This window comes from Eleutherodactylus coqui, chromosome 1 (genome assembly GCF_035609145.1).
Source record: "Eleutherodactylus coqui strain aEleCoq1 chromosome 1, aEleCoq1.hap1, whole genome shotgun sequence".
In the NCBI taxonomy this organism is placed as follows: domain Eukaryota; kingdom Metazoa; phylum Chordata; class Amphibia; order Anura; family Eleutherodactylidae; genus Eleutherodactylus; species Eleutherodactylus coqui.
The window spans coordinates 291,853,439-292,430,154 of NC_089837.1; the positions used below are offsets into that span (position 1 = coordinate 291,853,439).

General features: G+C 43.3%; 1 protein-coding gene across 2 annotated transcripts; it reads left to right on the plus strand.

Moving 5' to 3' along the window:
• Positions 1-93,266: 93,266 nt before the first annotated feature.
• DLGAP3 (DLG associated protein 3) lies at positions 93,267-471,941 on the plus strand. Of its 2 annotated transcripts, XM_066573296.1 has the most exons (14): positions 93,267-93,369; positions 218,136-218,220; positions 294,025-295,077; positions 343,461-343,666; positions 345,209-345,272; positions 359,688-359,858; positions 391,662-391,685; positions 420,463-420,481; positions 421,615-421,952; positions 426,762-426,847; positions 454,593-455,020; positions 470,016-470,107; positions 470,294-470,437; positions 471,723-471,941. In XM_066573296.1, exons 3-14 carry the CDS (start codon positions 294,082-294,084, stop codon positions 471,939-471,941), a joined length of 2,787 nt encoding a protein of 928 aa, XP_066429393.1. In that variant the 5' UTR covers positions 93,267-93,369; positions 218,136-218,220; positions 294,025-294,081. The 2 variants fall into 2 exon arrangements, with proteins under 2 accessions (XP_066429393.1, XP_066429385.1); XM_066573288.1 differs by lacking the exons at positions 391,662-391,685; positions 420,463-420,481; positions 421,615-421,952; ... (3 more) ...; positions 470,294-470,437; positions 471,723-471,941 and adding exons at positions 357,589-357,693; positions 399,636-400,799 and having other exon boundaries at positions 345,161-345,272; positions 359,688-359,922.
• Positions 471,942-576,716: the final 104,775 nt, after the last annotated feature.

Consider the following 576,716-nt stretch of genomic DNA (forward strand, 5'->3'; position numbering starts at 1 on the left):
TTCAGTGGGTGAGGAGGACGATGACGATGAGACACAGTTGTCTTGCAGTCAGGTAGTAGTGAGGGCAGTAAGTCCGAGGGAGGAGCGCACAGAGGATTCGGAGGAAGAGCAGCAGGACGATGAGGTGACTGACCCCACCTGGTTTGCAACGCCTACTCAGGACAGGTCTTCAGAGGGGGAGGCAAGGGCAGCAGCAGGGCAGGTTGCAAGAAGCAGTGCGGTGGCCAGGGGTAGAGGCAGGGCCAGACCGAATAATCCACCAACTGTTTCCCAAAGCGCCCCCTCGCGCCATGCCACCCTGCAGAGGCCAAGGTGCTCTAAGGTCTGGCAGTTTTTCACAGAGACGCCTGACGACCGACGAACAGTGGTGTGCAACCTTTGTCGCGCCAAGATCAGCCGGGGAGCCACCACCAACAGCCTCACCACCACCAGCATGCGCAGACATATGATGGCCAAGCACCCCACAAGGTGGGACGAAGGCCGTTCACCGCCTCCGGTTTGCACCGCTGCCTCTCCCCCTGTGCCCCAACCTGCCACTGAGATACAACCCCCCTCTCAGGACACAGGCACTACCGTCTCCTGGCCTGCACCCACACCCTCACCTCCGCTGTCCTCGGCCCCATCCACCAATGTCTGTCAGCGCACCGTCCAGCCGTCGCTAGCGCAACTGTTGGAGCGCAAGTGCAAGTACGCCGCCACGCACCCGCACGCTCAAGCGTTAACCGTCCACATAGCCAAATTTATCAGCCTTGAGATGCTGCCGTATAGGGTTGTGGAAACGGAGTCCTTCAAAAGTATGATGGAGGCGGCCGCCCCGCGCTACTCAGTTCCCAGTCGCCACTACTTTTCCCGATGTGCCGTCCCAGCCCTGCACGACCACGTCTCCCGCAACATTGTACGCGCTCTCACCAACGCGGTTACTGCCAAGGTCCACTTAACAACGGACACGTGGACAAGCACAGGCGGGCAGGGCCACTACATCTCCCTGACGGCACATTGGGTGAATTTAGTGGAGGCTGGGACAGAGTCAGAGCCTGGGACCGCTCACGTCCTACCCACCCCCAGAATTGCGGGCCCCAGCTCGGTGGTGGTATCTGCGGCGGTGTATGCTTCCTTCACTAAAGCACCCTCCTCCTCCTCCGCAACCTCTGTCTTGCAATCAAGATGTGTCAGCAGCAGCAGCATGTCGCCAGCAGTCGGTGTCTCGCGGCGTGGCAGCACAGTGGTGGGCAAGCGTCAGCAGGCCGTGCTGAAACTACTCAGCTTAGGAGATAAGAGGCACACGGCCCACGAACTGCTGCAGGGTCTGACAGAGCAGACCGACCGCTGGCTTGCGCCGCTGAGCCTCCAACCGGCCGTAACCTGGTGGCGGCTCTGCAGCTCGGCAGCCTCACGCACGTGCCATGCCTGGCCCACGTCTTTAATTTGGTGGTTCAGCGCTTTCTGAAAAGCTACCCACGCTTGTCAGACCTGCTCGTAAAGGTGCGCCGGCTCTGCGCACATTTTCGCAAGTCCCACACGGACGCTGCCACCCTGCGCACCCTGCAACATCGCTTTAATCTGCCAGTGCACCGACTGCTGTGCGACGTGCCCACACGGTGGAACTCTACGCTCCACATGTTGGCCAGGCTCTATGAGCAGCGTAGAGCTATAGTGGAATACCAACTCCAACATGGGCGGCGCAGTGGGAGTCAGCCTCCTCAATTCTTTTCAGAAGAGTGGGCCTGGTTGGCAGACATCTGCCAGGTCCTTGGAAACTTTGAGCAGTCTACCCAGGTGGTGAGCGGCGATGCTGCAATCATTAGCGTCACCATTCCTCTGCTATGCATCTTGAGAAGTTCCCTGCAAAGCATAAAGGCAGATGCTTTGCGCTCGGAAACGGAGGCGGGGGAAGACAGTATGTCGCTGGATAGTCAGAGCACCCTCCTGTCTATATCTCAGCGCGGAGGAGGAGGAGCATGAGGAGGATGAGGAGGAGGGGGAAGAGACAGCTTGGCCCACTGCTGACGGTACCCATGCTGCTTGCCTGTCATCCTTTCAGCGTGTATGGCCTGAGGAGGAGGAGGAGGAGGAGGAGGAGGATCCTGAAAGTGATCTTCCTAGTGAAGACAGCCATGTGTTGCGTACAGGTACCCTGGCACACATGGCTGACTTCATGTTAGGATGCCTTTCTCGTGACCCTCGCGTTACACGCATTCTGGCCACTACGGATTACTGGGTGTACACACTGCTCGACCCACGCTATAAGGAGAACCTTCCCACTCTCATTCCCGAAGAGGAAAGGGGTTCGAGAGTGTTGCTATACCACAGGACCCTTGCGGACAAGCTGATGGTAAAATTCCCATCCGACAGCGCTAGTGGCAGAAGGCGCAGTTCCGAGGGCCAGGTAGCAGGGGAGGTGCGGAGATCGAGCAGCATGTACAGCACAGGCAGTGCAACAGTCTTTAAGGGCCTGGACAGCTTTATGGCTCCCCAGCAAGACTGTGTCACCGCTCCCCAGTCAAGGCTGAGTCGGCGGGAGCACTGTAAAAGGATGGTGAGGGAGTACGTAGCCGATCGCACGACCGTCCTCCGTGACGCCTCTGCCACCTACAACTACTGGGTGTCGAAGCTGGACACGTGGCCTGAACTCGCACTGTATGCCCTGGAGGTGCTTGCTTGTCCTGCAGCTAGCGTCTTGTCGGAGAGGGTGTTTAGTGCGGCTGGGGGAATCATCACAGATAAGCGTACCCGCCTGTCAACCGACAGTGCCGACAGGCTAACACTCATCAAGATGAACAAAGCCTGGATTTCCCCAGACTTCTCTTCTCCACCAGCGGACAGCAGCGATACCTAAGCAATACGTAGGCTGCACCCGCGGATGGAAGCATCGTTCTCTCTCACCATCCAAAACGGGGACATTTCTGCTTCATCAATCTGTGTATAATATTCCTCCTGCTCCTCCTCCTGAAACCTCACGTAATCACGCTGAACGGGCAATTTTTCTTAGGGCCACAAGGCTCACTCATATAATTTTTCTAAAAATTTTTTATACGTTTCAATGCTCTTAAAAGCATTGGAACTTTAACTTGAACCAATTTTTTGTTAAACTGGGCTGCCTCCAGGCCTAGTTACCACTTAAGCCACATTAACCAAAGCGATTAATGGGTTTCACCTGCCATCTTGGTTGGGCATGGCCAATTTTTACTGAGGTACATTAGTACTGTTGGTACACCAATTTTTTTGGGCACTCACCTACAGTGTAATCATAGCAATTTCTATGTTCTTCGCCTGCACTCATGGTACAGAAAGGTGTGTGGGGTTGGCCTACACTTTAGCTACATAAATGTAACTTGGGCCTTGTCTATACTGCAGCTACTGAAATGGAACGAAGACTGCGCTCCCACTATACTGCTGCTTCGGAATTGTTACTGGGGCCTGTCTTGAGTGCTACTATTACTGAAATGGAACTAATACTGTGCTCCCCCTATAATGCTGCTAGTGATATGTTAGTGGGGCCTGTCCTAATGCTACGGCTGAAATGTTACTAATTATGGGCTCTGCCTATACTGCTGCTAATGGTATGTCTCTGGGGTGTGGAAACAGAGGCTTCCCAAAGACATGATTGCGGCGAGGCCATTTCCCACCAACGCTGTTACTGTTAAGGTGCATATAACCACGGACACGTGGAGAGGACACGTAGTGCCTCAAAAACATCCCCCGCCACGGCCCACTTAATCCTGGCCACATTCCGAAAACCAACAAACTAAAACCGCGCTACTAGGTCCGCAGTCACCACCACATTACCACCAACGCGGTTACTGTTAAGGTGCATATAACCACGGACACGTGGAGAGGACACGTAGTGCCTCAAAAACATCCCCCGCCACGGCCCACTTAATCCTGGCCACATTCCGAAAACCAACAAAATAAAACCGCGCTACTAGGTCCGCAGTCATCACCACATTACCACCAACGCAGTTACTGTTAAGGTACATATTACCTGTCTGACTGGGGCATGCAGTGTGGGCCGAAGCCCACCTGCATTAAGCACGACATTACTACCTCAGCTGTGTTGGGCAATGCAATGGGATATTTTTATGTACCGCCGGTGGGTTCCAGGGAGCCACCTATGCTGTAGGTGCACACGGAGTTTAACCTACATGTGTCCACTTGTAAAGAACCCCAGTCTGACTGGGGCATGCAGTGTGGGCCGAAGCCCACCTGCATTAAGCACGACATTACTACCTCAGCTGTGTTGGGCAATGCAATGGGATATTTTTATGTACCGCCGGTGGCTTCCTGGCACCCACCCATGCTGTGGTTCCACAGGGACTTCACAATAGGGAGTTGTACCTGCCTGTGTCTATGAATTAAAAAGCCCGGTCTGACTGGGGCATGCAGACACCTTGACAGAATGAATAGTGTGTGGCACATAGGTTCCCCATTGCTATGCCCACGTGTGCAGCTCCTGATGGCGGTGGCACAGGATTATATTTCTCATTGCTTCTGTACAGCATTGTGGGCTATCGCCCCACCCCTTTTAAAGAGGGTCGCTGCCTAGCCGTGCCAACCCTCTGCAGTGTGTGCCTGCAGTTCCTCCTCATGGCAGACGCACTTATAAATAGACATGAGGGTGGTGTGGCATGAGGGCAGCTGAAGGCTGCGCAGGGACAGTTTGGTGTGCGCTGTGGACACTGCGTCGTGCAGGGGGGAGGGGGGTTGGGCAGCATGTAACCCAGGAGAAGTGTCAGTGGAGTGTCATGCAGGCAGTGATAGTGCTTTGTTGTAGGTAGTGTGGTGCTTAGCTACGGTATGCCATGCTAATGAGGGCTTTTCAGAAGTAAAAATTGTTGGGAGGGGGGGGCCCACTCTTGCCGCTATTGTGGCTTAATAGTGGGACCTGTGAACTTGAGATGCAGCCCAACATGTAGCCCCTCGCCTGCCCTATCCGTTTCTGTGTCGTTCCCATCACTTTCTTGAATTGCCCAGATTTTCACACATGGAAACCTTAGCGAGCATCGGCGAAATACAAAAATGCTCGGGTCGCCAATTGACTTCAATGGGGTTCGTTATTCGAAACGAACCCTCGAGCATCGCGAAAATTTCGTCCCGAGTAACGAGCACCCGAGCATTTTGGTGCTCGCTCATCTCTAATGTTGGAATGTCGTTTTTTTTCATTTTACCCCACTTAGAATTTTTTAAAGGTTTCTCAATACATTATATGGTACCATTGAAAACTAAAAAGCACCATGGAAAAAAAAGGGGCTGCGTCATTAAGGGGTTAAAGGTATACAGAATACTTGCATAATTACAATTTAAAATAATATAATTTTTTATCTGTATTTCCGTTATACATATAGTATGTGATCTAAATATCTTTATAACGTTTTTCACGCATTCAAACATTATGTTATGTTGCTATTTGCTACAATTCAGGTACAATTACCCGTATTTAGTTTTATGGACCTTAAAAGAAACTCAGACAAAAAAAAAACAAAACTGTAAAAACAACTATAAAAACAACTTGGCATTTTTGAATCAGTTGAAATACTAGTTGCATCCTCATCTCATATATTTCAACTATGCATCCCAAGTTCCTAAATATTTCTTTCGTGTATTAATACGTATGGCTAACCATTTTTCAAATATGCAGTGCTCGGCTAATCTGTTTTGGAACTCTTCTATTGCCGGGGTGGAGGGCATTTTCCAATGTCTGGCTATGACTGTTTTTGCCATCGTTAAAGAATGACCTATCAAATATCTATAAGGTGTCGGGCACTGAGGTCTGCCAATAGCATAGCTAGTTTGGGTTCTTTTGGAATGTGTATTCACAATATCTGTGTAAGAAAATCATATATTTTATTCCAGAACTCTTTTATCTTTGGGCAAGACCAAAATATATACAATAGAGATCCCTTCTGGTAGCATTCTCTCCAGCATATACCGTCTCCCTTTCTCATTATGTTTACGATCAGTTGGGGGGAATAATACCATCTCATTTGTAATTTTAATTGTGGTTTCAGAATGGCCATGCCTCGATTAGATTTCACCACTAAATAAAACGATTTTTCCCAAGACTCTATAGGAATCTCTTCCCCTAGTTCTCTTTCCCAATTCAATATATGATTTTTTTTTTGTCAGAATTTGATTTCCTGTCAATATGTCATAGAGATTTTTGGTATCTGATTTTTTCAACACTAGTACTGAAATGAGTTTGTTAATAATTTTTGTAGGCAGGCTTACAGTGTAGATAGGGATTTTTTTTAAAAAGGCCCTAATCCTGAGATAATTACATTTTACGCTCTGAAAAACATTAAAATTATCTTGTAACATATCAAAAGAAAGCACTTCTTCAGTGAATATGAGGTCATCCACTAAGGTCAGACCCCTCTACCTCCATTTTGTTATCTCTAGGTCTGGAATCAGGAAGCATACAGTCTGAATTGGCAATTAGGGTTTCTGCAGAGCATCACTGGATGTCATTTTTCATGTAAGGTCCTTCCACATCTCAATTGAGACTAGTATGGATGGAAACAAGTCTTGGGTTTAGCATTTCCAATTGAGAATTTCCCAACATTGTCAATACAGACATTTGCATATAATAATGCTTCACAAGAGCCTCCTCTCAGAGAATTCCTCCCTATTCCCGCCCACCCTGGACTGATTCCTTTGTGTATCCAAATTCTTGATTGGTTAAGTATATTTACTTTAAAATATGCCTCTATATTAGGAATATCTGCTCCCCCAAGCTTGCAATGCATAGCTAGAATTGATAAGGTTAGATGAGACTTCTTTCCTCCCCAAATAAAACTAGACATCTGTTTTGGAGTTTTGCTACTGTGTATTTGGAAGTTGGTATTGGCAGAACTCTGAAAACATATAATACTTTAGGCAGGATTTTCATTTTATATAACATAATTCTGCCGAACCATGATAGATTCAATTTAGATAGATGATCTAAAACCTTCTGGACAGAGCTTAATAACATTGGGTAATTTTCTTTTTCTAGTTCCTTGATTGTGGACATCAGGGTTACGCCTAAGTATGGGAGGCCGTTATCTTGCCACCTAAAGGGAAACTCCACTTGAATTGCAGATTTCAGACTTTTAGATATATTTATACCCAGAATTTGTGTCTTATCTACATTAAGCTTATACAGTGAGACATTGCTATATTGCACAAGTACCTGTTGGGCCGGTCTTAAGGATTACAAAGGACATGACAATGTCATGATTATGTCTTCAGCAAATAAACCGCTTTTGTGTTGCCTTAAATTTAAGGGGATCCCACCTATATCTAGCATAGTTCAAATTATTTCTGCCTGTGGTTCTACAATGCGGACAAATAATAGCTGGGAAAGTGGACACCCCTGCCTTGTTCCATTGGTTATAGCTAAGGGGTCAGATAGAGTGCCATCTATTAGCACCTTTGCTGTAGGAGATGAATACAGGGCCCAGATGGCACAAATCACCCCCCTCCAAATCCAAATTTCTTCAGGGTTTCAAAAGCATACCCCCAGTGGACCCTGTCAAAAGCTTTTTTCAGCATCCAGGGCTAACATACTTGTTGGTCTCTTTGAGGCTTTAACTGAGTGAAGGAGGTTCAAAATTCATCTCATGCTATCCAAGGCCTGCTTGCCCTTCACAAAACCTATTTAGTCCGAATGGACTATATCAGGAAGGATTTTCAGCAGTCTGCCCACCAGTGTTTTCGCATACATTTTTACATCAGTGTTAAGCAATAAAATCGGTCTGAAATTAGTAGAGACATTAGGTTCTTTACCAGGTTTGGGCAGAACTACTATTGTGGCCTGAAGCATTTTCACAGGGAAACTGCCATTCTGCATTGCTGTATTGAAGGTATTGGTCATGTAAGTGGAAAGTGGTAAAAGGAATGATTTATAATATTCAGCAGAGAACCCATCCGGGCCTGGTTCCTTATGGTTTTTTAAAGAAGATACAGTTTCTGTTACTTCGGAGACAGTCATTTGTTGGTCAAGCAGGTCAGCCTGTAGGTTTGATATGGTCAGGAGGTTTGCTTTTTGTAAAAATTCCGCTGTAGTGGCACTGTTTGGTTATGTAGTTTGGGCATCATCTTTTAAATTATATAAACTACTGTGTTAGCTTATACTTTTTATCTGTAGTTTCACACATATGGAATGCTAGTTCTTACTGTTTTCCTTTTAACTAATTTGACCATCAATCTGGATGGTTTATTTAAAGAAGAGTATATATTTGCTCGTTGGGAATTTATTTCCCTATCAAAATCCACCATTAAAAGCTTACGTAGTTCCAGTCTTGTTTCTCAGTTTTTCATTCATTTCTGTAGAGAGAGATTGCTGCAATTTATTCTCGAAGAATTGGATTTAAAAGATAAGGTCCTCTGCTTTTTTTTTAATGTGATTAGCTCTCAGCTTTATAAGGACTCTACTCATATAATCCTTATGTGCATTACGCAGGGTGAGTTAGTCTATATCTGGTGTGTTGTTTAACTTGAAATACTCTTCTAATGCTAATTGTATTTCCCTTTTATATGTTAGTAGGCTCATCAGGTAAGTATTGTTTCTCCATGTTCTATTTGTTTTTCAGTTGCCTTCAAAAGACAAGGTTGTTACACCCAGGGCATGGTCCGACCATGTGGAGGTCCGGGAAGTGACTTTAGGCTGGGTTCACACAGGGCGGATTTGCCGCGGAAATTCCGTCCGGAATTTCACCAAGGCAAATCCGCCTGCGGCCGCTAATCCCATGGTTGGCCAGCCATGTGGATGAGATTTCTCAGAAGCCGGCGTTGCGGGGGGAATTTGCCGGCCGCAGCATTTTCCTTTTTTTTTTATTCTTCCACTGTGGCCACGCTCTCCTCTATGGGAGCGCCGGGTGCAGCAGAAGAAAGAGCAGCCGGGCTGCTTCAAAGCCCGCGGCTAAGTGACGTGGGTTTTGAAGCAGCGCTTCTCCCAGTGGAAATCTTGCGTTTTTTCACTGTGGCCAAAACACGAGATTTCCGCGGGGTGAGAACCGAGCCTTAGGCCGCCTGCAGACGGGGATTTCCTGCAGAATTTCCGCCTGTGGAAGCTGCCATAGGATTGCGTTAGCAAACGCAAACCTATGCAGCCGGCCGCGGTTTGTTAGTGCGAAATCTCGCGCAGCAAACAAACCGCAGCATGTACTATTTCTGTGCAGGGCTCGCAGAGCTCCGCACAGAAACGTCACTCACCGGCCGCCGACCCCGCTCTGCGCATGCGCTGGCTGCCCGGCAGCCGGCACATGAAAGAGCCGGAGCTGCGGGGCGTGGATGAGTACGCGCTGCTCTCTGCAGGCGCTCGGGTCGGGTCCCGCAGCGAGAATTCTCGCAGCCGGATCCGACCCGGCCGTCTGCAGTCGGCCTTAATGTTCTGGCTGATCAGTTTGGATTGCTTCAATGGCAAGTAAAAATAATCTGGAACACACACATTTGATTTGGTGCTAATAGATCTTTTTTCTATACACTCTAAGAAGTTGCCTGTTCTAGAACATCTATTGAAAGCAAGCCTAGGCGAAGCTCTATTTGCTACACACATCAGCAGTAGCTGCACAAATCTCTCTGGTTGATACAATGTATCATAGATTCCAGACTGTTTACATCACATAGCGTTGCTTACGGCTTAAACACATGGGTATGTTTTTGTCACGTTTTGCAGCCATGAAAATCATGTCCGCAAAACTGTCAGAAACAAAACAATTTCAATTGTTTAATTTTCACTATTGTGATTCTCTGGCGTTAATACTATGAGCGAGAAAAAATAGGGCAGGGCCTATCTTCCTCCTACTCACACACAATAGAGCGAAGTTTGAGCAGTAAAAAATAAATAATTTTACCTGGTTCATGCGCTAGTATGCTCCGTAGCTGCAAGCGTATTAGCGAATGGGCTGGTTTGTTTAAGCCCGTAAACTGAATATAATTGCATTTACTTCTCTTGATTTCCTGCCTCTGAATGTAAACTAGAATGTTCTCATTGACTAAGCACTTCAGAATGTTGAGGAACTGAAGCATAAATTAGATTAGTAGGGTATAGAATTGTAAATAGTGATAACACAAAAATGAGAAATCTTTGATCCAGCACTTAGTAGGTCATATAATCCAGGCTTTATTATGAACATATAGAGTCCAGCATTAAATCCAAGTTGCGTGAAACACAAAATCTTATGTGTTTTAGACACATACTGTGTTTTTAGGCATAGTATGTGTGTATTGGGCATGCACCTAGTAGTTAAATCTAAAATCCACAGCTTGGAAAAGTAGCAGTTTTATATGTCACAATAGAGTTTAAAATCCACATATCAAAGGTACTTTAGCAACTTAAAAACAATCATATATTCATCATGTGACATAATTATAGTTGTGCAGTCTTATCAATTCAAGGAACTGTAACATGCAAACATTACATATAGCTGTAGGATTAAATGTTAATACCACATATTATGTTGGGAACAAAAATGTTGCTGTCAGTTGTCTTTTTCTTCACTTTACAATGGCCTTTTCCCTTATAATATTTATAACTCAAAATCCCTGCACCTTCTCAGAAAGTCAACGATTTTGAGGCATGAAAGACACTGAAGCTTTCTCCTGAGAGATCATATTACACAGAAATGCAGAGAGAATGTGTCAGGAGGGATGGGGGTTCCAATGCACATAGGTTGCCTACTGAACTGATCATCTTCTAGTAAGTACTGTATAAGCCTGTCTCACAGGTATAGCACAAAAAACATCTATATGGGGGGGAAAAAAAAACACTAGTGAACCAGCCTTCCTCTGACAGCCTATTACTAAGAACTCATTGATATCATATTAAAATATAAGTAGGACTAGAGATATGTTAAAAACTGACTTACAACTTATATATTCACAATGCTATTGTTACGGCACTCTGCCCCCCGAGCGCCAGGTGGGGTGCCCTGAACTTCCTGCACCCCACTGTCCCTGCCTACTTGCCTCGGCCCTGGCTAACCCCAGGCGGACAACTGGGCGGCGGTCCCTGCTCTGGCTAGGGACCTGGCGACTACCTAGATGGGACTTAACTAATGGGGGACAGAGTGCCGACAGAAGAGGCAGGTGGAACAGACCAACAGAACTTACAAGGCAGAGTAAGGCATGAGATGGAGCTCACAGGCAAACTGGAAGGACACTGACTAGCAACTAGAGCAGACTGAGACAGACCTGACTAGAGGCTAACAGAACCAATAACTGGCAGTGAGCTCAGGTCACTGCCAGCCTTTTAACTTAAAGCCTCCGCCCAGGGGCGGAGAGTGGGAGGAGCCGACTCTCCCACTGTTGCATATGGAAGGTGGAGGAGAGCGAGCGGCACCCTACGGGCGGACACGCCCACGCCGCTGCACGCTGGCTGCTCCACGCCGCCGGGAGAGCCCCGACAGCAGAGCTCCGGGACGCCGAAGCCGACATCGGAGCGGCGCGCGCCGGCCGCGGGACCCAGCGCCGCCCTGCATGGTAACAGCTATTTAAAAGTGGAAGGAGGTGCTAAATAACACACCACTAGAAATATAGAATTACGCATAGCAGCATATAGGCAGCTAATCTCCAATTTTCCCTGTGACAAGGCACACTGACTAAAACAAAATGGGTTCAAACCCCCACATGTCTCACTTCCTAGCAGCATTATCTGGGTAATGGGACAACATCATGTGTGATGGCTTGTGCCTGGACATGCTCCCGCTACTTATAGATTTTGTCCACATCATCAAAGTACTGCTGGTGCTAGAGATATGTTTCCTCACTGCTCACCCTAGAAAGCAGTGCTCGTATGCAGATGGCATCATCATTCTGGGACTCATAATATTACTGATCACATAATTGGTCCACTAGATGATATCATCATTTTGCGAAATGTTGAATGTCAGCTGATGGACCCAATCATATGATTCTTCTGTTTTATCTTGGCTGCTTATAAAAAAAGGAGACCCCATATCATTTTTCCAATTATTTACATTATTAAAACAATATAAGTATTTCAGTTTGTTTTTCTTTTTAGATAAATCAAACTGTTTACTTATTTTTGTAAAAAGACACATACTAAATCAAGTATGAAGTCCCAGCCCCCTCTGGAATCCACTGCCTGTTGTTAGACATTCAACTTCTCTATATATAGATCTTAACATATAGATCTCTATTTTATGCTTTATAAATATGCTGTGAGCAAGCAAACACACAAGATCTAGTAAAGCAGCTAATAATCATTAGACCAATAAGAATTATTCTGCTTTGCATACAGAAAACTGGAGACACATATAATGGCAACAGCATAAAAATAATTGCACATACCACTAACATCAGGAGAGTCACAGATTGTGTACACACTGACTGCAGATCTGAAAGCATGCAGAACAGAGTCAATACAGGGAGAGACGGTAAGGATAGCCCTTCCCTCAATCTAAAAGCCATCCAAATGTCCCAGTTACTAGTGAAGCTAAATGTCTAACAGGTAGTGGATTGCAGATGTGCTACACTTCAGCCTGAAGTTACAGTGGTAAAACAAAAAAAGTTTAATGAAAATAAGATTGATGAGACACACGGGCTATTAGCTGAGCATAATTATCTTAAAATTTTTAGATTTTTTTTGTGAATAAAAAATAATAAAAAAAATAACCTAGGATCCTCTTCTTTTTCATAATCAGCTAAGGTAAAACCTGACAGCCGAGGAGCTGGTATTATCAGGATGGAAAGGTCCATGGATATTCGACCCTTTCCACCTAAAATATAACATTCTGTGACCACTTCAGGAACAGACCATAATATTAGACGGTTTGCTTCTGACAGTACCCTGCTCTTACCCGTTAAGTATGAGGGGAATAGTGTGTGTCAGTTTTGCGGGTGACAAAAAGTATTGCTGGTTGACTCAAGCTACAGTGGTAGTAATGGAGAGGTGTCTTTATAATATTTATGATATTATAATACTTTCAGTACTAGCACTATAATACAAAGCTGTAAAAAAAATGAATTAATCAATCAATCAATAAATAAATACCTGTAGCGCCAGGCTACCTTCTAGGCACAACTTGGCATACTTTGCTGCTCATTTTTAGGATCCTTCAACAAGATCTTCTTTTCTTTTATTTGCTGGCTGAACTGGGTCCTAGACGTATCTAGTCTCTGAGCCTTCCTTTCAGCAACAAGACTATTAGATTCCCAGTATTTCATCTTCATGCTTAACTTCTTGGCAAACCTATGAAACACAGCCTTTTCTACTGACACCACTATCAGGGTGCGTGTCAAGGCTAGCGCTTTGGACTCCTTCCTATGAGTCCTTACTCAGCACTCTCACATTCAGTCACTGTAATCCCCTATTCACACGTCTTCTGTTTTTTCTCCAGTTTGGATGCAATCTGACTTTGGTGAATAAGCGCCACAGTAATATCTTCTATTTCCTGCTGCAGACTTGTTTTAAACTTCTCTAACTTATCATATTCAGTTGCTTTTTGTCATACCATCGATTTGTAGTTTCTAATTCTCTTTGAAATTCCCTTTCTGCTCTTCCACAGAATCCAAGGATGGAGTATTCTTCTCCATTTTTTTCCATATTTGACACCTGAGCCAGAAATGTTGAGATCTGCTTTAACAGGTTTCTCTCTGTTTCGGCGTTTGCTCTAACTGCCTGAGGATGACATTTCTGTCATCTTCCATTCTCTTCAGGTGTGCACTAAGATCAAGCCTCTGGGTATATCTCTTCTCACACCAGTTTTTGAGACTCTTCAATCTGAGCTTCCATTTTCACCTGTATTTAGAGTCAGACTTGTCTTACAATAGGACCTTCACCTCCTGTGTTATCCCAGTGCACTCACTTTCCAAAGCTTGCATGGCCTCTCAAGGTTTCTTTCAACCGTTTCAGTTTACTCTAGCAGTTCTGTCAGTTCCTCCATAACTTGAGCATGTTTCTGTTTAAGTTCCTGGACTTGAGCTTCATATACTTTAGCTTCATCCAAGCTCATCTGTAGCTGGGTCACCACTTGCTCAAGAAGAGCTTCCTGGGCTTGCTTGAAGTCCAGAATATCCTATAATACCTTTGTTTGCTTCTCCAGGCTGCAAGCAGATTTTTCCGTCTCCTGGATTTCTTTTAGTTCACTTATCTAAGACTCTAAATCACCATTTTCCTTTGCTAACTGCATTTTCAACTCTGCAATTTGATTATGCAAATCTGAAGAATCTCCTTCTAAAGGTCCATTTACATTGGATGAATGTTGGGATAACGATGCCTGATACTCATCTCTGTGTTTATTTGCTCCCATGCTGCTGCACAGGAGAAAATATCACTGGCTCATTCAGCAGGTAGACCGATGTAGCTGGAGGAGATTTCACTCCTCGCTCTTCCCTGCTCCTCTCCATTCACTGTACACAGCGGTCATTCAGACAAGGTTGAGTACACACAGGGACAAGTGTCAGACATTGTGTAATGGGCCCTAACTTGCAAGGTGTCATCTCTAAAGGTCCGTTTACACAGGATGAATGTCAGGCAAATGATGCCCGACACTTGTCCCTGTGTTTCCTCGCTCCCATACTCCTGCACAGGAGCTAGCAGAGCTGGCTAGCTCATGGAGCAGCCAGCAGGGGGGCGGGCAGTGCAAGAGATTTCTCTACCCTCGCTCCCCCTCCATTGAGATAACACAGCGGCCGATCGCTGCTGAACGGCCGCTGTTTAAACTGCACGATGAGCTTCATCGCTCATCTTTTATGCAGCATAAAAGATCAGCAATGAAGCTCATTGCTCATCGTTTAGTTTAAACAGCGAACGGCTGCTGGGTTATCTCAATGGAGGGGGAGGGCAAGCGAGGGGAGAGAAATCTCCTGCACTGCCCCATTCCCCTGCTGGCCACTCCGTGAACCAGCCAGCTCTACTAGCTCCTGTGCAGGAGCACGGGAGCGAGGAAGCACAGGGACCAGTGTTGGGCATCGTTTGCCCGACATTCATCCCGTGTAAAAGGACCTTAACTCTTGGGCTCTCATTTGCATTTTCCTAAAGTCCTATTTAAACTGTGCAGATTGTGCTTTCAGCAACAACCTGTGTTCAGTTTCAGCTTTAGCTAATCTTCTGAGGCGTTCATTCTCCTTTAAAACAATCACACTTTCTGTTTTCAACTGAACGGCTTCTTTGAGAGTATCCTCTCTTTTCCTCTGGAGTCTCCCTGTTTCCTTTTCTATCAGTAACCCTTGCCACACAGGAGCATCCATGACAGCACACACCATGACAAGTTTCTCCTGAACTCTGAGCAACTGTTCACTTTCTTTTTCATTTTGGACCTCAGGGTCTGCACTGACTACATCTTCTATATTACAAGCAGTCTTCTTACTCTGTCTTTTGTACTTTTACTATCTGTAGTCTCAGCATACATTTGGTTGATACTAGCAACTACTTCAGTTTCACAGGAAACTATACGGGCAACACCTCAATCTAATTTACCTGCAGTCTTAGGCCTCATGTCCACGGGGAAAATCAGATCCGCTGCGGATATGTGACGCAGATCTCCGCAGCGGATGCAGTGCGGATGAGCTTAAATTCCTTTTTTTTTTCATGCGGGAGATCAATTGAGCTAAGAGCTCTATAAGCTCCTGCACGCGTGATCCGCATTTAAATGGAGCATGTCGCGTTTCTTTTTCACGTGCATCAAATTTTTAAATCACTTATTTATCTACCCGCGGGTGGTCAATGCATTCCAATGGGAAATTTTAGGTGCAAATTTTATTTTCCCCGTGGACATGAGGCTTTAGCGCTGAGCCAATCAGGAGGCAGGTCTGACTCACACCCCCTTCACACCCACTGCAGGCCGGCTGCGCGGAACTCCGGCTGCCGGGAGCAGGTGAGTATGTATATATTTTTTATTTTAACACTTTTCTGGATGAATTGCAGGGAAGGGCTTATATATTTAAGCCCTTCCCGACAATTCATCCCACACTCGCCCGCAGCGCATTGCTTTCAATGGAGGCGGCTTAATTGCCGGCTCCATTGAATGCAATGCGCTGGACAGCTCCAGCCCGTTTCTAATGAAACGCGGCTAGGAGCAGATTTTTGGGCGATTTTCGGGCACCGGTCACGCGATTTGCGGATGCGCATCCGTCATGCGATCCGCAAATCGCACGAAAAAACGTCCGTCTGACTAAGGCCTAAGCCTTTCCCTTATTCCTACTCTCTACCCATGGAGGCACATTTGAGCTAACTCCCACATGGGCGGTGGATAAACTCCCTGTAACAGCCAGTTTAGACTCTGCATTCACTTGTGTAGATTGTGGCAAATTTTCACAAACTCTAGACACTTCATAGACAGAACAAAACGTTTCATAACTCTTCTTACATGAGGCTTCTCAGATTAGATGTTAATACACAGTGTGCAGCCTTCACTGCACTATGGTCCAAGGAAAACATGTCATGCAAGATTTTCATTAATTTTTGTCAGTCACTTTCCAGACACATCTTTTCTAGACACCAGTGCACACTGTGCAGTTTTCACTATGCCATCCTGTAAGGAAAAGATATGATTCAACATTCCAATTATACTTTGGTCAGTACACTTTCCAGGCACGTCTCTCCTAGATGTCAATGCATCACACCAACCTGCAAAACATTTTAAATATTACATTTATCAGTCTCTATAAGTCTTTACTGCACCCTTTCAGGAGTCCCTGGAATGATTTTCCCATTCCTCGGACATAACCTGCAGCACTGCAGCTTCTCTGGATAAACTGACGAATTCCTTTGAGCAAAGTTCACTTTCTTAATTTACTTCATCCATACTCTAGTGGGGTTTGACTGGCCACTTTGCCTCTGGACATCCATCCATACAGTAGTCCATTTGTAAACAACCCCAGCCTGGCTCCATACTTGTGACACCAATCTGAACAAGAGTCCACTGACTTGTTTGCCAGCCGTTCTCGACTGCACAACCTTCGTTGTCTATGGTAACTGCATTTTTTGGCATCCTGGCCCTTTAAATCTCTACACAGTGCTCACAGCAGACACATCCAGTCGCCGTCTACATTCAGCCACACTGACACTTTACTGCAACATGAGTGTAATTTTCTGTTAATGTCTCCTCCACTAATTGTGGCGGGAAATTTGGGGGTTACTCACTCACTGGGAACACCATCTTCTCCATCTAAGATGGTTGGCATCACTCTCATAGAGACTGAGGAGACTGTCTTCATTTCACACATGGAAAAGGATTACAGAGCATCAGCATACTGGATAGACATTGGCATACAGTACGAATTCAGGGTTCACAACCCACAGGGTCCGCATCACTCTACCCAGCAAGGACGTCTAGGGCACGTCAACCGCTGTCAGACTCAAGACAGGCCAAGTCTGGTCCGCAACAGTCCTCAGGCTCTCAATTCCGGCCGGTGCCTCTACAGCTTCTCTTTCTGTATTTTAGCAGGGAACTGAATGTGTCTGGTGGTTTTAGTGCCTCCAGACACACTCGTACGGCTGTCCCTGCTGATTAGCACACCTTCCAGTACACAGAAGCTTGATTTACAGCACCCTGCAGATAATTTGGTGCAGCACCTTGCAAGATTACCCATTTTGATGAATTGGAGCATGATTGTATGTTTTTGCGCACAAAAAGTATAGTAAACCATGCAGAAGCGTGTGCATATACGCAATGCCCATTACAAGGTGCAAATGTGCATGTAAATGTGCTTATGCCTGTGTGACACCAATCTTAGCGACGAAGCATGTTTGCATCTTAATGACCAACTAATTGTTCAGTTTTTTCATAGTCACATTCCTTTTTAATTTTTCAGTTGACATAACCATATGAGGGCTTCTTTTTTGCGGGACAAGTTGCATTTTTAATGGCATAATTTTTTGGTACATACAATATATTGTATATTGGGATTTCATTTTTGCTGTGATCAGCATAAAAAATAAATAATATGATAAAAATATTTTCTGGGTTATTACAATTCCGCCAATACCAAGTTTATATAGTATTCTGTTTTGCTAGTTTTGTTGAAAAAAACACTATATATATTTTTTTTTAAGATTTGCCTTTGTGTTGCCGTATTACAGAAGCCATACCATTTGTATTTGGGGGCTTGTTTTTTGCAGTACGAACTCTACTCTTCAGGTATCCAATTTTTGGGAACGTATAACGTTTTGATTCCTTTTTACTCCATTGCTTTCTAGAGGCAAGATCAACAAGATCTGTAATTCTGGAATGTTTTTTTATTTTTAATGATGTTCACCAAGCAGTGTAAATGATATGCTAAATTATTTCTGCAGGTCAGTATGATTACGTCAATAGTAAATTTATTTAGGTTTTTTGCAGCTTTTTTTTACACTTTTTAAAAGAATATATAATTTTTTTAGCGCTGCACTCAAACAACCGTAACATTTAACTTTTTTTGTTAACAGTGTTGTGTATGTGTTGTTTTTTTTTTGCGTGTTGAATTGTACTTTTTAATGGGATCATTTGTTAATTCATATCACGTTTTTATCGCTTTCTATTCCATTTTTTAAAAGACAAATTTAGCTATTTTTACCACTTTTTTGGGATTTTTTTCGTGTGGCATGCACCATGCAGGTTAAATAATGTACTCTTTTTTTCTCTGGGTTATTATGAATGCAGTGATACAAGATTTGTGATTTTTTTTTTGCACAGTAAAGGGGGAAAGGTGGGGTTTTGATGTTTTTATTTGTTCAGACTTTTTAAAGTTTCATTTTTGTTATTCAATGGGTGAATATATGTTCCCTATGCCAGGCTACTGATGCAGAGCCACAAAAAGGCAATTACATCAGAATAAAAAAAGACTCCCCAACATCATTCCTCTTTGATCATTTACACAAAAAAAAATCCCATGCTGATCCAATGCAGCCCACTGAATCGAACGTAGTTAAAGAAGGAAGCTCACTACAGTATAGATTTAAATTGATCACCTTGTCTCAGTGCCCTGCAAAGTCTATATAGAATATTTTTTTATAGGAAGCCAAATAATGTATCTGTATCCTGTGCTGCGGGAATCTAGCGCTGTAGCCTTGCTGTTTGTTTTGGAAGATGATGTCTCAGAAAGTTGCCTGACCACTATAGCCAATCAGAGGCTCAGGATGTGAGCGCGGATGTCATGAGAAGGGGCAATGATGCTGCAGCCTCTCATTGGCTAAAGGTGAGGTGACTTTTTGTGACATCATGTTTCACAACAAACACTTGGAGTACGGCAGAGCTACGGCACTGGATTCCTGCAGCAGAGGAGGGGTAACATAGTATGTTAGGCTGAATGAAGATAATGTCCATCTAGTTCAGCCTATTTCAACCCCCTAGTTGATCCAGAGGAAGGCAAAAAACCCCAAGAGCAGAAGCCAATTAGCCCATTCGGTGGAAAAATACCTTCCCGACTCCATAATGGCAGGCAGAATGATCCCTGGATCAACCTTTGATAGTTTCTAACTGACTGTAAGACCCGAAACTACATACCCGCTGGGCACCTAATGTCTATATCCTGTAATATCCTTGTGCTCGAGAAAGATGTCTAGTGCCCTCCTAAACTCCTCAATGGATTTTGCCATCACCATGTCCTCAGGCAGAGAGTTCCACAGTCTCACTGCTCTAACAGTAAAGAACACCCTTCTGTGTTGGTGATGAAACCTGCTTTCTTCTAAACGAAGCAGATGCCCTCATTGTTGTCGCAGTGCTGGGTATAAACAGATCATGAGAGAGATCCTTGTATTGTCCCGTTATGTATTTATACATAGTTATTTGATCATCCCTTAGCCATCTTTTTTCGAGGGTAAATAATCCTAATTTTTATAGCCTCTCTGGGTATTCTAGTCCTCTGATTTCATTTATTTATTTAGTTGCCCTTCTTTGAATCCCCCAAGTACTGCAACATCCTTCCTTAGCATCGGTAACCAGAGCTGTACACAGTATTCCATGTGGGGCCTGACAAGTGCCTTATATAGTGGGAGGATAATGTTATCATCCCTTGCCCCTATACCTCTTTTAATGCACCCCAAGACTTGATTAGCTTTTGCAGCAGCTGACTAGCATTGGTTGCTCCAGTTAAATCTACAATCCACTATTACTCCCAGGTCTTTTTCCATATCCCTTTTCTCTAGCAGTACCCCATTTAGTGTATATTGGTGACATCCGTTTCTCCTGTCCATGTGCATAACCTTACATTTATCAATCTTGAACTTCATTTGCCATTGTTCTTCCCAAGCCCCCAGTTTATCTAGGTCCTTTTGTAGCTGCACATTGTCCTCCATTGTATTAATTGTCTTATATAATTTTGTATCATCTGCAAATATTGATATTTTACTGTGCAGTCCATCTATCAGGTCATTGATAAATATATTGAACAGAATTGGGCCTAGTACTGAACCCTGTGGTACTCCACTAGCCACGGTGGCCCAATCAGATTACAAACCATTTATTACCACCCTTTGCTTCCTTTCTCTGAGCCAGTTCTTTACCCAGATACACATGTTTTTGCCCAGTCCAAGCTGTCTCATTTTATATATCAACTTATTATGCAGCACGGTGTCAAATGCTTTAGAGAAATCCAGATATAAGAGATCAATAGACCAGGTCTAGCCTAGAGCTTACTTATATCATAGAAGCTGATCAGATTGTTCTGACCTGATCGACCCCTCATGAACCCATGCTGGTGAAGAGTTATTCCATCGTTCTCCTTGAGGTATTCTAGGATGACATCTCTCTGAAACCCCTCGAATATTTTTCAAATTATTGAAGTGAGACTTACCGGCCTGTAGTTACCAGGCTCTCTTTTTGACCCCTTTTTGTAAATTGGAACCACGTTGGCAATGCGCCAAACCAATGGTACAACCCCCCTCTTGATAGTGTCCATAAATATAAGAAATAGTAGTCTAGCTATCACATCACTTTGTTTCCTTAGAACCCTTGGGTGTATTCCACCTGGACCTGGTGATTTATCGATTTTAATGCTCTTTACTGACTCAGCACTTCCTCCTGTGTTAGGTATGCAATATGATTTTAACGCTTCTTCGCTGCCTTCTTATTTCAGTAGTTTAAACGATTTATTTTTTCAGTTATTGCCTCCCTTACAGTCTTGTTGAGCCACATTGGTTTTCTTCTACTTGTAGTTCTTTTATTTTTAAAGAGTATGAACTGATCACATGAGGTAATTAGGATGTTTTTAAACTTTTCCCATTTGTCGTCTGTACTGTTATTTTTGAGGATGTTGGCCCATTTAATGTTACCAATAGTAGATGCAGCTATCTGCCCTCCTTAGTCAGTAAGTATATGGCCATGTTCTGTGATTGTTTTTATGTTGTTATATTTCCCCTTCTGTGACGTACTTATTTTTGAGAATGTTGTCCCATTTAATGTTACCGATAGTAGTTCTGAGCTGATCAATTTTTGCTTTACTAAAGTTTGTTTTTTGTCACTACCTGATAAGGTTTCTTGTTAAATGACAGCTGAAAATTAATTATACTGTGGTCACTATTTCCCAAGTGCCCCTCAACCTGCACCCCCATTATTCGGTCCGGTTTCTTAGTTAGTACTAAGTCCAGAGTGGCTTTCCTTCTAGTTGGCTCCTGCACAAATTGGGTATGGTAATTATCTTCAATTGTTCTCAAGAACTTATGACCCTTGTGAGATTTACAGCTTTTGTTTTCCCATGTTACATGCGGATAATTAAAGTCCCCCATAATAATTACTTCCTTGCGCTTTGACAGCTCTTCTATCTGCCTTAATAATAAGATTTCAGTTTCTTCTGTTGCTTTTGGTGGCCTATAGAAAACCCCTATCAGGATTTTGTTATTTTTTTCCCCTATATTTCTACCCACAGAGATTCTACGTGTTTCTCTCCTGTGCCTATATCCTCCCGTAGCCTTGGCATTAAGTAGGATTTAACGTACAGACACACCCCTCCCCCTTTCTGTTCACCAAGGTCTCTTCTGAACAGATTGTAACCTTGTAAATTCACTCCCCAATTGCACTTATCATCAAGCCATGTTTCCGTTATTCCAACTATATGGTAGTTTTTATCAGTCATTCTCACTTCAAGCTTGCCCACTTTACCGATCAGACTTCTTGCATTCGTGGTCATACAATTTATATGGTTGTTGTTGTTCTTTAAATTAATTTTGCTACTAATGGTACTATTGGCTGTTCTGTCAGTTTTAACTGTACTAACCCCACCCCCTGCTCGACCCTCATGCCCATTACTTGGACCCAGGTCGCTATCAATACTGTCTACCCCCCTGTTTCTCTTTTTTCCCTATCCCCCAGTCCCTAGTTTAAACATTCCTCCAGCCTTCTAGCCATCTTCTCCCCCAGCACAGCTGCACCCCCCCATTGAGATGTAGCCCATCCCTACGGTAGAGCCTGTAGCCGATAGCAAAGTCAGCCCACGTCTCCAGGAATGTGAACCCCTCCTTCTTACACCAACTCCAGAGCCACTTGTTTACCTCCCTGAGATCCTGCTGTCTTTCTAGTGTGGCTTTAGGTGCAGGTAGTATTTCCAAGAAAACTACCCTGGAGGTCCTCGCCCTAAGCTTGAATCCTAGGTCCCAGAAATCATTTTTGAGGGCCCTCCATTGACCTCTAATTTGCTCATCGGCGCCAATGGGCACCATGAATGCTGGATCCTCACCAGCCCCTCCCAGTAATCTGTCAATCCAATCTGCAATGTATCAAACTTGAGTGCCTGGAAGACAACACATCGTTCGACGATCCCGGTCTTTATGGCAGATTGCCCTATCTGCCCTCCTTATAATTGAGTCCCCCACCACTAGGACCTCTCTAGCCTGCCCTGCGCTCCCCGTCCCCTTTTCACTGGAGCAGTCATCTCCCTGGCGTTCAGAGGGCATGTTGTGCTGCAGCAGTGCTGGCATCCCCCTCATCTGCCAGCTTTGCAAACTTATTGGTTTCTGCCAGTTCAGGACTAGCCTCCCTGATTCTCTTTCCTCTACCCCTCCTTCTATCTGTCACCCAGCTGGCTGCCTGCTTCCCCTGCTCTTCTGTACTACTTTTGTTAACCCAGTAGTCTTATGTGTGGGGATGGTGAGATGTTTCTGCTGTATGATGTGCATAGAATTGATAGTAACGTTCCCCAGATGAAGTCAGGGTGTGAACAGGTTACTACAGTGAGTTCAGCCAACGCCCATGAGAGATTTAGCACAGACCTGTCTCTAGTGGTGAAGAGGAAAAGGAAGACTGCTTAAAAAAAAACCAAAGTGCAGTCAGTGCAGACACTGAGGTCTGAAGTGAGACAGACAGAGGATGCTTGCTTAGAGTTCAGGAAGAACTTGTACAGATGCAAGCTTATGCAAATTTTCTTAAGGAAGCCTGTCAAGCAGCGAATAAGAAATATGTACAGCAAGAGAAAGAAAGGGCTAACTTGTGTCTGCTTGGGGAAGAGGCCAAGAGGCAAAAGCTACTGATAGAGCCGCAGACAGGGATACTCCACAGAGAAAAAGACAATCCTCTCAAAGAAACTGTTCATGTGAAGGCAGAAAGTGCAGCTGTCTTAAAGGATAATGAGCGCCTTAGGAGATTAGCTAAAGAGGAAGCAGGTTGTTGTGGAAGGCTAAATCTGCACAGTGTGAAAAAGACTGTAAGAAACTGCGGATAAGAGCTCGAGAGTTAGAGATGACGTGTTGCAAGTTAGAAAGAGGTTCTACAGATGCACATAATCAAACTACAGGTTTGCATAATGAAATTGCAGAGTTGAAAATGCAGCTAGCAAAGAAAACTTGGTGAATGGGAGTTGCAGATAACTGAGCTCAGGGAAAGCCTGATCATGGAGAAATCTGCTTGCAGTCAGGCAGAGAAGCAAGCAGAGCACTTGAAAGATGTACTGGGTTACAAGGAAAACCAAGACGCCCTGCATGAGAAGCTGGTGTGCCAGCTACAGATGAACTTAGATGAGGAAACTAAACTATGGGAAAACTGTCCAAATGGTTGGAGCAAGCTGAAAAGGAGAAAGAAACTTTGGAAAAGACCAAGGAAAGTGAGTGTATTGAGCTGACCCAGAAAAGTGTCTGAATGTTAGAGAAATAATTACTGAAAGTGACAGAGTTCAGGCAGAGCTGTCTGAGAAGGTGAATAGACTGCAGGTGGAGCTGGAAGCTCAGATTGAAGAGTCTCAGAGGCTGGTGCAAAAAGAGATGCAGCAGAGGCTTGGCCTTAATGCACACCTGAAGAGAATGGAAGGTGAGAGAGATGTGTTCCTCAAACAGTTAGAGAAAGATGCAGAAACTAAATGAAGCCTGTTAGAACAGGTTTTAACACTTCAGGCACATGTGTCAGATATAGAAAAAACAAATGAATGAGAACCCTGCAGCTGATTTTTCCTCATACTGATGTCTATGATGAATTAGAGAAGATTAAAATGAGTCTTCAGCAGGAAGTGGAAGATATTAGTGTGGAGCTTAGTTACCAATGTCAGATGGTGTCCAACTGGGAGAAAAACTAAAAGATGTGTGAACGGTGGCTTACTGAGGGGAAAACAATTTCTGCTAAAGATGCAAAAGAACAGTTTAACAAGCAGGTGTGCACTGAAATACAAGATTGAATTAGCACCAAGACGGATGCTGAAAAGAGAACTCTGGTACGAGAAAAGCTCAAAAGTGTGTTCCAACAACCAGTAGAAGGAATGGAGACCCTGTTGGAGAATATTAGGAAAGAGACTGTAGTACTAACCATGACAGAACCCTGGAAGTGGTGTCAGAGGAAAAGGCTGTGGTTCAAAAGTCCACTAAGAAGTTAAGCACCAAGGTGAGACTCTGGGAATTAAATAGAAATAAGACACAAGCAGTGAGGTATGCCAAATAATGCGAAGGTGACCTGGTCACTAAAGGTGAAGAGTTTGTAAAAGCTGGGAAAGTCTTGAGGGAAGAAATCAATTCTGAAGTACACGAGACCGAAGAAGAGGCAGCAGATGAAGCTGCTGAAGCAGAGATTGCAACAGAAGCCTCAGAAGTTACAGTTGAAGAAAGTCCTGTAAAAGAAGTTGCAGAGGTGATCGCTGTGAAAGGGCCAGTTAATGAACAGACTGAAGAAAATGGAGTTGAGAACACGCAGAAAAGTGAAAAGGTTCTTAATGTAACAGAACATGAAGAAAGTAGCATTGTTAGCCCCACACAGAGAGATCCCCGAGCCTGGAGTTTTGACCCCGGAGGGGCCAAAAGCTGTGGTGCGGCCTACGGTCTTCATTAGGGTTGGGGGATATGTGGGAGGGCAGTACACAGGATGGCCTGCAGAGGGCTACAGACAGGCATTCTGGTACTGCAGAAAGGGTTAACAGTTGTTGGTGTGGCAGAAGTTGAAGTTGAAAAAGTGTCATTTTCGGCAACACTCTGGAGGCAGTACCAGCGCAGCAGAGCTTAAGTACTGCAAGCTTGAGGTCTTGCGCGGACCAATTTGGGAACCATTACGCATCTGATGGAGGAGGATGCCCTCCAGACGCCACAGGCAGGGCAGTGACGGTGGGGTTCTGAACCTTTATTTATGGACTTTTGTGTGATATGCTGTGTATGCTGTCTACGTTATAGGGCAATACTCTATTGGATATATATCTACATCCACTATCTGCCACCAAGAAAATAAGGTGTATCAATTAAATATCATTAACCCACTTATCCCTAATTTTATATTCCAATTTGTCATCGATATTATAAATGGATTACACAAATATAGCAATCCCACTATAAACAGGGGATTTACATTAAACACACAAATCATATCACATTTGTGAATGCAAAATTTGTCTTTATTAAATCCATCACATACAATAAATGTCAATTGACTTAGAAATTCGATCTCACTTAGAGTAAGCGAGCATATGGGAGCCCAGCAGAGGAGGCACTTCTGGATTACAGGAACATCCCGAACCTAAAACACAACATCAAAAGACGCTGAGCAGCAAAGACATCAGGTGGACATAAAGGAAACTGAACGGAGTCCGCGAATGCATGCTCCATTATTTGAGCGATGACATACAAGGAGAGGATGTGGACTTACAGAGTGGATGGCACATGGATCCGGGACCCCCATTGGACCGATTTGATTGATATCCATGTATTAAAAAATGCTTTCATCTAGCAATTATATACTATACCTGTGTGAATAATTTATGAGGGGGTGGTAACTAAAAGGGATTGGTGTGAGGTTATGTGTTGTCTACGATTTAATAATGTCATTGTGCTTTGTTGTCTGAGTTTGATAAAGACCCTGTGTGGTTGAAACTTTATATATGGAGGAATAAAACATTTGGATTTTATAACAACCTACTTATGCTGCCACAAATACTTTCTTCTGTGGACTTTACTAGGATTCAGGGTTCAGATTCCTTTGTGGCTCTGCATATATTGTACCTCACCCAGGAGGGTTACTGCTGTGTGCTGCTGGTAAGCATATTCTTTATCCAAATAAATGTTGGCAGGCACCAGAAATTCCTGTTTCTGGAGCCTGTTTGCATGCGTGAGATATGCCATTTCCCGGATGGAGAGGCAAACCACAGGCCAGAAATCCCCTTGACATAATATATATATTTAAATATGATGCTGGAAAGCGGACCCCCCTGGCCACCAGGGAAGAACAAGGATGAAACTCGCATAACTTGGGTATTAATGGCACAACAAAGCCATTTGGAAGCCGGTCTGCTGATGCAGCTCCAAACGAAAGGTTTGCTTTGCATTTCTCAAAGATTTACAACATCGGCACGTGGAACGTCCGTGGCATGAACACGGGTAAATTGGAAATCCTAAAAAATAAAATGGAATGGCTCAACATCGACCTATTGGATACACTGTTTTCTACTCTAGCAATGATGCCATCAGACACAATATAGTGGCATTCATCGCAAACAAGGCAGTCGCCAATGATGTCCATAATTTTGATGCCATAAACGATAGGATCATATTCATATGCATTAATGCGTATCTTTGCTCTATAACAATTCTGAAAATTTATGCTCCCACAACCAATGCAGCAGAAGAGAACATTGAAAAATTCTTTGCTGATCTCCAGCAAGCAATCAATCAGACCCCTGCCAAGGATATCACTTTTATAACAGGGGATTTCAATGCAAAAATCGGCTCTGGAGAAGACCTACCAGTAATTGGCAAATTCGGATTAGGTGAGCAATATTGCACGGAAAACTGCTTATTGATTATGAACACATGGTTTGAGCAGCTAAAATGCTGTTTGTACACATGGATGGCCCCAAATGGCGTGCACTTGACTACTTCCTATGTCAACTGCATTGGAAAAGCTCAATTTTGGCTGTGAGAACACTTCATCAGATCATCAGATACTAGTTGCAAAAATCAGCAACATCTAAAGGTCACCAAAAATACGCTGTTTCAATGTAGACAACATCCCTTCACAATACGCAGTCGAAGTGAATAACAGATTTGAAGCACTCAGCACCATCAGAAAAGACCCTAAGGAATTATGGGAAGAAATCAAATCCATCACGCGGAATACAGCTGAGCAACTCATTCTTTTCAAAAAATCTACAAAACGACCGCAATGGCCATCAATTTAATCCATTAGAATTGCCAACAAGCGCTGAGCAGCTAAAGCAGTGGGCACCATTGTTGAATACAGAAAGCTAAATGCAGAATTTCAAAGAAAAGTCAGATGAGACAAGGAGCGCTACTGGAATGACCAATGCCCAAAACTGGAAGAAACAAACCAGCAACACCACAACTGAGCTCTCTTTACCCATGTGAAGAAGATCCAGACACTGTTCGCACCACGAAAGGCAACAATCATCAAAGACTGGGGTGGTGAATTATTACTAGAAGAAGATCAAATCAAGCATAGGTAAAGAGAATATACAGCAGAGCTGTATGTAGGCAATAAGACAGACCAACCCGTTGGATCATGTACATCAAGTAGAACAAGAACCAGGCATTCTGGAGGAAGAAGTCAGGTGTTGATCGCATACCAGCCGAACTGCTCAAAACAGTGTCAGTCAAGATCCTAACCGACCTATGTCAAAAGATCTGGAGCTCCAAATTGTGGCCTAAAGATTGAACAAAATCTGTCTTCACCACACTTCCAAAAAAAGGTGATGTTCAAGAATGTTCCAATTACCGCACCATCATCCTCATACCTCATGCAAGCAAAATTCTTTAAAGATCATACAAAAACACATTGTGACAATTGTTGAACAGGAACTGCCAAATGTTCAAGCTAGCTTTCTGCTAAGGTCATGGCACCAGAGATCAAATCGCGACCCTGCCCTGGATCATGGAGTAGACCAGGGAGTATCAAAAGGACGTGTACATGTGCTTCATCGACTACAGCAAAGCATTTGATTGTGTTGAACATGACAAGCTTTGGAAGTGTCTGAAGCAAATAGGTGTCCCAGAACATGATGAACAGCTTATAAGGTTGCTTTACAACAACCAAGAAGCAACAGTCAGGACAGCTTATGGAAACATGGATTAGTTTGGAATCGGGAAAGGCGTACGGCAAGGCTGCATTCTATCACCAGTCCTTTTCAATCTGTATGCAGGAACGATCATGTGGTGATGCAATTTGGACGAATTAGAAATCAGAGTCAAAATTGGTGGCAGAAATATCAAGAACCTTCAATATGCAGATGCCACCACCCTGCATGCAGAAAGTGAACGGGACGCCCAAATACCTTATCCAACGAGTGCAAAAGGAAGGCGAATGCTTGGGACTGTTCCTCTACAGCAAAAAAACAAAACGACAATGGTACAGTAAACATAAACGCTAACAATGATGAAGTCGAATCGGCCCAAGATTTCATCTTCCTTGGATCCAAAATCAATTGCAATGGGCAATGTGGACCCAAGATCAATAGACAGATTACACTTGGTAGGAATGCAATGCAAGGAAAAGATCTGGAAAAGCAAGGATATTAGCATTGCAACAAAAAACAGACTAGTCAATGAAATTGTCTTTATCATAATGATGTATGGTCTTATATATATATATATATATATATATGTATATATATATATATATGTATATATATATATATATATATATATATATATATATATATATGTGTGTGTGTGTCAGGGCTTGGTCCTTGGCCCCCTTCTTTTCTCTATCTACACAGCCCCTATTGGACAAACCATCAGGAGTTTTGGCCTCCAACACCACCTGTATGCTGACGACACCCAGCTATACACCTCTGCCCATGACATCTCTGCACCTTTCCTCCAAAACATCACCGACTGTCTGTCTGCTGTCTCTAACACTATGTCCTCACTCTACCTAAAACTAAACCTCTCTAAAACTGAATTACTGGTATTTCCACCCTCCACTAACCGACCTCATCCTGACATCTCCATCTCGGTGTGTGGCGCCACCATAACTCCTAGACAACACGCCCGCTACCTTGGGGTCATATTTGACTCTGATCTCTCTTTTACCCCCTACATCCAATCTCTGGCCCGAACATGTCAACTGCACCTCAAGAACATCGCAAGAATCCACTCTTTTCTCACTGTGGACACGTTAAAAACGCTTACTGTCGCCCTCATCTACTCCCAGCTCGATTATTGCAACTCGTTGCTGATCGGCCTCCCCTGCACCAGACTCTACCCTTTCCAATCCATCCTGAATGCGGCAGCCAGGCTCATCTTCCTGTCCAGACGCTACTCGGACGCCTCTGCCCTGTGCCAGTCACTGCACTGGCTGCCCGTTAAATACAGAATTCAATTTAAACTCGCTACCTTCATCCACAAAGCCCTCCATAGCACAGCACTCCCCTATATTGCCTCCCTCATCTCAATCCATCACCCAGCCCGGGCTCTCCGCTCTGCAAATGAAACCAGACCGAGTGCCCCTTTAATTCGAACTTCTCATTCCCGCCTCCAAGACTTCTCCAGAGCAGCACCGGTCCTCTGGTATGCTCTACCAAAGGCTACCCTGGCAATTCAGGACTCGCAGAACTTCAGGCGTGCTCTAAAAACGCACCTCTTCAGGGAGGCATACCGCATTCCCTAAACAAACCCCTCTGTACTCCCCCTGATAACATGCTCTCTGCCCTAGTGACTGCAATCCCTGCTAGCCATCATAAACCGCTCCTGCAGTCACACCGTTTCTGCCATCACACGGCTAAATGTCTGACCGTTGTCTATGTGTATAACATCGCTCACTCTTCCACTTCGCCATACCGTGCACATCTCCAGCCCCTTTACCTTCTGTATCACCCCATTACTTGTAGTATGTAAGCTCGTTGGAGCAGGACCCGCACCCCTATTGTATCAATCAACTGATTACTATGTAACCGTGGTTCTGTAATTTTTGTATTTTGTCTTTCTGTATTCCCCCCTGTCTATGTAAACGCTGCGGAATATGTTGGCGCTATACAAATAGATTTTATTGTATATATATATATATATATATATATATATATACACACACACTATGCAGTATATTTGTGTGTATAAGACTGCATTATCTTTTTAGACCTTTTCAGTATCTATGGATAACACATTCTTCAAAATTGTGTATTAATAATTAATATAATACTCTATTATCCATTTACCTCTACATTTTCTGTTCAGAGCATTATGCCTGCTATCATGATTAATTTTACTTTTTCTTTTCGTACTTTGCCTCTTTTTTAGCTAAACAATGCTTGCCTGTAAAATAGGATGCAACAAATAGTTTTACGTGAAAAGTAAAGATAGCATCCTACTTTGATCTGAGCTCTATCCTTTTCTTCCTTCTGGTTTCTTATTAACCACCACAGAGACACTCCCTCCTTGCCCCTGGCTTGTCTTTTGAAAATAATTCAGCAGCTCCAAGACAGGCGGGGTGAGTGCAAGGAAGTGAGGCTAGTGCTCCTCTATTGGCTGGCATTGTGCAGAAGGCGCTGTTCAGCTCAGTGGTGCTGAAAGACATCTGGATAAGGAAGGCAAGGAAGATTCTGATAAAGTGAAGATAGTACAAATAGGTTTACAAAAAATTAAAGCAGATCTCTTTGCCTGATATGGAATATTTTTTGTGTAGCTGATTCCTAAGCAATGGCATAGTTCTATTCTGAATGTGCAGGTGACAAGAGTGCAATGATTTAGCAATCTAATTCACACTGAGCATACTGCCGGCAGTGATTATTCATATGTAACAAGTACACTTCTAGTTAATAAAACCAGGAACTCTCCTAGATATTTTTTTTAACTGTGCAGTTGTAGGGGGAGCAGAGAAGGGACTGACTGGGAGACTTCATCACCCTGACAGACTTCCTCCTTAAGCAGATTATTGCGGAAACAGACATATCATGCATTATGTTCTCGGATTAAACTCCTCTTGAACCTAAAAAATAATAGCACAAATACATAATAATAATAATCTTTATTTGTATAGCGCCAACTTATTCCATAGCGCTTTCAGGCATGGGATAAATGAAAACAATACAAATGGAGTGGGGGTGGTACAGGAGGTACAGGGGGGAGGAGCAAGGCATGGGGAACACAGGGATAGGGGATTTCATGTGGAAATCAGTTATTAGAAGGCAAACGGAGTGGGGCGGTAAGGAGGTGCAGGGTAGAGGTCTATGCGATAGAAAGGGTGGAAGGTGTGGGGAGCCATAGGGAGGGGCAAGGGGACTAGGTCAGGGGATTTGGTATGCTTCCCTGAAGAGGTGCGTTTTTAAGGCACGTCTGAAATTTCATGCATCGGGAATTGTCCGGATGCCTTGTCGTAGAGCGTTCCAGAGGATGGATGTTGCTTTGGTGAAGTCCTCAGCGGACAGACAGTGGAAATACCTGTATATTTTAGTAGATTGTACAGTCTTATTTGTTACAGGTTTTCTGTAAGAAATGTTTACCTTGAATATATATTATTGCGCATACTGAATTGCAATACAGCCTTATACATTCTTTGTCCCCCCAAAAATCAAGCATCTAGGAGTTGTTGTTTTGCTGCAAAACTCGGCATGCAGTTACATTACCGGTAGGTAAACAAATGATTAGAGTTGTGGTATAATTAGATGGATGGTCTTGTCACCTGAGATATAAAAAACCTCTCAGAGGCTACTTGTGTGCAGTAACCTCTTTTTTTCTGCTTGTGTAGAACTTGTTGACCACTAGACGCCTCTATGATGCAATCAAAGAGATTTTGCCCAGTTGCCAAAGTTTGAGAGAGGCCGCATTATTGGATTACTTGAAGCAGGACGGTTGTATCGAAGAATTACCGGCCACTATGGCTGTTCTGATCAAACTGTTAGGAAATATTTCCAACAGTGGATGTGTGAGGGCATGAACACAAGGCAACCAGGCTTACTAGAGAGGATCGCCTGATTGTCTGATAAGCATGAGCATCTCCAACTGTTTCATTGTCCGCCATCCAGACAGGTGGCACCATCGTTACAAGCCTTTGTGTCTGTCAGAACCATTTCCAGGCACTTGACTGAAGGACATTTGGTCTTGTGGCGCCCATTACATATACTGCCATTGACACCCATCATCATCTCCATTTGAAGTGCTGTTGTGAACTATGAAAATGGACTCCTACGAAGTAAAAGTGTGTTGGCTTCAGAGATGAATCAAGGTTTAATTTGGGCACTGGCTACAGTTGTGTTCGTGCGCAGAGATCCTGGGGGAAGTAAATCAATTCTGCCTTTTCTTTGGAGAAGCACACTACCACCACTACTGGTGTAATGGTCTGTGGGTCCATTACGTATGACAGGTAGCCACCCCTAGTAGTGGTACGAGGGACAGGACAGTTCAGCAATTTGTTCTGGACATCCTGCAGCCACATGTGTTCCTCTCATGGTGGCTTCCAAGAGGTATTTTCCATCAAGACAATGCTCAGCTGCACACATAAGGGTGTCATAGGAATGTCTCCACAACATTGTCACACTTCTATGGCTGTCCAGTCACCAGATTTATCACCAATAGAACATGTATGGGAACATCTGGGATGCCAACTTTAACAGCCTTCAAGTTTACATGATCTACAGGATCAGTTACAGCAAATGTGGAGTGATATGCTCTAGGATACCATACAGAACCTGTATGTTTCCATGCCTGCCCGTATCACATCTTGTATCCAAGCTAGAGGCTGCTCAACAGGGTACTAGAGGCTCCCTTCAAGTGTTCAGCTTTCTACAATAAATGATCCTTTTGCTCTGATATTGTAATCACTTACTTATGTCAATGTTACAATGACACATAGAAAGTTTCATTCCCTTCCTACAATTTCTTCTCTGGGATGGATTTTCTTTGCCAAGTGTATATTGTCCCTTATAAACAATACCTGTAAAGGAGAATACCTCCATAAATACCAACATTTTTTTGTTCAAAAAGCCATCCCTGCTCTGCACCACCATGAGAGTGAGAACATGTCCCTGGCATTGCAGAGCACTGTCAGTGGCAGGGTTCACCCGACCATGAGCACGTGGTCAAACAAGCATAGCCAGGGGTGTTACATATCTTTAACAGCACAATGGGTCAACATTCTGCAAGTGGTTCATGAAGCTGAACATGGTGGTCTGTGTTTCATGGTACCCATGAGACTTGTGGGACATTCATCCATGTCTGTCCCCTCCTCAGTGTGCTTGCACTTTAGGCGTTCACACCAGCCAACTCTCGTCTGGTGAAGATGCAGAGACAGGTCGGGCTATTACTCAGCCACATCAACTGTGGCGTGAATACATAGTGAAATTCCACGTTGCAGAGGCTAAGTCAGTATCAGAGAGAGATCGCGAAGTAACAGATAGTGTATGCCGTTAGAGGGCTCTGTATGAAGGTTGGCCATTTGACGTCTGTGGAGTGGCTGCAGATCAATGATATTGGTGCTGTTTTAGCCTGCTTTAAGGAAGCAACCAAAATGGTCAGTCATGATGGTTCACAGATCAGTATGACCATCCCTATGGTCTTCCTGCTTGAACAGACACTTTAGGCCCTCAGGAACAATGAAATGTTGTCAAAGGAGGAGGAAGAGATACCAACCTCCCAACTGTCTGTCCATTCCGACATTACTCAACACCACAGGAAGGATGGCTTTGGGCAAGAAAGGTGGTGTCTTCTCCACCCATGGGAGAAGTATAGAAAAAGAAGAGCAGGAAGAGAAGGGTGATAATATAGAATAATTCACCTGACTTGTGCACTGTATGGCAGATTCTACTGATTAATTGGCACGCTGGCAATTATTAATCACATTTGACTGAATATAGGTTTAAATAAAACAAATACACTGTGCTTTCAAGGTGCTGTTGCTGTTGGTGGCGGTGGTGATGCTGTTTATGCTGCTGTCCTTCTCTTGCTTCCTCCATGTTTCCTTTTCCTACTTGCCCTGAAATTAAAAATATGTCAATATGGAAATACAGATCTCGAGCTGTTATGTTTCCATGATAAAAACACTCTGTCCTCACAGTGCTGTTGCTGGTGGTGCTGCTACTGCTCACCTTCTCCTGCTTCCACCATGTTTCCTTCCTTCTTATTCCCCCAAAACAAAAACTTTCTAAAGCACAAGAAACAGCTGTAGTTCTACAGCTTTTCCTTGCATAAGGCCCATGCATGGGTATTCTCTTCACCTGGTAGAATTTGTCCTTTGCAAAATTTATGACCTTATTTTTTTTAAAAAGCAGCATATGTGGATCTTGTTTTGTTTTCTTTGACACCCCTGTACAGAGTTACCCAGATTTGTGCCTGTATTCCCATGTAATTTGGGAGGAGCTTCTGGAAGGCAAATTAGTGAACTTGATTTTTATTCATTGACATTAGTGGGAGCCTGAATCCGCCCTCCTGATTCACAATGATTTTGGTAAAATCCTCCCGATTCCACTCATCATTAGTTGCCATCATTCTGGATTTGGCCCAGAAGCTGATATCCAACATACAAGGGTGAATTTCAGAGGTCTTGAAAAATAAGGGTCAACATTGTAAACATTGAGTATTTGCCTAAACTTGATGTATTTGTCAATAAAGGTTTAAAAACGTATGAAATTGTTATGATTGAACTTTAGTATAACATAGAAACATCTGACTAAAAGATCTTAAAAAAAACTGGAGCAGCAGACAAAACTAAAATTTGTTCAAGTCTCAAAACTTTTGGCCACAACTGTAAATCTGAACTCATTTTCAGGAGTCTACTGTTTATTGATGACTCATCCTGTTTTCCCCTACATGAGTATTGTTCTTCAGAGGGAAGCATCTACTGGTGTGCAGTTTACATTTCCTTGGCAGCATGTCAAAGAGCTACTGAGCAAGTTGAAAACCCTACCATGTCACGGATGTTCAGGAATTGCAGCTGCCTAATATAGTAAAGCATGTGGCATATGGGGAGTGATTCCAGAAAAATTTAGGTCAACATCAGGAACTGTTGGACATCACATGGTTTATAGATGAAGCATGGTTTCAACTGTATGGCTATATGAATAGCTAAAACACACATATTTGAGCCACAGCTAACCTGCATGAAATCCACGAAAAACCACTGCAAATCTTAAAAGTTGGTGTGTGGTTGTGCACCTCCGCATCATCAGCCCTATCTTCAATGACATCATCAACACCGAACATAAATCTGCATGTATTCAAGAAGCAGCTGGATGATGGATGATGAAGAGCTACAGAATAGTTACTTCCAGCAAGACCAAGAGCATTGTCACATGTCGAATTAGAGCATAACGGAAATTTGTTTTTTCTCTGCAGACAGAATCATCTCTAAAAGTCTATAGTCACCATGATCACTGTACCTTATACTGACAGACTTTTTCCTGGGGGCACTTAAATGGTAAAGTGTTTGCCAATAAACCCCGCACCATTGGTGGACTGAAGAATAACATTAGATGTTGCACGGCATGTTGCAGTGCACTTTAGACAACATGAAGCTCAGGATTCAAAAGTGCTTGGAAGTCATCAGTGGACACTTTCAACATGTTCTGTAATGACTCTAAATTCACCAAGAACCACGGTAGGTGTCAACATTTACTCTTGTGAGATATCATTGTCCTGAACACCAGTATTGTGCAATTACACAAGTGAAACACCCTGTATAAGCAGAGCATTAAGGATTTGGATACAACATGGTCTCCATGTTTATGGAGTAACCCTTTTCTATGGGCATATATTTTCTTTTTATTTTTTCAGTAAGGATCTCCTTGTATACTTATAATATTCTGTTTGTTCTTCTGTATTTCTATCCCTTTTCACCAAATGTCTGGTCTATCATTCCCAGTTTAGGGAACGCCTTTTTGTCTTATTACTTTGCTCTAGTTCTCATAAAAAGCCCCATTGTGTCACATTGTATCAGAGTAATGTACAGATACTGCTAATATGTGACACTGCAGTGTTTCCTCAAAGGAGATCTTTAGTCTTTGATGTTTGTTTTTATAAGAGCTGGAATCCTGATAAATCAATGTAACCCTAGTGGAGTGCAGAGATTTCTATTTCCTTTTTGCAATAGCCACAAATGTATCCAGCTATCTGTTTCAGTCTGAAATATATTTAGCACAGGAAATGTGTAGATTTTCCATACATGTATGTTATATAGTTTAATATGTTTACATAAGACAAAGGAATATAATTACTCTATAATTTTTGCAAATTGATAACCAAGGTAATGTTACCCTATTCAGTACTTTAGCAACAATTAGACTTGTGGCTGAATAGTTACAAGAATTAGCCGTCATGTGGATTCACAATAGAAACATTTTGCGTTGATTCTGTGCATTGTGCTTTTTAAAAACAGCATGCTACTGTAGCAGTGGCTTGTAATAGTTATACTCTAAATATGTGTTCTATTAGTATTCTATACACTATCTGCATAGTTCAGCAAATCTCTTTGGTGTTTCTGTAGAGCAGCACAGAAGTCAGTATCAGGTAGAACTTTTTTATTACATGGATTGTGAGCACAGTGTACCATCAGTCATTTTGTCTTATAGATCTGTGCATTGTCAGGACTCACCTACTTGATTTTAATGTGAAGGGTCTATTTAATTGCTGCTGTGAGACAGTCTACTTCTTTTCTTCAGTATATGCATGCTTCAGTCCTCAATTGCTGTTCATGCATACATTGCTCAAGGAATTAATTTATTATAACGTATCTCTTGGCTTTATCTTCATTACATTCTGAATCCTGTAGACCAGATAATCTCACTGAATTGTGAATATGTATAAAAATTCTGGAGTTATATAAAGAGACCTTATTTTTCAGTTCATTGTTTGTTCAAATCATGGATTCTGTATGATTGGCGATCTGATCATAATTATATCTCCGCCAGTAATATGTAATACTAATTCACTTATTGAATACTGTATGCTGTCAGGTCATCCAAGCTGCTTAAATAAATCTGTCATCACAGAAGACTTATTGCAATGCATTACATATTATTCTCAGTTAATAGTATGTGTCAGTAATAAGAAATACAGCACTTCCTCACTTTACAATCATTTCACTTTAAATAGTTCTTTCTCGTCTCTGTAAAATAAGGCTCTACTTACTGAACAATTTTTGACTCTTGCACTTATTAAGCAGAATGCATTTAACTGGAACAGACAGCCATTGGTGTGCTAGACATTCTCCTGTGTGGTGGACCAGCGGCTTGGCATAAAGGAACCTGAACACAGTTGAACAGAAGGAACAGCCAGGGGCATTTTGCATAGTCTACAGTGAATCATTTATACTGTAAAACATATTTTGCTATCTGCCTTCTTTTAAGTGCTGTATAGAGCAGAAAATAAGTGCCTGTTAACAGTCTATAGGAAAGCTGGGGTCTCATGTGGAAGACCATGTGCAATTTGGACTAGTAATACAATAAGCAATATAGAACTCTTTTGTGAGCACTGACCTGTTTCATATTTGATGCCAGAACTCAACCGATAGCCCCACCAAGTGTACAGTCTGAAATATAGCCACTGATGAATATTGCTTTGATTTGCTTTATCTATGTATATTTAATATGGAAATATGGCCATACATAAGAATTTATCATGTTAACACAATAGTCAGGGTATGTTTGATATTTTAAAGGGGTTCTGTCATTAAAAAAACATTCTATACTTACCTATTCCTCCCCCATCAGTCTACTTACCAGATCTTCACCTCTCCTGTCTTCTCCTGTCTCCTGCTGTGCTGGGGGGGGGGGGGGTCACTTGGCGGATTCTTCTCCTTCCTGTGAGTTACGTACATTGCCATCAGTCTTCTTCTTGCCAGCCAATGTACAGTTTACAGGCCAGCAGGGGGAGGGCCGATCTACTTCAGAGATCGTTCATGCGAGCTGTCTCTAAAATAGATTAGCATTCCTTCCTCCCCAGTGAACTACGTGACCTTCACTGAACGGCCTGAAAAAAAGAATGTCAGGAATGCAACTTTCAGAACAAGCCAGCTGACATGCAGTGAGGTGACCCCGGGGACACTGCAGAAGCTCAGCCAGGAGAAGATGTGGTAAGGAGACTGACAGGGGAGAAATAGATGAGTATAGAATTTTTTTCTTTTTAATGACAAAACCCCTTTAAATACAGAAATGTGTATGAGGCCTACATTTTTACTGCATGGGGTATCATTTTTTCATGTGCATGGTGTGTCAGACAATGTAGTAATGTGTTATTTATTTGTGCTATTTTTCTTCTTTTCAGTTAAGAGGAGCAACAATGTACTCTGGATATGGCTGTGGCTAGAGCTGCACAGAAAATATAAATATTAAGCCCTTTTCTAGTTTTGTTTGATCCTTACACTAGATCGAGATATTGGTGGCGTAGAAGAAAAAAGGAAGGAAGTGGAGCTACTTCGAAGAAGATCCAGTGAGGAGATTGGAGGAGTAATTGTTCTAATAGATAGTTTCTTATTTCTGTATGTGGTGAAGCGGAATAGGCGCAATAAGTAGCAGGTGCTGCCAAACCAGCAGCTGTGCAACCTAGATAGGTTGGGCAATGAGATAATGGCTAGAGAAGAAAAAGACACTGATCGAGTGCCACAGCCTCTTTTAGAAAATTGTGCACATGCTTGGATATTTAGGAGAAAGTATTGTTATTTTTGAGCAATCCTGCGTCTTCCACCAGCTACAGGGACCCTGCATCAAGATTTATTTTACTTCTGAGGCATTGTGCATGGTGTATATATACACATGAGTATACATGTTCAATTAGATTGTTATGGGTTTCAAGAATGCTGAAAAGTGTGTCCTTTCAACATCTACCGCACATCTAGGCAGTTTTTCATTACCTAGGGATGACATAGGGATTAATTTTCGGAAGTATGCAACAGTTGCATGCCTAATGCAAAGTTAAACAAAGTGAAGTACTTTGAACACCAGGAACAACAAGGAGACAGCAATACTGAATACCCAGTGATCATCTTAATATTAATTTTATACTATATATATTTTTCGAATATTGTGTCAGAAAATAGAGCGTACGTTATGAAAGGGCAAGACTAATTTTTACTCTTCAGATGCTGTTTGGTATCCAGACTGATGTCCATGCATATCCATTTGACCTGTTACATCCGAATACAAATATAAAAACTGTAAAGGCAAAACAAAAGTGACTAGTACAGTATATATATTGGCAGTGGAACCACTGTAGTGACCCTTTTGAGCCACTAGAGGGGCATAGTTCAGCAAAATGGTCAATAGAAAAGGAGTGTTTTCTATTGTGAAGTTGGTTTATTTTGCATCACTTCAAAACACCTGTTAAAAATAAGTGAGAGTCCCTTAGTTGTGGCTCTGTCACAGGTAACTGTCTGATCTGGATGTCAGGGTTGCCATATACAGACTATGGTTAGAAAAACATTCAGAAAATGCATCCACTAATAATAATAATAATAGTCTTTATTTGTATAGTCTAAACTTATTCCGCAGTGCTTTTAGAACACAGGGGAGCACAGACGGTACAACAGTAACAGATAGTAATCAAATTAATAGGAAACAACAGTTGCATACAATATAGTGTTCATGTTTGTGGGGAACAATAGAAATGGGAGGGCATGTATCAATAAACTTAGATGCAACAAGGAAGGGTATAGGTAAAGGAGGTATACATGGTAGGAAAAGTGGAGAGTGTGGGGTACCGTAGGTAGACAATAGTCCAGGCATGTGGTGGGAGGGGCAAGAGGGCATTTTCTAAGGGGTGAGGGGACTTGGTAAGCTTCTTTGAAGAGGTGAGTTTTTAAGGCACGTCTGAAGTTCTATGCCTTGGAAATTGTTAGGATATTTTGGGGTAGTGTGTTCTAGAGGACAGATGCAGCTCTGGAGAGCTCCTGGAGACAGGTTTGAGAGGTTTGTATTATGGGGCGTTTAGTCTTAGTGGAACGAAGCGCATGGGCAGGGTGATGTATGGACAGGAGGGAAGCAATTTACTGTGGCACAGTGCCATGGAGTCCTTTGTGGGTGAGGATTAGGAGTTTGAATTGAGTTCTGTGGTGGTTGGGCAGCCAGTGCAGTGATTGGCACAATGTAGTGTCGGGCTGCTGTATCCATGTTTCAGTGAGGGCTAGGAGGTTGAGGCATTAGGTTGTGAAGAGGTCATGGATAGTTGGTAATTTGTTACACGCAGACTGGGAATTCCAGAGCACATTGAAAGGAGGCAGGGGAAGGTGGCAGTGTCAGGGGGATGGAGGGATTTTAGGAAGGTCAATAATGCATGTGAACTGTGCATGGGCGAGGAGAGGAGAGAGGGACTGATATGGATGGAGTAAATTGAAGGTGGGCGTATGAAGAACGCGTTGAGGCTTATGATGAGGATGCTGATAGAGGCTGTGGTAGGAAAAATGCTGCTGATATGTACGATATTGGGGCCCCTTAGTGTAGACTACCTGTCTCCTGACCCATTGAGCTGCCATTACTAACTGTGAAGCTTGCTCAAGTGAGCAGTGGGACTGGTAGGGCAGGGTGCATGTGGGGCGGGCTGTTGCGGGTGATGAAGTGTAAGTGAGGGAAGTGAGAAGTGGTTGGTGCAAAAAATGGAGAAAAAGCAAAAACCAGGAGCACAAACAGTGGAGTGAAGATGCAGTCATTGCAGGTGATGGCGTGTTTGCAGTGGAAAGGAAGCAGTCTTTGTGGAGTAGTTAGGCGTTAGTGATGAGTGATGGATGGAAACAGTCATTTTGGATGATGAGGCGTATGGAATGGAATGAAGTAGGGAGGCAGTCTTTGGCAGTTTATACTGCGGTATCCATCCTCGATAGATAGGGGACTGGGAGGTCAGCAGTGCCAGAGTCTCCGCTTTCCTTCTCCTTGTGGTTGGGCAGGCCCTTGTGGCATAGCGGTGAGTCTGTAAATGTTTGCAGGGCTTTGTCCGGGTAGTATCACGTCAGGACCGGGTTGTGTGGTGATCGGGTCAGTCACGGTGGGCAACAGGTCGAGTCTACTGAGCCATGGCCGGGCAGGAGTAACTCAAGCCAGGGTAGGGTAGGCTGTGTTAGGACTCTGAACAGAGCTGTGGGTGCTGGCTGGGCCAGGTAATGGAAGTAAACCTCAGCCGACTGATGGCGGGCATGGGGGTGTTCACGCTCGGTGTCTGGGGGCGGAGGCTGAGGGTCTGTCTACCTCTTTGGTGTCCAGTCAATGTGGCTCTGAAGGAGTTGGAGAGCTGATGGATCCCACTTGTTGTCCTTTTCCACTGATGTCTTCTGTGGTTGTAGGTTTGATGCAGCACTGGGTGGGCCCAAAAATTGAGCCCACGGTTTCTGGGGCTTCCCCAGAACTTGTTAGGACTCAAGATCTGGCAGGAGTCCTGGCGAGCAGTGGAACTGGCAGAGCACTGATCTAATTATCGGAGGGGTATTGAAAGTGGGCCAAGTAGCGCAGTGTGAGTGAGCAACTCAGCTGCGGCACAGAGATCAAGGCTGGGAATCCGGAGGCTTCAATGGGCCTCAGCAGGCAACAGGACACCACTCCAATCTGGAGCAGGGGCACAGCAGAGCTGGATGGTTAGGCGAGGGCAAGAGCTGGTCCGCACGTGGCGTGAGATCCAGGCGGCAGGGAATCTGGAGGCTTTAGAGGCCCTCAGTAGTCCTCAGGTCACAGCTCCACTCTGGAGCGGGAGCGAGAATGTCACCCAGCCGAAGCAGAGCAGCTGAGCAGGAGGCAGCCAGGCAGGAGTGGGTGCTGACCAATGCTTGGTCTAAGCGCGGTGGAAGGTCCATGCGGTCAGGAGACTGAAGCCTTCCATGGACCTGAGTAGGCCTGAGATGGCCATTCCACTCCAGAGTGGAAATATAGCAAAACCTCTGATAGGATATCCTGGAAAATAGACAGCCTGGGTATCCAATAGCAATAGCTGTAGGAGTAACAAACCTGCAGGCAAGACACAGAGATAAAAATAAATAGCACCTTTGCAGAGCAGCATCCTAGACACTAGTGCAGGCAGAATAAAAGCTAAGTACCCATACAAAATAATGCTCAAAAATAATCTAATCACCTGGGCTCAGTGCCACACAGAACTTCAAATCAGATGCTGCAGCATCCTAACGGTCTCCCATTCCCAGTCTGGACAGAGAGACAGGCTATGCAGGAAAGTCTAGGAGGCTGTATGTTACTGACCGTCTTACAAAATAGGGAGATACACTCTATGCTTGTATATGATCTATAGATTGTGACGTTTTGGGTGCTTACTGTTGAGAGGTATTAGGCCAGCTTCTCAGACGCACGCATCATCCTGCTTTCTTTATAACATGAACTGCTGCACACTTCTCTCCAGCATGTGAAGGGTTATCTTCTCCAGTGATCCCAGCTCACCTGTAAGGCATGGGCAATTACGTCCCTATTTAGCTGAGCTGGAAATCCTCCCTCATCGCCTCAGTATTGGTGTGTGTTTGTCTCAGACACCCAGCATAGGTCCTTTCTCCCACTACTTTGTCTGCACTTAAGACCATTTACATAACGAGTGTCGGGCAAACGATGCACATGACCAGCAGGGAGGGGGGGCAGCTGGAGGAGAATTCTCTCCCCACTCTCACCGGGATCCGACCCGGCCATCTGCAGGCGGCCTTACAATCAGACCTTTGATGGTCACCATAACCCTGATGTGGCCCTAGGTGAAAATGAGTTTGACACCCCTGCCCTAGACGAATACGTAAGGTTGTCTAGTTTTCAAAATGGGGTCATTTGCTGGGGTTTTCTCTTGTTTTAGCCGTGCAGTGCCTCTACAAGTTTGCAATGGGGCCTGAAGGATTCACCAACAAAATTTGTGTTCTGAACACTCCCGGGTGCTCCTTGTATTTTGGGCCCTGCCATGTGTCCCCACATTGGATTACGGGCACAATGAGCATATTTCTGAGCAATGGAGAAACAGGGTTATCAATTTTGTGGTGTATCTCTCAGTTTTCATGTGCTCTGCACAAAAAAACTGTTTTCCAAAGGACACATTTGTGAAAAAAAATGAAAGTTTAATATTTTGCACATACTTTGCATTAATTCTTGCAAAAAATGTAGAATAAAAATACCAACAACATTCCTCAATGAATACATTCATGGGTCTATTTTTCAAAATGGGGTCAAATTCTAGGTTGACACCTATGAGACTCTGCAAACTTGGGTTGGTGTATAAAAAGAAAATGTATTTCAAAATTTTAATAATTACTGTTAGATTTGTAAGTCTCCTAAATTCGGCAAAAATCCCAAAAAATTAGAAATATGTTTCCAAAATAAAGTAAACAGTTGAAAATATATATTTAATTTTAAAAATTGTACAGTATACATATACTGAAAATAGGAAAACACGCCAAATTTTTAAACTTTTTCGCAAATTTGGTACTTTCAATAAAAATATACAAATTGTATCAATCTACTTTTACCACCTAAAGGAAGTACAATATGTGTCGAAAAAACAATGTCAGAATTACTTGGATATGCAAAACCCGTAAAGAGTTATTCTTTGTTAAAGTAACAAGTGCTAGATTTCCAAAATTTGGCTTGGTTCTTAAGGTACAAATGGGTTTGGTCCTTAAGGGGTTGTTATAGTACTGCATTCAAAACACTCTGTGACAACTAGTGTGACGTGTAACAAATGTATTAAAAGGCGCAAGCTTCTTAACCTTTTACTATCCTATGTCTTCTGGTATTTGCCATTTTAAAAATTGTATTCCAATCCATTTCTTTCCTTTTCTCTAAATGTTTCATTACACAATGAAATGTACAACTTTTCTTATCCTGTTTGTTCCTTATATTGAAATTCTTTTTAACCTTTAAAAAAAAAAAAAAAAAAAAGCTATATATACTTTCTGCTGCACCAATTATAAACAGGAAATTCTGATTGTAGTATGGGAGACTACAATGTCACATATAGCCATATAGCTCATAACCAAACCATGCATATCAATTTTTGTCATTTTCTGCAATATATACATTCATGACTCATCCATTTGTGGACCACAAGAGTAACTTGCTGGGGATAAATATCCTTCTGTGAGCAGCATTGGGAACACTACTAATCTGCATACCGTGTTCTAATAGACATTCTATCAAGCCAGGCCTCATGCTACTCCTCTCTTTATTATCTAAGAGAAGATACAAATATGAATCAACCGTAATTAAAAGAAATTTCAAATTTTTCCAGAACATTAATCTCCCATGCCTGTCATCCCACCAACTTGCCTGTCTTTCTACACCACTTTCTAGGTGGGAAATTCTAGAGGTAATCAAAACGTTAAAACCTTTCAAATTCACGGGCCCAGATGGCTGTTCTAATGGTTATTATAAAAACCCCATCTCTGGTGACGGGGTTTGATGAGGCAATGGATAAGGGTGTCTTTCCCTCTGAAATGTTAGAGTCCCTCATTGTCACTTTACCCAAACCAGGCCAAAGTAATTACTTCCCCAGCCAATTTTTGTCCTATCTCCCTATTGAATACTGATGTAAACATTTATGGTACGATCCTCAACATCATATAAGAAACTAAGATAACTATAGAATGTACTTGCTACCCTATTGACCTTTACCTCATAGAATGCAGACCTAGTAAACTGTTACATGTTTGGATTGTTGTACCCACTGTTATATTGTTATATGGACTTCTGCACTTTCAAGCAATTCTATATCCCCCTGCGTGGGGCCTCTGCGGCAGATTAGTGCCAAACTTTTCTTTGTGTTATAATCCAATAAATACCTTTGAAACATAAGATCCTCAGCATCTGACTCCTTTCTAGTCTTATAACGTAAGTTGCTGCTGATCAAGTAGGTTTTGTCCCACAGAGACAGGCTCTCAATGGAACCTGACGGTTCCTGAATCTCATTAAGACTGCTGAAATTCCTTATTCCTAGCCCTAGATGCAGAAAAAGGCATTTGATCGGATTCATTGAGGATATTTAGAGGCTGCTTTAGGCAATTTGGTATCTCTTGTCCCATTAAATCTGCGATATTGTTGTTATATTCAGCACCATCTACATAGGTTTTTTGATCTGGGTGCATTTCCCCCTTATTTACAATTTCTAACGGTATTCGACAGGGCTACCCTTTCTCCTCCCTTATTTTTGCCCTTCTTATAGTACCTGTGGCGGAACAGATTGGAACTAATAATAACACCAAAGTAATTAAATTAGGACACCAGAAACACAAAATAGGACTATATGCAGATTACGTCATCTTAGTTTTAAGGGATCCTATCTCCTCTTTAAAACATCTGTAATTTCTGATCTTGGAAAAATGTCACACTATAGGGTAAACAATAAAAAAAAAATCACAATTGCTGGGTGTTGGATTGATGATAAAATTAGGCAACATATAATTAATTCCTTCTTATATGTATGGAATGACCTTTCCATACCTTATCTAGGTATTTATTAAACAAACCCCAGCTCCTATACATTCAGCAAAATGTAATAGCCCATATTTAACAACAATCCACAACTCGTAACTTCCATAAACGCTTTATTTCCTGGGTGGGAAAGATAGCAGCGGTTAAAATAATGGTTTTGCCATCATCAGCATCTCTCATCAGCAACTCTGATTCCAATCTCGATCCTTCCTTTAAAGGGGTTGTCCCGCGCCGAAACGGGTTGTTTTTTTTGCATAGGCCCCCCTCTCTGCAACTTCTTCCTTCTTTTCCTCCAAGATGGCCGCCGGGATCTTCACCCACGATGTACCGCGGATCTTCTCCCATGGTGCACCGTGGGCTCTGTGCGGTCCATTGCCGATTCCAGCCTCCTGATTGGCTGGAATCGGCACACGTGATAGGGCGGAGCTACGCGATGACGCATAGAAGGGGGTGGAGCCAGAACACCGCTTGTGCCCGGACCGACCAGAAGGGAGAAGACCCTTGTGCACAAGCGCGTCTAATCGGGCGATTAGACGCTGAAATTAGACGGCACCATGGAGACGGGGACGCCAGCGCAGGGAAGGTGAGTATATAACTTCTGTATGGCACATATTTCATGCACGATGTATATTACAAAGTGCATGTATATGGCCATACAGAAGTGTTTAACTTAACTTGTCATCGCGGGACAACCCCTTTAAGTTTTTATCTTCCACCCTTACAGACTTTGAATTTGGAGGTTGGGAATCTCTGCGCATAAGGAAAATCGGCGATTTCAATTAAAAATTAATCCATATTAGATTTTCCCACACTTTGTAGGTCATTTCCAATACCTAGTAGTATGCTTATTGCCTTTCTAAGATTGCAACACACTTTTCCATCCCTACATATTCATAAGCTTGCTTTCCCCAAATCTGCTCTTTTTTACTTCACATTCCCGGGCATCCAAAGGCACCTTTCTCTTTTCTGACAATTTTTCCCCCCTAGTTTCTTTAAGCAAATCTCTTCATATGCAACTATGGGAACAACATTTTAAACATCAATTCCAACTGAATGAATATAGGATGGCTCTTGGAATAAAAAAGATTCACATGGAATCAGGCATCAGGAGTCCTCATAAAGAATATTTATGTGCTGGTATCTAACTCCTGCTAGACTTGGCAAAATGAACAATTCTATGCACCTTCTTTGAACACCTTATTAATTCCATTAATCTTACATATCATTTGGAGGAACTATATTCTTATAGATACAATACTAAAACCTCCTCATTTTCTTCCGGAGCACCTTGAATAGAATATTTGGCTAAAACCCCACTATAGTGTAGAGACTACCTACATTGTTCTTTTTTCAGAGATGCGTTGCTTGTGCTGAACCAGTATTCCATGGGAGACAATATGGTGTGTTTTGAGCTGTCCAACCCTTGCTTCTTTCGGTTTCCTTTTCCTTTCTATGGTACTCAGTGATGGTGGACACTTTACTCCTACTCCTATTATTTTTAATTTTAACTTTTTATCTTTTTGTGCACTCATGCAATTATTTTAAATGTACACACTCTGTTATACCCATCGTTCCCATATTGTGATATGTCTATTGAGTCTTTGTTTTAGACCAGGCTGTTACCTCTCACGTTTGTTATGTTAATTATTTCCTAAGAATTTCAATAAAGGAATAATTTTAAAAAACTATATAAATTTGGTATTATTCTAATCATATTGACCTGCAGAATAAAGTTATTTTTATGTTCAAAAAGATTTTATTGAACTTTCGTGTACAGAATACAGTTCGACTTGAGAACAAGATATTAAATAAAAATGTGACTGTTTGTAAATACAGAGAGAATCTGCATACATAATTGACATCACTAGATTGGTGTCTTCTTCTGTCCATTCTATGTATTTATCTATAGAACAAAATAAACCTTTCAATAGTCTTCTGTATTTTGTCTGGTGACTTCTCGTCTAGCAGGTCCTGTCCTCTGGCCCTATGGACCCCCTGAGAGAGCTCACCGAGTTCCACCCCCTCCCCTCTTGTCCCATTTAGTCCAAAATTATATGAAATTATATACATTTTCTAAAGTGGAAAGCCAAAGAAAATGAGAGAGAGAAGGAAATTTGTGGGATTAGTAGAGAAATTTAGGGAGGGGGTGATTCCCTGAGACCATTGATCAATATTGTTCATGAAATTTCATTAGGTTCTGTAACCAATCGTCTGCAATCTCTTATGTCAGAATAAAGTTATTTTTTATATATTATTTATTATATCTATAATATTTTGTTATTTATTAGAGATTAGCGAACCTACTCGTTTCGAGTAATTACTTGATCGAGCACCGCGATTTTCGAGTACTTCCGTACTCGGGTGAAAAGATTCGGGGGGCGCCGGGGGGTGCCGGGGGGCGGGGGAGGCGTGGCGGAGCAGGGGGTAGCAGCGGGGAACAGGGGGGAGCTCTCTCTCTCCCTCTCCCCCCCACTCCCCGCTGCAACCCGCCACTCACCCACGGCGCCCCCCGAATCTTTTCGCCCGAGTACGGAAGTACTCGAAAATTGCAACGCTCGGGCGGAAAAGGGGCGTGGCCGAGTAGGTTCGCTCATCTCTATTATTTATTATATATTATTTCCATTGTATGTTGTAAGCCGTACAAACGTATTCCAAAATAATCCCTAAAAAAATGATTAAAAATTAATACGAGGTATATGATATGCTGCAGAATAGAAGGTTTCATCTATGTCCAAAATAAATACACAGTCCAGCACTTTTTGGCAAAACAATATGATTCCTTTATTCAATGTTCTGTGAAACATTCCAACAAGCATGGATAGTGGCAAGTGGATAAAGCAGTGCTGGCTAACGTGTTTCTGACAGTAATGTCCTTACTCATAGCCTCATATTTTGTATGCAATCAGGGGGAAATAATGTCATCTAATTGGACACACACCCTGCAGTTGTGTGTTTTTGTATATATTAAATCCATTGAACATATAGCAAATATACAAAACATAAATTCAGACATGAAATAAGATTAAAGAAAAGGAAAATTTATGACTAATAATATAAATTTGTCTGATAGTTTAAAACTTGCAGGGAAAAGGTTTCTAAGCATAAATTCCAGTGTATCTCTAAATTCAAAACCAATCATGCCCAATCCCCTCCTTTTACGGTGTAGTTAGCAATGAAACATCAAGCATCAAAAGGAACCAGCAGTATTTTCTAAGGTTCTTTTAAGCTTGTATGGAGGTGTCACATAGTACACTCCAAAGTCCATAAAAGTACCTGCAACATTGTATACGCCGAAACGCGTTGCATGTACTTTTATGGACTTTGGAGTGTACTATGTGACACCTCCATACAAGATTAAAAGAACCTTAGAAAATACTGCTGGTTCCTTTTGATCTTTAATCTTTCATTGCCTCTACGCATAGAACAAAAGTGATACATTGGATGAATATGAAGCTGAGGGATTGGCCAAGATACAGTATATACAACCTCTATTTCAAAAAAGTTAGGATGCTATGTAAAATGTAAAGGAAAAATAACTCAATTATTTGGAAATCTCATATAACCATATTTTATTCACAATAGAACATAGAACACATATCAGAAGTTGAAAGTGAGACATTTTTCCATTTCATAAAAAAAAAAAATTAACTCATTTAGAAAATGATGTCAACAACACCTCTCAAAAATGTTGCGAGAGTGTTAACAAGAGGCTGGAAAAGTACGTAATATGAAACAAAAGCAGCTGGAGGGTCAATTTTCTACTAAGTCACATGACTGTGTATAAAAAGAGCAGAGTGTCTCTGAGTCAAAGATGGTCAGAGATTCACCAATCTGTGAAAAACTGTCTAATTATGGAACAATCTTAAAAAAAATGTTCCTCAACATAAAAGTGCCTTCTGATATGTGTTCTATATTTTATTGTAAATAAAATATGGTTATATGAGATTTCCAAATAATTGCATGCTTTTTCTCTTTACATTTATTTACATTTTACACAGCGTCCCAACTTTTTGGGAAGTGGGGTTGTATATTAACCTGTACTGTAAAATAAAGTTAATACTAGAGATGAGTGAGTATACTCACTAAAGGCAATTGCTCGAGCAAGCATTGCCTTTAGCGAGTACCTGCCCGCTCGAGACTGAAGGTTCGGGTGCCGGCGGCGGGCAGGGAGCTGCGGGGGAGAGTGGAGCCGAACGGAGGGGAGATCTCTCCCTCCCTCTCCCCCCCCCCCCGCTCCCTCCTGCTGACAGCCGCTACTCACCGCTCCCCCGCGCCGGCACCCGATACTTTCATCTCGAGCGGGCAGGTACTCGATAAAGGCAATGCTCGCTCGAGCAATTGCCTTTACCGAGTATACTCGCTCATCTCTAGTTAATACATTATTTTCACTGTACGGAGAAAGATGTACAAATATATTCAAAAATACAATAGCAAACATTTTTTTCTATTTGACTCCAAAATAATTATATTTATGCTATACAAAATGCAGTATATATAGAAGAATGTTTCATATTGAACATTGAAGGGAAGGTGTCCAGGTCCTTATTGCATACCTCAGCTTTCTGTTGAATTTTCAGAATAAACTGTGTACCCTATATGAGGAGTAGCCTGGCTATGTCTGGCTATTATCTGACTTATGTACAGAATTTTTCAGCAGTTTTCCCTCTGCAGGCTCTATCTATAAGTCTCACTTTTTCCTGAGCTAGTGGATGTAGGCTACCTATTATGCCTGCTTTCCATTGCACATACAGAGAAGATGAGATCGTGCTTCCCTAACTCTATCCCTCATTTTCAGAGAAGCACCAGGACAGAAGACATTCTAGAGAAGTATTGAGCATTGTAGATGTGAATCCAGTAGCTGTGAGACAGTAAAACACTATTCTCTGTAGCAACATGTATGTTGCTTCTCCTTCAAGCAGCTCCTCCTGCCTCTTCCCCGTAGACTTCTATGAGCAGCATGTAATCTGTCAGTGAACCACTAGCCTGTCTTGTCTACTAAGACAGATTTTAATAGTATCTTAATAGATTTTTCAGAGTGACTGAGCAGTTTAGAAGGAAAAGGGGGGAGGAGTGAAAGAACCTAATAGGTGGAGAAAAAAGCATTTTTTTCTGATGATATTCAGTTTCTTATATTTGCATGCATTATGATTTATGCATAGTTTGTTGAAAGCCGAGTGGAGACCATTTAAAGGGGTTGTGTGTTCTATTTAGGCCCTTTTTCCACGAGCATTAAACGCACGCCGTATTACCCACGCAAAAAAATCACGGCTAATAAAACCAATGAATTCCCAAGAAAACGTTCAGACGGGAAAATTTTAAGTGCGTAAAAAAAAAGAAAAATTGCACGGAAAATATTAAGACATGCGTGACTGGAATCCTGCACCTGAAATTCCCAGCTGCGTAAACAGATAGGGCCTGACCCATCTTTAGTGTACAATGCGCAGGAGTTTCAGTAGAATCCTATGGGAGCTGGATAACATGCACCATGCAGCTCTTGATCATGTGAATGGGCAATTTTACCGCTAACCAAGCTCGGGACTTAATAGCTGGAAATCGCCTGTTCACGCTATTTTTCCACACAGCTGTGATTTTTGTGCACGGGTAACTGCGGCGTTTGTTTCACTCTCGTGTGAATGAGTCCTTAAGAACAAGTGAGCATTATAAGTAATCTACAAATTACACTTCATTTTCACTGCAGATTATAACCCCTGTTGTACCCCACGCTCATGTAACCCAAGGACTGTGGTGTTCAATAGTTGTAACAAGACATCCCATCTGCCAATCATGTGATCTTCTTCCCATCCCTTAAGGCCCCTTTAGACACAACGATTTTCGCTCAAAAATCGCTCAAAGCCATCTTTTGAGTGATAATCGTTGTGTCCAACTGTGCTGACATCATGCAGTTTTCGTTAAGCCGTGGCTGATCGCTGATCTTTCAGCATGCTAAAAGTTATCAGGAATTCACAGCGGGATACAGCTGATACTATTGTTTCAGCTGTATCCCGCTCCCTGATGACAGGCTGGGTATGAAGAATAGAGCGGTCCAGCTGTGTTCTCCATACCCGGCACGAAGCGCTCAGCTGTATAACAGCCGGGTGCTGCGAGCAGGGAACAGCTAGATGCAGAAGACAAGCGGGGACACCCGGCTTGTCTTCTGCATCAACCGCTCAGAGTGCAAGGTGATTGCTCAACGTTTCAGCGATCACCTTGCGCTTAAAAAGAACACAGCGATTATCGTTCAATAATCGCTTAAGAGATTGTTTGAGTGATAATTGTTGTGTCGAAACCAGCCTTTAGATGGAACATTTTAAAATATATATATATATATATTCTTCATTAAAACAACAATGATGGAGCATTTATTCATAGAACTCTGCATTGTGCCACTCCTATCTTAGGCCAAATACACACGAGCGTATTTCCACTGCGGAATCCGGAGCGGGCTTCCGCAGCAAATACTGCCCACTAACATGCTGTTGAAAATCGCTTTTTCCTGTCCATGAGTAGAAATCAATTGCAAATTTCTGCTCACGGAGGGAAAATCGCAGCATGTTTTATTTCAGTGCAGATTCTGCATGTGTAGCTTTCATTGAAGTCAATGGAAGCCGTCTGTTCCGCGGGCCTTCTGCAATCATCATTGCTGAAAGGTTGCCGAACCCGCATCATCACTTAGCGATGGTGCGGCACAATCTGTACTGTTCATGCGCGCCGGCAGGCACATCCACAATATAGATTATGAAGAATCCGGATAGGTATGCAGGGGTCATTGGCCAGGCACAGGGTCGGATTCCGCTGCGGGATCCTGCATTCGGAATCTGACCTGGCCGTGTGCATTCAGCCTTATTCCTCACAGAAATGTATAAATAGACAACTGGGTGTTACCAGTTGACGATGTACACACTCTGACACTGTTCAATTAGTGCTGAGTCAAACTGTGTAGGGAAAGACTCTTTTTACAATGACTCATTCTCAATTTATATATACATTACCAAGAGGAATTAAAAAAACTGTGCATTGGACAGAGTACAGAGATCTAAGAAAAGATGCTTTAGATTTTTTTTTTTCATAAGAAATACAAGCCCTTTTTAAGGCACCTGAGTTATATTAACTGTAGTCATTAATTCAAAATCTACACGCAAGAAGACATTTCAGGAGAGTTTTTCCGATTTTAATGTGACTGTTAGGGCTTATTTAGACGACCGTATATCGACTTGGTTTTCACGCCGAGCCGATATACGGTGTCCTTGTCTGCAGGAGGGAGGGGGGATGGAAGAGCCAGAAGCAGAAACTGAGCTACCGCCCCTTTCCCGCCCCTCGCCACTATTTGCAATGGGAGGGGCGGGACGGGAGCTGAGCTAAGTGCTGGTACTTAGCTCTGCCCCCGTCTCGCCCCCTCCTATTGCAAATAGTGGCAAGGGGCGGAGAGGGGGCGGGAGCTCAGTTCCTGCTCCTGGTTCTTCTCCCCCCCCCCTGCAGACAAGGACACCGTATATCGGCTCGGCGTGAAAACCGAGCCGATATACGGTCGTCTAAATAAGCCCTTAGGGGGTTAAACTTCTGGAGACCCTATTAAATTATACACAAAAGTTTACTTTTATTAGTCATCAGGATTCCAGAAAGTCACAAGTGATGACATTTTTAATTATTTCACTTGACGTTTGAAAAGATCACTTCAAAAGTAGATAAATAAGTAGGTATGTTATGCAACTCATCAAATTCGTTAATGTTTATTAAACTAAATGCTACTGAAATGTGAGTTGATATACATTCATTGCAGCTACTATGCCGTTTCAGAGCAGTAACCTTGATCACTGATGCTAAAAAGGTCAGTACACTAGAAAATATAATGAAAGAGATATAATTGCTATTGTACTGCTGGTTCTGAAATTAGCATAATTACATACACTTTCACAATAAATGTCATCAATTTTCATATTTAACTATGCCACATATTTTTAGATGCACATGTGAACAACAGATTTATGAAATTGTGATTTAAAACTGAGTTTTTAATTATTCAAATCTGCACTCACTTATTTGCTTATCAAACATATTTTAGGAAGTAAAGGAAATTAGGCAAAGGGTAGTTGAAGGGGTGTGTGACAGATGTTGAAGGCCTGACAGTGGCTGCTTTCTTCTCCATGTAGTCAATTACTATTAATTATACTGATTGCTTGGAGGCCAAGAGCATCCTGAGGACTAAGATTACTCACCCGCCTCCTTCATTCCAGCCAGTTTAAATTCCCAGTGGAAAGTTATTCACAAACATTCTTCCCATCATCCTCTTTGCATGAGTGTGTAGTGTACTGATTACTGCATGGAAGGGAGCTAAGTACAGTGGATATCTAAAAAGTAGTCATGTTTCTCGCTGCTGTAATGAAAAAATGTATCTGGTACATTTATTGACCGAATACAACCATATGCATTAGAGAAATCATATATAAATAATTTGTAAACAGTTTTCTTAACGCGGCACATACATTCTCTTGTCCATATAATGCAGGAAAAATGTGCACGAAATCTGCAGCAGAATTAACGTGTCGCCAAGTTTAAATCCACAACATGTCAATTTAAGCTGCGTATTCTCAGTGCAGATTCCACCTCATCAAATGAGGGAGTGAAAGCCGCTTCAAAATTTGCACCAGCTTGTGCGGATTTGGTGCAGATCTTTTGCTGCAGAAAATGCACAGCATTTTCGCTTTAAGTTGGTGTACCTTTATTGAGATGATGCCTTTAATTCCTAATCAGAAAAATGATGTTTGAAAGCTCTTGGAAAACAAAGTCCCTTCATCAGGCTGATTAACAAATGAAGAACTGCGAGAAATGCATGTTTAAATGATGTTGTACATGGCATGGGGGTGGAACATCATTAAGATACATCAAAGGAATAGAACTCCGGTATATAAATATGATATATATATATATATATATATATATATATATATATATATACATCAGTCAGCTCTGCTGCTCTGTGGGAGAGAAAGGAAAGGAATTATAGTGGCTCTCTGTAACCCTGTACCGTCCCATATGCTGTCACATAAAGTCCCTGGATGAGTTTAAAATATATTTTTCCTCCTCTAAAACCTAGGTGCATCTTATAAAGCAAAAAATATATATAATGTAGAAGTGTGATACACAGATAAAGCCTGCAGGGGGCTTAAGAACAGGCATGTGGACGTGCTAATCAGTAGGGAAAGCTGTATTGGACTGTCTGGAGGAGTTAAAACCCCCAGAAATATTGAGTTTGGTGGCTGAAAACCAGAGCTAGGGTCTGTGAGAGAGCAGCCGGGAAGAGGCTGAAAGCCTGAGGTCTGTGGCAGACTAGGCTGTGGTGTTGGATACGGGCAGGAAAAATGGCGCACAACCCAGCGGTGATGTCATGAGCATCCAAAAGTCGGTGAATATTGGTTGTCCACTGATGCAAGAGATGTTGCAGTAAAGAGTCAGTGTGGCTGAAGATAAAATTTACAAGAAGTGAAATGTGTGTGTTGCTGCAGACTGCAGAAATTTAAAGGGCCAGCTGATTAAAATAAAAAGGCTGTGAGGGGGTGTGGTTTAGGCATGTAGCCATGAGTAAGCTCTACTAAGGAGCTTCTTACCTGGACAGCGCTGCCTTCCAGCTTAAGTTCACTAGAATCAAAAGAAGCCAACTACATCACTAAAGCAATGGGGAAAAGAACAGCACGCAGGGGAACACACTCCGTTACGTTGGAGAACAGAATTTCCAAGTTCCCTGATTCACCATATTCCAGCTCAGCATAGGACATGGTGAAAGCCCAGAGACCTCTCTCCACGAGAACGAACATCACAAGAGAGCAATGTATCTCAAAGAGATACACTGCTACACTCCCCAGCGTCTGCTCTCTTAGACCTAGAGATAGAGAAAGAAGTTCAGGGCCTTATGCTGCAGCAACACTCACCAAGAATCAAGATGAGTGGCCTGGGAACAGGCAGGGTAAGGAGCAAGATGGTGACAACACACTACTCCTCCGGTCTAACGGCCAACACCCAAGGCTCTGAACTCACCCCTCCCTGTACAGCAAGAGTGCAGCTACAGACATCAGGACCCCCTCAAGCACGGAGTTGCAGTCCGGGAAGAATGGCAGTTAACCACCGCATGTCGCACAGCTTGCCCGTGCAGGGACTTGGGGATTGCGCGTGGAAGCACAAGTGTTTGCACTGCGCCCACTGGAGAATTGCTTTGTTTGGAAGGGAGGCATGGTCCCCAGCGATGCTACAGTTAATCGCTCACCCAAAGTATCAGTTTAGGAGTGAAGATCATCAAAAGTAGCATGGAATCGCTGCGCCATCCGTCGCAGATTCGATCGCCACCCGGAAGTGCACGGAAGAGCACGAAATGACACCGATGAAGCAATCAGCAGCTGCCCTCTCATATAGCTGAGGAGAAAAAAGGTGGAAGAAAAAAAAGGTCATAAGGGAGGGGGGTCAGCACCTTTCTCCCAGAGAACTGGAGAGGAGAGCAATAGCAGTGCACTTCCCACAGTTACCAGTGACCCATGGGGAGAAGACACAGAGCAAAGATATGCTCAGTCTAATTTTTCATACGATCCCCCACAGTGTGACACCAGCCACCCGGATACACAGTCATATAAAGAAGTGCAATGACATGGGCAGAGAGAGGACAGAATCTTCCCCCACCCAGCAGAGTAATCATCCTATCCCAACCCACTGAGTTTGGTGGGCAAGCGCAATGCTTGTCCTCAGACTATGGGTTGACTTGTATTATAACACCCCTGCATCACTCAGGTCTATGGAGAACAGGAAACAAGTCATGTACTGAACAGGCGCTTCCATCTGGACTCTTCAACTCTCCCATGCATCCCAATTTTGTGGACCCTCTGACATATACAGACCCCCTGGATCGATGTCAGATTCATCAAGCATTTGGCCGCTTATGCACGGGTTATCCACTCAAAAAGATCTGGAGACTCTGATCCAGCGAGCTGAATCCAAGCAAATTAGTGAGCCTCAAATACACTTTTGCAAACATAGTTGACAAATTCTAATCCCTTGATGGCCCTAGACAACATTCTGGCTCATCTAGAGGAGTTCTTGGTCGGAGAAGATTTAAATCTAGCATTAGACCCACTCTCAGTTGTCTCAATAGGTACCTCACACATTGTTTACTCTTATCTCCTTTTAGTTAAACACCTACTCCATTCATATCAATTAATGCACGTACGGCGTGCAGCCCATGCATGGGAGAGACTATACATACTATTCCTCTGTTCATGATGATTATTTAAGAATTGACTACTTTTTCATTAGACATGCAGACCTCCCTAATAGCTGCTCTTCCCTGATTGATCCCTTTATTTATATATATGGACCATGCGAGGTCACATACCTCACTGGCTTCCGCTAGGACTCTAATAAGACCTTGGCAAGGCACCTGAATGAGTCACTACTGGACGATAGCATTGAAGTGAATCTATAAGTTCAGATTTAATCCACTACTTTGAAGAAAACCCACTGGGAGATACCTACCCTCTTATTTTATGGGCAGCAAACAAGCGTGTCGTCTGGGGGTTGTTTGTGAGGCATGGAACTCAGCATAAAAAAAAAAGATCTCGTGAATTGTCAGCCCTCATAGCAGAAATTAAAAAACCTAGACAAAACACATAAACGATCACATAAAATACCAGGGCGGTTCTTCGAATCCATATCCTCAGATCTACTAAAATTCATCTGGGCCGGGAAACTGGCACGCTTGGCGCAATCCATTATGCAACTTTCAAGGGAGGGGTGGGTCTACCGGACATATAAATATACTATCAAGCCTCTATATTACAAAGAGTTGTAGATTAGTGCAGACAAAAGACCCTGAAGCAATGGGTATCAATTGACCCCACCCTTGCCTCTATCCCCTTACATTTACTCCCATGGGCATCTAACCCGATCCATCCCTCATTATGAACACACCCAACAATAGGCCCCATGCTCTACCTATGGAAAAAATTGTTTTCCAAGAAGGTGTTATCGCTCACTCCATCATCTGCCTACCTGATAATAGAGAATCCGCAATTCCCAGCTGGCCTATCTTAGGGGGCTTTCCAAACCTAGCTTTACGCTGGCAAGTGTTGAGCAATGCATTTTTTATCCAGAGATGGGTAGATGTCTAGAGCCGAATTACTGGAGAGCATGGAGCCGGTCCTCTCAGGCTTTTAGAGAACCATACAGACAGCACACTTTCTGAGCTCACTTCCACTGGTGGGAGGTTTCTGTAGACCTCTCACAGAGTTCGAGAAGATTTGCTTGGACCAGGGGGCCTGTAGAACAATCAGTATCACTTATATATTCTCTACTGATCTCACAATCACAAGATTACAAACCTCCTTTCTTGATAAAATGGGAGCAAGAGTTGGCTTGTTCTTTCACACCGGCCTAGGTGGGTAGGATATTGGAGTTCACACAAAGCCTCAACAGCGAGCAGATATCAAGAGGCATACTACTCTCAAGATGGTATATGGTAGCTTACAAACTAAACAAAATCTACCCTTCGTCGTCTCTGCAGTGTTAGTGCTGTGAGGTAAATGTAGGAACACTATTGCACATCTTTTGGGATTGCCCATGCAATTATTAGAGATCTGTTAACTCTACCATAGTGGAGTTCCTACACTTAGACATTCCAGAGTCCCTGTCCCTATATCTACTCCACCTCTCCAACCTTCCCTTACACACGCATCGCAGATCCTTACTCAGACATCTCATTAACGCAGCTGGTGCATGTATCCCGGCATTTTAAAATCCTCATCCCCCCCCTCCCCTTCCCTGGTCCAATTGATTCAATGGGTGGAGGAAATTTAGGGGATGGAGGAACTTACAGCCTCCCTTCAGGATAGACAAGACTCGTGGCACCAGATGTGGACACCCTGGGTCTGCTTTCAGGGCACTTTGGATTGTAGCTCAGTGCTGGGGACCAATAAAGTTCTTGAGAAAAGAGTGGGAATAGAAACCCGGAGGCAAGGAATCTGGGAGAGGTTAGCGGTCTCTCCTTTTTATGAAGTGGCTGTCTGATCCCCTCCCCCCTTCCCTCTTTCTCACTCTCTCTACCTCTCCCTTGATCTTCTTTTCTTTCTCTCCTCCTCTTTTCCCCATCTGCTTCTCCAAACACAGGCCCACTGGGTCTGTTTCTTGTTGTTTTATTCACACACATTTACTGCTCACAAAGTTGTAATGTACTTATCAATGGTTATGTAGACATTTTTTGCTTTGCTGTTAAATTATTTGCATACTAGCTCGCTACAGGATTATATGAAGAAGGCTGGCAATATTGGCTGAAGACTATCGACATAAAGACGGTGACCTCACAACAGGCCATTTCACACTGTTTGTTTAGGCCAAACTTGTCAGGAAATGCAACCAAATATGTCTTACATCATTCCCCGATGAGGGTTCACTTGCATTATACATTTTAAAAAGTTTAAATAAAGAATTAAGAAAAAAAAAAAAGATTGTGAGACTTTTTTGATGCTGGGGGAGTGAGCTATGGAGGAGCTCCTCAGGCAGATGGTGCAGATGAATGCTCAAATGAAAGAGCATAATAAGAAAACTCAGGTACAGTTGGAAGCCAACCCAGTGGCTTTGAGGGCACAGCAGAAGGTGTCCCCGTCAAAGGACTGTGATGCTGTTTCTTTGGAGGACAATTAGAACAGAGTGCTGTTGCCAGTGGGCTACAACGGACTGTCATGCTGACTGATGTTGATGGCAGGTGGCTGTCGCCAGCAAGCAGAAAGACTGTTGCTGGAAGTGTAAAGGTGCAAATCAATGTTCACCTGAGTGGATTGCAGCTGGAGTATCGCTGTCTACAGGTATGAACTGTGTCCAAAGGCTATAAAAGCTGCAGTTCTGCATGTCAAGTCCAAGGAATAGGGGCATCATTCCAGGGACTTGAGAAAGAATGCAGTATGGACTTAAAAAGACTGAGAAATGTCTGGTGCAATGTTTATGGTGGAAATGACACAGAAACAGAAGGTGATAATATCAATGCAAGGGCATGTGTTGTGCATAATACGTTTGATTTTCAGAATGGTGGAGTGAAATCTGCACAATATGCATTATCGTTTAATGAAAACATGTCTGAAGAGTGTTTTGATAAAAGTAGGCTGCAGGACATTTTTTTCTAACAGTACTGACACGATAAGGTGTATGAAATGTCTAGGGTTTTAAATCTGCAATATTCTGCACAGGTTAATGCAGTGAATGCAGATTGTGAACAGGCAGTTACAGAAAGCTCAGCCACAGCCCAGGTGGGAATCAGCTTAACTTGTCGTAGAATGTAGAAATAATGAAAAGACTGCATATTGTACTAAGAGTGAAGGTAAACTAAAGGGAGGAATTGCCAGTGTAGTTTCCTGTGAAGCTAAGGTAGTTACTGGTAACAACCAAATGTCTGCAGGGAATACAGCCAATAATAAAAGTCTACTAGCAGAAGAAGAAACAGGAAGTATCCTAAGTGAAGTTGTATGGTTGAAGACAGATGTCATATTAATGGAGAATAAGCACCACAGGAGATTATCTAAAGCTGATCACAGGTTGTTATTGGAAGAGCAAACCACTCAGTGCATGACTTGGAAGAATTGAGAAAAAGAAATGTGAGAGATATACTTCAAAGACGCACAAAAAGATGCATGATCTCAGATTGCAAATGAGAGTCCAGGGGTTAGAGGTGACCCAATTGAAGAAAACCTCAAGGAGAAAGCTAAAGTGCATGAAACCCAAAACCTGGAGCTTAGACAGAAACATACTTAATTTATGGAAGTACTGTCCAAACACCTAGAGCAAACCAAACAGGCTCTGGAAAGTGAGTGTAATGAGTTGACCAATGAGGTAAAGGTACTTGTGCTAGACAAAAGTGACTCTGAACACAAGAGAAAAAGGTTAGAGGCTCAACTTCAAGAGCTACAAGTTAAAATGACTGAAGGCAACAGAGTACAGGCATAGCTGTCTGAGACGATGAACAGACTGCAGGATGAATTGGAAGCTCAGATTCAAGATTCTCAGAAATTGTTTAAAGAAAATATTAGTCAGAAGCTTCACCTTAGTACCAGGCTGAAAAAAATAGAAGATGAAAGGAATGTATTCCGTGAGCAACTAAAGGAAAATGGAGAAACTAAGAAAATCTTACCAAAGCAGATTTCAACACTTCAGGCTCATGTGTTAGATACGAAAAATAAAATGGAAGAGAATACTGTGTGCTTGGACTCTGTTGAAGAGCAGAAGAGAAAAATTCAAAGAGACTTAGAAGCTAAATATCATTGTAGTGACCTCAAGTGTGGCACTACAGTAAAAAAAAGTACTAAACTGCAAGAGCAACTGTCCTAACTATAGCTCCATTAGCAGAGGGTAGTGATGCTGGATATCGTTTAACAAGAAGATGGAGTCAGGATAGGAAACTAAATAGTTAATTTTGGTTGGTCATCTCACTGTAAAGCAATTGCTGAAAGACCTGTGAGAAACTATGAACCTACCAAATAGTACCTGCGAGGACCTTACGTTGTCATAGATCACATGACCTAGCAGAAGAAATAGGCTCCCTGATTGGTCAAGGGGCAGAGCTAACCACTGCCAAGCCAAAATAAGATCCCTGAGTAGACTAAACTGAGGAGGAGGAAGTCCTGCTTCTCTCATCAGTGGCATTGTTGAAAAGTGTTGAGAGGTGGGGAACAAAGGGGCCAGCATGGAGAGAGAGACAGTGTGGCAGAAGTAGGAGGGAGAATGCCAGCAGCCAGGTGAAGCCATCCTATTGGTTTCTCCCCTGCCCTATAACTGGAAAAGTTTCCTTCTAACCTGTGTGCAGCTAATCAATCACCCATGACACTGAGAGAAGCCTGGGTTTGTCATCAAGACCTGAATTTCAAGCCATGCTTCCCCAAACAGATAACCCAGTCACAGCATCATAGGGTGCAAAGATTACAGAATCTCCAAAGGATCCCAAGGTATGAGTACTGGAGAATCTTAGCTAGTGTTTCAGATTGGCAAAAATGGTTAATCAGGATGATAGTGGTTTTTGTTTTCAGTCTCAGTCTCTCTCTATAGCTTCCCCATATCTCAGGAACTTCCTGCTAAGGGCTTGTTTATTCATATATCTAGGTGTAAATTGTGTTTATGCAAATTCTACTGTCTAAAATGTTTGAAGACTGCCACATTCAATAGTAAATGGTGTGCCTGCAGTTTACTCAAATATGAGTGTTAGTCTTATTTCTGTACCGAGACCGGCAGATATGTCCGACGCGTTTCGTCACATAACAGCGACTTTTTCAAGTGACACTTGAAAAAGTCGCTGTTATGCGACGAAACGCGTCGGACATATCTTCAATAAAAGTAACTGTATGTTTTGATATTCAAAGAGCCTTTTCATTGATGTAGCTGTCAAGGCTCTTTTTCCTTTTTTTGGAGCGCTGGATCTTTTTTGTTTTTTCCTATATTCATTTATATTCAGTCGCATCCCCACCCAGGGATGTGACAGATCCCTGCCGGCTCTTTTTTGCATCGCTTCCTTATTTCTGGACTGGAGAGAGGAGATTGCATTATATATACAACGCCTACCAGGACGCGGAGGTGTTAGGTGGGGGGCTCTCCATTGAAGTCCATCCACCTACACCGGGTAAGTCCCATCCTTTATTTATTGTACCACAATTACACTGCAGTGGGTGGAGCGCCGCCTCTCATCAGTTTCTTCAGCACAGAGAATGCAGGCCTCTTCCTGCTTGTCGCATGTTGCATCAGCAGTATGAAAAAAAAGCAGCTTCTTACAACAAACTAGAAAAGACTAAAATTGGCCTTTATCAGAAATTAGAAGATATTAGTGTGGATCTTGATCTCCAATGTCAGATTGTGTCCAATTTGGAGAAGAAATAGAAGACGTTTGAGTTGCTTGGTGAGAAGACAAATCTCAGAAATGAACCTAAAACTTAATATTTATTATAACTGATTAAAATTAGAGATGAGCGAACGTACTCGGATAAGCACTACTTGTCCAAGTAATGTGCTTTATCCGAGTACCTCTCTGCTCGTCCTGAAAGATTCGGGACGCGCTGCGGAGCGGGGAGCTGCAGGGGAGTGCGGGGAGGAACGGAGGGGAGATTTTTCTCTCCTTCTCTCCCGCCCGCTCTCCCCTGCTCCTCACTGCGACTCACCTGTCAGCAGCGGAGCGCCTCGAATCTTTCAGGACCAGCGGAGAGATACTCGGATAAAGCACATTACTCGGACGAGTAGTGCTTATCCGAGTACGTTCGCTCATCTCTAATTAAAATCAAGCACAACATTTTTTTTAATAATAATTCCTCAAGGTGAAGGACCAGACAGAAAAAAAGGGGGCATAAATCCTATCAAGGCCAACAATTGTCACAAATGGCCATACAAACCCTACATTTGAAAGGCTTATGTTTATGCAGCACTTATGGCTGACAACTCATTTAATACAACAGTGCCTGATATATACACCAATGTATATGTTATCCCACAGATATCACACTCTTCATGCGATAAACAAAGGCCACAGATCAGTAGTCAAAAAAAGGCAACCCTCTCACTGAGATGTGGGATTTGGTTTAAAATTCATTGGCCACTTGGTCCAATTCTTTGGGTTAGGGTCTAGGTCAAAAGGCTTTTATTTGTACTCCTTCTCCAATACCAACATCCTTCTACTCCAAACTAAATTCTGCCTGGTGAGGAGAAAACCATTTCTGCTAAAGAGGCCAATCAATGTGACCGTACTGAAGCAGAGGGTTGTGAAAAAGAAACCAAAGCGCTCTCCTTAGCACTCAGCCTGAAAGAAGTGCTTGAAATGAAGGCTGAAGTTGAATGACTTAATAAGCAGTTGCACATTGAAATGCAGTACATGGTTAGCACCAAGAAGAATGCTGAATAGTGAACTCTGGTATGACAAAAGTCCAAAAGTGTGTTCTAATAGCTAGTAAAATAAATGAAGACCATGTTGGAGGATCTTAAAAAGGTGTTATAAGCAACAAAGTTTGCCAGATTATGCTTAGAAGGTAGCCTGGAAGCTACATGTAAACAATAGAGATGAGCGAGCACACTCGTCCGAGCTTGATGCTCATTCAAGTATTAGGGTACTTGAGATGCTTGTTACTCGAGTCGAACACGACGCGGTACTCGAGTCAATTGCATTTCCTTCCCTGCATGTTTAGCGCCATTTTCTAGCCAATATACATGTGGGGAAGGCATTACCACTTCCTGCTGTGACTTGCCAGCCCTCTCCCCTCCCACAGTAGTGAGTGGCTGGGCCGATCAGGTGACCGCCGAGTACTTAAAGTGGTCCCGCCCGCGGCTCGCCTCAGACGCATGCTGGCAGAGGTTAAGGATAGTGCTGCTGCTGATGTAGGGACAGTGTTAGAGTAGGATCCTGTCGTCAAGAACCCCAACGGTCGTTCTTAGGGCTACTCTTCATAGTGTGCATTACTGTTGTGGCTGGCTGAAAGCAGTAGTGCACCAATTGTTTTCTTTAAGCAGCTCGGGCTGTGCATTTCAACTATAGCGCTCTCAGTCAGAAGTGCATAACGCAGAGTTTAGGGACAGAGCTGCTATACAGTCCTGATCCTCCATACAAGAACCCCAACGGTCCTTCTTAGGGCTACATCTGACCATGTGCTTTACAGTTGTGGCTGGCTGGGAGCAGTAGTGCATCGATTTTTGTATTACGCATCTAGGCCTGTTCCCAGCCTTTCAACAATAGCGTTCTCAGTCTGCAGTGCCATACAACCAGCTCTCACCGTGAAACTACACTCTAACATTTCCTAGCCTACTGCAAACTACTTCAGTTATACCGTTCTGTGTATGCAGTGCATTAGACAGAGGCCTCACCGCTAAACAGTACTGTAATATTTCCTGGGCCACTGCAAAGTATTTCAGCTCTGCCACTATGCAGAGCGTCTTACAATACCCTTTCCTTGGTGGGGTTGAGATAGCCGCAGTTACCAGCACTATCCACTGGCTTTAGAGTCTTCTCCCATTCCATACAGCCTCTCTTATCTACAAGTCTCTACAAGCGGTAAATTACCCCTAGGTATCAGCGCAAGACAGCGGGTTAATTTTTTCAAGTCACAGCATAGAGCCTCCGCTATCTACAAGACTCTGTGTGCAGTGAATTAAGCCACAGTTGTCAGTGCTGTACAGTGGGTTAATTTATTTGGGCCCTGCTCTATTCTTAATCCGCCATGATGAGGAGTAGGGGTAAGGGTCGAGGATGCGGAGGCTGGTGTCCAAGTGAGGGTGTGGGAACAGGCCGAGTTCCTGGGCGTGGTTAATCACAGCCGGCTGCTGCGGGATTAGGAGAGGGGCAAGTTTCTGGGCTCCCCAGCTTCATATCACAATTTACGGGTCCACGTGGTAGACCCTTATTACAAACAGCAGTGCGAGCAGGTCCTTTCGTGGATGGCAGAAAACATCTCCAGTAATGTATCGACCACCCAGTCTTCTACGCAGTCCACTACTCCAAGCCTAGGGACTGCAACTCTAAATCCTCTGGCTGCTCCTCCTTCCTCCCTCCATGAAAATGACATATTCTGAGCAGGCAGACACCCAGGAACTGTTCTTGGGCCCCTGCCATGAGTGGGAAAAAAGGGTTCCTCTCTCACCTGAGGAGTTTGTCATGACCGATGCCCAACCATTGGAAAATTCCCGGAGTCCGGGTGATGAGGCTGGGGACTTCCGGCAACTGTCTCAAGAGCTTTTTGTGGATGAGGATGATGAGACACAGTTGTCTGTCAGTGAGGTAGTAGTAAGGGCAGTATGTCTGAGGGAGGAGTGCACAGAGGATTCGGAGGAAAAGCAGCTGGACAATGAGGTGACTGACCCCACCTGGTTTGCTAAGCCTACTGAGGACAGGGCTTCAGAGGGGGAGGCAAATGCAGCAGCAGGACAGGTTGGAAGAGGCAGTGGAGTGGCCAGGGGTAGAGGCAAGGCTAGAGCGAAGAATCCCCCAACTGTTTCGTAAAGCACTCTCTCCCGGCAAGCTTCCGTGCAGAGGGCTAGGTGTTCAAAGGTGTGGATGTTTTTTAGTGAGAGCGCAGACAACCGACGAACAGTGGTGTGCAACCTGTGTCGCACCAAGATCAGCCAGGGAGCCACCACTACCAGCCTCACCACCCCCAGCATGCGCAGGCATATGATGGCCAAGCACCCCACAAGTTGGGACGAAGATCATTCACAGCCTCCGGGTCACACCACTGCCTCTTCCCCTGTGCCCCAACCTGTCACACAGATCCAATCCCCCTCCCAGGACACAGGCACGAGCGCCTCCCGGCCTGCACCCACACCCTCACCTCCACCGTCCTCCACTCCATCCAGCAATGTCTCTCAGCGCAGCATACAGCTGTTGCTAACACAAGCGTTGGAGCAAAAGCGCAAATATGCCACCACCCACCCGCATGCACAAGCTTGAAACATGCACATTGCCAAATTAGTCAGCCTGGAGATGCTGCCGCAGAGGCTTGAGGAAACGGAGGCTTTCAAAAACATGATGGCGGCGGTGGTCCCACGCTACTTGGTCCCCAGTCGCCACTATTTTTCCCAGTGTGCCGTCCCAGCCCTACACCAGCATGTTTCCTGCAACATAAATCGTGCCCTCACCAACGCGGTTACTGGGAAGGTCCACTTAACCACGGACACGTGGACAAGTACTGGCGGGCAGGGCCTCTATATCTCCCTGACGGCACATTGGGTGAACTTGGTGGAGGCTGGGACCGAGTCAGAGCCTGGGACCGCTCACATCCTACCCACACCCAGAATAGCGGATACTACCTCGGTGCTGGTATCTGCACCATTTTATGCCACCTCCTCCAAACCCTCCCCCTCCTCCTCTTCTGCCACCTCTACCTCTCAATTAAAAAGTGTGAGCACGTCGCCAGCAGTCGGTAGCGTGCAATGCGGCAGCATGGCGGTGGGCAAGCGTTAGGAAGCCGTGCTGAAACTAATCAGCTTAGGTGACAAGAGGTACATGGCCCCCGAGCTGTTGCAGGGTCTGACAAAGCAGACCAACCTCTGGCTTTCGCCGCTGAGCCTCCAACCGGGCATGGTCGTGTGTGACAACGGCCGTAACCTGGTGGCAGCTCTGCAGCTCGGCAGCCTCACACACGTGACATGCCTGGCCAATGTCTTCAATCTGGTGGTTCAGCGGTATTTGAAAAACTACCCCCACTTATCTGACCTGCTTGGCAAGGTGAGCCGCGTCTGCGCACATTTCCGCAAGTCCACCAGGGACGCTGCCACCCTGAGGACCCTGCAACATTGGTTTCAACTGCCAGAACACCGACTGCTGTGCGACGTGCCCACATGCTGGAATTCTCCCCTCACATGTTGGCCAGGCTGTACGAGCAGCGTAGAGCAATAGTGGAATACCAGCTGCGACATGGGTGGCGGAGTGGTAGTCAGCCTCCGCAATTCTTTACTGAGGAGTGGGCATGGATGGCTGATATCTGCCAGGTCCTCGGAAACTTTGAGGAGTCTACCCAGATGGTGAGCAGCGATGCGGCAATCATTAGCGTTACCATCCCGCTGCTTTGCTTGCTGAGCAGTTCGCTGCTAAGCATAAAGGCCGACACTTTGCGGTTGGAACAGGAGATGGGGGATGACAGTATGTCGCTTGATAGCCAGACCACCCTCATGTCTATATCTCAGCGCGTTTTAGAGGAGGAGGAGGAGGGGGAAGGGGTGGGGGAGAAGGAGAAGGGGGAAGAGACAGCTAGCCACACTGCAGAGGGTACCCATGCTGCTTGCCTCTCATCTGTTCAGCGTGTATGGGCTTAAGAGGAGGAGGAGGATCTGGAAAGTTATCCTCCTAGTGAGGACAGCGATGTGTTATGTACTGGGACCCTGGCACACATGGCTGACTTCACGGATTAGTGGGTGTACACCCTTCTCGACCCACGGTATAAGGAGAACCTTTCCACTCTCATTCCCGAAGAGGAAAGGGGTACAAGAGTGATGCAATACCACAGGGCCCTGGTGGAAAAAGTGATGCTAAAGTTCCCATCTGACAGCACAAGTGGCAGAAGATGCAGTTCAGAGGACCAAGAGGACCAAGTAGCGAAGATCAGGCAGCATGTCCAGCGCAGGAAGGGGAACACTCTCCAAGGCCTTTGCCAGCTTTATGGCTCCCCAGCAAGACTGTCACCACTCCCCAGTCAAGGCTGAGTTGGAGGGAGCACTGTAAAAAGATGGTGAGGGAGTACGTAGCCGATCATACCATCGTCCTCCGTGATGCCTCTGCTCCATACAACTATTGGGTATCAAAGCAGGACACGTGGCACGAACTTGCGCTGTACGCCCTGGAGGTGCTGGCCTGCCCTGCCGCTAGCATCTTGTCAGAGAGGGTGTTTAGTGCAGCTGGGGGAATCATCACGGATAAGCGTACCTGCCTGTCAACTACCAGTGCTTACATGCTTACACTCATAAAGATGAACAAAGGCTGGATTTCCCCAGACTTCTCTTCTCCACCGGCGGAAAGAAGCGGAACCTAATGATTCTTTTCGCTGCAACAGGAGAAAAATGCATCCTCTATCACCACAAAAAAAGGGGGAATTAGCTTTGTCAATCATTCTCGGATATTATTACTCCTCCTCCTAAAACAGCATGTCATCACGCTGAACTGCCAATTTTTCTGCGGCCCAAAAGCCTCTGTTTAAAAGTTTTTTACAATTTTTCAAAGTTTCAGAAGTATTGTATTGATACTTTAACAGTCAGAAACCATTTTTTTTCACAGGGCGGCCTCCAGGCTCTGTTACAAATTAAGCAACAGCGAGCTGTATCTTTAAAAAAATGTTTATGGGTTTTCCACTGCCCTCGCGGTTGAGCAATTTTTCAGGGGTGCACTTGTTTTCTGGCCCTCGCCTATACTGTTATCTAACTAATTTTTCCGGCCTTCGCCTACACTCTTGGTAACCAAATTTTTTCAGGTGTTCGCCTATACTCTTGGTACACCAATGTTTCAGGGGTTCGCCTACACTCTTGCTACAGAAATGTTACAGGGGGCTGCCTATGCAGTTTCTACTGAATGGTTTGAGGGGTTCGCCTATACTTTTGCTACAGAAATGTTACTGGCGTCCGCCTATACTCTTGCTACAGAAATGTTACTGGGGTCTCCCTATACTTTTGCTACAGAAGTGTTACTGGGGTCCGCCTCTACTCTTGCTATAGAAATGTTACTGGCGTCCGCCTATACTTTTGCTACGGAAATGTTACAGGGGTCTGTCTATACTCTTGCTACAGAAATGTTACTGGGGTCCACCTATACTCTTGCTACAGATGTGTTACTGGGGTCTGCCTATACCTTTTCTACTGAATTGTTTGAGGGGTTCGCCTATACTCTTGCTACGGAAATGTTACTGGGGTACGCCTATACTTTTGCTATAGAAATGTTACTGGGGTCCGCCTATACTCTTGCTATAGAAATGTTACTGGGGTACGCCTATACTCTTGCTACAGAAATGTTACTGGGGTCCACCTATACTCTTGCTACTGAAATGTTACAGGGGTCTGCCTATACTTTTGCTACAGAAATGTTACTGGCGTCCGCCTATACTCTTGCTACAGAAATGTTACTGGGGTCTCCCTATACTTTTGCTACAGAAATGTCACTGGGGTCCGCCTCTACTCTTGCTATAGAAAGGTTACTGGGGTCCGCCTATACTTTTGCTACGGAAATGTTACAGGGGTCTGTCTATACTTTTGCTACAGAAATGTTACTGGGGTCCACCTATACTCTTGCTACAGATGTGTTACTGGGGTCTGCCTATACTTTTGCTACAGAAATGTTACTGGGGTCCACCTATACTCCTGCTACAGATGTGTTACTGGGGTCTGCCTATACCTTTTCTACTGAATTGTTTGAGGGGTTCGCCTATACTCTTGCTACGGAAATGTTACAGGGGTTCGCCTATACTTTTGCTATAGAAATGTTACTGGGGTCCGCCTATACTCTCGCTATAGAAATGTTCCTGGGGTACGCCTATACTCTTGCTACAGAAATGTTACTGGGGTACGCCTATGCAGTTTCTACTGAATGGTTTGAGGGGTTCACCTATACTTTTGCTACAGAAATGTTACTGGGGTCCGCCTATACTTTTGCTACAGAAATGTTACTGGGGTCCGCCTATACCCTTGCTATAGAAATGCTACTGGGGTCCGCCTATACTCTTGCTACAGAAATGTTCCAGGGGTCTGCCTATACTCTTGCTACAGAAATGTTACTGGGGTCCGCTTATACTCTTGCTACAGAAATGCTACTGGGATCCGCCTATGCAGTTTCTGCTGAATGGTTTGAGGGGTTCGCTTATACTTTTGCTACCTAAATGTTACTGGGGTCCGCCTATACTCTTGCTACAGAAATGTTATTGGGCTCCGCATATGCAGTTTCTACTGAATGGTTTAAGGGGTTCGCCTATACTCTTGCTACAGAAATGTTACTGGGGTCCGCCTATACTCTTGCTATAGAAATGTTACTAGGGTTCGCCTATACTCTTGCTACAGAAATGTTACTGGGGTCTGCCTATGCTGTGGGTGCACAAAGACTTCCCATTGCGGTGTTTTACCTAACTGGCACAAATACACTGACTGACTTGGGCAGAAATGTGGGCCAAGGCCGAGGTCCTTGGCGGGGTGAAACTCTGCCATGTTTGGGCACTCTGATTTCTTCCTGTGTAATACCATCTTTGTGAACCCACAGAATAGGCGAGCCCAAGGAACTCAAAGACTTACCATTGCAATGTTGAGCTATCTGACACCTACACAGAATGAAGTGTGTGGGGACCCATGGATTTCCCATAGCTATTTAACTCACAGCACCTTGGGTCACACAAGGTGGAGGCTGGGACCGAGCCTGACCCAGGGCCCGCTCACGTACTTCCCACACAGAGTATTGCGGGTCCTACCTCGGTCATGGTTTCTCTGCCTTATTATGCCACCTCCTCCTGCTTGGGGTCTGGGGATCAGCGCTGGGAAACATGTATTTTCTCTCGTGTTACCACAGTTATCTGAGACAGTGGTTTGGGCCAAACAAAAGGAGAGTTACTGCATTAATGAGATGTTCACAGCTGCACTAGCATCTGAGTCCACTTTATGCCCACGATTAATGAGGGTGTGAGCCAAGGCCGAGGTCCTTGACAGGGTGAAACTGCCATGTTTGGGCGCTCTGATTTCTTTATGTGTAATACTTTCCTTGGGTTCCAGGGGCTCGCCTATGCTGTGGGTGCACAAAGACTTCCCATTGCGTTGTTTTACCTGTCTGGCACAAATACACTGATTGACTAGGGTAGAAATGTGGGCCGAGGTCCTTGGCGGGGTGAAACTCTGCCATGTTTGGGCTCTCTGATTTCCTCATGTGTAATACTATGTTTGAGTTCTTTGGGCTTGCCTATGCTGTGGGTGCACACAGACTTCCCATTGCAGTGTTTTACCTGTCTGGCACAAATACACTGACTGACTAGGGTAGAAATGTGGGCTGAGGTCCTTGGCAGGGTGAAACTCTGCCATGTTTGGGCACTATGATTTCTTCCTGTGTAATACCATCTTTGTGCACCAACAGCATAGGCGAGCCCAAGGAACTCATAGACTTCCCATTGTGGTCTTGAGCTATCTGATACCTACACAGAATGAATTGTGTGGGGACACATGGATTTCCCATTGCTATGTAACTCACGGCACCTTGGGTCACACAAGGTGGAGGCTGGGACTGAGCCTGACCCTGGGCCCGCTCACATGCTTCCCACACAGAGTATTGCTGCATTGTGGAGATGTGTAGAAGTGCTGGTACCTGAGTCCCCTTTATGCCCACGTTTGCGGCACCTGACAATTTTGTGACGGAGGTGGCACGGGATTGGAATGATGATCGTATGTCAATTTGTCATCAATTCTCAACAGCATTATGCGCTATCACCCACAATTTCAAAGAGGGTCGCTGCCTGGCCCTGTCAACCCTCTGCAGTGTGTGCCTCCGGTTCATCCTCATCCAGTATGAACTTATAAATAGACATGAGGGTGGTGTGGCTATGAAGCGAGCGTGTGGCATGAGGGCAGCTAAACGCTGTGCGGGAAACTTTTGTGTGCGCTGTGGACGCAGGGTCGTGTGTGTGTGTGTGTGGGGGGGGGGGGGGGGGGGTTGGACTGCAATGCCATCATGTAACCTAGGAGAAGAGGCAGCGGTGTAACCCGCAGGCAGTGATTGTCCTTGGCTAAGATGTGCCAGCATGTGTGCCTTGCTAATGAGGGTTTGTCCCAAGTAAATTGTTAGGGGGGTGACCGCCAGGCTCTTGCCCCCATTTTGGCTTAATTGTGGGACCTGGGAGCCTCAGATGCAGCCATGCATGTTGCCCCTGCCCTTCCCTATCCGTTTCTGTGGTGTTTCCATGACTTTCTGATGTTTTCTGGTGTTTCACAAGTCATCACCTATGCAGAGCATCGCTCCCATACAAAAATGCTCGAGTCCCCCATTGACTTCAATGGGGTTCGTTACTCGAAACGAGCTCTCGAGCATTACGTAAAGTTCAACTCGAGCAATGAGCACCTGAGCATTTTGGTGCTCGCTCATCTCTAGTAAACAGTTTATGAAAACTAAAGTCTTGAAGGAAGAAATCACCTCCGTAAACAATGGTAGAGAAGAAGATATTCCAAAACTGCATGAGGCACAGGAGCAGCTGCAGAGTTGCTAAAAAGAGATGGTTGACACTGAAAAACCTGCTGACATGTCAGCGGATTTACAAGTTAAAGAAAAGGGATCCATTAAGGTACAGGCTGAAGAAAGCGTGCCAAAATTAAATGAGGTCAAGTCAACAGAAGATGTTCCTGTCTGAATTAAAGAAATCGTGCAAATGAATGAATGTGTCTTTGTGTTAGATGTCACACAGACTGAAAGAGGTGCACATGCTGCTACTGAAATGTGGACTGAACAAATAGCTCCCGCAGTGGTTGAACAGAGGGGTGATGTACAATCTGAAGTCTCCATTGGGGAACCTGAAAAAGTTACGATTGCAACTGAGAGGCAAGTTTATGAAAAAGCCAGTGCTGTGATAAGTGAGGAATATACTGAAGTTCCTACTGGTAATGATGTACACCTGGAAAACCCATGGGCATGGAGTTTTGACCCTGAAGGGTCAAGCCATGTGATTGGGCCTATGGCCTTTTTCAGAGGGGAAGATATGTTAAAGTGTGATACACAGAGATAGCCTGCAGGGGTCTTGAGAACAGGCACGTGGTGGTGCTAATGACCAGGGACAGCTGTATGGGAGTGTGTGGAGGAGTTAAAACCATAGCTGCTGCTGGAGCTACTCCCTGGGAGAGAAGCTGGGAGGAGATTGAAACCCTGAAGCCTGTGGCAGACCAGGCTGTGGTACTGCCCAACGAGTCTGACAGGGAAGGCCGCCCCTAGACTGACACCTGGTTGGTACGCTGATGGACTGTGCTGTGACATGCAGTGGTACTAGGCTGTAAGCCATGTACCGGGGTGGGCTCCCCAGGATATAGTGAAGTCTTGAACAAAAGAAGCGACTCCAACTCATTTGTAGAAAGGAGATTTTACTTAGTTTAGTGAAACCCTTTACCAAAGAGAACTCCCCCCAGATTACATACACTCAGCTGGGCAGCCAAGACCCTTATGCCATGCAGCGTGTTGCTTTATAATGTCTGCTTTCAATATACTCCAAGCTTTTGCCTATCAGCGGGCTGTCTCTAAGCAGCCGCTATTACCTTCTATTACCCTAGAAATAGGAACATTTAGTGAGGATGCTAGGGAAGCACCAGCGGCACAACACAGGGGCTTACAATCTTACCAACATACCCCTATCCTCCCCAACCACAGTACCACCAAACAGATATCACAGTATATAGCTCACAAGCCAAGCAAATGTAAAGTTATATAACTGTTAGACCTTTGTAGAAAGCTTTCTCTCACTCTGGGAATTATAGCTCCATAGAGTTCTCTGTGTTTGAGGGTTATTAAACAGACAGATCAGTCACCAGTAGTGTGGCCTGTGACAAACAGTATGCCTAACTAAACTAACTAACTACAGGCTTTGTTATCAGTCTCGAACAGTTTGGCGTCAAACATACAATGAAGTGCGTGCACTGTTACCCCAGAGGCCGTAGTTCTCTGGCTGACCAGGGTCTGTTGGGTACCTCTATACTTTGTCTGGAATGGCAGGAATAGGAGTTCATCCGAGAACCATGTGAACTCACTGACGCTGCAACTTCTGAACCCAGTCCTTAAAGCAATCTTTTCCGTTAAGATGGGGGTCTGACAAACTCTGGAACAGTCTCTAATTCAGCTCCCCTTCACTGTAACTCTGGTCCTTTAGGGGTCCTTTTCCACATGGATCACATTGACTCACTCTCTCCAGCCCTCCAAAGCACACTTCACAAGATGGCTGACAGACACACACTTCTCTCTTTTCTTCTGAGCTCTATCCTGTCTGGGCAGTGATGATGCACTTCCTCTCCCCTGTTGCATTTCAGGCCACAGTGACCTCTTGTGGTCAAACAACAAAATGTCAGTTATAACAGTATAAACTTACTTACAGAAACAGGTACATTCATAGCAGGAGGGTTGTTTAACTATTAGAGATGAGCGAACGTACTCGGTAAGGGCGATTTCGCAATCGAGCACCGCGATTTTTGAGTACTTCACTACTCGGGTGAAAAGTACTCGGGTGCGCTGCGGGTGAGCGGGGGGTTGCAGTGGGGAGTGTGGGGGGGGGGGGGAGAGGGAGAGAGAGAGGGCTCCCCCCTGTTCCCCACTGCTACCCCCCACTCCCCGCTGCAACCCCCCGCCCCACAGCGCACCCGAGTACTTTTCACACGCAACCCCCGCCCCACAGCGCACCCGAGTACTTTTCACCCGAGTAGTGAAGTACTCGAAAATCGCGGTGCTCGATTGCGAAATCGCCCTTACCGAGTACGTTTGCTCATCTGTATTAACTATGTCACAAGGCCACTGTGTTAGTTAGTAGAGCATTCTATGTCAGTTAGTAGCCAGACAGCTAGGCTTTTGTTGTTATTTCATGCATGTGTGCACTGTGACTAAAAACAACAGTGTGAAGCTTGTTAACTTTTGTTATTTATCATTGCTGCCATAATAAATAGACTTCCTAAATTTACTACCTACTTTGGTCTGGACATGGGTCATTGAAGTGCGCCCACCCACCTAGGTGAAGGAAAAGTGGCAATCTTGCGAGGTGACTAATCCTCTAGTTGTAAATAAAATATAGAGAGTTATAAGATTAGATGATGATTTAAAAAGTTATGGCAAAGGTGTGCATTTATCTCAGGTTTTAATTTCTTAACCTGCCTGTTGAAGGGACACTTGACAATACAAAAGTCTCTTTTCTCATATGGCTCTGAACTCATTGTTTTCTTCTGGATATCTGGACAGGAAAGTGCCTTGGACCTTGGTATAGCATCCACCTGGCTTGGACACCTCACAACTGCACCCTTGTAGCCTCTCAACTGATGATGCCTCATGGTGGCCTCCATTGTATAGTCAGCTCAGAAAGATCATTAACATTATATATAAAGCAATCAACTTCCACATGGAGGAATTTCATTTACACCTAACCCCAGTTAGCTTTATTCCTTACAGACTTCACATAATACAGTGAATATACAAAGCAAAAGCCTGTTCGTCTGGCCTCTAGCTAAACATATATTTCCTTACCTACCAGCTTCTGGACCTTCTGCTGATCACCTCAAAACATATCAGGACTCATAGTGGCTCCCACAGGTCAGGCTGAGAACATTCTGGGACAAACACAGAAGACTTTTATTGAGATCCCCCAGCTGGCTCTAAATGAACCTCATTCAAGAGCTTAGACACAGAGAAATACTTTTGTGGACTTTTTCTTCACAGTTGGCTTCCTAGTGGAACAAATACACAACTACAGTGGCTACTCTGCCACTGCATATACAGAGATTTAAGCCTGTGAGAGCTTTTTCACAGGGTGAAACTCAAGCTGCAGATCACAGCAAAAATAGGAGTGCCCTTTTGAGGGCATGGCTTAAGGTGTAGCTAATCTACAGGGCATGGCTAACCTATAGCAGCTGAGTGAATGAAAGAGAAAGAATGTAGAAGATTGAGCGAGAAATGCAAAAGAAAGAGTGAGAATGAGAGAAAGTGAAAGACGGTATTGTGGTCAATTTTTGTGTTGTATAGTCAAGTTGCAATAGTGTTTTGGTGTACCAAAGCAATATTGAAAATGCTTAATGTGAAATAAAAGGTTTTACAATGTAATAATAGGTCAAACTTGGTATATAACACCCAGTATGACCTAAATAATGGTAAGGATATGCTTTTAAGGGGATTAGGCAAGAGACCTAGGTCGCTCTTATCCCTGTCAGTAGAGACATTCTTCTGGTAGTGACGTGATAATTTTAAGAGGAGGCTCTACCCCCAGATCACATCACTGCAGCATCATCTGGGGTAGAGACTCTCTTAAAGCCTCTATGAGGTTACAAAAAAATGGCACCTGTCTCCAGCGCTACATAATGCTACTAAACATGGAGCTTTGCACCTCTTCTCCTTCCCTCCTCAGTGGCTTTGGCTCTGGCTGGCAGAGGGGAGATTCAGCACAGTGTGACAGTCAGGGATCAAACCTGTGACCTCCTGTACTCCAGACAAAAGCTTTTCATGTTGAGCTATCCAGCTCTCGGGCTAAGCTTTCTTGCTGAATCCTTGTTTCTGGTTCCTTTCTCCTGATCTAGTATCTGCCTCTCTGTCCTGGTCCCGCCCTGCGGCTAATTAGGACTCCCTATAAAGCCTGACCCTTCCACCCCCTCCTTGTGCGTTATTCTGCCCCAGAGCATTGATCAGCTCCACTTCTGCCTGCTCCTCTGCTATTGTGACAAGGACTCCTGATAGCAGCTTCTGGCTTTCCATCTGACTAAGTTACTAACCTCATCCCTCTGTACTGCAAACTGAGACCACCCGTTGCTGACTCCTCCCTGATTACTCTCCAGACCTGCAGCTTCTACACCTGAGGCTCCAGCCTAGTGCTGGAATCGCTACAAAATAATCACGCAAAAATGGGGTCCGTAGTGACCACCCTGAGGAAACAAGTGACAGAGCTCCAAGAATTCTGTGCCTCCTACCAGGAGAAGTTTTCTGGATAGGGAACTGTGTCAATGATCCACCAACTGACATGCAGACAAGATATAAGACGTTTGGAGGCCGCACCTGTCGGGAAGGGAAGCAGGCATATGATACAGACAAGGACTACAGGTGTTCAAACCATCTTTGGGAAGCAGAGAGACACAACAGACCTCCATGCAAACACAGCTTTGAGTGGGAACAAAACAGATACATCCAAACAGTACAAAGACCAGCCTCAACTACTGAGAGATGCTGGTTTTTATGTGCTGTAGACTAAAGGGGATTGGCTGTTGGAGAATACCACACCCAGCCAGCTCAATTAACCTAAACCTGTGAGGGTGTCCTGCTAGGAACCTTAGTACTACAGATCCCAGCAGCATACCCTAACAGATAGAAGGACTGCACAGTAAAATATCAATATTTGCAGATGATGCAAAATTATACAAAATATTTACTACAACGGAGGACAATGTACGGCTGCAAAAGGACCTAGATAAACTGGGGGCTTGGGTAGAAAAATGGAAAATGAAGTTCAATATTGATAAATGTTAGGGTATGCACATGGGCAGGTGAAACTGATGTCACCAATACACACCAAATGCGGTACTGCTAGGGAAAAGTGATATGGAAAAAGACCTGGAGGTACTAGTGGACTGTAGATTTACCTGGAGCAATCAATGCCAATCAGCTATTGCAAAAGCAAATAAAGTCTTGGGGTGCATTAAAAGAGGTATAGGGGCGAGGGATGAGAACATTATTCTTCTATTATATTGGGCACTTGTCATGCCGCACATGGAATACTGTGTACAGTTCTGGACACCAATGCTCAGGAAAGATGTTGCAGTGCTTGACGGTATTTAAAGAAGGGCAACTAAATTGATAAACGGAATGGGAGGACTGGAATATCCAGAGAGGCTATCAAAATTGGGATTATTTACCCTGGTAAAAAGATGGTTAAGGGTCGATCACATAACTATGTATAAATACATTAGGGGACAATACAGGGATCTCTTCCATGATCTGTTTATACCCAGGACTGTGATGGCAACAAAAGGGAATCCTCTATGTCTACAAGAAAGCAGATTTCATTACCAACACAGAAAGGGGGTTCTTTACTGTTAGAGCAGTGAGACTGTGGAACTCTCTGCCTGAGGACGAGGTGATGGCAAAATCTATAGAAAAGATCTTCTATTCCATTTGGGTGTATCTATAAGCTTTCGGAACCAGAGTTAAAAACCTTTGGGAATATTTGGATGAAAAACTAAAGAAGTGCTTCATCCAGTCCTCTTCCTACCCAGTGGGAGCACGCATATTCCTCAATGAAAAGAAAGATTCTTCTCTTCGATCGTGCATTGATTACTGGCAACCAAACAAGATGACCCTTAGGAATCGCTATCTTCTCCTGTTAATCCCAGAACTGCCGGAGAGGCTTCAGGCAGCCAAAGTCTTCACTAAACTGGAACTCAGAGGAGCATAAAAACTGGTATGGCTCTGCCCTGGAGATAAATGGAAAATGGCTTTCAGAACAAGATATGAACACTTTGAATCTCTAGTTATGCCATTCAGTCTTTGCAATGCTCCCACCATCTTCCAGCACTTTATCAATGACGTTGTTAGGCGGGTACAGAGAAAAGACTGTGAGTCCCTAAAAACCACCCACCCCTCTGACTCTACCTACTTGCCTCGCCCTGGCTAAACCCAGGGGGACAACTGGGCAGCGGTCCCTATACTGTCTAGGGATAACCTGATACTATAGGGGAAAAAGGAGCACAAAAAACTGAGCAAGATACTACCACAGAGAAACACAAAAGGCTCAATCAAACTACAACAAGGGAAACACGGGTTAAAGCACAAGGACTAAGAGGACCAGAGAGACCTAGTTAACCTCACTAGATACAAACAAACACTGGCAATAAAACTTGCCAGCTGCAGCCTCTTATCCCTAGCAAAGGGGCAGAGCCAATGACATGCTGGTGGGTGCAGGAAGAAGACCCACCTAGTCACAACAGAAAAGGCTCCCAGAGCCGTGTGGCCGCCCTAAGGGAACCGGCGCCAGACCCGGAAGGAAGGATGCTGTGCCTGGACCCCCTCAGCTGGACTGGCGTGCTGCCAAGACCCGACCACGCTGCTGGTAAGTTTTCTCCTAACAGACCTATTTTGAGACCTGTTGGACCAATTCATTGTGGCATATCTCAACCACATCTTCTTTGATAACTTGAAGGAACATCACAGGCATATTTGAGTGGTCTTGGACCAACTTCAAAAGAATAATCTCTACATTAAACTAGAAAAGTGTGAGTTTGAACAGATCCAAATGCAATTTCTGGGATACATTACCTCCCCAGATGTCCTAAGTATGGGCCCCAGCAAGATTAAAGCCATCCTAGACTAGCCCATTCCAAGAAATGTGAAGGAAGTACAGTGCCCGATCGGCTTCACGAACTTCTACAGAAGATTTATTAACGACTTTCCAAAGATCATCTCTGTCATCACTTCCCTCATGAAGAAAGCACACCAGTTTTTCTGGTCCCTGGAGATACAAATTGGAGAAACTAAAGACTATTTACTTCAGCACCAGTTCTGATCCAGCCAAGACCAGAATTGTATTTTGTTGTTGACGTGGATGCCCCCGACTCTGCAGTGGGAGCTATCCTGTCACAACGAGTCGGAGATAAGATGCAACTACATCCTTGTGCATTTCTGTCCTACACCTTACCACCCTCGGAGAAAAACTATGATGTTGGGAACAAGAAACTTCGGCCATCAAGGTGGCTTTCACCAAATGGAGGCACCTCTTAGAGGGAGCCCGTCATCCAGTAATGGTTCTTACTGACCACAAGAATTTAGAATTTCTCTGTACTGCCAAGAGGTTTCCTGAGAGACAAGCACGATGGGCCCTGTTCTTCTCCAGGTTTAATCTCATTGTGTCCTATCTCCCTGGTTTCCGAAATGGCAAGGCAGATGCATTGTCCAAGATGTTTTCCGAGCCTAAAGAGAGGTCAAATACAGACTACACAATTCTGTCTCCAAAAAGATTTTTGGACATCGTGCACTCTGAAGACCTTCTAACAAAGCTTAAGGGAAGATACAAAAAAGACTCGTTCTTGAGTCATCCTTCTAAGGATGTGAAGTTTTTTTTTTTACAGATGGGCTTTGGAGGCGAGAACACCAACTATATGTTTCCAAGGCTGGTCAACTCGAAGTCGTTAAACTAGTCCACAATTCCAAGCTCGCTGGTCACCTTGGGGTCATAAAGACTTTGGAACTCCTGCTTCATTCCTTCTGGTGGCTTGACTGTAGGTGGGATGTGAAGAAGTATGTCACCTCTTGCAAAGTATGTGCTCAGAATAAGACAGCACGAACTCACACTCTGGGTTTGCTACAGCCCCTTCCAGTCCCGTCCAGGCCGTGGGAATCTATATCTATGGACTTTATAGTGGATCTGCCCCTCTTGAAAGGGATAACTACCGTCCTCGTGGTCATGGACTGACTTATGAAGATGGCTCACTTCATCCCCATAGAAAAGACTGTGGTCTCTGACAAAGAGGTTAAGATTACCTCAAAGTTCTGGAAGCATTTCTGCATGGCCGTGGAGACTACTGTGAATCTCTCCTCTGCCTTTCATCCACAACCTAAAGACCCAATTAAGAGAAAAAATCTGACTCCGGTGGATTATTTATAGACAGTGGAGTCTACCAAACACAGTTCTACTGCCCAGACTCCTTTCTATGATAAGTACGATATGCATCTGGGCTTTAATCCTGGTCTCCCTATCAATACACCTGTGCTGACTGTGACCCACAGACTGAAAATGTAGGCTAGAATACAGAAAGCATTAAAGGAAGCCCAAGATGCTTACAAAGAGGCGGTGGACAAACAAACCGCCAAGCTGCCTTTATCTTCCAGGTGGGAGAAAAGGTATGGTTGTCAACCAAGAACCTAAAGGTCCATGTACCCTCTCCCAAGCTTGGGGAAAGATTTATTGAACCCACTAGATGGCTTTTCGTTTAAAGTTCCTGGACAGCCTGATTTTCCCCTTGTCTTCCATGAGTCCTTGCTGAAAGCATTCAAGAACATGTTTGCTGAAAGAAATCCGCCACCTAACACCACATAACAAGGATTTTGTCCAACCAGACACACCCATCTATAGACAGAATTGTTTAGATGCTTTTCTAGCAGCTCTTGGAAGGTACTGATACATATAAATGCCAGAACTCCTGCCCAAAGTTTAAAACTGATAGTGGGAGACAATCCATCCTAAGGCAACTGTCAGCTGCCAAAACCAGCTGCAAAAATCTCCGGGGCAGGTGAGGCTTTCTTGCCTTCATAAATGATACCTATATTTTATATAACAGAGGGAAACTATTTACAATATTCAAAATTAAAAATTACAGGCTATTTTAAAGTTTCCCAAGTTCTTCCCAAGAGGCTCGGGGATACTTATTGTAATGAAAAATTTGCATATCCTCCACATTTTGTAGTCTCGTTCTCAGGATAGTCCCATGAAAATTACAGGCATGGTGAGCAAAGCTAGAAAAACAGCTTGTTGACTTCTATGGGAAAATGTTGTAGGCATGGCATATGACATGCAGAGTTCACTATGAGAGGGGAACCTACTGTATGTCCAACACCAACTGAGAATGGTGTGATGTTGTGTTGTCTGCCTTAAGTGTTATAGTAGATATTCTATCAATGAATGTAATCCAGCCTCTGATGAAAATGAGATGACAGCTGACCTTGCCCCTAGTGTGCAAAGCACAAGCTAAAAAGTGATCTCTACAGAGCAGGAAGGCTCAGTGGCCAATGTGAAAACTGCAATTTTTAGGATTTATGTTCATTTATATAAATAAAAAGTATGGTTCCTTTTTTTATGGTGTAGAACCCTACTGTTAACTGTCAGAAAAATTATGCAAGTAGATAAACATACAGAATGCCTGGGGTTGCTATTGGTTTAAGTCATTGTATTACTGAACTGTAGGAGGGACAGATGTAACAATAGTTTTATTCTCCCTCCCATTGTTAAGATGAAAAATAGGATTTCTAGTAGATTATAAACCAGTGTAATGCATTACCTTGCTCAGAAATGTGGTTCCATGTCCATTCTCTCATTTAAATGTATTTTCTTCTCACAATATCTTCTTTTTCCCATTTCTCTTTCTCCTTTTAAAGATTCTTCCTGTCCCCTAGTAACAGTGACTCTTCCTTGGCAACTGAGATCCTCCACGTAACACCTCCCTACAAACCAAACAGGCAGAAAATAGCTTCAATTTATGACGTAAGGAGCTACTGTGCTGTTTGTATAATGTTTCTAGTCTGGGTTAACCCTTCTTTAATGAAAGACTTGCATTACTGTACAGTGACTAACAACAACATCATTTGTAGAAGCAGTAAGTGAACAGGGAGTTATCCTTCAGTCTCGGAATAAATGTTTGTCAAACCTACATCAGGGACATGTTGCTAAAGATGACACCCAACGGCATTATCAGAACTGTGCTTCAAACCATCAGATGCATGATCACTGAATGTCTTAGTCAATGACCCTGACCTTGGGGATAGATAATTAGAATCTCAACAGAGCGGTAAAAAATTAGCTACAACGAGTTACGTGGGTTGGCCAAATAAAACATCTAAAAATCTTTTGTGTATTAGACTATCTCAAAGCTATAATGTGTAGAAAAACAAAAGATCAGGGCACTGACCCTTGTGTTCTGTAGCTACTTTTGACTTTTGAGAATGTTTCAAGTAAGTCCTAACTTTCAAACATAATTGGGTAAATGTATGAACTAACATTCTGGCATACAGAATCACAAATTTTAGCAATTTGTTTGCAGGATTGGGTAAAAAAGGGGCGTGGTCATCCACCAGATTTGCTATAATTTACACTAGAAATTGGTATAAATTACCGCTGAAACATACACCAATGTTCAGCTAGTTGTATCAATCTTGCACATCGGAAAAATTGAGCAATCTAAGTGACTTAAAAAATTGCAGGATTATCGATGGCAACCTTGTGGAGTGACCAAGGAAAAACAACCAGCGAATGGGGAGCCTCTGGACATAGAAAAGTTATTATAAAAAAGGGGCAGAAGAAGGTCTTGAATTATTCTGAAGAACAGGCAGTTCACAGTCAGGCAAATTGCAGTTGAATAAAATGCAGTCGCATCAGCTAACCTGTTTGAACACACAATTCATTGTTCCTTAGCACCAATGGGCTATAATGGTAGATAACCAGTTCGAGTTGCGTTACTAGGAAAAAGAAAAAAAACAGAAAAGCAAGGCTTCAATAGGCAAAAGAACACAGAAATTGGATCACTAATTGCCTGGTCAAATGAATCCATATTTCTGTAGCACTGCTGAAGGAGGGGTAAGAATTTGGCTTAAACACCAGTCGATGAACCCTTCCGGTCAGCTGTTTAAAAAATCTGAGTATCTCCATCTAATTTCTGGCAACTACAAGAAACTGTCCTGTCCACATGGCTCAATATTCCTGCAGAATGATTTCAACACTTAGTGAAATCTATGCCTCAATAAATTGTTGTAGTTCTGAGAGAACAAACTACAGGGACTACTACTATACATTCACATCATCCTGCAGCTCTGCGACTTGAGGTACCCCCAACATACGTCCAAAAACCTGTCACTTACATTACAGTACTGAACATACTGGGGATGTGTAAGTGAGGTGGGTCCTCAGGAGAAGGCCCGACATTTGCACACGGCTAGTGACTTAAAAGCAGGCGTGCCAATTAAAATACTCGAGCTCGAGCCGACACCGAAGGATACACATCCATCCACCAGTTGCAGGCAAGTTATTGGACAACATTTGTGTTACTTTAGAACTGTGTGTGGGCAACAACCATTGCTGGGTTGAAACATTCGATGTTCTACGTGTTCTACAACTGAACTGTGTTGTTGATCTTTCTGATTTCTAAAAGTTTGCTACCATAGCCCACTCACGTTAGACACATTCTTAGAGTCAGTTAGGTTGCTTAATGCTTCTGAATAACCGCATATTGCTTATCTATTAACCCCTTGAGTGGCGGGTTTCCTACCACCCTGTCGTGCCCACCAGGGCAGGTTTTTTAAAATGGTCTAATCATTGAATTTCAACTAATTTTGCAGTTGCGTCTCAAGAGCCATAACTTTTTCATTTTTCCATTGACATGGCCATATAAGGGCTTGTTTTTTGCGGGACAAGTTGTGATTTTTTTAAACGGGGGAGGAAAAAAAGAAATGGGGAAAAAAGAAAAAAAGGGGCCATGTCATTAAGGGGTTAAATAATGTATTAACTTCCTTCTCTGGGTCATTACGACGCATGGATACCGCATGTGTGATTGTATTTTTGATTTTTTACAAAGTAAAGGGAGACAAGTGTTTTTATTATATTTTTTTTTATAATTTTTTAACTTTTTTTTTTTTTTTTTTAATTTTAATTTTTTGTCCCTTTAGGGGACTTCCACAGGGACCCATCAGGACCCCCTGATCACATTCCGGGGGTCCGATGGTGACAGCCCTTTACATGCTGCAGTGACAGCCCTTTACATGCTGCAGTCACATAGACTGCAGCATGTAAAGGGTTAACACAGCAGAGATCGGAGGTTTTCTCTGATCTCTGCTGTAAGAGCTGGTGCCTGCTTGTCCTCTGACAGCTAAGCACCAAGCTCTCCCTGCCACAGAGACCATCGGCTTGCTTCTGACAAGCGGATGGTCTCTATGGCAACCTGTAAACAAACCAGGAGATTGCCGGCATGTCGGCAATATCTTCTGCTGGTTTTTCAAAGCCCTTGCACTGCTCTGTGTGGGTCTGTGCAGGCAGAGCACACTGTCACAGCTTGTGGCATTGTGCTCTGCAGCTCCCATAGTGATACATAGCCCGGAAATCTTCCGGGCTATGTCACTATGAGCAGTGGAGCTCGACCCGGAAAATTTCCGGGCGTGCCACTCAAGGGGTTAAAAGAAGCTTCTATTGCCAAATTTTACAGGTTTTCCATTTAAACATACTATTGATGATCTATCATCAGGAAAGGTCATCAATAGTCGATCAGCCCAGGTCGGCCGCTCAGCTATGTGGGTGCAAGCTCTCAGCGCCGCAATATCAGAGGTCAAAGCAGAAGCCTCTGTATCGACCTCCCATGTAGTGGCCGGCGCTGGCAACTGCAGGCACGGCTCTCATTGAAATCAATGAGAGCTGTGCCTGCAGTTACAAGCACTGGCCACTACATTGGAGGTTGGCATGGAGACGTCAGCTCCAAATGCACAGAGGTCAGAGCAGAAGCCCCCGTGCGGACCTCCCACTACATGGGAGGTTGGCACAGAGGCTTCTGCTCTGATCTATGTTATTGTGGCACTGATATAGTGGCCTGGTACAATGGGGCACATCCATAACTGTATGCATGCATTTGTCTATGTGATGTCAGTGTCTTCTGTGTTGCATGAATGATGTGCATTGCATAGTTGCAGCACTAAAAGGGTTAACTGTCTGGTATGTGAGCAGACTGTCTGGAAAATGTATCCGTTTGTTTGTCACGTGACCTTGTAATATAATATATGAATGCAACGTGTGTGCAAGAGGGGAGTCCAGAAAGAGTTCTGTTCTGGAGAGCGCAAGATGACCACACAGGCACCTTCAGCCTGTGTGGCCCAGAATGGAAGAAGCCTACAGCCTTCCCTGGGCCTACTGTACCTAGGAGATATAAAAAAGGACTTCTTCCGTACTAAAAGTGAGAGAATGAGGAACCGCCATGCAGCGCACCCTTGTTTATCAAATGTGAGTGCTGACCGGCAGAGTGTTGGAGAGAAGGCAGTGTGTTGTCGAGATCAGAACCTATAGATAATAGACTGTGGTTTCTCCTGGTCACCCATGAGTCCTCCCTGTGACACCACTTTAACATGTTTGCACTTTTTTCCTGCTGGCGTGTATTCTGAAGTTGTAATCAAGTTACTTCAAGTAAAGCGACCAGTTGTCTGTCCGTTTCTGAAGGCTGAGTCTTAAAAGAATCCTCTGTGTGTGTGGATTTACTGCGACAACTAGGAATTCCCCCACGGAGACCACGTGAGGGTGAGTTTATTCCGCCATCTAGGAATTCCCCTGCCTAGAAGAAACGGTGGCGACTAAGGTAATCCATTAATGGGTTTCCTATTTATTAACCTGCCCTCGGCCCTTGGACATGTCACCGGTTACCCTACGGGTGGGAGACGGTGGAGCCACCGTGACAAGGCCGCAAACTCTACTTTGCTGTCCCCTAGGCCGTATCCCGCTCCTCAGACGCTGCACTGACAGCTTGCAGCCGGACAGCTGATCGGTTGGGGTCCCGAGTGGCAGCCCCCCGCTGATCAACTATTGATGACCCATCCTGATGATAGGTCATTAATAGTATTTTTCACTGGAAAACCCCTTTAATATCTAAGTTTATTAAAATTTAAAAAATATAGATTTTTGTAAACCTGGTGTCCACATTGTATCCTTATTCCTTTGCCGCCTGCCCCTGCCGCAGCCGCAGAGGCTCACACCACTGAGAAATCTCCTGCTGGAGCTGCTTCTGTGGCTACAACTCTGACAAGTAGATTAGCAATGAAGACCGTGCTGTGCTGCCTGCTGTGGAGACAGTAGTTGCTGAGGAGGTTTCAGGATGCCAGGTTTCCTAAGGCTCCGGTAGAAGAAGCAAAGCATCCCCACAGTCACAATTAGCGAGAATGGGGTGCGCCCATTACCAGCCATTATGATTGTGCTGCTAATGGCAAATAAGGTACTTCTGTTGCAGTACAGGGACAGTAGTTTATAGGTGCAGTACAGAGACTAGATTTCTATGATATATTCTATAGATGTCACATATGCCTACCACAACTGGTTGTCTACTATACAAAATGTAAATTCGGTCTATATACAGAGGGATCCTGGCCTAGGGTCAATATATGGTCTGGTATGTGTTAAATAGACTGGTTTGGGATCTATATCTAAATTCAAGGAGTGTGGTGTGTAGTCTTTATTCATTTTGAGGTGTGCTTATATGTACTGCTAATGATTTACATGGCAGGTTGGGGACATTTCCTATAAAAATAGGCAAAACATAAAAATGTACTTTTCTTACCGTATTTGGAATCTTCCTGAAGTCCCTTCTCAAAAGTTTGCAAGTGTGCTCATAGCCATTGCCTGCAGCTAGTAAAAAATACACATCAGTGGACGGGGGCTGGCTGGCAAATTTTTGCCTATAGGGCAAGCACACAGCACTGGCCCAAGAGTCAAGGCTCATCCTAAAGATGGAAACACATGGTGCAGATGGTCGCACAAAGCCAAACTACGTCCACCACTAAGGGCAGCATAAATTATTGCCAATATTGTACAGTCAGTAGCCGCTGTTTGTGGGCACAATTTAGCAGTGAACAGCCAGCACACCATGTGTTTGTACGCTTAGCCTATGTATCTTTTTAACATAAATATGCACCAGAACTAGTTGTTAGCACTGCTGCCCTTCAGTGCTGGGGTTCTTGGTTCAAATCCCATCAAAAATAATATCTGCATGAACTTTGTAAAAACGCCATCCAGATATTGTTCTTGGTCAGATTTGAAGCTAAAACTCCAGCAGTGCAAAGCAGCAGCACTAACGACTAAGTCACCACACTCATATGCTCTGCTGCAGTGGGGGCGAACATCAGCAAGAATAAAGACAAATAAAACAGAAAAATGCCATCCAGATGTTGCCCTTGGCCAGATTTGAATTTATAACTACAGCATCGCAAAGCAGCAGCACTAACAGCTGAGCTATCACACTTCTTTCTTCTCGCTTCTCCAGAGAAGGAGAAGATGGTGAAGAACAAAAATAATAAACACAGGGAACATACAAACTCCATGAATATGTTATCGATAATCAGCTATGAACCTAGAACCCCAATGCCACAAGACAACAGTGCTAGTCACTAAGCCACCAAGCTCCTTCCTTCTTCTGCCTCCACAGGAGGAGAATGGGGGGAGAAAAGGGGCATAAGATCTTATTTTCCTTCATCACCACCTTCCTTTCTCTTCTTCATTCTAGTTCTCGGCCTTATCCTTTTTCTTATCCTTCACTTTCTTGTTCTTCTCCCTCTCCTCAGAAAGAAAAAAGAGGAAGAAGGACAAGAATGATAAACACGCATGGTGGTTCAGTCATTAACACTGTTGCATTGCAGTGCTGGGGCTACAGGTTCAGATTTGTCCAAGGACAACATCTAAATGTGGTTTTTATGCTTATTCTTGCTTTTGTTCCTCTCCTCCCCTGGATGACTATTGTGGCTCAGTTGTTAGCAGTGCTGGAGTTGTATGTTCAGATCCGATCAAGGACAAAATCTGGATGGAGTTTTTCGAATTCCATGCAGATGTTATTCTAAATGGGATCTAAACCTAGGATCCCAGCGGAGTGCCATTTACCCTAAACTTAAAACAGTCACCAATGTGATTAAAGGGCTGTTTAGATTAGGATTTTCATATACATTTAATGTATATGTTAAATGTACCTGAAAAAACATTTACAAACATGTCATTTTAAGCATACCTGTGTGTTTTTCTAAAATGTATATGTAAATCGATGGACATAGATTTGCATCCTTTTTTACATTAAAAAGGTATACGTTTTTCACTTTAAACTTAATAAAGTTTTGTAGTTGAACAACTTTTTAAATTTACCTTAAAGGCATTTGATAAAAACGTATATGTTAAATGGATGGAAACTTATGGTCATATGTTTCCATACGTTTTCCATTGACTGTAATGTTAAAAAAAAGTATATGTTTCCATACAGTTTTGTTGTGGTAAGCTATACTTTTCTATCTGACATAAAAAACATACACAAATGTAAGGTAGGCCAAACATAATCAGAAGTATGCACTTTTGAGCCATGTTTCACCAATGATAGTTGATAGGTACATTTTGGGCAAGGTCCAACACGTTTCTAACATTAGAAAACCCTGTGTTATATTAATTTTTGCCCCAAAAGAGGCACAGGGTCTTATTTTCAGGGGATGTCTAATACTTACCTAGCAGGCATGGTCTGGGTCCCTCCCGCTGGTATACATTCTTCCATAGCTCCACTGGGCTTCCTGCTCTCCTCGGCTGCCAGCAGAACATTACTTCCTGGTTGTGGCATTAATAAATCCTGCCTCCAGGAAGGGATGGCTCTGATTGGTCAGTGAGCGCTGCTCTCAGCCAATCAATGCAGTGTTCGCTGAACCAATGGGATTGCTATAATTGGCAGACCGTCGGGAGGGACTCGGACCGTGCCTGCTAGGTAATGTATTTCTTTTCTTCTATGTAGTCTGACTAGGGCTTATTTTGGGGGATAAGGCTTACATTTCATGCCTTCCCCAAAATAGCCAAAAATTGGGGTAGGTCTTATTTTGGGGGAAACATGGTATGTAATATACATATTAACTCACGTTTAATTTTTAAAACATTGCTAATAAAATCATCATGACCGGTCATGTTATGTGTTTTTGTAGAATAATTCCAAGGAATCCACAATGCGCTTTCCCAACCCAAATGAATAATAGCTGGAGTGTGTGTAGGTGGCAGGGGAATTGGATTGGAAAGGGTTAAGACTCCTGTATTTTAATGCTTTTTTTTTTACTGTATATACTCGAGTATAAGCCTAGTTTTTCAGGACATTTTTTTGTGCTGAAAAAGCCCCCCTTGGCTTCTACTTGAGTCAGGGAAGGCTTTAAAAAAAAAAACCTCCATACTCACCTCCCAGCCGGTGTCTGTGTCTCCAGCGGCGGTGCGGAAGGCTGCTTGAATTCTCTCCGCTGTTATCCCTGGCCATCCTCTTTGCTCGGCTCTGTCATCCCCCGCCATCAGCACTGTGTAAGTAAGAGCTGTGATTGGATCGAGCGTCAGCCAATCACAGACGGTGCGCGATCATTCACAGCCAATCAAGCTGCATTAGAATTCTCCCTGCTCGGCTGGCGCTCAATCCAATCACAGCGCTTACTTACACAGCACTGACAGAGCCAAGCAGAGAGGACGGTGGGGGATGATAGCAGGGAGAATTCAGCTTGTTGCACAGACACAGACGCTGGCTGGGAGGGGAGTAGGGAGGGTTTTTTTAAATCTAGTATATACTCGAGTCTAGCTCGGCTTATACTCGAGTCAATAAGTTTTCCCAGTTTTTTGTGGTAAAACCTATTGTCTCGGCTTATACTCGGGTCGGCTAATACTCGAGTATATACGGTAGACTGTATATATGGCGAAATCTCAATGTGAACTGATATTTAAGGTCAATACCAATCCCCTTAGCGGTTCTGCATTATATTTGTGAGCAGGACTGATGCAGTTAATAGTATATGAAGAATTTTCCATCATACCTACCTCTATAGATGGTTATTATTACATCAAGAAAATACAAACAAATGCTATTTCATCTAGTTGCTAATATTAGTTGTGTAGGATACTACAGTTTGCAGATCCAGATGGCACTGGCGTCCTGTCCAGCTTTTGTGATCTCTCTTTGGAGTTTGAGAAGTAAAAATTTACCATGGGAGTGTCAGGTATGGATTATCTGCACCCGACAATGAGTTGCTGCAAAGGAAAAAACAGAAAGAGCTTCCCATTGAGCAGTATGTAGTGGCCACAGACACATAGTGAAGGATTGAGACTTGGAGTAATCTTGCTCACCTACCTCCCTATTTTGGTTGTGTGCTGGACACCTCAACCGCTCGTTAGCAGCTCAGCTTGTTTGTGGCGATAACGATGGAACTGTATGGGGAACAATCGATTCTTTATGCAACAGACGATCGCACATGTGATTATTCGTTTCCATGCAGTATAAATCGGGCTGTGTGAAGGTTAGTTAAACTAGCAGAGTTCTTGTTGATCTGCCTTCATCAAACAGGCCAGGTCAGATCACAAATTCTTAATTCTAAAGACAAACTTTAGAATTGCTTCATCAGAAGAAACCTTTTCAGTTAATTCTACCTTTATAAAAAGTACTGCCATTGCAGTAGTCAAGAAATTACTGTATCTGACAGATACTGAGATGACATCTTCACTGCTCAGTATTTGTATACATCGTCCTCCATGCTGTTCTTATATCTTTGTGTGTTCTACAAAGAGTTAGAAAAGAAGAAATCCTGCTTCCTCTATGTGGAGTGTATAAAAGACACCATAACAGCAGGCTCTTCGCACCAGCTCAGAGAGAACTGAGAATTAGTGATACAGTCTGCAGAGGGGAAAATGATGATAAATGCAGGATGAAGGTGATATAATGATCATGTGTAATGTTATATCTTATGTACACACATGGCAGCTTATTCTGAAAATTCATCTAAAAGTGCAGGTACGCGTTAACTCTTTGTTTACTTAAGTGATTTATTGTGACTATCAATAACAACCTTCCTTTGCTTGTTTTCTTTTCTCACAGACTCCCACACATACATATCTACACACAGTATAGCCCAGAGGTTCACACATGCGTCGGAAGCTGCAAAATATGAATCTGAAAAAGTGGTGGTTCATGTAACTTTTGCTTCATGTGACTTCACACAATTTAAAGATTTAATGCTTTTTGCTAGAATTTTGTAAAAGTGAATATGTCTCTCTTTACATTTGTTTTGCACATCTTCCTGGGTTCTTCCTATTTTTGGGCCCTAGACAGTTGCCTATTGGGCCTAAAGATTAATATGGCCCTGCACCCAGGCTTCCTCATTCTTTTTCAATTTTATCTTTGCTAGTTCAGAGCACTGTCACCCTTCTGTCATCTACAGCGCAGCACTTGTCTTATCCATATACACGGTTTCCCATCAGCCAGCTATTAGAGCTTATACTCAGCCTTTCCATTCCTGTTCATCACATCCATGGCATCTACCCACCCCCCGTGATTATTATATTTGCCTACCTGTCATTCACACAGCTCTCTGTCATCCGTCCTTTCTTAACCACGCTGTCCCAGTCACAGACTTTCTATTGTTAATTTACGTAGCCTTCTGCCACCCAGCTTTCCCGAGGTCAGTACCCAGCTGTTTTTAACCCTACCCTGACAATTATTTACCCAGACTCATGCTACCCAGCATTCGTGAGGTCAGTAGCCAGCTCTTATTAGCCCTGTGCTGTTTTCTGTCCTTTACACAGCCTCCTATCACTCGGCTTTCCCGAGGTCAGTACCCAACTTTTATTAACTCCCCCCTCCCAATTATAACCTTGGCTGCTCCTTCCATTACTATTATACGAGCCCTGAGCACTGCTTTCTTTCTGTCATATACACATCCCCCTGCCACCCACCTTTTCCGTGGTTTCTACCTAACTTTTCTTAACCCCATAGACCCCTTTGACTTTAATCGTTTCCGCCCGCTTACCCTTTAGCTGCCTGGCTTTTGGACAGAAGAAAAAGCCCTGCATGCAACGCTTTTTCTTCTGGTATTGTCAGTCTCATCTGTGACGGAACCTCTGTCCGGAGATTGCAACGCAAATGTTAAGACGGCCATAGTCATGCTGGGGATTTTCAAATCTGCAGTATGCTCTATTTGTTGCATAAATGCCGCAGATTTTCATTGTGGAATTCATTCATTGCAGAGTGAATTTTGCAGTGAAAATCTGCACCAAAATCTATGTGCGGATTTTGCTTGCAGAATTCACTCATTGCATTAGGATATGATCACGCATTGAATGCGGATTTTGATGTGGATTTACCGCAGATTTCATACATAATGCAGTGATTCAATTTTGCGATGAAAATTCCCCCAGTATTACTGCAGCAAATAGAAATCCACAGCATGACTATCTTCCGCTGCAGATTTTTTCTGCTGTGAATGGATGGGGTTTTGTTACATTGTATTGTACATTGCTGCAGAATTACGGCTCGTATTCCGTAGCAATTCGGCTGTGTGTGAACTCACCCTAAAGTTGGTTCTTCTCTCCAGCAATCAACAAGCAGGTCAGCCTCACTGTTTACTTGGTCTCCAAGACAACCGACCCCTCTACTTGACACATTTGGGCATATTCACAGTTGCAGTAAGTATTACTACACATCCCTGATCTCTTATATTGTACACTGGGCATTGTAATGCATATACTCATTTCCAATGATTTTTTGCCCATCGTCTGCAGTCCTGCCCATTCTGTGCTTCATAACGTTTGGTCTTGCTGGATGTCTCCCCCAGCCTGAGGAAGGAGCTCTCTGTATTGGCAGCAATGAGGCTGCAGTCTTTACTACTTGCGCCTGCTGTCAGCAGCAGATAAGGGCAGGCCAGTGCTGCATCTCTGTGTGCCCACCTCCTGCCTGGGCTGGGGATGGCAGTAACAGGTGCCCGTGTGAGCTGCACGCAGGGCTGAGATGCTCTCCTCCAGCTGTTCTGCTCCCATTGCCTGATCCACCTTCCTTTGTTTCTCTCCTGCCTGGCTTGACTAGGAGCCCAGCTATCCTGCACTGCAGCACAAACCCAGGTCTCCTCCCCTTTCTGTCCCCCCACCCCCCAGTACCTTGCAGCCCCCCTCCACGACCACCCAGGGGAAGAGACGCTCTGCCCAACTTTCTGCCAGTGCCAACCCCACGGGGTTCTCCCTGGGAAGAAAAGAAGAAATAAAAATACCTTGCTGCTGTCTGCCACGGAGAAGATGCTCCTCATCCCGGAACGGCAGGAGCTGCCTATGTGAGGAGGTGAGTCCGGGCATGGGGGGCCCTAGGTACCCCCGAATGGCACAAGAGGCTACATTTCATCTTGTCAGTGGACGTGAGGTTCATGCCCGCTATGTAAGCTGGTGATTCGCGTCTGTTTCATCCTGCACGGCAGCTTAATTGTTAATAGTATATTTATGCAGAGAGAGGAATGAACGGTGAATCTATGGTGTCGCGTACAGTATCATAGGGAGTGGAACCTTCCTGCTGCAGGGAGAGGACCCATGAAGAACAGTGGCATGCCCAGGGTGCCCTCCTGGCAAAGCTGGTGGCTCTGGTCATGCTAGGGCTACAGACTTCTCCATGCCACTTGTCACATTCCATGGGGACACCTGGGAGATGGCTCACGATATAGTTAGGAAATATGTAACATTTATACAGAATTGAATATTGTCATGTAAAAACAGAATCTAGTTCTGGGGAGTGCTGGATATACAACCTCTATATGTACAAATCTATCTATCTATCTATCTATCTATCTATCTATCTATCTATCTATCTATCTATCTATCTATCTATCTATCTATCTGATCATTATATTTCATATAGACACTCTGTTACCTAAAGCTTGCAGTCTATTTGTACAGTAAGAAAAAAAATGGCCCTTCCAAAGCTGCAGGGCTTCCGTACAGCTTCGGTATCCAGGGTGGTCTGGTGGTCTATAGGACACCTGCACTGATAGGGTGGAAATATATTGCAGGCTGACTTATACCGCAGTGATGACCAAGTTCTCCCTATATGATTGTGTTTCTAGTGGTTGATGTAGACAGCAATTATTGGAACTGATTTACACAAACATGTTGGAAGCCAAGTAAAAGTGTTAAAATTGGCAATATGAAATACTGGTATTTTTAACAATGGCATGGCAAAATGGTGCCAATCATCCTCATGTAAATGTAATTGAATGTCTCACAGCACAGTAACTGGATTTCTGTCATCTCAGCACTAAGCAAGCTTATGCTTCTGTCCCATGCCTTGCCTTGTTCTAGACATGTCTTTACCTTAGTGCTGCAAATGCCAGCTTCTACCCTATAGCGCCGCAGTCCTGACTCTTCTTGTGCTGCATGGGTTACAAAGTAGCTTGGCTAGAAAGTCATTTGAGGTGACAGCAGCTCTGTGAAAGCTCCGGGAGGTGGTATGGCAAAGTTTCCCCAGCTTAGTCACTGATTTGTTTTGTGAGACAGTGGAGGGGGAACACGACTGCCTCGAGTCACCTGCATGCCTCACTGACTGGTGTCTTTATCGGTGACAATTGTTGTAGATGGATACAGAGGACAGAAAACATACACATTTTACCAGCTGTCTGTTGGCTCTGTCTGATGTGTAAAATGACACTTTGGGTGATCCTTGCAACGTTTCAGCCATGGTCTCTTGGCAGCACCAGTAGTGTATGAAGCAGCCTCTACAATCTATGTCTGCATGCAAATTTCAATGGATTTGTTGCAAGTGTATATACAGTATGATGCTTTTTCTTGTACCACCATTATCATATCAGACTCCTCATATTCTTAGCTCCCGAAGATGGATGTGAGTTGCATTTTAGGACCATGTTACTGCAGCAGTATTAATCTGGGTGTCATCCTTTATTTCATACTAGCAGTAAAATGTTTGCGAAGGGGGCAGATGAAGAACCACTGTATATGAGGTGACAGATGTTGCACAGCTGTTGTATCCCTCAGTGCATACATGAGTGAAAGCTATGTCTTCACTTCTAGAACTTGGCTTGTTAAAAATACCCCCAAATGCCACACAGAGTGACTAGGATTCCATTCATTGACTTTCAATGGGTTTTCCTGGCTCTTTCTATTGATGACCTATCCTCATGATGACGTTGATAGCAGGCAAGCAAACAGCTGATCGGACGAAGTCCCAAGAGGCAGACCCTAGCCAATCAACTATTGATGATCTATCCTGAGGGTAGGTCATCAACAGATATAGCCAGGAAAACCACTTTAAGGGTACAGCATATTCACACGTTTATGCTGTTGAAAATCAGTTTCTGTACAATCATCTCAGCTGGGTTGTTTTGATGGCAAGTAAATGGATTTGTACAACCTCATTCTGGTGATTGGGACAGTTGCAGACGTTTCTATAATAAATCTGTGAATATACCCTAACACAGAACAACCTTCAGAGGTGTTAGACATTACAGGGAAATCATTCCAAAGGATTTCTTGAATGTGATGTTAAACCTTCAGTACTGCAAAGGGGTTCTACTCTTCAGTACTTATTCAGAAACCAGTATATAGGAAGGAGGGGTATATTCTGCTCTTGTGGTTTTTATGCATGGAGATATTTGCATAAATGTTGTTGAGTGTGATTTAACTGTATTTAATCTTATTTGATTGTACTAAGAATGACTTTGTATTATACAATGCTGCAGAGTAAGATTGTGCTAGAGACTCTCAGAAGACTTAAATTGTAGCTCCGCCTGCTTTAACAGTACAAAGTTATAGGCATTTGCTGCAGCAATCCTAATGGCTATTGTAGAGATGGCAAGTTTTAAAGAAGAGTTCTAGAGTAGGGCTTCTCAAACATTTTCTTCTCAGGTATCACTAGCTAATCCATGGTGATGCTAGGGCATCACCAGTGAACAAATACTACCATGCAGTGCTCGTATTACCCACAGCAGTGCCAACCGAATACCTTTATGCAGTTCACCTAAGGCCCCCTTGCAGCCACCTCAGCAGCACCTAACAAATACTAAGCACTAAGCACTTCCCTAGAAGTGCTAATAAATACCACTGTGCAGCACCACTGGCTGCAGTATGGTTCCCCTTCTTAAGCCTCCCTCACTGACAGTAGCCTTATTCTCCCATTACACTGCTTCCCCATCGGCGGCAGCATTGTCGCCCATCTCACCATCGCCTTAACTGGCAGTAGCATTCTTCCCCAAACCACCACTGCCAAAACACTATTTACATTTTCTCAGATAGTAAGAAGCATAGGTGATGGTGGAGGTGGGAGGGCGAGTGTAGGCAGACCTCTCTAGGTTCTTCTCTTCTATCCTTTGTAGACTTCCGCTGAACTACTCTTTGGGTGCAAGACCTGTGTACTTCTGGGCATCATACTTTGCAGGCGATGGAGTGTGCAGAACTAATGTCAGATGGACGACTGTTCAGAGTGCAGCAACATAAGAGCTTCACTGGGGGATATATATACATAAAGGGGGATATATATACATAAAGGGTTTAACACCAGTTTCTGGCGTTAAAAATGTTGCAAAATTTCGCACAAGGTTTGCTCGCGTTAAAATTTTATACCTTTTTGTCCTTCACACAACTTTCCCAAAAAGGGGTGGGTTGGAAGGAGTTGGTGTGGGTACCCTTGGATCAACACATTTATGTCTAATTCCAGAAACTGGTGGAAATCATGCCAGATTGGATCTAGCGTTCATTTCTGTGTAGACAAATGGAGGATACGAGATATGAAGCGGTGTGTGTCCCTTCATATATTAGGCACATTGTGTGCCAGTGGAAATAATATAAAAGGGGTTTTCTAGGCAGCGCTCACTGCAGGCTGGGGTTTCATTGAAATCAATGGAAGCTGCGCCTGCAATTAGAAGTGCCGTCCACTACACATAGGTCGGAGTAGCGGATTAACAGCAGGAAAACCCCTATAGGACAGGTTTTTACAATGCCGGTTATAATCAGTTAATGCCGTTGTTTTAGGCACAGCTGGTTACACAGCTTAGCTGTTGCATCAGACATGTTTACACTCTCTCAATGTGAGGGTGTGTACACTATATGTAGAAGGCAGACTTAGGGTAGGTTCACACCTGTGTTGGAGATTCCGCTTTCTTGCACTGTTCAGACAGAACTGAACAGCACTGGACAGACCCCACTGACTATAAAGGGGTCTGTTCGCTTTCCGCCCAGCTGTCCGGCTTTTGAGCAGAAGAAACAGCGCTCTAGATGTGAAACTGGCGTTAAACCATAAAAATTTCTGTAGTCACTTTAACACTTTACTAGTCACTAAAGGAATCTCTATGTTATAGGAGAGATATTCTGGCACATGGCAAATTTAAGGGGCCAGGATGCCTTTCTTGAGCGATACAATTTTACATGTTATAAGCACTAATTGCTTCAGAATGGTTGTTGATTAAAGAATTATTCCGAATGCCAGATTGGAGTCAGGAAGGAATTTTTCACCTTAAATGGGGAAAATTGTCTTCTACCTCATTGTTTGTTTGTTTTTTTGCCTTCTTCTGGATCAACATTGGGGTTAATAGGTTGAACTGGAAGGACATATGTCTTTTTTTCGGCAATACATACTATTTTACTAAGTCCTCTGATTTCTCTTCAGGTCTTCTTTCATTGAGTCCCAGTAAGACCTGAAGTGCGCCATGTTGCAGACAGGCTTCTACTTCACAACTGTCCAAACCTCCTTCACAGAGTGGCTTCTTTGTGCTTACAGTTAGGTCTGAAGCAGACTCTAACCACCATGGCAACTAGACTCTCTCAGCTCCTTGGACCCATTTTAACATTCCATCACTCATCGCTCTGTCTCATCAAGTTCATTGCTGCTCGCTGTTAGGGCCTACACTGTGTGACTGCCCCCCTGGACAACTTAAACTACAATGAATCATAAAGATTGCAACTGCAAATAAGAGAGATGGAAAAATACCTCTCCAATGCCACCTATTGGATGGCAGAATTCCTTCAAATCAATGTCCGACCTCTTATACAGGTCTTTGAACAATGATTGGAAATTGAAAATGAAGCCAGAAACCATACACAGACAACTGTTTGGGGGTTTTGCCCTTCATCAGTGTGCAGTAGGTTTCTGGCTTGCCTAGTGAGAGGCCTGTAATTTGGGTCAGGAGGGGTAACATCACTTATCAAGGAGACCACCTAAAGATTGTAAGAAATACATGTCTAAAGGTCAGATACTGATATCATCCCTTTACCAGCATTTACTGTGAGCTGTAAAATGATGATAATTGCAGTCATAATAGCAGGCTCAAGTACCACCAGCTTAAAAAAAATCATGGATGCATCCATTTTTTTCATAGACACTGGAAAAAAGGCCCTATTTTTATGGACTGTCCAGGAATTTCTGGACGGTTGGCAACTCTGCTGCTTCCTTGGATTTCTGCTACTACACCAGGCTGCACTTGCTTTGGCCTCACCACCACTCTTAAGCGTTTTAGACCTATCTTGGACAAGAATAGGACATGCAATGTGCACTGTCTGGGCAGATCGGACAGCACACATACTGCTGTCTGTGTGGTATCTTTGCACTCGCTCATCTGAATACAGTGTTACACTGAGATCTCTCTCACTCTCCACCCTGCTCCCCTCAGTTCCCCCCCCCCCCCCCGAATCTTTAGGGACGAGCCAGTAGTTACTTGAAAAAGGCGATGCTATCTCGAGTAATTCGCCTTAACGAGTATGCTCGCTCATCTCCACAATTTATCTGACAAGGTCCCTCCAAAATACCAGACATCTGGTACAATATATTAGAATTGTTTTCTTCACTATAACAAATGCAAAACAAAAAAAGTGCCTCAAAACTGAACTACAACTAGTGGTACATTTAGTTTTTGGATGGCACAATGCCAGAATAATTTAACAGACCAGCTTGAGACATATAGTAATCATATGGGAAAGAAACATAGACAGAAAATACAGCCATGTGAATGCACCAATAAACTCCCAAACAGTTTACAATCCGGTAAACAATAAAATACAAAAAGAGCAAAGAAAGACTAAAGAAAAGTTTTATTATTCTTGATTCCAAAAAAGACAAAAAGTAAATGTTAACACATGTTTATAATTTCTCAGAGCACTGAGCACACTCACAGTATTCTCCTATAGAAATCAATGAATACGTTTCTGCCTAAAGTTTGTTATGCCCAGTTGCTGGTAATTTCTGACCATCTTGTTCACAGCAACTCAGGTAAAATGGCAGCTCCCATACTAATGTAAAGAAAAAAAGAAAAAAAAAGGCAAATAGAAAATAAATTTTGAAAATATGTTTTAGTGTATAGATATAAATTAGTAAAAGTAAATAAAAATAGATGATAAAGAAACAGTTGTCAATAAGGGGAAGAAAGCTACACAGTCACCATTGATAGGGCATGCAACTACCACATCATAGGAAAAGTTAGGTGTAATTCCACACTCGGACGAGGTAAAGTTGCTTGAAATTTTCAGTGTGACTTCAACACACCAATCCACACTGCACCAAAATAGAGTACAATACATGTATATATAGTTTTAAAAAAACAAAAAAGATCACTGTTGTGAAAGCTTAAAGTCTAAAACCCACACATGACAACTGTTGGCTCCTGAAATGACCGACAGATGTCCCAGCGATGATCGATCTTGTTTTTTTTACGCAGAGGGATCATCACTCAGTAAATGGAGGAGTGAATCGGAAATTGTTCTGGCACACATGCCTCCATTAACAGTAAACAGACAGTCGTTCATAGATGATCAACTGCCTGTTTAAACTGAACAATGCAGCGGCAGACCAACGATGATTTTATGGTCTGCATGAAAGATCCAATCAGCGATTTATCACGGATCAGTCTTTCACTACATGCATTTACACAGTAAAAATTATTGTGCAATTTGCACAATAATCATCCCATGTAAAGGCCTTAAAGGAGAAAGCAACACAATAATAATCCTAAATAATGGTAGAGCCAATCCTCTCACCATCTTATGTGGGAGCTTAGATATAAACATATACTGAGGAGCAAGGAATCCTAGAATGGTAGGGACCTCCAGGGTCATCGGGTCCAACCCCCTGCTCAGTGCAGGATTCACTAAATCATCCCAGACAGATATTTGTTCGGCCTTTGTTTGAACACTTCCATTGAAGGAAAACTCACCACCTCATGTGGTAACCTGTTCCACTCATTGATCACCCTCACTGTCAGAAAGTTTTTTCTAATATCTAATTTGTGTCTCCTCCCTTACAGCTTCATCCCATTGCTTCTAGTCTTTCCTTGTGCAAATGTGAATAGGGCTGATCCCTCTGCACTGTGACAGCCCTTCAAATATTTGTAGACAGCTATTAAGTCTCATCTCCTCTTTTTTTGAGGATAGGGACAACATTTGCCCTTTTCCAATCTTCTCAGACTTCTCCTGTTCTCCAGGAATTTTTAAAGATTATGGCAAGTGGTTCAGCAATTACCTCCGCTGTTTCCTTTAGGATGTAATCAATCTCGACCTTGAGACTTCAATTCATTTAGGTGAGCTAAGTGTTGCTTCACCATCTCTCGGCTTATAGATAGCCTGCATTCTTTTATTCCCCCAATAGCACAGGGAAGATCAGTTGATGTTAAATTTACTTTCTGAGAGAAAACGGATACAAAATAGGAATTTAAAAGTTTGGCCTTTTCAACATCATTCTTAATCAATTCCCTATTTTCATCTTGTAATCCTCCACTAGCATCTTTGACTTTTCGTTTGTTTTTGACATACCCCCCAAATCCTTTTTTATTGCTTTTGGCCTCTGCAAGCATCAATTCATTATCAGGTCTAGCTTTTCTGACACTTGCCCTACGGTTTCTGCAGACTGCATTATATTCTTCTTTAGATATTCCTCCTCTTTCCATTTGATAAACATATTTTTCTTTGTTTTTAACATGTGTGCAAGTTCTCTATTCATCCATCCTGGTTTCTTTAAATGCTTCCCATTCCTCCTTCTTTTAACGATTGTGCTTTGAGAATCTCATTTCACAATATTTCCCAACCTTCTTGGACATTTCTGTCCTTAAGAACATCCAGCCATTGGATTCTTCCTACCCTCTTTCTGAGTTCATTAAAATCTGCCTTTCTGAAATCCAACCTTGAGGTCTGAGTTCTCTCAGGCCTTCCTCTCCTTTTTATCCAAAATTCAAGGATAGCATTGTCACTGTCTCCTAAGGTCCCAGCCACCATTACTTCCTCAACCATTTCCTCCCTGTTGGTAAGAATTAGGTCCAAGATAGCAGATCTCCTTGTTTTCTCTTCTACCTTTTGGAAGATAAAGTTGTCAGCAAGAGCGGTTAATAATTTGTTGGATCCATTACTTTTATCTGAGAGAAATTCCCAACAAATCTCTGGATAGTTAAATCTCCCATAATCACTATGTCATGCTTTTTTGAGAGCTTGGCCATCTTATGTGGAAAGAGTTCATCAATATCTTCTGCTTGCCCAGGTGGCCTATAGTAAATGCCTACAATAGTTTCTTTTCTGTTGTTCTCTTATTGTTCTCTTACCCAAACAGCTTCTACCGAACTACCATGCTCTGAAGCTTGAATCTCTGGAGATGAATGTTTTCCTAACATAATATCCAAAAGGAGTATGGAATGGGTACAGGACATTTGCTTCTGAAGGCAGGTGGCTGTGTAAAGAGGTTGTCCAGTGGCTTAAATTATTTTTGCAATGTGGGGGAATGCTGTCAAATAAAACATGAGACTATACTCAAATGTGATTGGACAGAAAGATAAGCCTGGCTCAGGATAAAATTAGAGAGGGGAGAGCTTTGTGACTGAAAGACCAATCAGTAATGAGTTTCAGTAACCAAGGCAAGTTAAAATTAGGGCAACAATTAGGCTGGGTTCACACAGGGTGGAATTGCTGCGGAATATCTACGAGGACCCTCCGCATGAAAATTCTGCTGCTTTTACAGTAGCAGCAAAGTGGATAAGATTTTGAATATCTTGTCCACATGCTGTGGCAATAACCCGCAAAAAACCATTGTGGAAACTTCCTTGCAGTGCGGAATTCAAATCCACGACATGTCAATTGTATAGCCGTTTCTGCCACGGAACTCACCTCCTCTCGATCAGTTGTAAATTCCGCACAGGAATTCGCGATCAAACTTGCTTCAAAATGGTACGGGTTTGGATGCAGGCATTCTGCGGCTGATCTGCAGCTGCCCTGTGTGAACCCATGTACCTGCGTACCTGTCTGTGTCTTGAAGTTTTGTACTGTAGATGTGTGCGGAAGTGCTGGCCAGCACGTTGGTACTGAAATTCAAACCTGCTAATAGATTGTCCAACAGGATCTGGGTAAAAAAAGAAAATAAAGTGTCTAGAATACATAGTAAAAGTCTTATAGGTAGGGATTTGACTCTGGAGACCTTTCAGTATCCCTCCTAGACTTTGATAAGACTGGCTGCCTTTAAGTCTGCTATAAAGGATTACTACCTCAGCCTGAGCAGGCCCAAGAAACTCTGAGTCCAGGGTCTTTGCTAGGCTTATGGAAAGGAGGACAGGTGGGGCATTGTCTACACTCAAGGGGCTCTCTTCTGGTGCGTTGTCCATTCGGATCAACAGCAGTAGATGCATGGTCACCGAAAGCTAGGAAGCGAACTCCCGGTTACAAGCTCTGCTATGCCCTTGGCTGTTTCTCATCAACAGAGGACCTGTAGTCTATCTCGCTGTAGAAATGGAACCTTAATTTGTAATAACAGCAAAGGATTCATTCTCCCAGAGCCTGGAGAGGACCTTCCTGCTCTCCACACTTGCGGTCAGCTCTCCTTTTCCATATTGAGGGCTGCAATCTACATACAAGAAGTGTAGCTTTTTTTCTACCTCGTTCACTTCCTGGGAGACTCGGCACTTCGCTCACATGGCGGGTACTGCCTTATATATCATAGTTGCCTAGCAACATCCTAATCATGTGACCAGTTCCTCCTCCTCATATAGGACCAGTGGGTACACTGCCTAAACATTGACAACAATGTGAAAGTTAAAAACAAGAAACAGCAACAAGTCATCCCTTACAGCTAGGAGAACAACCCGTTACCTCTTTTTGTATATTCATTTTTGATCATGGGGCTTGTTAACAATACTTTAAAACATGAAAGTGTTCCACATCCTCTGAAGTGATTTGCAGGACCTTTCTACTGAACAGACAAAGAGTCATTCAGGTCTATCTCTTTACAGCGGTTACAAGTGAAAGGTGAACAAAGAACCCAATATGAAGTACAGACAGACTTTTAACTTGGGGACTGAGATATTAACCCCATGAGAACTAATAAAGCAGTTTCTTTTACAGTAGGAAAGTCAGGGGTTATTCCACGTACAGCACAACCCATAGTAGCCAATGACGGTGTTTACATGGGCAATTTTATGCACAGACGGATGGTCGTTTTCACGGACGAGAATAGGATATGCAATGCTCCGTGAACATTGGAGAGCACGAGCGGTGTGCTCTTCAATGGCTTTTGTGTACAATTTTACAAGTGCAACACGCCAAGGATGTGTAAATAATCCATCCCTCAAGCCACGAGAAGTTTTCTCATATTAACTAGTTTACGAGAGAAAAACCGCACCAGGAGGATTCAGAAGCTCAGTCGACTTATTTTCCTTGGCAGCTGGTACACTTTATCTTTCTGCTTATTTTCATAAATGAGACCCAATGATATTTTATAGGACTTGGCAAATAATTGGAATCAGCTAGCGTCTCCTAAAATGCCTATTTTTTGTGTGCTTAATTCTTTCTCCGATCACTGCTTTTCTGACTCTTTAAACTGAGACGCTGACTTTATAAATTCTAATTTTGTAATTTTCAGTGCATTGCAGTTCTTAATCCCTGGCATTGCCCTGACAATCTCCATGCTGACTGTGGTTTAAATAATTCACATGAGTGTTCTTAATTAAAAGCTAGTACTGCATGAGGAAATTCAGGGAAAAATTCTACAATTGGGTTCAGAATGATGATATCGCTGCTTCCAGTTCTACAAATGAATGGAAAAAAGGAGCCATCTGATGTTCTCTCACCTGTCAGCAAAAGGTCCGAATTGACAAAAAAGATCATAGTTTTAATGAATGTTTAAAAAATTATCCTCTCGGAAATAATAATACAGTGACTTCCCATCTTTCAAAACTCATCAGGGGAATTTTTATGCCAGCTTTTAGGCATGTTTTTTTTCTCTTCACCAGTTTTAAATGTTGCATTGATATGAATGGGACAACCATGTAATACGCAGAACGACTGCTATCGATAATATGGCGCTCAGCAGTATGAGCATAATCATGCTCAGAAGTGATTATTGAAGAGGCTGCAGGGCTCGCAGGAGCGTTGTGGCCTCTTCAATCAGGAGACCAACAGGGGTCCCGAGCGTCAGACCCCCACGATCATATATTAATGACCTCTCCTGATTTAAAACATTGGATAACTCTGTTAATATCTGTTTTTTTGGGTGCAAATCAATAATAAATCTGTCCAAATGGATTTGCCTAAAAAAAGGCAGAACTGACAACAGAATCCTGGCACAACATCATTGTTACTATATATATATATATTATATATATATAAATATATATGTATATATATATATATATATATATATATATATATATATATTTTTTTTTTTTTTTAATATGCCGTGGTATGAGTTGTAGTTATGTATGCGTTCCACTCCATCACTTAGAGCAATCCCCTGTTCTGTCATTTTTTTTTCAAATTCTTCTGGGCTCTAACTTTAATAAAAGAGAAATTGCCTTTTACGTTAATTACACACTGACAGCCAAGGGAGTACTGAGACAGAGGCAGAGCTCTTAAAAGAGCCGATAAAAACCTTTATATTTCATCAACATTTTAAAATGTACCTTCATCCAAGACGAACATCTTACTAAAGTTGTAACTTTTGTACTGCTGTTTTTTTGTTATTTAAGACTGTTACCATTGTCTGCCTTATTAGCTCATAGGGTTACTTATTCTGTCACATGGCCAGAGGGACCCTTCCTTATTTTACTGTACTGTGAAAATGTACCTCCTTGTCTAGAAGGAAAAGAGAAGTAACCAGTTAGTGCTTCACTTATGTTGCTTTAACATAAATGTATTTATTTATGTTGCTTTCATAGTATCAACATATTTCACAGATGTACGGAGATCATCATCACACACATCAATCCCTGTCCCCAATAGGGCACACAATTAAATGTGCCTATCTCACACGAACTAAGGAAAACATCATAGGGAGGAAAGCTATACAGACATAAGAACATACAAACTCCCTGCAGATATTGACCGTGGCTGGATTTAAACACTAACCACCTAGCCACCATGAAAATTGAATATTTCTGGCAACTGTTGTTTGAATCTCTGGAAATCTGCTTTAAATATTCATCCTTAGGGCGTAGTCACACGGGAACCGCTGTGCCTGTGTGACTGAGCCCTTACTGCAGGAAGAAGATGGCTGTACTTCAGCACGGACGACTCCCCGCAGCGCTGAAGAAAGAACACGTCTGGCAATAAAGCTGGTCACATGTTCTTTCTCCCGGCGCTGCAGGGAGACGTCCGTCTTGAAGTACGACCGTCTTCTTCCTGCAGTAACACGGGCGCCGATCCGCCCGTGTGACTAAGCCCTGCAATGCCATTTGTGTTTAATATAAATTGGTTAGTCGACCACACAATTCTCTCTACCACAGATGCCGAGAAGCAACGAAAACCTAATCAACAAAGGACCATATTGACCTCTATTGGACTAATGGAAAATTATTCTCTCATCCTAGGGTTAGGGTTTCATTTTCAAGGATTCAGATGGAACCCCAGGACAGAACTACTGGGCGTAGAGGTTTAAGCGGTCTTAATAGAGCCTATCTACTAAGCTCCTAAGTTCCTACTAGTGGAAGCTGCAGGTAGCCAGAATTTTATCTTTTAAAAACTTTTAACATGTCATAGTGACTTCTCAGAGGTTTTGGTCAGTGGGGATCTGAGTGCTTTGACCCAAACTGATCACTTCAACTCTCAAATTCGACTTCAAAACTCTATGTTATTGAAGAATTTGGGAGTACAAGTTTATAACTATCTTTGAAACTTACAACACAGGCCTAAATCCCTTAAGAGGGTTCATGCGTGACTGGCAATTATGAAAAATCAATAGCACAGATACCACGCTGGCCTAGTTACCCCCTAACACCAATTTAGGGACCATACAATTTTCAAATCCCTTATAAGTGGACTAATTAAGTATTTACTCCTTTACTATCCTGTTCTGGTATTGTTTTTAAGTGCAAATTAATCACAGCATGTTTGTGCCTTTTTATTTGTATATGTGTATATATATATATATATATATATATATATATATATATATGCCTCTTCAGATCTATTCAATTTAAGCCTGTGGAAGAACCCTGAGTGGCTTTGAAAGCTCGCTATAACATCATGTTTTTTTGTTAGCCATTAAAAGGTATCAAATCTACAAGATTACTTGGTTTATCTTGCTGAGAACAATCGTGTTTGCTCTACTGGCTAACACAGTACCAAACTTTTTTCTCTTTACTTATGGAGGATACCAGAATATAGTGTACACGGATAGCACTGAAACATCTTCTGAGGATATTGGCATAACTGGACAGCGACATTTTCTTTTTATCTAAATGCAAGAAGGAGCATTTAATTCCCAAAGGACTTTGCCTAAGAAATCCCATTCTGCATACCTGTAATAGCCTTTATCACAGCGTCTATGCTACAGGACTTCTGAGAGACTGCTGAATCACCTTATCCATGTCTTCTACAGCACCAAGAAAAAGGCCCTTATGGAGATACAAACTTTAAGGAATACACTTACAGAGGACTTGAGACTGAAATGCAATGCTATTGTACAATTCTACGGTTGTGTCTAATAAAGAACAAGGAAAAGAAACTCCTAAGACTTTGATTCAAGGCAGGCCTGTTCCCAAACACTGATCAGGAACACTCTGAGTCTGGAAGGATAGGACAGAACCACCAAAAGGACTCAGACAAAGGTAAAATCAGCTGTGTCATCAATCTGTCATCTCCCAACCCCACTAATGTGGAGCCCAGTGTCCTCTCCAGGGGACTTACATTTTGTGGCCACCATGGGTGTTGATTCCTTATATTCCAACATCCCACATGAAGGAACACCTGAGGCCAATGGGGTCACCTCTGAATCGGTGCTACAACTCACAAGATTCATCTTCACACACAATTATTTCTGCTTTGGCAAAGACATATTCCTGCAACTCACCGGAACCACAATGGGCAGTAAAATTGCACCGCAATATGCCAACCTTTTCATGGCAAAACTTTAGAGTGACTTTCTGGCCTCCTGTCTAGCAAACCACTGGCCTACTTCTGCTACATTGATGACATCATAATCATCTGGACCCACACCAAACAAGAATTAATAAAATGCCATGAGAGATTCAATGCATTTCATTTCACCATAAACCTGATATTTAACTTTTTGTACACCAACATAAAAATTTGAAACAACGCATTACAGAAATCCCTGTACAGAAATCCTATTGATTGGCTCATATACCTCAGATGGGACAGTTTTCATCCCAAATACATCAAAAAGTCCATCGTCTATAGCCAGGCCATCAGATACAACTGGATTTGCTGTAACCCAGTAGTCAGAGATGAATATTTACAGCATCTGAAAAGGACATTTTTAAATCAGGGCTAGCATCTCACCTCACTGACCACGGACAGGATACAAATCCCCAACACACAGCGGGGCTATAAGATCCCGGGGACATTCACATGTTCCACGTCCAATGTTGTGTACCTGATCCTGTGCAGTAAATGTCCTATTGGTGCCCTTTATGTTGGAGAAACAGGACAAAAACTAAAAACCAGGATGAAATCTTATCACCACACAATTAAAAAGACAGAATGAGCATTTTTCTAGTCACAGATACAACATAGAACATACGAAGGTGACTATGTTAAAAAACAACTTCAAATCTCTATGCCTTAGAAGAATTTGGGAGTTCAAGTTTATAATCATCTTTGACACTTTCAACACAGGCCTAAATTCCTCAAGAGGGTTCATGTGTGATTGTCGACTATGAGAAATCTATACCACAGATAAGTCACAAGCCCAGTGACACCCTAACACCAATTTAGGGACCAGAAAACTTTCACATCCCTTATCAGTTGATTAATTAAGTATTTACTCCGCTACTCATCCTGTTCTGGTATTGTTTTTAAGTGCAAATTAATCACACCCTGTCTGTGCCTTTTTATATGTATGTGTGTGTATATATCCCTCTTCGGATGTATTCTATTTAAGCCTGAGGAAGAACCCTGAGAAGAAGGTTGGAAAGCTTGCTATAACATCATGTATTTTTGTTAGCCATTAAAGGGTATCATATCTACAAGATTACTTGGTTTATTTTGCTGAGAATAATCACATTTTACACTGATCACTGAAACAAAGGGCAGAAGTCCTAATCTGAACGCTATGCCCAATGCTCTTTTTGAACCTTCTAGGAGTGGTTGATTGGGTAAAAAAAATGTTCTTCTGACCCTCATTATTGTTGGTTGTCTTAGCATCTGGATCACCACTGATCAATGTGGCATATTAAACATTTTGGAAAGTTTTAATTGCACATCAACTCCAGGTCTATATCAGGGATTTGAAGCTTTCTGTCAGAAATACTGAGGTACAACCTGATTAAAAAAAAAAAAAAAACAGCAACTTTAAGTATTGTAGTGGAATTTGAAGATGAGTGCTGTGTTTTTTTTTCTGCTGTGCTCTTTATATGTCACAGAATTATGCAAACAGTGTTTGTCCGTGAAAAAAACGGCAAGGTCTTTTCTGAAACGTGTTGGCATGGCAATGCTGTTGGTTTATCTAGGGTAAGAGGTCCATAGAGTACTAAGCTTAGAGACAACCATGAATTATATTAAGACACGGTCTTTGAGGGATGGCCCATATTAAAGAAAATTTGTTTGCATTATCAAAAAAATTAAATATCGTGTGCATGTTGGCTATTCTAATGTATTGCAAGGAAGAGGCTAATGGCCCTTTTACACTGAATGATTCCTACGATCAGTGAGAATCTGAATGATAATCATTCAGAATGAATACCTGCACGATCTTCAAGACGATCTACAATTCATTTTTTCTTTGGATCGTGCAGGCATAAAAATCAAACAACCATTAATCTGTGTAAACTGGTCGTCGTTCATCTGTGAACAACGTCCTGTTTACAGCGGGCAGCAGAACGATCTCTGGCCTCCATTTACTGCGTGATGATCGCTGCTCTGTAAAAACTCAGGAACGATTCATCGGAATGGCTGTCCAGTGCTTCTCTGTCCAACAGTCGTCCTACACAAAAGGGGCCTCAGGCTTAGTTTTAGGCTACAGTCATACAGCGCAGTTCGTTTGCAATTAAAAAAAACACCAAAAAGTGCATTGGTCAAACCATGTGTGTTTTTACTATGTATGTAGTAAAATGTGGCAAAAAACGCACTCAGTTTTGCAAATGCCCTTTTTGGTGCAATTTTTATTGCAGCCGAACTGCCCCGTGTGAATGGAGCCTAAAGAGGTGAGAACGTTTTCTTAATTTTTTTTTTCTCTGGATTTTATGGCCTCTTTTGCTATGTTAACATGCTGATAAAAGCAGTGAAATCCTTTTGTCCCATATCAGGCCTCTGGTGTGCACTTTTAATTAACAGTGATGAGCTAACATAGGTATTACGCTAGTCAATTACAACTAACGAGTTTATCATTAAAGACACTTTTATGAATCCCATTAGAGTATAGAAGCATGCATACCTGCATAATACTCTAAATAACCTTTATTACCGTTCATTCGATGGCATGATATAAAACACCTCATTTATTACATAGGGCTGAGCTTACCTGAGTTTGTATTCATGCTGTATACTATATGCTACTTCACTTACATAATATTGTCAGTAGATATGAAGCACGCTTGTTGAGTTTGTCAAATAGGTTTTGCACCTAGGGATAATATAGTTTAAGCTCCTTTTACACTGTCAGATGATATTGATCAACGCTTGTTCACTATTTGTCATTGGCAGATGATCTGCTGTACATTGTTCATCCCCATAGTGCTATCGTTGGTCACCTGGTCATCTCTCCGTTAACACACGGAAACGCGCAGCCAACCAATGGGCATTCCTATGCATGCATAAACAAGCCGATCTGCTAATGAAGAAGCATTTGCTAATTCCTCAGCTGATCATTGGCTCATTTATATGACCTGAAGATTGGGCAAATGAACATTCGGTCGAACATTTGTGCCCTCTTACCAGGTTGTACAAAAGGTCCTTTAATTTCCAAAGAGCAACTATCCTTGATATTGTGATGCGCACCAAATTTTTACTAGGCATCACACTCCTCTAGTAAATCATCTCAACAAGACTTTAACACATCCTTCGAACAGCAGAGAAAGAACATATGTTTTCATTTACTGATGGACAGTGAATGAAATTTATGGCTTGTTTAATGAGCCATTGGCTTGGATCCATACGGAAGCAGACAGAAAAGAAAATTGTGCCTTGTTCCATTGGATGCCACGAGCATTGCTTCTATAGGAGAATACCTCCATAATATTGTGCAGAATGGAGGCACCATACAGAGGCGCCATATGGCTCCACATGGAGTGAGTGCCTAGAGCCCCATATTATGGAACTGCATGTGCCATGCACATGAAGCCTTAGACGAGGTTATGCACTCAGTATAACCCCATTTGATATAAAGCAAGAAAAAAAGAACACTTCTACATACACATAATGAGCAGATCCTTTCAAAAACACACAAGGAATTTTCACTAACACTATGCGTGTGATAGTGATCAACCATTCACCAAGTCTGCATACCTTATTCTTAATCGCAGTCCACCTGCTACGCTATATTCCTCTCATGCTTTCTATTTTTTGTTTGTATCTCATATTGCTTTTTGGGCATATGGCCTTCAAAAAGGCAGGGTCCCTTCTTCAGGACTCCAATCTATCAGAGAGCTGCTTCAATGGACAATTTCTGCCCTGACGGACTAGACCATAAAATGTATTAGATTGATGCCCATTCATTTGTCATCTAAAAAGAAGGTTGTACTTGACAGACTGCGCTGTATGTTGCTTGACCAAGGCTCCGACTAAAGGCCCATTTACACCAGCCAATGATCGCTAAAAATCTCTAATCGGCGATTGTTTTAGCGATAATCGGTGCATCTAAATGTGCGCCTATCATGCGCTTTTCAGGCACTGCTAGCTGATCGATAAATTTAGTCTAACCTAAAAATCGTCCTTCACTCTTATCAGCAGTTCTCAACGGGGATTGCATTGTTTCCCGTGGAGAACAAAGGATCTGAGCGCAGATAAGCACCCTCTGGCTATTAACTGCATTCAGAGAAGGCTTCATTTGCACACTTAATTACTCTGAAGTATCTAAGTAGCTACTTAATAGTTTATGCAAAATGATTCCTCAAAGCTGTCACTTAAACTGTCCTTTGAGCGATCTTTGAGCAATCATCAGCTGGTGTAAATGGGCCTTCAGTGATAGTCTTGCTATGTAATGTGTCATTATTGGCTAATTATATGCAAATAAGGGAGATGGAACAATACCTCTGCAGCACCACCTATTGGAAGGCAGCATTGCTGCAAGTCAATGTTAGACTCTTTATACAAGCCTTGTAACAATGACTGAGAATTGAAAGCCAAGCCAGAATCCATATTGGCTAATAAATATGTCTTCATTTTACTGAAATTCGTTCTGTGCTTAGATTATTGCTATGAAGCAGTGGAACCTCTCTGTGGGCTTCTTGGCATCCCTGAAAATGTGATTATCGGGATGAGAACACAGTATATTGCTGTTGCTTTACATGTTAATCATGAACATATAACTTCATAAAATCACTGATAGTCTGGATTACAGTGTCAAATCTAGTTTTACTGACTGAGGCAATGGCCTCTATTTTATTGTTGTTGCTCACTTTTCTTTATAAAGACTTATATGCATTTTGATCTATATAATAGTATCTTTGCTTTTTATTCTTCCCTAATTATATAACCGTGTTAAAATCTTTCAGGCTGTCATCAGATCTTAGTGACACACGGCTGCTCAGATTATGAAACCCGCTGGGAAAGAAATGATTGCAATAAGGCTCCCACAGTGTGGAGAAGCAATCAAATATTCAAATGGGATAAGTTTTATTTAAACTAATAGTTTAGGCAATATTAACTTAGTCCCACTATAAAAATGTACCAAGTTTTCTGCTAATGTTTACTGCCAGTCTGTGGAATGAGAATAATCCAGTTTAGATTATATTGGTCAATTTATGTTGCCTACATGTGTAAAACTTGGATCTAAGGCGGTTTTATTTTTAAATAAATAATTCCTGGGGCATAAAAAGTAAAATAACCTTTAAGCTAGCACTGTGGAGCAATTGTGTGTAAAGGCCAAAATATACATGAAAAACCACATTTACAATGAGTCAAGTTTGGGTTTTGTCTAGGAAATTCATTTAGTTATGTGCTTATAATGGTTGTCATAAATTCTTAATAAATGGATGGGGTTCTCGATTGGAGAGCAGCTATATAAGGTGTCTTTCACCTTGGGGGACCCAGTGAGTCTGTGGAACTCTCTGCCTGAGGACGTGGTGATGGCAAAATCCATAGAGGAGTTTAAGAGGGGACTAGATGTCTTTATAGAATGAAAGGCTATTACAGGATATAGATTTTAGGTGACCAGAGGGATGTTGATCTGGGTATACAGACAGGTAGGAACTACTAGAGGTTGATTCAGGTAATAATCTGACTGCCATTAGGGAGTCGGGAAGGAATTTTCCCCCCAATAGGGCTAATTGGCTTCTGCCTTTTGTTTTTTTTTGCCTTCCTCTGGATCAACAAGGAGGTTAAATAGGCTGCACTAGATGGATACTGTCTTCATCCAGCCTTACATACTATGTTACTATAGAACATATACATACGGTACAAACTGGCTATTGATTTTAGGCTTTATTCATATCTGTGTCGGAGGTTCCTTTCAGAGCCACTTGCTCACATCTTGCATGAAATACTGGCCGATAAAGTTGTGCATGCCAGACTTTTTCGTCTGAACACATGCAAGTACCGAACGGACCCCATTATAGTCAATGGGCTCCATTCAGCACAGTTTGGGTCCGTTATGAGAAGCGTCCCTTCATCCAGCGGATTCCATTTTCCTTCTTCCATATCGGAACAGGAAAACAGAATCCCTAATGCAAATGTGAATTTAGCCTTAATCAGAAAATTGAAATACTATATTTCTGCCGTCGGAATTTAACCACTTGCTGTTGGATTTGCTCACAGATTACTATTGATTGTTGGACAACCAGTTAGCGTGATATCAAATGATCATCTGATAAACCCTTCTAGCAAAACAGGTTTTTGAAAGGTGTATACGTACTGTGACCATGTTACAAGGTTACTACCGAGTACAGGAGGCCTAATATTAACTTCAGCTTGATGAGTGATAAACTTATGGCCCTTTTACATGGAATGATTATTGTTCAGAATCATTCCGATTCCCGCTCACCCGCAGAAATCTGAACTATAATCATCCTGTGTAAACACATGCAGCGACTGAACGAGAATTGTCATTCAGTGTAAGGAGCAGTAGTTCACTTTTGAGCGACTATCTACTTATAGTAAATAGAGATGGGTGCGGGGAGAACGCTTCCCGTTCCGCTCCTTCTCCATTCTGGCAGAGCTGTGAGTGATTCCAACATTTCTCACTCCTGTGTAAAGGTCCATTTACACGTAACGATTGTCGCTCAAAATGTGCTCAAACTAATGGACGCGTGCGATATTCGTTACAACTAAGCGCGAGCTGTTGTGCATCATGATACTCTTGGAGTTACATTGGATGTTTTTAACTATACTAAGCTTGGCATGAGATATGTAACAGTTTTCTTTAGGCCGCCTGCACACGGGCGGAAATCCCGCGGCGGATTTCTCGCTGGATTTCTGCTGCTCAAAGCCTGCATAGGAGTGCATTACAATACGCACTCCTATGCAGACGGCCGCGGTTTGGCCGCGCGAAATCTCTTGCGGCAAACAAACCGCGGCATGTCCTATTTTTGTGCGGGGCTCGCAGATACGTCACTCACCCGGCAAATGAAAGAGCCGGGCCTGCCGGGCGCGGGTGAGTACGCTCTCGTCTCTGCAGGCGCTCGGGTCGGGTCCCGCGGCGAGAATTCTCGCCGCCGGATCCGACCCGCTCGTCTGCAGGCGGCCTTAGTTGGGAAGGGTACAGTTTCTCCTTGGGGAGAGTACTTAGAAGGTGAACGACGATACTTATAAGGCCATTTATGCTCTTCTGGGAAATATGCAAATGGGAAGATCGAACAATACCTCTACAGTGCCACCTACTAAAAGGCTGATTAGCTGTTCCCCAGGTCACTGTTACCAGCCATGCATGAATGGAAGGCAAATAGCTCCATGCATTGTGCAGTGGCTCAATAAGGTATTGCAGGCATAGCTCCCATTCACACCCATGAGAGCTGTATCTGCAATACCACACCAAGCCACTATACAGTCTATGGAGCTATCTGCTTCCTGCTCTGTACATGGTGACAGTGACCCAGCAAACAGCTGATCAATCGGGGTCCTGGGTGGCGGACGGCAGGCCTATCAGCTATTAATAACCTAACCTGTGAATAGGTCATCAATTTTTTAGAGATGGAAAACCCCTTTAAAAAGTATGTGTCTTTTGGTTTTATATATATATATATATATATATATATATATATCTTAATTTGCTTTTTCTTGCCGGGTATTGTAACAAATTACTGTGTCAAACTGTCAAAGTGGTTTGGAATTTTTATGACTCATATAACATTATTGTAAGGGTTGAATATTATGTTTCTGTACATAGCGCCCAATGACGCTGAGTTCACAGTGTCGTTTATTTCGGTGGATCCTGCTTAGCAAAAACGGAAGTGAAACTAATTCAAATGCTTTTTTTTTTTTTTTCAGTCTCCCATTGACTACATTGTAAAATAAGGGATCAGTTGTTCCTTTTTTAATTGGAAACAAAACGGAAGCAGTCTGCATTCTTGTTCCAGTATGAAAAACAGAATGGGGAGGGGAAAATTGAGAAACAAATTGAAACTGAAGGTTTTCAGATTCAATGCATTTCTATTGGACGGATAAATGAAATGTTTTTTTCAGTTTGCTGCAACAGCTGGATGGAAGCAAAACACTAGTGTGAAATGACCCTAACTCACCAGCGTGCTTCATTCATATTTGTATTCTAAAACCCAAATTGTACTGCAAGAGAAACATTGGCTGTTGTTTTACACTCCTGCACCACAACCTTTAATAATATAAAGTCTTTCTGCCATCCACAGTTGGATGGAATAGCTCCAACCCTGCAGGGCTTCTCCCATGGCAATGACAGTCATACAATGGAACTTAAAGGTTTGCGGCTATCATTCCAACTGCACAGGACTCCGTCAGGTCTTCTAGCATTAAGGTCATATTTCTTTTAGCTCAGTTCAGACATATCTAATAGGTATCATTAAAGAGAAGCTGTCATTTCATCTTCTGTAATAAAAGTAATGGGTTTAACTTTATTTTTTTCATTTCATAAATGGCTCTGTAGGGGGTATTAGAACCCCACAATCTTTCCTGTTGCCAATGCAAATGATACACTTGACTTGTCAGGTGCAGCTGTTTACCTAATCACCTGACAAATAATCAACGCTTCTTATCATATTATTAAGGTTCACATCACGTTTGACTGGTATAGATGGCGTATCCATAAAAAAACAACATATATATTGAACATATTTAACATACAAGATAAGTATAGGATTTAACATGTTTCGTAATACATTCAGGGCAGTGTCTACAAACATGTGATGCCTTTCAAGCAAGTATATGGTATATGCTTAGCAACAGGGCACAATGCAGCAGATGTTATTTATATTGATGTAATTTAGAAAGAGAATCTATTAAATACGCTTTCTTAAAGGGGTGTGCCTGGTGACTTATGGTGGCCCTTGATACAGTTAAAATCCGACATACCCAATCCTTTGTTCTCAAGAAAGATAAGCTGGTGCATAGCAGCAGCTTAAGGTAGCCATACCCTTGGCAGCTATTCTCCCCAGCTCTTCCTTACACATGCATGCTCAACTTGCCAAATATGCATGTGTTCTAAATGGGGACAGGGGAATAGGATGTTGCCAGATTCCTCTGGTGGTGGCTTAACTGCAATCAGAACCAAGGGTTGAGCATGCTGAAATGCAGCACACCTAATCCTCCTTTTCCCTTATACCTGCCATTGGGGGAGATTTGGGATAACGCTATTCTGATGCAGACCCGACATGAAATGCCAGATGCAAAAAGTCATGCATGCAGAACTTTTTTACCCAGTAAAAATGCAGGAACTGAACAGACCCCATTATAGTTAATGAAGTTCGTTCGTCACAGTTTGGTTCTGTTATGAGATACATATGTTCATCCAGGGGATTCTGTTTTCCTGCTTCCATAAGGGAGCAGGGAAACAAAATCTCTAGCGCAGATATGAATGTAGACTTGGATAGTTGCCTAGTTCAGCTGAAATCAACAGGTTTAGAAATTATTCATCTAATGTATATGGCCAACTTTACGCTCTTTTAAGGGAATCTGTTAGAACATACTGTCCATACTGCAGGCATCATGGTATAGAGCAAGAGGAGCTGAGCAGATTGATATATAGTTTTATGTGGAAAGATTCAGTATAACTAGCGTTTATATCTCTTACTCATTCTGAGCTGAACAGTCCAATAGGTGGAGCTATCAGTTATTGACAGCTGCCCCTGTATGTACAGTCATGCACAGCATTCTATCACTGATAGGACCGCCCATTGGACTGTTCAGCTCAGAATGCGCAGAGATATAAATTAATAAAATACTAATTCTAAATCTTTCCCCATAAAACTATATATCAATCTGCTCAGCTCCTCCTCTTCTATAACATCATGCCTGCAGTATGGACAACATGCTGGAGCTGTTAGGTTCCTTTTAACATATATGTGGGCCACATAGCAATCTCTGGAAATATTTCAGATTGTATAACTCTTTTGGCATATAAATGGATTAGTTAGATGTACTGAATAGCCCGAATAACAGAAGGAACAGAGCCTTGCTGTACTGCACATGACTCTTCCCTAACTGGAAATACTGCAGTCTTTCTTTGCATTGACAATAGGAAAGATTTTCAAGGCTTCGGTTTCTCATAGAGCAGAGTTATGCAATTTGACAGGTCGCCTTTTGTCTTGTTATCTTGAGAGTTGATCGGGATTCAGAAATGCAAAAACAAAAGCAATGTGAATTTTTGGAGCAGCCTTGTTTGACTATGAGGTTGGCCATGAGTCAAAAATATCTCAGTCTGCTTAGGTAAATTTAAAGCGCATTCCCATCAAAAAAATGTATTCAAACTCATGCAAAATTTAGAATCTCTACACTTTGTGATAGTGATGGCGGTGGGACACAAGGTCAGGTTGGACATGCTTTTCTTTTTCGGGCCTACCTTTGAATATTTAAGAATTACATACAACAAAACACTAGTAGAACAAGAAAGTTGCATGTTAAACACATTAACATTTTCCATTACTTAGGGCGCCCACCCACTGGCGATTTTTTTTCCTTTGCATTTTGCGTTTTTTCTCAAGAGCAATTAGTATTGAATGTGCTCCTGTCCACTGGCGTTTTTTTTTTCGGTCCGTTGCAATTTTTAACATAGGAACTGTCAGTTGCATATGTATCCTTATTTTTCTCTTAATGCACCCATGAATGTCAATGGAAATTAACGGAAAAGGCGCGAAAAAGCCACGAAAATGCCGCGAAAAACGCGCCAAAACCGCGGGGAAAACGCTGCGTTTTTCACGCACGATAATCGCAAACGCCAGTGGGTGGGCGCCCTTAGTCATATATTTTCCCACAAAGACTTGCATGAAGGATATGGTTTCACACACAGTATGGAACATGTATATATGACACTATTAAATTACATCAAGAGGCATGTAATTATGCCACTACTGAGAAACAAAGTAAAATTTTTATTCAAAATAGGAAATTCTTAATCCTTTATTAAGAAAAGGAAAATATCTAAGAAGGTTCAGACACACATGTGCAGATGAGTTTTACATGAGCCGAGGGTCATAAAGTTTTCATTTAAAAAGTTAGAGATCCAACTAGAAGGATTCTTGTTTGTTGAATGTTGGATTTCTTGATCAAATATAGAGAATATACGGCTGTCATGGAACAGACCTCATCTGGAATACTGTGTCTAGTTCTGGGTATCCTGATTTAAAAAAGACATAGACAAACTGGAGCAAGTTCAGAGGAGTTACCAGGATGCAAATCATGTCCTATGAGGAAGGGTTAGAGGATCTGGGAATGTTTAGCTTGCAAAAAAGAAGGCTGAGAGGAGACTTAATAGCTATCTACAAATATCTGAAGGGCTATCACAGTGCAGAGGGATCAGCCCTATTCTCATTTGCACAAGGAATGACTAGAAGCAATGGGATGAAACTGAAAGGGAGGACACACAAATTAGATATTAGAAAAAACTTTCTGACTGCGAGGGTGATCAATGAGTGGAACAGGTTACCACGGGAGGTGGTGAGTTCTCCTTCAATGGAAGTCTTCAAACAAAGGCTGGACAAATATCTGTCTGGGATGATTTAGTGAATCCTGCACTGAGCAGTTGGTTGGACCCAATGACCCTGGAGGTCCCTTCAAACTCTACCATTCTATATATTAAATTTCGTCATACACAGCTACAAAGAAACAATAAAATGAATACTTTCTGCATGATATCTAGTCAATATACATATTATTGCATCAGAAAGACTAAATCCTGGCTCATGTTGTAATTTGCACAGTGAGTTAGAGGTATGAAGTAAATATGTAACACTGGATTTACATGTGTGGTAATACAATATATTTCATAATTGTTTCTCAATAAGAGGCTTTTTTTTGGCACCCTGGGAAATTGGTTAGGGATTCCCAGCAATAGCAAGAATGTCTATTTAGGAGAAGGTATGCAGTAGTTGTAAAGTGATTCTAAGAAAAGAAAAAACATATTTTCAGAGGTTTCCATAAGGTTTTAAGGTTACAAATTAGATAATTAGTATACTGTATATACCACAGCAATGAAGCCTGTGCTATGTGGTGACATTTGGACATGCTCGAGTCTTAGTAAAATTGTGGGACCACTACAACCAAGAACTAAAAGTTCACCAATTGTAAACAAAGTCTTTTGCAATCTTTTGACCATTGCAGCCGTATTCCACATGATTTCCTAATAGAAAGCACTGTGGCTGCGTTGCACTCTCCGTAATCATGCACTTTTATGGCAGGTTGTAAGCAGAAACCTAAGACAACAGATCTTGCGTGGGGTTCGAGAGAAGTGGACAGAATTCTGCCCTTTAAGGAACATTTCACACGGGACAGAACTATGCCGTAGGGCGCAGCCAAATCCGAAGCTGCGGAATTGCACACCGAAATCCACAGGTCTAACTGCAAATTTTTAAGTGGGATTGCAGGCAGGTTTTAAACCATTTTCAATTCCGCATCAAAATCTGCAGGTAGCTTGCAGATTTTGATACAGACTTTACGTTGGCTTGTAGTGCATCTCGTGGTTTATTTGTCCTGTGTGAAAGGTCCCTTATGCTGGGTTTACGCTGGACGAATGTCGGGCAAACGATTCCTGACACTCGTCCCAACACATGCTAGCTCCCATGCACCTGCACGGGAGCTAGTATCACTGTCTCACAGCGGGGAGGCAGCAGGAGATTTCTCTCCTCGCGCTCCCCCGCTCCTCTATATTCACATAACACAGTGGGCGTTCAGTACTGAACTGTTTACACTGAACGAGGAGTGATCAGCTGATCGTCCATCATTTAAGCAGCATTAGTTCAGTACTAAATGGCTGCTGTGTTATGTCAATAGAGAGGGGCGGGGGAGTGAGAGAAAACTCCTGCTTCCGCCCCGCCGTCCTGCTGGCCGCTCTGTGAGCGAGCTAGCACCAGTAGCTCCCGTGCAGGAGCACGAGAGCGCAGACACACAGGGAGGAGTGGCGGGCATTGTTTGCCCAACATTCGTCCCCTATAAACCCAGCATTTCATGGAAGAGAAATCAAAGTGTACTTTTTTCTTAGTATCAAATCACAATGTAGATAACGTGTTTCCAGATAAACTTGCTGCAACACAATGAGAACTTGATAAGTTATCTATTATCTTGAAACTAAGTTATTTAATGTAACTCTTTTACCTCTACCAAAAGAGTGTTTATTTTATATTAACTACTTTAAAGGGGTTTTCTCGCGGCAGCAAGTGGGGTTATATACTTCTGTATGGCCATATTAATGCACTTTGTAATATACATCGTGCATTAAATATGAGTCATACAGAAGTTATTCACTTACCTGCTCCGTTGCTAGCGTCCCCGTTGACATGGATCCGTCTAATTCTGATGTCTTCTTGCTTTTTTAGACGCGCTTGCGCTGTGCGGTCTTCTTCCTGGTGAATGGGGCCGCTCGTGCCAGAGAGCTGGTCCTCGTAGCTCCGCCCCGTCACGTGTGCCGATTCCAGCCAATCAGGAGGCTGGAATCGGCAATGGACCACACAGAGCCCACGGTGCACCATGGGAGAAGACCTGCGGTGCATCGTGGGTGAAGATCCCGGCGGCCATCTTGGTGAAGGAAGAAGAAGGAAGAAGGAAGACGTCGCAGAGCGGGGATTCGGGTAAGTAATAAATTTTTTTTTTTTTTTAACAGCTGTGGCAAGGGAATTCTTCAGCCTTGCGGGGAGTCCCCTTGCCACTGAACACTGTGACAGTGCTTTCACAGTGTTCAGTGGCAAGTGGACTCCCCGCAGTGATAAAGAAATCCTCTGCTACAGCTGTCACAGTTGTGGCAGGGAACTCTTTACTCCCTACGGGGGAATATTTACACAGCAGTGTTTTTATTAACACAAACCATGGCTGATTTTCAGAGAAGGGCTTATATTTCAAGCCCTTCCCTGAAAGTCACTGCGGGGTTGGCGGTATCCTATTGCCGTCAACGCAGCTGCCGGCAGCAGCCATGACCCCATTGAAAGTGATGTTGCACAGACCTGCATTCCCGCGTGTTTGTGCATGTATATGGATATCCAGGGCCTTTTTTATTGATGGGTCATTTAACGGTGAGAAGTACCTCCAGATATTACAGGATACCATATTCCCATCTATGCTCAATGAGAACAATAAGTTCCCATGTTACTTTTAACAGGATGGAATGGCTCTGCAGTTTGCTGTATGCAGATGGCTGGATGGCCACTGGATTGGGCATAGAGGTCCGGTAGAATAGCCACCAAGGTCGCCGGACTTAACGCTTTTGGACTTTTATCTTTAGGGCCATTTAAAATCTTTTATACATTAAGAAAAAATACTTAATATGGTTCACCTGAAATGGTGAATCCCACAATGCTAGGAAGTACTTCAATGTGTTCACGAAGACTGTATTAACTATGTGCAACTGGCAAAATCGTGGGCACATCAAACACGTCATGTAAAGCCCTCATTTAACTCCTAAACAAGTAAAGGTAGGTCAAAACTGACATTCCCCGTGTTTTTCTGAGTAAATTCTAGCCAAGAATGATATATCACATGAGAGCCTTCCCTTTTGAAAAACGAAGGCTGAATTCAAATGGCTCCCGGAAAAATGTCTTCTACATGAAAAAATGCAGCTTCCCTTCCAATTAATACTTGCACACATTGGAAATCAATTTTTTCATTGTTACTAATTAAACAGGTGCATTCAGACTTTTGCCTCACCCTGTAAAATCAAAAATTGTCCAGCATTCTGATATATTATGGGGGAAAATAATTTAACAGTTTACACCAGTTTTCTGGCATTAAAAAATACTTGCCAAAGAATTTGTGACTTTTTGCCTTTTTTTCATCAAATGTCTTGAAACTTTTTATAGCTACAGGGTCCATACTAGCAATTTCCTAAAGGGTTTTCTATTACATCAATTTTTAGTGTTCATTGAACATAACACTAATACTAATTACAAATCTGGTCCCAGAGATGAGATTTTAGATGCAGCTTGCATTTTTGTAAACTCACTCACTTGTATAGGTGGCTACATAAAGCTGACTATAGTTTTACAGCCTGACCTGGATGGACATTGTCCTCATTCAGCCTCACATACTATGTTACTATGTATATGTATGAGAAATGCACACAGGCAGCCTGACAAATTCCTATTCTATAGCAATATCAAACTGTGCAAAGTATATATATCACTTGCTATTGAGTAGAGATGAGCAAACGTACTCGTTTAGGGCGATTTCGCAATCGAGCATCACTTTTTTCGAGTAACTGACTACTCGGGCGAAAAGATTCGGGGGACGCCGGGGGTGAGCGGGGGGTTGCAGAGGGGAGTGGGGGGGGGGGGGGAGGGGGAGCTCCCCCTGTTCCCCACTGCTCCACCACGCCGCCCCCGAATCTTTTCGCCCGAGTAGTCAGTTACTCGAAAAAAAAGATGCTCGATTGCGAAATCGCCCTAAACGAGTACGTTCGCTCATCTCTATTACTGAGATATGGGCACTTTTTATTAGTCTTGTCACCTGATAGAATGGAATAAAACTGTTTATCCTCAGTGATATTATCTTTGGAAATAATTCTAATCGTGATAGCATATAGTCTAATTAGCATGGATTTATGCATCAATGCAGAAAGGGCATTGACAGCAGTACTCGTGATTTGATGCTTTCTAAAGATGAATTTCATTTTTCTCCATTTAGTCATCTTCATGCCTTTGTGTTTTTAATTATTTGTCTTTTTATTGTTTTTCACCGTTTGATCTTGATTTAGTTGTCGTTAATGATATTCATCCTTTCTTTTGTGTATTTTTATTGTCTTTTGGGTCAATTTAGTTCATTTTGTTAATGTACTTTTGTAAATTGCATATTATGTAAATTATATAGTTTAAAACGTAAAAATGTTTCCTTACCTAAGTACTGACATATCATGATCAGCACTCCAAGCCCTAATCATTGCTCACCTTGACCATTGTAACCCAATACTACTTCATTTCTACTAATTCTTTTATTCAAAATGGCTCTGCTACAGGCAATGGTGAGCAGTGCTGTCTAATGGGTACTGTACATCTGCCTATTCATGCAAAGGTTTAAGCTGGTAGACCTTTGAATGGTAGAGTTGTGGCAGCTACCTTTCTGTACTCTACTAGTAGAGTGGCTCGAAAGAGCAAAGGCAAATGACATTCATTCTGTGTCAACACAGAATGACACTAGATATTTTTTTTCAGCTCACCTAAAAAATAATCCCCTATTCCACTTCTGCATTTACTGCATTTATTTGGTCTCACAAATGATCTTGTATCGCTTTAAAAAAGCTTATGCTATCTAAGAACAGGGGCGTGTTAAACTTCCCGGATATACCCGCATACAATGTAGCTGGCCTTGTGCAGTACTCGTTGGATACAGAAGTCTGGCCATTTTTCTAATTATGAACTGGAAAGGGATTTGCTCCATCCATGGAGGCTAAATGCCCTCTTACACATGGGTTTCTCTGACCTCCCACCAGGGGCTAAATACTTAACTATGATAATAGATACTATTGCCGCTTGGAAAATAGTTTGTAAAGCCTATAGGTTACCATTTAAATTGTCAAAGCATATGGACTTATGGAGACATCCAGATTTTAAGGAGAGACAGGTGAAGAAAATGTTTGAATTATGGCATAGCAAAGGCATTATGACGGTTCAACATCTACTTCACCATAAGGAACTTAGATACAGAACATTTAAGGAGCTGCGAGATATATACAACTTACCCGAGGCACACTTTCAATGTCTCTTGAATGTCCTTCTCAGGGGTACGAGACATGAAGGATACCTGTGATTGTATATTGTATATCTAATATATATCAAATATCATGTACTACACTGTATGATACCATTTTGTTTTAATATTTAAAAAAATATTTAAAAAAAGAGTTTTTATAAAAAAAATAAAATAGTTGCTAGTTGAGCAAACATTGCCTGGTGTAAAGTTTTTTACATCTGTTCGTATATGAAAGACATACGAACACATTTGCCTGGAAGTCCTTCCCTCTCTTCTCGAAATGGAACCGCTACTGAGCAAAGTTTGTTTTGTGTAAAAGCACATAAACAGTCGTTCGAACGCTAAAAGCTCATTTTAGTGATTATTCCAAATGACTACTTGGACTATAGTTGTCCAGTGTAAAGGTACCCTTACTGTGGTTGTAAACAACCGAAACGTAGCGTACCTCTGATAATAACTGATACAGGCAAAATATCCTCAAGGAAACGTCATGCGCTGGTAAAAACCTGTGCGAAGTTCTACGGAGCCATACAGGACCACTTTTTTCTTTGAGTGCTGTATGTAAAAAGCTAGTAATCCAAAGAAGCAATGCTTGTAGGTGAAAGAAGTGTTGCATGTATGAAATCTAATGAGATGTGATAGTTTTTGGGTTCAAACTGAAAAACTTATATAAACTTAGAGCCATATGGAGATGTAGTATGGGCTTGGAACCTTCCATGAGTGCTAAATTAGAGCCCTGTTTAACTTGGAGGTTGTACAAAGATGTAGTATAGCCATATACATGAAGCCCAAGGTATAATTTGAAGCATTCAATATATTTGCTTAACAAGAGTTACCGGTATTGGCCCACGTTTATCCAAAGGTGCATGGTATTAGCTGATTGCCAGTTGCAGATAATTTTTTGACCAATGTTGCGACAAATTAATGACTGCATGTGCCCAGTTAGATAAATCTGTCACAGCTGGCTAAAATTAAGGTACTTTTTTTAAACTCCAGAATCTGTTTGTAGAGTAGTAGAGTAGATAGTAGAGTAGAGATGAACTTTTTTTCAATTGCACAATGAAAAAAAACTGACACTCAATAACGGTTGCTGGATATTTACGGTTGCTGGATATTTTTTCACTATGCTTACATAAGGGTTGGGATGCTATCTGAGCACCACCAACGTAGTGCCATCTTTTCATTTATTTGTCTCATTTGCAACTTTCTTTTCAGAAATGTGTCTAAGTCCCGGCCAAGCAGTAGGCCATACCTACTTGTCACTTCAGTTACACACACTGATGCACATGGTGCAAATAATGCTACATTCTGGCACATTTGGTTAATAGGTACAGTATGTCCCACAGCAGATAAAACACTACTTTGGAGTGAAATCCTCCAAAAAAGGAGCAAATAAATAAATGTAAGCCATTGTATCTAGCTGAGTGACCAGTAACATTTTAAAAATACCTCATATGTAATCACCATCTGTGTTCATTTCCAGATAATTGATTCAAAGGACGTGGAAAGTATATTCCTGCAATTTTCTGTCAAGCTTTAATCTACTTTTACAAAAATGAGTGATTCACTTAATGTGCTAACAACATGAGTGCAATCTCTATGTGGAGTAATGACTGCAGTCCACAGGGTGAGTGCTGCAAAGTTCTAAGTTATAAAATAGAATGTATGCATGACAATATAGTTATACCTAAAACCAAGAGAATTTTTTAACAAGTTGCAAGAACAAGACAATGCTTGGGCTTATATTGACTTGTGAGTTTGAAGGATGTGTTTCCAACCCCACAAGTACCATAAGCTCATCTATTGGATACTAGGTAGTGCTAAGTGCTCCAGCTTATCGTGTTCAGTGGTATAATGTCCCAGTTCTTGGTACCTAGTGATGTAGAGCTCTTGTTCCTGGTGACAAGTAGGTTAGGGCGTCCCTATATCTGGTGTAACTATTAACAGAGCATTTATGAGAATAGGTGCACAGATAATAACAGATCATAACAGCAGTTTCCTTCTCTGCTAATACTTGTCTCAATCAGACCATCACATGCCTTAACTTAGAGAAGAGTCCAGCAGCACAACCACTTTTCCACATCAAGTGAGCTCAAGAGGTTACAAGGATTCCGACTCCAAGGGACCCACCAGTAATCCAAAGTAGAAAGGTAGTACAAGCAGCACTCAGGGAACTTCAAGTAGATGAAATCACATTATATGATGTGTCTTTATTGGATCCACAAACACGCAACATTTCAACCTATTTGAGGTCTTTATCAGGCTTGATAAAGACCTCAAATAGGTTGAAATGTTGCGTATTTGTGGACCCAATATAGACACATCATATGATGTGATTTCATTTACTTGAAATTCCCTGAGTGCTGCTTGTACTAGCCCATCACATGCTGATGATATGAAGAGCTATCTGTAACCATCTAATAGCATTGCCTTTCATTTTGCTAAGATGAAACAACTGTCACATGATACCTGCTTCTTCATTAATATCTTGTTAGCGCTCTTGCTAGTCACATTAGCAGGACCTCATCTGTCCCTTGTTCTGGTTCTATTCCATTTGCTTTGTTTCCTGTAGTATTGCAACTATCAAGAATTATCTGTGTTGCGATCTTTATCCTTCTTAGCTAATAGTATAGTGTTTGATCTGATTGCTTGATTTGTCTGTTAGGCTGTTGTCTCCCCGCTCTTTCCGCACCTTTTTGAGAGTCTGCACATTTTGAGTGTCCTACATGTGCAATGCTGCATGAGGTCCTAGGGACTCATTGTGGAGTGAAGCATTTAAAAGAGACAAGCTCAGTCTAAATTTTTCAACAGTAAGTAAAAGCTTGTCAGTCCATGTCTGGGTGCATGCTGTGCTTATTAAATTCATATACACTGAAATGCCAAATGTCATGGGATAGCAGTATGTAAATTGAATGTGAAGTAGTGTTTGCTCAGGTGACAATTTGGGTATGCCTATACATGCATAAGTTGCGAGGTGTTATATTGTGAGTGAGGTTGAAAACTGGTCAGCATGCTCATGGCAAGGCGACGTAAATCATCAGAGTTCAAGCGAGGCATGATAGTGGCTGTCAAACGGATGGGACGTTCCATCTCTAAAGTTGTGTGGGTATTTAACATTCCTGAATCTGCAGTGTCATATGTGTACCAGGGATACATCAAGGAAGGCATTGCTACCAACGGGTGCTTCATGATCACGACCATCTGCTTCTAGTTAGAATTGTCAGTGGGCACAGACAAACAATACCAGCACAAATGCCATCCACATACAACACAGGAGGCCCCACATGTATATCCTGCAGGCCAGTACCGTGTTCTCCAGCTTTCATGGGATATGGGAGCAGAAGACCCACCAGAGTGTATCTGTTAACACCACAACACTGGACACATCTGGGCTTATGAGGTTGCTAACTGGATCTTAGCGGACTGGCAACGTGTAGTGTGGTCTGATAAGTCACAATACCGATTGTTACAGGCTGATTGTAAGGGGTTGTTTATGGTGCAGACCCCATGAAGCAATGGACCTCAGTTGACAACAAGTCACTGTGCAGGCTGGTGGTGATTCCATACTGATGTAGGATCCACTGGTCTTTCTAAACACATCATTAATCAGTGTCCATTACATTTAATTGATGGGTGACCATATGCAGTATGTCATGGACTTCATGTCTCCCCACAATGATAGGATATTCCCAAATTGTTCATAATTAGTTCAAAGAACATTCTAGAGAGTTCCTATGAATGATGTGGCCTGAGCTCAATTGAACATTTATGGGATTTGGTGAAGAGGTCCATTTACATCTGAGATCCTGCACCTACAAACACCACAAAGCTGTGCGTGGCTATTCAGATGGCATTGCTCAACATGTTTCCAGACATCTTCCATATACTTGTGGAATCTATGCCACATCGAGTAGCTACACTTCACCAGGCTAGAGGGGTTTTTATATGATATTAGTTACTGTCCCATGACTTTTGGCATGTCAGTGTATGACTGTAATTTCATAAGGAGCAACTCAGAAAGAAGGTACATGGATTTTATACTAAAATAACTATATAGGGCTGCAAGGCAAGTAATGTAAACAACCAATATGATTTACCTGTCTTCTTTAACTTACTATCTACAGTACTTAACTAGGGGTACAACAGATTACATTCTGGCTAATAACCGAATACACCCCAACCCTTCTTTAACAAATCATCCAAGTGCAACCTGACCTCATTATACTCACCTCTCTATCAACAATAATTAATAACCTCAACACACTGAGTGACATTGGAATTGTTGCCACAGCAGCCTCCTTTTTATTGAAGGATTGCATTTTAATTGAAATACATACAAATATACTGATATTGTCATATAATTATAATATTATCGGCTGAACACCAGGGAGGTCAGAGAGGGCACCCATTTCAGAACCGTAATAATAGAGGATGCTTCAGCCACACCGTGCTGACTTGAGGGTGACAAATATGAGCTTTCCCTAAGTAAACACCAACTCTCTATTAATATCCATAAGTAATGCAGAGGAGTACCATATCTGCAATAGCTCCTTCCACCAAAATGCACCTCCTCAAGTGTCTTGAAAGACCTTCTGGATGCTGGCTGTCGTGACAAGAATAGAAAATTCAAAGAACACTCTCCAATAAACAGAAGTTGCAACTACGAGCAGGTGGGCTGGTCACTGGTTTAGTGGGAGTGTGGCGATCTACCATCCAATGAGGACAAGGTGAACTCCAGCTCTCCATGTTTTCAGCTCTCTCCACATACTCATTATTATTCCATTATCTACCTAAACAAGAATAGGGCTTAACTTTTTGCTTAAACCTCTCAAGTTGGGCCTGTGCTATGCTACAGCCTGTTCCAGGTCCTCACTTTTCCTCATGGCATCTTTTAGTACAGATGGCTGCTGTGAATATTAAAATGTCAGTTATGCAAGGTACATTATCATGGAGTGAACTCTTCATTCATCCCCTTAAGGATGGGGCCTAGAAGGACGTGACTATTTTGAGGGATTTTCATCTCCACTTTTAAAAAGCCATAACCTTTATGTTTTTCTGTTGGCATGGCCATATGAGGGCTTGTTCATTATGTTGTCAGCTGTAGTTTTTAATTGGTACCATTTTGGAGTATATAGAATGTATTGTATAACTTTGACTTAGTTTATAAAGGGGGCAGGGAGAAAAACATTAATTCTACTATTATTATTTTTTTAACTGTGGTATTAGTATGCACTATAAATGACATCACTTTTTTTCTGTGGGTTGATAAAATTACCACTATACCAAAATGATATATTTTTTAAGTTTTTCCATTTTTTTTTTTACAATAAAACACAATTTTTGAATATATTAGCATCACTGCATTCAAAGACCCATAACTGTTTTATGTTTACATGGACGGTCGCGTGTAAGGGTTTGTTTTTGGTGTGTTACACTGTGGTTTTCATTGGCACCATTTTGAGGTTGATCTGACTTTGCAGATAATTCTTTATTGTGTTTTTCGGAAGACTTGTAGGAGACTTGAATCTGCAATCTTATGATCACTCAGATAATATGCTGCCGTACATTTGTATTGCAGTGTATTATTTCTATTCAAATGTGATTGTTCACAGCAAGAGAAACCACGTAATCTTGTAGATATGATACTTTTTAATCGCTAACAAAAATACACAATGTTATATCAAGCTTGCGAACCTCTCGGGTTCTTCTTCAGGCTAAAATGGAATAGATCCGAAAAGGCATGAATATTTATACACACTTATGACACACATACTTATGACAAGGCACAGACATGGATGTGATTGGATTGCACTTAAAAGGAATACTGCAACAGACATAAACATTTTTAACTAGGCACTGATAAGGGAGTGAAAGTTTTATGGTCCCTGAATTATTGTTGGGGGGGTCGTCAGGCCAGTAATGCTGCAACAGGTACACAAACATTTTTAACTAGACGCTGATAAGGGAGTGAAAGTTTATGGTCCCTGAATTACTGTTGGAGGGGGTTCACCAGGTCAGCAGTCTTATCTGTGTATTAGATGTCTTATACCTGCCGTTAACCCTTAAAACCTCAGCAATAATTCAATCCTCTATTGAATGTGTCAAAAGTTGTTATAAATTTATATTCCCAAATTCTTCTATGGCTTTGTGACTTTAAACCACCCTTCAATATCAAAACTCTCATATCTCCTATGTCATGTCCATGATTAGAAAAGGTAATTCTGTCTTCCTCTGTTTAATTGTATGCCAGTAAGATCTCATCCTCGCCTTTTTAGTTTTTGTCCTGTTTCTCCAACATAAAGGCCCCCAACAGGACATTTACTACACAAGATCAAGTACATAACATCAGATGTGGTACATGTGAATGTCCCCGGGATCTTAAAGTCCTGCTGTGTGTTGGGGATTTGCATCCTGCCCGCGGTCCGTACATGTGAACAGGTCTTGCAGCTCCTTACATTACAGGGATAAGTTCCTTTTTGTGTGTCAGAGGGCAACACACTCCTGTTTATAAAGTTCCTGAAATTTGGAGGTTGCCTGTAACACAGAAGCGGAGGGTACGGGAATATGGTTTTCAGACAGTCAACCTTGTGTAGGGTATGGTGGAGTTTCTTTGTGGTTTTCCTTAGTACCTCTAGTTGTGAATTGTAGGCCACTACTAGAGGCACATGATTGTTTCTTCCCTTCTCCTTGTATTGGAGTACTGGATTCCTGGGTATCCTGGTGATTTGGTCATCAATTGAGGTGGCATGTTTATGTCTGTTGAAGTATTCCTTTTAAGTGCAAACCAATGACATCCATATCTGTGCCTTGTCATAAGTATGTATGTCATAAGTGTGTATAAATATTCATGCCTCTTCGGATCTATTCCATTTTGGCCTGATGAAGAACCCAAGGGATTTGCAAGCTCGCTATAACATCATGTATTTTTGTTAGCCAATAAAAGGTAGCATGTCTACAAGATTACTTGGTTTCTCTTGCTGGGAACAATAACATTTGACTCTACTGGTTAACACAGTACAAAACCTTTGTTTTCATTATTTCTATTCATTTACACTGAAAGCCATTATACACCCGCATTTACATGGGCAAGCGAGATATTGGTTTGAAGATTTTTCCATGAGTGCAACGGATTGCTGTATATGATAGTTTCACTCATGAGAAATTGCATGTTGCTCCAGCACTTTTAATGGGAAAATTTACGGTACGTGAGTTCTACTTTTGCCTCCCATACGCAATAATGGGCGATATCACCCAAAAATAGGACATGCTGCAGTTTTTCTGTCATAGGCCCATTGCAACTAAATATAGGCTCATGGACATACATTCATAAATAAATTACACAGAATACTCCAAATTTAGTGCAGAAAAGGTAATTTTTTTCCAAAGGCTTTTACAACATCTCAACTTTTGGAAAACCCAAAAACTGTACATAAAATTATTGTGTGGAGGCTTAACGAATTACAAATCCAAAAATCTAGATGTAGAGTGTAGACTGTCGGGTCTATGCTCAAACTTCTCAGAAGGATGTTGGGAACGAGGAACACTGGCATGTGGCGATGAGAATGGTTACTGTTGTGAAGCAGCATACGGTGCTTCAGAGGTATGGCTTGCATATTGCTGCATCTGTTGCCCTCTATGCTGTAATTCCCATAATTTGGCCTTTCCTGGGAATAAAGGGGAGGACAATCTTGATAGCCAGTGTTTTATCTTTTGCACATGTGTAACAAAGTTTATTTGGTATGGACTAGGATGTAATGGATTGGCTGGAGCAGTAGTAGGGATAACCAAGTAGCCTGGTAGTACAGCAGGCAATGTGCTGCGTGATGTGTGAGACACTGCGCATTACAGGACCCCCTCTTGTGCGAGACTTGCACGAAAATGGAACCTACAACGATTTTTCAAACTAAGATCATTGGTCTTGATGAAAAATCTCTCATGTGAATGAACACCATTCAAATTAATGGGTTCATTTTTGTGCGAGTTCTGTCCATGCCAGAACAGAACTCATGTGAGTTTAAAGGCCGTGTGAAAGTGGACTTTAAAGTGTAGGTGTAAGGAGTAAGGACTCATTTAAAAATGAAGGCCCTTTATGGCCAAATATACAATTTGCTGTAGTGTTTTTGCCTTCAAAACAATTTCTTTTTTTTTTTGCAAACCATGATACCATGACTAAAAACTGCAATCACTGTTTTTATTTTTGGATTTCCCCACTATGTTGCATCATTTAAATGAATGGGGAAAAAACTCCTCCTGAGAAGCCTTAGAGCTAAAATATTGCCACGTGTATCTGTCCTATACAACAAATTCTGCTACATTCTGCAGTGTGCCCCTTAAATTCTTCTATTTTGAATTTCAGTGAAGCAAAACGATGAACTATGTATTTTCTTTTCTTTTGGCATAAGAATAGAATATTTTTAATCCCTTGAAGCGTCATTATTTTCTTTGTGTTACTGATAGCTGACTATTGTCCAACAGTGCAGCAACCTGCATCCTCAACCAGCAGCTGAGTCATCTGCGGAGATCGATCTTGGAAATATTCATGAAAAATAGCTTCTTGTGGAACATGTTGTGTCTTCGCTGCTGAGATCAAGTTTACCATGAAGCCCTTGCCTTATACTATGCAACACATCTTTTACAGATTGCATTATTTTATGTAACATGTTCATTTAATTTGATATATTTTAAGTTTTAAAGGCCATTTAGACGCAACAATTATCACTCAAAATTCGCTCAAAAGCCATCTTTTGAGCGATAATCGCTGTGTCTAAACGTGCCCATCGTGCACTTTCGTGCACTAGTCGTTCATCGCTGACTTCAAGCCAGCCTGAAAGCCGTCGTTCCTGCTTATCAGGACCGCACACTGAGTTCTCCGTGGGTAGCGCTGATAGCATTCTTTCCCGCACGAGAACAAAGGTACTGAATGCAGATAACAGACCTCCAGCTGTTATCTGCATTTAGTGAAAAGCTTAATTTGCACGCTAATAAGCTACTAAGTAGCTGAGTATCCACTTAGTAGTTTATGCAAAATGATCGCTCAATGCAGTCACTCACACTGTCGTTGTTGTTATTTTTGAGCAATCATCTTTGTGTCTAAATGGGCCATTAATTGCTTTCTTTTGCATTTGTTAACTGTGCTATACATGTATTGTGTGCAGAGGAGGAAGGGTGCTAAAGAAGATGGTACAGTACTTATTATTTTCTGTGTTAAGAACCTATGGTAGCATCCTGGAAAAATATTTTTTGAGGTAATGGCCCTGGCATGTTCATTTTACTTTTTATGAAAAATTGGACAGAGCTTTACTTAAATAGCATATTATAGCTGTATAGCATTTACAAGATATCCCTTAACTAGGTTTTCACCTCCCTACCTGTAATTTTTGTACTGTCTGTAAAAGGTGCACGCCGCATTAACAGGTTTTTATTTTTTTTTTACTCAGAGTATTCAAACTCTGCACTATAGCGTGCGAGTTTGAATAAAATAGCGGGAAGATAGGTTCTGCACTTAGTATCAACTATATGCGAAAAACATAGGGCAAGTCCTATCTTTTCTCGCCTGTACTATTAGGCCTTAGTCAGACGGGCGTTTTTTCGTGCGATTTGCGCATGCGTCCGGCGATTTTATAAAACCATTGCTTTGCAATGGTATCGGACACATGAGCGCTTTTTATGCGCTCGTCCGATAAACTATAGAACAGAAATCGCGGATCGCACCTATCTGCGATCTGCGATTCCTGTTCTCTTCTCTATATGCGCTCAATGGGGCCGGCGGCAGCAGCGCCGTCCCCATTGAAAACATATAGAAGACAAATCATTCTTCTCTGCCACAGCTGTAACAGCTGTGGCAGAGAAGAACGATGTTTGCCCATTGAATTCAATGGAACCGGCAATACAGCTGACTCCATTGAAAGCAATGGGCTGCCGGCGTGCGCGGAATGAATTGTCGGGAAGGGTGTCTGACTCACACCCCCTTCACACCCACTGCAGGCCGGCCGCGCGGAACTCCGGCTGCCGGGAGCAGGTGAGTATATATATATTTTTTATTTTAACACTTTTCTGGATGAATTGCAGGGAAGGGCTTATATATTTAAGCCCTTCCCGACAATTCATCCCACACTCGCCTGCAGCGCATTGCTTTCAATGGAGCGGGCTGTATTGCCGGCTCCATTGAATGCAATGCGCTGGACAGCTCCGGCCCGTTTCTAATGAAACGCGGCTAGGAGCAGATTTTCGGGCGATTTTCGGGCACCGGTCACGCGATTTGCGGATGCGCATCCGTCATGCGATCCGCAAATCGCGCGAAAAAACGCCCGTCTGACTAAGGCCTCAATGAGCAAGAATACCGCTAATGAAAATGAAACCATTAATAATAATAGTTTTGTTATGTTTTGTTATGCAGCCATGATTATCATGGCTGCATAACGGGGCTAAATCACGCCCATCTGAAGAAGCCCTTAGGGCTCAGTCAAATGGGCGTTTTGATGCACAAATTTTTGTACGCATAACTTATGCGTTCAAAAATTTGCGTGACCAAACCGGGCGTCATGGCAGAAAAACTGCTGCTAGCAGCGTTTATCCACCCGAAAAGAGCGCTGCTCGCTATCTCCTGCTGCGGCTGTGACAGCTGTAGCAGGGGATTCCCTGGATGCGAAACCCCTGGATGCTGTCACATCCAGGGGTTTCACCTGTGGTCGATGGGGCCGGTGGCAGCTGCGGCAGCCCCACTGACATACAGAGAACATCGTGATCCTCTGCTACAGTTGTGACAGTTGTGGCAGAGGATTTCTTCATCTCCGCGGAGAGTCCCATTGTCTCTGGACACTGTGACAGCATTGTTCTGCCATTGAATTCAATTGAGCCGACACTACAGCCGACTCCATTAAAAGCAATGGGCTGCCGGCAAGCGCTGTAGTGATTTTCAGGGAAGGGCTTAAAATATAAGCCCTTCCCTGAAAATTAATCCAAATATGTGTAAAAAATATAAAAAAAATGTGCAGAGGAGGAAGGATGCTAGAGAACATGGTACAGTACTTATTATTTTCTGTGTTAAGAACCTATGGTAGCATCCTGGAAGCTGCAGAGAGGTGAGTATACTTTTTTTTTATTTCCCTGATTTAGATATTGTCATGTTTTAAACAAAACGTACATAAATTGTGTCTGACAGTTTTATGGGGGGCTCTGTGGCTGAAACTGTTATTGAGGGTCAATGACTGGTCCCATTAGAAGAAATTTTGGCTGGCACTGTAATGGTTGCCTTGTTATAGCACACTGTGTTGGAATGTTATAGGGGTTCTAGGACTCTGTTATCTCTGGATGGATCTGTGGCTGGCATTATTACAGCGGCATTGAGATTGTGACTCTTGAGCTAGCAGAGTTTATGGAGGCCTTTGAAAGTAACGTAGTATGTAAGGCCAAAAAAAGATATATGTCCTTCTAGTTCAGCCTATTATTTCAGCACTATTGATCCAGGGGAAGGCAAAAAAACCCAATGAGGTAGAAGCCAACTTTCCCCATTTAAAGGGAAAAAAAATCCTTCCTGACTCCTATCTGGCAATTGGAATAATCCCCGGATCACCAACCCTTCTGAAGTGAATAATGATTATAACATGTAATATTATATCACTGAAGAAAGGCATCCAGGCCCCTCTTCAACTCTTTCATTGAATTTGCCATCACCACGTCCTCAGGCAGAAAGCTTCATAGTCTCACTGCTCTTACAATAAACCCCCTTCTGTGCTGGTGTAGAAACCTTCTTTCCTCTAGATGTAGAGGATACCCGATACTTACAGTCCTGGGTATAAATAGATGATGGGAGAGATCTCTGTTTTGTACCCTGATATATTTTTGTATGTAGGTATCAGGTCACACCTCAGTTGTCTATTTTCTAAAATGTGTAATCCTAATTTTGATAACCTCTGTGGGTATTGTAGTTTGCCCATTCCATTTACCTACCCTTTTATAGAACAATCATGGAAAAATAAAGATTATTTTTTTATGAGATCCTTTTATGCTGCCACTTCCTTCATCATTTCTGGACCAGTGTCCATGTCAGTGTTTTGTCAGCTGCACACAAGTGGGTCAGATTCCGGATGTTTTTCCCTAGCGTGGAATCCGAGATTTTTTTGCAATGTCGATTGCGGAAGGGCCGTGGATCGGATAGCGTCCATTGACTTTATTGACTTCAATGGAAGCCGTCCATGTGCTCAAAAATCAAGCATGGTGCAATTTTTCCTCTGAGAGCGGAAAATCGTAATTTTAGTGCCATGGGCTGCAGCACCTCATCAACAAAACATTGTGACCTCAGTGTGCCCATAATTCGTATTAGAGGTGATCAGCTGTTCATGCTTAGTGCATCCCAAACCATGACTACACATAGAAACATAGAATGGTAGAATTAGAAGGGACCTCCAAGGTCATCCCAGACAAATATCTGTCCAGCCTATGTTTGATGGCTTCCATTGAAGAAGAACTCACTACCTCCCATGGCAACCCATTTCACTCATTGATCATCCTCACCTAATTTGTATCTCCTCCCTTTCAGTTCATCTCATTGCTTCTGGTTTTTCCTTGTACAAATGAGAATAGAGCTGTGACAGATCTGCACTGTGACAGATATTTGTAGACAGCTATTAAGTCGCCTCTCAGCCTTCTTCTTTGCAAGCTAAACATTTCCACATCTATTAACCGTTCCTCATAAGACATGGTTTGCAGATGGCTTACCATCTTTGTAGCAGGTCTCTGAATTTGCTCTAGTTTGTCAATGTCTTTTTTAAATTGGGGTGCCCAGAACTGGGCACAGTATTCCTGTGGGGTCTGACTAAGGAAGAGTAGAGGGGTATAATTACCTCACGTGATCTAGACTCTATGCTTCTCTTAATACATCCCAGGATTGAGTTTGCCTTTTTGCTGCTGCATCACACTGTTGACTCATGTTCAGTCTGTGATCTACTAGCTGTGGAATTTGGAGCAGCTATGGCAGGACACTAGATGTGTCAATCTATGTGGTGTGATGTTTGTCCCACTGCTCCAGTCCCATTATCCCATTTTTTGTTGTAATGACCACTGTCTCCAAATTTGACCCATGGTTGTGACATTCCATTATGTTTCTGCAGCGATACAATGCAAAGATCAACCGGCTGTATGTAGCCTTATGATGGAACCTTTAGTGAACTCTTCTGTTTGATGAAATGGCAAGTGACAACATCTTAGAGCGATCTTCAGTCCTTAATCTTTATGCAGACGTAAACAACAACGACACAAAACAGTTTCTGTTGGCATGACAACATCTCCAAAGTTAGCTTCATTAACTGTTTTTCAGCAGTGAATAACATGCATCATGACTAATTGTGGGAGCCCCACTCACCCTTCCCACTACGTCCCACCCTTTTAAGAAAAGTGGCAAAGGTGGAAGAAAAAAGAAAATAGTAGCACATTTTTGGAGAATTATGGCCTGTGGCTGTTGACTGCCATATTTCTATCGTATTTAGCGTGGTAAATTCCCATTATACGCCTGCCAATTATAACCTTTATCTCCAGTGGCAATACACATTATAATTTTTTTTACATATAAAGTCAATCTGTAGCAATGTCTATGGTATGCTGTGTTATGTTTGTAGCAGATTTCAGACGTGTTGCGCAGATCTGTCTGGTAGTAGTGGGGACTACAGCTAACACAGTGAGAACCTTAATGTATGTATGATTTAGTAACAAACTAGTTGTAGTGCATGTCTGTTGCTGAAATACTTTAGTTCGTACTCTAAGCTTCATGGACCATGGTTGTATGAGGGTGCATTCACACGGTCTAGCGTGATATTGGTCTGAGAATCTCTTGTAAAATTGCACCCTCCCATACACTTGCATAGGAAAGCAGGCGCATAGGAAAAGAGTCAGGTTTTCGTCTGGTGCGCAGATTTTGAGGCAGGTACCCCAGGAACCAGGAAGATGGTGAATATGAAAAATACCTCACCCAACTCCCTGTCACCTGCCTGATAGCACCATAAGTTCGTTTATGGTGTTTTAAGCGAGTAAAAGATTCCCTATAAGCCAGAATTTCAGGTTTGACTTCAAATAAATAGTTTAGGCTAACCCATATTTACAACTGTTAACATGCAGTGCATCTTTATTGTATAGATGCATTTTAGAATTATGAAACTTATTACTTTATACTTATATAAAGTATAGTGATATTTAGTTTTGATATGAATAAATACAGAAAAATGGCTCTTACAATGTATCAAAGGTAAGTCTTGGTCATCATGCTGCTCATGGATTATGTCTTTTACTTAGCCATGTTGTCTAAGTGTGAAAGTAGCTTTCTTACAGTTAGAACTCATTACCAGAAAGAAGAAAGCTCAGGCATTGAGATGGGATAAAATATTGATTGAGAAAGGGCCGCAGGTTCCTGCCGTGCTTTTAATAATTCAACAAGACTATAAAAATAAAACTGAACTATTTCTGATTCTCTTCCCCCATTTTCTTGCATTTTTCGGACGACAGTGAAGGAACCAGCTGGGTTTGTGGTAATTAAACGGATATTGGCAGGCAGCGTCCCATGATTCACTGTCCTTCTTTTTGTGGCTGTCATTAACTGCTTTCCTGCCAGGGATTTCTTTCATGATCTATGGATTTTAGTTGTACTGTAGAATGGCAGTAGTGCAAAAGTGAAGCCCTAAAATGAATTGTGAAGCAATTTAGCCTATGAGGAAATGTGACGGTTCTCAGGGTTTGGACAGCAAGTCCATAAATGTTCTAAATAAATTAGGGATGTGAATTATTTTACAAGGGTTTAAGCTGCAGGAAAATATAATGCAATGTTATTACAAAACTTACAGGCTTGCTACATATGCCTTTTTGGAAAAAGGCAATAAAAGCACTTTTATTAATGGTAACATTAATTGGTGCTTACTATGGAAAACGAGATTTGTATCTTTTATAGCTTGTATCCAAAACCAAATAAAATTCACTACCTCCTACTTGTTCTTTTAGAACATTGCAATTCTTAATCTTAGTATGGCATTTATTTATGGCATGAGTATCCATCATAGTATGGCACATGACTATGTCATCTGGGCTCTTAGGCAATACCAGTCATGGGCAACCATCATAATTATAATACATTTAGGTTAAGAAGTTATGTTTGAGCTGCATTTATCTGTTTTTGTTCTGTGTTTGGTTTCCTTTTTGCTGTTTGCATATCTTGCACTTGAAATGGGTATGGGTCATGAGCATAGTACATTCATTGTCAAAAAAAGTCCCTTCCCTTGAAGGAGTTGTCTGAATCGAACAAAATTTTCTATATGTGATTGTAACATTCATATAAGTAAGTTATAGAGGATAATTCACTGTGGAAAACTGAACATTGAAGGGAGGCTCTAGTACCCTGTTGTACCGCCTCTGGCTTGGATACAAGATATCAGTTTAATAGGGAGCGCCCCAAGGAATGGTGGAAAGTAGAATTGCTCACGGGAGAAGTAAAGGTTCCAATAAATGGACTCACCCAGAGTCACCCTTGGTGTAGGGTGCTCTGGTATGTTCAAAATCCCGGTGTGCAGATGAGAATTTTTTTGAAAAGGGCTCATTGGAGAGCCAAAACGAGTCACATTACTTTTCTGAATAAAGCACCTGCACCTGGATCTTATGGTGTTATTTATAACTTTATCTCTACCTAACCCAGCGCGGATATTATTAAAGCTCTACTGGATTAGGGGTGCACTCATCTACGTGTTTTCTGTGTACTACCAGGAGGGTATTTTTTAGGCTCCCACCTATTTTTACCCTTGGATATAAGATGTGATACAGGCGGGCATGAAGGCTCTAGTACCCTAATGTACCTTCTCTAGCTTGGATACAAGATGTGATACATGCGGGCATGGAGACTCTAGTACCCTGTTGTACCGCTTCTAGCTTGGATGCAAGATGTGATACAGATGGCCTGAAGGCTCTAGTACCCTGTTTACCGCCTCTAGCGTGGATACGAGATGTGATATGAGCAGGCATGGAGGCTGTAGTACCCTGTTGGGCTGCCTCTAGCTTGGATAGAAGATGTGATATGGGCTTGAAGGCATACAAGTTCTGTATGGTATCCTGCGGTATATTGGGCCACAACTGAGCCTCTAGGTCGTGCAAACATGTAGGCTGTCAAAGTTGGCATCCCAGATGGGTTCCATGCATGTCCTATTGGCAGTAAGTCTGGCGACCGGGCAGGCCATGGAAGTGTAGCAATGTTGTGGAGGCATATGTATAACACCATTGCTGTGTAGAGCCAAGTATTATTCTGCTTGAAAATTCCTCTTGGAAGCCCTGCCATGAGAGTAACACATGTGGCTGCAGGATGCCCTGAACATATCGCTGAGCTGTCATTGTCCCTCGTACCACTACTAGGGGTGAGTGAATGTTGTATGGAATAGTCCCACAGCCCATCACACTAGCAGTGGGGACAGTGTACTGCTCCACAGCAAAGGCAGGATTAAGATGCTTACTCCGAGGTCTCCAGACATAATCATGGCTATTGTCAGTGCCCAAACTAAACCTGGATTCGCCTCTGAAGACAACTCGGTTCCACTCCGTAACAGTCTAGTTTCATCATTAATGATACCACTGCCAATGGATGCAATAGTGAGTGGGTGTCAAAGATGGTACGTGTAAAGGGCACTGTGAGACCAAATGTCCTTCAGCCAAGTGCCTGGAAATGGTTCTGACAGACATAGGGGTCTGTAAAGAGATGCCACCTGTCTCTGGATGGAGGACAACAAAACAGTTGGTACTGCTTGTGCTTGTAGGACAATCAGATGATCCTCTCTACTGGTGGTTAGTCAAAAGCGTCCTGAGCCCAGGTTGCCTTCTGTGCATGCCCTCACACATCCAATGGTCCCAACACTCCCTAACAATCTGATCAGAACTGCCCAGGTGGCAGACAATTTGTCAATATGACCATCCAGCTTCTCTCATTCCAATAATGTGCCCCCTCTCAAATTCTGTTAACGGGGCAAAATCTCTTCAATTGCATTGTAGAGGCTTCTAGTGATCAACAAGCACTATACAAGAAGAAAAAGAGGTCCACTACACACGAGCAGCCTCTGAGAGCCTTTTTATAAGCCAAGGGTGGAACCACTTTTAGGGCCTCAGGTTGCAAGATCGTTCATCTAATCACACCACAACTCCAATCATTTGCATATCTGCCTGAGATGTAACAGTATGCCAGGTTTTGCACCACAATGACAACTGCTTCTAGGTGCTTGATTTTTTTTTTATAATGAGTCTATGTTCTGATGACTTTATGTGGAACACAGTGACTTTATGTGTGGCTGTTAACATCAAGAGCTTTAAAATATGATATTGGCAGATTTGCTAAATCTCGTAAAAGTAAATGACAGAGAAAACAATAGGATTATTGCCCACAGCAATGATAATTCCGTTTACAGATCCTAAGCTGCATTGAAAACTGAAGACTTATTGGATGCAATAAGTCAGAAGACCTGCAGGAGTATATTTTTAAAAGTATGCCAAGTAAAAAAGTTGAAAATTTATATTTGTATATATGGTATAAATGTGTGAAAATCAGCGACTTTTACCTGTACTCACAAATTTACAGAAGTGGTAAAGAAGGGGCTGTGGCTTAGCAGGGTGGGAAGTGGCTTCCCAAGGCCCATCACATTTACTATAAATTATGTTAGAGATTGGTGTAAGTTACAGTTACAGTTACAGCTTAAATATATTGTGAAACAGGCACATTGCCACTCAACTGTTTGCTGATGGATGGGATGCAATGTCTCGGCTATGATCCACTGTGATGTTGCTAGAAGAGAAGATCGCATCGAATTTCACCATTTGGCTCCACTCTTGCTCATATCTGCAGAATACATAAATGGAAAAAATGTTATATAAGTATAGGTCATTTAACTGAGAACTGTTACATTCGTGTGGGCAAGTGAGCACTGGGCCCACACGAATGTGACCTAGAAGGATAGGGAACACCAGATAAACTACCACAGATTAGTACCTCTCCCTATCTTCTACTAGGGTTAGTGACACAGACCTACTTGAGCGGGGACATCGCTTCAATAAAGGACGGCCCAGCGGTCTTCGGATCTGGGCCCTAGCTGTTCCTAGGAACCCACGCACCCTAGATAGGACACATACACCTGCCACCACTAACAGAGACAACTGGACAGGATAAGGAGATGCACAGAGCCATATTCACACCATACAACAGCCAATACGCAAACACTAGTAGCAGATATTAAAGCTATTAATTCCAGGTATTAGTTGACATTTTGATCAAAATATGGAAGCTAGCAGGCCATGTGACAGCTCCCGGCAATACCGCTAGTCCCTACACTAACCAGGAGTCCAGCAACATAACCAAATAAACACAAAACACAAACCTTTCTTGCAGTAACCAAACACAGAACCTGCTCACAACACACACAGAGAGAGAATGAGAACAGAGAAGGCTGACCACACTCGCACCTGGGAAGACAGCGCTTATTTGTACTGACCTAGAGTGATTGGTTGACTGGAGACACACACATGCCCAGCCAGCACAATCCCCCACACCTGACCAGGAGAACTCCAGACCACCTGTAGAACTACAGGTTTCAGGAGACAGATGTGACACTACCCTCCCTTTAAAAAAGGGGCCTCTGGACCCATAAGGTATTAAAAAAATGTATGCAACTCCTCCAAACCACGCACATGTACAGGATTTATCTAAAAAGGCCCTGACACCAAGGTAAAGTGGTAAATAGGAAGGAGTCACAAATTGTGCATCTCAAACTAGAACCTCTGTGTCTTACACAACCCGCCTCAGTCACAGAAGTCTGCAAAAAGAGCGCCCAGCCCAGGGGGAAAAAGATGGCAACCACTCCTACTGACACAACATCCCATAGGACCTATCCATACGGGCCTAGTATAGGAAAGTAAATAGGAAATGATTTACAGACCAGTTTGTCGATGTCTTTGTTAAATTGGGGTGCCCAGAACCGGACACAGTATTCCAGATGAGGTCTGACTAAGTAAGAGTAGAAAGGGATAATTACCTCACGTGATCTAGACTCTTTGTTTTCCATCCCATAATTGTGTTTGGTTTTTTTGGCTGCTGCATTACACTGTTGACTCATGTTCAGTCTGTGATCTATTAGTATATTCAAGTCTTTTTCACATGTGCTGCTGCTTAGCTCAATTGCTCCCATTCTGTATGAGCGTTTTTGATTTTTTTTGCCTAGATCTGAACTTTGCATTTCTCCTTGTTAAATACCATTCTGTTAGCTGACGCCCACTGTTCAAGTTTGTCTAGATCTTTGTAAATCCTCTCTTTCTCTTCTCTAGTGTTAGCCATCCCTCCTAGCTTTGTGTTGTCGACAAACTTGATCAGTTTGCCCTATTTCCCTTTTCCAGATCATCATTTATAAAAATGTTGAACAACACTGGGCCCATGACAGAGCCTTGTGGTACCCCACTTTTTTGGGCACTGCTATGTGCAAATTTGTGCAATTTTGGTGCATCTTTCCAATTTGCAGAGTAAATTAAAGGCTGTCGAGTTCTAAAAAAAATTGTCTCACTACCCTCCAATATTCATAAATAAGGGCCAGGGTGTTTTGCTACCTTTATAGTAAGGAAGACTTTAGTTGTTATTGCAAAAGGTGTAAGAGTAATAGCATGAGAACAGCTGTACTTGAAACAATAAAGACAGAGACTTCTGGATTTTGGTATGGAATTTGCAGCAGCAGATTAAGGTGCGGAATGCAGAATAGTTCTGCCTGTGTGAAAAAGGCCCTAAGCAGACTTCATTGGAAACAAGTTATTATTTACACAATTATTTTGGTGGTCAACTAGTAGCTATCACAAGATATAAAATAGCTGGCTCCTTGTAGCAATGAAACTAATCTGTTTCTTAGCTGTAAAGTCTGTACTGGCTCTGTTCTTGGCTTCCCACCGTGATCTCAGTGTGTTCCTGGGATTACAGCGGAAGCAAGCATGGTTTACACATGTGATGCGTGTCAACGCTGATCTGTGTTCCCCCGCATCCCCCAGAACCAAGAACCAGCAGCGCAGCTCAGGCCCACGTCCTTACTCACCATTAATTGTTGTCAGTTTCCCGGGAAACCACTCGTTATGGAAAGACCCGGCTCTCTTCTCTGCTTTGTTTTCTGGAAGACAGATTTGATATGTGTCTGAGATATTTAGTATAGAAAACTTTATCACATGTTAGGATGTCAGCTATATATTAAGATGAATACTTTTGCTTAGCTTTTAGTAATTTTGGCTATGCTCAAGTGACTGAGTAGCTGACCTTAAAGTATTTCAGCTGCAGACAGTAAGCTGATTTTCATATTGAACATTGCCGGTTGGCATGAGGGTGACCTCATGAATAAAGATCAGCAGTGGGTGGAAGAATATAATTCTGAATTGTAATTCCTGTCTATGCTCATTTGATGTTCAAAACAACTCATTAGCTTATCTGAAAAAATATCACCTTTTTAGTTTAAAAATAGAAGCTATAAATATATGTATGATGTCAGCAAATTGTGGTATTCCAAGCCCTGTAATAGCCCTAACCTATAGCAAGTAGTTCTCAGTAGTGCATCATAAAAGCATTTTCAGCTTGTTGCAACTATCTTCTGCACAATCAATAGATTGTAAAGCTCTCCTATCAATTACAATATACTATAGATACACCACAAGGTTAGTTTTGTGCAATTGCCATTGCATTGGGTATTTTATGACTGCATTTTCTTGTATCTTTCACTTGTGGTTATGCTTTTGAAAGACCATTTGCACCCTCAAAATGTTGCATTGCTGCAAGCAACATAATGTTTATTTGAAAGAAAACATTATACTTAGCATAATCCAGAGTCCCAGAGGTTGGAGATTCAAAAGCCTTTAATGTAATAAAGTGAATGGATGATATAGTAGTTTTCAGACTTGTCAACGAGATATTTAAAGGGAATGATATGGTAATGATATTTATCACCAGGTTCATGCTGCCCAAGCCACGGACATCATGAATCTGGCCCAAATATGCTCATTGCCCCTGTGTATATTTTATTCTGAAACATTTTGGTGTTTCAAAATGAACAAACTTTGAACTTTGACTTGGAGCTGAGCTCCAAGTCAGGGTGCATTCACACGAGCGTGTGCGTGTGCCGTACGTAGAATCCACCCTCATGGATACGAGCCATGAAGCCCTTGTGCAAAGTGACAACTCTTTCTCTCTATACACAAAAGGGAAGAGAACTGTCAATCTGCATGCTGTGGGAGGGGAGAAGGCTGCACGGCCCTCCACCATGACTTGGAGCGTAGGTCCAAATCAAACTTCTGTCAAAACTAGTGACAGAATCCCTTTAAAGGTAACATTCCCAATGAAATTGAAAATTACAATTAACTCAACTGACATTCATCTATATTTACCAGTCATAGTGAACATATAATAGGATGAGTTTCCATTTATATATCATAGTACCAACTGCTGCTCTTGTATAATAGTACCAGCTGTAATGCATAAAAAATTGTATCAGTCATACTTTATATATAACAAATATATAAATAAGTCTGATTTCAAAATGCTCTGTCCTTCATTCTTCTGAGAAATTCTTCTCTTCAGTGAAATGCATGGCCATTAGTAGAGTGCATTTATAGTGCCCACATACTGCCACATAGCAAATATGTTAGTAATGTTAGTAACACCAACGCATAACACAACTAAAGAGCTTATTGCCTACCAGCTAACATTCTCACATAAAAGTATCTCTGCCTATGTAATGCCCGCTAGGCTGTCATCACTTGCTATGGCTGGCATTATACTAGGTTGATGGGATTTTCCAATTAAACTTAACATTGTGTGTTCCAATCTCTCATAATTTTTGTCATGGATTCCACATGGAAAAGTTGAGGATTAGCCCCCTGGATTAAAACGGGATTAACCATCATGTGGATCAATCCATGGTGCCCTTTGGCACATTTGTGGCAGAAATCCAATATTTTTGTCGTGGATTACTATTAAAAAAACACCATCACATATGGCAGAAATTCTGCATCAAAAACCACGTCAAAATCTGTACCAATAGTGCAAACTTTTACTCAGAATCAGCTGCGGTTCCGTTAAATTGATATGCTGCAGACTTACAATCCGTACCACAGATCGATTTATGCTACTAATTTTTTCTTATAGTGTATGGATACCTTGAAATCATATCCACAAGGCCTGCACTGTAAAATGCTGTAGACTGTCTGCAGCCAATTCCGCTGTGGACAATCTGCAGTATTTGTACAACGCATGAACATACCCGTAGGAACGATTATCGTTCAAAAAATACTGGATGGTTTGAATTTGAACGTCAATCGTTCAGAGTAAATGCAGCCAACAATTGAACGATGAACAGTAATTTGTTTGCATATTGTTTATTACATGCAAGAATGAAAATCATAGTCATCTTTTTCGCTAAGCGTTCGGTTTAAATAGCAATTGTTCAGTCTTCTCATTTATTGGTGCGGTGAATCTGAATGACTGAACGATTTTCCAACCGAACGACGTAACGATCTTTCTGCCCGTATAAACAGGCTGCAAGAGCGAACAATAGATCGCTCATTGTAAAAGCACTGCAAAGCTTCCCTTATCATAGTCTCCGCTGAGGAGGAGCTACAGTTGTATCTAGTCTAGACCATCTTCTGTGAGTCACAGACTGGACTCCACAGTAAGGCCTCATGTCCACGGGAGCCCACAGCGGAATCCGGGCCTGCCTTTGGCCAAGGACCGTGCGTACCTGTTCGGGTGATAGATGGCCACTATAACTCCTTAGCTTTATCTTCCACAGCAGGAGCAACGGATCTGTAACAGCGGTGCTCATGTACAGTGGGAGGTAGGGAGCAAGCTGATTGGTGGAGCCAGGGAGCATCAGCAGTTCCCGCACTCACGACCAATCAGTGGTAAGTACAGGTGGCAGTGCAGAGGAGAGAGTGAACTGCTCTCGTCCTCTGCTATGGAGCAGACCCAGCCAAACGTGCAAATGCTTAGACGTTCCGGCTAGCTTGAATTTCGGCAAGTTCACTTTATAACATGCACTGACTTTCCCCCACCCCCCACTTTATGGTGAAAAAAAATGTGTCCTATAGAGCGAAAAATACGGTACAAGTAAATTGACTTGTGTAATATTTTCTGTAGTGCTTCTTTAAAACTCTCCTTTCACTTTCATGACTTTTGATACATGGGACAGAATTGAATTCCATTTTTAGCATTCTGTTCATTTGTGTCATTTTCCATTCACACAATGTGCCCACTGCGGATAGTGATGAGAGTTAAGGCAGTTATGAAGTAATGCCTTCACAGTCTCCCTGTCCACCAAGTCCCTTAGCAATATTACAGAAAATAGAGCACTAGAAAAAAATCAAAAAAAGAATGAAAATATCTTCTCCTAACCAGTCAGAATAGAGGAAGCATTTGTGTTTCTGGGTAAAAAGGAACAAAAGAAAGCACAATGCAGTGTGTTCAGTGTGGGTGTGAAAATACTCAAATTCTCTTCTCTTCTTGTGTCTCCAGAATGATAGAATAACGCAATCATGTGGCTAGATGAGCTGCAGCAGCACTGACTCCCAAAATGAGTTCTTGCCATTCCTTCCCGGTATTCCTCTCGTCATACGTCTCTCCTGGCATTTGTTTGTTTCCACATTCAGACATCACTTCATTTATATACAGCTTGGTGTTCCCAAATTAGCTTCATTCACTGAGGCAGTCTGGCTGCTTCTAGCTCCGCTGACACATCCCCCTCCCCGCTCATTTTCATTTTTTTCTGTTATTTTTTGGCCTGTGTGAATAAATCTGGGGAAAAAAAGAGATTAAATTCATTAGGGAGAGTTTTTAAAATTAGAAATGGTCCTTATATGAATTGTCTGTGTTCCCATTGGGCAGTGGTTAACCCACTTGATAGTAAGAAGGTCAGATAAACAACTAAATATGTTGGGAGTGGGTAATTTGGATGACATATGCTATTTTCTCTAGAAGTGATTGGCTTCAATAACAAGCAATGCTCGCCGAAACATATCATAAACTCACCGCTGTTCTGCATCCCATTGTGCATCTCGGATTTGTCAGTGCTCAGATACTAAATTACAAGGAGATGCTTTAACCTTCTAAGTATTGCTGCCAATCTTCACATCTTTAACATTGCTGTTTGCAGTGACACTTGATCTGGCTTGTACTCTGCTAAGCCGTGGCTAGGTTTTGTGAAACCTAGAACAGTCATCTATGATGATTTTACCCGGCTTCATCATGCGTTTTGAAGAAGCAATTACTTCTCCTTGCCCCTTCTTCCTGATCCTTGTAACCCTGCTTATGTTTCATTCTATCTCAATTTTCTTTCTTTTTGTTCCCTTGAGCAGATACCACCTTGCCATTTCATTTTTAGATCATGCTATCTTCCATTCTCAGCTTCCTTTATCACATATTCATTTCATTTTGGTGTCTCCCTTTAATTTGGCCATTGCTGCCCCACATTCGTTTTCACATCTGTTTTTTAGACCTTGTGATTGTGCTTTCCCGCGTACATCTTAAGCTCTCTGTTTAAACCATTTTGCTGATGCTCCTTTGCTCCTGTACAACCTTTATACCTCCCTGATTTCCCCTCTTCCATCTCCGCATCTTCTCCCATCGCTGCCTTGTTCTATCTGTATCCTAGCAACATATCTGCACATCTGCAGCAGTAGAGGGATTCCGATACCTGCCGCCCCCCTTCATACTTTCGGATGATCATTGTTTGGTGTTTCTTAAGCCTCTTTACAGATGGGTGCTAAGCTACCTGGGCTAAGCTTATTTAACCCATTCAGTTGTGAGAAGACACACCTTTGAGCACAGTAATACACTTAATTGATAAAAGTATGCTTTTATGTTTAGTACAAACCAGTTTTTTGGTCAGGAAATGTAAGTAATAATTTGGTTCTGTTCTCATCCGTACAATGATTTAGTCCTCGGCTCTTCTAACTCTGTGAGATGGTAATTATACATGCAGTGTCTTCTACGTATCCATCAAACGTTACATTTAGAGAGGAGTTGTTACCATTTTATACTAAAGTGTTCTCTGGTTATGGCTGCCTGGACCTGGCATAGCCTGCTATGGGAAATCGATTTTTTTCCTGCCCACGAGTGGAAATCAACTGCGATTTTCCATTTGCGGGAGAAAAATTGCAGCATGTTCTATTCCTAGGCAGATCTACGCAAACTTCTTCTATTGAAGTTAATGGAAGCTATCTGACCCGCTGCCCTTCCGCAATCATTACTGCAGAAAGATTGTGGGACCCTAGCAACGGCACGACATTATCTGTACTATGCATGTGCGCTGACACACCGGCTGGCACATCCGCAATACAGATAAGAAGACTGCGGACAGGCACACGGGTCACCGACCGGGCACAGGGTTGGATTTCACTGTTGGATCTCACATGTGGAATCCGACCCGTCCGTGTGCAGGCGGCCTTAATGAGTCCCCTCTAGTACATGCCTGTACATCAAAACAACTAGCAGTCTTTGGCTTTTTTCAGACGTCGTTTTTTTGTGCCTTTTTTGATGCTTGAATAATACGCCATGTACTTCATGCTTATTTTACAAGAGCTTTGTGGGTGGCATTTTTAATACACTCATACATTTTTTCAGGCTTTTTGTATATAGAGAAGTCTACTGGAGAATGCATCAAAAAGCAACAACTGTAGGGCATGCTACATCTGAAAAAAACCTCTTAGACCCAAAAAGTGCAACGCAAGTGAGGAAATCAATGTGTCATGCCTATTATTCCCTGTATGCCAGCTTTCTGAAGAATAAAAGTAGCAATTTTTGGCACAAGCACCAAAATTGAGACACTTTTGGGTATCCATGTTGAATCCCAACTCATTTTCAAAAAGTGACCAGTGCCTAGGTTAGTCGGTATGGCACGGCCTCTTATATGTAGTATAATGTACACCGAAAACTGATGTGCATCATAATAGAAATCTACTCTGGTTCATAGCTGGTGTAGCTTTGGGTGCTGCCAGATGAGGCGAATCTATTAAGACTCATAGACGAGTGTGCAGTTTATTGATACCAGTGAATGAAATGCTGGTATAAGTATATATGCTTCAATGATGGTAGTACATTCATATTTCCTGTGGACCTGTAGCCAACACCTATCTGGCTGTGGCATTTTTTGCTGTATATAACAAGGGTAAAAACTAGAGATGAGCGAGCACCAAAATGCTCGGGTGCTCGTTACTCGGGACGAAATTATCGCGATGCTCGCGGGTTCGTTTCGAATAACGAACCCCATTGAAGTCAATGGGCGACCCGAGCATTTTTGTATTTCGCCGATGCTCGCTAAGGTTTTCCTGTGTGAAAATCTGGGCAATTCAAGAAAGTGATGGGAACGACACAGCAACGGATAGGGCAAGCGAGGGGCAACATGTTGGGCTGCATCTCAAGTTCCCAGGTCCCACTATTAAGCCACAATAGCGGCAAGAGTGGGCCCCCCCCTCCCAACAATTTTTACTTCTGAAAAGCCCTCATTAGCAATGCATACCTTAGCTAAGCACCACACTACCTCCAACAAAGCACAATCACTGCCTGCATGACACTCTGCTGCCACTTCTCCTGGGTTACATGCTGCCCAACCCCCCCCGCACGACCCAGTGTCCACAGCGCACACCAAACTGTCCCTTCCCAGCCTTCAGCTGCACTCATGCCACGCCACCCTCATGTCTATTTATAAGTGCGTCTGCCATGAGGAGGAACCGCAGGCACACACTGCAGAGGGTTGGCACGGCTAGGCAGCGACCCTCTTTAAAAGGGGCGGGGCGATAGCCCACAATGCTGTACAGAATCAATGAGAAATATAATCCTGTGCCACCGCCATCAGGAGCTGCACACGTGGGCATAGCAATGGGGAACCTATGTGCCACACACTATTCATTCTGTCAAGGTGTCTGCATGACCAGTCAGACCGCGGTTTTTAATTCATAGACACAGGCAGGTACAACTCCCTATTGTGAAGTCCCTGTGGACCGACAGCATGGGTGGCTCCCTGGAACCCACCGGCGGTACATAAAAATATCCCATTGCATTGCCCAACACAGCTGAGGTAGTAATGTCGTGCTTAATGCAGGTGGGCTTCGGCCCACACTGCATGCCCCAGTCAGACTGGGGTTCTTTAGAAGTGGAAACAGATGCATTTATAATTCCCTGTGGACCCACAGCATGGGTGGCTCCCTGGAACCCACCGGTGGTACATAAAAATATCCCATTGCATTGCCCAACACAGCTGAGGTAGTAATGTCGTGCTTAATGCAGGTGGGCTTCGGCCCACACTGCATGCCCCAGTCAGACTGGGGTTCTTTAGAAGTGGAAACAGATGCATTTATAATTCCCTGTGGACCCACAGCATGGGTGGCTCCCTGGAACCCACCGGCGGTACATAAAAATATCCCATTGCATTGCCCAACACAGCTGAGGTAGTAATGTCGTGCTTAATGCAGGTGGGCTTCGGCCCACACTGCATGCCCCAGTCAGACTGGGGTTCTTTAGAAGTGGAAACAGATGCATTTATAATTCCCTGTGGACCCACAGCATGGGTGGCTCCCTGGAACCCACCGGCGGTACATAAAAATATCCCATTGCATTGCCCAACACAGCTGAGGTAGTAATGTCGTGCTTAATACAGGTGGGCTTCGGCCCACACTGCATGCCCCAGTCAGACTGGTAATATGTACCTTAACAGTAACCTTGTTGGTGGTAATGTGGTGGTGACTGCGGACCTGGTAGCGCGGTTTAATGTAGTTGGTTCTCGGAATGTGGCCAGGATTAAGTGGGCCGTGGCGGGGGGATAGTGGTGGTGCTCTCTTGTTGTGTCGTTAAAGGTGAAATTCTTGGACTGCCACCAGACGGACCAATGCAAAGGTATTTGCCAAGAATGTTTTCATTGTTGGAGGAGGAGGGGGATGTTTTGGAGGCACTATGTGTCCTCTACACGTGTCCGTTGTTATATGCACCTTAACAGTAACAGCGTTGGTGGGAAATGGCCTCGCCGCCATCATGTCTTTGTGAAGCCTCTGTTTCCACACCCCAGTGACATACCATTAGCAGCGGTATAGGCAGAGCCCAGAATTATTAACATTTCAGCGGTAGCATTAGGGACAGGCCCCACTAACATATCACTAGCAGCAGTATAGGGGGAGCGCAGTCTTAGTTCCATTTCAGTAATAGTAGCACTCAAGACAGGCCCCAGTAACATTCCCATTGCAGCAGTTTAGGGAGATAACAGTCTCTTTCACATTTCAGTAGCTGCAGTATAGACAAGGCCCCAGTTACATTTATGTAGCTAAAGTGTAGGCCAACCCCACACACCTTTCTGTACCATGAGTGCAGGCGAAGAACATAGAAATTACTATGTACCTCAGAAAAAATTGGCCATGCCCAACCAAGATGGCAGGTGAAACCCATTAATCGCTTTGGTTAATGTGGCTTAAGTGGTAACTAGGCCTGGAGGCAGCCCAGTTTAACGAAAAATTGGTTCAAGTTAAAGTTTCAACGCTTTTAAGAGCATTGAAAAGTATAAAAATTGTTTAGAAAAATTATATGAGTGAGCCTTGTGGCCCTAAGAAAAATTGCCCGTTCGGCGTGATTACGTGAGGTTTCAGGAGGAGGAGCAGGAGGAGGAGGAGGAATATTATACACAGATTGATGAAGCAGAAATGTCCCCGTTTTGGATGGTGAGAGAGAACGATGCTTCCATCCGCGGGTGCAGCCTACGTATTGCTTAGGTATCGCTGCTGTCCGCTGGTGGAGAAGAGAAGTCTGGGGAAATCCAGGCTTTGTTCATCTTGATGAGTGTAAGCCTGTCGGCACTGTCGGTTGACAGGCGGGTACGCTTATCTGTGATGATTCCCCCAGCCGCACTAAACACCCTCTCTGACAGGACGCTAGCCGCAGGACAAGCAAGCACCTCCAGGGCATACAGCGCGAGTTCAGGCCACGTGTCCAGCTTTGACACCCAGTAGTTGTAGGTGGCAGAGGCGTCAGGGAGGACGGTCGTGCGATCGGCTACGTACTCCCTCACCATCCTTTTACAGTGCTCCCGCCGACTCAGCCTTGACTGGGGAGCGGTGACACAGTCTTGCTGGGGTGCCATAAAGCTGTCCAGGGCCTTAAAGACTGTTGTACTGCCTGTGCTGTACATGCTGCTCGATCTCCGCACCTCCCCTGCTACCTGGCCCTCGGAACTGCGCCTTCTGCCACTAGCGCTGTCGGATGGGAATTTTACCATCAGCTTGTCCGCCAGGGTCCTGTAGTATAGCAACACTCTCGAACCCCTTTCCTCTTCGGGAATGAGAGTGGAAAGGTTCTCCTTATACCGTGGGTCGAGCAGTGTGTACACCCAGTAATCCATAGTGGCCAGAATGCGTGCAACGCGAGGGTCACGAGAAAGGCATCCTAACATGAAGTCAGCCATGTGTGCCAGGGTACCTGTACGCAACACATGGCTGTCTTCACTAGGAAGATCACTTTCAGGATCCTCCTCCTCCTCCTCCTCCTCAGGCCATACACGCTGAAAGGATGACAGGCAAGCAGCATGGGTACCGTCAGCAGGGGGCCAAGCTGTCTCTTCCCCCTCCTCCTCATCCTCCTCATGCTCCTCCTCCTCCTCCTGAACGCGCTGAGATATAGACAGGAGGGTGCTCTGACTATCCAGCGACATACTGTCTTCCCCCGGCTCTGTTTCCGAGCGCAAAGCGTCTGCCTTTATGCTTTGCAGGGAACTTCTCAAGATGCATAGCAGAGGAATGGTGACGCTAATGATTGCAGCATCGCCGCTCACCACCTGGGTAGACTGCTCAAAGTTTCGAAGGACCTGGCAGATGTCTGCCAACCAGGCCCACTCTTCTGAAAATAATTGAGGAGGCTGACTCCCACTGCGCCGCCCATGTTGGAGTTGGTATTCCACTATAGCTCTACGCTGCTCATAGAGCCTGGCCAACATGTGGAGCGTAGAGTTCCACCGTGTGGGCACGTCGCACAGCAGTCGGTGCACTGGCAGAGTAAACCGATGTTGCAGGGTCCGCAGGGTGGCAGCGTCCGTGTGGGACTTGCGGAAATGTGCGCAGAGCCGGCGCACCTTTACGAGCAGGTCTGACAAGCGTGGGTAGCTTTTCAGAAAGCGCTGAACCACCAACTTAAAGACGTGGGCCAGGCATGGCACGTGCGTGAGGCTGCCGAGCTGCAGAGCCGCCACCAGGTTACGGCCGTTGTCACACACGACCATGCCCGGTTGGAGGCTCAGCGGCGCAAGCCAGCGGTCGGTCTGCTCTGTCAGACCCTGCAGCAGTTCGTGGGCCGTGTGCCTCTTATCTCCTAAGCTGAGTAGTTTCAGCACGGCCTGCTGACGCTTGCCCACCGCTGTGCTGCCAAGCCGCGCGACACCGACTGCTGGCGACGCGCTGCTGCTGACACATCTTGATTGCGAGACAGAGGTTGCGTTGGAGGAGGAGGAGGAGGAGGAGGGTGCTTTAGTGGAGGAAGCATACACCGCCGCAGATACCACCACCGAGCTGGGGCCCGCAATTCTGGGGGTGGGTAGGACGTGAGCGGTCCCAGGCTCTGACTCTGTCCCAGCCTCCACTAAATTCACCCAATGTGCCGTCAGGGAGATGTAGTGGCCCTGCCCGCCTGTGCTTGTCCACGTGTCCGTTGTTAAGTGGACCTTGGCAGTAACCGCGTTGGTGAGGGCGCGTACAATGTTGCGGGAGACGTGGTCATGCAGGGCTGGGACGGCACATCGGGAAAAGTAGTGGCGACTGGGAACTGAGTAGCGCGGGGCCGCCGCCGCCATCATACTTTTGAAGGACTCCGTTTCCACAACCCTATACTATAGCAAAGCTGTGGCAGCATATAATGATGCAAAAAAAAGGCTTCTTGATTAAAGGAGCATATTTTATTGTTTCACAGTTTTAAAAGAGACGACGTTTCGACCTACAAACAAGGTCTTTTTCCGAAACGTCGCCTCTTTTAAAACTGTGAAACAATAAAATATGCTCCTTTAATCAAGAAGCCTTTTTTTTGCATCATTATATGCTGCCACAGCTTTGCTATAGTATTGGGATCGTGAAAGGGGCTTAGGTCCATAGCCCCGTTGCTGGCTTTGCATGAACATTTTTTTGCTACAGAGAAGGAAACTTTTTTTGAATTTTTCTCTGTCCCTTCCTCCCCCCCCCCCCCCCAAGTTTTCTTTTCTGGCGGGGTCGAGTGAGTGCCGTGGTTCTTTTTTCCACAACCCTATATGGCAGCATCTCAAGGCTGATAAATTTGGCTATGTGGACGGTTAACGCTTGAGCGTGCGGGTGCGTGGCGGCGTACTTGCGCTTGCGCTCAAACACTTGCGCTAGCGACGGCTGGACGGTGCGGTGCGAGACATTGCTGGATTGGGCCGAGGACAGCGGAGGTGAGGGTGTGGGTGCAGGCCAGGAGACGGTAGTGCCTGTGTCCTCAGAGGGGGGTTGGATCTCAGTGGCAGGTTGGGGCACAGGGGGAGTGGCAGCGGTGCAAACCGGAGGCGGTGAACGGCCTTCGTCCCACCTTGTGGGGTGCTTGGCCATCATATGTCTGCGCATGCTGGTGGTGGTGAGGCTGTTGGTGGTGGCTCCCCGGCTGATCTTGGCGCGACAAAGGTTGCACAACACTGTTCGTCGGTCGTCAGGCGTCTCTGTGAAAAACTGCCAGACCTTAGAGCACCTCGGCCTCTGCAGGGTGGCATGGCGCGAGGGTGCGCTTTGGGAAACAGTTGGTGGATTATTCGGTCTGGCCCTGCCTCTACCCCTGGCCACCGCACTGCCTCTTGCAACCTGCCCTGCTGCTGCCCTTGCCTCCCCCTCTGAAGACCTGTCCTGAGTAGGCGTTGCAAACCAGGTGGGGTCAGTCACCTCATCGTCCTGCTGCTCTTCCTCCGAATCCTCTGTGCGCTCCTCCCTCGGACTTACTGCCCTTACTACTACCTCACCGATAGACAACTGTGTCTCATCGTCATCGTCCTCCTCACCCACTGAAAGGTCTTGAGACAGTTGCCGGAAGTCCCCAGCCTCATCCCCCGGACCCCGGGAACTTTCCAATGGTTGGGCATCAGTGACGATAAACTCCTCTGGTGGGAGAGGAACCACTGCTGCCCCATCTGAGCAGGGGCCCGAGAACAGTTCCTGGGAGTCTTCCCGCTCCTCAGCATGTGTCATTGTAGTGGAGTGAGGAGGCTGGGAGGAAGGAGGAGCAGCAGACAGAGGATTCGGATTTGCAGCAGTGGACAGCGCAGAACTGTGGGTGGACGATAGGTTGCTCGAAGCACTTTCTGCCATCCACGACAGGACCTGCTCACACTGCTCATTTTCTAATAAAGGTCTCCCGCGTGGACCCATTAATTGTGCGATGAATGTGGGGACGCCAGAAACGTGCCTCTCTCGTAATCGCGCAGCAGTCGGCTGCGATACACCTGGATCAGGAGTTCGGCCTGTGCCCACACCCTCACTTGGCCCTCCGCATCCTCGGCCGCGTCCACGTCCTCTAGGCCTACCCCTACCCCTCAGCATGCTGTATTACCAGTGATTTGATTTCCCAGGCAGGAAATAAATTGGCGCAAGCCTGCTGTTAAACGTAGCTGGCTGCGTATGATTTCTTTACGTTCTCCACCCACCACACACGTACCCAGAACACTGAGGACTGTCAGAGGCAGGCCAAATAGAATGTTTTCCCTTTTTTTTAAAGGAAAGGCCCACTGCGTATATTCAATCAATAATAAATATGTCTTCTGGCCCTGCAAATGTGTCACAGAACTGCAGGGTTGCAGAGTTATTAACTACAGCAGAGCAGTGATTTCCCAGGCAGGAAATAAATTGGCGCAAGCCTGCTGTTAAACGTAGCTGGCTGCGTATGATTTCTTTACGTTCTCCACCCACCACACACGTACCCAGAATGCTGAGGACTGTCAGAGGCAGGCCAAATAGAATGTTTCCCTTTTTTTTAAAAGAAAAGGCCCACTGACTATATTCAATCAATAATATATGTCTTCTGGCCCTGCCTACACAATTCTGTCCCTGTAGTATTACTTCAGGGCGCAATGCTCTGCACAGCCGATTTTGAAAAAAAAAAAAATGCAACACTGCTAACAGCAGCCTGCACAGTACTGCACACGGTTAAATGTGGCCCTAAGAAGGACCGTTGGGGTTCTTGAAGCCTACACTCACTCCTAACACTCTCCCTGCCTAACCACCACTTCTGTCCCTGTAGTATTACTGCAGGGCGCAATGCTCCGCACAGCCGATTTTGAAGAAAAAAAAAGGGCAACACTGCTAACAGCAGCCTCCACACTACTGCACACGGATAGATGTGGCCCTAAGAAGGACCGTTGGGGTTCTTGAAGCCTACACTCACTCCTAACACTCTCCCTACAGCAGCTCCAACACAACAGCACTTTCCCTCAGCTAACTCACAAGGCATCTGAGGCGAGCCGCGGGAGGGGCCGACTTTTATACTCGGGTGACATCTGATCTCCCCAGCCACTCACAGCAGGGGGGTGGTATAGGGCTTGAACGTCACAGGGGGAAGTTGTAATGCCTTCCCTGTCTTTCAATTGGCCAGAAAAGCGCGCTAACGTCTCAGAGATGAAAGTGAAAGTAACCCGAACACCGCGTGGTGCTCGTTAAGAGTAACGAGCATCCCGAACACCCTAATATTCGCCTGAGCATCAAGCTCGGACGAGTACGTTCGCTCATCTCTAGTAAAAACTCTTCAAAAAAAGCTACATTTTGACACATCATGCTGTGTGAAATCACTCCTAAGCCTATAACCATAATTTCAGTCCGTGTGCTGTTCGAATCTACAACTGCCTAGACTCTGACAGCACAAGGACCGACAATAGTCAATGTGCCAATTCACACATCAGTTTTTTTTCACACACAGGGATCTTGTGAAACAAAAAAACATCACAGCAGAAGTGTTCTAAAATATGAATAGGAACTGCACTGACAATTACATAGGCAGAAAAAATATGTAGGCTTTCACCTGTACCTTAGAAAGTAATGGCATTTCTACATAGTTGAATATCCCAACTAGTTAACAACAAAGCCCCTTGATTTCATATACGCTGTTGCAGCATATCTACCCCTTTACAGCAAATAACCAGTACATACACTATGTTGACAAAAGTATTGAGCCCCCACCAATACTGTGCTGTCAGACAAAGGGGGTATTCAAATCGGTGTGTGAACATTAGGTATAAAGCAGAGGATCACCAGGCATATCCCAGCACAGAAACCATCAGGATGCTTTAAGGTATAGAGTTGACAGACTTCCAACAAGGTATGTTGGTGGGATGTCACCTCAGCAATAAAACAGTAGGGGACACCGCAGCCCTTTTAGAACTTCCAGAGTTCACTGTTGGCCATTTTATTCGGAAATGGAAACCATCTGGTGTACAATGGAGCGATATTTGGGGAAATCTTGTAAACTGACAGTGCATGGACAATGAAGCCTCGTACGAGCTGTAGAGGAATTATGTACATTGTCTGCTGAAACAATCTGTAGGTCTCACAGGCTATTGGATCATCCATTAACGCCAGAACTATCTGTATGGAACTGTATGCGAAGGTTTACCATAGACGATTGGTTGCACAAAAGCGCAATATCACAACTGCCTAGACAGAGAATGGACAGAGGAGCTTGTGATGGTGCCTGGAGCGTCGTTTTGGACCATGAGTGAGTGAAAGCAAATTTTATGGATAGCTGGCTCACAATCCACCATCTTCCGATTAGATGGCCGTACTTGGGTGTGGCGGTTGCCTGGAGAGCGGTTTCTACATGACTGCATCATCCCTACAGTGAAGTTTGGAGAAGGATCCGTTATATTGTGGGGTGTTTCTGCTGGGAAGGACTAAGTCCATTAGTTATACTGACGTCCACTGTCAATATCAGTGCGTACAGAGATATTCTGTAAAATGTGGCATTACCTACCCTGTGGCAAAACTCTGGTACAGCTCCATGTCTCCACCAACATGACCGAGCACCATGTCATACAGCATGCAGTGCTAAGGAGCAGAATGTCTGCACACTTCACTGGCCATCCCAAAGTCCAGATCTCAATCCCATCAAGCATCTCTGGGACAAACTAGAATGCCGTATCCATGTAGGACCAACACGCCTATCATCCCCCACATAACAATATCAAGCTCTCTTCAAGGAATGGAAGCAAATCCCTCCACACGTCTATCAGAATTTAGTAGAAAGCAGCCTAGGAGGTTACTGCAGTCATTGAGGCCCAACACCGTATTAAAAAATGTGAATAAAATCTAATTTTATCACCTTCATGTGTGTCACAATACTTTTGTCAACATAGTGCAGTTTTGTAGCACATTAACCCCTTTAGGCTCCCTGTCCACGGGCGTTGCGGTATCCCACTGCCCAGGAGCAGGAGCCGGCACACGGTTCTCTGCAGGTCAGCCTATCTGACAGATAGGCTGACCACGGAGAATCGGGGCAATTTGCAGCATGCTGCGAATTGCCGGCCGCGAGCGGAGAATTCACGGTCGTGGACATTATTCTACAGTAACTTTGCAGCACATTTTCCTCTGATATTTCAAAGCACACTAATCCTTTACTTTCCCATCATTGCAACCCATTATCCCTAGATCTCTTCCTTTTCTTGCACCACAATATTTCTCAGGCTTTGCTTCATACTAGTGTTTCAGTCACACAAGCGGCGCGTATTTCCACGTGGAAAAACGTACGCACTGCGTGCAGATGAAAAGCCGCATAACCAGGTCCATTGCCACCCATATGTTCCCTCTTTGGCAGGCGCAGATTTTCGTCCGCACCTGTGGTGCGACTTTTTTTCTGTGTGGAAGTACGCGTGGATCGCCATGCGTGTGACCGAGCCCTTATGGCGCTAGTTTTTCCTTTTCTTGCACCAAAATGTGTCCTAATACATTTTCAGCACATGGTCACCCCTAGTTTTTCATCCTATGAGTTTCTTTTGTTTTACTTTTTCCATTCCCCTTATTTCACAGCGCTATTCGTTTAAACCAGTCTAGGACCCATTACAGTAAGCAAGCATATTGTTCAGAGAACAGCAAGTGCCTCATTAGTATTGTAGTACCTATACCCCCTGGAAATAGTCAGCTTGCCAATAAATCTAAGTGAATCTTATCTACTTTGATTCATTGTTAGTCTGATTGCTCACCATTGGATACAGATTACCAATGTATTAGATTGAATCAGCATCAATTTAATTGGCAGTGAGATATTGGCAGTGTCTCAATGGCTCCATAATATTGTATCCACAACTGCACTTTATTTTAGTAAGGATGCAGAACAATAGGGAGTTAGAGCTTGCACACCCAGAACACCAGGCAAGAGCGTATGTTGTGCAGTACTAGTACTGCAGGCTAGCAACAGTGCTACAGAATACTGAACGCTAACAAAAATCCATCGGGGATCATTTGCTAAGTTCACTGTATACATGAGCTCAGGGTGTCAGAGTTTCCTCATATAATTCAAATCTACTAAAGGGGTAGTCCAAAAATATAATAAATGAAAGTACCTGCAGGAAATGCCTTAAAATAACAAACCCGCCATTACTCACCTGTAAAATCCAGTGTAGGACCAGCACTAAGAGCTCACTCACACAGGTTTATTCACTTTCAGTCTGTGAAATACGCAGCCCTTTCATGGTCCGAATCTCTGCATATTCCCTACTTATTGTATTTTTTTGGCATTCGTATTAATTGCGTTTTTAACGCGCACAAGCAGGACCTGTTGATTTTATGTGTCATACATATTCACTGAGTATTTATGCAACCTCGTTGCCTTAAATGGACAATTTAGGTCTATGATACAGACCAAAATAGGATATGCGTCAATGAGTTGTCCGAATTACGCATGGAATAATGGAGCTGAAATTATACCTGTCCAAACAAGGCCTAATGCTTCAGTAGTTCCTGCTAATCTACATTTACTGGTTCTGCGGTGTTGACATCATGTACATCCACGTGACTACTGCAGCCAGTCATATGTAGGTATGGCATGTCATTGCAACAGAAAAGTAAACAATGGACCACTGTGGTATTGGTACTGGTGTCACGGTTGATTTAACAGCTTAGAAATAATGGCTGATTTGTGAGTTTATAAAATTTCTTGTAAATACTTTCCTTTTTTATATTCTCGAACAATGCCTTTAATTCATGCATGGAACACACTTGCTTCAAATTGGGGCATTTCATCACCAAGTAGTATGTGCTCTTTAGGATTGCAGATTTGTATAAATAATTTTCTGCATGTGATCATTAAAAGAGGTAATAAAAAATCCCTGCACTGGAGTTATTCAATTACATCAGCATTTCTCTGTGCTCTGTGCTTGATGTATAGTGTTAATTTCACTAAACTCTACCCTGGAGAAGTTGGTTTTATGAGATGGACTGGGGCAACTGCTATGGATTCCATGCCCAGCTCGGAAAGCTCTCTGCTCTGTAATCCCAGAATCAGCAGAACATGTTATTTTATGTGATATTTTATGAAGAGTTGTGCGCTAATATTTATAAGCTTTAATTATTAACTACTGTTGAAAGGACACTTGTCTATCAAGGAAATAGTTCTAAGGCTTATTGGGTGTTTCAGTAGTACTCAAACTTCTGCTGTATTTTCCCACAGCACACACATTCTCCAATCACTGGAATCCATTGGGAAAAGAATGGCAGCAAAAAAAGCACAATCTCATGCAACATGATTTGATCTCATAGGGGTTTGGCCATCATAGTAAGTGATGGAAAATGTCTAGAAGTAAGGATCTCCAGTGTACAGTGGTTCCTTAACAGATTTTCAGTGCATAGCTATGCCCCCATCCATCCATTATGCAGTGAACGTCACAGCCTCTCTCACTTGAATGGACCAATGATATATCCCGACACATTGGTTGAACAGGCAAAAAGTTGACAGAACCTCAGTTTCTTTATTCTCAGAATAAGGTGTAGTCCCAGAGGTCAGACCCCACCAATCATATTGTTGAGGCAAATCCTAGCAATGTGCTATGAGATAACAAGATGTAAATACCTCTTTAACCCCTTGGTAATCAGCCTATTTTGTGCCTTATGGACGAAGCGATTTTCAGAGTTGCATTTCAAAAGCCATAAATTGTTGACATAGCTGTATGAGGGCTTTTTTTTAGACGATTTGTACATTTTAATGGCACCGCTCTGGTGTACATACAATGTATTGCATAACGTTTATTACAATGGTTTTTTGGAAGGGGGTGTACAGTGGCAATTATTTTTGGGTTTTGTTTTTAAAGCATTCACCATTCGGAAAAGAGAGACTGAAAAGAAGATTAGAGAAAAATACCAGAAATACTGAGTTTAAATAGAAAATTGAAGGCAGAGAAAGACCACCTGGTCCATCTAGTCTGTCTTTATACTATTTCCTTTTTTATTTCTTTCCTAGCATAGATAAATACTTATCTTAGACATGCTTGAATTCATTTATTGTTTATTCTCCGACCACATTTACTAGTAAAATAATAATTTCTTCAGGTTTTTCCACCAACTAATCTCAGATTGTGTCCCCTTGTTCTAGTGTTTAGCTTTCTAATAAAAACACTCCTTCCTGAACCTTATTTATACCTTTAACATATTTCAATGCTTCGATTATGCGCCCCTTCTTCCTTCTTTCAGACGCACTATACAATTTAAGTTATTTAAGTCCTGATAAGTTTTGTTCTTGAGACCTTCCACCATTTTTGTATCCCAACTTTGGACTATTTTATCTATGTATTTTTGTAGCTAAGGTATTCCAGATGTGGTCTCCCTAGAACTCTATGCAGCAGAATCACAATCTCCCTGTTTCTTCTGGTTATACCTCTAGATATGCAGCTGAGCATCCTACTTGCTTTTTTTCTTGCTGTCTAACTACACTGTGGGCTCATTTTAAGGTGGCCAGAAAGCGGGACACCTAAATCTCCATGTTCAAAACACCAGATGCACATAGCTTTCTCTATAACTAAATGCAAATAGCTTACTCTATAACCAGCAACACATTGCAGAAGCTAGAAATATATAAAGAGATGCTAGCCAATGAGGAACTCCTCTCCAAGGGAAACTGATCTGCAACAGTTTGGTCAGCTGACACAGTCTAACGCCAAGTAGGGTTTCTGCCAAACCACCATGCCAATAATAAAATCCAAACCTTATATAGCCTCATCAACAATCACAGACATAGTGTAAAGCAATGAAGGATATAATCTACTTCTGGTGGATCATAGCTAGAAAAGGCTCCTCCCATAGCAAAATTCTGAATGATTATGAACATATAAAACCTATACAACATTTCAGGAATCGACTCACTTTCCTGTCAGGTTGCACTTAAAAAATAGAAAAACTAGGCCACTAGAGATGAGCGAATGTACTCGTCCGAGCTTGATACTCGTTCGAGTATTAGCGTGTTCGAGATGCTCGTTACTCGTGACGAGTACCACGCGATGTTCGAGTTACTTTCACTTTCATCTCTGAGACGTTAGCGCGCTTTTCTGGCCAATAGAAAGACAGGGAAGGCATTACAACTTCCCCCTGCGACGTTCAAGCCCTATACCACCCCCCTGCAGTGAGTGGCTGGCGAGATCAGGTGTCGCCCGAGTATATAAATCGGCCCCTCCCTCGGCTCGCCACAGATGCATTCTGACAGAGATCAGGGACAGTGCTGCTGGTGCCGGAGCTGCTATAGGGAGAGCGTTAGGAGTATTTTAGGCTTCAAGAACCCCAATGGTCCTTCTTAGGGCCACATCTAACCGTGTGCAGTACTGTGGAGGCTGCTTTTTGCAGTGTTGCACTTTTTTTTTTGTATATCGGCCGTGCAGAGCATTGCACCCTGCAGTAATTATACATAGTCCAGGGCCAGTAGGGGTGGTGAGGCAGGGACAGAAGACATATTTATTGAATATAGGCAGTGGACCTTTCCAAAAACATTTGGGAAAAAAAATCTATTTGGGCTGCCTGTGATTGTCCTCAGTTTACTGGGTCTGTGCTGGGGGTAGTTGTCCTCCTAATTCATACGCAGCCAGCTAAGTGTTACAGCAGGCTTGCGCAAAATTATTTCCTGGCTCTGTGTTGGCTGTTACATCACCGCTGTATTCCAGTCCACAGTGCAACAGTCTGCAGTTATTTTACATACTCCAGGGCGAGTAGTGGTGAGGCAGGGACAGAAGACATATATTTATTGAATACAGGCAGTGGGCCTTTCCAAAAACATTTGGGAAAAAAAATCTATTTGGGCTGCCTGTGACTGTCCTCAGTGTACTGGGTCTGTGCTGGGGGTAGTTGTCCTCCTAATTCATACGCAGCCAGCTAAGTGTTACAGCAGGCTTGCGCAAAATTATTTCCTGGCTCTGTGTTGGCTGTTACATCACCGCTGTATTCCAGTCCACAGTGCAACAGTCTGCAGTTATTTTACATACTCCAGGGCCAGTAGTGGTGAGGCAGGGACAGAAGACATATTTATTGAATATAGGCAGTGGGCCTTTCCAAAAACATTTGGGAAAAAAAATCTATTTGGGCTGCCTGTGACTGTCCTCAGTGTACTGGGTCTGTGCTGGGGGTAGTTGTCCTCCTAATTCATACGCAGCCAGCTAAGTGTTACAGCAGGCTTGCGCAAAATTATTTCCTGGCTCTGCTGTGCGTTCCGTAAGCGAAGTCAGCTCCAACCACAGGCCAATAAGCGGCACATTTAATTACAGCGTTCTGTTTCTGCACTACTGGTAATACACCATGCTGAGGGGTAGGGGTAGGCCTAGAGGACGTGGACGCGGGCGAGGACGCGGAGGCCCAAGTCAGGGTGTGGGCACAGGCCGAGCTCCTGATCCAGGTGTATCGCAGCCAACTGCTGTGGGATTAGGAGAGAGGCGCGTTTCTGGCGTCCCCACATTCATCTCACAATTAATGGGTCCACGCGGTAGACCTTTATTAGAAAATGAGCAGTGTGAGCAGGTCCTGTCGTGGATGGCAGAAAGTGCATCCAGCAATCTATCAACCACCCAGAGTTCTACGCCGTCCACTGCTGCAACTCTGAATCCTCTGGCTGCTGCTCCTCCTTCCTCCCAGCCTCCTCACTCCATTACAATGACACATTCTGAGGAGCAGGCAGACTCCCAGGAACTGTTCCCGGGCCCCTGCCCAGAATGGGCAGCAAGGGTTCCGAATCGTCTCCCACTGGAGGAGTTTGTCGTGACCGATGCCCAACCTTTTGAAAGTTCCCGAGGTCCGGGGGATGAGGCTGGGGACTTCCGGCAACTGTCTCAAGACCTTTCAGTGGGTGAGGAGGATGATGACGATGAGACACAGTTGTCTATCAGTAAGGTAGTAGTAAGGGCAGTAAGTCCGAGGGAGGAGCACACAGAGGATTCGGAGGAGAGCAGCAGGACGATGAGGTGACTGACCCCACCTGGTTTGCTACGCCTACTGAGGACAGGTCTTCAGAGGGGGAGGCAAGGGCAGCAGCAGGGCAGGTTGCAAGAGGCAGTGCGGTGTCCAGGGGTAGAGGCAGGGCCAGACCGAATAATCCACCAACTGTTTCCCAAAGCGCCCCCTCGCGCCATGCCACCCTGCAGAGGCCGAGGTGCTCAAAGGTCTGGCAGTTTTTCACTGAGAGTGCGGACGACCGACGAACAGTGCTGTGCAACCTGTGTCGCGCCAAGATCAGCCGGGGAGCCACCACCACCAGCCTCACCACCTCCAGCATGCGCAGACATATGATGGCCAAGCACCCCACAAGGTGGGACGAAGGCCGTTCACCGCCTCCGGTTTGCACCGCTGCCTCTCCCCCTGTGCCCCAACCTGCCACTGAGACCCAACCCCCCTCTCAGGGCACAGGCACTACCGTCTCCTGGCCTGCACCCACACCCTCACCTCCGCTGTCCTCGGCCCCATCCACCAATGTCTGTCAGCGCACCGTCCAGCCATTGCTAGCGCAAGTGTTGGAGCGCAAGCGCAAGTACGCCGCCACGCACCCGCATGCTCAAGCGTTAAACGTGCACATAGCCAAATTTATCAGCCTGGAGATGCTGCCGTATAGGGTTGTGGAAACGGAGGCTTTCAAAAGTATGATGGCGGCGGCGGCCCGGCGCTACTCAGTTCCCAGTCGCCACTATTTTTCCCGATGTGCCGTCCCAGCCCTGCACGACCACGTCTCCCGCAACATTGTACGCGCCCTCACCAACGCGGTTACTGCCAAGGTCCACTTAACAACGGACACGTGGACAAGCACAGGCGGGCAGGGCCACTATATCTCCCTGACGGCACATTGGGTGAATTTAGTGGAGGCTGGGACAGAGTCAGAGCCTGGGACCGCTCACGTCCTACCCACCCCCAGAATTGCGGGCCCCAGCTCGGTGGTGGTATCTGCGGCGGTGTATGCTTCCTCCACTAAACCACCCTCCTCCTCCTCCTCCTACGCAATCTCTGTCTCGCAATCAAGATGTGTCAGCAGCAGCAGCACGTCGCCAGCAGTCGGTGTCGCGCGGCGTGGCAGCACAGCGGTGGGCAAGCGTCAGCAGGCCGTGCTGAAACTACTCAGCTTAGGAGAGAAGAGGCACACGGCCCACGAACTGCTGCAGGGTCTGACAGAGCAGACCGACCGCTGGCTTGCGCTGCTGAGCCTCCAACCGGGCATGGTCGTGTGTGACAACGGTCGTAACCTGGTGGCGGCTCTGCAGCTCGGCGGCCTCACGCACGTGCCATGCCTAGCCCACGTCTTTAATTTGGTGATTCAGCGCTTTCTGAAAAGCTACCCACGCTTGTCAGACCTGCTCGGAAAGGTGCGCCGGCTCTGCGCACATTTCCGCAAGTCCCACACGGACGCTGCCACCCTCCGCACCCTGCAACATCGGTTTCATCTGCCAGTGCACCGACTGCTGTGCGACGTGCCCACATGGTGGAACTCTACGCTCCACATGTTGGCCAGGCTCTATGAGCAGCGTAGAGCTATAGTGGAATACCAACTCCAACATGGGCGGCGCAGTGGGAGTCAGCCTCCTCAATTCTTTACAGAAGAGTGGGCCTGGTTGGCAGACATCTGCCAGGTCCTTGGAAACTTTGAGGAGTCTACCCAGATGGTGAGCGGCGATGCTGCAATCATTAGCGTCACCATTCCTCTGCTATGCATCTTGAGAAGTTCCCTGCAAAGCATAAAGGCAGACGCTTTGCGCTCGGAAACAGAGGCGGGGGAAGACAGTATGTCGCTGGATAGTCAGAGCACCCTCCTGTCTATATCTCAGCGCGTTGAGGAGGAGGAGGAGCATGAGGAGGATGAGGAGGAGGGGGAAGAGACAGCTTGGCCCACTGCTGAGGGTACCCATGCTGCTTGCCTGTCATCCTTTCAGCGTGTATGGCCTGAGGAGGAGGAGGAGGAGGATCCTGAAAGTGATCTTCCTAGTGAGGGCAGCCATGTGTTGCGTACAGGTACCCTGGCACACATGGCTGACTTCATGTTAGGACGCCTTTCTCGTGACCCTCGCGTTACACGCATTCTGGCCACTATGGATTACTGGGTGTACACACTGCTCGACCCACGGTATAAGGAGAACCTTTCCACTCTCATACCCGAAGAGGAAAGGGGTTCGAGAGTGATGCTATACCACAGGACCCTGGCGGACAAACTGATGGTAAAATTCCCATCCGACAGTGCTAGTGGCCGAAGGCGCAGTTCCGAGGGCCAGGTAGCAGGGTAGGCGCAGAGATCAGGCAGCATGTACAGCACAGGCAGGGGAACACTCTCTAAGGCCTTTGACAGCTTTCTGGCTCCCCAGCAAGACTGTGTCACCGCTCCCCAGTCAAGGCTGAGTCGGCGGGAGCACTGTAAAAGGATGGTGAGGGAGTACGTAGCCGATCGCACGACCGTCCTCCGTGACACCTCTGCCCCCTACAACTACTGGGTGTCGAAGCTGGACACGTGGCCTGAACTCACGCTGTATGCCCTGGAGGTGCTTGCTTGTCCTGCGGCTAGCGTCCTGTCAGAGAGGGTGTTTAGTGCGGCTGGGGGAATCATCACAGATAAGCGTACCCGCCTGTCAACCGACAGTGCCGACAGGCTTACACTCATCAAGATGAACAAAGCCTGGATTTCCCCAGACTTCTCTTCTCCACCAGCGGTCAGCAGCGATACCTAAACAATACGTAGGCTGCACCTGCGGATGGAAGCATTGTTCTCTATCACCATCAAAAACGTGGACCTTTTAGCTTCATCAATCTGTGCATAATATTCATCCTCCTCCTCCTGCTCCTCCTCCTGAAACCTGACGTAATCACGCCGAACGGGCAATTTTTCTTAGGGCCACAAGGCTCACTCATATAATTTTTGTAAACAATTTTTATACGTTTCAATGCTCATTAAAGCTTTGAAACTTTCACTTGAACCAATTTTTATTTTAACTGGGCTGCCTCCAGGCCTAGTTACAAATTAAGCCACATTAACCAAAGCGATTAATGGGTTTCACCTGCCCTCTTGGTTGGGCATGGGCAATTTTTCTGAGGTACATTAGTACTGTTGGTACACCAATTTTTTGGGGCCCTCGCCTACAGTGTAATCCAATTAATTTTTAGCCCACCTGCATTACAGCTGATGTTACATCAGCTGTGCTGGGCACTGCAATGGGATATATTTATGTACCACCTGTGGGTTCCAGGGAGCCACCCATGCTGTCGGTCCACACGGAGTTGTAACTGCATGTGTCCACTTCTAAAGAACCCCAGTCTGACTGGGGCATGCAGTGTGGGCCGAATCCCACCTGCATTAAACATGACATTACCTCAGCTGTGATGGGCACTGCAATGGGATATATTTATGTACAGCGGGTGGGTTCCAGGGAGCCACCCATGCTGTGGGTGCACACGGAATTCCCATTGCGGAGTTGGGGATTCCCAGTTGTACATGCCTGTGACTATTTATAAAAAACCGCGGTCTGACTGGGGCATGCAGACACCTTGACAGAATGAATAGTGTGTGGCACATAGGTTCCCCAGTGCTATGCCCACGTGGCAGCTCCTGATGGCGGTGGCACAGGATTATATTTCTCATTGCTTCTGTACAGCATTGTGGGCTATCGCCCCGCCCCTTTTAAAGAGGGTCGCTGCCTAGCCGTGCCAACCCTCTGCAGTGTGTGCCTGGGGTTCCTCCTCATGGCAGACGAACTTATAAATAGACATGAGGGTGGTGTGGCATAAGGGCAGCTGAAGGCTGCGCAGGGACACTTTGGTGTGCGCTGTGGACACTGCGTCGTGTGTGGGGGGGGGGGGGTTGGGCAGCATGTAACCCAGGAGAAGTGGCAGTGGAGTGTCATGCAGGCAGTGATTGTGCTTTGTTGGAGGTAGTGTGGTGCTTAGCTAAGGTATGCATTGCTAATGAGGGCTTTTCAGAAGTAAAAGTTGTTGGGGGGGGGGGGGCCCACTCTTGCCGCTATTGTGGCTTAATAGTGGGACCTGGGGACTTGAGATGCAGCCCAACATGTAGCTCCTCGCCTGCCCTATCCGTTGCTGTGTCGTTCCCATCACTTTCTTGAATTGCCCAGATTTTCACAAATGGAAACCTTAGCGAGCATCGGCGATATACAAAAATGCTCGAGTTGCCCATTGACTTCAATGGGGTTCGTTACTCGAAACGAACCCTCAAGCATCGCGATAATTTCGTCCCGAGTAACGAGCACCCGAGCATTTTGGTGCTCGCTCATCTCTATAGGCCACTAATTACAATTAGTGATCTCTCTGTTAACATTACCAAGGGTTCCAACTATGCAGATTTTCTGATCCATGGACTTCTTTTGAAGTGAATATGCGTCTCTTGTTTCATTCCATAAGAGGAGGACATCATTGATGTACCTGGTCCAGAATGGAATTGGTGTGAACCATAGTTTTTTTTCTGTAATTACAACCCTGTCCTCTCACCAACCTGAGAGAAAATTGGTATATGAAGGGACAGAAGGGTGTTCCATCACCATGCCCGTGAAGTGGTGAAAAACTAGGCTGTTAAGTGTGCCCTAACCCTTATGAGCTTAGTAGTAGTGTTTCAAACAACTAAGTACTGATATGTTATTCTAGACTCCTAAATTGTAATGCATACTGTATACAAAAGAAAACACACCATACCTGTAGCGCCCGCTACCTCGTGCGGTAAAGGCTATTTTCTGGAATAAACACATGAGGACTGTTCACACCATAGAACCCAGAACAAAACTACCAATCAACTGATGTAAAACCTCATTTATCAAGGCCTGAATTATCTCAGGTGCATTTGTCAGACCAAAAGGCATAACCAAACTCTCAAAATAACCCTCCAGGGTTCAAAGCTATCTTCTATTCATCCTCCGTCTTGACCTGAATAAGATTATTTGCATCCTGCAAATCTAATTTACTGAGCCTGGCCACCCTTACATGACTAAACAAATCAGAGATGAGTGTCAACGGGTATATGTCCCGCTTAATAATTTAATGTAACTCTCTGAAATCCCAACAGGGTCACAACCCTCCACCCTTCTTGACAAAGAAAAAAACTGCGGCCAACGGGGAGTGTGAAGAACAAATATGCCCCTTTTTCAGACTGTCTTAGATATATTCTTTAAGGGACTGTCTTTCAGGAACTGTTATATTATACATCTGGCTTTTGGGAAACTTACATCCTGGGATGAGTTCAATAGAACAATTCCCCGCCCTATGAGGGGGTAATCTGTCTGCTCCCTCCTCAGAAAAGATGTCCGCAAACTCCTGGATGAAGTCAGGTAATTCAACTACCTAGACAGTAGACGCATTTACGGGCATACAGTCTTGGCAGCATGAGAGATTCCATTTAACAATGTCCCCCTTAACAAAATCAATCACTTGGTTATGCGTCCGCAACCAGGGCAAGCCCAATGCTACTTGTGCTGGGAGGAAGTACATGACATACAAGACTATTGTCTCGGTATGGAATACACCAATTTTAGGGTGTACATCTGAGACAATATATTCCAAAACCTCCTGCGACAAAGGAGTAGCATCAGTGGCACCTGAATTGGGTGTCCCATTGCTCTTACCTCTAAACGCATGTGTTGAATTGCATCGCAACGGATCAAATTAATACTAGCCCAACAATCCAAAATGGCTGTAACATGAAATTTGCCATTCACAGAAAGGATCTCTGCGGGAAGATCCAGCGAGGATAATGCAACCCAGACAATCTGTGGGCACATAGGAATCTTCCTTCCAACCTCTAGGCTTCCTAATTTTCCAACCAGAAACTGCAACATGGACAATTTTGGACGACGTGTCCCGGACGACTGCACCAGAAGCAACGTCCACTGAACCAGGTCCTGCTACATTCCCGGATACCGACCCCAGCCGCATGGGCTCAGCAGCATCCGCCAATTTTCTGAAGCACTCAGGTGTTTGATCACCATGTCACTCTCTCACCTGCCTTCCAATGCGAATGACCAATGACATGGCGTCATCCAAATTGCAAAGCACCAGATGTGAAATCATCAGGTCTTTTATTCTACGCGCAACAGAAAAATCCAGCAGCACTCAGATCAAAAATAGTAACCCAATAGGGTCGGAGACAAACAAATGCAGAGCCACCCTTGGAGTTAATGATGAACCAAATACTCCAATCTAGATGTTCAAGCAATAAAGTATAAGGTGGCAACATATAAATGGTGAGAGATATCACTTCATATTAAAAAAAGACTTTATTGTTCCACAAACATGACAACCAGGCAACGTTTCAACCATAAAAGGTCTTTATCAAGCTGGCATCTGACATGAGAATGGTCAGGTCTTTTATTCTATCACAAATGAAAATACTGTTACTGAAAATACCACTATACAAAGACCAATTTTACATTCATACAGTGACTATATGGTGGTAGATTCCAGTTCCACACAGACACTCTGCAGACCATATAATAAATTTTAGTACCATTCTATTCAGTAGTGTCCTCTCTGACTGTAGTTTTTCACTTTCACTTTTCTTCTCCGTCCAGTCCAGACCACATGACAACTTCTCCTGGCCACAACTTGTCTCGGCGGAATTTGATTTACATACATCTCTGGATCATCACTTTTCTAGTAACTACTTTTTTTCCACACCTGTACACAATCTCCCCATCCACAGGGTCCCAGATACTATTTAGGTCCATACAGTAAGTGCTGCTTCTAGTGTCTACCATACAGTAAAAGACCCCCTTCCTCAGTGATAATGTTCCCTGTTATACCCCATTAATAATAATATCACCTTTTCTGCCCGATTAGTAATAATGTTCCATTTTCTAACCCTATTACTAATAATGCTGCCTATTATGCCTCCATCTCTAATGCTACCCCCTTTCTGACTCCTTTAGTAATAATGCAGTTAGACTACAGTCTAACATCAGAGAAGCCACAAAAGTATATATAGATTAGCTGTATATTCAAATACCAATGCAGACAAATTTAACATGACCTTTAACATGTTATGATAGCTTTCTGTGCCACAGTTTATTTGCCCTTTCAATTGCTTTACAATGGGTTTTGTTTTGTATCGATCAGATAACATCAGTTTTTTAAATGGATTAAGATAATTTATCACAGAAAGTTATATTAGTTATAAAGTTATAAAAAATTTTGCTACATTGGTATAAAGTACACTGAAGAATCATGAGGTTGGGATGTGATCTGTATTATCCCAATGTGTTTCTGCCACAGATATTTCTTGTATGTGAGCCAAGTAATTCCCTAAAGCCTCATTATTAGAGCCTGGAATATAACTGCACCAATATATCAGGGCAACATGATGCTCCTTGCAAAGCCTGATTACAGGCATTGATACCGTTACAATAAATCTAATGTAATACATAGGGACTACATTATGCATAGATTTTAGATAGAAAACTACAACTCCTATAATTTCACAATAAATTAATGCTGTGAATATGGATGTGACCAGTAAGTATTACAATCAGCTCCTAAAGGGACAGTAATAATAATCATAAATGTCACCCAATAAATTATCGCACAAAATTGATAAGACACTGGGTGGAGAATAAACAGACCAATATGATTAACAACGTCCAAAACAGTATATTATGTACATCTAATAAAGCAGGTGAAAATTAATTGCTCATTTATGCCATGCACTTGATGATGCTTAGCTGAAATATACAACAACTCTACTTCTGGAGCGTCAATGTACCCTAATTACTAACTCTTATTTGGGGATGTGCAGTTTCCAAAGCAAAATTGTTTAAAACTTGGCATTACCCCAGTGGACTAAGTTGACGAGTCTAGCAATGGAGTATTTTCATACCTCAAAATGTCACCTACCTGATACTGAATCCTTTTCCTGAATTCCTGTAAAGCTTTAGCAACATACTTCTTACGACAATTACAGGAAACTTTATAGATAATGCCTCTTGATTTGCAGTTAATAAAATAGTGTATTACCAATGTATTACACCCATCAAATTTTCTGTCCAACCAGATTCCCTGTCGTCACTTTGGGGTAAAATAGCTTTGCATAAGGCAATCCCCAATACTCTATCCCTCCCAGAAAGTAATAGCAAGAATGGTAGGTATAATGTATGTTTTGATTGGACTGTAAGGCATGTTTATATGCAGCTTCAACTCTTTTCTTTGGATAGCTCCATTTCCTGGATCTATTCTGCATGTCTTGTGCTTAAATTTCAAAATCCTCCCATGGAGGAGCAGTTTTTTCTCAAGTGGAGGATTTGGTCCTTGGGTATGCCTGTTCTAAGAGATCTAGGATGCCAACTTTCCCATCTCAATAGGTTGCACATTGAGGTTGGTTTTCTGACTATGGTTGTTTCAACAAGACCATCCATAGTTTTAGAAATATTTATATCAAGGAAATTCATTGTTATTGAGATTGGCAAGAAACTCAAAAAAGGCTTCTCTCGTTCCATTTAATAACAAGAAGACATCACTGAGGTACCTGGTCCAGAATTCAATTGATGTGGGAGTCATACGTTTTCAGTAATTACAGCCCTTTCCTCTAACAACTTAGAAACAAATTGGTATATGAGGGGGCAGAAGGATGCCCCCATCACTGTGCATCTGAGCTGCTGGAAGATTCTTCCATAAAAGAGTAGAATGTCAAAATGAAGTCCATCAGTTGTAACGCAAAATCATTATGTTGTTTCAAATAGCAACCTTGTATATGAAGGAATGATCACATTGCTTTTAAACTGCATTCATGTGGAATGGATGATTACTTATAGGGTGATTATTTGGACCCCGAAGGCAGGAGTTTTGGCCATATATTTTTATGCCAACAGTGGCCTATTATCAGGGCACCATATATGCAGGGGATGCCATACACTTCACTGTATTCCTGTGTATTGACATCCCTACTTTACATCTATGCTAGTAGAAATTATATCTAATGTCTTTCAAAAATGCCACAAATATCTGTGGCACAAACCTGCTGGGATGCCATGGATCACGTCCCAATGAGGTGTGTTTCTTGAATATTTATATTTGAATATTCAGCTGCTAATCTAGATAGTCTTTTATAACTTCTCTGATATTGAACTGTAGGGCTTTATAGGGTGATATAGGATTAGTTATGGGATCACCCTTTTCAGAGTGAGTGCTCCACTATCAGGGTGAGTTGAGATTTTCAGCAGAGAGAGTTTTAGATCCTACTTGTGCCATGTCTCCTGTAGCTATACACTTGGATCTATGATGCATGATTGAAGAAAGTTGCTGAGCTGAGCACTTCCCATTAGTGACCCCGACAAATTATTCTACCTAGGTAAGTTACCAGTTGTTATTACAGTATGTCACTGACTGCAAACGGTTGTGTGACCCTACAAGAAATTTTATTGTTTTTTGTTTGCTGGTCCTAAGTGTAAGTTACATGGTTATCTGGTTAATTGACAACTTTTTAACATTTTGTATTAACAAAACTTATATATTAATTGACCTGGAGTCCTGAAATTGCTTTGGTATTATTGGCTCCAATATTCTTAAACCTCTATGCTACAGTGGATATAAAAAGTATACACACGCCCCAGTTAAAATGCAAAGATGAATCATTTCAGATTTATTTCCACCTTCAATGTAACCCGTTATCTGTATAATTCGACTTAAAGGGGTTGTCCCGCGAAACAAAGTTGGGGTATACACTTCTGTATGGCCATATTAATGCACTTTGTAATGTACATTGTGCATTAATTATGAGCCATACAGAAGTTATTCACTTACCTGCTCCGTTGCTGGCGTCCTCGTCTCCATGGTGCCGTCTAATTTTCAGTGTCTAATCGCCCGATTAGACGCGCTTGCGCAGTCCGGTCTTCTCCCTTCTGAATGGGGCCGCTCGTGCCAGAGAGCTGCTCCTCGTAGCTCCGCCCCGTCACGTGTGCCGATTCCAGCCAATCAGGAGGCTGGAATCGGCAATGGACCGCACAGAAGACCTGCGGTCCACTGAGGGTGAAGATCCCGGCGGCCATCTTCGCAAGGTAAGTAAGAAGTCACCGGAGTGCGGGGATTCGGGTAAGTACTATCCGTTTTTTTTTTTAAACCCCTGCATCGGGTTTGTCTCGTGCCGAATGGGGGGGCTATTGAAAAAAAAAAAAACCCGTTTCGGCGCGGGACAACCCCTTTAAAAACAAACTGAAATCATTTAGGATAGAAAAAAACAAAAGCTAAATTAATGTGGTTGCATAAATATGCACACCTTAAAACCCAATACTTTGTTGATGTACTCTTTGACTTTATGACAGCATTGATTCTTTTTGTCTCATCAGCATGGCACATCTTGGCTTGGCCACTATTCCTTGCAAAAGCACTCCAAATCTATCAAATTGCAATTGCATCTTGGGTGTAGCGCCCTCTTCAGGTCAGCCCACAGATTTTCAATGGGATTCAGGTCTGGGCTCTGGCTAAGCCATTTAAAAGCATTGATCTTCTTCTGGCGAAGTCATTCTGAATTGTTGATTTGGAGGTATTCTTTAGGTCATTGTTGTGCTAAAATGTAAAATTCCTATTTATCTTCAGCTTTTTAGCGGAGGCCTGAAGGTTTTGTGCCAAAATGGACTGATATTTGGAACTGTTCAGAATTCCCTCCACCTCGACTACAGTACCAGTTCCAGGAGAAGAAAAACAGATCCAAAGCATAATGCTGCCTCCACCATACTTCACTGTTGGTACGGTGTTCTTTTGGTGGTGTGCAGTGTTGCCTTGGTGCCAAACATACCTTTTGGAATTATGGCCAAAACGTTCAACCTTGGTCTTATCAGACCATAATACGTTCTCCCTCATACTTTGAGCAGACTTTATATAGTTTTTAACAAAGCATAGCCGGCCTTGAATGTTCTTCTTTGTTAGAAAAGGCTTCCATATTGCCACCATACTTCACATAGTATGCGTAAAGCTTTGGAAATGTTTTGGCCCCTTCTCCTGACTGATACCTTCGAACAATCAGATCCTTTTGATGTGCTGTAAGCTCTTAACTGCTCTTACTGAAAAATGCAACTAAGAAAATGCCAGAAAAATCCTTCTAGAAGAGGTGAACTTTATATGGACGAAATAAGAATCACTGTAAATAATGGCAGCAGAGTACTGGCTACTATGAGTTTAAATGTGATTGGCTAATTCTGAACACAACCACATCCCCAAATATAAGAGGGTGTTCACACTTATGCAACCACATTATTTTAGTTTTATTTTAATTTTTCCACCTTAAATGATTTCAGTTTATTTTTTAATGAAATTGTATAGATAATTGGGTCACATTGCAGGTGAAATGAATCATCTTTGGCTGATTCTTTAACATGACAAAAACACAACATTTTAACAGGCGTGTGTAGACTTTTTATATCCACTGTATGAGATTAGCACATATTAATAATACTACGTGTTCTGCCAGTATTAATGCCCTCCCCTAATAATAATGCTCCTGTATGACACCGTGGGTAATAATTTCCCTTATGCTGCCATCAGTAATAATGGCCCTTTTCTTTCCCCCACACTGTAATAATGTTTCTTTTTCTCCTTATTATGCCCCCATGAGTAATAAGAAAAATAAAAATTGATCATATACTCTTATCTTTTGCATTCCCCGCTGCTCTGCATTAGGTCTTTTTTACTATCTAGTGCTGCTTTCATATGTCATCTAGCATGTGATCACACTAGCCAGAAGTGAAGAAAGACCAGAGTGGGGCATCGGGGGAGCAAAAGAGATGAGTATTTGGTCACCTTTCATTGTATACCCTTCCAGCACTTAGTAACCTCATTCTCAGGAGGACCTGTGCCCCCCGAGACATGGGCTTCATCGCAGCCACTACGGCTTCTATGGTAGTAGTTATGCCCCTATACTAGTGCAGTTTAAATAAAGACCTTTGACAATGTGACAATTGTACCCAAAATAGAGAGATCCACTGCCACCAAAGAAACACCTAACAAGAAGCTTACATTTTTATCAAAGGTATACCTCTGCATGTCTGAACTGTTGGAGGAAAGGCTGTTCCCACTGCAGTAGCTATACTGTATAGTATAGTCTGGCACCATCCTGTGAGTGCATCCAGATACCAGGGTTGAGTCTGTCGATGCAACATTCTGGTGCTATGTCAAAGGAAACCCTCGGGGGTATGAAGGCAAGGGTCCTCTGTTGTGTGCAGAAGACTTGCCAACTATTCTGGGATCCCTTCTTTTTTTCCAGGAGCATCCCAGCTGTTTTGGAAGAGTTGGCAAGTACGCTTTACATCTACGTATTCCTCTGTATATGTATGCATTTCTGGTATATAATTATGTATTTGATGGCTAGGATACTCTCTGTATTTACAAAGAAGTTCACGAAAAGCAGATAGGGTTAATTGTAGCTTTTTACTTGAGTTAGTGAAGAAGTATTAGCAAAAGAAAAAGCTGACAAGGCAGAACCCTTGTCCCCCTCCCCGGCATCTGTCCAGCAGTACTAACACTTCTTTAGTTTGCAGCAGAGAAATTCAGATTAAAGGATTAGTGGTCATATTTTTATGCTTAATGGATCTCACATTCTTTTATGGCTCGGTATTTCACACTAGTAAATGTGTTTTGAGCAGCAAGATTCTCATCCTAAATCTGTTGTCATTTCGAGTTTCCACCATTCGCAGCTTCACTGTAGCCACTCACATCGTAAAGAATTAGAATTAGAACTGAAGGTCCAATTATAGATGACATGGAGCAAAACTGACACTGCTTAATTTTGTATTCCTTGTTAATAGTGGGCTACCTATTGCTTATTGAAGGTCAGAGATCTTCCTGATCAATGAATTCTAGTTTGTCAACTGTTTGCAATTAAATTGTTTGCCATCACCATATATTTTCTTGACTTAGCATGATTTATCTGGCTGACTAAAGGGATATTGATTCTTCATTTTGTGCAACAATGGGCTTGAAAAATGTTTTATAAAGCAATGTTGTCCCTAATATACTCAACTATAATACTCTATTTCTTTAGTACAGATTGGCTTTTCTCTGCTTCCCCATATAATAATATAACTTATCTGCCTGTTACCACCATTAGGGGAACAATCTATAGTATACAATTTATGGCTCTAATTGACCTGACTTGGTGTCTCATATAAATTTCCCCCAATGACTGCATTAGGCAGCTAATATTTGTACAAGTACATGTTGGGGGTGGTGGAGCAGAAGATGATCTGTACTAAATTAAAACAATGGAGCATCATAGCCTAAGGGCTGATGCACATGACTGTATTACAGCTCCATACAAGCTCTGAGCTTTGTCAGCTGTAATACAATGCCCAGAGAAAGTGTGAGGCCTACAGATATAGCCAAGTTTAATGTGAATGTGATAACTTTCTGCGATTGTGCCATTGAAAAAAACTATTTTATCTCAGCACAAAACATTGTAAAGCTATTGAAAGGGCAAATAAAACCGTGGCACAGAAATTTATCTTAACTTGTTAAGAAGTAAGTTAAATTTGGCTGCATCTGTAACCACAACGTTTCATATTCTACTGTGGCATATAATGTATTTTTTCTGCTAATTTCCATATGAATCATTATAGTAATATTTGAAATAGGAAGCACCTTACAGTGGTGTACGGAGTGTCTATGGGAATTACTATACAGCCTCCTGCACATGACTGTCCTTTCTTTTAACCTCTTAGCTACCAGATGTGAGCAGTTAGGTACCTGATCACTTTATGGCATTAGAGTCTCCCAGATCTATTGCAACAATATTGTTTTTCATAAACATAATCTGCTTTTTTCTTAATTAGAGGACCACTCCAGTGAAACCCTTTTTCCCATACCTGCCCATGTCACACTCTGGAGGTCTCCTGTAGATCAACCAAAACTGAAAAAAAAATAGGATGAAACACACTCTATATAACTCTCTAGCATCACCCGACAGACTCCTCCTGGTTTGATAAAGGGCTTTATAACTTTTTTTTAGTCTTGGTTGATGCTGGAGGTGCGACGGTGCAACCTTAGGATTATGCACCATGTGGATAACTACTGAGGTAGTGCTGACAATCTGTGCTTTAAGTAGTCTCCTCTGTGTGTTCCCGTCACTTACATAAAGTGCAGCCCCCTGTCTGAAGCTTGTTAGGCACCATCTTGAGGTTGAGATTTTTTTACGTTTAGTTTCACATCTAGCCCATTATGCATCAGCACAGCATTAGCTAATGTTATACCATTCTGCCTGCTGAACGGACAGTTTAATTATCATTACCTTGTATATTCACCTAAATAAGCTACAGAGTATAAGTATACAGCCAGAAGGAAGAGCTATGATCTCCTCTATTATAACTGAGTGACAGGAGCTGTATGATCATCATTAGTAACTGTGATAAGAGAGTCTGTATCTCCCTGCAGGCAATTTTAGTGGTAAATCCATGTAATAGCATCACACAACCTGAGAATCTGATCAGAAAATGAATAATTAACTCCCAAGTAGATCTGAGCTGGTGAAAATGGGATCACATGACAATTTGAGGAAAAAGAGGCCTGGAGTTTCAGACTAGAAGGAATAATTAACCAAGCTAACACTAGTCTGCTTATATATACTAGGGAGATAGGTACATCATTAATTAATTAAAAAAAAATCTCTGAAGTAGCCCTTTAAAATTTAATTCTGACATGGACATCACAGATGTCTAGACCTATTGGAAGAGTATGTGAAAAACTGGCAGTGTAAGGATAAAATAGGCTTTGCAATACTGATATGGTTTCTACTGTTGTTAAGACAAGACAGATTCTGGCATAAAAACAATTGAAGAGGGGCCAAGTTTATTAAAAGGCCTGGCGTACTTTACTGCAATGAAATATGGACTTAGACTAGCATATGAAGCATCAGCCTCAAATTGCCACCTCAATTTCAGACTACTTAATTGGTACAATGTAATAACTAGCAAATCACTTTATTTTTTCCTAAAATGAAAAAAAAAGGTTTGGTTCCATGTTAGCCAGTGGAGCAAAATGTGATTGTTTCCAGCAAGAGAATACACATAATCTTATAGATAGGATACCTTTTAATGGCTAACAAAAATACATGATGTTAATGCAAACTTCCAAACCAACGCAGGGTTCTTCTTCAGGCTTAAATGAAATAGATCCGAAGAGGCATGCATATTTATACACACATACTTATGACAAGGCAGAGACATGGATGTGAAAAATTTGCACTTAAAAGAATACTATAATAGAAACAAAAACATTTTTAATTAGTCACTGATAAGGGAGTGAAGGTTTTATAGTCCCTGAATTAGTGTTAGGGGTCACCAGGCCTGTGTGTTATCTGTGCTATAGATTTCTCCCACTCAGCCATAAATCTTCGTGAAGAATGTAACTCTCTATTAAAAGTATCAAAATTTGTGATAAATGTATATTCCAAAATTCTTCTATGGCTTTGTGACTTGAAACCACCCTTTAGTATCATAAATTTCATATCTTCTATGTCATGTCCATGACTAAAAAAGTTCTCGGCCACAGATAATTCTGTCTTTCCCTGTTTAATCTTCTTGTGATGCGATCTCATCCACGCTTTAAGTTTTTGGCCTGTTTCTCCAACATAAAGGGCGTCCACAGGACATTTACTGCACAGGATCAGGTACACAACATCAGACGTGGAACATGTGAATGTCACCAGGATCTTATAGTCCTGTTGTGTGTTGTGGATTTGTATCCTGTCCATTATCAGTACCTTTAAGCAGGTCTTGCAGCTCCTTACATTACAAGAATAAGTTCCCTTTTGTGTGTCAAAGAGCAAAGCACTCCTGACTATAAAGTTCCTCAAATTTGGTTGTTGCCTGTAACACAGAAGTAGAGGGTCCAGGAATACGATTTTCAGACGATCATTCTTGTGTAGGGTATGATGGAGTTTCTTTGCAATTTTCCTCAGTACTTCTAGCTGCGAATTGTAGGTCATAACTAGAGGTACATGATTGTTTCCTTCCTTCTCTGTGTATCAGAGTAGTTGATTTCTGGGTATTCTGGTGGCTCTGGTGATTAGGTCATCAATTCAGGTGGATGGTAGCCCTGACTTTAAAATGTCCTTTAACCCTTTCCAATCCATTTATTTTTTTCTCACCCATTCTCCCCAGCTCCAAATAAGTTGGAGCTGGGGAAAATGGGTGAGAAAAAATAAATTTTCCCTGCACCCTCCTGAACTGACAGAGTTCAGAGGGTGCAGGTGCTCACTGCACTGTGGGGGGGGGGGGGACTTCCTTACCTGTCAGGCGTCTTTCGCATTCTCCTTCTGCCTCCCGGCTCGGCAATCATGTGACCGCTGGGGTCAGGTGGCACCGGCGGTCACATGATCGCCGGGCTGGGAGACAGAAGGAGAACGCGCAAGACGCCGGTCAGGTAAGCAGGTCCCACAGTGCAGGCTCCCAGCTCGGCGTTCATGTGACCGCCGGGGGTCAGGTAACACCGGCGGTCACATGATCGCCGGCCGGCCGGAATCTCTATGCATTACATAGCGCTAATTGAGCGCTATGTAATGTGTAAAGGAGAAGGCAGAAAGGGTTAAAAACCCTTCCTGCCTTCTCCTAGGGGGTCCTCGATGGGGACCAGTGCACAAGTGTATCTGCACCCGATGTGTCTGCCGATCGGGTGCAGATGCACTCCTGCACTGCAGTGTCGGGCCTGCCCCGACATTGGAGCTGTGGAGGAAAATTATGATGTCGGGGCAGGCCCGACATTGGACTGGAAAGGGTTAAGATGGTATAGATGTTTATCTTTGTCTGTTGGTTGGAGCAGATCCAGTTGTATCTGATGGCCTGGCTGTAAATGACCGACTTTTGGATGTATTTTGGGGTTGAAGCTGTCCCATCTGAGGTATGTGGGTCAATCAATCGGTTTCTGGTATAGGGATGTCTGTATTGAGTTGTTTGAAATTTTTATAGTGGTGTCCAAAACATTGATTTTGGTATACGAGTAGCTTAATGTCAGGTTTATGGTGGGGTGGAATGCACCAAATCTCTCATAGAATTTTATTAGTTCTTGTTCGGTGTTGGTCCAGATGATTATGATGTCATTAATGTAGCGGAAGTAGGCCAGTGGTTTGCTGGAGAAGGTCAGAAAGTCACTCTCCAGTTTTGCCATGAAAAGGTTGGCATATTACGGTGCCATTTTACTGGCCATGGCAGTTCTGATAAGTTGCAGGAATATCTCTTTGTGAAAGGAGAAATAATTGTGTGTGAGGATGAATCTTGTGAGTTGTAACACGGATTCAGAGGCAACTCCATTGGCCTTAAGGTATGCCTGGCAGGTGGGCAGTCCATCTTTATGTGGGATATTGAAGTATAAGGATTCCACATCCATGGTGGCTAGGATGGTGTCAATGGGGAGGGGATCTATGGTTGATAGTTTGTTCAGTAGGTCCATGGTGTCATGCAAGTAGCTGGTTGTGTTTCTCACCAGTGGTTTGAGGACACTTTCTACCCATTCTGAGAGTACATCAGTGAGGGTTCCTACACCTGAGATAATTGACCTCCCTGGGTTGCCAGCTTTGTGTAGCTTTGGAAGCATGTAGAAAGTTTCAACCTCAGGGTATCAAGTCCAAAGGTCTTGTAGAGCTCCCAGATAGGCTTCTGATGACTCTTCTCAATTTACTCTCATATTTTTAAGTCAGGCCTTGATCCATTCTGGTGTAGTAACTGGTGTCCATCAGCTGTCTGTCTGCTTCTTTTGTGTAGTCTGATGTGTTCATGAGGACTATAGCGCCACCCTTATCTGCAGGCTTAATGGTGATCTCCTACTCTCAAGTGCATAGATGGTTCTTTTCCCCTTCATATTGATATTAACGCTTTGCAATCCAATTTTGGATTTAGTGTTTCCGGGGGATGGGGGGGGGGGGGGCTTTCTTTTTCTGCCATTTTACAATGGTGCCATCTCTTGGCTAGAGCCAGTACTACAGTATGTGACATGCCGGAGAGGCCCCCGACAACAGAGCGGCCAGTAATATATAGTAAGAATACCCTGCCAGACTTCCAACATCGGAGCTGTACAGGCTTCAATTAGAATGTTGGAAGACATCGGACAGTGGATTGAAAAGGGTTAAATGTTTCCCTTTCTTGCTTGTCCAGTATAGTAGATTGTACCACATGCCTAAAGGAGTCTATATATTTGTTCAAAGTGGTGTTGCGGCCAGGAGGAGGTGTCCAATCAGACTTCTTCTTGACCCCAAGTTTCCTCCTGCATTTTTTCCTAAATGACACATTAGTGCTGAAAAATCACTCTAAAGTGCTGGCCACTAGTGGACTCCCTTCCCATTTGCTTCCTACAGCCTGTTGTCATGAAAATGTAATCTCTAGTAACAGAGAGACAAATATGGATTACTTGATGACAGGAAGTGGAGGTGGGTGTTATCTCATGTTGCTCATATGCGATGGGGTAAGAGGAGCGAGAAAGGGGCAGAGAGGCTCAAACACAAATGAGCTGCAGCAGCTAACTGGTAAGTGATTTACAGCTTGTGGAATCACATCTTCACAGCTCTGTCTAACATGCTATTTAGCTGTACAGTATGAGCTACACAGATTTAAGAGCAGTGCATATGCAATGCATAGAAGACATTATAGAGTCTAGTCTCCACCCAGCAGCTCAGAGAAACCTGAGAATCAGGTATACAGTCTGCAGAGGAAAAAAATGGTGAAAAACGCAGGATGCAAGTTATATAAGGGCCAGATGTAGTGTTATGTGCACACATGGAAGCTAATTCTGAAAAGTTATATGAAAGTGCAGATGTGGTTTAATAAATCTCACTGAGAAACAGCAACAAGCCCCACCAGAAAACACTATCAGAGAATTCTTCTCCCAACTAAGCCTACCCCACCTGTCGGAATCCAGCTTGGCTGATCTAAATGCCTTAATAACTGACGAGGACACAGAATGGGCGATTAAACGGCTGAAGCGAGGAAAAACCCCAGGGCCGGATGAATTCACGTCCCTATACTATAAAAAATTTACCCCCCTGCTGAAACCCCATTTAACAGCATTATTCAACCACATCCTTAGAAAAGGCCACATCCACGCAGACTTTCTACAAGCCCTAATCACAACCATCCCAAAACCAGGAAAGGATCACACCATCCCCGCGAATTATAGGCCCATCTCACTCCTCAATATAGACTTAAAACTTTTCACCTCCAACATAGCGAGCAGGGTAAACAGACTTCTTCCCTCATTAATCCACAGGGATCAGGTGGGCTTCATCCCGGGAAGACAGGCCCCCGATAATGTAAGGAAAATCCTCAATCTTATCCACAACGCAAATTACGCCAAAACCCCTATGTCGGTAATAGCACTAGACATAGAGAAAGCCTTCGACTCCCTGTCATGGTCCTACCTTCAATCAGTCCTCAATAAAATGGGATTTACGGGCCCATTCTTAAAAATCATATCAGCACTCTATTCTAAACCCACTGCCTACCTCAAAATCCCGTCAACCCAGCCCACCCCAATACAAATCCTGAGAGGCACCCAACAAGGATGCCCTCTCTCACCTACATTATTTGCGCTAGCAATGGAACCATTAGCAGTCGCTATACGAGAGAACCCGAACATCACAGGACTACAAGTAGACACCACTAACAACAAGCTGAGTCTATTTGCCGACGACCTCCTACTAACAATTACCAACCCACTAATATCCCTCCCCAACCTGCTAAAGCTACTCAAAAAATTTAGCCATATCTCCGGACTCAAAATCAATCAGACAAAATCGGAAATTCTCCACTGCAACACCCCCATCAATACACAAAAACTAATAGAAACCAACTTCCAATTTAAAACGCAACGCCACTATCTCCCATATCTGGGGATAAAACTCACTAATACACTAAACTCCCTATACAAGCACAACTATGACCCACTATTTCGCCAATTAGAACTTGACCTGGGGAGATGGGATTCCCCTTATCTCTCATGGATCGGCCGTATACACAGCATTAAAATGACCCTATTACCCAAATTACTCTACCTATTCAGGACCCTCCCCATCCCAGTCCCGACCTTAATCCTTAACGCGTTCCAAAAAAAAATATCCACCTTCATATGGGCAAAGAAACGCCCCAGAATTTCGAAACCTATAATGTGTCTACACAAAAAATACGGAGGCCTGTCGGTACCCTGCATCCTTAAATACTATAAAGCCACCCGTTTAGCACAGATTCCACCTATATATGCAGGACGCCAGGCCCCACTGTGGACCACCATAGAGGAATCACAATTCTCCCCGCACACATGGCCAGTACTGCTCTGGACTAAGACCCCTCTCCCGCCAGGCTTTAGAACACATGCCCCGTTCACTTTTTTCTCCATCTTGCTATGGAGACAAACCAGATTCAAACTGAACCCCTAAAATATCCCATCTCCACTTACCCCACTACTGCTCAACCCGGAATTTTCGCCGGGTTTGGAAGTATCGCAATTCACATGGTGGAAAACAAAAAACCTAACATCCCTGTATGATTTTCTCATACACGATAAACTGACCTCAATACACACCTTTACCAGCCAACATAGGCCACCACCACAGGAATGGTGGAGGAAGCTACAAATATTCCACTTTTGGGCCTCCATACTACCTCCCTCAACCAAAACCAAAATGTCCCCGATGGAAGCCATATGCAAATTCCGCCCTACACACCCAGGGACTCTCCCGCAGTTCTATAATATGCTTAACAAGACTCTACAAGACTCCAAACACCCCTTCATGATACAATGGGAATCAGACTTAAAAGCGTCTTTAACACTAGAGTGATGGCATCACTGCTGCAAAAATATAAGCAAAAACAGCTGGCAAGTAGCCTTGACAGAAACATCAATTAGGGGTCCTGCATAGGACATATTTGGTCCCAGAGAGATTAAATGCAATCTATCCAGAAACACCAAATACTTGCTTCCGGGGATGCAACGAAGGGGGTTCTCAACTCCACACTTGGTGGACATGTCCGGTGGCGCAGACCTACTGGAAAAGGGTCTCCCACCTTATAGCTACAGTAACTGGGACAACTCTCAGACACAACCCCTTCGTGCTACTCCTGAGAGACAAACCCAAGGGAATGTGCAACGCTCCCTTTAAACTACTGCAACACATCACGATGTCAGCCCGAATATTGATTGCTCAACAGTGGCGTAAACCAACGCACCCATATGAACCTCTAGTAGCGCGCATCAATAAAACCATGATAAATGAAAAACTCATAGCCATACGACAAGACACTGTCCCGCTTTTTGAAAGGGTATGGAACCCCTGGATATCCCACACTAATGCACCGAACTTAAATTATATTATGAGACTATAGGCAGAATCCCCCGCAATAACATGCAAAAAAAAAAAAGGATAATAATAAAGCAACCACTAAAACAACCCTACATTCACATGCACATTAAAGAGAAGGAGAGTGAGATATGGTCCCCCCACACGGGTGAGAAATAAAATGAGATGCTGACAAACCGAAATTTACTTATGGAGAATGTACCCTGTCCATTGTTAATGTTCTTGATATTTTTACCCCTTTATTTCCTTCCTCTCCACTTTACCCCCCCCCCCTTCCCCCATGTCTCCCAAGTGGCACCCAGCCCACTATAACAACCTCCCTCTTCCCTCCTCCTATACCCCATCTCCCATTCTACTAAGACTAACAAATTAGTTTAATTCTAACGATACTCTGTTCTACAATATTGAATGTCGCCCCCTGCGCGGGGTCTGTGAGGCAGAGTGTTGCCAACCCTAAATTCAATTTCAATAAAACTCTTTGAAACATAATAAATCTCACTGAGTGCAGTTGCTGCTTTTGCTTTGCTAGAACAGTCCCTTACAAACACTATATGAAATACTGTTATCAAATATAAGTGATATTGTAACTGAAAGATTACATCTAAAATTGAAAGCCTGTTTCTCACTAGATTATCTGCTAGGCTTCACAGTAAAACATTATAGGAATTAAAATTCTGTCCATGCACCATTACCTTAAAGCTAATGTACACCTTTCATCAGCATGTCATTTATAAGTCCAATATTAGTGCTGCTCATTTTGATAACATATTCCGTGTTTCCCTGAAAATAAGACACTGTCTTATATTAATTTTTGCCTCAGAAGAGGCACAGTTTTTTATTTTTGGGGGGTGTCTAATAATACTCACCTACTGTCGGCATTCTGGTCTTCGTGCTGGTCTCCCTGGAAGTGGGGCTTGAATACCCCACCTTCAGGCAGATAATGCTCTGATTGGTTAATCGAGTGCCGCGTGGGCCAAGGAGAGCTGGTGCTCGATTAACCAATCACAGCCATTCAATGACATCATTATTGTGTAAATCATCAGGATTTAAAGGGTAAATAGTGCCGATCAGCCGCGCGGCTGATTACAGTTATTGCCCACGGGTAAGGGTAAGTGTGTTTTGTTTGTACAGAAAATTATAAAATTCTGGCTGCCTGCTGCTCCCACTAGAGGGAGGTTAGGAGCTTCTTGAATATTGTTATATTATTGATTCACGATATAAGCAATATACATTAAGGTCTTGTTTATACAATGTTCTAACTTTCAGATCCAAGTTGGATTTTCCTGATGTAGATCTGACATTTTAATCCCCGCCCGAAATGACCAGTTGAGCCATCGAGTTTTGTTGCAGATTCCCATGCAGTTCTGCACATGAATGTAGCCTTAGTCAATAGGGAAAATCTGCATGCGGCCAGATAAAGCAGTTTCTCTATCCAGAATTGAGATGACCATTTTTTTTTACCGGAACATGGTCTTTACAGTTTGCGTGTGGCAAAATCCATGCCGGTTAACGAGGTGGACTTCTATTGCATTTAATAGAATGCTAAAGTGGCACAGATCTTGTCATATATTTGAGCACAGCATCTGCTACAGAATCCGCAGTGAAATTATGCTGTGTGAACGGAACCTAAAATCCTTTGATCTCTCCACTGGTAGCTGCAGGAAGCCCAAGTTCTATCATTTAAGTCAATGCTGGGAATTAGAAGAGATGTATCAGAAAAAGGATCATTGATCCCTGAACTCAGTAACTATTGTAACAAAATCACATTATTTTAAGATTTTTATTGTTAAACGTATAATGTAAGAACTAACAATAGGTAATTTTGCAAGACAGATTTTCTTTTTAGCAAGGTGAAACAAGTTCCCATGAATTGGAATAGATCGCTTTAGCAAGGTACACATGATATTAGTTAATAATACTCTTGTATCATTAACATTTAACGCTACACATTTAAATATTGGGAGAATCCTCCTGGCATCACTGATTCTTTAAAACACACAGGATTCACTAGGTGTACATGTACCAGTAAACCTAATTAGAAAGCTAACACAAAATATGTCTAAGGCAGACAATGGATTTACTGTTTGAAGCACTTATCTTACACCACCCATAACTTTTCAGAACATATGCAGTCAGGGTATTGCAGGTTATAGAGAAAATCCTTATTTGATTTGGATTTTTAGCTCTTTAGCTTTTGGAACTAAGAACAACTGAGCTTGCATTGTGACTGATACCATGTACCTGCATCCTCATTTGTATTCTGAGAGTACACCAGGCTTCAGGCACCTGCCAAGACTTCAGCTTTCATAGCTAAGACCTCTCATCTTAGTTCAGAACACAAGCACATAGCCTCAGGGCACACGATAAAGCAGAGAACATCATCATTAACCCTTTATCACAAAACAACGGATGTCCACCATACTTACTTTTTACAAATTGTTAATCATGTTTACACATGAATTCCCAATTTGAGTGAGTGTGATTTGTGTAAGCTTCTTTACCAGGTATGAGTTATGACTAGTGCTTCATTACATGTAGTAGTGTTGAATAAAAGAATATTTAGCATACAGGGGATGCTGAATAATTTATTTTGCTTTTCTGCATCGTATGTACTGTAACAACACCAATGGGGAATTTGTTATAAGCAAATCTGTTACATTTTCAAAAACACTACTAACCACCAGAATCTTCTTCAAAAGCGTATATGCAGCAGTTCGACAACTTTTAAATGTCTGCAAATTCTCTTTCTTGTATATATAGCTCATTTCAAAATATCTGGCCACTATAGAACCTTATAAATGTTCTAAATAGTTATTCTAATTTTTTAAGATATATCTATATATATAAAAGCGAAAGTCTTCACTCAATGACTCACTGACTGACTCACTGACTGACTCGCCACTAATTCTCTCTTGAAATTTGGCATGACCATTCTTTAGGTCCTAAATAGGAAAAGTAAAAGGGGCAAAACCTTATTGTTCAAATCTAAGTGTGTAAATCCGCGAAAAAATGCGATACATGAAATAGTTCTTTTTTCAGAAACTATAAAGCCTGTTTCTTGCACACACTACCTTCAGGTCATGGAGGCATACTAAGCAGGCCTATTTGAGAATTTTATTGTCCAACCACAATAATTCACAATCAAAATGCGAATCTTGGAAATTTGATATGTAAATAGAGAAAGTAAAGGGGTCGCAACTTAATTATCTACCTCACCTCTATGTGTATGTACTGTGGAGAATCTACCTCACCTATAGGGCAAAAACACATGAACGTATGCTCAACTATGCTCGCCCCTACAGAGCATGGTTGCGCATGAACCAGGGCTTTTTTCTTGTCTTATCGGGCCATCCAACCTCTGCGCCATAGTGTAGCCGGGTATGTCAGCTAGTATACATATATATCTTAAATGATATATATTTATATATGCAGAGTTATTCAAAAAGAAGGAGCAGATTTGGGGATTTAATTACAAACAAACCATAAAAGACAATTAATTACATAATCCGCACATCACTAAAAAAGAGGAAGGTACATACCAGTAAGTTCCACAGTTGTTTACAGTTTATAGACCAACGGCGGCACCACGGGGGAAATCATTTTGTGTGCTGGAGTTTGCTAAGTATAAATCCATTGTTGAAGTAAAACATGAATTCGTGGATTCAAAAAAAACAACCACCTCGTCACAGGCAAATTTATGAGTGGCACAGAAAATTTGTTGAACATGAGTGTACATGCGAGCAGAAAAGCACTGCTTTACCGACATATGTCTCATGAAAATGTGGGCTGTACTTGAGACACACCCAGCACTGCAGTGTGGAAGAAAATAGAACTTACTGGTATGACATGAAAAACTTTGAACCTTCCCCTTTTTAGTGATGCGTGGATTGTGTACCCGTCTTTTGTAGTGTGTAAATAAATTCACAAATCTGGTGTGTATGTATATATATATATATATATATATTTATTTATTTATATCTATATATATATACACACACATATACACATGTGTATATCTGTAGCTTATCCACCCCCTTCTGGCGTCAAATGACCTTGGGACAAGTGAAATGCATCTGCTACCACTACATTTCTTTTGTTTCTACATATAAGTTCTTTAAATCAGCTGTAGTTTTCCCATCATTTCTAGTTGTGAGGATCTGGTGTCTGCTCTCATGAGATCTGGGTTATGTCCACTTAACTCTTGACATAGTAGAGTTCTGTGTCCCTGCTGAACTAGAGTGCGAGAGGGGAGGACTGGCACAAATGGTTCTATTTCTTCTTCACACAGCTGTTTCGTGACAGATAACTGTACACTTCCCAATCCGTCTATACTTGAAGCTACCTTGTGGAAGTAAGTCTCTATTGACTGTGTCATGGAGAGTGTGATATGAACGGGAGTAAAAAATGTAATTATTGTTTGAAGGACAAGGTCCCTTGTGGATCTTACTTCAACATTAAATGTGTTTAGTATTTGCAACATATTTTGAAACATGAAGAAATAAGACACATTATATAATCAGGATATAGTAATTTAGATACCTTTTATTAGGTTGGTTTACACAAAATACTGGTAACATATACCGTGAACAGCTAGACAATCTTTACAAATCCACCCCTAGAACACAAACTTTTTTCCCACCATTTTGTACTTCAGTGGTGGAATCCCCTCACTCATCTATCTTAAAAGGCTACTGTAGCGAAAACACTTTTTTTCCATCCCTGCCCGCTCGCCTGATTGCCTGTCACACTTTGGAGGTCTCCTCTGTGTATTGTAAGCACTTCCATGCAAAGCAGCCCCATCTGACCCTTTTCAGGCACAATCTTGATGGTGAGATTTTTGCTTTTACATCTATCTATCTAGCTATAGGCTGTATCATTTCTGCCTGCTGGGGGGAAGGGGGTGGCAGTTTAGTTTCTTGCTATATGTACCTAAATAGGCTACAGACCATAAGTCAGGAGAATTGGTTGTGATCTCCTCTATTAGAACTGTTATTGGATCTGTTTTCTATTATAACTCTATTATAACCCTCAGTAACTATGATAAGAGTGTATATGTCCTCCTCTTGTCAGTTTCTGTGGTAAGGTTCATGTAACAGCATAACACAGACTGAAAAATTGACTTTTTTCAGAAAGCATGATCCCAAGTAAATCTGTGCTAGTCAGAATTAAGGTCACATGAACATCTGAGGAAGAATGAGGCCAGCAGTTTAAGATAGAAAGGAACAACTAACCAAGGTAGATTTTCCTCCAGCATGCAAAAGCAACATATTCTAAGTCTCATATCTTCCATCCAACTTGGTAGTTACATATTTCAGGCCTCTGATCTTGAGTCACTGAGTCCTGGCAGTCTTTTCTTCCAGCCCAACTACATCCCATATGAACTTCTCACTCTTCCAGCTGCCCAATGAACAAATGTTTGGCCAATCACATAGACATTTCTTAATTCTGCAAAAAAAGACAAAACCGTTAGTAATCATGTTAAAATTTCTGTGACATTCATTCTGTAAGTCCTAAATTTCCATCTTTTTAAGCCCATAATGTATCTTTAATCCTTCCCTTATGTTGCTGCTTCCAACACTGCCTTGATGCTAAAGTAGTATAATATTATCCATTTCCCAGTAACACCAATTCTCACTACGACATGTTCACTCACACCACTTCAATATTTCACTGATAGTAACATAGTATGCTTGGCTGAAAAAAAGACAAAATCCATCCAGTTCAGTCTGTTTCCAGCTATCCTGTTGATCAAGAGGAAGGCAAAAAGAAATTACAATGAGACACAGTATTCCATGTGAGGCCTGAGAAGTTCCTTATATAGTGGAAGAATAATGTTCTTGCCTCTTGCCCTTATGCCTCTTTTAATGCACCCCAAGACTTTATTTGCTTTTGCAGCAGCAGACTAGCTTTGATTGCTCCAGTTAAGTCTAAAGTCAACTGGTACCCCCAGGTCTTTTTCCATATCACTTTTTCCTAGCAGTAACCCATTTAGTGCATATTGGTGACATCCGATTCTCCTGCCCATGTGCATAACCTTACATTTATCAATATTGAACTTCATTTGCAATTTTTTTACCCAAGCCCCCAGTTTATCTATGTCCATTTGCAGCCTTACGTTGTCCTCCATTGTATTCATTATCTTGTATAGTTTCATATCGTCTGCAAATATTAATATTTCACTATGCAGTCCTTCTATCAGGTCATTGTTAAATATATTGAACAGAAGGGGGCCTAGTACTGGACCCTGTGGCACCCACTAGCAACGGCGGCCCAATCAGAGTACAAACCATTTATTATCTCCCTCTGCTTTCTATCTCTGAGCCAGTTCTTTACGCAGATACACACATTTTTGCCCAGTCGGAGCTGTCTCAGTTTATATATCAACTTATTATGTGGCACGGTGTCAAATGCTTTAAAGAAACCCAGATATACAAGATCAATAGACTCTCCCATGTCCAGCCTAGAACTTACTTCATTGTAGAAGCTGATCAAATTGGTCTGACATGATTGACTTCTGAACCCATGCTAATGAGGAGTTATAGCATTGTTTTTCTTGAGAAATTCTAGGATGGTGTCTCTCAGAAACCCTTCGAATATTTTTCCAATTATTGAAGTGAGACTTACCGGCCTGTAGTTACCAGGCTCTCTTCTTGACCCCTTTTGGTATATTGGAATCACATTGGCAATACGCTAATCCAGTGGTGCAACCCTGGTCTCAATTGAGTCACTAAATATAAGAAATAGTGCCCTGTCTATCATGTACCTTAGTTCCCTTAGAACTCTCAGGTGTATTCCATCTGGGCCCAGCGATTTGTCGATTTTAATCGTTTTTTAGCTGGCTTGGCACTTCGTCCTGCGTTAGGCAGGTGATATTTAGTGGGGGGTTCATTTTATCCCCTTGCATCTCGTGTGACATTTCTTTTTTTCTCGTGAATATCCTTGAGAAAAAACTATTTAATTGATTCACTTTCCCTCCATCACCTTCTATGGTTTCTCCTGAATTATTTGTTAAAGGGCCAGTGCTTTCAGCGCAGATCCTTTTATAGTTTATATAATTGAAAAATAGTTTAGGGTTATTTTTGTTCTTTTTGGCAATCAGTCTCTCTGCCTCCTTCTTTGTAGTTTTTTATGTTTTTCTTATATGTTTTGTTTTTTCCCCTGCAAGTTTTTAGCTCTTCTTCACCGCCTTCTTGTTTTAGTAATTTAAACACTTACTTTTTTCACTTATTGCCCCCCTTACAGTCTTGTTGAGCCATATTGGTGATACCAAAACAATGCATTCCCATTGCTATTTACTCCCATCCACTGCCGTTGTTACTGGACATAACTCCTTATTTTCCTTTCTCAGCACAACTCAAGAACCATTTTCCCCTTGGTCAGCCTTTGACCTTGTTATAAAACATCACACATTCTCAGCTGAGCATCTCCAATTTTACAACTGCATTCCAATTCCTCTCTACTATTTGCCAATCCTAGCTCACTTATCCTAAATGCCTTAACTATGGCCAGTGTTAATGTGGTCCTAAACAGCTGAGGTTCACTTTCATCCTTGCGCACATCACTCAACACCCTGGCCAGCTTCTGCACACATTATGGATCAATTGCCTCTCTTCTATATTTACTTCTCCCTTGCATCCGAGTTCAACCATTCAGTACTTATCTGACGATCAACTCACTTGTGAGGTCCTTCTGGTTTGAGTGGTTCCAGCACACTTAGTGTGCAGATACAACTGTAACTTTAATTAACCCCTTAGTAACCAAGCCTGTTTGCGCCAAATTTTGGAAATCTGACATGTGTCACTTAACATAGAATACCTCTGCAAAGGCTTTGCATATCCAAGTGATTCTGACATTTTTTTGCCACATATTGTACTTCATTTAGGTGCTAAAAATAGACTGATAGAATTTGTGTATACTTATTAAAAGTGCCAAAATTGGGAACATTCTGAAAAAATTATCATATTTTCACATTCCAACCGCAATATCTCAAATATATGCAAACATACTGTACAAATTTCTGATAAGATATATATTTCCTTCTGCTTACTTTATTCTGGACGCACATTTAAAAAGCTTTAATTTTTTTTAACCATTCAGGAGACGTACAAATTTAACATTAATTATTAACATTTTGAGGAACACTTTGTTTTCCTACACCAAGCCAAGATTGCAAAGGCTCATAGGTGTCAGAGTGATAGACACCCCCACAAATAACCCCATTTTAAAAAATATACCCCTCAATGTATTCACTGAGGGGTGTCATTAGAATTTTGACCCCACGTTTTTTTTCAGCATTTAATGCAATTAAGAGGAGAAAAAATACAATTTCATATTTTTGCAAATATGTTATTTTAAAGACAGTTTTTTTCTATAGTGCACATGAAAATGAGTATTTTCACCCCAAAATGGATACCCCTGTTTATCCTGTGTTTAGAGCCATAACCATTGTGGCCCTAATCTTATGTCCATATGCATAACGGGGCCCAAAATGAAAGAAGCAGCTGTTGGCTTTCAGAACTGAAATTTTGCCCACTTGTGCCCTTGAGCGGCCAAAATGAAAACTAGACCTGTTAACAAATTAATCTACTTAATATTTTGACCCCACAGATTTTGAATGAATCTAAGCAAAGCAAAAGGAAAAAATTACGATTTTCATTTTTTTGGCAGTCATTTTAAAAACTGTTTATTTTATTGAGCACACATACGAATGAAGACTTGCAACCCAAAATGGAACCCTCTGTTTCTCCCCCTCTGTTCAGAAATATACCCATTGTAGCCCCAATCTACTTACAGGACATATGGTTAGGCCTGTAATAGAGGGAACGCCCATTGGATTTCAGGGCACAGCTGAATAAATTCCAACCCCCATTGCTCCCTTGTGCAGAGAAAAAATTGACTTCCTAAAAATAATCTTTCCCCCCTTTTTGGCGTTTCCTAAATCTTAGATAAAAGTAATAATGTAAACTGTGTCGTATGTCTGAAAACGGGTAATTACGGAGGCCCGGTTGGGATTGGCACACGTGTCAATAAAATCGGGTATCCCTCCTCCTCCTCCCATCCTTTTTTGGGGGGTATTTCTTGACCTCAGCAACAGGGATGGGGTGTAAAAAGTGGCGTTCCATGAGTCTCCGTAAGCTTGCTGAGGTGCGGTGGTCTCACACAGAAGGCGCTCAACAAGCTGCTCCTGGAACTGCGGGAAGGAGAGCATTCCCAGGGCTTCTTTAAATTACGCATTACAGGTAGCGGGCTCAATAATGCTGGGCTCACACGGCCGTATGTGGAATCTGCTTGTGGAGGCCCACAGCAGATCCCAGCTGTGGGCCTTGCCTCGGCCCTGCGTATGGCCGCATAATGTACTGCACATAACTGTGTGCTCATACAGGTGGTCATGTGCAGTACACCTTTTTTAATTTATATTTTCTGCGCCATCGCTTAGCGATGACACGGGTACCCGCAGCCCGTACACAATGTAGTTGTATGTAGCATATGAGCTGTGGGTATATCCATCACTACAGAGCCCAATGGACTCAATGTTGCGGATATTCGTAGTAAAATAGAACCTGCTGCATCCTGTTTTCTGCAAGTAGATTACATAATTCCGACCTGCTAATATGAGGGGAATTGTGTAATCCAATGCATTTGATTGATCTGCATATTACCTGGATCAAATACATGCGAAATACCTTTTTATGACGTGACCAGGGACCAATGAACGAGGCCACCGGTCACTGCCCTAGACAGTTTTCTACCTTTAGTAGCTGGGAGCAAGGAGATTTTAAATTTGCCGCGCCCTCCTTAGCTCCTGCGCATGTGTCCAGCGTTTTGCCAGCGGGCGCATGCACAAAATCCGGGGAAGGTCCATGGAGGAGGATCGCGTCGGGGTTCAAATGTGGGGCCATCCTCTCACCGATTGCATTGGAGAAGAGAGATTAAACTTCAACTTTTTAAAACTTTTACGTGATCGCCATTATCGATTGTATAACGGCGAGCACATGAGCGGGGACCTCTCACTGTAGCCCTCGATCACTGCTCCAGGCTCTCGGCTACCTTAAGTAGCCAAGAGCAAGGAGATTTTAAATTTCCCTGGCCCCTTCAGCTTCTGCACCTGCGTCCGCCATCTTGCCGACAGACACATGCGCCAAAACTCGGTAAAGGTCTACAGATAAATATTCAGTCGGCTGAGATCGCCAAAGGCTTTAGGTAAGTCATTTCATCTTCCCTCAAGGAACGAATCCATGATGGGAGGTGAAACTTTAACTTTTTGTTACTTTTACATGATCGCTGTTATCCATTGGATAACGTCGATTACGTGACCAGGTACCACATATCGTGGCCCCCTGAGAAATCTCGAGGCTCTCGGCTATGATTGGTCGCCAGGAGCAAGGAGATTTTAAATTACCCCGACAATCCGTGGCTTTTGCGCATGCGTCCGACATTTTGGCAATGTGCATAGAAGTCGGGGTAAGGTCCGAGAATAAATCCGGGGGCTTTAGGTATGGCATTTCATCTCCCCTTATAGATATGATCCATGAGGGGAGATGAAACAAACTTTTTTTTCTTCTCTTTTTACACTTTTTTTTACTTTACATGATTACCGTTATCCATTGGATAATGGCGATCATATGACCGGTATTCTTATACAGCAGTTCACAGTGACAACTACTTCCTCTCTGCTACTGATACTAGCTGGGAGCAGGGAGTTTTTAAGTTTCCTAGGCCTACCGTCCTTCTGGGCGTGCGCATGATGTATGATGTCTGGTGCACATGCGCAGACACCAGCATCAGGTCCTGGGGAACCAGAACGCCACAGGACATCATGGAGGATCGGGGTGAGTACTCTCAGCTCTCCTCATGGATCCGATTTGTGAGGGGAGCTAAAACTTTAACTTTTATTTAACTTTTTTTTTTACTTTGCACAATGTTGCTATTATCACTGATAATAGCGATCTCGTGCCTACGGACTGCAAACTACAGCCCCCTGGGGTCTTTTATTTGCTCTATGCTGCCTTTGGTAGCAGAGAGCAGAGAAATTTCAAGTTTCTCGTGTCTCCCCCTGCTACTGTGCTTGTGCCCGCCATCTTGGCTGCCGCTTGCAGGTTCAGCGCAGGGAGAACAAATCCGGGAAAGGCAGAAGGCAGTGGGGGACTGTGGCAGGATCCAGGAAGCCGTTTCAGCCCCCCCAAAGCAATCTGATTACTGAGGGGAGCTAAAACGGTCACCCTTTGTGCGCCACCATTTACTTTCATTCGGTCGCCGATATTCTTGACCGAATGACTGGGGACTGTAATCCACAGCCCTCAGTGTGTGCTCCAGACTACCACCTACCTCTGGTAGGTGAGAGCCTGCAACTGTGACAACCCCCCGGGCCTGTGGTCTTATTCCACAGGGAGGATGTTTTTTAATGGCCCTGTGGAATAAAGCCCAGCTCAGGAGGCCATCAAAAGGTCACTAAGTGGTTATAATGGGGCTATCCAACTTTTCTGTTTTTCTTCAATTGGATCAAAACTGTATTTTAGCATCATGTTTATTGCTAAACATGTCACTTGAGCTTCTAATGTCTATGATACATCACTGATGACATCCAGTGTTGGAGCCTCCTAGTGGCTTCAGTGGTCACATGTATAAACAACTACATGACCATTGTATCGAAAGTAAGCAGAAGACCCAAGGAACGGAGCACTAGTGGGGGAGCAGCACACCAACTGCCACCATTTTTAAACCAAAAAGCCCCTTTAAGGCATGTTAAAAACAAAACAGTGCAAGCCAGACAGAGTTTACATGTTTCAAAGCCACATGTTTCCTATGATCTGCACCTAGATTGTGTCCAGCTGGTTGTGTTCTTCTTCCCTGCACTGTCTACATTACAGCAGAATCTTGCTAAACTTCACATTAGTGAGCTCAACTATTTTCTTTTCTCCATTATGCATTGGATGTCTTCCTGGAATTTCAGCTTTGAGAAGGAGGACACCAGTAGTAGTATCTTTACCTTAGAGGTACCTCGCCTCCTCATTTTACCCAACATTCTCCATGGAGCCAATGAGTTCTAGATCAGTTGATTTAAACAGGGATATCTGCTAGAAAGCGTGAGGACACTCATCACTTATTTCACACACTGTTGGCTGCAACCTGTAAAATGTGCCCCACTTACCCCTGGGCAACGCATCAGCAATTAAATTGTTAATTTCAGGAACAAACCGCCTTAAAAGTAATATTCTAAAGGCATGCACTTAGTATCAGCAGTAGCTACAACTTGCTGGAAAGACTATTAACAACACTAACCACACTCATGTAGTAAACCATGATATATGGCCGGCTTGTGCGAACTGCTAGCTAACAGCATTGTGTTTTACATAGGATGTTTTAAGTGAAATGCTTTAAACCATTTAAAATTGATCTCAGTTGGTTACATTATAGCTGTAGCAAAATAGAATAAAATCTGAGATGCACATTAAAATACATGGCTATGAAGCTGTGATTTGCTGTCATAGTGACACATTAATGTAAATGGCAGAAGCTCTCTTCTTGTCAAACAGAAGTACTTTGGCTCTGCAGATGCTACCAGATTTGTAGAACAGCAAGATGAAGGACTAAAGTACTTGTTTTTTCTGTGATGCAACATTTTTCTTATGCACATACATTTTCATTTCCATCAGATATGCTACTACTTTATGTTTTACTCTGGCATCATGGAGCAGTCTGCTGTCTCAAAAAGTTAGCATTATTTGCATGGTTGTTAGCACCACCCTTCCTCAAAGAGAATACATGAAGTCTCATTGCAACCCTCATTCTCCTGCTATTACAGGCAAAAAAATCAACCGCACTTGTGACAAATATTTGGAATGAATAATTCAGATTTTATTTCTTTATCCATATGTGATTCATTCCACATATGAAAGACTGATATTCAAAGCCTAATTGAGGTTAGTAAATAAAGGTAACAGCCACAGTATTGACACGGGAACATTGCAGTCCATTTGACCTTTATTAACTAGAAAGGTTGATGTGGACTGAGCAAAAACATTGTCTGCTAATAGTCTTCAGCCTTATCCTGTTGTTCTCTGGGATCTGAAAAAAATAGTCAATGGAAGATATTTGAAGTGATAAAGGTTTTCATCTGAAAGACAAACACTGACTCTAAAGGCATCACGCATGTGGTTGCTTTCTAAGGGTGGATTAACAAAAGCGTGTTTATGTGCGTGCATACACACGCACAAAAACATGCGTCTATTACAACCACTGAATTCCCTATGGTGTGTTCACATGTCCGTGTTTTACAGGCGTGTGCCTGTAAAGATAGTACATGCATGCACCATAGGTCCTGCACACATTGCCTTCAATGGAGCCGCGGCTGCTGCCGGTGGCTCCATTGAAGCCAATGGTCTGCCTGCACCCCTGAAGTGATTTTTAGGGAAGAGCTTTGAATATAAGCTCTATCCTGAAAATCATACCTTTTAGTGTAAAAAAATAAATAAAATAAAATATATATACTTACCTGTCCATCGCTGCCGTATCCCCTGTGGGGATAAAGAACACATCTGCCACATGCCGCGGGAAACAAAGAATTTCCCTACCGAAGCTGTCACAGATGACAGCTCCAGTAGAGGATCCAGCTGCCGGCACCCCTAATTGTTTTTCAGGTTAGCGCTTTAAATATAAACCCTTCCCTGAAAAACAATCCAAACTGGTGTAAAAAATGGAAAAAAAATCATACTCACCTTTCTTTAGCTGCCAGGGCTCAGCCGTCGCCTGTCTCCACTGTCCCCAGCTCTGCACTGAAGTTCTTTCAGCGGGTGTGGAATTAAAATCCCCGCCTGCTGAAAGAGCTGGTTCTGATTAGCTGAGGCGCTCAGCCAATCACAGGCAGCTCGCGCTTGTCATTCATTGAATGACCAAGAGCTGCCTGTGATTGGCTGAGCACCTCAGCTAATCAGGAATAGCTCTTTCAGCAGATGGGGATTTTATAGGCATAGTAAAACTATCCTATGATAAATGGCGCGCGTGCGAGCGTCGTCGACAGTTACTCCCCCCCACGTAGATCGTTTGATTTCCATCACTGCCACTAATTCTCTCACTTTGCGATGTCGTAGAAACATGAAATTTGGCAAGAGCATTGATTATGTCATAAATAGGAAAAGTTAATAGGTCCCAACTTGATTATTCAATTCTAAGCGCAAAAGAATTAGCGTCCAAATTTTACATACGGAATCCAATTTTCTCACTTCCCAATGTCATAGAAACTTGAAATTTGGCACGACCATTGATTATGTTATAAATAGGAAAAGATCAAGGGTCCCAACTTGATTATTCAATTCTAAGCGCCAAAGAATTAGCGTCCACATTTTACGTACGGAATCTAATTCTCTCACTTCCCAATGTCATAGAAACTTGAAATTTTGCACGAGCCATGATTATGTCATAAATAGGAAAAGGTAATGAGTCCCAACCCGATTATTGAATTCTAAGCGCCAAAGAATTAGCATCCAAATTTTACGTACGGAATCTAATTTTCTCGCTTCCCAATGTCATAGAAACTTGAAATTTGGCACGAGCATTGATTATGTCATAAATAGGAAAAGTTAATGGGTCCCAGCTCGATTATTCAATCCTAAGCGCCAAAGAATTAGCGTCCAAATTTTACGTATGGAATCTAATTCTCTCACTTCCTGATGTCATCTATATATATAAAAATGAATGTATGTATGTCTGTCTGTCCTTTATGCATTATTACACTAGATATATAAAAACGAATGTATGTATGTATGTCTGTCTTCGCAGCAATGCGCGACGGGTAAGCTAGTTCATTATATTTTTAAAATAACACTAATAAATCTGCTTACTAATATAAGGTTTACCTTGAGGTAATCTTGAATACAAGGTGTATCCAAATCAATGTCACAGATAATGTGGTAGACAGGACCCATAAATGCTTTTAATCCAGTGTTCTCTGAAGCTGACTATATACTTACTTCGTAGACAGGTTCTCTCAGTTCACCTAAATGGAGAGAGAGGCGTAAGCTGCTGCCAGATAGCTCTGGCAGCAGCTTATTTCCCTGACAACAATAGGATCGGGCATGCTGAACTCCAACAGCTTGATCCTTATTTCCAGTGATATCTGCCCTCAGAGGAAGTAGACAGATTAGATGATTGTCTGGTCCTGGTGAAATAAGCAGGTTCAACCAATGTTTGTTTGATGTATATGGTTAACTTAACTCTAGGCTATAAGCTTTATAAATGCTAACTCTTTGTGATGGATTTATTTCATCACTCTTAGCTGGCAGCAAAAGAGTTATCAATTTCTGAATTGTCTTCAAACCGGTGTATTATTCAAAACAAGGCACAGTAAATCCCTCGGGCTCCTCATTAGGGGGTCTCTGAATCTGCTAGGACTGCTGTTCTCCAGCCATGCAGGCACAGAATAACTTTGATACAAGCTTCATTACCACTTAGAGTATGGTATAGCTAGACAGTGGGATAATTGGTCCCTAGGGAGATGGAAGGATAAGGTCACAGGGGCTCCTTAATTTGCTAAAACAAAAAAGTCACATAAACACAAACCCATCTGGCTGTAATTCTTTAAAGGATAGGAGCGAAAAGTTGCTTCTGTGGTGACAGAGCTAAAATCTAAATAGTAGTTAAATAGTAAGTAAACATACAGTGTATTTCAATATTCATGCAGACCTCTCTAAACCAAAAATCTCTAAAAGACAAACTACTACCTAGGCCAGATTTTTTGTGAATTTACTGTATATAAATCCTCATATGCTTGTAGGGTAAGCTGTCCGCAGGCAGTTTCCTCTACACACTGACACATGTGACCTCAGGCTCATTACTGACCAGTATTTGTAACTGGTCTAAGCCCTCCTGCACAGGTTACAAACTTCACCCTATAGACATATTCCTGCATAGTCAAACCCTTAAGATTTATTTGCATCTAATTAAAATGTAGTAAAAAAATATTGCACCTAAAAGAGGAAAATTCATCATTTACCTCCATACTCTGAAGAGAAAATATTCAAATACTTTCCGTCATATCCTCTATGGAATCCATCCGTACCCGCAGCCAGTGAGCCCTATTTACCTGTTTTTCCCGGCAGCGGCGTCCACAGGGATCCCTCCACTTCCGGTTACGCTGTACTGCTCATGTTTCTCACGGCTCGCTGTCGCACATGCGTACTACATGTTGTTTTTTTTATCTCCAGCTTTCCCGCAGGATCCTTGGCACGTCCGCAGTGCTAGCTGCGTGTGTGCTGCGGAACAGACGGCATCCATTGACGTCAATGGAAGCCTTCCCTGCGGCATCCACAGAAAAATGAGGCATGTATGTAAGATACAGTTGTAGTCAACATTATTGGCCCCCTTGATTGGTGCAATAAAAGCCAATATCTTCAGGAATAACTCCATATGTACAGACTTTGTAACATAAGAATACTTTAATAGCATGTCCAAATACAGTAAACAAAAAGCTTAGCCACAACTTACATGCTGTCATTTCTAGAGCGAAATAAAGAATAAACATAGTACAACGTAGTACATGACTTATGCAGGATTAAGGGCATCCTCCCTAATACTTGGTTGCACAACAGTGACAGCCTCCAAGTGTTTTCTTGCCACCAGCTGTGAGCTTCTTGCTCCTGTCTGCTGATAGTTTCTTCCACTGCAATTCTCTCCAGGTCTTAAATATTTTCAGAGTTCCTTTTCCCAGTAACAGATTTCAGCTTCCAAAGACTTTCAATTGGACTCATTACTGACCAGTCTAAAACTGTCCATTTTCACCAATGTTGTGTACATTTGGATTTGTGCTTTGGGTCATTATCCTGCTGTAGGACCCATTTTATTCTGACGCTTGGGAACACATTTTACTCTGAAATGCTCTGATAATTCTCTGATTGTATTATTCCTCTAACACATTCCAGGCCTCCAGTACCACAATATTATGGATTCTCCAACATGTTTCACTGTAGGTAGGGTGCACTTTTCTTCATAGGCTTCATTCTGTTGTCTATAAACATAGCTTGGTATACATTTGGAAGGAGCCCTAGTTTGGTTTCATCTTTGGATGTTGTATGTGGTTTCTTTGCCACATTTTGAACCAACTTTCTTATGGTACTCTCATCAATTTACCTCTTTCCACCTCATCTTGGACGGTTCTTGACTGTTCCACAAGTACCAGACTTCTTGATAACATTTCAAACCGTTGAAGCCGAGATGCCAAAGTCTTTGCAAATAGTTTTGTACACTTTAGTCTGCTTGTGCTTGGTGATAACAACATTTATGGTCTGGTCTGCTCAGACATCCCTTTCTTGTTTTTACCATTGTGAACAAGGAGCAGGGAATAAAACTAGACTTTTTAATAATCAAGCCAGTATTCCTGAGCTAATTAAAGTCATGTAAGCACTGCAAAATGGTGGCCAGGTATGTGCCCGACAGCCATCCCACCAACTATCGCTCCTGTGCTTTCACACAAGAGCAATAGTCATTCAAAGAATGGAGGTGGTGTGGTCCGGAGATGTCTTCTGGCCACCCGCCTCCATTTACTACAATAGATAGTCTTACATAGATAAACAACTGTCTGATAATTGCTTGTTTTTTTAGGTGAGGCGAAATCAAGCAACTCCGACAAGTGAACGATTTCTCTCCCTGTTGGTGTCTATGTTTACACGGGATGAGTGTCACCCAAATTCGCTGTTTCCAGCAATTATTTGGGCGATAATTGCCCTCTGTAAAGGTTCCTTGAGTCTTGTATAGACTTAGGGCTCCGTCAGACGGGCGTTTTTTCGCGCGATTTGCGCATGCGCATGCGTCCGGCGATTTTATAAAACCATTGCTTTGCAATGGTATCGGACACATGAGCGCTTTTTATGCGCTCGTCCGATAAATTATAGAACAGAAATCGCAGATCGCACCTATCTGCGATTCCTGTTCTCTTCTCTATATGCGCTCAATGGGGCCGGCGGCAGCAGCGCCGACCCCATTGAGAACATATAGTAGACAAATCATTCTCCTCTGCCACAGCTGTAACAGCTGTGGCAGAGAAGAATGATGTTTGCCCATTGAATTCAAAAAAGCAATGGGCTGCCGGCGAGCGCGGGATGAATTTTCGGGAAGGGCTTAAATATATAAGCCCTTCCCTGAAATTCATCCAGAAATGTGTAAAAACAAAAAAAAATATATACTCACCTTGTCCCGGCAGACGGAGTTCAGCCGCGGCCGGCGGCAGTTCTCCTGAATTGCTCAGAGTAGTATTCAGCAGCCGGGGATTTAAAATCCCCCCCTGCTGAATGAGCTGCCTCTGATTGGTCACAGCCTGACCAATCAGAGGGAGCTCTCATTCACACCCATTCATGAATTCATGAATGGGTGTGAGTGAGAGCTGCCTCTGATTGGTCAGGCTGTGACCAATCAGAGGCAGTTCATTCTCTGAGCAGTTCAGGAGAACTGCCGCCAGCCGCGGCTGAACTCCGTCTGCCGGGACCAGGTGAGTATATATATTTTTTTACTTTTTACACATTTCTGGATGCATTTCCGGGAAGGGCTTATATATTTAAGCCCCTCCCGAAAATTCATCCCGCGATCGCCCGCAGCGCATTGCTTTCAATGGAGCCGGCTGTATTGCTGGCTCCATTGAATTCAATGCGCTGGACAGCTCCGGCCTGTTTGTATTGAAACGCGGCTAGGAGCAGTTTTTTCGGGCGATTTTTCGGCCTCGGTCATGCGATTTGCGGATGTGCATCCGTCATGCGATCCGCAAATCGCGGGAAAAAACGCCTGTGTGACTAAGGCCTAACTGTATACTAGAAAATAGAATTCATGAAGATTAATACAGTGTCACGTGCCACAAGTAATTGAAAAGAACCCATATATTAGACTGTATTTATGCAGTCATTAAACTTGTGTGCGTTCTGTCCTGTCCAACATGGTATGGACAATTAACTCATTCGGTTGAATGGGTTCATTTATAAAATCAAGTTTTCACATGGTCCAAGATTGAAAATTCACTGCATGCCCCGTTGTCTTGCGAGTGATACATGACAATAGGATATGAAATATGCGGTGTGACACAGCTCACATAGTACACAGAGTGTCCGTGTGTTGTGCAGAGTAGTTGCGCCTGAGAATTTGCAATGGGAAGGGATGGGGCGGAGCTAAGTTCTGGAAATTAGCTCCGCCCCTGTCCTGCCCCCTCCCATTGCAAATAGTGGCGAGGGGAGGAGAGGGGGCAGGAGCTCAGTGCACTAATCCCGACTCTTCCAGTCTCCTCCCCCTGCAGAGGGGGACACCATATATCGGACGGGCGTGAAAACCGGCCGATATATGGTCGTCTGAAGCCACCCTCAGGGTTTAAACAGATGGGCGTAATTTTGTCCTGTTATGCAGCCGTGAAAATCAAGGCCAAGGGCTATTATACAGATCATGAAACTCAAAAGTCACTTCTAATGTTCTTTATAATTAATAGCAGGAGGGACATAATTTAATATGATGCACAACTCAGCTGCTGCAGGACCTCTTTTCAGGGAGCTTTCTGTCTATGATTAACTGATATAAAACTCTTCTCTTAATGAACGTCTGTCAGCACATTTTACCCCCTAAGATAACTGAGAAATAGTGGGTCTAGCCATGTGCGTTCTTTTCACTACGACTAGCCCTGGGTTTCCTTCACTAAAGTCTTCCCAACTCCTTCCTTTGTCTGTTGATTGATTGCATGGTGCATAATGCTGGAGCCTTAATCAACAGGTGAGGGAAAGGACTCGGGAGGCTGTAGTTAAGAAAATCCTCAAATATAGCAAAAAGTGCATGCCACAGTATCACCTCTAAAGGTGTACTTGCATCTGTATGGCTTTCTTGCAGTATTGAATAGCATGGCATACTTGCATGTTTGAGCCAAAGCCAGAATTTCAAAAAATTATATTTTTCAGTCAAACTGTATAATGAACTGCTAAATTGCAAATGTCAAAGAGATTACCTTACCTTGCGTCATTCCAAACATACAGATTTATGCGTTTGTTTAGGAACAGATTTTTTATACTTTGAAACATACAGATAAAGGCTTTTAAGAAATGAAAATCAAAATGTACTTTCAGATGCTATTTTGCCTAAAAATTAAATGTAATGCTGCTGGTTCCCATATGCTGCTTTACTCTGTAGGTACTCACACTGTAAATAGTGATATTTTATCAACATCTATTTGTCCCTGTAGACCAGCAGGTATATATATCCATACCCCAACAGTGTCTGCTGTAATTACACCTCTCAAAAACACTGGCTTGCTAGTTATCCTGCAGATGGAGTGCACAGATTATAATGTCAGCTCCATGAGAGCTCTGTATCTTGTGCAAGGACATACTATCTGTAATCTTGTCTCAGTTTTACCCTGCAAACTGACATAGCACAGTAAGTTACAAAGTCGGAAAACCTAAAGTTGTCAGTTTATAAAGTTTGGAAAATAACTCTAATAACAAATATGTATCAGCATTCCTGCCAGGCAATGCATCGGAACACTTTTTGGGATGGGAGGCAAAGGAAGACACGTGGGGGCACCAGGAACTGAACTGCTCTCTGTTCCCGTCATTCCAAGAATTAAGGAATAGATTCAATGAGTGTGGCCGCTCTTGGTTGTATTTTTTACCAATTAGGCTCCTTTTTCACCACTCAAGGAAATGGAAATCTCTTTAGGCAGTGCTCACTCCCTTTGAGCATATACAGTATCCCTGGTTTACGGTATCTTGATCAGAGAGAGCTATACCACAGAACCTAGCTTTAAGTGGGCCTGGGAACAGGAACTGTGAGTTACTATACTGCAGAAGGTCTGACAAAAGGTGTTCTTCTTTACTCATTATTATCTATTGCCTGTGCCGCCCAGGAAAATACTATAAGATCATGACGAGATGGTACAGATACCCAGTCCACCTTCATGCCGTGTTCCTGGAGGTCACCAAGATGTGTTGGCACTTTGGAACCAATAAGGGTACCATGGTACTTGTGTGGTGAAGCTATAGCCTGCCGAGTTCCTTTTGGGAAAAGGTAATCTATACATATGAAAGAGTTAGGGCTCATTCACACAGGCATGGAATTCATGCAGCTGTTAGCTGCACAAATAAATCGCAACTCTAGCTACAGAAAAATCTTCTGAACAGATGACTTTTCGGCACTGAAGTCCCGAGCTTCAGATGTGATCTTTCCATGCCCAGTGGGAGGGACTGAAAATATTTACTGCTGGAGAAAGAGATGAAGAGGGTCCCCAGGGGTTTCCCCTCATTTCCCCGGGGTTTCCATTCATTGCCGGGGAATCCCTTCATCTCAGGGCAGATGGAGGGATTCAACTGCAAGGGAGATAAAGGGATTCCCCAGCAGCATGGATGGAAGAGTTCCTCTGCAGGGGAGATAAAGGGATTCCCCTGCAATGGGGGAATCCCTCCATCTTTACTGCAGGGGAACCCATCCATCCGCACTGCTGAGGAATCCCCTCATCTCCCTTTGCCGTCCGGCTTGCATAGTCTCCAATAGGAGTCTATGGAGGCTTGTGCACTTTGCGCACCAAAGATAGGTCGGGACCTATATTTTCGTTGCTGAATTTCAGTTGCTAATGTCCTATCTTTTTAGGTGCGACTTTTTTATGCGCAGAACACTCGGAACAATGAGAAATTTCTATCAGTGAGGCAGTTGTAGTTGGAGGGCACTTTGGAGTTTCAAAACATTCTGATGTAGAGGCCTCTGGGCTGGCTACTGGTGGTGCTTCAGGACCCGGCCGGGTAATGAGGAGCCAGATAAATACTACCATTCTCACTACAATTACTATGATTCTAAGGCGCAAAATTCCCCTTCACCTACTTTCCATTTGTCTACCACCTCCCCCTTTTATCATTATTATTATTATTTGGGTGGCTTTCCCACCCTCCCCTTACTCCCTCTCTTGTCTTTTTAATTGTTTATAATTATCATTTTCTACATATAAGGACCACTGGGACAGTTTCTCAAAGGATCATTTTATGCTAAAACAGGTATACTGCAATATTTCCCGTGTTAACAGCTTTTTACAGTTCCCAGCATTGGTGACCTAGAGCACAACCTAATAATTTAAATAAGTCGGGAACAATAGAGTCAAATGTATACTTAGGTTTATTACTTGTTAGAAATCTTATATTTCTGAGTTAGGCCGCCTGCAGACGGGTGGAAATTCCGCTCCTGGAAGCTGCCATAGGATTGCATTAACAAACGCAATCCAATGCAGACGGCCGCTATTTGGCCGCGCGAAATCTCGCGTGGCAAACAAATCGCGGCATGCTGTATTTCTGTGCGGGGCTCACTGCTCTCTGCAGTTGCTCTGGTCGGGTCCCGCTGCGAGAATTCTCGCAGCCGGATCCGACCCGGCTGTCTGCAGGTGGCTTACATACATATTATCAGGTCCTGCGTGACCTTTGATGCACATTTTGTACTGTATTTTTGCAAAAACTTAATTTACTAAAAACAGATTAAGCATAGCAAATATGTATGTAAATGTTTTCGTTCTCTGGATGGCTATTTATGCACAGTGTATTTTATGGGGAGACTCATCAGGCTCCTCTGCCCATGCGCTACTCCCAAACTGACTTGCAGATCATCATCCACATCAATCAAAGGCAGGGGGGGCAATACAGCCGGCTCCATTGAAAGCAATGGGCTGCCGGCAAGTGCTGTATTATTTTCGGGGAAGGGCTTCAAATATAAGACCTTCCCTGAAAACCATCCAAAAAAGTGTAAAAAATAAAAAAATATATATACTCACCTTTTTGCAGATGCCGGAGATCAGCCGCGTCCAGCCGGCTCTTCTCCTGAACTGCTTTCTGTAGTATTCAGCAGGTGGGGATTTAAAATCCTCGCCTTCTGAATGGGCTGCCTCTGATTGGTCACAGCCCTCAGCCAATCAGAGGCAGCTCTCACTCACCCATTTATAAATTTATGAATGGGTAAGTGAGTGCTGCCTCTGATTGGCTGAGCACTGTGATCAATCAGAGGTAGCTCTCAGCTGTCATTCAATAGCTGAGAATTATCATGTCACTTCTTGATACAGAAATTTGCAGAAATGCAAATTTTCCTCGTTGGAATTCAGCATGCAGATTTTGCGCATTGACAGGGCTAACGCCGCGCACAGATCTAAGCCACAATCTGTGGCAGAAGGCTACTAATTTTAATGCAGTGAATTCCGCTGTCTGAACATACCCTAATAGCTTGCTGTAGTGTGTCTCAACAGAACTTCTAAACACCCGAAAACATAAATATGTGAATATACCTATTGCGGAAAAAAAAAAAAATCACGCACCTAGAAGGAGTTGTCGTTTTGCTACAGAACTCAGCATGTAGTTACATCTCAGTCAGGTATGCAACTGAGTTGTGGTGTGATTAGATGAACAGTCTTGTCACCTGCGGCCCTAAAAGTGGCTCCACCGTCGACCTGTAAAAAAGCTATCAGAGACTACTTGTGTGTAGTGGACCTCTTTTTTCACTTATGTAGAGATTGTTGACCATAAGACCCTTATATGATGCGATGAAAGAGATTTTACCCAGTTAACAGAGTTTGAGAGGGGGCGCATTATTGGAATGCGAGATGTTGGATGGTCGTATCGACGAATTGCCCGCCACCTGAGCCATTCTGACTAGACTGTTAGGAGGTTTTGGGACCGGTGGATGAGGGCACGCACAGAAGGTGACAGGGCTCAGGATGCCCTCAGTAGACTAACAGTAAAGAGGATCATCTGATTGCCTGACAAGCATAAGCAGCTCCAACAGTTTTTTTTGTCCAACAACCAGAGACAGGTGGCTCTATCATTACAGGTCCCTGTGTCTCTTGGAACCATGTCCAGGCGCTTAGCTGAAGGACATTTGGTCTCACATCTGCCATTATGTGTACCGCTTTGACACCCACCCACAATCGCCTGCTATGGAGTGGAACTGGATTGTCTTTAGCGACGAATCCAGTTTTAGTTTTGGCACTGACGAAGGCTGTGTTTGTGCCTGGACAGCTAGCGGTGAGCACCTCAATCTTGTCTTTGCTGTGGAGCAGCACACAGCCCCCTTCGCTCGTGTGATAGTCTGGGGAACCATCACATAGAACAGTCGGTCAACGCTAGTATTGGTATGAGGAACAATGACAGCTTAGTGATTTGTCCAGGGCATCCTGCACCCACATATGTTCCTCTCATGGCGGCTGGCAAGAGGCATTTTCCAGCAGGATAATTTTCGGCTGCAGAGAACAAGGGTATCACAGGAATATCTCCACATCATTGTGGCTCAGTTACAGCAAATGTGGACCAAAACACCACAGGATATCATACAGAACCTGTATGCCTCCATGCCCGCCTGTATCACATCTTCATCCAAGCTAGAGGCAGTCCAGCAGGATACTAGAGCTTCCATGCCCTCCTTTATCACATCTTGTATCCAAGCTATAGCTGGCCTAACAGGGTACTAGAGCCTCAATGCAGGACAGAATAGACCACACAATGGACCACAAGCCGTGGTATATTCTGCCCCACAAAGCGCAGGCTACCTGAGTATTTTGATGCAGAATGGAAGACGGCTTAAAACCTGTCTGCAATTCCGCATCAAAACCTGCATTTAGACCTGCGGTTTTGGTGTGGAATTCCACAGTGCATCCTGTGTCCTAATTCCATCCTGGGTAAAAGGGCCCTTGGCTATCTCATGTAGCAGAACTTTAGCCTCACTTGTTTCTTTTTTGCTACATCCTTTCATTACTGCCTCCTTTTTACACTTTCCCTTCCCATTTGCCTTCTCTAGTTCTGCTCTTGGAAAAATCGCTCTTAAGCTCAAAGCCTTCTGATATGGAGCTATGCTGCTTTGTTGTTTCCACACATAATTCATCAGAAGAGATTCTGCAAGCCCGAGGAGCTACAAATACCCCAACATCACAGGCTCAGGACAGAAGGCATGAAACAAACATATAGCAATTATCTCCCCAAGAATATTAATAAGATGGATCATTATAGAAAAGCTTGTCAATTCTATATATGTTCTCCTGCAGCTGAAATAATTGCTTGTTTTAACTCTTTGCTGAGTATACATGTTAAAGTTGCATTGAATTAAGAAAATTAATAGCATAGACATTGGCCATTCTTTGTTATTCTCTTTAATGGACTACAACTAAACATTTTCGGTAGTAACTCCAGTCTACCATTTCATATTCATTCATACTAACATAATGATTCTTAGTATGGAGATGTGCCCTTAAATTCAAATTTCTATTAGTTCTTGACAGTTAATTCATACTTCTTAAACCATGATACATTCTCATACATTTTGTTACCATAAATGGTTAAAACAGCTTCATAGGCACATTTATGTGCTGACACATCAAATTTGTCATCCACAATTAGTAGCTAATTCTTTCACATTCCATGAACGTTTTTTTGTTCCATACTTGATTATCTTTGCTATATCAATAGCTACCTGAGCTTATTGCATTGTGAATTGTTTCGCATTAAAGACATGGTGGTTGGATTGGATCCGACTATGGTCTTCTCCAATCGTGATATTTACCCTGAGAACATTGCGTCTCAGGGAGGAGACACTCCTCTGGCTGAATGTTAATAGGCTCATACGAGCATTTCATTAACTAGCAGTACTGCATTGCAGGATTTCACTAGATACAGTCCAGCTTTCTACAGCCACAGCTGGCAGAGGGTTGAGATTGTGCTTATCAGGATAGGTTCAGAGGTGCAGGGTTTCCATCTACTGCAGAAAAGGCACAGACATCCTTATCTAAAATTGTAAATCATCAGAACAGATACAAAAAGTGCTCCTTTTCAGTCTGCTGTCAGAAGGTCTCCATACTGTCTGTTATGAAGAATAAGCCATATCACGACTGCTGTACAAAGTACCCTGATTCTCTATGACACTAGCCTGTGCAAGCATTAATGTAAAGCATACACTACCATTCAAAAGTTTTAGAACACCTCCATTTTTCTGACATTAAGGCCGGGCTCAGACTAGCGGATTTGAATTGCCAATTCCATGAACGGCATCCACAGTATAACGCAGGCATTGAAAGGCATGTGTTTTCGATTTTTTTCTTCACACTCGCGGATATGAATTGCGTTTTCCGCAAGCGTAACAAAAATCGCAGTATTCTCTATTTTAACACGGATTCTGCAAACACGGCCTCCATTGATGTCAGCACAAGCATCATCATTAAGCAACTGCATGGGAAATACAAACAAGAAAAAAAAACCTGTACTACGCACGACCGCAATATAGGTTAGTGCAGTTCGCAAGGTCACCGGCCAGGCTCGCAGCTGGAATCTGCTGCAGGCCTCCCACAAGCGAAATCGGACCCGCTCATGTGAGCCCAGTCTAACACAGGCTGCCTGTCCACGGGTGTAGTGATATATTCCGCAGCAGATCTCCACCATGGAAGCCATCGCCGAGGAGCAGGAGCCAGCTGACGGTTCTCCGCACTGAGTCTATCTGACAGATAGGCTCACAGCAGAGAATTGCGGCAAATTGCAGCATGCCGTGATTTGAATTCCGTGAGCGGAGAATCGCTATGATTTTCCACTTGTGCACGCCGCAGCTGCGTTTTCCATAGCAACTCCATGGAAAGCTTTAGACAGCGTGATTCGCCAGCGATTTATCGCCAGCGGATTCATGCCCGTGGACATGCAGCCTTCAAATCCAGCAAATAACGTGAAATGGTTCAAAGGTTTAAAAGTAAGTTAAACACATCTAAATATTATGAAATTTTAACCTGATAAGCAACCATTGTCTGAATTTATGATTTTAACCAAAGGTCTTTGTAAAGGAACACATGCTTTGCAACACTGAAAGCAAATTATGGTTTAAAATTGGCTGCAAACTATTCCTACAAGTTTCACAACTATTGTCAATTACTTTCAAACCTTCTGATTCTATATTACCAGTGTGGAACAGACTGTATTATAAGAATCTCTAGGGCAGGATTTGGGCCGTTTTGCTCTTCAGGACAGAGCACATTGCCATAATAAAGGCAAGAAAACGGCACTTAACGAAAGAAGACAGACAGATAATTATAACTCTTAGAAGTGTTGGTCAGTCGTACAGAAATTGACAAGAAAGCCAAGGTGACAGTTAGTACAATTTCCTATACTATTAAAAGGCATTTAGAAACTTGAGGAAACTCTCTATCAGAACCACTTAACAATACAAGAAGAAACGGGTAGGCTTCAAAGAATGGTCCTGCATAGTGTCTAGACTTAACTGGACAGAAGGGTGAAAGCAAAGCAACCTACAAGTGCAGCACATTTGTGGGAACTTCTGCAACAATGCTGGGGAGACATTTCTGAGCAATAGCTGAATGTAAATGTAGAAAGAATGCCTTGATTGTGTAAAGCTGAGAGGTGACTACTTAGGCCTCATGTCTATGGGCATGCACGGTTTCGCAGTGCATAATCCCGAAGCGGATTCCAGATGTGCCCGCAGCCATAAGGCCAAAAATGACATTTAACTCACCTGTCCAGAAGCAGTGCAGGTCTCCTCCTTTGCGCCTGGATCTGTTTTCTGCACGGCGGAGGCGCTCGGGACGCTTGTGGCGTGCCGCACGCATGCGCCGTATCTTCTTTTTTTTTTAACTCTTGCTTTCCCGTGGATTCGTGGCACAGCCACAGTGTCATCTGCGGCTGTGTTGTGGATTGGACGGCTTCCATTGGCTTCAACGAAAGCCATGGAAGCTGTCCATGCAGGAGAAACGCAGAAAATGGAGCATGCTGTGGGTGTTTTCGCATTCCTGCGATCCACACACCAGGGAAAAATGACATCCACAGGTATTTGATTACCTGTGGTTTTCCAATGATTCCCTATTGGCGCAGATGGCACAGGCGGGAAACCCACGCAGATTTTTTAAATCCATTTTCTCCGTGGACATGAGGCCTTAGAAGAGTCACAAATCTAGTTTAAATTGATGAAACAGTTAATGCATTATTTTTATTCATCTCAACTTGTTTATTTGTTCTAGGCCTTCATTTCAAAGTACATTTGAGACATTAAACTGTAGATATCAATAAAAACTGGAAAAATTGAGGTGTTCCAAAACGTTTGACTGGTAGTGTACTCTGAGGTTATGGGCTCACGAGCGTATTTTCTCTACTACACATGCAATGCACGGCTGCATGACACGCGGTGAATGGAATCAATGAAAGTAAATGGACTTTCATTGATCCATTTACATGAGTATGTAGACACTGCGTGCAGATACGCACGAGAAATGGATTGCAGCATGCTCTATTTCTCTGCGCACCACGCAGCATGAACCATGTACACTTGTATAGGCAGCATATGCAATGCTGTTCATATGCAATACATCTACAGTATGAAACAGAATGGGGAATTTAAAAGAAAAAAGACAGAGTCACTGCGCATGACCGTGTGCATGAGATATGCATTCATGCGCAGTACACTCACTGCCCATACACGGTCTCTAACCACAGCGTTTTACCCATATGCCCATGGACATGAGCCCTATGTTCACACGGCGTATTTGACAGGGTTGAAAAAATCTGCTTCAAATCCACATAAATAAACCATATAAACACTTTGGGCGCGTTTTTTGCATTTGATGCGTAATTCGAAGTCACATTGATTTCTATGGCAAAAACAATGCAGAAAATGAAATGTTTTAAATACTGTGGCAACCTGGGGTTACTCACTTTCTTGGATTGTCACCTTCTCCATTCAGGATGGTTGGCACCACATGCATAAAGGCTCAGGAGACCTTGATTACTTGAAATTATGGCACCTGCCAGCTTTCATTTCATTTACAGCAAACACATACAGCGATTGCAGGGTTCACAACCCACAGGATCCCCGTCACTATCCCCCACCCAGTGTGTCTAGAGGGCGTTCTCCTCTGTCAGACCTTGTGACGGGCCAAGACAGGTCCACACCAGACCTCAGGCTCCTTGTTCCTGATGACTGCTGCTACAGCCTCTCATTCTGGCTTTCAGCGAACTTCCCCAGCTCTCAGCTAGGGACTGACATTGTCTGGAGACTTTTGCTCCTACAGGCACTCCCGCACAGCTGTCCTTGTTGATTAGCACACCTTCACTACATACAAGGTCTGTTTACAGACCCCTGGAGGCCATACTGTGTACCACCTTCTTAGAATACACTTTGGGAAAAATGTGTTGTCAAGACGGGGACATGTTTTCCCATAACAAATCAATGGGACACATATTGTAAGCGTATCTTGGCGCTTAATATGCACCAAAATACGTGCCAAAGTACTCTGTTTGAACATACTTTAATTGCACACCATTAGGACACTTTGGAATATGTCATCCTTCTGGCAAGTTGATTGCATTGAACTTTGACTACTATCTAAAACCACAGCTTTTACACTAGTCTAATTTACACTTTCCAATTGGAAAAACAAGACCATGTTTGAGGGTCATTTTTCCTAGGAGATGAGCTCATCCCTTCTCCCTTATTAGAAGTAGGGCTCTTTTCACACTGCATGTCGCTGTTAGTAACTGGATTGACAGGGGTGGAAACTATGTGAAATGAAGACGGGAAATTAGGATGGAGCCTGCTCTGGATTGAACAGCAGAGTGACAAGTGTATCTGTAATATGAGATCAGATAATGTTTTTGACTAATAGTTATCCAATGCCTGTAGACAGCTTACAGTACTGGATGACAATATGAAGAGCGTGTTTGCATGTAGCATTTTAAGTTTGTTTGCTTTGCATTTAAAGAGACTCTGTCACCATGTTTTTGCAGCCCTCATTGACAGTGCTGTGTAGATCTGTTCAGTAGTTTTGGAGGACCTTGTATTATATTAGTAGCAGCTAGACACAGAACTAGTCCTGCATCTTCATGATTTGCAAGCTAGTCACACCCACCCCACCATCCAGCCAATAATTGGCAGCTCTTTAGGTATGCTCAGGCAGACATCAGTCAATCATTGGCTGGAGAGTAGGGTGGGTGTAGCTAGCCTACAGCTCATGAATATCCAGGACTACTTTAAAGGGGTTTTCCAGGGAGAATACTATTAATGACCTATCTTCAGGATAAGTTCTCAATAGTTGATCGGCTGGGGTCAACACATCCCGATCAATCAGCTGAGCAGGCGCATGCTGTTAGCGCTGCAAATACATAGAGGTTGGAGCGGAAACAGTGGAAGCCTCTGTGCCAACCTCTGTGTAGTTGCCGGCGCTTGGAACTGCAGGCACAGCTCTCATTGAAATCAAAGCAAGCCATGCCTGCAGTTACAAACACGGCCACTACACAGAGGTCGGCGTGGAGACTTTCGCTGCTTCTGCTCTTACCTCTGTGTGATTGGGACACTGACAGCATGCGCCCGTTTAGCTGATCGGTCGGGGTTTCGAGTGATGGACCTCAGCCGAACAACTGTTGATGACCTATTAAACGATAAGGATGTCTGATGACTCCCTGGAAAACCCTTTTAAGTAGTCCTTTATGCATATGCTGCCACTGATAAAATGCAAGTTTCTCCAAAACTACTGCACAGATCCACACAGCAAACATATCACTATAATCCGTATGACTGGCACTACCTGTGCTGTCCTCAGAGAGGGTGCAAAAAGTGGTGACAGTCTCTTTAAGGATGCTAGGAAAGAAACTGTATTGGGGAAGGCTTTTTCACAACCAGAGCAAGTTGCTGTTCTGTATCTTCTTTCATTCTCGATGACAGACAGAGGAGACCTGTCAAATTGTTCTCATTAGTTGATGTAATTAGGTATGTTAAAAATGGCTGTCCTCGAGTGCATTCAGTGTTTCCATGGTGACAGTGTAATAGTTCTCTCTGGCCTTGGCATTGTTTCGTAAACTCTGTTAGAAAAATATATCTTTCTTCACAGAAACACATGAACGGGTCTTTCATCCTTCAGGAGCGGCGTTTATGATACTTTTGGTAATTCTCTTCTTTGTGGTAGTATTGATGATTTAATAGCTGTTGGTATTATGTTCTTGAATGCACTGGAAAGTGATAAATTAAGTAAACTCTTAGCTTGGAGGCATTACACGTATTAAAAACTAATGCAAGCCATTCTTATTCATGCAAGCACCTCAAACTGATAGTAATCAATAGTAGAATACAGCACTGCAATGCAGATATACCCCTCTCCTGCCAGCATGCTGTCGCCTGAGCCCCAACATAAATCATCTGCAGCTTCGCTGAGCATTACAGGTGACTGTGTGTGATACTTCCTTACAGAATGTATAGACCTGCTAGAATAAATCGATTCTCTACATACATTATTTGACTTATGAGCATTTCAAGTACTGCAATAATTATCTCATCTTCTTCTGTCGTTGTATGGTTACTGCATTGCCCTTCCCCCATCTGTTCTATTCTCTTCCCTGCCTGATGGCTTTCTGCATCTGTATATTCACTAAGCCATCCTCTCCTCTTATTCACCTCCCTTTTCTTTCTCTTCCCTCTAGCTCATGACAGGGGATCCCGTGAGTTGTGTGACTGGAGCTTCACGGACCATGAAGTCAGCGGGATGTTAGAGTCAGTCTCAGAGCGGTAAGAAAAGCTGAGCTCATTTCACCCTCTGGCTCTTTTTCATTTCCCAGTATAAAAAAAAACAGATTCCAAAGTCATATGGAGAAAAAACGTAAAAGCTAGATATCTCCAACTAGTGCCCAGCTATTTGTCTGCATGCGGGTCTCAATATGTAAGACCGTATGCATTAAAATTCATTTACTCTTGCGTTGTATTGTTTTGCAAGTTTTCTGCAATGCAAATTGATTTGCACAAATGCTCCAAATTAGGATTTCGTGTAGTTGGTGACTTTTTTTTGGTCTGTAGAAGCTGATGGCATTCAGAAACAGAATACGTATATATATATATATATATATATATATATATATATATATATATATAAAATAGGTGTTTTAACCCTTTCCCATCCACTGTCTGACGTCTAAAGACATACTGATTGAAGGCTGTACAGCTCTGATGTCGGAAGACGTCCAGCAGGGTATTCTTACTGTAGATTACTGGCCGTTCTGTTGTCGGGGGTCTCTCCAGCATGTCCCATACCGCAGTACTGGCTCTAGCCAGCAGATGGCGCCATTATATAATGGCAGAAAGAGAAAGCCCCCTAGGAAACCCTGAATCCAAAATTGGATTGCAAAAGGTTAACACATTGGTCAGTGCAATGCAAAGATTCTATGACTACCCCCAGCTTTAGGCTGAATGCACACGGGCATATTTGCATTGCAGAATCCGGAGTGGGGGTCCACCTCCGGATTCCTCAGCAAATACTGCTTATAAACATGCTATTGGAAATCACTTTTCCCTGTCTTCGAGCAGAAAAAGTGAATTGTGGAAGGAAAATCACAGCTTTTTCTATTTTAGCGTGGATTCCACACAGACGGCTTCCACTGAAGTCAATGGAATCATCATTGCAGAAAGGTCGTGGAATCCACGTCATCGCCTAGTGATGGTGCAGCACAATCTATACTGCGCATGTGCGCCAGACAGCACATCCGTATTACAGATTATGAAGATATGGACGGCGTTTGGACGGAGGAAAACGTGCTGCATGACAGATATGCGCGGTCACCGGCCGGGCACAGGGTCGTTTTCTGCTGCAGGATCTCGCATGCAGAATCCGACCCAGCTGTGTGCATTCGACCTTAGAGAGAAAAACAACCAATACCACAGCAAAATTAGTCCCTTATGTCTATGTTCAAAAGGTGACTTATACGCAGTGAAATCTCCACTGCGCAATTTCTGCACGGCAGTTTGTAAACCGTCCTGAATTCTGTAAAATATAAAGTTGCTGCCAATTTCGTGGCAGTTTTCTTGGCCTATAGTTCTTTTTTTCGGAGCGGATTTTAGTTTGTTTCCTTTACTCAACTGCATCATTGGACCAATGAGAATTTACTTGTGGACCCACGCTAAAACCTTTGTGGAAACACTTGGGGATTTGGATTTTATATTATCTCTATGTTAAATTATGCTGCATAAACGTGTAGAAAATGGCACTTATACGCTACTTTTATACATCATTAAAATTGAGGTCTGTGAACTCAATTGTCGCCGGATATTTTTCACTCCGTGTAGATGAAAAATCACTTTTATTTATTTAGATTTCAAAATGCTGTGGATTCAATGCCAGAAATTCTGCAGTGGACATTCCGCAGTGTATCTGCCGTGTGTGAACATAGTCTATGGGTGCATGCAGCAAACTAATAAAATAGTACTTTGTCTTTTAGCACCAATGCTTCCTTAGGCCTTAGTCAGACGGGCGTTTTTTCGCGCGATTTGCGGATCGCATGACGGATGCGCATCCGCAAATCGCGTGACTGGTGCCCGAAAATTGCCCGAAAATCTGCTCCTAGCCGCGTTTCATTAGAAACAGGCCGGAGCTGTCCAGCGCATTGCATTCAATGGAGCGGCAATACAGCCCGCTCCATTGAAAGCAATGCGCTGCGGACGAGTGTGGGATGAATTGTCGGGAAGGGCTTAAATATATAAGCCCTTCCCTGCAATTCATCCAGAAAAGTGTTAAAATAAAAAATATATACATACTCACCTGCTCCCGGCAGCCGGAGTTCCGTGCGGCCGTACTGCAGTGGGTGTGAAGGGGGTGTGAGTCAGACCTGCCCCCTGATTGTCTCAGCGCTGAGTCAATCAGGGAACAGGTCTGACTCACACCCCATTCACACCCACTGCAGTACGTCCGCACGGAACTCCGGCTGCCGGGAGCAGGTGAGTATGTATATATTTTTTATTTTAACACTTTTCTGGATGAATTGCAGGGAAGGGCTTATATATTTAAGCCCTTCCCGACAATTCATCCCACACTCGCCCGCAGCGCATTGCTTTCAATGGAGGCGGCTGTATTGCCGGTTCTATTGAATTCAATGGGCAAACATCGTTCTTCTCTACCACAGCTGTTACAGCTGTGGCAGAGAAGAATGATTTGTCTTCTATATGTTCTCAATGGGGTCGGCGCTGCTGCCGTCGGCCCCATTGAGCGCATATAGAGAAGAGAACAGGAATCGCAGATGGCAGATAGGTGCGATCTGCGATTTCTGTTCTATAATTTATCGGACGAGCGCATAAAAAGCGCTCATGTGTCCGATACCATTGCAAAGCAATGGTTTTATAAAATCGCCGGACGCATGCGCATGCGCAAATCGCGGCAAAAAACGCCCGTCTGACTAAGCCCTTAGGCCTCGGTCACACGGACGTTTTTAGGTCTGATTTGCAGACGCGCTTGCGATCTGCAGATTTATAGACCCAATGCAAAGCAATGGGATCGGTCACATGTCCGTTTTTGATGCGGATGTGCCGATAATTTTCGGACACACCGATTCGTAGAACACATGTTACTGCGTTCTGCGCAAATCGGTGCTTGTATATGCGCTCAATGGGGCCGGCGGCAACAGCGCCGACCCCATTGAGAACATATACTAAGATTGTTCTCCTCTGCCACAACTGTGGCAGAGAAGAACAATGTTCTCCTATTGAAGTCAATGGAGCCGGCAATACAGCCGGCTCCATTAAAAGTAATGGGCTGCCGGCAAGCGCTTGATAAATTTTCGAGGAAGGGCTTAAAATATAAGCCCTTCTCTGAAAACCATCCTGAAAATGTGTAAAAATAAAAGTATACTCACCTTTTTCCTGCAGCCGGAGTTCAGCCACGTCCGGCCGGCAGTTTTTCTGAACTGCTCTCTGTAGTATTCAGCAGGCAGGGATTTAAAATCCCCGCCTGCTGAATGGGCTGCCTCTGATTGGTCACAGCCCTCACCAATCAGAGGCAGCTCTCACTCACCCATTCATGAATTCATGAATGGGTGAGTGAGTGCTGCCTCTGACTGGCTGAGCGCAGGGACCAATCAGAGGCAGCTCTCAGCTGTCATTCAATAGCTGAGAGCTGCCTCTGATTGGTCCTTGCACTCAGCCAATCAGAGGCAGCCCTCATGAATGGGTGAGTGAGAGCTGCCTCTGATTGGTGAGGGCTGTGACCAATCAGAGGCAGCCCATTCAGCAGGCGGGGATTTTACCCATTGTAGTTGCACTCCTGCACAGATTCCCTTCACCAAAGTGCTTGACATAGATCCACCATGACACCAAAGTGCTTGACACAGATCCCCCCAACACTAGAGTGCTTGACACAGATCCTCCCGACACTAGAGTGATTGACAAAGAACCTCTCACACTTGAGTGCTTGACACAGATCCCCTTGACACCAGAATGATTGACACAGATCTTCCTGACACCACAGTGATTGATATAGTTCCCCCCGACACTAAAGTGCTTGGCACAGATCCCCCAACACTAAAGTGCTTGACACAGATCCCCCAACACAAGAGTGAGTGACAGAGATTCCCCCAACACTAGAGTGCTTGACACAGATCCCCCCAACACTAGAGTGCTTGACACAGATCCCTCCAACACTAGAGTGCGTGACATAGAGCCTCCCAACACTAGAGTGCTTGACACAGATTCCCCCAACACTAGAGTGAATGACAGAGATTCCCCCAACACTAGAGTGCGTGACACAGATCCTCCCAACAGTAGAGTTATTGACATAGATCCCCCTAACACTAGAGTACTTGACACAGATCCCCTTCACGCCAGAATGATTACACAGATCTACCTGACACCACAGTCATTGACATAGATCCCCCAACACTAAAGTGCTTGGCACAGATGCCCCCAACACTAGAGTGATTGACAGAGATCCCCCCCCACACTAGAGTGCTTGACACAGATCCCCTGACACTAGAGTGCTTGACACAGATCCCCCCAACACTAGAGTGCTTGACACAGATCCCCCCGACATTAGAGTGCTTGACACAGATCCCCCGGACATTAGAGTGATTGACAAAGATCCTCCCGACACTAGTTATTGACAAAGATCCCCCCCGACACTAGAGTGCTTGACACAGATCCCCTTGACGCCAGAATGATTGACACAGATCCCCCCGACACTAGAGTGCTTGACACAGATCCCCATGACACTAGAGTGCTTGATACAGATCCCCCCGACACTAGAGTGCTTGACACAGATTCCCTTGACGCCAAAATGATTCACGCAGATCCCCCCAACACTAGAGTGCTTGACAGAGATCCCCTTGACGCCAGAATGATTGACACAGATCCCCCTGACACTAAAGTGCTTGACACAGATCCCATTGACGCCAGAATGATTGACACAGATCCTCCTGACACCACAGTGATTGACATAGATCCCCCCGACACTAAAGTGCTTGGCACAGATCCCCCCAACACTAGAGTGCTTGACACAGATCCCCCCAACACTAGAGTGAATGACAGAGATTCCCCCAACACTAGAGTGCTTGACACAGATACCCTTGACACCAGAATGATTGACAGATCCCCCTGACATTACAGTGATTGACATAGATCCCCCCAACACTAAAGTGATTGACACAGATCCCCTCAACACTAGAGTGCTTGACAGAGATCCCCCAACACTAGAGTGCTTGACACAGATCCCCCAACACTAAAGTGATTGATACAGATCCCCCTTCACCTGAGGGATAACAAAACAGTGGGAAAGCCTAGAGGGGTTAATAGTGTGCGGGATGCCCAGAAACTGAAATATTTGCACTACAGGGTGTCTCAGTTCCCACACTGTTTACCTTATGAAACAAGTAGCCTTGAGGTATTTACATGAATAAGTATGCCACTATGAATATGAGATATAATTTAAATGCAACAAAGGAAGCAAAAAGAGTTTTTGGCTACTTGTTATGTTTCTCATCAGAGAAGAGGAAATTTTAAACCACAGTTTGGTGCAAGCTAGTCCAAAGGGATCTCCCTTAATCCTTAACCTCTGCAAGTATCTACCGTATGCACCTTAAATGGTCCAATTTTTTAAGTAGCGTTTTCCAAAATAGTCGCCATTTGGTGGCAGTTACACTGAGGCTAGCTGAAGTATACACAGCAAGGAAGCCATCACCAGAGGAAGTAACCAGGATACAATAAAGCAGAAGTTAAGACAAGGACTTGGTCAGAGCCAGCAATAGAACCTCTGACACCAAGCAAGAAATCCAAGAAATAAGAGGGGCACAGAACTCAGAAACAGGTTTAAGGCTGAGGACTATATACAACACAAGGATGTACCTTAATTTGGGCAAAGGATGTCTCACTTTACATAGGTCACCAAGGTACCTTGTCAAGGCAACCAGATGTGCCTGGCAGCTCTAGTCAAGAAAGCCATGGCAGTCAATGGGGATCCGCCACAAGAACAAGTAATACTACATACCATCTGTGACCTGTGATACTGTGACAATTTTAGAAGTGCCCTAGGACTTTTTATTCAGTTTTACGATGTTTTTTGTGCACCTTTATCTACACATTCCTAGATAAATTGCATTCAGATGATGCAAAGAAATCACATTTAAAGTAATTACTTGTGCTTGATTAACATTCCCAGGAGAATGTTTAGAATCAATTTGGGGGAACATCAGGAGCAACGGCGGAAAATATTATTTACTGGAAGACTAGTAAATTCCTTGAACAAATTTCCAGCAAACCTGGTAGGAAAATCAAAAATAAATGCATTCAAGCTTGCCTGGGATGAGCATACATCTGTCCTAAGGGCTTAAATGGATGGGTGTGTTTATGTCCCGTTAGACGGCCATGAGAATCATAACAGTACGATACAAAACAATTGATTTCAATAGTTTTGTTTCCACAAGTGGGATTTTTGTGTGTTACTACTAAGATCGGACTTGCCCTATACTCACAGATTTTTTTTTAATAGCGCAGAATTTGGAAAGTTGAAAATATATATATTTTTACCTTGTTCAGGTGCAACTAGGCTCCACAGTGATGAGCCCTAAGTGTGAAATAAAAAGGAAATACTAAAAGGGCAGATTAGATGGACCACATAATTCTTTTCTGCCATCAATTTTCTGTTTCTATGTTTGTTTTGCGTGTTTAATTGTAATAAACTCTTCTGCCTGGCATGAGGGTAAAGATGCCTGCATCTAGTCTCATAGGACTGGATAGAACTTGATAGATGAAAGCACAAATTCATGGAAGCTTTCCTTGGTTTGGCAATATTTGCTAACTTCTGAACTGAGAATAGTAAGATAAGTACTGAAAAGCAAGCCAAATTCAGTAAACATAATGAAAATATACAAAATCACGAGGTGGAAATATATATTTGGTGCTCAGCCAAGGAGCTGCAGTAGTGCCGTATGTAACAGAAGGGAGGAATAGCAAGTTAGATTTCAGCCAGGAGCAAAATAACATGGGACACAGAAAGAAATTAGCTTTCAAAGAGGCTCTGTGACCATGTTTTTTCAGCTCTCATTGACAGCACCATAAAGTAGTGCCTATCACACCGATTACAGTGATATGTCTGCTGTATGTATCTGTGCTGTAGTTTTGGAGAAGCTTGCTTTTAATTAGTAGCAGCCAGACCCAGAACTAGTCATGCATATTCATGAGCTTCATCCTAGCCACACCCACTCAACCCAGCCAATGATTGGAATCCACACTGAAATAGAAAATGCTGCTCATTCACTATGCACAGTAATAGGCAGACAGCAGTCAACCAATAACTGGAGGGTGGGATAGGAGAAGCTAGCCTGCAGCTCATAAATATTCAGGACTACATTAAGTAGTCCTCTATGCATGCGCTCCCACTGATAAAAGGCAAGTTTCTCCCAAACTACTGCACAGATCCACATAGACGCATCACTGTAATCACTGTGCTCATCACTAACTTGTGCTGTCCTCAGAAGGGTGTAAAAAGATGGTGACAGACACTTTACATGACTGGAGAGGGAAGGAAAATAAAAATAAGCCATAGGATGATCCCTGAGATAAAACTCCCATCTTGGCTTCTCGGAAGGATTATCTCAATTGATGTGTACACTTACAACTCCTTCATACGGGCATAAGTGCAATTGCACATGCCTTAGCACAACTTTTTTGTGCTATGAACGTTGCTTTTCTGCGCACTTAACGTCAAATTTTACCGAATCTGTTTGTTTTTCCAGTGAAATTCTGCAGTGTTTTACGCTACTCCTTGCCTATTGCACGCACATTTAAACGCCTCTATTGACTTCTATGGGGACCTTTGATGCGCAAATACACAGAAAGATAGAGCATATTGTATCCGCCCGTGTGAATTAACCATTGAAATCAACGAATTCTATTCACTGCGTATTGCGAGAACAAATACACACGCAAATATGTCCTCTGTGAGGGAAAACATCGCTCATGTGTATGATTCAATTCAAAACAATGGAGTTCATATTCGCATGAGATTTGTGCATCTCGCAATGCACACAACTCACACAAGATTCACGCTCGTATGAATGTAGACTTAGGGGAAGATTTATCAAAGCTACTGCACATGGATTTTTTCCTAAAATGCAATTTTTTTATTGTCTAGTTGCTATGCACCACATTTTTGAACCTTGTGCGCCTATTTCTTAATCTGTATGCCAGGTCAGGCCATTTTCATTTTAGTCTAAATTTGTGGGCAGGGTGTAGTTGGTGCAGTGGTTTAGCCCTGATTTATAAGTTACAACTTTTTTTTAAAAGTGTCACAAAAAGTCGCACAACTACTAAGTGCAACATTTTGAACGATTAGACAAATTTTAAGTATAGCTGAAAAATCGCAAGAAATAATTGCAACAAAACTACACATATGATAAATCTCCCCCTAATGGCCACTTTAGGATGACTACCCACTACAGTTCTTTTTCACTGCGAAATTCGCAGCGTTTTTTTTTCCAGGTGTCTATGGGACTTGTTAATGTTAAAATCGCATTGCGCAAAATTGCGATTTCGCGGCGAATTGCAATTTTGCCGCAATGTGTTTTTAACATTAGAAAGTCCCATAGACACCTGGAAAACAAATTCGCAAACGCTAGTGGGTAGTCACCCTTAGGCCTTAGTCACACAGGCGCATTGGCACCCGTACACCGGCGCCGATGCGCCCGTGTGACTGACACCAGCAGACGGACGTACCTGGAGACGGCCGTCTCTCTGCAGCGCCGGAGGAAAGAACATGTGACTGGCTTCATTGCCGGTCATGTGTTCTTTCCTCCGCCGCTGCAGAGAGACGGCCGTCTTTAGGTACGTCCGTCTCCTTCCTGCAGTCACACGGGCGCATCGGTGTACGGGTGCCGATGCGCCCGTGTGACTGAGGCCTCATGCTTCTTCAAATTTTCAGAGTTGTCAACAGATATTGAATTACAGATAATAGTGCTACTAAAAAGGAGTGAGAAGCTGAAACAGACCCACCATTAGCACAATGCACAAACAATAACATGCAGGGTGTCAGTTACATAAATGGCCAATTTATTATCTAGTAACACATTGGACCTCTTCAGGGTGTTGGAATCATTCTGCAGGAATATTGGTCCATGTAGAGAGAATAGCTTGTTGCAGTTGCTGCAAATATGATGAAGGTACTGACATGTTCTAGCAAGCTGACTTGAAGGATTTATCCAATAATACTGCTTGGGTCAAATTCTGACCCTTCTATCAGCACCGTAGACTACAAATCTGGATTCTTCTTTTCAGGCAGTTTTTTTTCTTCTGTTCAGTGACCTAATTTTTGCATTCTTTTGCCCACTGGTATCTTGTTCCTTTTAAACAGCAGTGGCATTCGAACCATCTGTGCTAAGGAACGAGTTTTGCATTCCAACATATTAGTTGGGGCACTAACAGTGTACAGTGACTGCACACTGCCTGTTCATTAGAACAAATCTTGACATCCTTCTCACGCCGGCCGATATACAGTCGTGTAAATAAGCCCTAAGTCCGTTTTCACATGGCCCAAAAATCATGCTAGATTTGTGCATTGTGAGACCCACAAATCACGCACGAATATGAACTCCATTCGTTTGAATGGGGTCAAACACATGAGTGATTTTTTTCCCGCCTCGCAGTACAGGAAGAATTGTAGCATGTCCTGTCTTTGGGTGTTCTCTCAGAACACCTCGCATCGCCCATTGTTTTCAATGGGGCAGCACAGCAGCATATGGCGTGCGAGGTTCACGCGAGTGAGATGCAAGGTTTCCGCATTTAAAAACTGCATCGGAGGATCGCTACTTCCCTGGAGTGATGCAAGGTGATTTTAACACAAAACAAAAACTTTACTCATTAAAGGTATGGCCAGAACCTCCCCTGTCTGGTCAGCAGCTCATTGTACACTACACTACAATATGTGCCATAATATGTATGTATATGTGTATTTAATATGTAGTTTATTATGTATACTGTAGATTTCCTATGCTGCACTGCCATCTGGTGGCCAAACTGTACTGTAGTATATGCAATAGGACCTTTCGGTCGCATGGCCTTCTGTGAAGGTCCTTAAGCTCAGAGCTGAGTAATGATATTGGTGCAGAGGACAGTGTTGTGACATCTGGTGGCATAGCACCACCCAAACCGAATGAGGAAGAGGAAATGTGTATACATAGTCTAGTTGGTGCACAGGTCAATCGCCCACCCTCTTGCTGGTGGTGTGTAGAATGGAGAGAGTCTGCTGTAGACTGGAGCATGAATACTTGTTGCCCGTGAGTTTTTCTTTTATTTGAAGTTTGACTCGGAGCTGAGCTCATAGTCATAGGGGTGGGCAGCATGGCCTCTCCACGCCCACTGCATAAAGAATGACTTTTTTTCCCACTTATGATTAGGGAGAGATCTGTTGCTCTGCATGAAGCCAGTGCGGCCCTCCTCTGTGACTCGGAGTTAAACCTCAGAGTATACTTATTCTGAAGCACCACCCATGGGACAATGAGTATACCTGTCTTAGGTTTGGACAGCATAAACTTAATGACAGAATTCCTTTTAAGAAAGTGACTTAAAACCATAGATTAGACACAGTAATTTCTCTAAATAAGCCTGTTTTATTATATACCCTACGATGCAGTGTTTTTTGTACTAATCACTTGAAGGCTTCTTTTACACAAGCATTTTATTGCGGCTAGTGTGCCACAATAAAACGCCAGCCGAAAATTACGACCATCTTAAATTATAATGCATGCGTTCAGAGGGGCGATTTTCTGGCACGTAAAAATCTTTTGCAGGAATACATAGCTGGTTCCCATAGAGTCCTATGGGAGCCTGTGAGAGCTGTCAAAAAAGGAGAGGGGTAGGGAGGTGGGAGGGAGTTAAGCAGCCGGTTGCATTGCTAAAGTCCCTCTCCTTCTCCTTGCCAGCAGCTCCCAAAGGCTGGAGAGAGAGGGGAGGGAAATTAGCATGGCAAGTGCTGCTAAAGTCCCTCCCCCTCCCTTTGCCGCCAGCTCCCATTGGCTTCTGTGGGAGCGTCTATTGCTGCAATCAGCCGGCAAAGGGAGGGGGAGAGACCTTGGCAGTGCTAAAGTCTCTCCCCCTGGCTGACGGAATTCCAGCTTGCGGTGTCTACATGCTGCAGTCCAGCTGTCTGAATGGGCATAGCTTTCTCTTGTTCATGCGATTTTTGGCTGCCCACATCGCCCATGTGAAAAAGCCTGAAGTCTGCTTAAAGATATCTAAGCCAATTAATAAACTATGATTTTTTTTTTTAATACTTAAATGCTATATACATAAAGCAGGAATACCAATCACATAAAACTAGAACACGATGAGAAAAGGTTTGTGGATTACACTGAACTGTAGATAAATATCTGTCATTGATTAAAGTAACAAAGTCTAAGTAAGTAATTAACAAATTGACTAGCTGCTGATCATTAAACGTATTACAGTTGGGAGCCATACAGCCTGTGAGAATGACTCCACGTTCTTGTTATATAATGTGTCAGTCAGAGATCCGGTAATGTGGGTTTCACTGAACAATAGGACACAGCTGGAGTACTGAGCAGAAGAAATTAATGCACTGCTAACAGGTTGGTAATATAGATGGTCTTGTATACCCTTTATTACTCCGTTAATAATGTTTGAGAAAAACAAATTTGAAATGTAAATGCTTCTATTTAATATACGCAGGTGGAATATGTTATATTGTTCACTGATTTGTTTGTAAGAAGCTTGAGTGTTTATATTTCTGTAGGAACAGATTTTTTTTTTTAATGAACAATTCCAAGATAATTATTAATTAAAAGACCATCAAAAGCTTAGACCTGTATTCCATGGCTTTCCTTCCTAACTAGCTGGTATTTTTTACATGAATGGCATTTTTGCCATTGAAACCAATGTTACGCTTTGGAAGCATGCCCTGAAAGCCACGGTGGAAAAATCCTCTATGTGATTAGTGTTTTGAAAATGACATTCAAATGTATTATACTATAATTTGTTGTGGGATTTCTGAACGTGGCCTCCTAAGAGTCCACCAGTAAATGGCAATAAAATATTCATCATATGGCCACTTTTAGACAAGTGTATTTCAAATCCATATGTCATTTGTGTTTTATGGACCTTTATACAAAGCTAGTGAAAATCTATAGTGCTAATGATATGTGTGTGTTAGGACTGGTAGGGGCAGATGGACAGGGATCCCCTACGCCAGCCCTCTCCCGTATCCCTACCTACTTGCCGCCCTGGGCTAGGCCCCAGGGTGACAACTGGGTGGCGGTCCCTGCACTGCACCCCACAGGAGGAGGGACAGGGATACAGGCAGGTGAGCACCGCGTAGCTGACTGAAAGCAAACAAGGAGGCAAACTAGAGAGTAGTCGTGAACAAACCGGGTCAAACCAAAAGACACGTGCGGAGTACAGGAGGGCAAAACAAAAGCAGAGTCAAATACAAGGCCGAAGTCAAAACACATATAAGTCAGGTCAGTAGATGCAGGTGTAGGCAGATAGATCAAACCAAACACTGGCAACCAGTGTCTGCGCCAGCCAGGTCTATATACAGAACTCCCCGCCCAGAGGGGCGGGGCGAAGTCACATGACGACTGGAGGGGATCATAAAGCCGCCTCCAGACGGTGGCGCGCACCAGCCCAAGTGGCGCGCGGCCGACCAGCGAACAGGCGAGCGGGATATGCCGCTAGCCGCCGAGATCAACCACCAGAGTGGGGGAACTGCTAGATTGGGCCCCCGCAGCACCCAGGCGAGCACCCCGCACCAACCGGACCCTCGCACCCCCAGTGTTAACCCCATATCTAACAGTGTTTTTTTTTTTCATGGCTGTGATGAAAATGCACAACATTTGCTACTTTTGTGTGTTTTTTTAATGAAAAAAATATGCCCTTTATAGTCTGGAAAAAGTGACTAAAACACAGATGTATCCGTATTTTATCTGTATTGACATCCATATGTGTATTCATTAGTATGATTTCTATTGGCCAAAAGCTTGAAATGTTTTTTCCCAGTAGAAATTAAAAACAATGAACAAAGATTGCATAAACAATTAAATCGTGTATTTTTTGAACAGTCCGCAATATGTTGGGGGTATATTTTTAAGGTCAGTTCGGAGTTTAGTGTAGTGGTAGTCAAAAAGAAGATTGTGATCTATAGTTAGACATTAGAATACGGTCCAAGAGATCTGTGCCAAAAATGGCCACCCTGTTGGTTTGGCTTTCAACATGTCTTTCACCAGTTGCAAAAAGAAATAAACTCATTGAGGTCCTAATCAGAGCTTCCTGAGAGGCTGGCATGGAGAAGACTCAAATCTAGGAACTCCTAGTTCCAGGCAGTAGCTCCTCTCACTGTCCTCATGCTAGTCAGCTTCCTTGCAGAATCTGTTGGCCTAGTTCCTTGGAATTATTTGTCTTGTTTGCCTAATTTACCCCACCTCTAACTTCCTACAAAACTTTGGTCCTAGGACTTCCTCCTTGCCAGATTATTTGTAATTCCTGCCTGTAATCTAGCTTGTTGCTACTTTTGCCACTATACACTACAATCTGCTTGGTGCATATACAGTATTTTTAATCAAATGTAGTAACCCTTTAAATACCCTTAAATAAGGATTGGCTTAGTGGGGGGGATTAATCAGAGGCAGCTCTCAGCTGTCATTCAATAGCTGACAGCTGCCTCTGATTGGTCCCTGTACTCAGCCAGTCAGAGGCAGCACTCACTCACCCATTCATGAATTCATGAATGGGTGAGTGAGAGCTGCCTCTGATTGGTGAGAGCTGTGACCAATCAGAGGCAGCCCATCCAGCAGGCAGGGGTTTTAAATCCCCGCCTGCTAAATACTACACAGAGCAGTTCAGGAGAACTGCCGGCTGGATGCGGCTGAACTCCGTCTGCAGGGAAAAGGTGAGTATATATATACTTTTTTTTTTACCCATTTTAGCAGGATTTTCAGGGAAGGGCTTATATTTTTAAGCCCTTCCCAAAAATTCATCTCTTGAATTCAATGGGTGAACATCGTTCTTCTCTGGCACAGCTGTTGCAGCTGTGGCAGAGGAGAACGATGTTTATAGTATATGTTCTCAATGGGGTCGGCGCTGCTGCCGCCGACCCCGTTGAGCGCATATATAGAACACATTCTGCAATTCGTCGTGTCCTATAATTTATCGCATATCCACATAAAAAGCGGACATGTGACCGATCCCATTGCGAAGCATTGGGTCTATATATGCGCAGATCGCATTGTGCAAATCACGCGAAAAAACACCCGTCTGACTGAGGCCTTAAGGTGACTACCCACTATAGTTTTTTTCACTGTGAAATTCGCAGCGTTTTTTTTCTGCAGGAGTCTTTGGATCTTGTAATGTTAAAATCGCGATTTCGCGGTAAATTCCGATTTTGCGCGATCACGATTTTAACATTACAAGTCCCGTAGACTACTGCAGAAAAAAAAAACGCTGCAAATTTCGCAGTGAAAAAAAACTGTAGTGGGTAGTTACCCTCAAATATATTAGTCAAACCATCAGTATACTGGTGCAAAATGTACAAAAATTATTAAGAGGCACGTTGCACCAGAAAGTTGCTTATTTTATTTTTATGTATAAATTCTTTATTTATAAATTTTAAGGTGGGTACAGAAAGAAAAAAGAGAAATCTGCTTATCTGGATTGAAACCCGGAAAGCATGTGGGGAAGAAAAACGCGAAACAGTTTCTCTGCGAACATACACAGCATTATTAGAATAACAAATTAAGCATTGATAAAGGCGCTTTAGGCACAGAAACGCGTTCTATGTTAGACATTGGCAAAATGATTGCCGTTTACTTTTGCTGTGTTGCTGTTTTTAACCCCTATTTGTGGGGATATTAAATATTGAAGATATCAAAAACTTTTTTGAGCGCAAGAGAGTTTTTTTTATTTTTATGGTTCATTTAACCTTTTCCAATCCAATTTGGGTTTCAGGGTTTCCTAAAAAGCTTTCTGTTTTTGCTGTTATACAATGGTGCCATCTGCTGGCTAAAGCCAGTATGTTTGTGCCAGGGAGGCTCCGACAGCGGAGTGGTTGGCAATAGACAGTAAGAATACCCTGTTGGACGTCTTCTGACATTGGAGCTGTCAAGCTTCAATCAGAATGTAGAAAGATGTCAGACAGTGGATTAGAAAGGGTTAACTTGTTATTGGGAAATCCCTGGGAGATGCCCTATAGCCCCGACCCCTTTCTCTGCACTATGGGGATATCCTTCTGGGATTTCCAGAGCAGGGAGAGAAGAAGCTGGGCTATGGGGGATTTAGGCCTCATTCACACAAATTAAAATCAACATTGGAAAAACCCAATGCAGATTCATCTGATAAACCACAGCAGAAATCAGAAGCAAAGTCTCTTATTTCTGAAGCAGATTTTAACTTAAATCTGCCTTGAATTCACATGTAAATTTCCCAAAGAGGATTCTGGAGCAAAAATTGACCTGTGAGTTGTATTTTTATGTACTGTGAATTTCCAAAAATTTGGTTGATTTCAATAGCAAGATTGTGACATGGATTTTGAGATAGGAGCCACATTAGAATCTGTGTGGAAAATACTCCATGTTAAGGGCTCAGTTAGATGAGCAAATTTTTCACACATGTATAGGCATGAAAAAAAAAAACAAACACATCGCATGTTGAAAGAATTGCGTGAGCGTGTGCATTTGCACTCACATGTTCTATCCTTTGTAGGTGCAAATTTTAAGCGCTTTTAAAAAAATGCACACATGACTGCTTTCATTGGAAAGCATTGGTTCTAATAGAACTGTTTTTAAAACGCACCTATACATGCGTGAAAAAAACGCTCGTCCGACTGAGCCCTAATGGGGCCTTAGAGTGGTTTCACACACATGTTTTTGGAGGCAGTTTTTCATGCAGTTTTTGTGCTGCAGCCAAAAGTGCATTTAAAGAATGCTGGAAATCTAAATAAAGGACATCTTCCTAGGCCTCATTCAGACGAGCGTGGTTTAGACGCTGCTACAACAACGTGTAAACTGCGCTGCTGACATGCAGGAATTCTGCAGTGAACGAGCTGCTTTGTGCTCCGTGGAGCAACCTGTTTACATGTCCATAGGACATGTGGTCAGCACCATGGACAGCATCGCAGCACAGAGCTGACAGGCGAGTCAGCACTCGCTGTCCTATCTTTTTTTACCACTCGCTGCTGTAGGCCTCGGTCAGACGAGTGTAAACCACACCCGTCTGAACGAGACCTTATTGTTGGATCTACTTCTGGCTTTGGCTAAAAAAAAAAATGGCATAAATGCCACAAAAACCTGTGTGTAAAACCAGTGAATAATGGTAATTTCATTCAGGCAAACTTGCAAACACAAACTGGGGAGCTCTGTTCAAACATGTCTGCAGTTGACCTACAAATCTGTAATTGAACAGATTACCAACTAATTATCACATTGTTGCCAAGCAAACTCAGTTTTTGCTTGTAGAAGAGCATGACCTTCTTAATGCAAAAACACTACAGAAAGCTAACCAAAGCCTTATGTTAAACATATTTTCAAAAGACGACCATTACCCTTGTCAAAAGACTGCTACTTTTAACAAATCAGTAGAAAACAGACACATCATTCTTCTAACTGTTTGACACCAGAGCAGGCAGCAATGGGCTTGGGATTTCAAGTAGTCTGTTAAAAAATATTTTTCAAGGTTTGGATATAAAATTAATCAATGCAATCCTCGCTGTAGTGCTTGACAAGGATTGCCATTACTCACATCAATCTTTACTGCCAATGGGGTTCAGAACTTTAGCCATACAGACAAGAGCTACTTTTATAGGAAACAAATTAGAATATTTATATGTTTTTGGAGTGATGAAGAAAACACACCGAAACAAACCCCATGCAGATGTGATCGTTGGTTGAATTAAAGCCTAGGATCGCAATGATAAAAAACAGCAATGCTAACCACTGATTATAATAATAATATTTATTTGTATAGTGCTAACTTATTCCGCAGCGCTTTGATGCATGGGGGAGCTCAATCAGGGCAGGGTGATACAGGAGATGTGGTGCAGGGAGTGTACAGAAGGGCATCATTTGAGGGTGGGGACTAAATTAGGAGAGTTGATATGCTTCTTTGAAGAGGTGGGTCTTTAGGGCATGTCTAACATTCTGTGCATCAAGAATTGTCTGGGGGTGGAGCATTCCAGAAGGGCGGTGCTGGTCTGGTGAAGTCCTGGAGGCGAGCATGTGAGCTCCGTATTAGGGGGACATCTAGTCTGACTGTATTGACGGAGCGAAGTGCACGGGATGGGTGGTGTATGGACAGGAGGGAGGGGATGTACGGTGGTGCAGCACCATGGAGAGCTGTGTGAGTGAGGGTGATGAGTTTAAATTGAGTTCTGCAATACATGGGCAGCTAGTGCAGTGACTGACATAGTGCAGAGGCGTCTGAGAAGCAGCTGGATAGGAAGGTGAGTCTAGCTGCCGCATTTAGTATGGATTGGAGAGGGCAGAGTCTGCTCCAGGAAGGCAAATTAGCAGAGAGTTGCAGTAGTCAAGTCTGGAATGGATGAGGGCAACAACAAGAGTCTTTAGCGTGTCCATGATCAGGAATGGACAGATTTTTGCAATGATCCTGAGGTGGACATGGGAGGTGAGGGAGAGGTCTGAGTCCAATGTGACCCCTAGGTAGCGGGCGTGCTCTCTGGGGTTTATGGTAGTGCCAGCTACTGATATGGTGATATTAGGGGAAGGTCGGCTGGTAGAGGGTGGAAAAACAAAGGGGTCATTTTTTGATAGGTTAAGTTTGAGAAAAGGGAAGGACATGGTGTTAGAGACAGCAGACAGACAATCAGATGTTTTGGAGGAAAGGTGCAGAGATGTCATGGGAGGAGGTGTATAGCTGGGTGTCGTCAGCATAGAGGTGATGTTGGAGGACTAAATCTGTGAATGGTTAGCCGGATTGGGGCTGTATAGATAGAGAAGAGAAGGTGGCCAAGAGCTGAAAGAGTGGTTATAGAGATCGGAGGTGAACCAGGAGAGAGCAGTGTCCTTTAGGCCGATAGAGCGGAGCATAGCAAGGAGGAAGTTATGGTCGACAGTATCAAAGACTTCAGACAGGTCAAAAAAGATTAGCAGGGAGTAGTCGCCCCTCGACTTGGTTGTTATCAGGTTGTTAGACACTTTTGTCGGTTTCGGTTGAGTGGTGGGGCGTAAACCAGACTGGAGGGTGTAGAGGAGAGAAGTGTCAGAGAGAAAGTGAGTACGGCGGGAATAGACCAGGCGTTCAAGTAGTTTGGAGATGAAGGGGAGGTTAGAGATAGATCAGTAGTTGGCAGCATCAGTCGGGTCAAGGGTCGGTTTCTTGGCAGAGCGAAGTGCGTGGGATGGGTGACTAGATGTCCCCCTTATACGAACCTCACATGCTCGCCTCCAGGACTTCACCAGAGCAGCACTGACCCTATGGAACGCTATGCCGTAGAACATCCGGATTATCCCTGATGCATGGAACTTCAGACTGTCCTAAAAACTCACCTCTTCAAAGAAGCATACCAACTCCCTTGACTTTAGTCCTCCACTCTCAAACTACGGCCATCATGTACACTCCCTGCCCCCATACCCCCACCCCATCCTGATTGAGCCACCCATGTATCAAATGCACTGCGGAATAAGTTGGTGCTATACAAATAAATATTATATTTTTATATGATGGAATGTTTGAAAGAGGAGGGGAAAATACCAGAGGACAGTAAGAGGTTTAAGATGGTGGCGAGGTGCATGATGCACATCTGGAACACCGCCAGATTGTGCGCGTTTGGGGCATGAGCCAGGGTTGTCATGGTCTGCAGTTTACGGCTCTGGTCACGAGGGGTGCCGCTTCATCCAGGGTGCATCTGAGGGTGGTGGAGTAATGTTCAGCAGCTAGGTTGAGGGATGAGAAGACAGAGATGGGGGACAGGGAGGACTGTATGGTCTTGGCGAACTGTTTGATGTGGACAGTCTGGAGGTTCCTGGAGGTGCGATAGATTGTGGGGTCTGGGGAGATGTTATGGTGCCTAATGGAGAGTGAGAGGAGATTGTGGTCAGAAAGTTGGAGGGGGGAGTTAGTAAAGTGGGAGGCAGAGCAGAGGCGGAGGAAGATTAGGTCGACAATGTTTCCGTCTCTGTGAGTGAGGGAGTCTGAGAGTTGTGATAGGCTAAGGGAGAAGATGAGTGTTAAAAGCTGGGAGGCAGGTGGGGTCGTTAGTAGGGATGTTGAAGTCACCGAGGATGAGGGTTGGGAGTTCACAGGACAGGAAATGGGGGAGCAAGGCAGTGAAATGATCCAGGAACACGCAGGTGGAGCATGGGGGACGATAGATAACACGTAGAGGGAGTGGACGGAAGAGTCCCAGGGTAAGTACGGTGAAAAATGAGAAGGGGAGGGAGGGAGCCGGGGGAATAACCTGGAAGGTGCAGTGTGGCGAGAGGAGAACGCCTACTCCTCAGCTGTGCTTGTTGTTCAATCTGGGGCTGTGGGAGAACTGCAGGCCATCATAGGACAATGCAGTGAGGCAGGAAGAATCGGACTGCTGAATCCAGGTTTCGGTGAGGGCGAGTATATTTATGCGCTTGGTGGTGAAGAGGTTATGGATGGTTGGGAGTTTGTTGCACACAGATTGGGAAGTTCCAGAGGGCACATTTGAAGGGGACAGTGAGGGTGCGTGTCGGCTAGAGGTCAGGCTTTGGGGGTGTGTGGATTTAGTTTGGGTTAGGGTGTTGGCTGGGAGCAGTACAGGGTGGGCTATGGTTAGTGAAGATGTCCCCTGCAGCTAAAAGTAACAGGGTGGTGAGGCAGTGGCGGAATGAAGTAGTCTATGAAGGTTGGATGGTGAGGCAGGCTCTTACCCTGGCATCCGGCTTCCATAGATGTTCATCATGGTGGAGTTCATGGTGAGGCTGCCGTGCGTTCAAGGACTGGCAGACCGGCAGAGCTGGTGTTGTTTCTTCTTCTGGTGTTCAGATAGACCCTTACGGTGAGCAGGTGAAGGTTGAGGTGACTGCAGGGCTTAGGCTGGTTGGATGGGTCTCTGAGCTGGTGTGCAGAAATCAGCGTATGTGTCTAAGCAATAAATGTGGGCTATATTTCTCCTGCTTTGTATAACTACATAACACACTTGATTTAGGTCACACTTCATGCTGGTCAGAACTTACGTGACAGAGAAGGTAATCACCTTGTTCTACTACTTGAATAATCAGTGATATTTTTACAATGTTACATTTTTATAAAATATAGTTTTTCCTAGTTACCATATCATTCATCATTATACAACCAAAGCTTGTCATCCAGCGGCATGTGTTAACTGGTGAAACTCCACAATTACAGAATGCCTAGGTAACATAAAATGGGTTTTCCAAAAGTAAAATAAAAATGCTATAGGTAGGGAATGAACTTAAAAAAAATAAGCCATACTCACCCATTAAATAAACCCTCCAACACAGCAACCTTCAAGCCCTTCATTGTTTATGTGATTGCTGCAGCCAATCACTGGCTTCAGCTTTCAGGTGATTATCTAGCCTGACAATGTACACCACTGTCTGCATTAATTATATCTGCCTCTAAAATGTCATCAGTTTATTAGAATTTTGCAGCTGTCTTACTCTTTGGGTAGAACGTAAACCAGTTCTTCATTTGTCTCCAAAATCTCTTAATATCCCAGAGTCTGCATCTGCATTGGTTGCATTTCCATCTGCAACCTTCAATAAGGTTGGTCAGCTTATTTTAAACTTCCCTTTAGTTTCTGAAGACTAGAAGAAGACAGGTAATTATTAGGAAATTATAGTACCAGTATTTCTGGTGGTGCAATGTTCCACACAGCTCTGTTACATGCACGTCACACACACAGCTCTGCTATGTTGCTCTCTCATATGAGCTGCACATGATTTACGAACTTCAGCAGTTCGCTGAGGAGACAAGTTCGCTCGCAGCCTTCGCATATGCGCTGCACATCGTTTACGAACTTCAGCAGCTCGCTGAGGAGACATGTTGGCTGTTTGTTTTTGCATATAAGCTGCATGTGATTTACGAACTTCTGCAGCTCGCTGACGAGACATGTTCACTAGTATCTTTCGCATATCTGCTGCACAAGATTTACAAACTTCAGCTGTTGGCTGAGGTGAAATGGTGGCTTGTTGCTGTATTATGTAATCTGTATTAGCTTCACGACAGCATTGAACCCTCTGTGGTGACATGTTTGCATGACAGCAACGGTTTGTTTCAAAACTGGACAACGGTTCACAATTAGATAAAGGCTAGACTGGTGTTGGCAGCATTAGCACTTGAAATGACATTATATGATGTTCAGGAGATGTGAAGATAGTGGTGAAGAACTATGCTTCAATGTTGTTGGTCAATATGCACTGCCACCTATGTATGTGTACATTTGTGAGGTGTCATTTTTTTGGAGTCTCCACACAGGTGCAAACTGACAGACTGTAGTCTGCCCATAAGTCCTCATTCAGTGCAGAAGAAGGATAAAGGATATGTGATGACATCACTGTCATGTGATCAGGGGGCAGAGCTAAGAGCCGGTAACTGAAATCACAGGTGCTGTCAGGTTCTGCATGTAACTCACACGTCACACACACATACAAATTGACGGATAATTGGTCGTTAGTAGTTTGATAATAAAGGCTCACATTTAGTCAAGAGCCAGTGCGCAAATGTACCAAGGCTGTAATATTTTTTAACAATATACACAGCCAGTCAAAGGTTTTAGAACACCTGAATTTTTCCAGTCATTTTTTAACATTAACACAGTTAAAGTCCAGTAAATAACATGAAATGCTTAATAGGTTAAAAAGGAAGTAAAAAACATAATATTATGAAATTTTAACCTGAAACACAAGAATAGTCTGAATTTATGAATTAAACCAAAGGGCTTTTTCAGAGAAGACATTAAAAGCAGCTGCTCTACAGCACAGAAAGCAAATTATGGTTTGAAATTGGATGTAAACTATTCCCACAGTTGTGTTTTAACTTTTGTAGATTACTTTCAAACCCCCTGATTCTATGTAACCAGTGTTTGAACTGACTGAATTACAACACCCTCAAGTGCAGGATTTGGACAGTTTTACTTCAGGACAGAGCACATTGCTATCATAATGGAAAGAAAAGCCAATTGCCGAAAGAAGACAGACAATTAAAACCCTTAGAAGTGTATGACTGGCCTACAGGGAAATTGCTAAGAAAGTCAAGGTGGCAGTCAGTACAGTTTCCTATCCCATCAAAAAGCACTTGGAAACTAGAGGAAGCTCTGGCGGGAAGAGGTCTGGCAGACCAAAGGCCATTACAAAATCAGATGATAAGTTTTTGAGAGTCAACAATTTACGTGATTGGGGCAACACAGCACAAAATCTTCAAGCCCAACTTAATGTAGCAAGTTTAAATTTCAGCTGTGAAGAGTAGACCTCTATCTGCAGGTTTGAAAGTTGGTAGAATATCAGTAAGAAAGCCACTGATAAGATTGCAAAATAAGAAAAAAGACTTCTCTGAACCAATTGGCACCTTCCGTCGACTACAGAAGACTGAAAGAAAGTCTTATGGACTGATAAATTAAAATTTGATTTCTTTGTTACATTACGCAAAGAAGGTGTGCCACCAACTGTCAAATGTGGAGGAAGAAACGTTATGGCGTGGAGCTATTTTGCTGAATCCAGAGTTGGCATCTAACACAGAGTAACTAGCACACTGGACAAATAGAGCTGCCACAGCAGTATTTTGATGTGCTACGCAATTCCCTCTGGTGTGTGCCTAGTTGGTCAGGGGTTCATATTACAGCAAGACAACGATTCAAAACATAGTTCTAGGTTATATATCAATATGGAAGAGCAGCAGCTGAGGTATTAGGTTCAATCCATACTCACACAAGGATCATCAAATCAAGTCCTTTATTCTGAGCATAGGCTCCACTGCACAGCAACGTTTCAACCGTAAGCACGGTCTTTGTCAAGGATATGGTTACAAATGTTGCTGTGCAGTGGAGCCTATGCTCAGAATAAAGGACTTGATTTGATGATCCTTGTGTGAGTGTGGATTGAACCTAGTACCTCAGCTGCTGCTCTTCAATCTTGGTATATGGACTGTTGATTTTTGGATCCCTCTGTCCAGATCCCTGCAAGAAGATAAGAGAAAGCTGGTAGGCTTCAAATAATGTAATGGCCTACATAGTCTCCAGACTTAAATTCACTTGAGCTTCTTTGGGATGAACTAGACAGAAGAGAAAAAGCAAAGCAACCTACAGAAGGGCAGCACATTTGTGGGAACTTCTGCAACAATGTTGGGAAGAAATTTTTGAACAATATCTGAATGCTGTTGTAGAAAGAATGCCTCAGTTGTGTAAAGCGGTTATGTCAGCTAGAGGTGGCTATTTTCAAGAGTCACAAATCTAGTTTAAATTGGTGAAACAAAGTAAATGTACTTTTAAATGAAAGCCTAGAACAAAAAAGCAAGATGAGTAAAAATAATGCATTTTAAACATTAAACTGTGTAAAGATCAACTAAAACTGGAAAAATGGAGGTCTTCTAAAACTTGTCGGGTAGTTTATATCCATGGATCATTTTCTTGATATGCCACAACCATTTCAGAATACAAGGCTAACTTCTATCTACAACAAAGCAAGAAAGCCAGCTCCTTAAAAACACCTTTTATTCCAAACAATCTATAAAATTACAAATGATGGGTAGCGTGTAACACCATTTCTACGCTCAGATGTGTTTTGAAAGACACTTTATTGATCACAGTGAACAATCTCACATGGTACTCCCCCTTAAAATCAATGCCGGACCAATCATTATACATTTGCATCATATGCGCAGTTTTCCACAAGCTTGATTTATTTATTTTTTTTCTTTAATAAACATACAGGAAATTATTTCTTAGATTTAAACCCACTGGTAAGCAAATACCCAATTTTAAAATCCAGAATGCATCTGTGCTGAGGACAAATTTTCTCCAATCCCTCCCCTTAAGGGCTCCCACACATGTTTTTTTTAACGCAAATGTCAATGGGACTTTCTAATGTTAAAAACGCATCGCACAAAAATCACAAAGCACAAACTTGCAATGGGTTTTTAACATTAGAAAGTCCCATTGACATTCGCGTCAAAAAAACGCAAGTGTGTGGGAGCCCTAAAGGTCTTTTTTTTTTACTGCTTCAATTCCGCAGAATCAGAAAGACTCCAAAGAGCCTGCATGATGTTTCAAAAAATGTCTTGCAGTTCCTGAGGCATTTTTGTTCCTTTTCTCAGTCATTAACATGCTCTATGATACGTGCTTTTAACTTGCGAATAGTGCAGCTTGTGTATATTTTATTACAATTAGTGCAAAATGTGTAATAAACCAGTAACCCAGACAAAGTAGCTCATACTGACATAACAGTATGCTGGTCTGTTTGAAATATAGGAGAAAAAAAGACATCATCAGAAAATGACAGATTTGAAAAAAAAAGACAGTGTTAGGCCGCCTGCAAACGCAATCCTAGGCAGACAGCTGCGGTTTGCACGGCAAACAAACCGCAGCATGCGAGCCCCGCACAGAAACGTCACTCACTGGCTGCCGGCTCCGGTCTGCGCATGCGCCGGCTGCCCGGCAGCCGGCACATGAAAGATCCGGCGCTGCGGGGCGCGGGTGAGTACGCTCTGCTCTCTGCAGGCGCTCAGGTCGGGTCCCATGGCGAGAATTCTCGCTGCCGTATCCGACCCGGCCGTCTGCAGGTGGCCTTACAGGATTTTTGTTTAACTGGGAAAACAAATTAGCTGTAAAACTCTGCCACCAAAACGCGTAAACTACAAACGTATAGAATACAAGTGTGTTTATTTATATATTATGGGAACCGGACATAATCAAACGTTTAGCAACAGCAAGCACGGTTGAGTTCCAATAAAGATTGGAACCACCTCTTTCATTAGAGTTCTAGGCATACTCCCTTTGCTTAGAACAAAGGAATTGTTTTGCTCCCTTCTGTCAGTGAAAGTTTTGCCAAGCTAGATCATTTACATCTGCAGCACACAGAGGTAGAGAACGTATTCTATTCACTGCCAGGAAGGAACATATGGAGGCCTTTGTAATACAGAGGTTTATCTCTCGATGAGCCACCCAGAACTGTCATAACATTATTCTGAAACTCCCAAATATGCTGCTCTTTGATCTTAACAGATTGCTGATAACTACAGTGCAAAAAATTCCAAAAACATCATCAATATCTCCCTAAAACTAGATCCATACATGGTATATAGGTCAGGTTATTGTAGCTATTTTTCAGGGCTTTGTTTGGTCAGATGTTTGCTGTTGGTCAACAGGAAAAATTAATATCTATACACATTGAGGCAGATATATTAATACTATCTAATAGACAATGTTAACTTAGACTAGACAGTCTTAAAGGAGATGTCCCGCGCCGAAACGGGTTTTTTTTTTTTTAAACCCCCCCCCCGTTCGGCGCGAGACAACCCCGATGCAGGGGTTAAAAAAACCACCCGCACAGCGCTTACCTGAATCCCGGCGCTCCGGTGACTTCTCTACTCACCGCTGAAGATGGCCTCTTCCTCCGTGGACCGCAGCTCTTCTGTGCGGTCCACTGCCGATTCCAGCCTCCTGATTGGCTGGAATCGGCACGTGACGGGGCGGAGCTACACGGAGCTACACGGAGCCCCATAGAGAACAGCAGAAGACCCGGACTGCGCAAGCGCGGCTAATTTGGCCATCGGAGGCCAAAAATTAGTCGGCACCATGGAGACCAGGACGCTAGCAACGGAGCAGGTAAGTAAAAAACTTTTTATAACTTCTGTATGGCTCATAATTAATGCACAATGTATATTACAAAGTGCATTATTATGGCCATACAGAAGTGTATAACCCCACTTGCTGCCTCGGGACATCTCCTTTAAAATGCACCAGGTTTCTCACAGTGACTGCTGTGAATGCTGGTTGATAATACAGTGTGTCTATAGAGTGTTGAGTCTAAGATTATTAGAGCCTTGTGTAGCTCACGACTTGAGGGTTTGCGAGTACAAACCCCGCATGGTTCAGGTAGCTTGGTGGGGGGGTAATAAATACATCTCTTGAAAGCACTGTGGAATACGTTGGCGCTATACAAATAACAAGAATTATTTTTTATTTACCTGCTATAAGTTAGCTTAGCTTTAGGCTGGTTCCGGATCTAATATTTTGATGCATTTTTGGTGCACTAGGTTGCATTGAGGCTCACTTTCCTGCAAAGTTACCGCTCCTTCCCCCAAAGTCATACCTTTTTTTTCAGACATGGCGAAAAAAGTATCTTAAGGGTTCGACATCTGCCCTTCAGATTCAAGGGGTGAAATTTTTTGCGGATCATCACTAACATCTGCCACAAAATTTACAGCAAATGTGTTACATGATGAGAATTTGCTGTAACAGTGTCTAAAACACTCCAGAAATGTGATGCAAAGTTTTCAGGCAGAATGTGTGATAGAGAACTGTAACATTTTCAATAGTATAGCTGCCCCATTTTATTTTGGTTTGTGCTCTTTTTTGATATTTTCTATCCCATTGGTGTTTTTTATTTCAATGATTTTAGTTTATAGCATAGTATTCTCAAGAGTGGGTATATGCATGACCTCCCCATACCAATTTCACAAAAAAATGAAACTGAGTCTGTGACTTACCTGGTGTTTGGTGTAGGTTTCATAGTGTTTATTGGTAAAATTTTTTAAATGTCCAAAAAATCATACGTAAAAGGGAGTTGTTACTTCATAATAACTCACTGTAAGGGTCATGCTCAACTTGCCAATGTACATGAATTGCAATTACTCATACCAATCCCTGTTTATAGTGCAGGTGAAAATAAAATCTTTGTACTTTATCTTAAACATATATTATAGAGCCGATTTTATAGAATGCATGTCAATACCTTCTTATAGTATTACAATTGGGTGTAAAGGAAGAGGAAAGACCTTATGAATTTTGGGCAATGCGTGGACTATGGAGCAGACTGAAGAGCCTACCAATAAATAATCATATAGTTTTTGGTTAATTACCCCCAAGGACAAACCTTCCTGTACCAATTTAGATGAAACAGTTTTAAATGTTTGTGTTGGATCAATATGAAGAGAGCGGTAAGTGGAAGTGTCAGATGGCAATAAAAGTACTTCACATTCATATAAAGCTTTGTCAAATATCGCAATAGAGCCGCCCTTATCTGCAGGGCAAACTATAACAAAAGGACTGGGAACTATATGTTCTACGGCTTCTCTTTGGCTCAGTGATATATTATCTACTGTCTTCTTACATCTGCAATATAAGTTAGTAAGTTCTTTTACTACTTGAATTTGAAAAGAGTTTATAACTGAAATTCCTCTTTGGAGAGGATAGAAATCCAGATTGGATATTTTGATTTATTAATGGTTGTATAAAACTCATCTACAGGAGATATGGGCTCATCTTGTAAGTTGATGAGAGCTAGAGTAGTTTATTGTTCATAAAACATTATTTCCAAAGGAATAGCTTGTTGTCCAATGCTATTAAAAATGTCAATTTATATTCCAGATGTAAGAAAATATGGTCTTCTTACTATTTTCAGATCACCCTAGATGTTTCCTCTCTTTATACAGTTATTCTACACAATGGAGCCAGTAATGCCCTCAGACATCATCTGGATGCCTATAGTATGGGAGATGATTAGAGATGAGCGAGCATACTCGTCTGAGCTTGATGCTCGTTCGAGTATTAGGGTGCTCGAGATGCTCGTTACATGAATTCATGAATGGGTGTGAGTGAGACCTGCCTCTGATTGGCTCAGCGCTGAGCCAATCAGGGGCAGGTCTGACTCACACCCCCTTCACACCCACTGCAGGCCGGCCGCGCTGAACTCCGTCTGCCGGGACAAGGTGAGTATATATATTTTTTTTATTTTTACGCATTTCTGGATGAATTGCAGGGAAGGGCTTATATATTTAAGCCCTTCCCGACAATTCATCCCGCGATCACCGGCAGCCCATTGCTTTCAATGGAGCCGGCTGTATTGCCGGCTTCATTAAATTCAGTGGGCTAACATCGCTCTTCTCTGCCACAGCTGTTACAGCTGTGCAGAGGAGAATGATCTTTATGCTGACAGTGCGGGGGGGGGGGGATTCTCACTCTTGCCACTATTGTGGCTTAATAGTGGGACCTGGGAACTTGAGATGCAGCCCAACATGTAGCCCCTCGCCTGCCCTATCCATTTCTGTGTCGTTCCCATCACTTTCTTGAATTTCCCAGGTTTTCACAAATGAAAACCTTAGCGAGCATCGGCGATATGCAAAAATGCTCGAGTCGCCCATTGACTTCAATGGGGTTCGTTACTTGAAACGAACTCTCGAGCATCACTGAAAGTTCGACTTGAGTAACGAGCACCCGAGCATTTTGGTGCTCGCTCATCTCTAGAGATGATCTTTCTTTCTCAAAATTTTATTGTGCTTTTCAAAAAAAAGTCTTCTTCAGGTTTGTGGTTGACAAATGGTCTGATCATTCTCCCCGTCCCTCACTAATCTCTGTAGTCTCTATGGCAGGAGTCTTGTCTATATGCCTCCCATTGCCCGTTTCTGCAAAAGATCCCTTGGTATGCTGATATCTAGACGGCCTCCTCTTTATTTTGCAGGATTCCCCCAGTTTGGTTTCTGATTGTTTCCTATCTTGATAATAGTTTTGGTCTCTTTTACTTTTCTGCAACATTCTGTCTCTCTTTTCTTGATGTCATCCTTATTGGAGACCCTTTATCAAAGAAAATTAATACTAAATTGTATAGGACACTCTCTGCTGGCAACTCCTTACTACATGCACACAGTTGCCACCCCCTCATGAGGCTAAAAATCTCCTAGTCGGAGTTTATTAGAGCCAAAAGGGCCTTTTCATTGGAAAAAGACTATAATCAAGAGTGTTGTGTTATTAGTGATAGGTTGCGCCATTGTGGTTACCGCAAAAATATAGCAGCATCAAAACCACATAATACAAGAAAACGGGTAGAATAGGTAACATGGTTACGTTTATTACAGCAAACCAAAACATTTTCTCCTTCTACAATGTCCTAGACTTTTTATATTGATTCATGTATAAATTACTGCGTTCATGTATTTTGCTGCATTTTGAACCACAGTAATGAAACACATTAAGGCCGCCTGCAGACGAGCGGGTCGGATCCGGCAGCGAGAAATCTCGCCGCGCGATCCGACCCCAGAGCCTGCAGGGACGAGCGCGTACTCACCCGCGCCTGGCGGCCCCGGCTCTTTGATGTGCCGGCTGCCGCGCAGCCGGCGCATGCGCAGACCGGAGCCGGCGGCCAGGTGAGTGCGTGCCCCGCAGAAAATTAGAACATGCCGCGGTTTGTTTGCTGCGCGAGATTTCGCGCGGCCAAACCGCGGCCGTCTGCATAGGAGTGCGTATTGTAATGCACTCCTATGCAGACTTTCAGCGGCGGAAATCCCGCGGGAAATCCCGCGGCGGGATTTCCGCTCGTCTGCAGGCGGCCTTAAAAAACTGTATGCAGTATTCAAAAAGTTTTTAAGAAACTGCATACACTATTAAAAACCACATGTAGATTAAAACAATAAATGCATTTAAAAAAACAAAACAAAACACATAAGGTTTATGAAAACCGCATGTAGGTTTTCAATGCATTATTTTAATTGTGCGTAAAGTGTGAATATACAGGAAATATCCAGGTTATATCAGCATGGTCCCTATATACTGGATGTATACCTTATACCAGCTGTTTATATATAATTATATACAGAAAATACCCAGGTTATACCAGCATGGTCTATATCACTATATACAGGAAGATGTATAACTTATACTAGCTGTGCATATATAATTATATACAAAAGATAAGTGAGCCCACTTTCAAATTTGCGCTGGAACCTGAGTTCGGAAGTTCTGTCGAAGATCTAGCACAAAATATTGTATGCATTGCTTTTCTGTCAGATAAAATGGCAGACAGCTGAGCGGAAACTGAATGTTATTATAGTTGAGGGGATCTGTTCAACACCGTTCAGTTCCATCATAAGGAGGATCCGTTCAACCAGGGGATTCCCCTTTCCTGCTCCCTGAACAGAGCAGGAAAACAGAACCCCTCCATAAATGTGAAAGCAGCCTTACACCAAGCCTTCTCCATATTACTATATACAAGAGATGCATAACTTATACCAGCTGTACATATATAATTATATACTGCAGATATCCACGTTACATCAGCATGCTCCATAGCACTATATCAGTACATTTATAGAGTGATATAGCGCATGCTGGTATAATCTGGGTATCTCCTGTATATTATTATATATATATATATACATATATATATATATATATATATATATATATATACAGCTGGTATAAGTTACACAGTTTAATTTATACCAGCTATACATATATAATTATACACATAATACATATATAATTGTATAGAGAACATGCCTAGGATACACCAGCTTGCTCCCCTCCTCCCCAACCAGTCACCGGTCCAATGCAATCACAACTGCAGTCTCAGTGGTAGATGTATGCATCAGTATATGGTGGGGGACCCATGGGGCCATGTCACAATTGTGACCCCTAGCAGTACGCCAGTGCTGTTCACACATATGAGCATTTTTATCTTTCTATGGATATATTCTAATAAAGATTCATTTTTAAATAAGAAATTTTCCACAATACATATTGGTATGCTTTGCTTCCCGCCTACTAGGATTGAAGAAAAAACATGAGTGGTCAAGCAATTAAACAATAGAGATGAGCGAACGTACTCGTCCGAGCTTGATACACGTTCGAGTATTAGCGTGTTCGAGATGCTCGTTACTAGAGGCGAGCACCACGTGATGTTCGAGTTACTTTCACTTTCATCTCTGAGACGTTAGCGTGCTTTTCTGGCCAATAGAAAGACAGGGAAGGCATTACAACTTCCCCCTGCGACGTTCAAGCCCTATACCACCCCCCTGCAGTGAGTGGCTGTCGAGATCAGGTGTCACCCAAGTATATAAATCGGCCCCTCCCGCGGCTCGCCACAGATGCATTCTGACAGAGATCAGGGAAAGTGCTGCTGATGCCGGAGCTGCTATAGGGAGAGTGTTAGGATTGATTTTAGGCTTCAAGAACCCCAACGGTCCTTCTTAGGGCCACATCTGACCGTGTGCAGTACTGTTGAGGCTGCTTTTTGCAGTGTTGCACTTTTTTTTTTTTTTGTATATCGGCCGTGCAGAGCATTGCATCCAGAGCATTGCGTCCTGCAGTAATTTTACATAGTCCAGGGCCAGTAGTGGTGGTGAGGCAGGGACAGTGAAAGACATATATAGTCTATATAGGCAGTGGGCTTTTCCAAAAAAATTTGGGAAAAAAAATCTATTTGGGCTGCCTGTGACCGTCCTGATTGTACTGCGTCTCTGCTGGGAGTAGTTGTCCTAATTCATACGCAGCCAGCTAAGTGTTACAGCAGGCTTGAGCAAAATTCTTTCCTGGCTCTGCGTTGCCTCTTACATCACCGCTGTCATCCTGTCCAGAGTGAAACAGTCTGCAGTAATTTTACATAGTCCAGGGCCAGTAGTGGTGGTGAGGCAGGGACAGTGAAAGACATATACAGTCTATATAGGCAGTGGGCTTTTCCAAAAAAATCTGGGAAAAAAAATCTATTTGGGCTGCCTGTGACCGTCCTGACTGTACTGTGTCTTTGCTGGGGGTAGTTGTCCTAATTCATACGCAGCCAGCTAAGTGTTACAGCAGGCTTGCGCAAAATTCTTTCCTGGCTCTGCGTTGCCTCTTACATCACTGCTGTCATCCTGTCCAGAGTGAAACAGTCTGCAGTAATTTTACATAGTCCAGGGCCAGCAGTGGTGGTGAGGCAGGGACAGTGAAAGACATATACAGTCTATATAGGCAGTGGGCTTTTCCAAAAAAATCTGGGAAAAAAAATCTATTTGGGCTGCCTGTGACCGTCCTGACTGTACTGCGTCTTTGCTGGGGGTAGTTGTCCTAATTCATACGCAGCCAGCTAAGTGTTACAGCAGGCTTGCGCAAAATTCTTTCCTGCCTCTGCTGTGCGTTCCGTAAGCGAAGTCAGCCTCCAACCACAGGCCAATAAGCGGCACATTTAATTACAGCGTTCTGTTTCTGCACTACTGGTAATACAGCATGCTGAGGGGTAGGGGTAGGACTAGAGGACGTGGATGCGGGCGGGGGCGCGGAGGCCCAAGTCAGGGTGTGGGCACAGGCCGAGCTCCTGATCCAGGTGTATCGCAGCCGACTGCTGCGGGATTAGGAGAGAGGCACGTTTCTGGCGTCCCCACATTCATCTGACAATTAATGGATCCACGCGGTAGACCTTTATTAGAAAATGAGCAGTGTGAGCAGGTCCTGTCGTGGATGGCAGAAAGTGCATCCAGCAATCTATCGACCACCCAGAGTTCTGCGCCGTCCACTGCTGCAACTCTGAATCCTCTGGCTGCTGCTCCTCCTTCCTCCCAGCCTCCTCACTCCATTACAATGACACATTCTGAGGAGCAGGCAGACTCCCAGGAACTGTTCTCGGGCCCCTGCCCAGAATGGGCAGCAATGGTTCTGAATCCTCTCCCACTGGAGGAGTTTGTCGTGACCGATGCCCAACCTTTGGAATGTTCCCGGGGGATGAGGCTGGGGACTTCTGGCAACTGTCTCAAGAGCTTTCAGTGGGTGAGGAGGACAATGACGATGAGACACAGTTTTCTATCACTCAGGTAGTAGTAACTGGAGTAAGTCCGAGGGAGGAGCACACAGAGGATTCGGAGGAAGAGCAGCTGGACGATGAGGTGACTGACCCCACCTGGTTTGCTACGCCTACTGAGGACAGGTCTTCAGAGGGGGAGGCAAGTGCAGCAGCAGGGCAGGTTGGAAGAGGCAGTGCGGTGGCCAGGGGTAGAGGCAGGGCCAGACCAAATAATCCACCAACTGTTTCCCAAAGCGCCCCCTCGCGCAATGCCACCCTGCAGAGGCCGAGGTGCTCAAAGGTCTGGCAGTTTTTCACTGAGAGTGCAGACGACCGACGAACAGTGGTGTGCAACCTTTGTCGCGCCAAGATCAGCCGGGGAGCCACCACCACCAGCCTCACCACCACCAGCATGCGCAGACATATGATGGCCAAGCACCCCACAAGGTGGGACGAAGGCCGTTCACCGCCTCCGGTTTGCACTGCTGCCTCTCCCCCTGTGCCCCAACCTGCCACTGAGATCAAACCCCCCTCTCAGGACACAGGCACTACCGTCTCCTGGCCTGCACCCACACCCTCACCTCCGCTGTCCTCGGCCCCATCCACCAATGTCTCTCAGCGCACCGTCCAGCCGTCGCTAGTGCAAGTGTTGGAGCGCAAGCGCAAGTACGCCGCCACGCACCCGCACGCTCAAGCGTTAAACGTGCACATAGCCAAATTTATCAACCTGGAGATGCTGCCGTATAGGGTTATGGAAACGGAGGCTTTCAAAAGTAAGATGGCGGCGGCGGCGGCCCCGCGCTACTCAGTTCCCAGTCGCCACTACTTTTCCCGATGTGCCGTCCCAGCCCTGCACGACCACGTCTCTCGCAACATTGTACGCGCCCTCACCAACGCGGTTACTGCCAAGGTCCACTTAACAACGGACACGTGGACAAGCACAGGCGGGCAGGGCCACTATATCTCCCTGACGGCACATTGGGTGAATTTAGTGGAGGCTGGGACAGAGTCAGAGCCTGGGACCGCTCACGTCCTACCCACCCCCAGAATTGCGGGCCCCAGCTCGGTGGTGGTATCTGCGGCGGTGTATGCTTCCTCCATTAAACCACCCTCCTCCTCCTCCTCCTACGCAACCTCTGTCTCGCAATCAAGATGTGTCAGCAGCAGCACGTCGCCAGCAGTCAGTGTCGCGCGGCACGGCAGCACAGCGGTGGGCAAGCGTCAGCAGGCCGTGCTGAAACTACTCAGCTTAGGAGAGAAGAGGCACACGGCCCACGAACTGCTGCAGGGTCTGACAGAGCAGACCGACCGCTGGCTTGCGCCGCTGAGCCTCCAACCGGGCATGGTCGTGTGTGACAATGGCCGTAACCTGGTGGCGGCTCTGCAGCTCGGCAGCCTCACGCATGTGCCATGCCTGGCCCATGTCTTTAATTTGGTGGTTCAGCGCTTTCTGAAAAGCTACCCACGCTTGTCAGACCTGCTCGGAAAGGTGCGCCGGCTCTGCGCACATTTCCGCAAGTCCAACACGGACGCTGCCACCCTGCGCACCCTGCAACATCGGTTTCATCTGCCAGTGCACCGACTGCTGTGCGACGTGCCCACACGGTGGAACTCTACGCTCCACATGTTGGCCAGGCTCTATGAGCAGCGTAGAGCTATAGTGGAATACCAACTCCAACATGGGCGGTGCAGTGGGAGTCAGCCTCCTCAATTCTTTACAGAAGAGTGGGCCTGGTTGGCAGACATCTGCCAGGTCCTTGGAAAATTTGAGGAGTCTACCCAGATGGTGAGCGGCGATGCTGCAATCATTAGCGTCACCATTCCTCTGCTATGCCTCTTGAGAAGTTCCCTGCAAAGCATAAAGGCAGACGCTTTGCGCTCGGAAACAGAGGCGGGGGAAGACAGTATGTCGCTGGATAGTCAGAGCACCTTCCTGTCTATATCTCAGCGCGTTGAGGAGGAGGAGGAGGAGCATGAGGAGGATGAGAAGGAGGGGGAAGAGACAGCTTGGCCCACTGCTTATGGTACCCATGCTGCTTGCCTGTCATCCTTTCAGCATGTATGGCCTGAGGAGGAGGAGGAGGAGGATCCTGAAAGTGATCTTCCTAGTGAGGACAGCCATGTGTTGCGTACAGGTACCCTGGCACACATGGCTGACTTCATGTTAGGATGCCTTTCTCGTGACCCTCGCGTTACACACATTCTGGCCACTACGGATTACTAGGTGTACACACTGCTCGACCCACGGTATAAGGAGAACCTTTCCACTCTCATACCCGAAGAGGAAAGGGGTTCGAGAGTGATGCTATACCACAGGACCCTGGCGGACAAGCTGATGGTAAAATTCCCATCCGACAGCGCTAGTGGCAGAAGGCGCAGTTCCGAGGGCCAGGTAGCAGGGGAGGTGCGGAGATCAGGCAGCATGTGCAGCACAGGCAGGGGAACACTCTCTAAGGCCTTTGACAGCTTTCTGGCTCCCCAGCAAGACTGTGTCACTGCTCCCCAGTCAAGGCTGAGTCGGCGGGAGCACTGTAAAAGGATGGTGAGGGAGTACGTAGCCGATCGCACGACCGTCCTCCGTGACGACTCTGCCCCCTACAACTACTGGGTGTCGAAGCTGGACACGTGGCCTGAACTTGCGCTGTATGCCCTGGAGGTGCTTGCTTGTCCTGCGGCTAGCGTCTTGTCAGAGAGGGTGTTTAGTGCGGCTGGGGGAATCATCACAGATAAGCGTACCCGCCTGACAGTGCCGACAGGCTTACACTCATCAAGATGAACAAAGCCTGGATTTCCCCAGACTTCTCTTCTCCACCAGCGGACAGCAGCGATACCTAAACAATACGTAGGCTGCACCCGCGGATGGAAGCATTGTTCTCTATCACCATCAAAAACGTGGACCTTTTAGCTTCATCAATCTGTGTATGATATTCATCCTCCTCCTCCTGCTCCTCCTCCTGAAACCTGACGTAATCACGCCGAACGGGCAATTTTTCTTAGGCCCACAAGGCTCAGTCATATAATTTTTGTAAACGATTTTTATACGTTTCAATGCTCATTAAAGCGTTGAAACTTGCACCTGAACCAATTTTTATTTTAACTGGGCTGCCTCCAGGCCTAGTTACAAATTAAGCCACATTAACCAAAGCGATTAATAGGTTTCACCTGCCCTCTTGGTTGGGCATGGGCAATTTTTCTGAGGTACATTAGTACTGTTGGTACACCAATTTTTTGGGGCCCTCGCCTACAGTGTAATCCAATTAATTTTTTGCCCACCTGCATTAAAGCTGATGTTACATCAGCTGTGCTGGGCACTGCAATGGGATATATTTATGTACCGCCGGTGGCTTCCTGGCACCCACCCATGCTGTCGGTCCACACGGAGTTGTAACTGCATGTGTCCACTTCTAAAGAACCCCAGTCTGACTGGGGCATGCAGTGTGGGCCGAAGCCAACCTGCATTAAACATGACATTACCTCAGCTGTGCTGGGCACTGCAATGGGATATATTTATGTACCGTCGGTGGGTTCCAGGGAGCCACCCATGCTGTCGGTCCACACGGAGTTGTAACTGCATGTGTCCACTTCTAAAGAACCCCAGTCTGACTGGGGCATGCAGTGTGGGCCGAAGCCCACCTGCATTAAACATGACATTACCTCAGCTGTGATGGGCAATGCAATGGGATATATTTTTGTACTACCGGTGGGTTCCAGGGAGCCACCCATGCTGTTAGTCCACACGGAGTTGTAACTGCATGTGTCCACTTTTAAAGAACCCCAGTCTGACTGGGGCATGCAGTGTGGGCCGAAGCCCACCTGCATTAAACATGACATTACCTCAGCTGTGCTGGGCAATGCAATGGGATTTATTTATGTACCGCCTGTGGCTTCCTGGGACCCTCCCATGCTGTCAGACCACACGGACTTCACAATAGGGAGTTGTACCTGCCTGTGTCTACTTATAAAGAACCCCAGTCTGACTGGGGCATGCAGTGTGGGCTGAAGCCCACCTGCATTAAACATGACATTACCTCAGCTGTGCTGGGCAATGCAATGGGATTTATTTATGTACTGCTGGTGGCTTCCTGGGACCCTCCCATGCTGTCGGTCCACACGGACTTCACAATAGGGAGTTGCACCTGCCTGTGTCTACTTATAAAGAACCCCAGTCTGACTGGGGCATGCAGTGTGGGCCGAAGCCCACCTGCATTTAATCTGACGTTAGCTCTGCTGTCCAGGGCACTGCAATGGGATACATTTATGTACAGCCGGTGGGTTCCAGGGAGCCACCCATGCTGTCGGTCCGCACGGAGTTGTAACTGCATGTGTCCACTTCTAAAGAACCCCAGTCTGACTGGGGCATGCAGTGTGGGCCGAAGCCCACCTGCATTAAACATGACATTACCTCAGCTGTGATGGGCAATGCAATGGGATATATTTATGTATCGCCGGTGGCTTCCTGGCACCCACCCATGCTGTTGGTCCACAGGGACTTTACAATAGGGAGTTGTACCTGCCTGTGTCTATGAATTAAAAACCCCGGTCAGGTTGGGGCATGCAGTGTGGGCCGAAGCCCACCTGCATTTAATCTGACGTTAGCTCCGCTGTCCAGCGCACTGCAATGGGATACATTTATGTACAGCCGGTGGGTTCCAGGGAGCCACCCACGCTGTGGGTGCACACGGAATTCCCATTGCGGAGTTGTATCTGCCTGTGACTATTTATAAAAAAACGCGGTCTGACTGGGGCATGCAGACACCTTGACAGAATGAATAGTGTGTGGCACATAGGTTCACCATTGCTATGCCCACGTGTGCAGCTCCTGATGGCGGTGGCACAGGATTATATTTCTCATTGCTTCTGTACAGCATTGTGGGCTATCGCCCCGCCCCTTTTAAAGAGGGTCGCTGCCTAGCCGTGCCAACCCTCTGCAGTGTGTGCCTGCGGTTCCTCCTCATGGCAGACGCACTTATAAATAGACATGAGGGTGGTGTGGCATGAGGGCAGCTGAAGGCTGCACAGGGACACTTTGGTGTGCGCTGTGGACACTGGGTCGTGGGGGGGGGGGGTTGGGCAGCATGTAACCCAGGAGAAGTGGCAGCGGAGTGTCGTGCAGGCAGTGATTGTGCTTTGTTGGAGGTAGTGTGGTGCTTAGCTAAGGTATGCATTGCTAATGAGGGCTTTTCAGAAGTAAAAATTGTTGGGAGGGGGGGCCCACTCTTGCTGCTATTGTGGCTTAATAGTGGGACCTGGGAACTTGAGATGCAGCCCAACATGTAGCCCCTCGCCTGCCCTATCCGTTGCTTTGTCGTTCCCATCACTTTCTTGAATTGCCCAGATTTTCAAAAATGGAAACCTTAGCGAGCATCGGCGATATACAAAAATGCTCGGGTCGCCCATTGACTTCAATGGGGTTCGTTACTCGAAACGAACCCTCGAGCATCGCGAAAATTTCGTCCCGATTAACGAGCACCCGAGCATTTTGGTGCTCGCTCATCTCTATTAAAGAATGAAGTAATTATTCAAGTAGCTGATAGACATACAAATCTCCCTTGAGACAGAAACCACTCATGTATGCAGTAATAGAATTTAAATAGGGTGGAAAAAAATTGTGCCGCCTCTGATTCAAGGAAAGGAAATTTACAGGTAACAATTTGATATTTCCTTATCATTTCTGGGCTTCCACTTTGACCTCTGTGTTATTGCAGTGCTATTAGCATGCTCCCGCATAGCTGATTGGTCATGGTCCTGAGCTGCGGACCTCAGCCGATAAAATATTGATGACCTATCCTGATGATAGTTCATCAATAGTATTTCAGTGGAAAATCCCTTTAAGAGTATTGAGTTTGAGACCCTTAGAAAACCCATCCTGAAAGAACTAAAGAATTGATGAAGCTGTAAGTGAGGGAACTGAATTTTAAAGACACTTCAGAGTGAAAAATGTCCAAGTTCTGCCATAGGTTGGAGGCCTTCTGGCTGAAAGCAGAGTCTCGATGACCTTTTCAAAGAGACCGCAGTTGCCAAATAGTGACCTCTTAGCCTCTAAGCCATAGGCTGCAGGATCTCCAGCTTCAGATAGAAAAACTTGTTCTGGTAGAAAAGGTCCCACTGGATCAGCAGTTTACAAAATTCTCCCTTGGACAGGCCCATCAGGAGAGATAACCAAGCCTTTCTGAGACAAAGGGGAATTGAGTTAGCTTCGACCTGTTCTTGACAAATCCTCCTCAGGAAAAGAGGAACTAGAGGAAAAGCATAGATCAATTCTATCAATTCTACCCAGACTGCAAGACCGGGATGGAATGTTGAATAATCTAGACAATTCAGAGATGTGAATCTGAGGGTCTCCTTGATGCTTCTGATGGCCAGGATGTCTATAGAAGGATTTCCCATTGGAAGTGATGCAGTGATAGATCTCCTGATTTAGGCACCATTCTCTGGGAGAGTTTTTGTGGCTCAACCAATCTGCATGCTGATTTAAGATGCCTTTGATATGGACTGCAGAGAGCTGAGACATATTCTTCTCAGCCCATAGCATTATGCTCCTGCATTCCTTTATAAGGAGGGGACTCTTGGTACCCCTTGTTTGTTTAGGTAGAAGACTTTTAATGAGTTGTCAGATTGAATGAGGACTCTATCTTTTTATGAGGCACTAGAAATGCCGTAGGGCTAGTTTTACTGGCCTGAGCTCCTTTAGTTTCAAAATGTCTGTATTCTGAGAATAAAACCAGGTCTGTTGTGTGGAATGTTGACCAAGATAAGCTCCCCAACCCAGATGCGTCTGTTATTAGAAGAATCTGATTTTGAGGATGCATGGACCTGTCTAAGGTGCGTATGACCTTCTTGAGCCACCATCTCAAATCCTATCTTGACTGCAGCAGAATCTTCATTTGCCTGTCGAGAGATAGGTGATGTTTGTCCTACTAGTTGGGGATGTGGGACTGAAGGGTTCTGAAGTGATTTCAGGCCTGTATGGAAGATGTTAGTCGACTTAGCACCCTCATGGCTGTCCTTATCGTTACTTCCTGATGCTGTAAAAGAAAGGTGATCTTGCATCTTATATTGAAAATTCTCTGATGAGAGATGGCAATGGAAAAGGTTCTCATGTCCACTAAGAATCCCAAATAGATTAATCTTGGTGTTGAAATGAGTTGAGATTACTCTCTGCTTATGATGAATCCACATTGTTCTAGGAACTCGGGTGTGGTTGTCAGAGGATCTCAGAGGATACTGGCAAGAGGGCTCTCAGTAACCAGTTGTCCAGATATTGGTCAAAAAAGATGCCTTGCATTCTGAGTGCTGTCCCCAGGACTATGATGATTTTGGTAAAAACTCATGTTGCATTTGAAATCCCAAACCTCAAGCACCTGAACTGAAGGTGAACTATGTCTGTTGTCCTTCTCACAGCTTTCCTCAGAAACCTACTGTATGCAAACTGAATAGGTACATGGAGGAAGTCTTTTTTAGATTGATTAAAGCCAAGAAAACATCTTGATACAGGAAACTGATCACTAGCTTTATATAGTCTATTTTGAACATCTTCCTCATTACATATTTGTTCAGGTAGGTGAGTTCTATGATTAGTCTCCATTGATTGTTGGGTTTAATAATAAAGATAGAATAGACTCCTAAACCTCTAAGCTTTTATGGAACCTGCTGCAGAGCTCCTTTATTCATCTAGAAGCTGAAAGATTACTGGATTCCATGGGGGTGGGGGCATTTAGGAGGAATCTTTCTGGAGGAGCTAAATAACCACTGCAAATGGAGAAAAGAACCTAGGACTCCAATATAGCTCTTTCCTAGATGTCTCAGAACTTTGAAATTCTCACACCCACAATAGTGGGCCTTTGCCTGGTATCATTGGGGGTTCTTGGTTTAGTTAAAGGGGTTGTCCCGCGCCGAAACGGTTTTTTTTTTTTTTTCAACCCCCCCCCCGGTCGGCGCGAGACAACCCCGATGCAGGGAGGTAAAGAAAGCTTACCGGAGCGCTTACCTTAATCCCCGCGCTCCGGTGACTTCAATACTTACCGCTGAAGATGGCCGCCGGGATCCTCTGTCTCCGTGGACCGCAGCTCTTCTGTGCGGTCCATTGCCGATTCCAGCCTCCTGATTGGCTGGAATCGGCACGTGACGGGGCGGAGCTACACGGAGCCTGCATTCTGCACGAGCGGCTCCATAGAAGACAGGAGAAGACCCGGACTGCGCAAGCGCGGCTAATTTGGCCATCGGAGGGCGAAAATTAGTCGGCACCATGGAGACGAGGACGCCAGCAACGGAGCAGGTAAGTATAAAACTTTTTATAACTTCTGTATGGCTCATAATTAATGCACAATGTATATTACAAAGTGCATTAATATGGCCATACAGAAGTGTATAGACCCACTTGCTGCCGCGGGACAACCCCTTTAATATTACTCTTCTTTTTATAACCACTCTTTCTGTTACCTTGCATAGTGTGTAATCTACATTGTCTGTTAGATGATCTATAGTTTTGATTTGTTTTCCAGGAAAAAAATACACCCTTGTTTTCAGCCAAAGACTCTAGAATAGATTGATAATTTAGCAACCCTTAAATTGACCTTTGGTGGCTCCTGCCATTCTTGTCGAGTGCTGGTATCTAACAGATATGATTTAATCTAGTAGGTAGGTATACTTTTTCTCAGGCTTATTCCAATCTGTCCAAAATTATCCAGAATAGTGTGGTCTGGGAGTACTCAGGGTTTATTTGCTGGAAAATAATAATCTTTCCTTTTAAATCTGGACTCTCTGAGTTTATCTGCTTCCACGGTGTTTCTGGCTAGTTTTATGAAAGAGCAAGTCTTCTCTTTATGAAAGAAATAGCAATCATCATCTGAACTATCTGTCTCGAGTTCACCTTCTGAGTGCTGTTTGCGTGGACCTGGCGATTCTTCAGAGAAGGATAACAACATTGTTCTATAAGATTCCTGAGATGATTTTTCTTACGAAAGAGTAGCTTTCTGAAAAGCCTGTGCTAACTGAATCTTAAACCCAGAAAAAACTCCTTAGCCTCAGAGTTAACTGAAGACTTCTCATGCCCGGGCCAATTTCTGGATGGACTAGTTATCATCGCTGCTCAATAAATTGAGCAGCGGCTTCCAATGCTGATACCAGGGAAACAACGGGGAAGGCAAGTATAAAACTTACATTCCCAAACTCCACGAATGACCTACTTTCAGCCAAAAGCTTAGCTTATTGGGCTAAAAATATGTGACAGATTCCCTTTAACATATCAGTTAAATTCTTTACACACTGTAGTAAAGTGGATGTGGAATTTTGCTTCCCTCAGAGTTCTTTTTGTTTGCCACCTCGCCACCCCCAGGTACTGATATGTGAATGCTACAACCAGGGAAATTACCTTTATTCAATGCAAAAAGACATACACAAAGCATACAGTTTTAGTTTAACTGGAATTTCACATGCCAGTCTAAAACCACAATATATATTGAGAGACGTACATCTTTTAAAAAATTTGGTGCATCTTTGGCTGTCTGTGCACCAGAAATTGAACTTTGCCATATAATTTAGTCCAGTTTCTGGAATAATTATAATAAGTGTGTCAGCCCATGGAATATCCCACTGCTATTCAAAAGTGGCAAAAGAAGGATAAAATGACACAAATTATCATACAAATATGACTTGCACCATAGGTTGGGACATTTTACGTCCGAAAACTGGCATAAAACCTTTAACACATACCCCCCCCCCCCCCCCCATAATGCAAAAAGCTCAGTCATATGGTTCATATGGTGGTTTCACACACAGTCAACTGATCTCCAGTTAGTACATTAACCCTTTCCAATCCACTGTCTGACGTCTAAAGACATTATGATTTAAGGCTGTACAGCTCTGATGTTGAAAGATGTCCGTCAGGGTTCTCTTACTGTATATTGCCAGCCTATCTGCTGTCAGAGCCTATCTAATGTGTCCCCTCATGCAGTACTGGTTTTAGCCAGCATATAGTGCTGTTGTATAACAGGAGAAAAAGAGTAAGCCCCCTAAGAAAACCAGGATATAAATTGAATTAGAAAGGGTTAAGGGCTCAGTCTGGTGAGTGGTTTTTTTTTGCCACATATATGCGCAAAAAACATTCGATCCACGCATGTTAAAAATGCACGTGACTGAAGCTCCATACCATTTGCTTTAAATGGGGCGGGCTCTACTGCAGCTGGCCCCATTGGAAACAATATGGCGAAGGCAGCCCTGCAGTGATTTTTGAGGAAGGGCTTAAAATATAAGCCCTTCCCTGAAAATCATCTCTAGGTGCTGTAAAAAGTAAAATTAAAATATATACATCACCTCTCGGCTGCTGTCGGGCTCTGCACGTCTTCTCGGTGAATCCCCGTCACTGTCGTGAAGCTTTCTCCTGCTGGGGATTTTAAAATCCCCTCCTCCTGAAAGAGCTGGGTCTGATTGACTGAGCGCTCAGCCAATCCAAGGCAGCGCTCAGCCATTCATTGAATGACAGCTGAGCACTGCCTGTGATTGGTCACAGTGCTCAGCTAATCACAAGCAGTGCTCAGCAATTCATTGAATTCAGGGAATGGCTGAGCGCTGCCTCTGTCATGCAGACAATTAGAGGCAGCGCTTTCTGGAGGCGGGGATTTTTCAATCCCTGGCCACCAGAAAACAGATGAAGACTGCCGGGGACGGGGAGAAGAGCTGCACAGCGCTTCTAGGTGAGTTCACTTTTTTTTTTTTTTACTACAGCTAGGGATGATTTTCAGGTAAGGGCTTATATTTAAAGCCCTTCCCCAAAGATCATTGCGGGGTTGCCTGCATCCCATTGCTGTTAATGGGGCCGGCGGCAGCAGCACTGGCCCCATTGAAAGCAATGGGAGAATATTGCATTTCTTTGCCATAGCTGTGTTCTCTGTATGATTTCAATGGGGCCAGCAACAGCCTCACTAGCCCTTTTGAAAGCATACAGAGAACACAGCTATGGTAAGAAATGCAATATTCTCCCATACAGGGATTTCACATTCAAGGCATCCCCAGCTGCAGCAGTCACAGCTACAGCAGGGGTTAGCTATCGGCTCCCATTGCTTTCAATGGGGCGGCAGTAACGCCGACCCCATTGAAAGCAATGGAATGGCATCACGGTCACAGCTGTGGCAGGGGATTCTTTCGTCCCCTCGGGGAGTCCTATCATCACTGATCACTGTCCCCGCTGGGAATTTTTACATGCAGCACGGACCTTCCCAGCGCATGGATATGCAGGTGCAAGTATTTTGCACCTATAAAAGGTGGACATCTGAACACATCATAGCGATCCAATGATTCTATTAAACTCCCTTTTTTTTTTGCGCACATAGGCACGCACAACAAACGCTCCTCTGACTTCGCCCTAAGGGCTCAGTCACACGGGCGTTTATTGCCGCGATTTGCGCATGCGCATGCGTCCGGCGATTTTTTAAAACCATTGCTTTGCAATGGTATCGGACACATGAGCGCTTTTTATGTGCTCGTCCGATAAATTAGAGAACAGAAATCGCAGATCGCACCTATCTGCGATCTGCGATTCCTGTTCTCTTCTCTATATGCGCTCAATGGGGCCGGCGGCAGCAGCGCCGACCCCATTGAGAACATATAGAAGAGAAATCATTCTTCTCTGCCACAGCTGGAACAGCTGTGGCAGAGAAGAACGATGTTTGCCCATTGAATTCAATGGAGCGGCAATACAGCCGCTCCATTGAAAGCAATGGGCTGCCGGCGTGCGCGGGGTTAATTGTCGGGAAGGGGTTAAATATATAACCCCTTTCCTGCAATGCATCCTGAAAAGTGAAAAAATAAAAAAAAAGGATGTACTCACCTGCTCCCGGCAGCCTCAGATCCCCGCGGCGGTCCTGCAGTGGGTGTGAAGGGGGTGTGACTCAGCCTGAGCCAATCAGAGGCTGATCTCAGTCACACCCATTCATGAATTCATGAATGGGTGTGACTGAGACTTGCTTCTGATTGGCTCAGCGCTGAGCCAATCAGGGGCAAGCCTGAGTCACACCCCCTTCACACCCACTGCAGGCCGGCCGCCGGGATCTCCAGCTGCCGGGAGCAGGTAAGTACATACATTTTTTTTATTTTTTCACTTTTCAGGATGCATTGCAGGAAGGGGTTATATATTTAACCCCTTTCCGACAATTCATCCCACACTCGCCCGCAGCGCTTGCATTCAAAGGAGCCGCTGTATTGCCGTCTCCATTGAATGCAATGCGCTGGACAGCTCCGGCCTGTTTCTAATGAAACGCGGCTAGGAGCAGATTTTCGGGCGATTTTTGGGCCGATTTTTCAGCGCCGGTCACGCGATTTGCGCATGCGCATCCGTCATGCGATGCGCAAATCGCGTGAAAAAACGCCCGTGTGACTAAGGCCTAACACAGTACCAGAACCAGGTTAATAACAGATATGCAGCACCAGAATTAACAATACATAAATACAGCACCAGCATTATTCTTAGTACACATAGCACCATAACCAAGCTCATAACATAAATACATCCCCGGAACTGGGCTCTTACAATAATTATAGTATGAGAAATAGTTTTCTACGATAAATACAGCATCAGAACTGAGCTTGTACAATAAATATATCACTAAAATTAGCTTTAGTTCATAAATACATTACCAGAACCAAGCTCATCACATAAATACAGCCCCAGTACTAAACTCTTACCACAAATACAGTACCAGAGCTAAGCTTGTATCAGAAATACAGTACCAAGACCAAGGTCAGTACATTAATACAGGAACTCTATAGCGATATTTCTTTTTTATATGGCAAGTTTCAGATGAGCATATTGTGCTTATACAGATAAGTGTCTCACCATTTATGAAGTGATTTGGGACACTTCAAACAAAGCATCAGTGGTATACAAGTCTAGGTCGGTATTTCAAAAGAGGTCAAAGGAGGATGTCAAGAAGCATTCTGATGAACAGGCAGAGAGCACAGTTAAGCACATTGCAGCCAAATACAATACTGATACTTCAATTAACGTATCTGAATGCACAATTTGCCATTCCTTAGCACGGATGGGTTATAAGAGCTGAGGACTAGTTGCTGAGGACTTCTGCTGTCTAAGAGAAACAGAAAAACGAGACTCCAGTGGGCAAAAAAAGTGCAAAGATTGGATCACTGAGTAGCAGAAAAGCATTGCTTTGTCAGATGAATCCAGATTTCTGTTGCATTATGTTGATGAAGGGTCAGAATTTGGCACAAGCAGCATGAACTGTTCAGGCTGGTGGGGAAAGTGTAATGGTGTGGGCAGTGGTGTAGGGAATGTTTTCTTGGGTCCTCTGATACCTGTAGTTGGATGTCTTGATGAATAGCTGTAGTTCTGAAGGGCCAAAGGAGATCTAACACACTACTAGATGAGTGTCTAATATGGTGGCCATTCACTGTATGTACATACAGCTAGACTAACCACATTTTGCATGCAAATATTCAAAGAATTTTCAGGGCATTGGTAAACATAGTGTGATTTTGCCAAATGCTACAGTGCTGGAAGGTATAATGTTTAATTATTGCTAGATTTGTGCCGGGGAATTTATGTTAGTTTTCCCGGAAAGTGTATTCATGGGATGCCAACTTTGTAAAACATGTCTGAAGACTGAAAAGCTTGACATTTTAAATGGACACTCTTGTTTGCCCAGGCAATTTCTTGTCTTCTGCCTTTATTTACAGACTGTATATGCTGCAGAGCATCTGCCATCAGCAATCCCTGTCATCTATGCCCACTCACTGAAGAACAGATGGTTAAGCAGAGGGCCTTAGTATTTAGGAGGGTTAATGTTGAGAGCTGAACAAAGTCTCATTCTTTCTTATTGATTGCTCATCCTCATTAATGCTTACTCTGGATCTAGAAACTGAACAGTTCATTTGACACATTCAAAGATTTTGTAACAGAATGGTATAGTAATATACTTACATCTAGACATATATTCCATTGCTGTAGCAGGCTTCTTCCATACAGGTGTATGAATCAAACCCAAAATATAATAAAGTTTCTTAGGCTGGGTTCACACGGGGTGGAAATGGACTGCACGGGACTTCAGTGCAGGTCTGAAGTGGCTTGTCCGCCTGTTTTCCGCTGCGGGAATCTCTCCCCATAGGGAGGAGAGAGCCCGCAATGGAAATGGTGATACAATTGACATGTCGCGAATTTGAAATCCGCTAGGCTTTTCCAGTGTGTGGACGAGATTATTGCAAATATCGTCCACTTTGCTGCTTAGGTTCGGGCTTTAGAATCCATGCAGAATTTCAGTGTGGAATGTTTTCACAGAAATCTCATGGCAATTCCGCCCCATGTGAACCCAGCCTAACACTTGCCAATTTTTTGACATACAGTATATACAGTACCAGCTTCATTTGGCGCATATATATATATATATATATATATATATATATATATATATATATATTGACCAGCCGTGACATTAAAACTACTGAAAGGTGAAGTGAATAACACTATCTCTTTTCAATGGTGCCTCTCAAGGGGTGGGATATGTTAGCCAGCAAGTCAACAGTCAGTTCTTGAAGGTGATGTATTGGAAAAAGGTAAATGGACAAGTATAAGGATCTGATAAACTTTGACAAGGGCCAAACTGTGATGACTAGAAGGTTGAGTCAGAGCATCTCTGAAGCAGCAAGCCTTGTGGTATATTCCTGTAATGCAGTGGTTAGTACCAACCAAAAAATTTCCAAGGCAGGAAAACTGATCAACTGGTGACAGGGTTATGGGTGCCCATCACTCACTGATTCACGTAAAGCTACTGTATCATAAATTGCTGAAAAAGGTAATGTAGGCTATGATAGAGAAGTGTCAGAACACACAATGGATTGCAAATTGCTGCATATTGGTCTGTGCAGTTGCAAACCAGTCAGAGTGCTTATCTTGACCCATGTCTATCGCCTAAAGCACCTACAATGTGCATGTGATCAACGTAATTAGACCATGGAGCAATGTAAGAAGGTTAACTGCTCTGATGAATCACATTTTATTTTACAACTGATGGATTGCCATCATGTATGCCCTGCTTTCCCTTCTGGAGAGATTCCACCAAGATGCATTATTGGAAGAAGATAAGCTGGTGGAGGCAATGTGTTGCTTTGGGCAATGCTTCACCTACCTAAAAATTGTTGCAGAGCAAGTAAACCCTGTCCTGGTAACACTATTCTCTATTGGCAGTGGCCTCTTTCTACAGGATGATGGGGAATGTCACACTGTAAAAAATGTTCAGAAATGTTTAGAGGAACATGACAAAGAGTTCAAGGTGTATTTGGCTTCCAAATTCCTGAGATATTAATCTGAATGTCTCACTGTCACCTTCTGGTATGTTCTATTGTGAATAATATATGGTTTTATGAATTCTCCATACCATTGCATTCTTTTTTCATTTACATTAATTTACATTTTAAACAGCACGCCAATTTTTTGGAATTGGGGTTGCATATCTGCCAAAGAGTGAGAGAATCAATTTGCCTGTTTTGTGATTGTGTCAGTTTGCTGACACATAGATTTCAATGGGCGATGTCACCAAAAAATGAATCACAAAACCTGTGAGCTCAGTCAGTACTTACGGGGCATAATTACCTGCTAGTTATATTTTTTTTAATCTTGTTTATTGGCTGCTTTTCTGCTAGAGCAGTGATCTGTGACTATAGGTTAGCTACAGTGCCTAATCTGAAATAGTTTAGACACCCCCCGTCTGATCATTAGTTCAGGCTGCTGGGGAGGCTGGCAGGGGGCGTGTCCCAGACTATCATAAATTGCAGCTCAGCCCTATTGGAGCTGATCTAAAAAGCAGTCAAGGAGCAAGAGCTACAGAAAAATAACTAGCAAATAATCGTCCACCATAGGTACTGATTTACATATTAATTTTCAGCTTTAGTCTGGAGGGTTGCTTTAATTCGATAATGTTTTTGAATAGATGGTAAAGCAGACAAATGAATTAAACATGAACTAGACAAAAAATTAACTCAAAATGAACACAGTTCAAGGAGCTTGAACTGTGCGTCATACAAAATACCGATATTTTATCAGCCATGCAATACAATTATCGTGCATATTATAAGACTAGCTAGGGGAGGAGGATATAGCTACTTCTAAAAGGTAAATCTGAATGTTATAGACCAGTGGTGGCGAACCTATGGCACCTATTTAAGACCCATCCTGGGAGCGTAAGCTCCGGCAGCAGAGCCTCTTCAATTGCCATCCTATCGGCAGCGGCATGGGCGGCAGAGATGGCGCTGATACAAGGGGGACCCTCAAGGCCAGGTAAAAACCAATAGCGACCCGCAGCAGCCATCCCTCTTCCATATGAGCCACTGTGGGTTGTTGCTCTTACACTTGAGTATGCTGTGGGATGTCGCTGTTACACAGGTAGCCGCAGTGGGATATCGCTGTTACACGGGGGGGCGTTGTGGGATGTCGCTGTAACACAGGGGGCCACTGTGGGATGTCGCTGTTACACTGGGGGGCTGCTGTGGGATGTCGCTGTTACATGGGGGGCCGCTGTGGAATGTCACTGTTACACGGGGGGGGGGGGCGCTGTGGGATGTCGCTATTACACTGGAACACACTGTGGGATGTCACTGTTACACAGGGGGCTGCTGTGGAATGTCGCTGTTACACTGGAACATGCTGTGGGATGTCACTGTCACACAAGGGGCTGCTGTGGAATGTCACTGTTACACAGGGGGCCGCTGTGAGATGTCGCTGTTACATTGGGGGGCCGCTGTGGGATGTCGCTGTTACATTGGGGGGGCCGCTGTGGGATGTCGCTGTTACACAGGGGGCCGCTGTGGGATGTCGCTGTTACATTGGGGGGGCCGCTGTGGGATGTCGCTGTTACACTGGAACACGCTGTGGGATGTCACTGTTACACAGGGGGCTGATGTGGAATGTCGCTGTTACACTGGAGTACACTGTGGAATGTCGCTGTTACACTGGAACACGCTGTGGAATGTCACTGTTACACAGGGGGCTGATGTGGAATGTCACTGTTACACAGGGGGCTGATGTGGAATGTCGCTGTTACACTGGAGTACACTGTGGAATGTCGCTGTTACACTGGAACACGCTGTGGAATGTCACTGTTACACAGGGGGCTGATGTGGAATGTCGCTGTTACACAGGGGGCTGATGTGCAATGTCGCTGTTACACTGGAGTACACGGTGGGATGTCGCTGTTACACTGGAACACGCTGTGGAATGTCACTGTTACACAGGGGGCCGCTGTGGGATGTCGCTGTTACATTGGGGGGCCGCTGTGGGATGTCACTGTTACACTGGGGGCTGATGTGGAATGTCGCTGTTACACTGGAGTACACTGTGGAATGTCGCTGTTACACTGGAGTACACTGTGGGATGTCGCTGTTACACGGGGGGCTGTTGTGGAAAGTCGCTGTTACATGGGGGCCGCTGTGGAATGTTGCTGTTACACTGAGGGGCAGCTGTGGGATGTCGCTGTTACACTGGTGGGCCGTTGCGTAGTGTCGCTGTTACACTAGGGGCCACTGTGGGGTGTCGCTGTTACACTGGGGGGCCGCTGTGGGGTGTCGATGTTACACGGGGGGGGGGGGGTGGCGCTGTGGGATGTCGCTGTACACTGGGGGGCAGCTGTGGGATGTCGCTGTTATACCAGGGGGCGCTGTAGCGTGTCGCTGTTACACTAGGTGGGCCGCTGTGGGATGTAACTGTTACACTGGGGGGCCGTTGTGGGGTGGGGGGGTCATTATTATCGCTGGGGTATATTTACATGTGGTGGAAATTGGCAGGGCTGCTTCAAAATAGACAGAGTGCAGATTCTGAGAGCTTTTTGGATGCAGACATTCTGCAGTATTTCTGCGTTCAAAAAGGAGTCAGAATCTGCATGCTGTCTATTTTGCCCTGTCCTTTTTAGAAAGATGGGGGTAAAATCATATGTCATGATAAGCCCCCCCCCCCCGACATGTTGGCAGTTTACGATAAATATGTGCGTATTAGGTTGCAGTTTGGGCACTCAGTTTTTAAAAGGTTCACCATCACTGTTATAGACACATAGAGCCAGCAGCAGCCGCACAAAGTGGTAGACAATGCAAGGGACATCATTTACGTTAATTGCATCTTTGTTGAGAGGCTCTTCACTAAGACAGAAGCCTGTAATGTACCTACTGACCCCCCTTTGTGTTAGATACTGTCGCAGAGACCCCAACGGTGGCACTAGAAATCGTTTTGGACAGCATCTGGGAGTGCACAGCCCACTGGACAATTCTGTATTATTCTTGTGTGTATCCCTTTACTTCTGAACTGTATATTTCCTAATTTTTCACACTTGCCAATCAGACTTTGCCAGCAGTCTAATCTGTGTATGTCTCTAGCAACCAATTAATGTACTCGGTTCTCTATTAAAACTCCTCTTTTCCATTCAGCCCTGGCTTATGGATGCCCATTCTGACCTTGGATTTGCCTGAGCCCGTGTTCCTTACCTTGATATTGTGTAACCTTTGACTTTCTGGTGACACTCTCTGTCCTGGTACTGACTCCTGGATTGTTTGTCAATCACTTGTTTGCTCCACCAATCAGCAGCTACTCTGGTGATACTCCCTGGGGATCTTCAGCATTAATGGCCAGATCACTTAACAAGGGGTTAAAGGGTGAAGATCTGCAGTCTCTAGCCGCTGCTAGCCAGTGTAAGCTTGATTGTAGACGTATTGATGCTTGAGTGGCGATCCCTTTCAAAATAGCAACGTCATTCAGCCTCCCCCTCTGGCTGCCCCATAATACATAAAATAATCATCTTACATTGCTGCTCATATAACAATATCTGGCATGAAGTAGAGCTAAAGCCAGATAGCAACAGATATCTTTACTGTGCATACGAGATGTACACTCATAGTCTCCCCACTTACAGGGGGCTTTTTCAGTGGGCTCAAAGGGGGCTGTGCTATTCAATACAACAGAAAAAAGGACACTGATGTATAACAGTCTGACGGAAGCCAAAAGCATACCCTTTTAGCCTTCAACTGATGAATGGAGGCCTGTGCGTGCTCTTTCTAATGTATATGGCAAACTGGAAGCACCTAACAAGTACAACACTATCAACCAGCCAAAGACTTACATTGCATGGAACTAAGTTTGGATGAAAACTCAGTGGGCTACTAAAAAAGGGTGCCTCATTGGGTGTGGAACCTGGTAACCTTAATATGAAGAATTGACTTAACTGAAATTGACTCCACCCTTAGGGCTCAGTCAGACGAGCGGTCCTGTAAAAAAAAAAAGCAAAATGCATGTATAAAAACGTGTGACCGAAGCTAAAATTCGCACATAAATAGTGTGATGTCTGCAGCAGGGGATTCCTTGGATGTGAGACCCCTGGATCCTGTCACATCCAGGGGTTTCACCTTGTTGTCAATGGAGCCGGTGGCAGCAGGGGCAATGCCGGCCCCATTGAAAACATTAGGAGAAGATCGTACTCCTCTGCCACTGCTGTGACAGCTGTGGCAGGGGATTCCTTTATCCCTGCAGGGATTCCCCTCAACACTGAACACTGTGACAGCACTGTGTTATATTTCAAGTTCCCCCCTATGAAAATCCCTCGAGGGTTGCCTTCATCACATTGCTTTCAATGGGGTGGCAGCAGCGCCAGCCCTATTGAAAGCAATGGGATAGCATCGTGCTTCTCTATCACTGCTGTGACAGCTGTGGCAGAGGATTTCTTCATCCCCGCGGGGAGTCTTCTCATCACTGAACACTGTGACAGTGCTGTCACAGTGTCCAGTGATGAGGGGATTCCCTGCTTCGTGCTAAGCCAAAAACATTGCCCTATCTTTTGCAGGTGCGAATTTTTAGTGCTTGTAAAAAACGGACATATGACCGCTTTTACTGGAAAGCATTGGTTCTAATAGAGCCGTTTTTTAAATTCACCTATTCATGCGTGAAAAAAACACCCAACTGACCGAGCCCTTAAGGGGCTGGAGCTTTTATGAGTTAGAAGTTATTTTAATTATCTTAGTTATATATTTTTGAGAAAGGTTTTGTATTTTGGTCTCCTATTACTTCATGATGTTTCCCAAGAAACAATAAGTCTATTTTAATCAACTTTTAGGGCACAAATTTGCAGTAAGGATTAATTAAGTTCATCAATAAAACAGAAATGAACGGTTCACATCCTGTAAATAAGTAGATGTCATTTCGTCAAGATGTTAACAGTAGATAAGAGATTAGTTTCTTAGGTTCATCCAATTCTTTCCTCTGCGTTTTTCAGAAGAGACTGCAGGAATGGGCAGTCATTACATCTTCTGGAGAGCTTCCCAAGAATCTTGATTAAGAAATCTGCTAGGTCGGCTCTCTGGTAGGAGAATTTGGGGAGGCATACAACAAGAGCAGTTTACTCATTATCTTAGTTACTTCAGTACTAAGTCTATAAATCTGCAAATATTTTAGTACCCACTGTAGCATGAATAGGAGATTTACTTATTTATGCTGCTTCTTGTTGAGTAAAAGTGCATTTAGATGCAACGATTATTGTTGCAAATGAACAAAAGTGAGCAATTAAGTTTAAACGGAAGCCAACGCCTAAACAACAAACAAGAATCGCACACTTATCGTCATAAAAATCATTGTCAGCTCGTTGGCTTCTTGTTACTTTTAAACACATAGGAATGTGAAAGACTGAACAATAAGTGAACGAGAAGTTCACCATTTCCAAACATCATTCACCTGTCTAAATAGGCTGCCCTATTTAGAGGTTCTCGTTAGGTGAAAAAGGAGCAAAATACCACAAAGCAAGAATTCTCACCTAAGCCCAAAAAACTCCTACTAAACTCACACTGTAGGAAAGAAGTGAAAACAATGTTAATAGTTAATAAAGGTGTTGAAGCTTTTCTTTCCCTATCTGTTAAATAGTGTTTCCTACAAAAAAAAGGTGGTCTAACTCTAACTTCTTCCTACTTTGAAAGTCATTGAGTGCACAGTGGGGAGGGTACACTCACTGGTACCATTGAAAAATGCAGCTTTAGCTCTTCTTCAGAAGTGCGTATATCGGAAGGGTTTTTACGCCCTGCCGTAGCATGTTCTATTTTGCCACTTATGTATATTTGCAAGATAGAGCCCATTGTTCTCTATGGGCTCGTATATACACACACCTATATGCAAATACATTGCATATGGGCAGCGGATATACATGTCATCACTAAGTGGCGATGCGGGAAATATAAGCCAAAAAACAAACAGGTGTACTGAGCACAACAGCGTGCAAGAGTGCACGGCCATGCGCATTACAATTTTGCCTCACGGTCATATGCTGCAGTATGCAGGATCACGGCTGGCTCCACAGCTGTGAAAGGGCTGTAAAACCTTTTATGCTTACAGACATAAAGCGGGCAGGGCAAATTTGCTGTGTTTTTTTTCTTGCTGAGCTGTTTTATATGCTGTAACGCAATACAATGGCACAAATGCTACATGTGAATGTACCTTAGAATAAGTTTAGTTTTCAGAATGAAACAATGCGGTGGACATATTTTCCATAGATAAATTGATACCTGCCCCATTGGTGTAGCATTTTTTCCCCTATGTATTTAAGACCAAAGAAAAAAATATGGAACAATCTGGTAGGATGATAGTATTGTCCATGGGATATTTAAGAAATCAATCTATTTTGTTGCTCAACTACATCAGATGTGCTGACCATGGTGGCCTTTCTATAAGGATAGGGATAAAAAGTAGCAGTGCGGCTTTTTGCCTAAGCATAGACCATGTTCGACCGCCAATTTATATGGTTGGTCTTCTGAGTGAGTACGTTCATTTCATATGATATAATACTTGTGGAGTGAATAGAGTCAATCTGACTCAAAGCCTCTTAGGATTAGTGCAGTTTGTTTCTGTTAAATCACTACAGCTGACTGTACATTGTGGTCTATGTACCTATGAGTCTAGTGGTGCCCCTCATCCACCTATATTGAGTGTTAGTGTGCAAGTTTTATAGGCTCCAAGTGGTCTACAGCTGCCACTAGAGTTTCGTCACTTCTTTGTTTGTCTGTCTGTATGGGTTTGTCAGCCCAATTTGAAATTTTATGCATTATTAATAAAATTTAGTCTTAATCTGTTTATTTTGTGAAGGGCTCATTGCCTATAATGGGGTCCACCTGCTTTTCGCCTGGCGTTTGGACGGAGAAAAAAGTGCTGCATGAAAAGCTTTTACTTCCGGTATTTTCAGACGGATCTGGTTGCTCGGTCTTGTCTTTATCAGAGCAAAGGAGGAAATGCAGGCTTGTTTAATTTATGCTTATCTTTTCTAGATAAGGAAATCAGTAGACACATACTGTTCTTTTGCAAGTAATTCCTTTTTTTACTCCCACCAGTGCATCCCTGCCAGCTCTCCCTTTATATCTATATGTATGTGTGTATTCCACATTTACCTATTTGTCTGCAGTGATTCATAGAGCACCGGATGAATTGGTTTTGACAAAAGTTATTCACTCTTGATGTTGTTTTGCGTTTTTAGAGCTGGACATAGTAACCATGGAACATTTTGTAGATATTGACACATTTTGCTGGGATTAGTCATTGCACTTTACTTGGTCAGACATTTGGTTGTGAACTATTTATTCTATTCATTTGCAACAATAGCTATATTTGTGAAGCATTTTTGAAGTGCAAACAAATGTCTGAAAATCATTTTTTTTTTTAAATCATGTTTTTTCTAAAATGGCGTGAGCGCCAGCAGTAGCCTTGAGGAGGCAGACAGCCTTCAGCATACATAAAGCCTCTTAGGGTATGTTTATTTTAGTGGAAATTCTGTGGATTTTTTGAAGGCAAAATCCACGCAGAAGACACAGAGTCAAAATCCACCCCATCGGTGCAGATTTAGACTAGAAATCAGTTGGGTTTCGACGGCTGATTTCAGCAGCTACGCCCCCCCCCCCCCCTCCTCACCTCCAAATTATTTGTGCTGTCAGCGTTTCCTTCACCTGGCACATGGGGGACTCTAGTGAGCGCAGCACCGTTCGACAGGTGGTGCTACGTCCGCATTATTGCATTCCATAACCAATGTTACAGAAACCAAGCAATCACTCATCAATATTCTGTTTATCTTCCTAACTACCTCATCTATATAGTCTGTTCAGTATACCTTCTATAGGTACACGTATCAAAGGCGCTGTTGTGGCTGGCCAGCTGGAAATACTTTTTGAAAGTTTTGTCCTGCTGAGGCCTTAGTCACACGGGCGTTTTTTCACGCGATTTGCGGATCGCATGACGGATGTGCATCCGCAAATCGCGTGACCGGTGCGCGCAAGTCGCCCGCAAATCGCCCGAAAATCTGCTCCTAGCCGCGTTTCATTAGAAACGGGCCGGAGCTGTCCAGCGCATTGCATTCAATGGAGACGGCAATAGAGACGGCTCCATTTAAAGCAATGCGCTGCGGGCGAGCCCGGGATGAATTGTCGGGAAGGGCTTAAATATATAAGCCCTTCCCTGCAATTCATCCTAAAATGTGTAAAAATAAAAAATATATATGTACTCACCTTCTCCCGGCAGCCGGAGCTCCGCGCGGCCGTCCTGCAGTGGGTGTGAAGGGGGTGTGAGTCAGACCTGCCCCCTGATTGGCTCAGCGCTGAGCCAATCAGACGCATGTCTCACTCACACCCATTCATGAATTCATGAATGGATGTGAGTCAGACCTGCCCCTGATTGGCTCAGCGCTGAGAGGCAGCAGTCACTCACCCATTCATGAATTCATGAATGGGTGTGTGAGTGAAACCTGCCTCTGATTGGTCAGGGCTGTGACCAATCAGAGGCAGATCATTCAGCAGGCGGGGATTTTAAAGCCCCGCCGGCTGAATAGTGCCGAGAAGCAGTTCAGGAGAACTGACAGCGGCCGCGGCTGGACTCCGGCTGCAGCGGAAAGGTGAGTATACAATTTTTTTTTATTTTAACACATTTTAGGATGAATTGCAGGGAAGGGCTTATATATTTAAGCCCTTCCCGACAATTCACCCCTCGCACGCCGGCAGCCCATTGCTTTCAATGGAGCGGCTGTATTGCCGGCTCCATTGAATTCAATGGGCAAACATCGTTCTTCTCTGTCACAGCTGTTACAGCTGTGGCAGAGAAGAATGATTTGTCTTCTATATGTTCTCAATGGGGTCGGCGCTGCTGCCGCCGGCCCCATTGAGCGCATATAGAGAAGAGAACAGGAATCGCAGATCGCACATAGGTGCGATCTGCGATATCTGTTCTATAATTTATTGGACGAGCGCATAAAAAGCGCTCATGTGTCCGATACCATTGCAAAGCAATGGTTTTATAAAATCGCCGGGCGCATGCGCAAATCGCGGCTAAAAACGCCCGGCTGACTAAGGCCTCATGATGAACAAAGTGATCATGAAACATCTAGATAGTAAGGAACCTCTGCTTAATGATTTAATTCAAGTCACACTATCTCTTGCAGACTGTATGACCTCCTGTGCCATCAGCTTCCCCATTATAATGTAGTGCACAGAAAGGGTTAACCAATAAGCAATTATATTTACAGTTAGATTTTTGTTCCTAGTGATTTAACGAACAGTATGACTTAACTCCATTAAAGTAAATGTTGGTTGTTGTTCGCAGGGGTTTGCAGTCATCTCAGTTTGCAAACTGACATTGCTGTAATGACTAAGCATTAGAATTTAGTGTATCACAGCTATGGTTTACGCTCTTAGGCACGGCCTGTGAGTTTGTGTTTTAAGCTCATATAGTTATATCCTATTTTATCCTAATATCGTAGATTTTTTATTTTAATTCAATGAATTTTTAGACTGAACAGACCTTAAAATTCTATGAAGCCAACTATGATGATCTCTTCGTGTCACTGTAATCTAGTTATACACAAGTACTTAACACTCCAAAATAGCTTGACCCCCGTAACGATTTATTTGCAATGCACAGAATTCAAGTGTGACATTTCAATCAGACTATATGACCTTTCTCAAACAATGGGATAGCTGATTGGGTAAATATACAAGGACAGCTTCTAACAGGCTGAGTATATCGATGACCATGGCTTGCCATTGCGACAGTCATCGATATTCTCAAGGCGTTATGTACATTTACCCGTTCAGCAGTCTAATTGTTTGAGAAAGGGCAAAATGCCAGACCAAAATGTCACACTTGGATTCTGTAGATTGCAAGTAAATTGTTGAAGTAATCAATGAAGTTTGGAATGTGGCGTATTTGTGATTTGCTAAGAAGTTTTGAACATTCTTGAGTACGACTTAAAGCTAATGCTACATACGGTTCAGGGAATATGAATACAGTAAACCTGAATCTGGTAACAGAATAAGAGATTAGGTCCTGCTTTCCCATTCCAGCTCATAAATGTTTTTCTTCAGAAACTCATAAGATCGTCCTTGAAGATTCCATTCTCATTTATCACCTGAGCTGAAATGTTCCATCATGATGATTGTGCCTGTAGGGTGCTTGTATGTATACAATAAGGGAGATATAATATATGAGTCTGAGAAATCGTTTCTTAACCTTGGTTGTACTGTTACTGAAAAACCAACTATCGTTGGCGTTTTTGTTCCTTGAATACATATGTAAAACAGCTTAGTTCAGTTGGCAGCTTACAGGCTGGATGCACCATTCCAAATCCAATGATGCACATTTGTGGATCATTCCTATCATTAAAAGGAGGAAAGCAGAGTGTAACAGTACAAATTAAGCTGTAAAGGAAGCTACCTGCAGTGCTTGTACTGCCTGATTATGGGATGACAGCAGCATACGCCAGTCTTATTAAGAGGGTGAAATACACATTTGCTAGCTAGATTTAGCAAATGTACTTATGTGTAATAAATTATACATTTAGTTCATGGTGCATAATATTGGATACAACCCTATTGCTGATAAGAAGACACATAGGTACATTTCCCATGGGCCGGAATTGTCTGCAGGGCGCAGTGCAGAGTGCATTATGTCGATAAGTGCATATATACTCATCATACTATGATGCATAAGCGGAATGCAGGGCACAGAGCTGCGTTCTATCTTAATCTTTTTACTGTGCTTTCGTGCGCTGTCAGGACCGCTCACATCGCTGCAATCTGGTCAGCACCATGTTTGATTAGGCAAGCCAGCTCACTTACTAGGCAGGCCAGCCTACTTAGTTCCAGGTGTTTTCGTTTTTCCATGTTAAATTACACGATTCTCTGTAAGCATGGACACCCTATTATGGAGGATTTTGTTGCATTTTTAACTTGCAGAATGTGTTCTGCAAAACGTCTTCTGGAGTTTCTTGTATTTTATTCTGTAGACTTTAATTGCAAAATTGCATCTCCTGTATGTTAGGAATCTGCAATAACAGTTCCACAAGATGTCTTTAATTCTGCAGCAGAAAGCTTTTCGGCTGCGGAATTTAATCTTAAGGTTTTGAAGCAAAGGGGCACAGATTTTAACAGTTGCAGAAATCAAGCATCAGTAATTATTACGAAATTATAGTACTAGTGTTTCTGGTGGTGCAATGCACCATTTACTGATATAATATAGTGAAAGGGATTGGAGTTGTACGCACACGGCTGCTGTTCTAGGACCCTATTGGCCCTACACAATATTGATACTGGAAATACCTGTTCTCACCCTATGGGTGGCTTCACACCAGCGTGTTTTTGTGGGTGCATATGCGCATGCAAAAACACGCTTCTGTTTAAACTAATGCATTCCCTACGGTGTGTGCACATGTCCGTGTTTTACAGGTGCGTGCCAATAAGGTAGGACATGCGTGCACCATAGGAAGACAATGATGTGCTGGAACCCATGATTTGTTTTTCAGGGAAGAGCTTTACATATAAGCTCTTCCTTGAAAAAAACAAGAATTTTAGTGTAAAAAAAACAAACAAAAAACTTACTTGTCTGCCGCTGCCATGTCCCCGCGGGGTTGAATGGCGTGCCCCTGATTGGCTGAGCACTGTGACCAATCAGAGGCAGCTCTCAGCTAATGAATGACAGCTGAGAGCTGCCTCTGAATTGTCCCTGCGCTCTGCCAATCAGAGGCAGCACTCAACCATTTATGAATTCATGAATGGGTGAGTACTGCCTCAGCTATTGAATGACAGCACTCACCCATTCATGAATTCGGATTGGCTGAGCGCAAAGAGCAATCAGAGGCAGCTCTCAGCTGTCATTCAATAGCTGAGAGCTGCCTCTGATTGGTCACAGTGCTCAGCCAATCAGAGGCAGCCCATTCAACAGGCTTGGATTTTAAATCCGCGCCTGCTGAATACTGTGCAGTGCAGGGAGAAGAGTCGGCTGGACGAGGCTGAGCTCGGGCAGCTGAAGAAAGGTGAGTGTTCTTTTTTTTTTTAATTTTAATCACCATTGTTTCTTTTTTTTTCAGGAAAGGCCTTATATTTAAGGCCCTTCCCTGAAAAACAATTACAGGATGCTGGCAGCTGTATCCCCTACCGCAGCTGTCAACTGTGACAGCTGTGGTAGGAAATTCTTTATTCCCCGTAGGGATGGAGAATTCCTTTGCTGCATTTGTCACAGATGTGGCAGGTACAGCAGGGAATTCTTTTTCCTCGCGGGGATGAAGGAAACATAGATGTGTTTTTCATCCCCGCAGGAACATGGCAGCGGCGGACAGGTAAGTTTGTTTTTTTTTAACACTAAAATTCTTGTTTTTCAGGGAAGGGCTTAAATGTAAAGTCCTTCCCTGAAAAACAATTCAGGGTTGCTGGCAGACCATTGCTTTCACTGAAGCCGCCGGCAGCAGCTGCGCCGCCATTGAAGGCAATACACAGACCTTCATACACGCGTGTTTTTGCACGTATATAGGTGTGCACCCTATCTCTGTAAACTGACTTGTGTGTCATTAGACAGGATACTGGCACCAAACGTTACATTTATGGACAATAGTGTGGGAAATCAGGAACTGAGAACAGCAATATTTTGGTGCAATATTTTTCCTCTCCTACACCACTTTGCTATGCCTCAGTTGCTGGATCTGATCTCACACTTTGAAATTGAATCAGGATTCTGTATGAATGTGTCCATATGTGGGCTTCTGTTTCTGCGGACATCAAACTGTAAAACCCCCTGAAGACAGGACTTGAGGAATTAGAATAGTGGAGTCTCAAAGTCCTTATTTAGATCCAAATAGACATAATACCTAATACAGGTAAAATTATCCTCCCTTGATACCGGAAATCTTCAGCTTGATCATTGATCAAGCTAATATTGATCAATGATCTGATCTCACACTTTGTGGGATCCATCAAGTTCAATATCAGCTTGATCAATGATCAAGCTGATATTGAACAATATTCCTATGTCATTACTTAATAGAGTGAAAATTATCAAAACTATTGTACAGATTTCCAACTGCAAGATAGAGCCATAGCGTATGTCATTTGGAAAGAGATGTACCCAAGACTACAGTATAACAAAGTAATAGTCACCGAAGGAAGGTCTCACTCTGCCCAATGTAAACGGTTATAGCTTGGTATGTGTTGGTAGATAGCTTGGTAAACAAGGATGAAAATCCCATACTACATAACAGGGGCATTATATCAATTATAGGACTAAGTTACTCTTTAACACACCAGGTATTTAGCTTTACTAGTGAGCAAAAAAATTGATCACTCTGAGTGATACTGAGATTTCATTTGTCCTCCCACCAATATGAACAGGTTAAACACGTGATTGGACAAATTTGACTAATGTTATTGAAGTGTCACCTAGTTTGTTTGATAAATTAATCCAAACTGCTAATGCAAAGTCTTAAGCTCTGAGCTCTACTCACAAATGAGAAATTGATTATTGGGAACAGAGTCAGATCAAATACTGAAATCCAAGAGCCTTCAGCTCCATGAACCTAAAAACCATGGGAACATTAGGGTTGGGTAATAATTAGAGGAACTGTCATCAGCAAGGTCACTTAAGGATATGCATAGGACCATTTTGCTCTTTCTTTTCTCACTGCACCTAGTCAGACCTCTTCTTAGACCAATTCTGGTAGCCAAAAGACCATACTGCAGAAATAGCTAACTCCAACTTAGCATGATGTTGTAGAAGCAGCTTAAAAAGCTAATAGGTTTAGAACAGGGGTGGCAAACTAGTTTTCACATCAGCCTTTTGGTTGGCTTTAAAGGGTCATTGTAATCGTATATTAAGGGCTTGTTCACATGAGCGTATTTACGCAGCGTATTAAGTGTGCAACTTTTGTACACCTAATACACAGTGAATAGAGCCCCTTGATTTCAATGAGTTGGTTTGCATGAGCATATTTTTTATGTCATGTGCAATCACATGAAAAAATGCCCGGCATGATCTATTTTGGTGGGTATTATGCACCATAAGAGGCCATTGAAGTAAATGTGCAGGGGCAAATACACAGTGAATATGCCAGAAAATTGCTGATTCACTGGGCATTTGCGCACCATTTGTGCTTATGCCCTTGTGAACAAGCCCTAATAGTGACCCCATAGTGGCTACAGTAGTAAGCGTGACCCTCCCCATAGTGTCCCCAGTAGTAATAATGGCCCCCATAGTGTCCCTAGTAGTAATAGTGGCCCCAATATTGTCCTCAGTAGTAATTGTGGCCCTCATAGTGTCCCCAGCAGTAATAGTGGCCCCCATAGCTACCCTAGTAGTGATAGTGACTGTTCAGGGTGGCCCAAGCAGTAACAATGATGCCCATAGTGGCCCCAGCAGCAACAGTGACCCCTATAGAGCCCCAGTAGTAAGAGTGACCAACATGGGGACCCCAGTAGTAATAGTGGCCCCCATAATGTCCCCAGTAGTAATAGTGGTCCCAAAGTGTCCCCAGTAGTATTACTTGCCCCCATAGTGTCCCCAGTAGTAATTGTGGCCCTCATAGTGTCCCCAGCAGTAATAGTGGCCCCCATAGCTACCCTAGTAGTGATAGTGACTTTCTATGATAGCCCCAGCAGTAACAATGATGCCCATAGTGGCCCCAGCAGTAACAGTAACCTGCATAGTGGCGCCAGCAGTAGCATTAATGCCTATAGTGACCCCAGCAGCAACAGTGACCCCAATAGAGCCCCAGTAGTAAGAGTGACTCCCATAGGGACCCCAGTTGTAGCAATGACTCTCATAGTGACCCCAGTAGTAAGTGTCCCCTATACTGGCTCCAGTAGTAATAGTAACCCTCATAGTAGCCCCAGGGATGCTGCTCAGCCAGAGACCAGTAGCAACCTACCTATTGGCCTCTGGCCTGGGAGCATGCCTATAGGCTTTACACTCACCTCAATGCAGCCCGGTCCAGTGGAGGTAGCAGCTGCTGAGTCTGTGACTGCTGACCTCTTTCCTCCTTACAGACATCAGCAGCCAGGAGAGGTCAGTGGTGAAAGACTCTGCACTGCATCGCCAGACCGGAGATGCTGGGGTGAGTAGAATTCCTTTAAAGGTGTTAAAGGGAATACATTGGAGTTAAAGTGGAAGCAATGCTGTGACCCCTGTGTAGTGGCTGGTATATGTAATTGCAAGTGCAGCTCTCATAGAAATCAATGGGAGCTGTGTTCATTGTAATTGCAGATGAATTATGTCACCTTAACATTAACCAGTTGGTATCTTTTGCAGTACCTTTATAAACTGGGGCTATTCATAATAATTTGAAGGGTATTAGGTGATGGAGGGGAGCAGGAGTTAAAAGGAGTCCACACCCTTCATTACTTATAGGCTTTAATCTACAGTGTGGTGCTTGGCTGCCCACCCTCTCTAAACATCTAGCTGGTTGCTTCCCCACCCTACAGCCATCCATAGTAAAGGTTCTGATTGTTAGTCGGAGGATAAATGTACGTTACATCTTGACAAATGTTTCTCCTGATTATAATTGTATATCCTGTATCTTCTGTTCAGACTCAAGCTTTTGCTACATTTGATGTTGTAATGTCTGTAAGGCCAAATGGTCCACAATTATTGTACATTTTGCATTTCATACTATGAAATAAATAAAAATAAAAAGTCTTTAGAATGTAACAAGGGGACAATGACTTCTTAGGAGTTTGCACAATAGGTTGCCATTAATTTAGTATGCTTAAGTTTCATAAACGCTAAATGCATCTTGATCATAATTTTCATGCATAATCCTTTAAATTTCTGATCCTTTGAACGCTGACACAGCATTAGAATCTAGTTGGCTTTGTAGTAAAGGAAATCCTTTGAATGCTGTGCTGAGAAGAATAATTATACTGTACAGTATGTATACCCATTTATCTGCTTTAAGGGCTCTGCTCAATCCTCTTTTAAAGATGTGTCTTTTGGTGTAAGTTAACTGCAAACATAAACCAGACATTAATCATGTTCCATTAAAAATGTAAAACATCCGCACAAATGGATCATTCTGTTAATCAGTCATTGTATTACCAGCAAATGCCTGAATTACAGACTCACGAGTATATGGTATTTATCGAAGGTCCACTGTTAATTTAAGGGTTAAAGATCACCATGGTAATTCATGTGTATGCGTGTATATCTCGATGGAATGAAACTATTTCTCTAGTAACATTATGTGGATGTCTATCAGAACATATGTGTTATATATGCACAGTATAGTACGTAAATGTCCAAATCTATGTGCTAGTCCTTAGGTTTCAAATACGTTTTAAAGATGATTTGTCACAGTTTGATAAATCATGATGATTGTTTTGTGGGACTATTAAGAATTAAAGACCGAAAATGATTATCTCCAACTTCCAGTAACTGATGATTTGAGGCTTTCCATTTAGAAATTATATTTTTACGCAACTCAGATACTGTTCTTAATTAAATTGAAATATATGAAGTTCTAGGAGAGGAATGTACTAGTAAAGCTGAAAAAAAGAAATCTTTCAGATAGGGTGCATTTTTTAAATCTATATATATAAAGGCAAAAGCCCTCAGCGACTGACTTACTAAATCTTCCTGATGTCGTACAAACTTGAAATTTGGCACGAACATTCTTTAGGTCCTAAATAGGAAATATAAAGGAGTCACAACTTGATTATTAAATGCTAAGTGCAAAGGTAAGTGACCTCCTGTGTTATGCACCTAATCTAATTCTCTAACTTCCCGGAGTCGTACAAACTTGAAATTTGGCATGACTATTCTTTAGGTTGTAAATAAGAAAAGTAAAGGGGTCACAACTTGATTATTCAATTCTAAGCGCAAAAGTAAGTGACCCCCTATCTAATGTAACTAATAACACACATCTGTACCGCACAAAATTGAAATTTGGCACAACCATTCTTTAGGTCATAAATAGGAAAAGTAGAGGGGTCATTACATCAATATTCAATACTATGCGTGAAAAACTGTGCAAAAATCCACGATACATGAGAGGAGACTCTACCTCACCTCTGTGTATATATACTGAAGAGAATTTACCTAATCTCTATGTGTATATACTGAAAAGAATCTAACTGACCTCTGTGTGTATATACTGAGGAGACTCTAACTGACCTCGGTGTGTATATACTGAGGAGAATTGACCTCATCTCTATGTGTGTATACTGAGGAGAATCTAACTGACCTCTATGTGTATATACTGAGGAGAATATACTGAAAGGTTGTAAATTACATAAAGAAGCATCCATGGACTGCAGGGATGGAGCATGTCTTTCAAAATAAAAAGGGGTTACTAGGGGTTAATTTGAAGAAAAAGGGGCATTTCCTTTAACCCCTTAGGTAATATAAAAAAAAGGTTTGGTACCGTGATAGCCAAGAGAGTAAAGTGTGATTGTTTTCAGAAGTTAATGAAGCCTGGCAAAGGGTCAATATTCCGAAAGCTTGCAGTAACTTCATGCATTGTTGTTGCCATTAAAAGGTATCATATCTGCAAGATTACCTGGTTTCTCTTACTGATAACAATCACACTTCAACCCCTTAATGATGTGTTCTTTTTTTTCAATTTATTTTTGTCCCTGCTCTTTTAAAAAATCGTAACTCCTTTATTTATCCATCGACGTAGCTGTATGAGAGCTTGTTTTTTGCGGGATGAGTTGAGTTTTTCATTGGTACTATTTAATATACCATATAAGGTACTGAAAAACTTTTTTAAAAGTGGAGTAAAATGAAAAAAAAAACTACATTCCACCATCTTTCAGTACATCTTATTTCTACGGTGCACAAACTGCAACAAAAACAATGTGATAACTTTTTTTCTATGGGTCAGTACGATTACTACGATAGCAAACTTATATAGTTTTTTTTGCCGTACTAATTTTTTTTTTCAAAGACATTTCATTTTTTAAAATTATTTTCTGCCGCCATCTTTTTCGCACATTAACTTTTTTGCTTCTCCGTCAACATAGTTGTGTGAAGGCTCATTTTTTGTGTGATGTCCTGTAGTTTGTGATGGTACCATTTTTGAATACATATGACTTTATGATCACTTTTTATTGCATTTTTTTCTGGAGGACAGAGCGACCAAAAAGTGCATTTATGGCGTTCTTTTTTTTTTTTTTTCAGACGATGTTCACCATGGGGAGTACATAATGCATTACTTTGATAGATCGGACTTATGTCTTTGTGTTCTATCATTTAGATTCCCTTATTAGAAATATGACAAAAGTTTTTTAAAACTTTTATTACTTTTTTTTTTTAGATATTTAGTAAAACTACAGCATGATGTAATACTGTAGCATTACATCATACTGCTATCGGGCAGGCAGTCTTTCAAGCCACCCCACAGAGCGGGGGGTGGAGGGGGCATATGGGACCACCGAACATCATTTCGGAGATTTAAATGCCGCTGTCAGAATTAACAGCAACATTTAAAGGGATAAATAGTGCCTATCAGCCGCACGGCTCATTGCAGCTGTTGCCAGCGGGTGTCAGCTGTAATAAACAGCCAGCGCTCGCACTGTATGAAAAGAGGTCCCCCCTTGCGATCTCACTTCATACGTATTCCGAACCCGCAGAACGTAACTGTACATCCTATAGCGTCAAGGGGTTAAAGGTTAAAAGTGAGGAGAGTGGGAGGGGTGGCGCATTCTGCAGAGGGACATCGGTACATGCAGTCTGAGGAGACTCTAACGTTCCTCTATGTGTATACATATTTTATTCCTTAGATTCTCTGAATTAACCACAACTTCATAAAATATTCGGTGCGAACACCTGTACCAAATTAACTTGGGTGAAGCCAAGTGTATCAGCTAGTTGGTCATATGATGAAAAACGTTTGGGTAGAAGTTATAAGGTACTAAGTGTAAATGGAATTCTAATCTACTTTAGAAAAATCACTGCTTCAAGAATTTAACCCTGTAACAGTCATATTGAAATAAAAAAAAAACTCTCAAAAATGTCATTTTTTTCACACGCCGCGCTAAACTCTGTAAAGCGCCTTTATTGATTTCAATGAGACTTCTCGGACAGGCGTTTGAGCGCGGAATTTCTTCCAACGCAATTTTCGAAAGCTATCTGCTTTATTTTAGTGCATTTCAGCTTTTTTTAATGCACCTCATCACCCATTGCAACAGGCGCATTAAAAAACGCTGTTGAGTTTGTTTGAGGCCTCGGTCACACGGACCTTTTTTGGTCCGATTTGCAGACGCGCTTGCGATCTGCAGATATATAGACCCAATCGGATTGGGAGCGGGCATATGTCCGTTTTTTATGCGGATGTGTGATAAATTATAGGACACAACGATTCGCAGAACGCGCCTATCTGCGTTCTGCGCAAATCGTTGTTCTATATATGCGCTCAATGGGGCCGGCGGCAGCAGCGCCGACCCCATTGAGAACATATACTAAAGATCGTTCTGCTCTGCCACAGCTGTAACAGTTGTGGCAGAGAAGAACGATGTTCGCCCATTGAATTCAATGGAGTCGGCAATACAGCCAGCTCCATTGAAAGCAATGAGCTACCGGCAAGCGCTGTATGAATTTTTGGGGAAGGGCTTATATTCTTCCCTGAAAAGCATCCTGAAAATGTGTAAAAAAAAAAAATTTATACTCACCTTTTTGCTGCAGCCGGAGTTCAGTCGGGCCGGCAGTTCTTCTGAACTGCTTTGTGTAGTATTCAGCAGGCGGGGATTTAAAATCCCCGCCTTCTGAATGGGCTGCCTCTGATTGGTCACAGCCCTCAGCCAATCAGATGCAGCTCTCTCTCACTCATTCATGAATGGGTGAGTGAGTGCTGCCTCTGATTGGCTGAGCGCAGGAACCAATCAGAGGCAGCTCTCAGCTATTGAATGACAGCTGAGAGCTGCCTCTGATTGACTTATCAATTGTGGTGAGGAAGTAAATAGAAAAAAAAGCTATTTCACCAATAATTTTTTTAATTCTATTTTTAGGGCGTTACCGTGTGGCATAGATATTATGTTAACTTCATTCTACAGGTCATTATGATTACAAAAGCACCGGATTTATGTAGGTTTTATTATGTTTAGTTCTTTTGCCCAATATTAACACTTTTTTAAGAGTTTGTTTTTATTTGTTTGTGTAACAGCCATAGCATTTTATGTCTCCATCAATAGAGTTGTATGAAGGCTTGTTTCCTTTGTAGGTTTTTATTGTTACCATTTTAAGTTATATATAGTTTTTGGATTACTTTTTATTCCTGTTTTAAGAAAATGAGATAAACATGAATTGGCAACATTTTTTAGGCTTTTTTAAGGAATTTATTGTGCTGGATTAATAGTGTAATATTTTATAGTATAGGTTGTTCAGATGTGGCAATACCAACTACAGTATATGTGTAGGTTGTTTTTTTTTTGTTTTTCAATATTTAAAGAATTGTGTAAGGTTGTTTTTTTTTATTCAGCTGTCAGCAATGACTGCACTTTCTGTGAGGTTAAGTGACTTAGAGAAATGATAAGATGAGCAAGTGCTCGTCTCTTCACTGCTTTTCTGGGGGGGAAAAGATCGGCGTATCTGACAATCTCAGAGAATATATGTTCTCCGATTGATAAGGGGGTTGATAACTAACAAAAGTCCATGTTATCCTTTTCCGGAGACAGTCAGGAGAATCAAAGATCGTTCTCTGTTGTTTGCTTGCTCCCCACTGCACCCTGACTGCTCTGCACATAGACTAAAGTGACAGCTGTAAATTCAGTATTTCTGACCCCACATCAAAGTGCTACAGCTTTGATTCTGTCTCTGCTTCCAAGAATAGTGGCTTTAAAATGAGACCAGAAGCGTGTCTGTAGTCACAATAGAAGCAGAGCTACATCTGTTTGAAGTAGAAGGAGCTCTGTTCATCCAAAACTATATTGTCCTTTTCCTGTTGAATGAACAGATCGTGAGATAATCAGAAGGCCATCACTTAAATAACTCAAATGTATAATAACAGCAAAATCATTTGATTTGAGTAATTGGAAGAATGCAGATCTGAAAGTCACAGACTTTATTCTATGCAATGAAGTAGTTAGAAATGAAATATTTGAATTTGTGTCATATCCACTTACAGAGTATTTGCTGTGCAGAGAAACTCGAAAAAAGTGTTCCGGAGATATTTAGCACTTTGCTACTTTTATGGAGTAAAAACTCGCAACTCAGATAGAAAGAGTTGGCTCATTTACAAGACGATCAATGAAAGTGTGGTGTATTCTCCAGTCAATTCCAGCAGTGTCTTTGAAAATCACGTACAGCATGTCTCAATTTAATACTGCAAACAGATTGTATTATACACCAAAATGTTGTATACATTTGATAATTGAAGAGCTGATGCTTGTGTGAGATGTTGCATGGAGGAGATTTTGTTCCTTTTGTGTGCTGATATCCGCAGCTATACAGGTATTAGATAATAGATCTACAATTGATTAAAGCTATATAGTTAATTTTCTGTAATTCTTCGCATTTTTCTGTGAACCTTTAACCTAAAAGTTAACAGTATTCAAAAGCTAGCTATTGGACACTTATATTTATACATGATTGCTATTAACTGGACTTGTGGGTAGCAATAGCCTCCTCTATGGAGGAAAGAACCATTCCCAAAAATCATTTTTTGATATTGGAAAAAGGAAATGGTCTCAATAGAAACCATACTGACATTATTAAGAAAAAATAGAACCTTTGGAGGGATTTCTTTTCTTTTTCTCTGCCCTCCTGTCTCGTTGAGTTGGGATATAGGTCACAGGGATTAATTGCATAATAATGTATTTGGAATTAATAAAAAATTGTTAAAAAAGATTATAAGCAAGAGAATCCTGTGTGACAGACTGAAGCAAGAAGCCGGCTGCAGAGCAAACAATCAGGTCACTGCCATTCTTTATACTGACATAGCTGTGTATGGAGAATATGCCATGGGGATTAATGGGAAGAATCAGATGTACAACTGTCAGGATATTTTCTATGTTCAAGCCTTATGTTCAATATATAGTAAAATATAGTTCTGACCTTCCTATACAACGTCTGCAGAACATGAATCACAAAGTGAGTTTTTAGATGTGCAGCAGTTTATGGGCTGTTAAATGGCCATTAGTGATATATACATATCATTTTGATGCATCCAGATTTTAATCATTTACCACAGACTATATTGGGTGTACTTCTCATCAAAATGGACAAAAGTATCACATGCTGTGTATTTTAAACACAGCCATGAATAAAACGAAAGGTACGTAGCCCTGTGGATTTTTGTTAGCTCAGTATTATGGTCACTAAAACATAGATTAAATATGGATTTGAAACATGCTCATCTGAAAGTGGCCTTACTGTTTTTATACTGCTGATAGACCATGGAAAAAATAGATATATGTCTCTATGTCAAGTATCTGACTGAGCGGTTTTCTGTGGCAAGTGTGCACAACATAAGGCCCGCGGGCCACAAGCAGCCTGGCAGGGAATTTCTGGAGGCCCACGGACTGTGACATAACTAGCCTCTTGACATCATAGTCATGTCACAGTCGGAGACACAGTCATGTCATGCTGGCTGCTAGCCGCTAGTGGTAAAGTTTACCACTAGCAGGACATGACTGTGCAGGGTAAAGGACCTTTAGTAAATGACAGTCATCTGATCAGCTGCACTGTGCAGCATGCAGCTGGTCACATGACTGATATTCAATTCGAGGAAGGTCATTTAAGGCCTCATGTCCACTAGAAAAATACAATCTGCACAGATTTCCGCAGCAGATTCCAGATTTGCTTTAAATGGTATTTTTTTTTCATGCGGAAATCCACACCTATTGACAGCAATGTGATAGCAATGTGGCCGATCCGCAAAGAATCCGCACTAAAATGGAGCATGCTGTGGTTTTTTTTCAGCACGTGAAAAACACAAATCAATTAAAATGCCATCCGCGGGTGCAAAATTCAATTTAATTCACCTGCAGATGGCCAATGATTTCCTATGGGCAAAATTTTACCCGCGGAATCTGCATGCGGAATCCGCAATTCAATTTTGCTAGTGGACATGCGGCCTAAGTCCCGAGTGTGGTGGTGAGGCAGAATCTTTCTATTTGAAGCCATATGTATATGCTATATATAGATAATTTGCTGTTCCTACCAGACTAGAGTAACCAGACAGATGCTTTAGTATAGATCAGAAGACTAATAAATGAATTAACTACTTACCAAAGTTTAGTTCCAGGCAGGTAGTTTATTATTCATTAGACTTCTGATCCATAATGAAAAAAGCAAGAGTTAAGCTTCTGGATTCTTTAACCATTTCCAATCCAATTTTGGATTCAAGGTTTCCTAAAAGGCATTCTCTTTTTGCTGTTATATAACGGTGCCATCTGCTGGCTAAAGCCAGTGTGTGCATGCCAGAGAAGCTCCAACAGCAGAGTAGCTGCCAATAGACAGTAAGAATACTCTGTCGGATGTCTTATGACATTGGAGCTGTACAAGCTTTAATCAGAATGTAGGAAGACGTCAAACAGTGGATTGGAAAGAGTTAAAGGGTTTTCTGACATTGGTGGCAGTGGGGTGGACAAGGTGTGTGTAAAATAAAAAAACACACATACTGACCTCCAACTGCTCCCCCACTGCTGTAGTCTCTGTTTAGGCTGCAGCGGTGGAGTGGGTTATTTACGTGACTGCTGCAGCCAATGGGAGCCCGATAGGGACATCATCAGTGGCATCCTGTAAAACTGCCTATGGACGTCTACATTAGATTTATGGGACATCACTAGGCCGACGCTGTGGTGAGTATATTTATTTTATATTGTTTCTAGCATGGGGACCCAAAACTATATAAAAGAAATAAATGGGAAAAACCCTTTAAAGAAGTTTAAGTGAACCCTAACTGTGTACCTTTCATCTAAGGTTGTACTCTCCTTGAACAGAATATTACATTATGTAACTCAAAAACAGTACAAGATGTACTGTAAAATAATAATTAAAAAAATCCATTAACATTTTATGTCATTTTCAATTTTGGAAGGCTGTAAGATATTGTTCGAAGTTATGGTTTTCTTTACGAAAATTTTGTATTAAATGAACTACCTCATTACTGTCAGACATCAATTGCCCTTTTCTAAATGAGCTCAAATACAGTAAGATGATATTTTACATAAATATCAATAATACATCAATATTACATGTCTACTGTCCTGGAAAAGAAAACACTACATAACTGAAAAACTGTACAAGATGAGTAAAATATTGAAAAGGCCTTCAACAATTCATGTCAATTTTAACTTTGCAAGGCAGTAAAATACTGTCTAGAGATGAGCGACCATACTCGGTTCGGGTGTTTTTGCACTCGAGCACCGCTTTTTCCGAGTAACTGACTACTCGGACGAAAAGATTCGGGGGGCGCCGGGGGTGAGCGGGGGGGGGGGGGGGGGGTTGCAGAGGGGAGTGGAGGGGGGGAGAGAGAGAGCTCCCCCCTGTTCCCCACTGCTACCCATCGCTCCAACACGCCGCCCCCCGGCGCCCCCGAATCTTTTCGTCCGAGTAGTCAGTTACTCGGAAAAAGCGGTGCTCGAGTGCAAAAACACCCGAACCGAGTACGCTCGCTCATCTCTAATACTGTCTAAAGTTGTGGTTTTCCTTAAGAAAATTATGTTAAAGGGGTTGTCCCGAGGCAGCAAGTGGGTCTATACACTTCTGTATGGCCATAATAATGCACTTTGTAATGTACATTGTGCATTAATTATGAGCCATACAGAAGTTATAAAAAGTTTTATACTTACCTGCTCCGTTGCTGGCGTCCTCGTCTCCATGGAGCCGACTAATTTTTGGCCTCCGATGGCCAAATTAGCCGCGCTTGCGCAGTCCGGGTCTTCTGCAGTCTTCTATGGGGCTCCGTGTAGCTCCGTGTAGCTCCGCCCCGTCACGTGCCGATTCCAGCCAATCAGGAGGCTGGAATCGGCAGTGGACCGCACAGAAGAGCTGCGGTCCACGGAGGAAGAGGCCATCTTCAGCGGTGAGTAGAGAAGTCACCGGAGCGCGGGGATTAAGGTAAGCGCTCCGGTGAGCTTTCTTTACCTCCCTGCATCGGGGTTGTCTCGCGCCGAACGGGGGGGGGGGTTGAAAAAAAAAAAAACCCGTTTCGGCGCGGGACAACCCCTTTAAGTGAGCCACCTACCATTAAGCATCAATTGCCCTTTTCCAAATGGGTTCAAATAGAATAAGTTGATATTTTACATAAATATCACAGTCTTCCCAAATTCATGAAGTTCATGTCATTTATGAGGCCTGAACTATGCATTTAGGTTGACATATTCATTTGCTAAACTGTGTTACAAGATCAAGTATTTTTGCCTGTTTAAGGAGCTGTTTAGTTTAAGTAACCAATTTTTTTACACTATTTGATAATTCTGAGTGAATAAAAGGTTCAGTTCCACAGAATATCTTTCAGTTCGAAGTTCTGCATTAGCCTTTATTCATATGAGCATATATACACAGCAATTTACCTGCATAAATACGCCGGCCATCAGAAAGCATGCATTGCATTCAATGGATTTATTCAGATGGCTGGCATATTTACGCGGGTAAATAGCTGCATATATACGAATAAAGCCTGAGGCTTCTTTCACACGGGCGTTTTATCGCAGCTATTTTGCCGTGATAAAACGCCGGCTAAAAATCGTGACTGCCTGAAGCATTGGATTCCAATGCATTTGTTCAGATGGGCGATTTTCCGGTGCGTAAAATTGACCAGCCAGAAAAGATAACACATATGGTGCGCATTCCGGCCAGCGGCTTGTACTCACGGCCGGAAAAGATAGTACTTGTCTGCCCATATAACAGTCTCTGTATGAACAGGCTGAATAAGCAGACTTGTCCTATCTTTTGCTGGAATACGGCGGCCTTCCCATAGACTCCTATGGGAGCCTATGGAGCTGCCGGAAAAGGGAGGTGAGAGGGACTTTAGCAATACAAGCCGCTGCTAAACTCTCTTGCTATCAATGCGGCTCGCATTGCTAGAGTCCTAGCTCTGCTAAGCTCCTGCCCTGGGAGGGGGTTCAGTTGTTCTCACTCACTGGTACAGTGAACATCAATGATTTGTGAGCTAACGATTTATCTGCCCATATAAACAGGCTCTGTATGAACAGGCTGAACAAGCGAACGATAAATTGCTTCATCTAAAAGCACCCATATAGATAGCTCATTCCTTTGAATGGACACTGTGTAATGCTTAATTTTTTCCAGTGATGGTGTTGCAAGGGTTTTGAACACTTAGGCCGGGCTCACACAAACGTAAGATAACATATTGCGTGTGCGGTGTACATGTGTGTAATAAGCGGTAGTTCGTAGGCAACTAAATACATTGTCTTTTGCTGGTTTGCTCACATTTGCGTATAAGAATCGTATAATACGCATCGCAAAAAAGAAGCCAGCATGCTCTATTTTGCTACGTATTGTGCATGAGAGAGCCCATTATTTTCTATGGGCGCGTAATCAATGCCACCCATATGCAAATAATCGGATATTCTCATCCTTTGCAAGGCAATAGCGCAGGAAATAAACAGAAAAAACAGGAAGACTGCACATGACAGTGTGTGTGAGATGTGCTGCCATGCGCAGTACAATATCGCTACCATACACAGTGTTAGGCCGAGTGCAGTGTGAGCCCGGCCTTACTGCTAGGTTTTCCCACAGATTACAGCTGAATGCTGGGGAGCCCAGTATGGGAACACTTTGTAACCATCTTATCATCCTGGGATCCCTCTAATAAGTATAGATTGTACAAAGCAGTGTATCATTTTGTCTTTTTATTTTATTACAATGAGGCCTTAGTCAGACGGGCGTTTTTTCACCGATTTGTGGATTGCATGATGAATGCGCATCCGCAAATCGCGTGACCGGTGCGCGCAAGTCGCCCGCAAATCGCCCGAAAATCTGCTCCTAGCCGCGTTTCATTAGAAACGGGCCGGAGCTGTCCAGCGCATTGCATTCAATGGAGACGGCAATAGAGCCGCCTCCATTTAAAGCAATGCGCTGCGGGCGAGCCCGGGATGAATTGTCGGTAAGGGCTTAAATATATAAGCCCTTCCCTGCAATTCATCCTAAAATGTGTTAAAATAAAAAAAAATTGTATACTCACCTTCTCCTGGCAGCCGGAGCTCCGCGCGGCCGTCCTGCAGTGGGTGTGAAGGGGGTGTGAGTCAGACCTGCCCCCTGATTGGCTCAGCGCTGAGCCAATCAGAGGCATGCCTCACTCACACCCATTCATGAATTCATGAATGCATGTGAGTCAGACCTGCCCCTGATTGGCTCAGCGCTGAGAGGCAGCAGTCACTCACCCATTCATGAATTCATGAATGGGTGTGTGAGTGAAACCTGCCTCTGATTGGTCAGGGCTGTGACCAATCAGAGGCAGATCATTCAGCAGGCGGATTTTAAAGCCCCGCCGGCTGAATAGTGCCGAGAAGCAGTTCAGGAGAACTGACAGCGGCCGCGGCTGGACTCCGGCTGCAGCGGAAAGGTGAGTATACAATTTTTTTTTATTTTAACACATTTTAGGATGAATTGCAGGGAAGGGCTTATATATTTAACCCCTTCCCGACAATTCACCCCGCGCACGCCGCAGCCCATTGCTTTCAATGGAGCGGCTGTATTGCCGCTCCATTGAATTCAATGGGCAAACATCGTTCTTCTCTGCCACAGCTGTAACAGCTGTGGCAGAGAAGAATGATTTGTCTTCTATATGTTCTCAATGGGGCCGCCGGCCCCATTGAGCGCATATAGAGAAGAGAACAGGAATCGCAGATCGCAGATAGGTGCGATCTGCGATTTTTTTGTTCTATAATTTATCGGACGAGCGCATAAAAAGCGCTCATGTGTCCGATACCATTGCAAAGCAATGGTTTTATAAAATCGCCGGACGCATGCGCATGCGCAAATCGCGGCTAAAAACGCCCGTCTGACTAAGGCCTAAAATAGTACTTTTTTGAAATGCTCTGTTTTTGCTATTTACTATATATCTTTGTATAATATTGTCTCTTAGATTTTTTATTTCTGCATATGTAGGTATAACGTTGGATAATTCTGTACTAATTTGATACCTCTTTGTTATCACAGGTAATCCCAGAAAGATGGGAGGGGCAAGAAAGATGCCACTTATTCAGTTCTAACAGGATGAAAGGTTACCATGGGGAAGGCAGCCAATCACAGCCTCCATGTCATTGCATCCCAGAAACAAGAGAGAGAGCAGTGGATTTCCCTCATCACGGCCCAGACTTTCGCAAGTCCTATCCTCGCAGCGCCTCTGAGTCTTGTTCCCTTGATCTGCACTATTGCCCTTCTAGGAGTGCTGGCGTGACACCAGATTGCTCTGGTGGTCCTGTGAGCATGCCTGAGCCACGGTCCTCCAGTGGTGGTACTTACCCCAGAATGCACCACAACCCTCAGCAGTTTGACTGTGATGAATGTATGGCTGCCATTGCTCACACCTCAAGCAAGATAAATCGTTTGCCACCCACTTTGTTGGATCAGTTTGAGAAGCAGCTACCCCTGCACCATGATGGCTTCCATACTTTGCAGTACCAACGAACCAGCACCACAGAGCAGCGCAGTGAGAGTCCAAGTCGCATTCGTCACCTTGTGCACTCAGTCCAAAAATTGTTTGCCAAATCACACTCCCTGGAGACACCTTCTAAGAGAGAATACAATGGCACCAGGTATGAAGGACGTGGAGGAGAAGGCTACCAGCACTCCCAGCCTCGACATAGTAAAAGAAGTAAAAGTAAAGATCGTAAACCTGAACCTAAGCACCGATCAAAGATGGCAGGGTGGTGGAGCTCTGATGACAACCTTGACAGCGACAGCAGTTTCCTGGTGTCAGCTCGTCATGCCATGGAGCATGGAGCTCCCTTTGGAGTGGACACTCCTGAAAGTGCCTTCAGAGACTTAACATTGAAAAGTCTAAAAGGTGGAGGTGGAGAGGGCAAATGTCTGGCCTGTGCAGGAATGTCGATGTCCCTTGATGGGCAGACACTTAAAAGGAGCACATGGCACACAATGACCGTCAGTCAGGCACGAGAAGCCTATCCCAGCTCAGGCAGCCATCACCCAGACAAGATGATTATGCTTCAGGAGGCTAAAGGAAAAGAGCGAGGCTACCACTACTTACAGGTAGACATAAATAGAAATTTTATGTTTATTTTTAACATCACACGTAATCTCTGCTTTGGTAGTTTAATTGCAACCCAAAAGTAGTCATGGAAATCTGATGTCACGTTGAGGTTCATGGCCACACAATTGCAGAAGTTATCTTCCTTCCAATAGCTTCTCGATCAGCAGTTACTGGAAAGCATTCATTACTTCCATGCTGATTGTCTAAATTCCATATGGTTGTACGTCTTCCATACACATGTGATGTACAATTACATAAACACACATATATTCAAATTACCACAATGATAGCATGTTCATGCAAGCATCTAGTGTTGTCTATGGGCAATCCCACCCTTCCTCATTCAACATTTGTTCCTTGCTAATAAGTTTTTTTTTTAAACTCAACATAAGGAACACTAATGAGTTTCTGGGGAGGTTTGCTTAAAATATTCAATATATTCTATGATCCATTTAATGTTCAGAACCAGATATGAGTGCAGTATACATTGTTGAAGCATCATTTTGGCTGAGACAGTCCTGTTGGTATTTAAGAAAATATTTCCATGATCACAGATGTCCTCACTGCACTGCCAAGCAAATCATTTTCTTTAGCTCTGACCTTAACCATACACAGTATTATGGAAGGACAAATAGCATGAGCCACTCAGCAATTGCAGATATTGCTGGCACCATTTTAGGTTATTTCTATTAGTGACTGTAAAAATATTATTACCTGATTACTTAGAAAATCAAACTAGCTCCCGAATTAATGTCATTGGTTAAAGTAAAATATTCAGGTGTTTGGTGAGACCATTTAATACAAAGCCTCATTATGCCAAATAATACTTCCTATATTTAAAGACCACTCTGACATTGTGTTATCCGCCATCTATGTGTCTAGATGACACAATGCTTGCTGATTAAGGAAGATAATTAGCAACTGACAGTAATGTCACAAAATGGTGCTCTGGAGATGACAGCAGATGCCGCGTAATAAAATAATACCTACTGCATCTATATAATCTGCACTGCTGAAAACCAATTATTTATCTGTTGGGATTAAAAGGGCTTTCCAGCTTTATAAAAAATGTGTATATTTGTCATTTTAGCCAATACACAATGTGACACAGTTTTTTTTAAATAGGAAAATCCCTTTAATGATATAGTAGTGTACTTGTAACGCTGCATTTTTTGCATCAAAATGTTGTATTAAGACAATTAAAAATATCCTTGATTTCACTTAAAAAGTCGTGAATAAATATAAATGTTTGTGTAATCATCTTCTGTCAAAATCCCATCCAGCCATCTGTATTACGGATGTACACAAAGGCTGGCTGACAATCAATATTGCTACTATTATAACTTCTAAATGGGTTGTTACACAACTTTTCTAAAGTGCTAAACAACATGTCTTCATAGATATTCACTGATAAATTAGCTGTGGCTGCATCGCTTCAGTGATGAATGACATCACTGAATGGCTGTGATTGGTTCATCGAGTGCCGGTCGCGATTGGCCGGCACTCGATCCAATCACAGCGCTAACTTGTTGAAGTCGTGGAAATTCAAAGCCCCGTTTACGAGAGAGAATCCTGTGACAGCGGGGGGGATTACACAGCAGCCTGCTGCTAGCGCTGGGGAGCCTATTGTGCAGGACACAGATGCCGGCTGCAAGGTGAGTATATGGCCCCCCACCCCTTCCAAAAATAAGACACTGTGCCTCTTTTGGGGCAAAATTTAATATAAAACAGTGTCTTATTTTTGGGGAAACACGGTATTGGGACAGAACTGTAATCTCTGACTATAGTTTAGCAACAGTGCCTAAACTGAAGTAGCTCGGGATCCCCCCATCCTGTCTCCTGATTAGTTCAAACTGCAGAGGAGGCAGACAGGGGGCGTGTCCCAGACTACTTCAGATTAGTCACTAAACCTAATCTATTACAGATTACAGCTCTATCCTAATAGAGTTGAGCTAAAAAGCAGTTGAGCAAGATCTGTGGAAAACTAAATAGTAGGTCATTTCTTTTATCTCTTGGTATAAGTATTATCAAGAAAGACGTCAACCATACGGTACCTGTCGCAAATTTGTGTAAGCGTAGTGAAAAAATTGGCTTCTTTGGCTATCAGCATCAGTGAGCCAGTCCATGCTCATCAGTACCATGGAGAGTGACCTCATAAGGTACAGTAGCAAGCAACATACAGTAATTCTAAATGAAAGGGACTAGCTCTGAGAATTTGCATGATTCTGAAATTATTCTTAATAATATATTATTTGCAGTTTGGTTTCTGACCTCTCTTGTCACATTTGCTACCTTGGAAAGATTCACAGCTCTCTGTTCATTTAAATGCGAGTTGCAAAGCACTGTGTCTCTGTGTTTAATGCTAAGCAAGGAGCAGATTAATCTTTTCTCAGCTATAATGCAATCAATGTATATGAAATATGCAAATATAAATATGAATTATGCCATGGTCTGTTAGCTGTGCAAAGTGGAATGCAGAATACAGAGAGTCATTGCTGAGCCTTTTAAACAGATTTCAAGCAATTAGATGTTAGCAGAGAGTGAATCATAAGCACACAACAGCAACCCTGGTTCAGGGTGAGATTTACTAATTGATGAAAGGTTGAAAGCCCCAGTGTTTTGTTTAAAGGTTATAGTCATGTACAGACGATGTTGCCTTGCGTGGGTTTTCATACACTTTCTAACATCTCACCCACCATTGCTGCCTGTTTGTGCTTAGTCGTGACTACAGTCTCAGCTCTCCGAAATGCATAAGGCTTGGATGGGGAATCAGAAATAGCAGCGGCTGCATGTGCATGGCTTAGTACGGCATGAATAATAAATCTGTAAGCTTCTACGGTGATGTCCATATAGTCGACGCTTTGTATGTTTTTGTATTTGAAGATGATATGCTGATTGTCACAGTAAGGTGCTTCATTACCATAATTTTCTGAAGCTCTTAATATTAACTCAATTAATGTAATCAAATCTTCGTCTTTATCTTTTCCATAGCTGTTAATTGTCATTTGACCAATGCATTCCAACGGTATAAAGTGTTTGATGTTTTATATTAAATTGTAATCACTCTTAATTTTCTGCTCTCATTTTTTTTATTCAAACTGATTTAAAAGAAAAAAATAAGCTTTAAAGGTGTTGTACGAGATTTAAAGTTATTCCCTATCCACACCATAGGGAATACCTATATGATCGGTGGAGGTCTGACTGGTGGGACCCCCATTGATCCAGAGAGCGAGGTTCTTAATGGTTACACATAAATGTAGTGGAGGTTGCGCTGTGGACAGGGAATAACTTTAGGCTGGGTTCCTGCAGGACGGAAATCCCACAGGAATCTTGTGGTATGTCCACAGTGGGACCGCACAGAAAATCCAGATTCCACAGCAGAAAGGCTGCTTCACAATCCGCGCCATTTGGCAGGGTCTGAAGCGGCTTTTCCACCTGTATTCCACTGCAGAAATCTCTCTCCATAGAGAGAAAAGAGCCCGCAGCAGAAACGGTGATGCAACTGACATGTCGCGGACTTGAATTCCACGCCGCATGTCAGTTTCTGCGTGGCTTGTCTAGAGTGGATTTTTGGCAGTATGTGAATGAGATTTTTCACATCTCATACACTTTGCTACATAGTCTCGGGTTTAAAAATGTTGGCGGAATTTCCGTGCGGAAAGTCCGCACTTAAATTCTGCTGTAATTCTGCCCATGTGAGCTCCCAGCCTTAGTGTGAAATTGTTTTTCCCTACAATTTTTATTCAGTGTATTGTTTATATATTTATATATATATATATATATATATCTATATATGTATATATATATATATATATATATATATATATATATATATATATATATATATATATATATATATATGAAGAGATTGATGGGCCGCGGGTTAAAATGGCTTCTATTGATTTCAACAGAAGCCGTCCGTGTGGAATCTGCTGCGATTTTTCCTCCACTCACAGAAATCGCAATTTGTAGGAAAAAGCGATTTGGCATAGCATGTTCTGAACGGCATTTGCTGCGGATCCTTGGTGCGGATGCTGACCATGGATTCCGCAATGCAAATCCGTTTGTGTGCAGCCTAATATAATGTGGTCAGCTTGTTATCTAAGACACAATTATAGACACATATAATATAACTAAACTATCAGAACATAAACAGTTGTACCGCCCACACATTTCCTGTAGCTGAAATTAAAATTTGCATAACGCTAAGGCTTCGGTCAGACGAGCGATTTATTAACGCATGAATAGCAGCGCTAAACATCGTATGTAGAAAAATTGCAGGGCCTAATGTTTTTGAACTCACATGTCCTATCTTTTGCAGGTGCAATTATTTAGCATCTCCAAAAAATGGACATGTGACTGCTTTTATTGAAAAGTATTCGTTCTAAAAGACCCGATTTTTAAGCGTGCCTATTCATGCACTGAAAAATCGCTTGTCTGACCGTGGCCTAAGGAAGAATTTTAGACCTTTCTTTCCTGCTAATGTATTTCAGTGCATCAATATTTCTGGGATGCTTTTCATGCACAACCTTCTTTAGGTCATACCACATAATCTCATTAGGTTTAAAGGGTTCTGTTATTAACAGAAGAAAAAATTCAATACTTACCTATTACTCCCCAGGCAGTCTCCTTACCAGATCTTCTCCTGGCTCCTTCAGTCCTTGGGGTCACGTCACTTCCAGACGGTTGGATCCTTTTCTTTCTGTGACTAAGTGTACATTGCCGACATTCTGCTTCCTTCAAGTCAGTGTAGGTTACATCACTAGTAACGTAGCGTTTTCTGCCTAGCAGGGAATGCTGAATCCTCGGCAGCCTGCTTTAGCGCAACTGAAACTGAACTATATGAAACACTAGCGGCGAGACCCTGCACCTGCTTGCTAAGGCAGGCTGTCGGGAATTCGTCATTCCCTGCTAGATAGTGAACGCTACATCACTCATAGCGTTCACTGCCCTGCAGGAAGTGAACTGCAGCTAATGGACGCTCCAAAACAGAAAGAAGAGGATCCGGCCAGTTGGAAGTGACGTGACCTGGGGAACTGGAGGAACCAAGAGAAGATAGTCGAGAAGAAGATGCAGTAAGAATACTGAGGGGGGAGAAATAGGTAGGTATTGATTTTTTTTTCTAATGACAAAACCTCTTTCATATCAGGTTTCTGATTTAGCAATTCCAAAACACAAATCTTTTACAAGTATTTTTTAGATAATTTAATTGTGTGCTTTATGTCATTGTCTTGATGCATCATCCAAGCTCTCTTCAGCTTATGATTATGGATTTCTACATTTACATTCTTCTGTAAAATGTTGTCATACACCTTAGCATTTATTGTTCTCTTAGTGCTCACTAGGTTTCACTTAAAGCAGAAAAGCAGACCCAAGCCATGTTTGGATGAGGTTTTGGTGTTGGTGTGCAGTGTTCTTTTTTTCCAATGATAGCATTGTGCATTTGTGCTACAAAGTCTTACTTTTGACTCCTCTGTCCATGGAACAATTTCCCAGAAGTATTATGGAACATCCAGGTGGTCTCTAGCAAACTTGAGGTAAGCTACAATATATTTTTTAGACAGCAGTGGCTTCCTTCATGGTGTCCTTCCATGAGCAAAATCCTTGTTCAGCATTTTTCTACTAGTGGATACATGAACGGAGGTATTTGCCTTTCTAGAGTCTCATGTAGGGCTTCTATAGTTACCTCTGGGTTCTTTCACATCTCTTCCTCGATTGCCCATTATGCTCTTCTAGTAACCTTAACAGAACTCCCACTCCTAGAGAGAGTAGCAACAGTCTTGAATTTTCTCCATGTGTAGATAATTTGTCTAACTATAGATTAATGTACATCCAATTTTTTAGCTATTTTTGAAGGCATTTTCTGCTTCATGTGTTTTTATAACCTGTCTCCTGACATTTGTGAATGTTGTTTGCATCAAGACATGGTTCACAGTAACCAATCTTACAGATTTGTTATTAAGTGGGCTTTGTGTGCCTTTATTTAATGGGCAAAGCACCTGTGAAACCACACTTCCAATTTCATCTTCTTAACTGAAATAAATCTTTAACAGAGAGATTTACTTACATTTATTTTCTCCCTGCATTGTGGATGTTTACTCAACATGTACAATAAAAGACATGAGCTGTACAACTGTTTTGTGCTTTTAGTTTAGTTACATAGTTTTTGTCTGTAACCGTGACTTAGATTACAATTAGACCGCATTTTATTAGCAATTACTGCAAAGATCCAATAGGCTCCAAAGTGTTCACTTACTTTTTTTGGTAAAATATTTATATATATATATATATATATATATATATATATATATATATATATATATATATATATAGTGGATAAGAGTCTGCACACAAACTGAAATCTTTTTGGGTGGAAAAAAAAAACCAACAAAATAATGTGATTGCACAAATATGCACTCCCTAAAACTAATACTTCGTCGATATATCCTTTGACTTTATGACAGCATTAAATCTTTTTGGGTAGATGTCTATCAGCATGACACATCTTGACTTTGCAATCTTTGCCCGCTCTTCCTTGCAAAGGTGCCCAAAATCTGTCAGATTGTCAGGGCATCTCGTGTGTAGCACCCTCTTAAGGTCACCCCACAGATCTTCAATGGAATTCAGGTCTAGGCTCTGGCTGGGACATTCTTTTGTTACTTTGGAGGTATCCTTTGGGTTGTGTTGTGCTGAAAGATGAAATTCCTCTTCATTTTCAGCTTTTTAGCTGAGGCTTGAAGGTTCTATGTCAAAATGGACTGATATTTGGAACAGTTCATAATTACCCTCGCCTTGACTAAAGCCCCAGTTCCATCAGCAGAAAATAGCCCCAGAGCATAATGCTGCCCCACCATCTTCACTGTGGGTATGGTGTTCTTTTGGTGATGCGCAGTGCTGGCTTTGTGCCAAACATACCTTTTAGAATTTTGGCCAAAAAGTTCAACCTTGGTCTCATTAGACCAAAACAGGTTCTTCCACATACTATTGGCAGACTTGATGAAGGTTTTTAATAAAACATAGCCAGGCTTGGATGGTTTTCCTTGTTAGAAAAGGTTTCCACCTTGCCCCCCTACCCCACAGTCCAGACATATGAAGAATACGGTAGATGGTTGTCACATGCACTACACAAACAGTACTTGCCAGAAATTCCTGCAGCATCTTTAATGTTGCTGTCGGCCTCTTAGCAGCCTTATGGACTAATTTTCTTCTAGTCTTTTCATCACTTTTTGATGGGCATCCAGTACTTGGTAATGTCACTGTTGTGACAAATGTAATCCACTTCTTGATGAGTGTCTTCACTATGTTCCATAGTATATGTAATGTCTTGGAAATGTTTTGGTCCCCTTCTCCTGACTGATAGCTTTCAGATTCCTTTGATGTGCTGTAAGCTCTCTATGGACCATGACAACTAGGAAAATGTCAGGAAAATCCTACTAGAACCGTTGAACTTTATATGGCATAAATCTGAATTACTTCAAATAATGGCAGCAGAGTACTGGCTACTATTTATCATGAATTTAAATATGATTGACTAAATCTGAACACAGCTACATCCCCGAATATAAGAGGGTGTTCACACTTATGCAATCACATTATTTCAGTTTTATTATTTTTATTTTTCCATCCTAAAAGATTTCAGTTTCTTTTTAATAGAATTGTACAGAATGGGTCAAATTGAAGGTGGAAATAAATCGGAAATAATTCATCTTTGTTGGATTTTTTAACATGATAAAACATGGTGTTTTATTAATTATAAGACTATTTAGTGTTAACCAAATGAAGGTTCATGTGGCTTCATTACATAGACCTCATTCATATGTATTGCTATGACCTGATCCTTATTTAAAACTAGTTCATTATAACAAAGCTCATTCATTAAAGAGGTGAAATATACCAACCCTTGAGCAAGCAGTCATTAAACAAAAGAATGCTATATATCAAATCCACTTCCATCAAAATAATAAAAGCTAAATGCACTCAGGAATGTTAATTCTTTTTGTCTGCATATTATTTCATTAGATATAGTACAAGAACACAGAGCTACCATGGAGCCTGTGCTGTGTTGGAGTCCTGCACTGGATTACTTCCCCTGATTCCCATCTAGTCATAGTGTCTCTTTGCAACAACCACTAGAGAAGATCAATGCAAATATATTTTTAAATAAGGAAGATGAAACAATACCTCTGCAGCGCCACCTAGTGGAAGGTAGCATTGCTGCAAATCAATGTTAGACTCTTTATACAAGCCTTGTAACAATGACTGGGAATTTTTACACCTCATGCTGAAGTGTTATTCGGGTACAAAACACCAATTCATTGGGTAGATAATGAATGCTAAATCCCTATAAAAAGCTAAAACAAGTTATCCTGGTCCCCTGGAACTCCATACCACATGACTGTAGCTAGGAGGAGTTTGAATGGAATAGCATTTGAGCATTCGCATACTGCTTCATTCAAACTTTATGGAAGTGAGGGAAGGATCTGAGCAGTTAGACCCCACTGTATGACCTATCCAGTGAATAGGTTATAAATGTTTGTGTCTGGAATACCCCTTTATGCTTTTTAATTGCTCTATAAATCCATTTGCTGTGAACTACATCTAGGAAATCCACATCTATTACTATGGGAAGAGAAACAGTTCTGTGTGTGAAAAACTAGGTCTGACTTCTATAAAGACACATTATGATTTTTTGTTCGATATTGATTTTAATTTACAAAGTACATGTGGTGGTGGGGCCCAGTCTTTGTTTTGATAATGGGCCCTTTGATTTTTATGTATCTTCTTATACAGATAAGTTCTTATTCTTAATTTTTGGAATATTTCTCTTGTATATGCTACTCCTCTGTGCAATTTGCAAGCAAAAAAAAAAAACTTTACGTTTTTCATAGAGCACCCAAGGGTAAAAAATAACTGGAAATACTCTTCGGGTTATCTTCTTAGTTAAACAAACATATTTACTTTTACTTAAAAGTGTGCATATTTGATGTCTGCAGTTTGTGAAATAAATGCAGAAACTCATCGATGGTTAGAAAATAAGCATGATACCCACTGTGTTCAAGTAATGCAGATATTGCAGTGTTATTCAACTTACCATATTTACTCAGCTTTAACTTTGTATAAAAATGTTTCGTTTTGCAGCACATAATAAAACGCATTACAATAGTATAGCCTCCTGTAGATCGCCGGGTCAGATCCCGCTGCGAGAATTCTCACGGCAGGATGCAAGCCATGCCCCTGCAGTGACCACAGTGGCTCACTTCCTCCCGGCGTCTCCTCCGCTCTGCTATGTGCTGGTTGCTGCCCAGCCGACACATACGCAGAGCGGGCACATCAGGGGTGACATTTCTGTGCGGGCCTCTGCGAGGTTTGCACAGAAATAGAACATGCCGCGATTTGTTTACCATGGCAGCGGGCACAAGTGGAAATTCTGCGGGAGGCCTATAGGAAATAAAAGCAAACAAGTTGTTTATAGGGAGCAGTTTCAGTATTTATTTAAAAAAGGCCATCAAACGATTATGTGATTATATGAGTGATTGCCCACTAACAAACTGTGATTGTTCTCAGTAAGAGAAACCAATAATCTTGTAGATATGATACATTTTAATGGCTAACAAAAACACATGATGTTATAGCGAGCTTTCAAACCTCTCAGGATCCTTCATCAGGCATAATTGAACAAATCTAAAGATGTATTTATAGTAAAACATATACACATGATCATATGGGAGGGGACAACCATGGTGAACTTAATTTGCACTTAGATAAATACCAGAGACAGGTTAAAAGGGCCCCAGATATGTTGTGAGTAATAGCACTTAGATAAATACCAGAGAGGGATGAGCATAACAGTAAATAATTAGTCCAGTGACAAGGAATGTGAAAGTTTATAGTCTCTAAATTTATGTTAAGGGGTTACCAGGCCAGCGTGTTACCTCAGGTCTGGGTTTCTCATATCTCATAATCTCCACTGATGTAAAGCCTTTTTTTTTGTTTTGCCCATTAATATGCCCCCTATTCTTCAAAAATGCTTACAGAAGATTTCAGGTGATCCAAGTTTCCTGGTCTAGTAAGCTACTCCAAATAACATTAGCTTGCTATATAACTTTGCACATTTTGCTTGATTGAAATCTAAGATTAACCCTTGAAAGCTGTAATTGTCAGTAACTGTGCTAAGACTCAGTACTGACAGGTGAACACTTCACATAACTTTAACGGTGATCAAAAGCACACATTCAGGGTTTTTCTCTACTAATCAGGTAGATGTGCTGTACATGTGTCTACACATATCTCTACTACACTCTACTATACGCTAGTATACATGATTGATGTGACAGCTAATAAAATTGTGTTGAAGTTACTGCTCGGGTGTTAAACTGCTGTCTGTCATAGCTCTTTGACATTTGGAAGAAAAATTGTAACCGACTGCTTGTGTTAAATGCTTTTCTGGTGAGAAGACAAATATTCCGCTAATGACTTAGTAGTAGTCCTGCAATGCTATGCTTCTACTTCATGCCACAAATATGATGCCGTATTTCCTGTTTATTGATTTGTAATAAATGTATAAATAGGTTCAGTCTTCTCACTGCAATAAAGAATGCTCAAGTGTTGCTTGGCAAAGGACCTCAACGTGGTTGTTACCACATATGTGTTGGCTAAACAGTGAAGTTTTGATTGCATTCCATGCCATCTGCTCACTATTGTTGATTGGGGCACCAAGCCCATATCCATCTCCTACTAAATTGTCTGTAACATTAAACCTGTTATAAAGACAGTGGCTAATAATTTATATATTGCATAGCTTTGTTTATACAGACCGTCACATGACCTGAAATGCAATTTCATTTTGATCTTTGTTAAACTATTTTAAATAGGAAACCATACAATTTTCTAAATTACATCTATTTAAAATTAGTTATGTATATTTCTGTTCAGTGCAGTTGACCCTTAGCTACACAGTAGAATAGTATATCCCATAGATTAGTCCTGTAATCAGGATTAGTATTACAGTTATTACAACTACTGCTCTGTCTGTATATTTACTTGTATAAGGCCTCAGTCACACAAGCGTTTTGACGCTGCAATGTAGCCGCGATAAAGCGTCAGCCGAAAATCACGACCATGTGAAGCATTAGATTCCAGTGCATTCATTCATATGGGCAATTTTTGGGCAGGAGAAAAAAAATTGCACCGTGAAATTGTGAAATTGGCGACCGTCTTCGGTTGCTGATTTTTTGCGCTGTGTCAAAAGATAGGTCTTGACCTATCTTTTGATATAAAAAGGCTAGAAGCTCCCATAGCCTCCTATGGGAGCTGAAAAAAAAGGGAGGGAGTTTACCTGCGTCTGGCAGCTAGCTCTATTTAAGCATTAGAATCAATTCCGAGGATTGAATATAACATTTGATCATATTTATTTCATAACAGATTGTATTCGCACGTGCATTTCCGGCAGCAGCATAACATTTCCCATTGTTGGAAGGCATGCCTATTTTTGGCACACCTGAGTGCCATGTTGGCTCAGAGAAATATAATCGAATATAATCACATTTCACTTTGGAGCTATGATTGGGACCAGATTAGGCCAATTACTGGCTCCAGTACTGGTTGTGTCTAGGTTACCTTAACATATTTTTTTAGTAAGAACTAGGTTGTACTAGTGTGTAGTACAACTGAATTGGAGTTAAATGCAATCTCTTCTATATAAAGTAGTCCAGGTGAGTCAGGTGACCACATTTGTGTTTAGTAGCTTTGTTAGGTCCTGTGGATTGAGCTACAGCTCACAGTCATCTGCTTGTCACCTAAATGCTATGACAGTCAAATATTGTTAGAATTGCATAAGGGTTCCTTTTTTTTAGCTTTCCCCAAGCGTGAGTTCCTTTTTTTGAGTGGAAAGTGCCTGGTAGAGTTATTTATTTTGGGGCATGAATATGATTGCCCCTTTGGACCTTCAGAGAAAATGCAACTGGTTGGGTATGAGTGTGAAGCTCAAATTATATGCATTTGTACCATTTCAGTGTGCTAGCTTGTCTTTAAGCTGTATTATTATGCATTTCTCTGTCAAAAACTATGGTTGGACAAAGCAAAAAGAGGGGCTTAGATCTTAGAAATGTACTGCATTTACTGATTTAAAAAATATACCATGTGATGTTAGTAAGTTGTGTATTCACTGTGTTCACTTTTAGGATATAATTAGATAACTATATTTGCCTTGTATTGATCTATAGCAGAAGACAAATTAGGGCTTGTTTCATAGAAACAACAAACTTGCAATTGACTGTCACATTCACTGATAAACAAAGATTTTGCAACTGGGAGCAGGGGCGTAACTATAGAGGATGCAGGGGATGTGGTTGCACCCGGGCCCAGGAGCCTTAGGGGGCCCATAAGGCCTCTCTTCGCCATATAGGGAGCCCAGTACTATTAATAAAGCATTATAGTTGGGGGCCCTGTTACAGGTTTTCCATTGGGGCCCAGAAGCTTCAAGTTACGCCTCTGACTGGGAGTAACACATTATTTACATGAAATCGAGTGCGCTGAATCCGAATCTGAAGTCAAAATTCACCTAGGACATCTAGATCTTATATTATAGGCCAACTACAGTTTGGCGACAGCTTGGTAGATTGGCCCATGTACTGATGCATGGCAACATTATAATTGCTGCACCATTACCTGCATCATGCCTTCCAGCGCCGCATGTGTAACACCTCCTGGCAGCAGTGGGTTCCTGCAGCATTTGGGCACTTCTGAGCATATCAGTAAGCTGATGTCAGCAGTTGCTAGGCCTATATAATGTGAGATGGGCCAAGTGCAAGCTTCTAGTTGACAATACTGTTTTCTTATATAGCTAGTATGTTTGTTTTAGCCTAAAGATGAGCAGGTGGAGTTGTTAACCATCCAGACAATTTTTGCTACATTTGTGTTAAATACACCACATGTGTTCAGCGCAAAAACCTGACAAAGGCCTCATTCAAATTGGCAATGCATTTTTACGCCCGGCCGCATTGAGGACGAAAATCACGACAATGAAGATTAGCTGTAGTGGAATGCCAAGAATAATTAGCATTTTCTCATACATTCACACGGCCATATCACAGGAAAAATATGCAGCGGCGCAGAATTCCGTCAGTTGGCAGAAATCCTCATAATGAGTTCTAATGCTAAAACAGAGCCAGCGGTCTTCTTTTCTGAGCACCGGATGCAGGGAAACCCCCTCCCTCTTTTCAGCTCCCATAGCAATCTATGTAAGCTTCCAGCATTTTTCGTCAAAAGATAGGTCAAGACTGCATCTTGTGCTTCTGAAAGTGACAGTTCTGATAGGGATCATAGGGATGATGTTGCTGCTGATGCATGTTATGAAGCAGAATCTGAACAGGGTAAGCTCCACCTGCTGAGCCAATCTGATTGTATGATCTAGTGAGAGACCGGTCTTTATCATAGGAGAGGAATGGATTATTAACCTCCAGATTACAGTAATGGAATTTACTACAAAAATGTACAACTTCACACTTTTCTGATTGTCATGCAAAATTAGCATCATATTACAAGGTGGAAAAGGACATTTGTTTCTGTACTGAGGGGAATGGCCTTATGCTGGAGCTAGAGCGCAACTATGTACCTGAGCAGTGGAGATTACTTGTAGACTCTGGAAAAGCAAGCCTGAAAGTTGTATACAATGGCATACAATGGTAATGAAAAGCTTTTGTTTCCCATTGCTCATACTGTGGGAATGAAAGAGACAAAGCTGAAATATTTGCAGTGACCTGAATGTTGTGGCACTCCTGTTGGGTCTACAGTTGGGGTACACAAAACACATGTGCTTTCTGTGCCTATGGAACAGTCGTGATGGCAGCAGTCATTACAAAGTGACGCAGGGGCCATCCAATGTTGAGCATACTGTTGGCAGTACAATGTGTTCCATGTATCAGTGGTTGATCCAATGAAAGTGTACCTTCCCGTACTTCACTTTAAACTGGACCTAATGAAAAACTTTGTCTTGGCTATGGATCATAATGGAAATAGTCTGCAATATCTGAAGGACAAGTTTGGAAAAACCAAAATGGAAGCAGGAATTTTTGTTGGTCCTGAAATCTGTGAATGAATGCGTGATTACACATTCAGATCCAAATTGGGCACACTTGAACTCGCCGCTTGGGATGCATTTGTGCTAGTTGTACCAAACTTGATTGCCAACCATTGGGCTGACAACCCTGCTGAACTTGTAAGAAACATGTTAGCAGGGTATTAGCAACTCGGCTGCCGAATGTTGCTCAAAATTCATTTCTTACATTCTCATCTGGAATCTTTGGGCAATGGGAGTGATGAACATGGGGAAAGATTCCACAAGGATATTACCAACAAGGAATAAAGATATCAAGGCCAGTTCAACCCCAACATGATGGGCGACTACTGCTGGTTTCTGCAGCGGTCAACAACAGATACTCACAAGCGCAATAGCAAGTGCCTAAAGCACTTTTGAACAGTGTATGTACATTGTGTAAAGAATCAGGTGAACATCATATTTACACATTTGGTAATGTGAACAAGTTTTTGTAAACTCACAGGTTTTAAGTATAATATAGTTATGTACAATGGCTTGTATAACAAACTTAAAATCAGTTTCTCACATCTGTATGAATAGCCAATCATACAGTATGTAACTTCAGAACGTGATGTCCTAGGCAAAATCTGACTACAGATTTGAACTCTACACACTCGATTTAGTATAGGATACATGAAATACCCCAAGTAGCAGACAATTTTTTTTTCTGTGATCCATTGTAATCAGATACAATGGTGCCAACATTGAAATTCAATGGCAAGTGATGGAAATTGGGAACTTCTTGAACTCAGGACTTTCACTGAAAAACCGGAAAAAAGGAATTACCTAATCAAACAAACAAAACTTTCCACAACATCCTTGCTTGGACTTTGCACAGTCTGCTCTGTGCCTTTTCAGAAGATGAATCAGTAAAGTACAGTACTTTACACTGCCGTTTCCTGTATTCACTTGGCAGAAACAGAAGCCATTAGATGTATTTAATCAGTTCATCTTCAAAATAGCAGCTAAATAGTAATGAACACTTAGTCCCATGTGGTTACTGCCAGGTGAAGGCTTATAGGAGGGAAATTGAATTAAGGTGGAAATGAGAAGATACTTAATGTAGATACTAAGCCCTATTGATGTCTTCATTATGAATAATGTGTTTTTCTTATACATACTTTGAGTAGTGTGCCCAGTTTCATGCAATGTCAAACAATATGCAAGCAATATGGGTTGGCGCCTCAGGTAATGTTCTGTACATTGGAACACTGTGTTCTCCATCACGGTGGCATCTATACAAACTTTCTATAATCATTTAATACGTAAAATTAACGGAGCATCACACAATACCATGTAGATATCAATTTCTATAGAACAAACGTTGTTCTTAACTAAAGAAAGGTAAAATTAGGAACCATAGCCCACAGCCAGTTTATCTAGGTCTGCTATCAGTACAGAGAGAGCAACGCCAACTTTTCCAAAGTTTAGAACTTATTGGAGACATCGCTGGTGATGCCGTAACCTGATTTTTCATTTTTCTGGGTAGATACATTAACTTGTAATTCATCTGAGCCTTTCCTTTAGTAACTCGTATGACATATATATTTGCTCGGAAATTACTCTTACTGTATAATCCCATTATGGTAAAATGCAGTAAAACAACATTTGTTAAGCAGTGACAATATGATCGCAAAACAAACCATCTGAATGTCAGGATGAGTAAATTATCATGCATTATGCAGTACCGATCTATTGTTGAAACAAAGGTGTGAAGAACCTTTACACCAGTAGTATCTTTGTGTCCTCATATTCAGTTTACCTGGTTGCGGTTTTACTAGCTCTCACATAACAGAGAAACAATGGGTAGAATATTGAAGCAATGATGCTGTCATTAGGGTGCATACAATGGCATTGCCTTAATGCAGTGGTGGCGAACCTATGGCACGCGTGCCAGAGGCGGCAAGCAGAGCCCTCGCTACTGGCACTCGTCGCTAACAGCCGCTCACCACTTTAGTGAATACCGGCAGGGGCCGCGGCTCCCCTGCCGGTATTCACTCACTGCGCTGCTAGCGACGCTGATCCCGGTCACACTGTGACGTCAGTGTGCAGCTGGGATCCTCCTCCCCCCTCCCCTGACGTCTTCTACTTGGTTCCGCAAAAGCAAGGGAGGCGAGGAGGCGTCCGGCAGCACATACTGACATCACAATGTGTGCGGGGATCATCGCAGAGCAGGGGAGCTTCCACGCGGAGGAGGGGGTAAATATGTGGTTCTTGGGGGGATGCAGGGCCACTGTGAGATGTCATTATTACACTGGGGCTGCTTTGCGGTGTCACTATTATTACCATGGGTCGCTGTGGGGTGTCACTATTAGTACTGGGGGCTGCTGTGGGGTGTCACTATTATACTGTGGGCCGCTGTGGGGTGTCACTCTTAGTACTGGAGGCTGCTGTTGGGTATCACTACTAGTACCAGGGGCCGCTGTGGGGTGTCACTCTTAGTACTGGGGGCCGTTGTGGGGTGTCACTATTAGTACCGGTGGCCGCTGTGGTGTGTTCCTATTAGTACCGGGGGCCACTGTGGGGTGTCACTATTATACTGAGGGCTGCTGTGGGATGTCACTATGATACCGGGGGCTGCTTTGGGATATCACTATGATACTGGGGGCTGCTGTGGGATGTCACTATTACTCTGGGGATCACTGTGGGGTGTCACTATTATACTTGGGGCCTGCTGTGGGTTGTCACTATTACACTAGTGGCCTGCTGTGGGGTGTCAATATTATACTGGGGGCCTTACCATTACTACTGGGAGCTGCTGTGGGGGGGGGGTCACTTTTACTGCTGGGGGTCACTATTATCGCTGGGGCCACTGGGAGGGGGGTCACTATTATCACTAGGGCCGCTCACTATTATCACCAGGGCCGCTGAGGGGCTCACTATTACCGCTAGGGTATGTTTACATATGGCAGAAATGGGCAGGGCCACTTCAAAATAGACAGCGTGTAGATTTTGACTGCTTTTGGGATGCGGAAATTTCCACTAAAGACATTCTGCAGTATTTCCGCATCCAAAAAACTGTCAAAATCTACACACTGTCTATTTTGAAGTGGCCCTGTCCTTTTATAGAATGACGGGGTAAAATCATATGTCGTGATAAGCCCCGCCCCCTGACATGTTGGCACTTTGCAATAAATAAGTGGGTTTTGGGTTGCAGTTTGGGCACTCGGTCTCTAAAAGGTTCGCCATCACTGCCTTAATGGTTACGCTAAAGTATTATTCATGTACTCTGCTTGAGTAAAATTATTACACCCCACCCCCCTGCCCCTCTCTCACACTAACACAACTTGCACTCTTGGTTTTAAGGGTTTCTTCATCTTGGGGAAATTTCCTTCTAGAGTATTTAAAAATGGTTGGCTGCTTCATAGCACCAATGCTAACAACACTGCTGGGGTATATTTTATTAGTAATGCTACAGGAGTGCCTTTGATGTCTCTGGAAATTCACATTTTAAGTAACAACATTTAAAAAGAAGCATTCTGAAAAAGGTCACTTAGAGGGTTACAACACATTATTTAAAGTGTAAGTAAACTTTTTTTAAAAACTAATGGCATGTCATTCGTTTTGCTTGATGGGGGTTTGAAACCCACACCGAACACTAATATGAACGTGCGAGGCACCGTGCCTTTCAGGTGTTTCATCACTCCTCAGAGCATCGAATAAGTTTAATAGAAAGTCTATGAAGGCTATACACTGCTTGCAATGACAGCCAAACAAGCACAGCACTCTGATGAGCGCTTTTGCCCTTTCATTTTAGCGATCGTCGGGGGTTTTAGCACGTGGACCCCAACAATCAAAACTGCTTAAATATAACCATGACATGTCAGAAGGTTTTTTAAAAAAAATTAGTTACACTTTAAACAGTTATGGTATCAAGATTGTCAAAGGGGGCTTCACCCCAAAGCAAAAAATAATTATCATATGATAGTAAATAGGTAGTTAATCTGTCATTTTGTTATGAATTGAATATGATGGCTGAATGACAGCTGCGGTGATTAACTGTTTCTGAGACATTAGTTCAGCAGTTACAACAAAAATGATTGTATATTGTTTTTATCACTGTTGCTAAAATGATTGCCACAGCCAAACACAAACATGCAAATACCTTTGTACATAAGATACATGTAATTGCCAAACTTTGGCTATTGTTCTGTTCTGTGTATGATATAGAGAGCAGTAAACTACACATACACTAGGATCTGAGCAGAGAGAGAGCACTGAGGATTTGTGATCCTCCAATTTTTCCAAAGTTTAGAACTTATATTCAAATTCAGGTTGCAGGGACTAAGGTATCTTTGAAATAATTCACTTTTTCTATTAAAAGAGGTGTACAGTTGTAAACTAAGGGTGGTCTATCCTTATGATAGGCTATCAATAGTAGATGGAAAAGGGTCCACCACCCTGGACACCCACTGATCAGATGTTCGCCCGACTGGTGTATTTGAGCGCTCAGCTGACTTGTGTAGAAAGCAGACAGCTCCATTCCGGCTCCAGTGGCCTGGCTGGGTACTACACACAAAATTCCTATTCACATTAGTGGGAACTTTGACTGTAATAACAAGGCTGAGAATGAGGATGTCTACTTCCTGCAGAAATTAGGTCAGTGCACAAGTATACTGGCCTAGCAAATAGCTGATCGGTGGGGATCTTGTGGATAGGGCATTAGAGATTATAACTGGTCAAACCCATGAACCCATGTATGAGAAGCCTATGGTTTTAAATGGGTTCTTTCATGTGAGTGGTTTTGTAGCCTGAGATATTGCTGGTATACAAAATCGTGGCATGCTTTATACAGCCGCAATTTTTTGTAGCCCATGCTACAAAATGGACCCTATGGACCCTTCCTTACTGTTTTGGTGCGGTGTGATGCAACTTTTACAGTAGGAAATCCTACTGTAAAAGTCCTAAAATAAGCCCTAGCTGCATAGAAAAAAAAAAAAAAGATCACCCAGGAGGCGCTGTCAGCTCCGGCGCGCATTTCCTGCTCAGCTCTGGTAGTTGTCTTCAGTCTTCTGCCGGCCCTCCTGGATTGGTGGTTCAAATTCTCCACCTCCAGGAAGTGCTGGCTGTGATTTGTGCTGGCTCAGCCAATCAGAGCCAGCGCTCAATGGACCTATCACAGCCATTCAATGCAATATCCAATGGCTGTGATTGGTTTATCGAGCACAGGCTCTGATAGGCTGAGCCCTGGCACTCGACAACCACTCACAGCCAGCGGTTCCTGAGGGTGGGGAATTTGAACCTCCAATCCAGGAAGGGCTGGCAGAAGGCTAAAGACAAGTGCCGGAGATGAAGAGGAGACCAGCAACGGAGATGACAGCGCCTCTTAGGTGTTGTATTATATATTTTTTTTTTGTGCAGCTAGGACTTATTTTCAGGGTAAGGCTTATATTTCAGCCCCCTCCGAAATCCCCACAAAACAGCTCTACAAAGTCGCACGACTTTGTAGTGTCATCTGCGACTTTGTAGCGACAAAAAATATTGATATAGCCGCGAGAAAACTCAGCGATATCGCACAGAACACAGGTGCGATATTGCTGCGATTTTCTTGAGATGATATCGCGTCGCCCAGCCTTATAGTAACCTATTAAATTGATAACAAATATATTTTGACTAGTTTTGAAAATTAGTATAATTGCTGGAATTGACTGATTTCTAATTTATTGTCTACATATGATTTCAAAAACCCATTTTCAGAAGCTAATTCCTTTGTTTCAATTTCACTACCAAGTGCATTTCTAATATCTTATGACATTAATGTATAGGCATGACTTTAGGATATAAGAGCTAGAGCCAAAGTATTAACTTGCAAATTATAGTAGATAGACTATTGGTGCGCAGCAGTTGCTTGAAATCTGGAAAGTTTTAGTTTCTGTGTTTGTGTAGTGCAGCAGGAAGCTGCAGCTGTGAGAAGGAAGAAAAGATCACAGCCTGTTACTGTCATCGCTCCCCTTGTACAGCATCCCACTGATCTTAAGCATATAATATATGAACTTTTGTTCATGTTATTACCCCCCTTGACAATAAGAGAAGGTATGTGTTCTGACTATCACAGGGCTTTTTTCGAATAAAGTGATGAGTAGACGAGCAGTCACCATTTGTTAAATCCGTCACTCCAATGTTTACCAGTATCTGGATCTCAGAGATTAAGGGGTCTCTTGTTTTTTTTCTTTACTGCTTCCAGCAGCTGAAGACAGCATCATAGAGTTTTATAGCACTGCTTATACGCCTCTATGTGGGCCGTCTTCAGCTGCCTTAGGAAGCCAAAACCCAGAGGGTGAGCGCTGCAGCCCCCTCATTCCAGTGATCAGTGACAGTCTCAGCAGCAGGATCTCCACCAAACAATACTTTTGACATGTCTCTATGATATGTCAAAAATTAGCTGAAAATGTAGTTACTCTTTAATTAGGTAGAACAAGACGGTTTCTTCAGTTTTGATGATTTTGTGATGATCTGTACATCTTGACATAAAGATAAGAAGCATATCTGTGTGTCTGAATTCTGCATATCCAAATTTTAGTTTTTAGGAGTTGTTCTGCATCTCAGAATCTGTTTTTAGTCACAGAGATGATTTTTATATGCATTTTTACAATATGTTACACTTTGGTGCAAAATTGCATGAAGGAGCCTGTGAAAATAAAGTATGAGGCAACAACTATACAATGTACCAGTGCCTATGTTTTAGAAAATATGTGGGCATGGGGGTTAGGGCTTATTTACACGAGCGTATATAGGTCGGGTTGTCATGGCCGGACGATATACGCTCCCATCTAAGCAGCTCTCCCCTTCCCTCCCACTCAATGGCTCTCTGCCTGTCTCCTCCAGTCTGGAATTTGCAATGGGAGAGGGTGGAGTTAAGCTCCACTCTGTCCCACCCACTCCCACTGCTGGCTATGGATAAGGGGCAGGGAGGGGCTGGGAGCTTAGCTCTTCCCCCGTCCCACCTACTCCCATTGCAAACCACTCGGAGGGGAGTAGAGAGGCAGAGAGCCAGTGAATGGGAGGGAAGGGGGAACTGCTTAGATGGAAGCGTATATTGTCTGGGCATGAAAACTCGACCGATATATGCTCGTATAAATAAGCCCTTCAACTGTGACTATTTTTTGTTTTATAACTCAGGTTCTTGTTGTGTGCAATTTTTTGACTAATCATTAAAGTTTAACTAAACTTTCAAAACACCTCTAATATGTCATAGTGACATGTCGGAAGTTTGGATTGGTGGGGTATGTGTGCTGAGACCCCCATGATCACTAAAACAAAAAGGCAGAAACGCTCATCTGAGAGCTGTACCAGATCACCTCTTTTCGGCTCTCCTTGGAGCAGTGCATGGGCTGACTAGAAAGTCCATATACCACTTACCAATTGCACCAAAGGAGTACATTACTTGGCTGAGCTCTTCCGTGCACCTTCCTTTTAGCAATCAGAAGGTGCTTCATCATCTGCAGCTCTGCCGTACAAAATGACATGTCACCAAAATGCTGATAGAAAAATTGTAAATACAGAAATTTGTCCACACGGAAAATTAATTGCCAGCATGGACAAAATAACAGATTATATGAGGTCTAATAGCAACCATAACTCCAGTTTATTAAACAATTATTGCACATATGATTAAATGCAATTTTTTACTGCAAATGAGCTAATCTCCCTAAATCGGTATTCCGGGCACAGACTAACATCTTAAAATCTAATGCACATGGTCACAATAAGCCATTTTGTAAGAAGTACACTGTACTTGATGTAGCTACTTTTTTCATTTTCTATCTGTGTCCCATGACCCTCTGCCTGAAAAATATCTCCACTTCTTCTGACATCTTGTTCGGATTTCCTACTTCCTCCCCTGTCCAAAGCCTCCAACATCCTGTGAGCAGTGCATGATGGGAGGGCAGGAGTGAAAGCCCTGCGTTGTATTGCTCATGTGCAGTCCAGAGTGCCGGAAGCTCCTGTCTGTCTGCTTCAGCAGGTTTCTCTGGCACTCTCAGTGAGAGGGAGGTTGGTGCCTGTAAGTTGTAGGACCTGTGAGTTGTGGGCGGAGCTACAGTGTTGGCTGTAAACAAGTTCTATGCATGCTGGGAGTTGTAGGCAACAATCTGTTGTTGTGTTTACTGTGGTAGTGATGCATGTAAACTCAACGATAAATTAGCGGATGCAGGAGATGAATAAGAGACTCTAGAGCAGCAGATAAAAAGTAGAGATTACCTCCTAGATTCCAGCATTTTCATTTTGCACCCAGAAACCCCCTTTAAGTACTTAAGTTTATCTTATCTTCCACCTGCTGATAGTCCAGTACAGAAGTGGCAACCATGTGATACAGTAGCTAGTATTTCCCCCTTTTTATCTTAATGCGACCTGCATGTGTATTAGCCAGTGGTAATTTGTGGCAAGCCAGGGCCCTCTGCAATCCCTCACAGAAACCACATTCTGGGATAACTGCAGTAGAATAGGGAAGTTATTAAGTGCATCGTGAAATCCCTCACAACAGTTTGTAGTTTTTGGTGACTGTTCCAGGGTTGTATCATGATTAGAGATGAATGAGCATACTCGTTAAGGCGATTTACTTGAGAGAGCATCGCCTTTTTCGAGTACCTGCTGTCTCGTCCCTGAAGATTCGGGGTGCTGCGGGGGGCGGGGGCCGGCACGGGGCGGCGGAGGGGAGCGGGGTGGAGAGTGAGAGAGATCTCTCTCTCCCTCCCGATCCCCTCCGCAACCCCCACGCTCCCCTCCGCAACCCCCCTGAATCTTCAGGGACGAGCCAGCAGGTACTCGAAAAAGGCGATGCTCTCTCGAGTAAATCGCCTTAACGAGTATGCTCACTCATCTCTAATCATGATGATTCCATGTTCTTGTAGAAAACTGAGGGTCTCTACTAGCTGTACCCTCAATAAAGGCTAAGGCATTAATCTGCCAGCCTGTAGCCCAATGTTTCTCTGGTGGCTGAGTACAGATAATGTAGATGTTACCTGTCCTATGTAACCACACAGGTAAATGTAAAGTCCCCTGGTGCCACCGGGGACGTTTTCTTGGCAGACTGTTTTTGCGGGGTGGTTTGCCATTGCCTTCCCCAGTTATATTTTACTCCCCATCCTCGGAAGGATGGAAGGCTGAGTCAACCTTGAGCCGGTTACCTGAACCCGCAACATGCAGGTCATGAGCGAGAGCTTAGGACTGCATTTCTGCTGCCTTCACACTCTGCGCCACACAAGGCACATAACTGCACAGATAACAAAGTGGTAACTCTCTGAGTACAGATATCTTTCATAGATGCCCTCTATATCTTGCTGCTTTTCCCAGAGCTTAACGTTTGCTGGGCTGGGGGGAAGAGTCAGGCACAACTAGGAGCAGTAAATGATGAGACCAGACTGTATCTATTGATGATAAGGAGAGAGTCCTACAAGCATGTGTTTGCATAGCACGGATCCTCATAATTTTGGGGCTATCAGATTGCATATCATGTGAACATCCTCAACTTGCACCTCAAATATCACAGATCCATAACTTCATGGTTCTGCAATGATGCAAAAATATGTGTGCAGTTTTTCTGTTTGGGCATTTTTTCTGTGAGGGCAGCTTTACTGCGTCGGCAAATTTCCACGTGGACAATTTTCCATGTTTGCAATTTTCTTTTGGGCATTCATGGCTGTGGGTTTTTTCTGCGGTTATTTTTCATGGAACCAAGATTTCTAATTGAGCTGGCAGATGATTGAGGATGCTTACTATCTCATTCAATATTATGCGCTTCCTCTTTCTTATTCATTCTTTGAGTTTATAGATCCTTTCATATTTTAATTGTATATGTTATAAATACCAAAGACATAATTAGTATTCATGTACTGTCTTGTTTGTACCGTCAGGTGCTTGACCTGTCGCTCAGCATTGAACTATTATTAATTGACATCCAAAATAGTCATGTATCTGAATCCTAAGAGAAATTATACTGAAATACTGCTGAAAATCTCTGGTTATATACTAGCATGGTAAAACAATAGCGTCTTCTGATTAAAAGGATGTTTCCCCTTTTTGTTCAATCACATTGGAGATGTGTGATTTGATCCTGATTTGCTATTTTATGTTTTTTGTTACGGTTCAGACTTTTAGCATACGGTACTGATTTGATTTTGGTCTCTTCTTTTATACAGAATTGTAGCAACCTCACAAAAATGACAAAAAATGTTTTATTTTATTTTTTAGTTTAGCATTTGATATAAGACAAAGGCCAGTATTTGATGGAACTATGTACACAACTTTAAGTGCAGTACACACCAGCAAAATAATCTTAGCATATACAGCCTTATTAAGGCTAGGATCACACTGTGTTATAGTATGCACCCAGCCTTTCTGTCTTGGCGTCTGTCTGAATCGCAAAAATGGCATTCAAGGCAGAACCCTGGATGAAACCATAACCTTTACGGCAGGGGAAAGGGGAAAAAAAATAACCTCAACAAAACCTCTCTATATCACCCCATACCTTTCTCAGTAGTGCCTAGTCTGGGGCACTACAGAGTGTAGAATGTTAAACTGATGAAGATGATATAATTATTATAACTCTGATGTGATGTATAACTCTCACATGATATAGTTGTTTAGACCACAATGATGGCAATTTCTAGGCTCAACCAGCTACAAGCCATGATGAAGTTTGGAAGGCTTTGTCCTGGAACCTCAAAACTAATCATATAATGTAGACTGTAGGCTGAATAACAACATAAAATGGAAGAGCCGCTTGTGAAACCTTCTATGGAAAATAATGAATTCTGCAATTGACACTATCTTGTTACCAAATATTGTATCTAAATAATTTTATTGTGCGCAAAACAAATTCTAGTACTTAATGAAGACATCAGGTGCTGTTTTAGGGATCCTCAGAAGCGCTGTTCCATGGTTGATCACGGAGTGGCTAGCAGCACAGATTGACAAGGATTGCTGAGTGATGATGTATTAAAACTATATAGGTATCAAGCGATGCTATGAAGGTAACAGTGTAACAGAGCCAGGCAGATAGCAGACGATATAGCATAGTCATGTAGGTAACAGAAAGGAAAAAGGCCCGGTAACAGAAGGCAACCTGGTTTAGCTGTTGTAACCCTGTATGGGGGAGGGTATATATAGTGACCCTTCCCAACAGGCCCTGGCGCTAACCCATATGGCACACGGAGACCTAGCACCTTCGCTAATTGGAAAAATGGGCATAATAGTGAGCTTTCTCTAGTTAGTTCCTCCGCTCAGGATAGAGCCTTAGACTAACAAGGGTCTCTTCCTGAGAATTACCTATTCATTTGTACAAACAAGCATATATTTGTGAATCCAACTTATTCAATGTAAATGAGTATGCAAAGATAACTGTAAAGTGTATCACACTTTATAAAACAGTAGTGGAGAGACTATACCATCCCCCGACCCACTCACCCTCTGGGTGTCTCCACACACTTTTTGGGTGCTCTGCTTAAGGAGAAATGACACCTCTCCAGACCTCCTGGTATTTTTTCATTTTCCTTATTTGCATAAGATACAATCTATGCATACATATATTACAATGAATGATATAGTACTTAATAAGTAGTCCCAAAGAGTCCTGGTTAAATGGTGACTATATACCCGTCCCATGCACGATACCTCAGACGTCAGAAGGATGAAGAGTCATGATGCAAGGGTTCCTGTAGCTGATAGCAGCAGATGCAGGATTCCACAGCAGGATGAACCACACTGCAATGCAGGTCAGGAAATAGAAGAGGGTGAGAAGGACTAGGAGCTTCTGTATCCGACGATCACCACACAGGAAGCTGGATGCTGAAGACAAACCTAACTACTCTGTACTATTCCCTCTTCTGTATCTATTCTAACAGTGTGACCGGCTCTTTACTCTCCTTATGGGCCAGCGGTCACCTAACCTCACACTGTTCCTAAACAGAACACCAGTCCCTCCCTGTCCATAATTCTGTTTAGTATAATGATCATACTGTTTCTATTACATATCCACATATGAGCAACCAGAGCTGCTTAGGAATTATCAATCACCAAACAATGCATAAAGCCTAGAGGAATCAAGCAGTAACAGTGAGGCAGCAGAATTGGTAGCACCATCTCTGCACAGGGAGACTGAAAGTAATTAACCAGTACAGTAGCTGTTTCTTCACTATAGTTTGGATTCGGCCTAACTATATAGCTAGTATTCTGATAGCTGTTACCTACTTGATCCCAGCTAAGATAAAGCAGCTCTCTCGTATGTAGAGGGAATATCTGACTAGCTGCCCACAGCAGCTCCCCTCTAGATTCCCATGTGCTGTGGAACTTAAAGGGGTTTTGTCATTAAAAAAATTAAGATTTCTATACTTGCCTATTCCTCCCCCTGTCAGTCACCTTAGCACATCTTCTGGCTGAGCTTCTGCAATGTTCCGGGTCACCTCACTGCACACTGGCCGGCTTGTTATGAAGGCTGTGTTTCTCATTTTCCTTCCGGCCGGGTCAGTGAAGTTCGCGTTCACTGCCTAGGAAGGAATTCTAATGTATTTCAGAGACAGCTCACATGAGCAATCTCTGCAGTAGAAAGGAACTCCTCCTGCTCTCCTGCGAGCTGTGACATAATGTACATTGGTTGGCAAGAAGAAGACTGCCAACCAATGTATGTAACCTCACAGGAAGCAGAAGAATCAGCCAGCTGGAGATGAATTGACCCTTCCGGACTGCAGGAGACAGGAGAAGAGAGGAGATGTGAAGACCTGGTAAGTAGACTGATGGGGCAGAAATGAGTAAGTATAGAATGTTTCTTTTTTAATGACAGAACCCCTTTAATGTCTCAACACTCTCCCCCATCCTCCTTTTATAACATCCTCCATTTACATATAAGGGGTATCCTCATCACTTTCCAGGGACTCAGGACAGAATCAACTTATCCAAACCGATATGACAACAACTTCTTACACTGTTTATAGGAGTAGAACTAGGATCGACTGCATTGATACTCAGGCCAGGCATTACTAGAGTCCCAGAGTCTAAATAAGATAGTTAATGAGTTCATTAGGAACCACTGTGGCAACAGAGGCTGAAGACCAGGGAGAATTAACAATGGACCACAGCACATTTGGGAGACATGATTGTAGGATCATGTAATGTCCTGGCTGATACCCCAGAGGTGTGTTAGGAAGTCCCAGAAACATGATGTAACCTCTACAGATGGACAGTGACAAAATGATGAGCTGCAAGCAGCTTTATGATTGGCATAGTACATGACAAACACGTTGTACTTGTATTACTTTTGGGAATTTGAGAATTCATTGTTTTTACAAGCAGCACCTGCAAGTGAAGGTTTTTCAACCAGTGTTTCCATCAGTGAATGATACTGTGCATTGGTGCTTGAATTAAATCCATTCTTGGACTACTATGTGAGGGGGCCTGGTTAGATTCTGCCCGTCTCACTGCTATGAGTTTGGTGCATCTGAATCATAGAATGGATTGAGAAGCCGCTTATTCCAGTATTAATATTATGAGCTGATCCTGTTATTGGATCAAATTATGACATGTGATGCTTTGTATGAATGAGCACATTATCATTCCGGAGTAATAGTAATCCTTCATTGGCTGGAATCTAAGACAGGCTTAGTCACATGATCTCTCTATGAATAAAATTTTCACTCTCTATAGTAATAGTAGTCTTTCACTGATAGAAAGGTATCACATGATAAAAACAGATGAAAAAAGGCTTAGAGGCACTGATCGCCATATTAAATACTATGCTAATATTTATCTGTGCCATTTTCTGTTATCATGTGCTTTGAATCCGAACAAGTCATTTGTTACTTTTCGTTTAAATATTGGATGTGTTTATGCAACAATTAAGGACTCCTACTGCATCCAATCAAAATGCATCTGTCAGGAGGCCCCGATCTACGGATGTTATTCGCTATCCCAATAAAGTACTCTTCTTGTCCGTGGAGTTGGAGTGTGTTCCTCTTCACGTACAATACATCCATACATTACTTAACATCACCATACACTAGCTGTCCACATGTAAGATTGGCATACAGTGTCCACAATAGGCCTGCACAACATATGACCTGTGGGCTACAAATAGCATTGCAAAGGATTGCTGGTGGCCACGGACTGTGACATGACTATGATGTCAAGAGGGTATTCACTAGCCTCTTGACATAGTCATGTCACAGTCCGTGGCACCATCACTGCTAGCCGCCAGCAGTAAAGGTTTGCAAAACATTAGGGTCTAAACTTTACTGCTAGCATGACATGACTGTGCGGGGCACAGGATCTTCAGTGAGTGACAGTCATGTGACCAACCAAGCTGTGTGGCCATTCATAAGACTGGCATTCAATTTGAGTAAGGTTCCTTAGATCCTGGGAGCAGCAGTTCGGCAGACTCTTTCTATTTGAAGCCATATGTACCGTGTTTCCCTGAAAATGAGTCCCTGTCTTATATTAATTTTTACCCCAAAAGAGGCACTAGGTCTTATTTTCGGGGGAGGTCTTATTATACTTACGGAGCAGGCTTGGTTCAGGACCCTCCCGTTGCTCTCATAAACTCCAAAATGCTTCCCGCAGTCCCCAGCCGCTCATGCAACATCACTTCCTAGTTACGGTATTTATAAATCCCACCTCCAGGAAGCGATAGTAATGATTGGTTCCTCGACCAATGTGGATGAATGAACCAGTACGATGGCTGTGATTGGTTTATCCAGCACTGCACTGTTTTCAGCCATCGTTTCTTGGATGTGGGATCTATGAATCCCATTACCAGGAAGTGATGTATTGGCGGCTGAGGACTGTGGGAGGGACCTGGACAGAGTCTGCTAGGTAATGTATTCTTTTTTTACTGTAGTGTAAATAGGGCTTATTTTCAGGGTATGGGTGCCTACCCACTTGCGATTTTTTTTCCTGTGATGTTTTGCGTTTTTTCTCAAGAGCAATTAGTATAGAATGTGTTCTTGTCCATCTGGGTTTTTTTCCCTTTCATGGGGTTTTTTCACATAGGAACTGCCAGTTGCATATGTGTCCTTATTTTTCTCTTAATGCACCCATGATTGTCAATGGAGGGCTGCAAAAAACGCCGCAGAAAACGCGCAAAAAACACACAAAAACGCCACGTTTTTCACGCGTGAAAATCGGCAACGCAAGTGGGTAGGCGCCCTATGGCTTATATTACAAGCCTCCCAAAAAATTAGGCTAGGACTTATTTTCGGGTAGGTCCTATTTTTCAGGAAAACATGGTATATGCTATATAGGTCATTTACTATTCCTATCAGACAAGAGTAACCAGACAGATGCTTTAGTATGGATCAGAAGACTAATGAATAATGAATGAACTACTTACCCCAAACTAAACTTTAGTTCCAGGTACACAATTCATTATTCATTAGACTTCTGATCCATAATGAGGAAGCACCTCGATTCCCAGAGGGGTTTTATGTCGTTGGTGACAGTGGGGTGGAAAATAAAAATAAAAAACGCACATACTCACTCCTTCCGCTGCTTGCTGATCCCCTGTTGCTGCAGGCTGTTGTTCTGGTCTCTGTTTGCGGTGGCTGCAGCGGTGATGTGGGTCACCCACGTATCCACTGCAGCCAATGGGAGGTCGGCAAGGACGTCATCATTTATGTCCCATAAACCTGCCTTTGGGATTCTACATTAGAAGCCCACGAGACAGGTTTACAGTATGTCACCAGGCCTTCTAGCCAGATGACGTCAGTTGTCAAATGCCTCAGTGCCAGACTGCTGAAACAGCCAAATATAGTTTTTGGGAAAAACTACATAAAATAAATAGCTTGAAAAACCGCCTTAGGCCTTTTTACTGCGATTAGCGCTGATTTCAGCTCCATGATTTTCAAGTGGTGTCTGTTCTATTTTTGAGCGTTTAACGGTCCTCATCAATGATGAGGAGTGCTGAAAGCCGCCGTCGGCAGCCAAAATTTAAAAAGTAAATTGCGGCACTTACCGCAACGCCTATGTGAGGGGAGGCCTTATAGAAACTTTTGTTTCCCTCTTTCCCCACCATAAAGCATCACCTGGAGCAACAGTGGGAAAATTAAAACCTATCCACGATCCCAAGAAGTTTGCTCATTTTAATCGGTGTCAGACACTCCTAACTCCCCTTATTTTATAGGGTGGCTTATAGGATCGGAGAAGGAAAGCCAACATATGGCATTTATGCTGTCTGCATAAGCAGCAAATTGCTGGCAGCACAAGGATGCCCTGGTGAAATTAATGGAAATTATTCACAAAAGTTCTCTCATCCAAGACTACTTTAGCTGCCTTGCTGTATTACATCAGCACAGCAAGCAGTTATAGGTGGTTGTGTTGACAAGCTTTGCTATACTCTACAAAAGGAACCAGTGCCTTGAATGCAGTTTAAGATTAAAAAAACAGTCTAGAATATTGGTGAATTAAAGGAAATCAATCTTTTTCTATTAGTTTTATGTGGCACATATACTGCATTTTTCACATTTTGTCTTTAATTCTGAGCCATGTTTTCAGCTTCCGGAGATATTGTTTTTTTGTTTTCATATGTCCTTCGCATTGTCTACTTAGTGGCTTTGTGTCCCATTTCTAGCTGGTAGATAATGCTGAAAACCCGTGACAGTAAACGCTTCAGGGGGATTTTTTTTGAAATAACAGAGGTAGCTCTTGATGTCAACATGAAACAAATGAATGTCAGATTATTCTCATTTCCATTTAGAGCACTTGCTTCTCACCTCTGGCGGAAGGAGAATATAAAACCCTATACATAAAGCAGCAGGTCATGCATTTAGGGATCTAAATAATATACTGGTTTTCATTAAGGCTATTAGCATAAAAAACTCATTCATATTGCATTTGCAACCCCCCCTCCCCCCCCAAAAAAAATTGATGTTTCTTTATATATGTACAGTACCATAGGCCTTCCTTTTGCAGTCCTTATGTCTATATTTTTACCTTAGTATGTCATCTGTTTTTCACATTCACAAAAAAAAAAGTTTTTTTTTTTTTTCTTCATTTCTTAACCCCTTATTGACCAAGCTTTTTTTTCCATTTTCGTTTTTTCTCCCCCTTTTAAAAAATTGTACCATCGCTGTATGAGGGCTTGTTTTTTGTGGCACGAGCTGTATTTATTTAATGGTACTATTTAATGTACTAAAAAATGCTTTAAAAATTCTAAGTAGAGAGAAATGGAAAAAAAAATAAATTCTGCTAACTTTCGGTGCGTCTTGTTTCTACGGCGCACAAACTGCAAAAAAATGACCTGATAACTTTATTCTATGGGTCAGTACAATTACTTATATAGTATTTTTTTAACTGTACTACTTGTATTTTTTTTAAAGATATTTAATTTTTTTAATCTTCTGTGCGCAATAGCTTTTTTATTTTTCTGTTGACATAGTTGTGCGGGGGCTTATTTTTTACAGGACGTCCTGTAGTTTGCGTTGGTACCATTTTGGAACACATACGACTTTTTGATTGTATTTTTATTTCTTGCAGACGGGGAAAAAGCGCGTTTATGACGTTCTTTTTTTTTTCTGATGTTCATCGTGCGGGGTAAATATTGCATTATAGATCTGACTTATATTTGTATTTTTGTTTAATTATTCAGATTCTTTTATTATAAATATGGTTTTAAATAAATACGTTTTTTTAAACTTTCATTACTTTTTTTTTTTCAAGTCACCTCATGGACAGGGCTTGATAGACATTCTGCCATGACAGCCCTGGGGCCTTTCAGAAGGCCCCCGGCTGCCTTGACACCCGCATGGCTCCCTGCGATATCATCACAGGGGCTGTATGGGATCCTGAACATCGTTCGGGGCATTTAATGTGTCAACAGCTCCAATGAGCCGTGCAGCTTATTGGACCTGTTGCTGCCGGGTGTCGGCTGTAAGAAACGGCCGGCAGCAATGATGAATCCGCCCTTACTATGTCTTTGAAGCGCGCAGAAAAAAAAGGAAGAAGGCCCAATCGATCTCACTTTTGTTTTCCTCTGTCTCCTGGCTACATGCTTAAAAAAACGCAGTGAATACGCACGTCAGGGCTCCTTCACACGAGTGTAAGCATGTTCACTCTTGTGAGAGGAGGACTCGATTGAGCTCTGAATGGAGTCCAATCATGTCCTCTGGTGAGCGGATTCACACTCCTTACTGAACTGTGCTCCGCTGCTGGCCCTTTTCACATTGGCGCAGGACACACCTGCACCATATTTGAACAGGCCAGCCTAATTAGTTGTTGATGTTAGTAATTAATACCGCAAAATCGGGCAGTTACAAGTGCGATTTTGTGCACACAGGCGCACATGTGTGCACCTCCATAGACTCCTTTTGAGCCTTAAGTGTTCAAATGTGCACAGAAGTAGAGCATGTTGAGTACTTTCACCAGCAACGCAAATGCAAGTGGGAAATGTCCAATGCGAGGGAGCCCATTGAAACGTATGGGTTTTAATGGTTGCGGTTCCTGCTGCCAAATTTCTGTGCGCAAAATCGTCTGTCTGAAGGAGCCTTAACATGCATTTTCATTGCAGTTTTTTTTACTGTCTTAGGGTGCCTACCGACTAGCGTTTTTATTCTTCCGCTGCGAGAGTGAGTTAAAACACACGCCTCGCAGCACAAAGAAAACTCTGCAATATCGCTAAATGCTTTCAATGGGGCCAGCGGCAGCAGCAGCGCTAGCCGCATTGAAAACATAGGGAGTATATCGCAGACTTCTGCCACAGCTGTCACAGCTGTTGCAGGGCTTTCTTTATCCCCGCAGGGCAGAAGTCCAGGATGCTATCCCATTGCTTTCAATGGGGTCGGTGCTACTGCGGCCTCATTGAAAGCAGTGGGTTGTAGGCAACTCCGGCAGCGCTGATTTTCGGAAAAGGGCTTGAAATATAAGTCCTTCCCTGAAAATCATCCCTAATTTGTGAAAAAAATGTAAAAAAATTATATACTCACCTCTCCGCCGCTCAGGCACATCCTCCTTATCAATGAGCGCTCATACAATCACAGGCAGCACTCAGCCAATCAGCACAGCCCTTTCAGGGCCTGCTAAAAGAGCTTCACAGCAGTGCCGGGGAGCCAGCCGGAGGATGCACCTGAGTGAAAATCATCACTTACCCCATTGAAAGCAATGGGATAGCATCCTGGAATTTTGCCGCAGCTGTCACAGCTGTGGCAGAAGTCTATGATGTACTTCCTATGTTTTCAAAAGGGGTAGTGCTGCTGCCGCTGGCCCCGCTGAAAACACTGAGCAATATCGCAGATTTTATCTTTGCGCTGCAAGGCTGCAGTAAAAAAACACAAATGAGTATGAAAGCATTGATAATCATTGGTTTCATAATCATCGCTCTCACATCGCAGGAACAAATATCGCTAGTGGGTAGGCACCCTTATAGACTCTCATTGGCGATTTTGGCCTGTCATATAAACCAAAATGTGACATGCTGCAATATTTTCTTATGTGCATAAGAAACACACATCAAATACAGAAAAAAAACAGACAGAAAATAAGCCAATGTGAATCGGCTCAATCCTTTTACAGAGCATGATCCAAGCCATGTAATACGTAGTGTTGCTGATCATGATTGGTTGGGTGATAAAATTGAGCCGGTTTCTTCAAAATCAGATCACGTCATTCCAACTCAATTTTTAGCCAAAATCTAATGAAAATCATTTTACAAATAAAAGGCAGTTGTATGTGTCTGTCCTCTTCCATCTTTCTATGAATGTGGCTCAGTTATTAGCACTGTTGCCTTTCACCACTGGGGTTCTCTGGTCAAATCATAAAGGATAACAACTGAATGGACTTTGATCCACCCAGATGTTGCTTGTGGTCAGATTTGAGTCTACAACTTCAGCACTACAAAGCAGCAGTGCTAACAACTGAGCCACCAAACATGTCCACTCTGCAATGAGTAAGGCTGCCTGCTGGGAGCAGGAGCCAGCAGATGGATCTCCACTGTCAGCCTATCTGACAGATAGGCTGACCGCTGAGAATCGCGGTAAATTCGCAGCATGCTGCGAATTGCCACCCGCGAGTGGAAATTTGCAATGATTCTCCGCTCGTGGACAGGGGGGGAAGCGCTCTACATAGCAACGCTATGGGGAGCTCTCACTGCGTTCCCCACGGCCTGATTATCGCCGCGGGAAACGCAATTCAAACCCGCCCGTTGACAGGCAGTCTAAAGCAACAAAGGGATTAAGAGAAAAACATAAAAAGTTCATGAGGCCTCTTTTGCATGAGCGTATATCAGCCCGCCGTTTTCACGGTCGGCCAATATACGCTGTGATCTGATGCATTGGATTCTGATGCGTAAAAGCGCCCGGCCGGGTCAATATAGCGCCGGGCCCAAAAGATAGTCCTGGAACTATCTTTTGGGCCGGAATACGTCGGCTGCAGCATTGGTTGGAGAAGGGAGGTGGCGTGGCTGCTCTTCTCTCCTCCGGCAGATTGCAATTAGAAGGGGCTTAGATCCACCCCGTCCCGCCTCCTCCCATTGCTGGCTGCAGACAAGGGGGGTTTGCTCCACCCCATCCCACCCCCTCCCATTGCAATCTGCCGAAGGGGAGGAGAGAGGAGGTAAGCCAGCGAGGGAGAGGGAAGGGGCAATGGCATGGCGACCTCGGCGCATATGCATGGGGGCCCATGCCATCTGAGTGGGCGCACAAACGTTTGTTTTGTGCGCCCATTCACCAATTTTATCTCTCACATCATAGCGTATATCAGCCAGCTGTAAAAACATCGGCCAATATACGCTCATGGGAACAAAGCCTCATTCACATTTGAACCTACAACTCTAGCACTGCAAAGCAGCAGTGTTAACACATCTGCACAATTTCCCCATCCACAGCACACCAGATAGTAATAATGCCACTCATGGTGCCTCACACAATAGTAGTATCCCCCATCTGTGTCTCTGGTAGACCCTCACACGGTGAATTCCGTTGTTAGTGCCCACCCCACATAGTAAAAGTGCCCCTACTCAGTAATAATGCTCCAGTTGCCCTCACTCATTAATAATGCCCCCTTTTGACGTTATAACCTCCTTTTTTGCTGCCACTGAATAGTAATGGCACCTTATGCCCCCACTAAGTCATAATGCTTGCCTTTACCCCTATCCGTTACAACAATCCTTTTTTTCCCCGCAGGCTGTAATGCCACCTAACCTATATACATCTGACAGCTGCTGCAGTTCATTTTGCTCAGCTCCCCCTGTCATTTTTGGGCAGCGTTATAATGTATGTGATCGATGCAGCCAATTGTCGGCCTCAGCGAACACGTGTCAGCACCATCTGGAAATGAGCAGGTCAGACACAGCAGCGCAGATTGCAGTGACTGCGGCAGCCATTGTCGGTATAGGTATAGGTCTTTTATCTTATTTAATACCCTTCTGCCACTTGAAAAATGAAAGTGAGGGTGGCCCAGCTGTTGTGCCAGACATGTCAGCATGCGCCTCTCTTACCCCGTGGACCACTTTTTTGAAGAACCGACTGCACAAGCGGTATATCCAACTCTGTGCCAGCCACAGTGGCCACCATATGCAGTACCTTAAAAGTCAGGTTTACTCCTCTCAGAGCCAACCACAAAACCACCTATAATATCCACAATACCACCACAAGTGCTAGCAGAAGACCCTCAGGGTACTCTCATCATTTTAAGGTTTTCCCTGGCGTTGTTCTCTCCACCTATAGAAGTTACATTGAAGGAGCTAGTCTGCAGTTCCTCACATGTAACTTTCTCTTTTGTGGCGCTTCTTTTATCCTGACATGGATTGTATAGTTATAATTTTCTCATTTGTGTATATGATTATATGGTTTTTCAGTTCAAATTTATAAACCAAACTCAAGGAAAAATAAGTTTTATTACACAGTATATCATGACTGTCATCTCAAAAGATAGTGATGCAATTTGTATAAAAATGATCTTTTACAATCTAATTCAATTACAAAAAGCATACAAATAATGATTCACTATTTAGTCGGTGCTGTAATCTTTCTCTGGCAGTACCGAAGGGTGGTGAAATGAGGCAAATACTGTACAATAAGGATGCTATTACACAGCAGCATGTGTCCCCTGCAGAACAGAAGCCGGAAAACGTTAATTGCAGCTGGAACCTAGACTTGTCAGTTCAATCACTGAGTCCAGGTGCCAGCCATAATCAGCACTGGTGGAGAAACGCTACTGTGCAATACAGCCTGAGGCCTCTTTTCCATGAGCGTATATCGGCCGCTGTTTTCACGGCCAGCTAATACACGCTACGTTGGGAGAGAGAAAACTGGTAAACGGGCGCACAAATTAAATGTTTGTGCACGCATTCAGACGGCATGGGTCCCGGTGCATATACCCCGAGACTACCATGCCGCCGCCCCTTTTCCCTCCCATTGCAGGCTCACCTCTCTTCTCGTCCCCGTTTGCAATGGGAGGCGGCAGAACAGGGATGGAGCTAAGCCCAACCCGCCTCCCCCCATTGCTGGCTATGGTCAAGGGGCAGGAATGGGTGGGAGGTTAGCTCCACCCCTGCCCCACCCCCTTCCATTGCAAACAGTGGCGAGGGCTGGAGAGGGAGCGGGAACTCAGTGCACTGCTCCTGGCCCTTCCTATCTTCTCCCCCGGCAGAGAAAGACAACGTATATCTGCCAGGCGTGAAAACCCAGCCGATATACGCACGCCTGAATAAGTCCTGAGGCCTCTTTCACACGGCCGTATGCGTTTATATGGTCGCCAGTACAAAATCACATAAATGAGGAATTATCCTGATCTTTATTCACGTATTTGCAGCCATTCACACAGGGCACTGCTGCGTATATGCAAAAAAATGCCCGGAATAGCCCATAATTACTAATTCGGACCAGCTGTGTTCTTTTCCCAGCGTTGTATACTGGGTAACTCCCTCCCCTCCCTTTTTTCCCAACTTCCATTGAAGTCTTAGGGCTTATTTACACGAGCGTATATCGGCCGGCGCTTTCACGGCCAGCTGGTATACGCTTCCATCTGAGCAGTCCGCCCCTTCCCTCACCGGCTCTCTGCCTTTCTTCTCCACTCTGGTGTTTGCAATGGGAGGGGGTGAGGTGGGGTGGAGCTAAGCTCTGCTCTGTCCCGCCCACTACCATTGCTGGCTGCAGGACAAGGAGCGGGGGGGGGAGCTTAGCTCCGCATCTGTCCCGCCCCCCTCCCATTGCAAACCGCTCGGACTGGAGGGGAGAAGCAGAGAGATGGTGAGATTGCCCTATCTTCCCAGGAGGAAGTTAATACTATAGGGAGGGGAGAATCTTTCTTCCCGCTTTTATTTCAAGCTTGCGCGACAAGATTTTTCCTTGTTTATGCAAAAATATTCTCCGCAGCGGCGAACGTAGTTGTGCATACACCCATGTAAAGAAGCCCTAAGAGTTCCTTCACATGAGTACATAAATAGTGACATCGTTTTTACATCCGCCCTGTATAATTGCCTAAATGGCGTTTTTTCACGGTCACCCTTTTCCTGTCCATTCATACAACCGTTAACATAGTTTTTAGCGATAAAATACGCTGCAACCCGGAAATCCCTCGCTCTGCCAAAACCCTCAGAATGGCTTTCAATGCCTATATAGAGGCACCTCTAAGCTTTTCACAGCTATGGATGCTGCATAAATGCCTCCCCCTCCCTTCTCTTTTACTGCTCCCTTAGGAATCTATAGGACCTGCCTCCGTATATTGGCCAAAACATAGTTCCAGAACTATCTTTGGCTGAGCCTATATACGCCCTGGCCACGTATATGTTCTAATTTTCACGCTGCCGGTGTGTTTATGCGCCGTATATTCGCCCGTGTAAATGGATGCATTGAAAATCAATGCCTCTGATTGGCGCGTATATAAGCCCGGGTGTGAAAACATGCCGTATATGCGCTCGTTTGAAAGAGCCTTAAGGGCTTATTCAGACGGGCGTATATCAGTCGGGTTTTTATGCCTGGCCAATATACGCTGCACCTCTCTGCATGGGAAGGAGGCAGGATGGGACGGGAACTAGTGCACTGAGGTCCCACCCCCTTTCCGACCTCCACCACTGTTTGCAATGAGCATATGCGCAATTGCACACGCCTTAGTCTGGGTCTGGAGAGGGTTAACAAGCATTATAAAGGTGGTGACTGGGATGCAAAATTGAGAAATAGAGAAGCCTTTGTGATAATGGTCCTGGTCTGGACAGTCGCCAACACGGAGGTTTAAATTACCATTTGGATACACTTTACATTTATTGATATTTTGTTAGCATGTTCTAGTATACCACACTGTTAACCTGAGGTCATGAGCATCCTTAATGTGATTGATTATTCACCATATATGCAGAAGTGGTTTGCTGTTAACTAGAGGCATGAGGTTGGGAATGACAAGTAACCCACACATAATTATGCTGCCGTGTTTGGTTCTACAAACTATTAAGAACATCAAAGGAATCCCTAATAAATCCAACCAACTACATGAATAATTTCTCGAGGAGAAACCCCACGAAACTATGGGTCTCAATTTTGGACTGAATTGGGGCTTGTGTAATTTTGGTAATGCAGGAAAAATTGGAACAGATGGAACTTGCGTACTGACTAGATATTGTCGGCTACCGATTGGGCTCATATAGAGGTTTATTAGTGTGTGCCTAAAACAATTTAGACTTGTTCTTACATTTCCTGTAGTTCTGTTTTCATTTATCTACCATTTATATTTTCTGCTTTGCAGCCTTATAAAATATAGGAGGTTTGAACGGAGCATGCTGTATATTAGTCCTACCAGGCTTTAATCAAATTTTGGTTATATCGTGGGTAAGAAAGGAGGAGATGCCAAAACTGTCTTTCTGTGTACAGTGACAAGGATTGGTCAATGCGTAGATGTGAGTTTGGATTATTGTATTCATACAGTATTGAATATAATATTAACTCTGAGTATTGGCTTTAGAATTATAGAATCTGTGTGAAGTTATTGTATCTATTATCATAATTCAGAGAGTTAGGTGGTTTTACACGGGACAACCATCGTCTAAATAATCGCTCACTCGAGCAAATGTAAATGATAAATGTTCCATGTAAACAAACTAGTCGTTAGTTGCTTCATTTCGGCTTACATAAAAATAGCCACTGGTTGATTTAATTATCATCTGGTGTAAACAAACAATTGTTGTCTTTCAATGACTAGCCAGTAAACGTTGCAGGGAGTTATGCACTTCAGCGACTACAAGCATGAGCAACAATCACTCTGTGTGAAAGCATGAATAACAGTTGTTCATGCCAGGGGCGTAACTATAGAGGATGCAGGGGGTGCAACCCGGGCCCAGGAGCCTTAGGGGGCCCATAAGACCTCTCTTCTCCACATAGGGAGCCCAGTACTATGAATAAAGCATTATAGTTGTGGGCCCTGTTACAGGTTTTGCACTGGGGCCCAGAAGCTTCAAGTTACGCCTCAGGTTGATGCACTAACAACTTGTTGTAACTACTATCTCAAGCGACAATTTAAATGATAGTTGTCCCAAGTAAACTCACCCTAACGTCTCCTTCACACGACTGTATGCATCTTTACGTTCACCCATACGCGTCATATAATCGCATGAATGAAAATTTGCTGCAATCGAGTCCCGATCTTTATGCCATTCACACAGGGAGCTGCTGCTTATAGGCCAAAAAATATGCTGAAGCGTTGGAAACCAGTGATTGGCAGAAATACTCAGAATGACAATTAATGCCTAATTGCGGTGACAGCTTTTCCCAGCATTATACGTAGGATAACTCCCCCCTCCCTTTTTTATTCAGATTCCATAGAAGTCTATGAGAGCTTGATGTGTATTTGGCCAAAAGATAGGGCAAAACCTATCTTTTCACGCTGCATATAAAACCGGTGATTGAAAACGGTCGCATATGTGCTATTTTTCCCCAACGCAATTTTTACTTATGGTACATGTGAAAGAGATTACTGCATGTCTTATTCTTGTTTTCATCTACAAGAATAGCATGCATTTCGGACAGTACATGGACAGCTGTGTAGTGGCCCAGAGTTAACGGCGCCCCTTCATAAGTATGAATGTGCGTGTCTTGTGCAATTGTGTTGTCAGTGTCTTCAATCTGTGTGCATTTGATGTGTATTGCACCTCTGTAGCATTGAATGGGTTAATGTCTGGGTTATGGCTGGAGAATGTATCTTCTGGTATGTCATGTGACCATGTAATTTATAAATATATATGTGATTGCAAGGTGTATACAAGAGTTCTTAGTCCTAGTCTTGGTCTTGGGTCTGAGTTCTTCTTTGAAGAGATCTGAGAGACTTGGAGTGATTAGGACAACCCTGCCTGGTCCTACAAGAAGCTCCGGAGTGGAAAAGGCTGAGCAATTGCCTTGTGTGCCCTGGGCCCAATCTAACCAGGCCTTTATGCTAGTGACCTGTAGGACTGCAAGTGTGCGAGAACCCGCCATGCAGTGCTGAGTGCTCGTTCCTAAACGTGAGTGTGTACCAGTAGAGAGAGAGAAAGAGAGAAGGAGTTTGCTGGTTTCCGGGTCACGCAGATAACTTGACTGCGGATCGTCTGGAGCAACCCGAGAGGTCCTCCCTGGTACATCACTAATTTGCCTGCACCAGTGTCCTGATGGTGGATGTAATCTGTTTGGGCTGTAACTTAAACTTAAAGTGAACGTGAGCTCTACCAAACTTTCTCAGTTTTGCTCTGAAACGTTAACTCTGTGTGTGTGGACTCTTTATTGTCATCTTACGTATTCACCGCAGAGGACGGAATGGTAGCGTCATGAGTGACAGGGACTTGAGGTAAATCATAGCTTGGGTTACCCTCTGTGAGTTCCCCCAGTGGTAACTTGGATGGTTCCCGTGCTTCCCCCAGGGGAGGAGATGGTAGAGCCCCGTGACAAGACCCAAACTCTACCCTACTGTCTCCTTGGCTGTGGGCCCACTCTGTGGATGCTGCAAGGCAGGGCTTTAAGGCTTCATGTATAGGATGATTCCTTCACGCCTGTCTCAACAAGACGAAGAGAAAAGTGTCTGTGTGTCAAAGGATTTTCCGTTATTTCCAGCCCTCTGAGCACTCTGAAGAGATTTTCTGGAGAGACAAGGCTGAATCCCTGCAAAGAAAATGCAGAGAAAGGAAAAAAATCCTCCACCTGAGTCCCATTCCTACATTGCCAGGATGCATTATGTCCTGAGATTGGGGTGTGTGGAGTGGTTAGACCCTATTGTGTTGCCTAGTTTGCACTTTCTGTTACAGAGGAAATGGATGTGGACCTACAAGATGGCGCCCAGCCTTCTTCCTTAACCTGTACCCTAGAGCCTGTGAAAAATTCACACCACAAAGTTCCCACCATGGCTGAGGAAAAAGAACAGCACAGAACAGCAGCCAGAGACAGAGGATTGCCTAGAGGAGGAGTTGCCACCATCGGTGAGTGTGCCACTGGATCTTTCTTCACAGACCAGCACGAGCATTCACCCAGGTGAGATGGCGAATATAAAACGATCCATGGAGTTCCTGCCGGATACCCTCCTGCTCAACTCCACTTTTATTGAGGCGACAAGTCAGAGCTGCAGGGTTTGGCTCTGCCAGTACCCATTCCTCCACCGTCTACACCTGCATTTCCATTACTGGAGAACTGTCTGAGGGAGCCTACAAGGTGGGACCCTATCCTATCAGACGGTGCCCCTTCCACTTCTGCTTCTACCTCTTCTGCTGCCTTCACCTCTACTACTTCTGCTTCTCTAGTAAGGGAATGCCCACAGAGCCTGCAGCAATACCGTGCCGGAGACAGCTATGTAGAGAGCCGGTACCCGCCTTGGATACTTCTTCATAAAGACAATGAGGAGGTCAGAAATTTGTTGCCCCCACACCAATTGCCCTTCGTGAGAGAGTACAGAGACTAACATTTCAATTTTTTTTTTTTTTGCGGACGACAGGAGAGATCACATTCCACCTCCACCTTACTTTGTGCCATAAAATATTCCCAGAGGATTCTCAGAGCAATACTAATCACTATCTCCTGCTTTAGAAGTTGTTGTTGGGGAGCTTTCAATGCAACCGCACTCTCAGCTTACCCATGGGAGAGGATAAACTAATCACACTGCCCAGCCTAGCCTCATTGAACAGAAGAGTGTCTGATTGGTTAGACTCTCTTTAACCCCTTCAGAACCAGCCACTTTTCATACTTGGTTATGGTTTTTTCATTTCCAATTTCCTAGGGCTAGAACTTTATTTTTCTGTCATCAGAAACATACGAGGGCTTGTTTTTTTGCAGGATGAGTAGTATTTTTAATGGTATCATTTATGGTATCATATACTGTATTGCAAAACTTTTAAACATTTGTCTGAGTGAGGTGAAATGGGATAAAATGCAATTGTGTAATTTTTTGGTGGGCCTTGTTTTACGGTGTTTGTGATACGGTAGAAATGACTTATCAACCTTATTCTGTATGTCAGGATGATTAAGTCAATACCAATTTTATATAGTTTGTTCTAAATTTTACTACTTTTAATTAATCTAAAGCTTTAAAAGTGTCTGACCCTCATAACATTATTTTTCCATCAACAAATCTGTGTGAGGGCTTGTTTTTTGCAGGACGAGCTGTAGTGCTCACTGATACCATTATGGGGTACATTCAACTTTACGAATTCACTGATCTCCCAAATAATTAGATATTTTGATATTTTGGACTTCTTTTACAGACACAGCGATAATATTAGTTTACATTTTATTGTTCAGATTTTTTAATGTGAAAAATGAAAACAAGGCAGGGGTTTGAACTTTCAATATTTGTTGTAAACTTTTGAAAGAAAAGTAAAATTTTTTACAGAAAATCATAAAACAGAACGGTGTGCAAAAGAACAAATGGGGATTAATATGAGATAAAAAACAGCACCTCAACTAGTAATACCCAATGTTTTATGTAAAACAAAACAGTGTATGTCCAAGTCAGCAACTGGTGGAAAAAACACTAACCCTAAGGCCTCATGTCCACGGGGAAAAGATGATTTAAAATCCGCAGCGTTTTTCCCGCACGCGGATCTGCGCCCAATAGGGATGCATTGGACACCCACAGGGAGTTAAATACCTGCGGATGTCATTTTCCCCTTGAGGCACGGATTGCATGTGCGGGAAAGAAAACGCAGCATGCTCCATTTTGTGCGGGTGTCCTGCGGGGACGGCTCCCGCAGGCTTCTATTGAAGCCTATGGAAGCCGTCCGGATCCGCGGAACACCCGTACCAGAATTAAAACTTACCTGTCCGGATGCTGCAGATCTTCCCTCCGTTGCGGCCGAATCTTCTTTCTTCAGCCCGGCGAATGTGCCTGGCGCATGCACGTGGCACGTTGTCGGTGTGCCGAGCACATCCGCCGGGCCGAAGAAAGAAGATTTGGCCGCGACGGAGGGAAGATCCGCAGCGTCCGGATAGGTGAGTTTATTCTTATTTTTAGCCTCATGTCCCCGGGAAAGGAGGGACCCGCTGCGGGATTCTGCATGGAGAATCCGCGGTGGGCCTGATTTTCCCCGTGGACATGAGGCCTAAATATCAGGGAGCCTGACAGTCAGCAGGAAGATAACTTCCAAAGAAGTCCTGTATAGTACGGAATGGCGCGTGCTTCTACAAGCTAATGCCAGTGTGCATTCTTTTTAGTTTTACATTCAGCGCGTAGCAATAACCACTCCAAACTAAGTTTGTGAGAAGTAGTTTACACCAGACTTCTCTTCAGGGGATGCAAATTAGGAAACCACCACTATCTAGGACTTCTTTGGAAGGTATCTCCCTGCTGACTGACAAGTTCCTTGGTATTTATGGTGAGTATTAGAGATGAGCGAACACCAAAATGCTCGGGTGTTCGTTATTCAAAACGAACTTCCCGCGATGTTCGAGGGTTCGTTTCGAATAACGAACCCCATTGAAGTCAATGGGCGACCAGAGCATTTTTGTATTTCGCCGATGCTCGCTAAGGTTTTCATGTGTGAAAATCTGGGCAATTCAACAAAGTGATGGGAACGACACAGCAACGGATAGGGCAGGCGAGGGGCTACGTGTTGGGCTGCATCTCAAGTTCACAGGTCCCACTATTAAGCCACAATAGCGGCAAGAGTGGGCCCCCCCCCCTCCCAAAAACTTTTACTTCTGAAAAGCCCTCATTAGCATGGCATACCTTTGCTAAGCACCACACTAGCTACAACAAAGCACAATCACTGCCTGGATGACACTCCGCTGCCACTTCTCCTGGGTTACATGCTGACCAACCGCCCCCCCTCCCCCCCACAGCGCACACCAAAGTGTCCCTGCGCAGCCTTCAGCTGCCCTCATGCCACACCACCCTCATGTCTATTTAGAAGTGCGTCTGCCATGAGGAGGAACCGCAGGCACACACTGCAGAGGGTTGGCACGGCTAGGCAGCGACCCTCTTTAAAAGGGGCGGGGCGATAGCCCACAATGCTGTACAGAAGCAATGAAAAATATAATCCTGTGCCACCGCCATCAGGAGCTGCACACGTGGGCATAGCAATGGGGAACCTATGTGCCACACACTATTCATTCTGTCAAGGTGTCTGCATGCCCCAGTCAGACTGGTAATATGTACCTTAACAGTAACCGCGTTAGTGGTAATGTGGTGGTGACTGCGGACCTAGTAGCGCGGTTTTATTTTGTTGGTTTTCGGAATGTGGCCAGGATTAAGTGGGCCGTGGCGGGGGGATGGTGGCGGGGCTCTCTTGTAGTGTCGGTAAAGGTGAAATTCTTGGACTGCCACCAGACGAACCAATGCAAAGGCATTTGCCAAGAATGTTTTCCCTGTTGGAGGAGGAGGGGGATGTTTTTGAGGCACTACGTGTCCTCTCCACGTGTCCGTGGTTATATGCACCTTAACAGTAACCGCGTTGGTGGTAATGTGGTGGTGACTGCGGACCTAGTAGCGCGGTTTTATTTTGTTGGTTTTCGGAATGTGGCCAGGATTAAGTGGACCGTGGCAGTAACCGCGTTGGTGAGGGCGCGTACAATGTTGCGGGAGACGTGGTCGTGCAGGGCTGGGACGGCACATCGGGAAAAGTAGTGGCGACTGGGAACTGAGTAGCGCGGGGCCGCCGCCTCCATGATACTTTTGAAGGACTTCATTTCCACAACCCTATACGGCAGCATCTCAAGGCTGATGAATTTTGCTATGCGGACGGTTAACGTTTGAGCGTGCGGGTGCGTGGCGGCGTACTTGCGCTTGCGCTCCAACAGTTGCGCAAGCGACGGCTGGACGGTGCGCTGAACTACACTGCTGGATGGGGCCGAGGACAGCGGAGATGAGGGTGTGGGTGCAGGCCATGAGGCGGTAGTGCCTGTGTCCTGAGAGGGGGGTTGCATCTCAGTGGCAGGTTGGGGCACAGGGGGAGAGGCAGGGGTGCAAACCGGAGGCGGTGAACGGCCTTCGTCCCACCTTGTGGGGTGCTTGGCCATCATATGTCTGCGCATGGTGGTGGTGGTGAGGCTGTTGGTGTTGGCTCCCCGGCTGAGCTTTGCGCGACAAAGGTTGCACACCACTGTTCGTCGGTCGTCAGGCGTCTCTGTGAAAAAGTGCCAGACCTTAGAGCACCTCGGCCTCTGCAGGGTGGCATGGCGCGAGGGGGCGCTTTGGGAAACAGTTGGTGGATTATTCGGTCTGGCCCTGCCTCTACCCCTGGCCACCGCACTGCCTCTTGCAACCTGCCCTGCTGATGCCCTTGACTCCCCCTCTGAAGACCTGTCCTCCTGAGTAAGCGTTGCACACCAGGTGGGGTCAGTCACCTCATCGTCCTGCTGCTCTTCCTCCGAATCCTCTGTGCGCTGCTCCCTCGGACTTACTGCCCTTACTACTACCTCACTGCAAGACAACTGTGTCTGATCGTCATCGTCCTCCTCACCCACAGAAAGTTGTTGAGACAGTTGGCGGAAGTCCCCAGCCTCTTCCCCCGGACCCCGGGAACTTTCGAATGGTTGGGCATCAGTGACGATAAACTCCTCTGGTGGGAGAGGAACCGCTGCTGCCCAATCTAAGCAGGGGCCCGAGAACAGTTCCTGGGAGTGTTCCCACTCCTGAGCAGGTGTCATTGTAGTGGAGTGAGGAGGCTGGGAGGAAGGAGGAGCAGCAGACAGAGGATTCGGATTTGCAGCAGTGGACGGCGCAGAACTGCGGGTTGACGATAGGTTGCTCGAAGCACTTTCTGCCATCCAGGACAGGACCTGCTCACACTGCTCATTTTCTAATAACCGTCTCCCGCGTGGACCCATTAATTGGGCGATGAATGTGGGGACGCCAGAAACGTGCCTCTCTCCTAATCGCGCAGCAGTCGGCTGCGACACACCGGGATCAGGAGCTCGGCCTGTGCCCACACCCTGACTTGGCCCTCCGCGTCCTCGGCCGCGTCCACGTCCTCTAAGCCTACCCCTCAGCATGCTGTATTACCAGTGATTTGATTTCACAGGCAGGAAATAAATTGGCGCAAGACTGCAGGCCAAATATAATTTTTTCCCTTTTTTGAAAACGAAAGGCCCCACTGCCTCTAGTGAATGAATAATCTAAGTTTAATAACTGTGCTGTGGCCCTGCTAATGTGTCACAGAACGTGAGGGTAGCAGAGTTATTATAACTCTGGCAGAGCAGGTATTTTTTTCCCAATTAAGGAAAGCAAATGGCGAAGCCAGCAGTAAAACGTAGCTGGGTGCGTCTGATTTTTAAACGTTGCACACGCAGCCGACACGTACACACAGCCCTTAGGACAGACAGAGGCAGGACAAATAGATTTTTTTTCAGTTTTTTTCCACCAAAAGGCAGCACTGCGTATATTCAATGAACATGAGAAGTTTAATAACTGTGCTGTGGCCCTGCTAATGTGTCACAGAACGTGAGGGTAGCAGAGTTATTATAACTCTGGCAGAGCAGGTATTTTTTTCCCAATTAAGGAAAGCAAATGGCGAAGCCAGCAGTAAACTGTAGCTGGGTGCGTCTGATTTTTAAACGTTGTACACGCAGCTCACACGTGTCCACACTCCACAGGACGGACAGAGGCAGGTCAAATAGAATTTTTTTCACTTGTTTTACAAGCAAAAGGCCGCACTGCGTATATTCAATGAATAATAACTGTGTTGTGGCCCTGCCTACACAATTCTTTCCCTGTAGTATCAATGGAGGGTGCAATGCTCTGCAGAGGCGATTTTGAGAAAAAAAAAAATATGCAGCACAGCTAACACCAGGCAGCACAGTACTGCACACGGTTAAATATGGCCCTAGAAAGGACCGTTGAGGTTCTTGAAGGCTACACTCACTCCTAACACTCTCCCTGCCTATGCAACACTTCTGTCCCTAATGCCGGGTGCAACGCTCTGCAGAGCCGATTTTGAGAAGAAAAAAAAATTGCCACTGCTAACAGCAGCCAACACACAGCTATCAGTGGCCCTAATAAGGACCTTTGGGGGTCTTGAAGCCTACACTAACTACAAATTCTTTCCCTACAGCAGCTCCGGTACAAACAGCACTGTCCCTCATCTAACTCACAAGGCATCTGAGGCGAGCCGCGGGAGGGGCCGACTTTTATATTCGGCGGACACCTGATCTCGCCAGCCACTCACAGCAGGGGGGTGGTATAGGGCTGGAACAACACAGGAGGAAGTTGTAATGCCTTCCCTGTCTTTCAATTGGCCAGAAAAGCGCGCTAACGTCTCAGGGAAGGAAGTGAAAGTAACCCGAACACCGCATGGTGTTCGTTACGAATAACGAACATCCCGAACACCCTAATATCCGCACGGATATCAAGTTCGGACGAACACGTTCGCTCATCTCTAGTGAGTATCTTTAGTCCACCAGTTGCTGATTTGTACATATACTGCTCTGTTTTACATATAAAATTGGGATACTTCGGTATTACTAGTTGAGGTGTTGCTTTTTACCTCACAGTAATCCCCATTTGTTCTTTTGTGCACTGTTCTGTTTTATGGTTTTCTATCCCTGATATTTAAAACAACATCCTTGGCGCGGAGTCCTTTTTACTTATTGTCAAGTCTTTTCCCCATAGGGAACTTGAACTTGTGATCATCTGATCGCCTGTACAATGTACTAATACAATAATAATAATAATAATATATAATAATAATCCAAACGTTTGTTTTTGCATGATTATATATGCATTCTTTGTCTGTACACTGAGCAGTGAAAATTAGGATGTGGAATGACTAGAGGTTTTGTACCATAAGCTTTGTCATGTTTATGACACCATCGTATAAAATTAAATAAATAATTATATATGTGTGTGTGTTAGCTATTGTTGGTATATTTCACTAGAAAAAATATTTGAGCATTCAGCAACTTGCTGGGCAAATGTGCATTGTTTATGTATCTCCAGGTACCATCAGATGAGTGGGGGGGATATCCAGCACCTGGGAAAGAAGGAGAAATACCATGCCGAAGGATGAGGAGCGGCAGCTACATCAAAGCCATGGGGGATGACGACAGCGGAGACTCTGACACCAGCACCAAAATGTCACCCAAAGGTGCAACGCGAAGGGAGAAATACCGCAGGTCTTCGAGTGTTGACCATCCAAGAAACAAGTATGAAACTTTCTTTAAACCCTTCTTGCACTGTTTCTCTTTTTACTACTGTTGTAATGGATTACAGCACTATAGATCCCTATGCGTATATCCTAATACATACAGTTAACAAGACAATGCAGGTACAGTAAAATCTGAATAAGGTAAATGTATAGTAAAGTAATAGCAAACCTTTTAGTTAACCCCCTGAGAGAATGGTGCTCTTATAGTACTAAAGGTTTAAAGAGAATCTGTCACCATCTTTGTACAGTTGTGTCTGAGGGCAGCAGAACATAGCAGTCGTCACACAGATTGCACTCATGTGTTTTCTGTACACATCTGAGCAGTAGTTTGGGAGAAACTTACATTTTATCAGTAGCAGCACATACATAAAGGATTACAGGAAGTAGTCCTCAATATTCATGAGCTGCAGCTAGCTCCACCCACTCCACCCTCTAGCCACTGACAGCAGTATGCTGATTACCTTGCATAGATAGAGAGCTGTCAGTTGCTGGAGGGTGGGGTGGGTGGAGGTAGCTGCAGCTCATGAATATGGAGGACTAGTTCTCATTGCAGCTGCAATAAAATGCACGTTTCTCCCAAACTACTGCACAGATGAATACAGAAGACATATCACTAATCAGTGAGGGCTGCAAAAAGATGGTGACAGATTCCTTTTAACACTCCTTACAGAACAGTATTGTCTTCTAGAAGATTTCTGCCTCTGCTCTTGTAGATGGATTTCAAGAAGTTATTCTATGTTTTTTCTTGTGTTTTTTTAGTTTTGTATACTGACACTCAGAAATGCTTTGATTAGTATCTGTTGTGCATCCATATTTGGATGCAGTATTCATATCTGTTTATCCAGAGGCCTTTAGCTGTGAGTGATATCAGACATCATTGGCTGGCATTGATGTTCCCTGTGCAGGTTGACTGCACCGTTCTTTCTCAACCTTGTCCTATAACCCAAGCTGATTTTGCAGCTCTCTTAAGTGGAAAATAATTATGGGGAAATGATTTCATTAATACTGAAATGCATTCAAAATGTCTCCCCTAGGCAACATACTGACTAGACAGACTCTGCTTCCCTGATCATTTTAGTCTTATTTTATTAGAGCTGGACAGAAATTGAATTTTTGCGTTTTTACGACAGATTTTTTTGCCATGATTTAATTTTGAACATATGCTTGGTATGTGGCAGCTCTGCTCCACTAGTATTCGGTTTGGATTATCCTTACGTATGTTTCATGGTTAGTTTTCTAGATCTACCTGGATTGGCTGAGGGTTCACTAATAGTTAACTCTGTGCAGAGTACATAGAGATTAGAGACCAGTTCAAGGCTAAGATGTTCAGCTACTGTCTAAATGGTTGAATATAGAAACCAGTGAACCTAGCCCCTTTCCTGCAGGGGTTCTTCCTATAAGTCGTGAAGTGTCCTTGTTTATATGATTAACATATATACCAAATTTTCCCCTTTTTCCCATATTAGCTCCTTTTCTCATCACTCTTCACTAGGTTTCCATGTAAGCGATATTCTGACTCATGTCTCTGTAACTGTCCCAGCTGCTGCACTCCACCTAAAATTCATCCCAAGGGACATGGCTATGGTCTCTCCATCTCGGGTCAGGTAAGTATTAGAACTGCATGTATTGCAATGGGAATGATGCCTGGTACTGAATGGAATGCCGGTGGGATGCATGTCCACCCAACTTGCTTGCATTCTGCATTTTTTCCAAGCTTGGCTACTGTTTGGATGGATTGCAAGGTTGGAATCTTTGTGCCTTGAATGATTGCATTAAGGGCATTATTGGAATTATTGTTCAAAAAATCGTTGGATCATGCGTATTTGAACAATAATCATTCAGTGTAAACACAACCAACGAATGAACGATGAATGAGAATTCATTTGCTTCTCGTTCGACGTTCATTTTATATAGGCATAAAAATAATTATTCGCTAGTTCACAGATTGTTGCGTGTGAACAGCGATTGATTAGTCGTTCATTCACTGGTACAATAAATGCAAACAATTGAGTGATATGAGAACGCAAATGCGACGCTTTTGCGAATGATTCATCTGCCCAGATAGACAGGTTACACGAGCGAACAAGTGAACTCTGTCATCTGTTGCTTGTTTGCTCACGTGAACAATTCATTGCTCCATTTAAAAGGAGCCTAAATGACTGTATGGTGACTGATCCATTTGATAGGAATGAGTATGTTGGTGAATTAGTCATGATGAGGCCATAATTTAGAGAAAATGTGATAAAACTTCCACACCTTCTGCAAATTACTTAAAAATTTCTCACAAAGCGCTTGACAAATACGCAATTTCTCCGTTTTCTTACATTTGTTCTTCATTTAAATAGACAATGAAAAAAATGTGTCCCTGTGATTTCTAATATGTATGGCAAATCTTGAAATCGTCTCTATGTGACTTTGACTTTTCCACTTCAATACACCAAACATTATTTACATTTGGAGTAAAATACTAAAAAGCTGAATGGTCCCAAAACATTTAATTGTCCAAATAGCTTATAATAATAATATATTTTTCTTATCCCTTTTCTAGTTTTGTTTTTTAATCATTTTGCTGCGCACCAAATTGTGTTTTGTATATATATATATATATTTTTTTTACAATAGACAGTGCTGTGTCTTTTTTCATAAAGTACAAAAATACATTATAGAAAAATCTAAAAAAAACTGATGAGACTTGCACACAATAATTCTCTCTACTAAATTGACTTGAAACATTAAATTCAATTGTTGATTTGTACAAAGATGAAACGCGAAACACTATACAGTATGGCTCACATATTGCACTTTTTGATGCATCTGTTTTTATAGCCATGATAAGGAGTGGGTGCACAAAAGAGAAGCATTTCCTTATAACTTTTTCATTATATCTCTGTCCATTCCTGGCTAAAAATCTTTATAATTTCTCCTTTCTCTATTAACATATTCACAGTGTTCACATGAAGCATTGTTTAGAACATAGAGGAAGCAGTAGTGCTATTCTATCTTTCTTTGCCATTATGTCATTCCTGGGAGAGCAAGGGCTGCCATGCCAAATCCAGATTGAGGTGAAAAGTGTAGCATAAAAAGATTGATAAAGTTGTGGCTTTTCTGAACTTTTGGGTATGCTTTCAAAAACAGTCAATAGAATAATAAACATTTTATTAAAGTAACAAAAAATCATTAAAAGTACTCCTCAGTACTAGCTCTCAATTATCCTAAGATTTGTAATAGTTAAGATCAAAATAAATGATTGTCAAAGCCAAATGCAGATGTACAGTAAATTCTTTTTTTGTGGGTGGCCAATACTAGGTATATTTTTTGAGGAAAAAATTGTGCCAAAAGAATGTAAAAAATCATTTTTAATCACAATTAGATAAAGTGACTTGATAGCATTCGGGACATTACTCTAAAAATACCCAGCAAGAGAAACCAAGTAATCTTGTAGATTTGATGCCTTTTAATGGCAAAAAAACCATGATGTTATAGCAAGCTTTCGAACCTAGCTAAGAAAGTGCACTATAAGGGTGCCTACCCACTAGCGTTTTTTTTCACTGCAAAATTCGCAGGTTTTTTTTTTCTGCAGGGGGTCTATGGGACTTGTAATGTAAAAATCGCGATTTACCGCGATATCGCGATTTTGCGTGATTGCGATTTTAGCTTTGCATGTCCCATAGCCCAAAGACCCCTGCAGAAAAAAAAAAACGCTGCGAATTTCGCAGTAAAAAAAACGCTAGTGGGTAGGCACCCTAAGATCATGTTTTTTGTTAGCCATTAAAAGGTCTCATATCTGCAAGATTACTTGGTTTCTCTTACTGAGAACAATCATATTTTTCTCTACTGGCTAACACCGTACCAAACTTTTTTCTTTCTTTTCTCGGGCGTAGTATTAATGCCCGAGAATCCTGATAGTGGAAACAAAAGCATTGAAATCAACTATCTCGTTTCGTTTCACTATGACTCATCTATTGTTTAAGCTCTAAGGCTTAAACAATAGATGAGTCACCTTTATGCATTTGTCTGATAGTAAAAATGAATTGAAATTAAATGCTAACTTTTTGTGTACCCTTTAATAGTGACATAAAAATCTAGAACTCATCCAGCATTACAGCATTTACCTACTTGGACATAAAAAATGTTATGACAGTCGTAATTAAAGCAACAACTCTAAATTGTCTTCTGATCCTTTAGACAATGGCCCTTCAACAGAAAATAATAAACAAATCACAAGGTAACCTGCTGCTAGGAACTCCAGTGATCGGCTGTAATTTGCTAGTAAATTTGACACTAGCAAATCTGTTCCCCATACAGCACCACAAGAGGGGAGATAAATAATTACACGCTTCCCTTTAAAATAAATAAGATGTCTGTATAGTGCAAGGGCGAGCTGGGTCCTCCTGAGATGAAGTCATTCTCTAAAGTTTTGCTTTCTAGCCAATATAGGAGATTCCTGAAGAGGGTAAAACATTAGATTATTTCAAAATTTTTTAAAAATTGAGTAAAAAATCCAAATCCTAAATTTGGTGAATCCTCAAAAGGTTACTTCATTTTTATCAGTTTCTCATTTTTAAGGCCTTAGTCAGACGGGCGGTTTTTTGCCCGATTTGCGCATGCGCATGCGTCCCGCGTCCCGCGATTTTTTAAAACCATTGCTTTGCAATGGTATCGGACATATGGGCGCTTTTTATGCGCTCGTCCGATAAATTATAGAACAGAAATCGCAGATCGCACCTATCTGCGATCTGCAATTCCTGTTCTCTTCTCTATATGCGCTCAATGGGGCCAGCGGCAGCAGCGCCGACCCCATTGAGAACATATAGAAGACAAATCATTCTTCTCTGCCACAGCTGTAACAGCTGTGGCAGAGAAGAACGATGTTTGCCCATTGAATTCAATGGAGCCGGCAATACAACCGGCTCCATTGAAAGCAATGGGCTGCCGGACAGCGCTGGATGAATTGTCGGGAAGGGCTTAAATATATAAGCCCTTCCCTGCAATTCATCCAGAAATGTGTTAAAATAAAAAATATATATATACTCACCTGCTCCCGGCAGCCGGAGTACAGCGCGGCCGTCCTGCAGTGGGTGTGAAGGGGGTGTGACTCAGACTTGCCCCTGATTGGCTCAGCCTGAGCCAATCAGAGGCAGGTCTCACTCACACCCATTCATGAAATCATGAATGGGTGTGAGTGAGACCTGCCTCTGATTGGCTCAGCGCTGAACCAATCAGGGGGCAGGTCTGACTCACACCCCCTTCACACCCACTGCAGGCCGGCCGGGCTGAACTCCGTCTGCCGGGAGCAGGTGAGTATATATATATTTTTTATTTTAACACTTTTCTGGATGAATTGCAGGGAAGGGCTTATATATTTAAGCCCTTCCCGAAATTCATCCCGCGCTCGCCCGCAGCGCATTGCTTTCAATGGAGCCGGCTGTATTGCCGGCTCCATTGAATGCAATGTGCTGGACAGCTCCGGCCCGTTTCTAATGAAACGCGGCTAGGAGCAGATTTTCGGGCGATTTTTGGGCATCGGTCACGCGATTTGCGGATGCACATCCGTCATGCGATCCGCAAATCGCGCGAAAATACGCCCGTGTGACTAAGGCCTAAGAAAGTCTTAGAGAACTTTGTATGGAAAATATGTTCATTTTCTTGAGGTCACATAACTATACAAGATAAATTAGATGCCATCATAGAGTAGGTTATTAAAGGTATTCAGAACTAAATGATGCTCTTAGAAGGTACTGGTTCTCATTTCGGAAATCCAGCTGATGTTGGAAGTCTCACAGGGAGTTCTTCTTGGGGAAAATGTTTGCAAATTCTATCTCCTCCAGAAGGAAGAAACTGTCTATCTAATGCCACCTATGGGTAGCTACCTTGTAAGTCAACCCATTAAAGAGCCTTGAAATATGACTAGGGATACCAGTCAAACCAAAGACCCTACTCTGTACTGATGAGCAATAAATCTCCAAAACAGTGTTGTCTACAGATGGTTGTCTCTGGATTGGCTGATATTCCTAGTCATTTTTCAAAGCTTCTTAATGGGTTGGGCATTAACTTACATTGTAGCTACTTACTGGTACTAGACAGACAGTTTTCTTCCTTGTGAAGGACAGCTAATTTGTATATTTAAATACAAAATGATAAAACCACTAATGGACTAATATAATCTGTTCCTGTTTAGATTAAACAGCTACCTAGTTTAGATGAAATTAAATATATTTTTTTATAAAACTTTGATAATATGTAAAACATCTGAACTTGCCAGTGTAGCTACAATCCCCTACATTTGGAGTTGTAGCTACACCTACAGCTTTATTTAGTTGTCTTAAATTGAAATCCAAGATGACTTCAAAACATTTTCTCTTTTACATTTCATATAATCTCAGATGGAGACATATTTAATCTTATATCTAACCCTGAGATACATACATTACATAAACAAGAGAAATATGCTTTATGTAACTTAGCAGAACATGAAGGTAGCGCCTAGCCTAGCATTGGCAGACCATGAAATAGATTTTTGTGTAATAGAGGATGAAAAGTACATTAACCATTTCCTGACAGCCATACAACTATATACGTCCTAATGCCCCTTTTACACGATTCTCATTTGGCCGAGCGTATAATCTGGTGACGTCATCACCAGCTCGCCCTCGCTCAGTCAGCCTGTTTAGACTGCACGATTCTCATTGAGAATTGTGCAGTTTTCATTCACTTCCTGTTTAGTGTTTTACATACTATATGAAACACTGAACAATCAGTGTTTAAACTGCACGTTAAGTGAACAAGCCGGCAATGATTTTTATGCCGGCTGAAACTAAACAGTGAACGAGAAGCTCACAAGTCTCGTTTTTGTCATTCAGTCATTGGCTCATGTTTAAACTGAAAGAGTGTTGTTCAGTTTCACTCGATTGAAGGCTTTTCTAAATGATAATAGTTCAGTCCAAATGCAGCATAACTGTAGGTGCCCCATGCGAAGTGCAGTTAGCACATACGTAGATGTGGGCTGTAGCAACTGATTTTCAGGGGCAGGCTGCTGTGTTCTCGACTTGTACATTCATGGTGATCAAAGAAATGTTTGTTTACAATACAAACTTTTCTTGGCGATTCTCCTCTCTAAAGGCCTATTTAGACAGGATTATCGCACAAAAGATGTATTTTGAGTGATAATTGTTGTGTCATTTACAGCGCAAGATGATCGCTCAAACGTTAAGTGATCACCTTCTGCTGTGAGCGGGGGATGCAGAAGACAAGTGGGGTGTCCCCGCTTGTCTACTGCATTCAGCTGTTCCCTGTTTCGAGTGCCCGGCTGTTATACAGCTGAGCGCTCTGAGCAGAGGATGCAGAAGAAAAGCGGGGTGTCCTCGCTTGTCTTCTGCATCCAGCTGTTCTCTGCCCAGTGTGCCTGGCTGTTATACAGCCGAGCGCTCCAAGTGGGGTATGGAGAACAGAGCTGGACCGCTTTGCTCTTCATACTCAGCCTGTCAGCAGGGAGCAGGATACAGCTGAAACAATAGTACCAGCTGTATCCCGCTGTGAATCCCTGATAAGGCTCATTGTTGTCTTTCAGTATGCTGAAAGACAATGATGAGCGACAGCTTAACGAAAACTGCAAGTTACACACAATGATTATCGCTCAAAAGACAGCTTTTGAGCAAATTTTGAGCAATAATCGTTGTGTCTAAATGGGCCTTTAAGATCCTTCTACATGGAAAGATTATCATTCAAAAAATTGTTAAAACAAGCAAAAATGAACGATAATCGTTCAGTGTAAACACTACCAACAATTGAAAGATGAAATACTGCACAAATATGCCTCTGTGACACAGGCCTTGGAGATTAGAGATGCAAAAACGATAGTATCAAGTGACTATATATGTTTGTATGCATTCATATTATATAGCTATATATAGCACAAATTGTATCTCCTTCTGTCCTCCGTAGCAATTTTGCTATGCAGGTATGGGATATACATAACATATATTTTATTCCCGCTTTCCTCCCCTTATTGATTAGTTTAGGCAGTTAGGAAAAAAGAACATGTAATAATAAGCCCTCACACAGCCCCATCAACAGAAAAATAAAAAAGTTATGATGGTAGAAAGCAATTCGTCTTTTTTTAAGTATTAATTTATTTAAAAACTATAAAAACTTGGCATTGCTATAATCCTATTGACTCAAAGAATAAAGATCATTTGTAATTTTTACTGCACCATGAACAACCTAAAAATACCCCCCTTCCCAAAGATGCAATTGCATTTTTTTTCCATTCCGCCCCACTTAAAATTTTTAAAAAGTCTTCCAATGCATTATATGGTCCATTAAATGATATCAATGAAAAGTACAACACATTCTACAAAAACAAGTCCTCATGTAAATATGTTTTTTGAAAGCGGGAATACCAGAACTGCAGAGTGTGACCTGACACAGGAGCATCAATGACCCGTGGTTATGAAAGGGTTAAAGAGGACCTCTCTGCTGATTGGACAAGTCTGTTTTAGTACATACTTATGTTCTTCATGAAATAACAATTCTGGAACATCTCAGCTTTAAACTTTGTGTTGTTTTATTTCCCTATTATTCCTCTAAGGCGAATTGTTTATGAATAAATTGATACGTGAGTGGTTGCAGTTGTGGTTTGTGACTACTATACTTTTATAAATAAGTAAGGCCGGCTTCACACAGGCGTGACCGGCTCCGCCGCTAAATTCCGCGGCGGAACCCGTCACGGCGCCCCCCAGGAGACCCCATACTTACCTGCGGATCCGGCGTCCTCGCTTCCGCATGACGCTTCCCCGCCCAACGCCGCCGCGTCATGTGACACGCCGGCCACGTCACATGACACGCCCACCGCGTCACATGACGCGGCCGGCCGTGTCATGTGACGCGCCAGCGGGAGGCGGGGAAGCGTTTTTTGACGCTATCTTCCGCTGTGCTACAGCAGAAGATAGCGTGAACGGATGGCTCCCATTGACTGCAATGGAAGCCGTCCGCGCGTACACCCGCGGCAAATAGAGCATGCCGTGGGTGAGGACGGGAGATTTCACGGTGCGGAATTCCGCGTTGGAATTCCGCACCGTGTGCCCTGAGCTATTAGGTTCAATAGAACCTAATAGCTGTGGGCAACGCAGCGGATTTTCGCCGCGAATTACGCGGCGGAAATCCGTTCGTGGGAAGGAGGCCTAAAAAAATGCTACGTTTCAGCCTATCATGACCTTTTTCAAGCTTAAGCAAACAGGCAAATACCAACACTTAAATACAAAGACACACATACTGGGTCACCTATCACAGAAAAGTGTACACCCACAATAATCTGTGAGAACACATGTAGGTGAGATCAAGGCACCCGTGTAATACAAGTTTTAGCCTCATCAACCATCTATAGGGAAGATTCACTCACCAGGTGTAACCTCCAGTGCCATCTCACCATCCTGTAGCATCCCTAGCACTGAACAGCGCATGCACAAAATTTCAGAAGCTCTTGTGTTACCCACAGGTTACTCTAGCGTCAGCCAGGGCTGGGCACATGCGTGAGACAACACAAGTAACACTTGATCACGGACTGCCAACCACACAGCCGTTTATTATACATGTGTAAAGCATCTAGAACCCATCTAGATTAGTCATAATAATAAGATAGTGAGCAAATGCTCATCGCTATCGTAAAATCTCCCAAAAAATAAGTACAGGTAAAAATATATTAAAATCAGACACCTAAGAAAAAAACACAAATGTATAGGTCAAGGTTATATGTGTGGCATATAATGATAATCCACATTGAGACCTCCTGGGGCCAAGGTGTTCAGATTGTAGATCTACCTCAGCTCTTTTTTTTAATGGTAAACCCGCACAGCCACCTTCCCTAATCAAAGGTGGAAAATGATCAATTACACAAAATCTAAGTTGGCAAACAGTATGGTTTTTCTCAATGAAATGTTTAGGAATCGGTAATTCCATGTTTTTCATAACAATCGTACTTTTATGTTTCGTCATTCGTGATCCATATAGGAGGACATGCAGGAATATTTTGCATTGATTTTGAATTTCTTTCCGGACTGAGGATAGCAAAAGGTATCCCCTTTAACAAGGTTGCCGCAACAAGAACAGTTGCAGCAAGGGAAATTACAGTTTTTTAATGGAGCCAGAGTCATCTGTGTATCCAGGGTTTTGGTCACATATAGTGGACTTACCAACTTGTTCCTTAGATTCCTGCACCTCTTGTAAGCCAAAACAGGTTTATTCTGAAATTCAGTGATCCTACCATATCCTCATGACAGGATAGACCAATGCTTTTTAATGACATTTCACTTAGAGGACGATAAGTCGACACAATTGGGACTCTTTTTAGTCCCTTTTCATTGTTCTTAGGGGTCAGTAATTGCCTATGTTCAATTTTCTTCACATCACTAATGGTCTTGTTAATGAGGGATCTAGGGTAACTCCTGTCAAGGAATTTGACACTCATCTCATTGAGCCTAATATCAATCCAGCTGTCATCAGTAATCCTTACACAGAGAAACTGACTCCAGGGCAATGAATTAATCATGCTCCAGGGATGATTACTATTGTAATGTAAAATGCTGTTCGGTTTAATAAAAAGGTCAGTTGTAAGTTTCCCAGAGTTTTTAATGACAAGTACATCCAAAAATTATATGTATTTCCTGGAGAAATTTAGAGTAAACCATATTTCGGGACACACCAGATTGGGTGTATTTTGAAAATCAAGTAATTCCCATAGGGTGCCTTCTCAAATAAAAAAGACATCGTCTATGTAGCGCCACCATGTTTTGACCTTAGGCCAATACACAGACAAGTAGATATGGTCATCCTCAAATTTATGCATAAAGATGTTAGCATACGTAGGCGCAACATTCGAGCCCATGGCAATACCCTGTCGCTGGCTGTAGTAAACCCCACCGAAAACAAAATAGTTGTTGGTGAGGAAAAACTCAAGCAGCAACAGGGCAAAGTAGGCACATTTGGGGGAAAAAGCTGAACCACCAATGAAATGTTTTACAGCCTCCAAACCTTGAATGTGACCAATCGAAGTGTACAGAGACACAACATCAAACGAGGCTAACACAGTTGCTTTTTTTTCTGATGCATGTAACTTTGCTGTAGAAAATTGTCCATGTGAAGGAGGCCTAAAGGAAAGCATATACAAAAATGTTCCCATACTCTGACAACCTCCAATAATACAAAACCAAAATTACCGCCCGCGAAATCACACCCGTGTACAGGAGGCCTTATTTTATTCTGATTTATAGTGATTTAGAATTTTGTAATATTTATATGATACCTTTCGTGTTAATAGAAAGGTCCTATTGCTGGGAGGTTCTAGAGTATATACAGTGTCTACAGTGCCGTATCCCTGCTGCAAACATACAGCTAAACATGTACATTACATTATGTAGTTCTTCTGTTATTCCTCCAAGACATTTATAAATACATTGACAAGTGTGTGTTACCAGTTGGGGGTGTCTCTGACTAGACTGATATCATGAGACTATGGAGGAACACACTACTTTCCAGGGGAATGGTAACACCCAGTTATCAATTTTATTTAAAACTTTTGAGGATAGAAAAATGATGCAACACAGATTTCTGAGATAAGATGCTCTGCAATTATGATTTTCTGGGGAAATGCAAGTATTTACTAGAACAGACATGCCAGCAGAGGTGGCAGCTCCTCTCGAAATGATCTTGCATGTATGAAGAGAGAATTTTTCATAGGTCATACATAAATCATTGTTTCTCAGAAGATGGGTGTGTCATCATTTTTAGGTGAAAACTGTGCAAAGTAAGTATTTCGATATTTTCTTGTCCTATGCATGTTCACCTCAACATGAGCACACTCTCTGATTTATAACCATTGATTTATTATCTGACAATGTATTTGCTTTAGAAATCAAAATAAACAGGAACTCTCTAATGTGCTCTAGCTAATAAAGGTATAGTTCTATTACAATCAGGGGCGTACTTAGAAATTGTGGGGCCAAACAACAAAACCAAGAACTGGATGATATACCCCAGCCCCCTGCTCCCACCATATAGATTATAGTAAAACAACTTTAATAACACTGGAGGCTCAGATACAGCGGCTCAGTATACATCTAAATAAGCCAGTCACCAAATAATTGCCAGATACAAGTTCTACACAGTGATAGTTATTGCAGTGCAGTTACCACAAGCAATCACACATCACATCTAATCTAACTGGACTCATGCATTTTTCTTTTCTATCTGGGCGCAGATCATCATCCAGAAGAAACATCCAGGAATGACTTATCTCCACTCTCCCAGTTCTGCTGCTAACCCTTGTTGCACTCTCAGTACCACTCATACTACTAGTACTCTTTTTGTGGTGCCACAAAGTAATAGTGCCCCCTCTGTAGCCCCATAAAGTAAAAATGTCCCTTTTGTGGCCCTGCAAAGTAATAATGCACCCTCTTTGCTCTCAAAGCAATAGCACCCCTCTGTAGCACATATAGCAATAGTGCCCCGTTTTTGGTCTAAGAAAGTAAGGCTGGCTGCACACGAACAGGGTCAGATTCTGCATACGGGAGCCTGCAGCGGAATTTGACCCTGTGCCCATCTGGTGACCCCTCCCCCCCCCCCCCCCCCCGTACTCGTCATTCTTCTTCTTTTTCTGTACTGCAGATGGTCCACACTGTAAGCCATCGGACATGAGCAGTACAGATTTTCCCACGCCATTGCTAGGCGATGACTTGGAGTTTGCGACCTTTCCACAATGTTAATTGTGGAAGGGCCGCCGGTCGGATGGCTTCCATTAACTTTAATGGAAGCCGTTTGCATGGAATCCGCTTAAGAATAGAGCATGACCCAATTGTTTCTTCCGCGAGCAGAAAATTTAAAGTTGATTTCCGCTCGTGTGCAAGCATTTTTTCAATTCCATGCTATGGGCGGTATTTGTGGAATGCGAATATGCCTGTGTGCAGCCGGCCTAATAATGCCCTTTCTATGACCCCATTTGTGCACAAAAATTACAGTAAAATATGCACACACGTGCACAAAAATACAACACCCATTGTGCAAATTTGTAGCGCAAATGTGCACTTAAATACACATGCCTATGTGAAGGTGGGCTAATAGTGACATCCACAGATACACAGTATGACAGTCGCTGCTAACACAGTTCCATTATGTCTATCCTTCCTATTTATTATCCACTGGTGGCCCTTCTGCACCACATTCCTGGTACATCTATCACCCGTCTCTTCTCAGCCCTTGTTCAGCACCAACATGATGGGTAACAAAGATTTCTGATATGACCGTATGTCACGACATCATCTTCCTTGTGCAGACCTGCTTCACTTTAAGGTAGCTACATTTTTAATAGGGGAAGGCCAGCTAGTCATTGCAATCTATTGGCCATCTTTCAGCAGTTGAGCAGTAGATCGCTATAGATTATTTGGCCACCCCTGGTCAACAGCTGAATACCTACACTTTATAAAATAGAGGATCTCGTTTCAGTAAAGTGTTATGGATGTCACACTTCAGACAGCAACAGACAGCTTTTTATAAGCCTTCTTAGACTTTAACATTTTTAATGACCAAGATTTAGAAAACTCTGTAAAGCCATTGTCAAACTTGTCTTTTAAGTTTTGTTTCTTTAGATATCTTTTGTCATATAAAGTTGGGGACCCTTTAAGGAATTACAATTCTTTTGGATGCAAGCTAATGTAAATGGTTTCATAAGGACATTTATACCATCTTTTTATACCAATCTAATAAACAGTTTGAAAAATGATACAAAATCTGATCATTTTATGCATTATTTTCCAGTCAGTTTAATTTAAAAAAATCTATCCATTTTCTGATCACAAGGGTTCCACACTATAGATTTGTATGCAATAATTTGGAGAGCATGGGCACTTGTAAAATGAGTCCATTTTATTGCAGTATCACAACAGACATGAAGGCTTATTTTATCCGGGAATTACTCAGGGCCCAGGCTCGCCAAGGTTTAGGATACAGAGGAATCATAAATCACAGGAACAATACCTAGTAAGTGCAGTATCTCTTTGAAAGACTCATATGTAACCATCCCCATTCAATGTTCTTCATTCACTGTTTTATGCTTCATAATAACACCAGGTGATAGCACAACTAAGCATCCGCAAGGCAGCACAATGGGAATATATTTCCCTAATCATTTCCTATTATGCAAATGCAGTTCTAAAATGAACAGTCAAGTATCATTAAAATTAAGACAAAATTGGGACTTTATGAATTGTAATTTAAATGCTTTGTGGCTTTTTTTAGGCTGTAGATTTATTGATACATTCATTAATCAAGCTCTCAAGGGACTTCGGAACAATTGCAATTACTGTATGAGAACATAATACGACCCTTACGATATCATACAGTGCTTCTCAGCCTGCTATTGAATCATACCAAGACTCGTTTAAGGATAGAATAGTGGGAATTGTGGGAAAGAAGGATATAAAAGTTCCCAAACCAGACAATAGTCCATTAAGTAGATTTTCTAACACTATGGCAAAAATTATATAAATCCTTGTAGCAAAACCTTTTTATACATTGTTCCCTAAAGCCATGTTAACATATGTTGTATTTGTTGTGGCTATTGTATGTGGATTCTACACCAAAATCCACAAGGACGTACAATACAATGTATGTGAATGAGTTTTTACAAATCCTTATTCACATTCTGTGGAAATAACCATCCAGAAATAGGAACATCCTGTAGATTAGCCCTATCACTTAAATTACTTCTGGATTTACTCAACAACTTTTGTGATGCAAAGAGTAAATTAGGGGAAATATTGCACTTGGCCTTAGTATTTTATTTTGCGCTATGTATAATATATAAGAAAACTATTTTAAATATCCGTTAGCCAATTTTTTATATTAACTTTCTAAATTAGCTTGAGACAGCCGAAGGCATGCAAATGTAGGACTGTAAAAACTAAAGAAATCAATCAAAGAGCTTCAGTTATCAGTAATGATAGGATTTTTGTAGTAAAGGTTCAGTAAATGTCTGCTTTCTCTTCCACATCTACTATACTGTATTTGTCTGCAGCATGTATTGGTAAATTCACCTTTTCATATGTCCAGTAGCTGTTATTAACTTGCTCCAAGCTGAAGCCTAAATTTAATGCAGCAGTGCCGACCCCATTAAAATCAATGGTAGAAGATTGCAAAAGAGCTTTGGAATCCCCTATAGTGAGAAGAGAGAGAGAGGGCAAAGCTACATGGGATATCTTACATATCTCCCCATATTTAGAGAAATAGGGGGTGGGGCTAGAGGGCTTTCCTGAGAGCAGAAGTGAGTGAGTGGGGCAAAAGAGGGGGCTCGGCTAGGGGGTGAATCCCTCTAGCCTCACCCCCTATCTTGGTTAGAGAAGAATCACTATAAGAACCCCATTTTGCCACACCCCCTCTCTAGCCTCACCCTCTTACCCCCTGATCTCAGGGAAGCCCTGGGAAAGCCCTCTAGTTCTTATTTTATCTCTTCCTTCCTATGACTAAACATAATCGACCATTGAAAGTAGGATCAGATTAAGATATGGTAACTTCACATTAAATGTAGTAGAAGTAAAGGTAGGGCAGTATTATTGTCTTTCTTGGTGGTGCTAACATCAACCAAAATCCTAGTATCCAGCTTTATTCTACTTGGAAGGAGAAATGGGACTATTAATGGCTTATCCATCTGCTTGCCACTCCCTGGGTATCATTAGAATATAGGACTATGTAAATCGTATTGGTATTTGTAATCAATGTCACAAGCTTCACTTCCAGTTTTCTGTAGATTAGTTGTTTTAGCTTTTTTAATGGGTGAAAAATGTGATATTATTCACATTTGGTTTGATGGCTGAGATAATTCTTTCCTCTTCTCATATCATATCCTATGTGCATTGTAGATGATACATTTATAAACATATCTTCTGTAATTTATGAAATCTGAACGAGTATTTAGATTACAAAGGTCTTATGTCACATATGAGTTTGTTGTGATTCTAGTCAACTTCTCTTTCCAGGTTAAGGGGGAACTAAACCATCAATCAGGGGCCACATGTGAATCGGTCTTCAGCGAAGTGGAATCTCATGCTGTGGAAGCCTTGGATCTCCCTGGCTGTTTCCGAATGCGCAGTCACAGCTACCTCCGTGCCATCCAAGCTGGCTGCTCCCAAGATGACGACTGCATCTCTGTCTTTTCCATGTCTGGCCCGTCAGGACCAACACTTGCCAGCAGCATTCTCAAGCCCAACACTTGTAAGTGGCTATTACACATACAGCATATTATATATATAATACCACAATATAATCTTGTTATTTGTTTCCATTGCAATCATTGCAAGTTGTGTTTATGTTCGGTTTTCATTCCTGTCTTACTCATGTTGCAGCCAGGTCTTCCAACTTCTTGCGTTAACTTATTTAATTCGATGTTCTAAGATCTGTGAGATAATGTCTAAAAAATAAAATGCAATTATGAAAGTTCTGTTCAGTCATCAAGAGAAATATTTTACCCACTTATTTAAAACTGTATGTCAATTTCAAATTGTTCACTGTATTTCTATTACCCTTTATTATCTAGATATTTGGACAAGCAGCTGTTAAAGTTAGGATATTAATATTACTGTATAATTGCAGAATATAATGGTCCTGTTAGGCTAGCTTCACGGTGAAGATTTCACAGACATTGCTAGTTCAAAGTCACTTGGTCTATGAAATAATAACTCTCAACTTTCATATCTGTCATTGCAGATAAATGTTGCGGTAGCTAATACAGTAGAAGGAGACCTTTCTTTAAGGTCATATGCTAGCTTTCATGTGTGCGAGATTATGCCTTGTGCAAAAGTAATGTGTTGCTTGTCACCATGAAAGTGAGTAGAATTACTGTATGTGCCAGTTAGCCAAAAATGTATGTTCTGCTGTTCCCTCTTTCTTCCTAGCAGCCTATAAAATATCTTCATTTCTCCATGGTCTTAGGATAAGATACAGTAGCATTTCTGAAGAAATGTAGTGAAGTCTGTTTATGATCTGAGAAAAGCTAAGAAATAGATATATTGATTGTAGTATACACACGTGTGAGTGCATGTGTTTACGACTTAGAAGTAAAATTAAAGTTCTGAAGCTTGGCAATGTCTGGGCTCATATTTAATTGCAACAGCTACCCTCTTAGATCTTGAGCTGGTTGACTAATCTAATTGTTGTATTATCTGAAATATGCTGTAATTTCAGCATTGAGTTAGTTATTAAATAGTATCCATTTGTATCACATTTTAGAATAACTTTTAGAAAATGTGAAAAAAATCTAAATTTGCATGATGAAGCTTATTAATATAAAACACTTTTCAACAGACAACAGTGAAGCTGTTTTCAAACTTGCAGAAGGGTGCCAATTTTTTTGGCTTCTGTAACTACTGAATGCCTCAGGATCTGCTAGGAGCTCAGCAACAGAGGTTTCTAATTTAACATAGGACCTGCATACCTGGGTCTTGTTCTCGAGTGGAGGCACAGTCCTCTAATGAAGTGTATAACAAAGCAACTTTTAAAGTGATGAGCCATTGCATATTACAGTGATTCCCAACCACAGTACTGCACCCACCCAGTGTACTGCGAGAACACTCTACAGCGGCTTCAAAGCTGGGAATTACTCAGCCGACATTAAATGGGTTTTTCAAGCATGGCCTGCCGGGATACACTTAGAATGGAGCGGAAACACTGCTGTGACCCCTATGTAGTGGCTGGCACTCAGAATTTGAAATCAATGGGAGCTACACCTGCAATTACGAGTGCCAGCCATTACACTGTGCAAAAAAGGTCAGTGCTACCCAATAAAAATATATCTCAATAGAAATATATAGGTGCACGTTAAACTATGGCACCTAATCAATACTCTAACCACATTAAATAATGCAAGGTTCTTGGTATATAATTCGATCGAATTACATTGGCCCATCTACCAACGTCCAGGTAACCAAGCTCTTATATGGGTCCTAACGCTAATACCAGGCGGTAAATCTCAACCTGGAAAAGTTGGGTTCCTACCTCACAGAATGCTCCTCTCTTGGGACTAAACCTACAAATAACACCAGGGGAGGTAGGATACCATTCATCTGCTCCAGTAGGAGGGACAGAAGGTAAATGGGCAGCAGGTGTGCACGACCAAGTGAAGGCAGCCAAAACTTCACAATATTTGTACAAAAAAAGATGAAATAGGTCAGCACTACCCAATGGAAATATATCACAATAGAAATATATACGTGCATGGTAAACCATGGCTGCAACATACAGTAGAAGCAGAAACCAAAAATGGCAACAGCACGCAAAATTAATTTACTATCAGAGGTAAACATACCTATAATCAATACTCTAACCACATTAAATAATGCAAGGTTCTTGGTATATAATTCGATCAAATTACATTGGCCCATCTCCAACGACCAGGTGACCAAGCTCAGATGGTTCCTAACACTAATACCAGGTGGTAAATCTCAACCTGGGAAAGTTAGGTTCCTACCTCTCAGAATGCTCGTCTCGTGGGACTAAGCCTACAAATAACACCAGGGGAGGTAGGATACCATTTATATACTCCAGTAGGAGGGACAGAAGGTAAATGGGCAGCAGGTGTGCACGACCAAGTGAAGGCAGCCAAAGCTTCACAATATTTGTACAAAAAAAGATAAAATAGGTCAGCACTACCCAATGGAAATATATCTCAATAGAAATATTTAGGTGCATGGTAAACCATGGCTGCAACATACAGTAGAAGCAGAAACCAAAAATGGCAACAGCACGCAAAATTAATTTACTATCAGAGGTATACATAACTGTATGTTTACCTCTGATAGTAAATTAATTTTGTGTGCTGTTGCCATTTTTGGTTCCTGCTTCAGCCATTACACTGTGGTCAGAGCAGTAGCTTTAGCTCCAACCCCAATTGATTCTGGTGGGCGCTGGCTCAAAAACCCCTTTAGGCTGTGTCACACACAAGATGGATTTGACCCTTCGCACACAAATTCCATGGCATTTACAGAAGCAGCAAAGTGGATGAGATTTTGAACATTTCATCCAAAAATCTACACAAAACCCATGCGGATATTGACATGTGGTGTGGAATTTAATTCCGCAGCATGGTAATTTTATTGTAGTTTACAGAATCGACCTCTTCTCAATGAGGGGCCATCAAGTGCCTGCAATGTCAGTGGTAAAATCATATGTCGTGATGAGCCACACCCTCTAGCAATGCCCATGGCCACGCTCCTTTTCGGTAGGGGTGTCCTGTGCTAAAATTTTTTTCCTAAGGGTGCCCCATGGCTGTAAAGGTTGGGAAACACTGGCATATTATAATTTAGTGGTAACATGGGGTATAGTTTAAAAGACATCTGAAACGTAGCTCTATTTCATTAGTAGCAATCAAATTAACATTAATTACATAAAGTTTCAGAAAATGTTCACATATGTTTTTTTTTTTTGCTGCAGATTTTCTACTTTAGAAAACATCCACAACAAATCCACATCAAAATTTACACCACTTGATGTGAACTATGAACGTGGATTTTGGTGCATATCTGCAGTAGATTAGCTACTTGTGAATGTACCTTTAATGTGTAACCAGGCCAATTTTCCTTTATGTATCATGTTATCCTAGCTTGGTGGCAGTTACCTCTGTAGAGGATATTTGCTTTATCACATGTGAAAGATATGAACATTTCTATCTTTTTTGGATTGTCTCATAAAATTGACAATGAACAGTCCGCTTTTAGATATTTAAGGCCAGAAGACTTTTAGTTATAGTCAGATGAACATTTTACAGTTGCTCAAACATGGTGCCAGTCGTAATGAAAACAGATTACAATATCAGTTGTACAGTGGCCAGCCTCTTTTTAACCCTTTCCAATCCAATTTGTATCCTGGTGTTCCTAGGGGGCTTACTCCTTTTCTGCCATTATACAACAGCGCTATCTGCTCGCTAAAGCCAGTACTGCATGAGGTGACACATTGGATAGGCTCCAACAGCAGAGACCCTGGCAATATACAGTAAGAGAACCCCAACGGACATCTTCCAACATCGGAGCTGTACAGCCTTAAATCATAATGTCTTAAGACGTCAGACAGTGGATTGGAAAGGATTAAAAGAAAACTTTATGATCTTTATAATAAAAGTGCAACCTGTGACAATTGGGAAGTGGTCTGCAATCTCAGAGCGGTTTCTACGGGGTGGCTAGGAGCCATGTCACGGTGGCGAAGAGTGCAGTTTGCTCTATACAGTCTTGTACACAGGAGAACATATGCAACAGGATTTGGCTGTGTGGTGAAATTACAAAAGTCATGACACAAATGCCTGATTTAAAGGAACTTTGTAGAGAAATAAGCCTGGAACATGAGCTAAAGTTCTCCAGTACTCACTCAGTGGGATTGTCTGGAGGTCCTCTGGTCTCTGCAGCTTGCGGTACTGTGTCTGTTCTAGCTGTTCAGCGAAAGCATGGAGAGAAAGCACGGCGTGCAAGGATTTGGGGTCTTAAAGACAAGCACAGGCTTTTCTCAGTGCAGTAGATGAATGATCAACTTTAAGGAATCATAAGGGATTCCTTAAAGTTGTAAGTAAGCTTCTCTAGCTACAGGACAAGGGGAGATGCCAGCAAGTGGCTTCACCTGGCTGCCGACATCCTCCTCCTCCCTCCTTCTGGCTCTCTGTCTTGCTCTCTCTAAATTTTTCCCATCTCTCAGCACTTTTATCTTTCTTTGCGGCAACACAGATCAGGAGAAAGGGAAATTTCCCAGTCTTCTCCACTCGGCTGCAGTTAGCTTCGCCTATCGACCAATCCGAGAGCTTCTTACTTCTTCTGACCAGGTGGACCAATGGCAGTGGAAGATTCTTTTGCTGCATACTGAACATTTTCCACAGGTCCTCAAACAATTCTATTACACTAAAAATGACTAAACTAAATTAACCCAGAAATTCCATATTCTAGCCCCTCCTTTTATTAAATGGAAACCTGCATTACTACTCTTTTCTAAATGAGCTGTAGTTAGAGCAGTGATTCTGGACTGAAGGTTAAGTTTTTTCTTACTGTAGTGCCACACTTCAGGTCACTACAAAAACAGCTGCCATCTACCGATCTGTCTCTATGTTGCTCTTTACCCCTTACAATCTGATTTTCACTCTTCACATTCAACAGAAACAGCTCTTACTAATGTGTTAAACGATCTGATGGCTAAATTGAATGGTGACCACTTTACTGATTCTTCTGGATCTTCTGCAGCATTCTACACTGTTGATCACCAAATTCTCATCAATATGGCCTTAAGGATACTGCAATCTCCTGGTTTTCCTCCTACCTCTCTGACTGCTTGTTCAGTGTATCATTTGCCAGCTCCATTTCTTCTCCTCTTCCCCTTGCTATTGGGGTTCCACAGTTCCTCAAGGTTTGGTCCTTGGTCCTCTCCTTTTCTCCATAACTACTGCCCCTATTGGTCAAATTATCAGTAGATTTGGGTTTCAATACCATCTCTACGCTGACAACACCCAATTATGTACTTCACCTAATGACATCACACCTTTGCTACTACAAAATGCTAGTGATTTTCTGTCCTCTTTTTTATCTCTCTATGTTAAATTTAACTTCTTGTGTTTGCTAACTAACCCACCTGAACCTGATATCTCCATCTTAGTCTGTGAAACCACCATAACTCCTTGGGAGCACGCCTGCTGCCTTGAAGTCATATTTGATTCTGAGCTTTTCTTCATCTCTCATATTCAGTCACTTGCTCATTCATGTCACTTACACCTCAAAAACATTTACCAAATCCGCCCTTTCTTTACTGTGAAGACATCAAAAACTCTTCTTGTTGCCCTTAGCCACTCTGGGCCTGATTAGAATCATAGAATGGTAGAGTTGGAAGGGACCTCCAGGGTCACCGAGTCCAACCCCCTGATCAATGCAGGACTTATTAAGTAATCCCAGACATAGAATCATACAATGGTAGAGTTGAAAGGGACCTCTTTACTGCAACTTACCACTAATTGGTCTTCCTCTCACTAAACTCCCCCCTCTTAAATCTCTCTTGAATTTAGCAGCCAGGTTTATCTCTTTGTCAAGCTTGTCCTGATGCCTCCACCATGTGCCACTCAATGTGCTGGCTGCCTGTCAAATATGTTTGCAAGATGGTATAACATTAAAACTTAACTTGTATTATAACCTTAAAATACTAAATTCTATAATTTAGGAAGGGAAGGGAGGGGGAGGAAAAAGGTCAAACTCTCTCTATTCTGTCCCTACCAAAAGCAACTCTCCTGGTTAATCTTGTGAAACCCACCTTGACAAGGGAGATCCAAATAAAAAACCTCCTATATCTATCCTGTTGCATGCTATATCCAGATAATACAGTGAATGTTTCTTATTACTAATTAAAGATACAAATATATATCAGTCTAATTTCTGGAAGGATGCTTCAAAGTATTAATTACACATAGAGATCACCTGGAACCTGGTACTCATGTAGAACCCCAATTGCCAAAAAAGTAAGAACGCTGTGTAAATTGTAAATAAGTGTAAAGAAAAAAAGCATCCAATGATTTGGAAATCTCATATAACCATATGTTATTCATTATAGATTTTAGAACACATATTAGAAGCTGAAAGTGAAAAAATAACTCATTTAGAAATTGATGGCAACAACACATCTCAAAAAAGTTTGGACAGGGTTAACAAAAGGTTGGAAAAGTAATTAGTACTAATGGAAAAACAGCTGGAGGGGCAATTTTCTACTAAGACTGTGTATAAAAAGAGCATGTTAGAGAAGCAGAGTCTCTCAGAAGCACAAATGGTCAGAGGTTCAAAAAAATCTGCAAAAAACTGCATTAAATAATTGTTCAACAATTTCAGGAAAATGCTTCTCAATGTAAAATTGTGAAGACTTTGAATATCCCACCATCTATAGGACATAATATCATCAGAAGATTCAGAGAATCCGAAGAAATTCATGTGTACAAGGGAGAAAGCGGACGGTCAATACTAGATGCTCTTCACTGCATTAAAAACAGGCATGTAATGCAAATGAATTCCTGAATGAGCTCAGAAATATTTACAGAAATCATTGTCTGTTAACAGAGTTCACTTTGCAATCCATGAATGTGAGTTAAAGCTGTATCATAGAAGAAACCATATATCAACACAATCCAGAAAGGCTGGTGTCTTTTCTGAGCCAAAGTTCATTTAGAACGGACTGGGTCAAAATGGAAAACTGTTCTGTAGTCTGACAAATTAAAATTTGGAATTCTTTATGGAAACCTGCAGACTCAAGAGGAGAAGGACCATCCAGCTTGTTATCAGTGCACAAATCAAAAGCCGGCATCTCTGATGGGGGTCGCATTAGTGCCTATGGCGTGGACAGCTTACACATCTTGAAAGACACTATCAATGCTGAGCAGTATACAAATGTTTTAGAACAACATGCTCCCATCCAGTCAATGTCTCTTTAAAGGACATTGCCTATTTCAGCAAGACAACTTTAAACCACATACTGCATCCATCACAGCAGCATGTCTTTGCTGAAGAAGAGTCCGGGTGCTGAACTGGCTGCCAGCAGTCCAGACCTTTCACCAATAGAAAAAATTTGACGCATTATGAAAAGAAAAATCTGGCAAAGAACACTTTTGAGCAGCTAGAATTGTACATCAGACAAGAATGGGGCAACATTCCACTCCCAAAACTCAAGCAATTGGTCTCCACTAGAGGTGAGCGAACACCAAAATGTTCGGGTGTTCGTTATTCGGAACGAACTTCCCGGGATGCTCGAGGGTTCGTTTCGAACAACGAACCCCATTGAAGTCAATGGGCGACCAGAGCATTTTTGTATTTCGCCGATGCTCGCTAAGGTTTTCATGTGTGAAAATCTGGGCAATTCAACAAAGTGATGGGAATGACACAGAAACGGATAGGGCAGGCGAGGGGCTACATGTTGGGCTGCATCTCAAGTTCACAGGTCCCACTATTAAGCCACAATACCGGCAAGAGTGGGCCCCCCCCCCCCCTCCCAACAACTTTTACTTCTGAAAAGCCCTCATTAGCATGTCATACCTTTGCTAAGCACCACACTAGCTACAACAAAGCACAATCACTGCCTGGATGACACTCCACTGCCACTTCTCCTGGGTTACATGCTGCCCAACCGCCCCCCCTCCCCCCCACAGCGCACACCAAAGTGTCCCTGCGCAGCCTTCAGCTGCCCTCATGCCACGCCACACTCATGTCTATTTAGAAGTGCGTCTGCCATGAGGAGGAACCGCAGGCACACACTGCAGAGGGTTGGCACGGCTAGGCAGCGACCCTCTTTAATAGGGGCGGGGCGATAGCCCACAATGCTGTACAGAAGCAATGAGAAATGGAATCCTGTGCCACCGCCATCAGGAGCTGCACACGTGGGCATAGCAATGGGGAAGCTATGTGCCACACACTATTCATTCTGTCAAGGTGTCTGCATGCCCCAGTCAGACTGGTAATATGCACCTTAACAGTAACCACGTTGGTGGTAATGTGGTGGTGACTGCGGACCTAGTAGCACGGTTGTATTTTGTTGGTTTTCGGAATGTGGCCAGGATTAAGTGGGCCGTGGCGGGGGGATGGTGTGGGGGCTCTCTTGTTGTGTCGGTAAAGGTGAAATTCTTGGACTGCCACCAGACGAACCAATGCAAAGGCATTTGCCAACAATGTTTTCCCTGTTGGAGGAGGAGGGGGATGTTTTTGAGGCACTACGTGTCCTCTCCACGTGTCCGTTCCATGTCAGCAATAGTAGCACTAAAGACAGGCCCCATTAACAATTCTGAAGCAGCAGTATAGCGGGAGCGCAGTCTTCGTTCCATGTAAGCAATAGTAGCACTCAGGACAGGCCCCATTAACAATTCTGAAGCAGCAGTATAGCGGGAGCGCAGTCTTCGTTCCATTTCAGTAGCCTTAGTATAGCCAAGGCACAAGTTACATTTATGTAGCTAAACTGTAGGCCAACCCCACACACCTTTCTGTACCATGAGTGCAGGCGAAGAACATAGAAATTACTATGATTACACTGTAGGTGAGGGCCCCAAAAAATTGGTGTACCAACAGTACTAATGTACCTCAGTAAAAATTGGCCATGCCCAACCAAGATGGCAGGTGAATCGCTTTGGTTAATGTGGCTTAAGTGGTAACTAGGCCTGGAGGCAGCCCAGTGTAACGAAAAATTGGTTCAAGTTAAAGTTCCAACGCTTTTAAGCGCATTGAAACTTATAAAAATTGTTCAGAAAAATTATTTGAGTGAGCCTTGTGGCCCTAAGAAAAATTGCCCGTTCAGCGTGATTACGTGAGGTTTCAGGAGGAGGAGCAGGAGGAGGAGGAGGAATATTAGACACAGATTGATGAAGCAGAAATGTCCCCGTTTTGGATGGTGAGAGAGAACGTAGCTTCCATCCGCGGGTGCAGCCTACGTATTGCTTACGTATCGCTGCTGTCCTCTGATGGAGAACAGAAGTCTGGCGAAATCCAGCCTTTGTTCATCTTGATGAGTGTTAGCCTGTCGGCACTGTCGGTTGACAAGCGGCTACGCTTATCGGTGATGATTCCCGCAGCCGCACTAAACACCCTCTCCGACAAGACGCTAGCCGCAGGACAAGCAAGCACCTCCAGGGCATACAGCGCTAGTTCAGGCCACGTGTCCAGCTTCGACACCCAGTAGTTGTAGGGGGCAGAGGCGTCACCAAGGATGGTCGTGCGATCCGCTACGTACTCCCTCACCATCCTTTTACAGTGCTCCCGCCGACTCAGCCGTGACTGGGGAGCGGTGACACAGTCTTGGTGGGGAGCCATAAAGCTGGCCAGGCCCTTAAAGACTGTTGCACTGCCTGGGATGTACATGCTGCTCGATCTACGCACATCCCCTGCTACCTTGCCCTCGGTACTGCGCCTTCTGCCGCTAGCGCTGTCGGCTGGGAATTTTACCATCAGCTTGTCCGCAAGGGTCCTGTGGTATAGCAACACTCTCGAACCCCTTTCCTCTTCGGGAATCAGAGTGGGCAGGTTCTCCTTATACCGTGGATCGAGCAGTGTGTACACCCAGTAATCCGTCGTGGCCAGAATGCGTGCAACGCGAGGGTCACGAGAAAGGCATCCTAACATGAAGTCAGCCATGTGTGCCAGGGTACCTGTACGCAACACATGGCTGTCGTCACTAGGAAGATCACTTTCAGGATCCTCCTCCTCCTCCTCCTCCTCAGGCCATACACGCTGAAAGGATGACAGGCAATCAGCCGGTGTACCGTCAGCAGCGGCCCAAGCTGTCTCTTCCCCCTCCTCCTCATCCTCCTCATGCTCCTCCTCCTCCTCCTGTACGCGCTGAGAAATAGACAGGAGGGTGCCCTGAATATCCAGCGGCATACTGTCTTCCCCCGCCCCCGTTTCCGAGCGCAAAGCAGCTGCCTTTATGGTTTGCAGGGAATTTCTCAAGATGCATAGCAGAGGAATGGTGACGCTAATGATTGTAGCATCGCCGCTCACCACCTGGGTAGACTCCTCAAAATTACCAAGGACATGGCAGATGTCTGCCAACCAGGCCCACTCTTCTGAAAGGAATTGAGGAGGCTGACTCCCACTGCGCCGCCCATGTTGGAGTTGGTATTCGACTATAGCTCTACGTTGTTCATAGAGCCTGGCCAACATGTGGAGCGTAGAGTTCCACCGTGTGGGCACGTCGCACAGCAGTCGGTGCACTGGCAGCTTAAAGTGATGTTGCAGGGTGCGCAGGGTGGCAGCGTCCGTGTGGGACTTGCGGAAATGTGCGCAGAGCCGGCGCGCCTTTACGAGCAGGTCTGACAAGCGTGGGTAGCTTTTCAGAAACCGCTGAACCACCAAATTAAAGACGTGGGCCAGGCATGGCACGTGCGTGAGGCTGCCGAGCTGCAGAGCCGCCACCAGGTTACGGCCGTTGTCACACACGACCATGCCCGGTTGGAGGCTCAGCGGCGCAAGCCAGCGGTCGGTCTGCTGTGTCAGACCCTGCAGCAGTTCGTGGGCCGTGTGCCTCTTATCGCCTAAGCTGAGTAGTTTCAGCACGGCCTGCTGACGCTTGCCCACCGCTGTGCTGCCACACCGCGCGACACCGACTGCTGGCGACATGCTGCTGCTAACACATCTTGATTGCGAGACAGAGGAGGAGGAGGAGGAGGAGGGTGCTTTAGTGGAGGAAGCATACACCTCCGCAGATACCAGCACCGAGCTGGGGCCCGCAATTCTGGGGGTGGGTAGGACGTGAGCAGTCCCAGGCTCTGACTCTGTCCCAGCCTCCACTAAATTCACCCAATGTGCCGTCAGGGAGATGTAGTGGCCCTGCCCGCCTGTGCTTGTCCACGTGTCCGTAGTTAAGTGGACCGTGGCAGTAACCGCGTTGGTGAGGGCGCGCACAATGTTGCGGGAGACGTGGTCGTGCAGGGCTGGGACGGCACATCGGGAAAAGTAGTGGCGACTGGGAACTGAGTAGCGCGGGGCCGCCGCCTCCATGATACTTTTGAAGGACTCAGTTTCCACAACCCTATACGGCAGCATCTCAAGGCTGATGAATTTTGCTATGCGGACGGTTAACGTTTGAGCATGCGGGTGCGTGGCGGCGTACTTGTGCTTGCGCTCGAACACTTGCGCAAGCGACGGCTGAACGGTGCGCTGAACTACACTGCTGGATGGGGCCGAGGACAGCGGAGATGAGGGTGTGGGTGCAGGCCATGAGGCGGTAGTGCCTGTGTCCTGAGAGGGGGGTTGCATCTCAGTGGCAGGTTGGGGCACAGGGGGAGAGGCAGGGGTGCAAACCGGAGGCGGTGAACGGCCTTCGTCCCACCTTGTGGGGTGCTTGGCCATCATATGTCTGCGCATGCTGGTGGTGGTCAGGCTGTTGGTGGTGGCTCCCCGGCTGATCTTGGCGCGACAAATATTGCACACCACTGTTCGTCGGTCGTCAGGCGTCTCGGTGAAAAACTGCCAGACCTTAGAGCACCTCGGCCTCTGCAGGGTGGCATGGCGCGAGGGGGCGCTTTGGGAAACACTTGGTGGATTATTCGGTCTGGCCCTGCCTCTACCCCTGGCCACCGCACTGCCTCTTGCAACCTGCCCTGCTGATGCCCTTGACTCCCCCTCTGAAGACCTGTCCTCCTGAGTAAGCGTTGCACACCAGGTGGGGTCAGTCACCTCATCGTCCTGCTGCTCTTCCTCCGAATCCTCTGTGCGCTGCTCCCTCGGACTTACTGCCCTTACTACTACCTCACTGCAAGACAACTGTGTCTGATCGTCATCGTCCTCCTCACCCACAGAAAGTTGTTGAGACAGTTGGCGGAAGTCCCCAGCCTCTTCCCCCGGACCCCGGGAACTTTCGAATGGTTGGGCATCAGTGACGATAAACTCCTCTGGTGGGAGAGGAACCGCTGCTGCCCAATCTAAGCAGGGGCCCGAGAACAGTTTCTGGGAGTGTTCCCGCTCCTGAGCAGGTGTTATTGTAGTGGAGTGAGGAGGCTGGGAGGAAGGAGGAGCAGCAGACAGAGGATTCGGATTGGCAGCAGTGGACGGCGCAGAACTGCGGGTAGACGATAGGTTGCTCGAAGCACTTTCTGCCATCCAGGACAGGACCTGCTCACACTGCTCATTTTCTAATAACCATCTCCCGCGTGGACCCATTAATTGGGCGATGAATGTGGGGACGCCAGAAACGTGCCTCTCTCCTAATCGCGCAGCAGTCGGCTGCGACACACCGGGATCAGGAGCTCGGGCTGTGCCCACACCCTGACTTGGCCCTCCGCGTCCTCGGCCGCGTCCACGTCCTCTAGGCCTACCCCTACCCCTCAGCATGCTGTATTACCAGTGATTTGATTTCACAGGCAGGAAATAAATTGGCGCAAGACTGCAGGCCAAATATAATTTTTTCCCTTTTTGGAAAACGAAAGGCCCCACTGCCTCTAGTGAATGAATTATCTAAGTTTAATAACTGTGCTGTGTCCCTGCTAATGTGTCACAGAACGTGAAGGTAGCAGAGTTATTATAACTCTTGGAGAGCAGGTATTTTTTTCCCAATTAAGGAAAGCAAATGGCGAAGCCAGCAGTAAAGCGTAGCTGGGTGCGTCTGATTTAGCAATGTTGTTCACGCAGCTCACACGTGTCCACCGCCCTTAGGACGGACAGAGGCTGGACAAATAGATTTGTTTTCAGTTTTTTTCCACCAAAAGGCAGCACTGCATATATTCAATGAACATGAGAAGTTTAATAACTGTGCTGTGTCCCTGCTTATGTGTCACAGAACGTGAGGGTAGCACAGTTATTATAACTCTTGGAGAGCAGGTATTTTTTTCCCAATTAAGGAAAGCAAATGGCGAAGCCAGCAGTAAAGCGTAGCTGGGTGCGTCTGATTTAGCAATGTTGTTCACGCAGCTCACACGTGTCCACCGCCCTTAGGACGGACAGAGGCTGGACAAATAGATTTGTTTTCAGTTTTTTTCCACCAAAAGGCAGCACTGCGTATATTCAATGAACATGAGAAGTTTAATAACTGTGCTGTGTCCCTGCTTATGTGTCACAGAACGTGAGGGTAGCAGAGTTATTATAACTCTTGGAGAGCAGGTATTTTTTTCCCAATTAAGGAAAGCAAATGGCGAAGCCAGCAGCAAAGCGTAGCTGGGTGCGTCTGATTTAGCAATGTTGTTCACGCAGCTCACACGTGTCCACCGCCCTTAGGACGGACAGAGGCTGGACAAATAGATTTGTTTTCAGTTTTTTTCCACCAAAAGGCAGCACTGCGTATATTCAATGAACATGAGAAGTTTAATAACTGTGCTGTGTCCCTGCTTATGTGTCACAGAACATGAGGGTAGCAGAGTTATTATAACTCTTGGAGAGCAGGTATTTTTTTCCCAATTAAGGAAAGCAAATGGCGAAGCCAGCAGTAAAGCGTAGCTGGGTGCGTCTGATTTAGCAATGTTGTTCACGCAGCTCACACGTGTCCACCGCCCTTAGGACGGACAGAGGCTGGACAAATAGATTTGTTTTCAGTTTTTTTCCACCAAAAGGCAGCACTGCGTATATTCAATGAACATGAGAAGTTTAATAACTGTGCTGTGTCCCTGCTTATGTGTCACAGAACGTGAGGGTAGCAGAGTTATTATAACTCTTGGAGAGCAGGTATTTTTTTCCCAATTAAGGAAAGCAAATGGCGAAGCCAGCAGTAAAGCGTAGCTGGGTGCGTCTGATTTAGCAATGTTGTTCACGCAGCTCACACGTGTCCACAGCCCTTAGGATGGACAGAGGCTGGACAAATAGATTTGTTTTCAGTTTTTTGGCACCAAAAGGCAGCACTGCGTATATTCAATGAATAACAACTGTGTTGTCGCCCTGCCTATACAATTCTTTCCCTGCAGTATCAATGGAGGGTGCAATGGTCTGCAGAGGCGATTTTGAGAAGCAAAAAAAAATGCAGCACAGCTAACAGCAGCCTGGACAGTACTGCACACGGATAAATATGGCCCTAGAAAGGACCGTTGAGGTTCTTGAAGGCTACACTCACTCCTAACACTCTCCCTGCCTATGCAGCACTTCTGTCCCTAATGCCAGGTGCAACGGTCTGCAGAGGCGATTTTGAGAAAAAAAAAATTGCCACTGCTAACAGCAGCCAACACACAGCTATCAGTGGCCCTAATAAGGACCTTTGGGGGGTCTTGAAGCCTACACTAACTACCAATTCTTTCCCTACAGCAGCTCCGGTACAAACAGCACTGTCCCTCATCTAACTCACACCGCATCTGAGGCGAACCGCGGGAGGGGCCGACTTTTATGTTCGGGTGACACCTGATCTTCCCAGCCACTCACAGCAGGGGGGTGGTATAGGGCTTGAACGTCACAGGGGGAAGTTGTAATGCCTTCCCTGTCTTTCAATTGGCCAGAAAAGCGCGCTAACGTCTCAGGGAAGGAAGTGAAAATAACCAGAACACCGCATGGTGTTCGTTACGAATAACGAACATCCCGAACACCCTAATATTCGCACGAATATCAAGCTCGGAAGAACACGTTCGCTCATCTCTAGTCTCCACACATCCCAAACATTTACAGACAGTTGTAAAAGAGGGGATCCTACACAATGGGAGACATGGCCCTAGCCCAAGTTTTTGGATGTGTTGTTGCCATAAATTTCTAAATGAGTTAATGTTTAAAATGAAATGGAAAAATGTCTTACTTCCACATTCTGATATGTATTCTATATTCTACTCTAAATGAATATGGTTATATGAGATTTCTAAATCATTGTATTCTTTTCTTCTTTACATTTACTTACATTTTATATAGTATCCCAACTTTTTTAGAAATTGGGTTGTATTTAAGGATGAGCGAGTATACTTGCTAAGGCACTACTCGTTCAAGTAATGTGCCTTAGACGAGTATCTCCCTGCTCGTCCTTAAAGATTCGGGGGCCGCCACAGGGCGGGGAGCTGCGGGGGAGAGCGGGGAGGAACGGAGCCGCTCTCCCCTGCTCCCCGCCGCGACTCACCTGTCAACCACGGCGGTCCCCGAGTCTTTATGGATGAGCTGAGAGATACTCGTCTAAGGCACATTACTCGAACGAGTAGTGCCTTAGCGAGTATACTCGCTCATCCTTAGTTGTATTATAATAATCCACTGAGATACTTTATATGGGTCTAAATCATTAATTTTACATGTAATTTATGTCAGATGCATATCATGTATGTCTGGTGGCTCACTCTAAAATTATCCATCCAAACATACTCCAATAGAATGATCATTCTATAAAGAATATGCCAGTTAAGGCCCATTTACACTGGATGAATGTCAGGCAAATGATTCCCGACACTCGTGACTGCGTGTAGCTTAAAATCTTGAACGATGATCATTCAGTGCAAACAACAGCTGTTCAGTACTGAACGGCTGCTGCTAACATAAATGGAGAGCGGCGGGGGAGAGCAAGGAGAGAAATCTCCTCCTGCCACCCCGCCTCCCTGCTGAGCTAGCCAACGATTCTCCCTCCTGTTCAGCAGCACGGGAGCGAGTACACACATGGACGAGTGTTGGACATCATTTGCCTGGCATTTGTCCAGTGTAAATGGGCCTTTAGACAATCAAGAGTCCCATATATCCATCAAATATAGAATACAATTTAACCTCTTTGTGACGGCCCATAGTGTTTTTACGTCCTGGCTAAGTGGGCTTTAATCTTCAGGGACATAAAAATATACATCTTCTGAGGATTAAAACCCTGTGGGCTGAGGACATGACAACTGCATGCTGTTGGTTCCCGGAGGTAGCCGACAACATGGAACATTCATGGGGGGCTGCAGGGAGCCTCCCCCCCCCATCACCCAAAATGCGATTAGCGCTATCCAATTGTTAGCACCGATCACAATAAAATAAATAAAAAGTTTTAAAAGTTAAAGATTTAGATCCCCTAACGATCCTTGATGGGGCTGAAACTACTCACCTCAGTCTTCTGCGATAATGGTGATCACATAAAAGTAAAAAGAAGTTTAAATTTCACCTCTTTTCACAGGTCCAATCTGTGAGGGGTGGTGAAATTACTTACCTAAGGCCTCTGGCAATGTCCCCTCACTGGATCTTTATCCGTTGTCCTTTCCCCAACGTCGGTGCATGCACACATCAGCAAAATGGCGGAGGCAAGTGCAGAAGCTGGGGAGGATCCGGGAAATTTAAAATCCCCTTGCTCCTGGCTACTAAAGGTAGCTGAGAGCCTGGAGCAGTGACCAAAGGCTGTAGTGAGCAGTGGGTTCAAAATACGAAGTACAACCCTAGTTGAATTCTTTAAAGTGTCTAGTTTTCAAAATGGGGTCATTTGTGGGGGTTCTCTATCATTTTGGTGGCTCAAGGGCTCTACAAAAGGGCAATGGGGCCTAAAACGCCTTCAAGCAAAATTACTGTTCTGAAAGCCACTGGCTGCTGCTTTCGGTTTGAGCCCGCATACAGATCAGAATCATCTGGACCAACTCTGAACAAGAACTAATAACATTTCTAGGGAGATTCGGTGCATTTCATCCTACCACAAGCCTGACATTGAGCTCCTCATATACAGAAATTAACTTTTTGGACACCACCATAAAAATGTTAAACTCAATACAGATATCCTTGTACTGAAACCCCATTGATCCACCAACATAGCTCAGATGGGACAGTTTTCATCCCAAACACATTAAAAAGTCCATTGCCTACAGCCAGGCCACCAGATGCAACCGGATCTGCTCTAGCCCAACAGAAAAGGATGAAGATTTATACCATTTTAAAAGGACATTTTTAAATCAAGACGACCATCCCACCTCAATTGATGATCAAATCACCAAAGCCACCAGGATACACAAAGAATGAAGAAAATAATTGTGTATCAATAGTAGTGACCTACAATCCATAGCTGGAAGTACTAAGGAAAACTACAAGGAAATTCTATCATACCCTACACAAGGATGACTGTCGGAAAACCATATTCCCAGACCCTCCGCTTCTGTGTTACAGACAATATGGGAGGCAAATTTGACAAACTTTATAATCAGAAATGCATTGCCCTCCAACACACAAAAATGAACTTATCCCTACAATGTAAGGAGCTGCAAGACCTGCTCACGTGTACTGACAACATACAGAATACAAATCCCCAACACACAGCAGGACTATAAGATCCCTGCGTACCTGATCCTGTGTAGTAAATATCCTGGAGGGCTTTATGTTGGAGAAGCAGGACAAAATTTTAAAGCAAGTATGAGATCTCATTGCTACACAATTTAAAAAAAGAAAAACCAAATTACCTGTGGCTTAACATTTTTATAGCCACGGATAAAACATAGAACATATGAAGCTTACTATATTAAAAGGCAATTAAGTATTTTTGCCTGAGGAAGAACCCTAAGTAGGTTCAAAAGTTTGATGTAGCATCATCTCTTTTTGTTAGCAATTATAAGGTATCATATCTACAAGATTACTTTGTTTCTCTTACTGAGATCAATCACACTTAGTAATATAGTATGCTAGGCTGAAAAAAGACATGTATCCCATCTAGTTCAGCCTATTACCTCTCCCAATGTTAATCCAGAGGAAGGCAAAAATAATAATGAGGTGGAAGCCAATTTTCCTCATTTAAGAGAAAAAATTCCTATCTAACTCCAAGTCTGGCAAACCGAATACTGCCTGGATCAACAACCCTTCTGAAGTAATTAATGACTACAACATGTCATGTAATATTGTAATGCTTAAGAAAGGTGTCCAGGCCTGACTTAAACTCTTGTATCGAATTCGCCAACACCACGTGCTGAGGCAGAGAGGACTGTCTTGTGTTCTCCATAATGATAGGTGCCTTTTGTAGGCATTCTCTGCTCTAGCTAGGTTCAACCCCTTCCCCAGCAATGACATAAATGTAAGTTATGATAAGCCTGAATTATGGACATTTACGTCATGGTGATCATGCAGGCGCAGGAGCTGGCCAATACCCATGCTCCGATAATGACAGACAAGATCATAGATAACTCTGATCCCAATTGCTTAACACCATAGAAGACAGAGGGAAGGTCCTCTATGTATATTGCACTCATTTTTATGCAGTCTGATACTTAGCAAACACCATCGTGATTTTTAGATTTCCCCCTGCTTTCTCTTTCCTTGTTCTGTGCTACCAATCCCATGATGCATCAGCACAGCATCACCTGACCAACTATTGCCTGTATCATCTTTGCTTGCTGTTGGGACACTGTGGTTATCATTAGCCTCTCTATTCTTCTAAATACTCTAAAGACCATAAGCATACAGTCATGGAGGCTGAGCTGTCATCTTCTTCATTATAACTGTGTGAGAGGAGCCTTTAATTATCAACAGTTATGTAATAGGTAGGAGTTTCTTTCCTCCATGTGAAGAGCAGCTCTAAATATGTTGCATGTGTCCCAAAATGGTGCTATTCAAAAATACACTCTTTGTCAAACATACAGTTACACATATGCAAATGATCAGAGTTGTAGCGTAATTAGATGACCACTTTTGCCATCTGAGGCCCTGGGGCTACATAAGTGTAGTACCCCTCACCCACCCAAAAACAAAGGCAAATCTGCATTTCAAAACTTGCTGGCTTGTTGTCAACTACATCAGCCTTCTGCCTTTTGACAAATTAATTTAAAAGACTGATATCTATGAAGAAAAAAAGAAAGTTATCTTTAGAAGTTTGTCAGAATCATACCAAGCTTCTGCATCTTATATATAGTGATATTTTAATTTCTGTACCATGCCTGAAGAAAAGACTGAATTATTCAAAAAACAGCATTTACTCTCTAAGCCAATATAATGTATGGAAATAATGGCAAGTCTACTATTGTAATACTGAAAAGAAAACACTACAGCAGAAGTCCCCAACTTTTTGTACCTTGCGAGCCATATTCAATTTTCAGTGATGGCTGGGCGCCATATTTTTAGCCGAGGGCTACAGTTTAAAAGGGTTTTCAGGTCAAATACTATTGATTTCTTATTCTCAGGATAGGTCATCAATAGTTGATCGGCTGTGATCTGTTGTTCGGGACCCCGGCTGATCAGCAGATTGGGCACCCACTGTTAGCACCACAACACAGGGATATGGAGTGGAAGCAGTTAGCTCCGACTGCTGTGTATTGGTCTGTGCTGGTAACTGCAGGCGTAGCTGTCATTGATTTTAATGAAAGCCTCAATTACAATGATCAGGCTGGCCACTACACAGGGGTCGTAACTAACTGCTCCCACTCCATACCCCTGTGTGTTGTATCGCTGGCACCCAATTACCTGATTGGCCGGGGTATTGATGGGCGGACCCCAGCCAATCAACTATTGATGATTGATGACCTATCCTGCCGCAATACAATTTACAATAAAATCTGTGCAAATGCCTGGATGGACACATATGTGTACATTGTATGAGATTTAACAATAATGGTGTAAAATGCACCAATCTATTAAAGAGAAGGAAATGCCACCTACTGACAATATATTTGCCATATTTTTTCAACTCCTGTTAGCCATCCTGCTTTTCATAGACACTTTTAGGAAGGTCAAAAAGTGTCTAAAATATATAATAGGACTGCTGATGGTGCTGATATAAATTTACAAGGCTAATCACATAGCTATATTTTTAGGGCTACTTTTCAATAATGCAGCACTATCTATTTTTTTTGCGTATTTGCCTCCGTATTTGGATTATTTTCTGCTGGCCAAATAAAGATCAGTATTTGCCCAATGGAAATCAATAAGAATACTGAGACATATATGAGTTAAAGATTGATTGTATAAGGATGCAATATTATTTGAAGCATGTCCATAATATTGATCTGTATTAGAGCTTGTTCAGACGAGCACTGTTTTTGCTCTATTAACCAATAGATTCCTATAGAAGCATTCACATAAGACAGTGTTAGGCGTATTGAATCAGCGCACCTAACAAAAGATAGGACATGCAAGTGAAAACTTGCATGTTGGCTTCGAGGTGCCGGCAAAGATACGACATGTCTAGAGATGAGCGAGCACCAATATGCTCGAGTGCTCGTTACTCGAGTCGAACTTCCCGCGATGCTCGAGGGTTTGTTTCGAGTAACGAACCCCATTAAAGTCAATGGGCGACTCGAGCATTTTTGTATATCGCCGATGCTCGCTTTTCATGCTAGGTTTTCATTTGTGAAAATCTGGGAAATTCACGAAAGTGATGGGAACGACACAGAAACGGATAGGGCGGGTGAGGGGCTACATGTTGGGCTGCATCTCAAGTTCCCAGGTCCCACTATTAAGCCACAATAGCGGCAAGAGTGCCCCCCCCCGCACTGTCAGCATAAAGATCATTCTCCTCTGCCACAGCTGTAACAGCTGTGGCAGAGAAGAACGATGTTAGCCCTTTGAATTCTATGGAGGCGGCAATACAGCCGGCTCCATTGAAAGCAATGGACTGCCGGCGAGTGTGGGATGAATTTTCGGGAAGGGCTTAAAAATATAAGCCCTTACCTGAAAATCATCCTAAATGTGTAAAAAAAAAAAATAATAATAATGTCAGCATAAAGATCGTTCTCCTCTGCCATTGAAAGCAATGGGCTGCCGGTGAGCGCGGGAGTGAGACCCCCCCCCCCCCCGCACTGTCAGCATAAAGATCGTTCTCCTCTGCCACAGCTGTAACAGCTGTGGCAGAGAAGAACGATGTTAACCCAGCTGTATTGCCGGCTCCATTGAAAGCAATGCGCTGCGGGCGATCGCCGGATGAATTTTTGGGAAGGGCTTAAATATATAAGCCCTTCCCTGCAATTCATCCAGAAATGTGTAAAAATAAAAAAATATATATACTCACCTGGTCCCGGCAGACGGAGTCCAGCGGCGGCCGGCGGCAGTTCTCTGAACTGCTCTCTGTAGTATTCAGCAGCCGGGGATTTAAAATCCCCGCCTGCTGAATGAGCTGCCTCTGATTGTTCACAGCCTGACCAATCAGAGGCAGCTCTCACTCATGAATTCCTGAATGGGTGTGAGTGAGAGCTGCCTCTGATTGGCTCAGCGCAGGGACCAATCAGGGGCAGCTCTCACTCACACCCATTCATGAATTCATTGATTGGTGAGGCTGTGACCAATCAGAGGCAGCTCATTAAATCCCCACCTGCTGAATACTACAGAGAGCAGTTCAGGAGAACTGCCGGCCAGACACGGCTGAACTCCGGCTGCAGCGGAAAGGTGAGTATACATTTTTTTTTTATTTTTACACACTTTAGGATGATTTTCAGGTAAGGGCTTATATTTTTAAGCCCTTCCCGAAAATTCATCCCGCGCTCGCTGGCAGCCCATTGAATTCAATGGGCTAACATCGTTCTTCTCTGCCACAGCTGTTACAGCTATGGCAGAGGAGAACGATCTTTATGCTGACATTTTTTTTTTTTTTTTTACACATTTTAGGATGATTTTCAGGTAAGGGCTTATACTTTTAAGCCTTTCCCAAAAATTCATCCTGAGATCGCCGGCAGCCCATTGCTTTCAATGGAGCCGGCTGTATTGCCGGCTCCATTGAATTCAATGGTCAGTGCTCGTTTAATCGAGACGAGTACTGCGTGGTGCTCGTCTCAAGTAACGAGCATCTCGAGCACCCTAATACTCGAACGAGCATCAAGCTCGGACGAGTATGCTCGCTAATCTCTAGACATGTCCTATCTTTGCTGCATGCTTTCCATAGGCTCCTTGAAAGCACACACCTCGCACCTCGGATCGTGTGAATGGGCTACTTCACGGAGCTTGAAGTAGTCCGTTCATGCGATCTTTTCATCACTATAGCAGCGATCTTTTCTCGCTGCTAACAGCACAAACAGAGCTCATCTGAACGAGCCCTTACAGGCGTGTTTTTATACGCTTGTCTGACGCTAACCTAAATTTGTTGCTCTTGTATCTTTATTTTTTATTTGTCAAATTTCTGCAAGAATTCTAGCTTATTGGTTAATTATCTGCTAAATGAGTTCTAAGGAAGCTAATATGACTTTACAGATGAAAGGCGACTTGTGAATTTTCAATGCAGCATATTTTGAATATATAATTTAGCAACTTCTGCTACATTCTGACAACTGACTTTCAATGCCATGTAACTTTTCATACAATGTTGAAAGCAACTGTACATATGAATGATGAAAGCCCTCAGTAGCATCATTTAATTGTACACTCCAAAGAGAATATATTATAAGAAAACATTCATTCTAATATATATATATATATATATATATATATATATATATATATATATATATATATATCATTTTTATTGCCAACAGCAATCAATCACAGCTCAGCTTTCATTCCTTATACTGCTGAGGTAAAATAAAAGCTTCACTGTCATTGGTTGCTATTTCTTAGGCCTATGGAGCGGGTCAAATTCCACATGCGGGAACCCGCAGCCCGTGGCCAAGGACCGGGCGTACCTCCCTGCGTCTTCTTTCTTTCTGTACTACGAATGCGTGCGGAAGCGCCGTCTGGTATGCCGGTAGAGCTTCTTTTTTAAACTTTTGCTTTGCCGCGGAATACATGGCCTGGAGGGGCAGCAGATTGTATGGTTTCCACTGACTTCAATGGAAGCCGTCTGTGTGGGTACTGCACTGAAATGGAGCGTGCTGGGTTTTGATTTGCACATACAAAGATCCCAAAAAAACCCGCGTGGATTTTGCAATTCAAATCTGCCCATGGACATTGGGTCTTATACTGCTGAGGTAAAATAAAAGTTATGGGCAACACAGATTTTCTTTTGGACAGCTTCCATATGGGTGTGGTGCTGGGCTCATTTTGTGGCCCACTTTGTATATTCCAGAACTGCAATTCATAAAATCGCCATGCAACAGAAAAGTACATTACCTAGTAGTAAGTAAAGAAGTTTAAATGAAATTAATGCGAATTTGGTCAGCAAAGTTTTCAGACTGGTATCTAAATGATCCTGATGAACTGCCTTAAAAGACAGGAAAATGTGTTGAATCTATGAATTTAAAACTCATCATTTGGGAGAATGAACTTACTATAACTCATTATTTGGGAGTATACTGTACGCCTAGTGTATTCAGTATTATTTAGTCTAGCATTATTCAGTCTAGTAGACTCAATAACATATCAAGTACTAATTGAATTATAGTACCAAACAAACACTTTGGAAATATAATATCAAAACACTAACTGGGCACTCAATGTACCCACCATCTTTTTATGTATTGAGTGCTTGGTTACCTTTGTTCCCAGGTATGTTTGAAGTATGGATATTGTCCGCTTCCTTATATAAACCTGGGAGCCAACTGGGTGCATAACTCAAGCACTCACTGAACCTATTTTTCTCAGTAGCAAGGCAGTCAACAGAGGTTGGGCAACCCCTATTGCTGTATTGCAAACTCTGTGATTTGTGTGTAGTGTTCCAGGGGACCTACATCCACATTGTTCTGCAATCCCATTCCTTGATAGTGGATTGCTGAGGTTCTCTGCACACAGTTTGTCTCTTTGTTTGTGTGTCAGCTCTAATATGTTTTTTAAATATTTATTAATAAAATTTATATTCAGTATTATAGCTATGTATATACTGTGAAGGGCAGAAAAATTTAGAAATTAGACTATGATTCTACTTTAATGAAAACTTTGCTGACCAAGTTTGCATTCATTTCATTTAAACTTTTTTATTTACTACTAGGTAATGTACTCTTGTGTTGCATGGCGATTTTATGAATAGCAGTTCTGGAATATACAAAGTGGGCCACAAAAATGAGACCAGCACCACACCGTTATGGAAGCTGTCCAAAAGAAAATCTGTGTTACCCATAGCTTTTATTTTACCCAATGTCCATGGGCAGAATTGCGAAATCCACGTGGGTTACCCAAGCAGACGATGGGCAGTTCAAGCCGCCCATAGGGAAACATGGGTGTCCTCATTGGAATTAAAGCATGTGGATTTGATTTGCGGATTTTTGGATGTGCAAATCAAATCGCAGCACGCTCCATTTCAGTGCAGTTCCTGCATGGACGGCTTCCATTGAAGTCAATGGAAACCATCCAATCCGCTTCCCCTCCAGGTCATTAATTCCGCGGCAAAGCAGGAGCTTAAAAAAAAAACTCCAGCCGGCGTTTCCGCATGCATTCGTAGTACAGAAAAAAGGAGACGCAGGGAGGTACGCCCTGTCCTTGGCCGCGGGCTGCATGCTCCCGCATGGGGAATTTGACCCGCCCCATAGGCCTAAGAAATAGCAGCCAATGACAGTGCAGCTTTTATTTTACCTCAGCAGTATAAGACATAAAAGCTGAGCTGTGATTGGTTGCTGTTGGCAATAAAAATTACAGGGGAAGTCAGTGAGTTTTTGATTTTTAATTTACGCCAGTATTCGTTGCTTGGTGCTGAAGAACGATCATGCAAAATATCACTCAAATTGGACCAGAACTGTGGATTTGTATACGACACAAACAAACAGATTTTGCATTTTATAAATAAGATTAATATAATTTAAGAACATTTTAGGATCAGTTTTGTTCTCTTTGTTAATGAGTTTCTCTGTCTCCACGTTTGCAGCTTTTATCTGTTTTTTACATAATTTAGTGCGAAAATATGCTTACAAGATATGTTCTATATAGAAGACTCAGTGGAATGTGTATTCTTCTTAAAAGCCAAAACAAGCAGTAAATCCGAAAAAGAGAAAAAGTGGTATAATTTATATCTTTTCTTCTACATCCACTCTTTCCTTTGGCTTTAAAGGGAAGCTGTCGTGTCCCATAAGCACCATAAACTAATTTATGGAACTCCCAGAACAGGTCAGATGGAGTCTGGGGATGTACATCTTATACTTACCCGACTCTTCGTTCCCTTGCTGTCAATCCTAGAAGACAGTGCTCGCTTGGTCTGTGAGCGTGACTCTTATTCAGTCATGTCTGCCCACACATACTTTTCTCTATGGGAGTATACTGACTGAAGAAAAAAGTCACGCTCACAGACCAAGCACCAACTTCCAGGGCTGACAGTGAGGGAATGGGGTGCCAGGTAAATATAAAAAGTAAATTATTGGACTCCATACTCCTTGTCCTATGAGCACCATAACTTAATTTATGGTGCTTATTGGATGTGACAGCTTGGCCCTAAAAATATATGTTTCATTTTAATTACATATGGCAGTGTGAATGAAGTCAAAGGTGCAACCTTTTGAGTAAAACTCTTATAAAAGCTGGAAAGAACAGTGAATTTCAGATGTAAAAAGTCTGAACTCTGAAAGTTTACAGTAAAGAGAGAGCTTCCCACTTATGTACTGTATCACAGATATCATTTCCTAACAGATGTCACTGTCACACAGAATCCTGATCCTGGCTGCTTTTCCTCTTGCCTACACCTCAATGAATTTCAAACAGTGTGTAAATTAGACTGTGGGAGTCGTGAGGATAGCGAGTGACAGGGGAAGCATGTCTAATATTAATGTGTTTTAGGAATTCATGATTGCACAAATAGAATCTAGAAAAGGTCTATAATTTTCAATTCCTTAAGTGGTAATCATAGGTTTTTATTCTTTGTAACTCTTTGACTGCTGAATCTAATATTCAGTAGAATAGAATGAAACAAAGAATTGGTGGAATTTCAAAGGTTGGAGACATAACAGCTACTATGGGGTCTAGCTCCACCATAGCTGAGATGCAGTTAGTGATCCCCATGGATTTTGGAAAGCAGACAGTGAGGAAAAATGAAAAAATAATAAAAGACAAATGATAGGGAGCGTGGACAATAAATTTTCAAAAGCTTTTCATGTCCTGGACACACATGCAGTTTTGATAGGTAGAATAAAGGCAAAATCCCCTGTGCAAGCACAGAGTCATGACTGACTCCTAAGGTGGTGTTTTCTTTTGCGGAGTTGTCTTGTCATTGCTTTCCCCAGTCAGCAAGCTAGGTACTCGTTTTATAGGGGGCCGTATACATTCATCTAAAATTAATCAAGTGAGACAATTTAAACCAAAACAGTCATCTGTCAGGTGGAATATATATATATATATATACAAATGATCAGATTGGCAGACTAATGACTGTTATTATCTGCAAAGAAGTCAATCATGTTTAAAATGTCCATTGCTTGTCCACCAACAATTCTATTAGATGTTATTATTAGACAGTGCAACGTTTAGGGTATTAGAGCAAAGTGAAAATCATTTAGTGGTGTTTCCTCTGTAAAAAAAAAACTTCAGTAATTATAAGTTCTTAAGATGTATTTTTGTGCTAGGTTTTAAAAAAATACTCTTGAATAATTACTTGCTTGGAAAGAGAACCTTGGAAACCAATCTGGTCATCCTTACAACTATCACAAGCGCTGAGAGAGAGAGAGAAAAAATGCTCGACACCTGGCGGGTCTATTGAAAAATGCTTGAGTCTCCCATTGACTTCAATGGGGTTCGTTACTCGAATAGAGCTCTCGAGCATTACAAAAAGCTTGGCTCGAATAATGAGCACCCAAGCAATTTGGTGCTCGCTCATCTCTAGTAGGGACTAGAGATGAGCGAACGTACTCGTCCAAGCTTGATACTCGTTCGAGTATTAGCGTGTTCGAGATGCTCGTTACTAGAGGCAAGCACCACGCGATGTTCGAGTTACTTTCACTTTCATCTCTGAGACGTTAGCGCGCTTTTCTGGCCAATAGAAAGACAGGGAAGGCATTACCTGCAGTGAGTTGCTGGCGAGATCAGGTGTCACCCGAGTATATAAATCGGCCCCTCCCGCGGCTCGCCACAGATGCATTCTGGCAGAGATCCGGGAAAGTGCTGCTGGTGCCGAAGCTGCTATAGGGAGAGCGTTAGGAGTTATTTTAGGCTTCAAGAACCCCAACGGTCCTTCTTAGGGCCACATCTGACCGTGTGCAGTACTGTTGAGGCTGCTTTTAGCAGTGTTGCACAATTTTTTTTTTTTTGTATATCGGCCGTGCAGAGCATTGCGTCCGCAGTCTGCAGTCATTGTACAGAGTGTAGGGCCAGTACTGGTGAGGCAGGGATAGAGATATTCAGGCTATATAGGCAGTGGGCTTTTTCCAAAAAATTGGGGAAAAATACTATATTTGGGCTGCCTGTGACCGTCTTCAGTTTACTGCGTGTCTGCTGGGGGTAGTAGTCCTAATTAATACGCAGCTAAGCATTACAGCAGGCTTGCGCAAAATTGTCTCCTGGATCTGCTGTCTCTGTTAAATCAGCGCTGTCATCCCGCCAGAGGGAAAGAGTATACATAATATTATACGCTGCCTACAGTATCTATCTGCTGGGGGTAGTAGTCCTAATTAATACACAGCTAAGCGTTACAGCAGGCTTGCGCAAAATTGTTTCCTGGATCTGCTGTCTCTGTTACATGATCGCCGTCATCCCGCCAGAGGGAAACAGTATACATAATATTATACGCTGCCTACAGTATCTATCTGCTGGGGGTAGTAGTCCTAATTAATACGCAGCTAAGCGTTACAGCAGGCTTGCGCAAAATTGTCTCCTGGATCTGCTGTCTCTGTTACATCAGCGCTGTCATCCCGCCAGAGGGAAAGAGTATACATAATATTATACGCTGCCTACAGTATCTATCTGCTGGGGGTAGTAGTCCTAATTAATACACAGCTAAGCGTTACAGCAGGCTTGCACAAAATTGTTTCATGGATCTGCTGTCTCTGTTACCTGATCGCCGTCATCCCGCCAGAGGGAAACAGTATACATAATATTATACGCTGCCTACAGTATCTATCTGCTGGGGGTAGTAGTCCTAATTAATACGCAGCTAAGCGTTACAGCAGGCTTGCGCAAAATTGTTTCCTGTATCTGCTGTCTCTGTTACATGATCGCCGTCATCCCGCCAGAGGGAAAGAGTATACATAATATTATACGCTGCCTACAGTATCTATCTGCTGGGGGTAGTAGTCGTAATTAATAAGCAGCTAAGCGTTACAGCAGGCTTGCGCAAAATTGTTTCCTGGATCTGCTGTCTCTGTTACATGATCGCCGTCATCCCGCCAGAGGGAAACAGTATACATAATATTATATGCTGCCTACAGTATCTGTCTGCTGTATCAGCTCAGCATTTAAAAAAAATAGAAGCAAAATACTTAAGGCCTACTACTGGCCTTTGGCCACTTGACTGCTTCTGCGCTGTGAATTCCACTAGCTCAGTCATACGCACCTATGTCTCACTACAGGCGTGCGCAAAATTGTTTCCTGGCTCTGCTGTGCGTTCCGTATGGGAAGTCAGCCTCCAACCACAGGCCAATAAGCGGCACATTTCATTACAGCGTTCTGTTTCTGCAGTATTGGTAATACAGCATGCTGAGGGGTAGGGGTAGGCCTAGAGGACGTGGACGCGGGCGAGAACGCGGAGGCCCAAGTCAGGGTGTGGACACAGGCCGAGCTCCTGATCCAGGTGTATCGCAGCCGACTGCTGCGGGATTAGGAGAAAGGCACGTTTCTGGCGTCCCCACATTCATCTCACAATTAATGGGTCCACGCGGTAGACCTTTATTAGAAAATGAGCAGTGTGAGCAGGTCCTGTCGTGGATGGCAGAAAGTGCATCCAGCAATCTATCGACCACCCAGAGTTCTACGCCGTCGACTGCTGCAACTCTGAATCCTCTGGCTGCTGCTCCTCCTTCCTCCCAGCCTCCTCACTCCATTACAATGACACATTCTGAGGAGCAGGCAGACTCCCAGGAACTGTTCTCGGGCCCCTGCCCAGAATGGGCAGCAATGGTTCCGAATCCTCTCCCACTGGAGGAGTTTGTCGTGACCGATGCCCAACCTTTGGAAAGTTCCCAGGGTCCGGGGGATGAGGCTGGGGACTTACGGCAACTGTCTCAAGAGCTTTCAGTGGGTGAGGAGGACGATGACGATGAGACACAGTTGTCTATCACTCAGGTAGTAGTAATTGGAGTAAGTCTGAGGGAGGAGCGCACAGAGGATTCGAGGGAAGAGCAGCAGGATGATGAGGTGACTGGTTTGCTACGCCTACTGAGGACAGGTCTTCAGAGGGGGAGGCAAGTGCAGCAGCAGGGCAGGTTGGAAGAGGCAGTGTGGTGGCCAGGGGTAGAGGCAGGGCCAGACCGAATAATCCACCAATTGTTTCCCAAAGCGCCCCCTTGCGCCATGCCACCCTGCAGAGGCCGAGGTGCTCAAAGGTCTGGCAGTTTTTCACTGAGAGTGCAGACGACCGACGAACAGTGGTGTGCAACCTTTGTCGCGCCAAGATCAGCCGGGGAGCCACCACCACCAGCCTCACCACCACCAGCATGCGCAGACATATGATGGCCAAGCACCCCACAAGGTGGGACGAAGGCCGTTCACCGCCTCCGGTTTGCACCGCTGCCTCTCCCCCTGTGCCCCAACCTGCCACTGAGATCCAACCCCCCTCTCAGGACACAGGCACGACCGTCTCCTGGCCTGCACCCACACCCTCACCTCCGCTGTGCTCGGCCCCATCCACCAATGTCTCTCAGCGCACCGTCCAGCCGTCGCTAGCGCAAGTGTTGGAGCGCAAGCGCAAGTACGCCGCCACGCACCCGCACGCTCAAGCGTTAAACGTGCACATAGCCAAATTTATCAGCCTGGAGATGCTGCCGTATAGGGTTGTGGAAACGGAGGCTTTCAAAGGTATGATGGCGGCGGCGGCCCCGCGCTACTCAGTTCCCAGTCGCCACTACTTTTCCCGATGTGCCGTCCCAGCCCTGCACGACCACGTCTCCCGCAACATTGTACGCGCCCTCACCAACGTGGTTACTGCCAAGGTCCACTTAACAACGGACACGTGGACAAGCACAGGCGGGCAGGGCCACTATATCTCCCTGACGGCACATTGGGTGAATTTAGTGGAGGCTGGGACAGAGTCAGAGCCTGGGACTGCTCACGTCCTACCCACCCCCAGAATTGCGGGCCCCAGCTCGGTGGTGGTATCTGCGGCGGTGTATGCTTCCTCCACTAAACCACCCTCCTCCTCCTCCTTCTCCTCCTACGCAACCTCTGTCTCGCAATCAAGATGTGTCAGCAGCAGCACGTCGCCAGCAGTTGGTGTCGCGCGGCACGGCAGCACAGCGGTGGGCAAGCGTCAGCAGGCCGTGCTGAAACTACTCAGCTTAGGAGAGAAGAGGCACACGGCCCATGAACTGCTGCAGGGTCTGACAGAGCAGACCGACCACTGGCTTGCGCCGCTGAGCCTCCAACCGGGCATGGTCGTGTGTGATAACGGCCGTAACCTGGTGGCGGCTCTGCCCGCTCGGCAGCCTCACGCACGTGCCATGCCTGGCCCACGTCTTTAATTTGGTGGTTCAGCGCTCTCTGAAAAGCTACCCACGCTTGTCAGACCTGCTCGGAAAGGTGCGCCGACTCTGCGCACATTTCCGCAAGTCCCACACGGACGCTGCCACCCTGCGCACCCTGCAACATCGGTTTCATCTGCCAGTGCACCGACTGCTGTGCGACGTGCCCACACGGTGGAACTCTACGCTCCACATGTTGGCCAGGCTCTATGAGCAGCGTAGAGCTATAGTGGAATACCAACTCCAACATGGGCAGCGCAGTGGGAGTCAGCCTTCTCAATTCTTTACAGAAGAGTGGGCCTGGTTGGCAGCCATCTGCCAGGTCCTTGGAAACTTTGAGGAGTCTACCCAGATGGTGAGCGGCGATGCTGCAATCATTAGCGTCACCATTCCTCTTCTATGCCTCTTGAGAAGTTTCCTGCAAAGCATAAAGGCAGACGCTTTGCGCTCGGAAACAGAGGCGGGGGAAGACAGTATGTCACTGGATAGTCAGAGCACCCTCCTGTCTATATCTCAGCGCGTTGAGGAGGAGCATGAGGAGGATGAGGAGGAGGGGAAAGAGACAGCTTGGCCCACTGCTGAGGGTACCCATGCTGCTTGCCTGTCATTCTTTCAGCGTGTATGGCCTGAGGAGGAGGAGGAGGAGGAGGATCCTGAAAGTGATCTTCCTAGTGAGGACAGCCATGTGTTGCGTACAGGTACCCTGGCACACATGGCTGACTTCATGTTAGGATGCCTTTCTCGTGACCCTCGCGTTACACGCATTCTGGCCACTACGGATTACTGGGTGTACACACTGCTTGACCCACGGTATAAGGAGAACCTTTCCACTCTCATACCCGAAGAGGAAAGGGGTTCGAGAGTGATGCTATACCACAGGACTCTGGCGGACAAACTGATGGTAAAATTCCCATCCGACAGCGCTAGTGGCCGAAGGCGCAGTTCCGAGGGCCAGGTAGCAGGGGAGGCGCAGAGATCAGGCAGCATGTACAGCACAGGCAGGGGAACACTCTCTAAGGCCTTTGACAGCTTTCTGGCTCCCCAGCAAGACTGTGTCACCGCTCCCCAGTCAAGGCTGAGTCGGCGGGAGCACTGTAAAAGGATGGTGAGGGAGTACGTAGCCGATCGCACGACTGTCCTCCGTGACGCCTCTGCCCCCTACAACTACTGGGTGTCGAAGCTGGACACGTGGCCTGAACTCGCGCTGTATGCCCTGGAGGTGCTTGCTTGTCCTGCGGCTAGCGTCTTGTCAGAGAGGGTGTTTAGTGCGGCTGGGGGAATCATTACAGATAATTGTACCCGCCTGTCAACCGACAGTGCCGACAGGCTTACACTCATCAAGATGAGCAAAGCCTGGATTTCCCCAGACTTCTCTTCTCCACCAGCGGACAGCAGCGATACCTAAACAATACGCAGGCTGCACCCGCGGATGGAAGCATTGTTCTATATCACCATCAAAAACGTGGACCTTTTAGCTTCATCAATCTGTGTATAATATTCATCCTGCTCCTCCTCCTGAAACCTGACGTAATCACGCCGAACGGGCAATTTTTCTTAGGCCCACAAGGCTCAGTCATATAATTTTTGTAAACAATTTTTATACGTTTCAATGCTCATTAAAGCGTTGAAACTTGCACCTGAACCAATTTTTATTTTAACTGTGCTGCCTCCAGGCCTAGTTACAAATTAAGCCACATTAACCAAAGTGATTAATGGGTTTCACCTGCCCTCTTGGTTGGGCATGGGCAATTTTTCTGACGTACATTAGTACTGTTGGTACAACAATTTTTTGGGGCCCTCGCCTACAGTGTAATCCAATTAATTTTTTGCCCACCTGCATTAAAGCTGACGTTACATCAGCTGTGATGGGCACTGCAATGGGATATATTTATGTACCGACGGTGGGTTCCAGGGAGCCACCCATGCTGTGGGTCCACAGGGAGTTGTAACTGCATGTGTCCACTTCTAAAGAACCCCAGTCTGACTGGGGCATGCAGTGTGGGCCGAAGCCCACCTGCATTAAACATGACATTACCTCAGCTGTGATGGGCAATGCAATGGGATATATTTATGTACCGCCGGTGGCTTCCTGGCACCCACCCATGCTGTCGGTCCACACGGAGTTGTAACTGAATGTGTCCACTTCTAAAGAACCCCAGTCTGACTGGGGCATGCAGTGTGGGCCGAAGCCCACCTGCATTTAATCGGACGTTACCTCAGCTGTGATGGGCACTGTAATGGGATACATTTATGTGAAGCCGGTGGGTTCCAGGGAGCCACCCATGCTGTGGGTGCACACGGAATTCCCATTGCGGAGTTGTACCTGCCTGTGACTATTAATAAAAAACCGCTGTCTGACTGGGGCATGCAGACACCTTGACAGAATGAATAGTGTGTGGCACATAGGTTCCCCATTGCTATGCCCACGTTTGCAGCTCCTGATGGCGGTGGCACAGGATTATATTTCTCATTGCTTCTGTACAGCATTGTGGGCTATCGCCCCGCCCCTTTTAAAGAGGGTCGCTGCCTAGCCGTGCCAACCCTCTGCAGTGTGTGCCTGCGGTTCCTCATGGCAGACACACTTATAAATAGACATGAGGGTGGTGTGGCATGAGGGCAGCTGAAGACTGCGCAGGGACACCTTGGTGTGCGCTGTGGACACTGCGTTGTGCGGGAGGGGGGGGGGGGTTGGGCAGCATGTAACCCAGGAGAAGTGGCAGCGGAGTGTCATGCAGGCAGTGATTGTGCTTTGTTGGAGGTAGTGTGGTGCTTAGCTAAGGTATGCATTGCTAATGAGGGCTTTTCAGAAGTAAAAGTTGTTGGGAGGGGGGGCCCACTCTTGCTGCTATTGTGGCTTAATAGTGGGACCTGGGAACTTGAGATGCAGCCCAACATGTAGCCCCTCGCCTGCCCTATCCGTTGCTGTGTCGTTCCCATCACTTTCTTGAATTGCCCAGATTTTCACAAATGGAAACCTTAGTGAGCATCGGCGATATACAAAAATGCTCGAGTTGCCCATTGACTTCAATGGGGTTCGTTACTCGAAACGAACCCTCGAGCATCGCGAAAATTTCATCCCGAGTAACGAGCACCCGAGCATTTTGGTGCTCGCTCATCTCTAGTCATTATACTTTTTCTAGCTATCACATCAGCACTAGTTGTTTGAAAAGTCAGTGACACTTTAAGCCCTATAAGTTGGATCAGTCTTATTATTCATCTTCAGATCTTCATGCTTGCCCATTTTTCCTGTTTCCAGCACCTTAACCTGAAGAGCTGACTCCACTAATGTTGTACACATATATCCCACTCTTGACAAGTGCCATTGTCATGAGATAATGTTATTTTCTTCACGTGTTAGCGGTTGTAATGTTATAGCTGATCAGTATTTGTGTATATTGCTAACATGTTGTTTTTGGATATTTTTATATATAAGGGTGAGTCAAAAATGATCCACACGGCAGTTAAATTGAAACATCTGTTGGCTGCGCTGTCTTATCAATGCTCTCCAGTGTAGATTGCTGTTTCCCCAATCACTGCTGTGCTTTTGATAATGTTAACAACAATTAATTTGTGACTACAGTGCACGAAAACCCCACTTGTGATTTGCACGAAATAAGAGAAGCGTGCAGTGATTTGTTTATTGTCATCCTACAGTGTTTCTGGTACTAATATTTATCGAAGAGTTTGTGCACAGTTTGGAGAAAGTGTCTTGTCGCGAAGAAGTGTGTATGAATGGATAGAAAGGTTCAAGGAAGGTCCCACAAATGTCAGCCATGAAGGAGGGGGACTCTAGGGTTCTCAGAGGCTAGTATTGGACCATTATCAGGAAAAAGGTTCAACAATCAATAGTGCTCATTAAATTGAGATGCTTACTGAAAAGCTGAAGCCTAAAATTCAAACAAAATGCAGAGGATTGCTACCCAAAGGTGTTGTATTGTTGTATGACTCTGCGAATCCGCACACCACTGCCCATACTGTCAACACTCTCCAAAAACTTTGTTTTTGAAGTGTTAAAGCATTCTCCTTATAGTCCTGATCTTGTCCCATCGCACTATAACATGTTTGATTCCCTGAAAGAAGCCCTAAGATCACAAACATTCACATCTGATGAAGAGGTGAAGACAGTGGTGTATTCGTGGTTCACAGCTCAGCCTAAAACATATTTTAATGAGGAAATACGAAAGCTTGTTTACAGATGGACAAAGTGCATTGAAAAGCAGGCAGGTTATGTCAAAAAAAATAATGAATGTTTCTTTTTTGAAAGTTGGTTAAAAGAAATTCTACAGCCAGTGTGCGGATAACTTTTGACTTACCCTTGTATAAACCACATTGAGGACATGGGATATTATTTTATTTGGCCATTGGTAGAAGATACAGAGGCACATGTGCTAAGATTGACATTCCATATGACAGAATTTATTGAAGTGTACGCACCTCTTAAAAAATTTGATGGTTCCATTTTCTAGAACGTCAAATCTGCACCAGCACATAAACTGGCGTATATTTGTACTATAATTTAGGCATTTGTTGGCAACAAGTGGCATCATCCCTTTTGGAAACCCTGCCTACTTTTAGTAAAAATTGTAACTTTTTACGCTAGATTTCTGGAGCACAACCCTTATTAAATTCCATCCACAATGTTTTGTTAAATTAGCATAATTTTGTGAATACATGATGGATTATTTAGACATTGTTCTGTGGTTGAAAGCTTAGCTATTACCATCACGCTAATGGTATACATCAGGAGCATTCCTCCGATCTATACCACCGTATACCCATACAATGGCATATGTCTCCATTGGCCACAATGTTGAAAAAAATACTGAATGTGTTTTCTTGTGGTGGTCTACTGTATAGAAAAGCTCTGTCTGCAGTACAGTAAAAAGAGGTATGCCAATGCATGCGACGCCAGTGGAGACAGAGTCACAGAATGTCACATGAGTGAGTGTGGAGCTACTCCTAGATTTGGTGTGGTTTGCCAAACATGATCGCATAGCATGATGTGAATATACTGTAGCCTTACTAGACACTATGTGTGTCATCACTTTTTATTGTTTGATTAGTACATGGCACTAATATGTGGACTTCATGTTAGTTACTGTATTATTTGGATTCTGTATGCTCTATTTGGGCACTGTATGCCATATTATTTGTACACAGAATGGCATAATGTTTGGGTACAGTATGATATACTGTATTAGCCTGGTACTGTATACCATATTATTTGGATTCCGTGTATTGTTTGGGCACTGTATGGTGACATCATTTGTTTGTCATTAATAAAAACACTGCTCTTGCTCGGTTAGGCCATGAGAGCAGAATAAGCAGTTGGCAGCGACTTATCTTTTTTCTCCTAGCATCTACTGAACAAATGTCAGACGAATATCTAATACACACTAGATGGTCGTCAGGTCCTGACAGAATTGTGGGATTTAGCGAACCTAGGGCTGTATTTACACTGATGATAGCGAGTCTCATCCAAGATTCTTGGGCACAACTTGCATCACACAGCACGAGGACATCCTTCCATTAGCTGTGCGATGTAGGACATTACAAATCCTATTCTCGCATCTGAATCACACGAAAATAGGACCTGCTTTAGTTTTTCTGTCTCACACTCTCTGTGCAAGAGAGAGGAAAAATGCCTGTACAAATATACCAATTGAAAACAATGGATTAATACATTGAGTAAGTTGTGTATGTTGCACAAATGCACAAAACTTGCACAATTTTCTCATCCATGTAAAAACAGTCATAGGCCTTATTCACATGGCAGTACCGGTATGTACGCATAATCGTGACCATCTGAAGCATTGGTTTCTAATGTATTCATTCAGATGAGCAACTTTTAGTTGCGTAAAAACATTGTGCCAGAAATTGCGACTGAAAAGGCAGGCCGATTTTATTCGGTGTGTGAAAAAATAGGTCTTGCTCTATCTTTGGCCGAAATACGCTGAAGACTCCCATAGGCTCCTATAAAAGCTGAAAAAAAGGAGGGGAGAGAGTTTACCTGTGTCCAACGAATGGAAAAGAAGACAGGTGCCCGTCTTTAAACATTCCCAGTGCAGGAGTTTCCAATAACTCCTGCTCCCATAGGAGTCAATGGAAACTCCTGTGCAAAACACACCTATGCTCTATCTTTTTTAGATGTTTGCTATTTTGTGCTGCAAATTCTGTGCATATGAATGCTTCTATAAGAACCCATTGGTTCTTTTAGAAGCGTTCATTTTACACAGGCCTAAAACACGCTCGTCTGACCGAGCCCTAAAGATGTACCAAATTTATTATTCAGCATGCAACATTGTGAAAAAGTTGGTGTATCATTAGATTATCTAGTTATTTACACTGTAACTATTATTATTATTATTATTATTATTAGAAAATGTGGCCCATGATGTTTGAAGCAGAGCAGCATCATGCTTGTTTGATTGAAAGGGGTTGGGGGACTTCACAGGGAGTTGTAAGCCTGCTTTCTTATGCAGTTGGGAAGGGTATCATCTCTTCTTAAGGAGACCACATAGGAGGTGCGTGAGGAGACTTCTAAGGCCATGCAAGCTCCTCTGGGAAATATGCAAATAAGGAAGATAGAACAATACCTCTGCAGCACCTAGTAATATATTCACTTTTCCCAAATCACTCAATCGCAAGACCATACAACTTCCACTTCAGCTTGTATTAGAAAAGTTGGTTGACAATTTGTCAAGAAAGGACTTACATTTTCTACATAGTGTGTAAAATCTACTTAACTTATACTTGTGTGTGGCATGTTCATGTAGAGTAAGTGTTCTTGGTTTGAGTATCCTTGTACACCAACCTGTCCTATTTGTTGCATGACTACACTACAAAATATCCTATATGTCCCACTTATGTTGTTTGATGACTCTTTTGTAATTTTATGCAGTGTTCTGGTCAGATGTTTTTGAATGTAAAACTGAAAAAATGAAATGATGAATTGTTGAATTTTATTGCTTGTAACAATTGTGGAGATTTATTTGTAGCACCACTGATCACTTTTAACTATCCAGTGATAGCAGTCCACAAGATTTCATACAATCCAATATATTCCTTTATTCTGCGGGTGTAGCCTAATAGTTAAAATCAATCATTTGTGCTACAAATAGTCTCCAGTTAGCCCAAGCTTAAGGCTAATATCAGTGTGGTCTTTTGGCTTGTTCAGCTGGACCGAGAGCTTTTCTTTTTCTTAGCAGCCATCTTGAACCTTTGCAAAAACTTGCTCAATCTATATAAGAAATGGCAATATGCAAGTAAATATATATTTATATTCTTTGAGAAGCTTGAAAGTACTTGATCAAGAATTGTATGTATGTTGTGCATTCACATTCTGAAGTTTACACTAGAAGGTCAAAGTGACGATGTCTATCAATTCTTGTAAGACAACTTTGAATTTGCCATTGTAGTCAAGTTAAGATGAGTCATTAGGTGACTTAGGACAATATTTTTACTTGTTTGAGCTTGCTTTTTTATCTCGGTGGGAAAATTGTCTTACGGATTGCAGTACTATGGGTAGTATGACGTTTCATAATAAATGTTGGGCGCATTACCTATAAAATGTATATACAACACTTGTAGAACACAGACACAGTCAATATCATGTACGTAACGCTCCTGACAGCATAACTGAATGGTTACAGCTACAGAAAGAAAGGGTTGTTGAGATGAAATGCATAGTAATACCTTACTAATTGTCCAAGTGATCATTTGCCCCTGTTTAACAATGCCTGTTAAGTAAACAGTTATTGTTTAAAAGCTCCATATAATAAGCCTGCATCCTTACCCTCAGTATAATATAAAATCCTAATCCCTATCTAATAAAGAGAGCCCCAGCTGTGGACACAGATCCAGCGGCCTCGGCTATGCATGACGTACCAAGAGTCTCAACACAAGACATTGGGTGCCTGGACCTTCGGCAAGATTTAAAGAGGAGCTTCCCGATCAGGGCTGCCAGGAGGGGCCACCATGCTCATAACCCCCCATCCCAGTAAGAGGGAAGGGTCCTCCTTTCTTGCATGTTGTGCAGGATGGTGGGTGAGCTGGAAGGCATCAAAGCTGATCCAGGTAAGCTCAACAGACTTCAATATAATGCATTGTACTAAGGGACATATCTGTAGTTTTAGCAAAGACAGGAGAAAATTAGTGCATTACCTGAAAACTTCCCCATCAATTTTTGAGGACTTTGTAACTTGAGACAACTGTTTTCTTGCCTGAAAAAAGCCAGGTTGCCCATGGTGGTTTCCTACAAAGAAAACCACATTAATCACAATAGCTATATATTTTTATAAATTGCACCTCTATGGTTTCCTGGTAGAATAAGATAATTAGTTAATTATACAATCCCTTCTTATGACATACATTAAAATACAGCTAGGATAGTTACTCACCAATGATTTAGCTGCATTGATGTTTTGCTCTCAGCTCCAACACTATCAAACATAACTTCAGCCACCTAATCCAACACTTCGGCTCCAGGCAACCCTCTTCTTTAGCTTCTGCTGAAGGTCCTGCACCCTGAAATCCATAGCCGAGGCCCATACTCCCTATTTTTTACTTTCTGGATTCTGTAGGCAACAGCAGGGGCTAAAGGTAGAGCAGTCCAGGTAACTGCATGGGGAAAAGTCTGTATTAAATCTAGCACATATCAGGCACACTGCAGAGCACATGACGACAAGCGTGATAGAAGATTCATTTTTGTGGCCTGACATGATTCTAGGTTGGTTACAATAGGTGTTGAAACATGTTTTCAAACAACCAAATGATTGGGTGTAAATAAAATGAGCAAAATATGTATTTCTTTGACATTAATTAGACTTTCTCTTGAAATGTGCTTAAAATTAGTTAATGGGATGCGTAACCCATGCTATAGTAATCCCTTTTACTTTATTAAAAACATTTGAAAGGGTTATTATTCAATCTTCCATACTACAGATGTATTTCCCCATGCAGAAGCATTATATTTTGAGCTCTTACAAACACAAAAATATTTTTTAAATTATTTTTATTTCTACAAAAACATAATCTTGCAAACTAAACCGTAGAGTGAAGACTTTATCCACATGCATTGGGTAGACATGTTAGTAGGGTATTAGTGTGAGCACAATACACTAGACATTTAATTTTTTAAGAACCTTTTCCTTTTGCAATCTGTTTCACAAAGTGTTCTGTTTTATTCCCACAGCATCATCACTGCCAAATCAAAGGTCCCCCATGAGGGCAGCACTGTCACCACCTCAAAGAAGTGGAACATTAGTAACATATAGTACTACATCAGTAGAAGGAGATACAGAAGATCAAGAGCTAGAAAGCAGAAGATGTCAAGGAATGATTATTAATCCTTACCTTGAGCACTGGTCCCCAACAAAGGAGGAAGTGCGGGTGTCTCTTACTGTAGGGAGACAAATCAAACAGTCCTTCAGGCGTGTGTCACCAGGCCCACTAGCCTCTTCCACTGAAGACCCTCTCTGCTATCTTTCTGCACACACAGGTTGGGGGGATGAGAGTGACTCAGATATTCCACCATCTGACAGGGTTCCTGAGTCAGCAGAGTCCACACAGTCTGAGAGAGATGGAGGCAGTCAGCAAACAGAGATTGGTTCTTTACCTGGAGGAATGGTTTGGCCCTTGATGCAAGACCACAGAAAAGATAATAATGGGGAAGAAGACCACCAACTTGCTTCATCTCAGCGCAGTGAGCATAGTTGTAATGAATCTCTCCTGTCTTCTGAATATCCTGAGGGTGACCAGGCCTCTAGTGCTACAATGCCAAGAAGACTTGGACGCCCTCGTGCTAAAGATGACAGAAGAGCTCGATGGAGAGCTAGTCTCCATCGCCTTTTGCAATTAGAGAAATTGAGAGACCAATTGTACCGTCAAGAATTGGTTTTAAAAGAAGAAGAAATGACCCGACAGCGAGAAGAAAGAGCAAGAGATAGGGAGCTTCATCGTCAGCTACTTGGTGTGCTTGGTGACATCCGAGATGAACTTAGAAAAAGAAGGCAAGAAAGAGCTATTGCCCAAGAAGGTCAGGGTCCAGAAGGCAGGGGAACCCCATGCAGTGGTACTGCAACTACTACCCGAAGGGCTCGTGGAGGACTTACACGTCCAAGAGGGACACGAATTTCTTCAGTGTCATCCACTCTGCCCTGTTCTTTTGCTCAGTTCTTTCTTCAGGATCCAAGAACTGGGTCTTCTATGCCAAGCACTATGGCCAGAGGTAGCAGTGAGAACCCCACCTGGGCAGGAAGCCGACTTATAGGCCCTCTGCGCAGGAGAGGGCAACCTCGTGGCCGTCCTCGTGTCCATCCTAAGTCAGTGATGGGGGATACCCATGGATAAATTAAGAACTAGCCTTTTTTCATGTTTTACAACAATAAAGAAGGTGTTGAAAATCATGTGTCTTTTTTTATTGCTGTATCTATTCCTTTATGTACACATATGTATGAATGCATATGATTTTGAATTTAATCAAGGTTCCAAGCAAACAAGTGAGACCTACTACAGTATTTACCAATGGCAGGTTGGATTTATAGCTTTACATGTAACAGATCTGAATTTGTTATTAAACAGTTTGTCCACTATAGGTCTGTTCACTCAGTAGTAGGTTTGTTTCCATTTCTATGGGATACACAGATAATGTACTTTATGCTAAATAATAAGCTCAGCTCTGTTGCATTAAAAAACATAGCTCTGTGACATCTAAAACAAGCAAGAATCCAACACTCTGCATAGACCAGTAAAACTTCTTATTTGCTTTAGATTAGGCTGGGACTGCACAGCAACTTTGTGCTGCTACATTACAATTAATAAAAGTGAGTCTGTTGTGTTGGCACCCGAAAGTTAGCATGACCTCAACATGATAGTCAGCAAAAATTCAAACCTGCTGGATTTCATTATTACAGCATTCACTTTCATTACTTGCACTGTAGTCCCTGGGTAGCCCTAATCTTAGTGGGATTCTATCATCAGGTTCATCCTGCTCAAACCCTGGGCAGTATGAACCCAAGACAGGGATGTCTGTTGCCCCCCTGGATGTTTTATTCTAAAATGCTGCATCTCTTCAGAGTAAATGCACTTTGAAGTTTTACTCAAAGCTTAGCTCTGAGTCATGGGGGCATGCCCTCTTCCCACCTGCTGCATAAAGACTGACAAGACTGTCCAGAGGTGTACGTCGCAGGTTCTGGGTCCCAATGCAAAACCTGTAACAGGGCCCCCAATTATAGTGCTTTATTCATAGTACTGGACTCCCTATGTGGAGAAAAGAGGCCTTATGGGCCCCTAGGTCTCCTGGTCCTGGGTGCAAACACATCCTCTGCATCCCCTGTAATTACGCCCCTGGCACTGTCCCTATATATAAGCAGGGAGAGAGCTGTCACTCTGCATGCTGTGGGAAGGGGTATGCTGGTGTAGCCCACATCCTTGACTTGGAGCTCAGCTCTGTGTCAAACATCAAAGTGCATTTATTTCAAAACACCTATGGGGGGGGGGGGGGGTAACAGGATTCCCTGTTCTGGGTTCATGCTGCCTGTGGTTCAGGCATTATAAACATGATGATAGAATCCCTTTAATCAGTACCTCACATGGCCATGCACCTAAGTAGTGTGAAGTAGAAACATGCAACTGTGGAGGGCTGTCGAACACTTGTTTATTCACCCCTAAGGGCTCAGTCAGACGGGCGTTTTTAGCCGCGATTTGCGCATGCGCATGCGTCCGGCGATTTTTTAAAACCATTGCTTTGCAATGGTATCGGACACATGAGCGCTTTTTATGCGCTCGTCCGATAAATTATAGAACAAAAAATCGCAGATTGCACCTATCTGCGATCTGCGATTCCTGTTCTCTTCTCTATATGCGCTCAATGGGGCCGGCGGCAGCAGCGCCGACCCCAATGAGAACATATAGAAGACAAATCATTCTTCTCTGCCACAGCTGTAACAGCTGTGGCAGAGAAGAACGATGTTTGCCCATTGAATTCAATGGAGCGGCAATACAGCCGCTCCATTGAAAGCAATGGGCTGCCGGCGTGCGCGGGGTGAATTGTCAGGAAGGGGTTAAATATATAAACCCTTCCCTGCAATTCATCCTAAAATGTGTTAAAATAAAAAAAAATTGTATACTCACCTTTCCGCTGCAGCCGGAGTCCAGCCGCGGCCGCTGTCAGTTCTCCTGAACTGCTTCTCGGCACTATTCAGCCGGCGGGGCTTTAAAATCCCCGCCTGCTGAATGATCTGCCTCTGATTGGTCACAGCCTGACCAATCAGAGGCCGGTTTCACTCACACACCCATTCATGAATTCATGAATGGGTGAGTGACTGCTGCCTCTCAGCGCTGAGCCAATCAGGGGCAGGTCTGACTCACATCCATTCATGAATGGGTGTGAGTGAGGCATGCCTCTGATTGGCTCAGCGCTGAGCCAATCAGGGGGCAGGTCTGACTCACACCCCCTTCACACCCACTGCAGGACGGCCGCTCGGAGCTCCGGCTGCCGGCAGGTGAGTATACAATTTTTTTTTATTTTTACACATTTTAGGATGAATTGCAGGATGATGACGCGCATGCGTCCGGCGATTTTTTAAAACCATTGCTTTGCAATGGTATCGGACACATGAGCGCTTTTTATGCGCTCGTCCGATAAATTATAGAACAAAAAATCGCAGATCGCACCTATCTGCGATCTGCGATTCCTGTTCTCTTCTCTATATGCGCTCAATGGGGCCGGCGGCAGCAGCGCCGACCCCATTGAGAACATATAGAAGACAAATCATTCTTCTTTGCCACAGCTGTAACAGCTGTGGCAGAGAAGAACGATGTTTGCCCATTGAATTCAATGGAGCAGCAATACAGCCGCTCCATTGAAAGCAATGGGCTGCCGGCGTGCGCGGGGGGTGAATTGTCGGGAAGGGGTTAAATATATAAACCCTTCCCTGCAATTCATCCTAAAATGTGTTAAAATAAAAAAAAATTGTATACTTACCTTTCCGCTGCAGCCGGAGTCCAGCCGCGGCCGCTGTCAGTTCTCCTGAACTGCTTCTCGGCACTATTCAGCCGGCGGGGCTTTAAAATCCCCGCCTGCTGAATGATCTGCCTCTGATTGGTCACAGCCTGACCAATCAGAGGCCGGTTTCACTCACACACCCATTCATGAATTCATGAATGGGTGAGTGACTGCTGCCTCTCAGCGCTGAGCCAATCAGGGGCAGGTCTGACTCACATCCATTCATGAATGGGTGTGAGTGAGGCATGCCTCTGATTGGCTCAGCGCTGAGCCAATCAGGGGGCAGGTCTGACTCACACCCCCTTCACACCCACTGCAGGACGGCCGCTCGGAGCTCCGGCTGCCGGCAGGTGAGTATACAATTTTTTTTTTATTTTTACACATTTTAGGATGAATTGCAGGTAAGGGCTTATATATTTAAGCCCTTACCGACAATTCATCCCGGGCTCGCCCGCAGCGCATTGCTTTCAATGGAGACGGCTGTATTGCCGTCTCCATTGAAAGCAATGCGCTGGACAGCTCCGGCCCGTTTCTAATGAAACGCGGCTAGGAGCAGATTTTCGGGCAATTTGCGGGCGACTTGCGCGCAGCGGTCACGCGATTTGCTGATGCGCATCCGTCATGCGATCCGCAAATCGCGCGAAAAAACGCCCGTCTGACTAAGGCCTTAGGCCTAATACCACAATTCTGTATCTTCTTGAAACTAAATTTCTTAAGGCATGTTGTAATCACATCATCCCAAGAGCAAATTAAATATGATTGCGTATCCTAGATAGAGTTATGGGGCACCAAGTATCTCTTGTTATTATACAATACATAAAAGTAATAAAATGGATATGAACGAGTTATCACTAAGTATACAAAAAACTTGCCTCACAGAGCCTTACCATATTTTTAAGGCCAGGTTCATAGACTTTCATTTCTGGGTCTGTAATATAGATTTATGTCCCAGCCTAAGCTCGGGGTTTACTGATCTGAACGTTCACCATCATAGCCGCATTTCTGTGTCCTTGATACAGGCGCATGTCCCAGCTCGACTGCAAGGTTTAAGAACCCGAACAGTCACCATTATAGATTCCGGTGGAATCAGATCAGTATACGCCATGGTTGGGCCATGATACATGTCTGCATTGTGGACACAGAAATGCAGCAATAATATACTTATAAAAAAAGAATGGCCTTAAAATTTATAACAATGCCAGTGACTTGAATGAGTCACGTCTGAGGATCTACTTAAATTCCCTGCTAGTGTCCACAACACCACTATTAGAAGCTTCCTGTTATGACAGGTTTGGCTTGATGTAGACCATATAATGTGAAGTAACGATAATATACTTTAAAGGAGGAACAAATAATGCGCAAAAGTAATAGTACAGAAAATGTGCAATAAAGACGGATATTTTTATATTCTTTTTAATAAAGTATTGAATATATTCTTAAATTATGAGGATTATATAGTGGCTTGAAACAACTGCCACCACCTTTTAGAGAAAGGATTTAGTGTTGCAAGTCGTTAGAGTTTTTCAAGGGGTTTCCCAAGTTTTTTTTTTCTTAAATCTTGCTCCCTGGGCCAAACATAGTAAAATAGCCACAACTCACACTTCCCAGGTCCATGCATGTCCAACACTGGAGTTCCGTTCTCCGTTGCTCCCAGTCTACGATTAGCACCCTGTGGTGTCCCATAAACAGGCTACCTGCAGCCTGTAAACACAGACTTGATGCAAAGAATGGAGTTGTGACATTGGACAAGCAGGGACCTGGGATAGGTGAGTATCAGCTCTTTTATTATTTTTGTGAGGGGTGAGTGAGTGACAGAGTGAGATAGCAGTCCACTTTTGACAGATAGCTCAGAAGCAGCAGGACAGCTTGTCATGTTCGAGAGATGCCCAGACTCTACAGCAGCAAAATGGTAATAAACTTTTAATGAAGACTATTTAGAAGATTTCTTGATTTCACATTTGGAAATTAAATAACCAATTGAAAAAAAGAAATGTGCAAAAAGGTGGGAATAACTTCTAAAGCAAATGTGACATTTTGATAAACTTATACTTATACATTAGGCAATTGAGTTTACTGTGATTCAACAATATATACAATAATAGCTGAAATACATGTATTACATCTATTATGAAACTGCAAACAGATGGAAATCAAATTCTAGCTCTTCGCAGTGTTAGTTAAGTAGCCAGCATTCTCACAGGAAAAGAAGTGAGAGAGTTATCAGGATAATTATTACAGAGTGCATATTACCTCCTCCCCTCTCACAGCAGCAATCTAAGCGTATGTTCACAATTGTGGAGAAATGTGTGCAAATTGTGGTGCAGGTTTCACTGTACTGCTAAGAATGAATTCAGTAGTAAAAAGTCACACTGTTTCCTCAACAAGCATGATTAGCTTCCATTGTAAATTTCTTCTGCTGTGAGTGAATGAGGTTTGTTAAAACCCAGTTTACTAACATTGTACTGTACATTGCTGCGGAATTTCAACATGAAATCTACAGCTGAAATTTTGTAACAAATCCACAATTATTCCCTTCTCTCCCCTCTTCATGTTAACCCCTTAGTGACTAAGGCTGTTTGCGCCTTAATGACCAGGCCAAATTTTGAAAATCTGACATGTGTCACTTTAACATGGAATAACTCCGTAAAGGTTTTGCATATCCAAGTGATTGTGACATTGTTTTGTACTTCATTTTCAATTGCAATATCTCAAATATGTGCAAACATGCTGTACACATTTTTGATAAGATATATATTTCCATCTGTTTACTTTAATTTGGTTGCACATGTGAAAAACATTAGTTTTTTTAACCATTTAGGAGACATACAAATTTAACATTAATTATTAACATTTTGAGGAACGTTTTATTTTCCTACACCAAGCCAAGATTGCAAAGGCTCATAGCTGTTAGAATGATAGATACCCCCGCAAATGACCCCATTTTAAAAAATACACATTTTAATATATTCAATGAGGGGTGTCATATAAGTATTTTGACCCCACAGTTTCTTTTCAGGAGTTAATGCAATTTAGAGGAGAAAGAATAAAATGTCATATTTTTGCAAATATGTCATTATAAAGGGAGTTTTTTTCTATAGTGAACATGAAAATGAAGATTTGCACCCCAAAATGGATACCGCTGTTTGTGCTGTGTTCAGAAATACACCCATTGTGGCTCTGATCTTATGTTCGTATGCACAAAGGGGCCCAAACTGAAAGGAGCAGCCGATGGTTTTCAGAATAGACATTTTTCATGGAGGTGTTTTACGCCCCATTGCACACTTGTAGATTCCCTTAATGAATTCATCTAGGAGTGTACTGCATATTTTGACCCTGCAGTTTTTGAAAGAATCTAAGCATAACAGAAGGAAAAAAATATGATTTTCATTTTTTTGGCAATTTTGCCGTTTTTAAAACTGTTTTTTTGTACAGCACACATATGAATGAAGGCTTTCACCCCAAAATAAAAAAATGTCTATATGCACAACGGGGCCCAAAATGAAAGAAGCAGCCAGTGGCTTTCAGAACAGACATTTTGCTTGAAGGTGATTTAGGCCCCATTGCCCACTTATTGAGCCCTTGAGCAGCCAAAATGATAGAAAAAACCCACAAATGACCCCATAAAACTAGACCCCTTATTAAATTCATCTAGGAGTGTACTGCATATAGCAAAGCAGAAGGAAAAAATTATGATTTTCCTTTTTTGGCAATTGTGCCATTTTGAAAACAGTTTTTTTTTTTGGTACAGCACACACAGGAATGAAGAATTTCACCCCAAAATGGATCCCCTGTTTATCCTGTATTCAGAAACATATCCATTGTGGCACTAATATTATGTATGGATCAACAACAGGGCCCAAACTGAAAGAAGCATCAAACTTCAACTGTCTTTTAACTTTTACGCTATTGCCATTATCTGTTGGATAATGGTGATCATGTGACTGGGGACTGCGTCCCTCACTTACTGCTCTGGGCTCTCGGCTATCTTTAGTAGCCAGGAGCAAGGAGATTTTAAATTTTCCACGCCCTCCCCAGCTTCTGCACTTGTGTCCGCCACTTTGGTGACGGGCACATGCGCCAAAGCTGGGGAAAGGTCCGTGGATAAGGATCCTGTTTGGGGACATCGCCGGAGGCCTTAGGTAAGCAATTTCACCTCCCTTCATGGATTGAAGCTGTGATGGGAGATGAAACTTTAACTTTTTTTTTTTACTTTTAAGTGATTGCCGTTATCCATTGGATAACGGTGATCACATGACCAAGAAATGCGTACCGCGGCCCCCAATGAAATCTCCAAGCTCTCAGCTACGTGTAGTAGCCAGGAGCATGGGGATTTTAAATTACCCCGGCAATCTGTTGCTTTTGGCATGCGTTCGCCATTTTGGCGATGAGCGCGTTCCGAAGCTGGGTTAAGGATCCGCTGATAAATCCGGGGGCTTTAGGTTCATCATTTCATCTCCCTTCATGGATATGATCCATGAGGGGAGATAAAACAAACTTTTTTCTTTTATTTACGCTTTTTTTAACTTTTACTTGATCGCTGTTACCCATTGGATAACAGTGATCATATGACCGGGAACCGCATACAGCGGCTCCAAGCGACAGTTCCCTGCTGTCGGCTACTCTTACTAGCCAGAAGCTGGGAGTTTTTAAATTTACTGGGCCAGCGTCAGATACTGGAGGACCAGAATACCGTGGGACATCGCGGGGAGCTGAAACTTAAAATTTTTTTAACTTTATATTGACTTCAATGGGATCACGTGACGGGGGGCCTCCAAGATGTTGGCTACCTTCGGTAACTGACAGCATGGATCTGTCACATCCACAGCCTGCAGGGCTTTAATCACCAGAGGCAGCATGTTTTTACGGCCTTGGGAATTAACGCTCAGCAAAACAGGACGTAAAAACACTATGGGGTGGTCACCAAGGGGTTAATGAATGTAAGTCTATGTTCACACTTGCACTGTAGCTTCCATTTAAAAGGAAAGTCACAACACTTTGTTGGATCTATTATCAGATAGGATTCCGGTATGCTGCCTGTTGTGCAGCATGCAGAGCTATTTTTCCAGTCACATGACAGATTCTTTAGCAGTCTTCAATGCAGTTTTGAACTTGACCTAAATTTTTAATGACTGAATAATTTTTTGAACATTAAAAGCCCATTTAGACACAACGATTATCGTTTAAAATTCACTCATCTTCCATCTTTTGAGCGATAATCGTTGTATATTAACGTGCAGTCGTCGTGCATTTTTCGTGCACTTTTCACTCATTGCTGACTTTTAGCTTGCTTAAAGTCACCCATCAGCCTTGTCAGGGCTGCACGCTGAGTATCAGCTGGTATCCCACTCAGAGAACAAATCACAAATATGCAGAAGACAAGCGGTCCAGCTGTCTTCTGCATACTCCGCTCAGAGCGCTCAGCTGTACACCAGCTGAGCGCTCTGAGAAGACAACATCAGTATGCAGACGACAAGCGGCCCTGTTTATCTACTGTATACCCTGCTTGGAGCGCTTAGCTGTATAACAGCTGAGCGCTCTGAGAAGAGAACAGCTGTATACAGAATATAGCAGATTCTAACAATTATAATATAACAGATTATGCAAAGTGAACGCTCAAAACTGTCACTCTAACTGCCATTTGAGCAAATTTTGAGCGACCATCTTTTCGTGTAAATGCACACAATGATTATCGCTCAAAAGATGGAAGATGAGCACATTTTGAGCAATAATCATTGTGTCTAAATGGGCCTTTACAGAGAAGGGTTAAATACAACTGTAGATTGTTGGAAGGTGAGAAAGATGCCACATTCACCAATTACATGCAACTTCTGTTAACTTACAATATTAATTCATTCTGGGATGACTATTGTATGGTGAAAGTATTGTACCATGAGACCTCAGCTCTATGGTAAACTGGTGAGAAGTTCAGAAGCCCCCAAAATGTCAGCTAGAAGTAATACAAAATGATGATTAATAAAACATAGGCAGATAACTAATACAGATAAAGCAAGTACTTACATGTAAGAAAGTTGGAGAACTGGTGAAAGCTGTAAATCACTTTCAGTGTAGAAGACAGAAGCTTTTTCAGGGTCGTGTACAGTGTACACAGTATATCAGATAAGTAGCATGGAGCCACCATCATCTGGCACAAGTAAAGAGCTGAACAGAACATGTAGAATTGCACTGTACTGTAGAGCAGTGCTACTAAGCAGCAAATTGGTGGATGAACTTCAGCAATACTGTGATATGCCCATGCTGATTGGCTGGATTTTCCAGTCAACCAAACAAGCCTCAGACCCGGACTGTCTGTAGCATTGTATATTGAATCTGCTTTCAGATTACAATGGCTCAGGAAAGACGTCAAATATGTTGAAAATATTGTATTTTGGGGCCATTATGACTTGAGGGATAACTGTATATTATACAGTCTAATGTATTCTCATATACTGTACTACTAATTTCTGCAGAAAAAATGATAACAATTATGGTTCAAAATACACTAAACGATCAGTGCATTAGGAACACCTACTCAATAATGGGTTTGTTCACATTTTTGGGCGATCATGACTTTTAGATATTGAAAAATGGATTGCACAAGATGGATACTCAACTAGACTTATGCTCAACTAGACCCATGCTCACTGCAGTAGTTCTATCAGTTGGCCTACATTTTGTGGATAAGTGGGACCAGATCCCACAGACCTTACTAGCATGTACCAAAAATATTCAATGGGATTACAGTCCGGTGAATTTGGGGGCCAAGGCAGTGTGGAGGATTCATTGTTGTGTTCCTCCACTTACTAGTGATCCAATCCTGATGACACAAAATATTGTCGTGTTGAAATATGGCACTGTGGTCGGGGAAGACTTTCTGAAGAAATAGGTGCAGATGGTCAGCTAACAGGTCCCGGTAGTGTTCATCATTCAAGGATTGTGGTATGATGACCAATAGTCATAGGCCATGCCAGGAAAATGCTGCCTAGGCCATGACACCATCTCCACCTTTTTGTTGAACCCCAATGGTACATCCATGGAATATGGCTTTATGTTGCTTATGCGAGTTGTGGATTTGGCCATTCATATGGTTCAGCAAGAAACAGGACTTGTCTCTCCAGAAGACCTTTTAGCATGTGTCCAAGGTCCATTGATATCTTTCCTGGGCTCATACAAGGCATTGTTGGTGATAATGAAACGTCATCAGTGGCACCCATGTCAGTCTATGGCTATAGAAAACCAGCCAACACAAGGTATGGTCACTGAGGAAATTTGTCTAACTTCCCCACTTTTATACTGCTGAGCCAGTTTGTCCACTGTGGAATATCATTGCTGTGATACCAGATGTTCTAACTGATGCTTGCCTCTAAAATCAACAACAAACGGCCTGCCATTTTACTGATCAGAAGATGTCATGCTCCAGCTGTTCCTAATGCAGTGATTGTTCATTGTATTAGGATAAATGTACATTAAGCTATGTTGTCATCACTGTATAAGGGCCTTTTCACCCTAGCATTTTGCTTTCAGTTTTGCTGCTCCGCCATGGGAACAGCAAAACGGAAAGAAAACGTTTTCAAGCCCATAGAAATGTATTGAAGCGTAAGGTTTTCAATTTCAATCCATTTCTGTATTTTCTGTCTCCATTCCATTTTCTTCACTGGCACAGACCACTGCGCTTTTGTTTTCAGTTTTGGAAACAGAATACAGATGGATCCTTTTTTTATTGCATTATACTCAATGGGATGCAGATGGAACTTGAAGATTTTCTGTTTTCAGTCTGTTTTTCATTTCCAGTTTTGTATGTTTTCTGCATGCTGGTGCTGCCTCTTTGAAAATTATAGCAGTGGTTAGCCACTGATGCCTTGCAATGTTGGAGCTCTGGGTTCAAATCTCATCAAGGACAACATAAACTTTAAAAACTCCATACAGCCATCAGCTGTGGTCAGATTTGAACTTGCAACTCTAACGCTGTAAAGCAACAGTGCCAATGACTGAGCAACCCTGCTTGCAAAGGAAGAGAAAAATAAATACAATGAGAACATATAACTTCTATGCATATGTTGCCCATAGTTAGACGTGAACCTAGACCCCATTGTTACAAGGTGTGATGGCTTAATCATTAGCAATACTACCTTCCAGTTTTGGAATTGTAGGTTCAAATCTGATCAAGGGTGATGTCTGTTTTATGTTCTCATGTTTTTTCTTCTTGCTCTTCTAATTCTCTAGCAATTAAGAAATAAGTGTGATGGCTCAGTTATTAGCACTGCTGCTTTGCAGTGCTGGAGTTGAAGGTTCAAATTCAAGCTAGGGTGATGGCTATGTGGAGTTTTTTCAAAAGTTGATGTTGTCCTTGATGCGATTTGACTACAGGACCTCAGCAAAGAAACCATGCTAAACACTGAGCCAGATTCATTGAAGATGTGACACCACCATATTTGAAATGCTGAAAAATGGATGTAAGCATAAAGCATATAGATGATTTCCATTTTTAATAAAACTAGATTAGTCACAAAAATGCTAGTGTGAACGTAGCCTAAGAATCTAATGGCCAAAAGAGGTAAAATAATCAGTAATCAGCTTGTAAATGAAAGTTGTGTTTAAAGATTTTCTATGAGGCGCTGTTCTGGCTCGTACATTTCAGATCTGACAAATAAATTAGAATTTTGTAAAATGTTATGATATTTCATTGCGGTTTCAGGTGGTGTTGTATATCACTGAACCTTTACTTAATGTATCTGGTAATCTTCTCTAGGTCGGGTTTTCTCTATCTGAAATAATCATTATCCTCATTCCTTTTTCTTTCTCCTTCATCTATGATATGCCAGGGTAATTTACAGCTTGAGAAAGCAGCATAAGACTCGCAGTGTAGATTTGTGGCTGAGATTGTCATATAGTTTGCATATCATGTGCTTCCTGCATCAACAAAGAAAAAGTTTCAATTATTTTACCACAATTTACTGTTTGAAAAGCCTCTGAACAATGAATTGCTAATTAAAACCATAAGCTTCTAAAAAGATGGTCTGAATCAATAAGTATTGTGAAAAGGGAAATGAGCTGGGGAAATCTCAATATGTTGACCTTTCCGAATGGTTTGGAAGTTGGCAGATTAGCATACAGCTGCAGATCTATCCTCCAATCGTCATCCCCAGTGAGTACACGACCATTCATATACCGGCTGAGGCCCTTGCAAGCAAATGTTAATTACAATTATCTGTGGCATCAACTGTGTCCTTCACCGGTCTAAAAGTCTGCAAAATCTTTTTTATGGTAAATGAGTTATATTAGCTGCGTGTTTTTCCATTCAGATATTGAGATGGAAAATTCACAGTGTCAGGGTATGTTCACACAGGGCGGAAATGCTGTGGCCAGTTCACAGCTGAAAATTCCGCTGAAAATTCCACAGCATTTCCGCATTCCAAACAGAGTCAAAATCCACAGCTGATTTCAGCAGATACAGAGCCCTCTCACCATGCAATGCTTGTGCTGTCAAAGCTACTTAGCATCTGGCATGCTCTAGTGAGTGCCAAGCCGCTGGTTAGGTGATGCCACTTCTGACCAGCCTGAGCAACGGCTTGATTCTTATTAGAGGCTGCCAGGTGAGGGGAGTGCAGTATCTGCTAAAATCAGCTGCAGATTTTGACTCTGTTTTGGATGCAGAGATGTTGCAGAATATTCCATAGCATTTCCTTCCCATGTGAACATACCATAATACAGTACCAGCAAAGCACAAGAGATGTGAACAAATCTCATACACACTGCAGATATTTTCCACTTGACTTGCTGTAGGGATTTTGATAGCTGTGGCATGTCAATTCTTTCTGCAGATTTTCACTGGAACGCAATAAGTGAAGTCCATAAATTTGTGACAAAATCTACTACAAAATTCTTATGGAATACATTCAAATGTTGCCGCGTGGTTTTCTTTGTGGATATTTTGCAGATTCACTGCAGAAAATCCACAGCAAGCCCACCACTTGTGCAGACACCCTTATATACGCAATTACATCTCTTTGTGTGTGCAGTGAGTATAAAAAGTCTACACAGCCATGTTAAAAAATCTGTCAAAGATGAATCATTTTCGATTTATTTCCACCTTAAATGTGACCCATTATATCTATACGATTCCATTGAAAAAGAAACTGAAATCATTTAGGGTAGAAAAATAAAACAAATAATGTGGTTGCATAAATATGCACACCCTAAAACTAATACTCTGTCGATGTACCGTTTGACTTTATAACAGACAGCACTCATTTTTTTAGGTAGGTGTCTATCAAAATGGCACATCTTGGCTTGATAATCTTTGCCCACTCTTCCTTGCAAAATCACTCTAAATGTGTCAGGTTGCTATGGCATCCCGTGTGTAGCGCGCTCTACAGGTCAATCTATAGATTTTCAATGAGATTTAGGTGTTGGCTCTGGCTGGGACATTCCAAAACCTCAATCTTCTTCTGTCGAAGCCATTCTTTTCTTGATTTGGAGGTATGTTTTGGATTGTTGTTGTGCTGAAAGGTAAAATTCCTCTTCATATTCAGCTTTTTAACAGAGGCCTGAAGCATAATGCTGCCCCCACCATCCTCACTGTGGATATGGTGTTCTTTTGGTCATGCGCAGTGTTGGCTTTGCACCAAACATACTTTTCGGAATTATGGCCAAAAAGGTTAACCTTGGTCTCAGCAGACCGTAACACATTCTCCCATACTTTTGGCAGACGATGTAGGTTTTGACAAAACATAGTCAGGCTTGGATGTTTTTCTTTGTTAGAAAAGGCTTCCGTCTTACCACCCTACCCCACAGCCCAGACATATGAAGAATACGGTAGATGCTTGTCACATGCAGCTTCTTTAATGTTGCTGTAGGCCTCTTGGCAGCATCCCAGACCAATTTTCTGCAGTTTTTTCCATCAATTTTTGAGGCACGGCCAGTTCTTGGTTAATGTCACTATTGCGGAAATTTAAATCCACTTGTTGATGACCATCTTCACTATGCTCCATGGTATATGTAACAGTGTACTCACTACTATTTAACATTAGTTTAAATGTGATTGGCTAATTATGAACACAACCACGTCCCCAAATATAACAGAGTGTTCACACTTATGCAAACACATTTTTTTAGTTTGTTCTTCAATTGAATTGTACAGATAATGATGTTTATTACTTAGCATTTTAACAGGGATGTATAGACTTTTTATATCCTCTGTATATGTACTGAACATTATTTCCCTGCTGTCTTTAAATACTGCATATATTGGTATATTAAACTCTTCATTTGTTTGCATCTTCAAACTGCACTGAGCTACCAACTTTACATATGTACAAATCAGGGGAACACCAGTTATGCCAGGTCTCAAAACAACAAATAATATTGTACCGAATATATAAAAGGAAAGTCCTGTCTTTTAACCCTTTATATAGGTAAACCTACAAATCCAGTTGAAATTCGTTGGACTAAATCTACTAAATGAAGGGAGAATGTCTCTGTAGAATTTCAAATAATTTTCCTGCATGGTCTATCTCATTTTAATGCACCTTCCAACTCTTGAACAAATTGCTTGCTGTCTCAGAAGAAGAATTTGAGAAATCAGTGTATGTACTTTCTGAACTGGATAATTCATCCTTTTGTTTGTGTCCACTCAGCAGTTGGGGCCCACAGCACAATTATAAAATGTACTAGAAAAATACATGGAGCAATGGAATCACTGCAATTATCACTCTCCCGTACGCTTTTGGCTGTTTTCTTTTGTAGGAGCTTATTTTATAATGTAGTATTAATCTTACATAAGTCTAAAAAGATGGAACAGCTGCACATCTAAAATATGTCAACCTAAAGCCCATGAAGCCAACAAGAAACAAAGCAAATCAGGCTGCACCAAATTGAAGATCTTCTGTATGTAGGATGCAACATTACACAGTAGAGTGACCCAATCTCATGATCTAGAATTCATAGCAGTGGAAGAGAGAGCTACAGAATTCATAAAGAGAAGGACTTGAGAAAGGATCTGCGAGGCTGAAAATGTTGGAAGTGATTTGGTAAAATAAACTTTATTTTTAATTTTCCTTGGGAATGGAAACCAGCAATACCCTGGATATAACATCCTGCTGTACACTGTTTTATGTCAATTAATAAAGTTATGGTTCTTGCCCAACTGCCACCAATTCTGTGTTGAATAAATAACCCCAAGGACCAAACAAATTGTTAACAAGTTCAACAGCTAGGCTGTGTTCATTTACAGTGCCTATAGCTCTGTGCATGAAGGTCCTTGTGTCACAGTGCACCACTACTGCTCACCTCGTTCATCTGCTACTCATGCCACTGTAAGGCACTGCTGTCATCCATGCATTGCATGGCACACTCACTCCACAGCTCACTCCCTACAGTCATACCCGTGGGGCTGCACACACTCCTGTCCATACCCTTGGTCACAAAGCCCCAGTAAGTTGTTTGTATCAGTTTGACCTCTGCCTGCTTTCTGACCTCGGGTACATTTTCTGGACACTAATATTTGTCTGTCCTGATTTTTGCCTAGATACAGTTATTCTGCCAGCCCTGACCATTACTATTATGATGGACAAGACTCTGTCCCCACGATCAGATAAGGTGCCTTAGCCCTGTGCTGCATCAGCAGCCACACAACTGAGGCTATCTTTGTGATTAATGACTTGGGAACCTTGCAGCGAACATCAAATCCTTATTGGATGGGTCCAGGGTGAAAATTGGGGTTCCTCGAGTGCTGCTTCCTTAGATAGCTCAATCTCACATTGGTGTTTGACAAGGCAGATCCATGTCAAACTGTCTGACATGTTGTCACGTGTAATCTGTTTATACTGGCATTAAGAGCTGCTATTCCAGGTGTCCATTACATTTTGAATAGAGATGAGCGAGCGTACTTGTTAAGAACAAATACTTGAGCGAGTATCGTCCTTTTCGAGTATCTGCCTTCTTGTCCGCAAAGATTTGGGTGCCGGTGGGGGGTGGCCGGGAGAGCGGGGGGGAGATCTCTCTCTCTCCCCCCACCCTGCTCACTCCTGCAACCCACCGCTCACCCCCGCCAGCACCCGATTCTTTGCGGACGAGCAGGCAGATACTCGAAAAGGACGATGCTCACTCGAGTATTTGTCCTTAACGAGTATGCTCGCTCATCTCTAATTTTGAAAAATGGTGTTGTCTATTTAGTAACAAAAAAGAAGACTGATCTCATCATTATAAATCAATGGGATTTCTCAATATCTATTAAATGGGATCTCTTAAGATCCAAGCTGGGGATAGGACGAGCGGGGAGCAGTGAGTATGAGCTCTTTATTATGTTTTGCACACTGGGGACCTGGTTTTACAAAGAAGCTGTATCTCATAAAACCCCTTTTAAGATTGGTTGCAAGAGAGATTTGTCATGTCTGCCATGAATCCTTAAAAAATAGAACCTGTAATACTAATTTGAACACAGATTTATTCATGCTTAGTACTGCTCCTAGGTTATTGCTGTATTTATAACGATAGTCTGATGTAGCATGCTGATATTTCTTTTCTGTTGGATTTGAGTGGTCTTCAGAACTAGACACAGTATTCCAGATGAGGTTTCATTAGAGCCCTATACAGTGGTATCACAATCTCCTTCCTTCTGCTGGTTATACCTCCAGCTATGCAGCCGAGAATCCTACTTGCTTTTCCTGCTTTCGGATCGTGCTGTTAACTCATTTTAAAGCTGTCAGAAATCAGAACCCCAAATCCTTTTTCTGAAGTCGAAGATAACAGAGAAAAATCGTAAGATACTCAGACCAAGAACTTTTTGTCAAGTGCATTTTTTTACATTTGGAATTATTAAACTGCGGTTTCCATTATTTTGACCATTCGTCCATTAAGGGTAAATCATTTTTATGTTCAAGAAACCATCAGCTTTATCAAACCTATTACATAATTTTGTGTGAACGGCAAACAGACAACCAAAGCTTCTACTATGGCACCTACAGACATGTTAAAGAGAATAGCATCCAGGACAGAACTCTGGAGTCACCACTTGTAAGTAGTCCCTGTTAAGAATACACAGCCTAAACGACACTCTGATATTTAACAACTGCAAATTTGCTGAACTATCCAAGAATTAAGTCCAATTTTCAATAACTTATCTATGAGCTCTTTATGTGGAACTTTAATGAAATCCAAATATGCGGTATCCATACCACCACCCTCATTCAACCCTTTTGTGACATAGTCAAATAAATCAGTTTGTTTGGCATCATTTGCTCTAAGTAATGCGATCCTGTTTAGGGTCCACCACGTTGCTGGTTTTTAGGTGGTCAATTATCCTCTTTTTCAGGAGAGTTTCCATTAATTTAACTACTAGAGATGTCAAACTAACTGGCCTGCAGTCCCTGGTTTCTTCTCTGCTGCCCTCCTTGTGGATGAGTACAACATTGGCCATTGTCCAGTCATCGAGAACATCTCCTGTTAGAAGGGATTGGTTAAACAAAACTGCTGGAGGTGTAGCAGTTGTTCAGCAGGTGTAGCAGAGGTGAATCAGAGTTCTTAAGAACTGTGAGGTGGATGCCATCTAGAACCATCGCCTTATTCAACATCAAGGATATGGTCACATGCATGCTGCAGATTTTTGATACAGAAAATCTACAGCATTTAAAAAGTCTTGTCCAAATGGTACAGAACAATATTATAATTGTACCCAACTACAGTATGCTTTATTCTACAGTCATCACATTTGGGAATGTCCATAGCCTAAATAGTTGAATTTTTACCTTTTTCATGTATCTAATCAAGAGATTTAAACATAGATCATAGCAACAGAGAAAATTGATGACAAAAATAACCCACATGGTCCATGTAGTCTGGCCACAGATGTTTTATGTAATTTCCAAAAGAAATGCCAGGATAGGTGCTTATGTATTAGTCTTGGATCTTTTCATCTTTCCCAAAGCAAAGAAGAATGTTCAGCTTGACTGTAGAGAAAAAACAATAACTGCGTAACCATGCATTGCTTCCTTTTGACCTTATTAAAGGTAGACAATAACTACGGTAATAGTGGATATTTGATATGCGGGTTTTCTTGGCATTTTTTTTGCACTTTTTATTTCTGTGGAAAAACTGTTCTGCTTAATAATTAATAGGCTATTCAAGTGGGGCATGTTTTCAAACCACAGAATTCTGTATTATTTGGGATGCTTATATAGTGTATATATAGTAAAGTATGTGATGTTTTTTTAAACACAGTACCAGGGATGCTTCATAGAACTACATTTTTAGCAGATTAGAGGGAGACCACAGCAAAATGCCTATCTTTACTATGTTTTGTACTGTGGAGTTTAGATCTCATTTGTAGTCATAGTGGGTGACAGTATTAAGCACTCTTTTGCCATAATATGGTACTTTGCAGTGCTTGCACTTTGCACCCGCAAATCTAAATAATATAATTTTTTGCAACTAACCTACTCAGGTAGTCTCAAGTTTCTGACATTTTCAGCAATTATAGAATGTAGATTCCTATTTGTAAAAAAGAAAATGTGCTGAGAAATCAGTAAAATCTGTTTCTCTATTTTTTTGCTAGTTTCTTTCTGGTTCACTAATGTGAAATGTTTGCAGGAATGGGAAAATCTTATCAATTTCCATAGATATAATAATAATAATAATAATAATAATAATAATAATAACAGTACAGCAAAAATGATGTACATCTTAAAAGGACAATACAAAACAATACTTTTTGGTTTAGGGAGCGTTTTTTTTTTACTACACTACAGAATTATATCACAGGATTCCGTCATATCTGCCGTAAACAGCACTGTGATGGAATGCCCAAATGCAACCATTCACTTGCATTAGTGAAACTAACACCACTCTGGTGTCTGTTTTACAAAGGTTTCATTTGTGTCCGTTATATTTGAGATATACAATAATATAGTAGAGTATGTATTCTATGTTCCAAATAAAACAATGAACTAAACTCTTGGAAAATGGACACCAAACTGGTTACTGTTTCACTAATACAAGTGGATGGTTCTATTGGGTTCCATTTGGGGGTTCCGTCACAGTGCTGTTTTCGACAACTGTGATAGAATCCCCTTACATACTCCCACAGTGTAGTAACAACCTCTGTGAGAACGCTCCCTTACTTAAGTGAACATGAGGTCTTTAATGCAGTTACATTTTGATCAGAATTTACTAGCTCACTTGCCAATTCATGGTAGCCTGTATGGAAAACATACGTGTAACCTGAAACTTCTGGTTCCCAATGCAAAATCTGTAACAAAGACACTCAGGACTGCCTTATCCACAGGGAAAATAGTGCATCTGAATTGGGCCCCCTGGCAGCACCAGACCCCTGACAGTAGCACTACTTTCAACTGTATTCACTTACTCAGGAGATAGTTACAGTTGAAAAGTATTGCAGAACTTAAAAAATAATAAAACAAGATATATCACCTCTCCTTCTGCTTCTCCGTTCCTGCAGTCTCTGCATACTTCCATATCCAATGGTCACATGCCTGTCTAAGCATGTGACCATCGCAGCCAATCAGCAGTCTTACTACCATTTATGCCAATGATTGACTGCAGCGATCACACTCTTAGATGAGCATGTGACTGCTAAATCGGGCAGTGAGTGAAGACTGCGGGATAGCTGCATGGGGTGTACATCCTTTTTGTTTAGATATGACTTTTTATTATTTTTTTTCAGCCAGAGATGGCGGTGGAGAACATTTTAATACCTGTGCATTAGCTAGCCCACAAGTGTGTTAAATTGGCTCTGAAAACATTCCCACTCACCATGTGCTATTCAAATACTAGTGTCTTCTTATGAGGCAGAAAGGCCTTTTAGACCCCGCAGGCACCTGGGTTTTAGTCCGCCTACTAGCTCTCTACCCTCTGTAGCTCTGTCTTTGATGACAAACAACACTACTGCAGCACAGTGCCTGCAGGAGGAGATGCCTATTGTCCAAAAACACATTTGCCACTATGCTATTCACATACTGCAACTCTGGTGTAGCACCCTAAACAGGTAAGTTTCCTCAAGCAGACAAGAAGGCCTCATAGCTGTGCGGCTACATGAGTACCTGCAAAAAGTTTATTTACTATCTGTGTCTTCAGGTTGCACAGAGAGAGTAGTGTTTTTAGAAAATCATAATCATGTACATCTTCTACAAAATAAGACACGTGTAGCAATGGTAGGACTGCTAGTAGTAAGAGGCAAAGAAAAACTGGAATTTAGCAAAGTACACATTAAAAAAAAAGAAGAAAACAAGAATTGGTCTAAACAGTGATCTATTACTGCTAAGTAAAAGACAACTTGCTCACTTCTAGGTACTCCATTCAAGTGGTTTTACACTGTTATATTCGGTTGTGAATGCGTGGCTGCCTTGACAAAGACCCAGAAGCGTTGAAACGTTGTCTTTCTTCCTGCATGGAGCAAATAAAGTGTTGGTGATTTTATATCTCACCATGTATGCCACTTCTTTTATGGATATCCAGGGCTTTGTTTGAGTTTTGGGTTCATAGCTCACATTGTTGCTTTTGCATAGATTCACCTCCCCTTGTTGGGTAAAACGACCCTTTTGTGTGCTGCTGGGCTATTTTGTTTTCCTGACTGCGTGACTGCCTTGGTCACTGTGGCGATGTTCCTGCAGGTGGTTCAATAGAGTTGCTCAGTTCTGTGTTGTGGATATGAAGTCCTACACTCAATGTAGATCTACCGATTTAAATAAGAACACCTTGAAGTGGAAAGTGTTCTTATTATATTAACAAAATGTGCTCTAAGAACCCCATGATCATTTTGCATATTGCAGCAATAATAGAACACTGTTTGGATGTGCAGACCAGTTCTTTCTTCTGTCAACATGTTGATAGAGAATACACATCCTGGTACTCTAATGTATGTTTTCAATCTCACAAATGGCTTTATTTGGCTCTTCTGAGAGCACCATTACTGATGTCTTCATTTTAAGGTATAGTATGTTTTGAAAATCGCATTTTTACAAGCGTGATATCAGTCCGAGTTTCTTGGACCAATGTCACGCTCGCCAGTGTAAATATAGCCTTAAGTTATAAAAAATGCAACAAAAATTTTGTGATACTGAAATATCATCTTGCATATAATCTTGTGTGTAAGTAAATTCTAGCTTTTACTCAGTGATACTTAATCGATTTTTTTAATGACGGTCTTTTGTTACAGCCTTCAGTTACCGCAAAGCCCCACCACCCATCCCTCCAAGGCTTCTCTCCAAGCCTCTCATCTCGGTGACAGCCCAGAGTAGCACAGAATCTACCCATGAAACCTTTCTGCACAATGAGCCCACGCGATTGCCTTGGTCCAAAGATGTCAAGGTCCACTGCAATTCCAGTGAGAGCCTGGAGGGAACCAAGTCCAGAGGTCTTTCCTTGGATCTGGCAACTGTCCAGCACAGAGCTTCACCCAAACCTTCCACTGTGATCAGCAAAGCCCTACCATTAAGGGAGGAGCTAAAAGGTGGCACACGGCAAAGAAAATGGCGCCCATCTATTGGTGTACAGGTAAGTCTTTGGAATTTGCCAACAGCTTGAGTTTCCTGGCTTACTTCAACATCTATATTCTTATAAACAGGCTTACTGTACATAAAGGAGCTTATTATGTTTTATGATGTAAAACTCTTAAAATGCAAAAACAGTTCAGAAACCAATAAAACACTCTTCAAATGGTGAGAACATGCATACAGTATGTAAACCTATATAGGGCCGAGATGGGCTCTAAAAATAAGTTCCTTTTAATGAATACAGTCACCAGCCTTTCCTTGCTGAAAGTCCCAGTTGTACAAAAGTTTCAAACAAATCTTTGTAAGACGCATCTTTGAGAAAATCCATATGGAAATCCACACCAAAATGCTTGTGTGGATTTTGGTGCAGATTTTGACCACTCAATTCACTCACTGTATTGCGTTGTATGAATTTTGCTGTGACAAATCAATCCATTTCTGCAACAAATAGAACACGCTGCAGATTTTAAAATACTTATCATGACTCTCTTTGACTGCGAGTTTCTTCCGCTGTAACTGAATGTAATTTTGACATGAACTCTGCAGCTGAAATTCTAAGACACCTTTAAGGCCTTAGTCAGACGGGCGTTTTTTCGCGCGATTTGCGGATCGCATGACGGATGCGCATTCGTAAATCGCGTGACTGGTGCGCGCAAGTTGCCCGCAAATCGCCCGAAAATCTGCTCCTAGCCGCGTTTCATTAGAAACGGGCCGGAGCTGTCCAGCGCATTGCATTCAATAGAGACGGCAATAGAGCCACCTCCATTTAAAGCAATGCGCTGCGGGCGAGGCCGGGATGAATTGTCGGTAAGGGCTTAAATATATAAGCCCTTCCCTGCAATTCATCCTAAAATGTGTTAAAAAAAATTGTATACTCACCTTCTCCCGGCAGCCGGAGCTCCGTGCGGCCGTCCTGCAGTGGGTGTGAAGGGGGTGTGAGTCAGACCTGCCCCCTGATTGGCTCAGCGCTGAGCCAATCAGAGGCATGCCTCACTCACACCCATTCATGAATTCATGAATGGATGTGAGTCAGACCTGCCCCTGATTGGCTCAGCGCTGAGAGGCAGCAGTCACTCACCCATTCATGAATTCATGAATTGGTGTGTGAGTGAAACCGGCCTCTGATTGGTCAGGGCTGTGACCAATCAGAGGCAGATCATTCAGCAGGCGGGGATTTTAAAGCCCCGCCGGCTGAATAGTGCCGAGAAGCAGTTCAGGAGAACTGACAGCGGCCGCGGCTGGACTCCGGCTGCAGCGGAAAGGTGAGTATACAATTTTTTTTTATTTTAACACATTTTAGGATGAATTGCAGGGAAGGGCTTATATATTTAACCCCTTCCCGACAATTCACCCCGCGCACGCCGGCAGCCCATTGCTTTCAATGGAGCGGCTGTATTGCCGCTCCATTGAATTCAATGGGCAAACATCGTTCTTCTCTGCCACAACTGTTACAGCTGTGGTAGAGAAGAATGATTTGTCTTCTATATGTTCTCAATGGGGTCGGCGCTGCTGCCGCCGGCCCCATTGAGCGCATATACAGAAGAGAACAGGAATCGCAGATAGGTGCGATCTGCGATTTTTTGTTCTATAATTTATCGGACGAGCGCATAAAAAGCGCTCATGTGTCCAATACCATTGCAAAGCAATGGTTTTATAAAATCGCCGGACGCATGCGCATGCGCAAATCGCGGCTAAAAACGCCCGTCTGACTAAGGCCTAAGCCAGAACATTCTGGATAGCTTTACTAATCACCATCTTTCAGCACGCATATCATGTGACAATTGAGGTAACAAATATACATTCAAGGCTGGGCCAATAATTGTCAGAAAAAAGTCTTGTAATAGTAAAACAAAGCAGATCAGTCAGAGGTGTAGCTAATGCAACATGCAACAAGTGGGAAGAGGCTTGCACTCTCTGAGTGGTTTCTAAGAAGTGTCTGAGGAGCCGTGTCACAGTGGCATTAAGTGCAGCACGCTCTTTGTAATCTTGCACACCGTTGAAGGTATACAACAAGATCTGAACGACTAATGGAATTACGTGATCATGACGTGTGTGGATTAAAAGCTTTTGGTAGTGAAATAAGTAAACTACAGGCACACTATTTACTTTTAGACACATGGTTGTCTGCAATAATATTAAACACCACAAATTGCATATTCAACTTGCATATACACTGTTTAATACTTTATACACGGATAAACAAACTCTGGGGAGGCAGCATCTGAGCTAAGGGGGAGCTATAGATAGAGAACTGATTAGAGCTGAAAACACCTTAATCCCGGCTAACAGTAAGTTGACCACCATTAAACACTGTGCTGAGGTTTTCTCCAGTACTCACAAACTTCATATGAATATTCTCTGCTGCTTGTCTGAAGCTTGTGTTTGTGTTGCTGTCCAGGTGGAAAGCAGAGCTGAAAGGTTTGAAGAACCAACATTTTCTCTCAGCTTCGGGGTGATTTATTAGCTGCTGCATACAAGATTGTTTGAAAGTTCATATAACTGTCTCTAATTACAGCAGGACATTGGCTGTAGCCATTCTTTCCCCCCCTTGTTCCTTGGTCTCCATCTCTCTCCACTCCGATTGTGAAGTCCTCACTGACTCACTTCATACTCTCCCTTGACTTCCTTCTCCCATGACTGTTATAATTTCTAACTGTGTAGCATGAAATGAACTGAAAACGCCCTCCTTTTTTCCTCACACTGAGGGAGGGGTAGGCCTTGTCACAGCTCAGCTCCACCTACTTGACCTACGACCGTGAACTACCTAATCACCATTAATTATTTAGTTCCCTATCCTGACTCCTTCTTCTTATTAAATGAAGTCCAGCATAACTACCCTTTGTTAAATGAACTGGTAGTTAGAACAGTTGCTCTTAACTTGCAGGTAAAGTACTTCTATTCTGTAGTGCCAGTCCAGGTCACTACACTAACAACTACAAAACAAATTTAGATATATAATCTAGTCCCTTGGCATAAGCTTTCCCACATTTTCTGGACTATGTGAACATTTGTCGGTTGTCCTTAGGGCTTTTACCAACTAACATTTTTTTAACGCTGCGATATCACTGCATTTTTTTAATGGGACTTTCTAATGTTGAAATCGCATCGCACCAAAATCGCAGAAGCACAAACTTTTTTTGCGATACGATTTTAACATTAGAAATTAAATTTTAAAATTAGAAATAAAAAAACGCGACGATATTGCAGCATTAAAAAAAACGCTAGTGGGTAAAGCCCTTAGGCTGTGTTCATGTTTTTTGTTGCATTTTTGAACCACAATTAAAAACACATCAAGAAACTACATGCAATATTAAAAGCAGCATGTGATTTTAAACAATACATGCATTTAAAAAAACAAACTGTATGCAGTTTTTGATGCGTTCTTTAATTGTGTATAAAGCGTACAATCAGATTGAGGAGATACTCAGGGTATACCAGCATGGTCTATATCACTATATACAGAGAGATGTATAATGTATACCAGCTGTACATATATAATAATATACAGAAGATACCCAGGTTATACCAGCATGGTCCATATCGCTATGTACAGGAGATGTATAAGTTGTACCAGCTGTGTTATATAATTATATACAATAGATGCCCACGTTATACCAACATGGTCCAAATCACTATATACAGGGAGTTGTGTAACTAATACCAGCTGTACATATAAAATTATATACAAGAAATACCTAGGTTATACCAGCACCCTCCATATTACTATATAGGGAGATGTGTAAGTTATACCAGCTGTACATACATAATTATATACAGGAGATACCCAGGTTAAACCAGCATGCTCCATAGCACTATATACAGGATGTATAACTTATACCAGCTTTACATATATAATTTTGTACAGGAGATACCCAGGTTATACCAGCATGCTCCATGCATGCAAATACACAATGCCCAATGTGAAAAAATGCAGGGCAAATACACATACGCTCGTGTGTCACAGGCGTTAGTCATCCATGTGATTTTCAGTTGATTTTAAAGCTGCTCCTTGGGAGTTCCTTGCCTTCCAGGCTGCAGTGTTCTGTACTCAGGTACTATTGCTGCTTTGTGAACAAGCTGTCATTGGCACAGCTCCTGTAGTTTGTGGCAATCAGAAAGTAACTAATAACAGTTAGTAGTTTGAATCTATTTATGTTCTAAACTGTTTATAGCCTATTGTTGTATATTTGTTTGTCTGGATACATACAGTAACAAAGCTGATAATTTTGATATTACTCTGGACTGTAAAAAATTGAACACTTGTGGTATCCATGCAATTTTTCTACGCTATAAATAGCTCTCTTGCATGTTTAGTGTCTGGTGTCTAAAATATGGCAAATTGTAGGTAGCAATCTTAACTCGATGCATTATAGAGGTATTCTAGGACTATCTTCTATCTTTGACAGACATATCATCAATAGTGGATCAGTGGGAACCACTGCTCGGATCCCCTCCAATCAGCTGACTCCAAGTGTGACTATTGTTATGGTCAGTAGAGGAAGCAGTGCAGCAGCCTGGGTTGGTATTGCACTGATTTAAACAGGAGCTACACTGTAATACCATCCCAGGCCACTGCGCTATGGTCAGCACTTACTGGTTCTTCCACTGACCATAGCGCACAGAGTCATCAGGAATCAGCTTGATCTATCCACTCCAAAGATAGATACACCATATACACACAGTGAGACCTTGTCTTGGATATTAAAGTCCTCCCACTAGTGAAATGAAATGAAGGTATTTGTGTTAGAAAGCATGTGAAGTTACTACTAAATAATTTATGATTGATTTTATTGCTTTTTTACTGCTGCAGGTAGAGACAATCTCTGACTCGGACACTGAAGGAAAGAGCAGGAGAGAAGTTCACTCTGTTGGGGTTCAAGTAGAAGACGACAGAAGGTGCCTTTCTTCATACTAATCCATACTCTAAACATATTTATTATGCAGACTTACTGTATACTGACTACACAACAGAGTTCACAATGTAAGCTCTCTTAAAAGGGATTGGTGGGAATACTTTATATGCAAAAGTCGTAAATCTCAATGTAGTTGACATTAAAGAGGTTGTCTAGCCTTTAGAAATCCACAGCATAGGCCATTAATATCTGATTAGTGGGGTCTACCACTCGGGATCATCGTAAATCAGCTGAATGGGAGCACTGCGACCTCTTTAACCCCTTCCTGCTCCAGGACGTACATTTACGTTCTGGAGCATCATCGTATGTATGCAGAGAGGTCGCGGGGCGACCTCTCTGCATACAGCGCAGGTGTCAGCTGTTTACTGCAGCTGACACCCGCAAGCAATAGCTGCAACCGGCCATTCGGATAATCGCGGCTATTGACCCTTTAAATGCCGCTGTCGATTCTTACAGCGGCATTTAAATCGTTCGGGAGTCTCGCACGGCCCCCCCGCGGTGAGATCGGTGGAGCCGTGCAGGTGTCATGGCTGCCGGGGGCCTTCTGAAAGGCCCCATGTCTGCCTTGAGAGACTGCCTATCAAGCTATCCCCGTGGGGTGGCTTGATAGGCTGCCTGTTAAATTGCAGTATGATGTAATGCTATAGCAGGAGCAATCAAAGTATCGCACATTGTAGTCCCCGACGGAGACTTAAAAGTAAAATTAAAAAAAGGGGAATAAAGATTTTTTAATTGTAAAAAAAAAAGTAATAAAAGTTTAAATCACCACCCCCCCCCCCTTTTGCCATATCTGTAATTAAAAAATCTAAATCATCGAATAAAAATACATATTTGGTATCGCCGCATCCATAAAAGTCCAATCTATCAAAGTAGCACATTATTTACCCCACACGATGAACGTCGTCTGCAAAAAAAAAAATTAAAGAACGCCAGAAATGCACTTTTTCAGTCACCCTGTCTCCCAGAAAAAACGCGATAAAAAAGTTGTATGTATTTCGAATTGGCACTATCAGAAACTACAGGACATCCCGCATAAAATGAGCCCTCGCTGAACTACCTTAACGGAAAAATCAAAAAGTTATTGCGCGCACAAGATGATGGTCGAAAATAATTGTTTTTGTGGCAATTTGTGCGCCGTAGAAACAAGACGCACCGAAAGATGGCGAAATGACGTTTTTTTTTTCATTTTACTCCACTTAGAATTTTTTAAAAGTTTTTCTGTACATTATATGGTACTTTAAATAGCACCATTAAAACTACAACTCATCCCGCCACCCTACTGCATACTGCTCGGGCGAGTACGCAGTTACTCGATAAGACTACTACTCGATCGAGTAGCAGCCTTAAGGCCTCATGTCCACTGGACAAATAGAGTTAGGAAATCTGCGCCCATAGGGATGCATTGGACACCCGCAGGTAAGTAAATACCTGTGGATGTCAATTTTTCCTGCCTCGCGGATCGCACGTGCGGGAAAACACCCGCAGTGTGCTCCATTTTCTGCGGGTCTCCCACAGGCTTCAATGGAAGCCTATGGTAGCCGTCCGTATCCGCGGCATACTCGCAGCTGAATTTCTGCTCTCCTGCGCGGGAGCGTGGGAGAGCAGGGGTTTAAAAGAAAAGAGAGTGCATGGCGCATGTGGCACGCTGCCGGCGTGACGAGCACATCCGCCAGGCCGAAGAAAGAAGATCCGGCCGCGACAGAGGGAAGATCCGCTGCATCCGGACAGGTAAGAAAAAACTATTTTCAGGCCTCATGTCTGTGTGAAAGGAGGGACCCGCGCAGGCCCGAATTTCCTAGTGGAAATGAGGCCTTAACGAGCATGCTCGCTCATCTCTAGCCCATGCGTTTTTGCCTTATTACAGTAGCAAAGTGACTGGTAATAATAATAATCTTTATTTGTATAGCGCCAACTTATTCCGCAGCGCTTTACCGCTGGTATTTACAAAAATCTTATTCACACACAGCAGAAAAAATTCTGCAGTGTTAAATGATCTGTGATGTGATTTGAAATCCGCAGGCTGTTATTTTATGCTACATATTAGTTGGAGATCTGTTGTAGATTCCCCCATTGAAGGCGGCCATGCATGGCCATAAGCACATAAGCTCGCTATCGCAGGATGTATATGCGTTATGCATGGCGCATGATCACTGGTTATTGCGCCCACATTTGCGCATTTTACTGTACATTATTACGTTGCTGGGAACACTCCCATCGGAGCAGTCCCATCAGTGTCATGTTTGAGTAGGTGGGACAGCATACTTAAGAAGGCTGATGTAGTAGGCTCAGGGGTTTTTGTTGAAGCCAACAAAATCGTGCAGGGTTGGGACTTCCGTGTGCAATTGTGCAGAAAAATAGAGCGTGTTTTTCCCAATGATCGAAATGCGTGCGGGAAAATACCACATGTGAAGGAACCCATTGAAGTCAATAGGTTTGATTTGCTGCGCATTGTGGGCGCAAATTTTGTGGCCGAAAATGTGCTTGTGGGAGGCTGCCCTAAGGCTGCGGTCACATGGTGCATAAATCCCGTGGAAATCTTGCGGAATGACCGCAGCGGGACTGCACGGAAATACCGTGAGATTTCTGAGGCAGAAAAGCAGCTTCAAAACTTGCGCCATTCGGCACAGGTTTTGAAGCAGCTTCACCGCCTGCATTCTGCTGCGGCTGTCTCTCCCCATAGAGAGGAGAGATGGCCGCAGAGGAGACGGCAATAAAATGGACATGCTGCTTTGAATTCCGCGTGGCATGTTAGTTTTTATTGCTGCTTGGGAGCAATAGCTTTTTGCAAATCTCGTCCACCTTGCTGCTTTATCCCCGGATAAAAATTGCCGACAAAATTTCCGTGCAGAGAGTCCGCGTGGTAATTCTGTGCCAATTCTGCCCTGTGGGAACCCAGCCCTAGAGTGCCTTCAGATAGCGCAAATCTATTGTGAGTTTTCTGCTTCACAATGTTATCCCTATGAGGCCTGAACTTCGCATCTGGTAAAATCCTGCGCGACTTTACTTCAAAACCGCAAGACTAAATTCCACTGTGGAAAAGCTTTCTGCTGCAGAATTAAGGATGACTTGTGAAATTGTTGTTGCAGCTTTCTAACACACAGGAGATGTAATTCCACAATTAAAGTTTGCGGAAAAAAAACACAATAAACACTGCAAGACATCCTGCAAATTGCATTCTGCGTAAAAAATGCTACAAAATCTGCACTAGTTGACAAAATGTGCATTTGCGCTGCATCCTGCGGACAATTCTGTCCTATGTGAAAGGTTCCTTAAGAGGTCTACAGTCCTTACAGAAAAGCTGCAGATTTTAACCCTTGTATTTCTGCAGCATAAATTGACAGGACTTTGTCCCGTTTTGCAGTAGTGATTTTCAATGAATGACTGAGCGCTGTCTGTGATCGTCTGAGCACTCAGCCAATCAGACACAGCTCTTTCAGCAAGCGGGGATTTTTATTCCCTGCCTGCTGAAATGCTTCAGTGCAGGGGGAACAAGCAGGGGCTATATTTTTTACATTTCTTTACTACAGCTAGGGATGATTTTTCAGGGAAGAGCTAATATTTAAAGCCCTTCCCCGAAAAATCACTGCAGGAGTGCCGGTGTCCTATTGCTTTCAATGGGGCAACGGCATCCCCATTGAAATCAATGGTTGAGCTTCGCAATCTGGAACGGGTTAATGGCTTTTCCATTCATTTCAATGGGGAAAATTGATTTGACTTACAAGTGTTTTGGGTTAAGAGCTCCGTCACGGAACGAATTAAACTCTTAACCGAAGGCACCACTGCATTAGCTATCCTGTATGAAAAAAATAAAAGATTAATATAGGAACACACAACTGAAAACTGATTGTTGATGTTAGACTAATGACAACATACGTAGTGACATAAAAGCCTATGATAATAATCTGATATGGTAATAATACAGAGCAAGGTATAATCACACACACAGCTAATCTGTGCAAGGTCACACTGAGCAATATAATGGTGTGCTTCCAGTGGTAGCTGCACACAGGACTGTATAATGTGACATTCAATATGCAGCGAAGCCGATCAAAATGACTGCATGACAGTGGATATAAAATGTTCTGTTACATCATATTCTTTACAAGCGTGTGCAAAATATTACACTTGGCAGTCATGGATACCGAAACAATGCTATAAAAAGGTTAAGACTGACAAAGCGATAAGCATAAAGGGACAGCCTGTTGCGTTCCTTTTATCTGTCTGTCTTTGTGGGGCGCTTTTCAAACAATGTCCATTTGAATGTTTTGAGAACACACCTCTGTCATATGTTACCATGGCAACAAATCAATCAAAGGATGCTGGCATATAAACGATCTACCCTAACCATAGTCATGCAGAATTATAGTGACAGGCAAATATCAGTAAGAATTTCCTAAATCACCAACCAGGTCAGACAGCTGGATCCCTTAGAAATTTCAAACCTATCTATCTATCTATCTATCTCATATCTATTATCTCATATCTATTTATCTATCTATCTCATATCTATCTATCTATCTATCTATCTATCTCATATCTATCTATCTTTCTATCTCATATCTATTATCTCATATCTATCTATCTATCTCCTATCTATCTATCTATCTATCTTTCTATCTTATATCTATTATCTCATATCTATCTATCTATCTATCTATCTATCTATCTATCTATCTATCTCCTATCTATCCATCTATCTAATATCAGTAGTAAGGAGTATACATATCCTATCAAACTGCCCCTTTTGGAAAAGTTAAAGGTACCACCCCCCTCTTCCCATGACCTCTGATCCCTGACCACTGTCCCTCACCTTTGCTGTGACATCTGGCAGCCTTCTGGCACCTTGGGGCCCCATCCGCTTTCCAGGCCTGTGAAGTTTCATGAGACACGTTGTGAATACAGCGTGTCTCATGATAATAAAAGGCTTTATAATATATAGAATGCATCCCCACCCCTAATAAGCTTTTATGTATAGCCTGACATGGCCAGTATTATAGAGAACACACAGTAGACAAAAATGTAAAGTTTTATAAAGCTTTTATTGAGCGCACTGAATACATAAACGACGTGCGATAAAAAATACGGCTTATAGAGTTATTATATCAATGAATGCATAAACAGTATATGTTATAAATATAAAAATATGGGTTATAGAATTATTTCATAGATATGTATAACGCTGTATAATGTTAACAGATATATAGCTACATTTTACAATCATTTACACACTTAACCACACCATTGGAAACAGTGGTGCTGACCTCGTTTTAGGCAACAAGCTGCCCTGTGTTATTTCTGATGGGGTAGGAATGAAAGTCCGGTTTTTGTTTTGTGGGATACCGTGTACAAAAGTGGGGCTCAAATCCATTTTCAGAGCCTGGAGAATTTCTCTAGTGCCGTGGTTGCCAATGACCATAGAAGGTATATTAATCTCGGCCAGCAAGCTCATAAAAATGTCCCAGCCCAGAGGGTGATTTTTCTTGGTAGCGCTGTGGCTCTGCGTAGCATGACGGATCAAGTCCAGTATGTTCGAGCCTTCAACGCTCTCCCTCTTGTAAATGAACTCGTCTTTTGCATTCCAGGCTGTAATATCGCCATTCTCCAACAGTCTGTTTAGCAAAAGCTCTGCATTTTGTTTGAAACGGGGATTGACATGACTTACAATTTCATGAACTGTATTTCTATTATCAGGAGCGGTATTAGAAAATTGCTGATGACCAGTTTCACTTGGTGTTACAAGGTTTAAAGTTGCTAGCTCTTTTGCATCCTGTTTAGCATGAACCAAGTATCTTTGTAAAACATCGGTGTATATTTTAATTTTCACATCATCCAGTATATCACTACGCTGTAAAACAGCACTAATTTTATCATCAAGCCTTTGAATATCAGTCGCCATATGTTAGGTGTCATTGTAACGGCTTGCCTTATCTTGTTAAGATCGTGTTTAGGCACCAAGTACATTTTCTCATTAGACAAATTTACAATATAACCTCACGGTTATTAACCCCGGTATTATGGACACATGTTTGCAACACTCCTTCTCATGTATTTTAGCCGGACCATATAAGTCTGCGAAAACTTACTTTGTGAAGCAACTATTACATAACTCTGCAACACATATATCACACAAACCCGATAGCATCATCTGGTTTTATGCTTGTTGGCAACGGCTTTATGAGGAACTCTCTACCTCTTTTCCTAACATTAGATTTCTCGAGGGTCTCCCCCAGACCTTTATTGATGACGACTTCTTTCCACCTGATAAGGTAAATTTGATAATTGTTGATGATCTCATGGAGAGCGCTAGTGAAACGGTGAAATAAAAAAACCATTTACCAAGTATGTACATCACAGAAATCTGAGCATTTTCTACCATGTGCAGAGCATATTTTGTCAAGGTAAAAAAAGCTGTACGATCAATTTAAACACGAAATACATGGTCCTTTTTAATAATGCCCAAGATAAATTGCAAATTGTCACGCTAGCGAGACAGATGTACCCCGGGAAAATGCGCTTCTTCCTAGTAGCTTTTGAGGATGCCACGCGCACTCCTTATGGTTATCTGCTAGTGGACTTAAGAGTTAATACGCCTGAGGAGCATCGCTTGAGAACGGATTTGTTTCCACCAGATTTATCTTCTGCGTATATTCACGAGAAAAGTACCTGAAATAAGTGAGTTTGCCTTTTTTGCGACTTATTTTATTCCACGTGCTTTGTGCTGACAGTATGTCTGAGAGAATATGGTGCAATTGAGCTCTCTTAAAAAGTCTGGTGAAGGCAAAACCAGCTGTCAGAATGTCTATTCTACGCAACGCGAGCAATGATCTAATTACAGCCATAGCTGAGATTGCTTTTAATATCTTAAAAAGTAGGATACCTCTAAAAGCGTGGCAGAAAAACATAATAAAAAAGTGGCGTTGTGTTAAAAGGTGATTGGGTGATAAAACATTGACCGTAAAGAAGAAGAAGCGTATAATGAATCAGGCTGACGGTTTCATAGGTTCGCATTTGGGCTTTGCGATCCCGATAATTACAAGTCTATTTGTCAACCGATAATGGGGCATGCGGAAAAAATGTACTTGGTGCCTAAACACGATCTTAACAAGATAAGGCAAGCTGTTACAATGACACCTAACATACGACGACTGATATTCAAAGGCTTGATGATGAAATTAGCGCCGTTTTATAGCGTAGTGACATACCGGATGATGTGAAAATTAAAATATACACCGATGTTTTACAAAGATAATTGGTTCATGCTAAACAGGACGCAAAAGAGCTAGCAACTTCAACCCCTTAGTGACCAGCCCATTGCCTTTTTACGTCCTGGCCTGCTGGGCTTAATTCCCAGAGGACGTAAAAACATGCATCTTCTGGGAATGACAGTCCTGCAGGCTCAGGACGTGACAGCTCCATGCTGTCGGTTACCTGAGGTAGCCGACAGCATGAAGCTGTCATCCCGGGCCGCGGGACCCCTCTGCATCCAGGCATTTGCTGTTCCATAGGTCAATAGTAAAATATGAAATGCCCTAGAAATAGTGCAGTTTTTGTGACTTTTGTTTCTCACTTATGTTATATTTTTTAGGTATGTGGCAATTTGGGCAAATCCCACCATGCTTAAGGCATGTCATTTTGCTCCTTGCATTTTCTCATACACTACAGGACAAAACACACAAAAAAATGTGCTACCAAAAAATGCCACCTAAGAAAGTTCTTGTTAAAAAACGTGAATTTTATGATATTTTTGGCAAGCTAGAACAAATGCCCAAAAAAAGGGTTATGGGGCTCATTTACTAATTAATGTTTTTATGCCAAACTTTCACACTTTACTAACTTACTGCAGATTTTGCTGTAGAAGTGCAGCAGATTTCACCCCTTCAATTAAAATCCAATTGGAAGGGTAAAATCTGAGGCAAATCAGCAAAATGTGAATGCACCCTAAAGCCGCCTGCACATGAATGGGTCGGATTCCGCATGAGGGAGCCCACAGCAGAATCCGACCCTGTCCCGGGCCAGCATCTGCACATACCTGAATTATCTGTACTACAGATGGTCTGCATGGCTCGCCGTCGGACATGCATGGTACAGATTTTTTTCTTTAAATTCCTGCTTTTCCCACACCATTGCTAGTTGATGACATGGAATCCATGACCTTTCCACAATGTCATTTGGACGGCTTCCATTGACTTAAAAAAATAGAGCATGCTGCAATTTTTTTTTCCAGGAGCGGAAAATCGCAGTCACTGTCAGCTCATGTGAGCGGACATGCACATGCTCTATCGGTTGAAATTTGTTTGGAATGCTGCGGATCATCCGTGCGGTGGATAATCGCAGATTCCGCAAGTCAAACTCGTTTTTGTGCAGGCGGCCTGAAAGAGAGAAACTAGAAGATGTGTGAGGAGTCTAATAAAGCCATGTATGCTCTTCTGGGAAATATGCAAATGGAAGAGATAAATATACCTTTGCAGCGCCCCCCTATTGGAAAGCAGCATTCCTGCAAGTCAATGTTAGAATTTTTAAACAAAACTTGTGACAATGATTGGGGATTGCAAGCAAAAGCTAGAAATCCATACACAGACAGCTGTTTCAGGGTCTTTGCGCCTCATCAGTGTGCAGTAGGTTTCTAGTTTCACTAGTGAGAGGCGTATGACATGCGTCGGAATGGTATCATTTCTCCTTAAGGAGAGCACATAGAAAGTAGTTTCTGGTGCTGCAGAGGTATTGTTCCATTTTCCCATTTGCATATTTCCCAGAGGAGCAAGCATGGTCTTATAAGTCTCCTCACTCACCCTTTTAAGTGCTCTGTTTAAGGTGAAACTATACAGTTTCTCATCTACATCTATAGGTTTCTCACCAGTCAAGCTAGAAACCTACTTCACACCGATGAGGAGCAATCACGCAGAATAGTTTCTGGCTTTGTCTTGCAATTCCCAGTCATTGTTACAAGACTTGTTTAAAAACTCTAACATTGACTTGCAGGAATGCTGCCTTCCAATAAGTGGCACTGCAGAGGTATTGTTCCATCTTCCTATTTGCACCCTAAAAGTCGTTCAATTTGGTACATGGCTACTTTTTAAAATTGTGGACATTGTTACTTGCAGCCCATCACATTTACTATATTTTACACCAGAAGTTGACGTAAATTATAGCTGAACCCTATGCTAGTTTTGTAGCTAGGTAATGTAACATGAATTTCAAAGATATCACTCCAGTTTCTGGATAAAGCAGAGTATCCTCTCATACCCTGTCCCAATCCTCTGATGACACTGCCTTACAGCAAAACATGTTGGGGGGATTTTGTTTGAGCTGACAATTGTTTATTATACACCCATAATACATACATAATCTGAAATACCACCCCACAAGTGAGACATTAGATTTTAAAACTACACCAGAATTTCATGCATTTTCAAGAGATGTCCATTAAGATTTTGTTTTCATAGCCTGATAGAGAAAGGCTGGCATTCCCTTGGAGCCGTGTGCTCTTATAGGTACTTGTATTGATATACACATTTCACTAACAGATGCACAAAGTATTATTATTCATGCAAAATGTTGTGTTTACTGAAGGTGTATGCAAAATGACAAATTACACAATGTAGCATGCACCATATGTGGCACAAACTAGCAATATATGCAAAATATTAACCTAGACAATATAAGGCTTGCCAGCTGTCCCTGAATGAATTCTGAGAGGGGCAATATTATGGAATCAAATAAGCCAATAGTCATTTATTCACACAGGATTCATTAAAATCAGGTAAATCTTAAATGATCTTGTTCATAGAGATGCCACATTTTGCAAGTCTGTACAGTCATAGAAAATACTTGAACTTGTTATGTCGGAACAATTTCTGTAAGGACTCTTTCACATGGACATATACGTGCACTTATTAATACTTATTAATTTTTCGAAACGAACGATGCTTTTTGGCACGCATATCGACGTGTTTTTTCCGCCCGCAGGGCTTGATCGTTTGCACATGGCATGCACTGCTTGAAATGGCTAATTAGTTCCAGATGTGTTCTTTTTCCAATGGAATTGTGCAATGTATTATGCATCTCCTTGTGTATCGCGCATGGATTTGCACACCCCCCATTGACTTCTATGGGGTCCTTTGGTGCACAGAAAAGTAGAGCATGGTGCAGGTTTTTTTGAGAGCCCGAAATGTGCATGTAAAATATGAAAATGTTAACAAACCCGTTGAAATCAACGGATTCTATTCTCTATGTATTGCATGTGAAGATGTTACAATCTCGTGCGGGTTCGGAGCCTCATGTTGAGACCAGTGTGGGTCGATAGCATACTCACAGCAAGCCAGGAGTTGGTATCCAGGTAGTATTGGTTGCAGTACAAGAGGAGCAGGCAGGTAGTGGAGTCAGGATGAAGCCAGTAGTTGGTATCAGGGTAGTATCAGTTGCGGTAGAAGAGGAGCAGGCAGGCAGGTAGCGGAGTGGGGGTGAAGCCAGTGGTCAGTTTCCGAGTAGTATAGGTTACGGTACAAGAGGAGCAGGCAGGTAGTGTAGTCGAGGTGAAGCCAGGGGTCATTACACAGAAGAATTTTTAGAGTTGAAGAAGCAAGGAAGAGAGGAGCTTGATTACTGACTGGGAGCTCAATAACCACTCAGGGAACTGGAAGAAGGGCCAAGCTTTTATTGGAAGGTCTATTAGGGAAACAGGATGGAGCCAATCGAGAACCAGGAGTGGGAGCTAGGAATAGAACCAGATTATAAAGAGGAGCTGTTCAACAGGCTGGGCAGATCAGCAGATAGAGCTGCCGTCACCTTAAGCACAAGAGCTCCTGGGATTGGGTCCCGACAGAAGGAGCCCTAAGCGATAACGTCTCCATGAGACATACAAACACCTAAATTCATGCAACTAAACTGTGATCTTGACAACAACAAAAAAAATCTAGCTTTATAAGCTAAAGGGAATTAACGAGAAATAATTCCATAGAAAAATAAATATACGGCCAACTTGGCAGTACAGTGATCTCTCAAGTTACAACGGCCTCAATGTACAATATTTTTTTTTAATCTAATTTATTTTTATCGAACTTATAACAAGAGAATTATACAATGGTAGCATGAATATGACTTTAACATATAATAAATGTCGAATTCACATAAACTGCAGTTACACTGTTGTAATCTTGGGCTGTCCATGGCATAAACTTTGCGGGTCGGACCACAAATGTAGTGCACGCTCCACATCTGAATAATTCAAAATTGAGACAAGTGCAGATGAGTTAAACATCCATTTAACACATAGAAGAGAGAAAGAGAAGAAATTAAAGGAAAAAGGCATTTAATTGGGATAATTATGTATTCAAAGGTTTCACTTGAACAAGTACATGTCTAGGCAATCATTTTTAAGGGTATAAGTTTTCAGATATAAATTGTGGTCAGAGATCATCTGGATTAGCTCCTCAATCGAGGGAAGCCTAAGCAGTTTCCACCTCCTAGACAATAAAAGCTTTGCGAAGAGGAGAATATGGCATGCTAGACCCCTCACTGGATGAGGTATAAGATTGCTTTCCAACAGTAGGATAGCTAATTTGGAGTCTTGGAATATTTGTTCTCGAGATCATCCTTAGGAGGGAGAATACCTCACTTCAGAAGGTAGACAGCAGCGGGCAGCACCAAAATATGTTGAAGAACATACCTGCATGACCTTGTTCTCCAGCACTGATTACTTGAAATTAGAAAGGAGCTAGCTAATTTCACGGATGTATAATACCATCTAGTCAGTAACTTCAAATGTATCTCTAGTAGGTTGGAATTAATTGACGATCTATTAGCACATTCAAAAGAATACAACTGAGCAACAGAGAACATTTCCCTGAGATCTCTCTCCCAGTTAAGAAGATGGGCTCTCTTTATGTCTCCATATCTCCTGAGAGGGCATCATAGCACACACTAAATAGGGAGCGAGAAGCAAGGGTAGAGTTGTTAAGCATTTTGTTTAGCTTGTAGGGGATTGCCACTTTCTGAAGTTGGGAGGACCCAAAAACAGATCGTATTTCTAAGTACTTAAAAATGTCTTTCAAAGGAATTTTGAATTTCTCTACAAGGCCTTAAAAAGGGAGAAGCATGTCATTCCGCATCAAGTCATTAATGTAGATAGCTCCTTTACTCGTCCACATGTTTGTGTGTAACGATTCCCAGTGGTAGTTCGACTATATTTATTCCCAAGTGCTGTTTAGTTCTCTGAGCTAACTGGTTCCATGAGTGGAGAGCAGTCTGAATAGGCGGAGATAAGAAATGAAGGTCTTTTAAGGGGGGTAAAGAGGGTAGAAGGGGGTCTTAGTACAGAGGCTACTAGGAGAGTTTTTAGAGGCCTGTGGTTAATCAGCTGGTATATTATTTGCATCCAACCCGGGTCTGTGCTTGCACCTTACCATGCCAAGTCTGATTTATAGTAGATGTATGTAAATAGGAGTGAGCAACTCTCAGCTTTTCCCCCCTACATATAAATTCAGAAAATAGTTTTTGAAATTTTGGGCGCATGGAGAGAAATTGTCTGAAAGTGGTATAAATTTTTTGTTTAGAATTAACATTTTATAAGACACAACCCAGCCCAGCCATGAAGGTTCTCTTTTTGCAAGGGACTCCAGCTCCGCTTGAAATTGCAGCAGCAGTGGGGAAAAATTAGCTGCCATTTCCATCAAAGGAAAGCACCATTTGATACCTAAATAGGGAATGACTTTATTCTGCCACTGAAAAGGGAATTCTTTTTGAATGGCGCCTTTAGAGATCTGTTTATGTGAATACCCAAAACCTGTGATTTATCTACATTTAATTTGTAATATGAAACTTGACTAAAGTGGATGATAGCCCCGTAGACTTCCCTTAACAACGCTAATGTATCGGAGAAGATCAACAGGAAATCATCCACAAACAAGCTGATTTTATGTTGCCTAAGCCCTGCACGGATACCTTTGATATGTAAGCTTCATCTAAAGGTCCCATAACCATAGTGAACTGTAAAAGGTACAAGGGACAGCTAGCATGTCCAATTTGTAATTTTGAAAGCCTTTGAAATGGTTCCATCTACAAGGACATTAGCAGAGTGGGATCTATAGAGGGCCTGTATAGCCCTGAATATATTGCCCCTCAAATCAAATCTCCTTAAAGTAGCAAGGCCTTTTCTGCACCTAAAGCCAGAAGCAAGGAAGGGATCCGGCCTTACTCCTGCAAATGCCATAAGGTTGAGCACTTATCTTGTTCCATCAGATGCCTGTCTCCCCTTCGTGAATACCACCTGGTTACTGTAAATAATTTCTGCAAGCGTCTTGCAGAAGCACACTTAGGAGAGGCTGTATCTCATCTGGTAATTTACCAGAAGAGATTTCCTTGCTGAGCATTGCTGATAGATAAGGGGCCAAGACTGAAGAAAGATCTTTGTAATACTCATTTTTAAATCCATCTGGACCCGGAGATTTATACGTTTTCAGTTACTTTATTACCGTAGAAACCTTCGAAAGGGAGACAGGAGCATCCAGGGCTCTTTAATGTTCCTCTGAATTAGAAGGAATGTTTATTTTCTCTAGGAAACTATTAATTGAATTAATATCGGTTTGGGGTATGGAAGTATCATTCTTGAGATTGTACGTATAGCTTGGAATAAAATAGGCTAAATTTATCAGCTATGCCCTGAGGGGGTGATAGCCTTACCCCTGAGCCATCTTGTTTAATAAGAAAGGGAATTTTGGACATGTCATTGCGTGGTTTAGCTATTTTGGCCATCAGTCTTGTTAAAGGAAGTATAATAATTCATTTAGTAGAATGCTTCTGTTTTATTGTATTCATCAATTAGGGCACAACGCAGATTTTGCTGAAGTGACATACGAGTAAGTACAAGGGGAATAATTGTGGAGTCTGCTCTAAGTTAGAGATCTGTGAGATCTTATGTGTTGTTGTTTTTTTCCTCTTATGTTGTAAATTGATTTTTATCTGTGAGTTTGTGTTAATCAAAAAAAATCAAAGAAAATATTATTCCTCCAACTTTTGGGGGTATTTGTGGAGTTTGCTAACACAAGAGTAAGGAAAACGGGGCATTAGTCTGACCAGGTCATGTTACCAATTTCCGAGATAACAGTCAGGGTCCACTTGTCAACTATAATGAGCATTGAAACGTATAAAAATTGTTTACAAAAATTATATGACTGAGCCTTGTGGGCCTAAGAAAAATTGCCCGTTCGGTGTGATTACGTCAGGTTTCAGGAGGAGGAGCAGGAGGAGGAGGATGAATATTATACACAGATTGATGAAGCTAAAAGGCTTTGTTCATCTTGATGAGTGTAAGCCTGTCGGCACTGTCGGTTGACAGGCGGGTACGCTTATTCGTGATGATTCCCCCAGCCGCACTAAACACCCTCTCTGACAAGACGCTAGCCGCAGGACAAGCAAGCACCTCCAGGGCATACAGTGTGAGTTCAGGCCACGTGTCCAGCTTCGACACTCAGTAGTTGTAGGGGGCAGAGGCATCACGGAGGACGGTCGTGCGATCGGCTACGTACTCCCTCACCATCCTTTTACAGTGCTCCCGCCGACTCAGCCTTGACTGGGGAGCGGTGACACAGTCTTGGTGGGGAGCCATAAAGCTGTCAAAGGCCTTAGAGAGTGTTCCCCTGCCTGTGCTGTACATGCTGCCTGATCTCCGCGCCTCCCCTGCTACCTGGCCCTCTGAACTGCGCCTTCGGCCACTAGCGCTGTTGGATGGGAATTTTACCATCAGTTTGTCCGCCAGGGTCCTGTGGTATAGCATCACTCTCGAACCCCTTTCCTCTTCGGGAATGAGAGTGGAAAGGTTCTCCTTATACCGTGGGTCGAGCAGTGTGTACACCCAGTAATCCATAGTGGCCAGAATGCGTGTAACGCGAGGGTCACGAGAAAGGCATCCTAACATGAAGTCAGCCATGTGTGCCAGGGTACCTGTACGCAATACATGGCTGTCCTCACTAGGAAGATCACTTTCAGGATCCTCCTCCTCCTCCTCCTCCTCCTCAGGCCATACACGCTGAAAGGATGACAGGCAAGCAGCATGGGTACCCTCAGCAGTGGGCCAAGCTGTCTCTTCCCCCTCCTCCTCATCCTCCTCATGCTCCTCCTCCTCAACGCGCTGAGATATAGACAGGAGGATGCTCTGACTATCCAGCGACATACTGTCTTCCCCCGCCTCTGTTTCCGAGCGCAAAGCATCTGCCTTTGTGCTTTGCAGGGAACTTCTCAAGAGGCATAGCAGAGGAATGGTGACGCTAATGATTGCAGCATCGCCGCTCACCATCTGGGTAGACTCCTCAAAGTTTCCAAGGACCTGGCAGATGTCTGCCAACCAGGCCCACTCTTCTGTAAAGAATTGAGGAGGCTGATGCCCACTGCGCCGCCCATGTTGGAGTTGGTATTCCACTATAGCTCTACGCTGCTCATAGAGCCTGGCCAACATGTGGAGCGTAGAGTTCCACCGTGTGGGCACGTCGCACAGCAGTCGGTGCACTGGCAAATGAAACCGATGTTGCAGGGTGCGCAGGGTGGCAGCGTCCGTGTGGGACTTGCGGAAGTGTGCGCAGAGCCGGCGCACCTTTCCGAGCAGGTCTGACAAGCGTGGGTAGCTTTTCAGAAAGCGCTGAACCACCAAATTAAAGACGTGGGTCAGGCATGGCACGTGCGTGAGGCTGCCAAGCTGCAGAGCCGCCACCAGGTTACGGCCGTTGTCACACACGACCATGCCCGGTTGGAGGCTCAGCGGCGCAAGCCAGCGGTCGGTCTGCTCTGTCAGACCCTGCAGCAGTTCGTGGGCCGTGTGCCTCTTCTCTCCTAAGCTGAGTAGTTTCAGCACGGCCTGCTGACGCTTGCCCACCGCTGTGCTGCCGTGCCGCGCGACAATGACTGCTGGCGACGTGCTGCTGCTGACACATCTTGATTGCGAGACAGAGGTTGCATATGAAGAGGAGGAGGGTGGTTTAGTGGAGGAAGCATACACCGCCGCAGATACCACCACCGAGCTGGGGCCCGCAATTCTGGGGGTGGGTAGGACATGAGCGGTCCCAGGCTCTTACTCTGTCCCAGCCTCCACTAAATTCACCCAATGTGCCGTCAGGGAGATATAGTGGCCCTGCCCACCTGTGCTTGTCCACATGTCCGTTGTTAAGTGGACCTTGCCAGTAACCGCGTTGGTGGGGGCGCGTACAATGTTGCGGGAGACGTGGTCGTGCAGGGCTGGGACGGCACATCGGGAAAAATAGTGGCGACTGGGAACTGAGTAGCGCGGGGTTGCCGCCGCCATCATACCTTTGAAAGCCTCCGTTTCCACAACCCTATACGGCAGCATCTCCAGGCTGATAAATTTGGCTATGTGCACGTTTAACGCTTGATCGTGCGGGTGCATGGCGGTGTACTTGCGCTTGCGCTCCAACAGTTGCGCTAGCGACGGCTGGACGGTGCGCTGAGAGACATTGGTGGATGGGGCCGAGCACAGCGGAGGTGAGGGTGTGGGTGCAGGCCAGGAGACGGTAGTGCCTGTGTCCTGAGAGGGGGGTTGGATCTCAGTGGCAGGTTGGGGCACAGGGGGAGAGGCAGCGGTGCAAACCGGAGGCGGCGAACAGCCTTCGTCCCACCTTGTGGGGTGCTTGGCCATCATATGTCTGCGCATGCTGGTGAGGCTGGTGGTGATGGCTCCCCGGCTGATCTTGGCGCGACAAAGGTTGCACACCACTGTTCGTCGGTCGTCTGCACTCTCAGTGAAAAACTGCCAGACCTTTGAGCACCTCGGCCTCTGCAGGGTGGCATGGCGCGAGGGGGCGCTTTTGGAAACAGTTGGTGGATTATTCTGTCTGGCCCTGCCTATACCCCTGGCCACCGCACTGCCTCTTCCAACCTGCCCTGCTGCTGCACTTGCCTCCCCCTCTGAAGACCTGTCCTCAGTAGGCGTAGCAAACCAGGTGGGGTCAGTCACCTCATCGTCCTGCTGCTCTTCCTCCGAATCCTCTGTGCGCTCCTCCCTCGGACTTACTCCAATTACTACTACCTGAGTGATAGACAACTGTGTCTCATCGTCATCGTCCTCCTCACCCACTGAAAGCTCTTGAGACAGTTGCCGGAAGTCCCCAGCCTCATCTCCTGGACCCCGGGAACTTTCCAAAGGTTGGGCATCGGTCACGACAAACTCCTCCGGTGGGAGAGGAACCATTGCTGGCCATTCTGGGCAGGGGCCCGGGAACAGTTCCTGGGAGTCTGCCTGCTCCTCAGAATGTGTCATTGTAATGGAGTGAGGAGGCTGGGAGGAAGGAGGAGCAGCAGCCAGAGGATTCAGAGTTGCAGCAGTGGACGGCGCAGAACTCTGGGTGGTCGATAGATTGCTGGATGCACTTTCTGCCATCCAGGACAGGACCTGCTCACACTGCTCATTTTCTAATAAAGGTCTACCGCGTGGGCCCATTAATTGTGAGATGAATGTAGGGACGCCAGAAACATGCCTCTCTCCTAATCCCGCAGCAGTCGGCTGCGATACACCTGGATCAGGAGCTCGGCCTGTGCCCACACCCTGACTTGGGCCTCCGCGTCCTCGCCCGCGTCCACGTCCTCTAGGCCTACCCCTACCCCTCAGCATGGTGTATTACCAGTAGTGCAGAAACAGAACGCTGTAATTAAATGTGCCGCTTATTGGCCTGTGGTTGGAGGCTGACTTCCCTTACGGAACGCACAGCAGAGCCAGGAAACAATTTTGCGCACGCCTGTAGTGAGACGTAGGTGCGTATGACTGAGCTAGTGGAATTCACAGCGCAGAAGCAGTCAAGTGGCCAAAGGCCAGTAGTAGGCCTTAAGTATTTTGCTTCTATTTTTTTAAATTGCTGAGCTGATACAGCAGACAGATACTGTAGGCAGCGTATAATATTATGTATACTCTTTCCCCTTGGCGGGATGACGGCGATCATGTAACAGAGACAGCAGATCCAGGAAACAATTTTGCGCAAGCCTGCTGTAACGCTTAGCTGCGTATTAATTAGGACTACAACCCCCAGCAGATAGATACTGTAGGCAGCGTATAATATTATGTATACTGTTTCCCTCTGGCGGGATGACAGCGCTGATGTAACAGAGACAGCAGATCCAGGGAACAATTTTGCGCAAGCCTGCTGTAACGCTTAGCTGCGTATTAATTAGGACTACAACCCCCAGCAGATAGATACTGTAGGCAGCGTATAATATTATGTATACTGTTTCCCTCTGGCGGGATGACGGCGATCATGTAACAGAGACAGCAGATCCAGGAAACAATTTTGCGCAAGCCTGTTGTAACGCTTAGCTGGATATTAATTAGGACTACAACCCCCAGCAGATAGATACTGTAGGCAGCGTATAATATTATGTATACTGTTTCCCACTGGCGGGATGATGGCGATCATGTAACAGAGACAGCAGATCCAGGAAACAATTTTGCGCAAGCCTGCTGTAACGCTTAGCTGCGTATTAATTAGGACTACAACCCCCAGCAGATAGATACTGTAGGCAGCGTATAATATTATGTATACTGTTTCCCTCTGGCGGAATGACGGCGATCATGTAACAGAGACAGCAGATCCAGGAAACAATTTTGCGCAAGCCTGCTGTAACGCTTAGCTGCGTATTAATTAGGACTACAACCCCCAGCAGATAGATACTGTAGGCAGCGTATAATATTATGTATACTGTTTCCCTCAGGTGGGATGACAGCGCTGATGTAACAGAGACAGCAGATCCAGGAAACAATTTTGCGCAAGCCTGATGTAACGCTTAGCTGCGTATTAATTAGGACTACAACCCCCAGCAGATAGATACTGTAGGCAGCGTATAATATTATGTATACTGTTTCCCTCTGGCGGGATGACGGCGATCAATTTTTTGGAAAAAGCCCACTGCGTATATAGCCTGAATATCTCTTTCCCTGCCTCACCAGTACTGCCCCTATACTCTGTACAATGACTGCAGACTGCGGACGCAATGCTCTGCACGGCCAATATACAAAAAAAAAAATTGTGCCACACTGCTAAAAGCAGCCTCAACAGTACTGCACACGGTCAGATGTGGCCCTAAGAAGGACCGTTGGGGTTCTTGAAGCCTAAAATAACTTCTAACGCTCTCCCTATAGCAGCAGCACCAGCAGCAGCACTTTCCCTGATCTCTGTCAGAACGCATCTGTGGCGAGCCGCGGGAGGGGCCAATTTATATACTCGGGTGACACCTGATCTCGCCAGCCACTCACTGCAGGGGGGTGGTATAGGGCTTGAACGTCGCAGGGGGAAGTTGTAATGCCTTCCCTGTCTTTCTATTGGCCAGAAAAGCGCGCTGTCTCAGAGATGAACTTGTCTTTCCATGTGTCTTTTCATTCCAATTATCTATTAAATGGTGAATTCAATCCTTTAGCATTGAGAGAACAAATTTTGAGTTTCAAAAATAAAAATGAATCATGAGTGACTTGTGCTCTTAGAGCACTGACAGATTTTAGAAGGGAAGTGGAAGAAGAAGAAAATAATAGAGATTTAACAAACAAAACTGTCCACGAGTGACATAGGAGAAGGAATTCTGAGTATCCTTCCCTAAGCATAATGCCTTGTGACAGAAAAAAACTAAATTAGAGCAACAGAAAGAAAATTTGTACTAGCTGGGCTCAAGACCTGCTCAAATTGGGGGGAGAAAAGAGTAAGCCTGATGAAGGGTAATCCTCCATAATGACTAGGGTTGGAAATGGTTCAGTGGGAGGGATAAGGCTGTGAACTATCTTAGGGCAACCTTCTAGCAGACTTTTCTAGCTCATTCGGTGGGTTTTCAAGGATACGCATTCCCCAGTCCGAGAGTAACTTTTCTCCATCTTCTGGGTTTTGGATAGTGTGAGAGGTGTCATCTTTATGAACAATTAGTTTAGTAGGGAATTTCCACTTATACAAGATTTATTCTCTCTTGAATGTCGCTGTAATACGTATAAAAGCTTTTCTAGCATGTATTGTGAAAGCTAATAGGTCAGCGAACATCTGGATATTTGCGAACGGGCCAGGTAAAGCTGCTGCATTACTGGAACCAAACATGAGAGCTTCCTTAGTATTAAAAAAATGGATCCTTGCAATGACATTGCGGGGAACATTATCAGGGAGGAATTTTGGTTTTGGAAGATGGTGTGCGCTGTCTATGGTGAGTTCTTGAGAAGTGGCGGCTGGTAAAAGCTTCTTCATTAGTTGGGTCAGAAAATCTTTTAATTCTGTTAAGTAAATTTTTTTGGAGATACCCTGAAACGTTATATTGTTCCGACCAATATGGTTTTCCAGATCTGCAAGCTTAGCTTTACTGAGCGCTACATCTTCCTCAGGGAAGAGAGTAGTGCGCATCAATTAAAGAATTGTGTGAGCTGGTCAATACCTCCATTTTTTTTTTTTTGATGTGAGATGTTCTTTCTTTTACTTACTTTACGGAGGAGTTTAAAGAGACAGAAATTAAGTTATGGTCGTTGTGTAGGGAGCTTCTTAATGCCAGCATTATTTCCGTTAAAAAAGCCTCAGATGCATGCTGATCTGTAGAAGGGACCTTAATCAGAAAGTCCTCAACAGCTGATCAAAAGAGCTGAGAAGAGTTTGCAGGCTCCAACCTGGTTATTCTCTTATCAGAGCTAGCCGTGGGGAGGTGCTGGCTCCTGTAGGACACATGTGGCTGGGTGCCACATTGGTAGAGGGAGCAGCACTCTGTAGGTTTCCTGTGGGTTTCCTAGGGGACTGGGAGATTCTGTCATGAGCAGTGCTGTAGTGCTGTAGTGCTCATAACATTGCTGGAGCCATCCAGTAAGGAGGGGGGGGGGGGGAGCCGGACACCAGGCATGAGTTCTCTTCTAGTGGTGCTGGAGGAGAAGAAGTCCACAACCCGCTGCAAGAATGCCCATGCCATCTTCCTGCGTGTCTTGATGGCTGTGTCAGGGGAACAGCTGTTGTCCCCAGAGGTAAGGAACCTCGTTGTCGATATAACTAGTCACTATAGAGGGGTTATGCCGAGCGAAGCTCACTTAGTAGCGACTGTCTCGGCCAATGGTCAGGCCACCTCTCTGTACAATATTTTTAACATACAATAGGCATTCATGCTCCATTATAACTTGAAACCAGACTCAACATAAAATGTCACAGACAGTCAACCCTGCAACATTACTGCAAAATCCAGCCAATCAGCATGGACATTTCACTAATAAAACCCCTGTATTGCTGCAGTGCATGCCCTGATTGGCTGTCTAATAGTGCTTCTCAGTACAGTGCTTTGAATATTAGTGTCATTTTTTTTTTAACTAACATGGTCTAGGTATGGCCTTTTTTCTTTTATTTTCCCCTAAAGTTTAACTATAGTTCATGAAAAATTGGCAAAAATAAAATTAAAAATCATGTTTTTTAACCAACAAGATAAAAGCTTAAAAAAGTGTTCGAAGGAGTCCTTCAAATACGGAACATGTGTGCATGTAGAACTTTTAGTTATTCCTCTGTGTGACTACATGTGATTGCTGCCTCAATTACAGCAGATAATTAAAATGACATGCCACAGCCTATATGAGAATCCATTGCTATCTGTATGTGACTAGAAGCAAGTTAAAGATAGTCTAGTATGTAGCCGTGACCTTTAGGGGTTGTCATGACATTTGAATGTATTCCTAAACCACAGGATAGGCTGTTAAACAATGTACTTGTTTTTCTTGATCTAAACTCCTGCTCTCTGACCTTTGGGCACAGAGGGTGGTCCTACTTACTGATTGACAGCTGTCTCTGTATGTAAAAATTCACAGAGGAAAGGCTGTCAATCATTGAATATGGCCGTCCACTGAACTCTAATGTTAGAAAAAGGAGATCTTGTATTTAGATCAATAAAATAATACCTAATGCTAAAGGTTTTTCCCCCAAAAACTATACATTAATCTGCTCAGCTCCTCTTGCTCTATAGCATGCTGCCTGCAGAGAGTACTGCGTTTTCAATGTAACAGATTCTCTTTAACAAACCCCATTCACTCACAGTGGAGATAATCCACAGCAGCTTCCTTGCATGTATGTGCTATTAGAGATGAGCGAGCGTACTCGGTAAGGACAGATACTCGAGCGAGTATCGTCCTCACCGAGTACCTGCCTGCTTGCCCGCAAAGATTCGGGTGCCGGACGAGGGCAGCAGGGAGCGGCATTGGAGAGCGGGGGGATTGGGTGGGGATATCTCTCTCCCCTGCTCCCTCCTGCTCACTTCCGCAACACAGCACTCACCCCCGCCGGCACCCGAATCTTTGCGGGCGAGCAGGCAGGAACTCGGTAAGGACGATACTCACTTAAGTATCTGTCCTTACCGAGTACGCTCGCTCATCTCTATGTGCTATGTCTTGCGAAAATGCTGCAGACTTTCACTGCAGATTTAATTCTATGCAATGTAATGTGTGAAGTCCATGGTCATATAAGTATCAATCAGGCCCTTGTGCCCATCATGTGATGGCTTTGTTGTGGTCAGTTGTGAAGAGAAGCTAAGCCTTATTACAATAAATCAGGAAAACTTACATTTCTCAATATACAAATTTGGTACAAATTTAGTATAAACACCATCCAACAAAGTAATGTACCTTTTTTTTAAACTGGTCATATTGTGCCACTACAAACAGCGTGTATATGGTCCCCAAAAAACACATAAAATGCAGACGTTTTATAGAAACTTAACGAGGATGAAAAAGAGCAAACACCTCATGAAATAAAATGTTTTGCAGTAACTCTGGAATGTGCTTTTCACAGTGCCCATGTGCGGTGTAGCTGTGAAGCCCAAACGTGCCCGTTGTTTTGTAACATACTGTAATGTTCAGTTTTGCTTCTCAGGGGGAATTCTGCACAGATGTTGTTGTTTCTTGCTGAATGCTTCAATGCTTCCAGGCATGTGTCTACACCCAAAAAAAGAAAAAGGAACAAATTTGACTTGAGGAGCGCCGTTATTAAAATGTCATTAGGAGATTGGAGACTATATAGTTAAGCAGTGGCAGATTAAAGGAGTTTTTTGAGTGTATTAAATAAAAGAAAATCTGAGCAGGGAATGGGCTAAAATTAAAAAAGTCATACTCATTCATTAAATGGCCCCCTCTCTGGCATAGTCACTCTGGTTCTCAACTGTCCAGTCCTGGATGTTGTTGCATAATTCATGTGATTACTACAGCCAATCAATGGCTTTAGCAGTCATGTGACATTTATAGCAGTACCACTTCAGCAGCTTTGAGGAATGGAACAGCAGGAATAGGGACAGCAGCACTGGATTAGAGGGTCATTTTTTCTTATTTTAGTTCATTTCCTGTCTGGAAACTTTTTTTAAACAAAAAAAAAAACTTTTACGTACCATACTGCCAAGCTGCTCCCACCCCCCTTCCCAACAGCTGACCTGTCAGGCCATGTCAATAGTCAAGACCATCTTTTTGTGATAGCATAGACCACTGGTTGTTATGATCCCATTCTCAATGGGCTGTGTTACTATATATTGATAGTGTCCAATCATCATTGACTGTGCTAGACTGTGTTAGGACACATCCTCTTGACTATGGGAAATGTAATACTCATTTGTCAGTTAGGCCTGGACTATATGGCGGCTTTTTGGGAAACACAAGTGTTTACTAAAAATTACATATCAAGAGAGTGGACTAGCCCTCTATAAATCCAGTGATGCACAGTTGATGTCTTCACTAATTATACATGTTTTCATTCATTTTCTTCTCACTCCAACCCAAAAAAACATAATGTCTTCTCCTGATGACTGCTGTTGGATACTGGGATATCTTTGCCGACTGTATCCTGCATTCACTCCCATGTCCAACCCCCCCCCCCCCCCCCCCCCATTATCAAAATTGGGAAATATGTTGAACAATATAAAAAATTAAATCTTAAAATTTTTATAAACTCCCAATTTCTTCTGTAAAAAAATAAATACAATTTGCATAACTGCATCCATATAAGTCCAAAATATTGCACTAATTACACAATTAAAGAATTGCTGTTTTTTATCACCTCACCTTGCAAAGAAAGTTGAGTAAAATGTAATCAAAAGTCATGTGGCAAATGAAGTTCAATATTGATAAATGTGAGGTTATGCAGATGGGCAGGAGAAACGGATGTCACCAATATACACCAAATTGCGTACTGCTAGGAAAAGGTGATATGGAAAAAGACCTGGGGGTACTAGTGGACTGTAGACTTAACTGGAGTAATCAATGCCAGTCAGCTGCTGCAAAAGCTAATAAAGTCTTGGGGTGAATTAAAAGAGGTATAGGGGCGAAGGACGAGAACATTATTCTACCACTATATAAGGCACTTGTCAGGCTTCACATGGAATACTGCGTACAGTTCTGGACACCGGTGCTCAGGAAAGACATTGCAGTGCTTGAGGGGGTTCAATGAAGGGCGACTAAATTAATAAAATTCGGAGGACTGGAATTAATCATCCTGGGAAACAGGTGATTAAGGGGTGACCAAATAACTATGTATAAATACATTAGGGAGCAATACAATTATTTCTCCCATGATTTGTTTATACCCAGAACTGGGATTGTAACAAGAGGGCATCCGCTACGTTTAGAGCACTGTTTCCCAAACTCCAGTCCCCATGGACCTCCACAGGTCATGTTTTCAGGATATCCTATAGAGCGAACACCTGTGGCAATGTCTGAGGTACTGACAATAATTACATAACCTGTCCGGGGAACAAGACCTGTGGGGGTCCATGAGGACTGGAGTTTGGGAAACACTGGTTTAGAGGTAAGAAGGTTTCATCACCAACATAGAAGGGGGTTCTTTACAGTAAGAGCAGTGAGATTATGGGACTCTCTGCCCGAAAAATTGGTGATGGCAAATTCGATAAAGGAGTTTAAGAGAGGTCTAGACGTCTTTTTGGACCGCTATGACATTGCAGAATCTAGACATTAGGTATCCAGCAGAGTTGAGATCCGGGTCTTGGAGTCAGGTAGGAACTTTCAAACGTTGATCCAGGAATTATTCTGACTACCATTATGGAGTCGGGAAGGAATTTTTGTCCCCCAAAATGGGGTAAATTAGCTTATGCCTCATTGGGGTTTTTTGCCTTCCTTTGGATCAACGAGGGAGGGGGGAAACAAGCTATACTGGATGGACATTTGTCTTTACTATGTTACTATATGTACCCCGAAAAGGTACCATTAAAAACTACACTTTGCTGGCTGGACAACTATCCCTCTCTAGCCACGAAAGAAATAAAAAAAGTTATGGGTTTCAGAATATGACAAAACAAAGGAACTTTTTTAAGCAAAAGATTTTTTAGTTTGTAAAACTAGAAAAAAAACATTTCAATAAATGCAATCTATTTATTATTAATTCTTTAATAAAATCTGTTAACCCCTTTGAGTCTACAATCTGCCTATTTACCGTATATACCGCCATATAAGACGACTTTTGAGCCCAGCAAAATCTTTGCAAAAGTCGGGGGTCGTCTTATACGGTGAGTACTAAAACTTCCTGTACTAAAAGCTACAGTAGAATCTGCGGTCGGCGTACGGCAGAACTTACCATGCTGTAAGGAGCCGGCTCGGGCACGAGAATGACAGACAGCCCCCCCTGATGTTGCCGCGGAGGACTTCTGCTGACTTGTGTGCACCGGCAGCCTCCTCATCCCTGCCCCTCGCCTGTAGTCTCTTGACAGCTGGACTCTCTGCTCTGTGGGGCCCCGCTGAGAGCGAAAACACCACGGCAAGGAAGCACAGGCGATGCTGATTGGATGGTGAATCTCCCCGGGGTCTTTGTGGAACTTGTGATGGGCGGGATGGGCGGGACGCTATCAGAGGTTGCTGGATGACAGGAGTGGAGGGACCGCATATTAGCACTTTCTGCTTAGATTAAGCAGCGCTGCTGATTAGAGCCACCTGATTGGTGCACGCTGTGGGAAGAGGGGTAGTCTTATACGGCGAGTATATCTCAAACTCTATATTTTAACTGCAAAAGTTGGGGGTCGTCTTATACGCCCAGTCATCTTATACGGCGGGATATACGGTAATTTGGCAGCTTAATGACTGAGTACTTTTAATAGAACAATTCTCTTGACCAGGCTGTTGACCTTACTAATGTGACAAAGAAATGAAATAATTCTGCACTTGTTACTAAACACGCCAAAAAGGTGCCAAATTTATGTGGCAGGTTCCCAAAATTAAAAGTCCCCATTTTCTCCTTCCTGAAACAAAATAATCATAAAATAATTTAAAAAAACAATAACAATTGCTGACTCTCCTCACCTTCCAGTGCAGGTGCACATTTTGGATTAAATACCTGAAAATGCTGTTGTCCAATGCCACCATGTGCCTCCAAAATGTAGAATGAAGCCCAAAATAAAAATAATCTAATTTCACAACTCAAGCATGTGCTGCCTTGTTTCTATCTGCTCTTAATCGTAATCAAAATATTTTGCACCCAACTGTTTTTGCACCACGTACAGATGCCAGGTAAGGGTGACAGGTGTAAAACCTTAATGGAGATCTTTGTTTTGAGCAGTAATGGCTACATCAGTTATCAGGTAACGTGTACATGTTTGGTATCCTTATAGTCAGAAGAGTTGGTGGGTTGTTTTATGTAGTAAATGTTATTGACTATAACAACTACATTAGAATACAATGGGAAAGAACCAAGGAGAGTCAAAATTTTCCAATTTGTGTCAGTTTTTCCTATAGAACCCACTTCCGTTTTTGGCTTATAAATACTGATGCAAAATTTTGACCAAAATACTGTGTATGCGAGTGGTATATAGCTAACAGGCAATTTTCATTACCAGAACTACTTTCAAAAAAGGCTCTTTGGGCAGAACATGACACAGAGTAAAAGCCCAAGTATGGTATATGTTACTAGTGGGCCAGTTTTAACTATTATTAATCCTTGCATAGAGTGTTACTTTAACCCATTCCAAATCACACCAAAAGTCTACAGAACAGGTTAGAAGTAGCTTCTGGATTCCGACTGCAATTTGCAGCAGACAGCCTATAGCAATGAGTGGAGATCCCAGTCTTTTAACCCTTTCCAATCCACTGTCTGACGTCTGACGACATTACGATTTAAGGCTGTACAGCTCCGATGTTGGAAGACGTACGTCGGCGTTCTCTAACTGTATATTGCCAGCCTCTCTGCTGTCGGAGCCTATCCAACGTGTCACCTCATGCAGTACTGGCTTTAGCCAGCATATAGCGCCGTTGTATAATGGCAGAAAAAGAGTAAGCCCCCTAGGAAAACCAGGATACAAATTGGATTGGAAAGGGTTAAATCCCTTGGATGTCGTGGTCTGCAGTGACCAAAGAACCTAAGGGTGTAAGCAAAGGGGGTTCTCTTTGTCATGACCTATGCAGCCCCCCAGAGCTGGCATCACTAAGACATAAGGAAGCTTTTTCTTTGGCTGCAATCACTCCTGTTAGTATGTTAACGTATTCAATTCTGTGAGAACCTGAAAGAGAAAAAATTTTGTGACATCGCTTTCATGGGAAAATATAATGCCTCTAGTAGACATTGATACCATTGTATAGTATTGATACCACTATACATGGTTGGCAACATTGACCAATGAAGACTATGTGCTGCCAGGGTCTTTTTCTATATGGGTCTACATGTAATATCTTCTAAGAAGAAATGAATGTAAGATATATTTCTGTGAAAATGTTATACTTTTTGAATCCTCTAATTCATTTTGCCTTTAATTGTTTTTTTCCTCTATAACAGGAGGGCCAGGTTCAAACGTTCTAACAGCGTGACAGCTGGAGTTCAGGCTGACTTGGAACTTGAAGGTTTTCCTGGACTGACTGTTCCCACAGAAGACAAAGGCCTGCAGTTTGGGCGCTCCTTTCAACGGCACTCCTCTGAGCCCTCAGATACCAGCCAGCAGTACTCAGTGTATAAGACAGTTCATACTCAAGGCCAATGGGCATACAGAGAGGACTATCAAATGCAGTATGATACAGGAGAAGAGCCTCGTCAGGAGTCCTGGATGGACAGAGGCACTCGGAGTCTCCCAGATTCTGGCAGGGCATCCCCATGTCACAGGGATGGAGAATGGTTCATTAAGATGTTGCAGGCAGAGGTGGAAAGGATGGAAGGATGGTGTCAGCAGATGGAGAGAGAGGCGGAAGAATATGATCTACAAGAAGAAAGTAAGTTTTGACCAATCTTTTGCCTTAAAATGTGCCTATCATTATAGGTGGCTTTTTTTGAATAAGCTGCCATGTGTGTTCATGTGGAATAACGTTATTTCTGACCATTGTATGATTTATATCCTGCAGTTTTTCCCCTTCTATAGGCTATATTTCTAGCCCAGCTCCAGAAGGGGCAGAGAATAACTGCTAAAATGTCTCCAAAACACAGCACACATAGGGAAAAGGAGATCCTGCTCCCCTAACTCTGTGCAGCACCCTAGCAGCAGCATAGTGGACAGTATATAGCAGTATTGTGCTGTGTTGCTGGGAATCCAGCACTAGAGTGAGCTAAAAAACTTAATAGAAGCAGCAGTAGTGCTTCTATGTGTGCCTCTTTTGGTCTGCAGCTGCTCTCTCTTTTTCTAGCACTTAGTACAGCATGTGCACTAAGAGTCAGAGATGGGGTTAGGCTCAGACTATACTCTATGCACTACTGTGCAATGTGGCTGACAGGCAGCAGCGTTAGTGATCAAGTAGTTTGATCCAATGAGTTATGGGGTGGGGACATAGAGGAGACTCTATTAATATGAGGAGACAACGAGGGTGATCTATTATTATAAAGGGGGTCTGTTAGATAGGCTCACCACAGAGACCTGACAGTGTTCCCCCTCCTCCCCCGCGGCAGAATATCGCTAGCGATATTCCGTCACGGCCGTGGACAGGGGGCCTTAGACTTGAAAAATGCCAAGAAAGCATATACAAAATGACACGAAATTCAAAACACCACAAAAAAACACCACTAAGATGCGGCTAAAAAGTTTGTTTTATTTTTTTAACCACTTCAGGACAGCCCATAGACATCCATAAACATCTGGGCAATTCTTATCTATTTCTGCAGGGACATTTCAAAATGTCCTTGCAGGAAATCCCCTTAGAGCCCCCACCCCACTAAAGTCTAAAGACATCGCAGATCATAGAGCTTTGCCAAGAGACTAATCAGCATGGTCTCCAGGCATGTGCTGGCTGTGACAGTGAGAAGACACTGCTGTGCCCTCCCTCTCCATTTCAGAAGTCAGCCAGCTCACCTGCTGGCTTCCCTGCATGCAGGTCTGTGACCCAACTGGGGCTGAGGTCACACAGCTCTGCCCAGAGACCAACCAACACTCCTCAGAGTGGTCTTTGGGCACGTGATGACAGTGACAAGTCACAGAGATCACAGTAAAGTTTATTCATAAATAAAAAACTTTTATCAAGGTTCTTATTATCACCCCCCCCCCCCCCTCTTGCAGCCAGGGGGTTGGCTGGCAAAAGTAAGACTGTAGGGCAAGCACTACACTGGCCAATTAGTGGAGTCCCTTCCATAACCTGTTTACCACTGCCTTCTGTAAAATAAATACACATATCCACCAGGCACACTGTATGTAATAATGGCCCCAGAACCAAATTTACCAGATATATTGGTATCCTCTCTGTTCTTTGGCTGTATTCACTCCTTTTAGTATGTTAACCTAAAACTATAAGACAATTGTTTGTCATTGGTCTTCTTTTTAATCTTCATTTATAAAAGGGGTTATCCCATCATACAAGTAATTTCTTATATACAGAACCCTCACTGGATTTCTGAGTCTGAGAGCTTCTTCACATGGACATGTTTAGTGATTTTCACGGCCGCATTATGGGACGAAACAAAACCATTGATTTCAATTATTTCATTTCCGCTATCTGGATTCTCGCCTGTTAATACTATGTCCAAGAAAAGATAGGACTTGCCCTGTCTTTTTCCCATGTAGTTAATACTACGTGCAAAAAAGATAGGGCAGGACCTATCTTCCAGCTTTTTTTTCTCTTCCAACTTGTGCAGAATGTTTACCTTGTCCATGCGCAACTACGTTCCATATCGGCTAGCATGGTTGCACATACGCCTGTGTGAAGAAGCCCTGAGAATGGGTCTCTCTAGTGCATTCTGAAGTGTAAGTAGCAGCGTTCGCACATTCGCACTGTCTCTCCAGTCACGTAAATGGGACTGCAAAAATAGTGAAGTGCTTGAACTTGGCTATGTCCAGCAGTTCCATTGAAATGGATGGAATGGTGATGTGCAAGTGTGACTGCCACTGCCTACACTTCAGAATGCGCGGAAGTCCGGTTCTCACTGTTGTCACAGTGGTTGGATTCCACCAGCAAGTTATTCCCAATCCTGTGGATAGGGGATTAGTTGTTTTTGTGGTTTTGTAGGACAACCTTTTTAATGCTTGTTGCTACTGGTGGATCATAAACAATAATTGGCCAATATAAACCTTGATGCCTCCATACACTGAACAAAAGGTAGCTACATTTTAGGCTACTGCTTCCTGCATTTTTTCATTCTGCACCGAAAATTTGGAGTTTCTAAGAGATGCTATCCTGAAGTACATCATGGAAAATAGTTTTATAACTCTGTATTAGTATGGGTTTATGTGAGACCGCTCCTGTCAACCCAACCTGATCTGCTCCTATGAGAAGGTAAGTTCCAAGACTGGACTGTGGAGAGCCATTGGATCTTGTGTATCTGGACTTTTCCAAAGTGTTTGACAGTGTGCCACATAAAAGGTTGGTATATGAAATGAGAATGCTTGGTCTGGGCGAGAATGTGTGTAAAGGCTCATTTACACGCAACGTTTGACTGTCAAAATTAGTTCAATCAAACTAATTTGCAGGATAATCGTTCCATGTAAATATGAACCCATCATTCATTTATCATTTATCACTGAGATTCAGCCTGCATAAAAATGGTCTTAAGTTTGTTTGCTTTTCACTTCATTTAAATTGCATTCTTTGAAAGACTAAATGACTTGAGGGGAGGGGTGATTGTTTGCCTTGCATAAACACAATGACTACTTGTTTACTCATGCAGCAAAAGACAATGGCTTTTCTTCACACGAATTAAAACCCTGCTGGCCAGAGATTCCTCATATAAACACCTGAGCAAACAACATATACAGAGTTTACTTTAGCTAATAAGGGAAATGGAGACGATTTCACATGATTATCTGTACATTTAAATGCTCAGCATTTCTTTTCCAGAAAGTCATTAATTCATTCAAATGATAATCATTCTGTGTAACTGGGACTTAACTTGCTCAATTATAAAAAGCAGAGGGTGGGTATTAATAGTACATACTCTGATTGGGTCACCGGATCACCTGACCAGCAGCGCTAACTAGAGGCTGCCTGGTGAAGGGATGCACTGCCAGCACAAAGTATTGGTAGGTGAGGGGAAGCACTATAGCTGCTGAAATCATCTGTGGATACGCAGCTGATCCCTAGTCAAAATCTCCACTGATGATCAGTTTCAGATGCGAAAATGCGGCAGATTTTGCCACAGAATTGTGCGCTGCAGACAATCTGCAGCATCTGTTGCTATATGTGAAAATACCCTTATATGTCTTCTGGAATTGAACAGAAACTGTTACTTTAAATCCCATACAGGCCTAGCAGTCAATGACAAGATTTTTCCTTGTTTTAAGAAGGTCAGATCTGCAGTGTTCAAACATTTATTAGTCAGGCTTTTCATTCACATATCAATGTGCCAAGTTTTGAGAGTGTTAGGAATCTCTCAGGGCTGCATTAGACAACAGTTGCCATGGACTGCATAATGTGCTTGCTTCTACATGATTGGGAATGCATCACAAGGTTTGCTCTAAGCTTTTGCTCCCAGTCAATCAATCAGCTGGTTGAATATTTGCAGAATTACTAATATGTAGAGAATAGCCATATTTTTATGACAATCTAAAAGGCTACCTTCATGCACAGTTTTTTGTGGCGGTCTTTTGACTTGTGAAAAATGACATGGAATTTCATGTGTTTTTTGTAGAGATGAGCGAACGTACTCGGTAAAGCACTACTCGTCCGAGTAATGTGCTTTATCCGAGTACCTCCCCGCTCGTCCTGAAAGATTCGGGGAGCGCCGCGGAGCGGGGAGCTGCAGGGGAGAGCGGGGAGGAATGGAGGGGAGATCTCTCTCTCCTTCTCTCCCGCCCGCTCTCCCCTGCTCCCCGCCGCAACTCACCTGTCAGCAGCGGCGCTCCCCGAATCTTTCAGGACGAGCGGGGAGGTACTCGGATAAAGCACATTACTCGGACGAGTAGTGCTTATCCGAGTACGTTCGCTCATCTCTAGTTTTTTGCAAGCTGTTCTTGGTGGCCTTTTTTTTTAAAGGGACTCTGGGCGTTGCTGATACATGGAACAGGATTCATCCATGAAGGTAAAGCAGTTAATTTGGAACATATTGGGACATAATTATAAAATTCCATTACTTCTGGCTTAGTATTCTTTCATACGAGCATATATCGATCGCTGTTTTCAATGTCAGCTGATATAAGCTACCATCTCTTGCGTTAAAGCTCCTGCATGGGCGCACAAATCTAACACTTGTGCACCCATTCACACGGCATGGACCCCGGCACATATACGCTGAGGATACCATGCCATTGCCCCATTCCCCTCCCTCAAAATCCCAAAAGATAGGACACAGGTGTATTATTTTAACACCCATACTCCTATTGCATCAAAATATAGTTCTTGTCCTATCTTTTGATGGCAATGCAACATGCAACAAGCGCGAAGAGGCCTGCAATCTCTGAGCAGTTTCTAGGAGGTGGCTGATGAGTGTGCTCTATGTAATCTTGCATACTGTGAAGATATATAACAGGATCTGGACACGCGTATGTAAGTAAATGACAGGCACACCATTAACTTTCAGGCATGTTGCTGTCTGCATTAATATTAAGCACCAGAAATTGCATATACAACTTGCATATACACTGCTTAACACTTTTGTACATAGTTAAACACATTTTAAGGGGGCAGCATCTGAGCTAAAGGAGAGCTATAGAGAGAGAACTGATGAGAACATACCCCAGTATAAACAGTAAATTGGCCCCTTGAAACACTGTACTCAGGTTTTCTTGTGTACTCACGAAGTTCCTATGAAGATTCTCTACTGCTTGTCTGAAGCTTGTGTTTGTATTGCTGTCCGCTAAAAAGCAGAGCTGGCTTGAATGACTTCAGGTTTGGAAAAACAAACAGTTTCTCTCAGAATTTAGCTTATTTATGAGCTGCTGCACACAGGATTTCTTAGAAGTTGACATAACACATCTTTAATTACAACAGGACAGAGGAGAAGGAAGCCTAGCTGCGGCCATTCCTCCCCCCTGCTTCTTGCTCTCCATCCCTTTCCACTGCAACTCTCTGACTTCTGCCTCCTAACCCTGGTATACATTCCTAACTGCGCAACAGGAAATGAGCCAGAAATGCCCTTTTTTTTCCTCACTCAGAGAATGGGGGCTTGTCACAGCTCAGCTCCAACTGCATGATTTACAATGGTGCCTAAACAGCCATAACTCATTAGTTTCCTGACTCCTTCTTCTTATTAAATGAAGTTGAGCATAACTACCCTTTGTTAACTTAACTGGTAGTTAGAACAGTTGCTCTTAACTTGCAAGTAAAGTACTTCTATTCTGCAGGTACAGTTACTACAGCAAAACACTGGAGACTCTATAGATATGGTAGTCATGGGGAGCTGGCTGGCAAAGAGAGGGGACAAAGTCTGAGGGAGTTTAGCAGCGCTGAGCGCTGCTAAGCAATAATGGCTGCTCCCCTATGCTAAACTCCTACCGGCCGAAAAAGGAAGGAGGATGGATTTTAGCGGGGGGAGGGTGGGGGTTCTAAACAATGACATGTGCCTCTAGTGAGGCATTTCATGTCATTTTACATCGTTCTGGCGGTCAAGGAATTTCAGGCTTTCGCATCAATGCATTGGAGGCTAACAACAAGTTGATAGATACTTTTGGAAGGGCAACATTTTAAACTTTTAGATAATGATTTCTTTGTGGAAAATAATAGGTATACCAAGCTTTAACTATTCTTATGGCACCAACAGCAGATCCATGTGGGCAAAGCCTGGATAGAGGCACATGTCCCTGTGGCTCTGTCCTGTGGACCTGTGGGCATTATGGGGCACATTTATTATTAGTGCTGTGCCAAAATTCTGTAGTAACTTGTGCATTTTTTTAGTGCAGATCAGTTTAGGCAAATTTACTATTGAATTGCTCCAAAAACTACAGATGTTATGTCATTATGTCCCACACTTCACTTTTCAAAAGTGTGTAAAAAAAGGAGACGGAGTTTGAGTGGAGTGAGAATTTTAGAGGCATTTATGGCAAGTTATTAAAAAGTTGCAAAAATGTTCCCAGTCTCACTCTAGCATACCAGGGTGTTGTACAAAGTGACTCCACATATCTAGATACATTTAAAGAAGCAATGAATTTATCAACATCATGCAACACTTGTTTAATATGTCACTATATTAATAGTGCAGAAACACATGGGCGTATGTGGAACTACGCTCGCCACTACAGCGCAGGTTTTTGAGGTGTTTTTTGTTCCATTCAAACTCCACGCCATAGTGCGCGAGTTTGAAAAAACTGTGGGAAGATAGGTCCTGTCCTATCTTTCCCTCACATTTTATTAATTATCTGCGGGAAAGATATGGTAAGCCCTATCTTTTCTTGCCCGTACTATTAACGGGGGAGAATACTGCTAGTGAAAACAAAACCATTGCAATCAAGGGGTTCATTTTATCCCATTATGTGGCCATGATTATTAATCACACCCATCTGAAGAAGCCCTCAAACTGAAGAAGAGAAGAAAAACTGCAAGAAAACAACCTTTAAAAATTCCCCATCTAATTAACCCCCATGTGCGTTGCCATATGCCGTCTTAGCATTGTAGATAATCTACCCTAGTAGCAATGTCTTTGTAATGCAGTATCTGATGAAAGGAAAAAACCTTATATGCATCTATATAAAGCTGTATGAGATGGTAGGTAGATGGAAAAACATTAAGGCCTCTTACACTTGTGAGGGTATTGCGTTACAGCCTCTCTGTACAACTCAGAGGATTAAAGCCATAATACATTACTATGGTTATTGATTAGTATGGCTGGGCTTGATATATGATTTATCACACTGGCTAGGATCCCTAGTAGAAAATGTATATTCCTTTACTAAGAATTCATCATACTATTTACATGCACCTTGTATGCAACTTTGTAGATTTGTTAGCTGTGTCTGTCTGTCCTCATTTTAATATGTCCAGGTCACCTTGCCTGACTAACAGTATCATATTGTACTTTTCTTCTATCTTCTCTGAAGTGTCTAAAGAAAATGTCATGACATAGAAAAATATTCACAAGTGGGATTTTCCTAATCCTTCTCTCAAGATTCATATTAAGGGTGGAAGGAATAGTAGTATTGAAACTATGACTACTGTCTGGCGCCTTAGATTCTGCCGACTGAGCAAGACACATCTTAAAGGGGTATTTTGGTAGTTACAAGTAACAACAAATAAATAGCTTTCTCAAAATACATCATTTAGAGATTTTTAAATATTCAAGATTTATGATGCTACCAAACTTGCTATCAGATAGCCTTGTTTACTCATGATTGCTTGTGAATACGTCCTGTAGGCTAATAGGAAGGAGGCCTTGCATGCATAGTTAAGCGCAATGCTTTCAGATGACAAATGACTACTGCTGTCCAAGCAAGCTAGTGCATATGAAAGCTAATTTCTCCCAAAACACAAACTAACTCTTTAACATAGAGACTCGGGGAAGGGGGGGGGGGTGGAGCCAGGAAATATGTTAATACCAGCAGTGCTTGCATCAACAATCCTGTCCACAACAGATGAAAATTCTTCCCAAGTTAATCTGCCCATCCGCCTAAAACATGTGACAATCCCCCATTAAATATTCCATGACAACCTTAGGGAGGGCAAGTGGGATGCTGCATTTCCATATATTGGTGCTGCTCCTTCCCACCTGCTCCTCCAGGCCTATGACTAGCCACTGTCAGGCCATCTGATTTTGCCTGACAACCAAGGTATGCTCCCACCATTTTTCTTCAGCCAATATGCTGCTGTTGCTAGCCTCTCTATCACCTGACCTGGCAGAATTCACTCTCCTCCATCTCTTCTGACCCTGTAATGACATTTAACATATCTGGTTAACCAGAACCCCTCCATAGAGGGTGACATTACCATCCATCCATTTTAAACATATTGCTACCCAGATTCTATGAGACTTTTTCTCCTGATTGTCTTTCCAGCCTTACAAGAGATTGACTGGGAGCCTGTAATGAGGTTATGCTCATACATAAATACGAATACCAGATTGTAGTAAATGCAAGTGTTGCATCCAAGCAGAGCACCAGCCGCTGCGGGGGAGACCCCAGAGAAAAGCAAGATGGTAGTCACAGTGGCCCGCAATCCCTTCCCACAATGGCCATATGGGGCCTAGCTCAGTCACACACAGTGGAAATGATCAAACCCCCGATGGGGTTGGTACATAGATGAAATGTCACATGATGTCAGTGCCTCTTCCAAGGGATAAATCAGTGAAACTAATAAAGTATCAGTCAATGTATACTTTCATAGCTGGAGCCATACAGTTTTCTTTTACTCACAATATCCAACCTTGATTTTGCAAGAATATAATGCAGTATTTAATTCAGGGACAACACTTCTGGCAAATTTTTCCTTTCCCAAGACTCTAACACACTTGCTCATCGACGTCACTCTTCACCCGACATACAGACGTCATCAGTCCCAGTTGTTTAATGGACGAACTCCTGAGGGGAGCACTTCTGACACAGAGGGGAGAAACACATAACATCCTATCACTACTGCCTATATCCCTTCTCTTGCTGTTCTAATGGCCTTTGCAACTGACTTGTCCTCAGAGTGGAAGTAGTAGAGTAAGTCCTGTCCCTTGACTTAGTAGTTAAGCAGGTGAATGTGTGATCACGACCATCAATTCCTTAAACAACATTCAATGACATCATGGAATGGCTGTGATTGGTTAACCCAGCGACAGCTTTCATTGGCTGATGCAGCACTGGATTAACCAATCAGAGCATTAGGTTGCTGGAGGTGGGGTATTCAAGCCCCGCTTCCAGGAATAAATGCTCTGTCAGTGTGGAGGAGGATGTGGCAGCCTGCAGCAGTGCTACAGACCATCACGAGGACCAGAACGCTGGCGGTAGGTGAGTATTAGACCCCCCGAGCCCTAGCTTGCGAGCTTCTTGACTTGCGAGCAGGTTCGTAACCCAAGTTTTTGCTCTTAAGTCAGAGCAAAAATTCAGGAAAGAGCCTGCTCACAAGTCAAGAAGCTCGCAAGCAGAGGCACTCCTAACCCAAGGTACCACTGTATTTGATATAAATGGAAACAGAAATTCAAAAGTTTTGTTGCACAACATTAAAAATGTTTTCCACATCAGAAGTGTTCAATATGGCCCCCTTTGTCACTTGACATACATCGAGCCTGTAGACAAGTTCCTGCCATACATGTTGTAAATGTATCAGGATTGACTAATATAATGATTTCTGTGATGTGTACTCACAGATCATGGTGGGTGGTAAGGGGAGCATGTAGACTCTATCTTTAACACTTCCCTAGAGAGAAAAAAAATCACAAGACATAATGTCTGGGGAATGTGGAAGCCAAGGAAAAAGTTAACTATTGTCACGACCTGCACGGCCAATCCATCTGCTTGGTAGTTGCCTATTGAGCTCACTTCTAACTTCATTGCAAAAATAGAGGGTGGGGAGATGAAACCTGAGATTTCTTGTTCCAGAAGCCATATCTGTAGCATCTTTAACTGTTTCTTCATGGCAAATGGGCTGTACACTTTCCTACAGGTTATAGCACAAAACACTCTCACCTTGGGGGATTCACACAAAGGCTCCACATATGGAATGTGGGTTTTAGTCCCCCAGATTCTGACATTACGTTTGTTAACTCTGCCTGAAAGTTGGAAAGCTTCATCACTAATCACGAAAGATTTCATTACAGTTTGCATTCTCATACAGAATGAACGTTGCCTAAATTTGTCATCTAGTTTCAGGGCCTGCAATCGGTAACATTGTATTCGGTGAGTCTTTAGACCTCTTCACTTATTTTACATTTTGTTATGTTGTGGTCTTGTGCAAATAACAAACAAACAAGGCTTTCCCAATTATTCTGCACTCAATACCCCATAATGACAAAGTGTAAACAGAATGTTCGAAATCTTTGTAATTTAAAAAAAAAATGAAAGACTAACATTTCACATTGCCATAAGTATTCAGACCCTTTTGTAGGATACTTGAAATGTAGCTCTGGGGGCCTCCTATTTCTCTTGCTTACCTTTGAGATGTCTCTACACCTAGATTGGAGCCCAGCTCTCACTTGGTTGGAAATAAATTTAAAAAAACACAACCCTGCCTACATAAGATCTCACAGCTCACAATGCATATCAGAGCCATGTTGGAGTGTGTATACATTTTTTTGCAACACCCTGTATATAATATGTATGCCTACAATGTTTTTTCCACTTTTAGCTGTATTCTCCATTTATAATTGGAATAAATAGAGCTAAATACACTTATTCAGTAGAATAGGCTGCTGTCACAGTCAGGCACATCAACTAATACTGGTGTACAGGGGCAAGTATATAGAATTCTCTGCAACCAGTTTTCCTTGTCCCAACCTGGATGTCATCCTTTCAGTCCTGCAGTGATATTAGTACCTAAATAACATAAATGCATGTTATTTATATTTAGAGGCACAATTCTAAATGGTAACATAGCATGGAAGGCTGAAAAAAGACATATGTCCACCCAGTTCAGTCTATTCCCTCCCACCCTCAATGTTAACCTAGAAGAAGGCAAAAAACCCTGTGAGGTAGAAGCCAATTTTCCCAATTTAAGGGGCAAAAATTTCTTCCCGACTCTAAATCTATCAATCAGAATAATCAACAACGGATCAACAACTCTTCTAAAGTAATTAGCGACTATAACATGTAATATTGTTGCACTAAAGGAAGACATTCAGGTTCCTCATCATCTCTTTTATCATATTTACCATCACCAGGTCTTCAGGCAAAGAGTTTCATAGCCTTACTGCTGTTACAGTAAAAAAAAAACCTGATGCATTTTGGGTGACCAATTTGCATAAGCCTATCCGTGTTGTATGTGCTAAAAAATAACCAGTTATAATCTAAACAATATGCTCAAGCAAATGAGTAATTTAGTGGTGATAGAAATAGGATATGTAGGGGCAGGCTGCTTAATAGTGTCAAAAATGTAGATAGTTTGGAACTAGACTAAATGAGACAACTTTAACACAACTTCTTTTGTACCAAAACTTTGGCACACTGGTGTATTTAAGCCACTCAGATTGTACTGCATCATGCTCTTTTTGTCAAAGCCACACACCTCATCTAGTAAGGTACAAAAAGTGTCTAAAGTATAAAAAATATCTGTTGCAATGTATGTACATCAGTTTTTAAAATATCTTGGTCCATTATAGCAGTTCAACCATTATATTAACCTGGTTCTACTGTTTGACATTTAGGGAAATGTTAAGCCTCGGGCAAATACTGTTCACATCCCTATTATTCCTCTTCATCTCCTGCAATCGGAGATTAGTTGGAGGGAAGATGAGAAGCAATGTCAGAAAATATTGTTTTATTAAAGGACTAGAACAAACTTCCAGCAGACGTGGTTGGAAAATTAACAATAAATGAATTCAGGCATGCCTGTGATAAGCATATATATATCCTAAGAGAGAAAAAATATAAGGGCAGACTTTTTCTGCCGAGAGTCTTCTGTGATTCCATTACCACATACTTACCCTTTCCAGAGTAGGGTTATTAGACTAGTTCTCGCCACAGAGAATAATGAAGGTTAAAGTATTATCCTAACATCTAGAGTTTTTCTTTCACCTTTCCTTCCTTTTTTTGAGGAACAAAGCAGTCAATTCTAAGCATATTTACAATATGTTTAATAAGTCTATTCTCTACATTTTTAGCAGTAAAAGCCTCTTGTATTGTAATGCTATATTCCCACTGTGTAGAGTATTACTACAGCCTTAGTTATCAGGCACTTATGGAGACAAATAACATTGGTTTCTGATTGCTCTGACCTAGTAGATGCTTTGGTCATAGTGACTGCAGAATCTAAGGAGTTTGATAGAGGGTAAAGACTCCTTTTGTCACTCTATCACCCTCCACAACACAATTGCAGTTGTCAATTATTTGGCAGCCAGGATCCTCAGATCTGCTACAAGTATTTGCCTGATATATATTGGTGGGCTGTACACAGGTTTGTTGAGGGGAGGTGCTTGCTGTAGAAAGATTTTCTCAAATCCAAAGTAGAAAAGAGCAAAGTTCTCTCCAGAGCCCACTGCTCAGTACAAGATTTGACATATTTTCATAGAAATAACATATAAATAATACAGATTGTATAAATAATACAGTCAAACCTCTAGTTTCGTTGGTAATCCATCTGAAAACAATAGGATAAACATGAAAGCAATGAAACTCGAGGCAATTTCCACAGGAATCAATGTAAATCCAAAAAATTCATTCTAGACATTCCAAAAAACACAACAAACCACATTTGTACAACGCTTCTATTCATTTAAATGGGGCTGCTCATGAATTTCTGTGATTGGAGCAATCCATGAATGGCTGTTATTGGAGCATCTGTGGGCCGCATCAGCAGCGAGGTCACATGGGCCAGCGGCCACTGAAACAATCCATGAATGGCTATGATTGGAGCATCCGTGGGCTGCATCAGCAGTGAGGTCACGTGGGCCGGTGGCCGCTGGCGAGACAAGAGGCGGCCAGTGAAACTAGAGGCGAGATTCTGCCTTGAAAAATCGGCGAAACTGGAAACTGGCGAAAGCAGAAGACAACGAAACTAGAAGTTTGACTGTATTTCAATTGGTTCATATGGCTTAGGCCTTAGTCAGACGGGTGTTTTTTCGCGCGATTTGCGGATCGCATGACGGATGCGCATCCGCAAATCACGTGACCAGTGCCCGAAAATCGCCCGAAAATCTGCTCCTAGCCGCGTTTCATTAGAAACGGGCCGGAGCTGTCCAGCGCATTGCATTCAATGGAGGCGGCAATACAGCTGGCTCCATTGAAAGCAATGCGCTGCGGGCGAGTGTGGGATGAATTGTCGGGAAGGGCTTAAATATATAAGCCCTTCCCTGCAATTCATCCAGAAAAGTGTTAAAATGAAAAATATATATATACTCACCTGCTCCCGGCAGCCGGAGTTCCGCGTGGCCGGCCTGCAGTGGGTGTGAAGGGGGTGTGAGTCAGACCTGTCCCCTGATTTGCTCAGCGCTGAGCCAATCAGAGGCAGGTCTCACTCACACCCCCTTCACACCCACTGCAGGCCGGCCGCGCGGAACTCCGGCTGCCGGGAGCAGGTGAGTATATATATATATTTTATTTTAACACTTTTCTGGATGAATTGCAGGGAAGGGCTTATATATTTAAGCCCTTCCCGACAATTCATCCCGCGCACGCCGGCAGCCCATTGCTTTCAATGTCTTCTATATGTTCTCAATGGGGTCGGCGCTGCTGCCGCTGGCCCCATTGAGCGCATATAGAGAAGAGAACAGGAATCGCAGATCGCAGATAGGTGCGATCTGCGATTTCTGTTCTATAATTTATCGGACGAGCGCATAAAAAGCGCTCATGTGTCCGATACCATTGCAAAGCAATGGTTTTAAAAAATCGCCGGACGCATGCGCATGCGCAAATCACGCGAAAAAACGCCCGTCTGACTAAGGCCTTAGATTGCAACACAACATGATGTTTCAGTCCTCTCAGACTTTAATCTGACTGCTGTACTAGGTTGGAGAAGTTGGATTTTTCAATGGCACCATTTCTAGGGGTACTTCAGGCATCTACTATTGATGATGTATTCTCAGGATAGGTCATCAATAATTGATTGGCAGGGCTCTGTCACTCAGGATCCCCAGTAATCCTTCAGAGCCAGAAGTGTAATAGATTGATTTTAGCGAATCCAAAGCCTTTCTATTACATTTCCAACTTTGACGATGATGCGGATGTTCGGCTCCACTGCACTGATAGTGGCCTGGAGAATCTGCTTATCAGTGGGAATCCTGAGTATTGATGGCCTATCCTGAGGAAAGGTCATCAATAGCAATTGCCTGAAACACCCCTTTATCTTACCATATAATGTATTGTAAAAAATTTTTTTTACAAGTTTAGATGGAGTAGAATAGAAAAAAATGCAATTTTACCACTTATTTGTAGGGGAAGGATAAACAATCCTTCCAAGGTCAACATATGTGTGGAATATGTATGTTTGTCTGTTCTCCCTGTGTTTGTGTGGGTTTCCTTTAGGTATTCTGGTTTTCTCCCACACTCTAAAAAAATACTAATTGTTGCTCTTAGATTGTAAGCCCCTAAAGTGTTAAATATTAAATTATAACAATCTCCTCTGAACAGTGCAGTGGAATATATATGATGCTTTGACACTTTTCCAAATTCAGGGCTACAGCCAGATAATAGAGTAGTCTGCCTAGTGATATTGAGGTATGGATCTATATTTCTCTCTAGCAATGGAACAAAGTTATCGATTCTATGAAAAAAAAAGGACAAATAAAGTGTAGATTTCATTACCAGAGTCCAAGTACTGGTATTTAGTATACTGATGCTGATTCCATGTAAAGAAGTTTAGATGAGGATTATGTTAAAGAGAGTCTGTCACATACTTTTAGCCCTATAAGCTAAACTCATGGTCTAAAGGAAGGTAATCCACCGAGTCCAGGGATGTGTTATATTTAGCACTCCCATAACTTCCCCCCCGGTGTCAGCAATGAAAGCTGTCGCTGAGTGCATGGAACAGCACTGCTAAGTAGTCTGCCCATTTCTAATATTAAAATGGATGGGCAACTTGACAGCACCGCTCAATTCACTGAGCGGTGGCTTTCAGTGGTGACATCGGGGAAATGATGGTAGAGGTAAATATTAACACTTACATCCCTAGACTTAGTGGGTCACCTACTTTTAGCCCATAGGCTTAGCTCATAGTGTTAACAGTAAGTGATAGAATATCTTTAAGATTGAACTTTGGTTGGGGTCTAAATTTGTGAACTTTGCTTATCTTACAGTCCTGGAGAAGATTCGTAGTGCAGTAGGCAGCTCCCAACTCCTAATGTCTCAGAAAGTTCAACAGTTTTTTAGACTTTGCCAGCAGAACATGGTAAGTGATTGTTTTCTTGACCTAAGCTACATTAGAATAATATAAATATTTAGCATAATTGAAATCACCTAATTTAACTTCTATGCAAATGAATATTGCCCTTAAAACAAACAGTATTTAGGTATACATAATAATAGTGTATATAATTAGTTTAAAGCAGTTCTTTACTTTATAATCTTTCTCCAGGACCCCACCTCATTCCCCTTACCAACCTCTCAAGACCTGGCTGGTTTCTGGGACCTTCTTCAGCTTTCCTTTGAAGATGTGGGTATGAAATTTGCAGAGCTACAGCAGCTGAAAGACAATGGATGGAAATTATTGGAATGCAAGGTCGGTACTTTCTTTTTAATAGTTTTATAACAAACCAAAAAATAACAGAAAGTTGACATATTTGTTGCGTTAGAATACAATTTCTGTACCGTGACATAATTATTTTAAACATACAATGTGCTGCTGGATAGCATTGAAACTAATGTTGATTCTTACAAAATAAAAGAATAGTTGCCAGGTTAATATAGTTTGCCACTTGAGTACTAAATATCAGCTATGAACCAAAAACTAGAAACGTTCAATAATCACTATGCTAGAATAGTTATTCAAGTTATTCATGCTGAAGAATATGTGAGCTAACATTTATAGATGAGGTAAGTGACCTATACACATATATCACAATGTCAAAAACAAACAGTACTTAAAAATCTAACCATAAAATACATTGACCTGGAGTTATTCAAATTAGACCAGATTTTTGCAGAAATTGTGCAGGTTTAAATGTAGCATCTAAATTGTGCCAAAATTGTATCAACGTTGTGCTAAAATATCTAAGATTTGTCTTCTCACATCAAAAAAAAGAAAACAGGTGAGAACATTGGGAGTGGTTAATCTCTTAGTTTACTGTTAGGCTCATCAAACCATGTATTCCAATATAATAGTGTGGATACTTAATTACAAAAATTTGAATGCGATCTGCTAAATGTCTCTAGATACTTATTAAAGGGGTTTTCTGCCCTTTTTTTCAACATGTCATCAGTAGTTGTTGGACAGGGGGTCTGCTGCTTAGGACCTCTGTCCATCAGCTGATTGTCTGGTCCGCTGTTCAGTGCAGCAGGCTGGACATTGTCATCAGCAGTCAGCACAGGAAGTAGGAAGTGGAAAAGCAGTGCTTTGCTTCCTCCCTTGACTGCTGACTGCTATACTGGACAGCAGGCCGGAAAATCAGCTGATGGACGGGGTCCCAAATGGCGTACCTGCATCCATTAACAACCAATGACCTATCCAGAGGGTAGGTAATCAGTTGAAAAAGGGCAGACAACCCCTATAATAATAATCATGCTTAAAGTCTAGGAGTTCTTGTAGCCTCTCTGAAATTTACTTTCTTTAAGTAAGTCTCTGTATTTTTTGTCCTTGCAGGTCTAATTATCTAGAAGTGAAATATATTTTATGTGGCTAGAAAATATTATTCTATTAATTTTGAACTTAAATTTAAGTAAAACATTGTATCAATGTCGATCTGCATACTTAAGACTATTGTAACTTAGAATTTCGGTAAATGAATTATATAAATGTATTACAGCATAGATTACATTCATATTCTGAATGCACTTACAATTTTTAGGAGGAGAAGAAGGTTCCTCCTCCCATACCAAAGAAGCCACTCCGCCAGAAAGTGCATCCAATCAAAGATCGTTCTTTGGATTCTGTTGACCGTCAAAGGCAAGAAGCCAGGAAGAGGCTATTGGCAGCTAAACGGGCTGCCTCTTACAGGCATAATTCTGCCACAGAGAGTGCCGACAGCATAGAAATTTACATACCTGAAGCCCAGACTCGACTGTGAAGAGGACACTGTACACTAACCTTTTGTATGCGCTGTATATAATACTATACATATATACATAGAAAATATTTAGAGATTATTCTAAGAAAAAAAAAGAAAACAAAAACGCTGAAAAAAATGACCACAGCTGTGTAATTTTGGGGAGGCCCCACTAACCCATACCAAACTACCCCTTCATCGAATGCCTCCCCTTCAAAGGGCAGAGCTAGTTAACCAATCAGTGCTGTCTCCATTGCAGAGCTGGAGAGAATTGCTTATACATCTAGCATCATTCCCACCCTTTCGACCCTTAAAATCACATGTAGCTGAAAAAATGGCATGCTGCATTTTGTAGCAGTACTGAGTATGACCACAAGTAAACACTGTGTCAAAGTCTTTTTGTAGCTCCTTTTAGAGCTATGTTTTAATGTACCCTGATGAGAGGCGTTTAATGCCTGGAGGAAACCAAACTAGAAGAGATATTTTCAATAGTTTTTATTTGTATTGGGAAAATCCTATTTTTTAGATACAAGGAAATACTCTGTATTGACCTGCAATGCAGTGCGTTCAGTTTGTGCTAGGTAGTGTTTAATTGCTCTGTGAATCTACTATGTACTGGTCCATGCATGTTGGGGGAAACAGGTAACTCACTACTGTTGGGAAAAAGCATACACAGGTAGGTGATCAAAGACATTTTAAAGACGGATTTTAATATTAAGTTTTTGTTTACATACTGTATAATCTGGCGACAAACATTCACTTTAGCTCAATGGTGTATACAATTTACTATTTAAAGAAGGTTCCCTATTTTAAAAGTGCTTGCTTCGTCTTTGCAAGTTTCTATAGAGATGAAGGAAATTTTACACTCTTCTGTGTAAACATATATCTATTTGTGCCACCCATTTATTTCAGAGTAAGTACTGTGTTGCTTAGTGCATTCGTTTTCACATGACTACTTACAATCTCTAACATACCATTGAAAACCTTTTACAGTAAAACTAGCTGAAACCTGGAAAAGACGGTCTACAGATGGGAACCCATCATTTGTACTTTGGTTCTGACAAACTGAAAGTGTTTATATTTAAAAAAAAGGTTTCGTAGAAAGTGTGAGTACAGAGTCAGTATTAAAGTACAGATCCTGTCCGTCTCATATTGTAATCAAAACTAAAAAATGTATCAAACATCTTCCATGTGTGTCCCTGGAGATCATTCTTTCTTCCCTCCTTATTTTCGAAACTTGGCTACCAAGCAGCTAGATGTAATTGGAATTCTCTGCTTGCAACAGGAAACCAAAAAGACACCCGTACATATTAGATTAGATTTTGGTGGGTCCAGTTGACTAATGTGTATGGGATGTCCAGACCTTCCTCCGACAACAAATGTCAGGGGAAGAAGGAAGAGGTAGTGGCTTATTCTTCTCTACCAGTGAAAACATATACAAGCTTGGCAGAGCTAAGTTTGTAGGTGTATGGGGTAGTCAAGGTGAATGGCTGTCAACCCAACGAGTGCTCAACTGACAGCTATTGTAACTGTATGGGTAGATTTAGCTCTGCCCCTCCGGCATCTGTCAATCCCAAATAGAGAGATTGACAGGGGTAAAATGGGTCCTTTGTTCTCTTTAGGATTTCCACAACGATATTTGTTTTAAGAAGATGAAGAAAATCCTGTCAAACTGCCTATACAGGTTCATCTTCTATTTACTTTTATCATTCACTTGAGGTTTAGTGTTCCTTTCTAATTTTGTCACTAAGTGCTGCAATATAATGCGGGTGCTGGGACGTGGCAGTAATACGTGGTGTCGGCTAATGCATTCCATTGAACTTAGTGTAATCATGGATGAACCTGCAGCTTGTATTACTTCTTCTTTCCAATGCATGCTGTATCTAGCAGCTCTCTGAAAATTTTAGCACAGACTAAATTACAAAATTGCACTTATGGGGGCTTTTACATGTGGTTGAAAATTCAGCTACGATCAAATCTTCACCAAGATCCATATATCATACAAACAGATTTTGATATGGATCTGCTGCAGTACTTGTGCAGATCTGCTTAGGGCATTTCTGTTCCGCTTACTAGGATTGCTTCAAACTAGCCTGTGTGCAAAAATGCTCGCCTGCAGTGCAGCATATTTGCGCATGGACGAGGTTTGAAGAGGTTGATTTCCACGTGTGTCTGTGCGTAGTACTCTGCTTTTTACGCATGCAGGGCCAGTGACATCCTTTCCATGGATTAAACGGCTATTTTGCATTTTTGCGCAGTCTTTCACCATTCCCCTTGCGTATTTGCACACCTCCTATAGACTTCTATGGGACCTTTGCTGCGCAAAACATGGGAGAATAGAGCATGTCCTACTTTTTACAGCACATGCTCATGTGAACGTATCCATTGAAATCAAAGGGTTCTATTCTCTTTATTTTCCACACTCCGATTTTGCTTGTGCAAGTACATATGCAAACATGGCTGTGTGAAGAAGCCCTCACGTGCATATTTTTTTTGCACTTACAATAAGCTGTACACAGCAAATACGCATGTACATACCAATTGTCTATATTGGTACATATTGCGCTCATATTACATACTAAAATAGGAAATGCTGTGAGTGGCCCAATGGAAATCAATGGGCTTTTAGCACTGCATATTTTGGCTGTGGGTATGACATATGGTTGTGTGAGTAAGCCCTTAGGGTACAATCCACAGCAAAATCCAAATGTAAGACATGCTCATTTGGCTGTGGCGAAATTTTCCACCACATGTGAAAGCACACGTAGGTGCTCACAATCAGTAGCCTAATTTTAATTATACCCCTTCGTGACCAGAGAACTTTCATCTCGTCTTGACAGAATAGAAATTCAGCTTTTGGAATACTGTAGTCTAAATGAGATTAGTTTTACTTCTCTGGATAGAATACTACTCCCTTACTTGGAAAGACAAACAATGCTTTCAATTTGTTTGCAGATTTTGGTGCTGATCTGCAGCTGATTGCACCCTTTGAGTGGAATTGAATGGGTGAAATCTGGTACAGATCTGCATCAAAATCTATGATCTACAGCAAATCAGCTTCGTATGAACGAACCCTTATGGTACTAAATTGGAATTACCTAGCAAAATTGATACATTCTGAAAAAAAAACTACAGGTTTCCATGTTTTATTTCTGTTAAATTTTAATATAGTTTATCCACTCAATGACATCCATTAGTCAGGTGTCTTACTATTCTGTAGCAGTATACTGTGTCTGGGCTCTGATGTACAGTTGTGCTAATTAGTTCACATACCCCAGGCATAATTTGTAAGATGTGTACCATTTCATGAGACTACATTCGTGATCAGACAAAACACATCTGGCATTTTTAATGCTTTTCAAATGTAAACTATTATGCATCTGAAAGTAGTACAGTTATTAAACAAGCCATACCAATAAAGGAAATATTAAAAACCTCCGATTCAAAAAATTGCATACACTGAATCTTTAACACCTTGGCCAATTCTTGGCAACATATTTATCCTGCACTGTAAATTATGTAATAGGAAAAACTAGAAAACAATGCCAGAATAGTTGATTTTTGATCATTCCACTTCCCAAAAACTGAAAAAAAAATTGATCAAAATTTGTTTGGTGCCAATTAGAACTGGAAGAAAGAAGTCCTTAAACAGATCTGGTTATACAAAATAAATGAGTTATGGGTCTCAGAATATTGTAACTAAAAAACAAACTTTTTAAAAGTGTTTTAATTGTCCAAAAATTGTAAAATATAAACAACTATATAAATTTGCTAATGCAATAACTTTCCTAGCTCGCAGAATAAAGTTAACATGTCGTATATACGAGCTTAATTAACATCATAAAAACAAAACCCAAAAAACTATTGAGGAATTGCTGTATTTTTTCTTCAAACTCCCGCCCCCCCCAAAAACAAAAAAAAAGATAAAAGAAAAATAATAAATTATATGTTCTCCATGATTGAACTATATAGAAATATAACTTATCCCACTAAAAACAAGCTCTCATATGGGTATGTCAACAGAAAAATTACAAAGTTATGCCTCTTGAAATACGTAATATTAAAAATGTTGCTGTGCGAACAAGGCCCAAAATAATTATGACCTCAAGGGGTTAAGATTATATATTGCTTCCTTTTGCTTCAGTAATGGTTTGCCGTCTTTTTTGATGTATAGCTGTGAATGAGACCCTTTATTTTCTCATGTTAGGGCCCATGTCCACGGGTGGGTCAGGTTCTGCATGCAGAAGCTCGCAGCGGAATCCGACGCTGCCCGCAGCCAAGGACCCTGCTTACCTGTCCGGGACCTTCTTTTTTCTGTATTGCGGATGTGTGTGGATGTGCCGACCGATGCACCTGCGCACATGTGCAGTAGAGATTTTTTTTGCACTGAAATAGAGCATGCTTCAATTTGATTTCTATACACAAAAGTCTGCAAATCAAATCTGCATGCTTTATTTCAGTTGTGGATGCCCATGTTTCCCTATGGGTGGCTTGAATTGCGGATCATCTGTGTGGGTGCCCAGCGCGGATTCCACAATTCAAATCCGCCAGTGGACATTGGACCTGAAGCTGCCCATTACTCTTAGCAAAAAGCCTGCAGATCCTGTAAATTCTTTATCCTCCAGCACAAACTGCATTTTGAGTACTCCCCAAAGTAGTTCAATGTTATTAAGGGGAGGAGACTGTGATGACACCCCAGAACCTTCACTTTCTTCTACTTCGCTCACAAAAGGGTCATCTTGGCCTTATGTTTCTGGACATTGTCATATTGAAATCCAAGTGGGCCCAATTGACAACTTTCTGACTGATGGATGAAAATTCTACTCAAATAATTTTTGAGCTAGTCATTCCCTATCCTACAGACAGGTGATAACTTGTTGGAACTAGAATAACCCTTTAAGAAACTCCTTGACTATTTATACACAGACACTAATTACAATCACACAAGGCACAGGCGTGGATGAATATCCTTTATGGCTGTTTCAACCTTTATGTACCAACTTGAGTACATATTAACAGCTCAAACAGTCAAAGGTATGTGAAGTTTAGATTCAGATAAAGTGTGATTTTAGTTGTCATTATGATTAGTAAAGTACATATACACACACTTCTGTGAGGATAAGAAGCTTCATCTCAATAATCCTAAATTAACTAGTGGTATTTTACAGAATTCATCATAGAGCTGTAGTAAATGCTAACATGTCACTTAACTCAGAAAATGCACAGTTTCAGCATACTTTAAGCTGACAATTGACATGGCAAAAGCTATTAAAAGAGTTAAGTTTACTGGGACTGTACATTTAACACAATGTGTCATGTTAGCATTTGCTACATCTGTATTTCCCAAAAAATGGCACAAATCTGTCTAATTCTGCCTGGGTTATTTACAATTCTAAGCACAATTATAGCTTTAATACTCAAATAGAAAGGTTGCTATTTTATTAGTAGTATTTATACTTCTTTAATGCTACAATTTCTCATCTCCCAACAGATTGTATTATACATATACATGTAAAAGTCCTGTAAAGTAATAATAGGCGCCTGGGATGTGTGACACAGTCACCTTTTCTTATATTAGTGAATAATGCCCTCACTAGATACTTCAATATCATAGAATGTATATATATATTGATAGATTCTGAGAAAAATATCATACGTACACACACATTCTATGACATTGAAGCTTAGGATGTTAGGGCATTGGAATGTTAATGCTATCTAAATATATATATATATATATATATATATATATATATATATATATATATATATATATACCGTATGTATATATATATATATATATATATATATAATTTAGATAGCATTAACATCCTATGTGCTACCAGTACATACCTTTTTACTACATTATTTGTTTTTTATCTTTTATTTTAAATGTTTACATTTTTTAGCGTATTTATTTGCATTTCTAGGAGGATAAATAGCAGTGAAGTGGATAATGTGCATTAATTTTCTATTGTTCAGATCACATGTACAAATTATGTAAGCTTGGCTTCCAGTGTTTAGATAAATAATTTCTATCCGGGATGTCTATATAGCAAAAGTTAGGTAAGACAGATTTTGTCTGCACTGTTCTGTATGCCATGATAAAGATAATACACTGATTTCTATGAGAATCCAATGATATGGAAGCCATGCCTTTGCATTGTAGACTTTCAATGAACCAAAAGCTGATCAATTTCTTAATATATCTTCATAGCAATCAGTTTTTTTTTTTGCTTGATACAGAACTCAGTCAGCACTTTGCACAACAGTAAAGTACCCCCTCACCTCCACTTTGTGCGCCCTTCAATAATAAAATCTACTCTGGTCCCCCCTGCCTTCTCTCTTTCTCTCCTGCTTCTAACCAAAGTATTCCCCAGTTCCCAAACACTTCTCTTTTCTGTGCCCCATTTGAATAATAAAATGTACTTCATCCACATGTTTTTATTAAGCAAATATGCCTAAACATTACAAGACCTAAATACAAATACATTTGGCATCACTGCAATGATAATAATGACCTGTAGTATAAAGATAACATATTATTAACACCACATAGTGAATGCCATAAAAATAAGTCCCCTTAGAATAGCAGAATTGCATTTTTCCCTCTTCCCTGCCAAAATGTTATTAACAAGTTACTTGATACAATATACTCTATGTACCCCAAAGTGGTTCCTATAAAAGCTACAACTCATACATTTCAGAAAAATAAAAAGTTATGACTATTAAGAAACAGAGAGACAAACATTTTCACTGGTTCTTTTGTAAAAATTAGTTGAACGCCACAAAGGGACTAAATGTGCTTCAAGCATCTGAGCTATGCGACAACTACATAGTATAGTATACTATTTCCTTTCTTGGAAAGACAAAGAATTATGCTGCTAAGAAACAGCAGAATTTGCCATTGCAGAAATCCACACCAAAGTCGACGAAGCCTAAACGCAAATTTAAAATGGTTGTCCTGGACATTTTTGATTTTTTTCTATCGATGACCTGTCCTGAGGTCATCAATAGATGATCAGTGGGGGTCCACCGCTTGGATCCCAGTCAATCAGTTGATTACCTGTGCTGTCACAATGGAAGCATAAGAAGCAGCTCACATTGACCCTAGCACAGTGGCCCCGATCCTGACAAACAATTTAAGCCATTTTCAATTGCACATCAAAATCCATACATTAATCAGGTGGATTTTGGTTCAGAATTTTGCATAGCAGTGCCAATTTGACTGCGTACTCATGGAAAAAGGAATAAGTACTTGACAATTGTACCTAGGCTATGAACACAGATACAGTTGTGGGAAAAAGTAAGTAAACACCTTTGTAAAGTTTTGGAATTCTGCATTGATTACTAATAAAATTATAAAATGTGGTCTGATTGCTTTCTAAGTCACAAATATAGACAAATACAATTGTAGATACAGTAAAAAAAAACACTGGACACACACTGAAAAACTATGGAGATCATGGAAGGACACCACAAAGGAAGCTGCTGATGTAAAAAAAAAAAAAGCAAAAAACATTGCGGCTTGTCTGATGTTTGCTTGAGATCACCTGGATGTTTCACAATGCTTCCAGGAAAATGTTTTATGGACAGATGAGATGAAAGTGGAACTTTTAGCACAAATGCATAAAACTATGTTTGGAAAACAAAATACTGCTCACCAACACCAAAACCTCATCCTGACTGTGAAGCATGGTGGAGGAAGCATCATGGTTTGGGACTGCTTTGCTGCCTCAAGGCCTGGATGCCTTACAATCATAAAGGGAACAATGAATTCCAAGATGTAGCAAAATATTTTACAGGAGAATATGAGGGCAGATATCCATGATCTCAAGCAGAAGAGGCGTTGGGTGATGCAACATGATAATGATCCAAAGTGCAATAGTGGTCTGTGTGAAAAAAATCAATACATGTAATATTCTCGTCTGTTGCCATGGATAAAAATAGGACATGCAATGTGCAATGTCCATGCAGATCATACACCACATGGACTGGTGTCCAATGCAAGGTGCCTGAGTTTCTTGAGCACAACTATCATACGGCCATGTGAATCTGGCCTAAGTTCACACTGCCATCTATTTTCTATTATTTGTCCCTGTCTTTGGAGTCGAATAACACAAAAACCTGAAGTGATGGATCCAGAATATGTCAGACCCAGATGGCACTGAAGGACCCATTGACTACAATGGAGTCCATCCTACTTTCAGTATCCGGGCAAAAGCCTGCCTTAATGAAATAGAGCAGCATGCTGCACTATTAAGTCCATAATTTCATGCCAGATCTGCATCAGAGGCTCTGAAAGGAGCCTCTGAAGCAGATGTGAGCATAGCCTTACATAACAATCAGGCCACATTTTATTTGTAATCAATACAAAAATCCAGTTGATTCCAAAACATTTACTACTTCTTTTAGCTTGCAAATTGAGATAATTATGTACACAAAGCTTTAAAACTTGAGTTTATATAAACACTGTATATGTGTTTCTGTAAAAGTGTATCATAGTCAGATTAAATTCACAAAAATGAGCTTGATTAATAAAAGCTATAATTTGCTCATACATACAGCAAAGCAATGAGCAGTAAACCAGAAGAACCCTATGGAAATACATAGGCAATAACTCATACTGCTCCGAGTCAAGAAGAAATTGTAAATAACACAACTCCATCTGTCCCGAGAATTTTTGAGAAAGTGTGAGGTGTTGCATGAGTAAGATCAAGATTCAATCTGAAGACTATGTAATGTGTGAGAAATCCTTAAAGGAAATCTGTCGCCTCCTATAAATAGCATAAACTAAGTTATAGTGCTTATAGCATAGGTCCCACGGAGTCAGGGATTGTAATTTTTATACTTACCAGTCTCCCTGTTCCTATACTGTCACTCCAGGAAGTCAGTGCTATATCAATCAACGTGATTCTTTTTTTTTTCATTCATTTCACGAACGCGCTCTCCCATAGAGAATAGTGAAATGCGCACACACAGACTGAATGAAAGGAGTCATACTGATAGATAAAGTGCCTACTTCTTGGAGTGACAGTGTTGGAATGGGGAGCCTGGTAAATATACAAATTACACCCCTGGACTAAGTTCATGGTGCTTCTAGGAGGTGACAGGCTCCTTCTTAGAGCTCATGCATATGGACCATGTATAGTGGCAGACTCATAGGCACTCTGTATGCTGCCTTGTGGTGCACCTGTAAGGCATTGTATTATTCCCTAAAAACAATACTTTTAGGGGAGTATACCTTTGAAATCTGTGATATAAAAACCTCTATGTGCCTTTGCATAACATTGGAAGTGCACAGAACTACAATATGACCCCACAGCATTTCACATGCTACTTATGAATCTATATCAAAAGACTGAGCAGGGAGAAGTGACTATATGACTATTTCTTATGTTACTACAAGGGGAAGGGGTTGTACCGACTTATTTCTACATATTAGAATTCAGAGCAAGAAAGCACATTAACTTATCTCGTCTACAACATAGACTCTAAAAGGGAATGTATCAAGTATATTTTAACTAATTAAAACCAGTTAGAGAAACATATTCCATTTTTCTAATTGTTTTTTATTTTTTGATTGTGTTTTTTTTATTCTACTCTGTGTGCATGACTATGTGGGTTGCCACCTTGTCTGAGCTACTGTTAACAGTATTTAGAGATATGCCTTACAGTAGAACTCATTAGCCATATCCATAAAGGACAGGAGGGGACCCACTGACTTCTATAACAGAGTGTTCTAGGCGTGCTTTGTGACATGCAGAGCCTATTGTGCAACAAGGGGGAGAACATAACTTTGACCATCACTTTCTGTGATCCTGTTATCTGTGTATAGGTGTTTACCTTTCATTGTAATCTTGCCTGTAATAATAATGAGATGGCTATGGAGTTTTCTCTACAGGACAGGAAGTCTCAGACTATTATTAGACTTTGTGATCAGTGTGAAAACTGTAGGACATTAGGAATTTTTGAAATTATAGATTGTGAAATTGAAAATTTTAAGAAAAATCTAAAATTTAAAAAAAAAAAGTTTAATATGATTACTTAATTTATATAGTAGTTCATTTCCTGATGACACATTCCCTTTAAAGAGGTTGTTCTATAACACCTTATCACCTAGCTACAGTAGAGTGCTTAACTATCTCTGCTAGCCCCATAGAGATAAATTGAGCAGTAGTTCCACCCATTACCTCCCAACTATCACTCTTGTACTTTTCACAGGAGCAATAGTGTTCAAGTGAATGAGGGCGGAGTGGGCTGGAATCATTCTGGAGCCGCGCCTGCATTCATAGTAAACAGAGGTTGCTCAAACATTAAGCGGCTCTTGTTTACAAGACCCAGCAGTCAATTGGTTTTTAGTTTTGCTGAAAACCAAGTGACTCCAACAAGTGTGCAATTTCTTACTGAATGCCCTGCTCGTGACTGCTTGTACATGGGACAATTATCAGATGTATCTGCTGTTGCCAGTGATAATTAAGGCAATAATTGTCCCATGTACAGGTACCTTAATAATTACCTCTTCCAGCTCCCTGCTATGTCCAGTGCTGCAGCTCCGGTCTCCCATGTAACATAGTGTCTACAAGCTGCAGCAGCTTGTACAGGGAACTACACAGGCTACTGCAGCCAATGACAGAGCTCAGTAATTGATCATTGCTATGGCCTGTAACAGGTAAAACCTAGAACTGTGGAGCTGGATACAGCAGGGAGCAGGGAGAGGTGAGAATTATCTAATTTGCTATTTTAACCCATGGAGAGCCTGTTTACATTGCAATTGTAGAACTCAGACAACCCCTTTAAGTTTCATATATTTAGCCTTAAACAACTTTTAAGTAACTGTCTCTAAAGGTATTATTGAAATGTGGCAAATATATTTACCAAAGTCACATCTATATTTACCTGGACTCTTTGCTGTAGTATAGTGATGTAATTTACTAGCTGAAGGTAATGTGTTATGATGGTTTTGAGTACTAGTCCAAAAGCCCTATTAGCCTTAATTAGCACAGGTGCCAAATTGTTAGCGTCATAGTTATAGAATGACAATGGTGCAAAAGTAGAATTCACTTGCAGACATCACTTGGCTAGGAAAGGTTGAGTTCTGCAGGTTATAACTAATATAGAGTATTCTCTTTTGTATTTCAGGCTCAAAATATTAAAATTATGTTTTCAATATAGTTACCAAACTGTACTGTTTCCTTCTCAGCCTGGGTAAGAGTCCTTTTGATGATGAGCAGCACAATCAACAGTTTCAGCATTTGTCTGCTGGCCTTCACATAGGCTGATTCAAACTCTGTTAGAGGATGAACAATCGCCCATCCCTACAGAGTGTTATCATTGTCAGCAGCACATCTCTCATCTACATGATGATTTTTTCTGCTGTGTAAAAAGTGTGATTACCCAACAAACGAGCATTTGCTCATTCATCAGGTGATACCTTCATGCCTGATAATCAGCCCATGTAAAAATCCCTTAAGTCTGACTCAACACAGTAGCAGAGGATCCTATGGTGGAATCAGGCTTTAACAGAATAATGGGTTTCAAAGGTCCAGCAGAAGACAAACCCCTTTAAATCTTCATGATGATGTATCCTACAGTATGAGTACAGTGATATCAACAAAGATTACAATAAAATTGAAAGTGTATATGCACATTTTCTGTATAGATGGAGGATATGCTCTCAAAATCATTTCATCTGGTAGACCCAAGGAACCTCAATTTAACTACTTGAGGCTAATGAAGGCTACCAATTTGCATGTCCCACCATGGCTCACATTGACATGCAAGCTGGTATGGCAGGAATCTAGCACACTGGTAGTACGGAAATAGTATTAAAGGGGCAATATCAGTACATTAGAAACTTTAGTATTGTAAAAACCTTTTATCTGATAAGAAACGTTTTTGAACCCTCTTGTTTTAACTAATAAGCATACATTATATATCCATGTAGTTAGTTCCTACACTATGAATTTTGTTGAACTTTGCATTTATTATCCTGTATGCGCATTTGTTTAACAAAATGTTAATTGAGATGCACTGAGCTAAACTATTGGGATTATACATTGAGAAAAAGGGAAGCATGTCACTGTTAAACAATATAGTATGATTCAAAGGTACTACAGGTCACAACTTCCCCCTTTCACATTAATTTAAGCATACTTGAGCTTCTCTTCTCTATCTATTTTATTGCCTTTATTATATATACTGTGAAATTATCTGATTTACTTATTATATGTAAAGGGAACCTGTCACATTTAATATGGTGTCAGATCTGTGGGCAGCATCTTATAGAGCAGGAGGATGTGAGCAGATTGATATATAGTTTTCTGCGAAAAGATTCAGTGTAACTTGAAATTTATTCTGTGTTTTCTGGACCTAGGAGTCCAGTGGGCGGTCCTACTTAGTAATTGACAGTTATTTTTGTATGCACACTCATACAGCGAAGACTGTCAATCACTGAGAAGAACTGCTCACTGGACTCCTAAGTTTAGAATGAGCACCAATTTAAATTAATAAATGACAAGTTATATTGAATCTTTTACCCCAAAACTATATATCAATCTGCTTATCTTCTCTTGCTCTATAGCATGCTGCCTAATCATCAAAGACTATTTCAATGTGACAGGTTCCCTTTAACTGCTTATGTTATCCAGTTGCATTTTGTGTTTACATAGTGACCTCTCAACGTACAATATGATTTGTATTGAAGACAACCACTGTATGTGAAACCATAATTATATGGAAAATTAGCAATTGGTTCTGAAGGCCCCCAAAATCAACCTAATGTAATATAAATTGAAGATTAAGGAAAATTAAGCACATAGTGAATACACATAAAGCCTTTAACATAAAGGTCAGAGAGGGCTGCGATAAATCACTTTCTATGTTGAGGACAGGAGGTTCTTCAGGGACCTGTACACTACACAGTGCATAAGAAAAATAGCATGCTCCATGTATTATTCTGAAGCACTGTGTGCACTCTACAGGACCCTGAAGAAGAGACCCGATGCCCAAAGGAGCCGCTCATCCTGGTACAAGTGAAGAGGAGTTCAGGATGTGTAGTACCACAGTACTGTACAGAAGTACTACTAGACAGCCAGTCAGCGCACTTCAGTAATACAATGGATTTAGTAGTAAAATTTTCATGCTGATTGGCTGGAATTTTTAACCAAGTGCACCTGCCAAGACCCGGACTGTCTATGAAATTGTACAATCCCAATTGCAAAAATATCCGGACACTGTAAAATGTAAATAAATGTAAAGAAAAAAAGAACTCAATGATTTGTGAATCTCAAATAATCGTATTTTACTCATTATAGAACCTAGAACATAAATCAGAAGTTGAAAGTGAAACATTTTTCCATTTCATTAAAAAAAAATAATTTAGAAATTGATGGCAGCAACACATTTCAAAAAAGTTGGGACAGGCTTGACAAAGTACTGGAAAAGTAAATCATGCTAATGAAAAATGACTAGAAGGTTAATTTTCCACTAAGTAACATTACAGCTCATTAGAAATGCAGAGTATCTCAGAAGCAAAGATGGTCAGAGGTTCACCAATCTGTGAAAAACTGTGTCTAAAAACTGTGAAACAATTTCAGAAAAATGTTCCTCAATGTAAACTTGCCAAGACTTTGAATATCCCACCATCTACAGTACAGGATATCATCGAACGTTTCAGAGAATCTGGGAAAATTCACATGCATACGAGAGAAGGCTAACAATCAATATTAGATGCTTGAGATCTACAGGCATGCAGGCGTCACTGCATTAAAAACAGGCATGATTCTGTAATTCAAATCACTTCATAGGCTAAGAAACACTCCCAGAAATCATTGTCTGTGAGCACAGTTTGCAGTGCAAGTCACAAATGTAAGTTAAAGGTGTATCATGCAAAAAACTAAATCCAGAAACACCGGCATCATTTCTGGGCCAAAGCTCATTTAAAATGGACTGAAGCAAAATGGAAAACAGTTCTGTGGTCAGATGAATCAAAATTTGAAATTCTTTTTGGAAACCATGGACATAAGAAGAGAGGGACCATCCAACTTGTTATCAGTGTGCAGTTCAAAAGCTGGCATCTCTGTTGGTATGGGGTTGTATTAGTGCCTATAGCAGGGGTAGCTTACAGATCTTGAAAGGCACTGTCAATGCTGAGCTGTATATGCAGGTCTTTGAATAGCATATGCTCCCATCCACACAATGTCTCTTTCAGAGAAGTCACAATGTTAAACCACATACTGCATCCATCACAATAGCATGGCTTTGCAGAAGAGTCTGGGTCCTGAACTGCAGTCAAAACCTTTCACCAATAGAAAACATTTGGCAAATTATGAATTGGAAAATCCAGCAAAGACGACCCAGGCCTGTTGGGCAGCTAGAATCCCAAATCAGACAAGAATGGGACAACATTCCTCTCCGAAAACTCCAGCAATCGGTCTCCTCATTTTCCAGATGTTTACAGACCATTGTAAAAAGAAGAGTGGATGCTACACAATGGTTGACATGGCCCTGGCCCAACTTTTTAAAGATATGCTGCCACCACTTTTTAAATGAGTTAATTTTTTAAAAATGAAATGGAAAAATATCTCAATTGCACTTTCTGATAAGTGTTCTATTGTGAATAAAATACGGTTATGTAAGATTTACTGCATTACTGAATTACTGCATTCTTTTTTTTCTTTCCATTTACATTTTACACAGCGTCCCAACTTTTTAGGAATTGGGGCTGTATATTGAATCTGTTTTCAAGTCACAATATCTCAGGAAAGGGCATTGTATGTTGAAAATATTGTATCCTGAGGCCATTGTAACTTGAGGGATCACTGTATAATAGGCTGTTTATGACCTGTATTCTAATTGTCTCCATACGGAACTACACATGTCAAATTCAAGTAAGGTTTAAAGGCTAAAGGCTAGTATTTGATATGACGTTATGTTGGAGAACACTCTTGCTGAGTAAAGTAAAGTGACTGGCACATATGTGGCAGCTCGGTTATGGTATCTTGAAGACTGGCTTTATTGGTTTCCAAGGACAACTGAATCAATGCCCAAGGAAATGATTTGGCTTAAGCAGTGGTGAAAAGTGGTACACCACGTGACAAACGTCAGGTGCATAGGAGTCAGCCAACAACAAATTGCCGGACTCCATGTTTTGATCAGGAAGACCAAATCTACAATTTATAATACAACAGCAATTTGTAGAAGCCAGGATAACTGACCCTTAGTATTGGTCTCTTAATTTGGTGGTGCTGCATTAACAGAAATAATAGATCATATAAGGGTCTATTTGGGATGGCTGCAAAGTTTATGGTGGACTTATCTAAATAAGCTATATCTAATATAGTCTCCATATTTAATTGCACCATACACAAAAAACCATGATGTTTGGCATGCAAAGAGTTGAGCACATCCCCATTCTTTGTAGCTTTAGAAAATCTGAAGCTAGTATAAAAAAAAACATATAGTGACTGTTTCTTTGTACACGAAATGCTAGAAAATTCCCTTGTTTGTTCCGGAGGGGCAGATCAGTTATCAAAATGACTGTTTTGTATGTTTTTGAGGAATACTGTATGACTTCACTGAAGCAATATTCTCCTCTATATGGATTTCACTCGTTAACCCTTTTTAAATGATCTATCCATTGAGACTCTACGGTTGTAACACAGTATCTGGGTGGAGGAAGTATCCATCTATGCACAAGCTTAGGATCTGTGCATGTGTACTTATGTTACAGAGGGTTGAAACTATGACTCTGACCAATCTGCACCTGTGTGCCATAATCACAAATGTGCCATATATTCATAAAGAGAGACTTACCCTTTGACAGGACACTATATATCCCATAATAATTTTCTATAGAATACCTCCCGGTGCCTCATCTACACCTGTAATATTTTTAAATGAAGTATTTAATATAATCTATTAGGAAATTTTAAGCGATAATAGTTGTAGCCTCTACTACTTTGCACCTGGTTGCACGTATGCTTATCATATATAGTAAAAGCGCTGGGATTTTCTAGTTAATAACCTGCAGCTCATTATTCTACTTATTATTGCTATTATTATAATTAGAAGTATTAGTATAATTCCTGTACTATAAATGTCTGCTCTTGTCTAATCTTTTTATGCTGTTTTTAAATCTCTTAATTTCACTTTATCGCTCTGTTTAATATGTAGATTACGGAATGAACTCCTTTCCTCATTTTGCTGGTGCAAACCCTTATAGAACACATATCATGTTCAATGTTAATTACTTTGCTGTCAGAAAAACGTGCATACGTTGTGCTGTTATTTTTTAGGGCTCTTTGCTTGCAATGGGATTTCCATTAGCTTGATACACACAATATACTGTATATGTATATAGACAGAATCTCATGCCACTTGTTGCTATAGGCAATAAGGTACACTCAGTAGATTAGCTGTGAGATTCAGCCTCTCTAGTTTATTTTATTTTATTTTATATAGGGCTGGGAAATTAACCCTTTAACAGACAAGAGAGTGTGTATTTCATTCTGTTTTGTGAGTGTGGATGCCAAATTGTACAGTTAACATTTAAGTCTAATTTGCTGCTCCTGATAAATTGCACAATAACTAATGGGGTTGACTGTTCAAAACAAGGGGGCAATGTATACTTTCAAATAGACAGGAACTTTAAAGCCATTGCTGCACACAAAATACTAATGGTCCCCAAATTCTGTGCAACACATTGGGGTCCAGATGATAGTTTATCTGGTAATATTAGAGAACTGTACATTGGACTGGTTTCTTATGGTGCTAGAAGGGTTCAGTTTCCCATGTACATTCTCTAATGGGTCTAGACTATTGAACATGTTTACAATCTTAAACCAAGGACATTATTCCACTTTGTAGTGAACTTGTGTTGGCCTTGAATTCAGAGATGGATTCAAAAGTAAGGGGATGTGATCACTGTATCTATTAGTCCTCTGCAGCTAATCATGTTCATATTACTGCTGCAGAATTCAGTGTAGCAGGTTTACCAAGGTTTTTAATAGTATTCACATTTTTATGTTTCCATATTTTTGTCAGTTTACAATCAAGGTATTTTGGTTGATTATGTAAGATATCTCAAAATCCACATTATCTGGTCTTTTGATGTTGGCTTTGATTTTGCCGACTAAATGCCAGGGCTGTGGATTGTGTCACGTCTTACGGTATTTCTAAAGCGCATAATATAAATTTAGGCTGTGAGAGGTCTAAACTATTATCTTTGAGGTTATGCATGCTGTAATACTTGCATTACCACTCAATGCATTTATATATTTATTATACTAATTTTTCTATTGTTTTTGGATTTTTTTCTTTAGCCTACTGTATATCCAACAATCTTTCTCAATTTTGGTGCCTAATGTACCATGTCTGATTTTCTTATTTGTTTAGTCAACTTCTATTATAGAACATCTACCTGCTAGCATATTTTTTCCACTAACTCCATCAAGAGATGTACTAAGGGTTATCCTGTCCTTGACTTATCTTACACTAGGTAGATTATGCTATTAGTCCAATTCAGGTAAGTATGATTATTGAAATTCCTGTAAATGACCTTTATGGGGTTTTTGATTTGTGGGTTGAAACTTTTTGTTCTTCCATATTAACAGTCTCACAGAGCTCTTAATATGTTACTACACAGGGAAACAAAATTCAATATACTTTTTTAGTAATTTGCTGTATTTACCACTATACAACTCGGCATGTTTATTTTACACATGGAATGCTGTTTCCACATATCTTGTATGTTTTTATTTTTTATTTCAGGTAATATGGTGATTATATTATTTTAATATTTATATTAATTGAAATCAATCAAACAATGCTAATTAGCTAGTCATGCCTGAATTTTGTTCAGTTGTATTCTCTATGGATTGCACACATGATATACTACTATCATTATTTCCTGCTGTTTTTTCTAGAATACTTATGGCACAATATACTCACAAAGTGGAAGCTTTTACAGTGTGCCAATATGTAAATGTGTTTAATAGAGGAAGAAGACAAATGATTTCTATTATAATCTCACTGCATATGTATAGCACATAGCTTAAAATATATTCTCGGATAAGTGCTTACATGTTGGATTTTTTTGATAGTCATATAAACATGTTAATTTATATACCAATATATGTTGTCTTTTCTACTTTTAGTTACTGAAGTTACATTTTGATAGCTTAAGAATATTTTCAACACAATTCTCTGGTATGGTTGGTGCATAGCTACTTAGAAGGAGTGAAAAAAACAGGCGATCTTGAATATGGCAAAACGTACCCTTGTTTTCTCGAATATGTAATTTAGTTTGCCCTTCTCTTATCTACCTCATGTTGTCAAATTCCTTTAAATCAATGGGATACACCATGGCTAAAAGGATCATGTGTAAGATAAAAATGCATGTAAATATTAGTTCCTTTTGCTGCGAGTCACTATTTGGCATGCATATGTTCATTTCCGATATATCTTATTTCATTATTTCAAAACCAAGATTTAACTAAAAAACATATCTGTTCCACAATCAAATAAAGTGTAGTGAATATCTGCACAAAAAATAGATTTATCAACACATTTACATATCACAATGAAATTATAACAGTATTATTTTAATAATAAATACAATTGAATGTAATGGATCTTTGCACTTTATTGTTTTGTTGGCCAACATTTCTTTTAGTGTTGTACGATTGGGTTCACACTTTTTGGTTACATTTTTTTCCCATTTTTTGTTTGTTTTTTAAATTACAGAAAATATTTTCCTGTAATTGTTATAGAAATCGCAGCAAAAATGTCACATGTGATTTCAGTCTAACTCAGTGTTTCTCAGCTCCAGTCCTCAGGACCCCCCAACAGGTCATGTTTTCAGGATAGTACAAACACCTGTGGCAATGTCTATAGTACAAACACCTGTGGCAATGTCTGAGGCGCAGACAATAATTACATCACCTGCACAACACTGAGGAAATCCTGAAAACATGGCCTGTTGGGGGTCCTCAGGACTGGAGTTAAGAAACACTGGTCTAAAGCATCTACTGTAAGTGATTGCAAAGATATTGAAAGCTTACAAGTCTGGGTATTCATGTATATTGCTACCTGTGAAAATGCTATAATAGATACCTTTCCCAACAGAGTGGCAATTATGCTGTATTAAATGTTTTCTGACTCGATTCATTCTAATATGATAGGAACCATGTGATGAACAGATGATATACTAATCTGACATGAATCTAAGGTTGAGAACACAGGAGCTGTAAAAATGTAGATGTAGACATGATCCATGTGACAAGTAATCTACACATATTGCAATGGTCAAGAGGACAAGCTTCTTCTAGATCGAAGGAATGTTTAGTGTCACCCTAAGGGGATTCATCACAAAACAATAAAAACTTCATTTAAAAACATAAATTGGAATTATTTATAATTATTAAAAGATCATGTTTATTGATAAAATAAAATATACAAGGTCGCCATAAAGAGAGTTCTAAATACAATAGAAACAAACTATTTATAGTAGGTCCCTTTGTCACAAATGGGATGTGTTCTTATAAAATGTGTCTTTACTTTAGGCTTATGTCAACATTTAAAGAGGCTGTAAGTCCATGCTGACCCATTCATTCACAACGTGCATTATTAAACAAGTATTTCATTCCATAAGCCTCCAAATATTACCTGTTGCATACTTTATAACAGTAATTCTCAATCTTTCTATAATGAGTAGACGTCTGATAAAAATGTACCTTTTGGAGGGACCTCTACAGTTATAGTACCCCATCCTTGCTGTACAAGATACAGCTTTTACTGTTGATATCTTTCAGGGAACCATAACACGACTCCAAAGACCCCAATTGTTTTATGGAACCCTAGTTGGGGAAAACTGAGACTGGTCCATGGAAGAAGCAATCACTTACTTTACTTGATTGAGACATGTATAAAATGTTATTGGAGGATAGAGAGCTTTACTGACTGCCTAAATAAATGCTGGCTTTGATAGTTTAACTTATACACAAGTTTTTATTTTTAGTATAATTTGTATTGACTGAAAATTACGTTTCAGGTTGAGATGTTTCGGTTGGCAACCATTGCCTGATTATCTGCACCGTCTTCTCTATCATAAAGCAATGTCTTCGATTGCAGTTGATTTCTAGTGTTTGATCATCTCTTATGGACTACAGAGTGTTATGTGTTTTTTAAGACTGAAATATAATGTCAGTCAAAAATACCTTAAAATTGGATTGTTAGCCAATGTTGGTTTTAGAATAATTTATATGCAGGGCATGTAATAAATGAAGATGCAGAAATTTATGTCAGGAGCTTTTGCATTTTTTATTATTTGTAGTTACAAAAATCATGATCTGAGTGAATAGAGGAGAGTGTCTTATTTAAAGCCCTCATCAATTAGCCAAAGTGAAGAGAAGCTACAAAGAAACTCTCATCCTGCTGGAGTTTGATGGGGAAAATGTTGCAGACAAGAAGTCAACCAAACTCACTAATATGCCTTTCTGTTCCCTGTGTTCATTTTTCAAATCAATGTAAAAATAATTCTGTCTATTCTGGTTAGGCCTTGAATTGAATTAAAACAATCATAGCAACGTTCATTTTAACAAGAGATGGGTTTTAAGAAAAACACAGAAGTTTGGAAGCTCTGGATTGGGTCCCTTTACAATTTAGCCTAATGGGACTTTTGTACAAACAATGAGAATTATACATGCAGTATAATTATTGTAACATAGTAACTAAAGTCCAGAGATTTTAACATTTCGGGTAATAGAAATAGAACATGCTGGGAAAGGCAAGTACATAAGTCTTGTAAAGTTTAGCTTGGAATGAAAAGTGCTAATGGAGCATATGTGTGATCCCATTAGTGTAGCCCCAGTATTGAAATTCAAACATTAAACTAGAAGCAAGAACAGTAATTCACAATATTAGGAATAAAAGATGTAAAAGACTTGATTGCGTAATCAGAGTCACAACATACAGTATAAAGGTTAATATGAGAAAGGAGGGAGGCATGTCATAGTGTCACAATATGCTTAGAACAATATTGAAGTTTACTAAATCACAGTTCTTTCAACAATATTTGGGGAAATCTGCATCTGTCATTTATTAGTGCATATGAGAAGTTCCTCTTACTTAATAATCCATTTAGATTGACTTCTGAGTGTATTGTATTTCTGTTCATGCATTTTTTTTAACAGGTAAAGTCACTTCTCCTGTATTTTCATAAAGCTTGGAATCGGGACTTGTATTCTGAGCACACTCGTCTATTCACATCCATTGTTTTTGATGGGTATGTAGAAATATGTTTGAAAGAATATTTTGACAGACATAATTTGTGAGCTACCAGCAGAAGAAAGGAGGGCTCAAACACACTGGACCTTTATAATGAGAGGTTCCAGATCTCACTGATATATTTAATTCTTCTCTTCTTCCACACCTTAGCTCTTAGCTACGTGCCTCATGGAATCTTCCACTCTTTGACTCTGTAAGACAATACAGTGACTGTGACATGTGGTTATTTTTCATTGTAATGATCTAACTGTAATGAAATAAAGAAATCTTTGTTTAATGAAGCACAATTATTTCTTTTGAACCTACTGGTTTCCGTTTTTGTTCTTTGTAAGAAAATGCACTCGCCAAAAAAATTCCAGCCCCTAGAAGAAGGTGTTGGAATTGAATTAAACTTTATATGTGAAAATGTAGCATTGATATAAGCAATTATAAGTAATTAGTGATTACAATATCAGAGGAAATGGATAATTTATTGCAGAAACTTGAAGGAAGGTTCTAATACCCTGTTGGGCCGCCTCTAGCTTGGATAAAAGATGTAATATGTGTGGGCATTGAAGCATACAGGTTAAATATGGTATCCTGCAGCATATCAGTTCTCATTTGCTGTAACTGAGCCTCTAGATCATGCAAACTCGTAGGCTGTCAAAGTTAGTGCCCCAGATGGTCTCATACATGTTCTGTTAGCGATACATTTGGAGACTGGGCAGCCACAGAAGTGTGACAATGTTGTGGAGACACCCTTGCTGTTTGCAGCGGAGCATCATCCTGCTGGAAATTGCCTCTTGGAAGCCTTAGAATGAGAGGCAACACATGCAGTTGCAGAATGTCCTAATCATATCACTGGGCTGTTATTGTCCACTACTAGGGGTAACTGATTGTCATGTGTGATGGCCTTAAAGACCATCACCCCAGCAGTGGGGGCAGCATGCTGCTCCACAGGATAGCCATGATTGACGCTCAATCATGGGCTACAGACACAAACACAGCCGTCGTCAATGTCTGAATGAAACCATGATTCATTGCTGAAGACAGTACCACTCTGTAGCAGTCCAGTTTTGACATTCATGACACCACTGCAAACAAAGGTGATGGTGGATGGGTGTCAAAGGCAGTACATGTAATGGGCACTGTGAGACCAAATGTCCTTCAGCCAAGAGCCTGGAAATGATCCTGACAGATTCAGGGGCCTGTAACAATGATGCCACCTGTCTCTGGTTTGCGGACAATTAGACAGTTGGTGCTGCTAATGCATGTCAGACAATCAGACGATCCTCACTGCTAGTTTTCTGTTGATGGCATCCATTGATCCTAACGCCTCCTAACAGTCTGGTCAGAACAGCCCAAGTTACGGACAATTCATTGATAAGAACATTCTAATAATAATGCCTCAAATTCTGTTAACTGATGAACAAAATCTCTTCAATTGTATCATAGAGGCATGTCTGGTCAACAAACTCTACACAAGCAGAAAAAAATTGAAATTTGTGCTTACCAGGTCAACAAAAAAAATCTGAACTTTGCTTCTAATTAAGCTAGAACTTTCATCCTGGGCTTGTTTTAAAGCAAATAGAGCACAATTTTTATAAAAAATGTTTTATAATAAAATATTACATTCCTCATTTCAAAGTCATATGATGTAATCTTCAACCTGGAATATCTAAAAAAGTATAAATTTAAATTTTTTAGATTAAAGCCTGTAATACAGGTAAATGCAATTGGTATAAGTTTCATTTTCACATCTCAAGAATATTAAACGAATATATGTGCAATGATACTAAGAGGCCTTCATTAATTAGAATAAAAGTGGGTCTACATTGAAGGGCCACTCCAGTAAAAACACATTTTTCTATCACTGCACCCCTCACCTAGTTGCCACACTCTGGAGGCTTCAGGCTATCAGACACCATCTTGATTTTTAGATTTTTCCATGCTTTTTCCCCCTCTGTGCTGTGTAATTAATTGATGCACAAGCACAGATTCACATTACCAGCTAGAGTCAGTGCCATCTCTTTCCGCTGGGAGGATACGGTCATTAACTTCTATATTCATGCAAATAAGCTAAAGACCATAAGTATACAGTTAAGACAATCACCATCAGTAGCCCAGGCGGAAGTGGAAGGTTCTCATTAGACCCAAGGAATTAGGAGAAATGGGCTAACCAAATTTTTCATTATATCCTGGGCCTCTTTGACCAAATGCATCTTGGACCTATTTCATGGTAGGGAGCACAAATTATGGGCAGAAGCTGAACAGGATTCTGCTCCATTTGGGGGGCTTGGCTGCATCTGGCTGCCAGGCAGGGACAAACACAGGAACTTGGGGATGTCTCTTTTTTTGGACAATCTAATTGGTGCATGACTGGGTCCGGCCACCAAATTAGGACTGATATTAGACCAGGTCCTTTTACTCCCTGGGTGGGCAACCCAGATGTACCAGCCATTTCTCAGGGCATCTCCCTGACAGGATGGCGGAGTCCATCGCCAGGGTTCGTGATTTACTTATGGTCTTGAGGCCTAAGTCCCTATGAGAGGTTCTGGGTAAGGGAAACCCCCGAACTGGAGCATGATTTCAATATCTGCAGCTATGTCACTATGTTAGGTCTCTGGGTAATATGCAACATTTCGGTCAACCTATAACACCTTTTGAGAGTTTATGGCTGTCAACTCCTGACAACCTAATGAAAATGTATGCCCTGCACCAAATACTTTTGGAGAAAGATACCTGGGAGGTAGTAGTAGGACTCTTGAACAGGGCTGGGAGCAGGATCTCGGCGGCAGCCCCTCAGGGAAGTCTTGGAGAAAGGCATACATTCTGACTCATAAAATGAATGTGTCTAGCAGAATTCAGGAGCTTAACTATAAAATCTTGACAAAATGGTATAAGACTCCCCCTGGGTAGGCTAGAATATACCACCAATACCCAGATACATGTTGGGCGTGTCTCCAGGATCAGGGGACATTTATTCATTTGTGGTGGTCATATCTATTAATTTTCCCCCTCTGGCAGGAGGTTAGTACCCCATACACCTCGGTCTGTAAAGGTTTAATCAAGCTTACACCAGAAATTGCTCTGCTGTCTATGATTCCAGGTTCAATAGCTCAAATAAAAGGGTCTCTATTGAGATTCTTTCTACTTGCTGTGAGGCAGATTATCCCTAGGAAATGGAAATCTATTACTCTTCCTTTGAGGCCGATGTGGCTGGAATCAATGGATAACCTTAAATATATAAAAGAATTATATGCTAGAAATAAACTGTGATACAATAAATTTTACTCAATATGGGCCATTTGGATTCAATTCCACTCCCCGCCAGAATTAAGTAATTGGCTCGCTAACAGTAGTACCTTGCCTTAACTTAGTCTAAATCACCATCTCCTTTTTTAGAATTTTTGTTCATGACAGGACGTCATGCCTATTGTAAACAATTGATCATGTCACATAAACCATTCCTATTACTCCTGGTCCCTCCCATCTTCTCTCTTGTAACTCTTTTCCATTTTCACTCTTGGTTCTGGTTCTAGTCTTCCCAATCTTTCTTCTATCTTCTCCAGTCTAATAGATCTTTGGTAGAGACATGCGCTGGAGTCAATACTAAAATTGCTGCATAAAGTTGCTGAGCTTTTTCTTGAAATGAAGACAGATATGGGTGTGCGTTCAGGTTACCTTTATTGTAATTTTATGACATTCTGTACACACTGTTTTGAATGATGCAGTTAAATAAAATACTTTTGAACCCTAATCACCAGCAGTAAATGTGATAACAGTTTGTGTCATCCTGAACATGAAAACCTGCGTGGTACAGTCCATGTAATTTCATCATACCAGAGGCCTTGGTGACTGAGATTGTTACCTGCAAAGGTTACATAGAGAGTAATTCTGGTCACAATGAGATCACATGACCGAAATAAAGGGAAGGACTTCTGGAAATTGCAGATAGAAAGGAATAACTTAATAAGGTAATAGTGGAGGTGAAGCCTGATGCTGTAAAAAAAGCAGCATGAACAAAACCAGTGAGTTGGGTGCAGCAGATTGCCTTTCAGGTGTGGCCTAAGAAGAAGCCACAGTTTCCAGCACCCACAGAGCAGCCCAGAAGTGACCTCTCTGGAGAGAAGGTGAGAGATAAACTTAACCCCCTGCAGGGGACTACAGATAGAGCTTATTGGGCGCTGTGGCTTGGAGTTCCTGTGAGATACAGGGGACTCAGATAAGAGAGCTGGGTGCTTTGCTTGCACAGCCTAAACTGAAGGCTGCTACATGGGAGAGGAGGGGGAGGGGTGCCTTCATATCACTGCACAAGCCTCCACAAGAAGAACTTGGAGCACTGAGGCTGGAGGTTATTCTGTAACATAGGGCACTCAGAGCAGAGAGCTGCTATACCTGCTCAATACTGTAGGCTGCTTCTCAGGAGAGGAGGGGGAGGAGTGCCTCTGTCCCCCTGCATGAGCCATACTCAACCCTGAAGCTGGGAGCTTATCTGTCACACTGAGAGTTATATACATTGCATCTACAAAGTAGATAGGAGTGTGCTGTTCTGAAGAAAGGTGAAGCGATATCTATAACACCTTGCACAAATAAAGGCATCAAGTTGGACATTGGAGTTGGGCTTAAGGTAGATTTAGAGGGGACGAATGTCGTGCAAACAATGCCCAATACTTGTCCCCACATACACTCGCTCCCGTGCTAATCATCGATCGAATCCACAGAATTCCTAAACCATCCCATCTACCACAATCTACACCAAGAGATATGCTAGCAAGGATTCACTTTTACCATATCAAAGAAGAAATTCTCAAATCAGCAGCTAAAACCGCAAATATTCCAAGCAGATTCTTTTCAGTCAAGATGTTTGCAGACCTCTCATCAACAACACTCAAAAACAGAAAGGACTTTGCCCCTTATACAAAAATTCTTCTTGAAAAGGGAATACCATACAGATTGGTCTTCCCAGTAAAACTTATTGTGCAGAACAATGGTACAGCACATGTCCTTTCCTCTCCATCTGCTGCCGAGTCCTTACTAAAAGAATGGTTTCCTGGCTTGAAGCCGAAAAATAAAAACTCCTCAACAGGCCGCAGACCGTCTGATCTTTCTCCAGAGTGGAAAAATACAAGCTCTTCCAAAAAAATCACCATGAACATTAAGCTTTATTACATTTACTATAAGTGGTAATTCATGCCATAATTACTAACCAGCCTAATATGTTAGTGTTAAAGTTTAATTTCATTAAGCTACATTAACCAGAGGGATAGATCCTCATTTCTTTATTAAATGTTACTAAATTTTCTCTTCCCTCCCTCATTTTGAACACATAATTTTACGAATATTGGTTATATTGTTCTTGTTTACAGTTTTAATACTAAGCCTTAAACATGACTACTGGCAGACAATTATGTCTTGCATACTTAGGCCTCATGTCGACGGGCATAATTAAATAGCAAAATCCTTGTGCGTCACCCGCGTGGATGATTCGCAGTTCAATATGCCCAAAGACTATCATTGGGCATCCGCAGGTATTTAAGTACTTGTGGCTGTCAATTTTTTCCCTGCGCGTAAATCTCATGTGAGAAACAAAATACAGCATGCTCCATTTTTCTGCAGATCCCGCAGGGACGGCTTCCATTGTAGTCAATAAAGCAGTACTGCGGATGTGCCGTGGATCCGTGGGAAAGCAGGTGATTTAAAGAAATAAAAAAAGCATGGCGCATGCGCGCGGCGCGCCGGCCAGGCTTCCCGAGGGCATTCGCTGTGCAGAAGAAAGAAGATCCAGGTGCGACAGAGGAAAACCGCACCTTGTCTGGACAGGTGGGTAAATATATTTTTTGCCGCAAGTCTGTGGGCACGGCAGGAATCTGCTACAGGATTCTGCACTCAGAATCCCTGCATACTCATGGACATGAGGCCTAAAACTATCACATGCTACCTAGATCGTGCACCTGTCATTCTCTATGTATAGGTACTGTATGACCCAATATATCCTACAATCATCTTACTACTCAGAGATATCACTTTTTGGATTTGGTGTTTAACCTCTTAAGGACCAGGCTGTTTTGTTCCTTAAGGACTAGACACTTTTTAGGGATTTTACCCATGTGGTGGTTTTACTGCTCTATTTTTTCCTTTAGCTATCAAAATTGTTTTTGATGTCTTTTTTTCCCATGATATATAGGAGGACTATTTTTTAAATAACTTTTTCACTGACTTTTTCTTCCATTTTTTTGTTTTATTGGGGGGAAAAGCTAAACAAAATGATTTTTTTTAACATTTCTAGTTATTTTGTTTAAACTTAGTATATTTACACTAAAATAAAGTATTTGTTTCTGACATTTTCGTATATAATATGCATCGTTTTGGATTACAGGGTGCTTATAGCAACGTTTTTGGTTGGTGTCGGTTTTGGGTTATTTTCTTTCTTATGTATATATTGTTGTTGTATTCTGAAATATTATTTTACTAATTTATGTTTTTTACTATCTGTGTCCCCCATGATGTCATGTAAGACCTCTGGGGAACATTCATATGTTTTATCTTTTTTTTTATTTGACACTTTCCCACTGTAGATGGGGCATCCATAGGAGCCCCAGTAACAGGGGAAAACATCCCCTGCAGTGACATTAGTCACTGGCAGAGCTGGCCAGGGTCTAGTATGACTCTCCAGCTCTGCTGTAGCAGGGAAACCCAGCAGTCGTTTTCACTTTGTGGTATACCGTGCTCATTGAGCGCTGTGTACTCAGGAAAGCAGAAGGCAGAAAGAGCTAAAAACCCCTCCTGCCTTCTCCTCTGGGTTATCAGCTGTCACTAACAGATGATAACCCGTCCTGCCACTGATTGCAGAGGTAGGAGACTTAAAGCGCCACCGTAATTTTACATACGCCTAAGTTTTAAGCCCAGGACAAGGCACCGTAAATTTACAGTGCCTGATCCTAAATGGGTTAAAATCTCTTCCCTCAATGTTAAAGGCTAAATAGCCCTTTGAAAAGATCTCTTCTTTGGCAGGAAAGAAAATCATTAAATTGTGCTGTCTTGTGCATTCAAGAAACCCATCTCCTAGCTACTAGAGATGAGCACCAAAATCGCAATCATGGGCATAAAGCGGACTTCGATGCTAGTACAGCTGTGAACATCTCATTTAATTAGTTGTGGTTGCTTTCATCGCTTCAAAGAATGGATGAACCAGGAAGAAGTTCCACAAGCCAAAAGTGGCGCAGTTGCACTTCCCCCAGGACTTTGGCCTCTGCCCACACCCTCAGCAATAGTGGGCATAAAGCGGACTCCGATGCTAGTACAGCTGTGAACTTCTCATTAATGCAGTAACGCTCCTTTTGTTTGGCCTAAACCAGTGTCCCAGATAACTGTGGTAACACGAGAGAAAATACATGTTGCCCAGTGCTTATCCCCTGACGCCAAGCAGGAGGAGGAGGTGGCATAAGGCCATAAAACTGTAATAGTCTTTGTGGGAAGCACGTGAGCGGTCCCAGAGTCAGGCTCGGTCCCAGCCTGCACCTTGTGTGACCCAAGGTGCCCTAAGTTACATAGCAATGGGAAATCTATGTGTCCACACACTATTCATTCTGTGTAGGTGTCAGATAGATTAACACCGCAAGGGGAAGTCTTTGAGTTCCTTGGGCTCGCCTATGCTGTCAGTGCACAAAGATGGTATTACACAGGAAGAAATCAGAGTGCCCAAACATGGGAGAGTTTTACCCCGCCAAGGACCTAGGCCTCGGCCCACATTTCTGCCCTAGTCAGTCAGTGTATTTGTGCCAGATAGGTAAAACACCGCGATGGGAAGTCTTTGTGCACCCACAATACAGACAGACCCCAGTAACATTTCTGTAGTAAAGCTTTAGGCAGACCCCTGTAACATTTCTGTAACAAAAGTATAGGCAGACCCCAGTAACATTTCTGTAGCAGAAGTATAGGCAGACCCCTTTAACATTCCTGTAGCAAAGGTATAGGCAGACCCTAGTAACATTTATGTAGCAGAAGTATAGGCATACCCCAGTAACATTTCTGCAGCAAAGGTATAGGCAGACCCCAGTAACATTTCTGTAGCAGAAGTATAGGTAGACCCCTGTAACATTCCTGTAGCAAAGGTATGGGCAGACCCCTGTAACATTTCTGTAGCAGAAGTATAGGCAGACCCCTGTAACATTCCTGTAGCAAAAGTATAGGCAGACCCCAGTAACATTTCTGTAGCAGAAGTATAGGCAGACCCCTGAAACATTTCTGTAGTAAATCATGGGCATAAAGCGGACTCCGATGTTAGTACAGCTGTGAACGTCTCATTAAGGCCTTAGTCACACGGGCGTTTTTTCACGCGATTTGCGCATCGCATGACGGATGCGCATGCGCAAATCGCGTGACCGGCGCCGAAAAATCGGCCCAAAAATCGCCCGAAAATCTGCTCCTAGCCGCGTTTCATTAGAAACGGGCCGGAGCTGTCCAGCGAATTGCATTCGATGGAGCCGGCAATACAGCGGCTCCATTGAATGCAAGCGCTGCGGGCGGGCGCGGGGTTAATTGTCGGGAAGGGGTTAAATATATAACCCCTTACCTGCAATGCATCCTTAAATGTGAAAAAATAAAAAAAAAGGATGTACTCACCTGCTCCCGGCAGCTGGAGATCCCGGCGGTCGGCCTGCAGTGGGTGTGAAGGAGGTGTGACTCAGGCTTGCCCCTGATTGGCTCAGCGCTGAGCCAATCAGAAGCAAGTCTCAGTCACACCCATTCATGAATTCATGAATGGGTGTGACTGAGCTCAGCCTCTGATTGGCTCAGGCTGAGCCAATCAGGGGCAAGCCTGAGTCACACCTCCTTCACACCCACTGCAGGCCGACCGCCGGGATCTCCAGCTGCCGGGAGCAGGTGAGAACATCCTTTTTTTTTATTTTTTCACATTTAAGGATGCATTGCAGGTAAGGGGTTATATATTTAACCCCTTCCCGACAATTAACCCCGCGCACGCCGGCAGCCCATTGCTTTCAATGGAGCGGCTGTATTGCCGCTCCATTGAATTCAATGGGCAAACATCGTTCTTCTCTGCCACAGCTGTTCCAGCTGTGGCAGAGAAGAATGATTTGTCTTCTATATGTTCTCAATGGGGTCGGCGCTGCTGCCGCCGGCCCCGTTGAGCGCATATAGAGAAGAGAACAGGAATCGCAGATCGCAGATAGGTGCGATCTGCGATTTCTGTTCTCTAATTTATCGGACGAGCGCATAAAAAGCGCTCATGTGTCCGATACCATTGCAAGGCAATGGTTTTAAAAAGTCGCCGGACGCATGCGCATGCGCAAATCGCGGCAATAAACGCCCGTGTGACTAAGGCCTAATGCAGTAATGCTCCTTTTGTTTGGCCCAAACCAGTGTCTCAGATAACTGTGGTAACACGAGAGAAAATACATGTTGCCCAGTGCTGATCCCCTGACCCCAAACAGGAGGAGGAGGTGGCATAACAAGACCAAAAAAACATGACCGAGGTAGGACCCGCAATAGTCTGTGTGGGAAGCACGTGAGTGGGCCCAGGGTCAGGCTCGGTTCCAGCCTCCACCTTGTGTGACCCAAGGTGCCCTGAGTTACATAGCAATGGGAAATCTATGTGTCCACACACTATTCATTCTGTGTAGGTGTCAGATAGCTCAACACCGCAACGGGAAGTCTTTGAGTGCCTTGGGCTCGCCTATGCTGTCAGTGCACAAAGATGGTATTACACAGGAAGAAATCAGAGTGCTCAAACATGGGAGAGTTTCACCCCGCCAAGGACCTAGGCCTCGGCCCACATTTCTGCCCTAGTCAGTCAGTGTATTTGTGCCATATAGGTAAAACACCGCGATGGGAAGTCTTTGTGCACCCACAATATAGGCAGACCCCAGTAACATTTCTGTAGTAAAGCTTTAGGCAGACCCCTGTAACATTCATGTAGCAAAGGTATAGGCAGACCCCAGTAACATTTCTGTAGCAGAAGTTTAGGCAGACCCCTGTAACATTCCTGTAGGAAAGGTATAGGCAGACCCTAGTAATATTACTGTAGCAAAAGCATAGGCAGACCCCTGTAACATTCCTGTAGCAAAGGTATAGGCGGACCCCAATAACATTTCTGTAGCAGAAGTATAGGCAGACCCCAGTAACATTTCTGTAGCAGAAGTATAGGCAGACCCCTGTAACATTCCTGTAGCAAAGGTATAGGCAGACCCCAGTAACATTTCTGTAGCAGAAGTATAGGCAGACCCCAGTAACATTTCTGTAGCAGAAGTATAGGCAGACCCCTGCAACATTTCTGTAGTAAAAGTATACACGGACCCCAGTAACCTTTCTGTAGCAAAGGTATAGGCAGACCCCTGTAACATTCCTGTAGCAAAGGTATAGGCAGACCCCAGTAACATTTCTGGAGTAAAAGTATAGGCAGACCCCTGTAACATTCCTGTAGCAAGAGTATAGGCAAACCCCTAAAACACTGGTGTACCATGAGTGTAGGCGAAGGCCGGAAAAATTAGTTAGATAACAGTATAGGTGAGGGCCAGAAAAGGTGCCCTGAGTTACATAGCAATGGGAAATCTATGTGTCCACACACTATTCATTCTGTGTAGGTGTCAGATAGCTCAACACCGCAACGGGAAGTCTTTGAGTGCCTTGGGCTCGCCTATGCTGTCAGTGCACAAAGATGGTATTACACAGGAAGAAATCAGAGTGCTCAAACATGGGAGAGTTTCACCCCGCCAAGGACCTAGGCCTCGGCCCACATTTCTGCCCTAGTCAGTCAGTGTATTTGTGCCATATAGGTAAAACACCGCGATGGGAAGTCTTTGTGCACCCACAATATAGGCAGACCCCAGTAACATTTCTGTAGTAAAGCTTTAGGCAGACCCCTGTAACATTCATGTAGCAAAGGTATAGGCAGACCCCAGTAACATTTCTGTAGCAGAAGTATAGGCAGACCCCAGTAACATTTCTGTAGCAGAAGTATAGGCAGACCCCTGCAACATTTCTGTAGTAAAAGTATACACGGACCCCAGTAACCTTTCTGTAGCAAAGGTATAGGCAGACCCTCTGTAACATTCCTGTAGCAAAGGTATAGGCAGACCCCAGTAACATTTCTGTAGCAGAAGTATAGGCAGACCCCTGTAACATTTCTGTAGTAAAAGTATAGGTGGACCCCAGTAACATTTCTGGAGTAAAAGTATAGGCAGACCCCTGTAACATTCCTGTAGCAAGAGTATAGGCAAACCCCTAAAACACTGGTGTACCATGAGTGTAGGCGAAGGCCGTAAAAATTAGTTAGATAACAGTATAGGTGAGGGCCAGAAAAATTTGTGTACCAAGAGTACAAGTGTACCCCTGAAAAATTGCTTAACCGCAAGGGCAGGTGAAACCTATAAAGATTTTTTAAAGATACAGCTCGCTGTTGCTTAATTTGTAACAGAGCCTGGAGGCAACCCTATGAAAAAAAATTGGTTTCTGTTAAAGTATCAATACAATACTTTTGAAATATTGTAAAAAATTGTAAGCAGAGACTTTTAGGCCACAGAAAAATTGGCAGTTTAGAGTGATGACATGCTGTTTTAGGAGGAGGAGTAGGAGGAGTAATAATATCAGAGAGTGATTGACAAAGCTAATTCCCCCTTTTTTTCTGGTGATAGAGAATGCTTTTTTCTCCGGTTGCAGCGAAAAGAATCATTAGGTTCCGCTGCTCTCCGCTGCTGGAGAAGAGAAGTCTGGGAAAATCCAGGCTTTGTTCATCTTTATGAGTGTAAGCATGTCGGCACTGGCAGTTGACAGGCGGGTATGCTTATCCGTGATGATTACCCCAGCTGCACTAAACACCTAAGACGCTAGTGGCAGGACAAGCAAGCACCTCCAGGGCATACAGCGCAAGTTCGTGGCACGTGTCCAGCTTCGACACCCAGTAGTTGTAGGGGGCAGAGGCGTCACCGAGGACGGTCGTGCGATCGGCTACGTACTCCCTCACCATCCTTTTACAGTGCTCCCGCCAACTCAGCCTTGACTGGGGAGCGGTGGCACAGTCTTGCTGGGGAGCCATAAAGCTGGCAAAGGCCTTGGAGAATGTTACCCTGCCTGTGCTGTACATGCTGCCTGATCTCTGCGCCTCCCCTGCTACCTGGCCCTCGGAACTGCGCCTTCTGCCACTAGCGCTGTCGGATGGGAAGTTTACCATCAGTTTGTCCACCAGCGCCCTGTGGTATAGCATCATTCTGGAACCCCTTTCCTCTTCGGGAATGAGAGTGGAAAGGTTCTCCTTATACCGTGGGTCGAGCAGTGTGTACACCCAGTAATCCGTAGTGGCCAGAATGCGTGTAACGTGAGGGTCACGAGAAAGGCATCCTAACATGAAGTCAGCCATGTGTGCTAGGGTACCTGTACGCAACACATGGCTGTCCTCACTCGGAAGATCACTTTCAGGATCCTCCTCCTCCTCCTCCTCAGGCCATACACGCTGAAAGGATGACAGGCAAGCAGCATGTGTACCCTCAGCAGTGGGCCAAGCTGTCTCTTCCCCCTCCTCCTCATGCTCCTCATGCTCCTCCTCCTCCTCAACGCGCTGAGATATAGACATGAGGGTGCTCTGACTATCCAGCGACATACTGTCTTCCCACGCCTCCGTTTCCGAGTGCAAAGCGTCTGCCCTTTATGCTTTGCAGGGAACTTCTCAAGAGGCATAGCAGAGGAATGGTGACGCTAATGATTGCAGCATCGCAGCTCACCATCTGGGTAGACTCCTCAAAGTTTCGAAGGACCTGGCAGATGTCTGCCAACCAGGCCCACTCTTCTGTTAAGAATTGAGGAGGCTGACTCCCACTACGCCGACCATGTTGAAGTTGGTATTCCACTATAGCTCTACGCTGCTCATAGAGCCTGGCCAACATGTGGAGCGTAGAGTTCCACCGTGTGGGCACATCGCACAGCAGTCGGTGCACTGGCAGATTAAACCGATGTTGCAGGGTCCGCAGGGTGGCAGCGTCCGTGTTGGAGTTGCGGAAATGTGCGCTGACCTGGCGCACCTTTCCGAGCAGGTATGACAAGTGTGGGTAGCTTTTCAGAAAGCGCTGAACCACCAAATTAAAGACATGGGCCAGGCATGGCACGTGCGTGAGGCTGCCGAGCTGCAGAGCCGTCACCAGGTTACGGCCGTTGTCACACACGACCATGCCCGGTTGGAGGCTCAGCGGTGCAAGCCAGCGGTCAGTCTGCTCTGTCAGACCCTGCAGCAGTTCGTGGGCCATGTGCCTCTTCTCTCCTAAGCTGAGTACTTTCAGCACGGCCTGCTGACGCTTGCCCACCGCTGTGCTGCCACACCGCGCGACACCGACTGCTGGCGACGTGCTGCTGCTGACACGTCTTGATTGTGAGACAGAGGTTGCGTAGGAGGAGGAGGAGGAGGAGGAGGGTGGTTTAGTGGAGGAAGCATATACCGCCGCAGATACCAGCACCGAGCTGGGGCCCGCAATTCTGGGGGTGGGTAGGACGTGAGCGGTCCCAGGCTCTGACTCGGTCCCAGCCTCCACTAAATTCACCCAATCTGCCGTCAGGGAGATATAGTGGCCCTGCCCGCCTGTGCTTGTCCACATGTCCATTGTTAAGTGGACCTTGGCAGTAACCGCGTTGGTGAGGGCGCGTACAATGTTGCGGGAGACGTGGTCGTGCAGGGCTGGGACGGCACATCGGGAAAAGTAGTGGCAACTGGGAACCGAGTAGCGCGGGGCCGCCGCCGTCATCATGCTTTTGAAAGCCTCCGTTTCCACAAGCCTATATGGCAGCATCTCCAGGCTGATCAATTTGGCAATGTGCACGTTTAACGCTTGAGCGTGCTGGTTCGTGGCGGCGTACTTGCGCTTGCGCTCAAACAGTGGCACTAGCGACGTCTGGACGCTGCGCTGAGAGACATTGCTGGATGGGGCCGAGGACAGCGGAGGTGAGGGTGTGGGTGCAGGCCAGGAGACGGTAGTGCCTGTGTTCTGAGAGGGGGGTTGGATCTCAGTGGCAGGTTGGGGCACAGGGGGAGAGGCAGTGGTGCAAACCGGAGGCGGTAAATGGCCTTCGTCCCACCTTGTGGGGTGCTTGGCCATCATATGCCTGCGCATGCTGGTGGTGGTGGCTCCCCAGCTGATCTTGGCGCGACAAAGGTTGCACACCACTATTCGTCGGTCGTCAGGCGTCTCTGTGAAAAACTGCCACACCGTAGAGCACCTTGACCTCTGCAGGGTGGCATGGCGCGAGGGGGCGCTTTGGGAAACAGTTGGTGGATTATTCGGTCTGGCCCTGCCTCTACCCCTGGCCACCGCACTGGCTCGGCCTGTGCCCACACCCTGACTTGGGCCTCCACATCCTCGCCCGCGTCCACGTCCTCTAGGCCTACCCCTACCCCTCAGCATGGTGTATTACCAGTAGTGCAGAAACAGAACGCTGTAATTAAATGTGCTGCTTATTGGCCTGTGGTTGGAAGCTGACTTCGCTTACCGAACGCACAGCAGAGCCAGGAAATAATTTTGCGCAAGCCTGCTGTAACACTTAGCTGGCTGCGTATGAATTAGGAGGACAACTACACCCAGCACAGACCCAGTACACTGAGGACAGTCACAGGCAGCCCAAATAGATTTTTTTTCCCAAATGTTTTTGGAAAGGCCCACTGCCTATATTCAATAAATATATGTCTTCTGTCCCTGCCTCACCACTACTGGCCCTGGAGTTGGGGTTCTCGAAGCCTAAAATACTCCTAACACTCTCCCTATAGCAGCTCCGGCACCAACAGCACTTTCCCTCCTCTATGTCAGAATAAATCTGTGGCGAGCCACGGGAGGGGCCGATTTTTATACTCGGGTGACACCTGATCTCGCCAGCCACTCACTGCAGGGGGGTGGTATAGGGCATGAACGTCGCAGGGGGAAGTTGTAATGCCTTCCCTGTCTTTCTATTGGCCAGAAAAGCGCGCTAACGTCTCAGAGATGAAAGTGAAAGTAACTCGAACATCGCTTGGTACTCGTCACGAGTAACGAGCATCTCGAACACGCTAATACTCGAACGAGTATCAAGCTCGGACGAGTACGTTCGCTCATCTCTAGTCATTAACTAATAAGACAGGACCGACAAACAAAAAACACAAAATTAACATATCCCAGTTATAATATTTAGAGTTTCCCACTACAAGTGTGTGCCAAGGGTCCCTACTTGTATATTTTTTGTCTTCACTGGTAGATATATTAGAACTAATCAGTGTACTAGAGACCACCAACTTTGAGGGTCCCTGTACATGATATGGCAGCCTTATTGTTGCAGCCTATATAGATGTCTGTATGGGATAAACAAAGGTGACCTAGTATATATAAATTTCATAATTTGGTTAGTAGACAACCCTGCATTGGGATGTCTCAGACCAAATAAAGTTTGCACAATTTGCACTTTGAATGTGGTTTATTCGGTTCAATGCATTTCGGTTGGACCTTTTAACTCTTCAGGAACCGGGTGATCATGTAAATAGTTAAAAGGCTGGACATAATAAAACTCTATTTCTTTCAGTGGATATACTGTAATATGGTAGGAATCATGCACTGTTTAGTTAGTTGGTCACACCTGAATGACTAATCTATTAATTCTTTTGCTGTATTAATCTATGGCTACACTTTAAATCTCTTCCTGAGAGTGGGATTCAAATACAGTACTCCACCCTTCTCAGTGGGTTAAATATTGCCAGTGTCTAAAATAATTGTAGCAGCATCAACAATAACCCAAATTCAACATCAAATTACCATTATGCGAATTCGTGAGAACCCCTATATCAGAGATTTTGCAGGTCTGAGTGCCACTACATAGATCTTGTTTAGTGGCACCTAACTAAGATGGCTATAGCTGCTATTCCCGCATGCTAACATTTAGTAACTCTGCCTGGTTGACAGAGGGCTAAGAAAGCTACTGCTGATATTCCTGTGTGCTATCTATCTTGTTAAGCCACTTGTATCTGCTTGTACTTGCTTTTAAATATAGTATTAAGAATAAATAAAGTAAAATTAAAAGTAGCATGGCCACCATCCCTGATGGTGAAGTGGCGACCATAAGTCTCAAATGCAGGCTATCCTATCTTATATAGCCTGTACTGCACTAAGTCTGGCCCTAGGGTGTGTGAAACCCTATTGATGGCAAGACCTGATGGAACATCGCGGCATATCATACAGAGCGATGTATGCATGCCGCTGTATTGGGTGAGGTCAATGCCCCTTTAGTGATGGCCCACTACGTCATCCAAAGCACACCTAGTATGAGCTTGTCACTGGAGGTGTGCAGCATCATCACGTACCAGTACCCAAACGTACTGAAGGTACTGCCCCCTCTGCATGCGTCACGTAGAATACGTGTGCTCTCCGTTAAATGACGAGACTAGCAATGTGTACAGGGCACCCTGACATACGCACAACTAAGAACATGATTAATGCATGCCAGAGTGTTATGGACGTAGAATAGTTGAGCGTGCCCTGATGTTAAAAAGTAATACACACCGTTAACAATGAGAAAGGCTCACTGTCACTGTCCTTGGTGCTGAATAAGGGAGAATTTCTCATACTGAGATCCAAGGAAAGTTGCTGGTTATAACAGTAATATGAAATGACTCAAGTGAGAACCAAGCCTCTCAAGGAACCAAATATAGCCAAACCATTATTGAAAATTTTCTGGATGGCTCTACCATAGGAGGATATAGGAAAGTGGCCCCCTACTTTTAGGGCAAATCACACATAACATCAAAAATGATATTGAAGTCCGGATACAGTGTATCTGTAGCCCAACAATCGACTAGTTTACACAGACAAAAGTTGTTTACCGACTAACTCTTATTCTATAACAGAGAGTTTATTAGAGTCTATTAATTGTAAAACGGCGAACGTAGTCTATATGGCCGCATGTACATGCCCAAATAACTATGTGGGTAAGACTGTTCAACAACTGTAGAGACACACTTGGGGAATATAAGAAGAAAAGAAGACACCCCATTAGCTAACCACATGTGGCAGGTGCATGATGGCAATGTGATGGCTCAAGTTTCAAGGATTAGAACAGATTAGAACATATAGCAGACGAGGTGACGTCGACAGAAAGCCTTTGCAGAAAGAAACCAAATTTACAGATTGAAATCAATGTATCCAAAAGGCCTTAATGATATTCTGTCCTTCAGTAGCTTTGTGGGGTCAATGCAACTGCAGTTGATCATCTAAATTATGAACCCATAGTTGATGGTGCAACTTTGGATTTCACCCTCCTCGTATCAGTCTTACTGACTATACTTACTACTTTGTAATATACCTCATCTGTGATTTGGTTACTTTCTATACTTATCTGCAGAAAATATATTCCAACGATGACCAAATGTAGGTCGATAAACAACTTTTGTCTTTGTAAACATGGGTTGATCATTCATACCTCCCTCCTTGGATGTCCAGTTCTGATGATTTACCATACTAAACCTGGAGGTGGTTCACTCTGAAGGAGTGAGGATTAATATTGTTATCCTCGTGATATAGTTATATCAGGACGTACTGTTTTGTGGATTGCTATCCATATTCTTGAATTGCCATATATCATTTATATTACTATATCTAGTCGATTGTTGGGTTACATATGCGCTGTATCCGGACTTCAATATCATTATTGATATGTTCTGTGTATTTGCCCAGAAACATCCAGAAAATACATTTTCAATAATGGTTTGGCTATATTTGTTACCTTGAGAGGCTTGGTTCTCACTTGAGTCATTTCATATTAGTGTTATAACTAGAGATGAGCGAGCATACTCGTCCGAGCTTGATGCTCGTTCGAGTATTAGGGTGCTCGAGATGCTCGTTACTCGAGACGAGCACCACGCGGTACTCGTCTCGATTAAACGAGCACTGACCATTGAATTTAATGGAGCCAGCAATACAGCTGACTCCATTGAAAGCAATGGGCTGCCGGCGATCGCGGGATGAATTGTCGGGAAGGGCTTAAATATATAAGCCCTTCCCTGCAATTCATCCAGAAATGTGTAAAAATAAAAAAAATATATACTCACCTTGTCCCGGCAGAACGATGTTAGCCTATTGAATTCAATGGAGCTGGCAATACAGCCGGCTCCATTGAAAGCAATGGGCTGCCGGCGATCGCGGGATGAATTGTCGGGAAGGGCTTAAATATATAAGCCCTTCCCTGCAATTCATCCAGAAATGTGTAAAAATAAAAAATATATATATACTCACCTTGTCCCGGCAGACGAAGTTCAGCGCGGCTGGCCTGCAGTGAGTGTGAAGGGGGTGTGAGTCAGACATGCCTCTGATTGGCTCAGTGCTGAGCCAATCAGAGGCATATATCACTCACACCCATTCATGAATTCATGAATGGGTGAGTGAGTGTTGCCTCTCATTGGCTCAGCGCAGCTCTCAGCTGAATGACAGCAGTTCAGCACCACAGTGCAGGGGACAGCAGGAGAACACACGGCTGTGCCCCGGCAGCTGAAGGGAGGTAAGTATCTATTTTTTTTGTTTTTTAAATCACTTTTAATTCATTTCCAGGGAATGGCTTATATGTAAAGTCCTTGCCTGAAAAAGAATTCAGGTGTGCCAGCGGACCATTGTCTTCAATGGAGTCGCCGGCAGCAGCAGCGGCTCCATTGAAGAGAATGCCTGCATTTTTATTCTTTTTTACACTAAAATCTTTCTTTTTCGGGTAAGAGCTTATATTTTTAAGCCCTTCCCGAAAATTCATCTCGCGCTCGCCGGCAGCCCATTGCTTTCAATGGAGCCGGCTGTATTGCCGGCTCCATTGAATTCAATGGGCTAACATCGTTCTTCTCTGCCACAGCTGTTACAGCTGTGGCAGAGGAGAATGATCGTTATGCTGACAGTGCGGGGGGGGGGGGGGGGGTCTCACTCTTGCCACTATTGTGGCTTAATAGAGATACCTCGGTGCCCGAAATGCAGCCCTGCATGTTGCTCCTCGCCTGCCCTATCCATTTCTGTGTTTTTTACATGACTTTGGTGATTTGCTAAGATTTTTACAAATGAAAACCTTAGCGGAGCACCAGTCATATACAAAAATGTTCGAGTTGCCCATTGACTTCAATGGGGTTCGTTACTCAAAACGAACTCTTGAGCATCACTGAAAGTTCGACTCGAGTAACGAGCACCCGAGCATTTTGGTGCTCGCTCATCTCTAGTTATAACCAGCAACTTTCCTTGGATCTCAGTATGAGAAATTCTCCCTTATTCAGCACCAAGGACAGTGACACTGAGCCTTTCTCATTGTTAAAGGGGTTGTCCCGCGGCAGCAAGTGGGTCTATACACTTCTGTATGGCCATATTAATGCACTTTGTAATGTACATTGTGCATTAATTATGAGCCATACAGAAGTTATAAGAAGTTTTTCACTTACCTGCTCCGTTGCTAGCGTCCTCGTTTCCATGGAGCCGGCTAATTTTCGCCGTCTAATGGCCAAATTAGCCGCGCTTGCGCAGTCCGGGTCTTCTTCTTTTCTCAATGGGGCTCCGTGTAGCTCCGCCCCGTCACGTGCCGATTCCAGCCAATCAGGAGGCTGGAATCGGCAATGGACCGCACAGAAGCCCTGCGGTCCACCGAGGGAGAAGATACCGGCGGCCATCTTCAACGGGTAAGTAAGAAGTCACCGGAGCGCGGGGATTCAGGTAAGCGCTGTGCGTTTTTTTTTTTAAGTCCCTGCATCGGGGTTGTCTCGCGCCGAACGGGGGGGGGAGGGGTTAAAAAAAAAACCCGTTTCGGCGCGGGACAACCCCTTTAATGGTGTGTATTACTCTATAACATCAGGGCATGCTCGACCATTCTACGTCCGTAACACTCTGGCATGCCTTAATCATGTCCTTAGTTGTGCACATGTCAAGGTGCCCTGTACATATTACTAGTCTCGTCATTTGACGTAGAGCACGCGTTTTTTATGTGATGCATGTGGAGGGGGCCATACCTTCAGTGCATTTTGGGTACTGGTACGTGATGACGCTGCACGCCTCTTGTGATACGCTCATACTAGGTGTGCTCTGGATGACATAGTGGCCCATCACTAAAAGGGCGTCGAGCTTACCAAATATGGCAGTATGCATACATCGCTCTGTATGATATGCTGGGATGTTCCATCAGGTATTGCTGTCGATAGGCAACTGTTCCGCTTGAAATTGGGCCGAGTGTAAACTTGTATTGTTACCATGACAGCTGGCCTTCATTGGCATCTGTCGTATGGACGTATGAAGAGGGGGAGTTACCTGTTAAGGGTTTCACACGCCCTAGGGCCGGACTTAGTGTAGTATAGCTTATAGAAGATGGAATAGCCTGCTTTTGAAACATATGGCCACCATTCCACCATCAGGGCTGGTGGCCACGGTACTTTTTATTGTACTTTATTTACCTGTTCTTCTGCTATATTAAGGAACAGGGTGGGGTATTGTTCCTAACCCTTCAGCAAGAGTAGGAGGGGATTCACCCTGTCATGTGTAGGCTTAATACTATATTTAAAAGCAAGTACAAGCAGATACAAATGGCTTAACAAGATAGATAGCACACAGGAATATCAGCAGTAGCTTCTTAGCCGGCTGTCAACCAGGCAGAGTTACTAAATGTTAACATGCAGGAATGGCAGCTATAGCTATCTTAGTTAGGTGCCACTAAACAAGATCTATGTAGTGGCACTTAGACCTGCAAAATCTCTAATATAGGGGTTGTCACCAGTTCGCATATTGGTAATTTGATGTTGAATTGGGGTTATTGTTGATGCTGCTGCAATTATTTTAGACACTGGAATTATTTAACCCACTGAGAAGGGTGGATTACCCTATTTGAATCCCACTCTCAGGAGGAGATTTAAAGTATAGCCATAGATTAACCCCTTCAGTGGCGGGTTTCTTACCACCCTGTCAGACCTACCAGGGCACGTTTTTTAAATGAGCCAATCATTTAATTTTTCAGTCGCATTCCAAGAGCCATAACTTTTTCATTTTTCCATTGACACAGCCATATGAGGGCTTGTTTCTTGTCTCTAGTTATGTGTAATGCACAGCTGCAGCATGTGAGAGATTAATGTCTATGAATATTTGGGATATGTCTAGAAAAAGTTATGTTGTCACGTGAGTATGCAAGTTATATATGTGAGTGCAAGATTAGAAGAGAAGGGATTCCATTGCTTCAATGGTTAATGGTGGAGGGAGAGTGCCAGCCACATGGGGGTACCTTCAACCCTCATGTGGTGAAAAATGGAAAAGGAGGAGAGGTACCCTGATGACCTCTCCTATGCAGTATGCAGTATGAATGGGACTGTAAAAAACTGCAAATGAAAACCCAAGAATTGAAGGTGATATGTTGCAAGTTTGAAAGAGCTTCTACAGTTGCATGTAATCAAACTACAGGTTTGCAGAATCAAGTTGCAGAGTTGAAAATGCAGTTAGCAAAGAAAAGTGGTGAATTGGAGTCCCAGCTAAGGCAGCTTAAGGGAAAGCTGGAAAATGGAGAAAACTGCTTGCAGTCATGCAGAGAAGCAAGCAGAGGTCTTGAAAGACAGACTGGCTCACAAGGAAAACCAGGAAGCACTGCATGAGAGACTGTTGTCCCATCTACAGATGAGCCTGGATGAGGACGATGAAGAATATGAAGCTCAAATCCAGGAGCTTGAACAGAGTCAGGCTCTCATTGTGGGGAAACTGTCCAAGCAGTTGAAGCAAATAGAAAAAGTAAAAGAAACGTTGAAAAGTGAGTGTATTGAGCTGACCAAAAAGGTGAACGTGTTGTTGGAAGACAGAATGAATTGGAATGCAAGAAAAAGGCAGTAGAGATGCAGCTTCAAGAGCTACAAGTAAAAGTCACTGAAGGTGACAGTGTGCAGACAACTTTGTCTGAGCAGGTGAGCAGACTGCAGAGCTGGAAGCTCAGAGTGAAGAGTCCCAGACGCTACTGCAAGAAGGGACTCAGCAAAGGCTTGGTCTCAGTGCACACCTGAAGACAATTCAAGATGAGAAAAAAGGGGCTCCTAAGCAGGTAGAGGAAGATGTGGAAGCCAAGAGAAACCTGTCAGAGCAGATTGCAATACTTCAGGACAGACTCATCTGTGAACTGAATACTACCAAGCAAAAGTCAGATTCAGAAGTAAAGGAACTTTGAAGAATGCTAATGGGTCTAACTGATGATATCACTGTACTAAGAGAAGAAATAGAACTATTACAAAGTGAAGAAAAGATAATAATTATAAAGCTGAAGGGATTGTAAAGTGAATTAGAGACTGTAATCCATAGCAAGGCCATGCTGGAGCATGAGCTACAAGGGGAACTAGAAGAAACCTTCAAAATGGAGGCTCAGTTTGAAAATCTTAACAAGCTGGTGTGCACTGAAGTGGAGGACTTAGTTCCAAGGATGATGGTGAAAAGAGTGAACATGAAATAGAAAAGTCTTAGGAAGAAGAAAGCAAGATTCAGGTAGAGGAACTTGAAGATGAGTTACAAGGCACAGAGGATACAAAGTTGCACTTAGAAATCAACCTGCAAGCTGTGAGGGCACAGTCTGAGAGAGATCTGCAAGGATGTGATGAGCAGAGTGAAGACAAGAAAAAAGAGCTTGTCAGACAAGTAAAAACAGAAAGAGACCCCCGAGCCTGGAGTTTTGACCCTGGAGGGCCAAAAGCGAAAAGCGTGATATGGCCTACGGCCTTTATCAAAGGGGGGGGGGGGGGGGGAGAGATATGTAGAGGTGCACTACAGAAAAGGGCCTGTAGAGGGCAACAGATAGGCATTCTGGTGTCTGAGATAAGGGAAAACACCCATAATTGTTGTCAGGAAGTAGGATATAGGTGTGCATTCCTGCTGCAGTCGGGGGAGATGTTGGCTGAGAGAGCCAGAGAGACAGCTCAGTGGAGCTGGGAGGGCTGCTAGCCCCAGGCTCTAGCACAGACCAGAAATGGTATAGTGTGGCTGCCCTGCCTGACAGCCTGAGGAGGAAGCCTCTGGCACCTGGCATGGTGCAGCTTTCATTTGAGAGTTTGGTATGGACTTGAGCACCCTGCACGGTGCCCCTGCTATCTTGAAAGACTTTGCTAATTTTCTCTGCTTGGAAAATAAAGTCTGAATTGAGTTAACTAATAACTTGGAGTCCAGTGTGTCGCTGCTGCCCCTCCCCTGGATGACATGTTATTACAATATATATACACACACATTATACATATACAGATACATACCATATACACACAAGCTGTATATATATACAGACATCTATACACACATGCATAGTATACATACATAGTATACAGACATATATACAGCCATATTCCCCCCATATGAACAGACTACACATATATACACACATACATAGTATACAGCCATATACCCTAATATGGACAGCCTACATACATACAGCAGGATGAATCTTCCCTCCTTCAGGCACAGTAGGAGCTCTGGGGCTGTAGAACCGCTCGTCATTATCCCCAGCAGACTGTCCGTCGGGGAGGAGAGGAGGAATGGCAGCAGCGCTCACCGGCGGATGGGGACTCCCAGCAGCGGAAGGAGGAGAAGACCTCCCGACTACTCTGTGGCTGTGCGGCAGGAGAAGGAGCCAGCGCTGTGACTGGATCGAGTGCCGGCCAATCACAGGTGGCGCTCGATAAACCAATCACAGCCATTGAGTGACATCACTGAATAGCTGTGATTGATTTATCAAGCGCTGGCTGTGATAGGCTGGCGCTCGATCCAATCACAGCGTTGACGGCGGGGGAATTGAACGAGCCGGGGAGAAGACAGAAGTAGCTTGCTGCACCGCCGGGTAAAGTATTGCGCCGGAGACAGCGACGCTGGCTAAAAGGTGAGTATTGCGTTTTTTGGTGGGGGAGTTTAACACCTCACTCGAGTATAGGCTGAGGGGGGGCTTTTTCAGCACATTTTGTTTGTGCTGAAAAACTCGGCTTATACTCGAGTATATACATTAATATATATAGGTAATACATTAGGTACAAAAAACAGACAATTTGGGCTTTGCATATGATAAAATTTATCAACCACACATGTCAAATCCCAGGCCCTCGGGCTGAATCTGGCCCTGCATCTCATTCTATGTGGACTGCCGTCCATGCATTAAACCTTAAAGGAATTCTACTCACACCGTCTGTAGCTCCATTCTTGCTGAACAGTGCAGAGTCTTTGACCACTGACCACTCCTGACTACTGACGTGCGCATCAAGGTGAGAGGTCAGCAGTCACAGACTCACCAGTGGTTGCGGGTGCTGGATTGGAGCTGCAGGAGGGGTGCATGTAAAGCCTGTCAGCAGAGGCGTAACTTGAAGCTCCTGGGCCTCAATGCAAAACCTGTAAAGGGCCCTCAACTATAATACTTTTGTCATAGTATTGGACTCCCTATGGGGAAGAGAGGGCTTATGGGTCCTTAAGGATCCTGTGCCCGGATGCAAGAGCATCCCCTGCATCCCCTATAGATATGCCAGTGCCTGTAGAGATGCTGCTCGGCGGGAGGCCAATAAGTGAGGTTGCTATTGGCCTCTGGCTGGGCAGCATCCCTGGTTCTAATATGGGAGTCACTATTACTACTGGGGTCAATATAGGGGTCACTGTTATTACTGGGGCCACTATGGGTGGGTCCCATACTACTGTGGCCACTATTACTACTGGGGCCACTAAGAGGGTCACTATCAATACTGGGGCCACTATTAGGGTCACTGTTTGTACTGCAGCCACTATGGCGGTCACTATTAGGGCCCAATTACACTGTTGTAAAGGCATTTCGCTTGTGCAAATTCGCAGTGTATTTGCGTGACTAAAAAGTCTATGGAAACTCCTGCACATTGCGCACCAAGTATAGGTCGGGTCCTAGTTTTTCACGCAGCAGGGAACTTGAGTTGCTGATTTCCTATATTTTTAGGTGCGATTTTTTTTTTTTTTTTCTTTGCGCGTGGCTAAAATTCCTTCATCTAAACGTTTTCATAGAAAACCATTGCTTCTAATAGTCACAATTTTTTTGCACATGTAAGTTAGCTGCACAAATTCCCTTACTGTACTTTTTACGGCACCAATTGAAATGGCTCCAATGAGTTCCAGATGTGGACCTTTGGTGTGTAGGAAAATATAGCATGCTGCAGGTTGTTTTGCTGAAATGTGCAGTAAAAATACTTGCATATGAATGTACTCATTGAAATCAATGGGTTCTTTTCACTGCGTATTGCACATGCAAATTTTGTGCATGCAAATACGTCCCTGTAAATCTGGCCTTAGGCCAAGTTGTTAGCATTTTTTTGTACCCTAATCAATAAAGAATAGTATCCTTTTATTAGTATCATATAATAATACAATAAAGCAAAATAACAAATCTTTCTCAAGGTGTGCACATACTTTATTATGCGTCATACTGGCATGCAATACTGTACCAAGTATTGACATCTACTGGACAAAAAGTATAACACGCTGAAGAGCTTTATAGTCAGAGACTGTCTCTGCTGAAGCATCATAGACCCATCTCATTTTATTCTCAGCAACAAATTGCACGTATGCCTTTAAGGAACAGGCATTTTTTAAATTTCCTTTTTTCCGTCTTTGCTTTTGAAGCTATTTTTATTCACATAAACCATATAAGAGCTTGCTTTTGCAGGAAGAGTTCTACTTATTAGGGTACCATTTCATGCACCATATTGCTTATTGAAAAAGTTTTAAAAATGTTGAAATGGTGTGAAAAAAAAAGTGTTATTGATTTTCAGACTTGTTTTAACAGCGTTCACGCTGCATGTCTTGTTAACTCTATTCTATAGGTCAATACAAGTGTGGGGTTTATATAACTAATGCTGCAGTTTTAAAAAAAAAAAAATGTTTGCATAAAAATACAACTTAATTTGGGGTGTGTGACCAGCAGTGCATAGCGGGGGAAACATAATTCCTCCCTCCCAACATCCACGGCACAAAGCGTCACACTGCAGCAGTGCACACCTGAACTAACGGCGCTATTACTTACCTCTTGCCTCCCAGACATCACTGGCACTGAGAGCGCAATGGTCAGAGGTATAAAAAAAAGAGCCCGCGGAAGCTTATAAAGTTTTCCCCCGCTGGTGGGGGAGTCCAAGGTGGCGCCAGCAATGCTTCTGATGCACCTATTACTGAGACAATAATGCGCTATTTACTTGCAGACCTCAAATTGTTCATCCAAAAGGACACTTGACAAGCATTCCTGTCACTGCAAACAGAAATCCCATCCATTGGAGATCACACCTCATGTATAGAGAACAAAATGGTGGCACTGACGTCAGCTCATAATGAGCTAGTTGATATTGCTAATTCTATGGAGGATGAATTAGAAACCATAAAATTAAAACTCACCGATGTGGAGGATTGATCCAGGTGGAACAACATTAGTCATGGAGGCATACCTGAAATGGCTAGAAATGATCAGCTTAAGGACTTCCATTAATTTCTTCACTGCCTTACTTACGGAGGCTACCCAGTATGATCTAACAATTGACTGTACACATAGCCTTCCTAAGCGTTAGTCACTTCCTGCATCTACACCAAGGGACGTTATTATCCTATACATTTTTATCATCTTAAAGGGGTTCTGTCAGCAAAAAAAAAAAATATACTCACCTGTGGATTACTGGGCCGTTCATCTCCGAACCAGCTGCTCACCTGATGTGCCTCCTGCAGTCTACCTATAACAGTGCAGAAGCTGGCAATGTGTCAGATCCGCCACTGCTACGACCCCTGCCAGACGGCAAGTGCTGCTGCCAGGGCCAGTGGTCGACGCATTGATGCCCACTGATTGGCCTGGCCATGTCTACCTCAGACGTCCTCGGAGAGTCGACAACAAGTGCGCATGCGTTCCCCTTCCCGACACCCTTGCGCACTTGCAGTCGACTCTCCGAGGGCGTCAGAGGCTAGACACATCCAGATCGGCGTCAGCGCACAGGAGCCGACCTGGACGTGTCAGCTAAACAGTGGAAGGGAAGAAATGCAACGGGATTAGGTAAGTTAACTTAGTTTTTTTTAAAACCTTTGTCTTTCTACAGGTTAGACTGTACAGGGATGCAGGTAGGGTTGCCACCTTTGTCACCAAAAAATACCGGCCATAGTTTTAAAAGGGGGCGTGGCTTATTACGGTATATTATTTGATCTCTGGGCACCCAGTGGCCTCTAGTGATCGCAGCCTCGCTGGCTGCTGCATCACTTGACACAGTGGCCCCAGTTGAAATGGCGATTCCCACAGTGGCCACAGTAGAAATAGCGACCCCCACAGTAATATTAACCACACAAAAATATTAACCCCCCTTAGTAATAATTAGAGATGAGCGAACATACTCGTCCGAGCTTGATATTCGTGTGAATATTAGGGTGTTCGGGATGCTCGTTACTCGTAACGAGCACCACGCGGTGTTCGGGTTACTTTCACTTTCCTCTGACGTTAGTGCGCTTTTCTGGCCAATTGAAAGACAGGGAAGGCATTACAACTTCCCCCTGCAACGTTTAAGCCCTATACCACCCCCCTGCTGTGAGTGGCTGGGGAGATAAGGTGTCACCCGAGTATTGAAATCTGCCCCTCCCGCGGCTCGCTACGGATGTATTCTGACATTAGTTCAGGGAAAGTGGTATCGTGTTGGAGCTGCTATAGGGAGAGTGTTAGGTGTATTGTAGGCTTCAAGAACCCCAACGGTCCTTCTAAAGGCCATAAATCGTCTCTATATGCGCTCAGTGGGGCCGGCGGCAGCAGCGCCGACCCCATTGAGAACATATAGAAGACAAATCCTTCTTTTCTGCCACAGCTGTAACAGCTGTGGCAGAGAAGAACAGTGTTTGCCCATTGAATTCAATGGAACCAGCAATACAGCAGGTTCCACTGAATGCAATGGGCTGCCGGCGATCGCAGGATGAATGGTCGGGAAGGGGTTAAATATATAACCCCTTCCCTGCAATTCATCCAGAAATGTGATACACTAAAAATATATACCGGCGTATAAGGCGACGGGGCGTATAAGACAACCCCCCAACTGTCACCTTATACGCCGGCAATACAGTGGAGCAAAGAATAAAAAGCATTACTCACTTCTTCAGACGATCTGCGCCGCTCCTGTAGACTGTCACTCCTTCCTGGTGTTCTGCGGTGCTCCTGCAGGCTGTCGCTCCCTCCTGGTTCCCGGCAGAGCATTGCTTTCTCTACGAAAGGCTTTAAATCCACGCCTCCAGAAACACACGTGCCTTCAGCCAATCACAGCCAATGACAGTGATGTCATTGAATTGCTGTGATTGGCTGTGTTTCTGGAGGCGGGGATTTCAAGCCTTTCATAGAGAAAGCTTTACTCCGTGGACCAGGAAGGAGTGACAGTCTGCAGGAGCGGCGCAGATCGTCTGAAGAAGTAAGTAATGCTTTTTATTCTTTGCTCCACTGTATTGCCGGCGTATAAGGTGACAGTTGGGGGGTCGTCTTATACGCCCCGTCGCCTTATACGCCGGTATATATTTTTAGTGTATCACATTTCAGGATGAATTGCAGGGAAGGGGTTATATATTTAACCCCTTCCCGACCATTCATCCTGCGATCGCCGGCAGCCCATTGCATTCAGTGGAACCTGCTGTATTGCTGGTTCCATTGAATTCAATGGGCTAACATCGTTCTTCTCTGCTACAGCTGTTACAGCTGTGCCAGAGGAGAACGTTCTTTACGCTGACAGTGTGGGGGGGGGGGGGCCACTCTTGCCGCTATTGTGGCTTAATAGTGGGACCTGTGAACTTGAGATGCAGCCCAACATGTAGCCCCTCGCCTGCCCTATCCGTTGCTGTGTCGTTCCCATCACTTTCTTGAATTGCCCAGATTTTCACACATGAAAACCTTAGCGAGCATCGGCGAAATACAAAAATGCTCCGGTCGCCCATTGACTTCAATGGGGTTCGTTACTCGAAACGAACCCTCGAGCATTGCGAAAATTTCGTGCCGAGTAACGAGCACCCGAGCATTTTGGTGTTCGCTCATCTCTAGTAATAATATTAACACCCCTCAGTAATAATATGAAACCCACAATAATATTAACCCCACAATAACATTAACCCTACAATAATAGTAACTTATTTCAGCAATATTAACCTCCCCAGCAATATTAACCCCCCCTCAGCAATATTACCCCCCCCAGCAAAAGCAGTAACCCCGCCCATCAACAATAGTAGTGATCTCCCCTTAGCAATAGAAGTAACCCCCTCAGTAGTTATAGTTCCCCCCAACGCCTATACCGTAAGACACACCACCTACTTCCCATCCAGAATTCTGGGAAAAAAATGTACACAAAAATAACCCCTAACTGCACTACACTACACCTTAAAAAACGAGCACCAAAACTCACCTACCACCGGTGTTCGCTTGCGGGTCCCCGTCGCTCCTGCAGGCTGCTGCCATGTCCTCTGTGCCGGCAGAGCATTTCTTTCTGGAAACGGGGCTTGAATTCCCCGTCTCCGTCAAAGATAATGCTTTGATTGTCAGCCAATGACGTTATCGAATAGCTGTGATTGATTAACCCAGCGCCAGCTTCTGCTGGCACGGAGGACATCGCGTTGGGGACCCGTAAGCGCACCGGAACACAGGCGGTAGGTGAGTATTGGACCCCACCAGTGTGATTACCAGTAGGGAGCTGCAGCACTCCAGTTGGGAATCACTGAGAATACCAGCCTCTGTGTCAGATGGGTGTTCAGGGCTGGTATTCAAAAATACTGGCCTGTAATATGGCCGGTAAAAAAAAAAATTCCGGCACCAGCCTCGCGGGCAACATACCGGCCAGACCGAAAAATTACTGGCCGGGTGGTAACCCTAGATGTAGGGCAGGATGCAGGTGAGTACAATTTTTTTTTCATTTTGCTGACAGAGCCCCTTTAAAGATAAGATAATGGAAGTGACCAGGCTATCTCCCACAATTCCGGACCAATTGAGAGATAGTCTACTGTTTGCAGATCTTTCCACAAGAACTATTCTGCGCTGAAGAGCATTTGCATCAAACGACAGTTCGTACAAGTGGGGTTTCCCAGTGAAATTCATTATTTCTAACAATGGATCCAAACTTTATGTGCAGCTCCAGAAGAAGCGTTACAACTCTGTAATGAATGAAACTTTGTAGCAAGGGAGATTCTTGAACCACACTGGAAAAGATGCTCCCCATCTATCCGTAAAGAATAGGTTCCAAAATCCCATAGCAAATGCAGTCCTAAGTGACATTATATCTTTTTACTGTAACACAAGGAAGTGATGCTTTTCATATATAATGCAGGACATCATCCTTTTATTCCCTCCACCTTGGGTGTCTAGCCTTTAATTTGTCGTACCTGGCACATATGTTACTGGTAACTAGTAAATCACTATGGTAGTGTAGGGGGTCTTTTTAAGGGAGACCAAATGCTAATGTTGCCTGGGTCCAAATTAGTATAAGCAATCAATCGAGTACTCAGAGAAGACGTGCTGACAAACAGTCAGTGTGTGATCAATATGGCTTCTAGTTTATTGAAGCAAATACATCAGGTTATATAGACCATAGACCACTGTCCAGGCAGGATGGGCTTATCTCGCGATCAGCATATAATTGCAAGAATACATTCCTTCTTAATGAGCTATTGTAAAGAAAAAAAGAAACTTAGAGACAGGACATCTTGTTAGTTTTTACCACAGGATGTTCTTGTAACTACATAAGAAAGACCTTGAACATTTTCAGAGGAGTTAGTTTTCCGGGCCACCTGGTCCTTATCTATCTTACCCAAAGCACATTTTGTATTTAAACTATTTATTCGTATTTTGATAGCTTAGCAACTAAATTAACCCCTTACATATCCCCCATTTTGGACATAGGGTCCACCATCATGCTAGGTACTCCACCAGAGTGGTGCCGGCTCCTGCCAGATTCCCTAGAGTCATGTGGTGGTCCCAAAGTCCATCTGGGTTAATTGTTTAGCAAAAGCCTTTTTTTTTTTTACTACAACGTGTGGTACAAGACATGATTAACTTTAAAGCAATATATATATGACGAGCAAAATCATCACTACTTGAAGCATACTTTGTAAAAATTCCCATGAATCACCCTCCTAAACCAGAGAACCAATTGGCAGGGTTCAAAGAACTAAATGTGTTACCCCACCAGCAATGTCTGGTTTCTAAGTTTTCATTTGTCCGTGCAAGCAGTTCTTTTGACTGAACAGGAACAGCCAGGAAAGGAAAACTAGTGGCACCAGGTGTGTGTACAAGTCCAACAGTCCTTCACCTGTGCGGTGTTCAGTCCATCTACCATCTAACAAATTGGTTATGGGCATTGTCCTTTTGCACCCTCTCATAAGGACGAAGCATGGAGTGAGGAGTCCAAAGTCCAACAATAAACAAAATGTCCTTAGTGAGGAGTCCGAAAAGTCCATCAATAAACAAAATGTCCTTAGTGAGGAGTCCAAAAATCCATCAATAGACAAAATGTCCTTCATTTTTCCTTCTCATGGGGGGGGGGGGGGGGGCAAAGTAGGGCGTGAAAAAGTCCCATTAGTCCCAAGACAAGCAATAGTTCCTTCAACTTTCACCGAAGTAGGTGTGGTCAGCAGGACTTGATAGGGCCCCTTGAATCTGGGCCCTAGGGATTTCCGGACACTCCTCTTTACGACCACCCAGTCTCCAGGTTGTAGGGAGTGAGATCCCTTTGAGTTGTCTGGGTCTGGAATGGGAGAAAAAGACTAGATTCTGGGTTACTGTTAGTTGGTCACACAGGTGCTTTACATATCCGGCTACTGTGTCATAGCCCTGCTGTAGGGCCTGTGGATGATACAGCCCCAATCTTGGCATAGAGCCAAACAACACTTCTTTTTACTTAAGCGTACCATTTAGTCTTTTAACTTTGTCTAAACTCTGCGGGTTGTATGGAGTGTGAAACGCTTTTTCCACCCCAAGGGCTGACATCACCTCTCGCATCACTTCACCTGTAAAATATGTACCTCTGTCACTCTCAATTGTCTCTAGTACCCCGCATCTGCTGATTACCTCATTCATGAGCTTCTGTGCAGTTACCTGCTTATTTACTTTAGTAACAGGGTAGATCTCCAACCTGAAAAGAAATCAACAACAAGCACATATTCATACTTCCCAACAAGTGGGAGCTGAATGTAGTCAATTTGCAATCCCTGAAATGGGTAGAGTGGTCTAGGCAAGTGTTATGTGGCAAATTTACTTCTGCCCTGTTGCTTTACGGCAAACATCATGCAAAATTGGACAGATGATGCAGCAGCTACAAAAACCCAGGAGCCACCCGTCCTCGTTCAAGCGTCGACGTCATTGCTGCTTTGATAGGTGTGTCTTTCCGTGCATCAGCTGGGCCATCATGGGGCACAGGGACCGTGGTAGGCAAGTGCTGTTGACTGTTCGCCATACGCCGTCCTGTTTCTGCTGCTCCCATATTTAGTCCATTTGTCTTTTTCTTCCTTGCTGGCTTGTAACTGTAAAGTCTTTAGCATATCAAAGTCCAAGTTTATATCAAAGTCCAAGGTTTTTATCAAAGTCCAAAGTTTAGTCAAAGTCCAAAGTTATTGTTAAATTCTTCTTTTCTTCTTTTCTTCCACGGCTTGAGGGCCGCTGCTTTTGCTGTGTGGACTGTGATGGCATTGCCTCTTGTTTCTCTGGTGTAGGAATTGGTGTGAGCTTTCCACTTTGTCAGGTAGAAGTAAGTAGGGCCTCCGTGAGACTCTGCACCGCTGCACCATTCTTAATTGGCTGTCCTGCTGAGGTAAAAAAAAAACTGTCTGGCCTTCCATGTTGGGCCGTAATCATGAGCTATGCCAAATGCATACCGGGAGTCAGTGTAAATGTTTGCCGTCTTGCCTTTTGCCACTCTACACACCTCAGTGAGGGCCTTCAGTTCCGCTTCTTGTGCTGAGACATGCGGGGGCATTCTGCTTTTAGGACATCTTGTTGTGTGACCACTGCAAAACCCGTTACAAACCTTCCCTCGTCATTTAGGTATCTAGATCCATCCACAAACAGCTCAAACTGGGGGTTCTGCAGCGGCTTGTCTGTGACATGCGCAAACCTAGCCGTTTCCTGGGCCATGAGGGCCACACAGTCATGCTGGTTTCCGATGTCAAATGCCTCCTGTCCGTCAGTCAGGAAGTTGTAAAACAACTGATCCCCTGTACTTACTCCCCCCCATTTTGAATCTACGTCACCTAATGGAAGTAAGGTGGCTAGATTCAAGGTGGTGCACCTTTGGCTTGACATGTTCGAGGAGGAATGCACTGCGAGTTCCATTGTATCTGTCTGGCCAGAGACAGATGTCTACGGCTTACCTGAGTCAGGATACCATGTATGTCATGTGGGGTGTAGATCACCATGGTGTGATCTAGGACAACGTCAGAACTTTTGTCCAGTAGTGCCTGGACTGCTAGAACCGCTCGGATGCATGATAGAGACCCTCTAGCCACCGCATCAAGATGGGCACTGTTGTATGCTACAGGTTGCTTTTTGTCACCATGCATTTGTGTCAGTACAGTGGTGGCGTGTCCCGCCATCTCAGTGACGTACATTTGGAAGGGTTTGTCATAGTCTGGCAGCTCCAGTGCGGGTGCACTGGTTATCTGTACTTTCCCCGCAGGGTCAGGGCAAATGGCCGTGAACCCAAACAGTCGTACAGAGGCTGCATGGTCATGGAGGCAGAGCATGTCCACGACCGCCAGTATGAGTCCAGTCCCAAAAAGGTACGCAACTGAGCATGGGAGGTGGGAAGTTGCATGTCACTTACCACCTTCGTGCATTCCGGCATCAGGTGTCTAGTACCTGGACCTAGGCAGTTGCCCAGGAACACTACGTGAGATTTGCAGAACTGAAATTTGTCTTTGCTAGCTTTGCATCCATTCTACTCTCATGGAGGAAACACAAAAGGCTTAGTGATGCATTGAGGCAATTATTTGGGTCAGGAGCACACAAAAAATAAGTCATCAACATATTACAAGAGGGCGGTGCCCTCGGGAATTGGCAAGGCGTCTAATACCAGCTTCATGCATCTGGTGAACTGGTTTTAGGCTATTCCGTGCCCCTTATGGCAGCACTGTCCAACAGTACTGCTTTCCTCTGAAAATAAATACAAACAAATACTGACAGTCTGACTGGCCCTTTAAACTCTTTCTCTTAACGGGGAACAAAAGGGGTATTGGCTGGGAAGACACATTCCTTAAGGGCCTTAAGTTAACATAAAGGAGAGACAGCGTCTGCAATTGCATCTTCCTGGACATGTGCCAGGGGGTACTGACGGACCAAGGGGCTAAGAGCTTGTTCCTGTGCGTGCGTAAGAGTGAGGACAGGGAGAGGTGTCGTTTGGTCTGCTGCCATCCGACAGGAGGTCGGGTGACTTTCAGACCCGGGGTGTATACGAGCCTCACCGGACGGGTGAAGTTTGATACAACATCCCAAGGACCTTCCAGCACAAGGAAGCACGTGAGGCATCGTGGCCCTTTAAACATTACCTCAAGCGGTTCCGTTTCTGCCAGCTGAATTAGCACTCCTGAAACCCCTTGCACCGATTACTGCTAGACAATCAGGCTAGTATTCTATTTCAAAAAGATCAGAACCTTGTTGCAAAAAAAAGTTTTAAAAATGGCTGATTTGCAATACCTAGATCACCTATGCCTTCTCCTCCCCCCTTTGAACTAGGGTACTTAATCGGAAGAAGAATAGCCGGGTTCAAGGTAGTAACAACAGTGAAAAGAATGACAAGAGCACATTGTAGCTGGATTTGACGGGCCAGAAATAAGTGCTTGGGTTGCACTTGCGTGTATATGCTCCGGGTGTCATGGGGGGTGAGGACCACTAGGAGTAGTTCAATACCAACTCCAAAGATTTGTCAACCATTGCCTGTACTGCTGCCACTGCACAAACACATGAGGGAGCTCCTCGAGCCACTGGATCCAGCCTCATGGAGTAGTATCCAAGTGGCCGTGGTTGTCCTCCGTGCTTTCGTGTCAATACTGTTGTCATATGGCCAGAAAATTCAGTACAGAAAAGAATAAAGGGTAAAGTGTAAACGGGTGAGAGAGAGAGAGAGAATGATTGAAAGACAGTCATAGAGTAGTTGCATAAGAGAGGAAACAGAGTGCATCCATGGGCGGCAGTATGAAACAAGGCCCAGAAAGGTGCGGAGTTTGGCAGCAGGTGTAAGTACAGGTATGGCCGTTTGCGCGTTTCTCCTACAGAACATTCTCTCAGAGACAGTATAATTGTGGCTTGTTGGCAGGCTTCCAGATTATCAGCACACAGCGCCTACATGCGGTGGGTGGCTGACTAACACCTCATCAGCACACAGCACCTACATCACACATTTTACATTCATTACAGTCTGAACACGGGTCATTAACTCTCATCCGTTCATGTGGTCAAGTCTCATTCAAATGTTAGTAAGAGTTCACACAGGACGTAACGCGTATGATGCAACTATGCTCATCTTGCAAACAAATGCATTCAATCACTCCCACCTCCCCCTGGAATCAGTCAAATTTTAACTGTTTGTAACACTAGAGAAGTATACCAGATTCCACAACAACCACTTTATCACTAATATTTCCCCCCCCCAAAAAAAGGAACACACATTTAGCAATCATGCACACGTCCAACCAATCACAGAACTGACATTTACATAAAGAGCAAAAATATACCTTAAAATCCCTATATATTTTCTATTTTTAAAACCATATAATTCACGTAATTCATTACAAGTTTCTTATTTCATCAGCGTCTGTCTTTCTTCTATGACTTTGAATTTTATCTCTCTATGAAACAGATTTTTGGAAAGCGGCCATAACATTCAGACTTTACACAACATTAACCATTAGTAATTATAAGAGGTATATTTCTCTGCACAGACTATCAAACAGAGACGGCAGGGGAATAGTTAAACACATAGAAGAGACAACATGCTAAGCGCTTCTAACAGCGCAATATTTTAAACTCTTGTTATTCTTGTTATAAGCCCCCACCGACGTGAGTGGGGTATAACTTTCTTGTAGAAGACTAAGACGTATAACAAAGTTAAGATTACATAACATCAAGACATACAAGACAAACAATATTGGTTATTTGTCACATAATTGTCCACAGATTCTGCATGAACTTGCTTTATGTCCCAAAGGAACACAAACTATAAAGGATTCCCTTTCTCTGATAACTGCCATATCTACACTTGCCTCAATCCATCTGTCTAACAAACTTTTATCCAACCTTTGACTATCTTTGAATCTTTCCCAAACTTGCTAGTTGAAGATTCCCAAAATTCTAAAAAACACCTGCTTTTCTCAACAATTCGCTACATTCTTTCCCCACGGCTAACTTGCTTTCTCTGACCTTTGCTATTTCTCTAGCTGTTCCCATATAGGCATACTCCTTGCCTTGAACGTTTCTCATATTGTCTGTTCTATTTTCTAAACTGGCGTCTCTGATATCTTATAGGCTTACCTACCGATATCCTCCCCTTCCCTAACTCCTATAGGGGTAAAATTGGTTTTAGACCATCCTGCCCCTATCTTAATATGCTCACTATTCTTCACTAAATATACAGGACACTATATCACGCAGTACTTTATAGGAGGACACGCAGTCTTCCTTGTCCTGGAATAGTTTTACAGCGTCTTCCAGCAATCACACAGATTACTTCGGAGGGTAAGGGGAGACCACACTTCGCCTCTCAGGGAACTTTTGGTGATATTATAACAAAGCCAACAAAAACAGATAATTGACAATGTGATACAAACAATCAGTACAGAAACTTCAAGAATTCCCTCAGGCAACATGGCATAAAACAACAGGGTATGAGTTCTTCCGTCTATTACAGTTTTATGAACACATACGTTAAAATATGGCGGAGTATTCTTATAAATACATGCAGCGACTAACCTTCTGTCAACGATGAGCCCAAAATCAGGGGAGCCCAGAATCAAAGTGGCAAGTCAAGGGCCTACCTTTCACCGGTGATTTTTGGAGTCTGGGGTCCCGTGATCCTGGTCCTGTGGTGTTGGCAGTTGGCGTCGTCAGATATCGGCTGCAGGTAAAGAATAAATTCCGCCCCACATTGGGCGCCAAGTAACTGTAGGGGGTCTTTTCAAGGGAGACCAAATGCTAATGTTGCCTGGGTCCAAATTAGTATAAGCAATCAATCGAGTACTCGGAGAAGACGTGCTGACAACACAGTCAGTGTGTGATCAATATGGCTTCTAGTTTATTGAAGCAAATACATCAGGTTATATAGACCATAGACCACTGTCCAGGCAGGATGGGCTTATCTCGCGGTCAGCATATAATTGCAAGAATACATTCCTTCTTAATGAGCTATTGTAAAGAAAAAAAGAAACTTAGAGACAGGACATCTTGTTAGTTTTTACCACAGGATGTTCTTGTAACTAGATAAGAAAGACCTTGAACATTTTCAGAGGAGTTAGTTTTCCGGGCCACCTGGTCCTTATCTATCTTACCCAAAGCACATTTTGTATTTAAACTATTTATTCGTATTTTGATAGCTTAGCAACTAAATTAACCCCTTACAGTAGTTTATATACCATTTATCATATTGCTTGCTACTTTTATGTTTCTTGCTATTCTTATGCCACAAGGTTTAGCTTGTGTTGTGGTACTTATGATCTGATCTAACAATGACCTTTTTCTTATTGATAATTGGTCTGGGGTGCTTGCGTATCTAACCATTCGTTTGTTATGCCTTAGCCGGAGGGGGGTTGGGTGACGTACTAAAGAGGAATTTGTCTCTGCTCAGGGGGTAACAAACAGACAGAGTTAGGCCCGATGTCCACGGCACGAACGGATCCTGATTGAGGAATCCCATACAGAATCGGTGCGTGCCCGCAGCCATGGACATAAGAAAGACCGTTTCTCAGCTTTGGATACAGCGCGGGTCTCCTCTGTTGCTGCCGGATCTTCTTTTTTCAGCGTGGCGTGCGTGTCCGGATGCGCCCGGCGCATACGCAGTGCTTAGTTCTCCTTTTAGTCTCCTGCTTTCCCCGCAGATCCGTGACATGTCCACAGTGACACAATGGAAGCCATCTGTGAGGCATGCTTTTCACTGCTTTTAGGGCATCCATGTATCTCTATGGGTGCATTAAATCCACCCGTGGACATTGGGTCTTACTTTTGCATGTATACTATCAGTATGGATATCCAGCAGCGGACGTGGTACTTGTGTGAGAGAACATATGATGCGCTGTATGTGCGCTGCAGGGATATGATGTACTATTGGAAAGCTCGTCCCGATGGCGACTGCAATCTGTATATATATATATATATATATATATATATATATATATATATCCATGCTCAGGAGAATTAGGCCACCAACAGATGGGCGGAAATTATGTGGCAGGATTTCCGCCCTTGGAAGCTGCCATAGGATTGCGTTAACAAACGCAATCCTAGGCGGACGGCCGCGATTTGTCCGTGCGGCAAACAAATCGCGGCATGCTCCCCAGCCGCCGGGTCCTGTCTGTGCATGCGCCAGTTGTCTTTGTCTATACTTGAGAAAGACCCTGAGTGGGTTGAAACGTCGCGTTTATGTAGGAATAAAAGTTATATCTTTTGAAACGGTACGCCTGGAATGCTATCATTTCCCAGTGATATATAGACTATTACTACTTGGGGCTGCTGTGGGATGTCACTTTAACTGGTGAAGGCTGCTGTGGAGTGTCACTATTACTACTGGGGGCCGCTGTAGGATGTCACTATTACAACTGGGGGCCGCTATGGGGTGTCACTATTACTACTGGGGGATGCTGTGGGATGTCACTATTGCTACTGGGGGCCGCTGTGGGATGTCACTATTACTACTTGGAGCAGCTGTAGGGTGTCACTATTACTACTGGGGTCCGTGTGGGGTAGAGCAGAAGAGCAGGAGGAGGTAAGTATATGGGTCTCAGGAGGGGAGCACTGGGGCCACTGTGGCATGTCACTATTACTATTGGGGGCCGCTGTTGGATGTCACTATTACTACTGGAGACCGCAGTGGGATGTCACTATTACTGCTCGTGGCCGCTGTGGGATGTCACTAATACTACTGGGGGCTACTGTGGGATGTCATTATTACTACTGGGGGGCCGCTGTGGGATGTCACTATTATTACTGGGGGCCGCTGTGGGGTGTCACTATTACTACTGAGGTCTGCTGTGGGATGTCACTATTTCTACTTGGGGCTGCTGTGAGATGTCACTATTACTACTTAGGGCCTCTGTGGGATGTCACTATTACTATTGAGGGCCGCTGTGGGATGTCACTACTACTATTGGGGGCCGCTGTGGGAGGTCACTATTACTACTGGGGTAGACTTTGGGGTGTCACAATTACTACTGAGGGCCGCTATGGGATGTAACTATTACTACTGGGCGCCACTGTGGGATGTCACTATTACTACTGGGGTCTACTGTGGGATGTCACTAATACTACTGGGGCCACTGTAGGGGGTCATTATTACTACTGGTGGCCGCTGTGGGATGTCATTATTACTACTGGGTGCTGCTGTGGCATGTCACTATTACTAGTGGGGGCTGGTGTGGAATGTCACTATTACTAGTGGGGGCTGGTGTGCAATGTCACTATTACTTGTGGGGGCTGGTGTGGAATGTCACTATTACTAGTGGGGGCTGGTGTGGAATGTCACTATTACTAGTGGGGGCCAGTGTGGAATGTCACTATTCAACTGGGGGCCGCTGTGTGGTGTCACTATTACTAGTGGGGTCTACTGTGGGATGTCACTAATACTACTGGGGCCACTGTAGGGGGTCATTATTACTACTGGTGGCTGCTGTGGGATGTCATTATTACTACTGGGTGCTGCTGTGGCATGTCACTATTACTAGTGGGGGCTGGTGTGGAAGGTCACTATTACTAGTGGGGGCTGGTGTGCAATGTCACTATTACTTGTGGGGGCTGGTGTGGAATGTCACTATTACTAGTGGGGGCTGGTGTGGAATGTCACTATTACTAGTGGGGGCCAGTGTGGAATGTCACTATTCAACTGGGGGCCGCTGTGTGGTGTCACTATTACTAGTGGGGTCTACTGTGGGATGTCACTAATACTACTGGGGCCACTGTAGGGGGTCATTATTACTACTGGTGGCCGCTGTGGGATGTCATTATTACTACTTGGTGCTGCTGTGGCATGTCACTATTACTAGTGGGGGCTGGTGTGGAATGTCACTATTACTAGTGGGGGCTGGTGTGCAATGTCACTATTACTTGTGGGGGCTGGTGTGGAATGTCACTATTACTAGTGGGGGCTGGTGTCACTATTACTAGTGGGGGCCAGTGTGGAATGTCACTATTCAACTGGGGGCCGCTGTGTGGTGTCACTATTACTAGTGGGGGACGCTGTGGGATGTCACCATTACCGATTGGGGCCACTGTAAGGTGTCACTATTACTACTGGAGGCCGCTGTGGAATGTCGCTATTACTGCTGGGGCCACTGGGGAATGTCACTATTACTACTGGGGCTATTTTGGGATTTCACTATTACTACTGGGGCCGCTGTGAGGGGTCCCTATTCCCACTGGGGCCGCTGTGAGGGGTCCCTATTCCCGCTGGGGCCGAAGTGATGGGTCCCTATTCCCGCTGGGGCCACTGTGAGGGGTCCATATTCCCGCTGGGGCCACCGTGGGTCTGATTCCACTACGATATATTGCAGGCAGAATCCGACCCGGCCATGGGCATGAGGTCATCCTGTGTGATGCAGTACTATAGTATTGCATTGTGCTGTATGCTGATAGTCAGACTCTTCATGGCACCTTTGGGGATTTTCAGTAGGCCCAGGGTGTCATGACAACCAAACAGCACCTTGCAATCTAATCACGAGGGGGCTGTAAAGGGTTGAAAGTTGAACGCTGATGGTGGCTGTTATAGTCGGGTGTCAGCTGTCAGAGACAGCCGGCCCCCACCATGGATGGAGCAGATGAGGGGTAAAGTGGTTAGTCTTCTCCACTGCTCCAGGCTTCTTCGCTGGCATGCTGCTTAGGTGACACGTTCATATACACACATGACTGCCGTGGCCAATCCCTGACGACAGCCGTGTGCGGCGGCAGCGCTATCCCAGCACAGGAGCCAAGGGGTGACTATAGCATATTTCCATCTGTGTGGCATTTGTATTTTTTATGAAATAGTGAAAGGAATGTAGCTGCGATCTGCTGTCAGCGCAGTTCTGTACGTTTCTGGTCTTGTCATCTTTTGCTGGGATATAAAGGTTTTGTGGGCTGTATACATGTGAGCCGCCACATAGGTGCCCATGAGAAAATGTACACCACCTACCATAAGGCCTCATGTCCACAGGCGGGTCGGATTACACAGGCGGAAGCCTGCAGTAGATTCCTACCCTGTTCGCGGCTGAGGACACTGCTTACCCTTCACTACGAATGTGTGCGGTAGTTCCGGCTGGCGAGCCGCCGTACATGCGCAGTGGAGGTTTATTTTTAAGTCCCCTGCTTTCCCATGGGATCCGCGGCCCGTCAGCAGTGTTAGCTGGAGCAGACTGCTTCCATTGACATCAATGGAAGCCGTCCATGCGGCGTCTGAACTGAAATGGAGCATGCTGCGATTTGTTTCCAGACCGAAAGGTCCGCAAATCAAATCCCCATGCTTTATTTCATTCGCGGACGCCCATGTTTCCCTATGCGCAGCTTGATTTGCGTATCTTTCACGCGGGGACATTGGGCCTGAGTGTTTGCCCTTGAGCCTTATTGATCGTCATTACAAATGCTCTGATCATCAGATGCGCTAGAGCTTACTTACAAAGAAGAGCAAAAAATGGATAGGAAATACAATTATCAAAACCATTTCTTACACAGCTAGGGTAAAATAAAAGCTGCGCTGTGATTGGTTGCTATATATTATACTACTGACGTAAAGTAAAAGCTGCGCTGTGATTGGTTGGTATTTCTTATACTACCGAGGTAAAGTAAAAGCTGCGCTGTGATTGGTTCCAATGGGAAACCCAGAAAATCTCAATCCATGTTAATGTGTCATTCGTTCAAGTTTGAATCCTGGGCAACGCCAGTACCCCTGCTAGCCTAAGGCCGGCTCTCCACAGGCATTGCGAAATCCCACGGCGGAGATCTGCCCGGGAGCAGGAGTCGCACACAAAGCACCGACGGCCAGCCTTATCTAATAGATAGGCTGTCCGCGGAGAATCGGGGGAATTCGCAGCACGCTGCGAATTGCCCGCTACGAGCGGAAAATCGCAATGATTCTCCGCTGGTGGACACGGGGCCGACACTTTCCATAGAAACTCTATGGAAGGCTTCAGCCTGCTCCAGCCTGCATGATTCGCCGTCGAATTCACGGTTGTGGACAGGGGGCCTAATAATCACATATGTGCAGCAAGGACTTCTGCCCGTTTGTGGAGGCCTAGTTTATGATGTGCACAACCTTCCCCTCCGCTCCTCCGCACTTAAAGGGGTGGTCTGGCCGTGACAAGTGCATGTGTGCACTTCTGTATGGCCATTACAAAGCACTTTGTAATATACATTGTGCATTAAAAATCAGTCATACAGAAGATATATACTTACTTACGACAAATTTCTGTCTTCACCTCTTGTAGGGCCGTGGACGCGTGTCCCCTCTGTTCACGCATGCGCAGTAGCCCTCCTTGGACTGTGGGTGCGTGCCTGTTTCTTCGCGCATGCGCAGTAGAGCTTGTTGGCTCAGGAACGCGCGGCAGATTATTCTCTCATGTGTCATCAGCTGGAGGGTACGTATTACTACTGGGGGTAGTAGGGGTGTCATAACTTGTAGCACGGAGGGTGCGGAGTAGGGGGAGGGGGGCTATCATAACTTATCGCATGGGGGAGTGTGGGGGGAGGGGTAGTATTACTGGCAGAGAACTGTGACTATTGTGAATGGTTGGGGAGCTGACAACTTGTCGCCGCGTGGGTTGGGGTGATAACAATTTGTCGCCGTGGGGGATGGGGTGCTGACAACTTGTCGGTGCAGAATTTGGGTGCTGAACACTTGTCACAGTGGTGGTTGGGGTGCTGACAACTAGTCGCTGTGGTGGGGCGGGGCGTGGGAGGAGGGCTGTCAGTGTTATTTGTCATGTTGAGGGGTGATAGGGGAACTGTCAGTGTTACTAGTCCTGCGTGGGGAGGGTCAGGGGAGGGGTCTGTCAGTGTACTTGTTGTGCGTGGGTGGAGGGGCTGTCAGTGAACTTGTTGCTCCGGGGGTGGAGGGAGGGGGGCTGTCCGTGTACTTGTCACGCTGATGGTGGGGGAGGGGGGTTGTCAGTGTACTTGCCGTGCTGTGGGTAGCAGGAGGGGGGGGGTTGTCAGTGTACTTGTCGCGTGGGGGTGGGGGTGGATTGTCACCATAACTCGTTGGGGCAGGAGGGGAGCTGTCACCATAACTTGTTGAGGCGAACGCTGTCGATATAACTTGTTGCACGGAGAGAGGGGTGTTGTCACCATAAGGCTGCGTTCACGTGGGGCGGATTTGCCGCGGAAATTCCGTGCGGAATTTTGCCGCCGCAAATCCGCATGTGGCCGCTAATCCATGTATGGATATCCAGCAGCGGACGTGGTACTTGTGTGAGAGAATATATGATGCGCTGTATGTGCGCTGCAGGGATATGATATACTATTGGAGAGCTCGTCCCAATGGCAACTACAATCTGTATATATATATATCCATGCTCAGGAGAAGTACTCAGCGGACTTAGGGCTCATGACCACAGGTGTCCTCGCGGTGTTTTATCTTTCTGATACCACATAGGCGCAGCGAGTGTACTGCGCATGTCTGTGTATCTCAAACACGCGGTTATGTGCAGTGTGACTGTCTTTTTTTTTTAAACTCCCCGCTGTTTCATAGCTGCGTTGCGTATGAATTGTCGCCCGTACATAATATATTGCATATGGACAGGCTTGTATACGCTGCTCATACAAACGTATAGGGCTCACACTGCATGGTACGCCGGGGAATAGAGCATGTTGGGATCTAGTTCTCGCTGGTATCTGTACGCAGTGTCTATACACTCATGTGCAAGGATTAATGAGTCCATTTACTCTCATTAACTCCATTCACCATGCATTACACGGCCGTGTAATATGCGGTGAATAAACGCCCGTGACACGACCCCTTAGGAATAATAGTTATAATGCAAAGGCGTCCTCTGTTTCAATCCACAAAGTACTCGGGGTGAACCAATGTGGAGGTCCCTCTGCATGTTCCCCTCTGCCCTTCTTCTGTAGACACTGGTGGAACTTTTCAATGGTACGCGGTCAATCAGTATGCAGCTGGGATCATCCTCCCCTGACGTCTTCTCTTTGGTTCCGTGAGAGCAGAGGGGAGGAGGCGTCCAGCAGCTTACTGACGTTACAGTGTGCACCGGGATCAGCGCCGCTAGCAGAGGACCAGGAGGGGGTAATTATATGACGTTCTCATAGTCACTATTACTACCGGGGGCCGCTATGGGATGTCACTATTACCGCTGAGGCCGCTGTGGGGGGGGTCACAATTACTGCTGGGGTATGTTTACACGTGGCGTAAATGTTGCATAATGTCCTCAATGGAATTTTCTGTGGCCAATTTTGCAGCATTTCGGCATCCAAAAAGCAGTCAAGATCTGCACCCTGTCTATTTTGAAACAGCCCTGTCCTTTTTAGTCTATGGAGGTAAAATCATACGTCATGATAAGCTCCGCCCCCTGACATTTTGGCATTCTGCGATAAATAACTGGGCTTTGAGTTGCAGTTTGGGCACCCGGTCTCTGCAAGGTATGCCATCACTGATCTAGGACATTCCTGTAACCTAGCCGGACCTCTAGGGTTCTGAGGGATGTCATACCAGTAAATTGCGCCATATATAGTTTTAAAGTATGTCTCCATGCATCTTTCATTCCATTTGGCCTTCCTCACGGCCGTCCACCCTTTAACTATTTCCTGGGGTATCTCCAAGTCCTGGAGTTACCCTGCCCATTTCTTCAACAATAGAGAGTTGTTCCCTATCGTCCACCCTTCTCTAAACCTAGAATACAGGTCAGAGATTGATTGGTTTTGTGAGGAGCTTCTCATGAGAACGTCTATAGTATCGCTTCTTTAGAGACGTCAACTAACCTAGCACATAAGAAGCTTCGTACTTGTACATACGGTAGGAAGTGAGTAAATTATATGTGTCGCATATTTCTTTGAACGTCTTGTGCCTGGGTTCTTCTTGATGGAGAAGGTGTTGGACTTTTGCAATGCCCTTACTACACCACAGTTCAAACATAGGTTTTACGGGTTATTTTCCAGGCTGCTATAGTGTCTCTTGTCATAGTAGAGTGTTTACTGTCCGGCGGGAGATTGGTGAAACTTGTGTGTAATAGGGCATTTAGGCTCCACGGGTTTAGCAGTTGTGTTTCTAGATCATAGTTCGTGAAATTGTTTGTTCCCCACAACCAGTCTAAAGAGAGCCTCATTGGGCTGGCCACATTGTATGTGCGAATATCTTGAACATTGAGCCCCCCTCTACACTTAGAGAGCATTATCTTTATTCAGGGTGATACATGGGCGTTTATGTGACCCTATGAAGGTCATGAATGCCGAGTGGAGCTTTCCCAGATCCCGTCGTTGTAGAAGGAGTGGTATGGTTTGTAATGGGTAAAGGAGTCTTGGGAAACTAATCATTTTGGTTAGACACCTTCCTATGTTTATTCCCAAATATCATAATATTTGGGAATAAATAGCATTGGATTCCAATGCATCAGATCCCATGGCTGTATTCCTGTGCCGTGAAAGAGCCCAGATGAGCCAATATAGCCTTGGGCGCTTTCACGCTCGGCCGAAAATATAGTCCTGGAACTATCTTTCCATCCGGAATATGTCTGCCGCTTCAAGGGCTCCTCTGGGAGCCAATGACAGCGGCCGAAGAAGGGAGGTGGGAGGGAGTTTAGCAGCGTGACTGCTACACTCCCACGCTCTTCTCTCCTCCTCTCTCCTTCCCTCTGGCTGTTTGCAATAGGAGGGGCAGGACACGAGCGGAGCTAAGCGCCGCCCTATCCCGCTTATCCTATTGCTGGCTGTGGGTAGGGGCGCGTGCTTAGCTCCACCCTTGTCACGCCCCCTCCTATGCTGTGATGGCGCGGTGTGACATATGGAGACGGAGGCAGCTCGTTACAGCAATAACCGTTTTTATTAAAATATAAATGACATGTACAGCATACCGCTCCACTGGAGGGTTCATATACTTAAATGTTGTATTAGAACGTTACAATATTGTAGCCTCTTGACAGCAACCAAACATTCAATAGATTCCAAACAGTTAATTACAATGTAAGGGCTTAACACATCGTTCGCTGTAGGATGGCAGCAGTAAGGCACGGGTCAATCAGGCCTTTCCCATATCTGCCCAATTTGAGAAGAATTTACCAATCCCTTCTCAATAGTTCTGATCAATATACCTGCAGGGCTCTAACTCTAATTACAGGTACTCTACTCAGATGGGCGGCTGCTGGGATTCCACATCCAGCTTCTGCTCACATTGTGTGTAAGCTGGTCAGCTAAGCACACTCAGCACACAATAAATGAATGGAAGCCTTCACTAAAATATTCGCTTCTTCAGACCTTCTTCACTTTAATCATTCAGCCCACACTTCACGGAACTGAACATCAGAACAGCGAAAACTATGCAATGCTGCTCACTATAAATACTTACTCTCCTCATACAACTAGTACTTAGCTACTCCATAACAATCACAATAAGCATATAATCTAAAGGCCCCCTGTCCACGGCAGTTTATTCGCTGTCGGTAAACCGCCAGCAAATCACTCCGGCCGACGCTTCCCAAAGCATTGCTATGGAAAGTGCCGGCACCTGTCCACGAGCGGAGAATCATTGTGATTCTCCGCTCGCAGACGGCAATTCGCAGCATGCTGCGAATAGCCCCGATTCTCCGCGGTCAGCCTATCTATTAGATAGGGCTGACCTGCGGAGATTCGTCGGCGGCTCCTGCTCCCGAGCGGCAGCTCCCGCAGCGGAGCTTCGCCACGGGATAGCGCATAGCCCGTAGACAGACGGCCTTACTCATCCTATTACATAATTATGCCAGTTTGTCACTAAAGATGGTGCTATATTCAATACCGTCTGGTAGCATTAACTCTTTCACACGAGCCTCCAATTCACCTGCTGTAGTACAGCAGGCCTTTTCTTTGTCCGCACAGCAGCTTCTTCGTGAGCCTTTACACAGGCCCCTTGGTCTCTCTATGCGCGTCCTGCTAGTTGAGCCCCTGGCAGTTGACCAGCATGGGGCACAGCCACTCTCAGCACTCTTCTTACTAGTCAGCCTCCACCACTTTAAAAGTTTGCTGCATCACACTCCTCTGCTGTCACTGATGCTGTTATATGGCGCCTATTCGACACTTAGAATTTTCTCCCCCTTTTGGGGCAGGACTTGACACTGTCCTTACATAGCTGTTCTGGGCAGGAACACGCTAGCCATGTCTCCACCATGTCACTGAGTGGACAGATCCTGCTCTCGGTGCTTGGAGTGTCTCTCCAGTTCTCTGCCTCTCTCCCCCTCCCAATCCCTTAACTGACCAAGCCATGCTGCTAGTTGCTAAATTATCTACCCAAGCAACTTTTTGAGTGCTGTGCAAAAAGTGGTGAGTCTCCTATCTGCTCTAAATAGTCCCCAACTCCCTGCTGGTATGTTTCCATATTTAAGATGATATATGTGTAAAATCATAATTTGGGCTTTATATTGGTATTACTTTTTCCATTGCTTTAGGCCTGTTTTAAATGGGTGACACGATATCGCTGCAAGAATATCGCAATGCTATCATATTGGTGGTCTGTGCGATATCACTGCGTTTTCTCGTGGTGATATTGTGTTTTTGTGTTGCTACCAAGTCGTGCATGGGGCTACAAAGGATTTTCAGGGGGCTTGAGATATAGGCCCTACCCTGAAAATAAGCCCTAGCTGCGGAAAAAAAAAATTAACAAAGCAAATATATCACCTAAGTAGCGTTGTTAGCTCCGTCGCATTTTCTCTCAAGTCCCCGGCACTTATCTTTAGGCATCTCAAAATGGGCTAGCCTTTCATGCCCCATGTGTATCATTAACCTTTAGGTGTCCTTGACCCTATTGCAGGTTAACCGGTTGTAGTTCCTTGGACCAATTGTGTTAGGTATTACCTGGAGCGCCAAACATGGCTTGCTGTTTGGAGATGTTTTGACCCAGTTGTCTAGTCCTCATAATTTAGCCCTTGTCAAACTAACTGAAATGCCTATAAAGTCCATTATTCTTCCAGAACATCAACTTCAAGTAAGTATAAGGTCTCTTTCCCACAAGCGTATATCAGACGGCCGTTTTCATGGCCGGCTGCTATAGGCTGTGATCTGATGCATTGGATTCCAATTCATCAGATCACATGGCCATATTCCTGAGATGTAAAAGCACCCGGACGACCAATATAGCGCCGGACCGTTTTTATGTCGGGCCCAAAAGATAGTCCTGGAATTATCTTTTGGGCCGGAATACGTCGACCGCTGCATGGGCTCCTATGGGAGCCCATAACAGTGGCCGACGGTGGGATAGAGTTTAGCATCGTGGCTGCTAAACTCCCTCCCTCTGCTCACCTCCTCCACCCCACCCCCCGTGCAGGCTCACCTATGCTCTCCTCCCCGCTGGCTCTTTACAATGGGAAGGGGCGGTACGTGGGCAGAGCTAAGCTCCCGCCCTCTCCCTGCCTCTTGTCCATAGCAATCAATAGGAGGAGGCGGGGCAATATGGCTCTTAGCTCTGCCCGCCCCCACCCATTGAAAAAATGAACTGGGAGGAGAGCAGAGGTGAGGCTGCGATGGGAAGGAACGGCAAAGGGGCGACATATATGCGCTGGGATGCATGCCGTGTGAACGGGTGCACAAACGTTTGATTTGTGTGCCCTTTCACCAGGTTTATCTCTTCCAGCATAGCGTATATCGATCGGCAGTGATAACGGTCGGCCGATATACGCTCGTGGGAAAGAGCTCTTATACTCATATCTTCTGATTCAGCATTTCAACTCTCATGAGCCCATAAGTTTAGTTTATGGGGCTCATAGGAGCTGACAGATTCCCTTTAAATGAGATTTGGAAAAAAATGACTCAGACCAAGTACAATAAGTTAAAAAATGTAAAATTTATTATTTGTGTATTATATGTGTTTTGGTTGTTACCTCCCATCACTCACATAGAGGGAACAGCAACACGCAGGACAGGAAAAAAACCCTGTGGAGGAAACCTGTAGGGAAACCATGGCCGCTGTACTGTCCTTCCTCCGGGCATAATAAGGGAGGTAACATTATAATATGTGTGCGTGGTGATGGTGTGTGACTACCTACAGTGACTATGTGACTAGCTACATTGTGCGGGTATATAATCATGTTTATTGAATGCGTTGCTGTACAGTATGTTAGTATGAGTCATGTATGTGGCTATAAAAATGATTCGTGATGTCTTCCGTCTTCATCTGTGGCCGCTGCTGTTGGGATCCGTGTCGTGTTCCTCTTCTGCCTGGTGGACTCACCACATCGATGAAAACCTATGGATATTCTTACAAAGGGCGCTGGGTGGAGGTGGGTTGCCGCGTGGGCCGTGGATGGTGAACTCCTGATGATGTCTCCTGCACATGCGAATAGCCCAGCTGTGATGTATCTGCCGCTGTCTTCTCCACGCCCAATGTGTAGGATCTTCTGCCATGACCTAGGATTAAACAGCATGGGATTAGTATTATTATCACACAGACTCTTCATTTAAGACTGGAGTGTTTTGTATTATTCTAACTAACCTGCTCGCAGGTGCTCCAGTCCACCAACGCATTCATTCCCATCCGAAGGAACAGGTCGTAACGTCTTTGATGAAATTGGTCCATGCTCTTCCTCCAGTCATCTCCTAAGGCCCAGGCATAGATTTCTTTATTGAAGTCGATGTCCTCCTCCATCTGGTTGGCTAAGAAGCTGCCAGAAAAAAATAGTACTCATCTTCATATTTCTACATCCGCCTATAAATACAAATCTGTTCTAATAAAAGCAACTCACAGCGCTGGGAAGAAGTTTATTCTATATTCCTGGGTGCGCAGTCCGGCTCTCCTGAAGTATACGAGGACCATCGCCAGGAGGTACTGGTGGGAGGAGAAGGACAGTGAGAGGCTGGAAGTTGATTTACATTCTATATAACTCTACAGAATTTGTATAGTTTGTTTTTTTGCTGTAATGCTTTTACCTTTTTCCAAAGATATTTTATTTTTTAAAACTATTTTCTGCCACCATAACTCTTTAGATTTCCTGTTGTCATAGTTGTGTGAGGGTTGTTCTTTGTTATAGTTTTTATTGGTACCACTTTGGAGTACATACGACTTTTTGATCAGTTTTTATTACATTTTTTTTCTTGGAGACGGGGTGACTAAAAAAGTGCAATTCTGATGTTGTGTATTTTTTCTTCTGACGATATTCTCCGTGTGGTCGAATAATGTGTTACTTTGGTAGATCAGTCATCTACACATACAGCAATACCAAACATGTTTTTATTATAAATATAGGAAAGAAGTTTTCTTTTCAAACTGTCATCACCTTTTATTTTTTTAATAATTAAAACTTTTTTATACTCATTTTTACATTTCTTTTAGTCCCTGTAGTGGGCTTTAAATTGCAATTGTTTGATCACTCAGAAGGCCCCAGGCTGCCTTGACAACCGAACGGCACTTCGTGATCACCCCAGAATACTGATTAAGATATTTAAAGGGTTAATAGCTGTTGCGAGTGTGTCAGTTGTCAGAAACAGCTGGATCCACCTTGCATATTGTGGGATCGGCAGCTGATCCTACTTCATACAAACCCTGCGCGTCCCGGGGTGTGAAGGGGTTAAATATGGTGCATATTCTATTATTTGGCAGATTTTTTTACTTTTACTCTTCACAATATTATCTTACCATGTCAGACGTCCTCATGCAGCCGTCTCTGGTCAGGAACTTCTTGAAGTAGCTGATCTCTAAAAAAGAGGAGTAATATCAATATTTTAGAAATAAATGTATCAAATGTATCAATCTGTTTAGTGACAATAATAAAGTAACAAAATCTCCTCTGGGGCATAACAGTGAAATAAATAGCAGAAGAGCGATCCGTTCTGTAGGAGTCTCCTGAAGACCGAGGACATCACCTGTGGTGACAGTATCACACAGACAGTAGTACATTATATCAGACTGCCCATGAGAGGTTGGAGATAAATAGGTTAGAATGAATGACAGGGGAGTAAAGTGTTAATAACAGAAGTGTTACAAGGGAGTAAAGTGTTAATTGTATAATAACATGAGACCCAGGACCAAACTTCAGCAATTGTTGGGATACATTCGGAGTCTGACAGCTTCATCTAGGACGGTGTGTACCTGCTGCAACACTAGGAACATTGGATGGAGTCTTACCAAGCATTCGGAAGAAAGCTTCCCTTTCCTCCCGCTGTTGGTAAGGGTCATCCCTCCATCTCTTCAGGTAGGGTTGTCGGAGGGCAGGGAGTAGACTGTGGTAGAAGGAGAAGATATTACAGTAAGGGCTTCCACCCACTTGTGCTTCTTTACGCTGCGATATCGCTGCGTTTCTTTAACACAATTGTCAATGGGACTTTCTAATGATAAAAATGCATCGCACAAAAATTGTAAAGCACAAACTTGTGATGTGTTTTTAACATTAGAAAGTCCCATTGACAATCGCGTTAAAGAAACGCAGCGATATCGCAGCGTTACAAAAACGCAAGTGTGTGGGAGCCCTAATAAGAATCCAATGTTCAATATGACCTTCATTGTGTTGTGCTGAATGTTACACTTACTCTTCATTCCGCGGGCTGTTATCCCACTTCCTCTTCTGGCTGATGTGTTCTCTGTCGTCTCTTCTGAAGAGCATGCGTAGAATCCTCACTACGGCGTCCATGATCCTTAACAGGGGGAATAAAAAGGGATTATTAGTAGGACAAACACTTCATATTTTCTGTGTCCAGTATAACTACATTAAACATATAGATCACAGTGCTGTCCCTATAGACCTGTCATTACACCATGTATATGTCCCGTCCCTCCATATAGTGTAACTGACCCCTATAATGAACTTCATAGCTTACTCATAGCATATCTTCTACGCAGAACAAAAGAAAGAAAGAAAATGTCAATAAACATTGTTCTTTTAGGTGAAATAGAAAAATTATTACACAGCGCCATATTTATTCCTAATCACCCAAATATCTCCATATTCACAAGCAATCACTCAAATGTCCAGATTTACTCATAATTATATAAATATCTGTTTATTAATATATATATAATAATTAAGTCACCCGAAATCTCCATAATTGTTCATAACACCCACATCTGTCTAGATTCTGTTTATAGTCCTCAGAAGAGTTCCATATTTATGCATTATGACCCAAAATCTGCAGCTTCTCATACATGTGATATGTAGCACTGTCGCATTCCGGGAAAATACCACAATTTTGTCACCCATGTGAAAGCGGCCTAAGGGTGGCTACCCACTAGCAATACTTTTTCTTGTGTTGCAAGAGCAAGTGGTTCGCAGCGCAGAGAAAACTCTGCAATATCGAACAGTGTTTTTAATGGGGCCGGCGGCAGCAGCGCCAGCCCTATTGAAAACATAGGGAATACATTGCGAACGTCTGCCACAGCTGTGACAGCTATGGCCGAGAGTTCCTTCATCCCTGCGGGGGTGAAGGAATACTTTGCTAAAGCTGTCACAGGTGTGGCAGAAGTCCGTGATGCTATCCCATTGCTTTCAATGCGTTCAGCACTGCTGTGGCCCCATTGAAAACAGTGGGTTGCAGGCAACCACTGCAGCAATGATTTTCGGGGAAGGGCTTGAAATATAATTCCTTCCCTGAAAATTGTCCAGGCTGTTAAAACCAGTCTTGCAGTGTGGCAGTATGCACTGTTCTGCTGAGGAGGTATACTGGGTCTGCAACAATATTGAGGTAGGTAGTATGTGTCAAAGTAACATCCACATGAATACATTGCCTATAGTGCATCTTGGCGCTAGCTATTCCCAGCTATTCCCTAGGTAAGGGCCGCAGACACCCGGCTGTCCCCATGATGTAACAGACAATGTGATTCATCAACCCAGAGCCCCTTCTTCCATTGCTCCATGGTGCAGTTCTGTGTACATTGTCTCAACTGTGGGATTGGACTAGACAGACTAGACTTCGCTCCCAAGGGTAAACCATCTAAACATCACAATTTGGCTATATCTCCTAATCAGCCATCGAGTTACAGACCACGAAGATTCATGTTATTTATTTTATTTTTTCTAAACTTGTTTTTATTAACATTTTTCACATTTACATGCATTCATACATACATGAGGAATCGCAGTATTGGCATATGATAATGCATTTCATGTTTTCTTTTAATCCCATATGCAGAATATGTCCACAATTTATTACTGGAACATGAAAGCAATGAGCACTGTGCAAAATTCTTTCCCAACTTCCTCAATTCCCCCCCCCCCCCCCCCCAAATCTTAATAACTCCCAACCTTACTCACAAATAACATTCAGTCATTTATTATAAAAATACAGTAATATAAAGTGAGGTATAGTAAAATAAAACAGCACAAATGGTGAAAGCCGCTGGTGCCACCTCATGGTCCTTTTCGTTTCTTCATGCGTCTTGTTGTGCTTTGGGACTATATTGGACCGCCGGCTAGAATTGCAACTCGTGTGGTGAAGATAATCTGAACTATGTTATTTTTAATCTGCCCAGTTGACTCGCATCATCTTGAATATGGTACCAGGATATATTGGTAAATTGTCTCATACTTTCTATTATCTCATTTGACTTAGGTAGTTCTCTATAAAGTCTCTCCATTTTTTTTTAAATTGGGGCTTGGTATTCTACACTTCCCTCTATCTCTACTCTTTCCATTTTCTAGAGATATTTTAGCTGTTGCAGGATATCTGACACTGCCGGGGGTTTAGATTGTAGTCAGCTATTCAACAGACATCTTTTACTTATCAGGAGAATAGTGTGTATCATGTTAGCATTTCTTATCTGATCAAGGAGAGGGTGAAATATGTATATTTGTGGTGTCAGCTGTAAGAACTGCCCGCAATATCACGCACCAATGTTTGGTTCTGAACCCAGTATCATTTAATCTTTGGGCAGTGCCAAATACCATGCAGGAAGTTAGATTTTGTCAAGGAGCATCTAGGGCATTGGTGGCGAACCTATAACACGCGTGCCAGAGGCGGCACACAGAGCCCTCCCTGCTGGCACTTGCCGCCGTTGGCCGCTCACCACGCTAGTGAATTTCAGCTAGGACTGCGATTTCCCTCCCGGCATTCACTCAGCAGCACTGCTAGCGGCGCTGATCCCAGCGCACATTGTGATGTCAGTGTATACCTGGGATCTTCCTCCCCCTCCCCTGACATCTCCTCTTTAGTTCTGCGAGAGCAGAGGGGCAGAAGCGCCCGGCAGCACACTGACGTCACAGTGTGCACTGGGATCCATGTCACTAGCAGCGCTGAGCAGAGGAGCAAGAGGGGGTAAGTATATGGGTCTCTGGGGCTGCTATGGAATGTCACTAGTAGTATTGAACTGTACCATCAATAATACTCGCTTTACTACAGTATATGCTCCGAATTTTAAACAACATACATTCATTCAGAAAACTCTGGCTATTATCGACTGTAATAAGGTGGGCTCTTTGATATCAGTGGGCGATTTTAATTATGCCCTTTGGCCCTCTATGGATACATCCACTATTAAACCTACTAACAAACCAACATCCATTGTTTCTATCCTTAATAATAATTAACTATTTGACATTTGGCATTTATAGCATCCAACTAAACATGACTACACCTTTTTCTCGCATCCCCACAAGAGACATAGCAGAATTGACTTTATGCTGGTGGATAAAACTTTTCTTAAAACTTTTCTTAATAATGTCATCTCTACTACTTAAAGGGGTTGTCTCGCGGCAGCAAGTGGGGTCATACACTTCTGTATGGCCATATTAATGCACTTTGTAATATACATCGTGCAATTAAATATGAGCCATACAGAAGTTATTCACTTACCTGCTCCGTTGCTAGCGTCCCCGTTGCCATGGATCCGTCTAAATTCGCTGTCTTCTGGCGTTTTTAGACGCGCTTGCGCAGTCCGGTCTTCTGCCTGGTGAATGGGGCAGCTCGTGCCGGAGAGCTGGTCCCGCGTCATCATCGTAGCTCCGCCCCGTGTGCCGATTCCAGCCAATCAGGAGGCTGGAATCGGCAATGGACCGCACAGAGCCCACGGTGCACTATGGGAGAAGACCCGCGGTGCATCATGGGTGAAGATCCCGGCGGCCATCTTGGAGAAGGAAGAAAGAAGTTGTCGCAGAGTGGGGATTCGGGTAAGTAATATATATATATTTTTTAACCCATCCCTTGGGTTTGTCTCGCGCCGAACGGGGGCCTATTGAAAAAAAAAAAAACCGTTTCGGCGCGAGACAACCCTTTAAGGCACGATGATATGGTCGGACCACGCTCCTACAACTATGACCATCCAGGAGCAAGTTAATCACTCAACTATTAAAGTTTGGCATCTGAATAATTAGGTTCTACAACTACCTAAGTATGCCCCTCATTCATTACAATCCTTATCACATTATTTTAATTTTAACGACAATCGCGAAGTGTCTAATTCCACTTTATGTTGCACTCATAAGACATTTATGATAGATCATTTTCTAAAACAGGCATCATATGATAAGAAACATAAAAACACCCTATTACAGTGGTGGTGAACCTATGGCACGCATGTCAGAGGCGGCGCACAGAGCCCTCCCTGCTGGCATACGCCACCGGCCGCCCTCCACGTTGGTGATTACCCGGAGGGGCCGCAGCTTCCTCGCCAGTATTCACTCAGCAGCGCTGCTAGCGGCGCTGATCCTGGCGCACACTGTGATGTCAGTGTTTAGCCGGGATCCACCTCCCCCTCCCCTGATATCTCCTACTTGGTTCCGCGAGAGCAGGGGAGGAGGCGTCCGGCAGCACACACTGATGTCACAGCGTGCACCTGGCATCAGCGCTACTAGCAGCGCTGAACAGAGGATGGGGGGGGCAAGTATATGAGTCTCAGGGTTGGCGCTATTACTACTGAGGGGCCACTGTGGGATATCACTATTACTACTGGGGCCACTGTGGGATGTCACTATTACTACTGGGGCCGCTGTGGGATGTCACTACTACTACTGGGGCCACTGTGGGATGTCACTATTACTGCTGGGGGCCACTGTGGGATGTCACGATTACTACTGGGGCCGCTGTGGGATGTCACTACTACTACTGGGGGCCACTGTGGGATGTCACTATTACCATTGGGGCCATTGTGAGGTGTCACTATTACCATTGGGGCCACTGTGAGGTGTCACTATTGCCGCTGAGGCAACTGTGCAGTGTCACTATTACCGTTGGGGTCACTAAAACCACTGAGCTGCTCGGAGGGGGGTTAATATTACCGCTGAAGCTGCTCTGGGGGGATGACTATTTCCGCTGAAGCTGCTCTGGGGGTCACTATTACTGCTTAAACCACTGTGGGGGTCACAATTGTCGCTGGCGCCACTCTGGGGGGGGGGGGGGGGGGGGTCATGATTACTGCTGGGGCCGCTCTGGCAGGATCATTATTACCATTGTGTCCACTCTGGGGGGGGGGGTCACTATCACTGCTGGGATATGTTTACACAAGGCGGAAATGCTGTGGAATGTCAAATTCCACAGCATTTCCGCATCCAAAATCAGTCAAAATCTGCACCCAGTCTATTTTGAAACAACCATGTTATTTTAAGAACGATGGAGGTAAAAATAATACTTTGTGATAAGCCCCACCCCCTGATGTGTTGGCACTTTGCGATAAATAAGTGAGTTTTGGGTTGCAGTTTGGGCACTCAGTCTCTGAAAGGATCACCATCACTGCCCTATTACTATCCCTACAGTCACTACTTTGTACACTACATCAAATACTAACAACCACCGGACCGTTAGTATGTATGTGAGTGTGTGCTTCTCATGCTTCGCCCCTGGTGACATCATCGCAGGTCCTAAAGCATTAATTATAAAACACAAAGCCTGACAGCAGCCACGTGCTCACAGGACCTTTGATGATGTCACCATCATGTGGTCAGTCACATGGTTTTTGAGCTCCACTCCATGACATCATCGCAGGTCCTCCTAAATTCAAAGCATATATAAAACACAGAAGAACAACACAGTTAGAGCTCTTGGAAGGGGATGACAAAAATAGCAAAATGAGAATACAACTAAGCCGTTCTTATCTCAGACATAACGTAACAGTCCTGACAGAAGACACCGACCTACAGCCACCACAGAGATCTGTTGGGCTGAAGGACCTGAGGTGAAGTCACTTCTGTGGGAGGAGCCATTCTGGAGTTTGGTTGAAAGTACTGTATACTGGATAAGCACCAACCGTTAGAGCCACCTATAGAGACAGACAGAAATTATCAGGGCCACAGTCATGTGATCGCCTGCATGGGTAGACTCAGGGATCACATGACCAGGGGCTGATCACTGTATCCAGGAGTCTGCTCTGCTGGTTGTGATTCCTGCTGGATCAGCTGAAGGAATCAGGATATAGCAGAGATGTGTGTGTAATGTGTGGGGGATGTAGCAGAGCTGTGTGAGTGATGTCTGGAAATCAGGATCGTTGCAGCACAGCTGTGTGGCACATTGTGTCACCAGAAACACTGGTATTATAATTTGCTACTAATTACTAGTAGATTAAATTAGATATAGGATTCATCAAATAGAACTGGTAAGGAAACAACTGCTGTAGACCAACAACTCCAAGAAATGCATGTTTACAAGCATGACTTGGCCTTGAGAAAACTAAAAATGACCTATTATTGTCATGGTAATAAGCCAGGGGCCACATTAGCAAGACAAGTAAAAGCTCATGGAGCCAAATCGTTCATACCTTTCATCAATGACCCCCAAAATAACAAGATTTTTGACCCACAAGGAATAGTTGACATATTGGCAGACCAGTAACAGTCGCTATATAACTTATTTGCCAACAACTCTATTAACCAACCTACATAAATGATATAGCTAACTTTTTATATAAAATAAATTCACCTATTTTGTCTCCATCTGAGTTGCATGCTTTGTTGCAACTATTTAACACAGCTGAAGTTTTGGATGCCATTAAATCCCTAAAACTAAATAAGTCGCCAGGCCCGGACAGCCTTACAAATGAATATTACAAATCTCATAAAATCATCCTAGCTAGAGATGAGCGAACGTGTTCGTCCGAACTTGATATCCGTGCGGATATTAGGGTGTTCGGGATGTTCGTTATTCGTAACGAACACCATGCGGTGTTCGGGTTACTTTCACTTCCTTCCCTGAGACGTTAGCGCGCTTTTCTGGCCAATTGAAAGACAGGGAAGGCATTACAACTTCCCCCTGCGTCGTTCAAGCCCTATACCACCCCCCTGCAGTGAGTGGCTGGGGAGATCAGGTGTCCGCCTAATATAAAAGTTGGCCCCTCCCGCGGCTCGCCTCAGATGCCTTGTGAGTTAGATGAGGGACAGTGCTGTTTGTACCGGAGCTGCTGTAGGGAAAGAATTGGTAGTTAGTGTAGGCTTCAAGACCCCCAAAGGTCCTTATTAGGGCCACTGATAGCTGTGTGTTGGCTGCTGTTAGCAGTGGCAATTTTTTTTTTTTCTCAAAATCGGCTCTGCAGAGCGTTGCACCCGGCATTAGGGACAGAAGTGTTGCATAGGCAGGGAGAGTGTTAGGAGTGAGTGTAGCCTTCAAGAACCTCAACGGTCCTTTCTAGGGCCATATTTAACCGTGTGCAGTACTGTGCTGGCTGCTGTTAGCTGTGCTGCATATTTTTTTTCTTCTCAAAATCGCCTCTGCAGAGCATTGCACCCTCCATTGATACTGCAGGGAAAGAATTGTGTAGGCAGGGCCACAACACAGTTATTATTCATTGAATATACGCAGTGCGGCCTTTTGCTTGTAAAACAAGTGAAAAAAATTATATTTGACCTGCCTCTGTCCGTCCTAAGGGCTGTGGACACGTGTCGGCTGCGTGTGCAACGTTTAAAAATCAGACGCACCCAGCTACGTTTTACTGCTGGCTTCGCCATTTGCTTTCCTTAATTGTGAAAAAAATACCAGCTCTCCAAGAGTTATAATAACTCTGCTACCCTCACGTTCTGTGACACATTAGCAGGGCCACAGCACAGTTATTAAACTTCTCATGTTCATTGAATATACGCAGTGCTGCCTTTTGGTGGAAAAAAACTGAAAAAAAATCTATTTGTCCTGCCTCTGTCCGTCCTAAGGGCTGTGTGTACGTGTCGGCTGCGTGTGCAACGTTTAAAAATCAGACGCACCCAGCTACGTTTTACTGCTGGCTTCGCCATTTGCTTTCCTTAATTGGGAAAAAAATACCAGCTCTGCCAGAGTTATAATAACTCTGCTACCCTCACGTTCTGTGACACATTAGCAGGGCCACAGCACAGTTATTAAACTGAGATTATTCATTCACTAGAGGCAGTGGGGCCTTTTGTTTTCAAAAAAGGGAAAAAATTATATTTGGCCTGCAGTCTTGCGCCAATTTATTTCCTGCCTGTGAAATCAAATCACTGGTAATACAGCATGCTGAGGGGTAGGGGTAGGCCTAGAGGACGTGGACGCGGCCGAGGACGCGGAGGGCCAAGTCAGGGTGTGGGCACAGGCCGAGCTCCTGATCCAGGTGTGTCGCAGCCGACTGCTGCGCGATTAGGAGAGAGGCACGTTTCTGGCGTCCCCACATTCATCGCCCAATTAATGGGTCCACGCGGGAGACGGTTATTAGAAAATGAGCAGTGTGAGCAGGTCCTGTCCTGGATGGCAGAAAGTGCTTCGAGCAACCTATCGTCAACCCGCAGTTCTGCGCCGTCCACTGCTGCAAATCCGAATCCTCTGTCTGCTGCTCCTCCTTCCTCCCAGCCTCCTCACTCCACTACAATGACACCTGCTCAGGAGCGGGAACACTCCCAGGAACTGTTCTCGGGCCCCTGCTTAGATTGGGCAGCAGCGGTTCCTCTCCCACCAGAGGAGTTTATCGTCACTGATGCCCAACCATTCGAAAGTTCCCGGGGTCCGGGGGAAGAGGCTGGGGACTTCCGCCAACTGTCTCAACAACTTTCTGTGGGTGAGGAGGACGATGACGATCAGACACAGTTGTCTTGCAGTGAGGTAGTAGTAAGGGCAGTAAGTCCAAGGGAGCAGCGCACAGAGGATTTGGAGGAAGAGCAGCAGGACGATGAGGTGACTGACCCCACCTGGTGTGCAACGCTTACTCAGGAGGACAGGTCTTCAGAGGGGGAGTCAAGGGCATCAGCAGGGCAGGTTGCAAGAGGCAGTGCGGTGGCCAGGGGTAGAGGCAGGGCCAGACCGAATAATCCACCAACTGTTTCCCAAAGCGCCCCCTCGCGCCATGCCACCCTGCAGAGGCCGAGGTGCTCTAAGGTCTGGCAGTTTTTCACAGAGACGCCTGACGACCGACGAACAGTGGTGTGCAACCTTTGTCGCGCAAAGCTCAGCCGGGGAGCCAACACCAACAGCCTCACCACCACCACCATGCGCAGACATATGATGGCCAAGCACCCCACAAGGTGGGACGAAGGCCGTTCAGCGCCTCCGGTTTGCACCCCTGCCTCTCCCCCTGTGCCCCAACCTGCCACTGAGAGGCAACCCCCCTCTCAGGACACAGGCACTACCGCCTCATGGCCTGCACCCACACCCTCATCTCCGCTGTCCTCGGCCCCATCCAGCAGTGTAGTTCAGCGCACCGTCCAGCCGTCGCTTGCGCAACTGTTGGAGCGCAAGCGCAAGTACGCCGCCACACACCCGCACGCTCAAACGTTAACCGTCCGCATAGCAAAATTCATCAGCCTTGAGATGCTGCCGTATAGGGTTGTGGAAACGGAGTCCTTCAAAAGTATTATGGAGGCGGCGGCCCCGCGCTACTCAGTTCCCAGTCGCCACTACTTTTCCCGATGTGCCGTCCCAGCCCTGCACGACCACGTCTCCCGCAACATTGTACGCGCCCTCACCAACGCGGTTACTGCCACGGTCCACTTAACAACGGACACGTGGACAAGCACAGGCGGGCAGGGCCACTACATCTCCCTGACGGCACATTGGGTGAATTTAGTGGAGGCTGGGACAGAGTCAGAGCCTGGGACCGCTCACGTCCTACCCACCCCCAGAATTGCGGGCCCCAGCTCGGTGGTGGTATCTGCGGAGGTGTATGCTTCCTCCACTAAAGCACCCTCCTCCTCCTCCTCTGTCTCGCAATCAAGATGTGTTAGCAGCAGCATGTCGCCAGCAGTCGGTGTCGCGCGGTGTGGCAGCACAGCGGTGGGCAAGCGTCAGCAGGCCGTGCTGAAACTACTCAGCTTAGGCGATAAGAGGCACACGGCCCACGAACTGCTGCAGGGTCTGACACAGCAGACCGACCGCTGGCTTGCGCCGCTGAGCCTCCAACCGGGCATGGTCGTGTGTGACAACGGCCGTAACCTGGTGGCGGCCTCACGCACGTGCCATGCCTGGCCCACGTCTTTAATTTGGTGGTTCAGCGGTTTCTGAAAAGCTACCCACGCTTGTCAGACCTGCTCGTAAAGGCGCGCCGGCTCTGCGCACATTTCCGCAAGTCCCACACGGACGCTGCCACCCTGCGCACCCAGCAACATCACTTTAAGCTGCCAGTGCACCGACTGCTGTGCGACGTGCCCACACGGTGGAACTCTACGCTCCACTTGTTGGCCAGGCTCTATGAACAGCGTAGAGCTATAGTCGAATACCAACTCCAACATGGGCGGCGCAGTGGGAGTCAGCCTCCTCAATTCCTTTCAGAAGAGTGGGCCTGGTTGGCAGACATCTGCCATGTCCTTGGTAATTTTGAGGAGTCTACCCAGGTGGTGAGCGGCGATGCTACAATCATTAGCGTCACCATTCCTCTGCTATGCATCTTGAGAAATTCCCTGCAAACCATAAAGGCAGCTGCTTTGCGCTCGGAAACGGGGGCGGTGGAAGACAGTGTGCCGCTGGATAGTCAGGGCACCCTCCTGTCTATTTCTCAGCGCGTACAGGAGGAGGAGGAGGAGCATGAGGAGGATGAGGAGGAGGGGGAAGAGACAGCTTGGCCCGCTGCTGACGGTACACCGGCTGATTGCCTGTCATCCTTTCAGCGTGTATGGCCTGAGGAGGAGGAGGGGGAGGAGAAGGAGGAGGATCCTGGCAGTGATCTTCGTAGTGAAGACAGCCATGTGTTGCGTACAGGTACCCTGGCACACATGGCTGACTTCATGTTAGGATGCCTTTCTCGTGACCCTCGCGTTGCACGCATTCTGGCCACGACGGATTACTGGGTGTACACACTGCTCGACCCACGCTATAAGGAGAACCTGCCCACTCTCATTCCCGAAGAGGAAAGGGGTTCGAGAGTGTTGCTATACCACAGGACCCTTGCGGACAAGCTGATGGTAAAATTCCCAGCCGACAGCGCTAGTGGCAGAAGGCGCAGTACCGAGGGCAAGGTAGCAGGGGAGGTGCGGAGATCGAGCAGCATGTACATCCCAGGCAGTGCAACAGTCTTTAAGGGCCTGGCCAGCTTTATGGCTCCCCACCAAGACTGTGTCACCGCTCCCCAGTCAAGGCTGAGTCGGCGGGAGCACTGTAAAAGGATGGTGAGGGAGTACGTAGCCGATCGCACGACCATCCTCGGTGACGCCTCTGCCCCCTACAACTACTGGGTGTCGAAGCTGGACACGTGGCCTGAACTAGCGCTGTATGCCCTGGAGGTGCTTGCTTGTCCTGCGGCTAGCGTCTTGTCGGAGAGGGTGTTTAGTGCGGCTGGGGGAATCATCACAGATAAGCGTAGCCGCTTGTCAACCGACAGTGCCGACAGGCTAACACTCATCAAGATGAACAAAGGCTGGATTTCCCCAGACTTCTGTTCTCCACCAGCGGACAGCAGCGATACGTAAGCAATACGTAGGCTGCACCCGCGGATGGAAGCTACGTTCTCTCTCACCATCCAAAACGGGGACATTTCTGCTTCATCAATCTGTGTCTAATATTCCTCCTCCTCCTCCTGCTCCTCCTCCTGAAACCTCACGTAATCACGCTGAACGGGCAATTTTTCTTAGGGCCACAAGGCTCACTCAAATAATTTTTCTGAACAATTTTTATAAGTTTCAATGCGCTTAAAAGCGTTGGAACTTTAACTTGAACCAATTTTTCGTTACACTGGGCTGCCTCCAGGCCTAGTTACCACTTAAGCCACATTAACCAAAGCGATTCACCTGCCATCTTGGTTGGGCATGGCCAATTTTTACTGAGGTACATTAGTACTGTTGGTACACCAATTTTTTGGGGCCCTCACCTACAGTATAATCATAGCAATTTGTATGTTCTTCGCCTGCACTCATGGTACAGAAAAGTGTGTGGGGTTGGCCTACACTTTAGCTACATAAATGTAACTTGGGCCTTGGCTATACTAAGGCTACTGAAATGGAACTAAGACTGCGCTCCCACTATACTGCTGCTTCAGAATTGTTACTGGGGCCTGTCTTGAGTGCTACTATTGCTGACATGGAACGAAGACTGCGATCCCGCTATACTGCTGCTTCGGAATTGTTACTGGGGCCTGTCTTGAGTGCTACTATTGCTGACATGGAACGAAGACTGCGCTCCCGCTATACTGCTGCTTCAGAATTGTTACTGGGGCCTGTCTTGAGTGCTACTATTGCTGACATGGAACGAAGACTGCGCTCCCGCTATACTGCTGCTTCGGAATTGTTACTGGGGCCTGTCTTGAGTGCTACTATTGCTGACATGGAACGAAGACTGCGCTCCTCCTATAATGCTGCTACTGATATGTTAGTGGGGCCTGTCCTAATGCTACGGCTGAAATGTTACGAATTCTGGGCTCTGCCTATACCGCTGCTAATGGTATGTCTCTGGGGTGTGGAAACAGAGGCTTCCCAAAGACATGATGGCGGCGAGGCCATTTCCCACCAACGCGGTTACTGTTAAGGTGCATATAACCACGGACACGTGGAGAGGACACGTAGTGCCTCAAAAACATCCCCCTCCTCCTCCAACAGGGAAAACATTCTTGGCAAATGCCTTTGCATTGGTTCGTCTGGTGGCAGTCCAAGAATTTCACCTTTACCGACACAACAAGAGAGCCCCCACACCATCCCCCCGCCACGGCCCACTTAATCCTGGCCGCATTCCGAAAACCAACAAAATACAACCGTGCTACTAGGTCCGCAGTCACCACCACATTACCACCAACGCGGTTACTTTTAAGGTACATATTACCAGTCTGACTGGGGCATGCAGACACCTTGACAGAATGAATAGTGTGTGGCACATAGGTTCCCCATTGCTATGCCCACGTGTGCAGCTCCTGATGGCGGTGGCACAGGATTATATTTCTCATTGCTTCTGTACAGCATTGTGGGCTATCGCCCCTCCCCTTTTAAAGAGGGTCGCTGCCTAGCCGTGCCAACCCTCTGCAGTGTGTGCCTGCGGTTCCTCCTCATGGCAGACGCACTTCTAAATAGACATGAGGGTGGTGTGGCATGAGGGCAGCTGAAGGCTGCGCAGGGACACTTTGGTGTGCGCTGTGGGGGGGAGGGGGGCGGTTGGTCAGCATGTAACCCAGGAGAAGTGGCAGCGGAGTGTCATCCAGGCAGTGATTGTGCTTTGTTGTAGCTAGTGTGGTGCTTAGCAAAGGTATGCCATGCTAATGAGGGCTTTTCAGAAGTAAAAGTTGTTGGGAGGGGGGGGGCCACTCTTGCCGGTATTGTGGCTTAATAGTGGGACCTGTGAACTTGAGATGCAGCCCAACATGTAGCCCCTCGCCTGCCCTATCCGTTTCTGTGTCATTCCCATCACTTTCTTGAATTGCCCAGATTTTCACACATGAAAACCTTAGCGAGCATCGGCGAAATACAAAAATGCTCTGGTCGCCCATTGACTTCAATGGGGTTCGTTATTCGAAACGAACCCTCGAACATCGCGGGAAGTTCGTTTCGAATAACGAACACCCGAACATTTTGGTGTTCGCTCATCTCTAATCCTAGCACATTATCTGACCAAAGTATTTAGTAAAATGATAGGTAGAACCAGGCTCCTCCAGAGATGCTAAAGACACCTATTATTGCCTTACCTAAATCTTGTAAAAACCCTGACTGCCCATCTAACGTCAGACCTATTTTCCCTTCATGCAGACATAAAACTGTATAAAAAAATAATAGCCAAAAAATTGTCAGGTTATACCAAATCTGGTCAATAAACATCAGGTGGTGTTCATTAAGGGACGTTTAACAGTAGATGGCACAAAACGCTACATTTGATATTGTCTCGGTGGTGTCCACCCAGGGAACGCCCTTTTTGCTCCTTGCTTTCGATGCGGAGAAGGTGTTTGACCGAGTACATTGCAATTATCTTAGAGATGTACTCAGGAAGTTTGGGTTTGGGGGCCCCTTGCTCTCCCCTATAATGGGCTTATACACTCATCCATTGACACAGTTGTATACTTCCAGTTCTATCTCCTGTCCCTTTGGCTTTACCAATGGGGCATGATAGGATGTCCACTCTCATTCGCTCATCATTGGGCATATCGGGTATCATCATGGGGAATACTGACCACCATCTTAGTCTTTTCACGGATTATGCCATCCTCCACTTAGAATCACCAGAATCCTCTCTCAACACGGTCTCAAACATTATTTAGGAATTTAGTCTGGTGAGCTATTATAAAGTTAACGCTTCCAAATATCTAATCATCAACATGGGACTATCTGAATCCATTCAAGCAAAGTTACAAAAATGTTTTCCCGTTCAAATGGTCAGAGGGTCAAATACCCTACTTGGCCATCACTCTGACTTTCCCTAGCCAAAAAACTGTGAATTTTAGGACCTTACTATCACTCTTAGAGAAGAATTTTAAAACCTTTAACAACCTAATGGTCTACTGGGTTGGTCGTATTGCCATTACCAAAATGTTACAACTGCCTAAGATTTAGAATTTTTTCTGCAACCTACCTATAATTATTCCAAACATTACTCTAAAGAGAATACAAAATTTACTAATGTGTTTCATATGATATAAACAAAAGGCAAGAGTGTCATCTAAAATTTTATTTCTTCATCCTTATCAGGGAGCCTTGGTATGCCCATTGACCAACTGAAGAGTTGTTGGGAGGATGATTTTTCTAATCATCGGGTAAGCATTGAATCTAGTATCACTGAATAACCAAAACTCTGCAATTTACTATAGGTGTCTAGATTAATGAAACAAATTCCCCTTTCTCCCTTTCCCACAGTTTCAGCTACCTTGTACATTTGAAAGTGAATGTCCACAAAACATGACCTCCTCCCATTGCAGATCCTCAAACTTCCAGTAGCAATAGATTTTAAGGCATGGTGTGATAGAGAAATTAGCAGAGTAGCGAATTTGGTGGAGAAATCATCATTTAGATCATTCATGCAGATACATGAACTGTACCGCACAAGGAATTTTATAAATACTTGCATGTACAACACTTCCTCACTCCATTTACTGCTCCAACTAGAACAACTAATGCAGGTTATGCTGGCTGGACAGGGACTTCAGTTTTTTCTACATAACCACAAGATTGTCCCGCCCGCCTGCCCTCTTGTTTGGTTTGTTCAATCTTGTCACAGGAATTTTTAAGTGAGGGATTGCCGCCTGCGTCCTGTGGGAGGGCATAAAGGTGGATTAAAGTTTGGTTATTTGGTAGTAGACTTGATTATGTAGGACTGAGTCTACTTGGAATATATATGAGGGGCTGCTGATAAGTCTTTGGCTTTGTATTCCTTTTTGTTTCTATGGTAACGAATGTTAAATCACATGAAAACCTTATGCGTCTAATATATCTTTTCAAAATTTTGTGTTTGTAGCTTATGGCAACAGTGATCTAGACACGCGGGAAAACAAAATGGCGGAGTCTAAGGCGATATTCACAGCAAATTAGTGCAGAGGAGTGATCAAATTCTTGTTTCTGCAAGGAAAGTCCGCGAAGGTGATATGTCGCAGACATTGGGGGATCAATGCCCTTCATATTCTACAGTTAAGAACTGGGTTGCCAAATTTAAAACAGGCCACTTCAGTACCAATGATGAGAAACGTCCTGGATGACTGAATGAGGCTGTTGTTCTGGAGATTGTCTATGCTATGCACAACCTCATACTGAAGAATCAGCGAATTTCAGCTAAAGGAATAGCAGACATCATGGGGATTTCTCGTGGACGTGTTTGTGTCATTATTAGAGATGAGCAAGCACCAAAATGCTCGGGTGCTCGTTACTCGGGACGAAATTTTCGCGATGCTCGAGGGTTCGTTTCGAGTAACGAACCCCATTGAAGTCAATGGGCGACCCGAGCATTTTTGTATATCGGCGATGCTCGCTAAGGTTTCCATTTGTGAAAATCTGGGCAATTCAAGAAAGTGATGGGAACGACACAGCAATGGATAGGGCAGGCGAGGGGCTACATGTTGGGCTGCATCTCAAGTTCCCAAGTCCCACTATTAAGCCACAATAGCGGCAAGAGTGCCCCCCCCTCCCAACAATTTTTACTTCTGAAAAGCCCTCATTAGCAATGCATACCTTAGCTAAGCACCACACTACCTCCAACAAAGTACAATCACTCCGCTGCCACTTCTCCTGGGTTACATGCTGCCCAACCCCCCCCCCCCCCGCACGACCCAGTGTCCACAGCGCACACCAAAGTGTCCCTGCGCAGCCTTCAGCTGCCCTCATGCCACACCACCCTCATGTCTATTTATAAGTGCGTCTGCCATGAGGAGGAACCGCAGGCACACACTGCAGAGGGTTGGCACGGCTAGGCAGCGACCCTCTTTAAAAGGGGCGGGGCGATAGCCCACAATGCTGTACAGAAGCAATGAGAAATATAATCCTGTGCCACCGCCATCAGGAGCTGCACACGTGGGCATAGCAATGGGGAACCTATGTGCCACACACTATTCATTCTGTCAAGGTGTCTGCATGCCCCAGTCAGACCGCGGTTTTTTATAAATAGTCACAGGCAGGTACAACTCCGCAATGGGAATTCCGTGTGCACCCACAGCATGGGTGGCTCCCTGGAACCCACCGGCTGTACATAAATGTATTCCATTGCAGTGCCCTGGACAGCAGAGCTAACGTCAGATTAAATGCAGGTGGGCTTCGGCCCACACTGCATGCCCCAGTCAGACTGGGGTTCTTTAGAAGTGGACACATGCAGTTACAACTCCGTGGGGACCGACAGCATGGGTGGGTGCCAGGAAGCCACCGGCGGAACATAAATATATCCCATTGCATTGCCCATCACAGCTGAGGTAATGTCATGTTTAATGCAGGTGGGCTTCGGCCCACACTGCATGCCCCAGTCAGACTGGGGTTCTTTAGAAGTGGACACATGCAGTTACAACTCCATGTGGACCGACAGCATGGGTGGGTGCCAGGAAGCCACCGGCGGTACATAAATATATCCCATTGCACTGCCCATCACAGCTGAGGTAATGTCATGTTTAATGCAGGTGGGCTTCGGCCCACACTGCATGCCCCAGTCAGACTGGGGTTCTTTAGAAGTGGACACATGCAGTTACAACTCCGTGTGGACCCACAGCATGGGTGGCTCCCTGGAACCCACCGGTGGTACATAAATATATCCCATTGCATTGCCCAACACAGCTGATGTAACGTCAGCTTTTATGCAGGTGGGCAAAAAATTAATTGGATTACACTGTAGGCGAGGGCCCCCAAAAATTGGTGTACCAACAGTACTAATGTGCGTCAGAAAAATTGCCCATGCCCAACCAAGAGGGCAGGTGAAACCCATTAGTCGCTTTGGTAATGTGGCTTAATTGGTAACTAGGCCTGGAGGCAGCCCAGTTAAAATAAAAATTGGTTCAGGTGAAAGTTTCAACGCTTTAATGAGCATTGAAACGTATAAAAATTGTTTACAAAAATTATATGACTGAGCCTTGTGGGCCTAAGAAAAATTGCCCATTCGGCGTGATTACGTCAGGTTTCAGGAGGAGGAGCAGGAGGAGGAGGAGGATGAATATTATACACAGATTGATGAAGCTAAAAGGTCCACGTTTTTGATGGTGATAGAGAACAATGCTTCCATCCGCGGGTGCAGCCTACGTATTGTTTAGGTATCGCTGCTGTCCGCTGGTGGAGAAGAGAAGTCTGGGGAAATCCAGGCTTTGTTCATATTGATGAGTGTAAGCCTGTCGGCACTGTCGGTTGACAGGCGGGTATGCTTATCTGTGATGATTCCCCCAGCCGCACTAAACACCCTCTCTGACAAGACGCTAGCCGCAGGACAAGCAAGCACCTCCAGGGCATACAGGCCACGTTCAGGCCACGTGTCCAGCTTCGACACCCAGTAGTTGTAGGGGGCAGAGGCGTCACGGAGGACGGTCGTGCGATTGGCTACATACTCCTTCAACATCCTTTTACAGTGCTCCCGCCGACTCAGCCTTGACTGGGAAGCCGTGACACAGTCTTGTTGGGGAGCCAGAAAGCTGTCAAAGGCCTTAGAGAGTGTTCCCCTGCCTGTGCTGTACATGCTGCCTGATCTCTGCGCCTCCCCTGCTACCTGGCCCTCGGAACTGCGCCTTCGGCCACTAGCGCTGTCGGATGGGAATTTTACCATCAGTTTGTCCGCCAGGGTCCTGTGGTATAGCATCACTCTCGAACCCCTTTCCTCTTCGGGTATGAGAGTGGAAAGGTTCTCCTTATACCGTGGGTCGAGCAGTGTGTACACCCAGTAATCCGTAGTGGCCAGAATGCGTGTAACGCGAGGGTCACGAGAAAGGCATCCTAACATGAAGTCAGCCATGTGTGCCAGGGTACCTGTTCGCAACACATGGCTGTCCTCACTAGGAAGATCACTTTCAGGATCCTCCTCCTCCTCCTTAGGCCATACACGCTAAAAGGATGACAGGCAAGCAGCATGGGTACCCTCAGCAGTGGGCCAAGCTGTCTCTTCCCCCTCCTCCTCATCCTCCTCATGCTCCTCCTCCTCCTCCTCAACGCGCTGAGATATAGACAGGAGGGTGCTCTGACTATCCAGCGACATACTGTCTTCCCCCGCCTCTGTTTCCGAGCGCAAAGCGTCTGCCTTTATGCTTTGCAGGGAACTTCTCAAGAGGCATAGCAGAGGAATGGTGACGCTAATGATTGCAGCATCGCCGCTCACCATCTGGGTAGACTCCTCAAAGTTTCCAAGGACCTGGCAGATGTCTGCCAACCAGGCCCACTCTTCTGTAAAGAATTGAGGAGGCTGACTCCCACTGCGCCGCCCATGTTGGAGTTGGTACTCCACTATAGCTCTACGCTGCTCATAGAGCCTGGCCAACATGTGGAGCGTAGAGTTCCACCGTGTGGGCACGTCGCACAGCAGTCGGTGCACTGGCAGATGAAACCGATGTTGCAGGGTGCGCAGGGTGGCAGCGTCCGTGTGGGACTTGCGGAAATGTGCGCAGAGCCGGCGCACCTTTCCGAGCAGGTCTGACAAGCGTGGGTAGCTTTTCAGAAAGCGTTGAACCACCAAATTAAAGACGTGGGCCAGGCATGGCACGTGCGTGAGGCTGCCGAGCTGCAGAGCCGCCACCAGGTTACGGCCGTTGTCACACACGACCATGCCCGGTTGGAGGCTCAGCGGCACAAGCCAGCGGTTGGTCTGCTCTGTCAGACCCTGCAGCAGTTCGTGGGCCATGTGCCTCTTATCTCCTAAGCTGAGTAGTTTCAGCACGGCCTGCTGACGCTTGCCCACCGCTGTGCTGCCGTGCCGCGCGACACCGACTGCTGGCGACGTGCTGCTGCTGGCACATCTTGATTGCGAGACAGAGGTTGCGTAGGAGGAGGAGGAGGAGGAGGGTGGTTTAGTGGAGGAAGCATACACCACCGCAGATACCACCACCGAGCTGGGGCCCACAATTCTGGGGGTGGGTAGGACGTGAGCGGTCCCAGGCTCTGACTCTGTCCCAGCCTCCACTAAATTCACCCAATGTGCCGTCAGGGAGATATAGTGGCCCTGCCCGCCTGTGCTTGTCCACGTGTCCGTTGTTAAGTGGACCTTGGCAGTAACCGCGTTGGTGAGGGCGCGTACAATGTTGCGGGAGACGTGGTCGTGCAGGGCTGGGACGGCACATCGGGAAAAGTAGTGGCGACTGGGAACTGAGTAGCGCGGGGCCGCCGCCATCATACTTTTGAAAGCCTCCGTTTCCACAACCCTATACGGCAGCATCTCCAGGCTGATAAATTTGGCTATGTGCACGTTTAACGCTTGAGCGTGCGGGTGCGTGGCGGCGTACTTGCGCTTGCGCTCCAACACTTGCGCTAGCGATGGCTGGACGGTGCGCTGACAGACATTGGTGGATGGGGCCGAGAACAGCGGAGGTGAGGGTGTGGGTGCAGGCCAGGAGACGGTAGTGCCTGTGCCCTGAGAGGGGGGTTGGATCTCAGTGGCAGGTTGGGGCACAGGGGGAGAGGCAGCGGTGCAAACCGGAGGCAGTGAACGGCCTTCGTCTCACCTTGTGGGGTGCTTGGCCATCATATGTCTGCGCATGCTGGTGGTGGTGAGGCTGGTGGTGGTGGCTCCCCGGCTGATCTTGGCGCGACACAGGTTGCACACCACTGTTCTTCGGTCGTCTGCACTCTCAGTGAAAAACTGCCAGACCTTTGAGCACCTCGGCCTCTGCAGGGTGGCATGGCGCGAGGGGGCGCTTTGGGAAACAGTTGGTGGATTATTCGGTCTGGCCCTGCCTCTACCCCTGGCCACCGCACTGCCTCTTGCAACCTGCCCTGCTGCTGCCCTTGCCTCCCCCTCTGAAGACCTGTACTCAGTAGGCGTAGCAAACCAGGTGGGGTCAGTCACCTCATCGTCCTGCTGCTCTTCCTCCGAATCCTCTGTGCGCTCCTCCCTCGGATTTACTCCAATTACTACTACCTGAGTGATAGACAACTGTGTCTCATTGTCATCGTCCTCCTCACCCACTGAAAGGTCTTGAGACAGTTGCCGGAAGTCCCCAGCCTCATCCCCCGGACCCCAGGAACTTTCCAAAGGTTGGGCATCGGTCACGACAAACTCCTCCGGTGGGAGAGGAACCATTGCTGCCCATTCTGGGCAGGGGCCCGAGAACAGTTCCTGGGAGTCTGCCTGCTCCTTAGAATGTGTCATTGTAATGGAGTGAGGAGGCTGGGAGGAAGGAGGAGCAGCAGCCAGAGGATTCAGAGTTGCAGCAGTGGACGGCGCAGAACTCTGGGTGGACGATAGATTGCTGGATGCACTTTCTGCCATCCAGGACAGGACCTGCTCACACTGCTCATTTTCTAATAAAGGTCTACCGCGTGGACCCATGAATTGTGAGATGAATGTGGGGACGCCAGAAACGTGCCTTTCTCCTAATCCCGCAGCAGTCGGCTGCGATAAATCTGGATCAGGAGCTCGGCCTGTGCCCACACCCTGACTTGGGCCTCCGCGTCCTCGCCCGCGTCCACGTCCTCTAGGCCTACCCCTACCCCTCAGCATGGTGTATTACCAGTAGTGCAGAAACCGAACTCTGTAATTAAATGTGCCGCTTATTGGCCTGTGGTTGGAGGCTGACTTCGCTTACGGAACGCACAGCAGAGCCAGGAAATAATTTTGCGCAAGCCTGCCGTAACACTTTTCTGGCTGCGTATGAATTAGGAGGACAACTACACCCAGCACAGACCCAGTACACTGAGGACAGTCACTGGCAGCCCAAATAGATTTTTTTTCCCAAATGTTTTTGGAAAGGCCCACTGCCTATATTCAATAAATATATGTCTTCTGTCCCTGCCTCACCACCACTACTGGCCCTGGAGTATGTATAATTACTGCAGGGCGCAATGCTCTGCAAGGCCGATATCCAAAAAAAAAAAAATGTGCAACACTGCAAAAAGCAGCCTCTACACTACTGCACACGGTTAGATGTGGCCCTAAGAAGGACCGTTGGGGTTCTTGAAGCCTAAAATACTCCTAACACGCTCCCTATAGCAGCTTCGGCACCAACAGCACTTTCCCTCATCTATGTCAGAATAAATCTGTGGCGAGCCGCGGGAGGGGCCGATTTATATACTCAGGTGACACCTGATCTCACCAGCCACTCACTGCAGGAGGGTGGTATAGGGCTTGAACGTCGCAGGGGGAAGTTGTAATGCCTTCCCTGTCTTTCTATTGGCCAGAAAAGCGCGCTAACGTCTCAGAGATGAAAGTGAAAGTAACTGGAACATCGCGTGGTACTCGTCACGAGTAACGAGCATCTCGAACACGCTAATACTCGAACGAGTATCAAGCTCGGACGAGTACGTTCGCTCATCTCTAATATTCAGGATATGATGCAGCAAGAGGAGTTGCAAAAATATGCAATGTTCTTTTATGAACAAGGGAATAAAAGTCGGTAATATTCTAACAAGTAAAGTATTTAACTTATACTTAAATTCATTTAATTTAAATTTACTTAACACTAAGGCTAACTACACATGGGTGAGTGCGATATGGGGCTGCCCTCTTATTGTGCTCGCTGTCTATTTGAAATCCCCAAGGAGTCAGCTGTAGCAGAGGTTCGAGGAGTTCCTCCCATTGTTTTCAATGGAGAATTTGCATCTTATCATGTGTATGTGGTGCAATGCTGCCAATGGCCCTATTGAAGACAATGGGTGGTGTGATGCCAGAGTACGCACAAGATAGAACATGCTGTGATTTGTTTCCCAGATAGCATCGCATTACGGTGCCATGTGGGAAAACATTGCTCACATATGACCATATTCAAAAGAATGGGGTTCATAATTGTGCAACATCTGTGCATCTTGCAATGCACAAATCTCACACAATTTAGACGTTCGTGTCAAGGTGGCTTAACTAAGGCTAACTAAATCCTAGGCTTTGTGCACGTTAAGAAACAATAAAGTAGCAATAATGCAGTTTGAAGATCAATTCTGTAGTCCAGTAAGACAAATCACATAGAGATACATACAGTTAATCTATAAAGGATTAACATTTCTGTAACAAATAGAGCATGTTGTGAATTTGAAAATCTGCAGCATGACTCTTCCACTGCAGATTTTTCAGCAGTAAGTGAATGGGGTTTGTTAAAACCTATTCATTTACATTGTACTATGGAATTTCAGCATGCAATATATGATATATGAACCCATCCTAAAGAAGTATAATAAACAGGTTGGCAGCTATTTTCTTAGTGTTTCACATGACTGCCTAAGTAAAGAAAAGCACCTGGCTATCAGAGAAAACTGTACTAAGAGGTGGAAGGTATGTTCTTTTCAATGGCTGCCCGTTGTAGTCCACAAGAGGGAGACAGCAGCTTATGGAAATGAAATTTGGCACTCACACACGTTGCTGACATCAAGGTATGCTGAATTTGTCCAGCTGTACAAGCAACGTTCACGAGGTTTATGACAGGTGATGCTTTAAAATTCACAGATGATAGGTCAAAACTATGACACTAGGCCACAGGCAGAAGCTACTACCTTACCTCTACTGCAATGCTTTTCATTTTTAACATTGACTTTACAGTCCAGTGCATTCATTAAGGGCTGCTCATCATGTAGAAATAATTATGGGTCACAAGTTTGTTGAAATACATTTCCATGTCATGGATTGTACCCAGAGGAGTTTTTTTTATGTTTTTCTCAATGGATTTTACTTTTGGACACTCAATTAGGAAGCTACTACATTTAATCTTATCCAAAAAGAAGAAGCAAAGACCCCAAACAGTTTTGAGTCATTGGCTGATGCTCAACTCCACCTTCCCCTTCTTCCAATAGATGAAGTAAATCTTCTTCCATCAGAGGGTCTATCCAGTAACAAAAATAGTAATGAAAAAACGCCAATCACTTACTTGAAGGGAGGGTCTATAGCAAATCCAGACATATTGATCCAAGGAGACATGGAACGAAATGCTTGATCTTTGTATCATTTGGTCCACTCCAGTGATGTCAATTAATGCAGATTTTAATTAAGTTCCCATAAGTAAACAAACAAAACATAAAAACAAAACTTGTCACATCCTTAGGTCCAAACTAGGCCATGTCAGTAAGAGCTCATTCCCATGGGTTTATGCAATTCTGTTCTGTGAAAAGCACATGGTTTGTGCGTGTTGCATGCGCTTTTGATGATGGTGCGTGTTTATGTCCATATTGCATACATATTCAAAAAACTCAAGAAGGCCCAAATGAATCAACAATCATCAAAAAGATTTCCAGGCAGAATATATTGTACTTTGGTGTGTAGTATTTCCTGTTCCTTGCCATGTGTGTTTTTTTTCACGTGACTTTAATCAACTAAAAAGAAAATTACTAATATCTTAAAAAAGTTGAAATCACATTTTTAATTTCTTAGGATACTTTCCACATGGAAACCTTTCAAAAACCCAGTGACATTTTTTTCAGAGGAGGACTATCACATAATCTGCTACTGGTCTGACCAGGATGCAATTAGTTCAGGTTACTATCGTGACAATTCTATTCCTTTTTGTTTTAATTCTTGTGTGGTTTTCTTTCTAGTTCACAATTTTTTTTTAACGTGTTAATATTAATAAGATAGAGAGCTTCCTAGCCTGGCTGAAGGCCAATTTAAGGTCCATTTAGACACAACGATTATCGCTCAAAAATCGCTCAAAGCCATCCTTTGAGCGATAATCGTTGTGTGTAACTGCACTTACATCGTGCAGTTTTCGTTAAACCATCGCTCATCGTTGTCTTTCAGCATGCTGAAAGACAACGATGAGCCTTATCAGGGATTTACAGCGGGATACAGCCGATTCTAGGGTTTCAGCTCTGTCCCGCTCCTTGATGACAGGCGGGGTATGAAGAACGCAGCTGTCCAGCTGTGTTCTCCATACCCCGCACAGAGCGCTCGGCTGTATAACAGCCAGGCGCTCTGTGCAGAAAACAGCTGGATGCAGAAGACAAGCCGGGGCCACCCTGCTTGTCTTCTGCATCCTCCATTCAGAGCGCTCGCTGTATAACAGCTGGATGCTCCGAACAGGGCACAGCTGAATAAAGAAGACAAGCATGGCCACCCCACTTGTCTTCTGCATCCTCCACTCAGAATGCTCAGCTGTATAACAGCCGAGCGCTCTCAGCGGGGAAGAGCTGGATGCAGAAGACAAGCAGGGCCACCCTGCTTGTCTTCTGCATCCTCCGCTCAGGGAACTATGCTGTATAACAGCCGGGCACTCGGATCGGGCAACAGCTGGATGCTTGTCTTCTGCATCCTTTGCTGGGAGTGCTGGGCTGTATGACAGCTGGGCGCTCGAAGCGAGAACAGCTGGATGCAGAAGGCAAGTGGGGACACCCCGCTTGTCTTCTACAACCTCCGCTCAGAGCGCTTAGCTGTATAACAGCCGGTTGTTCGGAGCGGGGAACAGCTGGATGCAGAAGGCTAGTGGGGACACCCCACTTGTCTTCTGCCTCCTCCACTGGGAGCGCTCGGCTGTATGACAGCCGGGCGCTCCCAGCGGGGAACAGCTGGATGCAGAGAAAAAGCGGCCCCCGCTTGTTCTCTGCATCCTCCGGAGCGCAAGATGATCGCTCAACGTTAAGCGATCATCTTACGATGTAAGTGATACAATATCACTCAAAAATCGCTCAAAAGACATCTTTTGAGCGATAATCATTGTGTCTAAATGGGCATTTACACATCCATCATTTTGGGCTAGGTGCCCATGTATTTCATGTACAGCACATTGCCCTGTATTAGGGCGGTTTCACACGGCCATATGCGCAACTACTAATCGCTATGGAGCGTAGTTGTGACTTTAGTTTTTAGTTTCTAATCCTGCTAAATGATTCAGTTATGACTAACAGTTCAATTATGTATTTAGGATTGCAAAAAAAGTGCATGATCCCAACATGAAAGTGACACCACCAGCTATTGTCTCTTAACGATGTAAAGCACGGTTGACTCTTTTATAAGGCCGAATACACATGAGCCTATGCAGTTTTGCATGTATATTTGTGGCACGTTTTTGCGAAATGGGCGTTGCGTATTTGCGTGTAACTACATTTTTTACTGTTCTTTTTGTGCATACAAATTATGGGCATTTGCATATGCAAAAAAACACGCACAGATGCGTTTCATGAGTTCAAAATGCTCTCTTTCCCTGCGCAAGTGCACAGGAAAATAGAGCATGCTGCATATTTTTTTGTGCGACTGAAATGCGCATGCCAAATATGCACATGTGATCAAATCCACTGAAATCAATGGGTTTTATTTTCTGTGTATCGTGTGCACAAATACGTCCATGTGAGTCTGGTATAAGGCAGGTGGAGGTAAAACAAAATTATGGACGGGTCCCTATGTATAGGCTAGTGCTGTGTAATTGCCCCCCAGGCTAAAATTTCCCAGCCAGACCCTGTTGAGCAGACCTCTAAGTATTGCACCGCAGTGGACAGATACTATAAAAAGTGAATAGCAGTGCAGCAGGAACAAGGTAGTAGCTTGGTGTAAGCTTTTACGGATGCAGCAATACCAATTATGTTTATTTTTAAATCGTTTGGATCGTTTTATGTGAAAAATTAGAAGTTTCTTTAGAACTTTTAATTATTATAATTTGTATTAACAAGATGTTACTTAAATTTACATTTTTGATGTTACATTTTCTAGTCCTCTTAGGGGACCCAAATTTGTGAATGTATGATCACTTCTACAATATACTGCAATACTTCATTATTGCAGCATGTTGGCGTTTTTACTGCAGCCTATGAAGCCCTGCCTCCTCAGGCTGGGCTTAAGAGGCTTCAATAAATGGCAGCCCCAGGGAGCGTTCACAGGAGTCAAGACTAATATGGCAACCATCAGCACCCCTAGTGGTGGTGATAGAAACCCAAAATTGCTAGCAGTACACTTTATGGGGTGGTTGATGGTTTATATTTGCTACTAAACTAACCCAAATCTTATCAGTAAATTAAATGAATTCACGATGAAATGTTATCCTATTATGGTTGAACACATGGTGATGCTTTTTTTTCTCTCTCTTTTTAACTTGATTCTATATTTTCCCTAGTGCTGCAATGGCTTGTAATTATTTCAAGGTTGCAGCATCCCAGCATTATTTCTGCATAGTTTCTAATACAGTTTATCTATTCTATTTCTAAGATTAATCATTAATTGAATGCTGTATCTAATTAAAACAAACACAAGACATGGTAAACAACATTAATGAAGCTAACAGGGAGCTCTGCTCTATGCCCCAAATCACTAAACTCTTTTAAGTATACTAATTGTTTCATTTGTTTTGATAATTAAAATTCCTGTCCTGGCAATGTTGCAAAATAATTACACATGTATTACTGATTTATTTTCCTTAAAGGGGTTGTCCGGTTACAAACCGACTTTTTAAAATTAGATCCAAATGAGCTTAAACAATAGAATAAATTATACTTTCCTGTCCTTAGCCCCAGCGGTCCAGTGCTGTAGCCCTGATTGGCAGGTAGCAGTCACCTGACTTTCGCTGTCAACACAGACTGGGAGCATCACGGGCTGCTACACTGGATCACGGCTTATTTATATGAGCATATATCGGCTGCCGTTTTCACGGCCGGCCGATATGCGCTACGATCTTATGCATTGGATTCCAATGCTTCAGATCACACAGGCGTATTCCCGCGGCGTAAAAGCGCCCAGCCGGCAAATATATCGCTGGGCGTTTTTACGCCGGGCAGCAAAGATAGTCCTGGAACTATCTTTGTGCCGGGAATACGTCAGTCACTCCATAGGCTCCTGTGGGACCCAATGACAGCGGCCAGAGAAAGGAGCCGGGAGGGAGTTTAGCAGCGTGACTTCTACACTCCCTCCCCTCAGTCTATTTGCAATGGGAGGGGGAAGGACAGAGGTGGAGCTAAGCTCTGCCCCCTCCCATTGCTGGCTGCAGACAAGGGGTGGGGAGGGTGCTTAGCTCTGCCCCTGTCCCGCCTATTCCCATTTCAAAATTCAAGTGCTAAAAAAGTAATTTAAGGGCTCGTTCACACGTGATTTTAGATGCACAAAAAGCTCACACCTAATAAAGATAGAACATGTGACTGCAAAGGTCACATCTAAGGTCCGTGCTGCGAGAAAAGATAGGACCTGACCTATATTTGGTGTTTCCATGGACTCCTATGGGAGGTGGATAACATGCACCATGCAGCTCCCAATCATGTGAATGGGGACTTTCACTGCTCATTAAGCTCGAGACTTAATAGCTGGAAATCGCCCGTTCATGCTATTTTCTCCCTAGCGTTATGTGATTTTTTTTGTGATGCGAAAAACAAGCCCTAAGCCCCATGAAACACCTAATACATATCTATCTTTTGGATAAAGTTAAAAGTCTGATATACAGATGTGCTCATACGCATACACACCCCAGGAAAAATTTGTAGGATGTGTACCATTTTTGCAAAACATTACTCATTACCCCATTCATTAAATTAGGAATATTGAGGTGAATCTATTTATCATAACAGAATTGTGTGTAGACTTTACTATCATAATGACAACTGAAATCATAGATTGCCTTAATCAAAGTTATTATAGTTTACATACCCATGAATGCTTAGGCTGATAATATACACTCAAATTGGCACACACAGGTTGAGATGGCAATGAAGGATGTGTATGCAGACCTGTGCCTTGTTTAACTGAAACTAGTGTGTGTATACAGATTTACCATCCTTAAAATGAACATTTGTCACACCGTAAGCGTTTTGCATAGCGTGACCACTGCTCTTCAGTATCCGGCCTGCTATGCAAAAAATGCTAACGCAAGGTACTGTGCATTAGAGCTGGTACATCAGTAGATGCTCAAATTGTTCTTAGCACCTAAGGAACTCTTGTGTATTTCATCCAGGCTTAATTGACTTTGCTTCTTTCTAATGCACAGAAAAAGCTAAATAACCGTCAGGATCTGCAAACAAATGTAGTTCAACTTTGTAATATCAGGAAAAGGATATAAATTCAGCTGAAAAAACATAAACTGCCGACAGATTTCCTTTAAGTAGCCTTGTATATTATGCTTTAGAAGGAAGATACACTTTTTTTTGGCTATTCACGCTTTCAGCTGTTAAAGGGGTTGCCCAGTTGTAAACTATTGTTGGCCTATCAACAGGATAGGATACCAATAGTAGATTGACAGGGGTCTGTTTCCGCCAATCAGTTATTTGCTGAGTATGTGTGCTTTTGCACTGAGCTGCTTTCTGCAGCATGCAGACAGCTCTGTTCATACGGCAGTGGCAAGGCTTGGTATTGTAGGCATTAAAGTGAATAGGAACTTGGCCTGCAATACCAAAGCTGGCCACTGCAGTGGGAACAGAGTTGTCTGCCTCCTGAAGATATCAGCTTATTGTATGAAAATGCTGACTCAGGGTGGCAGACCTCTGCAATCTGTTATCCTGCTGATAGACCATCAGTAGTTTACAGCTGGACAACCCCTTTAACTTTACAGTTTAGACAGTAGAGAAAATGCTTTGAAAATTTGTGACAGACTTTCACCTCCCTTAAGTGTAAACAGTTACCTTGTATCGAATGTGTGGACTTTATAGGTTTCTTTTACAGAATTTACAAATATATAAAAGATAGTATATTCACTTCTTCGCTCAGCCTTCACTTCTGTTAGATGCTCAAAACTAAATGTATTTAGTTTACCTATCTTCAAAACTGACATCTTCCACACTGCACAATCCTAAACTTTTTATTAGCGTTGAGTAGCATCATCATACAATGCTTGGTGAACAGTGTTTTCTTATACAACCACTCATTTATAACAAACAGAAATGTTCACGATGCCAATGACATACATGTAAGTTTGGATTACATTTCAGTCTCTGTGAACTTCTTGGGTCTGTACGATCCTTATATTAATTTGGTTGCCCTTCTTTGAAATTTCTCTATTTCTCTGATATTATTTTTATTGGCTGGTTTCCAAAACTGGACTGCATACTCAAGATGTAGTCACATCAGTACTTTATAAAAGGAATAAAATAGTAGGTTCTTCTCTAAAAGCCGTGCCTTTCCAAATGCAAGACAAGAACTTTTCAGCTTTTGATATAGCAAACTGACATTGCATACAACTGTATAATTTAGTTTATTATCAACATTTACACCCAAATACTTCTTCATCGTAGACTCACCCAACAGTAATATGTATATATTTTGTGACCCTAAAATGAACAGTATAACCTTATAAATGGTAAACCTCATGTGCCAGTTTGTTGCCAATTTGGCCAGTTTTTAACTAGGACACCTATAGGGATATGACATTTTGTATAGTACCTACAATACTACACAGCTTTGTGTCATCTGTGAACGGTGTCAAACTGGCCATTTAACCCGTGGGCCGCTCAGGTCCTGGGGCTGGTGGAGGGCAGGACGTTTTTTTGGTGAAATAAAAAAAAATGTTATACTCACCTGGGCAGGTGTGCCGCTCCTCACACTCCCTGCCTCTACAGTCTGGGCCTGTACAGCTCAACGGTGAGTTCCAGGTAGAGTGATCATGTGACATGCACACATGATTACATGGTCACTCTACCTGGAGGACTATGTGGGGTATTTTTAATGAGTATGGCCTTTTTAGAGCATTACTACTAATTGGAGTCTAATTGGAGCATTACTACTGTGTTGAAGCCTATGTGAAGCATTACTACTGAGTAAGACCTATCTGGGGCATTATTACTGAGTGGGGCATATATGAAGTATTATTACTGAATGGGAGCCTATATGGATCCTTATTACTGGGTGGGACCCTATATGGAACATTATTACTGTGTGGGAGCCTATATAGGGCATTGTTACCTGGTGGGGGTCTATATGGAGTATTATTGCTGAGTGGAACCTGTATGGAACATTACTACTGACTGGTGGCCTACATGGGAATTGTTACTAAGTGTGGGTCTTGCATCGAGCATTATTACTGGGAGGGGGCTTTAATGGATCAAAGTTAAAGGGGTTGTCCCGCGGCAGCAAGTGGGTCTATACACTTCTGTATGGCCATATTAATGCACTTTGTAATATACATTGTGCATTAATTATGAGCCATACAGAAGTTATAAAAAGTTTTTTACTTACCTGCTCCGTTGCTGGCGTCCTCGTCTCCATGGTGCCGACTAATTTTCGCCCTCCGATGGCCAAATTAGCCGCGCTTGCGCAGTCCTGGTCTTCTGCTCTCTTCAATGGAGCCGCTCGTGCAGAATGCAGGCTCCGTGTAGCTCCGCCCCGTCACGTGCCGATTCCAGCCAATCAGGAGGCTGGAATCGGCAATGGACCGCACAGAAGAGCTGCGGTCCACGGAGGAAGAGGATTCCGGCGGCCATCTTCACAGGTAAGTATAGAAGTCACCGGAGCGCGGGGATTAAGGTAAGCGCTCCGGTAAGCTTTCTGTACGTCCCTGCATCGGGGTTGTCTCGCGCCGAACGGGGGGGGGGGGGGGGGGGGTTTGAAAAAAAAAAAAACCGTTTCGGCGCGGGACAACCCCTTTAATGAGTGGAAGCCTATATGCAGTCTTATTACTAAGTGGTGGCCTATATAAATCATTACTATTTAGTGGGGGCCTATATGGAGCATTCTTGAGTGAAGCAGGCCTATCTGGAGCATTGTTACCAATAGTGGAAACCTATATGTAGCAGTATTACTGGGTGGGAACCTATATGGAGCATTATTACTGAGTGTGGCCTTTATGGGGTATTATTACTGAGAGAGACGTATATTGACCCTCCACAGAATAGACATAAAAAATAAAACTAAACTTTTATTTAAATAGTTTAAAAACTAGGGCACATAAATAGACCTGAATGCGTGGCATTGCTGATAAAGATAGGGTGCACTCAGTCATAGACAAACAAATATGCTCACTCAGACAAAAACTCTAAGTTAGAGTTTTCCTAGATAGTAAATTGTTTCCCTGTGGTGCAGCTTAATGAAAGACAGAGATGTCCAATGTTAGTGAGCAGTTGGAACAGGTCCTAAACACATGGGAGGTTAGAACTCTTTAACTTAATTCCTAGATCTGTAAACCCAAGATTGGTAGGTATAATGATAGATCTCCACGACTCTTGGAGTTAATATTGATCCAACACTCTCTGATAGCAACCAGAGGAGAAAAGGTTATGGTTCATTGTTCAGATCAAAAAGTTTGACCCGTTTTCCGGTAGTACTTGCGGCTCATCAGGAACTCAAGAACCTATAATTAGAACCTATGACCGTGAAGGGAGCAATGTGTACCTAACCTACACAGTATTATTGGATCTGGTTCATCATGAGTTTTTTGTCTGAGAACCAGTCTGCTAAGGTGTTTCAGCTAGTGTCAGAGACTAATGTCAAAGTCAGGAATAAGGAGAAACAACACATAGAAATACTATTTTAAAGAAGCTGTTCAAGTTTAGATGTTATAGCTAATTCTCAAAG

Excerpts from the sequence above, each read along its gene's own strand:
- DLGAP3 (XM_066573288.1), top strand. The coding sequence starts at position 294,082 with ATGAAAGGTTACCATGGGGAAGGCAGCCAATCACAGCCTCCATGTCAT. Across the intron at positions 295,078-343,460 it reads GAGGCTACCACTACTTACAG|GTACCATCAGATGAGTGGGG; the intron begins GTAGACATAAAT and ends ATGTATCTCCAG. Across the intron at positions 343,667-345,160 it reads GTTGACCATCCAAGAAACAA|GTTTCCATGTAAGCGATATT; the intron begins GTATGAAACTTT and ends ACTCTTCACTAG.